The following is a 542,956-nucleotide window of genomic DNA, read 5'->3' as shown; positions in this document are numbered from 1 at the left end:
AGAAGAGAAAAAAATTTCTCAAACAGGGAAGAGCAAGAATCAAAGGAGAAACAGCAAAATAAAGAGTAAAATCTGAGTTACCTTGGAGACATTAAAACTTATCATTTGGATAGTAGTTGGATAATAATCGAAGAGGTAAAAGTAATAATAATAAGTTGGATGAAAAAAAGCAACTCCCAGTTGTGCCCAATAGTAGAAACTGATATTATGATGGATAATTCTTGTTTCGTTACATTTATTTTTTTCTCTTTTTTTCTTTTTCTTTTGGTTTTTTTACTTGCTGGTGAACAGAACGCAACAAAATAAGCAGGGAAAAGGAGCAGAAATAAAATGTTGACCAAGTAAATCAACGCCGATCGATAATCATTTATTCGTTACCTTGGACAGAATATTGAAAGTTACCTTTTATCTGGACCAACGTCTCTTCTTACACAAGTAATTGTACACCAAGAAAATCATTTGCATGGTAAAGAATAACCACCTGAATAAAAGTTGAAAAAGAAATATTAGTGTGAAAGAAAATTGAAAAGACAATTTTTCCTCAAAGTTCTGTGCGAACAAAAGTTTAGCAATTTTTTCTAGCTAAATCCAATTCTATGAGATCAAAACGAATGCAGATCAAGCCTCACACAAGCATAAATAAAATTAAACTAAAGTCTGAGCGATTCCGTTAATGACAAATAAACTTAAGATAATGAACTTAATCGTTAAAATAAGAGTCAAACGTTACCGCTCTCAATAGATTTCGGTTAACAGTTCGATTCAAGTTTCAATTATGAATGAATGCAAATGAATTTTTCATTGAATTGTTAGTTTTCTTAGAGAATCAGTATTTCTTGTTAACTTACGGAAAGGCACTTTTACGAGCATCGAATTAATTGACCGTGCTAATTTTAATCATCATTTTATTAACAGTTTTTATTCCAACTGTGGAACGATCAATTATCACTTGAATGTTGACTTTGAAGATCGAGCTTAGAGCTTATCGATTTTGCAATTAGAGTTGCAACAAACTTTCAAAAGAAATATCTGAAGCAATTCATTTTCTCAACACTTTTCCAATCATTTTACATTTGCAATCATGTAAAATTATGAAGCATTATTTTCCTTTTCAACCTTTTCCAGATTCGAAAATCTGCAAATTCCAAATGTTTATTCAGATTGAATGCGAAAATCATTGAATCAATCTTGTAACTAATGTCTGATCTCTTTTCCCTTTTAGTTAATGTACGGTATGATCAGTGTTATGAGCCTGACCAATGGAATCATTCTTGATGCAACTTCATTACCAGCTTCGGTCACATCCAGTTCACCTTCTGCCTCTTCACCACCCTCATCACCTACAGTCGAAAGTGTATCAAGAGAATCGGAATCTATTTGGATAAACAATTTAACCTCACCATTTGCCGGTAACACCAGTGAACCCTCACCAGGTTCACTTGAATCAATGATCAGGTCAACTTTATCCTTAGATCACAATACATCAGCGACTCTTTTATCAACTCTATCAACCATAACATTGTCTCCATTCTCGTCATCATCCACTTCCCACTCTTCCCAACCTTCACCTTCTCCTTCTCCATCATCATCACACTCTTCCATTTCATCTTCCCTTTTATCACCGCAAGCCTTGTCAAACGTTTTTACGACAACAACCACAGAAGCCTCAAAATCAATTTATTTATCATCAAAATCGACATCATCCTCATCATCAATTGTTAATTACACTCATCTCGATAACTTAAATTCAACTTTGGTTAACTTTTACAGAACGTTGACTAATCCAATCAGCCAATCCTGGAATGATTCAACCAATTCAACCTCAACAAGTAGCCCTTTCCATGAATCATTATCGATCAATGATTCAGACAACATTCAAAGTGATTCAATTGCCTCCGTTCTACCAATCGCCTCACCTTTATCTCTACTCTCTTCCCTGTCAATCCCATCGTACAATGCAATTCCATCAGGTGAACTAATCAACTTGAATGAAAGCCTATCATCACCAGCCTCACCTTCATCGCCAGTTTCATCAGTAACATCCTTTTTCCCTTACAACAATTCCAACATCAGTCTAGGCAACTGGATTGATTCCAGTCTATTTTCACCGACAACCTCAACCTCAACCCTCTTCTCATTAACCTTCAACAATGGGAACAACAATGGCAATAACTCGTTCACTCCGAGCAACAGTAACTTGGATAATCTAATATCATTCTGGGAATCAATTCCTTACCCTAAATCGGGTTACACTCAACTGGCTATCATTTTGTTAGCCTTTTTCATAACCATTATTATGATCGTTATCGTCGTTGGTAACCTGCTAGTCTGTATTGCCATAACAACCGAGAAATCGTTGAAAACAGTTCAAAATTGGTTCATTGCTTCATTAGCAGTTTCCGATTTACTTTTAGGTCTTGTTATAATGCCTTTCAGTCTTGCCTATGAGCTAATGGGCTATTGGATATTTGGTGCCATTTGGTGTGATATTCATCATGCATTAGATGTTTTACTGTGTACAGCTTCCATCAACAACCTGTGTCTCATTTCACTTGACCGTTATTGGTCGGTAACACAGGCAGTAAAGTATCTTAAAAAGCGAACTCCTTCACGTGCCATTTTCATGATTTGCTTTGTTTGGATATTTTCTGCTCTAGTTTCCCTTCCACCGCTTGTCGGCTGGAAAAACGAGTCCATTGAACCGGGAGAATGTGAACTTTCCAAAGACACGGGATACGTTGTGTACTCTTCGATGGGCTCCTTTTATGTGCCGGCCATTGTGATGGTCTTTGTGTATGCCAAGATATTTGTGGCTGCTCGATCAAGGGCAAGGAAGCACGTCAAGAAGCGCAAGCTTCTAGTTAGTTCAGAGGTTACCAATGACCTGACCAAAGACAAGTCAACTACAACAACCACTTGCACCTCAATGAGCAACCCAAGTCCACCCGAGGCTCGTGAAGAGACTGATGACAACATTGAAACTAGTGAGTCAATGAAGGGTAAAGTGCTCTCCATTGAGGATAAAATTGCCGTTGAATGTAAAGATGTTAACTGTGATAATAAAAGTAGCAATAGCATTTGTGTCAACTGTGAACGATTAAAGAGTCGAAAAAATTGTGAAGACACTTCGCTGACTCCTTGTACAACACCGACTATACTCAACACACCAAAGGTTACCTTTTCTCCTCGAGACACTGTTTATGGCGAAGATAATAAATGCTGTGAAATTGGTAGCTTACATCAGCGTGAGTGTTCATCGCCTACCTCGGTCAACTGTTCACCGCCACAGATAATCATTGAAAGTGCCAACAGCACAAGTGACAACAACGCGAATGACAATAGTAATCAGTCTAATCATTCAGCGTCCAATAATCGAAGTCAAAGTGTGACAGTTAAAAATAATGTTAAAAATTGTTCGTTTAAAGAATCAAATTGTGATTCAACTTCGACTGGAGTCATGTTGGCCGTCAATTTGTGTGATAATGGTGCGTGTAAACAGATGGGTGCAAGTAAACCAATTGCTCTGACTAATTGTTCCAATTCACTTTCAGAGAGAAAGTGTCCCAAGTTGCGAATTGAAATTGACGATTCGATACACAATTATAGTCGATCTCAGTCCAATAGTGCAACTTATGCCAATGCAAACTCAAACAGTTGCGTCGAGTGTGTTACAGGGAACCAAATTTTCCCAACTTCCATATTACGTTCAAATGGATTATCAAGTGTCAATAGCAATTCACCAACTAATCCATGCAATTCGAGTCACCATCAGTACCATCAGTCGACTGGAATTGTCAGTGAAACTCGATTAATAGCTACAGACGATGATTCGGATGCAATTGAATCACCAATATCCAAGACTAGTGGAAACTTTGCCTTAGAATCAAAATCATTTCTTTCACCGTCATCAGCCTCAATGAGTGGCTTTGGTCCGGGACTTGGTGCTGGGTCACGGTTAACCTGTGGCTTGATACCCGGCTCTGGAGGCAGCCTTAGTGGCAGTGTAACCGGAGGCTTGACTCGATCTCCCTATGGATCAACCATGTCCATAGCAGACTACGATGACTCTGATTTGTGCAACGATTCGGGTGAACAGCCTGAATGTTCATCCATCAAGGGTACCAGTGCAAGTTCATCCATTGATAAAAAGTCAACCAAGGGAAAGGGTAAAGTTCAATATCAAACTCCACCAGTGACCAGGCGTCATCATACACCGTCCGATGCTGAAAGGCACAAGCGTAAAATAGCTAAAGCCAGGGAACGGAGAGCAACCCTTATACTGGGACTCATCATGGGTTCCTTTATACTTGCCTGGTTACCCTTTTTTGTTATGTATCTTACCTCAGGTTTATGCAAAAGTTGCCAAATAACGTCAGGTTTAACCTTTGGTTACTGGCTGGGCTACTGTAATTCAGCTATCAATCCAATCATTTATACAGTTTTTAATCGAGATTTTCGCAAAGCTTTTCGCAAAATACTTTTTAGGTAAAGTTGATCAATTTAAAGGAAAGTACAAAAAGCCAATCAAAAAACTTTTCCTTTTCTCTTTGAACCATTACAAAACTTTTACAATTAATAAATTATCAAATTGTCTTTCCTTTCAAATTGTTCAATTGTTAAAACAAAAATTATCTTCTTGTTTGACGAGTTTTCACCTTCACAGCATAAGCGACTCTTCACTCCCAGTTAACAAGCAATCCAAGGGACAAAGAGATGAAACCTGAAAATGCTTTAATTAAACTTGCTAAATTAAATCATCAGTTGATCAGATTTTCAACAATTTTCTTTTCTCCTTTAAATCTCTTTCCCTTTTGAATCGGAAATCATGGTCGATTGTAAAGAAGAAAATCAGTTTGCAAAATAAATTGTAAAAACTTCTGTTAATTAAATATCAAAAAGCATTGTTGAACATTAAAAATATTGTTATCTAATTCAATTCACTTTGTTAACTTTTTGCTTTCAATAAAAGTTGGGCGAATGAAGGAAAAGGCTTGAAATTGCAATTGATTTACCATTTCGATTCTCAATTAATCTTTATTTAAAAGCCTTTTTGGGTTCGATTGCATTTTTATTGTCGATTGTTTATGGAAATTTTGTTAAATCAAAGATGAATTTTAATGGTTCTTTATTGATGATTAACTATTGAGAGTAAAAATTGATTGTAAATGTTAATAACATGTAATTACTTGTTGGGATGAATGGATGTTCAAAGTTGCTCTCAACCAAGAAACTCTTTTTTTTGGCTTTTCTTTTTCCTTTTTCTTCTTCTATCATTTTCTTCATTCCCTGCTCATCAGCCAATTGTTTATCAAATGAAGCAAATGCAAAATTAATTAATTGTGCGCAAAATGGAATGGAGAATTGAGAATTTAATTGTTCATTCGCATGAATTTGACTGAGCAAAAAGGCAGTTGAGAGCCTTTTCAGGGTTCACCATGAATCAACGAGTAATCAATATTTTTATACTCTCTACTCTGTTACTCAGTTGATGAAAGTAAATACAAGTTGTGAACCCTGAAGAATGGCAAATTAATTACAATCAATTGATGAACAAATATTTGGGCGCAAAGTTAATCGTGGATAATATTTGCCAATGAATTTGGTGTCAATTCTCAAATTAATAAAAGGTAATCATTGCAACCTTTTCTTTCCACTGGTTTGTCGGCAAAAAAAGGAATGGAATCAACATTCAATTGTCCAATTTAATCTGGCCATTCTATTTGTGCAAACATTCATGAAAATGATGATTCGTTTCTCAATATTGCGGAAATTCCAATGTATTCTGTTTAATTTTTCTGCTGCAACTATTCAATAGTCGAATTATCGACTGATTTGTAGTTTTTAAAGTTGATGGTTTGCACTGGATACGGAGCAAGTCAAAAAGTCTTGTGAGGCTCGCTTGAAAACATGAAAAATGAAGAAAAGACATTTTTGAAAGAAAATATTGATTTTATTTCGATTTTTACAATGTTAGAGTTAATCGTTTTCGAAAAGATACATTTGAATAAGGAATGATTACAAAAACTTTCTTTCGAGTTAAGAGTTGTGAAATGAAAACCAAGTCTATTTATGCAAATAAAAAGTTTCTATGATCTGCAGTTTAAAAGAAATCGAGTTCAAAATTGAAACTTCGATCGCCTTTTGTGCTATATGAATTCATATTTTACCATTAACTTTATACTTCTTATGTAACTTTCGCTGATGGACCAAGGAATGGACTTATCTTGGGAAATCCTGTTTCTGCACAAGAGGTTACTTCTATTTCTGGTTAAAGCTTTGGCTTCAAGCAATGGTAACACCTAAAAAGATGGAACACATTTTTCACCGATAGAAATGGTTGATCATTCTAAATGTTTGGAAACAATGAAAGGAAACTCTGCAAAATGCTCAAGTATAAACTTTGCATAGAACTATTATAACTCATTTGGTTGACTTTAAGTTTCATGTAAATTATCATTGCAATGACAAGATCATTGCTTTTTGGTTTTCAATCGTTTATGAGTTTAAAGGATTCAACTGTAGCTCAAGTTGAAACCTTTGTAAACTTGGATTGAGAACGTAACTCTCTTCGATTTGAAAGTTGGAATCAAGTGCTTCTCATGCTTGATTATCTCAACAATATGTTCATTTAGTGTTGATTTATAACTACTAATTGATCCAAAACTCAACACTGACGACCATACAAATAACTCCTCATTGATTGAGCTAACGTCTTAAGCTGAATATTGATTAACCTTGTTTTTTGCTGTTAATGAGCTTGAATCTCATGCTATCTGATTTGCACACTTTGCCATCCATTGCAAGTTTCGTCAATATCGATCTCATCATTATCACAGTAATATAATCAAAGTGATCGGTGTGATTAAAGGAAGGATAAATTGGTAAAGAAACGGAAAAAAGTCATTTCTTATTCCGGAGTCACTTGAGATGAAATTTCCGATTCAATATCACACCCTTTTACACCCGATTCCCATCTTCATTCCTGTCTCTCTCTTCTCAATCAATGATCGACTTCAACTATATATCTATGCGTTTCTTGTTATCCATCAGTTCAAATTGATATCTGCTTCTCAAGCAATCATCAAAAATAGTGAAGTCACCTTTCAATGAATAACCTTTCCACATCAATCTTTTTACTCGATTCTTCTCATGCTTTTTTTCAGGCAACAATTTTTTTCTTTTCTCTTTTTTACCCGTCGCTCCTGTCATCATGATGAAGATGATCATCATCTAATTCTTAACTTTGTCCTTCTTTATTCGATTTCATTCTCTTTTCTTTTTCCCATTTATACTCAAGTAGACTTGATATTGAAGTGTTTACTCTTAACCTAAAGAAGCAAAGAGACAAGTCTTGAAGGAAAGTTGACAAAAATTGTGCTCCATTGGCTCATGATATTTTAGTTTGGAAGAGAGAAGATGAAAAAAGAAGAAAAAAAGTTATCATTATCAGTTATCAATTCCCAGTTCCAAGTTTCTCTTGATGAACCAATTTTCTGCCCTCCTCTTTTGACCATCAATATAAATGATAAACTGATTATATTATTAATAATAGTTTGCGGTATTTACAGTTAATCAAAACATAAGTAACTTGTAAATGACGATCAAGTAAACAGAAAGCTAATGAAATGAAAACACTTCGTTCAGTATTAATAAAATTATAAATTCATTAATGAGTTTAGCTAAGCAGCAAAAATCTACTTTTATTCAAGATATCTTTTTAACCCATTTGTGGCCTGTAACGTAGTCGATGGGCAGGTTTTTTGTTGAATTGTGTGTTCCCGAATATAAAGTCAATTATTTTTGATTCTCCGACAGATTCACGACGCCGACGTGTTAAAACTTTTACTAAAATCGAAGAAAATGGAAAAAAAAGTTTTCATAAGGTTCATTAGGTCAGAATACAATACCTTTGCTTCGGCCTCTCTCTGGTGTTGTTTCGTTAGTCATGGCTTGCATTTTCTCATTATCAGCTTCCATTTTAGCTGTTATTGGTGTAACGAAAGCGAAAACAATAATGAAAGCACTAAAAAGAAACATAAAAGCTAATTTAAGGAACTGCATTTTAACTTTTTCACTTATATCAAATGTTCAAATCTTCCGTTTTAAATAAATTGAAACTGATATTGTTCACAATAAAACGGTTGCCTTTTATACTTATTTTTTCATTAATTCAATGTAACCGCTGTTACAACTAGACTGTTGATCAAAATATATTTATCAAATCATTGTCTATCAATTGATCTGTTTATTTGCTCTAATTTACTTGTTTAAACATGCACTTGCAGTTTTTGCATTTAACGATAAAATTAGTCGCATTTATAATTGAATATTTATTATTTTAAAGCGTTTTAATAACTACACATTTGAAGTTATTCAGTGATGCTTTGTTTGTATTCGGCAATTCGGTTTCACTTTCTACCTTTGATCTTTTCAATCAATCTTTGGTATTTGATTAGCTTTTCCTTAGTTCACTAAAAAATGGAACCTCACAAATTGATCTCACCTCTCTATTTGATTTGACTAATCATTTTATCATTGATTCACTCATTTTTTGTGGAAGATACTGCATTTAACAATACAATTAGACTCATTGATAATTAAATATTTGCTGGTTTGAAGAGTTCGCGAGGAAAACGGAAATTTTTGAGTTATTCAGCGGTTTTTTGTTTGGATTCAGCAAATCTGATTAAACATTTTAGCAACCTTGGTCTTCATAACAACACTGATCTTTGAAATTTTCAATATTTGGTTAGCTTTTTCTTAGTTTATATAAACATTTTAATTTAATCAAAATTTTCATAAATCGTACAAGTATTCATATTTGCAAAGTATATCTGCAAAATGCATAATCCAAAGCAGCAGAGTGACTAGTCTTGAAGTAGAGTTCACAAAAATTGTGCTTCATTGGCTTTCCATCAAGTTTTTCTCGATGAACCAATTTTCTGCCTCCACTTTTGACCATCAATATAAATGTTAAACTGATTATATTATTAATAATAGTTTGCGGTATTTACAGTTAATCAAAACATAAGTAACTTGTAAATGACGATCAAATAAACAGAAAGCTAATGAAATGAAAACACTTCGTATGAATGAAATTATAAATTGATTAATGAGTGTTAAAAGTGGGACCAAAAAGTCGAACCAAGAAATGAATGAGAATCTAATAATAATTGAATGAAAAGCTCATTTGGTTTCTTGAGTTTACTTTTAAAACTAAAATTCAATTTTAATGGCGATGATTGGTAAAGGCAAACAAAAAAGCGATTAAATTGATATTTAAAATATCAATAGCTTTGCCATTATATCTTTCAATATTTACAGCATTACAAAGCTATTTAGCTTTTTGCTTCCTGTTTTGTTAACGAACCAAACATGTTAGGTTTCTTATATTTGACTACTTTTATTAATCAGATGGCCATTAATGAAAGTTTAAAGATCATCTGTCATCTAGCGTCATTCGTTCATTAGACTTTCAATCGACTTCTGAGGTTGCTTCGAAGAGTTTTTCATTTTCTAATTCAATAATATTTGTTACGAAAATCAGCATTTGTTTCAGCAAAAAGTGAATTGAGGTTGAATAGTATTGTACATTCAACTAAATCAACTTTACTTTTCAACAAAAACTCAATTGATAATCAATTTTCAAGAGTTATTTTTATTTGTTATCAACTCCATCTAACGTTATCAAGATGAAGTTTATTTTGGCAGTTTATTTGGCCAACTAATAATAATTGATTTGTACAATTTTTTCACTTCTCCTTTCAACTTTTTATTTCACAGTTTTTGCCTTCATTTTTCAACTTCTTTCATCAGTTTGGTTTTGTGATGTTGATCTTTTGCTTTGATTCACACTTTTGATAAACTTTCTATTCACTTGTCATGACCTTTGCATACTTTCTGGTGAATTGGGCAGAGTAAAGTTGAAATAAACAGAAAGGTTGGCTTGAATAAATCAGTTTAAATTCAATGGACCAAAAAGAAAAGAGGAACACAAATTTTCACTCTTCAATTCCAATTTTTCATCATTTTCAACCAACTCAAATCATTGATAATGGACAAAGTAACTCAACAACCGTATAATGAATCACATTTTGTGATGAAAGAAAAATAAATATAAAGAAAAAAAATCATTAATTCAAATTGTAAAGTCAAGTTTGGATGCCATAACTGTCAAAAATACTTTCAATAAAGTGACAATTTATTCGCCCGAATCGGACAATGGAAAACAGATAAGTAATTCTCTAGAGAAGATGAAAATTAAAACTCTTTAACCTTAAATTGAATTCAATTTTCATGTGAAATCAATATGAAGTTGTAGATTTTGTTGGCTCCGAGAAACATTGATTCATCAACGTAAAATTTGAAAAAGTTCACGAACAATAAAACAGTGCATTCTGTATAATTTACAGGCTTTTCATTTTCCAGTTAATATTCTTTTAAAATTATTACTTAAGTTGGCCTCTGTTTTCAGATGTTTAATCTCACTTACTACTCGTACAGCCTCAGAATCCTTAATTCTGGTTTCAACTTGATTGATTTGATAGCTTCTTCGTTTGAAACTTTTAATTTTACTTCTGAATCTTCTAATGCTTCTCCTTCCTGGCACAAAAGAAGTATAATTTAGAACGAAAAATTAAATGTTTTGACAATTTCTCAACACAAAATGTTGAGCATTTTTTTCAGAACAGAAAGTTACACCAATGTGAATTAAAATAACGACATTAAAGTTACTCATTTAAAGCCCACCATTTAATGATAAAGGTAAATGAGAGTAGATTAATATTAAGTTTCACTCAACTCATTTCATAAATTATAGCAAACATCAGAACAGATAAACTTGAATGATGACTGATGATTGATTGCCCAGCGAAATGATTTTAGAATCCATTTTTATCCAGTTTCTTAAAAGACTGACTCGTACTGAAAAATTGAAGACAAAATGAAGACTCTTTTCCTGCTTTTCATTTTAAAACTAAAGTAAAAAATTACCCAAAAATAAACTCAGAGATATTTCTTTCTTCCGCAGTTGATAAGATGATGATAACGGTGATGATGATGAGAAAAAACGAAGATCCATTCAAAAGTTGATCTGTTGAGCTACAAAATTTTCACCCAAAAAGAAAGCTTTGAATTTGGAATTATAAAAAAATAGAAAAAGAATGATGATGATCATGGCGATGTTGATGATGCCAAAGAATAGGATTTCAAAGATACAATCTTTTTTCATCGCTTCAAGTTGAACAAAGTTTCTCAGACAATCAATCAATGCACAAATTTTCATCTCATTTGTTCATTTTTTCATTCCTACAAACTGAATTTTCTTCAACTTTAGCTTATCAAAACCATATTTTATTCTCAAAGATGAAGTTTGAATAAAATACGATTTGATGTTTAACCAACAGATATTGAAATCTTTGCAATGATCAATTAAACTTTGTTGGGTTGAAAGATTTTTCCTTTACTTTCTTTGAAACTGTTATTCAACAGCCTGTTGATAGTCAGATTTATACCAATCCGGCTTCGCATTATCTAACCATTATCAACATTGAGTATTATTATTCTGGGAATGGCTATTAACCATGTATTAATAGAGACTCAAATCGTGAAACAAGAAACAATAATTTCTCAGATTTCTTCATCAATTTCAACTTGATTTATTTTCTCTCTTCTATTTTTACTATTATTTTGGGCTCATCTACTGCAATAATACTATTAATGATGGAACAATAATCATCAATCAACCTTTAACTTTTTTCTCAAAATTTCTTTTCTTTCTTTTTTTGCAACAATCGAATCTGTAATTTATAATTGTGATTAACTTGAAACACATTCTATTAATCAACTTTCGTTACATTTATTACCGCTCGGAATTTCTTTACATTTACTTCAATGTTCAAGTCAATAAACTTATCAATCGACAGTGGATTTTTTATCCATTGCATTATCCCAAGTTTCAATCTTCAGTATATTTTAATATGAAATACGATGAATATTCACTGAGAAATTCACTTTTACTTTTGGAAAATCCTTTGGTCGAGTTTTGACTTTTGTGTCATAAGAAGGAAGATTTATCTGAAACACTGTTCTAACTGTTTCCTCAATAGCTTATGCGTTTTATCGCGATCAGAGCGAAGCTTTCTGCAACGAAATTTGATCTTATTGGAGATTCAAAAGACACGAGTTTTAGCAATTGCAATTGCTTCAACTTTCACTTGACAAAGCGCACAATTTGCTTGGAAATAATGGAGTTTACTGTTTCTTCGTTTCATGACTTGATTCATTGCAATTTCGTCAATGGAAAAAGTCACCTTATAATATAATCAAAATGTTGAATGGTAAAGATAATTCCCCTTTCCAGGCACTGGGAGTGAAAAGAAGAGTCAGAATTTCATTTAAGTGTCACCTTTCTTGATCATCTTTTGCATCATCATCTTTGCCGAGACCTGTAATTGGATTCCTGAAATTGTTTACCAACTTTGTTCACTCTATAAACGATTCAATGATGATGATGATGACGGCTAACCTGTAGATGATAATACATTCAATCATCATCTTTCAGTGAATCTCTTTTATCGAAAGTTCCTAATGAAAGTGAGTGAACCAAAATTCTCAAATTTACTCTGACAAAGGTAAGAAAATTTAACCAGGAAAAGAAAATTGACTCACAATTCTAAACCAGTTTTTTTCTCATGAGTATAAAAGAAAAGTTTAGTTATTATTTGAAGATGAAGATGAGAACCAAGAAGAAGAAGAAGAAGCGAAAAAGAGGAAAAAAGGAGCAAAAAATGTTCACCATTTATCCTTTCACCAAAGTTATTAGTAAAATGGTGACTTGGTGACACAAAAAGAAGACAAATTTTCCTGTTTATCAATTCAAAACTGGACTTGAGTAAAGTCGAGAAATTGAAATGTCGACTCGTAATTTATTCAACAGACTAAAGAGAAAACAAATTTTCTTCCTTATCCATTCATCTTTTTTCAATAACTGCAACCACTAAATAGTAATGAGTAAATCAGAGATCACGAATGGCCATAGGAAATGCGATCTAAAATATTCATCTCAAGAAATTCATAACTTTGTGGTTTCACATTTCTTTTTCTTACAGTTGATGGAATAATATTGAAGAGAAAATGTTGTGCAAGAAAAAAATGATGAATATTATCATTAAAGTTCTCATCAGGGAGTGGAAACTCCAAGAATGACTGGGATGGAAGGAGTGAGAGAGAGAGAGAAATGTTTACATCTTTATTCAGAGGAAAATAATTTCCTTTGAAAGTAAAAGTAAATCTTGTTGAAAGAAGAAGAAAAATATTCATCTAACCTTTCAACTTGGCTGACCTGAACCAAAATGTTATCATGCAAATGAAATGATCATTGATTTCCCAGGAATAATTGAGTGAATGTTTGCCCGAACAAAATAAACAACTCTGTTTATCATTATATTCATCATCGAACAACTTTTTTTTCTTCTTTTTTCTCGATTTCATTTCGAATCAACATGTCATTTTGTGACAAAAAATAGAGTATAATTTAATCAGAGAATCGGAAAAGTTCTTTTTTTTCGAGAGAAAAAAAAAGTTCTCTTGAACTTTTCTTGCCAATGAAAAGGAAACGGAAATGCAAAGTTTAACATAAATGACAAGATGAATGTGAATAGACTTGGTTATCGTTGTTATTAAAAATGGAGAAGCATTTTCATGGCAATAATTATTAAAATGTGCATATAAACATGTCACTGGATAAATCATATTCAAACATAATTCTTATTAATTCTGCATTTCTGGTGACTTTTGAGCCTTCATTTTGGATCGTTTTGCTTCTTCTTCTTGTTTTTCGTCTATTTTTCATTCCTTTTCCACTTTTGTTTCATTAACCTTTAATCATCATCATTCTTTTGGAAAATTCAAGTTCCCAGAAGAAAATTATTTAATATTAAAAAATGTATCCAAAGTTATCAACAGTGATAACAGTGGCTGGGAGTGAAAAGGGGAAAAATATTTACTCGTTTTATGTGTTATCCCATTAACCTCAATTTAGTCCACTTTTGTCATTAATATATTCAATTGTTGACAATTTTTCAAACTTGTCTTAATATTGAGTTGACATTTTGGTCTGTCTTGCAAGTTTAAATTGTTCAAGTGAAATGTGAGAATCAATTGAACAGCTTTTCACTCCTTTTTTGTTTCAAATGAGATTTCATTTTCCTTCTCAGTTCACATTTACTATTTCAACATGATTGACTGTTTAATCAAAAATTGATAAATATTCAATTGTTGAGCTTTTGTTGATCAGAAAATTGTTCAATTCTTTTTTTACAAAATCGCAGTTTATCAACATTTTGTTGTCTTCAATTGGAAATATTTTATTTCCATTTTTTAGTTTCTTGTTTTTGAAATGATTAAGGATCCAACAAAGATTAATGAATAAATGATTGAAATAAATCTTGGTAAATGTGTTTGGTTTGATTGCTGAGAAATCTGTTTATTCATTTCTTTTGATTGTTAATCTTTTTCAATTTGTTTGAATAAATGATCTGTAATAATATTTTAACGCATTTTCCTACATGATCTACTTGAGTTTACAGGAAACTAAGCAATTTGAAAATCAATTTGATTCAATCACTGGCCATTACCGATGATTATTGCTATCAATATTTTAGTGTAAATGAATGAATAAAAGTCTACTTATTATTATGGTATTAGACTGCATGGGTTCATTACTATTCAAGTTATTACTTGGTTGATGTATCAGGAAAGAGTCTTTGATATAATGTATTGGAACGATCAGAATCAGTTGAGAATAAGTTCAATCTTTTAAAGGTTATTTAGTTACTATCAAGAGATTTCAGGGTGGATTCCAAATAATTTGAGGTGACATTAAGACATTGATCTTTATAATGCAAACCAAGAAATCTTTAACTTTACTCTTGGTTGCAGAATTATCTGCGACTCTTTAAATCTTCCATTTTCTTCTACCATGCTTATCATGCTTGGTTAAAGATAATAACAGATGGAATCAACTTCAAGAATCGAGAAAAGAAATGAAAAGAAAAAGAAAAATTTTCCGTGTAAATCTTTTAGGCATCCTTACTGTTCATTTGATGCGAAGAGAGTGACTGTCTTAGGTTGAGAGACTCATCTCTTGTCGGCCAAATAGACACGACCTTCTTCGTGAAAATTTACTAATCAAATGGAGATGCAAATCATGAAGATGGTCAAGATGGTGAAGATAATAACAGATGGAACGAATTTCGATAATAAAGAAATGAAATGAAAATGAATATGAAAATTTTTCTGTGTAAATATTTATGCTTTATTAACTGTTAATTTGATGCTAAGAGAATGACTTTCTTAGGTTGAGAGATTCATCTCTTGTTGGCTAATAGATTAGACTTTCTTGGTGGAAATTTACTAATCAAACGAAGATGAGAATGATGATGATGAAGATGGAACTGTATTTAGATGACTTTTTCATCTGACTGAACTTTATTTTAATCTTTAACTTATCAGCTTTTGACCGTCTTTTGTCCAATCTTGACTTGCCATTTGGAACCCTTTTGCATAATGAATCCTCACTCTAATTATACTTAATGCTTTAATTAAGCTCATCTCTTGATGAGTTTTTGTGTTTCTTTGTTTGTAGTTTACTTTACTTCAACTGTAAATGACCAGTTTATCCTGTTAATTTGATAAATTAACCCTTCACCTAATTTAGTTTTCAACCTTTTCTTTATTTTTTTCACTCGATTCTCTTCTTCGCTTTCATTTAATTCTTAATTCTTATCATTTCAATTTTTCTTTTACTTCCATTCCAATGATATTTCATTTTCTTGCTTTATTATTAACTTTTTTTTTCGTTTCAAGTTAATTAATCATTTTATTTAATATACAAAAATGGTTATCATTTGTTTCCACGATTCACATTTAAAGTATATTTAAAGTTGAAAATTCACTTCACTTTTGTATGCCTATTTGCTTTGATGTTAATCAAGGAAAGAGATTCAATTTAAACAAATAAATCTTTTTAATTTTTTTAATCTTCTTTTTATTTTATTTTCTATATTAATTACGTTTCTTTGGCTGGTTAATTCACTTGTAAACAATCATTGTTTAGTGATTAATTGTTTCAATATAAGTTCAATTAATGCTTCTACAAATATCGCGACTGTTAAATCTCTATTGTCTACTTTGTTCAACCATTTTGTGTCTCTATTGGAGACTTGACTCAATTGGATTAGTAATTTAAAATTGGTAATTGATTCAGAAAGTGTTTAAATTATCGTCCAACTATGAAACAATAACAATTGTCTGGATAATTGTATGTTTATGAAGATTGTCCAACAATCCATTGTCATTATTGATGGTGAGTTTATAGAGATACATTTTCAATTATTGATTTGCTTTCTTCTTGATTTTATGATTGAATATTTTTTTGCTTTCTACTTTAATTAAATCAATAATTACTACAATTTAATGTACAATATTTATTCTTGATTTAGATTTACTTTTGGATTTCATTTAAACCGCATTTTGATTATTGGTGAATGGTTGTAATATGGAGATGTTCCCTCAAAAGATCCTGTTGTTTGGTTTTTCAGCAAATGATTTGCAGTTTCTCAATTTCAAATTAATTATCCAATTTTGATTGTTTTGTTGTTTATTGCTTTCGTTATTTCTTTTTGCTGGCTTAACCATCATCATGGTCTTGGAAAGTACTATCCTCTGGTAAGTAATTTATTTCTCTTTCGATTTGTTAGTCAATGTTTCTGTAGCTGGTTTATGACTAATTATATTTTTTTTACTTTATTTGTCTCTATTAGCATTGACAGTAGTGAATACATGAGGAATGGAGATTTTGTACCATCAAGATTACAAGCTCAACAAGAAGCTGTTCAATTGATCTGCCATTCGAAGACACGTTCTAATCCCGAAAACAATGTTGCTCTCATCTCTATGTCACCAAATCCTCATGTTTTGACATCTCTAACTGCTGATGTTAACCGAATCCTTGCTAAGCTTCACCAAGTTCAGCCTGGTGGAAATTTAAATTTAGGTAAGATCATTATATCATCACTGTGAAATATACTCAGGACTTGTATTAAATTTACTTTTTGTCTTATAGCCACTGGCGTCAGAGTTGCTCACTTAGCTTTAAAACACAGACTTGGAAAGAATCATAAAATGCGAATTATAGCCTTTGTTGGATCGCCTATCGACGTGGACGAGAAAGAGTTGATTAAACTGGCTAAAAGATTAAAGAAGGAGAAAGTTAATGTTGATTTGATCAATTTTGGGGAAGAAGCACATAATACCGAAAAACTAACTGCTTTTATCAACACTCTCAATGGTAAAGATGGTACTGGCTCTCACCTTGTAACTGTTCCTCCTGGGCCTCACCTTAGTGGTAAGTTTCATGTCAATGATTAAAGAAAACAATTTTAAAATGATTCGCTCACTATCTACTCCTTTTTCAGCAAAGTCATCTCATTATCCTATCACTGTTCATTATTTCTACAATCATTAATTTTCAATCTTTTCTTTTTAGATGCATTGATTAGCTCACCAGTTATTCAGGGAGAAGATGGAACTGGTGCTGTTGGTTTAGGTGGATCAGGCTATGAGTTCGGTATTGATCCTAATGAAGACCCTGAATTGGCCTTGGCTCTCAGAGTATCAATGGAGGAACAAAGACAGCGTCAAGAAGAAGAGGCTAGGCGAGTGGCTGCCATTTCTGCCCAGTCAGGTGAATCTAGTGGAGAAAAATCTAAAGATGAATCTTCAGCTGCTGCTGCAGGCAGTTCTAGTGCCAATACAGAAGAAGCTCTTCTCGAAAAAGCTTTGGCTATGTCTTTAGAAAGTGACAAGAACACTAATAAGGATCAATCTATGGCTTCAGGTTCGGCTATGCCTGATTTTGCTTCAATGTCAGAAGAAGAGCAGATTGCATATGCAATGCAAATGTCACTACAACAGACACACGAAACTAAACCAGGAAATAAAGAAACTAAAGAACCTGAACCAATGGAAACTGATCAACCAGATGAAAAGCAAGAGGATAAAAAATAACTAGTTTTCTTTATTATCTTTATTAACTTTCCATAATTTTTGATTGTATAAAATCACAAGGAAAATAAAATCCATTCGGCTTCTATGGTAAATTAATTTTATTCACACTTGTAGCTGTTTTACACTTTTTTTGTTTGAGTAAGTTTATGATCAAAAATGGTACTATGATGAATAGATTTATCTGAAATTTTCAAATGGTTACCAAAAAGAGATTTAATGATAGTATCCTATCAATATAGTTATTTGATGTCCCAAATTTTTGCTAGTCCATCATCTCCACAAGAAGCTAGAAGGTTGGACTTGACGGGATTCCAAGAAATTGAGTTCACGTCACAAGTATGAGTTTTTTCTTTTCTAATTAAAACTTCGAAAAAGTCTGGTTGAGTTTCCTTGTAAATAACAATGGAATTGTCACCAGCAGCACTAGCTATTAAATTGCTGGTTGGTGACCAAGAAACATCGTAAATGGGTCGATTGTGATAACCAGATAACGTCGCTATACACGTCCATTTGTCTTCTGCAGCTTTCCATATTCGCACAGTTTTGTCATCTGAACAAGAAACCAGACGATCCCCAGTTGCATTAAAATCAATTGCCCATACTGTAGATTCATGAAGGTCTAAAGTTTGGTAACATGACCAATCATCGTTTATCTCTTTGCTAAATCGTATAGTATTATCATAGCTACAAGAAGCTATGAATGGTTCCTTTGGGTGCCATTTTATTCGTTTAACGTCTTGACTATGGGCTGTAATTACACTGGCACATTCAAATTCATTTTCCTCTATTCTTTCCCAAATCCAAACAGTCTTGTCTCGGCCACAGGTAGCTAAAAGTTTTCCTGATGGCGACCAACTAACGCATTTAATTTCGTTCTCATGTCCCTCAAGATTGAGAGAACAATCCCATTTACCAGATTTATTTTCCCAAATACTTGTTGTAGCATCGAAACTGCAAGCAGCCAAATAATTACCATCATCTGACCAATCGATATTTCGTATAGTTCGCTGATGCCCCTCTGATAAAACATAATCACAACTCCAATTATCATCATCTGCAAAATATGAATAACAAGGAAAAAGCAAAAAATAAATGTAGTTAATTCATCGATTGGATAAATGACAAAATTTCAACTCTTTGTAACGAGTATAATTACATGATCATCTGGTTTTTAGAATGATGAAATACTTGACAAACTTACTCTGTGACTGTTTCCATAATCGTATATCCTTGTCCGATGAGCAAGATGCTAAAATTTTACCACAATGTCTCCATTTAACTGCCCAAACACGATCTTTATGACCTGTCAATGTACTCGAAAGATCAAAAATCATAATTGTATCATCAATTTCACTATTACTGTACCACCGAAACGAAATGTTGATCACTAATTGATTGCTTTTATTGGATTGGTGGCTTTTAAAAGCATTACTGGAATGATGATTTAATGTTATCAATTAATTACCAAATTAAAATACCACAAATAACAAGATATAAAAAACCTTATTTTACATTATAAATTAATTGCAAATAAATTGCATTGAATTGATACTGTAGGGATCGTTGATATTTTCTGTTGTGAAAGTTTCTCACTCATATATCAATGGCCCCTAGCTATCACATTTTCCTCGTAAATTTTTTTCAAGAAACAATCACAAATATTTAAATTCCTAAATAATTAAATCATCTAAATATTTCTGTAACAAAATAGATTCAAGTATCGATCTAAAAACTGAACAGGTAAAATCAGGTGAAAACTTTAGTTATTTTGCTTATAAAACTTGGTACATTCACCAGATCCGAACAAAATTGAACTGACAAATAAAGAAGAGTAAGGAAACAAAACCATATTAACAAATTCATAAAACAATCAATTCAACATCACAATAATTATAATTGAATAATTTAATGTAATGAACAATGAATGCAATATAACAAATGTAATTTAATGTGAAACAGATGTAAATCAATTTTTTTGTACTTGGCGGCCATTCTCAGGAGGAGCTTGATGTCTCCTTAGTCACCGTCCGGATACGGAAGGTGGTATCTTTTAAGTTAGTTTACCGATAGTTGAGTTTGACTGTTTTCATTGAATTAATCTACTTTGGCTTCAGACGTTTTTTGTTAATTGTAAGTTATTTAATTGTTAATTATTTCCATTACATTAATTCAATATCTAACTCTTTGTTATTGTGTTTTTCATTATTTTCAGTAATAAGCTGGTAAAATGGCTAAAATGAACAAATTGGTAACCTCTTCCAGAAGGAAGCAAAGGAAGCGACACTTCAATGCTCCATCTCACATTAGACGTAGGATTATGTCTTCTCCTCTCTCTAAAGAACTAAGGACTAAATACGGTGTTCGAAGTATGCCTATCCGAAAAGACGATGAAGTACAGGTATGTTATGCATCTAAATCATGTGTCATGTGCTTTCATTGTTTTGTTAGTAGAGTGACTGTATTTGCATGTATTCACGTTTTTAAAACTCATCGCTTACATTCGACTTTTTGTCTTCAGGTTATTAGGGGTCATCATAAAGGTTCCCAAGTTGGTAAAGTAGTTCAATGTTACAGAAAGAAATTTGTGGTTCACATAGAACGTATACAACGAGAGAAAGCTAATGGTGCTTCTGTTAATATTGGTATTCATCCATCTAAAGTTGTAATTGTTAAATTAAAAATGGATCGTGATCGTAAGCAAATTATTGAAAGACGAGCCAAAGGAAGAGAATTGGCTGAAGGAAAAGCCAAGGGAAAACACACTGAAGAAACAATTATGGAAACAGCTTAAAAGAAATATTTACATGTTTGTTCTTTTCTTCGACCATTTAATAACATTAAAGAATTGAGAAGAACAAGAATATTACTTTGTTATGGCTAGTCAATTTAGCAACATTGAATAACTTTATTGTAACAATTTTTCTCCTAGCTACTGTTCGTAGCCTTAATGGTTACACTATTCCCGGTCTCGGACAATCATCTTACTCATCTGTTAGTGGTGTAAATAATCAATCATTAGTTGAATACGAATCAAGTTCATCCTCAACTGGACCAATAGTGTTCTAATCAAGATCTCTGTAAGGCAAACTTCAGTCAATGGTGAGCTCCTTTTATGCAGCATTAGTCGAGCCACATCAGCTGATTTATCAAACGCTGGTTTACTCGGTATTACCACTGCGAAACATAATTATTCATTTGTTATCATTCACTAACAACAGATTGTTTACGATGTTCGGCGCGAGGTAATGTTGAATAACTGTGTGATTCTTTGGTAACTTCTGGTTTATTTTCTATTGTGAGTATTGATGGTTGTGGTGAAATTTTCGTGTGGTTAAGCGGTAATTTGGTTGGATTATGAGAAAGTTCACGCAATTGAGAAGTTGCTCTTTCGAGTGATCTATATTTGATTAATCTGTGTGAAATAAATTGGAAAAATTGGTCAAAAGTTTAAACCAAAGGTTAGATTGAGAACTTACTCAGGCTCCGTTAATTTATCAGGAGTAGTTATGTCTTTAGTAAATAACATTGGTAATAAAAGAAGTGTGACAATGAAACAAATACCAATTGGAATGTAAATGCAATACAATATATCATCGTGATAATTTCTGTAATTGTAGTTGATTACTGCTATTGGAATGGAAGTTAAATTAGCAGGCCAAATGGGCATAATTACGGAAAGAGTTTCCTTTAGTTCAGTGTTGTTATTTTCATTGTCAACAATTTGGTAAACAATTGGTTCCTACAGGGAAGAGAATGGGTAACAAAAATTGAAATAGTTATCTGGTTCGTCTTCAATCGTTAGTTTCCATTTGAATATTTAACAGGATCATTTAATTAAAACGGGAATCCTTATCAAGATAGCGATAGAAACAATGATTCAATGATTAGTATAGAGAAGCAAAGAACATACAATGTAACTTCACAAGTTTTTGGTTAATTTGATTATGTGCGTAAAGCGAGAAATAATTGCTTACTTTGATCATTTTAAAGCTGCACCAATCACAAAAAAATTGTTTACTTCGAAAATAATGTTCAAATCGAGTGAACTTGTATCGAGAAGGACAAGGATCACGATTTTTGATGGGTTCAACCTCACGCTCCAAGTCAAACAAGTCTCGGGAAAAATTGTTGGTACTTCCAATTCTGATAATTACTCTAAAAGAAATGTAAACAATAATTATATTACCAATTCAGGAACAATTAATATCAAAATTACCCTTCCTTTTCTTTTGGGTTTGCTGGCAATCGATCTCCTAAATCCCGTGGAGAGACTATCTTTGAGAAATAAATATCTTTTGACTCTTTCCAAAGAGTATCGCGATAGATTGAAATTAAATCAGCTAATCTTTGTGAATTGAACATATTTTCCACATTTAAATTGGTCAATTTGAACTGTAACTCGTATTGAGCTAAATCTAAATGAGAAGACAAATCAATAAGAAAAGGTTTGTAATGAATGATTTACATTTTCCAACAGATACTTACTTTCCCTTTGCAAGACTTGTAATTTAAATGAATCACGGTAAGTATCGTAAGTTCGTTTGTTAATTGCTATCACTTCGACACTGAAATTGCCTGCCGATGGAGGTGTTCCATAAAGGTAAGCATATTTAGAATCAGCAGGGAAACGATAATACATCCAAACAGGTAAATCGGGAAATCCTTCGATTGATGGAATAAATTCAAATTTATCTTGAGAATTAACAGTCTCATGAAATGGTCCATTATTGATGATTAGGAAGAAAGCTTCAGTTGCATAGAGAATTATTGGATTTTCCAATGTTATTCCTGTTGAACACAAATTTAAATTAATGATTGTAATGGCGAAAAATTATTGTTAACTAACCTAGTTGAATATAAGTCATAAGCCAAATTGAAAATAAAGAGCAAAAGCAAAGCTTCGATCTCATATTGTTGAAACAATTAAACAATTAAATAAGTGAATATTGGGTTACTTGAGAAGATGAAAACCAATAATGATATGTTCCTCTTTTTCCGGTTCAACTTAAAATAGCTAAGAATAAAAATTCAAGCGAAGCTTTGATTTGGCAAAGTGTCAAATTTTTGTATACATTTTGCTTTGGTTTACTTTGTAATTTTATTTGAACTTTTCAGCTTTTTTTGTTATACAAATCAGAGAGTAAGCATTGAAGCCGTTTAATAAAAACATCGATATCATCTTTGGTAACACCTATGGCAGCAGCTGCAGTTAAATATGAATGCCCATAATCATTAGAATGAGAACACCATGCAACGAATTTATAGCCAGAAATTTCTTTGGTTGGACAGTTTTTAGAGATGACTCGAGCTCCAGAAATACCACGAATAAATAACATTGATCCAATGGCAGTTTCTTTTCCATCTGGTTTTACGAAATTATCCAAAGTCATTGCTACGGATATTTTATTTGCTTGAGTTTCGAGAACTTTTTCACCGAATTTTGAAGCTAATATCTTCAATTGGTTCACTAAATAGTCCATTTGTACACGTCTATCTTGAAGATATTTTGAGTATCCGTTGAGCCCTAAATTAAGTATTGTAATTAAAACGTCCAGTGATGGAACAGCTGATCCTCTACCAGGATAATTGCTGCTTATTTTATTGATTATCGAAGGTTCAAAGCCAGCAATGATAGCTCCACCAACTGGGACTAAGAAATTTTTGTCGGTACTTTGAATGTAAACATCTACTCGTCCAGATCTAGAAGCTTGTTCAATAAGTGACATGCATTTAGTTGATGCCATTCCGTATGCATTGTTGACAACATGGGGAATATTGTGAGATTGTGCGATTTTTCCCAATGCAACTAAATCATCAGGAATTCGTGGAGCGAAACATGAAGTTGTTGACATGATAGCGACAATACTGTTACTTCCATGTTTTTCAATTAGACGAGTAACTTCATTGATGTCTGTGGTCAAGGAGTCGCCTTTTTTTACATTTTCAACAATCAAAGGAACAAAACCAGCAGTTATTATCGATTTGAAGCAGGATTTTTGGTCTATTCTTGGCCATATGACAAATTTAGCGTCAGGTCGAGATGCTTTGAAAGTGAGTAAACAAAGAGTTAAACTCATCCCAGTAGCCAAAGGAACGATTAAAGCACTTTTAGTATTTGGAATCCCGTTCTTTTTCAAAATATCTATAAAAATAAACAGTTAGAAATGAAAGCACAAGTTAGCAAGATAGACACAACGAAATTATAGTTTCCCAAAATTAATGGTAATAGTACCTAGTACAAGAGAGTTTGCTAATATATTGATTAAAGATGAGCCAGCAGCTTTAGGTTGGATTTCACTTATATCACCAGATCTTCCGATTCCGTGTCCCATGTTAAAATGACGACGAGCAACCATTGGTGACAAAAATCTTGATTCCCTTTCTCCGATTCCACAGTTGTGGAGAAAGTTATTGCTATCCATCATGGACAGTCTATGTATCAACAAATCAATATTTATCTCATCCCAACCATTTAGAGGACATCGTCTTTTAACCAGAAGTTCACTGATCAGCTTTTCACGAGATGTGATTGAATTGGAGGCTTGTTGCGAGTAAGTTGAGCCAATGAGTTTACAAATACTATCGATGTTATCCATGATGCCGGCAATGCAGGAAACTTTTGTAACAATCTCAATGAAGTCACAAATTACAGAAATAAAAGATAATCAAAGACAAATGTAACCAAACAGGTCTATCGAGTTTTGTTCAAATCAAAATACAGTAAAAGACCAAATTCCAAATCTTGATTGTCTTTGTAATCTATGTTAACTGTTCAAGTGTGAAGTTTCGGTACAATGATAGACGCCTTGCAGGGTCTAATGTATCATAACAAAAGGTTAAAAGATCGGTCAGGCCTCTATAAACACCATTGTTTATCACTATAAACTAATAATGAAAAGATAAAAAAAAAGTCAGGATACATTGAAAACTAAAGATTTAACACTGATCTAGCTCTATACAGAAAGTAATTATCACTCACCTGATTCTTGTTCACATTAATGGTAGAAGAGGTCCCCTTGAAAAAAACATTTCAATTATAATGGCGATTGATCAAGAACTTAGGATATGAGTATCTTCGGTTGCCGGTGGAAACATTTTTATCTAAAATTGAACAGGAGGGAAAATTATTTAAGAAGATGAAAACATGCAAAACTACATTGCTTGTAGGTTGATGGATGTTGTGATGAATCAAGCATGTCGCTAACAAACTTGTAAGTACAGTAAGGATATCAGTTTGTCTCTGGATACTGGTTACTCGATCTCATTAGGATCATTTTAATTCACAGATGATGCAAATGATCAAATAAAATTCGTGATTTTGTGTCACTAGTTATCACGGACAACCTGTAAGCTAATCAAGATACCAAAGTGAGAAAATTAAAGCTAGAGTAATTCATTGTATCTATTCGATTAAACTCTCAAGTTAGGAGAGTTTCAGTTTCAAGAGCGAATTTTGGATATTGATCATTACAAGATACACTAGAGTAATTAATTTATAGCCATAAATTATTAATTGTAGAGTATAACAGAAAATATGTTAGTTTGAGAAGCATAGAGATTTATATTTGAATCTGTTTCAGTCAGATTATGTATAAATCATATAGGAATTTATCATATAAAATATGAATGATTCCAAAAATAAAAATAAACATTGTTTTAAAAATTAAAAGAAATATCAACTAAAAACAAAAAAAAAATGATAAACTTTGACTAGTTTGAAACAATTCTGAATTTAAGTGTGTTCAACACGGTAACATTAGTTTTTCCATCTTCTTACAAATGAATATGCAATAGACCAACGATTTCTTAATGAAATGAATTGACAATTACTTTTTAAATTAAATTATGGTAACAGAGAAAAGTCTCTGACTGCCGTTTTATTTCAACTCCTGAATTTTTTGTTTCGCTTTGAGTTTGTTATGGATAAAGAAAAGTGACAATTTGTTTGTTTCATTTTTGTTTTTGTTTAACTGGTCTCCTCGATTTTTCATATATTAAATTACAGATCATCCAAGTCGAAATCTTCTACATCACCTTCGTTTATTTCTAAACTGAGGAAGTCCACTCTGTAGCGAAGAATTCCTAGAATGATAAAAATTGTAGAAAAGCAAATTAGTATGAAATGATAAAAATAAATCAGATAATCGTAAAAGCTAGCAGTTTGAGAAGCATTTTCTTTGTAGCAAAATAAACTAGCTAACATTAAATAATCTGTTTTAGCTGATAACGAAGATAGAGAAGCTGAGTAAATTCATGTTGTATTTCACAATGCATGGGTTGCGCAAAACACGAAGAGAAACTAACAAAAGAAGATGTTTGTCAGCATAGAGGCAACCCATGAATTTACTGCTTGATACAACTTGTTTTAACTGCAGTTATCTAGATTCACACGTACCTCCGATTCCTCCAAATCCTTTAACAAATTGGGATCCTTCTTGAGACCTGTCAGTAATTATTTCTAAAGTTGCTCCAAATTGTTTATAATTGTTGGCCAACCATTCCAACAAGGGCATAGATTCTACTAATTCTAATTCGACTCCTGTGTCTTTATCCACAAAATATGATTTATCTTTCTCTTGAGTAGGGGTTAGATGTAAAATCTTTTCTTCTCCTGTTGTATTGTTCTTAAGATTATATCGCATGATCTCTAAATTCTCCCAAGCGATAAGGATTTCAACAGCTCCCATTTCCATTCCTTTTAATGTATCTTCAACACCAAAACAATACTTTCCAGTCTCTTGAGAAATTTCATCGAAGTATCGTCCTAAGAAACAAAATTTCAAAAATTAATAATTATCAAAGTGTGACTATTGTAACTTCAAAGAAAATTTCCAGCAAGATAAATTTTCACCTGTACTAAGGTGACATATTTTTCGATAAAGAAGCGATTCCTAGTAACATTGAAACTAGGATTCTTATATTATCTCACTGGATTTTACATATATTTGTCAAGAAGTATTGAATAGTTTTTCTTTGAATCTTATTTTTGATTCTATAATGACATCAAACATACCAATAAGTTTCTTTTCCTGTATGAATTTGACATTCGATAAAACTTCTGCAGATAATTCTATTGCTTGATTGAACCCATTTTCTCCACCATAAGAAACATCGACTAATTTTAATACTTTTGTTTGCAATCGCTGAAAAAAGAAATAGATTTCGATAAGTACACAAAAATGGTCTTGTTTAAATTTTAAAAAGTTGCGTTGATACTTACAGGATCAAACATGTCTGATTGACTCAATTCAGTCTTAAAATCTGCCGAACCAGCGAGAATTAAACCAGCTATATTGACCTTGTCATTACTAATGTAAAGTTGAGTAGCAACTTCAGCCACTTTTCTAACATAGTTGTGACGCTTTTCCATACGTAAACGAGCAAAACGAAGAGCGGATTGACCACCACGACCTGGACAAAAAGTGAACACAAAACAAGAAAATTTTAACTTTATAACGAGTACAATTCGTTATTCCACTTTGAATAATAATGTAATTTTAAAGTTATGTTCCAATTTTACTCATCACCCGGTTGGAAAAAAAGTTTTACGAGTGGAAATTATTGTTTACAGATAGCTTACCGTGCTTTTTCGGTAAGTCTACTGTAAATTTATGAAGAACGTCTCTTGTATTTCCTTGTAGTGTACCGAAAAGAGCTCCATTACCATCCATTACAATAAAACCAAATTTATTGTCATCTGCAAGAAGCGCCGATAAGGCCTCAGTATGGAATTTATTATCACAGAGATACAATGATGTGTTAATAGGTTTAAATGGTTCAAAGTCAATGTTAACTTTTTTCTCCTTCCCTTCATCGGTAACAATCGTCCCGCAATATATAACTAAACCATTAGGAGGTACTCTAGTGTATAGTTTAAGACGATGTTGGACTGAAGTGATGGCACCCAAGACGGATAGACGATTAACACGACTTTTAATATTAGATGCTGTACCGAATTCATCAGCAAGCATTTTACTAACTCGAGATATTTGATCCTTTGGAGGTATAATGAGAGAAATCATGCTGGTTCCATTCCTTAAAGAAAGTGATGCAATGAAGAGTGAAATAGAAAGAGAAGAAAAAGCATATGATTAGTTTTGAAAACATTCAACTTCATTGTAGAATAGTCAGCAGAAGCCATTCATTATAGAGAATGATCTTTTTCATTTTAGGTGAACTAATACACAATTAACTTTGTAGCATGAATATGCTATTATGGATACAATAGCAGCTTAGGGAGGGTCAATGAGCGAGGGCATTATTTAAAATAATACAGCAATGCTTATGACAGTTCTTAACCTGCTAAAATGGAGGCTATAAACTGGCTGTATAAGAATGTGTAACCAGAAATAAGATTACAGATCAAGTGTAAAATGTAATGTGGGGTAAGGTAAAACGATGAAGGATGGAGAAAAACATGGATAAAAACCAATATGATCATAAATACAACAATAAAGTACGTGGCATGCTTCTCTTACCCTCTTGCAGCTTCCAAACTCTTAATCAACTTTTTGATCTTCCAAATCTCTACATTACGGTCAGCACTGGTTTCGTCCAAGCCTGAGTTACTGGCCATTTTTTTAATAGAAGATTAATTAGTAAGGTGTCGAGCACACACACAGAGAAAAGAGAGATAAATAATCAACTAATCTTCTACCAGAAAAACCGAACAGAAGTGAATGTTTCATCCACTTCTTTTCTTTACTGACTTTTCACACACCAGATAGCAGTGCTATGTAAATCAGATACGCATGCGGTTACAAATTAATTTCTTCAACTTGATTCAATGAAATTGATTTAACTCTCAATAAACCTAATTTTATTAACATCTAATTGTGTAAATTACAAAAGATGCAGACAGCAGAATTTACGATTGTCCAAAGGTAAACAGGAAATGGATAAGTGATTAGCTTGTAGCTGATAAAGTCGGGAATTAACATCGACACTTGAAAGAGGATTTCTGGTTCAATGTGATGCACCGGCATGGATTATCTTAAGCATCATGTCAATAATATTATTTTTTATCCTGAATTGATAAGATTGTGCCTTCTCCATTCAGCTTTTTTGTTTCATTTTATGTTTCAACAACACATTCATTCATACATTTACTATCCAACAATGATAAGATATTTTTTTCTTCCCTTTAGATTTTGATAATAATATTAATTTACTACCTCTAATGATAGTAATAATCCTTAATGTTATCAAGTTTAGATTTGTTCATCATTTTGGTTCAACATTCATGGTTGAAATAATTGCCGTCCAAATCTATTGATTGAATGGATCTCATGAACTTGTGAGTTTATAAAAAAAGTCAGGAACCTGATGTTGTCAAACTTTCAATTATTTTGTTAACCCTTCATTTAACCATGAAAGCAAAGTAATTACCATTCAATGTCCCTGAATGGAAACTTGATGGTAAATAATGATTCACAAATAAACTAGACAATAGTCTATTCTAAAAGTAGAAATAAAAAGGTCGATTAACAGTATTTATGATTTTTCATCTTCCTCGTTTCCATCTAATCCATTCAATATTGAAGAAATAATCTGATAAGAGAAAAAAAACCACAAAATTTCAACCCATTCATGTTCAGACTGCTGGTGTAAACCCATTTATGCTCATTTGTGTCCTTGTTTAATTGCTCAAAGTCACCTTAATCATTATTTCCGTTGTGAAAGCCCAGAAAATATTAACATTGCTTGTTTTGAAGAGAAACTGCAAAATCCAAAATGTCAATTAGTGAATCAGTGAAATTGAAATTCAAGTTGTTTAAGGTTATTCCGATAATTATTTGGACCTGTCTTTGAAGTCAATGGCAGTTAAAATATTGAATCATGATAATCCTCCAAGTGCACATTTATTCAATATGAAAATCAATATAATGATCTTATGTAAAAGACATCATTAATGATCGTCCATGGTAACTGATGTGTCAATGATGCACCTTATAACTGATCAACAAATTATTTCCAGGCGTATCGGTAATCATATTTCATGAGCAATAAGAATCAGCATACAATTTTGAATCTTTGAATCTAATTCCTTTTGATTGAAAGGCTCCCATCACCAGTTGAATTGTAATCAGATTCAATAGCATTTGCTTTACAACTCTTTTTCCATCCAGAAATGGTTGTTATTGTATAATAAAAGTCTTGTTTTTTTTCCTGAAACAAGATGGTCAATATGGCCAACAAGTTTTCACGGATACAATGAATGACAATGAATTTGTTACCAACAGCATTCAAAAAGGATTAACTTCCTTTTGATTCTTGTAATAACGTGTGACAGTGAAGTTACCAGAAATCCAGATGTCCCTAAAAAACAGCATCAATCAAAACTCGGAATTGGCAAAATGGTTTTGGTTTGAGATTGACATTCAAGGCTTTAGCTTTGATTAAAAACAAAAATTATAGCCAAGTTTAGGTAAAATTAAAGATCGACTTGGAAACAGAATGGCGATGATGATAAAAGTGTTAACCAGACTAAAGACCTGAAAGATACGAAACAAAAAAAGATGAGAAAAGGGGTTAAATTTAACTGGTAACCTCAAAACCTTGACCTTGCTCTTGATTCGATCCTGGTTATCTGTTCTCGTTTGATTAGTCTCCCTGTTGGGGTAGATTGAAGCGATGATGAAGATGATGAAAATGATGGGGTTGAGAGTTGATTAGGCCTAAAACATAAATAGAAAACTGGTTTGGTTATGAGTCATTATCAAGACACCAACAACAGATTGACTCTAAAAGGAGCGGAGGCAAGGAAACCGAATGATGAAAAATCCGTCAACTGCGGATAGTCAACAGGGCGGAGTTTAACATCAACACGCAATAATCAGTAACCAACCAACATCAAGTACAACAATCAAACTTGAGAAATGAAAACAACAAAATGAATAAACAATCGTACGAGAGATCAAGAAGAGAAGAGATATTTGAAAAAATATAAATTATTAAACATTGAAAAGGTTCAACTGAACATTTCAAAGTCTTATCAATTGCTTTATTTGATGAAAAAATATTGACTATCTTTGAATGTGACCTTTGAGTAATGTATTGTTACCAGTAAAGTAAAGCTTAAAAATCAGGCGAAATGTTTTCTTTCAACTGTTGAATCATTTTTTTCTTCAAACCAAAAAATAGAATCTCCAAAAGCTTTAAAAATAAACGGTTTTGTTACACTTTTCACAAGTAACAACATTAACCAGTCATCAATTGTCAACCAGTTTGTGTCTACAATTTGAATCCATTTTTGAAGAACCAGTTAAAACAGTTTCTTTAACTCATCCAACACCAAACGTTAATTGCTCACTACAGCATTTGTCTCTTGTGTGCTTTTGGTACCAACAGTTAGTGTTTACCTTCAAATTGTGCTAAATATATTCCATCATGGTTCCCGTGTCAACCTTTTTTGTTGAAGAAAATACCAGAATAAACTGTGTTAAATTAATTGACAAATTACTTGGAATCAATCGAAGTAAATGCCCAGGAATTCGTCATGTGGTTCGTGTTAATATTCTCATGGTAATTCTGGTTCTTTTTTTCCTTTCCACATGGATTACCTTTTACTTTGCCTCTGTTGGCCTCGGACTTGCTGTTTTCACCTTAGTGTCGTTACTTTAGTTATGCAACAAGTTTCTTTGGTCAAACTGTTGGTCAAACAATTGGAAAAAAATCAATTAAAACGAAACCTAAAAAGTCATAAGATTGATCTTCAACAATAGTATTTATTTTGTAGCTGTTGGTCTGCTGAGAGTTATATTGTTTGTTGATAGATATATCCATTGATTACCTCATCTATTCATCTTTAACCTGATCATTCGAGCTTTACTCGAGCGACTTCTCCATCATCATGTTCATATAATTTATCTAAAGCTATTTTCACCGGTGATTGCTGATTTTACATGGACAGTAATAAAGCCAACTCAATATGCATTTGTCAAATCTTGAACCAGTTGATTTAAAGGAAAAATTAAGAGTTTTCATTTTGGATTGGCGGCCCTAATAATTTAATCGTAATAGCGTAATTCAGCTCTCGTTGGTCCAATGAATGATCCGAAAGTCTTTCACGGTTTTTACACATTCACTATATAAAGATATTTAAATATACTGAACAAGGTTAACAAAACTACCAAATTAATGTTACAATTGTAACCTTTAACGTTTAACCAATCTGTTAACCAGCTTTCTGTTAATCTTTAAATTATTGTTTCAATAAATAAGCAATAAATATACACTTGTATAGCTTTATTTTTGTAAATTTCAAGTTTTATTTTAAATTTATCCGTCTCAGGTAAAGTTAATTAAACAATCTTAATTATCAGATTAACCTTTTTTTACTCCTTTAGCTGAAAACTTTTTCACGGTGCAACTACAAACAACAGTTAACCTTATTACGTTCCAATTATTTCAGTTAATTGAGGATCTGTTGATTCGGATAAAGTCATTTAGTAGCAACAAAATCGTTAGTCTTGATCAACAGTTAATCACTTTCAAGATGAGTCAAGTCGAAATAAAAATGCCATCTATTGGGAAAGAAAAAAACAATAGACAGTTTTGAAAACAGTTGATTGATTTTAAATGATTGTCATAAGCAGTTATGACACAATATTTAATGATTGACTCTGACCTTGTTTGGGTGCCAGGCCTAAGGAGCTTTTAACGATCATCAATTATAACGCTAATGATGACCAGGAAATGTCCTTGATGTCTATGGTTGGCTTAAATAGCGGTCAAAAATGTCTGATGTAAAGTTGCCAGGAAGATTGGAATCATTTGCTGATCAATTATTTACTCGAACAGTCTTATTAATTACTGGTGTACTCTTCGTAAACATCAACAAAATGGTTTGATCAGCAATGTAATTAATAATAATGAATACCCATCGGATAGAAAGCCATCAACAGGATTGATACAGTGAATTTGAGGAAAACGATCAAATCGTCTGGTTTACACGTGAATGGCGTACAAAAGTGGTCAAACCAGGATTGTTTTCATCTTTTCGGAAGGTAATTGGTTAAATCTTTATAAATATTGCGTCTGTAAATGATGAAGCTATGACAAATCACTGTTCAGGTTTAAAAACAACTTGGTGTCACCCATATTTCAATGTATAATTAAATAATGGCGTTAAAACCCTGACTTATCTTTTCACTTTCATTAGATGTTGACAATATGTAAAGCATCTTGTTACCAGAAAACCAGGAACACCACGAGAAACAAGATGACAATGATGTAAGATGGAAATGCTCAGGAACCAAGAAAGCTCAATGGATTTGCATGTCAAGAAATACTCACACCGTTGAAATGGTAAAAACCTTGCCCTCCTTTCAAAAAGGTTTAACTGTTGGCCTAAAATTCAAGATACTACCGATCGAACTGAAAGATATAAATTATTGCTTTTAAATTAATGGATGTGAAAGACTTTTTTGGAAAAGCTCAAAAGGATTGACAATAAAGACTTGTTAAGGCATAAAGGCTTGTCGAACCAAAGACACCACCGATTTACCCACCAAAACTGTTTACCAGAATTTCAGATTATTGTGTTTTCCAAGCGCAATCTTAAGTTCATTGTAATGATCTATTGTAATCACGTATTGTAATATTGACAGGTTTCGCTTGAAGCTTGCTCAGCATCAGAATCGACTGCAGCATATTTTTGGAGTATGTAATCCATTGAAATTTTCTCGTGGTAAACTCAATGGAAATGAAAGAAAGGAAAATAGAGAGACAGAATTGAAAATATAACAGGATGAGTGAGGAAAGATGAGAAGAGAAAGAGTCACATTTTGAGACGAAACGCCCAAGCATGATACAAATAGATGAAGCTAAAAAGCTTGAGCCAGAGAGAGGCTAAAGCTTAATTGCAATGGAGAAGAAGCAGAAAAATTAGCCTCATCTTTTCTTTTCTTCTTCTCTTTCTTTCTTGCACTCATCATCATCTCATCTTCTCTCATCTATTCAAAATTAGATCCACTGGAATGTCTTAACAGCAAAGAAAGAGACCAAAAAATTCGCGAGTCAACACACAGTAAACTCTCTTCACTCATTTTCCTTTCTTCTTTCCATTTCACAGATTTTTATGAACGGAAGATCATCTTTTTCCATCATCATCATCCCCATGAATCTGTGCTCCTTTAACCTCACTCCATCACCAAAACCGTTATTTTCATTACAACTATTTACATTTCTCTAAACAATAACTACATTAACGTATTCCATGTGATTTGTGACTCTCTTTACATCTTTGGCCACAATCGAGATTCTATTTTCTTAACTCTATCCCAAGCTGACCTCTTGTACAGTTTATCTCGTCTGGTTTAGCTGGTTTAACAGTCAATTTACCAATGTTTACAATTTGAGTTAACAGTCAACATTCACAATGGACAACCCAAGTGCTTTAACCCAAAATAAATTTATAAAAATTAACCAATTAGCATGATTCAAATGGATTTAAATGATTGACTTTTGGCCAGATGAATCCAGCAATTAACAATGGATAATCTTGTCCCCATTTTGCTGTATATACGTAATTTTCGTGAATATCGACATCGAGACTGTCGAGATGGTTCTCCACGATTTGTGGTAAGTAACTCGATTCAACCCAAAAATGTTAACCCCAAACCAGAAGCTCAATTTATTCCCATAATTGTTCTTGGTCAATTAGATTGTTAACTTATTGTGTAAACAACAACAAAATGTAAACAACAATTGCCAGTAATCAAGTTACCATTAATGTGGTTTGTTAACGTCAATGATCGCAGTGTCATTAATGATCATTTTGTTTTCCCTTTACTCTCTTCATCATATCATTTACCCTTAACACCAGCAATTACTTTTGAGTAATTAATTGCCCAAGGTTGATTGGGTTTCATTTACTTCAACTGTTATCATTTCCAAATAACAATATTGACTCGCTTGGTTCAACACTGTTGTTGCTCACAAAAAACAACAAATCAAATGCTAATATCATTAGAGTTTGCTACTAATTAGCAAACCAACAAATTTATTTATATGTTAAGATGGTTTATCAGCTCACAGTTATTTTGAAAACCAGTCAGATGATAATCAAGAATAACATTTGCCTACAATTAACAGATTTACTCTAATTTTCCTTAAACTCTGTTAATCATTTCATCTTAACAATCACTTGTATCAGATTTTCAACTTTTCAATCAACTTTACTGCAAAACAACCAAAAGGTGTAGACATTAATTGTTAAGTATTTAGGTTGATTAACAGTGATCTAGAATGACAACAATCTGAACAATTTCATGGGTGAAAGAAATCTGTGACTTAAAAATATTTTTAGACTCTCAGACTTAATCGTTGTTACACTTAAAACAATTTAACTCTTCTGTTACTAATCTGTTTAATCTCTGATCAATCTTTTACTTATTTTGCCTCACAACAATTGAAGACATTATTTTTCTGGTCTTATATTTTCAACTCATTAAGATGATTATGTTTTGATTGTTATAACATAAGGTTATTAGACTCAAAAGCAAATTGACTGTACATTAATCAATAACCACAAATTGTGATTCTAATATGTTAATCGATTCACCTATTTAACTGTTGAGTCCTTATTTTTGTTTCAATTTCATTTTTTCTAATGTTCCCATCATTATATATTTGATTATGTATTTAAATCGCTAATTCTGTTACCAGGATAAATTGAATCAAATATTACAGCAAAAATTTTAATTCCTTTTACTGAATCTTTTTTCCTCTTAATCAACTGTATTATTCAAGTGATTGGTTTGAACTCACCAAACAGGCTGACATCAATTCATCTTACCATAACATTAAACAATATACTACAAATTAAGAACGCTATTAGGAGGAAGGAAAAACAAAATAACTTTTCTCTTAATTAGAATTAAAATGTTTATATTCAATTTTGGTGAACCTTCCCTTAATCTGGTTATCATAAATTCTGATTGATTATCATTATTATCAACACAAGTTTACAGAAGCCAAAAATAGCTCGAAATGAATCGATCTAAAAATAATGAAACTCTTGTAAATCTCGTTCAAAACAACTCATTTTAATCAAATTTTTATGTCAAAGATTCAAGTTACATTCAATCTCGTAAATCGCCTCTGATTTTTGAATCCAGAATTCTTGGCTTCTTCTTTATCTAATCATCATGGATCTTTCTGATCGGAATCATTCCAAATCAGACGTTGATTTTAAATAAAAACGTAGATTGTGTTTGAATGTTACGGTTACGATAAAAATGTCTACAGAATGTTAATTATTAGATTTCAATCTCAACTTTTGATAAAACTGATTCATTGTGAGGTTTGAACCCTTGATTGTGTTAAACTTGAAATAAAACATGAAAATTGAAGGAAATATCAGGATGATATTATCAACAGGAAACTAAAATAATGTTGAAAATTTATTCAAACAAGTTGAACAAACACTCGGATTCAACCTGTTTAACCTTTACCGGGAAGGTAAAAGTATATTTGAAACCAAAAGGGATTTCATTTAGCTTTTAATAAATTGATTTGGCTTACAAATTACAATAAATTTAATTTTTAAGGTTAAATTTTTCTAATTTATATGTAATAAAGGATAATTGAAGATGCAAAAAACCAAACCCAAGTCAAGTCTATTGACGTATAATGAGTGAACGTTTGTCAACCTAAAATGACGACTGTTAGCATGGGTAACAGATGACCTGAACACAATTTGTGAGGGACAGTTTAAGGCTATAATAATATATCAATGTGGAGAAACGTCAATTCATTGCAATTATTGTTGATTATTAATTCAACAATGAATTGGCTGTTTTCATGGTTTGTTTTCTTGCATCTATTGTATCCAAATTACACCATCATCAATTGACAAGAAACAGTTGAGTTAACTGATTACGCTGTAAATCATATTATTTTATGTCCATTTTATGTTTAAGGGAACATTAACATCACTAGTCAGTCTTGAAGTACTTTGCCTATTTTCATGTGTTTTCAATGAATTTGCTTGTTTAATTAAACAATCTTGTTTACTCTCTTGTACTCTTGTTACAGGGACGTGAGTCATCTCGCCGTAGAGCTCGCAACAGATCATCTGTATCAACATCATCTCCATCATCTTCCTCGTTTTCATCAACAGCAACAGGTAACAATAGTGTTGGAAGATCACCTTCATTTCGTTATAAGATGCAACAAGTTGGCGAAGAGATTAAGGAACTGGAAAAAGAAACTTCTCCTGAAATTGAAAGATCATCTCGTGTTGATATAAAATCGCCGTCAGTTAATCATATTGATTCTACATCGTCAGATCACCAATTGGTAAGATTTAATCATCCATCTAATAATCCTTGATCCATGGTCTAGTTGCTTGTATTTTGTTGTTAATTTTAAGTCAAATAGTTATTTATGAATCTATGGTAAAACACATGGTTTGCTTTCAATCCGGTGATAATCTGATTAAACCATACAAGTAATTTTATCATCACAATTGGATATCATGGTTGTACTCGTTATCCAGCTTTTATTTCCTTGTTTTAAATTATTTTTTCGCTCTTGGAATCACCTCTCTATTTGTACTAATTACCATCATTGGTAATTTGCTTTTGTTCATTGTTGAATTTTAATCTTTCCGATTTCTACCATTTATGTTTTCAGTGTTATTTCATGTTTGTCATCTGTGTTCACCATCTTAACGTTCTGTTTCAGCAAATAGTTTAGTAACTTGCTTTACTTTGTGTTAACCAGAGACAAGTTTTTTCTTTGGTTGTCATTTCCTTTTCCCTTTCCTTTCAATTGAGTTCATCATCCTCACCGTAGTTGATTATTTTTATGATTACAATTAAGGTCACCAGAAAACGATAACATACAATTGAAATTATGTGTACGCTTCTTTGTCTTGTTGTTGATTGAGCGAAACAAGAGCGAAAAAAAATTTGCAAATTGTCAGCAAACAGGCAAACCAGAATGTTTCATTAGTAAGCACAAACTGTTAACGCGAAATTTAATTAACCATTGATTATCTTTGTAATTTGTCTAATTTTTCTCCTCTCCACCATTGGATTATCAATCATGGTATCATCATCAACACCATTATCACTATAATTGTCAAAGGAGGACCAAGATTATGATGATTATTCCAAGTTAACCAGTTTAGAAGACGAAGAGCTTACTGAAAATTTCCAGGTAACTGTTTGTATTAAATCCTTATAACCAGATTTTCGATTTGTTTTCATGATTTGAACCAAAGGGAGTTTCCCTGATGTTTTTTGATAGTGTACTGTAAGAGATAAAAAATGAAATTAGATTAAAATGTCAGATAAACAACACAGTAGAACAGATAACAGTTTGATTGTAATGTTGACTTACATAATAGATCATGCACTTGTCAAATTGGTTAGAATATAAGTAAAGATCTTAACTTTAACCCAAGTAGTGTGTGAGTAAGAAGTACAGAGGAAAAGATGAAAATGTTAGATTACATAATTAACTTCTGCTGTTTGATTAACTGTGCTGGATTCAGCGTCTTTAGTCGATTTGTTAGTCGTCGTCTTTCAAGGAAAAGAAAAGAAGTATGAATTGACGTTTCTTGCAATGTGATTTGATGATCATGATTTTTATCTTCTACGATCTAGATGAATGCAGATGATCCTGATGACTCTGATGGTAAATATCGACGAATTTTGTTGGCTAACACTCTTCTGGACAATGAACGTCAAGTTTATTCCTTTGAAGTTGATAACATACGAGATGAATACAGTATATTGGAGGATGATTATTTAAACGAACGCCGACTATTGAGAGACAAAACAAGGGTAAATTGAAACCATTAATATGCATTCCTTATTCTTGTGTCAGTGAAACTGTTTAATTTGTGTCAAATGGATTCAATACAAACCTTAATTTAAAATTCATACTTTCTTTCAAATAGGCTCATGATTTATTAACACGGGATTACGCCAAATTGAAAGATTCTTGTCTTTATCTAGAGCACTGTATTAGCCAACGCGATGGTATATTAGAGGTATTTATTCAACCGCCATTGTAATGAAAAGAGACAATTAACCAATTTCTTGTTTCTTGTTTGCCAGAAAAACGGTCTGAGTTATTTTCAATTAAAGCCATTCCGTTCATTTTGTGATATTAAAACTGCGGCTCACTGTGATGAGGACAGTAATGATGATTTTAATGGAGACGAGTTTGACTCTGCGCCATTGAATTCTTCCGTTGTCTTAGTAGATAATCCTTCTAGTCCTATTGACCAATTTGTGATCAGTTTCTTCAACCAGTATGACCAATCAACTCTGGAAAGTAAATTGAAAGAGCTGATTAATGAAAAGATGACTCTTAATAAGGCTGCTGAAAAATTGCGGGAAGATGTGAAATGCAAACGTCAAGAGAATCTCGACTTGGAAGAGAAAGTTTTCGCCGATTCATTCAATTTTATTGATTCTTCCGACATTGTAAGCCTAGAGGCTCAAAGTAAGTATGCTAAAAGTATATATAATCAATGGCAGTGATAAATTGTTACTTTGTTAGTTTTCAACAAAATTTGAAGATATTAAGATATTCTAAATAATAGAATGAGCTGTTAAAAAGTTAAACTATTCCTTTCAACATCAATAGAGCTAAGCGTTTCCAAAAACTGATGGCACAGATAATAATTTCAAAGGCAATGTTAAAAGAGCTAGACTAAGAATGTCAAATTTCTTGTGAATTTCAAACTTGAGTAAGCAAGCTTAAACGATACAAATCGGAAAAACAATATGATGTTAGGTGGGGGAAAGTAGCTGAGACTTACATAATCGATGATGAGCCATGATTAAAGGAATGAACTTTTTTGTTTCTGTTAATAAGCTTGAGTGGAAAAGCTTGAATCTATTTAAAGAAAAAATGGAAAAGTATGTTAAAAATGTGCATAACGTTGACAAGCCCTGGTTATTAGCTGAAAACCGTGTAGGTAGATGTAGACAATTCAAGTGTGTTGATGTTTCTCTTGGTAATGTCTTCAATTTGTGTGGTAGTACATCATATTATTTACATATATTTGCTCTACTGTAGAAATGAATATTTAATCAAGTCAAAACATCATCTGAGCAATTTCCTAAACATAATGAGTCGTTTTAATACATTGTAATCCAACAAGTAACTTGACTCCTAACTTCACGCACAGTAATACGCAGTGCACTGAAATAACCAACCTTTTCCTTTTTTTCAGAAGAAAACATTCGACTCTTGAATGAATATCGGGCTAAATTAACCAGAACAAATGAAGAAACCAAACGTTTAAAAGAAAAATTAACTTACCTTGAAAATGAACTAGATCGTCTGAAAAGCCGTCATCATGATGCAGAGTTTTCAGAAATCCAGCTCAACAAGAATAAACGGCAATCACTAAGAAAGGTAAGCTGAAAGCATATTGGAACTTGAACATTTGAACATAAATTGACTAATTGAAACATTGAAGGGTTCAATATAAAAACAATTAGCGGAAATTTGGTTAAATTGGTTGCAATTTGTTAAGAAAATTTTTCTTATCAGATGGTAAAAGCCTTTAGTAATATTTTCTTCTCATAGATGGCAGATCTGATACCATTTATTTGTATCCATAAATTTCTTGAATTTTAAAAATCAGTTGATCATGTTTAATTCAGTGTAACCTTGATTTTTATTATTTATTTCATGAATTTAAGTTAATCAATCAAAATGGTGTTACTTCTATTTGTTACCTATACTTGACAATGATAATAACTTTGATTGTCAGCCCAAGGTTGATTGTTTAGTGTGAGAAGTGAACCTCAACTGCTTGACGGTTCTAACTTGACCAAATTAATGAGTTTTTTTTTCTCTTCTGATTGTAAGATTAAATTGTTGAGGTAATGTAAACATGGAACCCTTTTCTGTTGAAATTAAGCTATTAACTTTGTTCAGTTAAGCTTACATTTAATTAACAATAAATAACTAATCAATGTTTTTCCCTATCATTTCTCTTATTCTCATCTTACCTCAAAAATTGGTTAATGGAAACCCAAAGCTACGAGAAGTGGAAGCCAAAATTGGTGAACTTGAAGGTTTAAATAACCTTTTGTATAAGAAACTTGATAAGATGAAAAAGTCCAAATATGTTGTAAGCTGATTCCAAAGTTAAGAAGGATCTCCAAAATGAAATGAATTTTCTTCACTTGCAAAGCACCAAAAAATCAATGGAAAGCAAAGAAAGAAACAAGAAAATGCCCAAAAGAGTGACCATATTTTTGCAGCCATAATTTATTATCTTAATTGATAACATGGAAAAACAAAGCCATTAACAAGAGCATCCGCCTGCCTAAACCTACCATCGCTTCACCACCATTATTATCAGCGTTATTAATGCTGCCATCATTAGCATTAGCATTATCATCAAAAACAACAATACCAACAACAAGAACATCATTATCATCATAAAAATTACAGAAATAACATCAACATTTCATCTTTTCTCATGATTTTCTTCCCTCACCGGAGAACATAAGCAATTCTCCCATCAATTGCTACTCTTTCCAAGGATCAAACCAATGAAGGATCAAAGACTCCAGCAAAAACCCTTTACTCTGAAAATTCGCCATATTCAAGTAGCTCTTATTGGACACACAAAAAATGACTGATCGTTGGCTACAAAAACAGAGCCATTTCAAGTCTCTTTTTTTACACCGAGAGGAAAGATGAAATCTTTGCCTGTTAATTTACGCCATTGTTACAATTTCTTACGAGATTTTCATTACTTCGCATTTAATCTCTTTTATTCAGTATTATTAATCAATGTTGATAGACAAGAAAGACAATTTTGATCACAAGCTGTGCATTAGCTTCAAATGACAAGTTAATCCAACGAGCGAGCAAAAATATCTAACGAATCTAGTTTTTTACCTCGACATCGCCAAGACATCAATGTATACTTTTGTGAAATCATTTCAGTTATTCGTTTATATCAGCCCATACTAACCAAGTCCATTGTTTTTTGATGCCATCCATCAGCACCGTGAGCCCATCAAATACCAACCATCGATCAATCAAATTGACTGTCAATCGAGTATGCTTAACCTGCAAATCTATAATTCAAACCACAAAGGCCTATCATTGAGACTAGCATCGTTGACTCAACTGCAAATTTGACTTGTTTTAAAAAACAATCCAAGTTAATCTTCTGATTACGCGATTTTTACCTTGTCTACATTCTTAATCACCACTGTAAAGGTTGATGTACAAAAACATAAACACAACACTTGTATACACCTTGGATTCAGTTTCTAATGGTGAAAATTGTTTTCAATGAACAGAAAAAATTAAACTCTTCTTTCAACTAATCAAAACAAAGAGCCACTAAAAGCAAATGATATTCCAAGTCAATGCCTTACAATGAGGAAAAAGCAAAATTATTTTCAAAACCCAATCAATGAAAAGTGCCAAACATAGTAAACAAGACTCTTCAGAGTTTCAGGTTAACAGATGAAATAAAGCTGCGAAAAGACAACATAAAACCATTCTATCTAAATGACTGTTTATCCAATTGCCTTTGATAGTGTTGAACATAATTAGTGATGATTTTTAATTACAAACCTTTGGACCTGTAAATGTACAACAAGAAACCTGGACATGTAAGCCACACAATGTTACCAGATTTGAAATGGGAAAACAAAAGGAACACATAAAAATCCAAGCTTTCTCTATAACATAATGATAATGATAGTAATTCATTAGCTGAATGCCTGTTTATCCTCCTGTCTTTGAATCTTCCATTTCACCAAAGAAAGAAGCAAGAAAGATGAAAGAAAGTGATGAAGATAAAGTAAAAACAAAGGTGAACAAAGCAAAGGTCCTTTGAGGCACTAAGCATGATTAGATGGTTGCTTTTGATTGCTTTTTGCTCATTCCTTTATTTATAAGATTTGTCAAGAAAACGATTGCACGTTCACTTGTTATGTTTCCTGTAATATTTGCTGGTTTCTCCTCTCACAACTCGATAAAATAAATAACTGAAGTTACCTTCAAATCATCAAAAATCATCACCATCTTTACCTTTCACCCAACATTTTCATCTACAAATTTTGATTCCAAAGACAGAGAGTGAACTTGCATCTCTTCTCATCCCTAACCATCAAAATATGTTTACCTGAATGATCAACAGTAAATGAGATGGCAACAAATTGAAAAGCAAAACAAAAAAAACACACCAAACTCAATTGTAATCATTGATTGTTCATCTTGTTTGGTTGTAAAAAGAAATAGCAATCAAAATCTGTCAAAATTGGCTGCGATTGATAAAAAATATATTTATAAAGTGAGTTATTGATAGCAATATTTTTAAAACTGGTCAAGATTCTTGAAATATAAATGAACAGTGAACAAAAAATGAACAGGAAATTATCGTTATTATAATTATATTAGACAATGACGGGAAGAAGAAGATTATTATTGAAATTGCCTGATTGTTACCAGTGAGATGAACGGTTCAACATTGAAATACCTTAAGATGACTGTGATTTAAATAATGGCGAACCTACTGAGAGTTACATTTCCTTCTTTGATTAACTCAACAATAATTGTAATCAAAAACATGGTTGATCACCTAATAAGACTGTATCCGGTGTTCATACCTATGAAATTAACTTGAAACCAAAACACACCCAAAGATCACCTTGATTAACTTTACCAAGCTGATAACTCCTGGCGATACATTAAACTGACAATCTCAAGACAAAGATGAAAATTATGAGAAAAAACAAGAGAGAGATGAACCTTTGTTTTCCTGCATCTTCCTCATCTTCAAAGATGATTTACTAAAATGATTACTTGGATGATCAGGATGATACATGAAGACCGCCCAACTTCCCACATCTCGAGTCAATAAAAGTTATCGAGTTTCTCATCTTTCCAATTGTTGATTGGGAATCATGTTAAAGGGCTAAATACACACAATGATTAACAATTGGTGAGCAGCAAATTGGTTTAATCATATTGTATAATCGACAATTGGACAATCTTTTCTTTTGGTGTGTTCCCTAAGTGTAAAGGTGGGAGGATAAAGATGATGGCGATGATGAAAATGATGTTAATAATGTTAATAATATTTGTATGAGAAGGGGATAAAGATGATTACGGAGGATGGAGAAGATGGAAAAAAGAAGAAAAGATGAAAATGAAATAAAAAAAGGAAAAGGAAAAGAGTAAAGAATGATTGAGGTTTATATTGTTAAATAAATTGGTGAATCAATTGGAAGGCTGTGACCTTATAAAAAGCATCATCACCATGGGGTCATGTTGATGATCATTGGCTTGAACAAGAAAGCTTGATTTGTCCAGAAACATCATTTCTATCTCGTTGATGATCAACAACAAAGTGATCCAATTACATTGAACAACAGTAATTTTTACCTCTTTCAATATTCACATCCTTTTGGATCAACAGTGAACATTGAACATAAAAAAAAGATGATAGTTGAAGATGAAGAGGAGGAGGAAGAGGTGATTATCATGAATCGATATGGAAAGGAGAGGAAAGGCTCTGAGAACAGGAAGTTGAATGTGAACATGCAGGGTTCCAAGGCGGTGTGATACAGAGATGATCAACTACATGATGATCAAGATTGTTGATGAAAGGAAATGGAAACCAAATGATAAACTGGATTAAAAGTCCAGTCCATTAACAGGGTTCAACTTGCTTTCATGCAAGTCAATTTTTCTCTTTGTTATCGAAAGAGAAACTTGGGTGAAATTAATAGTCAGAATTTGAGAAATGTTTCAACTCTATTCTTGAAGCTTTAAGATCAATTTCATGCAAGAAAAATGATTGAATTAGACTAAAATTGAATCAAGATTTTTCGAGATGTCAAGGCGACTCTTAAGCCTTTTCATGATTTATGTCGAAGTTCAATTTCTTATCCTGCTTCTGATTCCTGTGTATGAGTCTAAAGATCTCATTCAATATCAGTCGTAAAATTTGATTAAATACAGAAAAGTAAAATTGAAATGCTTATCCAAGACTCAAGAGTAAAATCAAAGGGTAAATCTATTGAGCCACAAATGTTTTCATTGATTGACCTAAATGATTATGCTTTTAATGTTACATGCAATCAGAGTCTAGAATGTGTTCCAATCAGAAATCATTCCATGTATTTCTTCGATTTTCAAGTGAAATGATGAATGAATCGAAAATCGGAGAAAATTTCATTTATCGATTGAACTCTGTTTTAACAAGATTCAATCTTTCAGCTTTGAAAATCTTTGAGTGAAAAAATTGAATCTGAAAAGAGACTCGATGTGAGTGAACTGAATTCAACTGAACAGTAAATTAGAACAATGTTAATTGAAAATCATTGTAATGCAATTGTTTGAAGTGATTAACCAAATGAAAAAGGTTAGGTTAATCGATTTGTTATTTTGCTAATTGTTCATCTGATTTCATTTGCTTAGTGTATTGTTGAGTGTAGATCATGTTTAATGATGAATCTTATCTTCATTTTATTACAATTTTATGTAAATGTTTCTTCCTTTATGATATCATTTTATCACTTTGATTGACAAAAGGTTGAGATTGTGGTCAACTTAACCTCTAACAAATCCATTGACCATGCAACTTGTTATCAAAATATCTATCTCAAGAGTTCATTGTGGTCTATTATAAGCTAAACATCTGAAGCAACGAAATGAGCAACAATAATTACAGCATGATTGAGCCTTAAATTTATTCACTTTGCGCTTAATTTGAATGCAATTCAATGTTCACAGGAAAACATTGGAATCATGAAATACGATGAAAGCTTTGATAAAATCTTTATTAAGATTGAAATCATCTTTTAATTTAATTATAGTTGAATATTTTTAGTTGAAGTCTGATTATTGTTCATTTTAAAGTTAATATTTGTCGTTCCAAGCCATTTGGAGTGATAAATGCGAAACGAATCTTTTCTTTCTGTTCAGATTAATTGTAACAATCAATTCATTCCCAGTCAATTTACATAAATATTAAATGATTGATCGGTTAATTTAACCAAAACACTCCTGAAAATTGAAGTAATCAGTTAATAAGAGAAGATAAAAAAACTACAAATCGCAGTTGCTCCAAGAGCGGCTTCAGTTTGTATTCAAGGTTTACTGATTAATGAATTAATCAATTGACCTGGAATGTAAACAAAGAAACAATTGAAACTTGAATGAATCTATCTTAATCAACTATCAAATATGCAAACACAATTGAAAGATGATTAAGAATCAAAAGGCAAAAACAAAGAATCAGAGTTTGGTCATTGAAAGATGACATTTAGAGCAAGCAAGACAATTATAAACCACAAAATTTGTTAATTATAAGAAACTAAAGGTTCCATTGATCATCTTTGTAATAAAATGATTTAATTTACTATTTTAAGGTGTGCAAACCTCAAGCTATCATTTAATATCAATAAAAAACAGTAATCATACAATAAGCTTCCATCAAGATTAATTGCAATACATGATAATTACCATTAAAATGGATTCATCTTATAATATCTATTAATGATGATATTATTGTACCACCAAGTGAGTTGAAAGTTGATTGGTTATGAACTGATTAAAATGAATAAAAGATCAGCAACAGCAACTGAAAAAATATCCAAACGGAATCGCAAATTCACCAATCTTATTGTATTCCTAAAAGAGCTCAAGAAATACTCAGGGAAGGAAAGAGTTGAATGAGAATAATGTTCATAGACAAATCAAGATAAACATTAATCGCATTCATCAGTGACTTTTGACTATAAACTGATCTTTGAGAAGCGAAAGTTGCTTCAATATCAGAATCATTGTTGATTCATTGACGCTGGTTCATTGTGCTTTGATGTCCCTTCGAAGTCGCATTTTCTGTACAAAATTGTTGTTTTAAACGCGATAATTGTGAGGGAAAAGTGATGAAGATAAATTATTAAAAATAATTACACTAATGATGAAAATGTTGTAAAATGTTGCCATTTTGTTGTAAACTAAAAATGGATAAAAAAACGACTGCAAATCAAATAAGCAGAAAGTGCGCTAAGTGTGTTCAAACAATATAAAAATGATTAATAAATGATTATAAAGCAATTATAGTTTTCATCTTTTCACCGAAAACTGTTGACTTATTAATATTGATAACAAAACTCTTGGGATTGACTTTGGATATGAATATTTAATGGAAACAACAGAGAGATGAAAATATAACAAAACTAAATGGGAAACTGACAACAATTGGCTAAACATTAAAAGTCAATGTAATGGTCAAACACTCGTTTTTTCATCTCTAAATTTATTATGACCTGAATAAAGTTGCACTTGAAACTGACTTTAAACACCCATTAGACACCCACCAATATGTTTAACCATTTACAAGGTTCAAGTTTAAAAAAATGAAACAAATTCTGTTTTCCATGAAGAATGGTGAATGAGAGAAATGGGATGAAATTTGTGTTGAGATATGTTTTCTTGTGTGTTTATCGTTTTACGTTTAATTGCTTGAAATTTATTCACAAGCAAATTAAAGGTACATCAAGGCACAGGTCTTAAGCCTTACGGTTATAACCAAATAATTCATTCATATTCATCTTATTCAACAGTAACCACACCTTGAGATGTGTGTTTATGTGAATCAAACATTTGTATCTCAATACGTATTTGGGTTCATTGTTGGACTGCCTCAAGCACCGTGTCCCTTCAAGGGCTCATCAAACCCTACCCTTTGTCCGCCTTCCCTTTGGCCCTTCCTACAGTGTACGCTTTCTGTCCAGAGTAAACTTCATCATCATTATTGATAATGTTCACTTGTTCAATAGCTACTGTTACTAGGAATCCAATCATGTTACCATGTTATCTAGTCTATTGGTTCATATTAATTGTCTTTCAAGGTTTGGCTTAAGGTTAGGCTTTGTTAGGTCAGTCTTTTTTTTACCAATTTGTAACAATTTTTCTTTGCCTGCCAATTTTTATCAATGAACATTCAACATTAATTTCCTTCCATTGATGGCAACTTCAATTATAACTGTTTTAATTTATGCTTGGAGTTAATTTAGATTCTTGAAATGCTCTGTTCAGTATATGAAAGTGTCCATTGAAACTGATTGGTTTAGTATGAGAAATGAAACCATGAATACATTTATAGATTGCGTAGGTTTGTGTTGATCAGTTGTTTTTCAAATGAGTTTAGGTTTTTCTTCATTTCTAGAGAAATTGATTGTTGTGAATTTCTTTCGACAAAAATCGAGTTTCACGTGAATAGAATGATTGCTGAACTTTTAATTTGGTTTGAACAGGTTTGGGCTGGAAACAAAGCAATCTCTGAACAATGAACATGATTATGGTCAAGCAATAATCATGTATAAAAACTCTGTTTGATTTATAATTGGTAATTGGTTGACATGATTTAGTACAAAAGATTTAGTGGAAATAGTGAAATGGCCAGGATTCAAGGGAAGGGTTGAAATTAGTTTAATAAATCAATCAACATTCTTCACAATTAAATTCGTCATTAATTTCTTTTCACGTTTTCTGTATTTAGTCAACCTGCATGAGCTTCAAACAAAATATCCAATCTTGGATTTTTTTGTTCTTGTTTCGCTGCTTGACGATGTGAACAAGACAAAGTTTGGACTTTTCGTTGAGCAGCTTACCTACAGAGACGAACTCAAAATTTCTGAATTAATATTGAAATCTCATCGAAACTGAAGCTCAAACAAAATCTTAAAATTGTCAATTTCCAACTTCCAAAGCGTTGATTCGATGACTGCAAATATCCAAGTTATCACTTTGATGAGACTTTGAATAGTGATTTAGATTTTTGAAGATTTTTAATTTGCTTGAAAAGCTTTTAACTGGCACAGATCAATATAAATTTAAATTTGGGTTCAATTGATTTCATGAAAATTCATTGATGAACGAATTGACGATTGAACAAGATTCAGTTTTGGTTACCCTTAAGCTGGTTGTAAATGGAAACATTTATATTGATCCGGAAATTTTAAAAGTTAATAGCAGTGATAATCAAATGAATAACCTGAAAAACACAATTTTCATGGTAACTGAGCATCCATTACATGTTAATAGAATAGAACGTTTTTTACTCAATTTTGAAACTAAATTCAAGGCTGAAAATGATTAAGAAGCAACGAAACTTAGTCAATCTGATTAATGATATTAAATATTTTGGTTAATTTTTCGTTTCATCAAAAATTCAACTGAAAATGTCTCGTTTCCATTTCGATTGTTTTCAGTGTTCAAAACGTGCCGATAAAAGAAAATGAAAAAATCTCAATTAATTCACAATTTTAATTGTTGCTCATCAATTTGCTTTCTTACCATCAAAGTCACTTAATCATTGAAATGCTATCCGTTTGCGTGTTTCACAATTTTCAACTCAATCTGCTTCTGATTATCATTTATTATCAAATCAAACTCATAAAACACATTAAACAAAACAATAATATTCATGCTTTCCTCTTTCAGGTGAACAATTTCATCCTGATCATCCTGATCATCATCACCATCATTATCATCATCATCTTCATCATGCTCGTTTTACCTGGCTTCTGTTACCACAAAATGTTCAGAAGCTTTTTTTTTTGTTAAAACTTGTTGTTCTATTGGTTTAACAGTTCAAGTTGGGATCAAGTAAATTGTTGAACATGATTGTTACACCCATTCATGGACAATTAAAAAATGAGAAAATCAACTCGCTTTTAACTCTCAAGGTAATCAAACCATTATCTCAACAATTAATATTAAATTGTTTGCATTCGTAAATTCATCTTCTCATGTTAACCACGCTATTGTCACACGCAATTGTTTAATGCAACTACTATTTTAATCGCCATCTTGACCAAATTGATCAAGGCTAACCTTATCAATCAACTATCATTGAAATTAATCAAAAGTTTATTTCAAACATTTTGATTGTTTTGTCGCTCAATTTCATTTTTAATTCTTTTCTTTCCACTTTAGCAGTTGTGTCTCACCTGTAAAACTATTAAAAATTGTGAAAATTAAAGTAGCAATCAACGGCAACAATTCATGATCAATCAAGAAGTGATAAAGATGAAGATAAAATAATAATTGAAATTAAAATTCACATGTAAATGCATTACTTGGTATGCTTTACTCGATCCGATGAGAGTGACTCTTCTAGGTTGAAAGATTGTTGTCTCTTAGCCTCAATCAGACTAAAATTTTTTAGGGAAATAACATTAAAAGATGAAAATGGAGCTTAAGAAGACGAAGATGACGATGAAGATGAAGAAGATAATGTTTTTTTTCGAGAAAATATCTTCATTCTATGTTATGCTTGGCTCTGTTGGATCAATCAAGAAGTGGTAAAGATCCAAAATAAAAAAAAGTTTGAATGAAAATTCACGTGTAAATACATTACTTGGTATACTTTACTCGATCCTATGAGAGTGACTCTTCTAGGTTGAAAGATTGTTTTATCTTAGCCTCGACCAGACTCAAAATTTTTCGGGAAATAACATGAAAAGAAAGATGAAGATGAAGTTTAAGAAGATGAAGATGGCGATGATAAAGATAATGATTTTTTTTGAAAAAATATCTTCATCCTGTGTTATGCTTGGCTCTGTTGGATTGAAAGATATGTGTTCATTAGAGTCACTTTATGGTGAAGGAATGATGAAAATGAAGTGAATGTTGAGAGACTTGATTAGCATGAAAAGATGGAAAGGTCTGCAAGTTTCAAGCTGTTTTTAGTCTTTAAGTCTGACTTTTTGCTGGCTCTTTCTTTCTCTGACTTCTTCTTTATTGACCCAAAAGGGTTAACTCATTAAATGGGCTTTTTTGTTTTTCTTGGTAACCTTATGGACTAACCAGTTGCACCAGTTAACCAGTTAATTGATCGGTAATCATAACTAAAACCTTTACTTTAAGTTGTCCGTCAGTTGACTAGAGGGAGCCACACAACAGAAAATGAAATAAAAGTTGATTTTTCAATGTTATTGAAGAGACGATTTTAAGAAGATGAAGATGATTGGAATGGTGAAATTTCAGGTAAAGATGGAAGACAATGAAGAGAAAGTTTTTCAACTTTTACAATGACAATGAAAAGAAAAGATGAAGATAAATGTTGGAAGAGATGAATGGATGAGAAAAGGGAAAAGGAAAAAGGAATGTGCGAAAGTGATTGAGACAGAGATTGATGTAGTTTCATTCATTTGGTTTCTGTTCTTGTTGTTCAATTGATAAGGTAACATGATTAGGTGAACATGAAAGATGATCAAAAATGATCAAATTGAGAATGTTTAGAGTACAAAAAAGAGAGACGTTTTGACAGAAAGTTACATGATGATGATGAAAATGAGAGGTCATTCTGGCAAATGATGATGATGGTGAAATGGGTTGGTTAAAGTGACGTTATTTGCTTTCAATCATTACAATTAACAGATGAAATAGCCTTTGGAATCATTGAATCATTTCTGATGGATGAAACTGAATGAAAACTCAGCATGAAAAGAAAAAATTTTGTCTTCTTCATCTTCATCATCTTTCCGATTATCCCGAGGTAATTCCAAGAACCTCTTTTTTTGTATATTCAACTAAATAGATATTTCATGTTATTTTTTTGCTGTTGTTGTCATTTCCAGTTGTCAATCATTTGGATGCTGGAAAAGGTGACACTAATCTTTTACCATGTTAATACCTGATGAGGATGATCAGGGAGGAGGTCAAGTGGGAGAGGTTTAGGCTGACAAAAATATAATACAGTTAACTTGGAGTAAAATGATGAGCACTGGAAATGATTTTTGTTTCAGTTTCATCTTTTTTCCTTTTCTTCTTCTTCTTCTCTAAATTATCTTGATTAATGATTGACTGGATAATGTTGTTGTTGATGAAGAGGATGATGACTATCATCTTGCTCCTTATCACAACAATAACCAACCTTGATTTTAACTAATATTTTGCTGTTAATCGATTGTAATGATTGATTAGTGTTGATCAGATTTTAGCTTTTATTTTGTTTCTTCTCCCGTTCCTTTGCTCAATATAATTTCAATTTGTCTTGGTGACTCAGGTAATCTGATTGAAACTTTTTCTTCTGCTTTTTCTTTCTTCTGAATGTCACAAATAACATGAGTTTTACCTTGAATCAACAAGTGATTATATCATTGATTGTGAGTTTATTGGGTGTGACTTGACATTTGATTGATTATAATTAACAAAGGTTTTTTTCGGTTAAGGTTAGCTTCAAGTGTCATTTTAACTCCACAAAACAGATTAACCATTTTTGGCTAATCAATTGACAATTGATCAAGGTTAACTATTCACCCAAATGTTGACCGTGTTGACACTTGGATTGTTCAGTGTTTCAATGTGTAACAATTATCAGCAAAGTGGGGAAAATTGAAAGTTGTAATGATAGTTGTTCATCAATCAGAATGTTTAATGGTTTTCATTTTCAAATTGGTTTGCCTTCTTCCACTCCTTGTAATGACAAGTATTTAACATGATAAGCATAACAATTTGCATCAACCAGTAAACAATAGTGGATCAAAGATGATGATCAAGATGATGATCGAGATGAAGGATGAAAGACAAAAGTTGAATAACAAGTAAAGACTATGAAAAATGTTGGTAAAATGATGGAAAAGGTTGAGACGCTTTTTTTAAGACATCAGAGGATAAGCTAACTGGGCCAAGTTTTGCTGTTGCTTGTATTGATGGTTAAGAGTCAATGATGATAATAATTGAGATTGACAATGAACAGCGTTAACTTGAAGAGGATAATGATGATAATAAGGATTTAACTTGAAGCTTGAAGCTAGTGATTAAATGATGGTTCCATTGAGTAAAGATGTTCATGATAAAGGAGAGAGTAAAGTTGTCCCCAAGTGAGGCTACTTATATAACTTTATCGAGAAGTGAAAGGTGAGAAGATGATGTTGTTGATGATGGTGATGATCCTTGATGACAGAGTAAAACCTCTTAAGTGAACAAGATGAAAATGAAATCTCAAGAGAAGATAAGAGGAAAATGAAAAGTTGTCAAAAAATCAATTTGACATGAAAACATTGTATCATCTCTTGACATTATCATCATCATCATAATTAAAGATTAAATGGTTGATGGAGAGCCAGAAAAAAAAGTGAATCAAATCTGGTAAGGAATTTAATGTAATCCTTTTTGTATTCTCTTGCAGATTACCAGATTAGTAGTTGTTAGGATGAAATGGTGAACGATTATAACAGCTTTGGGTAAAACCATTTTGACATTTGTTTGTGGGCAAAATATTTCTCCTTGTTTCTAATAACATCGCCATTTACTGACCATTAGATATGGAAAGGGAAAGATGATCCTCCGACCAGTTTCATTATTGTTTTTATCCTCAGATTCATTATTGATCCATTTTTACCATCATTTTCAAGTCAATATCGCTGGCTTGTGTAATCAAAATACATTTAATCGTCATCATCAGGCAATCTGTAAGATAATTTTGACTCTCGCCATTATTAGTTGATTTAATATTTGATTGAGTGATTTTTTTCTCTTCTCTTTCTCTCTCTCTCTCTTATTACTCTCATCATCGGACGTTGTTTTGATGTGGCGTTAAAATGACTGATGACCTTTTCTTTATCATTTTACAAAATGTAATGTCAATTGAAGCAGAAACAAGATGAACAAAATGAACATGAAAACGTCTCCTTACCTCAATAACTTTCAATGTCTTTCAAGACAAACCTATTTTTGTTGCTCTTCTTTCTCATCATCTTTTTGGCCCACGTCACTCTGCTGTTATATACCGGCGGGTTCTAATCAATAAGATTATGGTGGTGAAGGTAGTGGGTACCTAGTGAAGACCTCGAGATGATCAAGATGATGGTATGAGAGAGAGACAAGGGAGGAGGAGGAGGGGACCATTTTAAGGTAGCACCATGGGCCATTAAACATCCTATTATACAAATGCCACCAACACCATGGCCATCAGAGTAAAAAGCAAGGAAAGTAAGGGAAAAAGTCCACCGACTAGCCCAAGTATTTCTTCTTCCGATACTATTTTGAAGATTATTTACCAGCCCAAGAAAGTAATCAGCTCAGGAAGATGAAGGAATGAAAGTAAGAGAGAGAGAGAAAGCATACTTTTTATCATCATCTCTATCTTGAAGAGGCCATCACGCAACGCCTTAAAATGCGGTAACCAGCAATGAAACAAGCATTAAAAGCATCAACAAGCAAAGTCTTGTTTTTTTTATATGTATTTTCCTTTTGAATCTCTTCTCTCTTCATCTTGTCTCTGTCTTCCATTGATTGAGAGTTGCAGGTAAACAGCTCCTGATTTGTTAGTTAGTGATGCGGTAATTTTTTGTTGTTGTTGTGAATGTCCAGTCAATTGATTGACGTTCAGCCCAGTCTTCATAAAATCTGAAACGGATGAGAAAAATTTGTAAGAATGATGATATAAGAAGAGGTCAACCCTCGGACAGTCGTTGGACCTTTTTGGCTTTTTCATTTTATACAATTTCTTGATCAGTTTTCTTACCTTTTTTTTCAGGTTTACACGAGTCACGCTTCATTTGGTCACATGATTTTGCGTGTGAGATTGTAACTAGAAGAGGAAGAGAAGAAGAAGAAGAAGTTAAAGATGAAAATGGTTTATAATGATGATGATGAAGAGGAATCAAGGATTGAATATAAACACTCACATTGACCAAGTTAAAATATTTTGTGAAAAGAAAAGCAAAAAAATGAAGAGCAATATTTGCGGTTCTCTTGTTCGAGTTGATTACTTTATTTTAATAATTTAATTGGTAACAATGAACATTTCACATTATCTTGGTTTTGATTGTTGCTAAACAATACTGTTTTAAAGGCAACAATTAGTTAAGTTAATTCAACGTTAGACAATTTAATATTTAACCATTTTCTCGATATAATATCTCACTATTCAGTATTCGCTAATTCATTAAGTAACATTCAATAAATTTATCTTTAAACTTGTTCAACTGCTCGAGTTATTCCAATATTAACCAACTGGTTATGGGTTCAGCTACGCTGTCAGAAATTGGTTCGAGCTCAATGAATCTTATTGATAAATTCAATGGTACTGACTTCTCATCATGGAAATTCAAAATGATGAATTATTTGAAAAGAGAAGGTCTATGGGATGCTATTAATGAAAAATCTGAATCTATTGTCGGTGAAGGTAAATTGGCTATATTCAAACGACAAGATGAAAAGGCTCTTGGGTTATTATGTTGCTGTGTTTCATCAAAATATATTGTATTGATTAAAAATGCCAAGAGTGCTAAGGAGGTTTGGTCAATTTTAGAGACAACTTTTGAACGAAAAGATTTATCGAAGAAGCTTATTTTGAAACAGAAATTAAGTAATCTTAAGGTTAAAAGTGGACAAGCTATTATTGATTTCATCTCTGAATTGGAAAACTTATGGTCTGATTTATCAAGTTGTGGTGATAAAATTACAGATGAAGATAAAGTAATTGAAGTCTTGAGTAAATTGCCTTCAGATTACAAACATTTTGTCTCAGCCATCAGAGTAATATTGAATGATATTAAGTATGAAGATCTTTTGGCTAGATTATTGCAAGAAGAGGTTAACATCAAAGGTGAAAATAGACAATCAGATGAAACTGCTTTGGTAGTCAAAATTAAAGGGAAATTTAAGAAAAATAAAAGCTTCAAATGTTATAACTGTCAAGAAAAAGGTCACTACAAACGTGACTGTCCAAAGTTGAACATTGATGGCACTAAAAATTTTGCTCAATCATCGAGTAAAATTGGTGAAACGAAGGTCAAACAGGTCAACGGTCAAAAAGAAAGAGCTCTAACCATGATTGATGGTAAAGAAGAAGAGGAGCTTTGGATTATCGATTCTGGTGCAAGTAATCACATGTGTTCGAACCGAAATTGGTTCATTGATTATTCTGACACAGAAGGTAAACTAGTGACTCAAGGAGATGGAACTAATATTGAGGTACAAGGTATTGGTAATATTGCTCTGATCTCTGATTCAGGAATGAAGTTTACTTTGAAAAATGTTTATTACGTACCAAAATTGCATCTTAATTTGATTTCATTGGGACAATCAGAAGATTCGGGTGCAGAAATCATATTCAAGAGTGGTAAATGTAAAGTATTTCTTGACAATGAATTACTTGTAACCGGTGAACGAAAAGGAAGACTTTACTATCTCAATTGTTGTACTGCAGAAATAGACAAATTGTTAACATTAAAAGATAGTCAAAAGTACGATGATATTAATCTTTGGCATTTACGATATGGACATCTCAATTATGATGCACTATCGAAGATGATTCGCAATGAAGTAGTGATTGGAGTTAATCTAAACGGACAAAAATCTGATATTTGCAAGGGTTGCTTGAAAGGCAAAATGACTAAATCAAATAAGGCAGCACGTAATTCTGTATCAACAGAGAGTGTTTTAGATCTTGTTCATTCTGATATTTGTGGTCCAATACGAACTCACTCATTTACTGGCTTGAAATATTTTGTTACATTCATTGATGATTGGTCTAATTGGGTTAAGGTGATTCCAATTAAAGACAGAAGTCAAATTTTTGACCAATTCAAGATTTACGAAGCTGAAGTTATGAACTTACATGGTAAACCAATTAAAATATTGAGAACAGATAATGGTCGTGAATATTGTTCAACTGAGTTTGAAGATTATTTGAAAGAGAAAGGAATAAAACATGAAACTTCAATTGCATATATTCACGAACAAAATGGAGTAGCAGAAAGAATGAACAGAACTCTCCGCGAAATGGCTTGCTCAATGTTGCATCAGGCTGAACTTCCATTGAGATATTGGGCTGAAGCTATTGTTACATCTGGTTATATACGGAATCGTTGTCCAGCGAAGTCGATCAATAATATTACACCATTCGAACGTTGGAAAGGTAGAAAGCCAATAATAAAGCATTTAAAAATATTTGGTTGTAAGGCTTATGTTTTATTACCACCAGAAAAACGATCCAAAATTTCACCAAAAACGATTGAAGCAATCTTCACTGGGTATGGAGTCAACAAAAAGGGTTATCGTTTAATCAATCCAGTTGATAACAAGGTTATTTACGCACGTGATGTTAAGTTTGATGAGAAAAGTATTTTACTGAAGCAAAATGATTCAGCACCAAATGATATCACTCTTGTTGATGAAGTTGATAAATCAGATTTGATTGACAATGATGAAGAAGTAGCTGAAATTAGTACCAAATATGATGATCATTTATTGTTAACCATGAACAATGAACCAGAAACATATTTGGAAGCTATTAATTCAACTGAAGGTGATCAATGGTCAAAAGCTATACAAGAAGAGTACCAATCATTGATCAATGCCGGCACTTGGGTATTAGTGAAGCGACCAACTGATGTCAATATTATCAAAAATAAATGGGTTTTCAAGCTCAAGAACAATTTCGACGAAAAACAGTTCAAAGCACGTCTAGTTGCTAAAGGTTTTACACAAAAAAGAGGAACTGATTATTCAGAAACATTTGCTCCAGTAGCAAAATTTACAACTTTGCGTTTTTTGATTGCGTTGAGCTTAAAATATGGTTATATTATAAATCAAATGGATGTTAAGACTGCTTACCTTAATGGTAAACTAGAGGAAGATATTTACATGGAGCAACCTGAAGGGTTTATTGAAAATGAAGATCTGGTTTGTAAATTGAAAAGAAGTCTTTATGGACTTAAACAATCGGGTAGAGCTTGGAATCTTTTATTCAATGACTTCATGATGAAAATTGGATTTAAACGAGTCCAATCAGATAACTGTTTATATTTTCGAGGTGAAGAGAACAAAAAGATATATTTGCTTATATATGTTGATGATCTTTTGATATTTGGTAAATCAATCCAACATATAAAATTCTTGAAAGAACAAATGTGTTCACAATTCATGATGAAAGATCTTGGTCATGTCAGATCATTCTTGGGTATTGAGTTTGTTGTTGATGATAAAATTGGAACTTTAAGCTTAAATCAATCAAAATACATCAAAACTATTCTTAAACGTTACAATATGGACAATTGTAAACCAGTGAATACTCCGTCTGACTTATCATTGAAACTGCACAAAATTGATGAAACCAACAAAATCAATAACATTCCTTATTCAAGTGCAGTAGGAGCTTTAATTTATTTGTCTACTTGCACTAGACCTGACATTTCATTTGCAGTTGGAGTTGTTGGACAGTTCATGGTAAATCCAAGTAACATTCACTGGCAAGCAGTGAAACGAATTTACCGCTACCTTAAGGGTACTGTTGATTATTGCTTGAAATTTAATTCATTTGACAACACAGATGTTTTATTTGGTTACTCTGATGCTGACTTTGCTTCATCAACAATCGATCGCAAAAGTATCAGTGGTTTAACGATTTATTGTTATGGAAATTTAGTTTCTTGGGCAAGCAAGAAACAGACAACAGTTGCACTCTCAACTGCTGAGGCTGAATATATTGCGTTAACACAGTGTGTTAAAGAAATAATGTGGTTTCGATCTCTAATAACTGAACTTAATATACATTTAGATAAACCAACTACAATCTATGAAGATAACCAATGTGCTATAGCATTGAGTAAAGACCCTGTCTGTCAATCCAAAACAAAGCATATTGATATAAAATATCATTTCATAAGAGAAAAGGTTCAACAGAAAATTGTGGATGTTGAATATATTTCAACACAAGAGATGATTGCTGATATCATGACGAAAGCACTACCAAGAGAAATTTTCGAAAAATTCAGAGCAAAAATGATGATAATGTGATCTGAGAGGAAGAATTGGTAACAATGAACATTTCACATTATCTTGGTTTTGATTGTTGCTAAACAATACTGTTTTAAAGGCAACAATTAGTTAAGTTAATTCAACGTTAGACAATTTAATATTTAACCATTTTCTCGATATAATATCTCACTATTCAGTATTCGCTAATTCATTAAGTAACATTCAATAAATTTATCTTTAAACTTGTTCAACTGCTCGAGTTATTCCAATATTAACCAACTAATTTTAATATCATCATCATCATCATTACCATTATCATTATCATCATCACTATTATTATGATTACTATACCAAATATAAAGTAATTTAAGGTTGGGACAGTTGAATAAATAAGAAAGAAAAATACACTAAAGAAAGGTCATCGACAGATTGTTCACTTTCACTTATTTCTGCTTTATGATTGCTGTTGGTGATGCTATTAAGTTGATCAACTTTTCCCCATTTCATCAATATAAATGTTTCCTCTGGTGAGACAATCACAAAATTTTAAAATAATATTACGATTAAATAACATTAACAATATTAAAGGAAATTGAAATTGAAATTAAACATTGCGGGCTTCGGTGGTTACCAAACAGCTGATTTTGAATTACAGTAACAAAAGGGAAAGATAAAAGGTAAGTCTGATTTTAATCTGTTTAATTAACAATCGACATCTAATTTTATTTATTTTTCTTCATTTATTTCCAAAAAGTTAATGCCATTAAAAATGTTAAAGAGTGCAATCAAAGGGCTATAAATCAACCATGTTAAGCAAATTAAAGGCGATTTCTGTTGGGCTGCAGCAAAGAAGTAAATTTACCATCAATAAACGTAATGCCGAGGAGAATCATAATGATAAATAATTGAAGATAAAAGTTCCGTCAGCATCCGGATCAATCTGAATGGTCTTCTAAGGCTATCCTACAATGGTCACATCATGACAATCAAGCCAAGGAACAGCTATTATTATCTTCCTTTGGGAAACTAATATCTAAATCGATATCAGGCCATTGACAGACAATCCATTTTTTCATTCAAAAGACTCTACATAAAAAAAAGGTTTAAATCATTTTTTTTTATCAATGAGATTTACTTTACTCTTTTTTTACACTCACCAACAGACAGAATAGTATGATTGTGATGATGATCAACAAACGTTTTCTTGTTTGATGCTATTTAGGATGTTAAAAGGTTGCTAAAGGTTTGCATCACATTTTGATGTACCAAAAAAGAGAAAGATATATTTAGTGTTTCGTTTTTTTTCATCACTTTTGAGGCAATTTTTTATTCTCCTCTTTTTGCTTCAGTCATTCATTAATTGAATCATGTTGAACATGATGTTACAGTTTTTTTTCTGCTGTTACTAAACCTATTTCATCCTTTGTTCAACCTTTGCACGTTCAATCATCATGAAGCAAGCTTTTCAATTTCACCATTAAACAGCTTTTTTGCTGTTACGATTACAAAACTATAATATATTATCATTCCATTCTCATCAACACTTTGATTCGCAAATTGTTGCATATTTAAAATAATTAAAAAAATCTTCAAATAACCTTATTTAACCCTCAGTAACTCTCAATTGAATCGCGCGCCTTTCATTGATGGACACTATTTATAATGGTTCAACCCCTTTCTGCCAACATGTGATTTGATTCGTGTGACAATCTTCTGATAACTTCTAGTCAACCTTTAATTTTCAAGATATTTCTCATTGTAATTATTATCTTAACTATTATTTTCTGAGTAATCCAGTTTTTAAATTAGTGAAATCATGTCTTGTAAACTGTTTTATACTTGTTAAAACTGTTGTTGTAATGTATTAAGTAAGTTAAGTTCAATGTTTCAAGCAGCTTTTAATTCGTCTGCGATCTTGGCTAACTCTATGCTTGGTTTATCCTTAATTTAGATTGAACACTAGTTGATCCGGTAAGTTTCATGATGAACTTTTTGATCTATACTAATTTTAAAACTGTTGATGGTTAATTTCAGAATTGGAATGTTGACTGAATGGAAAGGATATGGCAAATAAGATTTTAATCTTGACAATTTCAACTGTTAAGCGTGTTCATCTTGGTAATGAAGATAATGATAATAATTATCATCTTCTGGTTAAAATAATAATATGATAATGTAATAATGATAATGGTGATGATTACGATGATTATGGTAAAATTCACGAATTGTTTAAGGCCAAGATGAACACAAGGAGAAGGTGATGATAGACTTAAGCTAAATGGAATTAAAAGTCAACAATTTGTGTTTTACCATCAGGCTGGCTATCAGTTCAATTAGGTGCTGTTAATTATCGTCATTATAAGAAAGAGAAGAGAGTCGATTTCATGATTAACCTGATTAGCATATGATAATCAAGATGGGAAGATGAATGTAAATTCTTGTAACGATGAATAACAGTGAAATCATATTGCAATTTATAAGGAGCTTTAAGAAGTACAATAATAAGAAATAATAATTTATAATAAATAAGAAAGAAGAAGTAAATTCAAAATCTTAAATCAATAAGACGAAACCTTTGTTATTTAATTTTTATAACCAATTGGTTGTACATAAATATGCTTGACTCTATTCAATCTTGATTGTTCATGATTGAGATTATCCAAACACTTAAACATTCACCAAGCAGAACAAGAATACAAATCGGAATTATGAATAAGTAGCTCGTGAAAAATTGGACATAATTTTCACTGTCTAGTTGATTAAAACGATACAAATCAGGTTTGAATCCAATTGTAGTTTTATGTAAACATCCGAGTCTAAAGACGTCCAGAAACTTTTCAACTTGATATTTCCATTTCCATTGCAAATAGGTGTCAAGATTGCTCTCGAATAGTCTTATGTGTAAATCATAAATAGTTTTCAAGGCATCAGGAGGCAGATTTGAGTTGAATACAGAAAACAACAAGTAAACGGGGAATGAGGCATCAGATGAATACCATTCTGGCATCGGCCAGTTTGGTTCGATAGCACAATAGCTTATTCGAACTTGCTCAATCTCTTGTGGAGTTGCAATGAAAACACATTCTTCTATCTTTTTCTCTCGTCTTATTAAAACAAAGTTGAATTGTCCCAATACTTTGGCGCTTATTCGTCTCTCAATATCTCTCTTATCTTGAGGAGAAGCGTAATTAAGCATGTTCGGACATAACGGTTCTTGCAACAAATACGGAGCTCTGTCAGACCTCGCAATATCTGCCAGTGTATTAATCTTTTTGCTCGGTGCCTTAGAAGCAAGATCAGTAGTAAAGGAACCAGAATAAAGAGCACCTATGAAGAAGATTGCTATTGTGATGGACATCCAAATACAGCGCAGAGTAACTGGACAAAGAAGGTCTAATTGCGATGATCCTTGGCGTAGAATTGCACAGATCAAAGGCCATATGAGTGGCGGCGAGTTGCTTTTGTTAAGAAACTTTGATTTGAAGAACCACAGAAGGAAAGGTATTGAGAGAAGGAAGAGAAAGAGGAAAGTCAAGAGGACAATTGCGTCTGAAGTGAAAATGGATAAAGATTTGAGGACATCTTCACGAATTGTGCCAATCTCGGGTAAAGCTGATGCTATTTTACAAGACACATCACTGTGCACTGGTCCTGGCGCGATTCCATCCATTGAACCAGAAAGGGTTGCGAATGGATAAGGTTTCTCACTGAAGTCAATTTCGCCACGTTGAATTAATCCAAGCAGGTCAGTGCAGTTTCCATTGGGATCACAATTTCCGTGAATAGGTGAATTAACGGCAATCGGAGTGTTATTAATCGAATCGTAGAGGCGTAACTCTTCATTCAAAAAGTCCGCAGTCCAACCATCAAATTTCTTTCGCTTAGGGTCATAAACTCCGAGTGGAGGCCAAGTAAGGAAACCGATTTTAAACTGATAATTTTTATTCATAACTTAAGATTATGTAGATTAAATCAGCTCAAGTTCACACGACGAAGAACAACTTTTGTAAGTTTTGTAAATATTTGAGAAGAATAATGTTAGAAGCTTTCAAAAAATCATTGTGAGTTGTTTGCTTCATTGGAGTTGGCCTTAAATCGGAAAACAAAACGATAAACTTTTGATTAACTGTTTTTCAATATTTGAATTACGATTCTTATGAAATATAAAAGCGAAATAGTTGTATTGATTCAAGATTACTTATTGAAATTGAATATTCATAAAGAGCAAAATAAATGTAATAGCAAAGAATTATAATTTATGGACAAATCTATCATAATAAAGATGAAATTGATTCTTATATTTTTTGGTAAATGTCTGAAATCTCATTGTTTTCATGTTATAATGATATAATTAGGAATTGAATTTGCATAAAAATTTAATAGAAATATTGCATTAAGAGTTTAATGTGGCTTTATTCATTTGGCATAATATATTGATCCACCAATATTTCAACAATCTGACCATTCAGCTGTTTCAATATTATTTCAACATAATTTCATCAGTAATAAAATTAAGAACTTTAAGATGAATTGATCCAGTCAACCTCGAACAGAAGTGTCAGAAACATCAGCATTTAAGGAAAGTTAAATTTTGCTTTATTATTTTGCAAAGCAATAATACAACAATCATAATAAAGATAGCACTTAGTTTTAACTCGACAATATTTTCGAAACAGTTATCGATACTATTGCTCATATGAAGTATATTTCGTTATGAAATTAATCATTCAGCACACAATTAAACGAAAAAAAACGCGAAAAGATTTGTTTGAGCAATTATTTTATCTTCTGGATAATGTTGCTGGTGTTGATGATTTGCTGACGATAATTTACTTTCACAGCATAAACACTCATCAACTATTGTTAACTTTTTATCTCTTTTAATTCACTTACAGATCCATCCAGTAATCACGGAATCATTCGGAATGGTGAAAATGAAAGATTGGAATTAAAATGGCAAATATTCAAAATCAAATTGTCTAAATTCACGACTCAATTGAAAGCAACTTACAACACACAAGCAAACATTCATCAACAAGATAAATAACAATCAAGTTGGTAAATTATATAAATACGTAAAATAAGATGAAATAACAAATATTAAATAATCATAATAATATAACAATCAAAAATAAGAAAGGTGATATGTAATATAAAAGGTTTTGAAGATAAAAAAAAAGATGCTGTGCACCTTGTTCTGAGTATAACCACGAAATTGAGAGAATCGAGGTTTCCTTGAGGCGATTTAATACAAAATAAAAGCAACAATATAATAATATTATTATTATGATTATAATTGTTGAGAAAAGGTTTCCCTGTTTTGTTGGTTGGTTACAAAAATTGGTAACAAATGAGTCTAAAAAGCATTGGGCTCAACCTCAAATTATATTTTATCGCGAAATGGTCTTGAGTGAAATATTATAACAACTCCTTGGATGATGAGGATAATGATGATGATGAGAGATAACATGAACTGATAGTCTTCATAATCAACAAATCAACAAGTTCGTGAAGTAAACGTTTGGGTAACAAATGAGAAGAAGATGAAGATGGAAAAGTAAAAAGAAGAAGAAAAGAAATGAAGAAAAAAAGAAAAGAAATATCGTGTTCCTTTTTCAAGAATCATAATCTTAAAGGTTAAGAAGATGGTAAAAGGACATAACAGGTAGACTGAGCATTGTACTGAAATCTTGTTACAAAGTCGCCATCATCAGCATTATCCTCATTGCTAGGAGAGATGTTTAAGGAATTTTCATTGATTAAAATGATACTCTTCCCGCAGGCTAATCTTTTAAATGATCAACTTAAATGGTTAAGTGAAGGAGCCATTGATGGACATTGTGAAACTTTCTGGTGAAACAACAGCAAAAAGAAGGCAAAAGAAGACGAAAGGGGAAAACCTTGTTCTTCAACCCACTCTTCTTCCCTGGGATCATCATGTTGCTTCTTTTTCTCAATGAGATTTTTATCCTCTTCTCATCTTCTTGAAAAGCCTGTCCTTTGGCTCACTGGAAACCATGAAAATCTTGAATAATCCTTGAACGTTAAGGAATAATCAATTGACAATTAGATCCGGATCAATCAATTATACTTCTTATTTTTTCCTCTTTGTATCAAATTGATGACAACAATTTTGTTTCATCATTTTTCCCTCTCAATTTGATTCATTTGACTCAATGTGAACAAAACAATCTAATTGTTGTGTAATTAATCATCGAAATCTCTTTTATATTCAATGTTGCTGTATTTCAATCTATTTTGATTGATAATTACTCTTTACTTTTCATTACTTTCCATTCAAGTCTATTCAGTGATTAAGGTGCACTTTGCCACTTGTTAATCTTATTTACTTCATGATTATCATGAATTGCCAAGTGAATGAATAACTAAATTTGATGAAATGGACTCTTTTGTTGAACCAATAAAAAATGCCATTTTTTGAATGTATGAAAATAAAGTTGTAACATTTGTGGTTTCCTCCAACACCTACAAACACCATTGAAATAAGTTATCACCTTAATTTTATTCTTATAGTCAATTGTAGTTTTTGTTTAATTCAGTGGGAAGTTGGATTCAATGATACACTTAATTTTTGTGAGGTTAATTAAAGATGATAAATCATTTGAAATAATTGTCTCTTTAACTGTCATCTTGTTAATCAATGAGAGTAAATAAAAGCAGTTAAAATGGAGTCGAATAAATCAAGTCTCATTTCATGATCATCAACATTATTCAATTGATAATGAAGACTTTTTATTTCAACAAGTTGTTTGTGAAAAAAACAGATAGCTAATTGAGTGAAATAACATTTATTTTTGTTTTAACTAATCATTAGTTGATGGCTTTTTTGATAATGATGGTGATGAGTATGATAAGGAGAGCATTAAATTGATTGTAATCAAGGTTAAGGTTGATATAACAAAGTCACCAAGCAATTTGTATCAGGTAAGATTAATTGTAACTTGTTTATAAATGTGATTTTGGTAAAGTTGTCAGCTCAATAGACAACTTAAAGTGTAAAAATGTTAACCTTCCTTTTTGCTGCTTATAAATATCCAAAAACTGGTTGTACGTGTGTAAATTATTCAATAATTTACAATTTAATTCCATCTAAATGGACGTCAATTAAGAAGTACAACTTTTTTATTGATTAATCAAAAATTAAAGACAAGGCGAGTTGATTTTTAATTTGCATTTACAAGCATAATTAGAAGACGGACCCTGAAAGTTGTCACCTGTTTCCCTCCATTAATCTCAATGCTAGTGTTGCAAAATATTGAAAAAAGTTATTTATCGATAGGAAAAATATTGTTTGAGTACTTATCGATAGTTATTGATGATATTGTTATTGAAAAATATCGTTAAATATTGAAAAATATTGCAATATATTGTTATTTTCATAGAATTTAATATGAAAAAATAGGTATTAGATTTCTATTGACTGAATTGCAGATTGAAAACTTAATCAGAGAACCAGGCAGTGAGCTTAGAAACATTAGTTTATTAACATTAACCTGTGCATTCTTCATTAATTATTGACTCGCTTCAGAAAAAAACATTTTATTGTAGCTGGACGTAAGATTTTTTGATAATATTAGTTATCGATAGTATTGTCGGACTTATCGATAAATATTGCTAGCTTTGTTATCGATATTATTTATTTTATCGATGATATTGTTGCAACACTACTCAATGCGGTTGCCTTTCCTTAGAGACAATTTAATTGCACCAACAGTAATTCATTTTTTTAAATTTTCTCATTTGATAATTCAGTTTTTCTTTGATTGCTACTGCCGCTGAATCATCTTTATCATCAATATCTTCACCCGTTGATTTAAAGTATAAGTGATATCAAAATGTTTGGAATGGTTTGTCCTCTCAACTCTCATGAAACCGTTTCATTTCCTTGGCTCTTTGTGACTGGATACTTATAACGTGAAAATGTGATATTATTCAAAATTGTAAGCTTAACTGGTATTTTGATTAATTTAAATTTAATTTTTATCTCTCGATATCGTCTCAAAAACGTTAATAACAGGATCAATTGGAAAGATGTAATCGTTTGCCAAATACCGCAATGATGAACGCCAAAAGTGAGGAAAATGTTGACTCTTAACTTGCAAAAATGATGGTTAAGCCTAATTAATCCATTAACATGAGACAAGACACCGTGAAATGGATATTCAAACCGTTGTTTTATCAATGAAAATGTTGGGATGAAATGGATATTTGTAAGCTTCTGAAGTGTATGGTTTTCTTTTGTTAACGCTATTTAAAGTGATTTATATTTTGTTGCAAATGCATCGAAACATAAATATTCATAGTCAAAGCTATTTGAGCAATTAACAGTTAAAAAACACAAAGTTCATTTATTTTTTACCTTTTACTTTCACCATAAATCATCAACATCAACAAGCAGAAAGAGAGACTTTTCAAGTGATTACAATTCACATTTTGTTTTGTTTGCTGTAATATTATGAGTTGTGTTGTCACTGGCTCAAAAAGCCATTGCTTTATGATTTATTTGAATTAGTTTTATGTATATATCATAAAAAATAAGGAACCAAATAGGATAAAAGTCTTGCTAGGATAATTATATTTTTAACTATGATATTGTTTTAAATTCATTTGCACGAATCTGACCCTACAAATGGAAAAGGTCAAAGCCTTGAGCATTTACTTTTTTCTTAACCGTTTACAAATATTTCACTAATTTGAGTCCAGTCAAGTCTAGTTAATAAAAATATCCAATATTTCTTAATTTGATAATATCAACAGAGCGAAAGTTGAATGAAGATGAAAGATTCTTGTTGAGTTAACTCCATCACTAAGTTATTTCCTCATTATTATATAATATAAAGGTAAAAGTTGAAAGTTCAAAAAAGCCAACCTAGACATTAACTATTCTCTTTTTTTTATTGTAATGGGTTCCAAGGAAAATCGGGTTTACCTGAGGCTGTTAACCTCAATCTCTATGGGAATCCTTTTTTCTCAGTTTCCAGATTTGAGTTGACATCGCAAAGATGTCCTGATAGCAAGCTCACACTGTGAACACAAATTATTTTATTAAAGGTCAATAGCTTCGTTTTTCACTTGAATATTTAACTTTTCCTTTGCAACAGTTTAAATCACAATTATTAGCTGCAATTGTATTCTCGTTAACTTGCAATCACCTAATCATTTTTTCTTCTCTTTTTACAGGTAAAACCTCGCTAAGTAACTCTCTCTTCGGTTGCAAATAGAAAGTCTTGTATTTACACTGACAATGAGGAGAAACCAAAGAAATCGGTAAAGCACAAGATTAACAAGATTGGAAAATTTGGAGGAAAAGAGCAAACATGGAAGCTGATCACAATTAAAATTAACCACGTATTGAATATAATAGTAACAATAATCATAAGGGAATTGTTGAAGGTTGCTTAAGGTCTTTCCATCAATATTAACCATTTGTCTTTTGGGATTATTGGTTATATAAATTTTCATTTAACCCTTAAAAATCAAGTTATCATAAGCTTATTTTCAGTTCTACTATTATTATTGCTACTATTATAACCATAACTATTGCTGCTATTATTATTGCATAATTTACCACACAATTGTTACCAAAAAGCATATTAATAACTGAAAAGGTTGAGTAAAAGTTATTCAAGAGCAGCGCAAGGAGGGAAAAGTAGGAGACAGACATTGATGTTACTCTTATTTTATTTATTATATCAAATTATTATGTGTTCAGTTGAGTGTCTTATGCTTTCAAAGTAACAATGAGTGGTTAATAAGGTTTGATTGCCTTAAAATAATTAAAGGACGACCTTTATTTTTGTTCCTGTAACAGCAATGATTATGATTGTTAATATCTAACTAAAGCAAGCAGCCTGCCAAAAAGACCGCCTTTCAATCAAGTTATCTCCTCATCTTCATCATCACCACCATCAAGAGCAACAGAAACATTATTATTATTATTATCAGTATCATGATAAAATGCTGAACATCGTTCCTGATTAGAAGACAAAGAAGAATATTAAATGAAGGTAAAAGCCAAATGAGATTAACATTCATAACTAGAGGAAGATGAAAAAAAAATGTTGGAATTGCTTGTTAACAGTTGATTATCTTTGGCTTATCGTGATATGGATTTTTATTTCAATGATATCCCTTTCAACCTCATCATTTTCACCAACATCTTTACTCTTTTTTTTCTGCTTCCTAGGTAATATTGAAAGCTTTTTAACCTTTTCCTCTCCATAAATCAATTTAATTCAACAATGATCATTATAATTAACATTGTTTTTGTTTCCCTTGAACAGATCCTATGAACAAGAAATCAACTCAATGCCAATATTATGATCAACATGAAGATAGTTTATTGTGTCTGTGTTTAACCTGTGAAACAAAAATTATCAAGGAAACCCTGGCAGTTTGGATGTAAGAAAAGGATGGCCGAAAAAGGCTATTTTGCTGCTGACCTTATTTCTTATCCCTAAAATTATCATCTCAATGGTAATACTAAAAATAATAATTTATGTTATGACAATGATCTGTATGTAAAAAAATATCCATCTCTATGTTATTTACATTTGCAAAGGTGAAAACATGTTGGGTCAATGGGAAGCTTCAATGCTTATAATATCAATAAATATTGAATACTCTCATCATTATATGTAATCATTATTTTCATCTGCAAATCTATCATTTTCAGGTTTTCTTTGCAAACCAATCAAAGTTTTGTCATTTGTTAATCAACAGTAATTTCAGACTGATATTTGAAATTAAGTTTAACTACATTTTTCAGACGCTAAAGAAACAAATCACCTTTTCAAAGATTGACTGAAAAATCGGAAAATAAAGGTTGCAAAAGTGTCTCCAAATGTGAATGATGACCAAAAATTTGTATTGTCTTGAAAATTACATTTGAATTGGATACAATTCACGGTAAGTTTGTTGATTATTGTAAGGTTCAACAGTAGAATGGACAAAACAAAAAAATGTTGCTTCCAAAGCGAAACCAAAGTTGAAAAAAAAAGAGATGAGATTTACTCGAAAACAAAGCAAAAAACGATTTAAAAGAAATGAACTTTGCCATTCAAATGAAGATGGATTGATCTATCATTCCAATGATGATATTTTCATCTTGTTCCATCATTGAAAGTGTATTTATTTAGTGATCATCACGAAATATCTTTTGTCTGTCAAAATTACTACTTTGTCTTCCAAAATTGAAACTGAAGAAAGAAGAGAAGAAAAAAAAAGATGAAATGAAAAGAATTATTTGAACTGAAGCAAAAATTGTTATATTTCTCAATCATCATTTACCTTTATTATTATGTATTATCAGTCTCTGTCATCGCCATTAGCAAAGTTGGCCTAATTATTTTGTGCCAAAATACAAGCGTAATTTGAACACATTTTGAGTATTGAAAATTATTATCATTATTAGCACCATTGTCTATCTGCATTTCCTCTCAGGATTCTTGGGATGATTATGTTGATGGTGATTTTGATGGTACTGGTGATGGTGAAAAGTGATGAAAAGCAATTGAAGGAATAGCCGACAATTACTTACTCTAAATTGTATTGAAGGTCAGGAAAGGTCAGTTCATTTGTTGGCTAGTCTTTTTTTTGTATTTTGTTACCTTAGCAAACTAATTTTTGAATGAGTTTTCAAGGTAAAGTAATAACAAAATAGTTACCTTCTCAAAGTCCATAAACTGTAAATTACTTTGCAATATCAAGTTATAGTTTTTTTACCTTTTTTGAACACTATTTTTGTACTGATAAATAAAATGTATTAAATAAAATAAAGTAAGAAGATGGTTTATTGTTGAAGGAATGTCAATTGAAAGTGATGATTACCTTTGTAAATATGAACCCAAAAATGAATGAGATTTTTGTGAAAGTAATGTGAGGGAGGAAAATGGTGAAGATAATGTTGATGGTGATGATGATGGTCTTGGTGATGTTAATAGTGATGGTGATGAAGAGGAAGATGACCCGAGTGATGAAAGGTGATGATGTTTTTGGCTCCGCTTTTATCCTTTTTTTTACAACAAGCAATCACATATTGCGTGTAGGAGAAACATTAACAACATTGATTAATATTGGTTACTATTGGCTGCTGGTTAAAAAAATGATTGCATTTTCAGTTAACATGATGAAACATTTCTACTTCATCTTGTCAATGAACAGGCAAGATGATAGGAAGAAGAAGAAGAAAAATGATAAAATAAATTTTCACAAACAAATCAAATTTTCAATATACATTTCTGTAGCAGTAGCAATCATGTGTTTTCTCACCGTGTTAGGTTGCTAAGCCTGTAAAAAGTTGATTTACCTTTCATTTCAAGCTCAATGATGACATTGCCATTTAACAATCTTCTCTGTTTAAACACATTAATTTCACTCAAATTAATTTAGATCAACGCTAGATTAAATAGATTAACTAAATAGATTTCTTTTTCAAATTATTAATCAATTAACTTGCTTTGAAAAATTACCATCTCAGCATAATTAACAAACAACCCCTTACACATTAGTCTTATGTAGTCCGATCGTTATCTGATCCGTAACTGATCCTCAACTGATCCTCTGTTAATTCACAGCTAATTCCCATTGTTTTCAAACTAATGTTTTATTTGACTAATTTGTTGTTGGTTCTGTCAGTGAATTAATTAATTTTAATCATTCAACATGGTAGCTGTCAAATCTTACTCGTTTGTCAATCTGTCTATTGGAACACAATTTGTGCAATACTCAACGCTGGTAAGGCTTTTTTCAACATTAAATTTGGTGACAAGATAATGGGCAAGCCAACTTGCAGGATTTCTGATTGACTAATCGTAATTTAACTTACTGTCTGTAAGTTTCATCGATTTAATTTCCATCTGAAATTCATTTTAGTGATTCAAAATTTTCTTTCTTCCTTATTTAGGTTCCTGTTTATCATTTCGTTACTGTAATAAGTCTTTGATGAAACTCAAGATTTGGCTCTTATCCAACCTTTGCTGACCCAAGACGCTGATATGGATCATGTATTGAAAATTATGAAATTTTGGACAATAAACAATCCTATTGGCTCATTGAAGCATTACATGGCGTCTTGACAAACAGACCGAACGTAATCTAGCCGGGAATCAATGTTGAAAATGGAACTAAATTTGGTCAGCTTTATTCCAAACTGAAGAGTAATGAACTGATATTGACTCTTAAATCACTTTTATTGTGATATAATGTGATTACAATTCAAAAATTGAAATGATTATATTCAAAGTCGCAACGAGAGATAACCAGTCTGGTCAGATTATACAATTTAAAAGTTTCCATCTCTTCTACCGTGTCAATGTCTTTTAATAATTTTGATGAAAACACTTTTGCTTCTGCATCTTTAATATCATTCTTACTCACTTGATTATTTATTTTTCCTATTGTTTCTCTGCTTCCACCGCCATCATCATGATCATCAACATCATCAAGCCCACAGTTTCCACCTTAATTGTAACTAACCAGCCAACTAGGAGTGTCAAGTCCACATTCCAAGTCGCACCATCAATCACTATCAACATTGAAATATACAAACTCAGTGAAACAAACTATCCTGTTATAATAACTCTTATTTTATCAGAATAAAGAGGAAAAATTAAAAACTGAAGATGATGAGAGTGAGAACGATGATGATAGAGACAAACCTTGCTTGCTCAATTGATATAACAACAACAAAAGTTATACTCATTAGCACTTTGTTATTCACCCAATAAGCCTCTCATCAACATTAACAATTTTTATCCTTCTTTTTACAAGTAAAATAATCACAAAAATAACAACACAATATTATTATAAATGATAAACATACATAATCATAATCATAATAGCAATAATAATAAAATAATGTTCAACTAATCAAAGCAAAATATTAATTCATGGTAAAAAAAGGCCAAACCAAACCCATGAAAAGCCATCAAATATAAGAAATTTATTTTCAAATTCAGGTCATGTTCAGTGAAATGTTGATGAAAAGTCACCCAAAATTATCATGTTAAAAATGTTTAAGTTGATTCCATGGTGAAACTAGACTCTAAAATTGATACTGAATTATGTTTAAGAGTTAAAATTGTTGATAGATCATAACAATTGAATGAGCAACAATAACAATTGTAAACAATTTGCTGTTAAAGGTTTCCTTTCAATCTTAAACCCTTTTCACTTGATCCACTTCAACCAAACAAACTGTTGCTTTTGCCCATTTTTACCTGGCAACAAATAATAGAATCAAAGTTAACCTACAATTAACTGTAGACTATTTGAAAAGGCAAATGTTAACTGCTATTGAAAATTTACTGTCAAAGGGTAAGACATTTAGCAAAGGCAAAACAAAACAAAATTAAAGGTAAAGTTAACAAGTGATTACCTTGAAACTGTCAAACTGTACATTGAATAGTTGCGGTTAAATGTTTCTCAACCTTTCAAGAGTTTCAAGTGGTTCATTGTTATTGACCATTGATTATCATTATAATAATAATCATAATGATCATAATCATTGCTATTATTAAAAGGTTGTCATTTTGTTAACCTTGTTAATGTAATTCCTGTTGTAAACTAAATGTCACTCAAAACATAGTTAACTATCAATTGACTTTGACGTCTATTGACCACATTGATTAGTACCAATTAATGGAGGAGCAATTGAAAGGTTGATTAACGTTTAAAACATTGAATAGACAACAATTAAGGAGACAAACAAACATTTTTAAACCCAAAAGGCAAACAAGAAAAGAAACAGCAGAAATCACCTTTTCCCTGTTAACCATCACAATCAACTCTTGGCTATCGCAATTGAATAAGATGAAGAAAAGACAATCAAGTTAAACGGACAATTAACAAAAATCTTTCTATAATTGAATGAAGACCAAAAGATGAACAAAAAGTTGCGCCAAATTTGAACTTAAAAATAGAAATAAAATTTTCGATAAAAAAAAGGTTTTTAATTTACTCTAATTTAAAGGCTAATCAATTTACCATTTTTGATCAGGTTTATTTCATTGAATAATTTTATCCGTTGAGAGCTGTAAGGCAATTGAAGATAAAAAAGAGTGCGAAAGTGATGAGGTTTTACAGGTAAAAATGGTTGAATGAAATTCAAGGTAAAATTTTGTTACTTTCAGAGTTGGTTGCTTTAAACTCAATGTTACAACTGTTGAGAAGCTTTTCATCTTTATCTTCATTTTTTACCTTTTTATTCAACTTACACTTTGAATCTTTTATGCTTAAACGAAATACTTTTCACTCTGTAAAAGTAACTGCATTTAAAATGGCAACAATTAAGATTGAAGTTGAAACAATTTATGTTTAATAACATTTACCGACCATTTTGATCCATTCACTTGTTATTAATATTTTGCTCATTTGGTTAGTTAATAACGAACGTATAGATGGCGCTCGATTAGCAAATGTTTTTGTTTTGGTTTTTTGATTAAAACCTTTTCTTAATTTGATTCATTTTTTGATGTTTAGTTTTTGGTTTTTTGTGCTTTGATTGTCTCTTTTCACTCGTCTTGTCAGTTGTATTTTGATTCATGTTTATCTGGTCATGGTAATGAAACCTGATGGATCCAAAGTGAACCTGATTGTATTGTTATTAGAGACGGCAATTTGATTTGATGCTTGAATGGCAAGTGTAAATCAGTTGGGCCAACAATTTGGTTGTCGTTAAGTCAACCTCACGATTCTCGGTGTTGTTTTGTTATTCTTATATCAACCACTTTTACTTGATAATTTCAGTTTTATTGTTGGTGTTGAGTTATACGCACGAAACTGTCCATAACAACAATAAATTGTAATGAAGATCATCTTTTGATCAACAATTTCATCTTCACTTGTCCTGAAGTGTCAATTTGATGAGGTAAAAGGATGACAAGGAAGAGCATGAAAGAAGCTTTAAGTATATCAAATGTTGATGAGAAACAAAATAGCGATGAAATTTTGATTAAAGATTGTTTCAGTTTTGCTATAACATTAAACATCAAACCATTTCACGAGTTAAAACTTTTTAATTAACATTGATTTCAATTAACACCAAAAAACCAATGTTAAGCTCAATTGATTCACAATCTTTAATGGGAAAAGCTTTAATGCTCAACTCAACTCATTACAGGTTTGGAGTCTCAATGTTTGTTTAATATTTTCCCATGACTAAAGTTTAATCAAAGTTCAATTAACAAAATGAGCATCGGCTTATTTAGCAATATTACCGTAACAACAACTGAAACAAAACCACAAATCTTAATCACGAAACTTTCATGACAAAAGTAATGAACACTCATCAGAAAAAAAGTGTCATCAAAACAGTTTCATTGTAAAAGTTCAAAGTCAAAACCTCAACTTAAAATGCAAGCCATTTGAACAGTCGAACCCGTTAAGACCCAAAAGACCCTTAAAGGTTATCTGATTCTTGAGTTAAATCAAAATTCAAATTGTTCCAGATTAGTTCCGAAAAACGCTTCGATTAATTTTCCAAACTTAAGGAAGTCAAGACTTTGCTGAAACATTGACTTCACAATGGTTCTGGAGATCGCAATGATTCTTGATAAACATTTGAAACAAAACCTTTCACTCATTGTGATTATCTTTGCGACATTCATGACGATAAAAAAAACTGATTGAACAGTTCGTCTCAGGCGATGATGAAAATTTTGAAGTTGAAATGACGTTTGTTTCACGTTGGTTTTGCGTTTGTTTTGCGTTTGTTTGCGTTCGGTTTTGAAAGTGAAATGTGATTTTTTGGAATGGAAACAAATGATCTGATGATATTACATGATAATCGGTAGTTTTTGCTTTCTGATGACAAATTTCATTCCTTTTTCTTGTTCATCTTCTCACTCAGCCTTTCATCTTGTTTCATCATAATGTTCATCTCACTCTCTTATAGGCGGTTCCAAGTAATACTGTGGGCTGGTTTGTGTGTGTGTCTTCATGTTGATCACTTGAAGCTGCGCAGCTTTTTTTTGATTCACCAAAAGTGTGCAAATCATGTTTGATGTTGATCAAAGTAAAGACCAAAACTGATACCAAACAACAACATTGTCACACAATTTACCCTTAATTGTCTTCCTCTTTCTAATCAGTGCATCTTGTGTCTACCAACTTTACTAGTGATTAACCATCATCCAGTGAACTTGACCAAACTGAGAATCTTGAAAAGTCGGAAACAAAAAATTCAATTGCAATTTCGTTACATCAATGGTTACGTTAATTTGTTGACATCTTTAATCGTCTTTAAAATGATTTTGTTATTTATTGATTTGTAATTTTCATTTGGATTTATCAACTTTGGCCATTTACCGATTGTTTTGCTCGTTGCAACTTCAACTTCGTTAATTTACTTGCAATCAACTAATTATTGACGTGACTTGCACCATTTAAATGTTATTGTTGCAACAATTTAACTCAAATCAACTGATCAACTAACCAATGGAATTATATTGAACAAAGTTATCACCAATTGTTCATCTTAATCATCATTGCCAAGGAATTAACTGAATCAAATTAATACCAATGACCAAGAACAGCAAGGTTGGTTTAAACATCATTTTTGTGTGTTTTCATTCAAAGGCTTAATTTGGATTCATTGAAACTCTTGTTTTTGGATAATTTAATTTTCCATTTTTTCCTCTTGAATTTTGTTCATCAAATTAGTTTAAAAGTAATTATACAAATTATATTTTCTGTTTCAATTGAATTGTGGATCAGAATTTTGATGAATTGTGCTTATAAAGGTTGATGGATACTCTGAATTACTCTGGGAATTGTTTGGAAACTTGTTTTCATGACAAGAGAAGAAGAAAAAAATTCCTTATCATGATATTCAGAGAAGATGAATAAGATGATAACAATGAGCTTTTTGAAGGATGTAAAGATGAAATAACATCAATTTTGAGTGTGATATTCACGACCATGGATCAACAATGGTGAGATGAAGAAAAGATGAAAATGTTGCCAAAAAAAGAGGAAGATGAATGGAAATGATGAGAATGATAAAGATTGTCAAGTTTGAAAGACAGCTATAAATCTGTTTATTTGAGGTGAAAATGTTGAGGTTCACTTTGTTCAATATTATCATGACTTATCATTGTATTATGATTATGAAAAGATGAAGGTAAAGATGAACATGCTGGTTAGGATTGATGATGATAGGATGAAGAAGACAAAGTTTATTGTGCTAAAAGTGAATGAAAATGATGTGAAATAATGATTGTATGTGTGTGTGTTTTCCCGATAATTGAATATGTACTTGTGTGTGTGTGTGTTTATTGTAAGTGTATACAGTTAATGTGACATTTGCGTGCAACAAATCTGTTATCATCAATGGTTTAGTGTAACCTTTAATGGTTATCATTACCTTTAACAGTTTATCAAAAGGTGTAAAAAGACATTCACTGATTCAGAGCGAACACTTTTTTCACACCTTTTTCAATTGAACAACACCATCATTATCATCATCATTATGGTTGAAAGGACAATAATAAGGCTTGTAAGGAGACAAAAACAGAGGATTGATTGGTTGCTGAGAGTTATGAAGATGGAAGGATGAAGATGAAAATAATTATCTACTTTGATACTTTTTTTTGCATTTTTCTTGGTCTTCTTCTTCTTCTGATATAACTTGAGTTTATTCATTAATCATTTAAACATTAGTCCAAGCTGTAAATGGATGTCATCGAGTAATAACTTGTGGTTACAAGGGTAACACCATTATTTTGTAAAATTATAAGGATGATGAACATGGTGGTGATGATGATGATGGGAGATAAATGTCGCCCTTAAGTTATCATTATTGAGATTCGCCGGAGCATCACTAATAACCTTGTTTAAAAGACAACCTAATTACATATAAAAGACAATTAATTAATTTTCGCGTCTCAAGCTTTTTGTTTCTCCTTTACTAAAACCTCTCATGTTTAACTTTTAGATGCTTGGATGCTTGACTGTGATCATTTTTTTTACCTTGTGTTTACCTTTAGGCAACACTTTTACATTATTATCATCCAGGTAGGATGAACTGATGATTAAAAAGATGAAATGGTTAGGGAAAGAAAAATTGTTGAAAAAATTGATTAAAAAAAATGAATCAAAATTAGCGGTTGAATGTTGGCTTTTGTCACACTCGTCTAAGAGGCTGAGGTTGAGGTTGACTTTATGCAGAGACTGTCACTCTCTAGGTTGATCTTGTTGCTCTTGATTAGGGTAAACATGAGATGAGATTCATGTTCAAGTTGATGTTGATGATGATGATGATATGACAGGATGAAAATGATAAGGTGGGACGGATGAATGGTTTGTCTTGTTACTCATGTCTTGCGGAGAAGACAGTGGGCGGAGTTGGAGGATGAAAGGTTCAAGATGAGGAAAGAGGAGAGACACAAATAGACAGGAAAAGACAGAAGATGCAAGACAACACTTTTGTCTCTTACTCTATATGGATGATATCTCTTTCTAGACCTATACTTTTATGATCTGACAACAAAGATGATGATGACAAAATGATGTTCTCTTTTTTTCTCGCCATCTTCCTCTTTCATTTAATATCTTTATCCTTTTTTTTACTCTTTTTTTTCATCCATCTTTTGTTACTTTGTAATGCAGTTCGTAATTGACATGAGGTCCCTTTTTTTCAACTTGTCACATGACTTTAAAGCTTGCCTTTTCTGCTCATCTTTTGGCTTTTTTTTGTCATTTTACTGTTGATTTATTGATTTGTACTTTATTTTTGTTGCTTTATTTGTATTTAATTTGTTGTTTATTCAATTTAATGTTGTTCGCTTTCTATTCCCTGTCTACCTTTTACTTGCTTTATCATTTTAAAGTCAACACTTGATGTTGTGTTGATAATGGTTACTTTTTTGCTACCTCACGATTTGACTTGAAGTGAGAGAAAGACTGAGAATATTTTGGTGCTAATGTTTGACAACATTGAAAACCTTGGACCTGGTAACAAGCTACATGTTACCTTTACCTTTTTTTCACATTAAGGTGATTAATGAGAATGACGTTGACTCTCTCCTTCTCTCTATCCATCTTTTCTCACTATTTTTTACTTTAACGATGTTCTCGTGTCTTTTATCCTGTTTATCTTCTTCCCCATGTTCATCTTTTAGCTGTTACTATCACTTTTGGCTTTCTTCTTGTTCTTAAATTTTACTCTTAAAGCGGATAAATGTTGATTCTACTCTTGTACACTTTCTCCTGGTTTTTATCCCTTTCTAAATTGATAATGTATCTCGTGTGTGTCCCAACCCTGTGTTTATATTAATTAATCTCTACTTTATCTCATGGATTGAGACTGGCAAACCAGGGTCAATTGCATCTCTCTTGCTCCATCCTCATTGTCAATTGTGGTTAATAAGGCAAACAACAAGAAGACTACATGAACACCAAGGGACAGAGATTTACATGGAAATCTTGCAAAAAGATTACCTTAAGGGCTTTTAATGTAAATATGTGTACTTACATATGTGTTTGAGTCTTGTTAATCAATCAATTTACTAATTTGATTTTATTCTCCTTTTTTTGGGAACAAATTTTCCTTTTTTTCTCTCTCTTCTAAAGTTAACCAAGTGAAATCAAGTCTCGAATTTAGTCTCAAGCCAAAAACAGAAACTCATAGGGAGCAATGGTGAAAAACAGAGAAGAGCTCAAGTACAAGAAAAGACCCAGACCAAAAGAGTCCAGCAAAAGAGAGAGAGAGAAGGTTACTGTGAAATAATTTTTCATGCCTCTAGCCTCGCCTTGTCTTGTGGTCACCGTGGTTTATCATCATCATGATCTTCATGATCATCATGATCTTACTCATCATCATTATTATATCAGAAATGCCAGCCCAAAGAGATTGTTCATCTTCTTGTTCTAGGCCAAGCACCTCTCATCATCATCATGTTTCGTGTCCTTGGGTTGATTGGATTCGCTAGTAAAAAAAAGAGGAAAGCTAAACAGACATTATAACAACAAAGTCTTACCTGGCTTTGTAGTTAATTTGGCTTTTTGTCTTAACAAACACAGTAAAAGCCCACAGGGGTTGATGTCGTTCCTTCAAGACACAAGAGAGTGAGCTTTAAAGGTCCCCATCCCCATGTCTTTATTTCAAGTCAGCCAATATTACTGATCCGCCCAGCAATAACAACCTGACATTCTTTGCTTCCAAGCTTCAGACAGTGAAAAGAAGAAGAAAAATACATCAGCATTAAAGTGATGGGGAGGAAAAGCAAAAAGCAAAAAGGAAAGAATGGAAAAGCCTAGTTGCATAAGCTGCATTTCTTGTAATATGATGTTAAAACCATTTTAGTGATGACCTAAAATAAGTGGTTCCTCTGCCGGTTACCGCAGTTTTTATCCTGTAAAAGTTAGTAAATCCTGAACAGTAAAAGCGAGAAGCAAAAAGATGAAAGTGAAAAACCAAGTTTGACCAGCAAGGATGTTGGTGATGCATAAAATGAAACCGACATCACTTTCTTGTTGCCTTTTTTGTTCCATCTCATCATCACATTCAACATCTTCTGTCTACTTTCACCATCTTTTCTCTCTTTTCCCTTTCCTTTTTTTCTTTCTTGATTATCATGATCATTGATGCTTGATGTATTATCACCCCAAAGGGTTCTCTCATCTTCCTTTTTTTTTACATCCATCTCGCGATACGCTTCAAGTCTATTGCAATAGACTTGGGTGCAACCTCCTCATCACCCTTTGTTTCCCTTTTTGATAGCCTCTTGTTCACTTTTTCATTTATCCTTTCCCTTGCTCTTTCTTTCTCTCTTTCTCTCTCTTTTTCCTGATACCATTCCTCAAGGGGAATGAAGGGCAACAAATAAGCAACACCACCATCAACCCTTATGATGACCAACTATTTATAAACTGACCGCGGTCATTGCCGTCAATGGAATCAAAACCTCGAGTGTGTCTCTTGAAATAGCTCCCAAAGGCTATCCTTTATCCTTTTTATATTTAAACACAACTCTATCCTTTGTTGTTTATTATCATTATTATATTGTTGATGTTTTTCCTTGATTGTTCATCTTGTAGCCTCTCCAACTTCATCCATTTTGTAGATTATTGTTTTCTTTCATTTACTCAGTCACAAAATATTCACCTCACTAACATCCTCATCAGCCTGCATCGTCAATGAGATCAACAAAATGATTTTCACTCTTTTATGGGCAACAATTGAACCAATATCAATGAGACATTGGCATCAACATATTACTTCTCATTCACATTGACAGTCAATGAAGACAAGTCAATGTCTGATGATGTTTATTACAGTACATTAACTGTATCCCAATTGATCACTAATTTATCAACAGTAGGTATGAATAGTAAAAAAAGCTGACAAAATGAAAAATTACCAAATGATTTAGAGATGATGATCATGAAAAGCCAGCCATTTACTAATTCAATTTTACGTGCAAAAAAAGCAAGATGTTTAGGAAGGTTGATTATGAGAAAAGCGCGATTGGCCACAATCAATTGTTGAAGCAAATTATCAACGTTTGAATTACAATTGTTTTTCGCTTTGTTTGTCCATCAAATTATCATTTGTTTGTTTGCATGTTGCTTGATATAAATTTTTGTTTTCTCACCAGCAACACAAACAAACCAAATGAAGGTTCATCTGCGGCTTACGCCATTTTTACGCCAATCATTTTGACACAATAACTTTGTAATTGATGTTGTTAACTTTGCTTTTTTTTGCAGCCTAAAGATTGATAATAACAAAAGAGACACCTCTAATTATAAGAGTAAAGAGGAGGAAGATGATAATGATGATGGTGAAGAAGGAGGAAACTAAAAATGAAAAACAAGGATGATCCATTGTAAATATACACTTTGCCAATTAATAGTTATAATTGTGATTACAACCTCAGTGGGCTGAATAGTGTCAATTGAGCAAAGTGTTTGCATGTTAATGGGTGAATGTGGATGAACAAAATGAGTCGACAATGAAGTAAATGGATTTCAATTTTCAAGACAAAACTAAATGAGAGCGATCATTGATTATGATGAGCTTGATGATTAAGTTTGATTCATTGTTTCTTCTCTGTTTTTCTTGTTCTCTTTTCTGTTGCTAGCTAATCCGATTTCATGTTGAACGGTAAAAAAACAAATACAGTTGATGATGATGATGATGAGTAGGAAGATGAGGCTACAAGGATAAAAGTTACAAGTAAAAGATGATGAGGAGTGAACAGGAAAAGACAGAGAGTAAACTAGATAAATGAATGTTGATATATCTTTTCACGGTTACATTTACACAATTTTTATCTCACTTTATCCAGGCTCACTAACTCACTCGTTGACAAATGACACTGACAAGAGGAAAAAAATGATGATGATCATTATCATCATCAGCCTGATGAGTGCAAGGTAACTTGCAGGTTGAAAGCCGATTAATTGAGTGAAAAGTTGATTTGAAAAGGATGACGAGAGAAGGGAAACAATTTATCATTTGATTAGCCGTGTTGCTATAACCTGATTGTTGTCAATTGTTGAACACATAATCATAATGATAATGCTAATGATGGTTAACTTCAGGTCATCATTCAGAGCAGCAGAAAAGCTTCCAATGTCATGTTGATCCTGAAAAATGGTTTACTCTGAGAAATGAGAAGAAGCAAAAAAAAGATGAAGAATGAAAAAAACAACTTAACCATTGCAATTGATTTTCAATGTTATAATCAAATTGCAAGATGAAACTTGAACAAGAAATTTGAACCTTTTTCTCAACAAATGTTGAACTTGATTTCAATTATCAATATAATTATGATAATGAAGAGTTAATTATGTAAAAACAATTTTCTCTGTTATTGATAGCAAACTGTAAATCCATGATTCTTTGTCATCTATTATTTACAGATAAAAACAGGAACAGATGATGATGATCGTCATCATCATGAAAACAGTTACATTAGTGGTCAAGAACAGAAGCTTCACAGCAAAGGGAATCAACTTATTTTATTTAAGGCAACATTTCACCTTCACCTTCATCATGTTCCTCTTCATAATCATCATTTTGCTTGTTCTTATAATCTCATTTTGTTGTCCTTCCAATGTTTCCACCGAATATAAATTGCTATTATTGTTACAGCTAAAAACTCCCAGATGCTGTGTTCAATATAAGAGCAGCCAAATAATGATAATAATTTTATTATTATTACAGTTAATAATGTGCCTCAACGTAAGTCCAGTTGAGCCAGCTAATGTGTTAGTGAATGCACTTTAATCAAACAATAATTAGGATCACTCAAAGTGTCACAAGTGAAAGTGTAAGATGAAAATAAATGATATAAAAGTATCTTTTTAATCACACAATCACATAATTTTGCCAGTAAACAATAACCATTTTTATTAACACCAATCAACGTATCAAACTTGTCTACCAATTGACTAGCAAATTGATTACCAAAAGGCAGCAAATTAGTTAATAAAGTGAACCAGAACCAGAAAAGGTTCAAAGCAAATCAACAATAAAAATGAGCAAAATTGCTTTTCTCGCAAATCTTCCCAAAAGCATTGAATTTACCCAAAGAAATTTACAATTTTTTTCTCAATTACAATTTAATTTTAACCCTGAAATTGTAGCCATTCATTAATCATGAATCTTGTTTCGATTCTTGTTCCAATAACAATTTAATCTAATGATATAAATTTGATGAGAAACAAAATAATCAACTTATTTTCACTAATATTGATATTAACCATAAAAGTATCTTGTTTCAATGGTTCAAGTAAACTGTTTCTGTGACATGAAAATATTGCTCTAAATTATTGTTGTGTTATTAAATTAAATTAGCATACATTTTTTACCATTAAAGTCACTTGTAACCTTTCAACCTTTATCATCATTTCACTGCCGATCTTCATCCTCATCTCCAAAGGGAATCTCATTTTGTCACTGTTCAATGCAATTTATTGTTCCCAAGGTAACTTTCACTTTTTTGTGTTTCATCTTGAGAGTGAAAAAAAGGATGAAAAAGAGATGAAAATGATGAGCAAGGAAGAAATTAAATTACCGTAAAATGATGATTTTTTAAACTTTGGCTGCATTTAAATTTCATCTCAAACCAGATACACTTTCTGTTATCCTTGTCTCTTCACCTCATCCCGGTCTCCTCTCCATTCACCTCCCATCATCATCATCATCTTGACTTCAATTGAAACACACCATTACTTGATTGTTTCCAGATCATGTGAACATCCATTCCAGATCACATAACATTGATTTTACAAGCTTAAGCTTTTGTTCATCTCAGTATCATCATCTCACAGGAATGTCAACTTGTCTTCTTCCTCTTCCTATTAGAGGACAAAAATGTCCTTCTAGGTTTATCTTTAAAATGGGTCTGAAAAAAAATGTTCAACAATTCTGGTTAACTTCAATTCACCATAATTCACTTTACTTGTCAATTCTGGGAATCTCTTGAATAAACCAGATTACTTTGTCTCACATTCAGGGTAACAACGTAACATTTTTTCGCCTTCGCCTGTTTACTTTTTTCTTTCCATCATCAACATCACTTTATCATTTCAATTAATCATCAATTTCATGTAAAAATATCCATAAAATGTAATCTGAACAAAGTTTCAAAATTCATTTTCCAGATTGGAAACAATGTTGCAAGAAAAAGCTCAAAATTGTTTCCAGAAAAAAATTTCACAACGAAAATCAAGAAACTGAAAAAAATGATTAAACGAATTTCTGGAAAAATGAAAATTTCCCCAAAATCTGATCAATTTCAACTGAACATTTAATCCATTTTCAATGAAAAAAAGTAAATTAATTCAAATCGAAAAAATTAACTTTAAAATTTAAATGAAAACTCAAGTTCGTCAATCAATTTTGAATCAATCTTAAGCCTTTGAAAGCCTTTTGGAAACATTAAATTAACCTTTTCTAATTGTTATTACAGGCAATCAAATGTACCAAAAACAATTGCAGTTGTGAATGTTTCTCTCCAGGCAAAGGAATCCATTTCAGGGAATGTTCATCATGTAATCATCCTTGGATACATCATGGTGAGTCTTGATAACTATTTAAACATGAAACTCAATTGAAATGTCAACCTCAATAGAAGTGATAATTGTTGAGTAAAAAAACAATTTTCATTGAAAGTGAAAGTTTTTTTTCTCTCTCTTCATTTTGTTGAATTTTTATACCAAAAATGAGTTATTTTTAAGTTCAACTTAAAATGTGAAAACAAAACAAAATTCAAAGTCTAAACAAGTCTTAACCTTCAGATGAAACAAAATATCAATCTTAATCAGAATCGCGTAACTTTCCTGTTAATTTCATTCATCTTGAAGCTTCTTTATCTTGTTAATCAAATGTTGCTTTGAAAAACAAAATGTTCATCTTGAAACTGATATTTTAAAGAGTCACGATTGACCCAAGTTCAGCTGAAGGATTCATCATCATCATGATAATAATTGTGATGATAATTTCTTCTCTCGTTATTTTCCATCATGATAAGCTTTTCTCTTCATTCATTTTCATCTTTTTTGTTCATCATTAAAGGTTGAATTCACAATTTATTATTCAAACAATGTTTACCATTCATTACATGGACGCATCACATTTATTCCCAATAATTACATTTAATCACTTCAACTGTTAGTTTCATCAATAATGATAATAATAATTGAATGTTGAATAACTGAGCAACAATGTAATTTCAATTTTCCAATATTTCAATATCATTAATCAACTGATTACTCTGGTTATCTTTACTGTTCAATGTTAAAGAAACAGAGTTAAGATGATTAACATTATTAATAATGTAAAAAGCATGATAATGTCCGAGTGTTACCTATTGTTAACCATCAAAATTGGAGTCACTTTGGGTCCATTATTTCCTTGAAACATTATCTTTCCATTTTCATCTTCATCTTGATCCTCATCTTGATCCTTATGGCGATCATTATCTTCATTTTGACGGGTAAAGTCACAAATTATTCACAAGTAAATGAATTGTTAATGAAATCTTTCCGATATTTCATGTTCTTCCATGTTCATCTTTTATTCCTTTCCCATCTTGTTCATCTTCTCATCTTCATTCCTCCTTCTTCATCCAGTAAAGGGTTAGTCTTTTGGTTAAATCCGTAGTCTATTTACACCAAAAGCGCAATTTTTTCTTCTTCATCTGTCCAATGTTCATCTTTGTTACAATCATTTCAGGCTTTAATCATACTTTGCTCACAGCATTATCATAATTTCATTTCTGAATAATTTGTGAGCATTCATTTTTCATGGAAACAACTTAACTCATCAATTTATTGATCAACATCTTGCATTGATCATCAAATTTTTCCAGTGAAACTTGGAGTTGGTTGAAAAACTTATTTCTTTTCCTCTTCTTTTCTTCTGTGAATCAAAGTTAATCAGATAGGAAATGAAATTTATTCACATGAAATTAATAACAAACTTTCAACAGTTATCATCTACAAGTAACTCATCAAGTTATCATGGTTATTGTAAGGTGAAAAGGCAGGAGTAAAAAATGATGAAGACAAAGAAAAATGTCTTCACTGTCAAAGGTTTACCATTGAGAGCATTTATTTCAAACTCTCAAGGGTTAAGAACTGTTTTTAACCTTTCGTTTAGCGTTTTTCTTTCTCTTTCTTTCTCTCTCTTTTTTGCTCTGACCTTACCGAAAAAAATGATTCAAGATAATGATGAGGATAAGGAATGATGAACATGATGAAACTAGTTTAATATTAAAAAGGTAAAGGATGAAAAGGAATGAAATTTTTTTAATAAACACAAATAAACTGGAGACAAGTAAAATAGTCCTCGAGGGATTTAAACATGATGCTGACAACTATTTGCAACCCAAGACATTTATCCATTGGATTGAAACATTGGTGTGATGATAAGAAGAAGATGAAATTACACATTATGATGATGATGAAGAGAGAGAGTGAGATTTCCCCTTTACTTTGCCTTTTCAACTTTCTCTTTATTATATTATTTCTGCATTTTAACTGATAACAGTTTTAGTCAGTCTTTCCAGTCGACTTTAAAATGGTGAAAAATTTATCTCCTCATCATCCTCATCATCTTCATCCCGAGTCATCCTTGTTTCTGCTCCTGGATTCATTTGTATTGCAAAAACTGTGGCAGGCGAAGTGAGTGGTAAAAAATGGAAAGAATTTTCAGGAGAAAGAGAAAAATATTTTCTCCTTTCCAACAATTTATTTATTCCCTGTCTCCAGTGCAATCAATTGTTAAACCTTATTGATGTAACCTTATGTGTTGCCATTATTGTTATTGTTGTTGGTGTTGGTGGTGCTGTATAGCGCTCATCCTTACCATCATTTACAAGTTGTTTGCAGATCAATGAATATTTTGACCATCATCTATTCACAAATTTATTTATTTGTATTAGGAGAAACATCGCAACTGGAAAAGTAGCAACAGCAAGTGGAAAAAAGTGAAACTTTTGAATATTTGAATTTTCACATTCTTCTTCATTTATCGTTGTTTCTTCCTTAAATGTTGCTGTTAAGTGTTTGATTTTTTCACTTTTCAACTGACAACTTTTTTTCCTTTCCTCTCTCATCCTCCAGCTTGCTTGATATCCAGTAATTGAGCTCCAGGGAACGTTTAATGCTTTCCAGAATTGACTCAGTTATTTATGTAGATAAATTTATATAGAAACATGTATTTATTATAACTGCAAACAATCCTCATATTCTGATTAGCAGGATGAAATGATAGAAGGTGGAAAAGTTATCAATTTTTATGGACACCAGCAAACCATTCCTTATCAATATAAATGGTCATATTCCATTGCTATATTCTCAGGTGGATAGAAAAAGTTTCTCAAAATCAGCAAATAAATTCAGCAACATTTCCATCTAGATAACATCCAACTTGTCTTTCCTTCTCCAGAAATGGTGAAAATTGAAGATACCATGAATCCATAATTGTCACAGAAACACTTCAACAATAAACTATCCTCTTGATGTTGAATGAAACATCCACCAAAACGAATCAGAGCCCAGAGATATTGACCAAACCAATGCACATAGAATCCCACTGTAAATAACAATGTAAAAGTGTAATTGATTGCAATTACAAGTAACATGACACATTACATACCTATTAACAATTCAAATATTGTAATATTGCCCTTTATCCTCTTGTAATAAATCCATATGCTTTTGTCTAGTCATTCAATCGGTTATATTGAGTTTGAGCGCCAAGATGTTGACCAAGCCAATCCAAAGACCCAATGGCATGTTAACTGTAGCTGAATAAAATCATAAGAAATGGCACTAGAAAAATTAAATACAATTAAATAACCGTTGACTATCGTAACAGATTCATTACAGACTAATTAACCAATTCAAAACACTAGATATAATTAAAACCTATTAATAAAGTATCTAACAAAGACATTTGATAAATCATATGTTAATAAAGAAAGGGGGCGACTTAATCTTTCCTTGTCAACCAAAGTGAAGCGCGTTTTTTGATTCTCTCTTAGCAAAGCTTAATTCAGCCACTTGAGGCAACCTTTCCCTTTCCAAGTTAATCTTTTGGGTCAGTTTCTTGTTCATGTTCAATCTCTGAATCTCTTTTGTGTAACAATTGTTGACAGTTAAACTGTTGACTGTTGAAAGGTCTTCCAGTAATGCAATAAATCACCAACTCATAACATGGCGAAACACAAACAAAAATAAAGCGAGACCGAGAAGGAGAAGAAAAAAGTTTCACCATAAATCAGAAAAGGGAAAACAAAAGATCTGATTATTTCTCAATAATCATCTCTTTTGTCAACCATTTGATTAATACAATTGAAAGCATATTTAGCTGATAGTTTACTAATAGCAATCTGTTTCACCAAACAAATCAACAGCAAAATGAGCAGCCAAAAAGAGGCAAAATAATGAACAAAAATGAAAGTTGAACATTGAAACATTCTGGTTGATAAAAGATATAAAAAAAGCTTTTGTCAATGTTCAGTTGATAATCACCAAATAAGGTTACAAATCACGTTCAAGTATTTAAAATTTCCAATTCTAATCTGATCAAAGTCACCACAAAACAAGCTTAAAAGTTGATTAACTGATTTATCATTAAATTATCATTTTGCCAGACAAGTAAGGTGAAAGTGTTCATCAAAATATGTTCACAAAAATATTAACCTTTCATGAAAGAATGAGAAAAAAAGAAGAAATGAAATCAATGATTAAACTATTATTAGATGTTGTTTATCAAAGCAATTCATGTTCATGGTCATCACAACATTATCATTATCACAGAATCATGTAACTTTGAATCTGTCATGTTAGATTGATAAGGATAAATTGAAATAGACACTTTATTGGTTACAAGGTTTTTTTGCATATCAAACGTCGTTGGTGAAAAGGTACTTTTTCATTGCTCAGATGACTTGCTTTGACTTTCATTATTTTCAATCAATCCATCAAAGTATAATGAATGACTCCGTTGAGAGGTTCATGTTGTGAGTTAATGTCACCTTTTTATGTTCATTTAATGATGATCATCAACGAAAGGTGAAGATGAATACAAGGATGAATGGCGTTCAAAAAAGAAGAGAAGAGAAGAAGAAAAAATTATCCAAAATCTTGAAAATACCTTGAGGGTAAATGAAAATTACGACATGATTTCTGAAGGAGTGTGAGCAAGATTTGATCTGTCTTCATCATCTTCTGATCATGATTCAAGATGTATCAATGTATACAATTATAATTCCGTTACAAGTGAACATTTCTCTTCTTCCATCATCATCATCACTTGATAAGGAAGATGATGTTCAATATTTAGTTTTTACCTGAAAATCTTTTTCTTCTCACTCTACATTGCTTTAATCACCTTTGTGCGATTTTTTGTTACCTCAATTGCATCCTTGTTTATTTTTTGATTATCATCTTTATCCGGCTGATGATATATATATATATGTTTCTTGATTATTTTGCTGTTAAATGGTGAACAGTAAATGAACAGGTCAATCAAGTTAATCATGTTAATTGATGTTTAATAGTTTTCGTGAGTGAACAGTTGAACATATGTTGAGCCAGGTTGATGGTTAAGATAACGATCAGGAAGCCTAATCTTGTCACCAAGAAAACTCATGAATCATTACGAGATCAGATAGATTTGCGTGTTAATCATGTAGATATTAATAATGAATCAAAAAGATGAACGCAAAGTTTCAAATTCAACTCAAAGTTGAATAAACGATTCGAATTATTTTGCATGATTGTTGCTAAAAAAAGTTGAGTGAAACAGTTGCATTCAATGAAAAGAACCTTCAAATTTACTAGAAAGTTGAATGTTTTCTTGTAGACAACCCACCAAATCCACAAAATGAACATTTTAAAAGTGCGATTAGATCGAAATCGTTGTTCCATTCCATCAGTCGACAAACTGGTCAGTACAATGACAATCATGAGCCAAAAGTTTAATTGATTGTTGAAATTGAATGAAAAGCAATCAAATGAGATGCTCTAAAATAATCGTCAAAGATGAAGCAAAAGCTAACAGAAATTGAAAAACTCTAGTTAATCTTGTTCTTGGTTTACCCGATTTGTATTATTATGACAGAAAATTGGATTAATTTGTAATCACCGATTAATCACATCTAATGGGGATCTTGATGATTGGTGATTTGGTTCTGATCAACATTTAATTTTTAAAGTTGATTGACTTTATTTTGTATTATGTGACAACAAATTGGTCAGACTTAAGATCACTTTTTATCAAGATTTTGATGTTGAGCCTTTAGCCTTACAGGTTCAAGTTGAGTTTAACTGACTAACCAGTTGCAGTTAACATCAAGTCTTTATCATGACATTAATCGTGACTGAAGCAACCGCATTTTCACACTTTTAGTGTGACTCAGTTAATAAATTAAACGATTGAAAAATGTCATCAGATTATTTTTCATTTCAACTTTTCGTTTTTACATTTCAAATTGATTAGTTGTGAGACTAAAACTGGCAAAAAATGAAACATTGTCATCATTTGATAAGTTGATTTTATTCCAATAAACATTCCTCTCTGAACCTCTCTAAACATGATACTGTTTGTGAGTCTTGAACATGAGATTAAGCAAAGCAACAATCAGTTTGAGGTTTAATGTTGATCAAGTTTAATCCAGGTGAACTTGCCTGATTCGTGACACACTCTCACTGATTCGGCTTCTGAACATTTGATCGACGGTTAAACCAAAAAGCAACAATAAGATCAACAGACTTTGACCAGCTGAGAGATGTTATTAAAACTAAAAATTTACTGACTTTCAATTTGTGTTACATTGTGACTCTTGCAACAATCAGGGCTGGACAAATCACGAATCATGCAAAGAAGAAGAAGAAGAAGGCAAAAAATGCCTCATTTTCATCTCTTCTTCTCTATCATCATCATCATCTTGATAATCTTGCAATCTTCTCATCAAACGTATGTTTCCCTTTACAACAAAGTGAAAATTCATCGTCAGGTAAATTTAAATAATTCCCACACACATGCAAACAATTGATAATTGTTGCCGATGCTGTTGATGATGACGATCATCATCATAATGAAGCCAAACTTAAACATAAAAGTCAAAACAGTAAATTCAAGATCATCTTCATCACTCTCTACCGAGCTTCTGAACAACAATCATTTAAAATTATGACAAATAAAATGTTATAATATGTAACATATTAAACAAGAAAAGATGAAATAAAATGTAAAATAGATGAACATCCGACTAGCAATTTGCATGTTAATTGAAGCATCAAAAGGGACTGAGCACAGAGGTAACCTTTGATGTAACAAAAAATGAGCAGAAAAAAATGAAGCGAAACAAAATGGAAGAAAAAAAAATGAGTAAAAAAAAGGTAAAAACAATCATAAGCATCATCTAATAGCAACACTAGGGTGTCACAATAAGATGTGCCTTAAGGCCATGGGAAAGGTAAAAATGATTGACCTTTCAAAGTTATTTAGGCCCACTCCTTGACGGAAAGAGGAGAAGAGCCAAAATGAGGCAAAAAAATTATTAAATGGCCAAACACAGCGTAATAACATAAAGATGATGGCGAACAAGATGAACAGGAAAAAAAAGAGGAGTGAGCTATGGGAATGATTCTGTGATCATCTTCTGTCTTTGTCTTCACCTTTTGTCTTTCACCATGTTTCTCCCTGAGCAACACTCAGATGATGATAATGATGATTAGCTTTTTCAAGCAAACGCCAAACCTTTTCAAGTCAATTAATTCTCTCTCTCTCTTTGCCTACTTATCCTGTGATGAGGATGAAAGAGAGATCTAATAAGACAATGATCAACTGTATGACGATATCATGATAATGATTATAATGAGAGTTTCATTATTAATATTTACAAGTAAAGGTGTGTTCAAGGAGAGTTTAATGCCGGACAAACAGTCAACACAATTGTCTAATAACACTTGGATGGAAACAAGTGTTGGAATAATTAACGAGGTAGAAAAGGGGTTTTTTCATTGAACGATATTTGACCATCTTTTATGGCAGTCGCACCTAGAAGCACAATTGAAATGCTTTCTTGCACACCTTTTGTTAATCATTTTGATGGATTACAGTTTTGTTACATTAAAATGAAATTTTAAAGGTTACTCAGCATTCCGCTTTTCACCATTAAAAACACACTTAATAGTCGCTATATTTTTCAGAGTACAAACTTGTTCAATTGCCTTTAAATTTACATTCAACTTTGCATAATTAACAATAGTTTAATAGTTTATCCACTTTTATGTTGACCATTAATGTTATTACAGTAATTCAATTTGTGTCAACCTTTTTTGTGGTTAACTGTGCAATTGATGAATTACGTGATTGCTGAGCAATTTGTTGTCGTAAAGCAAATGACAAGAAAAAAAACATTTTTCATGATTAACTGAGAAAGGAAGGAAAAAAGTTGATAAAATATTTAAGAGTAAACTTGAAATAATGTTTTATTGTTAATGATATTTGAGAAGAAGAGAAATATTGGAGAAAAAAATGTTCAATTGTAATGCTCATGAAACAATTCAATTCTCAACATGAAGTAGATTGAAATGCATTCTGTAAAACGGATGCATTCATTTCCTTTTCCTCATCAGTTGTGTCTCAATTAAAATAATCTCATTTGATTAGCAATTGATTTATAAAGAGAAGAAGAAAGTTTCCAATCAATGTCCACCATTGACCAAACCCATATTAAGTTATCAATGATGACCGGATGAGTTCCAACTGAGAATTGAACAGTTCAGGTTTGATTAAGTATATCACATAGCAATTGCCTTCTCCACCTTAAATCACAATAAAATGATCAAACGTCTTGCAATAATTTATTCATAAGAGAAGCTTAAGAAATCTCTCATGGTGAGTGAAAACTTGAATCTGATGAGAAGTTCATTTGTCCATTGATCATCCATATTTCCTGAGTTGAAGTATTTTATAGTTTTAATCACGAAATAATTGAATTTCCATGTCATTTGATTGTTTGAACTTTGTTCACTTAAATGGCTAATAAATGTTGATAAACATTAACCATTGGACCATAATTGTCTACAATTAAAGTGTCCACAGAGTAATAATAATAAAAAGCTAATCAAATCACGGAATCAAAGTTTTATCTAAACTTATTTGCATTTTAACATTTAAAATGATGATTGAAGGGAAACAAAGAGAAAGGTAAAAATCAATTGACCAATTTGAATGCCTTTTTGTTTCATTATTAATATATTAATGTATTCACCTTTAATTATTTTGTTGCAACAATAAAAAATAAGGTAAAATTGATGAATAAAAAGCAATCACAATTTAAATTGTAAATGAAACAATCAATGATACAAAATCATTTCTTTGGTTTGCTTCAACATCGCTCAACATTTACAACCAGAAAAGACATTTTCATCTTTTCTCATCTTTTCTCATCTTCCTCTCTTCCTCGTCCCATCTTGACTCTGTCTAAGATGTTATCATCTTTTCAACACTCATTAAGCCTCTTGCAATTATCATGTTCAACTTGTAATTAACTTGCGTCACTTAATCAACATAATGTTCAAATGTTTCTGGAAACTTTACTGTTTGGTGTCTGCCTTTTTATTGTTTAATGATTAATTGGCTGATTATCACTATCCATTGGAACCTTGATTGTTTTGACTATTTAATTGAAATTTGATTAATCTTTAGTAACAATGAATTTCAAGGTTAATTGTTGATTGTGATTCTGCTTCTCCCATTTGATTAACTTTTACCAGCATTTAACCTAAATTTGATAATCAATCATATTTAGAAGAAGTTAAATTGTTGAAAAATGTTGAGATTTTGCTTTTTGAATGAGAAAAGATTTGATAAAAAAAAGTGTTTTAATAACTTAAAGTTAATTGTTTTCATTGTCAACTTTGATACTCTTTTGAATCGGTCAAAAGTCAATTGTTATTCAAACTGATTGTCAACTAATATGATTAGGGAAACAATTTGATGGAATTAAAAAATTGTGGAAAAGTGTTTGCTATCAATGAATCTGATTGTTTATTGGAGACGGCAAGTTTGACAGAGTGGGATGATAAAAGGATGAGAATGAAGATGTGTATTGATGATGGTGATGATGATGGGTTAGACAATGATTGATACAAGATGAGGAAAAGATGACAATGAAGAAAAGGGAAAATTGATATGCATGGGAAGAAGAAGAATATTGATTATCTATTGAGCTTCTCTTTTTTTGGGGTTCCGTGTAAGTCTCTTAAGACACTCCGAGTAAACCCATGAAAATTGACATTCCACTGGATACAAGATTCAAGTGCGATGTTCATGAAAAGGAGAAGAGATGAGAATGATAATGATGCTTGAAGTTCATCAAGAGTGGGCGATAAGTGGGCTGAGGTTGAATTACTGAATTCAGCTAAAGATACCCTTAATTTAGTTACCAATTGAAGAATGGAAACAAAAAAGGAAACCTTATTTGTATTGTTACAAACCGATTATTTAATCTCTTGTGATGGTCAAGTGTTCATCGACAAATGCTACTCAGGACACTGAAGCAGCGAAAAGACGAGATGAGATTGATGATCAAGTTCAAGTCAGTTTGCACAAAAATTTGTTTCAAATTTGCTCAAAAAGAATCCAAAAACAGAGTTCAAAATCAGAATTGGAAGTTATCCAAAAGTAAAAAAATGATGCGAAATTCATTTCAGTTTTTCACGAAATTCAGTCTGAAATTTGTTCGAAATTGCAAGATTCATTTGGAAATTTTGGCTTGGAAATTCATCATGAACTTTCTTGAGGTTCAAATTTGTTGGAAATTTTGCAGTTCGAAATTGGAAATTCATTCAACTTTGAATTTCCATTTTAATTTTAGATTAACCTTAATGTGAAATCGACAAAAAATGTATCTTTTTTGTTCTGTTTTCTTGATATTCTGAGCAATTCTGAGCGCATCTTAACCTAGTAATTCTGGCGATTGTTACCATGAGCAGTTTCATCAATTCTGGAGAATCCTGAGTAACTTTTCCTGAGTAGTTTTCATGTTGGTTTTTGGATTCTTACACTTTAACCAAACATAATTAACATTATCCTTTGTTGATCAAAAAATAAAAGTTTATTTATTTTCTTCTTCTTCTTCTTCTTTTCTTGTGTTCATCTTTTTTCCGCCTTTACCCTCTTCTTTGCCTGGACAAACTCAAGGGATTTGTGATTCCCTTTTTAACTGTAATCAAGAGTAATACCAACAAAGATTGGATGAAATGAATCCTCATGAATCTCTCCTAAAATATTAACCTAGAGGGTCACTTTCAATGGTCACTTTCTTACTCCATGTTTGTTGAACATTTTACTCTTCCATGTTGTTCCAATTCATTGGTCAATTAAAAGGGTCAAAAACCAATAACATGCAACTTATTGCTTTACTCTTTTCCTTAAGGGCTTTTACTGGCCATCATTATCATCCTTGTTCATGTAATGGACACTTGATTAAAGAGAAAAGAAGAGAAGAAAAGAAAAGACTTTTACTTTCATCCTTGACCAGTACTTTGATCAGATGAATTTGAATGACCATAAACAGTAAATAATTCAACTTCAAGTCTCAGTTAATTAGTTCAAGTTTCAACTGGGAATCAAAGGTAAACAAGCCACAGAATCCGTCTTTTATTGAAACCAAAAAATCAGTTAACAATCAAACTTTAATTTAATTTCGAGTTTCAAGTTATCAAAAAAAACATTTACCATGAAACTGATCAATCGACAGTTAATCGTAATTCGATGAGACACAAAGGACATTATGGGTGGAGTTGGGTGTTTTCAGGTTTCAATTATTTTCTCAATAACAATTTGATTATGAGTGAAAGAGAAGAGAAGAAAAATGAAAAACTGAATAATTTGGTTACAGAACATTTCTTCTGACAAGATATTCAATTGAACATTCAAGGTTGACATCCCATTGAGCCATCCATGTCAATGAAAACCATGAAAACAATCAAGGGCAGCATCGACTCTTGAACATTCAATCAAAGTTGAATAAGAGTGAAGAAAAGGTTGAACAAGAAAAGTTGAAATGAAATAAAAAAAGTCTCTTTTTTGTGTAAAAACAAGAAAAAAGTTGAACAAAGATAACCAGCAATTTGCAGTTTTGTCCAAAGTAAACCAATAATTATGTCTCAGCGTCTCAGCAGAAGTCTTCAGAAAATTATATTCACAAGAAAAACTGGAAAAAAGATAAATTTTTCGTCTTCGTTTATCATCGGGATTCGTCTTGTTCAATGAAAACGGAAAAGTCAAGGTTAACCCAATGATTCTGTGTCTGTTTGTTTCATCTATAATCGTCAACAACAATAACTCGAACAAAGTGACTCGTAACAACTGAAAACAATGAAAGCTAATAATATTATTTCACTTTTGAAGTCTCAAGGTAAGGGCACAATTGATGCGGATAACAATTAAAGCAACATTGTTCAAATGATAGTCCATTTAAGTATCGCAAGTACAAACAGATTGATATTGTAACAGCAACAAACAACAAAAAGGCCAAAACTTTTCATTTCGTTTCGCTTCATTCAATTTGGCCAATCGCTTTCAACCTCAACATTTAATATTATCTCTTTCACTCGACGATTAAATCATGATTAGTGGTTAACTGAAACCCATTGTTTATTTTATTATCACGTTAATAATTAGCTTCAACATTTCATTTGCTTTCCAAAAGGCGCAACAAAATGTTCACTAAACACTTTTCATTCAAACAATTTCAATTCAAAAGCTTTTTTCCAACGAAAATTGTCACTTTTTCAAAATATTTTCTCGATTTTTAGTTGTTTTTGATCAAGTTTTCGCACTTCAAGGAACTGCAGATAAGAAGTAAAAAGTTTATTCTGAAAACTGAAATTACGTGAATTCCTTTTTACTGGTTAGCAAACGTTCATGAAGAGCGATCAAGTTTTGATTTCAATTTTTAACTCGATTTTTTGGAATGCTTCGATGATTCGGTAGCAACGAAAAGTGCAAAGTTTTTTAGTTTCATCGAGTTATTTGAAAGTCACTCTCAATCGAAATTGTTTTTGCATTTTTCGTTTTTGTACATTTCGCTTCTTGAGATCGTTAAGAGTGGACGGAATTTTAAAATCTTTTATTTTTGAAGTACGAATGAGTTGATTGAGAACTTTGAAGATCTCGATTTGATCGTCAATTCCATTGATTTTGCGAAAATCGTATTTTTTTCATTTCTTTTTGTACATCTTTTGGTGCGTCTTTAGTTGCTTGTTTTACCCTTTATCGATAACAATGTCATTGTTGATATTGTCAGTCAATTCTGTCAAAATATTTCACTTTTTTCTTTCACTTCTCTTGTGATTTTCATCCTCTTCTTTTGTGTGCATTTATCCCTTTCCTTCCTGAAGATGAGTATGAAGACTTGCAAAGTGATTGTAGTTTTGTTCATTTCCCATTTCCGTTGTGATTCGTGTTCAGTAAAATAACGCATTTTGTGTGATTCTTATGCTTAATTTATCTTTAGACTTTGAACAAATCTAAATGATCATTCATTGTCGATGGATGCAGAAAAGGAGAGGAACAGAGAGCAAGAAGAAGAAGAAGATAATTTAAATGTTTATACAAGGCAAAAAGTAAACAATGAATGCGGCTAAAGAGACAAACCAGATAACTCGAAGAAGAAGATGAGAAAAGACAGTTTAATCAACTTGGATGATAAAATGAGAAATCTCGTCTTCTTTCATAGCATGAAAGACAAATGTAATTTCAATCAAACATTTTGTTGTTTTAACTTTTCCTTACAATTTACAAATTGAATTACAGTGTAATAACATTGAAATACAATGCAAATCAATTCATTGTAAGTTTCACCTTCAAAAAGATTTCACCAAATTCAAGACAAAATTCCCAATGCAAGTTCCTAACTCTCCTAACATCGAAACACTGTTTATATTTTCAGAATTTCAAAAATCCCAAAAAAATAAAAATTCAAATGCCAATCGCTTTACTAACCCAAAGTAAACTCAAATCTGTCGAGCAAGATTCGCTGTCCGGTGCTGTTGAAGGGTTTGGAAGATCAGAATCGATATCAAGTTATCATGTTTCTTAATCGAAATATCTGGATAAGAATTTAAGAAAAATGAATTGAAATCGAAGGCGATCTTAAGATGAATTTTTCTTAAGTAACCATCAGTTTCATATCTTTGGACATCCGAACTTTGACGATGAGTTTGATGTTCCTTTAATTTTATCGGAATTTTCTGAATATTCGTCTAAATCATTCTAAGATTGGAATCTGGCAAATGGTGAAATTTTGAAACAATGTCATTCCATGATGAGTGTCGATACATTTTGAGATAAACATTTGATAATCATTTAGACACTATTGGCTTCACCGCACAGCAACACATTTTACCCAATGGTTCATCGCATTTTGCGTTCATTCAAAGCTTAATGAATTTTGGCTTCATTAAAGTTTATGGTCCGTAAATGTTTTTTTTTGTTCATTTGCATCAAGTGAAAAAAGCAGAAAGTGTTGAGAAGAAGAAAAAAAGAGCTCGGGAAGAAGATGAAGATGAAAGAGAAGGAGAGAAAAAAAGAGTGAAAAAAATACCATAAATGCATCATCAGATTCTTGATGATGTTGATGATGATGCCAAGCTGCAATGTTGATCAAACGAGGTAACAAAAGGAGTAACCCAAGGGAAATTGAATCTCCCCTGGGTTAAGCTCGAGTCCAAACTAAAGGATCCTAACCCTAAATATTAATAAAGAGCATCCTATTCATCCTCATCCTTTTTTTCATTATTCAAACTCTTTTTACTCCTCACTTTGCAACATCCTTCAACTCTTTGTTTCCTGTGACTTTTTCACCCTCATCATCATCAACAACATCAACTACACAACAGATAAAAAAAACTAATAATATTCATCACAATTGGAGTAACTTTTTTTTCCTTCCCTCTTCTCCTCATTCCCAACATGCAAAGAATTTTCTCTTTACCCTGGAATTTTTTGGAATCTAAATGTTGCACCTAAACAGGGCACAAATTGTTTACCTTTTATGATTGAAAATTTTTGCGCCTCTTTGTAATGTAACTACAAAAAAATATCTCATGTTTTTTACGCTGCTTTATTCAGATAACACAATACAATCTCACTTGACTTTCCAATTACTGTTAACCTTTTCACATTTACATAACTTCAACTCATCTTTAATATGGTTCAATGAAAGTCACATAATCATCTAATGATCCGATTTACCCTTTCAATTGCATGACGATTCAACTTATCATTGACAAACATTTCCATTACACTTCATTAAACTATTAATATTTAACCATTTGTTGTGAACCTTTTTTTTTCTTAGAAACTCGATTTTTTTGTTTGCTCTTCTTTGCCCACATTTGAAAATGATCACAATTTAATGGAGTGAAAATGTTAACCTTGTTAATCAATTATCATTAGAAAGTTAATTAGGCTAAAATGTGTTCACTGAATTTGATTAACATTCACTTTGATTACCATTTGGACTTTCATTGTTCATTGAAAAACATATTGATTATCGACTTTTGATGAACCAGTTTCCGCCTCACTTTGGTAACACTATCAGAATTGATGTGCAAATTGAATACCAAAAATTGAATACTCATGGTTATTCAGTTGAATTTAATGTTGACGCGATGAAATGTGATAATTATTTTGCAACAACTGTAAACTTGTTGGCTTCGTTGATGAGGACGATGAGAGTTGAAACAAAAAGAGCTTCATCATTGAACCATTGAAGACATGATAAAATCAATTCATGATAACACAGAATTGCAAAAAATGGAGAAATTGACTTCGAAAATTCACCCAAAAAAACAATGAAAAACAAAACCCAAATCTTACAAAGAACCAGAAAATCTTAATTCCAATGTTGAACCTTTTCTTGTAAACTCTGATCTTTATTTTAATCTTAATTCTGTTGATTCTCTTCTCGATTCTGATATCGAATGGAAAGTTTAATTCTATAGTTAATTCTGAAGTTAATTCTGAAGTTTGATTCTGAAGCTTAATTCTGTTCTTTGATTGTATTTGGTTAATTTTGTTCACCAAGCTAATCAATTGTAAAGTTAATCAACATTGGCTTGCAACTGAAATGGATTACAATTTATTTAGTTTCCAATTCAATTCCCTGTAAGACAATTTGCTTAATTTTGTCTATAAATCAACAAAATTAAATTGTCCTCTAATATCAACCAATTTGGTTAATCACGAAACTGTAAGCATCAGCAAACACCTAAACTAAAAAAACCTGATTAACCTTTTTTTTGTTTCAAACCTTTTTTTACTCATTTCACTTTCCAATTGTAAAGCTGAAAATTAAGGCAATTTAACTTAAAGTCTAGTAAAGTTGCGAGTGAAAAAAGTTGCCACAAAAAAGGAATCAACTAATGAGATGAAAAAATGAATTAAATTCAGTTGAATAACGCACAGTTAAACAGTAATAAAGGTTGAATTACAATTGAATGGTAAAGTTGAACAATCAATATTTGAAAGGGAAAAAAAGTGAACAAAAAATGAATTTCTTTTTCACTCAATTTGCAAGTTCAATTATTGAAGTTTCAAGCATTTTAATATTGAAATATTTTCTGTTGAAATTATTGAAATTAATTTCTCACTTTTAATGATTAACTTAACACTAATAATGTCATGAATTTTAGCATCTTTTCAACATTAATTTGATTTGACTTTTCTGGTTCATTTGGTGTAAAAAAATTATGGAAAACTTTATCTGGAAATATTTAAATTCAGTAATCGTAGCAAATTTGAAACCCTTTTCCCACTCTTAGCCAATTACCTTGATTCATCCATTTGACATTTGATTCAAGCTGAAACCCATTAATATCAATGTTACTGAGCCAAATGAGGAAAAGAAATGGAAACCCAAAAACGATGAAACATTTTGTGAATTTTAAACTAAACTTAATCATTGAAACATAATTTGTTAATAACAGTTGAACTTATTAAAGCTGACAGTTTAATGTTTAAGATCATTTGTTAATCCTTAATTGTAGCAGTTTAATGTTAGCCTAAAACACATTGTTACAAATGTTTTTTAATTTCAATCTTTTCTCCAACAGAAAACTCCATTTTCTAATTCAATTCTGGTTATGTTAATTTTTAACCAAAGTGCAAGAAAAAAGGTAACATGATGATAATCTGAGTCTTCAACATTATCAATAAATTTAAATTTGCTTCTGGATTCTTTTGCTTCTTCTTCTCCTTTTTTCAACAAACAAACCTTTTTTTATTCACCCAAAATTACTCCCTGTAACTGCTGATTGCAAGATTATGATTATGCAAAGAAGAGCCAGAATCTGGTGAATTTATCTTCTCATTTTGTTACTTTAAAATTGACAAGATAAAGAAGGGTTATGAGTTACAGTTCTGTTTCTCCCTGGTTCAGAGAAATGATCATTTCTTAATTTCTCAATTTGCAACAGCAGTCTTAAGACATTTACAATCGATGGCAACATTATCATTAACCTTCGAGCTTTTCCTTTTCAACTTTTCTTCTCTTCTCCTCTTCCATGGTCATCATGTGAAACTATACATTTCTGAATTATTCAGAAGCTACATTTCATCCTATAAGAGATTCTGATTGTCTGAAAGTCCGAAAGATGATTACAAGTCGCAATATTTTGTTTTCTAATGAATCAACTTGTTCTCATGAAATGGTTAAAAATCAAAGGTTGAAACAAATCAGAGACAGAATCGTGACAAGTAGTTGGTTAATTGGATTTAAATTGTCCACAAGTCAAGTCCAGAATTGTTGCTCTAAGCAATCAACAAGTTTCTCTTTTAGAAGAAAAAAAAGTTCTTTTCCAATGAACTTTTTTTTCTTCTTCTCTTACCTTTTGACAGCTTTTGTGTGGCCACACTTTTCACAGTGAATCTCATCATTTCCATGATAATGATGATGGTTGTCGATGGAAATGCCGACAAGTATAACTTTGTAATATTTACTCTTGAAGTTGATCATCATCATTACATTATAATGACTTTAAAAGTATGAAAGCCATTGAAAGGAAACAAAATGGTGTCATCAGAATGATCAACTTCATGATGAAGATAATGATAACTACTTGTTTCCAGCTTCTGAACCTCAACCTCAATGTCAAATGTTAATTAACTTTCAGTTTATCCAAATTATCAGGAGAATTCAATTTTCCAATTTTAAATGTTTTTTTTTCATTGAAACGGTTAAATCTTTTTGGATTTACCTTTTCCATTTATTTTTGGTTCAATTTCAATTTTGCCCTTTTTTTCAATTTAAAATCAAAATGCTGGATTAATGATTGAATCAAAGTTTCACTTTAACCCATTAAATACACTAAATTGACAGTTAAATCTTGATCGTTTAACATTTGCATTGAATAACAAATGAAACTCATTTTTTATCATTTGTCCATTTATAACCTTTAAATGATCAGGGAATCTTGTTCAATCTCCTTCATCCTCTTCACCAATGACTGTTTAATCAACCCTGTCAAATGGAGTAAAATTATTGCTCGCCATCTTTAATAACAACCTTTTTGGGCTCATCATGTTGGCTCAACGGAAACATCAATAATGCTCATAATGAAGGTCAACAGACTATTTGAATCCCTTGAGTAACTCCAAGATACAGATTGATGCACATTGAACACCTTTACCAGTGATAACATTTTCACATCATTGTTTGATCCTCCCGTGATAGCGACTGGCCAAAAGTCCAAAAGTGATAAATAACGATTTAATTGTGCTTCTGTTCACATTTGGATTTTTGCCTTTAAAGGTTAATTCATTTTTAGCTTTACTGTCATTTATGCATTAAAATAATAGGAAAAGTTGAGAAACAAAAATGTTTAATATTTAATTGTCATTAAGGTTGCTTCATTTAAGTTTGTTTAAACTGTTAGCATTTCAGGTTAACCCTTTTCACCTGAGAATTGGTGGTTTGAGAAAAGGCTTCAGATTTGGTGGAAAAAGGAAAATGAACATTTTTTTGTTTTGTTTTCTTTCCATTTTCATTGTTATCTTTTTATATTTAAATGAAAATGCATGTAAAAAGGTGAATTATATAGATCAGTGGAATGAATAATTTGAATGAATTTTGTAAATTATTGTTATCATTATCATGGTAAAGAGAATGGTGAAAAGAAGTTGAATTTTACTCAATTTTTTGGTTTGAATATTTTCTTTTTTTGGTTACAAAAAGCAACTTTGAACAGATACATTTCAAGTGATGTTGGGAATGATGATGAGAGAAGAAGAAAGTACATGATGGAAACAGGGTGATGGAAATGATGAGAAGAAGAAGATGAAACTTCAATCTTCCTCCCATCTTTTCACTTTCACTTGTTTTTCCCTTCGTTACTCTTTCGTTTCATCATCATTTTCATCTCTTTTTTTGCTTCCTGTTTCCAGCTTCCTTTACTTGATTATCCTTCATGGAAAACTCTTGACTTGCGCTCTCATGAGTATCGCATGACAGTGAACACTCATTCCAACTCTGATTCGAACAATTTTAATCATTGATTGGATGAAATAGTACGACATGCTTTTTAGCTTGGAGACATCCTCTTCTCACTCAGTGACTCTCTCTTCACTCTTATAGAGACTCATGTTGACTGAATCTCATCAACAGAATGATGATGCCAATGATGATAAGAATGATGATCATCAAGAGGCAGTCACTTTTGTCTTTTATAGGATCAAATACAAAGAAAATTTTGTGTCATTTTGTGGGCGTTTCATTCATCAGAGCATCATCATTATCACTCTGAATCAGAAACAGAGTAAGAACAGAATCCATGATTATCAAGACAGAAGCAAGCAAAAATAAAATCACTAAATTTTAAAGTCAAAATTTCTCAATCAAGTTCAAAAAGAAATTCATTTTTTCCTCAAAATTTCGTTGAAAATTTTTTCTGTTCAAAAGCTGACCAAATGGTGGCAAAACAGAATCCATAACATCAATGACAGAAAAAGCAAATCAAAAAATTCCCGAGTCAAAATTTCTGCATCAAATTGGAAAAGAAATTCAATTTTTCCAAAATTTTTAAAAAAAAATTTGCTTTTCCGAAGTTGACCAAATGGTATTTCCATCCCTCCGAATCAGAACAGAACTCATGATTAACATGAAATACTAGCAAAAAGAAAATCACGAAATTGTTGAGTCAAAATTTGTGCATAAAATTGGCAAAGAAATTGAATTTTTGGTAAAATGTTTTCAAAATGTTTTGTTCTGATGGAAAGTTGACCAAATGGTGACCAAAGTCAATCTTTATCATTCATTTGATTTATCATTTACATTGAGATAATAACGATAATCATCTCATAACCTGTCAAACAGTTAACAGTTGAAGTTGAAAAAGGTTCAAGTTTGTCTTTGACCATTTGTTTTCCAGTCTCTTTACTCTGGTCAAAATGGTATTGTCCAGTTGAAGTGGTCATTAAATTTAGCCTCTGTTTACCCTCTTTAACCATTCAAAGTGAAACCTTTTTGTTTACTCTCACATCAAATGAAATAAAAAAAAGGTAAAATGATAATAATAATAAAAAGTAATGATAATGATAAGTCACAAGTATTTAGATAATAATAAGATGGTCAAAGATGTTAACTCAAGAGATGAACAAGACAATTCCAAAGTTATGGTCACGATTGTTGATTGTTTAAATGTTTGACCATCTTCAATGTTGACTCGTTTACCTTTATACAAAACTATCTTTTACCAATTGTTTGTCTCTTTTTGTGGTCATTTCTCTCCTTCTTCTTCTTATGGTCACAATTAAGTGACTTTTTGATCAGAAGGTCAACGCCATAATTGTTGACTTAATGTTACTTTTTTCACTTTCATCTTTACTCTCCTCCTCTTTGAATCAAAATGCAACAATAATATTTATTTTCATTCCTTACTAATCATCATTATGAGATTCTTTCAATGGAATGAGAAGAAGAGAGAAAAAAACGTTTCATTATTTTCAATATTCTTCTTCTTCTTGGTCACTTATCTTTATCATCTTTCACTCCCAATTTCATCTCTTTTATGTGAAAATATCATCATCACTCTCATCGCCCGGTGACTGTCATCATTATCTGTCTATCGTCAACGTAATCATTGAAATCATTTTTACATTTAAATGGTCAACTTGAATTGATGTGAAAATAATGAATTCACTTCTGATAATAATGATAATGATCTCAAGTAAATTATTAAAAATATTTTCTTCTAAAACATGAAATTCTCTTATTGAATCAAGAACAAAATTCAATTAAGTTCAGCAAAAAATGTCATTTCTTTCATTTTCATCATTTCTTGCGAAAACAAAAATTCATTTGAAACAAAAATCTTCAAACACAAATCAAGATCAAAAGACATCATTAGTTTTAATCAAGTAAAAGGTGATCGAAATTGAGTTCCGTTCAATGAAGTGTTTCAGACTCGAATCTCCAAACATGCGATTTTCTGTTTAAAATTTTCAAAGATTTTATTCATTCGAATCTGAATTTATCATTTTCAGTTCAACTTCAATCTGACATTGATTGTCTTCAAGTCGTTTCATTATCCAATGATTTTTATCGTTTCATTTCAAGTCTATTGATCTCTATAACTTGAAGTCTCTACAGTTTTCAAGGTTTAAAAGCCGAAGCTGGACAATGAAACCTTTGATTTGCACTTAAATTTTTAGTTTCAAATGTTTTCCGTTTCAATATCTTTAATTAACATAATCAAGTTGATTAATTTGGCATCATTAAACTGATCACCATAGCAAGTTTGACTGGTAGAATAGATTACATAATTATAAATTTACATGAAAAAGGTTGACTTGATTATCACAGTAAATTAATTTCAAATGCATATGTAATTACATTGATCACCCTTTCAATGAATGTTGAACAACTAAAAAAGGTTGACTCGCAAAAAAGTTAACAACAATTGATAATAATAATTTTATAGCATAAATAATAACCATTAATCTGTCAAAATAATCACTTTTGTTTAATAAATGTTTTATATTGAAATGGATGAGAACGAGAAAAAAAGGTAAATTTTGAGTTCCAATAAACAATTGACTTTCCATTGCAATTTACAGGCAAAGGAAGTTGAATGATGAGAGGAAAGGTAGTGATGAAGATGAGCATTTTTTGTCTCACGATGCGTCTCAAGGTGCTGATGATGGTGAACGACGATGCAGATGCAGGATAAGAAGAGAAGAAGAAGAGAGTAAATTACAAACTTTGCCTGACAATTGTTTTACAGGTAAAATTAACAACATCGTGATTAGATATTAAAGATTCCAAGGTAATCCACAATTAATTCCAAAGGCAATAAAAGAGTGTAATTTAAATTTTAAAGTCACTTCTCTCATCTTCTTTCCTCATCAAACATTTGCTCATCATTGCTCATCTGAAGACGGTAAAGACGCAAATTTTGAGCTTCTCTCACCTCAACACACGAACAGTAAGAAACATAATTACAACTAACGTGTTCAACATCTTTCAGTGTTCATCCATTATCAAAGTGACTTGAGGCGGAGAAGTTGAAGAGAAGAAAAAAAAATTTCTTCTTCTTCTCTTTTCCATCTTCTTCTTGGACGACAAATTCATTTTCATGGACACACTTTTATATGATATTGTAATGAATGTGCAAAGATGACAAAAGATGATGAAAGATGATGAAAGGTTTTCCAAGTAAATTATAAGCCCAAGGCTATCAGAATTTTTACCTTTTATTCTTGGTTTACCTTTTCTTTTCATCTTTTTGCTCATCTTTTATCTTCTTCTTGAAACATTTCTCTTCTTTTTCATTCAATATCTTGAGCGATGAACAGAAAAATGTTAAAGACATTTTTGTTCAACTTTCCATTGACTTTCCATTATCTCAATTGCTTTTTCAATTGTAACTTCTTATCATCATCTTCCTCTTTCTCTCATTCCAATTATCTTTTCACTCTTATCGGGTGTCACTAAAACCTTGTCGTTGATATTATATGTTGAACAAGAAAAGCCGTCTTTACGTTACAACCTACTCACGATTTTCAGATAATATCATCATTCCTTTAATAATCATCATAATCATCATCGTCATTTCGTTTTCTCAGCTTTTCTCTTTTTCAATCATTTTCTCTCTTCTTTTTTTGGTGCAAAAAAGGCCAAAACAAATAGACTTGATTTATTGGGAAACAGAAAACTTTTTCAACTGGAAAGCCCATTTTTGTCGATTAGCACTCAGTTCACTTCAGGACAACATTGACTCATGAATCAGGATACTTGCTATTAGATATAAAACGATCAGAAAACCAGAAATTTGTGAGAAAAAAGTGAATGGAAACTAAAAGTTGAAATCAATTGCCGATCTCATCTTGTAATTCAGTTTTCTCAGTTTTCTTGTAATCGCAAGAAAAACAGTTGAATTCAATAAAAAACCAGATTTTTGGTTTTGTAGTTTTCGAAATTCACTCGACTTTCAACCAAAAATCTCAATTTTTCGCAATTTTCAAAGTTACTCGAAACTCTTAGTTCGAGTTTTTATCAACTGAAAATTGCTAAAATTATTGTTTTGTGAATGAGATTAGCAGGTAAATGCACTTGTAACCCAAAGTGATCATGAATTTGGTCGAAACTCGAAATCAATTTTGACTTGAGTTGAGCTTAAAAAGTGTCATTTTACTCTTGAGCGTTTGAATGTTGAAAAAATTGTTTGACTTTTCTAGCAACTGAAAAATTGCAATCAATTGCAGCGAAACATCACTCCAAGTCTTTTATCGTTAGCAGAGTCAATATAAAGCACACTTTAAACTGAAGCGATGTCAAAAGCAATTGTTGGTTAAAATTTAACTTAATTACATGTTAATAAAGATACAAATTAAAATTGAAAGATGAAAATGGTGATGGAAATGAAGATAAAGATGGCGAAGAGAAGGAGAAAAGGCGAGATTCTGTTTACCAATGAAACGTTTTCACAATGAAAGCCTTTTCTTACTTCCTTCAAATTCATTGGCGTTTAACTGAACAAGTCAACTTGTGCAAGTTGAAGACACACACAAAAAAGATGATTGTTTACTCTACGATTAAGATACTCAAATAAATGGTTTGCATTGATTTGCTAACGAAACAGGTAAATGGCACCTGAAGAGAAGAGGATAAAGCCAGAGTAAAGATAAGGCAAGAGAGAGAGAGAGAAAAAGGTAAAGTTAAAAGTTAAGGTAAGAAGAGATTTTTCAAGTGACTTTTATTCAGTCTAAATGTTGCATTTGACAAGGTTAGTATTTGAAAAGGTAAAAATGTCCATCAACAAAAGGTATTATAATACCCTTGGACCTGTTAATTTGATATCACAAGACATGCTGAGATTATTATTATTGAACATTGAATGCTCTCACGCTCGGCCAGTTTACCTGAACAAGAAGATGAAGAAGAAGAAGAAGAAGAAGAAAGTATAAAATATTAATATTTATATTATTTTGTCTATTTACTTTGATATTGTGTGTTTACCTTTCAATGGCTTTGACCACAAAAATGTTCACAAAAGGTAAGAATTGAAATTGTTCAACAGAAAACAAAAAGTTCTGGACAAGGTTATACAATAATGAAGGTAATGATTGAAAATTCAAGGTTTAAAGTGGTTCAACCAGTGTTCATGATGAGATCAGGTAATTGATTAACATTTATTCAGATTAAACATTTTTGTCAACAATTGTAATTAATCAAATGTCAAGGTTGCAGTTAATTTAACCAGAAAAGAAAAGTTAATTTGGTCAAGGATTCCATGTTCATTATGATCATGCAATTGAAAACGGAACTTGATTTCACTTGAGGCAAGTTTGGGTTAACTTTTCCATTTCTTCCCATGTTTACAATTGTAATTCATCTTTTCCCAAAAGTCCAACCTGATCAAACAACAATTCAAGATAAAGTTCATTATTGTTATTAATTTGCTCACAATTTAGAAGAGAAAATATTTGAGTTTACTTTTTTGATGATGATGATGATGATGAAAAATGACTTCAAGACTGAAATTATAAGACGATTAGATGATGATGAAGAAGCGTCAATAATTCATGTCTTGCTGTTTTAAAATTTTCACCATTTTTCCATTTCTTTTTATTTTCTCTCTTTCACTTTTGCTCTTCTTGATTGACCACATTGGTCATCTGATGTTCATTGAACAAATGTAACAAAAGCTTTGAAAGATGTTGATGACTTGAAGGTTGGAGTACTTGATGAGACGCTATTTTTGCTGGTCAAATATGATTGATAAATTACATTTTCAAGATGAACAGGAAAAAGGGAAAGAAAAGGAAATGTTTTTAACTTTAATTTTAGGGTTCACAGGTTTAGGTGAGAGGATGATAAAGAGGAGGAGGAGGATGATAATCATGATGGTCAGTGTGATGAAATTGATAGAAACGTCTTAAGTGATTTCGTCTAATTTCCACTTTTATCTTGTTTCCATTCACAGTCCAGTAAGCATTAAAAGAAGACCAGAAATCATCTTTAAGCTCATCATTTTGTTTCTTCATCATCTTCATGTTCATCATGTTCAGCCTTCTTGCTGGTCAACATTGAGTCTGTTAACGAGCAGCAAAATAAATAACACCAATGAAAGGTTATAACATGGTGAGATGAGCAACAAGATGATGAAAAGTGAGATTCATTTTCCTCTCATTTTTCACTTCTTTTCCTAATCATCGACATTTTTTTCATTCAACTTTTGTTCAAATGTTATCCAATGATATTGAACAAACTTGAAGTAAACATCCATCAAAATGAATGAAAAATTTTCACCATTTACCAGATTCTCATCTCAAAGGTGAAAAATGTTCAACAATTAAGTTTTACAATTTAAACCTCAATTTACCAAGAAAAAGATTAACACACAAAAAAAATGTTATACAATTGGATACAAATAAAGGGAAAAGCAATTTTACAATTTCTAGGTTTTCCATTAACAGTTAACCAGTTTTTTGATTTTTTAGGTTCACTAATTGTTGAATCAAAGTACAGTCAGTGATTTACGGTTAATCAAGGACAAGCTAAATAACAATTTAAATTGTTTTAACAAACAGTGAAACCCAAGAAAAACAAAAAAGCAAAAAGTAAAAGGGAAAAGATGAAAACGCAAAAGCCATCAAAAGTACCAAAGGTTAAACAGAAATGCCAATGATGATCAAGTGAAGCATTTTTATTGAGTTTTGTGGTGACGCATCTTGTTGCTGGTAATTAACGCAAAGTCTCAACAAGATGATTGATGATTTACTTTTGTTCATCATCTCAGTGCAAATGTAATTCCTCATCACGTCTCCATCATCTTTCCCTTATAAGAATGGGAAGAGAAGAAGGCAAAAAAAAATAGTTTTCTTCATCTACATCTTTATCTTTGGTTGCTTTGCAGAGTGATTACAGTTGATGATAAAGATGAGGATGAAAAGTCATGTCACAACATGTTAGTTTACATGATAATGTTGTTAATGGTGAAACTGATTTGCTAAATCACTCAACTTTTAACCATTTTAATGGTTAAATGAAAATATTAATTCATCCATAAGAATTACTTTTCCCTAAAATCCTAGTAAATCCTTTTTTAACCCTTTCCACTGAAGGTGTTACTGGTCATCTGTGATCTGTTGTCAAGAAAATAGTTTTGCTTCTGTTCATCATCATCATCATGGTGTTCAGCTTCTTACTCATTAAAAACTTTTCTCTTTGGGCGTTTTTTTGTTCTTCATTTTACATTTTCTTCTTCAGGTAGAAGCTGAATTTACCTTTCATTTCCATGTAATCACGATTCAACTGAAAGGCAACTTGTTATGATTTGTTTAATCGTGAAACTATTTTAATGTTGATTGTTCAACTGAACATTTGCTGATCAAATTAACCGATAATTTTTGTTTCTTCATTTCCAATCGAATCTGCAAATTAATATAAAGTGATAATTAAAGCAATTTGAATCAGTGAATGAAGAAAGAAAAACAAAAGAAGAAAAATTTAAATATTTTGTTTCGATTTTCAATCAATTTTTCATTGAAATTTGTGAATCAAATGTTTTAAGGTGAAACTCACAGTTGAACATGATGTTGATGATTGGTAGCCCGTGACCAAAAGCGCCCTTAGGCTGTTGTAACGGTGGATGATAATTATTTTTATTTGTAAGTTGTTTAAATGAAAGCAAACATTTAATTAACTAGTTTGAGTTAATCGATTAACTATTAGCAAGTTAATCAACCATTGAAATGAAACCATTTTTTATCATCATTATAAGGTAAAGAGTCATGAAGGGAAGGAAAGCTCATCTAGCAAAAAAAAAGTCATTCATCTTGTGAAAAGTCATTTGAAAGTTGAAAAGTCTCAACCTTTCGACTGCATCAGTGACTAGCAAAAGTCCAGAGTCAAAGTGGACACAAAAAGTGGACATTTAAGTGGAGTCTTTAAGACGAGATGAGACAAAAAGCATTTTGTATTGTCTAGAGAAAGATGAGTGGCGAAGACAATAAAGTAAAAAGTAAAAGGAAAAAAAGTGAATGATGATCAACAACGAAAATTGACCGGAAAAGAAAGTGGGAGGATCGAGTGGGGTTGGTGAAATTGATGAGCATGAAGGGTGAAACTCAGGTAGAAAGTGAAAGAGAAAGAAAAAAAAGAATTGACTAAAAAAAGTAACATCGTCAGAACAATGGTTATAAACTGTAAGAGGCGGAGTAACATGGGTTTTAAGGGTATATTATTTACTGGATCATCGTATGAAGCATTGGTTAAAGGTGGACAATAGCCAGTGGTCATGCGGTAGACAGTAAGATAGATAGAGTAAAAGGTCTAATAGGAGAGAGTCAAAGATGAACACGATAGAGTTCATTGAATAACAATAGACTGGACATGAACCCCTCACTGGTCGACATTGTTGCTCACAGCGGGATTCACCTTTCGCTTCTTTAACCTTTTAACCTGTGACATTAAAAAGTTAAGTTAAAAAAAAGAGAAAAGACAAGACAAGATGATGATGATGATGATGAAGGTAAAGGTAAAGGAAGATAGACTGGTCTAGAGTCTTGAGTGAGACGGATCATGTTTGGTTGTTGTTGCTCTTGTTGTTATTTGTTGTTTATGATGATAATCATTATTATTAAGATGGTGATGCTGATGGCCTTTACTAGTCACACTGACCCTTAAGGTAAAGGACTTTCTCCATTCTTGGATTAGACTCTTCACCAAAAGCCATAATTACTGTTCAAACTCTTAGTTACGGACCTTCAATTTAAGGTAAGGTTTTTGCGGCCTTTCAGTTTTGTCTTCATCTTCTCTTCTCGTGATGGGAAATCATTCCATTTTTTAAGGCTTTTTGCTTCTCGACTAGAAACTTGACTTGGGACCTTATTGTCCCGAACCTTAAGAAATGAGTTTCGTAAAAATCGTTTCCATTATTGACCTTTCCTCTTCAAACCTAACATATAATTTAGGTCCAGGGATTTAATACTCATAAAGTCACGTTATAACCCGTTCAAGGAGAGTTGAACATTTAACTTTTGTTTTGTCAAATCAACATTTTCAAGTCTTTTGACATTAAAATGAATCACTTTTTTTGTGAAGCGATTCAAGTGGGTAAAATTGGTACAATTTAATAGCAGATTTACCTTCAAACCAAACCTAACAATTACATCGACATTGATTAATCGATTTGTATCACAAATTTGTTATCTAATAACGCAAATGGATTAACCAATTGGTTGACCAAAACATGTTAATTTGGTTCGATTGAAAACAATAATGAAAGTTGAAACAAAAGAGGTGAAAGTTTGAAATGAAAAGTTGAACTGAAATTAATGAGCAACAACAAAAATTGTTATTAGATGATGATCAAGACGAAACTGTGTCAAGCCCAAAATGTATTAATCGGTCCATTATTTGGTCTTAACTCAACTTGCTTACGGCTAAATAAGGGTCGGAAATTTTCGTGTTCAGGGAGTCACCATGATTGGAAGGAGTGAGATGAGAGAGAGTGAATATTGAACAGCAAAAAGGGAGATCAAGGAGAGGCTCAGTCGCTTTACCTTATCTCTATCAATCTTGGTCACTCACAGGAGTGCCTTTAGTCTATACTCAGTCATATTCATTTTCATCATCATCTTCATCATCATCATTATCATCATCTCTTAACTTACTTGTCAGTTTAATAATTGCATTCCTCATCCATTTGACACTCGTCCTTACCTTTTTCAAGCAGAGTTACCAAACGAAACCAAATTAACTTCTCGTCATCATTTTTTGATCAACACTAAGAGAAGAGAAGAGAAGAGAAGAAAAAAAAGTCAAAATAATTTCTTCTTCTGACTACATTTTTCCATATTTGACGTTACCTGTTGATAATAGCAAACCATCCTTCACTGACAATCAACAAATTGTTGACGTTTGTGATTCCAATTTTGTTTGTTAAAATATTCACAACGAAGCACTTTTCAAGATTACAAAATGTTCATTGATTGACAGCTTCACTGTTGTCCACTTTTTTACCTTCACTTGATCAAGTTCAACTTTTGTTTTTATATTAACATCAATCTTGTTCCCTTCAAGTGTTCAATTAAAATGTCCATTTGATGGTCAAGGTTGACTTTTAAAAATTCAATTCCTTTGGTGACAAAATTTCTCATTAAATATTCAATACCCGGTTATTGGTTAACCTTATTCATAACCTGTTAATGTTACTGTCCATTCACGATCAATCGTGATCATTGGAATTAAATTAGCTTGGTAACAATTATAATTACCAATGATAATGATGAATGCCGTGAGAATAATTAACTTAAAGATTGTATACATTTTAGGTCAATTATGATTGTTAATTCAATGATTGTGGGAAAGTTGTTTTTTTGTTCAATTTGGAAACAATATTGGTTAAATTGTAGACAATTAAGCAAACAGTTCAACAGTCAACACACACACATTGTAAATAAAATCAATTTCAAGTTGAAGTAAATTTTCAAATCAATGTTTTCCAATTTGATTGTCAATTTGTTTGCCTTCAACTTTGATTTTAAAAAACAATCATTTTTTTCAAAACATTGCTTTCTGTTTACCTTTTGTTAACTGGATTAAATCAACTTAATCAACTAGATCAATGGTGACATTGGTTACCTTGCGGCTATTGATTGACAATTTAGCGATTTAACAATGTTTTGCTAAATCAACAAGCTTGTTAACCATCAATTGGAACAACAATTTAAAATCAAAATGGTAAATTAGTTGAGTAAATAAGTTGATTCCTCTTTTCCTGTAATCATACTTTTCCTTGCGGTTAAATGATGTTGATGAAGATGAAGATGACGATGAAAATGAAGGAAAACATGGGATGAGAAATGTGGTAAAAGATGAAGATTACAATCAGAATAAGTGACAATCAATTGATATGTTAATCTGCTTTTTACAGCCTTTTACAAACATTTAAAGGAAAGACAATTTATCTTGTATTATTTATTGTATTCAACACAATATGCTTCATATTGCCTCCTACTTATCATCATCATTACCATCATCACAATGTAATACCCTTTCATTCCCAATCCTATTTGTCATCATTTGAATCATTTTGGTCCATAAAAGCCATTATTTTTAAATAACAATTTGGTAACAATTCAGTTAAAACATCTAATGACCTTTGCATATGCTGTTCAACTGATTATATTTAATTGAATGCGGAGGATGAACAGATAACAGCAACCTAAAGTGTAAAGAGTAAAGATGACATTAAAGATGATATTAAAGATGAAAATACGTTCAAAGTGATTGTCTTCCTTTAATGATCAATTAAAGTAAATTACCTTCAATTTCATATAATTCAACGTAATTGTATTACATTGACTTTACAATAGTAATTTACTAATCAATGTTGCTACTCAATCATAGCCAGCAAAAATATCGTCAGCTTGAAAATGTGAACTAAAATTACTAATCAAGAGAAAGAAGATGAAAAAAAAGGAAGAAAAATGTTTCAAGAGAATATTTTTTTTGTGGTTTTCTAATTGACTGTCTACTATTACAATGTTACTTGTCAATTGTAACCCAAATTATTGTGGCCCATTCAGGGCCCACTTCATCCTCATCGGTGGGTGTTAAATGTAATCCTTAGCATTTCATCCACATCATCATCTTTTATGTATTTTGTTCATTCAATTGGCATCTTCTTCCTTCTCAAACTATTCAATTTAATCAATCTTCCGTGAAACTTTATTTAGCTTCACAAATTACAATTCAACTTTTTTCTTCTTCTTTTTCAACCTTTCTCTCTCTGTTATTATTGCCTTGTTATTATCATGTTAGTTACCATTGAAAGTAAAGGTTTTGGCCTTTCTCTTGTTCCTCTTTTTGTCTTGCGTTCATCCTTGACATTTACACATTCACCTTGTTGACCTGGGTCATTAGTTAATAGATGAGTGTGTCCATTGCATAAGTAAATTGCTGTTCATTCAAAGTCCATCAAATATCAACTTAAAGACAGTAGCTTTTTTATGTGGATTATCACTTTACACTGTAAACCTTTGCAAACATGTAATTGCATTTGCTGGTTACACTAATCCTAAATTGATTCTCAGTTTTTTTTTTCAAACTTTGAACTTTTCTTTTCGTTTTTTTTCATCTTCTTTCCTACTTCTTCTCTTGCTCGGCATTTCATCCTCTTCTCACTGTTCAATCCAATTATCCAGGGAAAATAAAGTGTAATAATAATAAAATGATCTTTGTTGATCAAATTTCAAAGACTGCTAACCGATAAGTTTTAAAGTGGCAAAATAGACTAGGAAACAATTACAATTAACAATAACCTTTGTAACCTTAACCTGACCTCAATACTGCCAATTTCAATTTGTTTATCAACACTGGTTTCACTGTTGGGGTAACACACATATTGATCAATTTGTTAATCAACTTGCTTCCATTTCAATTGAGTCTTGCTTCTTTATATTAACAGGTCCAATGTAATTTATTTTTTCTCCAACTAATTTGACTTTTGCTTTTTCCTTCTTCTTCTTCTTCCTTAATGTTTCTCAAATAGCTTTGGATAAACTTGGCTCAGTAAATGTTGGAGATGATGTTACAAGTGAAGATATTGCCATCAACACAGCATTTGATGTTACCTCGTTGGTCTTGTTTGGTACAACTGCGTTACCGGTTCGATTGAAGATACTTTTAGATAAGATGTTCAGCAGTTTATCACCTAAAGATGTTATCAGAATACTCTCGGCTTTTGGTTGGTCTTATGAGGATTATAGTCGAGCTTATAAGCTAGAGGTAAGTTCATTATAAACATGAAAATGTTTCATGTTTATTTTAACCCCAAGCAAAGTAGAGAAGATGAAAAAAAGCTCACAAATTATGGATAAACAATCAACTTTTTGAAAGGATAAAGATGATGATGATTATCATGACGATCCTGGTTATGTTACTAATGAAAACACTTCACCATGTGACTGGGTTTCAATCCATTTGTGGGTTCAATTGTGAGACCATTTCATGCTCATCATGGGGACTTTAATGGACTTGAGCCAAGCTTTTGCCATGAATCTCATTTACAGTTAATCTTATCCAATGTTGATATTATGTCTGTGAAAACAAGAAAAAAAATTACTGTTAGACTTTATTTGTTTTTCAACAAAATTCATTTTAATTGATAGGCAACATTCAAGCTTAAACTGCTGACAACTCAAATTATTTTCAATCAACAGTTTATTTTGAGTCTATCCACTGACTTTTTGTACATAATCATCATCTTCATCGCAAGCTTAATCATCTTTAAAAATCTGTACGAAAAAAAAGGCAAAAGATTCCAGATTCTCATGATTATCACCAGAATTTGTATATTCAGAGTTTTCCTTAATTAATAGCAGATAACATTAATTAGCTTGGTTCTAGGGTGGAAGTAATCATTTCCTAGTAATCAATTGTTCCTTAATGTTGTCATGGATAAATTTAGATTAACTGTTACAATTCAACCTCACCTAATCTCGTGTTGTCTTTGGTACATACTTTTCACTATTGATATTAATGACTTGCATATGTATTGTTTGACATTGTAAGTCCATTTGATTGTAACAACAATTACAATTTATTGATAATGAGAATCATCAATTTGAATAGTTGTTATGAAAGGTGAAACTGAATCAACTTCAATTTAAGCTCACAAGCTCATTTTTCCTGTTACCAAAGTGTTGCTTTATACCAAAGCTAAAGGATTAAATCTCATGACAAGATGTTAATAAGTTAACTAATCTGTTAATCACATCAGAATCTCATTTAATCACTGATACAGTTAATTACCTAGTCGTTAACTAAATGGCTGTTTGTGATTAAATTTATAATAAATGCACATTATCACTGTAATTTATTAACCCGTTTGCACTTGTTTAGGTTGCTTTCCTTTTTGCCAGCTTTTGCTTCTCTCCTTTTAATCAATCAATGTTGAAACAATACTTGATAATTGAGACTAATTGTGGACCAAAGAGTTAATGTATTTGTTTGAGTGGTAAAAGGGAGAAAACAAGAAAATCTGAAAGAAAAAGAAGAAAGAAAAAAGAAATTCAATGGTTAGAATGAATTTGATAACAGAGGAAATGATGGTTGCGTTGAATAAATTGATGGACATTTCGGTTATTTTGATGAAACCAATCAGCATCATCTTAAAGACACTCAATTGGGTGGTCCAAGTCACAGTGTGTTGTTTATACACATTAAAAGCATCAAGTTGAACAAAAAAATATACAGTTGCTTACATAATATTATGCAGACCAATTCATGTGCCCAATACTTTTTGTTTGTAGATTGAGGCTAGAAAAAGCAAGAAGAAACAAGAATATGAAAAAGTAAAACAAATGTTGAGAAAAAAATGTAAAGATGAGAAAAAGAAGAAGAAGAGAAATAAGAAAAGGTCAAACTTCCCTTGGTGATAAAGATCAACTTAGCTATCTGAGGCCATGTACATACTCAAGTCATAAACCGACAGTGAACCTCGGGTGGTACAGAGTGTAAGGCTAGTTAAATGCCAATGTGAATATAATAATGTATAAAAATGTTGCTAACTCTGATTCCATACGGAATAAGTCAAGGCTCAATAAGCTAATCCCTTATTCCAACTGAGACTTTACATTTGGTTTACCTCCCCATCACCATCATCATCAATAGCATCGCCATCAGCTTCAATATCAGAATCATTTTCATCCTTTTAAACTGCTCCTGTAATTCATTGTCATCTCCACTTCACATTGAGTTGTTGTAGTTCACTTTTGGTTTCTTTGCTTTTCTCATTTAAACAATCCGTATCCGAATCACCAATTTATTGGATCCTAATTGGTTAAGAATTACCATTAACCATTTCAACTGTTTCATTTTCAATCCTCGGCTTCTTGTTGCTCCTTCCGAATACAAGTTACCTGCACATTACATTTTTATGTTCACTCTTCTTGGGTCATCAAAGTTTCTCTTTATTTTTTGCCAAATTCCTGTGAGAAAATAATAAAACACCAATTTTATTGCATAATGATGGCGACATTTACTTACCTTGCTTTTTATTTTTAAAAAAAGAAGCATTTTCCAATCCAAAAGGCCATTGCTACCTTTTTAATTCGTTGTACAACAGCAAGATGAAAATACTTTTACAGACATTCTGCAAAAATAATAGCTGATTGCAATTGAAATTGTCTCTGTCTTTTAACCTGCCTCTCAATGCAAAGTGCTCCTCTTTTAGCTGCTTGTTTGTTAACTTGTTAGCATATTGCGTGTTCAACATTTAACTTTTTTTTGTTGCTTACCTGCAATAATAAACTATGTCTACAAAATGAAACCGGTAATACACACTAATACAATCTCTGACCCTTAAATGACCCTCTTGCTTCTCTCAAACCAATCATTATTGATTTTTGTTTTATTCATTCATCATCAAGGTTCTCTACTTCTTGGATTACTTTGCCATTTTATCCGCTTTTAATAGTATCACAACAATATCTTAAAGATGAGGAGAAAAAATTGTTTTAAAGTTTTCTCTCTCATCTTCCTCATCTCTCTCTCTCTCTAAACTTTATTTCAACTTCTCTTCATCATCATTTTATCCTCTTCTTTTTTACTGCTTTCACTTTTGGCATTCAATAGCATCAATTATTTGTAGATTTATAACAGAGATTGATGGCCTTTTCACTTTCATTCATTTGACAAATGATAAAGATTGGTCAAGAGAAACATTTTTTTCCAAGATAAAACACATCATCATCATCATCTTCTTATAATCATTGTTGAGATTAACTTTCTTTTTATCACTTTAAATTGATAAAAAATTAACCCTAATCATCAGAGAACACAAGTAGCAACAGCAAAAAAAAGAGAAATGATCTATTGTTAATTCTTAGAGTTCATTTTTAACTTATCATTAACAGGAGCTATGAAAAAAATCACCTCCACAAGAAACAATTTAGCAGCTACAGAAAATTTAATTCCAGATTCCTTGTAAAGCCAATGTCCAATGAAACTTCACCCAATTCCTCAGAATATGGTTAAACAATTGAATCTATCCAGAAGAATGAAGTTCAAAAGTAGATTCTTTATACAGCCAAAACACATTAAAAGTAACAAAAGGAGACGACCAAAAGATAACACAAAGATGAAACAACACAAAAATACAATACAAAAATCAATTGACCAGTATCAACCCGAACACAATTACAAACAAGATTATGATTGACAACGTGAAATTAATTTAAAAAGTTACAATATTAAACTGAATTAGAAAAAATTAGCCAAAGTTGAACAGACGAGATGAATTGACAAAAAGCGTCTGTAAAAATCATGTGACATGCAAAAAGGAGGGAAATAAGACAACAGCAACGAGTTGAAATAGCGCCATATTCAAGTTGACCCTTAAAATGCTAAAAAATAATTAAAAATAAAATGTAAACCATTAAATTAATCATCACTTTAAAGCAACAATTTATATCAAAAGGTGATTAAGTAAATTTACAAACTGTACAAGCAATAAAAAAAAGGTGAAGGTAAATTATGTAAAAAATTTAGACCTAAAGTTAACCCACACAAAAACAGACGTTAAATATATGACAAAACAATTGATTAATCAACATGTTTCTCCACCATTAATGGACAATTAAGCATAACCAGTGATTAAATAGATTAATTCTGCTTTTTACAAGACTCTTAACAGGGTCAAGAATAAATGTTTATGAATGTTTATCAATGAAAAATACCAGTAAAGGTAGAGAGGAAAGGTAAACACAAGCCAAAGCTGATGAACGCGAAACATCAACATTAAAGAAGAAGAAGAAAAATGATGTTTAATTTATTTTCTGTTGCTTGTAAATTGTTAATTGCAAGGTAAAACCGTCAGTATTAACTGAACAACATGTTGATCAGTTGAAAAGATATCATTTTTATTGTAAATATTAATATAAAGCAACACACAGACTCATATCATTAGCATCATTATTGTGAACCTTTTTGTTCAACCTTCAAGGCATAATCCAACCCATAACCCACCCGGTAATTTAGTCCCTTTGATTCATTGAACAATTCCTATGAACTGAATTCATGAACAATTTAATGATAATCATAAATGAAAATAATTGTCCAACCATTTACCTGTAATCTCAGAGTATCCATGGGTTTGGCTTCAACCTCTTCCAATAACCCAATAAGACTAGGAGAAGAAATTTTTCATTAAACATTTTCTCATATTAAGGTTCGGCTAAATGTGATGATCAACTTGATGATCAACTTGATTATCATCATTATCATCATCATTAACCAGTCTAGAAACATGATTCTGTGATTGTTCAATGAAAATCTCTTCAAGTCAACCTTTTCAATTGACAATTTCAATTTCCATTGACAAATCAATTCAATTTTTTCCTCAATTTATTCAATTTATCTCAGGATTCTTAACTATCCTTAACCATTATCATCTCAATCAGTGATTAAAACACCAATTATCAAGATAAATATCATAATTGTGCTAAAATGTGGTCTTTTCAATGAAAACATTTCCATTCAGTTTATGCTTTAAATGTTTCAGATTGCTAATTACCTTTTCTTGATTCACTATTTACCATTCATCTAATTTAAATATTAAATCCTTGATTGTTAATGTCATTGTTGGATTGAATCTTGATTTTAGCGTTTCTTTCGTTTTCCAATGAACTGTTTTCTTAATCAGTCTGATGATAGTGATTAAAAGACAGTCAATCAATGAATAGTTGAATGTTTTCCTATCAAAAACTGATTCTTTACCATTCAATATATCAACCTCAATTTCATTTATAATCCGATATCAAGTGACACCCAAAATGCTATTGATATTATTATTATCCTGAACGGAACCGAAAAGTAAAGGTAAAACGAAAAGCGAATCAGATGGAAACAGGTTTAGCCCATTATTGATTATGATTTGAGCCTCACAGTTAACAATAATGATAAATGTTATTTATTAGTTGATCAATCCTTCCCTTCTGACTGCACCTTCATTAAAGAATCTTAATGGAAACATTTTCCATCCATTTGTTGATCAATTTAAATCATTTTGATCCCTTCATTTTCACCTGATTATTACTACTTACAGTAGACAACATTTCAAGGTTTCAATTTTTACCCTCAAAATTGAATTGAACACACAACAGAAAACAAAAAAAAACAGAAAAAAATTGGTTCAAAGACTGTTTTCAATATATTTATATATCAATTTCACCAGCAAATTCAACTTGTAATTACAAATGAACGCAAAAGGTTCACCTCTCAACATTGATTCAACTATTGGCTTTACTGATCAAGTTTATCATTGGCCTAAATAGTGAGTTGACCAGATTATCACCCATTTCTTGATTGTTGGGAGTTGACTGATTAATTATCAACAATTGATTGATAAATGTATTGTAAATGAGTGCCAAATGGAAGGTGAAATTGAAGAGTTTTATCAATTTAAATGAACATTTAATTGGTTCAACTGATGATGAACAAAGGAGCAACATGAAGATAATTAGATATTTGTTGATAAAGCTTCAGGTAACTTGGAAAGGTATAATTTAAATTAATCGGAAAGATGAACGGTTATACAATTTAACAGTTTCACTGGTTTCATATTAACGGTAATTGTTGTTCATGGTGGTAACAATCATGACACCTTGAGCTAAACCCTTTTCATTGTGATAAATGACAATTATGCGGGTTTTGTCAATCAATTGAACCCAAAAAATTAACCAAAAAATGAAACATTTGAAAATGAAGTTTGAAGGTTCAAAGTAAAATCTCAATCAATTACTGGCTTCTTCATTAAGCTTTTATGTAAGGTTGATGTTTAATTGTAGTTTTTAATGGTAGTGATGAGGATAATTAAAACAAGTCAATGAAGATCATTGATATTGATGCGTGATTCAGATGCATTCGTGTTAAACCTTTTATTATGAATAACTACTCATTGTCACAATTAACCACGATTTTTGAGTGAATTTTATTTTATTTTCTTTCCTCTTCTCGCCATTTCTTTATTTTCCCATTCCGTTTACCTGATCAACCATCTTTACATTCATCCTCTTCTCCCTTCAGGCAAACATTATTGACTTTACTCACTGACCGTGATTCTTGGTCATGCAAAGTGTCGTTCCTGAGTTTCCATTATTACCTATTTTAAACCATTTGTTACCGAAGAGAATCTCTTCTCTTCTTTGTTTTAAAGAAACATTTCATTTCTTCTAGATTTTCCTTTCTTTTCTTACCTTTTTTTTCTTGATATCTTTTACTGTCTTCTCGCGATCAAGGTAAACACAAAGTGCGATTAATCTGATTGTTAAATCTGCGCTTTTTTCATAGTCACGCCTCATGATGAGCTTCATTGATTAATGGATGAAACAGTATAATTGAAGGCAACTCATCCTGTTGCTATCATCTTCATCTTCAAGTTTAGTCTATGCCGTTACGGCATTTATTGTCAATTAACCTCTGAACCTTTGCATGATGAGAATGGCGAAGATGGTTGATGATGATGAACAGCCTTCAATGTTAGCCAAGGTAGCAACTATGGCAAAGACAATCTTTTGAACAGGAATTAAAATGTTCGTGAGATTATCAAGATTTTGGTGTTAGATAATGTTTTCATCATTTTCATTTTTCTTAATATTAGATGAAGAGACACTTTCTCTCTCTCTCTCTCTCTTTCTTCATCATGATCATCATCTAATTTGTTTCAAGCCTCAGGGTTACATCAAGATCCGTGACATTTCAACGTAAACGGGAAAAGAAAACAAATGAAACAAATTTGGTCACTTGATTAACTTGAATTATTCTCAACTTAAAAGGTTCGCTCTTCTTGTTATGTGGTCTTAACGCACATCCAAGATCATCTTGATCATCATCTCAACATTGGATCAACAGGCAAACGTTTGCAAAATGTTTGTAAAACAGAAGCAAACTCTTGATCCTTTTTCCTGTTCATCACTCGCTGATATTGTTGATAATAAGCTTCACTGTTGATGATATTAAATATGAAAAATAAGCTTTACTTTTATAAACATTTTTGCCCTTTTCCCGACCAAACATGTTTCCAATTTTTTCCTGGTTCCTCTGTTGACACTTGTTTACAGATTTTCAACCATTTTTACCTCCCACTTTGATTCCATGATAAGGTGATGAACAAGGTTATCCAAATGATAATTGTGTTTATCAAAGACAATTCATCATTGGAAGGAAACTCTGAGAACAAATTTGCGTATAAACCATCTCAAGACCACCCGTTAATGAGAGTTTATCATTTACTCTGAATGTTGCATTTCCGTTGTTTATTCATTTACAATGTTTGGCTAAAATGATTATTGACTTGCCTTTGACACAATCAATGAATTGTAACCCAATATGTAAAAGTAAATCTTAATCAGAATTGATTTTTTTCTGTAATCAGGATTGAGTTGCCGCTTTTGGCAAGTCATTGCAAGACTATTGTTCATTCAATCAAATGGGAAAAATGCTGTGAAAATGAATGGGAAAAAAATGAGTGTAAAAATGGGATAAAACAAAACAAAAATGAGACAATTTAGACGATCTGTATGTTGATGATGCTTATTCAATTCCAATGTTCATTCAGATGATTTGATAGTTTCACTTTTTTCCTTCTTTTTACCTTCTTTTTGAGAGTTTTTTTCACCCAAAAAGGTATTTTTGCCATTTACTTTTTTACTGCAGAGCAAAGCGTTTTTCATTTTTGTTTGCGCTTCAATTTGTTTTTAGCTTTAGTCAACTAATGTTTCCAGAATGACTCGACTTGGATTTGGTGTAAAATCACCCAAAAGTTAGCCTCTGAATTGATCAATGATCAGTGAATGACGATCATCATATTTATGCTTCATTCATTCCTAGGAATTCATTCAATCATTTTTCTATTTTCATTCTTTTACAATATTTCAACATTTACTTTTCACCTTCTTTGATTGTTGATTGATTGTGACAATTTATTGTCAACTAAACGTGATTGTTGACATTTTTCATTGAAAATTGAACATTCTTTCTTTCAAATTAATGTAAATCGATTCGGAAAAAAAGGTCAACTCAATTAATCAATTTAAACTAAATTAGTTAATCAAATGCTTTCAACTTGAAATCACTTGAAATGTCATCATTGATTAGCTTCTTACTAAACTCATTATTATGTCAATTGTAACTATGAGGTAACTTTAATTAAAAGCTAACAATTGATTCGTGATTATTTTAATCATTGAACAAAAGTGTTAATCATTTGGAAAATTAAATAATCGAAATTTTGCCAATAATCTTTCAATGGTCATTACCAGTAATTTTACAGCATTCAGTCAATGTTTACATCTGTAATGTTTAAGTTGACTTTTAAGATGAATTTTTGTTCATTTCAAGAATGAACATTTGTGATTCAGATGATCATTCATCATGAAGGTGACAAGGTTTAGTTGAAACTGAAAATTATCAGCTTTGATTGCATGTCAAATTGTTTTTCATTAAAATGGCAATAACAATCAATTTCAACTCTTTTTTGTCATTTAGATTCTCATTAATCTGACCTGATTAGTGATTAACAATTCGGTGATACTTTGATTAATACCTTTAGATGATTGGTGTTTCAATCAAAAATCAAACATCAAACTTAATCATCAACTGTGTAAGCCAATATTTTCAACCTTTTTTTTTGATTGAACAATTTTGAATTAGAAGAAGAAGCGAAATGAAACTTTTGAAGGTAAAATTTTTGTGGCCAATCATGATGATGATAGTGTTTATTAACATGATTTTGTCCTGAAATTGATTAAACATTAACATTTTGTTTCAATTTGATCACAACTTGCTTTTGATTGATTTGGTTTGTTTTTAAATTAAAAATAGAAATGAAAATTTTCTCCTAATAACGATCATTATCATGATTGATTTCATCATTTACTTGATTATCATTAATAGCCACTGAAAATTGATTATAAGTCTAATGTTAGTTTGACTGTTGAGATTTTGTGATTTGTTCAACTCTTTCTTTCTTCTTGTTACCTTTTCTTTTGTATTTTGTAGCTTGTTAGCCTCAGGTAAAGTTAAGGTGAAAATAATGAAAGTTTGGCTTTTTGTTTGTTTCGGTGACAAGAGCAATTATCTGTAGTTTACCTGAGATGATTTAAGATCATTTTGCCCTTCAACCTTCAACATGGCTCAATGTTATTTGAAAAAGGGAAACATTTCTCATTTTTCTTCTTCTTCTTCTTTTTGTCTTCCAAAGGTTGAAATTGTATTTTAAAGCCTTTTCAAGTAAACCTTCAAGTTAACTTTCTAGGATCATTTTACAATCCACAACAAATTATTATTGCAATCAATTGAAAATGATTATTATATCAATCAGTTAACAATCAATTTGAAGCGACAACCTTTAGAAATACTTTCACTTGTTGCTATTCAATGAGTATCATGAACATGATCAACTAGCCAAGTGGAATCAACAATATTGCTTAATTTCGTGACCAGTTCAAGTTAAAATAAAAAGGTAAAACATGAGAAATGTTGTAAAGCTGATTTGTTGTTGGCCATTTCAACTAATCATACATTTTGAAGGTAATAATCAAGCGATTCAGAGATGTCAAATAATCATGATAAGTGACAAAAAAAGAAGCAACAAATTGTGATGATTATTCACGTAAACATGATGAAAAAAACGCTAGAAAGACTTTGGTAGAAACATATTCATTATGATTTCAAGTAAACATAAAATGCAGGTAAAAATAATAATAAGAAGTAAGCAACAGTTTAGGATGAGAAGGAACAAAGGAAGAGAGAGAGAGAGAGAGAGAATGAAAAATAACTGAAAGACAAGAGGAAGATGGACTCTGTTCGCCTCTCTGACCATCTTGTACCTTTTAAAATGAATCAAATGTTGTTGTAAAGATGATGGTTGTCATCCGTTTTTTTTTTCACTGTAGCCTGTAATTTAACGAGAATGCAATTTGTTGTGTTTTTATCAAATCAATACCAACCCTCTTTTGTCTCCTCATCATCATCTTACCCATCTTCATCCTCATCATGGCCATACGAGTTGGCAACGTAATGGCCCTATGGGCAGAGTGACTTCTCCTTTACCAACCAATGGTTGCCCTTTGTCCACTTCCCCTTAATTGTTAACCTTTACTTTGCTCTCCTTCACCAAGTACCACTAATCTAGTTTCAAGACTTCTTCTCTCTCTCTCTCTCCATTTCATCTTGATGCTCTCGGTATTCACCACCCCTGACTGTTAACTCCCTGTAATCATCTTTACTGTTTATGAGCAAACTACACCAATTACCAATCAACTTTCATTCCACTTTCTCTTTTCTCTCTTCTCACGCTCTTCTTCACTGTCATCCTTCTCCTTCTCTTCTTCTTTCTTGACACATCTTCTCTTTCTCTTCACGATCATCATTTTTACCTGGACTCTTTGACGTTCCAACAATACGCCTATCATCCCTCTCTCTCTCTCTCTCTCACTATCATCATTCCTTTTATCCAGCCTCTTCTAACCTCCTCCTCCTCACCATCATCATTATCATCCATACATTTCTCATTCTCATACATTTATCTTCCTAACTTTGTGACTCCCTCTAACTGCCTATGTGGTTTTGACTTTCCAATTTTGTGTTTGACTTGAAACATTTTAAGATGGACCGATCGACGGTTAACGCGTGACCTTAAGAGTCTCTTGTTGCCCTAATTTTTGTGTGTTAAACTTTTTTTTTTACTTTACGAACAACAAAAATCTCCTCCTTTTTTTTCATCTTCACTCACTTTTCTCACTCGATCCTTTTGACTTGTTTCTTGTTCCTTGCTCATTGTTCGTCCTCTTTTTTGCTTTCATTTGTATCAGGATTCAGACGGTAAACATCTAACTAAATGGACAATGGTCAGTCATGAAGAAGAAATCCTAGTATTAAAACAGCTTCTTCGATTCAACCAAACGAAAAGTGTTGCTCATCATTTCCTTCTCAATGATCCATTTCCTTGGAATGATCTGATGACCGTTGCTCCTGCCGCTGTTACTGCTGCTGCTGCCGCTGCTGCCGCCGCTGCTGCTGCGGCTTCGTCTAATGCGTTAACCTCTTCCTCTTCATCGCCTCCTTTAACTAGTGCAACATCGACAACACCACCAACCACGGCGTCTTCAGTATCACCTTTAAATCTTTTGTCCACCAGTGGATTTAATAGTTCAATTGGTAACGGTAAATCAATTGACAGTGAAATTTTGCGATTCATTGAGAAAACAAATCGATCTCGACAATCATCCAATAGTGCTAATAGTAACAACAGCAACAATATCAGTAACAATAACAATAGTATTAGTAATAACAGTAATACCATGTTGGGATCGTCACCTCCAAATTATCCAAGCAACTGTAAAAGTCCATCAAATCTTCCGCTTAGTTTAACCTCATTGGGACGATCAATAATGTCACCAGATGATCGTTATCTCAATCACAGTTCGTCTTCACTGACCAAACCTGGAGATTCACTTATAACGGGTAATGCTCCTTCACCATTGAATCGTTATCCATCAACCTCTTCATCTGTTGCTGTTGCTACTTCTTCGTCTACTTGTGCATCTGCTTCCATGCAACCCTTTGACTTTAGGTGCAATTCATCTCGACATCAAACATCTTCATCATCTCCTGTAAATAATTCAATTGGCTTGAAAAGTGATCATCTTTCAAGTTCATCTTCAACACTCGGTGTCAATAATTTATCATTGACTGGCTCTGGTAACACTTTATCGTGTAAAACTGATGAAATTGTTAAAAGTCTTCATAATAGCCTTTCACTTGTTTCACCAAAAGATAATGCCATGGCTTCAAGCTTATTAAGTTCAAGTTCAATTGGACTAGCAGGTTTAGCTGAATCTTTTAAATTATCATCTTCATCTGGAAACCACCATCACCATAGATCATCGTCATCTCCACACGGAAATCACCATCAACACCACCATTCAAACCATCATCTTTCAATGAGAGGATTAACATCATCCTCTTCATCAACAGGTCTTCGTCGACCTCGATCAACAGGCAATTCAGAATCTAGTTTAACTGACGGTGAACCAGGTTCTGATGGTGAAACCGATACAAATACCAGTGAAAGTGTAATAAATTTGTCAGCCGGCTCATACGATATGTCACTATCCAACTCTTCACTATCCAAATCATCGTCCCGTCATCATCGTAAATCAAATAATCCAATGAGAATGAAACGCTTAAATCCAGTTGTTCTCAGTCAAATGACCACCAATCCATCAACGGGTAAAAAACGAGTTCCTTGTAATGTTTGTAGGAAAACCTTTTGTGATAAAGGAGCGCTTAAAATTCACTATTCAGCTGTTCACTTGAAGGAGATGCATCAATGTACAGTTTCAGGGTGTACAATGACCTTCTCATCGAGGCGAAGTCGTAATCGTCATTCAGCTAATCCAAATCCTAAACTTCATACGCCAAATATGAGGCGTAAAATGAATCCGCATGATGGACGATCAGCTAATCCTTACCCTTTGTTACAAGGATTAGCACCAGGGTCACCACTTGATTTTGGCTCACCATCAGCCAATGTTTTATCATCTGGTGGCTTGTTGGGTGGAGTGTCGGGTGTTAATCCGTCAGGTCGAACTCTTCTTTCCTCTTCGGGAGGAATCTTGGGCCAAGGAAGTTCTTCTAATCATTCTTCAACTTCACTTGTTCCTTCATCTCTACACTTACAAAGTAATCATCCTCATCCATCTTTATCTGCTTCAGTTCATGGCTTTACCTCAGCTCTATATGATTCGGAACGAGGTAATCCCGAGTCAAGTCAGTTAACATCGTCATCTTCAATCTATACTGGCGATGGTAAAGATGGACATTCTCGTGACATGTCACCCTCTTCGTCTCGAGATGCCCATTCACCTTCTGAAATGATGATGATGATGACAACTGGCTCGACAACTACAGCAACAACATCAACGACTACAGCTTCAGTGCCAACATCAACAACAAAAGGACTATCGTCACCATCGACATCTAAACCATTTGATCGGGATGGTGAAATGTCTGCCCTTTCATTAACCAACAAAAAGATGAGAAGAGAAGATGAAGAAATGATCTCTTGTGATGAAAATAGTAATGAACCTGAAGAAGGAATTAATCTTAGTGTTCGCCGTAACTCTAGATCAAATAATAACAATGATAATAACAATAATCGAGATAATGATTCTATACCATCTAGAGTATCAGAAAATAATAATTTATTGAACCGTAATGACAATTTTAATAGTAACAACAATAACAGTGATACTTCTACAAACAAAAGGAAACGTAAAAGTTTAAATCCAATTAGATGTGAACCATCATTAATTGAAGGAGCATCCGATGAAGAAGATGATAATGACGATAATGATGATAATGATTTACCCGATTCATGTGATGATTCTTCCAGTGGAACGTATATTGGACGAATGGAAGATAATGAAATTGTTAATGATGACGATGATGATTCTAAAACTGAAGATGAACAGGATGATGGTGATGACGGTGATGATGATGATTCCTTGGATGGAAGTTTACCTTCATCGGTTCGTCGTCGTAAATCCAATAGATCTAGAAAGTCAAATATTGTTGATAGCAAAAGACGGTTTGAAAAAGAGAGACGAGAAAGACAAGAACAGGGCTCAGCTGATCAACCAGAGGGCGACAATGACGATGATGCCATGGGTGAAGAGTTTGAAGACGAGGATATTGGAACTGGTAGAGAAGAAGAAGATGCTTTTGGTACCATGGATTTATCCAAAAAAAGTAATCGTGATAGTTCAGGTAACTATCATCATCCAGAATCACTTTCATCTCGATCTCGGAAACCTCTTTCTGGAGCTGACAATAGTAAAGGTGCTTGTTCAACTGGTGATGTTAACAATGGACGTAACCATTCATCGTCTTCATCGTCTTCATCTTCAATCATTGCTAGTGGCCATGAGAAGGAAAATTGTGGATTACCAAAGTTACCCTTTATTCCAACTGGATTACCATTGGATAATAACTCGTTTCGGGATAATACTGAAAACAATCCTCTTCGTCATCTTGAATCTCTTTCAATGGGATCCTTTTCGGGTTTAACAGGGTCAACTGGATCTTCAATAACTCATAATTTGCATTCTAACCTTTTCCCTGGATCGCCAGCTCTCTCTTTTCATGCTCCTGGACTAGGTTTGGGTCGTCCTGAAATATCAATGAATGAGCTTAATGATCGTAAGGTGAAGAAAGAGTCAAACTCTGAATCTCATTCAACTAGAGAGCGAAATCGTTCTGAAGAACGAGATATTTCTTCTGGTCATCAACATCATCGTAGTTCCAAACTTTCATCGTCTACCTCGTCACTCTCAACAGTCTCATCTTTACACCATCATCAACACTTGTTGTCCTCATCATCCATGAACAATGGTGGATCCTCTGGAACCAGTCAAAATCAAGATGTTAAACTTGAACGATCTGGTGAATTAGATAACAATAACCATCAACAATCTCAACTCAATTCAACCAGTTCATCATCCTCATTGATGAACAACCATTTCACAAGTCCTGTTCATCCATCAACCTTGCAAGGTTTAACAACACCGATCTATCGTGATGCTTCATTAATAGGAACAATTGAAATTCCAGTTGATAAAGACAATCCTCGTCGCTGTGTTACTTGTGGTAAAACCTTTCAAAATCATTTTGGTGTTAAAACACATTATCAAAATGTCCATCTCAAGGTTATGCACAAATGTAATGTTGAAGGATGTACTGCGTCTTTTCCGTCTAAGAGATCCCGAGATCGTCACTCTGCAAACATGAATCTTCATCGTAAATTATTGTCAACTCATCAAGATAAAGGAGTCCCTTTTGGTCTTGATAAGGCAACTGCCGCGGCAGCTGCTGCAGCCGCAGCAGCAGCAAGTGGAGCCAACGTTTTATTTCCATACACTGGTGCCAATGTGATGAGAGATGATTTATTATCTCGATTCTATGATTCCTCTTCTTTTAATTTATCCGATCTTTACTCAGGCCGAGTCCCACCTGATTTTTTGGCTGCAATGACAGCCTTTATGCCATTGTCCAATTATCCTCACACTTTTACTCTACCAACTCGTCCTCCCGGGTCAAGTACTGGTGATATCCAAGGTTTAATTAGAGATAATTCATCGCCCCAATCATCCAGCGGAGGAAGATTGTCTACAGGATTATCTAACAATACCAATAACTTGGGATCAACAACGACAGCAACATTAACCTCAACAAAAACCAAAAGTACAACATCAAGTCCATCTTCACCACCGAACCGTGATTACTCTTCACCTTCATCTTCTTCCCATCATCACCATCCTTCCGAACAATCTAATCGAAGATCTGTCTCTCCTGTAGCTAATTACAGTTCATCATCTGGTAATCATCATCGTCGTTCACACCATCATTCTCATCAACATGAAAGAAGATCAGTTAGTCCATCGGGAGGATCAAGTCCACACAGTAATCGAGCTTCACCAGAACCCAATGGTCATCACCATCATCAATCTCGTCACTTGTCAAATCATCATTATCACCATTCATCTCACCATGAACGATCAACTGAATCGGGCGCTATGGGCAATAACAACAATAGCAACAAAAATAATAGTAATAGTAAAATTATAAATAGTAACAATAATAATAATAATGTTGATAAACGTAATCTCGGCCTTTTGGGCAAAATAAGTGTTTCTGATTTATCTACCGAGCTATCCAAATTTCCACCCGTTGTTGATGGTAATTTTATTTGCGTCTTTTGTAAATCATTGTCATTTAGTGAAAGATCAAGGTTGAAGGATCATTATGATTCAAGCCATTACGAGGAGCTTTCTCAATTTTCTCGAGAACCTTTCAATAAATTGTTACTATCCTCACCCTCATTGACAGTATCATCGCCACCACCACGACAGTCACCCTCTCTAGCTCCACCGACCTCTTCTCAAATAACAACCGGACGATCCTCATCAGTATCATCATCTCCTAATTCATCTCCAAACTCAGGAGCTGGATTAACACCAACCTCAACAATTCCTTTTTCACTCTCACCAATATCATCATCATCACATCTTCAACGATCCTCATCGCACTCACCTCCACCGCTTTCATTGACAAATCACCATCATCGGTCTCACCGCGAATCAGCTTCACCCATTTCCTGTTCCAAGAGTATTCAAGACTAATTCAACTTGAATTGTTAAACCCAGACATACTGAATCTCAATTTAAACGTCCAACCCAATTTGATTACCAATCTATTGCCAGGAATACAAATTTAGCTAGAAACCAATGAAGAGCCGAGGAAGCAAATTAAGAGCAAAGAAAAACAAAAATGCAATTGACGTCAACTGCATCATTACAAAATTGAAAATGGTTAATTAATATATCTGAGCTGCCAATTAATTCAAATCTCATTAAGAAACGAATGAACAAAAACATCATCATAAACATCCTTACCATTAGCGTCATTATTATTATTATTATCATTAACATTATCATTACAAACATCAGCATCATTGTCATCATCATTATTATTGCTATTAACATTGCTATTATCATCATTGTCTTTACTTCTTCTTCATCATCTTCTTTGTCTTCAATTTACTTTCGCTTGCCAACAATTTTTCTTAATTGATAATTTCAGACTATTTGATTGACCTGATCACTCTCATTGAATGGTTTAAATCGATGCTGCTTCGTTTATTCATTGCATTTACTTGGATCTTAGTAATTGAAAAAACAACAATTAAGATCCAAAGAAACAATTTACAAACCATCAACTGATTAACAAATTGCACAATTAGGTAAAAAAGCAAATAATCCTACAATTATTTGTAACTCTGTAGTTAATAAACAAACAAACAATTATGATGATCATTTTTAAATTATCAAACTTATGAACAAGCGTTGATTAAAAACATGAGCTGTTTTTTTTGATTTTGAAAACAATCAACAATATGTAATATATATATATTAAATATTTGCATTTAAACTGAATTTCTCTGTGTTCACAATTATTTCAACACCTTCATTAAAACCGTAAATTAACATTGATTGATATATTCATGTGAACATTATCATTAACTAATGAAATGGTATGATTTGATGTGGTTGCTGTGATCAAATTTGGAAAGGTTTGTCATTTGATTGCCAATGTAATTGCAAGTGGGAATACAAATAACCATTAGTAGCTGACAAGATCAATCATGTTTCCTATCTGTCCATTAAATTGTTAAACGTAGACGGCAATTTGATTCCTGAAGACTCAATAGTAGAAAGATGAATTAGTAATTATGGGAAAATGAAAAAAGAGGAAATAATCAAAAGGATGAGATTATCTTGGGCATGATTGAAAATGGAGAAAAGTACAATTAAAATGATTCTGTGATTTGACTAGACATGTTTTTGTTATTCGTAATAAAAGGTTTTGTTCATGAAAATGATCATGTGATGAAAAATTCATCTAGATTAGTAAACAGTCAAAATATAATATTTTATTGTAAGAAAAATAAACACAAGTTCATTGAAAAGTCGCACTACATAAATGGTTAATGAGTGAGTAAACAATTTGTAACAATTCAATGCATTGAAAATATTAATTTATTTTATAATTTAATGAATTTTGGCCAATCAGTTTATTTCAAAGCTCATTCTGGATCAATCACAATTTCAGGCTTTTTATGACAAGATATTTTGACTAATTAAATTAATATTTTCATTATTTCGTTACTTTAATCATGACAATAAGTTAATTACGCATAGAAAATTATAAATTTGTAATATTGAATCTTTAGGAATAGCCAATACTGTGCTTAGTAGATTGGAATAGTCATTGGTCTTGGACGTTGTCCAATGCCATTTGGTTGAGTCAATCTGTGCGATTTCTCTGCTTGAGTAATTAAATCAACAAGTGTTTTGATTATGTGATCATCGGAATTAGTGGAAGGCTTGTTTGGCGAACTAATTCGACGAAGGAATAATGAGTGCCACTTTTTACGAAGACGAACAATATTGGAATCGCTTGCTTTGAGTCTGAATAAGATCCAATCATCAATTTTGAGGATTTGATCCCCTGATTGTTCCCTTTCCATATCACGACTAGAAGATTTTTTGCGATTAGATTTTTTGGAAGTAATAGATTCAACAACGTTATCAGATTTGGAGGTTCCAGCAAATAAGGCAACAGTAAGAGGACTGATTAGAGTACAATAACGTGCATATGATTTGAATCCAATGCGAGATAAGGAATCAAAAATTAACCATTCGGATGGCAGAGATTCAAGCAATTTAACATGATTCTTAGGACGGTTTCCTGAGGTTTCAATTAAAACGGATGATGGATGGAACCTGATAGAGGAATCTTTGTTAGATATTAAGTTTTTCTTGCTCAGATCAACTTTTAAAATATTAGGGTAAGCACCAGCACAGAGCGCAGCTTTGATAACTCCCCAATGATCTGAATTTATATTGAGATCACGAATGTCTCCAGGTCCACGAGCACGAATAAAGCCGGAAGCCCGAAGTTGACCGAGTAATTGAGCTCGAGTTCCAGCAATCATCTCCATTGTAGCTGATCTAACGAAATTGGCATTGGCAAATTCATATTCGAAACCATCTTGACGAGCTTTTTGCCATGCTTGAAATACTCGCAACAAGACCATATGGTCAGAGTAGGTTTCGCTTGCCAATTTAGCCTTGGCTTTCACTGCAGCAGGTTTAAGACCTCGATCATTTGGAATGTAAACTGAAAAAATGAAATTGATAATTGAAATGAATTATTAAATTTCTAGTTAAAAATAACGGGTACATTTTCATTGATCTCAGAAATTCATAAAATTCAACAAAATTTTCATCCTAAAAATATGTATAAGTCACAAGATATGGAATGAAATAGCTGTGAAATAGTAGCTGGAATATGCTTTTTATCTCCAATCTTATGGTTAAATTGAAACCTAATATAAGGTACAGAGTCAGTTTCAGTTTAAAAAGACTAATGAGAATTAAAATTTATGAACAATGAGTCTTTGAAAAACAATTTCAAACACTCACTATTAACTGCACAACAATAATTTGTTGGAAAAAAGTTCAAATGAATTTGACTAAACGTTTAATTATGAAATTTACCGAGTTTAATGAAAATATACTCTAGTCAAAAGATGAAAAAAGATAATGACTACTTACATGGATCACGATAAGCTAAAGTGCAGACAATGGTTAAAACTGGATCCAAGCATTTTAATACAATAGCGTTGAGAACCATTTTTCCAAGAGTAGGGACAAGAGGAAGGTCTAGAAGATGGAATCCGATTTCAGTTAGCTGCTCATCTTTGTCCAAAGCATCGATAGTCTAAATGAAAAAATACCATAAATAAAGATAAGTAAGAAAAATAATTTGATAAGTCACATGAACTCATGTTTCGTTCAAGTTGAAAAAATACCTTAAGTAAATTTATAGAGCTTTTCAATGTAGCCATTGGTGGTGGATCAAGTGCTTGGCTCAAAAACTCAATAATAGAAACGCCTTTAGGAGCTAAAAGTTTCGTTTGTAGGCATAATTCATGAATAGGCATGCGAAGGATTTGTGGCACTTGAAAACGAGGCATATTGAGAAATTGAGATTTACTGAAAAGATGATAACAATAACCACTTTGACAACGACCGGCTCGTCCTCGCCTCTGAATTGCATTAGCTTGTGATACCCAGGTTGATTTGAGCATTGTGGTACCGAGATTCACATCATAAGATTCTTCTTTAACTTTGCCGGAGTCAATCACAAAAACGACATCATCAATAGTAATACTGGTTTCAGCGAGATTAGTGGATAAAATAATCTTTCGAACTCCAGGTTTAACCGGATCAAAAACTTTTCTTTGGTCAGAGTTTTGCATTTGTGAGTGCAACATAAATATTTGAAAATTTGAATGATTCAAACGGTGATCATTTGCAATTCTATCCCGAAGTCCAATTATTTCATCGTAACCAGGTAAAAAAATCAGAATGGCACCTCTTGAAGATTTGAAAGCATCATTATCGGACTTTGAAATGAGAGAGATCACTTCTATGATCAAGTTTAAATCAACGTCGTCAGTTGGGAAGAGAGTATTATATAAGCTGGCTATCTTTTTATCTGCCTCAGTGATGCTCAGCATGAAACTGCAATAATCAAATTTATTGTTATCTTCTAAGGCTTTACGGTTCCTGTAATTTATATAAGCATGCAATAATTCACAGATCTCGATATGATTGAACTGTTGGGCGAAATCAAATGCAACCCAAGAGTTATGTGATTTGAGATCAACATTGGCACCTAAGCCCAAAAGAACCTCAACATATGAAAGTTTACCACGAGCACAGCAAACCATCAAGGATGTGAGACCAGTTTCTGAATGTTGATAATCGATAGGATAGCCATCATTGATTATAAGACTGAGAAGTTCCTCAAAAATTTCATCGCTACCATCTCTAAATGCTTTTTCCAAAAAATCATCAAACAAATCGAAAGCGAATTCTTTGCTTTCCATAGCTGGAGCACTTTGATTCAATATAGCTTCTGGTAAATTGACAGAATTGTAGCTTGAAAAGGCTTGAAGAAATTTTTGTAGTCGTTTTTTCTGTTTTTTAGACTTGGATACGATATGTTGTGAGACAATTTGACTGTTTAAGTAGTCAGTTTTACGGAGTATATCTTCAAGAAAAAATGTTTTTACTTCGTGAGAGATTCTTGGAATCGTTATCGAAGCGCAGCCATCGAAATATTGAGAGAAGCGAGCACTATCAATTGTAGCTGACATCAGGATTAATTTTAAATTTCGTTTGCGATCCAAAAGATTACGAAGAGTCAAAAGTAGGAAATCAGCAAACCTATCTCTCTCATGGACTTCGTCAATAATAATATGAGTTACGCGGTCTAAAGCGCTATCACCTCTCATTAGGGTACGAAGAAGCACACCATTGGTACAGAAAGTGACCAATGTCTTTGGAGAAACCCTAAAAATTAACAAAATAGCAGAGGTGAGAAGTCAACAAAGTCTGATTGCTTGAATAAACTATGATTGGAGGACGTAATTAAGGACAACTCACTTGCTTTCCAGTCGTATTTGATAGCCAACAGTTAGTCCAACAGCTTCTCCACGCTCTTGAGCAACTCGAGCAGCAACGGATAATGCAGACAATCGACGAGGTTCGGCGACGACAATACGACATACATGTTTAGTCTTGAGGCAGTGATCCAGAATAAATTGCGGCACTTGAGTTGTCTTTCCACATCCAGTATCCCCACTAACCAAGATAACTGAATTATTTTCAACAAGGGACATAATATCATTACGTAGTTTCCATATTGGTAATGATCTCCTAAACTGGGTTAATTGGTTGTCTTTCGCTGGCGGAGGAATTTGCGGTATACCATCAGTTAATCGTCCGATTAGACAGCTCATATTAAAAAAAAGTCGAACAGTAATAGACTAGATTATAGTTCACATGGAAACAAGTATTATGTGGTAACAACAGTTAAATGAATCAAAACCAGTAACCAAATGACGATTTTTCAAATAGGGCGGTTCACGTTTCTATCGAAGGAGGGAGCTAGTATCACCAAGGTAACTACGGCTAACACATAAAGTTTCCTTTTCCGGTCCTTAAGAAGTTGTTGGTTTTTCCGAGTGTATTAGTGTTAAATTTAAGTGATTTAAGGTAATTAATCTAGTTTTGTTAATTATTTTTTGTTATTTAATGTTTTAAATAATTGTTCATCTGTTAATCGTGTATTCTTTCTATTTGCAGTATCCAAAATGGTCCGGGTAAAAACTGTTCACAGTAAAACCTATGTTACTCCTCGCCGTCCTTTTGAAAAGGAACGTTTGGACCAGGAATTAAAAATTATTGGTGAATATGGTTTAAGAAACAAGCGTGAAGTATGGCGAGTCAAATATGCTTTAGCTAAAATCCGAAAAGCTGCTCGAGAGCTGTTGACTTTGGATGAAAAAGATCCTAAACGTTTGTTTGAAGGTAATGCCTTACTTAGAAGACTTGTTCGAATTGGTGTCTTGGATGAATCTAGGATGAAGCTCGATTATGTTTTGGGTCTTAAAATCGAAGATTTCTTGGAAAGACGTCTGCAAACCCAAGTTTTAAAACATGGACTCGCTAAATCTATCCATCATGCTCGTGTTCTCATCAGGCAAAGACACATTGCAGTTTGCAAACAAGTGGTTAACGTACCTTCATTCATTGTCAGGTTTGTGAATTTTAATTTCTAGCCAATTTCATATGATACTCATGATTCTTCTTCATTTCTCAATTTAGATTGGACTCTGAAAAGCACATAGACTTCTCCATGAAATCTCCATTCAGTGGTGGTCGACCCGGTCGTGTCAAGAGGAAGAACGCCCGTAAAGTTAAGCCAGGTGCTGCTGCTGAAGAAGAGGATGAAGATTAGACACTCTGTTTATAAGTTTTGATGATTAAATAAATTAACATGGTGAACCACAAAATATTGTTTTGTTTCTTTACACACTTTTATTTATACGTCATAGACTAGCTTCATTACATTAACCTTTTGACCATCTTTTACGGCCTTCTGAACATCAGATCTTTCTAATATTTTTGACTTCACCGTATTTTCATATTGGCGCATCTTATAATATTGCCAATCTTCACGTTTGTATTTAAATTGATCCCATGGATGAGAAATTTCAATCTCAGTTTTGGCAGCCCATTTTTCGAAATAAGACTTCAATTTATCGAAGTTTGATTCAAACTTAGGATTTAAAAAGTGACCAAACGGTTTCACTTTGTCCTTTTCAATCATCCAAAGTAATTTGTCAATTTCTTCTATCGTCAGGCTCAGTACATCAATTATTCTTTTATCTGCTGGAATTTTGAATTGAGTCATTTTTTGCATAACCAATTCCATTGTAAAGATATCTTTGGATAGACATGCTTTTTTCATCATTGCTCCCATAATCTGGATGTTTGGTCTGAAACCAACGGCTTCTAAATCTTTTAACAGTTGATTAGCAGTTTTAACATTTTTACAGCCAGAAGCAAGGACACCAAAAGTTGCTAAATCAACAGGAATATTATTTTTTTGCATGTCACTAAAAGTTTTCTTAGCAGCAACTATATCACCCCGAAAACAACGTCTTTTGATGATGATGTTGTAGAATCCTGTGTCAGCTTCAACTTTACTTTGATGAAGTAAATGGATCAAATTATCCTCAGATTGATTATCTTCTGGTATTAGGTCTAACATAGCAGTAAAAGTTTTTATGTTTGGCTTTAATTTTTCACTTTCCAAAAGAAATAGAAATCCTTCCATGCCACCTATGAGAATGAACCGATTTTTCCAATCCTTGAGAGAATCATAATCTATATTTAAAATATCACCCATTCGATTGTATTTAGTTGAAACCAGAAAATTAGGAATATCCATCATCTTATTTTGCTCATCCTGTACACACAATTCGTTTCTATTAACTGTCTCTGTAATTTCCATGTTGTAATTCTCTGTTTCCAATTGCTTAACACTCCCATCAGGCAAGTAATCGTAAATTTTGTCGGAAGTGAAACTAATCCTGGGTGTTGTTGATTTTTTCATGTTGACTCGTTTGGGAGGTAACTTTTTTTCGTGGTATAAAATCTTTTCAAAATTAACCCACTCATGCAATAACTTTTTGAATTTTTCCCTATCTCCGATTTCGCAGCTTTTAGTTGCTCTTAAAAGAAGATTGTATGTTTTTAAATCTCTTGGAACTTTGTGAAATCGCATTCGACGATACAATTTGATTGCTTCACCAAATCCACTCTCAGGTTGACTAATAGCAGCAACCAATAAATGATTGAAAGTTGATGTGTCGATAGCAATCTCTTTCTGGTTCATTTCATCGACTAATTCATAAACAGTCTTAATATCACCAAGTTTTCCAAAAGCCTTAATCATAGCATGATAATGAGTTTGGTGAAGAGGTTTACCTATTTCTTGTAACCATCTTCTTAACCATTCTGCTTTCTGAAGGCCCATCTCTTTGAAAGGACATTCGGCACAAGAATTGAACAGAGAAGTAAATGTAGCATCAGTAGGTTTGAGCTTGTGTTTTAAAGCTTCTTCGAATAATTCAAATGCCTTTTCAGTGTATCCATTTTCGGCCGCACCAGAGATCATTAAAGTATAAAAAAAGGGACGCATCTTTTTACGATCATCTCTTTTCATCTCGTCGAATAATTTCAAGGCTTCAACAATTCTAGCTTTTCCATGTTTATTATGGATCAGCAGGGTAAGTTTGTATTTATAAAATAGAATATGTCTTCTATCACGATTAATTTCCAATTGATCGTAACCATCATCGTCATCAGGTAAACTTTCAGCTTTTAAAGGCATGACACACTCTTCATCCACACCAATTTTACCAAAAACATCTGCATCCTTAGAATCGAGTGCAGATCGTAATTTGGGCTTAAACTGTTTATTACCTACAGAGAGTTTTCTATCAGCGAAATATACAACTTTAAAACAATTTGAGTAACCACTTCGAATGAATTGAGAACCAAATCCATCCAAGAATCGTATTGTAGAAAATTTCAACATTACCGTTGAGTTCTTAAATGAGATAGATAGACTAATCAAATCTCTCGAGTTTCAGATGTCATTGAATCATCAACCAATTTAACAGTTTGAACGCAATTAATATCACTTTTAGCAATTGACGGAACTTAATTTTTCATAACAAAACTGAAACACATGTTGGTTGCCTTAGAAACGAATTTTAGCGGCTTAGTCAAATCAACATTTCTCTGAAATAAACTTGCAATTGTTGATTAAACTAATTGAATTAATATTCATGACATAAACTTGCCAATTTGATTAACTGTTCATTGGAAGCCAATTTAAACAAACTGGAACTTGTACACTTTTAACTTGAACACTTGAAATTAACAATAGAAAACTGATGCAAATCTTGATTTTTTTTCGTCAGAAAATTGACGATAATTTGTCAATGTTTTTATCAAATTGAGTCAGTGAATAATTTTTGCATGATAGGCTGGGTTCAGAAACTTACTAATCACCAAGAAAATTAAGGTCAACGTTCAACTGGCTAAGATAACCTAAATTGTGAGAAATCAAAGAAATGATGAACAAATACAATGTTTTGCATTGACTTCACTGTTATTTTGCTATGGATGGTTTTTCATCGCAACCCAATCACAGGTCATCCGAGCTGATTATTTTCACTCTATTAAGATTAATTTAGCATTTTTGGCAATTTTACTTTTCTATAGAAAGAAATCGGAAGAAGTAGAAGTAAAAAAGTAAGACAATTTATCAAATTACGTTCAACATTTCATCTTTTCTGGCTAAGTGACTGATTTGATGTTAATGTATCGATAAAGTGATTGTTAAATAATGATAGTGATAATAAATGTAATGTTTTTCCTTTACACCATCAAAAGAAGATACATTTATTAACAATGAATTATTGATGAACTCGTAGTGACGACTTTTAACTGTACATTAAACAAAAAATAATTTATTAGAAGATTATTACTGGTCCTTTCAGCTAAAAACTGTGATCGACATGCAAAAAAGCCAACTGAGTTTGCCATAAGGAAGTAAAATAAACTGGCAACGTTTATTTTTGGTTTCACATGCTGCTTGTTAAGTTAATTTGATTTAATCATTTAACTTTCTCCTAGTAATTTTATAACATTTGTGTTAGTTACTGGTGTTCATTTATGTGCTCAACTACCTACAATTAATACAATCGATTGTATTGTTTGTGTATGTGTATGTGTAACCATCAATAATGATTGACCATTTGATCAAGTTCTAAAGTTCCCTTGGGCTTTGCATCTCTAGGTTACCAAAAACAGTTGACTCTTTACAACACCACTTAAATACTAGTCTTTCACCTCCTAATGTAGGTAATCAGAAATCAAGTTTCAACCCTCTGATTCAGTTTAATTAATTTCATGTAATCCATCATCTTTTTCCTTACTCTTATCTATCGCATCCCCTTCCCCACTTCCACCTGTCTTAGTCATTTACATATTTACATTGGATTTACAGTCGGAACTACATGTGCCAAACCATGGATCGGGTAAGTAATGTTTTGATTCTGGTTTAATTTACTCTTAGCATGAACTTGAACCCTTTTTAATCCTTGTTCCATCCTATTGTTGACCTTTCAATCCTATCCTGTGATCGTCAAAGTATGAAGTAAGAAACTAATGATTAATACTGTTGATTTTGTAAATGTTAGATCTCATATGAAATTAAAGAACTGGTTGAAACTCATAGGCAAAGCAATGAAGTGTTTAAGAGGAAAAAGATGCTTCGACAGATAATTTACAACATGCTCCGGGTACATACAGAGTTCCGTAAGTTGATTTACCATCAATAATACAAATATGACATGAAAATGCAAGCATTTCTCCGTCAGAATGATTGCTTTGTCAATTTTTACTTTCTGCGAAAAGATTCCGTTTTTAATTTGACCTTTTCTATTTTGATTTAGCTGTCGACCTTTACATGGTTGGTTCATCGTTAAATGGCCTCGGAACCAATAATAGTGATATTGATCTTTGCTTGGTTATTGATAGCATTGGAGAAAAAATGTGTCATATGCGTTTTGCAATTCCTGTTTTAAAATGGGCTGAAAGGATATTATCCAGACTGCGTAAGTTTCTCTCTAGTATCCTTCAACCTTTGGAGCAAAGAGAAAAAAAAGTCCATTGTCTGCAAATTATGAAAGTCTATTTGATTAAAAGTATAGGCTTTTGACATGAAATAGATCTATAAAGAATTTCATTAATTCTCATCTTCCATTTTCATAGATTTTGCAATGATTGACTTTCAGGATTTGTGATTGACAATCCAGATTGATACTCGACCTTCACTATCAATTGAACTGACCAGGAAATTGTTTTCTTTTTTCTATTTCAGCTTTTGTTAAGAACACTAAATTAATTTTGGCTAAAGTTCCTATTTTAAAGTTCACTGATTCTGAAAGTGGCATCGAGATTGACCTCAACTTTAATAATATCGTTGGAATAAGGAATACACAATTAATAGAATTTTATAATAGAAGTGAGGACAATTAACTATTTAATCATGTATCAACAAGAATTATTTTACTCATTTAACAGCCAACTTTTCTTATTCATCTCGCAGTGGATAAACGATTTCAATCTTTGGTATTAACTGCGAAAATTTGGGCTCGGCAAAATGGTATTAATAATGCACGATTCAAAACCATCTCAAGTTACACTATTGTATTAATGGTTATTCATTATTTGCAATGTGAGTTTTTTTCATTACATCTTGATTAGTCTTAATTTTAATTCATACTTTGTCAAGATAAATTGAAAACTAATCTTTCTTTCTCTTTATTTTAATAGGTGGATGTGATCCTCCAGTTTTGCCTTGTCTTCATGACTTGATGCCTGATAAATTTCATCCTGATTCCGATATAACTAAATTAAGTTTGTTTGAAGAAATACCGGAATGGCAATCTTCTAATAAAAGTTCTTTAAGTCAACTGTTCATCGGCTTTTTAGATTACTACAGTTACAAGTTTGATTATGTTTCCAACGCTATTTCCATTCGCACTGGAAGCACAATTTCAAAAGCCAAAGCCCGTGAACATAACTCGCCCAAGAACAACCCAAAACATTGGAATTATATTTGTGTTGAAGAACCTTTTGATCGTACCAATACAGCTAAATCAGTGTATGATGAAGAAGCCTTTAATCATATATTGGATGTGTTCCGTCAAAGTTATGCAAAGATTATTAAAACGCAAACTTTATCAAGCATCATACTCAACATCCCTCCATCACTATCAACCATGTCCTGTGGTCAACATCAGTATCAACATTATCAACCATCACTTTCAACCATGTCTATTTTGCTCAATCAGCAATGTTATCCCTCTCCCCATTGTAAATGCTATAGATTGGTTTAGCGAAAAATAAGCAGTTTCTGCTTATTTCACCTAGTCACCTAAATCCCCTCAATTTTTTCCTAGTTGTCTTATTTTGTTTACAATTTATTAGCTCAATTTATATTGTCAATTATTTTCAGCTTCAAAAATGGAGCAATATTACTATATGCCTTTTTTTCAATGTTCACCTTTAAAATTCCTAATTGCCTTTTCCTCAAATATATATATAATTTAGTATAAAATATAAAACAAAGTTTTTCAAAAGAGGCCATCTTGTTAAAATAAAAAAAAACAAAATTGTGATGGACAAAAAACAGTTTCCCTTTATTTAAATCAAATTAGCTAAATTTATTAAATTATTTAGATGGCTTAGTAGGCTTTGTTTTTCTTGCCTCTGCTGCTTTAGCAACGGCGGCTTTACCACCAGTAGCTCCTTTTGGTGCTGGTTTACTTCCTGCGGGTTTTGCTGGTGCGGGTTTGCTTGCGGTAGATTTAGGTCCGGATCTATAAAAATTGGAAAATGATAATTAAATAAAAATAAGTAAAATAATTCAATCAATAATGAACAAAATCAATGAATAAATTCTTACTTTGCTGCTGGTTTAGTTTGAGCAGGAGCTTTGCCAGTAGGTTTAGAGGTCTTTGCGGGTGCTGGGGCTTTACCAGTTGCAGGTTTGGCTGCTGCTGGCTTTGTTGTAGACTTTGCGGCTGGCTTGGTTGCTGTTTTAGATCCAGTTGGTTTACCAGAGGTTTTAGTTAAAGTTTTCTGTTGGGGTTTACCTGTGGCTTTAGCAGGTTGCTTTCCGGTTTTAGCACCAGCTTTGCCTTGAGGTGCTGCAGTTTTAGCAGTAGTCTTGGATGATTTAGCGTCTTTAGCGGAAGATTTACCGCTAGCTTTAGCAGGCTTAGCTGGAGCAGCTTTAGCAGCAACAGTTTTACCTTTAACTGTTTTAGAGGCAACAGCGGGCTTACCGGCAACACTCTTTACTGGTGCTGCAGCCTTTCCAGTAGCTTTTTTAGCTGCTGGCTTGGCGGCGGAAGCAGCAGTAGCCTTAGCTTTAGCGACCAATTTGGTTGCTGCCTTGACGGCACCCTTGGTTGGAGGAGCTTGGCTCACAGATACTTGTCTAGATGAAAGTCCTCCTGAAGATGCTGAGGATCGACGGCGTCTGATTTCTGAAAAGATGAAATGGAAAATTGAGCAATCTTACAAGGTATAAGATTCAAAAATTAAATATTACCTTCTTTTCTGAGTCGAGCTTCCTTCATACGTTGAGTCAAGATTTTCTGGTATTCAGCTTGAAGCTCCCTTTGTTTGACTGCTCGGTTTCTCTTAAGAGCGATCAATCTGCGTTTACGTTGAAGTCTCTGAGGAGTGATTAACCTTTGGATTTTAGGGGCAGCAGTTTGAGGTTTCTTTCCTGCTTTTTCAGGAAGCGGTCTTCGAACAACATATTGACGAACATCATCTTCTTTTCCGAGGTTAAAAAGTTTTCGGATTTTGTTAGCTCGTTTAGGACCCAGGCGACGTGGGATTGTCTTGTCGGTCAATCCTTCAATCTCTTGTTCACCTGAAAAAATATAAATCAGCAGTTAGATATGAACACGAAAGTGATCCAAACTAAAGACTTACCCTTTTGAACAATAACACAAGCAAGAACACTTAAGTTGCTATCAACAATACACCCTCGAACAGATTTTCGTTTTCTTTCACCTGTCCTTCGTGGACGATAGCAAGAATGTCCCTTAGCTAAAAGTAATCTAACACGTTGGTTTGTAAGAACTCCTTGTTTCATTGGGAAACCTTGTTTGTCGTTACCACCACTAACTTTCAAGATGTAGCCTTTCCATTCTGGTCCAAGCGTTGAAGCATCAACTTCTTGACCCATACGCTTTTCATAGAAAATTCTAGTTTTCATTTCATCATCAATGTCAATTAATTTTTGGCAACCAGTTGCCGGATAAGAAATGTTAAGCTAAGGAAAGAGAAAAGAGCGATAACAAAAAATGAGATGACCGGTCGACAGAAAAGTAAATTAAACTAAATACAAAGAAACAAACAAAATTATTTCAATAGCAATAAATGGCCCTTACCTTCATGGTTGGATTTTCCTAAATTAATCAATCAAATTCATACAATAACAAAATTAAATTAGATTAAACTAAAGGTTTTTCACAAGATTAACCAAGACATGAGAAATATCAGAATTATAACACACGACTTAGGAAACGGAAACACACAAAAAAACTAAAAACACTAAAAATTTACTCGATAGATGGCGTGACAAGTTAATAAAGATAAAAAATTAAAAACAATTTGAAATAAATAACTCAAACAATTGAGATAATGAAAACAAATAAATATTAATTGTAAAAATAAACTGACAATTAAACCGAAATAATTGAAGATAGTGAAAACCTAAAAATTCAAGGTATAAAATCAAATTCATTCGATCAAAATTGACTTTCCATTGTCAACCTTATTGTAAACCTTACTTAAAGTTTAATTGACAGTTTCATTATGAGCCTTCATTGAAAATTCAAATTCAATTACAGATAAAAAAATCCTTGAAGCTGCTTCAAAAATTCAGATTGATTTTCGCGATAATCGCACACAATACAAACAAATAACTCAGTTACTATCCAATAGACTAATCAACTACAATCTAGAATGGACTTCTCACATCCATCACTTTTCAAGAAAGCAAATCTTACTGAAGAAAGTAAATTCAGCAAATCTACCAAAACCACCAAATTGTTCATCATGTTTCGTTATGATAAGTATGAGCTTTCCTTCAACTGAGATTCTAGTTCCAAAAGTGGTGATTGATTTGGTGAATGTGGTCAATGGAGACTTGAATTGAAAGGTGGACAATGCGAGAAAGAAAAGTAATGGACAATTTTGAGGAGCAAAAGTGGTTGAATAAGCAGTAAATGTGGAGACAAAGGCCATTCCCAACTGATTTTATCGGTTAATAAATAATTAATAAAAACATAGAAAAGAAAAAAAATTTCGTGAACGACAGGATTCGAACCTGTGCGGGAAAATCCCAATGGATTTCTAGTCCATCGCCTTAACCACTCGGCCACGTCCACGCTTTAAATCGTTTGGTCCAAATTTTTAGTGACATAAAACGCAAATGAAGTTTAATGATGTCATTTTGATAAGGAAACAAAACATTCATTTATTACCCAGAATTTTAATCATTTTTGCTGTTTTTCTGTGTTTAATCTAATTTAGTTTATTCTGTTTCAAGATTGATACTCATTAAAGTGATAAAACCGGTCCTGGGTTGTTACCTCTGAATGAACCTGCTTTGTTTCATCTCTAACCTGACAAGTCCTTTGAATAGCTTCTTCAGTATGACTGTAAAATCTTCAGTAAAAATCATTTCAATTTTTTCGCTTTGAATTGAAATAACACAACAATTTAATGTTTTCATGTTTACATAATTTAAAAGATATTTTCAAAATTATTAGATGTACAATTGAATGTGTTTAGAAGTGTTTAGTTGGTTCAATTTGAAAAGGTTAACCAAGGTTTCAATTCATTCAATGCTTATTTAGCTTTAAAAATTGACATTTTGCTTCAAAATTCAACACTCACATCAAAATTATAATTGTAGTTGCATTGATCATTTGAATTACTATTAGTATTGATAAATTTTTGTTATTTAAATCACCAATCAACATGATTTAAGTATGATTTATTTTGTTGATGCACTTAAATCGATTGAAACTGGCAACATTTAATTTTTGGAACATGAAAGTGAATCTAAAATTGAAAGCTTCTGTTATTAAACTGAATTAACCAGTCTTAACAAACTTACAATCATTTCAAACTGACTTGGACAATAGTTGACAGGTTAGTTAATTAGTTTGTCATGATTGACACAATTGCAATCAAATTACACTAAATAGTTAACCTTGAATTGTTTTTCAATCTCGTTTAACTTTCTGGAAAAATTTGATTTCATTGTGAGCAATTAACACTTCGATCAAAATCTTTCTCGTTTCAAGCAACTTTTCACTTCAACCTGCAATCCTTAATCTTAGAAATTAATAAAATTACTTAAACATTTATGTTAACAATAATCAAACATCAAGACAAAATAAAGTTGATTGTAAACAATCGATGTATCGATAATTTTGAAGTAACAATCAATCAAATGTAAAGCAAATGTAAAAATGAAAAGGCCTGAGAAGTCAATCAATTTTAGCTTTTATGGAATGGATTCAAAGTCAATGTAAATTGTAATGGAGTAAACAATTTATTAATAACTGTCTGTAAATCTGATTTTGTCAATTTATCCTTAACTTTAAGGAAACAATTTTACTGAATTTAATTTACTTTCTTACCTTTGATTATCATTAAATTGACTCCCTAAACGTTTCTCACTCAATCTCACTGAATCCATTTATAATAATCAACATTTCTCATGAAATGGTCAAATAATGTTTAACCATATTAATATGAAGTTATTTTAATCAGTTTTTAAATTTCAATTTAACCAGAAATTGTTGAAAGCTAGGAACCAGAAAAAGGATAAAAGTAAAACCATCGAAACCAAGTTCACAGAATCATCTCTTCCATCATTCATTGTGATTAGATTAACAAATTATTTAATTTGCAGGGTTAAAGATGCAAATCAATTGTTTGCAGATTGTTTTAATCTTAATTGTGATGTGTTCAAATGTTTCAGGTAAAAATGTTGATCAATTTGATTGTGAATTCAATATTTCCGATTTTCACTTCTTCCGTAAAAAAGCGTCATCTGTTATTCAACTTTTCAGCTAAATGCTTTTTCCCTCTCTTTTTCAACGAACAGGTCAACGTAAATCATGTCCTGTGACAATAGCTGAAGCTGATACCTGTGCTCGTAAATTAATGTTTGAAGGAGATCGAACTCGATTTGTGCCAAGAAATAATGAACAAATGGATGAACATTGCAGGTAAGTTATTTAAACAATTAATGTTATGTTGTCAAGTGTTAATTTTATTTTCTCTTTTGTTTCTAGTATGATGACAGAACATATAAAATGTATTGAAAGGCATTCAAGATGTTACAAGCCATTTGCTAAGCAAGTCTTTGGTACTGCATTATTTCATCTCAAAAAAGCCCATAAAAGACGTTGTTTAACTCCAGAGGGTCGTCAAGGTAAGAAAATTCATCCATTTACCCATTAACTTCAATAGTATCATTAAGCATCAATTTAGTTTAAGAGATTACTTGTTTTAAGTTTAGTCAGCTGCTGTTTGATGATCAAATCTTATTAGTATAAGTTGTTATACAAAAACTGTTTATTGAAAGTGAACGAGAATTGGTAGAAGTGTTTTTATATTGATATTTAATTTAATTTGATATTTGCTATTATGGGCCTTAAGATTTTTGCTCCTAAAGCTGTCCAAGTTCATCTAAATATCCCAAATTTATCCAATTGTTTGCTTGAGATTGTCTCATTGTCCTTTTGCATTTGGGTTAATTCAATCTAAAACTGAATAATAAATTTGATATGTTCAACGAAAATCGACAACAATTGACCTTGAATAAATATTGTTACTTATTATAAGATTCTTAAGATACAATCAATCTTCAACTATCAAAATGATCAAAAGTAAAAGAACTGAATAAATAACAAGTTAATGTAATGGTTTATTTCTGCTTCGTCTTCTTATGAAAACAAAAACAGATTAGATAATCTAATACAGAATGAACTTGACCTCAATTTGCTTGATATTTTATATTCAATTGATAACAAGTTTCACTTTTTTTCTGCCATGAAATTGTGTCAACTACAATGTTCATTATTTTACCTCGCCTTATTTCATTATTATACACACTGATCGCATCAAATTTACTTTGAATCAGCTTAAATGACAATCATTAAAACGGGGAAAAACAACCCAAAATTGACTATAAATTTGTCCAAATTAAATCAAGTATCTAATAAGCTATTAACCTGTAACCTTCGAAATTGAAAATAACTAATCCATGGTCATCTCATTTTGTTTACAGAGTTCCTATTCCACATGGGATGCATTAAAGATGAAAAGGCTTCAGAACCAGCGCATCAATGTTCAGACAAATGGAGTATTATGATTCAAACAATTTCTTCCAATTTTTCATCTAATCAGCATTTTCCTGCTTTCTGTTGCTCTTTCCATCTATTCCGAGAGTGTTTATTAACTCGAGTCAATGATTTATGTAAAAATACAACTGGACCCGGAACAGCTAAATATATTGAAGGAAGTATTTCCGATGCTGTCGCTGATTTTATGGACCTTGCTTGTAATAAACACGCAAACAAGGAACAATGTGCAACTAATTTACCTAGAGGATTTGCTCGACTCCAAAAGATCTTCAACAAGGATATTCCACCTCAGAATACATCACCGTTATTCCATTTTCTTCAATTTGCTATCAAATATGATCAATAATTGTTCATAATCAATGTTTTTTTACCATTCACCACTCGTTCAACTATTAGTTTTATTAATTGAAAGTCAATTCAATTTAATTTTTTGTTTCTATTTTCGCAATGTTTTGACTCTTAATCAATAAAATTCAATTTCATTTATCATCAATTGTACTTGTTCCTATTTATTTGCCTTCTATTATTTACCTTTCTCGGCGTCCTTCAAATAAATCAAAATATAAATACTTATTGGTGCATGGTTTAAAAAAATTTATTTAATCATGTCTGCCATAATATGGAAGACTTATTTTCTTAAATTCATCAAGAAAAGGTTTCTTTCCAATAAATCTTTGATCAATGCACCAATTGATTCATGATCAACACCTAAGTGATTCTCTAGTTAGCATCGGAAAGGGTTTGGGCTTTTGAAGGTGCAATTTAGTAAAATGGTGTGAAAAAGATGGACCAATAAATCGAAAGTCGAGTTGTTTAAACATACAAAGATATCCTACAGTTGACCAATTTGATTCTTTTAGTTGGTGTTTCCACTGTAGAACAGCATCTCGATCAAAATTTGATGATAAATCCAAACCAGGTTTGATCCAAGCTACATCTAATGTGAATCAACATCAATATTAACTGTTAGTTGATCAAGTCAGAGGTGATCTATAAGGATCAGGTAAGCAAGGCAAAATGGAATTAAACTTTTACAAAGTGAACAGTGACAATCATGGTTATGAGTTTTCCATGAAAACAGAGGAAAATTTGCGTTTGCATCAGCAGCAGCACATTGAGATCGGTTGAAATATAATCAATATCTGCCTTGATTTATCGTATTTGCACTCTTTGAAATGTTGATTTCCAATTCAATAGTAACTTTTGGTGATAAATTGCTTGGGTCCATGAAAACGAGAAGAAAGGAGTAGACCAAAAACAATTTTTCGGCATTTTTGAGTTTCGCTTTCTTTTGACTTATGACAGTTATTAGAAATTATTATACTGAATATAATATGAATCTCTCTATTTATGGTTATAATCACCCAAAAAGGATCAAGGCAAAACGGAAGTGAAAATTTTGATGATTTGACCAAGAATGAATGAAATTTTATAACCAAACGAAGGCATCACATTTGATTCAATTGAAATGAATTAACCATCAAAACAGAAGTCCAATAATCTCTATAACTTAAACAAAAGCTTCCGACTCTTGTTCCTCTTGAATGCTTTGATGTGATGATTTTTTAGTTGGTCCTGAGTTGGAGATGAATGAACGATATATGGATTCCGTTTTACTATCAATAGAATAATCTCGTCTTTCCATCGATCTATAACCTGTAACAATGAAATTAAATATTAGAATCAATAATAAACTTTGAGCAGTAGCTTTAGTTTTTCAATAAAATTTGTGCTAAAACATGCATTGCATCTTTTTTTCAACACAAACTCATGCAAATTGCCGTGTGGGATGAAAGGTTGGAATGGCACTAAATTGCATTGAGGAAAGGGTTATGAAAACCATGCAAGCAAACAATCAAACAGATACAAATCAAGCCAAAGCTAACTAAGAACTAATAGAAGCAGAATGACGAGGAAGAAAATTAAGCCACTGGTAAGCATTGTTTGTTAAAATATTGCACATATTTTGAGTCTAACCAGAATCAGCTGAAAACCATCCAGACTCATATTTAGTAGTTGGCTTGTTAACAGAATCGTAAGAATCACTTCTGCTTGACATTTCCACTTTATCCGCTTTCGATGAGCCATTGTTTGGACTGGATTGATTCTCTTCCTGCTCTAAGGTAGCTCGCAATTGCCATAATTCCCGGTACTCCCGTCTGTTGGTCGACAGAAAAGTCATTTTAGTTAACAAGAGTTATCAACTCGAAAAACTAAAACTATTGTTGGTACGAACCTAATCGTATCAGGAGATCTACCGTCATTGTCATCCTCTTCTTGGGCTAAATTGTAAAGAATCAGTTCATTAGATTACAATTGTACTCTGGTGAAGAAAACAACAGACCCCGTTGATTAAGTGAAGAATCTGATTTCAGGAATTATAAAATTTAGAACTCAAAAACAATTGATTTAAAGTCTGTTTACCATGCAAGATAAGTACAACAATCACCAAGAGCAAAATCAATCTAAATCAAAACAGATCCATTAATGATCTTTACAAACCAAGCATATTCATACTCATAATGATTGGGGTGAGTTAATTGTGCTTTGTGCATTTTTTGATAACAAGAAAACAGAATAATCAATATCATTGTGATTAATTGTGCTCATTAATTCTGCGATGATAGCTGATTAGATCTGACAAGAGAAACAAACTCATTTGTTGACTTGATAACACCTAGAGCAATACATTTTTGGTTAGTTCAAGTATTGTTATACCTTTTATTTCTTCAATTATCATTAAGTTATGATTCAAATTGTTTCCAAGATACAAAAGGAGTTTATAGTGAAGCGAAATTCGCTTTATAACCTCGTAATTTAAGGTCATATGTGGGTGATTAGACTGGAAATCGCTTGAAACACAAGTGGAAATCGAATCAGAACAAACTTACCCGTTGTGTTAGTTAAATCAATATTAATCTCCTCATCAGGCACCTCAAAGCTTTGTTGTCGAATGATCCCTCCAGACGATCGACGGTGGCTGGCATTCAATGGTTTATTGGCCTGCCATTTAATATTAAATATATCACGGAAAATGAATAGGAAAATGAATAACTGAATATAGCTTACCTCATCAGTTCTGTCCGATTCAATTACTCCTCCATTTTGTGTACAAAATCTGAAATAATGCGATAAAAATAGAGTTAAAGACTGTTCTAGGTAAACAAATTATAAAATTGTAACTACCTCAAGTACATGTAGCTATAAATTCATACCAGAATATTAAATCTGTGGATTTCTAATGACAGTTTACAAATTAGAATTAGAAGCTAAGTCTAACAACAAGCCTGAAATTCCTATTTATTAAACAAGATCACAGTTAATCTCTATGACTTTAATTATGAAACAAGCAATGTAATTAAGAGGCCTAAAATAACACTTATAGACATTCTAATTTCAATAATTATTGAGTTACAAAATCATAGATTGACCTTATTCATTGACTTACCTTACTTGAGCTGAATTATCTAATTCATTGTTGATTTTATCGTTATTTGAATGATGAGCTTGGTGAAACGATGATGATCTAGGTGATATGGTTCTATCTTCATCACTTTCTTCAGGTTGTTGTGAAACTGATTCCTCTATACAACAGCTGAACAGTTCCATATTATTGTCATCAGATGATGTTGTTTGTCTTTCCAGTGTATAAGTTCGTCCTGAGCTTGTATAATATCTTGATCGTGTAACAGTTTCTTTACTCTGATAATCATCATGTTAATGTTACCAATGATGATGGTGGATAAACATATAGAGAAATGAACAAGAATAAACAATGAGTTAAGAAAAAAAATCGATATTGGAAAAAAGAATGTGAAATGTCATCAATCTCTCTTCCAAATAATATTTACACTGTCAACACAGGACGATAATGTAAGCAAGTAGAAATCATTAACCAAGACTTGACTTTCTTTTCGTAACAAAATCAATCAACTGATGATTAAGCGAATGATATCATAAGGTTAAGTTTCACTTTGCGGTTAAAAGTAGCCACTTTGGTAAAACCATGTGATATCTTTTGATCGTGGGAACATTAGTGTTAGTCAAAGATTACCATTTGACACTTTGAATGTTTCTTTCTTTTTTTTCATTGTTTATACGTGAGATGTAAGTTATTTATTATGACTTACCTTAACAAATAGATGGCAACAAATTAGAACTAAAATGGCAGCCAAAATAGCAGCTCCACATCCAGAAAGAACAATTATAATAGCGAGGTTCTCATAGGAATCATTAGGTTTCATAGCTAATATCAACACAAAAAATAACAGTTTTTATCCAGTTTTAGCCAAAAAAAGGAGAGATTCTTTGGGCCAATTAACTATGGTCAATGTTTTAATCGATAAAAATTGCAATAGGCTTCAATTGGTGATCTTTGGTGTGCTGTTGTTTACTCTTCTCACTATTAGTTGAATTTAGGTTTAGTATAATTTTCAAGTTTTACAGTTGATTCAAATTATTTTGTTTGTAGGCTTCATTTATAGCTTTTAATATCTTTTCAAGTATCATTTGCAATGTAAAATATTAAACATGGAACTTTATTGAATTAACATGGATTGGTAGGCACTTGGACTGTTATATTGAATATGGAAAAATTGCAATATTGAATGGAACAGATCCAGTTGAGATTATCCTTTAAGTTTAAATTTGATTATGTTGATGAACCAAAGAGTGTAATGTAATAATTGTGTTACAAGGTGATAGCAGTTGCAATCGGAATCAACAAATTGTAATCAAAAAGTGAAGAAGCGAAAACATTTTGATTTAAACTGTAAACAAGGATTCCAAAGAGGAATCCCATTTAACCATTAGAGTTACTCCTAATTCCAGGTCACTGAAGGTGAAAGGATCCTTCTTACTTTGATCAACCTTTCCATGGTAAATATTTTCCATATTTTTTTCATGGAATAACATTGAACTTTTGTCACTCGAGGAGAACATTACACAATTGCATGATGATGGTCAATAATTATAAGTATATCCTTAGTTGATCAGGTATAGATGAAAGCTGGTAATTATAAGAAGAAGAGTCATCTAAAGGGGAAATAAAAAATGAAACAAACCATGTTCATCATGTTATGTTGCTTTACTTTGACAACTTTTCACACTGACATCTAGTAAATGGGTGATGTTGATGAATTTAATGTTATGATGAAAGTAACCAGAGTCTTTATTCTCATGGTGATGGAATGGTGATGTTGATACTGATGATGATGATGATGATGGTAATAAGGATATGGGAATGTCATTTGTAGTTTACATGATAATAATGAGAAACTGTGTATAGATGTCAGTAGAGTATGAAACTCAATATTAGTATTTACAAGATTCTTACATTTCATATTGGAAAGATTGAACGACCAAATGGAGTATGTGTAAGTTTCAGGGAGAGGATAAAGGTAAAATGAATTAAATGAAAGACAAGCGAAGAGAAGAACAAACGTAGAAAAGGGAAAGAAGATCAGAATATCAGAATATTCTTACCAATGGTAATAGCCAAGAGAAGATGAAGAGCATTGCGTGGGAACCAGCAAATCTGAACAATACAAATTCACCTTTGATGTATACATGTAAGATGAAGACAAGGTTGATGATGGTAACAGTTAAATGTCAACTTGATAAACATGGCTCCAACACTGAACCTAAAATGATACCTGTAAATCTGATTTTACCTCTGAACAAAATCTCCTCGTCTTTATAAACTCATTTCTTCCTCAACTCTATGTTACAGTAATTTATCCTTTTGACATCATCTTCCTTTGTCTTCCTTTCTGTGTGTGTGTTTTTTTAATATTACATGCGAAATCCATCCACTTATTTGATTCCCATTTTCCGTGTGGTTGGTTAATTGTTTACGAGTTAATTTACCAGTCAACTAGCCTAGTGATCCATTATATCGATCCAACTGAACTATTTTTAAGCCATATCATCATCAACCTCATTTTCATTATCATCATGTATAGTTTAGGTGAACAATCTCTCTATTTTATTCCGGTTTTATCCTTTTCCTCTGCATCTTCCTGTGACGTCAATCTTTTCCTGGATTTCTCCTTTCTTATCGTATTCATTTCATGTTGCTCTTTATTTCTTTTTTTCTCTCAACTCTGAACCATCTTCATCTTCACCTTCATCTTCAGTCAATCTCTTTTGCGAGAAAAAATCCTAATTTAAATCTACATTCTAACATTTGACAGTTGAATAGTAATACAACATTTACCTTCTCAACTAGGATCACGAATAATAAATTTCAAGCTATATTCAACATCTTATTTCTGTCTTTGTCAGCATTTCTTATGATAACTTACCTCATTTTCACTTTTTTTTTCTTTTACCTAACAGTCTCACTCATTTATATTGAATATTACCTGATCAACATAATTCTGTTGACAACAGAATTTCTCTTTTTACTTATTCAATATGTTAAGTTGAGTTATAAGACGAGCTAAAAAAGTAGTTCAGTTAATCAGCTTGCAATTGATTTGCAAAGCTTAAGGCAATTCTCGAGAGTATTGTCACGGTATTGTCTGTTACTGAGAAAAATGTTTCGCCTTTTCAACTTCTCTGTTTGAATGATATCAATTAACAGTTTATTGAATTTAGTTCAATTTTACATCAACTGATTTAAGTAATTGACTTATCGAATGGATTGAAATGAATAATTCACTCACTTATTGTTGTTGTAATTCAATTAAATTGAACAGCTTTTTGACGTTTTTTACACCCTGAAACCTTGGTTTAAGATAGAAAATGATAGTTATAAATCATTGAATGTTAAATTAAAAAGTAAAAATAAATCATCGATAGTTTATTTTACATGAACCATCCTTTTGGCGATCTTGATTATGGATGGCGAACAAAATTTGTAGAAAATGTTAACATCAGATGAGTAAACATTTGATTAAACGTATTAATAATCTGAAAAATAATCTTTCCATTTACCCTTACATCAATTTTCAGAATACGCTGTTAATTTGCTTCATCACAGTTCTGTATGGTGAGCTGAATCCTTAGCTTCTGTCTTTTTTTCAGGTCCAGGCATCGTTGGCTTAGTATCTTTACTTTCAACTTCAATTTCATTTACCATTGTGGATGATTGTTTCGATTCTTCATATTCTCTCATCAATTCCTTAATTTCATTGTCATAAGCTTCCCATTCGGGTAATATTCTTCGAGCTGCAGTTAATTTTGGCTCTTTTGTTTTAGGATTATTGCATAAATCAATAGTTTTAGCTTTGGATTTCGATCCATCATCACACCAAGTTTCACACCAAAGCCACTCTTGAGGTAATGATTTAATAGGTACCTAAGGTAATGAAAAGATAACAAGTTATAATCGGAAATCTAATTTGATGATAAATAAAATAGAAAAATTAATAAAAAGTTTTAAATACCTGATGAATCATATTGTTTGGTAAATCTTGATCAAGATTACTCAAACTATTAGGATCTTGACTTAAACCTTGATATTGTCCTCTTAACCGATCTCCAGCAGCGATACGACGGAATCTCTGAAGATCAACTACATATAAGGCTGAAATGTGATATTTTCGACCATGTAAATGATTGGCCCAATAACCAGTTTTCCAGAACCGGAAACCATCCATGTCTTCTCGACTATCGCAGAAGGGAGTGTAACCATAAGGTGCACCCTCTAAATCTAAATCACGAAGTTCAGTGAGATCAACTCGGACAACCTGATCAGCATCAACGAAAATAATCTTTTTTACATCCAACGGGAAAAGAACATCGAGAAATAGAATCTTGTATCCCCAAATAATTCTTTGCTTTTCTGTTTGTTGGTGTAACCATCTAGGCCATTTGTATTGTACTAATTCGTATTCAAAACCGTATTTTTCAGCCATGGTGGGAAGGAAATCTTTGAATGTAGGAGATAAGTAATTTTTAAGGAACCAAAATTTAACTGGTGTTTTGGTGTGTTTAATTACACTCAACATCATAATTCTGAGAAGTCTTTCATATAGATGACCAGAGGCTAAAGAGAAAATGTTTAACTTTTCAGTTTCCTTCTCCTGAACTCCATTGGTCTGCTTTTTCTTAGATCCACCTGTCCATGAGCTGATTGAACCCCATAAGCTATTTTCATCGTCATCTCCATCATCATACAGTAATTCTTCGTCTTGTTTGTCAGGTTTCTTATTTACTCTTATTTTAACTACGTTACTTTGGAAACTAGAGATCAAAATGACTACATTTGAACTATCTGAAACGGGATCTGTGTTCTCATGACTAACAATAGAGTATATATCGTCACTTCTTCCCGGTCTTAACCGAAGTGTCCAAGCACCAGGGTTAGCTTTCAATTGGAAATATCCAAGATTAGCCATGACAATTGTATCAGAAACATCAGGATCACTTTTAGAGCCTAAAATAAATTGTAAGCCACGAGGAGGATTACCAGTCGATTGTTCAAAACAGTGTCCTTCCAATAGAAGATATTCAAGTTCAAAATCAGCCCAAACACCAGGACCTTCAATTTCTTCCAAGTGAATATTATCAAGATCATAAGGAGAAGTCACACTTTCAACCAACCAATTTTCTGGTGTAATCATACCAAGAGTAAACAAAGGTGATAACGGCATATTGCCAAAATATGCATCTGTATTCAATAGTTTGGAGCCTTGGGTATCAGCGAAATGCATCTCACTGTCGATAACATATCGGAAATAATTTTTAAGAGGCATATCCGAATGTTTTTCAATACAATTTAGATACACTCTGATGTTGATATTGAAAACTTTCTGCAGAGCCATCAGAATAGGAGCAAGTTTCTGAGCTCCTCGAGATAAAGGTTCAACAATGGCTGTGACATCAAGTGTTGGCAGTTCAGGAGTTGATGAAGGTAAAATGATTGCACTATGTTCTGATCCAAAATTTTGTAACTCATGGCGCATTTTATTTATAGATGATGATGATAAAACATTGCTTATTTTCATAACAAGGTTACTACAGATTGCAGGATCGGACTTATCATTTGTATCTAGAACCTCCAAGATTTTTTGACCGAAATTCAACATACCATGTCTTTCAACGAGGCTGAAATCATCCTCGACAAATGACTCATTGGTTGGAATCTCAATCACTCGACCATTGACAACAACGCCAATTTTAGAATCATCCAATTCGATAATTTTTGAAATAAATTCGTGATGCAAATTGAATAAGGTAGTATCCAGTTGAATGTTTTTGAAAACTTCTTTAAAATCGTCTTTAGCTTCAGCTGGAACCAATTCATGTGCATTTAGAACATTATCTAGACTTGTATCATGTTCGACTTCAACAAGATATTTAATAAGGAATGAAAGCGTTGACTTTGCGTCTCTAATTGAACTCAAGGCAGCTTCAATTGTTTGAGATACTAATCCAACATTTGAATAGATGATTCCGAGTCTCATATGTTGATTGTTTGAACGAAGATAAGAAAGAGCAGATAACAGAATTCTCCTTCCTTCCTTTTTCTCATAATCAGCAGCGATCCAAAGTGTGATTGGAGAACAACGTTTCTCATTACTTATGATGTACTTTATTCGAGCTTGGAAATTGTTCAAACTGAGTTTACTGCTCACAATATCAGTTTCATCAGAAGGGCTGGCAAGTGTTTCATCCGGCACAAGATCAATAATTTTACCTTTATTATTGAGAATTCGTTGATTAAGTCTAGGCATAACTGTTTTTTGAGACATGAGCCAGTCAAGAATATCTTTTGATTCAGTAAGTTCGCCCTTATATACAGCTTTTTGAATAGTTGGCGTTTGTCGCATGATTTCAGTCAAAACTGCCTCTTCAAAAAGTTCCGAGTTAAGGTGATTCTGAAATAGAGAAAGGAATGGTTTGACAATTTTTCTGAAAAATTTCGATGGAAAAAATGAAATCGCAAAATCATACCTGTTTTAATACAACGCCGTTCATCAAAACTTTAATTGGAGAAGTCAAACCAGTCCTTTGGAGAAAGTCCCAAGCCAATTTACGCCCAGTATCATAGTTAGAATCTGATCCAAATACTAAATCAAGATCAGCCTTGGGGAATTTTGCTTTTAACAAATTGACGACGCTCTCTGGATTTAAATCTTTCTCTTCAATGCTATTTGATTTGATAGATGCTATAACATCCGTTAAGAACGAGAGTCCATCATAAGGAGTTTTAGTTTCAGTAATGTAGTTGAATGCATTAAGCAAAGCGACTCCGGCATCATTGAATCCATTAACTGACATATTCTTATTGACTGCAAAGACAAATCCAATTCGAAGAGGTGCTTTATGGACATAAAACGACTCGGCCAATTTAATAATATCAAACGATTCTTTTTTACTTGGATCTATGATGAGCACGAGATGATACATGTTTTTACGAACATTTCTTAACATTCCAGGATAAGTTGGTCGAAGCATATCTTGTAAACTTGATGACCAGCTACGATACATCTTATCATTTTCTATGTCATTGACATACATAACAGCAGAATCTCTGATATCGATTTGATACTCTTGTTTATCATCGTTGACATCCAATTTGATTAATTTTTTGATTTTCGCTTGATCTTGGCCAATAACTTTATGGAGTCCTTCTATAAGTTTTACTTCTTTCTTCAAGTAGTGAAGAAGAGTAAAAATATCGGTTGTATCCATATCAAAAAACATACCATTTACGAAAAGAGCTGAATCTGATGTTCCCAGATTGAGATGGTGCATGAAAATGTGCTGGTTCCGCTCAACTTCTTTTTTGAGATCATTATCAACTGGAATATTTATCAATGTTCGGGATAAAGATGGAAAATTTTGTGCAATATCCTTCAAAAGTCGAAGTTGATCTTCTTTGGGAGAGCTTATAATCTTTTTAGCAGCCTGTAAACTCATATCTTGAAGTTCCCAAACTTTAAAGGTGGCAATTTCTTTCATTGTTTCAATTAAATGAGTATGGAACTCATTGATTTTTTCAGCGCTATCTGGATAACTTTGTTTCAACTTTGAAAATACAAAACCTTCAAGTTCATCAGGTCCATCATCTGATTGTAATGCTAATGCAGCAGACGTAGCTTCACCTTTAACTCGAGTATCATCTTGAGCTTTGTATTCAGTACTTTTAATGGCTAGTTCAACGCCATAACCAGATAGAGATACTTTACCGGGTTTAACAAACGGAATGTAATGTCGTATCAATAATTTAATTCTGCCCGTATCTAAAGGAATAAACAAATATGTTCAATATAATGATTGAAAACTATTGAAAATGAATATTCTTACCAATAACTTGGGTCTTTAAAAAGTTGTACAAATTAGAAAAAGATGAGCTTGGGAAATGACCATAGAGAATGGCAGTGATATAATTCGCCTGTGACGAGCTTTCGGGATGAATATGATCTGATTTATAAATTAATGGACTAATGAAAGAAGTTTGAGCCGATAATAATTGAGTCAGAGTGCTTTTAGCAGATTCAACATCACAAGCAAATGGTATGTCATTTTGAGATGATGGCCGAGAAAATTCAACGAAGGTCGGACAGAATATATCACTACCAATAATAGCATTAGATTCACCATTACCGTCTGAATCTAACCCTAAGTCAACTCTTTTGTCTTTAGACATTTGATTAAACATCTCCACTGTGGGTGAATGAGAGCGTAGAGACAAACTAAATTTAAGGATTGACTTTTTGGAGGGTGATAATAGAGGCAAGGTAAGCTGAAGTATTCTTTCATAGTCATCTTGGAAGGTAGATGAGCTGATATATCTATCAGCAACTGGTTGACTTGTTAATGCTTCCAAAAATGTCCAGAAAAGATTATGAGATTCCTCCCACAGGTATTCACTGGCCTCCGAATAAAGACAAGTTTGATTCCATTTACTGAAAAGAGATATTGTCACGGATTTAGATGACTTAGATGACGAACGGCTTGTCAACACGTTGACATTATCCTCATTGTCACCGGTGGTAATATCAAATACCAATAACAAGCACAAACATATGTGGATAAGGTTGATTTTCATTTTGACTTGTCCACCAACCTGGCCCAAGCAATTGTCAAGGGAACTAGGCTAACACCTTCGGTAGTTTTTGCACTAATAAAAATATTTACAGACGAAAGCAATTAGATCATCTTGAGATAAATAATTGTGAATAATCAATAATGAATAATTGAAAGTCTAGACACTAGAGTTTATTGAAATCTTTCAAGAAAACACCATGATTTACGCATGCCCTCTGCCGTGGACTTTCAGCCCGCTCATCATCCAGTATTCAAAAGTTACGGTTTTAAGTTCAGTTACAGATCATTATGTTCGGTTCGTATTCAGATTACATGACATTAACACATCAGAATTTAAAAAATAATCAAAACAATTTAAAATTAACAGACAAAAATGACAAAAAAAAACTCGGAAATAAATAATTCTGACACGAGGTGGCGTAATAGCTAGGTACAATATAAATATCAATCCCTGTTAAAGATAGTATCAAAATTGTAAAACATAAACAACTGACTTATTATATTTGTGATTTTTAATAATTGATTTGAATCTACATTACTTGATTGATAAATCTAGTGTAAACTTATTTGATTAAAGAATTGTTTTTGAAGCATCTGATCTCTGTATCAAAGATATTATCGTAAGTATCTTGATTTGTTAACATTTTAAGCTATCATTTTGTTTTCTTTAAGTCGTAATATTAGATCGCAGTTTAATTTCAAAGAAAATATAATTATCTCTTTTGTGTCAATAGATTTCGATTACACCTTAAGATGTTTGGTAATCTCAACCGTCTTGCTTCTCGGAGTGTCCAATATGTCGGAAAGCGTAACTATGATCAAAAGGTAATTGATCATTATGAAAATCCTTCGAACGTAGGCTCATTCAAGAAAGATGAAATGAAGGTTGGAACTGGATTAGTCGGAGCTCCTGCTTGTGGTGATGTTCTCAAGCTTCAGATTAAGGTTGATGATGGAGGAAAAATTGTTGATGCTTGCTTCAAGACCTTTGGCTGTGCTTCAGCAATTGCTTCATCTTCTTTGGCCACCGAAATGATCAAAGGAAAATCTTTAGATGAAGCTGCGGCTATCAAAAACACTATGATCGCGAATGAGCTTAAACTCCCTCCCGTCAAGCTTCATTGCTCTATGCTCGCTGAGGACGCCATCAAAGCAGCAATTGCTGATTACAAGACAAAGCATGAAAATGCCTGAAGCTCAAGACGTTCAAATTTGAGAATGACCTTTGCAAAATAATAACATTTTTTCTAGTTTTATCAGCTGTTAGAATGTGATTTGGAATTGTTTGGAACAATATCCAGCTATTAGTAACGTTAAATATATTTTGTTGAAACATCTCATTTGTAATTAATACTTTATGAACGCAATAAATTAAATTGGTAATTCCAATTACAAATCATCATCATCACACTTGATTAACGGATTATCAATGTTTTTTATTAATAGTTCATTTGTCAAGCATATTAGATTAATAAATTTCGTTTGGAAACACAATCGAAAGAAGCATTAGCTGAATCTAATTTAATGTAATCAGAGGCGAGAATTCATTTAAGAAAAATCGTGTTCAGTTTTCAATGAAGATTCTTCATAGTGGCTTGTGTCATCTGTTGGTGAAGTTTAACAATAAAAAGCTAAATCCTCGAATTGGTGAAGGTCTTGACGAAAAACTTCCAAATGTGATTCATTTAGTTTATAAACAATCGGACTTGAATAAGTTTTCATGACTTTTAAATGTTTTATTTGTATTCCTTATGGCCTCTGGTAATCGATCTAACAGAACACGATTACAGGCATGTTGCTATTATTGTCGTTTGGTGATTACTTTCCTATTTTCCCATGTTGGTTTGTGCACTTTGGTAATGGGCTATGCTTTTTTGGGTGCTGCTGTATTTCAATGGTTGGAATCGGACAATGCAAGGCAAGCGAGAAAATTTGTTAGACCTGTTAAAGATCGATTGATTGAAAGACTATGGAACATCACGGAAGGACCAAACATGCTTCGAGATGATTTGTGGAAGCAACAGGCAACTATACTTCTAAATGATTTTTCCAAGGAAATGATTACTCTGGTACAACAGAAAGGATATGATGGTAAGTAGGTTGTATAGATTAAAGTACATGTTAAGCAATTTTATTCATTTTTCTTTCTTGATTTATGTTTACTTTCAGGAATGAGTGAAGAAACCGAATCAACTCAATGGGATTTCATGGGAGCTTTGCTATATTCCATTATTGTTATGACCACGATTGGCTATGGCGATATTGCTCCAAAAACTGTTGAAGGTAAAATGGTTACTATACTCTACGCCATTATTGGGATCCCGTTGATGTTGGTTTTCATGTCTAATATTGGTGATCTTTTAGCAAGCTCTTTTAAATTTTTTTACTGGAAAATATGTTGTCGATACTGTTTTCAACAATCTCGAACAAAAGATCATCGCCGTAACCGTAAAGATAAACGTAAAGATCGAAAATATCCACGAATGCCTCCAATTAATGAACGATCTTCTCATGAAATGTATGGTCAAATGAGTGGCAGTCCATTTCTATCTGAGATAACATACCAACAAGCGCCTGAAGTTACTGGTGTACCAGTGATACCCAATAGATATGTTTTAGCCTCTGAACAGTTTGAACGCTTAAAAGAAATAAGTGAAGCTCAAAGAACAGCTTCAAAGACACCAGAAAATATAGTATCACAGCCAACTGTTACTCCAAGTGATCTTTATGCATTTCATCGAAGTCAATTTGGTACACCGGTTTATCCTATGGGTGTTATAGCTGAATCAAGAGATTCATCCGAGTCTGATTCTTCTTCTGAAGATGAAATTGAAAGCAATATACCGGTATTAGTTTGCCTCATAATCGTTGGTTCTTACATTTGTGGTGGTGCCTTGTTATTTAAAGAATTTGAAACTTGGGAATTCGGTGAATCTGCTTATTTTTGTTTCATCACATTGACCACCATCGGATTCGGTGATATGGTGCCTGCCAGGCAACAATCGAACGTCGATCAACAACAGATTATTAATCTTATATACTCAGCTCTATATCTTCTCTTCGGAATGGCTTTAATGGCAATGTCATTTAATGTTATCAAAGAATCTGTGACAGAAACAGTTCGAGGTATTGGCAAAAAAATAGGACTAGTGAAGGGTTCTCGAAGTTGTTAAGACCTTACAAAAGTGCATTACTGAAAAAAATTGTCAACTATACTCTAAATGTATTATACATTGTATTTTATGACGGGTTGATACTCTTAGTTTGATGAAAAAAGCCATAACCTAATTAAATACATGAATTGAAATTTGATTCGAGAATGGTATTCAAAGACGAATATGATTTATAAGGTGAAGCATTTGAAAAGAACTAGGATTTCATAAAGGATTGACAGTACAATTTAAACACGTAGTAATCAATGACCAAGTTATATACTAGTCCAAGGAAAAAATCATGAGCCAGCAAGTTTATTTTATTATAAATAGAAAAAATTATCTATTCGTATAAGATAGTTGATAATCGTAAAGCTTACAAGATCTTGAATTATTTTAGCGTCCGTAAGTAAAATTATAACGGCGTCGAAAAGCAATCGATCAAGCTTCTAGGGATTTTATTTCTTGATTGATAGCGTTATTTCTCCAATCACATGTGATATCATCTAAATGATTATCGAAATCATTTAATTTCAAATGGACTTGTTTTTTCACCACTAGATCACGAATAACATCCAGTGCAGCTTCTGGTTTTTCTATTGAACCACTGTAGATAAAACAATGAAAATATTAAAATGATAAATATAAAGAATATTATTGAGATCTCGAAAATTAACCCATGGTCTTGAGTTGCTTACTTTGATTTGTGTTTCCATTTACCCTCGATGAATTGATAAACGTGTAAAGTTTCATTAATTTCATTAGGATCATCAAAGTCTTTTGAAAAATTAATACCAAAGCTGTTAACCTGAAATTTCACACAATTTATATTAGCTATTTCAGATATAAACAACCTGTCATACTCACCATTAAAACGATAGCATCATTGTTATTTTCCCAAATTTTTTCACCAATTTTTGAAGCAAAAAAGTCCGGTGTGGAATCGTAATAATCTTTGTTAGCTTGATAATAGCCGGCAATGATTAAATTGTTTTCTTTACAATAACTAGCAACCTGGAGAAATAAAGGAAAGAATTAGGAAATATTGAAAAACGAAAAGCTTTAAATACAAAAGACTAACCTGGAGTAAGGCAATCTCCATGCATGGTGTCAATCCATGAGCCATGTGAAATAAAGGAATGCAATCAACAACATAATAAAAACTAGATTTATCCTTGGAAGTCCTTTTTTCGGCTAAAAGAACACCATTAATTGTATAATATGGATATTTCAATGAATGCATCATTATTTTGGAGAAACACCGAATTGAAATTTGACACTCCATTTTCAAGATTAATTGATTAATAATTGCATAAAAAAAGTAAATAGAAGAGGGTGTTTAATTTAAGAATAATGGTTACTAGATTCAACCACTTATAAATTTAAAGTGAAATTTAATTGACTAATTCACTTGACAAATAAAAGTAAAAAATGATGTTTATTAAAATGAAACCAGAAAAAAACAAGTTCAACTTGTCAAGCCTGCTTACAAGCAACATCTCATAGGATATTTTTAAACGCGCTTCTTTCAATTTTCCCAAAAAGCTATGTTGTTCGTGATATCGGTGGGGATATTTAAAATTAAAGATCCATCTAAGTTTAAAGAGATAATTAATGGCTCGATCTTTGCTTCGTCTTGATTGTAACATTTTGTACTAATAATCAGAGTGAATAAAATATAATAATAGAAATAAAAAGTACATATAAAAGGTCTCAAGCGTCAGTAAAGCTAGTAAAATAGTAAATAGTCTAACTTTGGCTAAATGTCGAGATTATTACAATCAACAAGAATTGAGAGAAAGAAAATTTGGTATAAAAATTTAAATAAAAAAATTTGGTTCCATGGAATGAGATCAATAATATTGAACGGGTTTAACTGACAAAACACTTTTAATGAATTTGTGCTTGATTAAACGATTAAATGACCAAATGAGTTCAATCTAATCAAATCAATTATGATAAATTTTAATTCAGTTTGTCAATCAATTACACAGCTTAAAATCCAAATGAATATCGTTCTTTCTCTCCAGATCTCCTCCAACTGAATTATTTGTGAAATGTTTACTTATTCACTGATCTTTGTAATCAGGTACAGCACTGCCTAAAATACGTAAACGTACTTTAGCATATTCAGCTTCTCTTTCCTGATAGCTTTTAGTGTTTCTGTTGTTGGAGGAGGAAAAGGTAAATGATATAGATTAGCATGAGTCAAATTGTGGGAAAATGAGAAACACAAGGGAAGAAATATATTATGATAAAATGAGTACCAACCCAATAGATTTACAATGAGATTTACTCTCTCCATCTTGGTTATTCTTTGACCCAGCTGCTGTAGGTTCTTTTGGTCTTTGAAGTATCCTGACTTGGGGCACATATTGTGTTCGGGTATTATCTTCCAAAGTTATTTGAGGCATTTCGTGATTTCTATAAACGATCAAAAACACAAGGAAGATTTATAAGAAAAAAAATGACAGAGAGTCAAAGAAGAAAGAGAAAAATAGTGTTGTGATTATTATGCTAGCATTAGCTTTATCAATATTGAAATATCGATATCGAAGTAGTTGATACTTTAGTACAATTTTTGGCTCCATCTACCAGACCCAAAAGCTTAAACTAAATTAAAAACAAGCGGATATCGTCATAATAATTAACCAAATATAGTTGAGATTGAATGTGAAGCGAAATCAAAGCGTCTATTTAAACGTATTTTAGTTACAGTTGAAATTTTACAACGGTGCTTTTCTCAGCCGAACAAAAATTATCCAAAAATGCTAGCGCTAAATCGTTCTGATAAATAAAAAACTTCGAATGAGAAAATTAAATTGTCAGAATTGATCAAGAGTTAATCAATTATAGACTAGACAAGGCACTCTGTCGATAGAGCACGTTGAAAAGGCAATTAACAACATGTTGTCATCGAGAAAAAAATCTTAGATAAATTCCTTCAATTGAAGTAGCAGACTTGAAAAAGGTGGCAGTATGAGTAATTATGAAGATAAGCTTAAGTTGATAAAATAATTGCTCATACAAAAAAAAATTTAATCGCCCGAGCAGGGGCTCGAACCCTGGGCCGTTAGGTTAAAAGCCTAACGCTCTACCGACTGAGCTACTCGGGCGGATGTGTGAAAATAATTAAAAGTGAATTTTGAAATCAAAACCTTTATTAGCATATTAACGTATGCGGAATAAAAATAAGAAAATTTTCAAGATTTAATTGAGAGAGAAATAATGAGGCGAATACAACGAAATTTTCAATCTAAGTCAAACTTAGTGGGCTCTAATTGATTAACTCATTTAATCCCAGCCTATCGGCTTTAATTACTCTTGATTTACAGTCACCATTGAGAAACTGCACCATTGTGAAACTGCACTTAATTTTTTCAATGGTCCCTATTAAGGAGGAGTTTGATCTCGTTTTGCATTTCGTCGATTTTTGATTCGATTTCTCTAATTATCAATTGACTTAATTCAATTTTCTTTCGTGAAATTTTAATCCAAAAACTCTCAAAATCAGATTAAAACAAAATTTAAGGTTAAATTTGATCTATTAAGGAAGATTGAAAATCATGAATTGCGCTGCCCGACGAATAGTGTAAATAAGCTATTCCTAGAGAGGTGCAGTTTCTCAATGGTGACTGTAATTGAATTAGCTAAATTAGCAAAATAACTTTCATCGAAAGTTTTGGGTTTATTTCTAATCCTATTGATTAGCTCTTTTTTGCTTTTCGGCAACCAACCATCTGCAAAAATTTCAATTTCAAATTCGCCCAAAAATCTTCAATTGGCCTTAATTGTAGACAATTTGGTGGATTATCAGCCTTCCGAACATAGGGAATCGCAGAGCGCTCTAGTGTTTCCAATGATTTTTTAGCATAGTGACAACTCGCTAAATCAGGCCAAAATAGCACTTTATCAGTTTGATAGTTTGACTTTTTTATCCATGGAATCAGTCGAACTTGCAAGCATTCCTTTATATATAAATCCGCATTGAGTGCTCCTTTCGTTATATGGAAATAAGGTTCACAATAACTTCTTGGTCCGATAGCGATCCAAATTATGAGTTTCGATGAAAACATCGAGCATTCATAAATAATAATTGATCAGGCACATTTCCAGGTTCTGAAAAGCAAATCGATTAGCTCCATAAAAATTTAATCCTTCGAGGTCAAAATAGCTCTCATCATCCATAATTATTGCGTTGATGATTTTGTCAGCTTATTACGGCTTAATCCCGATCCTGGTTTGCGTTGAACTTCACCTAGCATTAATTTGGCATATTGGCGATATGCAGTTAATGCTGGTATTCCTGCCAATACAAAAATTTCAACTATACCAACCATGATAAGATGCATGATTCCTGAAAATTTCAACCTTTATCTCTTTAAGTTCCTGAAAAAATCTTTATCTTATCTGTTCAAGAATTTCGCTGCATAGGTTACTAACAACAACAAAGTCAATTAAAACGTTGCATCAGGAATCGAGGATCTACCGAGTAAAATCCTGAAAATTACCATCAAAACACATATCCGAAACTGACAACATCAAAAAAGTTTCTCGAAAAAAGACGAACAGTGCAAGTCATTTGGAAAAGATACAAAAACAATATAAATCGAGAAGAAAACAAATACATTCGAGACCACTACTCACCAATCAGCCAACCCAAGAGGGCAATTAAGGCAATTACTGACCACAAACATAAGTTTTTTCATCTAATGTGCATACACCGAAAATTCGTAAAATATTTTTAAATTTTGTTTTTATCAAAAAACTTTAGCTTAATGCATAGAGAAATGCCTGGGTTCGCCACAAAAATGCCAATAACTTTCGTTAATCAAAAAACGGGACCTACTATTTTTCACTTTTTATGTACCTCTGATGGGCTATCTGAAAATGTATATTTCATTAGAAAACTCGAGTGACAGTTCGAAGCGAACCCTTTTCAGACAAATCGCAGTATTAATGCAATTGCACGACTTGATTTGGACATTTCGCGAAAATGGATTCCATTGAATTTTACTTGGTTTTGTTCAGAGATAAGTGTGCTAAATAGATTACAAATAAACATCTAGCATTGCCAGGGAAACAAAACATCTGTTAAATGCATTAAAAACATTAAAAGGAAAAACATTGTCTATTAAGATTTATTTATCGGCTTATTAACTGATTTTTACCTTTAAATCTGCGCTCGTAGTTGAAATCTGTATCAATCATGTCGGTTGCTAATAGCCCTTTGACCGTGATCAGGCGAATCTCTCATTATTTGCGAAAGCTCAATCCTTCGGTATGTATTACTCTTTCTTATTTGATTCACATCTGATTATTCATTTTAATTGGTCTTCTAAATTATGATGTAACTTTAGGAAAATATAACTACAAATGCTGCTGTTCAAAGTATTTTAGCGGAGACGCGTAAACACGATGTGACTGATGAGCGAACATGTCGAGCCAAGGAAGAAATGGTTTTCATGGGCGAAACTTATGCAATTTACTTAGAAAGCGTTGCTAACTATCGTGAATTGGCAGAAATTTACAATAAAGGAGAAGCTACCGTTGAAGAAGCTGCTGCAAAAGTTGGCCTCAGACTACCTGAAAAGGTTAATCCATAATGTAACTCAGACATGGTAAAATGTAAAAAATTTAATTTTAGTTGATCTCCCTAAATAGTTCGAGCATTCAGCTATTCTTTTCTGTCAAGCTGTTCAAAACTATTAAAATTATTAATATTAAAATGTTAATATAATGTTCAAATTTTATCAATTATTGTATTGGTTGCAACAATTTGAAAAATAGGACCTTTTCAACGACATGCAATTTAAGTATCGATATGTTGTTATTTGATCACAGAATATATGAATTTCATATATTATTGTTCAGTAACTGGTGAAGTTAGTAACATATTTCATGTAAAAGAAAGCTTTATATTCATTAACTGCTTGTCACTTTTTACTTTCAATTGAAATTGATTAACTTATTGCGTTACAACCATCGTCTTTCAACATCAATTAGCTCTATCTTTTATCGCAACATCACAAAATACTAATTCAGATGCTTAAAAAGAAGCGCGGCTAAAAATATCCTAAACGATGTTGCAGTTTTGACAAGCTGTCTTGTTTTTTTCTGATTCATTTTAATAAACATCGTTTTTATTTTAAATGAACCAAGTGAGTTTCCATCACTTTAGTGGTTAGATTTAATAACCACCATTCTTAAATTAAAAGTCGTCTTTACCTTTTTCATGTAAAAACAATTGATCTTGAAAATGGATTGTCAAATTTCAATTCGGTGTTTCTCCAAAATAATGATTCATTCATTGAAATACCCATATTATACAGTTAATGGTGTTCTTTCTACTCGAGAAAAGAACGAATCTAGTGTTTTCCGTTACATTGTCGATTGTATTTTGTTAGCAATGGCATGTATATGGAGATTCTTGTACTTCAATCCAATCATTTGTCTTTAAAGTAACAATTTTGTCTGATTGCCTGATCGATTCATCCAATTCTGGATGGGGGTGGTTATCGGAAAGAGAATGATTTAATCATTGCTGGGCTATTATCAAGCCAATGAAGATTATCATGACCATCACAATTTGAATAAATTAAAGTTAGTCTCATTCGTATTCTAGAAATTCTTTGTGATAGAAGAGTAAATACCTGAATGGAAAAAAAGACAATTAGATAAAATTGTTATGTTGAATTATATAAAACATTACCCTTCACTATCAAGGACGTCTTGAACACTGGCTCGTGTTATAATGTGATCATCACATTTAAACCATTGGTCTTTATGTTGACGAACATAGGCAGTGTAATGGCCAGTCTCAATAGTTCCACTGTGATTAACCACAGCGAAAAGGCAATACCTAATAGGTTGCGATGAAAGAAACGAAAAACGTGAAACTGTTTTCTTTTGATGAGGTTTTAAAATCATACTTGTTTTCATTAAGTTGTGAGCCATTTGCATATGAAGGAGAAGGTGGATCAATTGTAGGTTTACAACCTCGTCGTGAAGCCATGAAAGGACTCATATCAAGATACTGAGGAAACGATATAAAAGTTGAGATCTTCTTGTGGAATCGATTCGAATGTTCAAAACGCTGACATAGAGAAATGAGAAAAATAATGGTAATACAAAGTGGCAAAAACTTTTACTTATTGATGGCTTAAAATGTTACCTTTAGATGGAAACTTGCGACTATAGGCAATTTTTTCATGGATAATTGTTTAGTTGATTCTTGGTTGATTTGGCACGTACTGCATTTTATTTTTGCTGAGCTTCCTAAGTGTTCAGGACGGGTAAACCGTTCAAGGCAGTCAAGCAAGGATTTGGGTTCAGATTCGTCACAGTAAGTTTGAGTAGTTGATGAAGCAGCAAGTTGCTGTCTCATGTGTAAACTAGGTCCTAAGTCCAATGATATGTCCCAAAAAGGGTCGATAGTTGTTGAAACTCCTCTGACAATGAAATTAAGAATAGTAAATAACCTAAATCTTTCGGGAATGTTATCAACTCACTTGCAGTATTGACAAACAACATCGGATTGTAAATTACCCGTGAATATCTGATCTATAATACATGTACAATGATGAGGATTACTATTTGACGGTCCGTTTGAGCCTATAGATATCAGAAGTAGATATAAAAATTAAATTAATACATAATAGTAAAGTGAATAGTTTTAATTAGCTACCTTTACAGTGACGATGGAGAACATCTAGAGTGGCAATGAAAAACTCATGCGCATCCTGCTGTTCGTAACCCGCCAGATGACGAGCATGAGTCCATACAAGATGTAATAATTTAAAAGGAATGTGAGGAGTACTTTTTCCTGAGTAAAACTGAAAATTTGAAGACAAGCACAACCGTTATTGATAAGAGATTAATTCAATAAAGCGAAAAAAAGCTAATAACAACAAGAAGACAATTACTTCTTGAAAAAGTCTTGACATTTCACAGACCAAACACATGGATGGATCATCTCGAAATTGGCAAATATGTTTGTCTGAAAGAAAATAATCTCTAAGTAACGGTGTGTGAGTGAGAGCTTGGACAATACAATTCATGAAACAGGTATTTCCTAGATTTATCAAACCACGTAAACCTATTGACCAAAAAAAGTGGGAAACTATGAATTAGAAGCAAATCAAAAGTGTGAAAATGAAAAAAAAGAAATTGAATTTGTTTTCATGTAACCTATGTAAGAATTATCCGAAATTCGTCTTCGTTGAGAGTTTTGTTTCAATATTTCAAGCTCATGTAAAGTCGGCTCCCATGTGTAATACTGTGCAAAGGCAGTTCCCATAAGTTTGTTTGCTTTCCATTTTTTTCTTTTTCCAATTCTTTCTAATTCACTATCATAAACATAATCACGGCAAGGATAACAGTAAACATATCCCCAAGTAATGTCAATTGCTGAAAGAAAGATTCTGAATCAGTAAAATGATTTTTATAATGGTGTGATTAGTGGACAATAAGAGATGATAACTTGTCAAAATAACAGTTTTTATTTAATTACTTACCTAAATTATGCTTGGTTGTTTTGGCATGCTCATGGATGTGTTTGTGTTGATAACAACCAAAATAGATGCACTCTAAACAAGCGTGTAACCGTGTAGGATATTTTTGAGGGCCACAATTAAAACAAATCATGGCTTGAGATTTACGTTTCTTGGCTTCCACAGAAATGGCAACCACAAAATTGGAAAAAATGAGGGTAAAATTTTTTAATCCATGTTTAGTCGCTTTAAAAGCTTCCACGTGAGAACAACCTGCAGATCCATACTTTAAATCTTCTCTGTCATCACAGATTGCTTTAAATCCTTTGTCTTCCAAATCATCTTGACGTTCATCTGTTGATTTATTGTCCGAGTTTCCAGTTAAATAAGATTTAATCATATTAACTTTTCTAAAACAGTTTGACAAAAGAACAATTTATCCTCAGCTGTTCATTCACAGGGAGAGAAAGAGACAGAGAGTGAGTGAGTAAAAGAAAGGTAAAAAAACAAAGTAAATCTTTATTGAATCTATTTGGCAACAAGAAGCATTACACAGCCTGTATACAGGTGAGCTTAGGGCGCCACACAGCCATGATCAACAAAAGAACTGGCGGTTTATTCAGTTGGATATAAAGGGGGAAGTTCAATTAAAAGATTAAATAATTAAAACAATTAACTTCATATCTTAAGTCTCCATCTAGTGGAACATTATGTATCTGGAGTTTAATTTTCCTTCATTTACAATCTTAAAATTTACCAACCAAATCTACCTTATTAAATTGTTCAATTCATTGTGTTAAATTTTACGGGATTTTTTCCAAAACCTAGTAACTCAATACTTCAACTCAACTTTCACCCTTTCTCTACTCATTTACAAGCTACTCAATTAAAAATACAACAGTAAACCTAAACTGAGCTTGTTTAAATCTGAAAATGTCCATCAAATTTCCTAGATATCTTGATAGATATCGCTGTGACTCTGCACCATTTCATTTGTTTTTTGTGCAAAAAGTGATCTTTCATGAGTCTTGATCCTTTCAGTGATCTTCACATGAGTTGATTCTTAAAGTGATTTACAAACTCAGGCCAGCAATCAAATAAAGTGGAAGATTGAAATTGTAAATTATTCAATTTGCGGAGACTCACGGTTAAAATGTAACAGTAGCCTGAACTGAAGCATCTAAAGCTCAGTAAATTGTGATAACATGTAACTTTGATAATTTTTAAAATTTTTATCAATATAATTAATAGAGAGTTATCATGTGATGAAAAGGATGAATAATTGCCATCTTTATAACTCCATTAAAGACATAACCCAAAAATTTAGTACAATGAAGTTGCATTAATGGAAACCAGAAAAGCATTGCTTTTGTTTATTAAGATTAATGATTATAATTATTGTTTTACAGTTCAACCAAATTGGTGATTGAATGGTTTGATGCAAGATAAATGTTGAATTAATCAGACAAGTCAAAACAAAGCAAGTTGACCATAAATCACCATTGACAAGACATTTCTAAGTCAACATTGGACTGCAAAGACAATTGAAATAGCTTATCCTTAATTGTTTAACCATTAACATCTATAGTCTCATCAGATGGACAATAATGAAGAAATAATTTGATTTCATTTTTGATACTCAATTGCAATCTGTTTTGCCCATTAAATGGACAAATAAGTTTCACTCAATTTCAATATCAATCTGAGGTAAACCGTGAAAAGGTTGAACACTGTTCAATCGGTTTAAATGAAGTTTTCATTGTAACTCAATGGTTATTAATATACATCTTGCTCGAAATATCATCTTTTTTTAGCCTAACCCATTAAACTATTAATAAATAGGGTTAAATGTAAAACCTAACCAGATATAAAGTTAAGATATAAACCTTGGCATTTGATTGTGAGAGTTTTTACTTTATAAATCATCTGATTAAAATAATTTCCATCTTCATATTCATCAATGTAAATGAATATAATGGTAATGCTAATGAAATACACTTTTCCAAGATGTAATGTTGATTCAATTTTGTAATGGTTTATTATTCAAAGGCAATGTAAGGAAAGCAACAATTGTAAACCTTTCCGTGATCAAGTATATTAAATGATAATCCTCAATGGTTTAACCCAGACTAACAGTAAACAGTTAGACCTCATCATTTCAATGTATTATTAGAGGCTACAATATGATCGATTGACAATCAATCAATCATTAAAAATGCAAACAGATTAGATTCTGGTGTTTTCCTCTTTTTTGCTGAGCCCAGAAAAAACAAGAGTAAAAAATCGATGTTAACCTGGAAACAATTAAATATCATATTTACATATTTACTTCCAGGAATTGTCAACACTTTGACATTTCTCATTATCAATCATTGATGAAAATTCATCTCTCTTCATCATCATAATCAACTAATGATTGTTGCTCAAAGAAATTAATATTATTTAAAATCTTTAGGTTTAAAATTGGGTTAGAGTCTAAGGTTCACAGCAACCAGAAAATACTGTATCTGTATCAACTGCAGCTCTTTAGCTATGGTTAGACTTTTGTTTGGTGATTAAAGCTTAACTAATGTTGTTAATTAATCATTAAGCTTGCAATTAGACGAATAATTTAAACTATTAATTATAATAATCCGACAAAATCATCTAGTTTGGGAAATTAAACGGTAAAAGGACGCAACTCGCCATCCTAGTCATGCTCATAAGATGGTAAACATTGGTAAAGGTTTACTCATAATCTTAATTATACAAGCAAAGAGTATTACTCTTTGTATACAAGTCTATTTGAACCGATAACAACTTTACTTTTAGCACTGTTTTTCTAGTCAAAGTTTTCTCTCATGTTTTATTAATTCCAGCGATAATGATTTATTTTTTTGTATGAATTGAAAGCTAATTTATTAAATACATTGACTGTTCAGATAAGTGATGAAATTAGTGAAAGAAAAGGATTAGACTGCTTCTCTCCTGTTATGCCTACCAAGCTCGATCTCATTTTGTAATACCAACAGTTATATCTACATTTCAACATCGAATCATCATCTTACTTAAATAACAACTCATAACTAGTCATAATTAACATCTCTATCATCATCTTCATCTCCAACTTTATCGTTAATCTCATCATCATCACCAGCAAACCGTCTCTTGCGTTACTTAAATTCTTTCTCCGATCCATTCCTGGTTTCTTTTTATTTCATCCTGTACTCAAATGTGTCTTGGCTTAGTGTCTAAAAACCATTCCACCCACAATAACTAGATATTTTCTCTATTTCTTTACTCGTGTAATTAATTGTCCTTCATTTCAAGCTATCCTCTAACATTTTCCATGTAAAATATAATTTTATACTTTATATTTACAAAATCTTGTTTGCATCGTCTGACTGTCTCTTGGCATAGCCAATTACGCGGTTACTTTATACCCAATTATTCATCCAATTTTCCTTTGTTTGGTTACATGTTTATATACTTAATTGAGTAAAAACCTTGCTCTAATTGTTGGTACTGCAGGAAAAAATTGAAACACTTTTTCCTATCGATTTTGGCCAGATAAAAGTTTGAAATAGAAATTTATTTTGGTTGGAGAAAAAATCATTGGAACGCAAAACAAAAGCTCAGTAAAGGATAGGAAACAATGGAGTCTCAACCCAACAGTCAACCATCTATTCAACAATCAAGTCACATTTCGCCTAATTACAGTTTCATTTTCAAATTTGAGCAATCCTTTGAATACCGAGAAAAAAGGGAATGGATGCAGGAACATTGGACTGAAGCATTTTATTGGGTTGCTGTTTACATGTTAATTGTTTTCGGTGGCCAAGCTTACATGTCAAACCGTCCACCATTCAAATTAAGACGAGTATTAACCCTTTGGAATATACTATTGGCCTCGTTCTCGATTGTAGGAACTCTAAGGTAAGATAGAAAGTTCAACCCATCATCTCTTCTGTCCTATTTATTTAGTCTCTCATTTATCTTCATTTTTCATAATGCACTATAAGTTCCATAAGAAAGTTCCATAAGAATTTCGTGTTCATTTGTCATCACCATTTTCATGGAGCTCTCTTCACTGTTTAAAATGTGTTACACCATTTAATCTCCATTGATAGCGCAACTTTAACTAATTAAGCTTATTATAAATTCCATTGTAATTAGTTTGAACCCAATCTAAACCCAAATCGACATCATTTTCCAACCTCATTCCAATCACTTTCATGTTTTTTCACTTTATTTGCAGTATAAATCAAAATAAAAAACATTAACATAATGATTTTCTCATAGTTTATTAAAACGATCACTCAATCGATTTTCGGTATTGATTTAGCTCATTCTTTCCTCTCTTTATCTCTCTCATTTACTCTTCTCTTCTCCTCTTTACAGTCCCAATCTTATCCAATCTTTTCTCTTCATTGCTCAGTTTGGCGTCACAATATTTAATTGTCATTGTGAATACATGTTTACATTTAGAGCGCTGACTCAGCTGCTCCTGGTGCACAATTGTATATCTCAATAATAATTACAGACTGAATGTACTAGTTATTACTAATACAATGGCAATATCTCCTTCTCGATCATTTTGTATGTATTGACTGAGCTCATCAATAGTAGAAGCAATTGTTAAGATGTATTTACAAATCTGATAACTATACACTGTAAGGAATAGACTAAAATAGCTGAAATCTAATGCTGATATCATGTAAACTCGTCGAACAGGAAATTATTGTTACCAAATCTGACCACAATTTTATTTAGCATAGGGTAAAGAAAATCAATATTATTTATATTGATAATTTCAATATGAGGCGGTATAATAAGAAAAAGAAATGAAGAAAATTTTATATAATTCTCTTCAAATTTCCTTGCAATTTTCTCGTTCTCGATTATATCAATAAGAAAGTATATCTGAAACTCTCTTATATCCAAGCATCCAATTTCCTTTTCATATCAATTCCATGTCAAATATTGCATGGTAACCCTTATATTACATGCAAAGAAAATTGATTTAATAATAATTTCTTTACTAATTCTAACTTTACCCTTTCATTTTATTACAGAACTTTACCTGAGATGTTGCATGTGTTCCACAATTTTGGCTTCTACCACACTGTCTGTAATCCAAGTTACGTTGAGGTCACTCGTGTCTCCGGTTTTTGGACATGGATGTTTGCCATATCCAAGGTTCCTGAATTGGGTGACACAATATTCATCGTCCTTCGAAAACAAAATCTCATCTTTCTTCACTGGTATCATCACATTTCCGTTTTAATCTTCTCATGGTACAGCTATGGACAGCACATTTCACCCGCTCGCTGGTACATCTGTATGAACTATCTGGTCCATTCAATGATGTACTCGTATTATGCTGCTCGTGCTCTTGGTTTCAAAGTACCCAAAGGACTAGCTATGATTATCACTGGATCACAGATAATTCAAATGGTAATCGGATGTTTTGTTACATATTATGGTTACACCAAAGCACAGCAAGGAGTCTTCTGTCAAATATCGGAGGGAACAGCTAAATTAGGTTTAATTATGTACGGTAGTTATTTCGTCTTATTTGCTCATTTCTTTGTCAATACTTATGGCACCAAAAGTAATCAAAAGGAACCAAGTTCATCAACATCGTGCAATAAAACAGCCATTCAACAAAAAGACAAAGTCAAGAGCCAATAGACTATTTAAATCAATAGGCTTAAAAATGTAAATTTCATTGAATTGTGAAAAAACTGACCTTATTAATTTATAATTTTGTCTAATTAATTTGAAAACTACATTCAATGTAAATTTGACCAAAGAAAACACCAAAGATTACTTTCTAAATCTTTAATTGTAAGGCAATTATATCGACAATAGTAAACATTGCGATATCTTAGTTTTATGTTAATAAATTATTATTATTGTCACTGTTACCTCTACTTTAACATATTACATTGAATTGTCAATCAATTAATAAATAATTACTTTATTATCAAACGGGAAATTTAGTTTATCTGGTTTATAACATTTATTGATCGACTGTTTCAATACAATTCATTAAAAATGTATCAATTGAAAAAGCGTTTGAATTAGAATGATCAATTTATTTTAAATAAAATATAATTTATCATGATTATGGCAAAAAAATATAACAAAAGTGGGTTAAAATGACCAGAATATGATGGGTAAAAATACAATAGTGAGTTGACAAAAATTATCAAAATAATGAGAATAGTTTAAAGAATGATTCGCCCACTAATTGTGATCAAATCAAATAATTGTGATTAGAGCTTTTCTCCGGAAAGGTTAGCAATAACATTATAATAGGAATGGTCAGGAAACCTATCAAGCTCAATATAATCATTCTCACTTGTAACCAAATTATCTAGCATTTTGGTTATCTCAGGAAAATCGGGTCTGTCTTCGGGCAATTTATTCCAACAATAAAACATTATATTGTAAATTTCTCGTTTACAATGTTCAGGTTTTTCGAGACGATAGCCTTCACGGACTTTTCTCATCACTTCTTTGGTGGACATCCCTGGATATGGAGTTGATCCAAGAGTAACAATTTCCCACATTAAAATACCAAATGACCAGACATCACTTTGAGTGGTGAAAACATTATCTGACAATGATTCAGGAGCCATCCATCTTATAGGAAGACGACCCTGAAATTAAATGAAAAAAAAGATTAATATTTAATTTAGAGAGATTCACAAGATTAACAAGATTAATTTACTCACTTCAGATTTACGTTCATAGATTTGATTGATTGTGACTTTACGTGAGAATCCAAAATCTCCAATCTTACACGTTTTATTGTTTCCCATTAAAATGTTACGAGCTGCGAGATCTCGGTGAATAATCTGGAAAATAGTTGAAAGACACAATTATGAAGCAAATTACCGTATTTAGATTATTTTTCATCTATTTACCCCTTTGGAACTGATATATTCCATTCCTTTTGATATTTGGTAACCAAAAGATGTTAAATCTTGTGAAGTAAATGCACCAAGAATATTTCCGTAAAATCTTTCAGAGCGATTGTCTCTAAGATAGCTTTGAAGAGTGCCAAAAGGAACATATTCTAGTATGAGGAATCGAGGTTCAATTTCAGTGCAACATCCTAACAAACTGACAACATTAGGATGTGATTCAAGTTGACTCATAATTTCCAATTCACTCATCAAGTCTCTTTTTTCTTGCTCAGACGAGGTTTCTTTAGTTGTCTTAACAGCAACAATTGTTGCCCCCTCAACATTGTTGATATTAAAGGCTTCACATTTCCAGACTCGACCAAAGCAGCCTTCACCAAGGATTCCTAAAAGACGAAGATGGTGTCTTGGAAATTCCCATTGATCTAAATTATTTGGTATCAATTGTTTGGGGTTTAAATCGTTGGGACCAAATAAGTTGTAACTATCTGGTGCTGAAGGGAAAATGTTTGGTGGATAAAATGGACCTGGTCGATACTCCAGATCACTAGTAATGGAGCATACAGATGTCTCTATGGAGTCACATTTATTGGCTGAAGGTTTAATCATCATTGGCCATGAACCAAGGTGTGAAGTTGATTCGGATCGACTAGTACAGAAACGACTAAGTCCATAAATGAGGAAACCGATGAAGGTGAAAAAAAAGATTGTAGCAAGGAGAGGAAGAATTTCAAAAATCAATTGAAAAGAGGAATGAGAGTGTCGATGAAGATTAGAGCCATGATGAGAATTTGATACAATTGGCTTTAAAGTAGTTGTCACAGTTTCTGGTGTGGTTGGTGGGTTTAAAGTTGTTGAAGGTGTTAATGTGATTGATGATTGCGTTGTTATGTTTGGTGATTGAGTTGTAGATTTCACATAAACTGAGTTATTACTTGCAACAGTTTGTTTAATTGATGAAGAATTGACAAAACTATGAGTAAATGATGCGTTTGAGGCCACTAATGGACGAGTAACATTGACTTTAAATGAAGGTTTGATTGTGTTTTTTGCTTTCTGAGTTGGTTTATTTGCAGGCACAGTTGAGCTGCTAGTTGTTGGCTTTTTAGTTGTTGACGGGATTCCTTTTGGTGTTGAAAATGGATGGATTGGTATGTTAATCGATGGCGATCCATTATTGTGTCCATTTTGGCCAAAAATGGATCCAGGAAAAGATCCATGAAAAGGTGAAAAGGGATGAGAGGGTTTATTTAAGCCTAGACAAAGAAAGAGCAAAATAAAGAATCAGTATTCATACATAATTGAATTGATTAAATTAACTTACCATAATCATTTATATCACTATTTTGCTTAACAATTCTTGCATTTACTTCGATTTTTGCCTAAAATGAGAAGAAAATTTCTTAATAAATAAAATATAATTACAAATAAATTGTGAATTAAGATTGAAAAATCAATGCTCACCGAATGGTAGCCATCGTCAGCTGTTACAAGAATATAAAAACTGTTCCCAGCCTAAAGTTGATAGAGAAATTAAATTAGAATTAAAATTGTTAATTGTCATTGTAATAATTGTATGTTAAAGCAAAATCCGCAAAATTAAGCAGCTAAAATAAACTCTGACCAACAATTTGAATATTTTACTGCAAAACAAAACCAAAGAAAAAGAGTAAACAATTAAACATCAAATCTGGTTAAGTTAACAACTTTAAAGCATCCTATAACTTTATAACAATTAAGCTAACCAAACGGATTCGGAGATTATAATTAAGTGAATTTAAGTGATAAGGAATGAGCAACATTTACTGTTTTAGTATTTACATTTATTGATCATTAAGATCCAAATTTTGATTATTCAAGTGAACATTTGTATCGTTTTAAATGGCTAGAAGTTCATCTCGTCGACGTTCTCGTCGTCAAAATGAGGAAAGATATTCAAAAGAACAGATGTTGGCTGAAATTCAAAAAGAAATCGATCAAAAAAAGGAAATTATTCAAAGCAAAGGAATCGATGAAAATAAACTTCGAGAAGCCTTGATTCAGGAGTTTATTTCAAAAGCAAGAGCAAGTCGAACAAGAAATGATTCCGAAGATGGTTCGGAATCGGACGCAAGTGTAGGCAAAAGCAAACGAGGAGGAAAACGTGGACGCCGTGGGCGAAGAGGAAGAGGCCGTCGTCGAAGATCATCATCTCGTTCATCAAGACAACGAAGGACAAAGCCAAAAACAATAGACAGTTCTCAAGATCATGCTGAAGATTCCGATGGCAATCAAACCGACGACTCAATTGATTCTTATCCTGCGACCACAAATAGAGGACTCACAGTGGAAAAAATGTTAGAATCATTGATAAAGAAAGAACTGAACGCAAGTGAACCCGATCGCGATTCACCAGAACCAATTGTTGGTAGACTAAGATCAAGTGATACGCCATCGCTTACATCAACGGCTAAACAGCAACAAAAACTTGTCCAACTTCAACCTAAAGCTGAACCTAAAACTCAATCTCCACCTCAACCTCAACCTCAGCCTCAACCTCAACCATCCAAACAGGATCAACAGACTCAAACACCTAAAATTGGTAGGCCAAGATCACGGTCACCAAGCTTAGGCCGACGAAAGGTTCGATCTTCACCCAATCTGACCAGTACAGTTTCATTGCTTAAAGATGAAAAGCTTGAGGGAAGTGATGATATGAGTTTAATGCAAATCATATTTTGCTTTGTTGCTTTAGGATTTGCTTTGATAATGTTTGTTAAATTGTTAAATTGAAATATGAATCGCAATCAAATGTTATTCAATAAAGTTGACTAAATTTATCTTTACTACAACCTGACTAACCTGACTAACCTGATTCAGTCTACAAGACAATGGTTTTACAATGTTTTAGATTAAGATTTTGCATGATATAGATGAATAAATTAGTAGGATCATTAGTTTTCAAAGGTAAAGATCATTAATAGATTTCTTGTGAATTAATTATCACCAATAATTGTAATTATGAGAATAAATTATTCATTAAAGATTTCCGTCACACAGTCAACAGATAACGTTTGAGGACTGCTTGAGATTCATGTTATAAAAAGCCTTTCTGGTTATCACTTTATAAACAATTGATGGCCAATTGAACACTTTAAATAACCAATTTACAAACAATTGACTGTTCTTCAATGTAAAAGATGTATTAAAAGGTAAAATGTATGAGGTCAATAGGAAGGTTTTTACGCTCATCTGAATTGAAGGCGTTTGTTTTGATTAAATGGCGGATTTTGCCCTGTTATTAACTATTAACTGATTTGATAGAGGCTAGTGAAGGATCGAGGAATGACGAGATTAGCTAACCTGTCCAGTTAATGACTGTTTGATAAAAACTTGTCCAGTCTGAGGATTAATGTTAAAATATTGAAGACCATCACGAAATAGACCAGCCTCAAGTCCATATTTGATTTCATCTCCATCAGCATCATGAGCTGAAACGGTTGCAACTTTATGACCTTAAAAGAGAAGAAAGAAGTTAAATTATATTTAAAAATATGATTACATGACAAGTGAACCATGAGCATTGTTACCAAGTTCATTAACTTATCTATTGTAACATCATTTCTGGTTAATTCTATTATCTGAAAACTACATGTATGACAATGAATAATCTCATATATCACAATCATATGAGTATCCAAGCTTGCAAAACTAATTTAAAATGAACTTACCTAATGTACGTTACAAACAAACACTTGGTAGATATTATTATTTCAAGGAAATTAATTGTTAATTGAATATTGAACTTGTCTCAGGTTTTGATATGGAAGTTGTAAAACGGTTAAACTTACCTAAGGGCTCAGTCTCTTTGATAATCCAATCACGTTTAAAATCAAAAACAGGTGGACTATTGTGATGTGATAATCCATTGGAGTTATAACCATGAGTTGACTTGATCAAACCAGAAAACACAAATATAACAACAATTAAATATAAGGCCACAATATTCCTGAGTAATAAGATGTTTGATGGTAAACCATAAGGTCTATACATGTTGTCAGTGTGTCTATGACCGTTGTTAGTGTTTACTGTTTGTAGCAATTTTTATTAAAGATGATTTTGTCAACAAGGGGTAACCAGAAAACAAGAAATAATTAAACTTAATCAATATTATTAATCCATCAGGTAACAGTCATTACTAAGATTATCGAGAATGCCAGCAAGGCATCCAAATAGGAAAAAAGCTTAGCAAAAATAAACACTTAAGAAATGGCAGAAAAGTAAATTATTAACCAACAGAAGTCAAATTTGGATTTTAGTAGTTGACCAGATGAGTATATCGGGTGTGTTCCGGGTTCAGAAGAACGGTAAAATAAAAGAAAGAGAGAGAATTGAACTGTAGTTAGAGCTAAACTAATTGTTGGGTTAACATTAAACCCAAATCAGGGACAAACAAAGTTACTAAACTGGTTACACAGCATCAAGAAGCTTTGCCCTCATCTGGCTCTCTTTAGCTCTCTCCATGAAGTCACCGTTAACCTTATATCCTTTGCAATTCAATGGCTAGTCATATGTTGGGCATTTGTTGAGTCTTCATGTTGATCTTGTTCAACATTAACATAATAAAAGACTTGTTTTTTGCTGATCACTTTTTTCGTACTAAATTATTGATCTTAACTAGGTTGACGAGTCATTTAGTTAGCTAAGCCTCTTTTAATATCTTGAAGCCATGTTCAATTAAACACGACTAGTTTGGCTGGCAAATGATGTTGAAAAGGGTTGAAAAGGCAGCGTTTTAATTTAAAATTTTGTCTTTTCTTGTTTTCATTCAGCCTTGACCCATTCAAATGATATCTTGTTGTTGACAGCGATTTCATTAAAACGACATTATTAAGAAAGTAGTTTATCTTGTTGATTTAACGATACAGACTTTGAATAATTTTCAAAATTAGGTAACTTGGTTTCAGGTCATCATGATTATTGAAGAGAGTTAATTGATGAACATTGAGATGATAACACGATAGTCAAGTAAAAGGTTAATTATTGTCATGCATTTGGGAAAAAGATTAAATTCCATTTAGAAAGTAAATCAGAAATTCATCAAATAGTTTTTGAAAAATACTTGAAAAAGCGATTGTGATTAAGAAAAATCAAACTTTTGGTAACTTGGAAGATCGATCGCACTTTACGCTGATTTTTATTCAAAATACGAAATAAGATTTTGTTTATTACTACCAAATCAAATTTTATGACATCTTATTTACTGATTATTATTATGTTTAATTACTAGATGCTCTATTAGCAATAAAATCGTTAAAGCTGATCAAACAATTTAGTCTTTTAATTGGTTTGTCAGTTAGAAAAGGTGTGGGATATAGCCAAGAATAGACTCATGTTAAGGATAAGATGTTATAAATAGCAAAACATGTGTTATTCCAGGTTCTGTTTATTTGGATATTAATGTATTTGAATTATTGTTTTTTTGTATTAATGTTTAAATTTTCATCATGAATAATCCTAAACTATTGACTGTTGTCTCGGTGTGCAAGGAATTTGTACGGACTGTTAGGAATAAACATTGGAATCCAGGTCCTAAGGAGTACTGGAATCGTGGTATTCCCAATTTTGACTGGAGAAGAGCAAGAGGCAAAAAAGTCTCACTTATTAAAGACTATTTAACTGCTATAGAGGATTATCGTGGTAAAAATCCAGAAGAGTTCAGTCCTGAGGAGAGGAGATCTTTGTACAAGGAAAGAGGAATCGCACCGATGAGAGATTGGAATGAAGAGACTATTTTCCTTGCGTCGTCTTCTCAAATTTTGGATCCGTACGTTCCACCAGAAGGTGACGGTAAAGCATCGATATTGTCCGTAGAGGTAACTGTTTATGATCAATAATCACTATTAATTATTGTATTTTGAGTTTAAATTTACTCTTTCTTCTTATATCCGCTTTAGAGAAGTAAACAAGAAAGTGCAAAACTTAAAGCTAAGGGTAAATCTATGATGTCTCTGAAAAAAATTCGCACTTTCCTGGAATATTTCGACCCTGGCACATTTGGTTCTGAAGCTATGGAAATATATCTTAAAGCCCACCAATGTCTTGTCGAGCGTGACTCTGAGAAGATATTTGATTATGTTACAGAGAAGGCTTATCCTGAAATGACTCGTTATGTTGATCATAAAACTTTAAGGTGGAAGCTGATCAAAAGTAATGAGCCTCCAAGAGTAGTCCATGTCCGAAACATTGATGGCCAAGAAGCTGGAGCTCAATTCGGTCAAGTGACTGTGAGATTTAATACAGCTCAAACATTAGCTATTTATGATTCATTTGGTCGTTTAATATATGGAGATGAAGCCGTAGTGAAAAATGTCATTGAATATGTAGTTTTTGAAAATCATTTATCTAATGTTTATGGTAAATGGAGAATCCATGGAAAAATAATTCCTGATTGGTTACCTTCTTCATCACCGATTTCTCAAACCTTTGTCAAGCCCGATATACCTTCAGAGGAAGAGATTAAATATGTCCAGCAAAGTCCAGCAATAAAGGAAGAGTCTAACACTCAAGCACCAACTGATGGATTAGCTACCGCTTAGCGGGCTCCAAATCTTTTTTATACATGAAGATAATTTAAAATTTATATTCAATTAGATATCTTTTTCGAGTTTAATTTTCAAAATTTTAATTAAACTCTAAGTATTGCTTATGCTTAGTGTTGTTAAATGTAGATCATTAAAATCAATGAAACTCAAAGCTCATTCTAGACAATGTTTGATTGAGGTTCAGAAACATCTGCATCTAAATTGAAGATTTCCTGTAAAAATTTTTGCTTTATTCCAATGCAAATTAACTGAATACAGAACTATTGTAATAAATCATTGCTAATAGCATAACAGAGAGAAATGACGAATTGTAACTTAATTGTCTCAAGAGATTCACTTCATTATGTATTTATATAAAATTAAAGTTCTTTCTGTTATGTAAATGACTAAATGGCATGTGCTTGAAAAATTAAATATGAAATACGATTCTAAACTAAAATTTCTGACGTGTTAGAACATCAAACGCTGAATAACAAGATTTTTAAACGCGATATTTCAAGGATGTTGATTTCCTTTATAGATCATCAGTCAGATTTGACGATTTTTTGACAAATGTATTCGCAAATGTGAATTTTTCATTTATTAAATTAAACAATATTTGTTAATAGATCATATGGGTGACGATGATGACATGATACAACATGCTTGAAATTTAATAAAAATAGCACTTGAAATGTTGATTTGACAACAAGATCACAATTCATCTTTAACTAGCAAGGTGTATCGATTTCTAGATGGTGCTAATTTTTTGAATGTTGACTCAGGAGGAGATGTTATAATCTAAAAGAGAAGAGAAAACGAGAATTAGTTTCAAATAATTAATACAAAATTAGGATAATTTTTCATACTTGATTATCGTTGGAGTTGTCTTTATCATCATTGGCTGGGTCGGGTCCAAAATGAAACTCTCTATGGAGTTTTCCACTATGCAGATCTTGAATAAATTGTTTCAGTTTTCCAGAGATGCTGAATAAACAAATGAAAAATATGGTTAAAGAAATGTGGTTAAATATGGTAATACCAGCATTTTATGTTTTAGTGATAATTTACGTGTAAGTTTTTGTAAATCAATACTTACTTGATATCATTGAAATTAGGAAAAAGGTACATATGCCTAAAACTATCAATTGCAATTAAAGGTAAATCTTTGAGAGTCTTTCCAAGATGATGCAGCGGATGGGCAAATTTATGTCCATCTGCTGTAAGGAAGTTGATATTGGATGATTCACTATACAGTTCTCTATGTACTATGTTGGTGTATGTATCAACAGATTGTCGATCTTCGGGAGCATGGAATAGAATTAAGAAAGGCAATCCTTCTTCTGTTAATTCTTCAGCATTCTCAAAGGTTATTTCTCGTACCAATGGAATACACTTATCAGTTGACCAAGTGCTGAATTCATCATAACTTTGTAGAGTACCAGGGTATATAATATCCTGTTCTCCTGGACGAACACGAGAAGGTTTAAAAATGATAAAATTTTGCTTTCCAGCTTGAAGATGAGAGATTGATGGTTCCCCAGTCACCCAATAAAAATTACAGTCGCCCTTCAAATCAGTTGCTACCTTACGGAACGTAACATACTCGTTGGTAGTAGCTGGAGGAACATTGAAGTAACCAATTATGGCACCTTTCTTCTCCTCAATATTATTGTGATCTTCATGTGTGCTTATTGGTTTAACAGGATCCTTTAACAGATCACGTATATGGTTTGTTATTGCCTCGACACTCCTTTGGCCTCGGTATTCCCTTTTACCAACTTTATTATTGATAAAAACTTTCAAAGTAGGATATTTGCTGATATGAAATTTAGCCGCAAGTGAACCTGATAAATTAAAGAAAAGAGAAAGATATGATAACATTCACCACGTAGATAATAATATAATGGATTTATTACCTTGATTTTCACAATCAACTTTTCCAAAAAGAACACGATTTGGCTCTGGAAATTCTTTCAATATTGTTGAATATGCCTCTTCGAAGACAGGAGATAGAATTTGACTGAACCTGCACCAATCGGCATAAAAATTTACAAATACTAATTCATATTGAGATGTGATTTGGTCAAAATTTTGTGAATTTAACTGGAAGACCTCAGCTGAGCATATACTTTTAAAGGAGAAGAGAGATAGAATTAACGATGTTGACAGGTAGGTTTCAAATTTGACCATGTTACAGCTGATTAATTGAGTAACCAATGAAAATTCAATTATTCACGGAAGATTGATAATGTTTACGTAGAAAAAAACAATAAATTATGCTAGAGAGCGGAGGAAGAGAAAGAAAGAGAGAAAGAGAAAATCAGAAGATTTACAAAAAAGGAGTAAAGATAAGATGTGTAAAGATGTGTAATCGTAGAGCTGGCCGGATTAACAGATGGATGATTTCTGATCTTTAGTAGATCAGTGAAACTGATTCGATCACAGAACGAAATGGATTTGATTTATAAATCAAGTAAACTTTCTAAATTTATCAAAACACAAGTTAAAGTAACCTGCCATACATTGTTAATGGGGCTAGTTTCCCGTGGAATAGCAAAATAGTGGAAATAGCTTTTGCACAACTCTGCTTCTAAAGGGAATAAAAAGTAGACAGAAAAAAAGAAAGGGGCAATAATTTCGCATCCAAGAGATGGCGTTATAATTGTTGCCAATGTGTAAAATTTTAACTCAATATCAAATGAATATTTAAGTGTAAATTTAAAATATTAAATTCTGGGAAAAATGAAAATAATTGTGATAAACATGTACAATAAATGTTCTCTCACCGCCTAATCTAACCCATTTCAAGATCAAAGTCGAAATAATTCAGGTATAAAGAAATATTGAGTCTGACTTCAAATCGACTAATAATTTAGTATCATAAATGATATATTTCTGAGTATTAATCAGCATCGAACAACTCGCAAGGTTTTATTAGCTTATAGAGTGTAGAGTATTCATAGAAACTGATTTCCTGATTGAAACACAATTCATCTTCAAATTTAGCGGTCAATTATTAACCGCCGGTTAAAAGTTAAGCCTCTTCAGGTTAATGGGTATACAAACCAACAGATGGCTCTAGCAGAGTTTCAAGTTGTCAATATTGGAAGCTGATGAAATGAACTGTAACTGTGCTGATTAGTGTCATAAATTGTCTACTTACACTGCTAACTACAGTGGAAGATTTAATAAGCAACTGTGAACAGAATTTTCAATGAGTAGATTGTTGTAATAATCATCCGATCTAACTGAAGACCTTTCATTTAAATGTTTGAGTTTTGCTCTGATTCATCATCACAACCAAAAAAAAATAAACTGCCAAACAAGGTGACAAGGAAATTAGTTGATTGTGACTTAAATAAGACTAAACTTATAATAAGACTCAAGTTATAGTCAGTCAATATGGATGATAAAAAACAAATTAACGTTTGAGTACAACTTACCTGAAATACAACGGACTGAGATAAAGTCTAGTTTATCAGATTCTTGGAGTTAAACTCTGTGACAATCAATTTCAAGATAACCTAAGATTCTTAAACGCAAAAAAATGTTTGATGATTTGATGATGTAACACAAAATCGAGCTTCACAATTATTAATTTTTACACAATCAATCAAACACTAATGCTACACATTAAGTTTCATAACAAAAAACAGACAAGAGGTACAGTAAGCCCTTGATTTTTCTGCAAAAACTGACAGACAGCTTAATCTAGCTAATGTAAATCTATACGTTCAGGTTAATTTGACTCAATTAATGTCATCATAATGTTTAATTTTTATTGACGATTAAAAAAACGGTATTAACAAATGCTCTATGGACTGATTTCATCAAATAATTTATTCTGAATCTATTTTATTTCACTTTGCTAGAACACTTTAAGTTAGTAAAAGTTTTCGTGATAAGTTCAATAAAAAGTCACAATGAATCTGAAAACCAACCGAAAATATAATAAAATTGAAATCAAAATTGCTAGTCAATCCTCCATTGATGGTCTGTTTTTTGGTCAATCCATTATATTAATACTAAACGATGCTCTCTTGTAAAGGGACTTGAAGTGAATGTTTGTCGATATATGCTGATCTAATTAAATTTCATTTTCCGATGCAAACCTACCAAAATTAAATTGAGGCAGAGACAACTGAGAAACAAAATAAAGACAATTGTGTAACTTGGAATACAGTAGTTTAAAGTGAATCCAATCGAGCCATTGGATTCATTTCAATGTTCAAACTGTTTTTTAATTTAAAAATTCACAAAATTGCTGAGTTATTTCAATCGAAATCTTTCCTGATCTCAACTTGCTTAACTTATAGCAACTTTCCCCATAAACTGAACCACTTAGAACAGATCAACTCCTATTTTCATTACCCATTTCTACTGATGATAAAACAATCAGAGTAAGTCATGACAAATATTTACATGTTATACATGCATTGATTAACCAAAGACAATCAAATACAAAATGAGTATTTTACTGATGCACCGAGGAATACAATTTAACATTTTATCACCATGTGATTGGCAATCTTCAAAACTTATACAATGTGACAATTGAAATCATATGTCATAGACCATAAATCATAATTATTGGTTTGAAACATTTTACATATCATTTCAATTGTCACATTGTATAAGTCTTCAAGTTTACCTTCACATTGTGATAAAATGTTAACATTCACTCCTCAGTGCATCAGAAAAAAATTGATCAACAATTGATGAATAGTACAATAACTGTTAGTACTGTACTGATTAGAGTAACTCTTTTACATGAGAGTTTGTTATCTTATAAAAGTAAAGGAAACTAATTCTAACTGTGATTTCGATACGATTTTCACTATAATTCCTGAAGAAATTTATTCTGCTAAATTTTGAACAATTGATGAATTATTTCAACTGAAGATATTCAAACTCCACAGATTTGCTGACCATAAGTATTTGGAAAACATAGAATTACAAGAGTCTCAATATTCAGTAAAAAGTCATGAAATCCAAATTTCATAATTCTGTTCAATATTCAAAGATTTTTCTCGTTTCAACATTCAATTCAATGTTGTTATACTTTTATACAAGGTTAGCTCATAAAACAATCAAAGCGATGTTAATAAAAAAGGATTATTATGTTGTTATTGATATAAAATGTAGTGTTAAATGCTTACTCAATATACAGATGCAATTAGTTTGGAGCTACTCTTTTCCTCTTCGAGTTTAATTTCTGTGGCATAATTATTGATATTACAGCGAATTGGATAAAACAGTAATTATAATTTATCAATCTAAATTGATGGTGAATACGATGAATACTGATTATCATTTGATTACGTTGATGGTGTTAGTGAAGCAAGTATTTTGTTTGTATTCAGTATTTCATAACTCTTAACCTAGGCTAATTGTTTTAACAACTCTTTCATTTATTGCAGTGATTAATGATATTTTTACAGTTTTGCTCATTATCTGTTCAATTCAAGGTGTAAACAGATTATGATTAGTGGAAACAATCGAGTAAATTGGTTCATTTGAAATAAAAAAACAGACTTGACATTGACATTAATTCTGACACAATTTTAACTGGAAGACAATATTTCCAAATAATCATATGCATTTATCAGATTTTTCATTAAAAAAAGTGAAATTCAATCATTTTTTCAGTTTATTTAATTGAAAATGCAAATAGATAACGATTGAACCTTGAAGATATTTTGTTGAACATAAATTGAACTGTTGATCTGAATAGCAAATTTATATGTAAAGTATTGTTGGAATTTCCTGACAGCTGAACAAGTTCAATTGTTTTACAAAATTAAACCAATGATTTTTGGATCTCCGGTTAACCTAAATTGTAACCATTGCAAGTGTTTCCGTAAACAAATATAAATATGAAAAACTAATTTTCTTGTAATAGCAATCAACTTTTAGATTAACATTATTTAACGTTTGTCATTTTATTTAATTGTTTATTTAGGCTTTAATTTGATGTAACAATCAGAAAATATCAAAAGCAAAGAATAACCATTTTCATAATTTAATTTCTGGTAAAATATTTTCAAATGACTTTCATCAAGCTGCACCTTTCAATGCATTTAATCGTCCAATTTTATTCCGATGAATCGCCTTCTGATTGTCCGATTTCAAGACAATCTTATCAAAGAATCTCAATCAATTCATTTAATCTAAAATATCTTATAATTATCTGGTGATATTGTTTATAAAAATGAGTTTGTTTTCAAAAAATGCTGTAAACTTTCACATATGTATGTCTAATGCAATGGAGTAAATCAGTGAATAAATCTGTGATGTTATGAAGATGATCAGATAATCACTGATTTATTACAATGATACTAACAATGCTAACATGTTGGAGACATTGTTGTCTTTATGGCATGAGATCGACAAAGATTAGTGGATAATTAAACGAGTAAAATCTCGATTGGTTAAAGTAGTTTGTTACGGAAAATCTTAATTCAGGGTTGCTTTGAACGCAATAAACAACAATAATAACCAGTAACAGACAGAGGAAATTTGACCTTTGACCAGAAAACCTGTTTTAAAGGTGACTTTGCTCAGTTAAATTGAAATTATTGAAATTGCTTTTATTCATTAGTTTACTCTTTGGACTTAACCTTCTTCTAGTTTCAGTAATCAAGTCCTTTCCTCTCTTTTCTCTCTCTCTCACTTTTACTAATCTCAGTCTCTCTCCATTCTCACTATCCTCACTTACCTGACACCTCAGAGAGATAATCTCACCTTCTCTAACCAATTTCCTATTTTACTCAGTGAGTTGAGTGAGTTGGGTGAGAGATAAAATAGTAACAAATCGATTCGTAACAAAACCACGGAAATCATTCAAGTCCTACGTTCAGTTTCAGAAAAGTTTTTGCTGCTTCAAGTCTCAACGAGCCACGAGCAACTCGAGAAGTTGACTGTGAAAGTTAATTGTCCAAGTTAGTTCACAATTCATCCTCTTTTGTGATAATTTCCAGTTAAAGCTCATACCAAAGAGAAATCCTTATTTCAGCTTTATCCACATCAAACTACAATGGACCCAATTAATAGACCAACGAGAGTTATCAACAATCAGAGACAATCAATGGTATGCTTTCATTAATCCTTTATCCTTGATCTTTAAATTAAAACTTTTGCTTTTTTTCCATCCATAATGTCTTAATCAGCTAATCGTTAATCATCTTCTTTCCATTTTAACCAAAATTTAAATTATTTTACTCTTTATTAACCTTGATCTGGATTCTAATATCATCAAATTGTCTTTTCATTTCAATTATTTTATATAATTTAACGGTCAAGTGCAAATCAAGTTTACCAGTTTGTTGTTTCCAGTCAGGCTTACAAGCTTATTACATTTGTCAAAACAAGTAAATTGATTAGCATCAGAGTAAAATATATTTATAAATTAACTGTTATGGATGAAAGAAGAAGATGAAGAAAAATAAATAAGAAAAAAAGGTGAAAGTAATAAGAAAATGGTTGCAATTAAATAATCTGCTTGAGTTTACCTGTCTATCTGCTTATTCTCGTTCTTTCTATCTCCTTTTTGAGGCTCTATTACGATTTATTTAGGTTGTTTGACTGCAGATTAAAAGTTGTGATTTATAAAGTAAAAATAACAGTAAAACCAAGTGACCAGAATTGAAAAGAAACAACAAAATAACTGATTTTGCTGCAAAATTCAATGTAAAAATAATCTCATTCGGTTTGGTAAGAAATTTTCCAATTTAGTCAGCTTTTGTCTTCGTGCTTTTCACTTTCAACTTGACCTTAAAAAGAAAGAAAAATGAATGAAATAATTTGGTAAAAGGAAGAAAAGGGAAGATCACATAGTGAGAATTGACCTCAATTTTTCACGATCATCACTGTTTATAATTTAAAAAACGATACGATACGATATTATCATTAATAATATTTGTTTTTCTTTCTGTCGATTCAATGTTCAGCGACGTAGGTTCACGTTCTGATTAAAAACAGCTTCATGAGATTTAAATGGTGATTTTCAGTTTGTGTTTCAACGAGTTGGTTAACTTGTTGCAATCTTCGCTATTGTAAATTATAACATTTGTTTTTTCAATCACCAATTTCCATCTCAGTGGTATTATTCAAAACCGATTATCATAGTTGACAAGTTAATTAACAGAATAAACTGTTCGATATGGAAACTTGGAAAACATTGATCAACATTGGTTTAACTTATCCTCCTGTTTCTTCACAGACAAAATCTGAGTCGAGTGGCTATCATGTGCCCGTTAAACGAAGTCGAAGTGTTGTTACATTTCCATCTGCCGTTCTTCGTGAAAAAGCAATCATTTGGGGAATTCCTGTTGAAAGCTTTGAATTTGCTCAGCGAATGGACAATGAAGATCCCTTATCACAGTTCCGAAAACTTTTTTGCTTCCCCAAAAAACGAGATTTACCTTATGGTAAGTGAATAATTTCTTTGTGTGTAATCTAGATCATGAATGGGACTCTGTAATTATAGAAGAAAAACGATTCCATTAGAATTTTGTTTACAATCGAAAAATAAATTTAGAAGTCTTCCAGTAATCAATATTAAATTGCTAGAAAATATTAAATTCCTGAATTCGTAATCTAAATTGCTGAATCTATCTAAAATCTGGTTTTCACTCAATTGGGCTTCACTGAATTCAAGTAATAAACTGCAATATTTATCTCTATAAAATCATCTACTTATATGTCAAATAGTTTCACTTATATGTTATTTTACTGTGGAGAAGGTACAATTCAACTTCATTTTATGAGTTCATGCTGAGTGTATTAGCACCAGGAACTTTCAACTCATACGATAGATCTAAATAATTTAAAAATAATCCACTTCAATAAAAACTGCTAATTGAACGCAATTTTCAAATATTTGACATTATCTTGCTTCTATCTTGCAAATGTTACTCAGTAAAAGATAAATGAAAGTGTCGGTCAAGCGAAAGGTTAGTTAGCATTGATAAAAAAAATGAACGAAGTAAAGTTACCTATGGAAGAGAAAGTCCCATTAAATTCAATGCAATAAAATGAAAGTAAATCCTACTTATCACTAATGTGTCATTTGATGGTTTAATTGTCTATAATAACTCATTCTGATCCATCTTGTCTCATGTATAGTTGATCCTGACCGCATAGAAGAGAATGCTGAAGCAATTTACTTGTGTGGCCAATCCTTGGGCTTGAAACCAAAATCAGCAGATAAATATTGTCGTGAAGTTCTTGATAATTGGGGTCGTAAAGGAGTCCATTCTCATTTCGATGGATCTTTGCCAGCAGCATTGTGTGACATTCCTCCTAAATTGCCCATGTCTAAATTAGTTGGTGCATTACCTGGCGAGGTTGCAGTAATGAATGGATTAACCGTCAATCTTCACCTTTTGCTGGCAACTTTTTATCGACCAACAGCTCAGAGGTATAAGATTATGATAGAGGAACATGCATTTTCATCAGACATGGTAAGCAATAATTTAGATTCGTCAATTTGGAGGTACTTCAATCCATTGACAATTGTTTAATTGATTATTTTGTTCCCTCTTTTGCCATCAGTATGCAGTTAAATCACATCTCACTCTTCATGGTTATCCAGTGGAAGAAAGTTTACTTCTCTTCAAACCTCGAATGGTATGTGTGTTTAAATTTTTGTTAACATTGATCACTTCCAATATTATTGATCTAGATTTGTACCAATGCCATCCATATCTGCATTGTATTATAAAATATTGGTAATAAGCTATTGACTTAAGACATCAGTATACCTTGGCGAAAAAAAGCAAAATCATTGAACATTGTTATTAGCATTAATATTTCGATTTTAAGAGAAAAACTTCAATAATAAGCTGATTGTCAATTAAAAATCATTAGGTGACTGAAGCTCACCCAAATGATCTCAATTTTTAATTTCTCAAGGCTTCCAATATTCGACTTCACAAGGTTATAATCAAGATGTAAGAAAATTTAGAGTACCTTTACGTCCATCATTCAATCAGCACACCATTAATTAAGCAAAGTTATCGAATATCCATCCACACCCTTTAACTTGAAATTTTTGGACCGAAAAAATAAATAAATCCCCTTTTTTCTGCTCGTGCTGGTTTTCCAAGCAAAGGCTAACTCTTTATAATCCCTATGCCAACGTAATTCCTGAGTATCAAGGGTAAACATATTACATGTTAAAAAAGCGAGAGAGATTTAGATTATCTTAATTTTACTTACTTTTACTAATATGGATTCTAATCAATGACCTTCAGTTATCATCAATGATGAAGCTGTTTGGGAATATTATACTTCCAACATTGCCAAAAACTGAGTTAAGAAAAGTAACTGCAACTAGAACCAACCAAGGCTAAAAACTTCTTTTTTCAGTTGAATCTGATAGATTTATATTATTTTTCGCAGCTAGGGAATATCCATCCTTTCTGAACATTTCAAGCCTACGAAAACAAAAATAAAATCATTCTTAATTCAGCAAAGGAGAAAAAAGTGGAAGATACTCACTTGAAACAGATTGAAATGAATGGGAAATCAAGGAAAAACCTTGAATGCCATAACACAAAAAGATCAAAAATAATTGTAATAGTTTTGGTTAACCAATTAATTTGCAAATAATCGTACAACTAAGGAGGACATTAGATTATAAAAATTTAAGATGAAAAAAATAACACAAATTGTAAGAAGAAAGCATTGAAAATGTTACATGGCTTAATGTAATGCAACATGAACGATGAGTCGTTGGTTCAAACAGAGAGAGATAACAAAAGGAGGGAAAAGTGTGAAATGCTTATTCATAGTTTCTTTGTTTTTGTGTTTGCTTTAACCTGAAATTGGTCTTCATTTCTAGGGGGAGCACTTACTGCGAGAAGAAGATATTATCTCAATAATTAAGGAATCTGGTAACTCTGTGGCTGTCCTGCTTCTTCCAGGAATCAATTATTATACTGGTCAGTTCATGAACATCAAAAAGATAACCCAAGCTGCTCATGAGAAAGGCATTATTGTCGGTGTTGATGCAGCTCATGCTGCTGGAAACGTTCCATTGCATTTCCACGATTGGAATGTAGACTTTGCTGTTTGGTGTACTTACAAGGTAAGTTTAACTGTATTTTTTTACTCGACATTTGTACGATTAAACTTGTTTTGTTCAACTTGCAGTACCTTAACTCTGGACCAGGATGTATTGGAGCAATCTTTGTTCATCAGAGATTGACTGAGAAAGGAGGAACTTCACAGTTTCCGATGTTAAAAGGTTGGTGGGGAAACAACATGAAAACTAAATTCCTGATGAAAGATGGTAAGTGTTTAATTGCTCTCGAATAATAAACCGATCAATAATCAATTATGTTTACTTTTCAGAATTTGATGCTAGTGCTGGAAGTGATATGTTCAGAATTAGTAACCCTCCGCCATTATTAGCTGCTTCACTGATGTCAAGTCTTGATGTAAGTTTTATTAAACGTCTTTACTCTATTGATACCATTGTAACCCAAACATGAATTAAATCTATTTTACCATTTTCTTGCAGATTTTCAGCCAAACTTCAATGGACGACATTCAAAAGAAGCAATTTCTTTTAACAGGGTACCTTGAATATATGCTAAAACATTATTTCCAAATGGACTCATACGTAAATTACGATGATGGTGAAAATGATGTCGAAGAAATCAGAGGTTTACCAACTGTGAAAATTATTACACCTTCCGATCCAAACCAAAGAGGATCCCAGTTATCCATTATGTTTTCAGTTCCGTTAACTGCTGTGCAAGAAGAGCTTCAAAAGCTAGGAGTTGTGGTTAGTTTTAATGATATTTTCAATGCAATACCTTATGGTACTTAATTCCCATATTGATCATTTCTTTTTTGCTATCTCTTTAAACAGTGTGATATAAGGATGCCCAATGTGATGAGAGTATCTCCTGTGCCGTTGTATAATTCATTTGTCGATGTGTACACATTTATTAACACTTTGAAAAAGGTTTTCGATGAATTTGAGACCAATGGTGAACAAAAACTTGACCTAAACTGTCCATCAACAGACACCGATAACTCTCCCAACAGAGGCTCTTCGATCAGCAGTGCATCATCTGATTCGGAGACAGAGTCAAATGAAGCAAATTCAAATTGATGTGAATTAACTGGTCATAAAATGGAGCTCAATGGATAACTTGATCAAATCCGTTTTCGGATTGAAATTTATTAATACTTGAATGTAATTATAATAATCACTCAAATCAATTTCTTTATTATACATATGTTTATCCTTCCTCGTTAAATATCTTTTCTTGTTAAATTATGTACACTAGAATTGAATGATTGAAGCAAAAAAATCCAATGCTGTGTGCAAAGTATATTAAACTTATATTAATCTTCTCGAAATCATTCGTGATGCTGATTCATTGAATATTTTCATTCATTAAAGGTTTCAAAATTATTGAAACTTTTCCTCGGGATCCAGAATATTGATTGTATTTTTATTCCCATGAAAAGTTCAGTGTATCATCAAAATGTTGAGTTGCATTTATAATTCATTAATTTTGAAATACTCAAGTAATTAAAACCTTGAAGAAATGGATGATCATGAAAATTGATTGTTTTTGTTCAAATCTAAACATTTATGGGCATTGATGGATAATACACAACAATGTAACACGAAATTTCTTGGAGTTCATGGTGAAAATGCCATTGCACATTACAATATCAAAATTGATCACTAAAAGGGTAATGGAAAACCATATTTACCCAAATTTATCATAACATTTGGCTACAAAAATGAAAGAATCAATTCATTTACATAGTTGGAATAATCGTGGCCATGAATTGAATTTAGTTTGATTGATTGTCTAATCGGATAAAGTTTATTTGCTAATAAATGAGATACAAAACATCTAATATTTTGTTTCAGTAAACAAAGAAGAGGACAAAATTGATAGAAATTGAAGCAATAAAAAGATGATAAAATGATGATGAAGATAAGCCTTGGGAGCCATTTCCATGGAATCCAGAAAAATTGTATCAACAACATAAAATTCATAGTTACTAGCAGTTTCTGGGATAATCAGAAGAAGCATTTTAATCAAGCTGACCAGTTGAATATTAAAAATATGTGTTAACCCATTCAAATAATACAATTGCAAATCAAATGGGATGCTGTTCATCATCGCCATACAAAATATGTTGCTCTCGAAACAAGTAAGTTCACATTGACCAGACTTGAATGCAATCTTGTTTTAACTGTCAAATTAAGGAAAATTTATCTAATAATTGTATTTTATTCAATCATCCTCACTATCAACTGAATTAATTGCAGTCAAGAGACAATAAGGTTGATGACTTTTGGATTAGATGGAGCTGGTAAAACATCATTCGTAAAATATATATTGAAAGGTAATTTTAACAAATTGATTCCATATTGACCATATTGTGTTTCCCCTTTCATTTCACCAAGATTTTGTAATTTTAATTTCTTATATCTTTGATTAGATTCTTCAAGTGACATTGTACCTACAATCGGGTTTTCATCGGTTGATTTGAAAAATTTTCAAAAATTTAACGTTCAAGTGTATGATACTGGCGGTGGTAAAAACATTAGAGACATTTGGATTAACTATTTTCCGTTTATTCATGGATTAGTTTTGGTGATTGATTCAGCTGATACCAAAAGGATTGATCAGGTTAAAGAGATTCTAGAATCAGTTGTTTCCAATCGTCGAATCCAAGGGAAGCCTCTTCTTGTGTAAGTCATTGATTAATTGTTGTTTGTCTGTCAACTAATTAATTATTTACTTCTGTGTTTCAGGTTAATCAACAAACAAGATGTTGAAGGCGCAATGGATGAAAATGCTTTGGTTACCGCAATCAATCTCAATTCAATTGTCAACAAATATAAAATTCCCACAAGAGTTGTAAGTATTAATGTATCTCTAATAAGCATCATAATAAATTGTTTCTTTGCCATCTTATTATCGACAGGAATCTTGCTCATTAATCAATCGGTGGTCAAACAGATTTGCCAATAATCCTTTATTGGATCGAGGCTATCAATGGTTACTTGGATATATACAATCTAATTGGGCTGATCTATCCAAAAGAGTTGAAATTGAAACCAGCGAACAGATCAAACTTGAAAAAGAAGTAATGAGAAAGAGAATCGAAAAATTTCGCCATCAATCGATTCTGGATGACCAAAAGAATCGTGAAAATCAAATAAAGGAAAATTTAGCTGCAACAGAAGCTCAAGAATTAATATTGGAAAATGTTGAGACAAGTGATGAGGCAGATGATGATGAAGGCACAATCAACGGTGAAACTGGTGAAACAGAAATAATTGAGGAGAAAGTAATTGTCCAAAGAAGGATCAGTATCAATGAACCAAAGGAAAGGACAATTCTTATATTCGGAAGTCTCGATCAGTTGGACAGGATTGTCGAAGAAGATGTGAATAATAAAGAAGCCGATCAAGAAACTGTTAATAATCAAAGTACCACACAAAAAGAAAACAAAAGACCGAAATCTTCTTCTTATGGGGAAAGACGAAACTCTAATACAAAGTTAACCATCAGTCGTAATAAAATTGCACCTTTATAATGATAATCTTGCGGTTGTCTTCATAATTTTATATCAATCAATTAGCTTTAGTGCAATAAATTGAACATTTCTGCTCATATTTGTAATTTTTTGTTATTTTTACATCGCTTTATAATCTAACTTGAAATTCATGGAAACAATGAGTCCATGCAATTTTGATTTAAAAATATCCAAAGTTAGCTATTAATCGATTGAACATAAAATCTTTTGTGTTGATATAACCACAATATAACCATCTGATGTCTTTTATTTGGATAACATTATTACGAATGATTTATTAAAATATCAAATAATTATAAAAAGTACAGTTAAATTACTGTATTGATTAAAATATAGATTCTTTTTGTTCAAAATATAAAAATTGAAACAAAAAATTGATACAAAAAGATAATTTGATTTGTAATTAAACAATTTGAATAAATAGCATAAAATCCAACTAATCTGAGATTTAATTGTACTGATGACTTATGAAGATAGAAAATATTGTTGAGCATGAAAATATCTTTGACTGAGGCCAATTTTTAAGATATTCATGAAATTTAAAGTCCAAACCATAAATAAATCAATGTGATGGATAAAATTTATGATCAATGATATGAATCCGGATAATTAAACCGATATCTCAATGACCCGTCTCTCCGAGTTTAGCTCAGTTTTCTCGTCCTTCCGCAGAGCTGAATATCTCTTGTTTTTACTGCTTGATAAAGTGCTCAAGAAAAAATCCATAATTTGCGAGCGAACTTGGTATAGCACCAGAGCAAGCAGTAAAACTACTGTAACCGTTAGAATGGCGAGGATTATGTGAGGGTAAAATGAAAAAGTCGAAGATTTATTCCAAGCTGGATCACACTCAAGATCATCTGGTAATAGTTGAATGAGACGGCGATGTACATTCACTTCAGGATAACCTGAAAGACAAATGTAATTGTCTTTGCCCATAACAAAAAGAGGTGTTCTTTTGATCCATGATAAAAAATGATCCATGCGACAGTCACAGGCAAATGCGTTACCAGTTAGATTAATGTGAAAAGATCTGGGAAGATCATCTATAAAAGAGGTTGAAATGTTGTCTAAATGTTTAACCAGATTATGAGATAAATCAAGGGTCCTGAGTTTCGGCGTGCAAGTGAAATTAACACGAACTTGATCCAGAGAGTTACCAGCGAGAAATAATTTTTGAAGAGATGGTAATGTACAAAATGCTGTCTCGTCGAGAAAATTGGTTATCCCATTAGATTCCAGATTGAGAATATTCAAATTGGTTAGATTTCCTTCCTTTAAAAGAGATATCAGGTTTGGCATAAATTGTGGGTTAGAAGTGTCAGCAAACGATGAAGCCAGGTGTAACTCTGTCAGCTCATGAAAACCTTTGAACAATCCTTTAGGGTAATTGTCACCTAAGTCAAAATAATAAATCGGTACGAATTAATCATTGATTTAATGATAGAAAGCTTAGAATTATTTACCTGTGATAAGAATTTGATTGTTGTTGAGGATCAATTTTTTGACAAGACTGAAACCACGAAAACTTTTCCCATTGATCAACTGAATTTTGTTGTTTGATAAATCAAGATACTCCAATGGCTTAGGCTCTTTACGTCTGAAACCAAAAACATCTTTTGGTAAACGCGGAATATCATTGCCACTAAGAACCAGTGTTTTTGTTTCAATGGGAATATCATGTAACCAGGCAAGATCTGTTATATTTGATCCAGTACAGTTGGTGATGAAATTTTTAACATCACATTGACATACACTGCTTAATAATAATGGACACAATGAATTTTGACTGGAAACATAGCCAAAACAGATCGCTGAGGCTACCAAAGCAATTAATTTTAACCAATTGATAACCATTGACACTAGGTTTGATAATACCATAATTGATTCTTTGGTTGTAACCACATATTGTACTATGTAATCATCAATCAAGATTGTAAACACCAACCATGATTGTACTTCACGATTGTATGCAGGACAGGGTAAAAAAAATTAAACACTATGTTTATGGATCCACTTGGCATTAAGCTTGTAGATGAATTAACCTCACTAGAACCATAGATTGGCCAAATTTCAAACAAAGATGGTAACCAGAATATTAACTCAACATTGATCGCGAATGAAACATCATTAAATCTTCACAATTAACATCAACAATTTAACAAAAGTAAAAAAACAGGCATTTTTCCCTTTTTACACAAGAAATGTATGATGTAAACAGTTTTGTACACCAAAATAAGTGAGTAGGTATATTTTTCGTTACATTTGTTATAGCTTATAACACAATTTGTTGATCAACCAGAAAAAAACTATGCAAGAAATAAATGTAAAAGTGGTTCATACGAAAGAGAATGGAAGATAGGTAAGAAAGAAAAGAAAGAGAAACAAGTAAATTTACAGTTTAGGGAATCAAGGCTGAACGCACTTTTCCCTCACAACTGTTTCGTTTATTGTCTCTAGGGTGACAATCAGCTGACCCATGACCATAGTCTTTGGTTGATAACAGCTTTCACAGTGTAAAAAACTTTTGATACTCGTTTGGTCCTCTAAATCGGACTAGAAGACCCTTAATTTAATGTAAATATGACCGAATTGGAAACTAATTAGTGTGTAATATTGTTTACCTACTGAAATCTGATGAAAAGGAAAGAAAAAAGAGAGACAACAGTTGAGTTGTTTTTTTATTACATGACCCTGTATGCTTGCAACTTTAAAGTCATCATCATTATCAACACTACGATCATCATCATCCCCCCACCACTACCACCATCATCTAATACATAAATAACAACATCATCTAAAAGCTAATAGTAAAAAAGCCCAAAAAAAGGGAGTGGGAAATGAAGTGAACGATAGAGTAGCGACCTAACAGACATTACCCTGTATGTTATTAGTTGATCATTTGCCAATGTATTTTTTGGTTAAACTCGTGTTTAAAAGTGAACAACATTGTAAAATCATCTAAATTTAGTCAAGAGTCTGGAAAATAGTGCTAAATAATCTCTAAACAATTCGTCTACATCACATTGTTTGGTGAACCATCAGTTTTCCTGAAAGCCATTTTTCACAGATTTTTCATTTCCACGTTTCCCTAATCAGTCTAGTCTTGTGGTCTCTAAACATTCAAACTGACCACACTTTTTTTGTGGAAAATTGCAAACTCATTCATCAATACAACCACTAGATTTGAATCAAGCTTCAGCTTGGGCGGAACAGTTTGGAAAGGCATACCTTTAAGCTTTATCCAATTTGCATGTGTCCTTTTCAACTTTAAACTGTCACACCAAATCTGTAGCTCAGATTAAGTGAAACAGTTGTAAATTATTCAATAGTTTCAGCAGAAAAAGATGAAATTTCGTTTCCACCTCACTGGTTGAGCCTCTCATACTTGTTGACGTTCAATCAGCCTTCGCACTTTTGCTTACCTGATAATCCAGAGTGATTTGTTTTCATTTTTATTTGTTTATCTCTCCAATCATTAGATTATTGATTTATTTCTGTCCCAATTTGTTTTTAAATAACTTTTTTATCTTGAATAATTTATCCAGATCGATAGTGATTCTCAAATTTCGGTGAAATACTTGCTTGCAACATCATACTGAAGGCTTTGAAGCTCTGTTGCTGTTTCATTGCCCAGTCAACTCAAACTTAAGCACAAACTAGAGTGACGCTCATCAGCACATGAAATGAAAACGCAAAATCGTTGGCCTCTTTGCGTTTTTTCGGGTATAACACAAAAATTTTCATTCGCAAGAGTATTGATAGCTGGCTCAACATTGATACAGAAATCATTTTTTTAATAATTGACAGCTCAGTGATTAAAGAGATGAGTTGAAAGATATTTTTCATTTTGTCATTTACTGTGTCTACATTTTTATGCGAAAGTGTGCAAATATTCACAGAATGCTGATGTTGGCGTGTTATTTGTCAGTTACCTCAACCAGGCGCATTTCTTTAGTGTGTTCACTACTTGACTGGGTATTGATGTAAACACAATTGAAATCTAAATTAACATAATTCATCCTGTAATCTTATTTATTCACATTTCTCCTTAGCCATTTGAGTGATCAAGCGAATGAATCGTAACTTAATTTAAGATACAGTTAAAATATGTTCAGTCATGGTCTTAGTTTCTTTCAATGTTCAAGTCCTTCTTAAACCTTAAGCTGATCAACATTTTTACAAGTCATTTCCAGGTCTATTAATGATATTTCACATGTATTATTATTGTTGTGACTTTTGTTTGTTAGGAGTAAACAAGCGTTTCCAGTGAGACTTTCAATCATGAGTTAGGTAGTCAAATTGGAACATTGATAGCATAAAATTGTAAGCTTGAAGAGAGCAATACGTAAAACGGAAAATCCAAACAAAATTGGCAAAGCGTTAATTGAAGGGAAATAATGGGTTGAAGAAAACAATTAAATAACCATAAATCAAATTCAACGATTAAACAAGCCAACGCAGGAAAGTCAGTGAGCGATAACAATTCAAGTCCAATAAGCTGGCTTGAATCTTAATCAATTCACACTTAAAAGTAATGAGGAGATTAAAGTTGATCATATGGCCATGGATCCTCATACATATCAGTAAAGTTAGCCTTTTTAATTAAATAATTTGGTTTGAAAACAAGTCAAAAAAGCGTTAAAACTGGAACATTATTGGTAAACAATTAATTGTTTGGAAATTAACGGTTAACTTTACCCGAAAGATGGAGCTTGTGATAGTGATTAATTTGACGCAAGCGTAGCGACTGAGCCTTTGAGTTAGCAGAACAATTTTATTTTTTATTTATTTTTTTCTGCTAAAGATTAATCGTTTCTGTAAGCGATTAATTAATTTTTTACATTTGTTTTCTCGTCTAATCTACATATGGATATATCCCGTAAAAATCCAACGGATTATGATCTCATCCAAAGAGTTGGGAGTGGTACTTATGGTGATGTCTATAAGGTAAACATTTACGTATCTTTATCATCTTTCTTCAACTCGTCCCAACGTTTTGTTTTGGTTTTGTTTTTCTGTTTTGAGCTTTTTTATTGTATTTGTTTCTTGATTGTCAGTCTTCTGTGTTGGCTGCAACCTATCTATGTCATCAAAAATTATGCTGTTAAAGGCTCTCTTTCTAACCAATTGTTTCTTTCTCCTGTTTAGGCGAAAAGAATATCCAAAAATGAGTTAGCTGCAATAAAGATTATTAAATTAGATCCTTCAGAGGATTTTCGTGTGATACAACAGGAAATTGTTATGATGAAAGATTGTCGCCATCCCAATATTGTTGCATTCTATGGAAGTTATTTAAGCAGAGATAGATTATGGATATGCATGGAATATTGTGGAGGTGGTTCGCTTCAAGATATTTATCTGGTGACTGGTCCACTACCTGAGCCTCATATTGCATTTGTGTGTCGTGAAACTTTAAAAGGATTGGCATATTTACATTCATTGGGTAGGATGCATCGAGATATTAAAGGACCCAATATTTTGTTAACCGATGAAGGTGATGTGAAATTAGCTGATTTCGGTGTTTCAGCTCAAATAACAGCTACTATTAATAAACGACAATCATTGATTGGCACTCCCTATTGGATGGCCCCAGAGGTTGCCGCAGTGGAAAAGAAAGGAGGATATGATCAACAATGTGATATATGGGCTCTTGGTATAACCGCCATTGAATTAGCTGAGAGACAACCACCAATGTACGATTTGCATCCCATGAGAGCTCTCTTTCTCATGTCTAAATCAAGTTTCAAACCACCCACCTTGAAAGATAAACATCTATGGTCGCAAGATTTCCATAACTTCATTAAATCAGCGTTAACCAAGAATCCAAAAAAGCGTCCTTCAGCGGAAAAACTTCTTTGTCATCAATTTGTCCAAGGTGATCATCTAACAAAACGTTTAACCAAAGAGCTCATCGAAAAAGCTCGTAATCCTCATTCGTTTGACATGCATCTTCACCATGATCTGGATCCAGATGAGGCCGAAGAAATTGTTCACGTTCCTCGACGTATACCTTCCAAAAAACCCTCAACAAACCGAAAGTCAAGACCATTATCAGAAATTAAAGCTGATGGAATTGTCTTTAGGCATACAGAATGGGATGATTTTTCAGTCGAAAGTCCCAGCAAATTTCCAGTTACAGAAGAATCTTACATAGGTCTCTCAGAAGAGGATCCTGACAGAAAGTATGACCAATTAATTACATTATCTGTTCTCTTTCAACATAAACATCTTGACTAATTGTTTCGTATTATTGCGTCTTTACTTACTAACTATCTTTGTCACTTTCTATTTTCTCTCTCTCTCACTGCATCTGTTAAATGTTCTTCCCTTGTTAAAAAAAATGTCCAGTCTATTGTGGCAAGAGAGTAGGTTAGTTATGTGTTAATTACATTTTTATTACTTATTTATTATTCTTGACATTATTATCATGTTTTGCTCTATCATATTGATCAACACCAATGTCTAATCTTTTATTCATTACTGTTTTTTTCAATGCTTCTCATTTCTTTTCCTAATTGTTTCAATTATTGCAGGAGCTTACTCGAAGAAATGGATGAAGAGCTGACTCAGAGGTATTATTTCAAGCTATTTCAGTGTTGTCTCTTCATTCATCTGTCATTTTCTCGTTCTTTACTATTTGGACTATTTCTAATCTTTTTTTCTCTTCATTACAGGGGTGTCAAAACCAGTTTATCGACTCTTTACTCAACACAGTAGGTCTTTTTACATCTATTTTCTTAACCTACAATCCACTTAAATTTTTTTCATCTTTTCCTATTATTTATCTGTGTTCTACCTTTAATCTTTCTATCTCTTTCAGATCAACTCTTCCAGTTGAATCCTTACAACGATCTTCATCAAATCAAGTAGGTCAAAATTTTAATAATCTTTTTGTCTTCCTTTTTGTTAATTCATACTTGAAAGCTCCCCATACCTTCATTTATCTTTTTTACTTTTGAGTAAATCTGTCTGATTGAATACTCAGAAGCTGGAAAACAATGCTTTCTAAGAGTTAATTTTCTCTTGTCGTACATCATCTCAATTTTTTTAATTATTAACCTCTCCATGGTGTTTTAATTGCAAAGCTATCACACCCGGGATCGGACAGATTAAGCTCTTCTGTCCTGTTTGGGTGGAGAGGGATAGAAACAGAAGATGAAGGGCTACTTGATACCGAAGGATATGGTTCATCCACCTTTGTGCTTGGTAGCCTTCGTACAGATTATAACAATCATGGATCTCGATTTATTTCCAACTATGAGACCCCAAGATTTGATAAAGATGCTCTTGTCCGTTGGAATAATGATACTCTTGTAAGATTTGAAGTTACTGATAGTTGCACGTTTATCTCTGCTACTTGGCATATTTACTATACTTTATAGAAAACCGTTTTTTCATTTATTATAATCGTCAGTATCATTATCATTCTGAATGACTCACCATAATTTTACAAGCTTTATGCATGTTTCCATTTTCTTACCCATTAAATCTTTAATCAAGCGGTTTTACAATTCTCTATTTTCATTTTGCTCTCACTACCCTTATTATTTTTATTCACTCTCATGGTATTTTGAATTCAATCATTTCCTTATTCTCTTTCTTTCTAGTTTTAACCGTAATTTTATTTATTTTTATTCTGAAATTCATCTGTATGATAATGTTTGCATTTAATTTCATGTTTGTTACCTTTATTTAAAAAAAATAGAGACACAATCAGACTCAGCTATTTAAATTTTTTCTTGCTAATTCCTTTATTTTCTTTCTTTGCATGTTTCTCCTGTTGTTATCTGGTAAATCCTTACCTTTTTTGATTTTTTTCATTTCCAACTTCCTGTCTGCTGTTGAAACACACGAAAATACCAGGAAAATCTATTGGACGAGATTTGCTCTGAGCAACCTGATAATAACCCTAATAACAATGAATTCGAGGAATTCTCAACTCCCCCGTCAACACCTAAAATTTTAAATGGTTCGCCACCTGATTCTCCAACATCATTTACCAATCCTTTTATCAACCAATCATCATCAACCACCGCCAATGGATCAAGTTCTCGGAGCGGTGATCATCAACCAACCGAGTCAACTAGATTATCTAATGGAAACCACTCTGAGGAGAAAAGGCAGAGTATCAGCAATTCAAGCGGATCAGCCTCAGCCAATCATCCTCCTTCAGTTCCCCCTCGTCGTAAAGAAAAAAAGAGCTTATTAACCAAGATGAATGTATCCCAGCAATCACCATCATCTCAACAACCCTCACCGAGACAAACAATTAATGGTCTTCCTCCAACTCCTAAAGTTCACATGGGAGCTTGTTTCTCCAAAGTTTTCAATGAATGTCCTTTGATGATTCACTGTTCTGCCAGTTGGATTCACCCGGAAACCCGTGATCAACATATCCTCCTTGGGTGTGAAGAGGGCATTTACACTCTGAATTTGAATCAACTTCATGACGCATGTATTGATCAGTTATATCCAAGAAGGACGACTTGGATGTTTGTGATTAAAGATGTTCTCATGTCTTTGTCTGGTAAAACACCGCATCTTTACCGTCATGATTTAGTTCAATTGCATAATAAGAATAGTCATAAATTCTCGTTACCCGTTGATTCCATGATAAATAAGATTCCTGAGCGATTTGTTCCTTGGAAGCTCACTGCTACTTCTAAAATATCTGACACAAAAGGATGTACCAAATGCTGTGTTGCACGTAATCCATATAATGGTTATAAATATCTCTGTGGAGTCAGTCCCAATGGTATCTTCCTAATGCAATGGTACAATCCTTTAAACAAATTTATGTTATTGAAGGTTAGTGTTAATTTAGATCATCACACTGTTCCAAAACTAGTCAAAAGTCAATTCCAATACTTTTAAAATGCTTTTTATTATTTGGGTTTCATTTTTCCGAATTTATCTAATTATCTTTTTTCGTCTCATTTCCTTTCCTCATCTTTTCAGCAATTTGAATTTTACCTTCCATCAAAGCTTGATGTTTTTGAAATGATGATCACTCCTGATTTAGAGTATCCGATGCTGTGTGTTGGTGTTAAACGTGGTTACGAAAAGGATTACTTACGATTAGAAATTGTAAATCTTAATTCATCTGCAAGCTGGTTTAATGACGATTTTAATGACGGAACAGAGACTGTTATTCATAAATACGATCAGTTAAATATTGTAAATGTTACTCAACTTGACAAAGAAACTATTTTAGTGTGTCATGACAGTAAGTTACTCTTATCTTTACTCATTTCTCACATAACATCTTTAATCATCATGACTTTTAATTCTTTATTTTTCGTTTTTTTGCCAATCACAGATAGTGTTAAACTTGTTAATCTAGATGGTCAACTTAAATCAAATCGGAAACAACCTGCTGAGCTGAAGTTTGATTTTAAAATTGAATCCATAGGTAAGTTGAAGGTTTAGTGAATAAAATCATGTTATGATTGACCAAAAACGTTAATATTGAAATTTCATTTATGAGCTATGATTGAATTTGAATTTCAATCTCCACCCTTTTCTTTTCCTGTTGAAGCTCATGCAAAACTCCATTTTACTATCTCATCAACTAATACTTTTAGTGAAATTGATAATATTAATATTATAATAAAAACAAAAGTCATATTACATGAGTTGTATAATGAATTGCGTGTATTTGTTATACAATTTTGTGAATTGTCACATGAAATTATTTGAACTAAAATGTTATTAATTTGTATTTTTTGTATTATTTTATCTCTTTTGCAGTGAGTTTGACGGACTGTGTTTTAGCCTTTCATAAACATGGCATGCAAGGACGAAGCTTCAAAAATAATGAAGTTGTACAAGAAATAAATGACGAGTCAAGATGTTTCCGATTACTCGGAGCTGATAGGTAAATTTCTGAATTTCTTATTGCCTTTATTATTGTATTTATTCAGTTGATAATAATTTTTAATTTTTCTCTTTCGAACAGAATAATTGCCTTGGAAAGCCGCGCATCGAAAGATTCATCTAATCCAACATCAAACTTGTACATATTAGCTGGTCATGAGAACAGTTATTGAATAAAAATCAAATATCTATTTTAAATTTGCTCAACGGAAAGATCCAATTCCATATTAATTCGTCATAAAATGAATTTTAACATACCACTGGCATTAAGCTTCTGAAGAAGATTTGCTTTTGTTTCACAAGAATCACGTTATTGAAACCAAAAAGTCAAACAAGGTAATTAACTACTAATCATATAAATCATCACATTATATTTCATCAAATTATCTTGATTATCCTCATCAGTTATCAAATGTTTATTATTAGTATTACATTATTATCTTTATTATTGTCATTACTATTAAAATGAAAAAAAGTTAGTTTCCATTTCGGAATGATTTCCTTTTTTTTCCAAAAATTAGATTGAAAATTTTCAATTACCGTCCAATCAAAATCTAATCGGAGTTTGTTTTCCCTTCGGTGGATTGGATTTTGCCAACTTATCAATTAAATCAGGATCATGGAGAACAGATGAAACCCTTCTATAACATATATAGTAAATTGAAGCCAAAACTCGTTGACCAACAAACCAGATGAATGTAATTTTACATTTACTCCACTCTTTGGTGTCGAGATATTGATCACTATCCAATGGCTTATTCCAATAAACTGTGATTATTTGAAATTGTAATGTAACCGTTGTAAATAAGTAAATAACGGAGATGATCAGTCCATAACAATGAGGTCGTAAGATGTGCCTCAAGTAACCAGCCTGTAATATTTTGGACTGAAAAAAGAGGAGACACAGAAGAATCAAAGCCAATATTTGGCTCAAATTTTGGCAAATATAAACTGATAGACGAAGAGTTAATTTGTGGCCAAAGTAATCGTCAAAAATATTACAAAGAAGATCGATAGTTAGGAAAAGGTATTCCAATAATTGAAGAAGTATATTTGATAAATTATCTCGATGAATCATTGTCATTTTTTAGCTATTAATTTATTTTATCAATTTATTTAAATCACTAAAATCAACGAATTTCAAAAGACTAGTTTCTGATCAGTATCATAACCATAGTAACCTTAAGGTTCAAAACAAATGAGTTGATATTGATTTTATTAAAACATATTTTACGCAACTGTTTTAATTTTTACGCTCATTGTCAAAGTTAGCTAATTGTTGATTCTAATTATTTAAAATAAGATTCCGTTCAGATGATTATCCAGACTCTCACCTGCAACTCTTACTGGTTATGATAACTTCCTGATTGCTTATCAAATTGTTTTTTTTTGTGTTAAATGTTGACAACTGATTCTGTAATAGTTAAGCAATGCACTTCTAAGCTTACTTTCAATTGTAAAGGGAAAATTTAATTATTGCCTTTTGCTTCAATGGTTACACTTGCATTTTAATTGTCGCATTTTCCAATTGAAAGTAAACACTCCAATTTGAACGATATTTCAATGTTGTTATTGATTATTAAATTATAATTAAATTATTGATTCTTATTATTTGCCTTGTTCGTTGAATCTCATTGTAAAACTACTGTGAAACAATCATAATTGCAGTTGATAAAGTCAAATAAAAAATGTTATAATAATCCATAATTGATTCTTTTAAATCACTTCAAAAGTAAATCAATTCACTAAATTATTATATATTTCGGAGTTAAGATTGACATAAATTTCAATGTTGTTGACATCGTATCATTGGTCGACATGGTCTGAAATTAGATGTGATTAAGTTGTTTGTGCTGGACAAGTAACAGAACTGGACAATAATTAATAAAGACGTTATTTGATTTGTCTTCAATGGTTTAAAAATGAACAGTTTAAGCAAAGAAATGGTTGAATTTGATTTAAACCAAATGAAATGAAAACTATCAACCAGAAAAAACCTTAACCAAATGTCAACAAAAGGTTCCCATAGAGATTATTTCTTGCTACAATGAAGTTTATCGAGCTGGTTTGGGTTGTATAATTAATCTTATAAGAGTTTAATTTCAGCTTAATTTGTTTGATTCAACAATGTTAATTTATTTGAGCAAAAAAATTGCTGTTCCTAATCAAAGGAAAGTACGAAGCATTGCATGGAGTCAAGAACATGGTTTTATCGCATGTGGAGCGGGTAATGGGTTACTCAAAGTGCTCAAATTGGATACATGGGAAGTGAAGTCTAGCAACCTGAATTTACCCAAAAATTTATCCATGAATCAGACCCTTGAGGGTCATAATGGTGATGTGATTTCCATTGTCTGGAATGAAAGATACGAAAAGTTGACATCGTCTGATTCAAATGGACTAATCATTGTCTGGATGTTATACAAGGGATCTTGGTATGAAGAGATGGTCAATAATCGAAACCGATCTGTTGTCATTGGTATGTGTTGGTCATCTGATGGACTAAAAATTTGTATTGTATATGAAGATGGAGCCGTTATTGTTGGTTCAGTTGATGGTAATAGACTGTGGGGCAAAGAAATTAAATCAATTAAACTAACTTGTGTTCAATGGTCACCTGATGGTAGACTAATACTCTTTGGCTCAACAACAAGTCAAGCTCACATTTACGATCAAATTGGTAATTATGTTGGTAAAGTACCATTACCAGGTGTAAATGGGGCTCATGGTAGATCGATAACTGGTTTTGTTGATTCTATTCAGGTAGTTAATTTAATTATTCCCACGATAATGTTTGTTAAAATTTCCTTTCATCATTAGGTTGTTGATATCAAATGGTTTAGCAATGGAAACATAGCCAACAGTTTAGCCATTGGACTGTCAAATGGTGTTATCCAACTGATGAAAAATGAATGTGATGACAACCCTCTTCTAATTGACACTAAAATGACAATTACCAGTCTATCTTGGAATTATTTTGGTACCTATTTAGCAGTTACCGGTAAATCGGGAACAACAGATGAATCCACCACAAATTGGGTTAAATTTTACGATCCAATCGGAACATTGGTTCAATCACTAAAAGTTCCTGGTAAAGATATTGTTTCATGTGCATGGGAAAAGGAAGGATTGAGAATAGCTTTAGGAGTTGATTATTACATATTTTTCGCTAATATACGACCCGATTATCTTTGGTCTTATTTCGCCAACACAATGATTGTTGCCTTACCCCGTGATATGAAAACATTGGATTCAAGCTCAGGACCAAATGATACTGTAATTTTTTACAATTTCAATTCCAATTCCAGACAAATCAAGAACATCAAAAACTTAAAATGTCTGGCTGCTTATGGACAATATTGTGTGTTTGCAACTGGCTTTGATGATACAGAATCATCATCATCACCTTTACATCGTAAATTAAGATCAGCAAGTTCCTCCATTCAAGGAAACAAGCTCAATTTTAATGGACAATCCGATGAGTTACTTTTATCTCCGACTTCACTAAACCAATCTTCATCTTTAGCTAATGTTAATCATACTTCACTGGTTTTATGTAATTCAATTGGAGCACCAATTGACTCTGTCAACATTGATTTAGCAGTTAACTTTATCGCTATCAACTCAACTCGTGTTATTGCTGCTTCAACAGATACTTTTGTTGTCTGGTCATTCAAGGTTCCATCCAGAGGTCATAACAATGATAACTCTGGACATGTTTCCAGTTTAGCCAATCCATTTGGTACATCATCATTATCCTCGTTGTCTTCATCTTGGAATTATAATCAATCTTTGATGGATGGTGGATCATCTTCAGGATTTGATGATCGAGACGAAGACAGATCTAACCAGAAGTTTGTTAAAATTGATACAATTCATCTTAATTTAACTGGTTCCGATGAAGAGCAAATTGTTTGCATTACTCTATCTGAGAGAAGTCTGGTTTTGGCCACTGATAATGGCAACATTTTCATTTACCTGTTGCCTGAGCTTAGTTTATCACAAAAATTTTCAATCGATTGTAAACCCAAATCAATTTATTTAAATTGTGACTCTTCAAGGCTCGCAATCATCGATTCTTTCAGTTTGTTGACAATCATTGATTTAGATGCAACCACTACTAAAGCGTCTATTCTTGATTTTGAAAAGAAAGATGTTTGGGACTTTTGCTGGTCAACTGAAAATAGCGATGCTTTTGCTATTACTGAGAAGTCAAAGTTGATTGTTTACTCCAACCTGGAAGCAGATGAGTCAATTACATCAAATGGTAATATTGTTGAATTTAAAGACCTTGTCGTTAAAATGGTTCTCATCGATGGATTAGTGATTGAATCTTGTTCTACATCAAGTCGCACTAATCAAGATTTAACAGCTAAATCTTCAGATTCCTATTTGGTTGAACACGAAACAAAATTATTACGAGAAGCAAAAGAGATTCTCAAAAAGGTTGGTCCAGTTGAAGGGACATCTTTCATCGAGGAACACTCACATCCCAAATTATGGAGGCTTTTATCTGAATCATCGCTGGAATCATTGGATTTCAAGAATGCAGAACTTGCTTTAGTACGATGTAAAGATCACAAAGGAATACAATTTGCCAAAAGAGTATCCAAGTTACCTTCCCAAGACTTACAGCGAGCTGAGGTTTACGCTTTTTTTGGACTATTTGATGAAGCTGAGAAGGTTTACTTGAATTGTGATCGACAAGATTTAGCAATTTCTTTACGTAAAATGATTGGCGACTGGTCAAGAGTGGTTAAATTGATTGAAAGCGATCAAATTGGACCAGGCAGTAATGACGCTGAAATGAGAGAAGCCTTGAAAAATTTGGGCGACTATTGTTATGATTCTCATCTTTGGTCTGACGCTGCAGGTTACTATGAACAATGTAGTGATTGGTTTCAGCTGTTCAAGTGTTTTACTCTGATGGAGAATTACGATGGATTAAGACGTTTATCGAATGACATTGAATCGCCTTCTTTACTTGAACAACTTGGTTGGATCTTTGAGTCGAGTGGATTGTGTAGTGATGCTGTTAAAGCTTACCAAAAAGCTTCTCGTTTAGATTCAGCTTTGAAGTGTTGTGTTAACTTAAATGAATGGCGAATGGCCATAACATTAGCAGAGGAACGGCAAATAACCGATATAGATGCTCTAATGACCCAATACGCTAACCATTTACTGTCCAAGGAAAGATACATTGACATTGTGGAACTTTATCGTAAAGCCAATCGGATCGATGACGCTTGTGAGATGTTGATCAAAATAATTGATAAAGTAAAATCAAGTTCACTCAATTTACCGATAATAAACATGAAAAAGGCCTACACGTTGATAGGACTCCTCTATGAGCAATACCACTCTGCGACAACCGCTAATGATCGACGTGTAAATACGCTGAATGCGCTGTTAATTGATGATCATTTAGCAACTGTTGATCTCAGGAATAATAATCTTAATAAAGCTTTTGACCAACCATGGAAAGGAGCTGAAGCTTACCATTTTTACATTTCTGCTCAAAGACAATTGTATGCTGGTTATTATGATTCGGCAATGAAGACGAGTTTAAATTTAATTGATTATGATGATTTTATTGATCCAGAAGATATTTACTCACTAATTGCTATCACAAGCATCACCAATTCAAATTATTATATCGCCTCTAAAGCTTTCATTAAACTTGAATCGCTAGAGTCAATACCAGAGGAGAGGAGATTGTCTTATCAAGATTTGGCCATCTCAATATTTACCGTTAATCAACCCAAAGAGTCTAAAAATTTAACTCGAAGTGAATGCACTTATTGTGAAACTATGATTGCTGATTGGTCAACAATCTGTCCAAGTTGTAATGTTAAATTTCCCATTTGTGTTGCTAGTGGTAAACCAATTATGGACGCAAATCAACAATGGACTTGTTCAAGATGCAAACATAATTGTTTAAGAGTTGAATTAGTTTCATTCAATAACTGTCCACTCTGTCATCACCCAATTACATCTTGAAACAATAACCAAAATGAGCTTGAAATAAATTTTAGAGTTATTCTGTCGATCATTCAAGCGGTCATGTTTGAGGATCGAATCAAAATGATCTCATAATCTTTAATCAATATCTTTACACATGAATTATTGAATAAATTATGACAATTTAGACTTGTGATTTTAGACATTCAACGTTAGAAAGTTCATTTTTTAGCTTTCATAATTGAAATAATTGTTTGGTGGTAATGAAGTAATTTGTGTAGGTTTATATTTCATTTTTCAAATGATAAAGGATTTAATCAAATCCATCATTTATTATATTACATCTAATTTATATTGTTTCCTACTTTTATCCTTGCTATTCAATTTTTTGAATTGAATTAAACATTTTCATATTCCTTTTTGATTCTTTCATAAATGGCTTTAGCAGCATAAAAATTAGGATAAATAGATAAAGCTTTCTTGACACTTTGATAAGATAGATCATAATGTCCGGTTTTTTCACCAATTAATGATAAATTATAATGAGGTTCATAGATTGGACAGCCATTTGTCTCTGATGCTGTGGCTGAAGCTTGGAAAAAGGCCTTTGCTTGATGTAAATTGTGTGTTGTTGGGTTAGTTTTGGTCATTTCAAGAACACCTAAATTATTGTAAGCTTCAGGATGAGTATTATCAGCAACAAGAGCTAACCTAAAAGCTTGACTGGCTAACTGTTTGTCACCAGACCCGATTGCAATCATTCCGATATTGTACCAAATATCAGCGACCAAATCATCTTCTTGAGCTGCATTTAAAGCCTTTTCAAAACAAGTAATTGCCATGTCAAATTGTTGTGAATAGTAACAGCATAATCCTAAATTGTTATAGATTTGAGCATTCTTTGTTCCCATTTGAAGCAAGTGTCGATAATATCGCAATCCAATTTCTGGTTGGTCACAATAAAAGTGATGCATGGCAATACACGCAATGGCCTCAACATTGGTTGCCTCGTAGGATAAAATTTCTTTATAGATTGTTACTGATTCTTCCAATTGGGATAAAGCTTCATGGACTCGAGCACAATAAGCGAGAAGAAAGGTTTCACTGGGAAATTTGGTTAAACCAGTTTTGTAAATGTTTAATGCAGCTAAAGGTTGATCTAGACGAAGATACACTTTACCCAGCCAAAGGTAAACGTCAACAGTTGATTCATTGTGTTTCGAGGCTGATCTGAACTGAGTTTCAGCGTCGCGTAATAAACCCATTTTATAATAACATTTGCCTAGTCCTAGCTTCCAATACCAATCATTGAATGTTGAGTGTTGAGACGCTTGAGCTGCTAAATCCAGAGCATGGCGAACATCACCTTCCTTCAATAGTATATATTCAAACAGAGATTTTGATAAAACCGGTAAAGTTGCATATTTAGCTATATTGAGACGAGCTAAGTTTATGAAAGGACCGTCATCATAGCTTCCTGAAGATCCTGATAACATTGAGGCAGTTCCTAGTCGCACAAATCGGCCTGATGCTGAAGTCATTGGTCGAGCTGTTCTTGAAGTTCTTGGAGTCTTCAATGTATTCTCCATACTACCAATTTTAGATGCACTACTTTGAGTTCCCGGTCTAAGCATTCCAGTTATCGGGCGACCTGATTGAGTAATAGGTCTGTTACCAGTAAATGGAGTTGAAGATGTGATTAATGGATTGTTTGAGGAACCATTTGGGGAATCTCTTCCAATTGATTGGTTTGCTGACGGTACTCGGAGTGATGTTCCAGGTCTCGGTACAGAGGAAATTGCATTATCGTCCATGAGTAGCTCAGCAATTCCTTCTTCATCAGCCTCAACATCGTCAACAAAAACTTGACTTGTTAAAGATCGCATTTTTAATAACCAAAAGGCCTAGTAAAAATGATTCAAAACGGTTTATACTTCATATAATTTATCGATTCGATTTAAAGCAAAAGTGACTTACCTGATCTAAAGGCGTTTTTTCCAATTCCTGGGTACAAATTTTGATACATTCATCAAATTTTCGTCTTCGATGCAAAGATAAGGCCAAATATAAAGGATCCATTTTCACAGACAACTGAAATTGAAATTATTTTGTCCAATCCGTTTAACTTTATGCAACCAAGGAAACTGGTTCAACTCCAACTCACCAAAACAAACCAAACCAAAAATGGTTCAAACCAAAAATATCGAAAGTTGTCATAATGATGAATGAAAAACACAGAAACCATAATTAAGATTGGATATAAACGCACACATTATGGATTCGGGACTTTTTTTAGTTATGGAGCTTCCAGCGTACGATCCATCAAAATAACTTCTGTTTTTTTCTCACAAGATTCAGTTTTTTGAGCCATTCTTAAGCATTTCCATGTAGATATCTCTTTCAATGTTAATCGTCTAAAGTATGGCAACTAACTGATTCATAAAGAAATCTTAAGAAATTTCAATTCAAATTAACTTTTCAAAGTTAACAATTTTCTTAAGTTTCATAGTTTGAACTCAAAATCCTGATAAATACAGTCGCATCATCATAATCATAATTCGAATGAATTTTCCCAATAATTTTATACTTAGCTTTAGACTATCAACAATTGAGACTATCAACAATCTCTTCCTGTTATTGGATGAAGTAAATTCTGTTGTCAAGGTTCAAAATTGACAAGTAGTCGCTATATTTGATAGATAGGTAAACAATTGATCATCAGATTAGCTAGGTGAGCTATTAAAACAAAACATCTCTATGATAGTGTTACTATTATTCATTAAAATCCAACTACAATTGTGAGATATTGAAATAAACAATAAAGCTTACAATTAGATCAAAGTAGTGACAAAAAAACGGGAAAATACGTTTAAATACAATGCATTATACTTTTTCAATCAACAGAGTTCTGGTTAAATGTAACAGACTCAAACTTGATTATCACAATTTTGTTAATTCATTTTTTGGCAGACAAACTTTTTGTTAACTTTTAATCTAATCGATTGCTTTCAGCAATTTATCTTTCCAAAGATTATTTAGACCAAACAATATAAATAAGCTCTTCAATTAAATCCATCATCTTACCAAAATGAATCTTCAGTTTTTGTTTATAATTTTTTGTGTCTCTTGTGTTCAATCATCACTCTATCCAAAGGATAGTTTGACTCGGTTCACTCGCACATTAGATGGAATCTGGAACTTCAGGATATCTCCAATTGACGACCAAAATGTAGGGTTCAAAGAGAAATGGTTTGCTTCTCCATTATCACAGGTTAGTGCTCGTATTTAGTTATCTATCCAGTGCTTTGAAATTAAATCCGATGAGTTTTTCAACACAAAATGTTTCTACCAAAACTTAACCTTAAAAAAGGTCTTCTCTCCTGTTTTAAATTCAATGAAGTCTATTTCATGAAGAGATTTTCAATTTTATCTCCCAATAGACTGGATCTGTGATACCAATGCCAGTGCCTTCAAGTTTCAATGACATTACTCAAGAAAAATCAATTCGTGACTTCATTGGTTGGGCTTGGTATGACACTGAATTTTATGTTGATCCATCGTGGTTAAACTCTAATCGTCAAGTTATACTGAGATTTTCATCAGTAAATTACGCAGCAAAAGTCTATGTTAATGGAGTCAATGTAACTGAACACATTGGTGGACACCTTCCATTTGAGGTGTTGGTCAAAGAAAATTTGATCTCTACTGGTGTTAATAGATTAACTGTGGCTGTTAATAACACACTTGATGAACACACAGTTCCACCTGGACAATTGGTTTGGAAAAATGGGACTGATTATCCCGAAAATTTTTACGTTTTTACTCCCAATTTTGACTTCTTCAACTATGCTGGTATCCATAGAAGTGTTCATCTTTATTCAGTTCCCTCTACATTCATCAAAAAAGTTAAACTTGCTTCTGACTTGATATATGAAAACTCTTCTGGTGTCATTAATTATGCATTAAGTGTTAATCTTGATGAATCTGCTTCACAGAGTGATTATAAAGTAGATTTAGTAATCAAAGACGCTGAAGACAAGGTGATAGCACTTTATGTTGGCGATTACTCTGGAAGTGTTACTATTCCTGAAGTAAATGCATGGTGGCCTTACTTAATGAACCCGAAACCAGCTTATCTTTATAAAGTTGTATTTGAAATAAGCAAAGATTCACAATTAGTAGATCAATATGAATTTAAAATTGGATTCAGAAAAGTTGAAATCACCGAGAAACAATTCCTGATCAATGGGAAACCATTTTACTTCACTGGGTTTGGAAGACATGAAGACAGTAATGTAAGCATTGGAACCCAATTGTCACAGTTGATAAAGAAACGTCTTTTTAACCTTTTAGATTCGCGGTCGAGGATTGGATCAAGTCTTGAATGTAAAGGATTTCAACCTTATTCGATGGATTGGAGCTAATTCATTTCGAACCTCTCATTATCCCTATTCTGAAGAAATGATGGATCTAGCTGATTCTCAAGGAATTGTTGTTGTAGATGAATGTCCAGCAGTTGGTTTAGAATCGTTTGACAACATAAAACTAAACCTTCACAGACAGTTTCTAACTGAACTAATCGATCGGGATTACCATCGACCATCAGTTGTAATGTGGTCCATTGCTAATGAACCAAGTTCAACTTTATCAAGTGCTGACAATTATTTCAAAACTATTTCCTCTCATGTTAAAAAACTCGATACAAGTAGACCAGTAACTGCTGCTGTTTCAGTTCAATTAAGTGGAGACTTGATGTCACAATATCTAGATGTAATCATGATAAATCGTTATTTTGCTTGGTATTCTGATTATGGTGAAGTAGAGGTTATCAAACCTCACTTAGTTAATGAACTTAGGCGCTGGTATAAAAAATTTAAGCGACCCATACTGATCAGTGAATATGGAACCGATACAATTCCTGGCATACATGCGGTAAGTGCATAGTGAACATATAAGAATATCTCAATCAACAACTCTAATGAACTATTCAACTACTCCTCAGAGTCCATCCTACATGTTTTCAGAAGACTATCAAACTGAATGTTTAATGGAATGGTTTGATGGGTTTGACCAACTTCGAGCTGACGGATTTTTTGTTGGGGAAATGATATGGAATTTCGCTGATTTTATGACTGCTCAAGGTATAATTTTAAGAGCACTTATTTGGTAACAATCTGTCAAACATTTTATTATAATTGACTCTCTTTTAATTTATCTTTAGGTACAACTAGAGTTTATGGGAATCGTAAAGGAATCTTCACCAGAGAACGTCAACCCAAATCTGCTGCTAAATTACTTCGATGTCGATACTTTAATATACACAATGCTTCTGTAATTGATCACAATATGTATTGTCCAGCTCGATGAATCTTTGCTTGGCTAATGTTTCAACTAAATTTCTGACTTGACATGACAATAAAAATAAAGACGAAAATTTCAATTACTGAATTGAGTAAAAGGATTCACAAATTGTTGTGATTAAGATGTAAAGTGTTTTTACCCAAATTGTATAAAAAAATACAATTAAATCTGTCAAGAAGTTAATAATAATCTTTAATTTATTTAATTTGAATTAAAATATATTTAATCTATTTCATTGGACATTTTTGATAGATTGATCGAATGTAAACCAATTAATTGCGATTTTTGACACTTTCAGGAATACTCATGATTGATTCCTGTCTACCCTTGAAAGTGCACATGTTTTATGATTGCTCTCATTGGAATTGACCAAAAAGATGATTCAATTGAGGAAGTAGCTCATATTGTGGTAGCTTTTGCTGTCCAAAAATAGTAGAAGCCATTCTCAAAAGTAACTTTGCATTTGTGAAGTTTCCTTATTTATTTCCAAATATTTCCTAAAAACCCAATTTATTTTACAAAAGTGTTTGAATTCACAATGCTTTTACGAAGGCATATAATAAGAGTAATTTGTATAATTGGCTGTATTGGTCAACTTTATGTTGCCACACGTAATTATTTGAGCTTCAACGTTCGATATGGCGTACAAATTGATTTCCCGCAATCATATGAATTACCAAATATCGACTTCGCCATTCCGTTAGCAGCCTATCTTAACCAAACTGGTTTATTCAATAGATTCAACGAATCATTCCAAAAATTTGCAGATTTTTTCAATATTTCCATTCAGCGTTTAGAGAAAAGTCATTACTTGCAATCTGTTATTATCGCTAAAAAAATCAAAGTGAAAGATATTGAAGAGCTTATACTGAATCCTGAAAATGATATTGCCACTTTGAGAATAAAACAGGCCAACGAAGTTGACATTCTGAGAAAATATTGCAAAATTGATCGCTATTTTTCCAATTTCAATATTTATCTGCGAATTTCGTGTCGAAACAATTCCAAGCCAATTATATTGAGCACGGAATCGATTGCAACTGATAATATTGTGCTTATGTCAATTGCACACAGAATAAATACATTATTTGCGGTTCGACTGGCTGATATCAATAGCAATATGGATTCAAGAATCAGGTCATACACTGTGGTTCCTTCAGCAGCAAATAATTTAGAGGTTACTCGACTGTCCTTTAAAAGGATTTATTACGATGCACTTGAATATCCTTATACAACTGATTGTCAAGACTATGATAGAAACAATGAATTGAATAGTTGTATAAGAGACAAGATGCTTAATTTACCCAATCAAACGTTATATTCAGCAGCGATATTATCTTTTAATACATATCCTGGTCATCTTGGTTTTCAACGAGTTTCTGATGAAGATTTCAATTCTATTTATGGATATTGTTCACGTTTAATATCAAAAATTGATTGCCACTCAATGAACTATGAATTACGAAAAGATTACATTGACGGAGAAGTTCAAACAACACTTAAATTTATAGACATTTTACCATCAATTGACCCTGACATATACTATCGTGCTTATCCAGTTCAAGAGGTTACCGAGTTTATTATTTTCTTTATGAGTATTTTGAGCAATTGGTTTGGTCTGTCAATTTTCGATCAACTCATTTATGGTACTTCTTATTGTAAAACATGTTCAGAACGGAAGGTTGAAAGCGTCAATACAAACAACAGAAATAGTTCGCAACCAATTGAGGAAGCAACATACAGCATTCAGCCGACTCAACAATTATTCAGAGGAAATTGAGTTCAAAGTTTAAACTTCGATCGCCTTTTGTGCGATTATGGAAGCAGATTTTTCTATGAAACTCAGTTTGCAAATGGGATTTTCAATGTTGAACCAGAAAATGTACTTACTTTGCGAAGTAAAACTTTTCTTTTCCTGTAAAATAGATAAGTTCGATTTTCAACTAAACGGACAGATTTCTGTGACCATAAGTGTTAGCGAGCTGAAACTTAATAAATATGCATAGAAATTGTTAGTTCACATTATGTATTAAATACTTATAACAATTTAATAATAGTTCTCTTGATTTTGCCAATTGATTTTAAAACTTTAAGCTTCGATATTTCGAAAATGGCATCACCTACAATCAGTATTCTTTCCCCAATTCAATTCTTTATTAATTGCTAATGCAAAACAATCTAAAAACTTTCCATTAGTGGGCTTTGGGCTTGATATTTAGGCTGTAAATGTGCTAGAATCAGCTTATTCACCAGAAAAGACTCATATAAAAGCATATCTTGGTAAATAAACCACTTTTCTGGTTAAACTTATAAATGAAAGGCAAAGAGTGATGCCAAAGATGCGATCATTTGTGTAAAGAGTTGAGACTTGGTGGGTTTGTAAGGACATGAAAACTGAATCCATAGGTACTATTAAATAATCCATCCAATGGATAGTTTTCAAGTAAATCGAGGTCAAAGTTGAAACTTCGATTGCCTTTTGTGCAGCAATGGAAGCAGACTTTTTCACGAAACTAGATTTATTGATGTGCATTTTGATTCCCAACCAGAATATGGTCTTATTCTGAATAATAAATTACTCTGTTTCGGTAAAATAGATAAATGCGATCAATAGTTCAATACGAAGTTAAACCGATCAATTTCTTTTACCGTTAGAGTTAGAAGGCTGAAACGCATAATTAGTCCATAAAAATTGTTTGCTCACAACATGGATCAAATACTTTTTTCAATTTAGCACCAGTTCTGTTGATTTTGGCTATCGGACTTGAAACTTTGAACTTCAACATTTCGAGAATGCTATCATCTACAATGATCATTCTTGGTCAAACATTAGTTTGCATTATGGCCTATGCTATTTTGAAGTATTAAATCATTCGAGATCCCACAAAAAAAGTTATAGCATCGTATTATTTATGTTTTAGACTTGATTGATAAAGTTGCATAGTTACTAAACACAAATGAGGAATCTTGATAATTAAATGATTCTGTGCAGATTTTATTCGGTATTCAATCATGTACTGTTATAGTCCATAATAGTATCTAATGTTGTGTAAAAGCATGATCGTTGAAGGGGCAATCATTCTCAAAATATCGAGCCTCAGAGTTTTTAGGTTAATGGCCAATATTATGAAAACTATTGATGCAGGTGAAAAAGTATTTGATCCATGGTATGAGCAAACAATTTTTATAGATCAATTATAAGTTTCAGCCTTCTAACTCTAACGGTAACAGAAATTGATCGGTTTAACTTCGTATTGCGCTTTGATCGATTTTACGGAATCAGAAAAATTTATATTCGAAATAAGATCATTTTCTGTTTGAAAATCTAAATGCACAGCAATAAATCTAGTTTCGTGAAAAAGTCTGCTTCCATTGCTGCACAAAAGGCAATCGAAGTTTCAACTTTGACCTCGATTTACTTGAAAACTATCCATTGGATGGATTATTTAATAGTACCTATGGATTCAGTTTTCATGTCCTTACAAACCCACCAAGTCTCAACTCTTTACACAAATGATCGCATCTTTGGCAGCACTCTTTGCCTTTCATTTATAAGTTTAACCAGAAAAGTGGTTTATTTACCAAGATATGCTTTTATATGAGTCTTTTCTGGTGAATAAGCTGATTCTAGCACATTTACAGCCTAAATATCAAGCCCAAAGCCCACTAATGGAAAGTTTTTAGATTGTTTTGCATTAGCAATTAATAAAGAATTGAATTGGGGAAAGAATACTGATTGTAGGTGATGCCATTTTCGAAATATCGAAGCTTAAAGTTTTAAAATCAATTGGCAAAATCAAGAGAACTATTATTAAATTGTTATAAGTATTTAATACATAATGTGAACTAACAATTTCTATGCATATTTATTAAGTTTCAGCTCGCTAACACTTATGGTCACAGAAATCGGTCCGTTTAGTTGAAAATCGAACTTATCTATTTTACAGGAAAAGAAAAGTTTTACTTCGCAAAGTGAGTACATTTTCTGGTTCAACATTGAAAATCACATTTGCAAACTGAGTTTCATAGAAAAATCTTCTTCCATGATCGCACAAAAGACGATCGAAGTTTCAACTTCGATCTCCATTTTCTCGACAACTGTTGGTCAGAGAAATTTTTTAATCGCATCAATGGATTCAGTTTCTACGTCCCTACAAACCAACAGAATTTAAATGAGAAAGAAAGTAATTTAACCCGTTTTAACCCATTTGTCTTGCAATGTTTGTGTCAATTTGTGCATATATGTGATATTTGTGTTAAATATGTCTTTTTAGTAGCGATCTATTTTTACCCGAATTGTAAATGAAATAAAATTTCCTCTAATAAAATTTACTAATAATTACGTCCTTTGTACTTAATTTTATAAATGAATAAATGCATTTCATTATGCATATTTGACATTTTGATTAAATGTAAATCAATTACTTGCTATTGTTGACCATTTCAGGAATACTTATGATTGATTCATGTTTACCTTTGAAAGTGCACATGTATTGTGATTGCTCTTATTGACCAAAGACCTTCCTCGATTGTGGTAGAAGCTTTTACTGTAGTCAGGTTTCAGTGCAAACCTTTCTCAAAATTCAACTGTTCAGAAGTGCAAAGCGAAGTCAAAACTTTGCGTTTTGTTAAGTTTCCTTAAAATTTATTTCCAAATATTTCCTAAAAACCCAATTTTTTACAAAAGTGTTTGAATTCACAATGCTTTTACGAAGGCATATAATAAGAGTAATTTGTATAATTGGCTGTATTGGTCAACTTTATGTTGCCACATTTAATTATATGAGCTACGACGTTCGATATGGCGTACAAATCGATTTCCCACAATCATATGAATTACCTAATATTGACCTCGCCATTCCGTTAACAGCCTATCTTAACCAAACCGATTTATTTGATAGATTCAATTCATCATTTCAATCATTTTCAGATTTTTTCAATGTTTCCACACAACGTTTAATGAAAAATCATTACGTACAGTCTGCTATAATCGCTGACAAAATCAAAGTGAAAGATATTGAAGAGCTTATACTCAATCCTGAAAATGATATTTTCTCTTTGGCTATAAAACAGGACAACGAAGTTCACATTTTGAAAAAGTATTGCAAAATTAATCGTTATTTTTCCAATACCAATATTTATCTCCGAATTTCGTGTCGTAACAATTCTCAACCGATAATATTGGATGTGGATACAATCTCAACCGATAATCGTATTCTGATGCAACTTGCACATACGATAAATACATTATTTTCAGTTCGATTGACTGATATCAATAGCAATATGGATTCAAGAATCAGGTCATACACTGAGATTCCTTCAGCAGTAAATAATTTAGAGGTTACTCGACTGGCCTTTAAAAGAATTTATTACGATGCACTTCCCTCTCCATATACAACTGACTGTGAATATCATGATAGACATTATGAATTACATAATTGTGTGAGAGACAAGATGCTTAATTTACCAAATCAAACGTTATATTCAGCAGCGATATTATCTTTTAATACATATCCTGGTCATCTTGGTTTCCAACAAATTTCTGGTGAAGATTTCAATTCTATTTATAAATATTGCTCACGTTTAATATCAAAAATTTCCTGTAATTTAATGACTTATGAGTTACGAAAAGATTACATTGACGGAGGAGTTCAAGCAAAATTTAAATTTCTAGAGATCACACCATCAGTTGACCCTGACATCTACTATACTGCTTATCCAGTTCAAGTGTTTCCGGAATTTATTATTTTCTTTATGAGTATTTTGAGCAATTGGTTCGGTCTCTCAATTTTTGATCAACTCATTTATGGTACTTCTTATTGTAAAACATGTTCAAACCGAAAGGCCAAAAGCGCCAATACAAACAATAAAAATGGTTGGCAACCAATTGAAGTAGCTACATACAGCATTCAGCCAACTCAAAAAATATTCAAACCCAGAAAATTACCTAAACATTGATGTAATATCAAAATTATGTCTCAAAGTTGAATTTTGACAATCTTTTCTATTTAGATCCATAACTTCACTATTTAAAATCAGAACTAACTTACTTTTGTCAAAAAACTCTTGAAAATGCATCTTTAATTCAACGGTTGAATGGTGCCTGTAAGTCTAGTCATACTGTCTCAATTCAACTTTGAAAAATTAGTCAGACATATTACTGTTCATATCTTATTCATTGTATTCCCTCCTTTTTCTTGTTTAGCAATAAAAATATTTTCAAATATTACCCAAATTTTGGGTTTATAATACATTTTTAATACATGTATGAAGATCGATAGTTAAAAAGACAATCAGATCAAGATGGTTGTCTTAAAATACAGAATATAAGTGCTTAGATGCTGTTAATTTATACTAGAAAATGAATCGAAATTATGATTTTTTTTCTGAAACTGATACCTAAACATCTTGAAATTACCATTAATCATTATACTTTTTGCTCCAAAAGTTCTAATCTTGAGTTTCAATACTGATTTAGCTAAAATTCTTTAATTAGTTATATTTATTTCAGATGATGAAGGTGAATTAAAGCTAGAAATTCAGAGAAAAATAACGCAAATGGTTTCTATTGAAAGCTATTGAATTTTAGGCAAATAACAATTTTATTGGCGTCAATCCTTATCAATGTTCACTTTCTTGTAAAGGACAATTTTGTTAAATATTTTGTTCAGAATTTCTTTCGATGACATCTTTTCAGATCCTTGAAGTCCTAGAACCATGGCACATTCCTTTATGTAATAATCGAGATCATCGTCTGTGCATTTGTTGACTACTTGGGTTAATCGTGCTGGAATCGAACTGAAAGCTTGATCAAGATCATACAACTCCAAGTCAGGCTTGGGATGAAAACGAAAGTTTGGTGGGAAAACAGCTGGTTCCAAGTTTGGTAGGGGAGCTTCAAATTGGGGTTTGATTAATTTGAGTGGTTCCTTCTCCATGTGAAACTCTTTATAAGCCAATATTACCTTAGCTAACAGAGTATTATCAATTTCATAGAGTTCTTTGCTGAATAATTTGGTATAATCTGAAGGAGCATCTTCTATTTCTTGGAGACAGGACAATGGCTCTTCAGATAGCAAAGTGATATCAGGTACAGTGTGATAATCACTAATTTCAGGATCTTCAGCATCAATCTGATCTATCGGGAAAATGGGTTCCAATAAGTATTCCAGAATAATATCCTTGATCAATGAATTGTCTTCCTTTTCAATGTAAGTATCAGTAAACATTTGAGATGATCCAATGACAATTAATTTACCATTTGTTGCTTTATCAGTGTAAAAAGCAATGGTTGGTCGATTCAATGGGTAACAAACAGATCCGGTTGATAAAATTCCTATTCCAGGTTTAGTTACATTCAAACTGGCACCATAAGGGTAAACGTAGTTGATAAATTGTATGTTGGAAGTTGATTTACCGGAATCAGTTAAATTTTTCAATTTACTTGCAACGGTTAAAATGCCACGATTAAGAATGCCATTGTTAATCAAAGCCTCTTTTGGGTGGAGATATTTGTAATAAGAGTTACGTATTACAGTATCTAAGGAAGCAAATTATAAGAGACTTGCATTGATTAAAAAGCGCTATTAGCATAAATAATTACCGTTGTTAATTGTTATTCCTGTATTTTCCAGAATCGAGTTAACATTAGATGATTGTTTCCTATCACCTCCTTCATTCATCATTATCCAAAGTCTCCCTCCATTAGAAAGATATTTTTTGATATGATTAATCTGAAAGCACAAGAGTTTAAAGTATTTAATCAAGTAATCTATTGAATAATAAATACCTGAGTTTCTGAATACTTTTCCCTTGGTGTAGATATAATGAAAATAGTGGCTTGATTAAGAACCTCACTTGAAATATCATCTTTATTGCTATTTAAATATAAAAAACAAGAAAAGTGATTTTGAGATTCGGTGAACGTTGGGCATGATATCAAAAGACAACAATTAGTACAAACCTTATTACTTTATGGCCTGATGTTTTGAACCTTCGAGTCAGTACTTTGAAGCCTTGTTGAGGAGTGAATAAATTGTTTTTGGAACAATCAAATATAATTGTCATCGAATTTTCTTTGTTTGTCATTCCGAGTTATCACCTCTTCTCTCCTTTTTAAATGATACTTTTGATTTGATACTTTTAAAAATGAAACAATTATCATTCACTTGAGTAATTATAAAACTTAAAAATGTAATATTTTTGCTTAAGTCAACAATTAGCTAATGATTCCAAGTGTGTATTAGGTAAGGTTACGTAATTTGTTTTGTTTCAAGAAATATTTGAATCCATAGAAACCAGTCTATGCCATGTCTCGTTTTTTCAGATTTGTATTTTAATAACTGCGGTGATTTTTGAATGTGAATTCATAAATGTTGATAAAATTGAGGTTTTGATAAAGTTCAAGTTTGTAAACTTTTATTAATATTTATACACTTAATAAAGTGAGGGCAGGGATTAATTGAGAAAAGATGATCCGTATAAATCATTTGGAAAAATCACATTGATAAGAAGAGAAGGTGAGAGAAATAATTGGAAGAGGAAAGACAGGTAAAAGAAGAGATCTATAATACTTTAAGAAGTTAACTCGGGATCAGAATTTGAAGTAGCATCTTCAGGTAAAATTGTTGCTTTGTTTTGTTTGTTTCAACAACCAGTACATTAATCACAATAATTCTAATAATATCAATAAAATCATCATGAGACATCACAGATTTTTGTTTCATCTTATCCAAGTTACTGGGAAGTCATGAGCTGAGTGCATAAAAATTTCGAGTGAGTGCTTTGCATAACAGATTAAACAGGGTGAGGGAAGGAAGATACAGTTTTCTGGTAGCAAGTATTATGTGAAGTCGGTAGCGTAATATGTTTTATGTGACTCTTACAAGAGCATAATGAGTGATTGTTTCACAACCCATAATACAATTTAATCAATTGCAGTTCCAATGATAGAGTTTCAGCCGGTAAGATTTTTTAACATGATAATTAAGTCTTGATAAGTCTTTAAGTTAAGTTGCATTTATACACAAGTGTTTAAACCCCACAGTTTTTAGTATAAACTGAAACACGGGTTAAGATATTTTGATAATTGTAATCATAGTAAAAAACACTCATTATGTTTTGTAAAAGCACAGTTTTAACCAAAATGCGTAAAACAAAATCACCAAACACATCATCACAATTTACTGAGCTAACATAATGTAACCATAAGCAGGTTAATGTGAGTAATAGTGATAATAGTGTTAATAATGTCAATAATAATGTGAATGCAACAGGCACCAGTCTTGATTCATCTCAATTTTTAAAAAATCAAAAATTGAGTAAGATGAATGAAATGCAATACAAGGCAGTCTCAACAAAAGGCGGATGAATAACTTGGTAACGAATTTTGAAGACAGTCAATGAAAAGTCAATATGATTTGGTCGTCATGCTTGGCTCTGTATGGTACGTTTCATCCAATGTTAAAACACGATTAAGTTGTTCATTCAACAGCAAATCCACACGTTTCTTCTATTGCTTGAGTCAATTTTTCATATAACTTCTCATAAGTTTCATATGGAGGTAGATCGATACGATTGAAGCAGGTATGAGCTTTGGGCAGATTATCAGAACTTGCTTCAATTAGATGGATCGTGAATAGTCTGGGTCCTGATGCTCCAGTAGATCCTTGAAGGGCTTTAAAACCTTGTAAAGGCACTCGGCTACTACCGGTAACAAATTGCAATAGGCGAGCTCTTCTTTCTTCTGCATACGATTCAACTGCTTGCCAGAACCATTTAACAACGGGTGTATCGGGTGTACAATGCTTGAGCCTAGTGTTTGACTTCCAATCATTTATATCTATATTACCCAAACCACTGATAACAAGCTGAAGACCACAAATAAAGAAGAAAATAACAGTTAGAGAAGGTTTGGAATAAATATCAATATAAATATTATCGATATCAATAAATCAATATCTAAATAATAAAAAATTACCTCTAATTCTTTTTCATCAAATATTTGGAGTGAACTCGTAGGCACTAATTCGTTGAGACCTTTCTGTAATGCATGGAATTGTTGTCCAATACCTCGTCTAAAGCGATAATTAACGTATAACTTAACATATTCACGTTTATTCTCATCTGTAACAGGTATGTTTTTTCCATTTGGTTTCAACTCATGAACTTGTAAATGACCAAAAGAGTTATGTTCAACACTAAAAGTAGTTTCCAATACGCCGCTCAAATTATTCTCACTGAAATTCATAAAAGAATTAATTAGAATAAATTTGTGATCAAACATGACACAGTTTTATCAAGTTTAGTGTAAAAAATTTTCAACATAATCTAAATATTTGTTGATCAGAAAATTTTGACCGCACAAATGAACCAAAATTACAAGTGTAATTGAGTAATAAAAAAGTGCATTTCTGTGCAAAATTTTCTTATCAATCTAATATTTATGACGAAGTATCGATATAACTGATTACTTACAGCATCCAACAAAGGCTCCTATATAGTTCAGGATCAACGACTTGAATATCTTCGAGATTTATTGATTTATTCAAAAGCATTTTGTAAAATGGTAAGGTAAATCCTCCGTCTATATAATGACCATGGAAAATTGCCATGCCAATAATCCTTCCTACAAAATGGAAATATGTCAAATGATCCTGGATAGTTGATGAAAGAAAAACCAAATAATTCATTAGAATGCCGTGTAATTGAATAAATTTCACACAAATTAAATTTAAGTATAAATTTTACCGGATTAACGGAAGAGTCGCGGTTGATTTGTAAGGTATACACATCTTCGCGGGTATATTGAAAAAGTCCATACTGTGGATTTAGCATTTCATGCGATAATAAATATAACCATTCCCTGGCAAGGCCACCATAATCTAATCCTTCTTCCCCCTTAAACGTAACAATCAACCGTTTCATTAAATCTTTTGGTTTCTTCTTCATAACAGCACGATATGAATCTTCAAAAATGTCCTTTCGGGAGACTTCAAGGCGACAATGTCCTGTTTGAGGTTGCATTTCTTGAAGTTCTTGTCTTAAACCAGCCATCTTTTGCACCAAATTTTTTCTTTTGCAGCTTTCTCTGAATATGTGAGGATCAGCTCCATTAGAAGATCTTCCACTATGCTTCGGAGTCTTTTCAACATTAGCATAACAGAGATTAGGTCGTTCTCTGGAGGGAAATGAAGCAAAAAAATGGTATTCAGTTAGCATTTTACATAGATACACATCGGAGCGAGCAAAGACATAAATTAAAAGGATTCACGATTACGAATTGGACTCCTGATAATTTAAATTTCACTAAACAAAAATAAATAGGATATCAGGTGAAACAAACGAATATGTAAACAAATTCAAAAATTAAGGAAGTGAATCCAGGAACAGTTTGATGGAGAAAAGAAAAAGTAAAATGAAAATAGTATCAAACTATTGAATTCATGTAAAATCAAGGCAAACTGATATTAATGAGTGAGTTAAAATATTAATGAGAGAATAGCCTCGAGAAATACATGACTGTAAGGCTTATTATAAAATTTTCACTTTCATTTTCTTGTTTCTGCAATAATTCGCATGATCTTGAATTAGTAAGTCAGTATGGTATGATATTGAGAAAAGCAAAAAAAGCAATAAAGAATGAGAGAGTATAGAGCCACTGATAGATAAATAATTCAGTCTGGTAATTCTCAATAAAAGATTGAGAAAAGAGCATCAAGATCATGGTTAACATCTTACCTTAAAATTTTTTTAAGTATATCAGGATTGGCAACAAGTCTTGGGTCTGTGAATTGAGTTGTTTTACGGTTGTGGTCCACAAAATATACTCTTTCATGATCACCTGAAGATATAGTACGTATCTCCCATCCACTTGGAAGTTTACCAACCAATTTATCTAGATCAAAATTTTGATTTAACAATTCACGAGGGACTCTAGGATCATGCCAAGTGCTCTTTGATGTCGGTACATGATGGAAGTAGACTTGACCTTTAGGAGCAATCCGCATTTCATAACCTTCTGGTAATCCTATTGGTGATGTTGAGCTACCCAGGCTACCATTGTTTGCACAAGTTAAATTATGTGTTGTGGGTGGCAAATTAACTGGATGAAGGTTACTAGATGGTGGTGGTGGTGGTGGAGGTGAAATAGATACATTGGCAGCTGCAGAATGGAGTTGATTTCTCGAAAGATAACGACTATGGCGAGTTGATCTCCTTTGATGGTTACGTCCACTGATCACATTTTCATTTCTACTACTATGATTATTTGTGCTCAAACTGCTGGAGCTACTATTACCCTGATTATGGCTATGGCTTTGATTATTATTACTATTATTATTGTGACTGTGATTAACTAAATTCAACACTTTGGAAAAATTCATTTTGATGGAAAAAACCATTTTGATGCTTTATTATGATGCAATGAAAAATATTTTTTAAACACAATAAAGAGGAACAGCTTCCGTTTATTCGGTTTTTTTCAACGCCCATTTTTCATTTTCTTTGAATAGCGCCCTCTATAGACAAAATATGTAGGGTTTTTGGCGGAATATTATTTTCATTTGATTTGTATTGTTTCGCGCTAAAATGTTTCAAGAAAAGTATAAATTAATAGACGAGTCACATACTTAATCACTTATTAATTTATTAACGTATTATTAATTTGATTGAGAACAATTTTGTGTACAATTAATAATGACTAAAGATAAACCTTTCCCCATTAAATGACAGGTGAAATCAACAATTAAAAAACATTGGATGACGAATATTTTCAACAACAAAAAAGATGAATCACATTGTGTCATTGGTTTCAAATTAATTGAATAGGAAACCAAAGTAAGATGCAAGGTATTTTAAAAATGGATGTTCAGTTGTACGTAAATCGACTTCGACACCATCAGGAGCGAAGACTGCCTTGCATTTATCCAGTTTGTAGTTAAACTCATCATGGTTACAGACCATTCGAATCAAACCTGAATAAAAATAAAGTGGAATAAATTTTAGTTAGATATTCAAACAATGCCAATCTGCATATTCATGTTGATCAGTCTCCATTGCTGTAAAACTAGTATTAACCAGGCTAATTACTGTAATAAAACTAATCAAAATTATGCATATTAATACCTGCAAAAGCTTTGTCCAAGAAATTGAATATCGATTCTCTTCCATCCTTACCACATTCTTTCTCGATTGATCTGTAAGAAAAGATAAAATTTGATTAATTTACATTGCAAAGTCAATTATCAAATAAGAAAAATTCAGTGTAAGCATGGAAAAATAAGTCAGAGTCATTCCAAGGGCTCAATCTTTTAAAAATCCATGACTCAATCAAACAGTAAGCATTAAAAATTGTCATTTTGTCGTCGTATTCAAGTACTCAAAGAAAAATCTACATAGTATTGAGTTTTTTTGCACTAAAAAATACCTCAGGCTGAGTGGATTGTCAATTAACAATTACAAATACAAAGAAATTGAATAATTGTCCTTGGTAAAATCTTCAAATAAGTAAATACTAATAGATAGTTTTGTTGAATAACGATGTTAGTTGATAATAGTCTGGCCACACAATTAATAACTTGAGTGATGAGGATCTCCAATTTTCCAATAGGTCTATCTTAATGATATTAATACTCACGTCATTAAACAATCTTCCCATCTATTGTATGAACAACAAACAGAATCCAGACGATGATCGAGACTGCTGTTTTTATCACTTTTTTCAATCGTTGCCAAAAAAGGGTTGTTACATGTTTTCTTTGTCTCTTGGGTTCCAAGTACCTTTTCAACAGCACATGGTGAGTGTTTCAAGAAAGCTAAAATCATTCAAAATAAACAAATCATAAATCAATTAGAGAAATTTTAAAATCAAATAAATAAATTTCACATTTCCGCGAGAAAACAAGTTATGTAAAAACAAATGGACAAAGACAATGGAATCTACTAGAATATTCAATACACAAAATCGTTTTTTTCTGTCCTTGAAGATACATCTTTAACTGTTTAATAGCAAAACAAATTGTCAATTAATGACTTACCATCTCTATCTGGTCCAGGCTTACAGAATTTATCAATAGATTTGGTGAAGTATTCCAAAGTGAAATCAAAAAGCTCGTATTGTAATGGCGTACCACATCTCTCAACATACTGTTTGAAACAAGAGATAGTTTCTTGAACGGTACTGTAATGAATATTAAAATTAACAAAACAATTATTAATAATCTTATTTAGTTAACATATTTTAATTACAATTAGAGAAAAATAATGAAGCCTAAAACAAAAGATTAACCAGACAGAAAAAGATAGACAATGAGTAAGGGCAAATTGAATTCAACTTTGACCAGACAAAAGTATCAATTACAAAGTAACAATTATCTGATCCTAAAAAATCTCGATTATTTGGGTTAACCGATATTTCTGGTAAAGTATCATTGATAGTTTGATCAAATCTTATGCAAATAAATTGCTGGTTAATTTTTATTTCCCATTTATCAGTTGATTCAAAAGATTAATTGAAAGTGTTAATGGTGAAAGATTTTTCTGAAGGTTTGATCTGAAAATGTTTAATTTTAGAAAGTTTGATTAGGTCAAGAGAAAATTTATCCAAATTTTACCGAGTAATATAAATTTACTTGATTTAGCTTCCGTATACGACCATGATCACAATCAAAATCAGATAAATACCTTGACATTGTTTTGAGTATCATTTAAGATATTTGGATAAAGAATCAGAAAATCATGGTTAATCAAAATCATAATTTGGTTCGAGGACAATCAAACAAAACAAACAAGCATTGAATTGCAAATAAACGGTAAACAAACACAGAACAACGTTATTAAAATCAATATGGTCAATTGAGTTTACACTATTATTGTCTTGAAATTGTTGAAAGCGTATATAAGATGACAGTTAATCAAATCAATTTTAAGACTATTAGACTTGAAAATGAAGATTTCATGGAAATTATGAAAGTAAAAGTAATTTGATAACTTACCTGCAAATCTCATTCAATCCATGACTATCTTTCAGCAATTTATAAGTATCGGTCCTGTTACGATAACCTTCCAGCCTGTCCAGACATTTGTCCAACTCGGATAGGTTACAGGTTCCTTTTGGTCTTTTACTTCGATATCGATTTCTTTTTTTAGAACAATCAACAGACACAATAAAAATGATTAAAGCAACAATTAAAGCGATGGCAAGATTGTTTGATAATCTCATGATGATTTATAAAACAGTTAAATTGTGAGATTGGTCTGAGTTGTAGTCAAAGATTAAATGATATTGACCAGTTTGAATCACATTTTATTTTGTCATTTTTCGTTTAAATTGTAAGAGGGAGAAACAACAATCTGCAGGAGGAGTTAATTTCAATTTAATTAGCTACAGGCTTTATTTGTCTTATTTATCGTTCATAAATATTACACTTGAATTAAGTAATTTGCTTGGTAAACTTTGAGGCTCAAAATTCTGGTCTCAACGAACCGGTTTCATGTGAAGGAGAATCATTAAACCTTATGATAAACATTATTATTTATAACTAATATGCATTTATAATTATGCTAGAAATTGACCCAAAGACGATTCCAATGTCCAGACCAAACTGCTTTCCAACATATTAGATCCATCCGAGGTTAACTGCACTGGACAATCTAATATATCATATCTTCGTTAGTTTAGTCCAGGAAAAGCATAAAAAAAGAAATTTCTCGAAATAGAAATTAGACATTTTTTGGTAAAATCGACTATTAAATGATGCTTATTGTAATATGGCCAGAATAACCCCAAAAGTTGCACACTTTGAACCCAAAAATGTTACAAATCGTTGAAAGCAGAAAAACATGTTTCAGATCTTTATAGTCCTTGGTCTTTGTAATAGGGTTAAGTTATGGTTTTGTTCAAAATTGTTTGGTTTTATATTGGCAAAAACTTCATTTTGTTTAAGAGGAAGAAAGAATTTAAAATTAGCTAATTATTATAATATTATACAATTCATAATGATGAGACAATTGAAACAATATAACCGCCATTACATAACATTACAACTTATGAGTATAGAGGGCATTAATCTAATCACAGGAGTCTAGAAATGCAAAGGCATCCGACATAACGCATGCTCAAGTACTTTAACTTTTTGCGATCGTTTCAAAATCATTCTGTACGGTTATGAATGATTTTAAATTACAATGAGTTAATGAGTTAATTTCAGATTTAAAATCAATTAGCTAATTTTCTTTATTTGATAATCTAATTTTCTTCACAAAAATATATTTTATTATTAATTTTGAGCAAATTGAGGAGATCCCCCACAATTCCCCCACTCGTCCACAAATTTCATCTTAATACCTGGCTTAAAAATCATTAAAAGTATTTTCACAATGCGATTTAATACACTAGTAGTCAGGGTTAAGTTAACAAAAAAGGGTCAGACTTAAGTTAATTTTTAAGTGTCGCCATCTCGAGCATTTACCGTTTTAAGAGACACTAAACAATAAAAATCTGAAAAATCAAGTTCGATCTTAAAGGTACTTTTATTTCTTGTTAGATGGCGACTATGAAAAAAATCTCCAATTTTCTTAACTTAACTCTGACTACTAGTGTATTAAAAAAACATGAGAAAAGTTAATGAAGGGAACCAATTTAATCTTTAATTACCAAAAAATAATCAAAAAGCTTTATTGAACTAGAAATGAGACAATCTAATGTGATTCAATGTTTTTTAGCTGATTCAATGAATTCTCATTCCTGTTAAGAATATATGATATTTATCAATCGAAAATTTTGTCCTTTAAAGATCAATAATGCAAAATTTTATTTTGAAAATCAACAAAATTAAATAGAATACTGTAAGTCCTCAGTTAATGCATAAAAATGTGGGTTAAGCTTCCAGCAAAAATCAGAAAGATGGCGTTGTTTTTTCATCAAATTAATACTGAAAATTAGACTATTTATGACTAATTAACGTTAGGTGGAGCTGTTTTATGCATTAACTGAGTTATGCATTAACCGAGGATTTACTGTATCTTGCAATTGATTAAAATTATCAACTTTTTAAATGTTAGCAAAAAGTTAAAGTACTTGAGCATGCTCAATATGATGGGTGCCTTTGGATTTCTTGAATCCGTTGCCTTGGTTATCAAAGATGCTAAATCCTCTTCTTTGATTGGTTAGGTGCCTTTGCATTTCTAGACTCCTGTAATCTAATCTTGCAAGCGTGTTTGTTTTTTTGCAAATTGCTTTTTCGGAAGTTGATAATTTTTAAAGTCTAGAAACTATAAAAACTGTTGATTTAGTTGCGGAAATATGCAGTTATGTTAGTGAATGTAATCGTCAAGGAAGATCGTTATTACCTTTCAAGGAATCATCTTTATTCCTCAGTCGCCAATGAACCCATTTCATTTTCACTGTCATCTAGTGTCCCTGCTACAGTTAACCTGCTTCCATCACCATACTACCACCTGAATGTAGTAGTTTTACTCAACTCAACGTCGTCAACAAGTTAACGTGATGGTCATGTAATTAGGACTCTGGTATATTACATCCTTGGGTGATCATGAAGAGCCGCATTTTGTTTATCATATCTGATATTAAACCAATTTCTGTCTCGATTTTTGTATCATCTTCAAGGCAGATTTGCTACATGAATACTTGTTCATACGGTAAGTCAGCATTCTTCCGCCAAGATTATCTTTGCATAGACATAATTCTTAGTTTGACCGATCCTGGATCGAGTTCGACTTTATGACTATGCTAAATTAATTAATCCATCCACGCCGTCTTTCTATTTTATTTGATTGAATGGTACTAACTGAGTTTTACATTTTTTCTTTCAGGTTAATTTAATGGATGATATTTTTTCATACTTGCTCTATTAGGATGTCGGTGAGAATCTGTGTATGTATTTAGCTTGTTTTATAATTTTTAAGGCAGTTTTTGCTACATGAAAGCTGTAAATCTTGCTCTCATGTCGTTCCCTATTCTGCAAAATCAAATTTTTATGAGACGATATGCTTTGCATTAAAATTTTTATTTGAGTTTTAATACGAATCTTATTACACATTTCTTTTTCATTCATCCAGGCGGCAGTCTCAGAGTCAACGTATGGTCAAAATGAATTGTTACAATCTCTACGATAGATTATGTAATTTTTTGACGAATCAAAATCATAATCCTAGCTGCTATACAGAATGTATCATTTGATTTTCAGAACACTTATTTCTGTGATAAATTCATACGGTAAGTTAGCATTCTTCCGCCAAGATTATCTTTGCATAGACATAATTCTTAGTTTGACCGATCCTAAATCGGATTGGACCTTATGACTATGCTAAATTAATTAGGCCATCCACGCCGTCTTTCTATTTTATTTGATTGCATGGTACTAACTGAGTCTTACATTTTTTCTTCCAGGTTAATTAAATGGATGATATTTTTTCATACTTGATCAATGAGGATATCAATGATAACCTGAGTATGTATCTACTGTATATTTAGCTTGCCTTTCAATTTCTAAGGCAGTTTATGCTACATGAAAGCTCTACTTCTTGTTCTCATGTCGTTCCCTATTCTGCAAAATCAAATTTTTATGAGACGCTATGTTTTGCTTTGAAATTTATATTTAAGTTTGAATACGAATCTTATAATACATTGCTTTTCATTCATTCAGATAGCAGTTCTAGAATCTAAAAAAATTATGTTTACTTCCACCCGAAAAAAATATCTATCACTTGGAAGTTTCCCGATTCAATTTTTGTCCCGTACGTGTGGTGAATGACATTGGCTACGGAAGTCGACCAATTCATTTATAGACTGATATACATTGATTCAATGGCTAAATCAATGTGGACTCCAATCAAAATGAAATTGAACTGTATCAGTTAAAATCGTTTCAATATATTAAAAATAGCACTAATTCAGTATCATAAATGAAGATCAATGTTTTTCGTTTTATTAAGCGTGAAATTGAGAAAATCGATTACAAAATTTTAGTTTTTTAACTTAAATTAGTATCAATAACGGTAGAAACCATGAATGATCACGGGTTCACTACAGAAGCACTTCGAAAAAGAGAAAAGTAAAATGATTATCATATCTTGTCTGTTTTGATAAAAAATATGACTGCAAAGAAAATGAAAAGCCCTGATAATTAATTACTTGAGATAATCTTCCATCGTAATCATCAAGGACATATATAAGTTTAAATTGAAACTTGTTACACCTGTTACATTTCGAATCACAACTCAAGCTACTTAAAGTGAAATCACTTGCCACTGTCCAACTATTTGTTGAATTGAATAAACGCCATGGACATTTCATTCAAAGGGAAACGTGCTCTTGTCACTGGCGCTGGAAGAGGTAAGAAGTCATTCATCAATCAACTTGAATTTGTTTGTATTAACCTCTGAATTGATTTAACTAGGAATCGGTCGAGACATTGTTAAAAGACTCGTTAAGCTTGGAGCAACTGTGGTAGCCTTAAGTAAAACCAAGGAGAATCTTGAATCGCTTAAAGCAGAGGTTAGTAGATGACTGTTTTGTAAATTTATTTAAATGACCTTTTGTCCTCCAAAAATATACTTTCAATAGCTTCCTGAGATTGAAATCGTACCATGTGATCTTGCGAATTGGGAAGAAACGCGAAAAGCTGTAGCTTCCTTGGATACAATTGATTTGTTGGTCAATAATGCCGCTTATGCTAAACTTGATCCAATTGGGGAAGTTGATGAACAGACTTGTAATTTGTAAGTAATCCTGATTCCTCAAAATTTCCAGCTATTAATGTTTATATCTCTTGATTTTTTAGGCATTTTGACATCAATGTCAAATCGATCATCAATGTTACCCAAGAAGTGGTTAAAAAATTGAAAGCTGCTGGCAAACCAGGATCTATTGTGAACATTTCGAGTCAAGCTGGAATGGTTGCTCTACAAGATCATGTTGCCTACTGTGCATCAAAAGGAGCTGTTGATCAAATCACCCGAGTTTCTGCCCTTGAATTGGGTCCTTTCAATATAAGATGTAATTCAGTTAACCCAACTGTCGTTGAAACTGAAATGGGGAAAAGAGGATGGGCTGATCCAATTAAACGACAATGGATGATGGAAAGGATTCCTCTTCGGAGATTTGCTGATATTGACGATGTTGTCGACGCGATTGTTTATCTTCTCAGTGATAAATCAGCCATGATCAACGGAGTTATTTTACCCATCGACGGAGGATTTACAGCCTGTTAATTTTGCCAGTTCACTCCATATTACTCGTTGCCTTCTAGTTCAATGGTTACAGCTATTTCAAATTTTGATAAAACAAAGATTTTTTCATTGCTCATGACACGAGGGAATCCATTTAATATTAATACGAATCTAATTATTTCAAGTAAAACTAATTTCCATAAGTAACTGTAAAATGAAATAAAAATAAGGTTATGGCTTACATGTTATGTTAGTTATTTACTGATTTTGGTGTTTCCCAGAAAAACCTAGTTCAAAACAATGGCAGGGCTGAAAAGAAAGTAGTCGCGTTAAACTGATAGGTTGAGTAAAAGTCCTTTTAAGGCAAATATTGTTAAATTTCTCACTGATTTCAGCGTAATTTAAGTAGGTGTAAGAAAGGTATTTCATTAACCGTGAAGACAACCCTTTGCCTATGTTTGAACCATCTATGATTTACTACTTTAATAAACCATTTAATTAAGACAGAGAGAAATGAAGTCAGCCCACTGATGAAATGTGAACACAGGTGGGTTACAATCATTGAAAGCAACTATTGAATACATTTATTGAAACATACTCATCAATTTTCCCATGAAAAAGGGTTAGTAAAGGAGGCATACAATTGATATTAAGGTGTTTCTTTAATCTAGAGAATTCGATCGTGAAAAGTTCATTGGTTGAAATCAAGGCCATTGTTCACAAAATCTATAACAAACAAGACGCCACTAAATGTTACTATTTAAATTACAAATAAACACTGAATAATCATCTCAAATTGTAATAGAGAAAGCAATGATTTATATTGGGAAGAATAAGGTTTGATAATAAATTGCAAATTTTTCAGTGAGTAATCATGATTATTCATAATTCATGTCGATTCGGAAACCTTTCTGTGTTCATCTCATGCAATCTTCATCAGTCTTCCTCCGCATCTTTTTTCAGCATCTTATTCACCACTCACTTACTTTCTCCCACCCTAGTTTACCTCATCATCTTCATCATCCTCAACATCTTCCTCTAAAAATCCTTGGCAGACAAAAATAAGTTAATCGCATTGGAAATGTATCATCATTTCAACCAAATTGTACTAAGCTTGTGTTTCCCTTTGTTTTTATACTTTATTTGAAAGACTTGATTCCCAACAATGTTCAACTCTGTGTTTAACTGTTTAATTGTTGCGAGCTTAATTACTTTACTGATTCCTCTTGCTTCTGCTTTTCAAGTGTTAGTCTATGCGCCTTCAGCCGTTGAAAGAGGTTCTCAGGCCACTCTCATTTGTATCTCTGATTTGTACACGGAAAATATTTACAAAGTAACCTGGAAAAAGGATGATTCAAAAATCTATCGCTATAAACCATCTGATATTGACTCTGAGAGGGAAGTGTTTCGAACACCTGGATTAAGAATCAATGAAAGATTATCCAATTTAACTCATCTTTATCTAAACTCTGTCGATATTCCAACCGAAGGTACATTTACTTGTGAAGTTGAGAGTCGTGGACCTTCATTTTATACCAGAAGAAACTCAAGTGAACTAAGAGTGTATTCAGTGCCGCAAACAAGAGATCCCATTCTAATTGAAGATCCACCATCTCGTAATTTAAAAAAGATGGACTTAATGTGTGTTTCAGCTGCAACTTATCCCGCCACCAAATTATCTTGGTTAATTAATGGTCGACTCGCTGATCAAAGTGAATTGTCAACTTCATCTGTGACAACTCAATCGGATTTAACAAAGGTTTGTCATCTCTCAATAGCTACAACACGGCCACTTCATTGCCAGAGTGTTTCCAATATTGTTTTAAATCAACTTTTCATTACTTTCAGCTAACATTTCATTGGTATGAATCAGTATTCAATATTCCATCAGATTTAATGAAACCTGTTTGTCGTTTCTTTTGTAAACACAGAAGGCTATTTTTGCCTTTTTAGCAAACATCCTTCTCGCCAGAAAGTTAACTGTCATTATTGCTGTACATGAAAGTCAATGATATCAATTGTTGGCCATATAAACCTTAAATTGAAATATAACTTACATCGCCCACATTACAATTCATGGTATCGCCGTTGTGTGAATCCAATCATACAAACACTTTGCTGTGACAAGCTGTTTGTTTAGTTTATTAAAAACGTTATGAGATGTTACGATAAACCTTTTCATAAATTAGCTGGGATTGGTTTCCAAACCCTTGATTGTTATGCATGTATCGTATATATTAGTACAATAGCTCCTCATTATTTACATAATTTAGGTTTTAAAAAACGAAACATTTCCATTCAAAGAAAATTAAACTAAACTCCGAACTCATGGCGACTTCATACGGACTTTTGTTCCAAGTTTCCAACAATCACAACCAGTTAACTAACATGTAAAACCAAGTGTAATTCAATAGTTAGATTTGATTACTCGATCGCCAGGAATAGATCATCCAAAGTTGGCAATAACATTTGATAGCTATTATGATAGTCCAAAAATCTTATCAATACTGTGATCTGAAATCACAGTATCGTAAGTTTAGCTTCTTGGTATTTAATTACATTGTGCTGAGTACATTTGACATTACATTCGTTTGCTGAGATCAATCTTTCCAAGATTTATTCAAAGTCTATTTAGTTTAATTGCAAGTTCGAACTTTTATTTTGTTCAATTTGCGAAAATTGTCACTCACAATTTAACGCAATGTAAATTTTCTTTCAGAGGAGTTAATCATTTAATTCTAAGGCTGTCATAATTTGTGTGACGATTTTAAAATAAGCATCTTTCTGCAATTAATTTCAATCTTTTCAATTGTTAGCTCTGTCACTTTAAGCAATAAACTTAAAAAACAATTCGATCAACAATGCATTTCTCGAACAATGCAATTCGGTTCAAAATTATGATCATAAACTTCAGATACATTTTCAAGAGCTTTTCATTACAATCAATTTTAATTTCCGAGGATAACACAATTGATTTCTTGACATATTCAATTGCAATGAACCTTGTGATATTACAATGAATGTTGGTTTTGTTGTGAAAACTCTGTGTCTTTAAAGTTGGCTGGTTTATTTCATACGAAAGTTGCTTCTATCCACATAGTAAATGTCTATTAGTCGAGAATGGCCAATTTAATATTGATTGTTTTTGGTTCGTTTTATTTACAATTGAAATACGACTTTTAAGGTTGAATTATGGCTAAACAATCGAGCGGCTAATCGATTGTAAAGCTTTCAAAGCTTCAAGTCCAAGACTTGCACTTTCCAAGATATTAATTGACAATTATTCGGTTTTAATTTCAATACCAGTTTTAAATCCAATCTATTTTTAAACGTTTATTAGGTTAATTGTGACAAAATCATAAAATATCGATTGATAAAACTGTCAATTTCAAGGCAAAAGATGTAATATTTGGGTTATTACACAGAGACATAAAAACGGTGGATTGAAAAAATTGAATAACTACGCGCTTCTGTGTAATTTAATGATTGATTGTAAATAATTAATTGTTATTTGCTTTATTCTAACAACAATTGAAAATACTCTCAACTGTCAGCCATTGGACTTGATTGTCTATCAACAGCTAAAAATATCACTGTTGGCGTGGTTCCAAGTGAGGTTATAAATGAGTTACAATGGTTGATTTACTTGAATTGTTTTGTTATTGTTGCTTAATTCCCAATGAAAGGCCAATTGTTTATTGAACAATGTTACTAGTTACTGTTAAATATTAATAATAATCTATTTCTTTATTCATTTTCAGGTTTCTAAATTAGGATTAAAGTACATTGCCCGTAAAGAGGATCTTCATCCAGGCTATCTGAACTTCACTTGTACTGGGTTGATACAGTTAACTTACCCTGATACAACTCGAGATCTTGGTCGATTTACCAGCTCATTAACAATTCGACCTCGTGAAAAGTCCAGAGAAAAGGCTGAATACACTCATGAAACCATGGATTATGCTGATGAATCTGTTCCAGCCACGGTCCATGAAGAGGTTCGCCCTGGTCCTGGTTACAGAGGAGTTCGAGGACAATCTAAATTGAATGCATCTTCTTCATTAACTAGCAATCTTTTCATTATTTTAATCCATTTGACAATCATTTCAATTGTTGTTGGGAAGTAACAGTCAACAGATATTAACCTTTTTGTTACTCACACATCTCTTATATTATTTGTAATATCAATAATCATTCTGGTTTCCTAACTTATATTGACTTTTTTTGTAAAGTGTATTTAATTGTATTATCTATTATTGTTTCTCTGGGTTTTCAGCTGAACAATTATTCCTATTAAAGATTCAATAAACATTGTTTGTTATGATCACAAAAATCATGTATTGCTAACTCAACAATGAAAAACGGGTGAAAATGAATTTCTTTCAAATTTAAATTCTGCTGGTTTGTAGGGACATGCAAACTGTATCGGTTTGTGCGATTAAAAAATTTCTCTGACCAACAGTTGTCGAGAAAATGGAGATCGAAGTTGAAACTTCGATCGTCTTTTGTGCAATCATGGAAGAAGATTTTTCTATGAAACTCAGTTTGCAAATGTGATTTTCAATATTGAACCAGAAAATGTACTTACTTTGCGAAGTAAAACTTTTCTTTTTCTGCAAAACAGATAAGTTCGATTTTCTTCTAAACGGACCGATTTCTGTGGCCATAAGTGTTAGAAAGCTGAAACTTAATGAATATGCATAGATATTGTTAGTTCACATTATGGGTTAAATACTTATTACAATTTAATAATAGTTCTCTTGATTTTGGCATTTGATTTTAAAACTTTAAGCTTCGCTATTTAGCAAATGGCATCACCTACAATCAGTATTCTTTCGCCAATTCCATTCTTTATTAATTGCAAATGCAATTCAAGCAAATAATTTTACATTAGTGAACTTTGGGCGTGATATTTAGGCTGTAAATCTGCTAGCAACAGCTTATTGACCAGAAAAGACTCATATAAAAGCATATCTTGCTAAATAAACCACTTTTCTGGTTAAACTTATAACTGAAATGCAAAGAGTGCTGTAAAAGATGCGATCATTTGTGTAAAGAGTTGAGACTTGATGGATTTGTAGCAACATAAAAACTGAATCCATCGGTACCATTAATTAATTGATTTGATGGATAGCTTTCAAGTAAATCGAGGTCAAAGTTGAAACTTCGATCGCCTTTTGTGCAGCAATGGAAGCAGACTTTTTCATGAAACTAACTCTAATGATGTGCATTTTCATTCCCAAACAGAAATTGATCTTATTTCGAATATAAATTTTTCTGATTCTGTAAAATCGATCAAAGCGCAATACGAAGTTAAACCGATCACTTTCTGTGATCGTAAAAGTTAGAAGGCTGAAACTTATAATTGATCTAATATAATTGTTTGCTCACACCATGGATTAAAAACTTTCCCCCCAAAATCAATAGTTCTCATAATATTGGCCATTGACCTAAAAACTTTGAGGCTCGATATTTTGAGAATGATTGCCCCTTCATCGATCATTCTTTTACTAAACATTAGTTACTATTATGGGCTATAACAGTGCAAAAGTGAATATCGAATAAAAACTGCACAGAATCATTTAATAATGAAGATTCCTCATTTGTGTTAAATCATCTATGCAACTTTATCAATCAAGTCTAAAATCTGACAACATAAATAATTAGATGCTATAACTTTTTCTGTGGAATCTCGAATGATTTAATACTTCAACATAGCATAGGCCATAATGCAAACTAATGTTTGACCAAGAATGATCATTTTAGATGATAGAATTCTCGAGACTTGATTGATAAAGTTGCATTTGTCCTCATTTGTGTTAAATCATCTATGCAACTTTATCAATCAAGTCTCGAGAATTCTATCATCTAAAATGATCATTCTTGGTCAAACATTAGTTTGCATTATGGCCTATGCTATGTTGAAGTATTAAATCATTCGAGATTCCACAGAAAAAGTTATAGCATCTAATTATTTATGTTGTCAGATTTTAGACTTGATTGATAAAGTTGCATAGATGATTTAACACAAATGAGGAATCTTCATTATTAAATGATTCTGTGCAGTTTTTATTCGATATTCACTTTTGCACTGTTATAGCCCATAATAGTAACTAATGTTTAGTAAAAGAATGATCGATGAAGGGGCAATCATTCTCAAAATATCGAGCCTCAAAGTTTTTAGGTCAATGGCCAATATTATGAGAACTATTGATTTTGGGGGGAAAGTTTTTAATCCATGGTGTGAGCAAACAATTATATTAGATCAATTATAAGTTTCAGCCTTCTAACTTTTACGATCACAGAAAGTGATCGGTTTAACTTCGTATTGCGCTTTGATCGATTTTACAGAATCAGAAAAATTTATATTCGAAATAAGATCAATTTCTGTTTGGGAATGAAAATGCACATCATTAGAGTTAGTTTCATGAAAAAGTCTGCTTCCATTGCTGCACAAAAGGCGATCGAAGTTTCAACTTTGACCTCGATTTACTTGAAAGCTATCCATCAAATCAATTAATTAATGGTACCGATGGATTCAGTTTTTATGTTGCTACAAATCCATCAAGTCTCAACTCTTTACACAAATGATCGCATCTTTTACAGCACTCTTTGCATTTCAGTTATAAGTTTAACCAGAAAAGTGGTTTATTTAGCAAGATATGCTTTTATATGAGTCTTTTCTGGTCAATAAGCTGTTGCTAGCAGATTTACAGCCTAAATATCACGCCCAAAGTTCACTAATGTAAAATTATTTGCTTGAATTGCATTTGCAATTAATAAAGAATGGAATTGGCGAAAGAATACTGATTGTAGGTGATGCCATTTGCTAAATAGCGAAGCTTAAAGTTTTAAAATCAAATGCCAAAATCAAGAGAACTATTATTAAATTGTAATAAGTATTTAACCCATAATGTGAACTAACAATATCTATGCATATTCATTAAGTTTCAGCTTTCTAACACTTATGGCCACAGAAATCGGTCCGTTTAGAAGAAAATCGAACTTATCTGTTTTGCAGAAAAAGAAAAGTTTTACTTCGCAAAGTAAGTACATTTTCTGGTTCAATATTGAAAATCACATTTGCAAACTGAGTTTCATAGAAAAATCTTCTTCCATGATTGCACAAAAGACGATCGAAGTTTCAACTTCGATCTCCATTTTCTCGACAACTGTTGGTCAGAGAAATTTTTTAATCGCACAAACCGATACAGTTTGCATGTCCCTACAAACCAACAGAATTCAAATTTGAAATAAATTCATTTTTACTCATTTTTGCCCATTTGTGTGGATTTTGCATGAATGTGACATTTGTTTCTTGTTAGTAACAATCTTAAATAACAACTTCATCAGTTTCATCATTTTCTTATGTAATGAAGATCATTAAATTACTCGAACAATTTTGCTGTGTTTCAATTATTGACAGGATATTTGCACTTGTAGCTATGCGTTTAATAGCCAAATCTGTTCAGATTTCATTCACAAATGATTAAATCTTTTATCGTGAAACTATTGAAATTATTTTGAGAGGTTTAACTCGAGAGGTTTTTAGCTTATCAATTCATAACAAACATTCATCAAATCATTCATAAACAGCAGGATAATCAAAACTCTGCAACTGATTGGTTTGAAGATGGCGTATTTAAAAATTGTTTCAAACCCAATTTAATTGCCACTAGTTTTGTTTTAACAACAAAATTCAACATAAACCGAGTTTAATTGTGCGATGGAAAAGTGGTTAAGAGTGGGATTCAATATAAAGATCAATGTACGTTGCAATATAAAGGCTTGGATTGGAGTAAATTAATATTTATTTTATAATAATCGACTGAATAAGGATTGAATTTCAAATAAAATTGATTCACTATCAGGTTTATACAATTATTTATATATTTATATGAATATTTTCAAATTATTTATTTACAGTGAAACCGGGTGTAAAGCCGGTGAATGTTTTCATATGTTTGTTGCTAAACATGTATTTATAAATGAAAAATTATTCGGGTTATAAGGGTTTGTCGATTATTTTTGACTGACACGTCTTTCCAATTATGATCGACGTGTACCATGACTTGTGTTCAGCTAATAATCAGGTGGTGATGTTGATAGAAATTGAAAGGGTTGAAGATAGAGATGATAATGGATACAGATCATTGGCCATTTTTGCAGCATTTTGATGTAATCTCACTTTGGTTACCTTTGCTAATTGCTTTGTTTTAATGACTTAGAAGCTTAGGCGAGGGCTTTAGGGGTTACCAGAGTTTTGATTGAATGAGCATCCATCTTAATTGGTACTGAAGCTTCAGTAAAACCATCAACAACCAAGTCAACTGGTTCATCATTAGTGTTGAGAACAACCATGACTACTTGATCAGCTGGATCAATGAAAGATGCCAAAAGAACTCCAGTGTCATTGCCGTGAATTTCGTGTCCAATGTAAATAGAACCGGGTGGAATGAATTTGGAAAAGTGACCTAAAGAGTAGAACATTGGATTTCTATAATATGTAGCCGATTCAGCGTCAACTAAAATTAAACCATCTGTCCAATTTTCTGCCCAAGAAGGTCCACCTTTGGTGTTGAGAGCAAGATTCCAATCCAACCAACCAGAAGAGTATCTTTGTAATCCTTTGATGATATCAACTGCATAAGTCTCGGCTCGAGTCCAGTTTCCGAGTTGAGCTAATATTCAATAATCAGATGAGAAAATATAAAACCATTAAGCATTCAAGTCTACTAATTCAATCTTTCATCAAGTTTACTGGCTGTAACAAAATCTAAACTTACCTCTTCTAGAACTGAATCGTTGCCAACCTTCACAGGCTTCGGTTCCTAACAAGAGTTTGTCAGCGAAATTTTCATGAGCTCGCTCTAAATTCTCGAAGAAATCCTTAGCGCCATGTCTATACCAATGGAAACCAATACCAGTCACAAAGGATGCGGCTTCTTCATCAAACAGGACTGCTTCAGTATAGTTGGGCATGAATTGTCGTACTTCATCATGAAGTAAAACTTGAAGTTTATCAGTTCCATAACCAGCATCACGAAGAGTGGGTCCAAGATCTAATTTAACGTAATCACGTAATAATTCTGGTGTCATACCAAGACAGTTGAAGAAGAAATCTTCATTGATAATAGCATTGGTAGGTTCATTGCCAGTTGTGATGCCCCAGAAATTGATTCCAGCTCTAGCATAAGCTTCGAGAAACCTAAAAGCACAAAGAAATAAATAAAATACAGATAAATGAAATAATTAAAAAACTATCAATCATGTTGCATGATTATTCAATAATCTTTTGTGAATCGTAGTCGATCAAAGCGACCTCTCCTTTCATTTTCAAACAATAGCTGCGATGGATTTACACTTTCAGTGTAACTGATCAATGATCAACTTAAAACACTTGCATGAACTTAAATCAGAATTATGTATGTTATAATTCATAACTTGTACAAAAAATTCATTTGGCAAACATGAGACTAATAATTTACTTTCATTCAATATCATTGTCACTATCATTACTCTAAGAAATATAATGAAACAAGATTCTTACTTGACATGATATTTTGCCCATGCTTTGTAATAGGGTCCACCGGGTACGCCTTTCAGGAATCCATTTCCTTTGATATCGTTATTGGTTTTCATCCAGGCTGGAGGTGACCAGGCAGAGCCTAAGAGCTTCAGACGACCTTCCTTCAATTCTTGAGCACGTTCGATCATTGGGATCTTAAAACAAAAGAAGAAACTTTTAGCATATGATCTTAAACTCGACGAATTGAATTTCTTTTAAAAATCAATTCGAGTTCGCAAAAGTCAATTTTGACTTGGAGATGAACTAAAGTAGTGACTTACCTTCAATTGAGTGTCTTCTGGTTGGAGAGCAAAGTTCTTTAGCTCAAAATCACCATCTTGGTTATCATTGTAAGTGTAAAGTCGATTTGAAAAGTCAGTACCACCAATTGGAACTCGAGCAAGAGAATAATCGAGACCAGTTCTTGAAAAGTAATCTTGCATGATGTGATCTGAAAGATTGGCTGGTAAATCGAGTAAATTGTAACCGGTTGCATCTGTGAAAGCACCACCGAAACCAACAATGGTTTGTCTTTGGTCATGAGGAAGGAGACGAACTCGTATCAATGAGGAACCAGAAGTTTCCATGATTACTTCATTTCGAGGCAGATCTTTGGTTGAACGCTCTGTTCGGTGGAAACGGTGTTGATCTTGCGAGGATTCCCATGTGAAGATGAAACCTTTAGGAACTGGAGTTGCCGGTTCAATGGATCGACAGTCACTTATATTACAAACACAGACGAATGAGTTTTGATCAAAATACTGCTTCACACAATTGTCATCATTACCATAAGTCAAAGGAATAATAGTAATCGAAAGAGTCAAAAAGATTGACACCAATATTGTTGGACTAAACAATCGAGTCATAATTAGTTAGTCTTCTACTTTCTTCTAGAATTGGCTTGTAAATGAATTTCAATAAAAGCTAAGAGACAAATGAGACCAAAAAATGCGAACCAAGATTTATAAATGGCTCAACCCAAAATTAATCAGCTTATTTAAACTCGTTTTTCGGACAACCAAGTGTCGGTCAAAGGTGGAGTCAACTCGGAATTTCACTGAAAACAAAGTAAAAGATGGACGTTGAAATAAAATACAAAAATTTAAAGGCAATTGTAATCGACAATTGAGTCTACATGAAATAATGTGAAAAACTTTAACCCTATTAAGTTGGAGTCGCAACTCGAGATGAAGGATCGTTAGGAACGAGAATCGGTTTTTATAGTGAGAATGAAGAGTGAATCAGATTGAGAGAGAACGAAAATGTGAGAGGAAGATAAGGGAAGAAAGAAAAGGTGAGACGAAAGATGATTAAGTGAGATGGAGGGTGGAGAGGAGAGAAGAGTAAATAGAGAGAAATTTGATTATAATTTTAATTATGCAACCCGATTGTTGACATAATCGATATGTAATGAAACAATGGGAACGTTTACAGTTCAGCTAAATATTAATCACCATTAAAGTTCATTTTAACCAATTTTTAATGATGATTAGCCTTTGTTTCAATACAATATGAAAAAAGCAGGTTGAGCGAGTTAGAGATTTGAAAAAATGGTTTCCTCTGAATCTAAGAATCTTCAGAGTTTCTATTCTCCGGATCAAAACACTATTCACCATAATCATGTTCGGCCTTTGGACAGTTTACCTGTTGATTGTCCTTATGTCCAACCTTCCTCTTTACCACCTTTCGCTGTCTATTTTTAGTTTCTTGTTCCATTCCATTTTCCACTTGATAATAAATTTTCAAGATAATCATCTATGGGAATGTTTTTCACTCTGGTTTGGTTAACAAGTGCGTTTATTAAGATTGACTGTATTAGTTAACCTTGATGTCATTTAATCGATTCAATAATTGATTTAATTCTCGGTCAACTATTAATAGCCTTTTGTTTTGTAAAAAATAATTGACCGTTTATTTGATTTGTTTTACTAGAAAATCGGTTTTCCAGCAACCTTTTCAATCTTCTTACAAATTTCATTTTCATCTTAATCTGCAGCAAATGTCTTTTGGCTAACAAGCTGATTGTAAGCTGATTGCACCTGGTTAAGCGGTTTATGAACAGAATGAACTTAAAATGTTATCTCAGGTTGGACTTTGACTATTTCCTATTAATACAATTCCGATCGGAAAAGACCCAGCAAAGTCCAGCAAAACAAAAATAGATACTTGATACAGTTACCAAAAAACAATCAAATGAAGAGTGAACATCAAACAAAAACTTCCGTGATAATTAAATGCTCACAAGATGATACAACAAGAAATCAATGCATTTTGTGCGTAATTTCATTTTCTCAGCCATTTCTACGATTAAACTCTGCAATTGTTTAAATTGTCATTAGATTGATTAGAGTGCATTTTGGTTTTCACCTTTGCTTTTGTAAAACATTCTGTGTGAAATGAAAAGATGTTATCTTGAACAGTTTAATTAGATTAACTATCATGATGATGAATTGAATTTTTGGGTTTACACCAAACTTTCCCAGTTGATTGTTGCTCATTGTATCACTGAAAACTGAAGGTAAAGGAAAGATTTTGATTAAAAAGGTGATGACAATTATCTGAGGTACAATAAACTGTATCAAGTGAGAAAAGTGAAAATCTTATTCTCAAGGTAAATCATTTACATTACATGCAAATTACAATCAATTTTAAACTCATTAATTGATAAAGATAAAGCTTAATAATCATGATTATGCGATTCTATTACAATAGATTCACCATTAACATCAGTGCCTTAGTTTTTTGTTACCGTCAGATCATTCAATTTGTAAGTTAATAAATTTTCCGAGAAATTTTCTGAAATGTTCATTGTAAGAGCATGGAGTCCTCATGGATTGTATCAGCATCAAATCACGATCGGAATGGAGAGGATTTAACCATAATCGGAATGTGAACAACAGTTTCTTGTAAATCAAACTAGATTACAGAATAATTTGGTCTAATCATGTAATCTATAAATCTTAAGGAGGAATTGGATTTACCTTGAGAAATTGGAATTGAAAAGTTTGCCATGAGTGTGTATTAATGTGGTTAAAATTAGCAACAATCAGTTAACAAGAGTTTCTTGTAATATTATTTTCAACTGATTTGCTGCGATTAAGATTTTACTTTTTATTATGAAAGGTTTACCTGATCACCGATCTCATCTCGAGTGATCAATCTTCATTTCCAACACTATTTGGGTTAGTCAAATAATAAGGCCTAACTATTATTAACTATTAGATATTTAATCACACAATTCTGGTAATATGTATTAGATAATTACTATTTACTTAATCAAATCTTGTCACTTTCTCTTATGGCATTCATTTAGCGTGATGAAGGGATGATATGACAGTTGTCATCCGATTGCTCTTCATCCAATGTATGATTGTCAAGTAGTTGTTGGATTATATTTAACTCTCTTGGTCTTGAGACACAGATTGATCAAATCAAGAGTAGCTATCATGATCATCGATCACTATCACATTGGACCCATTTTAACAGTTGGTATCAATTCAATCAAAAAAGATGTTCGGCTCCAAATGTTGGCGTTTTTTCAAGCATCACACTTCACCTTCTTCGGTAAATTAACTGCTTAGTGACTCTAACACACTGATTACAATTAAAGGTCCTAAGAGTGAAAACAGATGAACAATCAAGTGCCTAGTGTTTTATTTTTGGAATCAAGTATTGGGTTAACCTTTGGTATTGCCTTTAATAACTCATTGGTATACTTAACATCATTTTAAAGATAAATTATATTCTTATTTCACTCGTTTATGATTATCTAATCAAGAATTTGCAATTGTCTCTATTTCTGATTATTTAGGTTCTGTTGATGAGTACAGAATGAGGCCCAATTTGGTTGGCAAATCTGTAATATCTGCACCTTTGGAGGTAAAAAGATTTCATTGATTCAGAATCAAAACAATATCAATGTTCAAAAAATATGTAAATCAGAGTTTGACTCTGAACTGGTTATCTGTGGAAACCTTGAAAGATGAAACGTCAATATGACGTGATGTTTAAATTATTGGGTTTGATGAGAAACCTCCTCAACTTTACCTGATTTTTGTTTCCAATGCTTGGCTATTAAATTGATTATTGATATATCATGGTATTTTTCATTACAACTTGTGACTTCAGACCTGATTTTTTTTGTATCATCTGTAGTTCAACACATAATCAGTTGTATCAGATGATAACAAAGCATTAATTATGATTTAAAGGTAAACAAAATAACCTAACCAGCTCCAAAAAAAGTGATGAGTTAGTTTAGTTTAGGTTTTCACTGGATGCATGATCAATCATAATTTGTTTCAATATTTGTGCTACTAATTCAGACATAGGTGAAGATGAAACCAGCATATTCCGACCTTAACCCTGTTGTCAATGGAGTTTCCAGTTTTTTTGTGATTATTTTTCATTTTATGCTTTTAGGTAATTCAATGAACAATAGAGCAAAATCAGGTAAAATTAAATTGAAAAGCAATCAAATTGAGGAAGAATCACATTAGCCATAGACTTGCAAGGACATATCTAACTGCTTTACACTTTGCCCTTGCCCTGAATCATCACAATTAATACACAGTTAATGCTTAAATTAAACAATTGGCTACAAATTGGTTACAATTAGCAACAATTTATTTTATGTTAAGCGTTGTTGTACCAATAAAGCAATTTTGAAAACCAGACTCTGGTAATATCTTTGGCGTCAAGATTAACCATTTTGATTGCCATTGGAACAGATTGTTTCAGATGAATAACAATTTAAGCAAAGATTGTCAACAAATCAAGTGAAAAGGGCTCAATGTTTACATTTATAAGGCTTAACCATTCAACTATTTAGGTTCACATGTAAAGTGGTTTAGATTCAATCACTGCTTAGTCAGTTGCAGTCAATTGATTAACGGAAAATTATCAACTTGATAATAAACTATTTTTAATTTCTAATTTGCCTGTTTCATGGGTGATAATTTGTATGAATAAGTAACCATTCTTTACCTGGTAACTGATTGAACTGCAACAGTTTAAGCAATAGATGTTACTGTGTATAATGGTTCAATCAACGATAATCAAAATATCAATCAATTTCATGAAAAATGTTCATTTTGTGATTAAATGATTCCAACTAAATAATGTTTTTCTCAGTGTCAACAGTTTTGATTATAACTTGACTGTGATTTGAGTTTTCAATCATCTAGATTGAAGCATTGATTATAACAATTATTGGACTGATCAAGTAGAATTGAAAATTTTGGTTTGTATCGATTGATTGCTTGGGCTGATTAATGATGGTCTGATGTGCAGATGATTTTTTGCTGATTTCACAAGATTCAAGATTCAAGATATTTGAAGAGTGAAAGTGAATTGAAATCGCTAGTTTCACTCAAATGTCTCGTTAACGATAAATCCTTTGATGTACAATTCGCGCTGATTTTGTTTAGATATCATAAGCACTAATTCAAATTGCAAACAAGGCTAGTTAATTGTTTCAATGGTAAGAGCAAAGGGAAACAGCAATTGACTGGAAACCTTGAACAACTTACATAGTTAAGTCGGTTTGCAATCTTATTGTGAATACATAATTGTATAATTTGAAGCTGATTGAATAATTTCACTTCACAATTACAAGGCTAACAGGTAGATAAGTGAAGAGATGCAATTTCCTTGTTGATGCTTAAAGAGATGCTTAAATTATTTACTCACCATCCGATCAAAATCAATCAATTACATCAAACAATCTCACCTTAGTAGCCTAACAATTGAAAAAGCTGTGTTACCAATTTTTACATTACCAAGTGACTATAACCCGTAATCATTAAAACAACGGATCTTCTGGATCTAAATTTTGAGGAAATTAAGTTAAATTTAGTCAAATATTGTACAGTAAACAATCTTGATTTGTAAATAGGATTACTTATTATAGTAGTTATTAAACAAATGGAAGGATATTATTGGAATCAGGAAACTAAATTAATTCTTTATACATACTGGTGATCAAAATAATTTAATGGTGAGTCTAAGATGGTTGAATAAAAGCTTATTTCAATTGTTTTATCACATTCGTCTTGATTTTATTAATGAATTTTTATCTAGTTACCGCTAATTCAATAGTAGATCATTAGATCGATAGATCATGTAATACAAAATCAAGGTTAATGATTAGCTAATGGTGGCTTTACACTGCAAGGCTATTGATATCATCTGATCACAGAATCAGTTGATACTTTCATAATAGTCTTAAATATCACTTGATTAATGGTTAAAGCAATGGCTATGGTTGACAGTGGAGTGACAAAAAGGTTGTTTATTTGGTGATTAATATTGAAATCAAACAAAAACATATTTTGTTTCAATTTTATGATTTAATTGATACCTAAATTGTCTTGTTTCAAGCCTTAAATGAAAGGCCGAACTTTTGCAGCATTGAAATGCCAAACTTAAATGTAATGAAGACTGTTTGAATGTTATAATAACTTAGGAAATAATAGTGAGGAGTTCAAATTGAAATTCAAGCATAATTTTTAAACATTATTTACAGATTTGCTGATTATTGAAGCATTTATTGGATTGGTAACTATACTTTTGTCCGGACAAATGTGAGTACAAACTATTACAAGACAAGCGTCTATTTTTTAGCTTGATATTTTGGTTGGTGAACATCTTCATCAGAATCCTCGGTATCAATGAAAGATCTGGGCGACTTCTTTTTATCTGAACGATATATTGTTCTGATGGTTGATATTTCTGGTTCAGATTCAATGCGACTTCTAATTGAAACATTTGAAGCAACTGACAAATTTGATTTGCTTTTAATAGAATCTAATGAGAAAATGTTTTCATCTGATTCAATCCGTGTTGACTCTTCAACTGCATGTAAATCTGGTTGGCTTTTACGCACTTTTGCTTCTGTAAATGAACAGTTAGAGGAATTAAATTGTGTGAATTTTTTAAATATAAATTAAGCAAGAAATTAAATGTTAACATTTAACTTACCCGAAGACTTTCTTTTATCCAATGATTTTGATTTCTTAGGTTTTACTCGTGCAGTTTCAACTACAATCTCAGGGATTATTTCACGTTTACCTTTGTCTGTTATCGAGTCCTCTTCTTGAATTATCACCATAGTATCTGCAATTGAACCAATTAAACTATTGCTACTCTATTTCATTAAATAAGATTTAATTTTAATTACTTACGTCGTGGTTTCTGTTCTATTTCAACCAAATCACTTGAACCTTTACTCCTTTTTTCACTTTTACTGAGACTCATTCGAAGGACTTTATTTGAATCTTCATTTGTTAAAAGATGTATTGAACGACCTGTTGACATTGAAGAATTGTTTTCAAAATTTTGATCTGAAACGGAATAGAAATTAAATTTAGTTATAACTGAAGCAATAAAGGAATCTTTGGATACAACCTCTTCTGGGTCTTCTACGGACAAAGCTACATAATAAAAGCAAACCACTAGTTAAGCTCACCATTCCGAAGATTGGATAAATATTTAGCCAGTTATCAATGAACATGATAATATCTGTTAGTTGTCTGCTGTTAGACCATTCAAAAATCAATTTATGTTGCACATAAAATTAAATAAATATTATATCGTTAAATTATATTTAATCTAGGATACATGAAATAGTAACATTGTACGGTAATAATAAAGAACTAGTGGTATAAGTTATAAATTGAATTGACAAAATGTTGCAAATATTTGAATGGATTCTAGATGTTATAGAATCGTCAGCAGCAGCTAACACGTATGTATTTAAATAGAGGGCATTTCAGAAATTTAAATAGTTTAAAGTGATTTCTTTTGGTTTGAATTAATATTATTGATGGAATTTGAAAATCAGCGGTTCACATCCATGTTTTGTTTAGCCAAGTGTGGATTGTATTGTGAATTGTATCTTCTATCACGATCAGCTTCGATGACAGGTTCAGGTTTAATTTGTTTATTTAATAATCGATCAACTCTTTCACGTTCAGCTCTCTCTCGACGCAATCTTTCAGCTCTGAGAGATTCCAATTTTGCCCGCTTTTCCTCCTGATCGACACTTTCGTCACTGGATGAGCTATCTTCTTCTGAGGAGGATTTTTTCGACCGTTTATGGCGACTTTTGAGTTTTCCGTGCTTTCTCTTTTTAGATTTTTTGGATTTTTTAGACTTTTTAACCTTCTTTTTATTAATCGGGACTGAAATATCTCGTTCTATCTCTTTAGTTACAGCTGGAAGGCCTGCATGCTTAAGGAAAAAAATAATTACATTAAACATTTTTATAATTAAGAGAAATTGAGAATCTTATGACTATGAAGAAAATAATTTATACTTACTTTACTAGATTTAACGGATGCAGTTGGTATTTCTGGGTTAGGTTTACTCTTTTTCATGATGTCTAAATATCTTTGCATATCTACTAAAGGGTCAGCTATATGATGAAAATTTGCTTGATTTGAAGATGTTGAACTAGAATCATCTTTTGAATCTGGAAACATTCTTTTGGTATGGCTCTGGAGGTACCATGGTTTATCAACTTCATTGCATCCTTGGCCCAAAAATGTAAGAATTCCTACTTTTTTCTCCCATTCTTCTTTCTCTTTTTTAACCTCCTTAGCATGATCTTCGTTCTTCCGGTCGTCATTGGCTGAAGATGGCTCGGTTTCGGTAAAAATAGCGGCTATTTGGTCGACTGGGGTTTCGTTTCGAGTTGAATTGGATCGAAGCAGATTTATTCTCGCTTCACTTTCTGCAATTAGTCGCCTCTTATCTTTGGCTTCTTCCTCTTCTTTTGCTTTTGCTTCATCTCTTCTAACTCTAGCTATATTATTTTTATTTCTTACATGCCAACTTTTATGATGTAGAATGTTCATATTGTTAGCTAGTTAAACAGTTTTAAATTATTAATATAATGCAACAGGTTGTCAATTTAATTTGAGTTATGATCGGCTAAATTTGTTATAGATCAGGCCCTCCTCTCTGAAAAAAATTAAAAGTGAAACAAATCAGTATCAACCATTAAAAAAGGGTTACGCGAAAGAAAAGAAAGAAGACTTACTTGAATTATCTCAATCTCAAGACTGCCTAAAGGTTTTCTTTGATATTTCAGTGGTAGCTGAGATTCATCAATGGTATTTTTGGATGGTGCGGAGGACGAAGATGGTGAGTTCAAGCCAGAAACACCTAAAATCCAAAGATCAAAGAAATTAGAAAAGCCTCCAATACGGATACACTAAATTTATATACAAACCAGCTGTTTTGTCGAGGCCACCTTTTCTAAACCTGATCAATGGTATATGAGGTTTGACAGTCTAAGAGAAAAGAAACTTATATTAAACAAAGATAAACAGAATGAGATGCTAACAAAATACCTGAAAAGTTTGTCGGGCGGCAAAAGACATCATAAAGTCAATAAATAATTACTATAAAATAATAAACAAAACCAGAATTTTCAACAAAATTTTCATTAAACCAGTAAATTACCATAACAATAAAAACGCCATCTAACGGTAAAAAAGATAGCTAAAAGATACAAATCCGTAGAGACCAGTTGGTTACTGGTAACCGGTTACTTGGTTAGAGGGGGAGAAAAGTAACCAAGTATGGTTACTATAACCAGTTACTATAACCGGTTACAAAATAACCGGTTACTTGCTGGTTACATTGAGAGGGAAATTTGAAAAGAAAGTAAAGAAAGTAAACAACAACTTTCTAAATACATTAATAGATGGCGCTGATAAAAGATGAAAAATTAAACTTTTTATTTTTGAATTTGGCGGTAAGAAATTTGTAACCAGCAAGTAACCGGTTATTTGTAACTGGGGGTGAAAGAACCACAGTTACTGGTTATACTAACCAAACTAGCCTGTAACCGACGTATCTCTACAAATCCGAATGTTATATTTGATTCGAATCCGATACTTTAAGCGGATTACAATTGAAAACAGAGTTTTACTTGAAAGTTGATCTCTTAACGGTACATTTGCCTAGTTACCTTCTCAATAAATTTCAATCAAGTGACTCGACTTGTCATCTTTTTTAGAGTGTCAGATATTTTGGGTCTAAAATGGGCTTACTTACTCTTGGACAACCTTTGACCTGGAATGAGACCCGTAAATATGCTGAACATGTTCGCGAACATGGTATAATCCAATTCATTAATTCCTACCATAAACTCAAGGATAGACAAGATGAATATCTTAAATGGGGTGATGAGGTATGTTTCTTCCTCTTCTTCTATTTTATAATTATCCTTTCATTTGATCCTTAATTTTTAACCATCTTCCTAATCTAGAGCTTGAAAGATTTGATATGAAAATCGAAGAATAAGTCAGATGACTATGCATTTTTTATAAATTAGCTTCCAAGCTCTTGTTTCTTTGTTTTTTTTTGAATTAGCTTGATTGTTATGTTATTGTTCAAACAATTATGCTATTTAATCTATTGGTCATAATTATAACATGCCTCCCTTTTTCTATTCATAACTAATTTTTGCAAAATCTGTTCTATTATTTTGTTATTTTTTACAGATTGAGTACATGCTTATCAAATTTGATAAGAAACAACAAAGAGCACGAGTGTGCCTTAAGGCTGGTGAATTACTTTCTATCATGGATGAACGTGAAAAAAAAGAAGGCAACTCTAGAATTTGTCTTTGGCGACCAGAGGTACGAATCTAATTATTTTATGTAACATTAAAATGTCTTGTTTGCTTAGTATCTAGTTGATATCTATTATATTTATATTTATAATCTCGTCGATTAGTTGAAAGATATATTGGATCACGTTTTTATATTTTGCACTTGCGTTTAATTACATTTGTTGCAAATATTACATTCACATGATTCATCATTCGATTCCTCTATCATAAGTTATTAACGATTTTAATTTATTTTTACTAAGTTTGGCGCTTTCATGATTGAAGGAACACCGGGTTCGCCTTATGGAGCTTCAGACCTTGATCTAACCTTGCTTTCCAATTTTAATGAAGTCGAAAAAAATATGAAGATCCGTCGTCAGGAAATCGAAGCGTTATTATCACCAGATGAAGCTCTTCTCTGTGTCACAAGTTTTCCTAGGTTGGTATAAAAACACATCATGATAACGGCTTGATAAATAACCTCTTATTTTATTTGATGCCATTAATGGTATTTCACTGTCTTTATCATGATTATCTTGATCTAAAGTCGTAATACTTCTATTAACATCTTTATATTTACCGGCTGCTTGTTTATTTAAAAAGACTTGGTTGTCCTGATTTCACATGGCCTCAAGCTCAACTCGATCCTGCCAAAAGTGTTACTGGATCCATCTTTTTTCCCGATGAAGCAATATTTGGAGGACATCCACGTTTCAGGTGCCTAAAACTCGGTGAATTAAAGTTTTGAAGAGGCTAACAAACAAATGTTTTTCTTTATCCAGAACTCTAGCTCAGAATATAAGACATAGAAGAAAGCGACGAGTGATAATCAACATTCCCATTTACCGTGATATTAAGACTCCTGATCCTTTCATTGAAGAATTTAACGACGAAGAAGCAAAAGAGGCAATTAAAGCAGATCATGTTTATATGGATGCTATGGGTTTTGGTATGGGATGTTGTTGCCTTCAAGTTACTTTCCAAGCTTCTAATCTTGATGAGGCTAGAATTTTGTACGATCAATTGACACCGTTATGTCCTATTATGATGGCTCTAAGCGCAGCATCTCCTATCCAAAGAGGATACCTCTGTGATCTCGATTGCCGCTGGAGTGTGATATCGCAAGCGGTAGATGATAGGACCAAAGAAGAACTTGGAGAAGAACCTATGAAATTTTGCAAGTTCCGGATCAATAAGTCAAGATATGATTCAATCGACTCATATATCTCAGCGGATGGAGATAAATATAATGACATTCCGTTAATTTATGATCAAGTTTATTATGATAAAATGGTTAAATCTGGCGTTGATCCTCTAATTGCCAAGCACATTGCACATCTTTTTATACGTGATCCTGTTACTTTGTATCGAGAAAAACTTGACCAAGATGATGAAAATGATATGGACCATTTTGAAAATATTCAATCGACAAACTGGCAAACTATGCGATTTAAACCTCCTCCTCCATCCTCTCCAGGAATTGGTTGGAGAGTTGAATTTCGTCCAATGGAAGTTCAAATAACGGAATTTGAAAATGCTGCCTTAGTTGTTTTCATTGTTCTACTTACTAGAATCATATTAACATACCGATTAAATCTTTTATTACCCATTTCCAAAGTTGATGAAAATATGAAAGAAGCACAAAAACGTGATGCTGTCCAAAGATGTCGATTCTGGTTTCGTAAACGCATTATTACTCAAACTAGTCCACCCGAAGCTTCAGCTTGTCTGAGAGCTGCCAGTACTAATGATATTAAAAACTGTGATGAGGATATCATTGATAATGATATTGATGAATCATGTGTACTCCTAACCATCGATGAAATAATCAATGGAAAGAGTGGAATGTTCCCCGGATTGATGCCTCTCTTAAGACACTATTTACTTAGTGTTGAGATCGATGCTGAAACTCACTGTACTATAAATCAGTACCTTAATCTAATTTCTTGCCGAGCCTCAGGTAAATACTTGACACCTGCTCAATGGATTCGCAAGTTTGTCCAAAATCACTCAGATTATAAAAAAGATTCTGTTGTCTCTGATAAAATCAATTATGATCTACTTAAGACAATCAAGAAAATAACCAAAGGAAAGATTCTGTGTGAAGATCTAGTTGGTGATTCAAGTTACATTAAAGATCGACTTTTAAATGGTGATGCTAAATAGAAAAGAAAAAAAGAGGAAAAATTAAAATAGGATTAAATTTGATTGACAAAACTCTAAAAATTGAAACGAGTTTCAAAAGGATAATTGTTTTAACACCTGTTATGATTCTTGCAAAATGTCCAATTTATGCCAATTATGTAAATCACCAAATTACCTTCTTTGTTAGAATTTTATTTAGTTAATTGGGTTAAAGTTTATTTTATTGTTGATATTATATTAATTTGGAAGAGAGAAAGTAACGAATCAATCATAAAACGTTTTATTGTTCAAACTTGATTTATTATTTATCATGTAAAATATAATTATTTCATTTGTTACCATGATGATGATGCAACTTATCGATAAATGATTAGAGTTCTTATGTTCTTATGATTGGTTCTGCTGAACTCATATTGCTGTAAACATAAAATTAATTTAACCAAGGGCGATTCATTATCAGATTTTAAATCTGGCACTTTTGTTCTAATCGCATGACACCTTTTTGTTTGCTATTTAAAGTTGTTAATAAACAAGATGATTGGCTATCGTAACTTTCATTAGTTGAATTCACAATTTATTGATTTATAGATCGTTTCAATCTAACTTTATCTGACAGCATAAAATCATTTTCAGCAATATTTTAATCAATAACTTTATATTACAATCAACTTTAATGTTATTAGCCACGGAAGAGGCTTTATGAGAAAAGATAGTGAGAGGAAGATAAAAAGAAAGGAAACCAGTAAAACGGAGGGAGCATCAAGTTCAAAATTTCAACAACTATAGCCATCAACGTGGCAATAGAAGTTATTTGATCACTTTTTGTTGTCATGTTTGCTCAATAATTTATATCACCATGTAAATATAAATATCTTTATTCATTAAAAATAACTTCCTTCCAGAGAAACTTGTTTCTGTTTAAACCTTTGTCAACAAATGTCATCAGTATAGCAACACCAAACGTAAACAGCAACCAAGAAACATCATGAACCATTCCTGTTATATCATCTTCATCTCTTTAATTCTTGATTTATTAGCTTTTACAATTATTTTACCGCTCATGCCATCAATATTGGATTATTATGAAACTAATGATAAAGTGAGTACAACATTTGTTCATCCATTTTCCATATTATAGAATATTCATCTTAACTAATGTTTGTTTACTTTTTCAATCTAGAGTGGCCTTTACTTGCAACTTAATGATATCGTTGAAACATTCAGAGTATATTGTGGTGCTCCAAATGATTTAAATAAAGTCCTACTCGCTGGTGCATTAGGATCTTGGTTTTCCTTTTTACAGTTCATCTCTTCACCGTTCATCGGGGCCTTTTCCGACGTCTATGGACGCCGGGTTTCAATGTTGTTATGTTTGGTGGGAATAGCTGTTTCTCATTTTCTCTGGTCAATGTCTCAAGGATCGTTCCTTTACTTTGCCATTGCTCGTACGCTTGGTGGCTTGTTTAAAGGAAATGTCAGTCTATCTACGGCAATAATTACTGACCTATTGGCTCAAGCTGATAGAGGTAAAGGAATGGCGTTGATTGGTGTTGCTTTCTCAGTTGGTTTTATTTTTGGTCCTCTTCTTGGTGCCTTCTTTTCCTACTATTCAAAAACTGTTCTTTCATCGAGTCAACAATTTTTCGCCTTACCCGCCATTTTTTCTACCGTTTTGGCTGTTATTAATATTGTTTTTATTTACTTATACTTCAAAGAGTCGCTTCCAAAAGCCAATCGGGTAAGAATTGAATTTTTTTTCCTATTCTGATTGCAATCTTATTTTTGTAACCCCTTTTTTACCTCTTCAGGCCAAGTCAACCATCAAAGGTTTCATGCAAGCTTTTGGATATGTTAACCCGATTTCTTTGTTCCGCTTTTCAAATGTTCAAAAGATTGGCAAAGAAGGTGCGTTAAATTTCATTCACCTTTTGTTTTATGATGAATCTTTGACAATTTGATTTATTCGTATTTTTCCTTTCTTTCTACTCAAGACTTAAAAGTTATCTGTGATTTAGGATTCATCTATTTTCTTTACTTATTCTTCTACTCTGGCCTCGAATATACTCTTACTTTCTTAACTCACCATAGATTTGGATACACGAGGTAAATAAATTCAGTAAATTTCAAAGTTTTGAATTTTTTATTCATTGTATTTTGTTTTTTTCAGAATGCAACAAGCAAAAGTATACTTATTCAGTGGTATATTAATGGCTCTACTTCAAGGAACTTATGTCCGGCGTATAAAACCCACCAAAGAGCTCAAGACAATCAAAATAGTAAATAAACTAAGTTTTTTAATTTGAAATTATACTTACATATATTATTCATTTAATTTAAGGGCTTAATCGTTATTGTGTTGGCATTCTTAACAATTGGACTATCTCAAACCATTCCTCAACTTTATTCAGGACTAGCTTTCTATTCATTTTCATCTGCCGCTGTTGTGCCTTGTCTAACAACTCTTGCCTCATCAACTGGACCATCAGACCAAAAAGGGACTGTCCTTGGTACATTCCGATCTCTAGGTTCATTAGCTCGAGCCTTAGGTCCAATTGTGTCTTCGTTAAGTTAGTTTGTTTTTTACAACAATTAATAATCTAGTCTAATCTTTTCAATAATTTTTTACAGCATATTGGAGATTTGGACCTGAGATATGTTATGCAATCGGAGCATTATTCTTTGTTTTCCCGTTTATATTATCAAGATCGTTATCTAATCGACTGAACTCCGCTAAAATACACCCATGAGGTCAAGCAATGGGTAAATTTTACCAACGAGATTGTTTTGGATCAGAAATGAAAATGACTCAAAGACTGATTTTAATTCCAACGCTCAAAGATCTCTGCAATAATTAATTGTGACTTAATACTTTATTACACTTGTTGATTATGTTTATTCTAATATTCTATTGAGTAAATTTTATATATCGATTTATAAATTGATTTTTACATTCCCTTTTCACTGTTCATCACTATGAATACTCTTTATCTTTGATGTTTTTTTTATTCTAATTCATTGAATTATGTCTATTTTCAATCAATTTGAACCTTTTAAATGATTAAATACGAACAATTTAGTAAAAAAATATTTTTAATCATTTATTCAACAAGAATTTTTGGTTACTTTTATTTTTAGTCAAATTGCTGAGCATTTGAGAGTTTTATATTTAAAAATTCGCGCTCTTGTGTAACCATCATTTCAAACAAAACTGGTGACACAAGTAACCAGGTAAGGTTTGAATCCTCTTCTGGTTGATCAAGTTTTGATTGCCGTCTCAGCAAACATCATCATTTCAACTTTTATCACTTGTGTCAGCATTAATTTAATTTTGTTTTAGTGAATTTGCTTGTGCCCTTTAGAACACAATGGAGGTAAGTTAAACGAATGTCAACACTGGTCTAATGAAAATATAGACCAGTGCAAATTATTTATTTTCCTTATCTCATAATAAATTTGTTTCCCATTTCTTTTATAATTTTCAATTTTGATATTATTTTCCCTATTCCATGTTTCCGTGTATTTATTTTCTTCTGCATTTTTGCCCTTTTTATCACCGCCAGTTGGAAATCGTTAAATCTGGATCTAATGAGACTGTCATTGCTACACTTTTTGATGTTAGTCCATCATCAAAGATACGAGATATTAAAAAACTCATTCACAAACAGAGTTAGTAATTATTCTCTTATTAAATTTAATCATTGGATTATACTTCATGACCTTTGCTTACTTTCCACAGAGAAATCTTTGTACCCTGACAGACAAGCTCTTCGAATCGAACCAAGTAAGTTTAGTCTATTACATTTTTAAATGTTGAATTATTGCATTTAGCGCTACAACAATTTCATTAGCTCTGATTTCAAAAAATTTATTGCATTGTGCATTGTTTAACATCCTTCATTGTCAATTTGATAAATTCATACATTTTGTTTCGCCTTTTTAAAATTTAAACTTTTCCTTTTGCAGAGGGAAAATCCCTTGACGATGATGTTCAACTAAAGAGCATTAGCGCTAATCTCAAGAACAGTAAAAAACTTTTCCTCAAAGACTTGGGTCCTCAAATCGGTTGGAAAACGGTTTTCTTTTGGGAATACTTTGGTCCTCTGATCTGTTACATGGTTTCCTACACCAGACCTGAAATCTTATACGGCAAAGGAGCTGCCACTAAACCAATGCACCAAGTTGTTCAGTAAGGAAAATCAAGATATGAATTTTAAGATATGCACTGGCATTACTGACTCTTTTTATTCGTTTGAATAGTTATGCTGCTGTTTGCTGGTCATTCCATTACATCAAGAGAATACTCGAAACTTTATTCGTGCACCGATTCTCTCATGGAACTATGCCACTCTTCAATTTATTCAAGGTAAATTTGGATACATTTGCAGCCTTTTCTATGTTACTTAAATAAAATTTTCTCTACAATTCAATCCAACAGAATTGCTCATATTATTGGGGTTTCGCATTTTACATTGGATATTATGTAAATCATCCCCTTTACACTCCACCATATTTCGGCAGCCTTCAAATTAACATTGGATTGCTTGGATTCATTCTTTCTGAGCTTGGAAACTTCAGTATCCACATTGCCCTGAGAAACCTCCGACCTCCTGGAACCAGGGAGCGAAAAATTCCTGTACCAACTGGAAATCCATTTACTACTCTTTTCAATTTTGTCTCATGTCCTAATTATACTTACGAAGCATACTCTTGGATCTTTTTCACGATTCTCACCCAATGCTTACCCGCTGGCTTATTTACTGCAGCTGGATTATTCCAAATGACACTTTGGGCTCTTGGAAAACACCGAAATTACAAGAAGGAGTTTTCTAATTATCCAAGAGGAAGAAAAGCAATTATTCCTTTCTTACTCTAAGAAAGTTTAATACATTTAATCAACAAAAGCATTTGCTATAGATGGGTACAAAAGATGGGAAAATTAAATGAATAATGATTATGTTAAATGAGTCACTGTCATGGTCAACAATTAAATTTTTTTGTTTATCAATAATCTCTCAATCTATCTTCTTTGTAAAATAGGGTAGCTGGTTCAGAGGCAGATAATTGTCAATCATTCTACAGCCAAAGCTGTCTCTAAATTATCAATACATGTCAATCAATTTAATCAAATTAATAGTTTCAATGGATCCATTGATTTTTCTATTTTGAATGAAGTAGCTTACTTATCTGCATGAAATTTTCGCCCACCTTTTTGTTCATTTATGATTAAGCCAAATTGTTAAAATATTGATCAAAACATCGAGAGACCAAGTAAATTATAACGATTCAAAAATTCAAAAGTCTTGTCTAATTCACAAAAAACACTCCAATCAGATTGAAATCGCGATTCAAAATGAAAATAAGTGATTTTATTAAAACTAATTTTGTAATTATTATTGATATCTTTGATACTGAAGAGTCTTTGAATTTTCAATTTTTATTGCTGGTTTGGTTATCTAACAATCAATAATTCATCAGTATTTAATCCGTTCCATGTTATCGTTTGTTATGATTAATTTTGTTTTAATTTCATCTTTATGTATTTCACTCAACAAAATTCACCAATGGCTCGATGAAACTCATCATTAATTTAAATTTAATTACTTGAATCACTTCTGAAAACAGATATAAGAGTAAGTAGTTTTCATTTTTACTCTCATTTCTTTAAACTTCAATTGCTTGCATATAACTTCATTTCAAAACCATCGAGATTTTTGAAGTAATAATGAATTTCTCAATGATTTACTGTCATAATTTTTTTTATGAAAACCGCTGTTTTTATCATTATAAACTGTTATCATTATAATGTAAAAAAGGCTCTGATTTTGCATTTATTTGAGGCCAGTGACTGAACTTCAGTTTATCTTACAATACGTTAATGAAGCCGTATTTAGCCAAATGTTGTTAGTGTGAATTTATTTCTTTTTAGTTGTATACTAACATTTGATTTCTGCTGGCACAATTGAGTTTGGAACAAAAAATGACCAAAAGATGATGGATGATGGAAGAGTCAGAGAAATTAATAAACTAAGTTTAGGATTATTACATGAATCCACTGTTAGATGCTCTTATTTCCAGATCGAATTATTTCGCTATCACTAGTCTTGCTTATAGAAACAAATTTACTTTTCGATGAAGTCAATAAATATTCCGAAAATTAAGTTTTTCTAGGTAAGGTATATGAGAAAATTAATTGATTTTAACTGATTTTATTAAATTGCAAATTAACCACCTTTTATGATTGGTTACACCGACAACAGTTTTTAGCGCCATCTACAGTTAAATAAGATAACTACTGAGAAAAAAAATATTTCTTGATTGAACATATTCAGAGTGAAAGGTTTGTTTTTTTAGTGAGTTACACCTGAAATCTTAGTTAGTGGTGATGGTGTTTCATTGATTTGTAATAAAGTTTATTAAATGTGAATTCTAATCTTGTTCGCTTTGTGAGCTATATCATCAAAATATTGCACTGTTCCTTGTTTTCAGGTTTCGTCCTAAGGAATGGTGTTAGGTAAGGTCTACAAGGTTTGGCATAAAGTTGATTCAGTTTACTCGGTTCTATTGGAGAAAAGGAATGACAAGAGCCAGGCTCTTCTCTTCGAAGCTGAGGTCATCTCAACACTGAGTAAGTTTATTTGATTATTTTAATTCCATTTTTCTGGTTTTTATGATTATCTCCATACTTGTATAATTCAGTAGTAGTTTTAATTAACTTTGGAATCCACTTTGAGTCAAAGTGCAGTCTTTTTGTTCTCTCCTGGTCGAGTTCACTTCTATCCCTTTCCTGTCAATCTGACAGTAAAAATATTTATCATTCAAAAAGTCAATTCAAACTGTCTTGCTTACTTTGCATACCTTGATTTTCGTCATTGCAAATTCTCCTTTTTCAACCTCTTTTTGACACTTTGTTATCAAAAGTTTTATGCTAACGATGATTTGTTTTTCGACTTTACTTTGGCTTTTGGATTTTGTTTGATTATTACATGCAATCTTTTCGGAAACATTATCGATTTTGGTTAACAATAAAACACTGGATTACCACCTCCAACTATCCTTGAATATGTTTAATTAATGATATATTATGTTTCCTCTTTAGCTGGTAGTGAAGCTGATTCTGTTAAGCATTTGTATACTTCACTAGATGATGCCTATGGATGTTTGGGTGTGCTTCAATTACCTTTAGGTAAGTTCTTTGTTTTTGCATTCAACTCTATCATATCCATCACAAACCTTGATTAAGTAAACAATCTATATTGATTAAGTTTTTTGTTATTTATATCGGCTTTTTTACCTTCAATAACTACAATTTTCTTTTGCACATTTCATTCAAAAATCGTATATCAACCTAATAACCTAAAACCCAACCTGTTTACTTTTCTTTTGATTTTATTATAAATAGGAGACAGTACTCATCTGCTGTACCTTGTTCTGGTGAATGCTTGCGTGTCTGTTGGTAAAATAGCAAAATCGGAAATATTTCGCATCACTGATACGACATTCATATCATTGCGAAACAATGCTTCGGATAATGATAAAATTCAAGAAATAAGACGAGTGCTGAACTCGGGTACTTTTTACTTCTCATGGACATCACAACCAGATGAAAAGCCATTCGATTTAACATTAAACCCCCAGCGAAAGTTGAGAACGAATGAAACCGATAATCGCTTCTTTTGGAATAGAGTTTTCCATCTACATTTCATAAGATATGGTGTTGATACCGATCTCTGGCTTTTGAAAGCAGTTTGCGGAGGAGTTGCCATAAGCACAGTTTATGTTGGACATGAACAGGCAAGAGCTTGTCTTATCTCAAGGTTATCATCGGAGCGCGCTGGTACTCGTTTCAACGTTCGGGGAGTTGATGATGATGGAAATGTTGCCAACTTTGTCGAAACAGAACAATCAATTTATCTTGAATCCAAGGTTTCCTCTTATATTCTTCTTCGAGGATCTGTTCCATTATTCTGGGAACAACCTGGTATTAATCTGGGCTCACATAAAATCAAAATGTCTCGTGGAAGTGAGATTTCACAGCCAGCTTATGATCGACACATTGCCGCTCTTCGTAAGCGGTATGGAAAACAATCCTTCATCAATCTAATGGGAAGTAAAGAGGGTGAAACCATGTTAACAAAAATGTTTAAGGCTCATCATAAAGCTTCTTGTCTAACTAAAGAGATTCCTTTGATTAACTTCGATTATCATGCCCAATGCCCACGAGGTCGTCAAGATAATCTACATAAACATCTTGCCTTCGAGATCCGTAATCAACTAAAAGAATTTTCTTTCTTCTCAATCGGAGATGGTGTTGAAAGGAACATGCAAACCGGATGTTTCAGAGTCAACTGTGTTGATTGTTTAGATAGAACTAATAGTGTACAAACTTTCATTGGTTTAGAGGTTAGTTTGATCGTCTATTTTCATCTCAAATTACTTGTGTAATTTTGTTTACTAATTTTGTTTCAAATTTTTTATTCCCATGCAGATTCTTAAAAAGCAGCTCAGCGCTCTCAATCTGACTGATAAGACGACTGTGACTTCTCGGTTTGAAGAAACATTCAAAAATATGTGGATTATGAATGGAGATCAAATAAGTAGATTGTACGCTGGAACAGGAGCTCTTGAAGGAAAATCTAAGGTAATTTCAAGACCCGATATTTGATGATGATTTATCTTTCATATAAATTTTTGATTCTTCCAGATCAAAGACAGCACTCTCTCTGTTGCTCGTACCATTCAAAATAATCTTCTTGACAGTAGCAAACAAGAGGCATTTGATGTTCTGTTACTGGGTAAATCATTGAATCACGAATCCGCAGATAAAGCTCGATCTCTTCTTCCTCAACATTATCTACATCTTCCTAATAATATCCTCATTGCACTCTGTGATCGTTATCTCGAATTTACAAAGCCCTTATCAATCAAAGTTGTTGTTGGTACCTGGAATGTAAATGGAGGCAAACATTTTAACAGCATCGTCTATCGTAGATCTGATCCACTTTCAGATTGGCTTCTAGACTATAAAGTAAAGAAACAAGTTCACAATATTATGGACCTTTCTCTGGAGGAATCTCTTGGTGAATTATCTGAAGAAAATGCTCCGCCTGATATTTATGCCATTGGATTCGAGGAAATAGTAGATCTCAATGCTAGTAATATAGTTGCTGCGAGTACATCAAATCAACGTGAATGGTTGATTGAATTACAAAAAACCATCTCACGCGACACTAATTACGTTCTTGTTACGAGTGAACAGCTTGTTGGAGTTTGCTTATTTATATTTGTTCGACCTCATCATGCTCCTTTTATCAGGTAATTAAATATTTCACTCATCAACCAATCAACTAAAAATATTAATTAGCTTCCATTTTGTGCAACCATTCTTTATTAAGTTTAAACTTACCAGTTTTCAACGAATTCAACTTGAAAAGATTGAATGTCAGAAAAAATTACATTCCTTCATCATTGCCACTCAATTCGATGCGATTTATTTTTTATTTGCTTTTATTGTCACTCATTGACCGATTTTCATTCTATAAGTCTTGATCATTTTATGCTTGGTCATGCAAAAAGGGCTTTCAGTCAGACCTTGTTCAAATATGTCACACTTTGTTTCCACATCAAATCAGTTTGCAAATGGTCGTAAACAATTCAATCACAATCTACATTTACATACACCGCTGATACTTTTATTGCATTCAAAAGTAAAAGAGATTAGATATTTTTATTTGGTTTATCCATAGACATGATTCAAAATTACTACAGATTAGTAAATTATTGAATATCATGCAATTGAAAAATGAAAAAATAAGCTGTTAGATTCTTATACGCCTGTAAATTTTGTTTCAAACCTTGCATTTAATTATGCTTTTATTGAATGAGGTTGGATTTCAAGGTTATCTAATGATTATGAATTTTAATATTTTTCAGACATTTGTAAATCTAGCAACTCGAAAGAAATCATTAAGCAACAATCCTGAACCATACTTTTTTCTCGCTCTTTAGTTTTGTCAATCTTGGTTGTTACTAAAAAGACACACTTAACACATTTGTAACATTTATGCACAAATTGACTCAAATTGACAAAACACCGAAAGAAAAATGGGCGAAAACGGGAAATAATTAACTCCTTGCAAATTTAGACTCTATTAGTTTGTAGGGACATGAAAAATGAGTTTATCTGTGCGATTTTAAGATTTCTCCGATGAACAGTTTTCGAGAAAATCGAGTTCGAAGTTGAAACTTGCAAAGCTTTTTACACAATCATTGAAGCAGATTTTTTCGTGAAACTCATTTACCTAATGGCGAATCAGAAAATGCACTTCATTACATGAAGGAAAGTTTTGCGTCTCTGTAAAAGAGATAAGTTCGATTTTCGTTTGAATCGACCGATTTCAATTACCGTAAGAGTTAGCAAGCTGAAACTTGATATTGATCCATAAAAAAATTGTTTGTACACATTAAGAATTGAATACTTTTTTCAATTTATCAACGGTTAAGAAATGGGTTAAGATGAGTTTGTTTTGTTGAATAAGTTGTTGCTTGCCCATTCACAGCCCGATTTCCAGAACCCAAATGGAGAGTTATTAAATTGAATTGAATCATTAATTAGTAAAGAGATAAATTGGTGAAAGAATGACGACTGTAAATAATGCCATTCTCGAAATATCGAGCCTCAAGGTTTTAAGTCCAATGACCAAAATCAAGAGAACTGCTTAGAAATTGATGAATTTATTTGATCCATTATGTGAGGCGACAATTTTATGGTCAAATAATAATTTTCACCTAGCTGAATCTTATGCTCATAGAAAGCGATCGGTTCAACTAAAAATCGAACTTATCTGTTTTACAGAAGACAGAAAATTTTATCCCTCAAAATACATTGTAAGTGCATTTTCTGGTGGGCCATTGACATTTGCAAAAGGAAAATGAGTTTCATGAAAAAGTCAGCTTCCGTAAATGAACAAAAGACAATCTTAGCTTCAACTTTCGACTCGACTTTCTCGAAAACTATTGATCAGAGAAACCTATAAATCGCACAAATGGACTTCGTTTTTATGTCCCTATAAACTATCAGAAGCAAATTTGCAAGAAATCAATTTTTACCCGTTTTTGCCCATTTGTTTCAATTTGTGTATAAATGTGACAATTGTGTTGATTGTGTCTTTTTAGTCAATCTTATTTATAAAAGTCCTTTAATTTTACTTTTAGTATTTCGTTAAACAATTATCAAGAACTGCAACATTTCCACTCAATATTCAAATTGAAAAAGTTAGACATTTCATTGCCTTTCACCTTGAGGCTTGATTTTTATGACCTGTTAAACCTTTCCCATCTTTATTCGTTATAACAGTTTATTGTTACCTAAAGGAATGCTTTTGGTTGCAAAATGTTTCCTTAGAACTTGTAATAGGCTTCTCTTAAATCTATGGGTTAAAGAATGTCGTAAAATAACAAATGTGCCTAAAAGTTCACCTTTTGTCACTTCACAAAACAAATTTTCCATTTTATTTTCAAACATTACTTTTTATTCCTTTGTTTTTGACAATTACTTAATTTATCGCTATTTATATACGTTTTTTTAACTCGAATTCATTTCCTCTTTTTTACAGAGATGTTGCTGTAGATATTGTTAAAACCGGATTAGGAGGAGCTGCTGGTAACAAAGGTGGAGTTGGCATCCGAATGTTGTTCCATAATACCTCGTTATGTTTCCTTTGTGCTCACTTTGCCGCTGGTCAATCTCAAGTTCAAGATCGTAATGCTGATTATGCAGAAATCACTCGTAAACTTAGTTTTCCTTCTGGTAGAACACTCAATTCTCATGATTTTATCTTTTGGTGTGGTGATTTTAATTATCGAATCGATATGGACAACGAACGTGTAAAAGATTGCGTTCGTTTAGGCGATTGGCCAACTTTATTAAGCAGTGACCAGTTGAAGGTCCAACAAGCCAAAGGAAAAGTTTTCCGCAATTATATTGAGGGTGAAATCAATTTCCCTCCTACTTATAAATATGACATCGAATCAGATGATTATGATACTAGTGAAAAATGTCGAATTCCTGCTTATACTGATCGTATACTCTTTAAGAAACGCCATGCAACCCGATTAGGGGAAGATCATCAGCATCTGAATTATGGTAAAATAATCTATTATGGTCGGGCTGAGTTGAAAACTAGTGATCATCGGCCAGTTATTGGTGAATATGGTATTGATGTATTAAGGGTTGATGATAAAGCATTAGAAGAAATATTTGCTAGATTGGTTGCTGTCTCGGGTCCGCAAGATGCTTGTATTTTAGTTAAACACAAGGCTGGTGCTGTCGCTTTCACTGATAATTTAATTCAATCAATACTTAAATTACTTGGTGATGAGGGTGGAGAAATCGTTTTACTTAGATTAGGAGAGAAACATTTGACAATCCATTTTAGAGAAAGTGTTTCGGCATTGAAAGTCTCCAAATCATCTTCAATTTCAATGTTGGATTCTAATTTATGGATTGAGCTACAAACACCGAATTGGATGGAAACTTATCGTAAAGAAATGAGTTTGGGAATGAACAATGTGGTACCTTTATGTGAATCTTCCTCATTACTACCCGATCCCGAAGAAGCTTCTACAGTTACTTCAGCTTCGTTAAGCTTGCCAAATACTCTTTGTATTGAAGATGATTTATACACTGTATCTACTCCATGTCAAACAAGTCCAACTGGAGATGATTCCGATGAAAAACCTCCTCCAATTCCTGGACGATCAACACCAACTCAGCCACCATCGAGACCGCCGCCTCCTTCTATTGCCAAAGGTCTTGGAGGATCAAATAGCAGTAGCACAAGTAGTTTAGTAGGTCCACCATCAAAGCCACCACCGCCAATGGCTTCTAGTTCAAAAGCAAAACCAATTCCAGTTCGACCTGCGCCACCTCCACCACCTCCATCTCAACAGCTGCAATCGCTACAATTCCTACCATCTGAAGGATCTACCAACAACAGAGGAAACTCTCAATTCCAGCGAGCCAATTCTCGAAGTTCACTTGAAGGAGGTGATACAACTTTTAACATGCCTCCACCTGATATTCCTGCTCCAGCTCCACCACCAATATCGAGTGATTACGATAATTCTAGAGAGATTGGATTTTCTGATGATGATCCAGATGAGTATGATAGAAACGAACCATCATTACCGCCGCCTATTCCACCCCCAAGAGTAGATTCATTTGAAAAAGATGATATTCTAGATGAACCTGTCTCTCCATGGCAAACATTACCCCCTGCACCTCCTTTGCCACCTGTAGAGTGTATTCCAGATGTACCGCCTCTTGTTCCGGAAAGGCCTAAAAACTTACCTAATCTCGAATCAATGAATGATTGCTTAATGAACAAACCACCTCCTATTCCAGCTCGAACCAAGGTACCAACATCTTCCGCTGGTCCGCCAAAGCATCCACCACCAGTCATTCCACCAAGAAGAGCACCGTAACATCTTTTAAAATAAATTTTGCCTAAATATCTCGCTCTTCCTCATTCCTTACTTTTTTGTCTCATGCTTTGTGAATCTTCTAGGCTAGTCATTTGCCCATTTCTGTCATAATTACAATTAATACAACTATGATCAATTAAACTTATGTTGTGGAAGATGGAAATCATGATAAATGTTGAGTTATATTTGCTTGAACGAAAACATAAATTGTTAAATATAATTAAATTTAGTCTCTAACATATCTTGTTTTAATTTTTTTATTCGCTACTTTGAATAAAACTGCTCATCTTAAACATTTGTATAATTTCATTGAATTTTCAATCGGTTCAAACAAATTGAATATATTTTTATCATTGCAAGAGCAAATAACTTGAATATAATTATAAATTGTTTGTTTCATGTTGCACTGATTTTTGGCTGATAAGAAGATAATCCTTTCAAACAGACAAAGTTTATGGGTTCTGGTGACGGTCGAAATTCAATGTAAAGGAGAGATTAAAATGATAAAACTGGAAGTGCTAATTCGCCATATTGCTATTTCAAGGATGATGTCAATCGATGGAAGTTATTGCTTTTCCCAAAGTATTCAACTTTTGAGCTATTCAAATGTCGCGACAATCAAAAAACAGAAAGTTAAATCTGATAGATTAATTTTATTGTTGCATTCTTGTAAAAAAGGAGGTGAGTTAATGTTTCTGAAGACAGAAAATGAGAATTGAAAAGATCTGTTTATAAAGATCCATTGAAAAAGATTTAGAGGAAAGGTGGAAGAAACATGTCAACAACTGATTTGACCGGGCTTTAAACCTGACTTCAGTCATAATCACAATTTACAAAAAAAAATAAACGGCTGAGTTGAGGATCATTTTGATTTCATTTTTTTCTGAATCAGTTTTTGATTAATCTTTAGTTAATCTAGAACTGTTTTCGTTCAGATCGTTTTTGGATTGGTTCGGTCCATGCAACTGGGTGAGCGGATGACCAAGTTGATGACCAAGGAGCAGCATGGTGGGCATTGGTGTAAATTGTTTGTGGGTATTCAGCACCATAGAAAGCTGGTTGGGAAACGTAGGCATTCAATGGTTTTGGTTCTGACCATGATGACCATGAAGCAGGCTTAACATCAGCCCAAGCACCTTGTCTGTATGATGGTTTAGGTTGAGCCCAGGCCCATGAAGCAGGCTTGATTTCGGAGGTCCATCCAACAGGCTTGACTTCTGAAGCCCATGAAGAAGGCTTGACATCTGATGCCCAGACAGCAGGCTTAACTTCTGAGGTCCATGTAGCGGGCTTAACATCTGAGGTCCATGTAGCGGGTTTAACATCTGAAACCCATGATCCTGAAACTGGAGCTGGAGCAGCAACTTCACCAGACCAGGCAGAGTATTGAGCTGGAGCTGAAACAACCTTGTTTACTGGAGCAACTTGTGGAGCAACAGAGACTGATCGTACACCAGAAACGGCTGGTGAGGCAACATTGTAGGAAACTTCTTCCTTTTTGGCGGGAACATCATGAACGATTTCACTGATTGTTTAGAAATTATAAGAATAGAATTGAAAGTAAATGATAAGTAAGTGATAGAATAGAATATTTTTAAAAATATTGAAATTAAAATATTAACTTACGTTGAGTATTGGAAAGGTTTTGGAGCAACAGCAACATCGGCAGCTACTTCTTCAACTTTAACAGCTGGAGCAGCAATTGCTTTGGGAGCAACTTGCTTCTCAACTTTGGCAACTGGAAGACCGGCTGAGTAGTATCCTGACCAGGTTGATGGAACATATGATTCGTCTGACCATGTTGATGGGACAACCTTGTAATTAACTGGTCCTGAGTATACCTTTGGTGCTACTTCAGCTGAATAGTGAATTGGCTGTGAGTGGTAAACGGATGGTGAATATTGAACTGCTTGTCCATGGTGGATAGCTTGTCCATATTGGGCTGATGGGTAGTAGTAAGATGATGGCCAGTATCCACTGGATGGAACAGGTGAAACATAAGACAATGAACCATCCCATTCTTTAACCTTATCAGAACTGGCTAGTCCCCATGATGATGATTGAACAGGGCTAATCTTGTGAATCTGGTGGTTTGCTGAAGCAACAGCAAAGAGGACGGCAAAGCAAATGAAAGTGTTCATTGTGAGGGAAACTGAAGGGTCTTGATGTAATTCAAAATAACCAAATAACTATCAGTGGTTAAATGATATTTCATCCCAAGACCCATGTCCCTTTTATACTTAATCAAAATTACTTTCTCTTCTTTCATGGTTTTTTTAGATTCTTCAAGAATCAGGTTTCTAATCATGATCCAGTTGAACTTAATACAAATTTTAAGTCTTTTCAACTCCCCTTTTCTTCTCTCCTCCTTTCTTTACAGAGATGATCTTACCTTGATCATCATCTTGAACATCAAAATCATCTCGATCATCTTTTTGCCCAATCCATTTCTCACCTGCCTTAAGAATGAATTAATTCCTGAATCAATTGAAGTTTAGCTTTTAAATCATTTTGGGATAAAACGACTCTTCATCATAACCTCATGACATGTTTATATCATTCCTGGGCGTTTTGAATCTTCATCATTTGAGCTGAAAAGATCAACAACATTTTCTTATCACACTCATCACCAACATGATCATTGATCAGGCCAATCAAAAATTCCATTCAACACGTGATTCAACCAACTTAACCTGTGATCATTGTTGAACCATATTTTTGATATTCAAACCAATTTCACAGATTGACTTTTCCTCCTGAAAGACTGAAAATTGCAAGAATCTCATAAAATGATCAACATTCAAAATATCAGTTATCAAATCATAGACAACATTACAAGTTACACTTTTGCTTTCCTATTCAATCAAAATCTTTGCACTTTCAAGTTCATCTGATTATTTGGCTAACCTTTGTTCAATTAAAAGTAAATTTTTGGTTCCTTTACCCTCAAGGTCTACAAATTGTAATAAATCTTGTCATTTGTACCATAAATTGTCAACATTTTAAATCAAAAATAGCCACTTATCTACTTCAATGGCTATAAACTTAGCTGACTATTTCATCTGAATAAGCCTCAAATTTATTTCCTTTTTTGGGTAAATTTTTTTTCTTCATTTCAAACATTACCCAGCAAATTTCATCATCTTCATTAACATCGTCATCATCATCATCATCTTCATCATCATCTTCTTTATAATCACCATTTTATTTACTGTATTTAAGCTTTCTTGAAAGTACATTTGGATGTTTTCAAATGAAATGATTGACTTTTGTATTGAACCAAGGCTCATCAGAATGTTCATTCCCTGTTGATTAGTGATTAAGTCTAGCTCAGCAAGTCTCTGATTGTCACTGTAACTTGATAAATTATCATAAAGAATCCAATTGCAACCTTTTCTTCCCTCCGGTCTCATCTTAAGGTTAACTCATATTAATGATGATAATCATCTTCAGTCCCTCTCTGCTTGTATCTTCAAAATCTTGATATTTTTTAACTCTTTCATCAAAATCACTCTAATAACCAACATTCAACTCTTTCAAAAGCCATTTCAAAACGTTTAACTTACAATCAATTAAACCAAAATGTAAGATTAAGCTTCTTTGATTATAAACAAACCTATTAACAGGGAAAACGAGGTTTGTAGTTACAACTTTCAATTTCACCCTTTCAATGCTTTCCATTTTATTATAATGTCAACACTTTTACTATTAATATCATATTTAAGGTGAGATATCAACAATTACAATTAGAATCATCAAAAAATAAATATTACTCTGATTAGTTGTTAAGCTGAGGCTCTGTTTTTGCTTCTCTAATCCAATCTCACTAATTAATGATTTCAGGGATATTTGATTATCCATAAAGTCATAAAATTAACAGCTAAAAATTGCAGCAAAATCATTGAAATGACCAAAGATAAACATCCCTTTGGTCAGTGAATCCATAAAGCATATCTTGATTGTTTAGCATTGGAACGAGATCATGAAATCAATCAAGAATACTAAAGCTTGATTGTAGCTCAAATCATCTTAACATTGCCTCAAAACCTCATGGACTTGTTGATATTAAAAAACCTTATGTTTAATCAGTTTGATTTGAATCATTGAGACCTTGATCTAACACAATTATGGATACTGATTGTTAAGGTTTTTACGATGAATTGAGTCAATAGTTTTCATGTAAATAAAGTAACTCAATCAAAACAATAACATGGTTTAGAGTTAATTATGTCTTGACATTTCTAAATGTGGCAACCAATTATTACATGTTGTTAATGTAACCTTTGATTTTTATTTGCTTGAGATTGTAAAATGACAAATTAAACCTCTCTGATTGGGCTGGGTTAATGTTTATTGTTTATACACCAAAAGGGTAACAAAAATGGGTTACTAATGAAAAGGTAACAATTTAAACTGCCATAGGCATTGTGTTAAAATTAACCATTGAAGTACATTTAGATGCATGCTGATCGAGAAATGACTTTATGTAAGATTGTTGAGAAAATTGATGATCAAAAATTGATTTTACATCATCTTAAAACCATAATTTGAATATTTTTTCTCATGTTTGCACAATTTTTCTTGATTTTTTCATTTCAACTGATGACTTTAATCTCTCAATTTATGAGAATCACAAAGTGATTGATGTTTTATGAAAAATGAAGTCATTGCTTTTATTTTTCTTTACATTAACAACTTATGGTGAAAAATGTTGTGAATAACACTAAAGTCATAGTTTACATTGACAAAAATTGTGACCCTTGTGACTTGGCCTAATGTCTATTAGCTACATTATATGTATTTTTAGTCTAAATAAATGAATAGATCAACATAATCCCAAGTGCCTTTGATTGTTGAGTAAAATGGTCAACCCAGTTGTCCGATTATGTAAAAAATGGTTTCAATTGAAATGGTAATGGGCTCCATCTTGTGAGACTGAATTATATTCAATTTGTTTTTAGCTTCTTGAAGCTTGGTGATTAAACTAGCTGAAGTTAACATTCAAAATCCAGTAAAACAACAATAACAAGTTGTGTGAAGCACCAGAAAGTCTGACTAAATACGGTAAAATGAGTTCCTTATAAAATGAACAAAAGATAAGAGTTGAAGGCTCATTGAAACTTGAAACTCAAATTTGCGTTACAGGTGGAAATAAGTAACGGAAATTTCACTCTTTTCATCGTTTGATCAAATCTAAAGAATCTGATTTATCGAAAGCTAATCCAAAATTTGATTCACAGGATGATCCAAAGTTGAAACTAAACTTACTTGTTAGCCATTTATAATACGAGAACAACTGTAAATCAATTTATTTGAACTTTAGCAATGCAAATAGAAGTAACTGGGGAAATTGTAAACCTAAATGAACTCTTTAAATAAACAATAAATGATTACAATTTATAAACATGAAAACACATTTTGAATGCCAAAGTAAACCAGAAAAAGCAATTTACTTTTAATAAACAATCTTTGTTTATGTTTGAAATTATCGTATATGAAGCTCCATCTCTTGTTATAAAATTAAATTGTATTTACATGTTATGTAAGATTCATCAATAGATGGCATTTTAATCTGGCATTTATTAAAAATTACACTTTTTTTTCATTTTTTAACATCTAATCTCATCCTTTTCTTTCTCTTTCTTTTCTTTTCCTTTCTTTTTTTTCGTTAATGTATTTATATAAATATAAGTAGTTAATTGTGATTGAGTCACAGTTGATTGTTATCATCATCATCATCATCATCACCATCACCTTGAACATATATCATCATCTTAACATTTAACTCATCCTAATTTTAGTTTTGTCACATTTGTTCTTTCCCTAACCTTTGATAGTTGTTCAGATGGCAATGATTATTGTACCCAAACCGAATACGATTGCTCCTGCTGTAAATGAAGTACGATATTCTGAACCTGGTGTAGACATTTATAATGGTGTTACATTTTTAGGAAAGGGAAATTTGTTCATTACAACCTCAAGGTAAATATTTATTGATTACCCCAGTGTCTTTAAATGATTGTATGACCTTTGTCCTTTACTGTTAACATGAAACCTCTTTTTACTGTCTCTCCTTTCAGTCTCAATATATATCTTCCTCTCTGCCTCTTGTAATCTTTTAGTATTGTTGATATTTCCTTTCAAAATTCATCTTCATTCGTTTTGTCTTTCAATTATTCCTATCAACATCACAATTGTTTGATTTTAGTGTCTCCTCTCATTTTTTACTCTCTTCCTCTCTTCAACTTTCTTCATTTACCCTCTTTCATCCTCAATCTATCATCTCTCTTCATACCTCAAACCTTCCCCTCATTTTTTTTCTATGGTAACTCATTCTTGTTCACCTCTTTCAAATCTCACTATCATTTTCGCTCTCTTTTCCAATTCAACTTACTGTTGCCTCTTTATTTCCATTTCCACCCCCTTCTGCATCTCCAATTCTCCCTGGTAACCTGATTGTCAGTTGACTCGAATTGCTGTTAAACCTCAACTAGTAACTTTTTACCCTTGGCGGTTGATGTTGATGTTTTCCATTGTTAACTATTAATGGGGGAAGAGCTTAAGAGGAAAGAGAGTGAGATAGTTGATAGTTGATGTAAGAGAAAGAAGAGAAATAGTGAGTTGGAAAGAAAGAAAAGGATAGTAAATGAAAGTAAAAAAAAAGGAGGAAAGTGAAGGTCGAACAAGTGAGCAACCAGTATGAGTCGAGGGAGCAAAGTGGTGAAGTGCGTAAATGTTTTGGCTAATGGAGTTGAAAGTTGAAAGTAACTCAAGTCACATTATTCAAGACAAAATATCCCTTAAACCTTTCTTTTTTTCATTTTTTCCTTAATCTTCCTTATTCTTCTTCTCTGTTGCTATCTTGTTATTACATCGTTTTGTTTGTTTGTTTTTGTTATTTCCAAAAAAATTTACCTTGTTTTTTTTCTCCATCGACTTGACGTTCTCTCTCTCTCTCTCTTTCTGTCCTTTCTTATCAAAGTTGTTTTTTACCTGTGTGTATATTTATACCATTCTGTGTGTAAAAATTTATTTCACTTAATTGACATGTTTATGTATACTTTTACTTTGCTTTGATCAGTATAACTTGGATTAACCCAGAAAATGGATCAGGAATAAATTTATCATATTTCGATATCAGTTGTCACGCTATATCCAGAGATACGACCACTTTTGGTCATCCCTGTATTTACATGATGATTCGTGTTAACGAATTAGTAGGTTCCTCCAATGAGGGTAAGTCGAATAAAGTTTTATATCATTTTTTTTCTTCTTCCATTAAAGGGTGTGTCAAATTGTATTGTTTAACCCTCTCCTTATTCACAAAATAATTTCATATTCATCACTATTCATCCATCCTACTTCTCTGACCATTTAACTATTCAGACAGCTTTACCTTAATTTGCTTTCTTATTTCATCTTCAATTAATCGATGAAGCATAGTTTATTTTCATTGGTAGCTCATTTCATTTTACATTTACTTGGATTTAGTTATTAAAACAGTTTTTTCCCTATCACCATTTCAAGCCTACTCACATATTAAGAAAGGCTAAACGATTGACTCATTTTTTCTGCAAATGTCAACCACATATTGACTTGATCGTCATCATTGTCATCATGTTTCCCTTTAACCTTCCAATCAACTTTGTTTCACTTGCAACTCTTTTCATTAAAAAGCAAGGTTTATTTTTCTCTCTCTCCCCTTGGAATTCGTAAATATAATCAGCTCTTTTTTGATTACCTTTACACACTTGACATCAATTCACTTCAGATATTGTTTCCTCTCATTCTTTTCAATTCTACTCTTTCCATCTATTTATTTTTCCTTTTCTCTCTTTCGTTTTCTGCTTTTCACTTTTTTCTCTCTTTTTGGAGGACATGACGATCATAGTAGATGATGGCCTTGGCTCTGCCTTTACCACTTTTTAGCTCTCGATCACCTTGATTTTGTTTTTCGTTAGCGTTAGTTATGACCTTGGCTACTTTTTTCGCTTATTTCATGATTTCATTTTTTCTCTTCATGTTTGAATAACTTTTTTACTTTTACTTTTTAACTCTGTTTCTTGCAACTGACCTAAGGCTAACATTACGAATACCGTAAATGAATTATTCTAAGCAAGGTATCCGGTAAAAATGGCCAAGAACGTGAACTTGTCCTTATTCGAAGCTTTACCTTACAGTTTTATCTTTTACTTTTTACTTTCTTCCTTTATATTCTTACTTTTCACTCCTCCTCCCTCCTCCTTTTTTTGCTCAATATCAAGATAAGCATTTAAACTTGAACTTGATCTAACCTTGTTTCTTTATGAACCATCAACTTTCCTCTTGTCAAAATTTGACTTTTTTTTTCTTCATATTCACTTCTCTTTTAGCAACTCAATTTTCATTAGTTAAACTTTCCGCCGAATTATTTTTTCTCCAAAAAGGATTTCTTGGCAAACAAACCTCATGATATTTTAGTTGAAACATTTTCGTTTGCTCATGATTCTCGTTTTTGCATTTATCTTTCCTTTTCCCTCACTGATATCTATTTTTATATATCTACTCACAACCGTGACTCCTTATAAATCTCATCAGATCCTTTGACCTTTTCATCTTTTCCCCTCTTGATTCGATTGATGATAGTTTATACTCTATCTTTTACCATCATCTTCATGTGTCTTTGACTTTTTAACCTTACAACTAACTAATGACAATCTATTAAACATCTCGGACTTTCGATCGGACATCCCATTGGGGCGTTTTCTTTCATTTGATCTATCGAAACTTTTTGACGGACTTTGCCTTCTCCTTTCCCCCATCTTTCATCATCATCTACCCTTAGTCATGATATTTTCTTCCAATTTATTGAAAATTCCACGGTTCTCTTTTTGCATTCACTTTACTTCAATACAATGTTTCAATCTTTCTCAATCTCCCCCACCCAAGAAACCTCTCTTTCTCTCGCCTCTCTCGTGACATTTCAAGGAAAGATCGTACATTTATACAGTCCATTTTTGGGATTAAAGTTTTCCTCATCTTGCTATCTTCATCTTTGTTTTCTTATGGCGAGCTCCTTCCATTCAATCGGAATTGTTCAAACTCACCTTTCAATTTAATTACAATCATTTCACTGTTAATAGCTTTCAACATTTCATTTCACTCTCACACTACGTAAATTCAATAACCATTTACGTTAATATTTCATGTAACAAGTTATTTTTATTTTCATTAGGTTTAAACATTGTTCTTCAATGTACATTTATCTTTCGTTATGAAAAAGTTTCAGTCGAGGCCATGATGATTAGGACAGGATTTTAATTTGTTTCAGTTTTTAGGTCACGAATCAAATTCCCCCCATTCAAACAACTTTCATGATAACCTTCACATTTTCGCGTTTTTCTCATGATTCTCAAATGATTTAATCCTTCTCTATTCTTCTCTACTTTAACCTTTCTTCATGACCATCATTGATTCAAAATATCAGATTTTTCATTTGAAAAAAAACCTTGTAGTTGAGTATCTTAAACTATCCATTTTGATCACCTTCATCACTGTCATCTTCAATTGTGTTTACCTTTGTTCATCTCCCATATCTCTCTATGTGTGTGTGTGTCTTTGTAAAAAATGTTGACATTTAAACCCAAAAAAACTGTTTTACTTTACCTTTTGCCCTGCGTTAACTAATTACAAATTGTTATCATTGGCCTTTTTATTTATCAATTTTTCTTTATCTCTTTTGCCCTCTTACCTCCTACTTCATGCCATCGCTATCATCATCAAATCGTCTCCACAATCATTATCATCCCTTTACACCTCGTCTCTTATCGTTTCGCGTTGTATTATCTTATATCCTCTATCGGATCTTCATATTAATCGACCCACAAACACATCAACAGATCAAAGTATAATCAAGACTTCATCCTATTGAGCAGATGAGTCTCTTTATTACTTACAAATACAACAAACATATACATTCATACTTTTCTTGACCAAACGCAAACACAAAAACTCAGAACTTTTTTGCTCTTCTTCATCGCTTATTCATCATAATTTACACCTTCTGTGACATAAACAAAGCTAAAGATTGGCTTCAATCTGCCTTATTGTTATATTGTGATTCTACTCTGATTTTGTTCATTTTATTTACCATTTACAACTATCGTTGCAATCTTTTTAAATTGAATTTATCAACATTACAAGGATAACAAGTAACTTGCATTAACCTACACTAATCACAAAGGCATACACGCTAAAAAAGACTCATCTCAACCTTCTCAATTAACAACACGTAAGCAAAGTTAAAGATATCAACAACACCAACGGATTAAACTATTAACATACGGAAAACAATTTTTGCAAAATTCAAGAAAATTTCAAACTTTAAACACTGGATTTTATTGGTCACTCGATCTAAGTCAATTTATGTAACGAATGCCGATCAACTCGAATCCAAGGGAGTAACAGTCATATGTGAATTGATTTAACTAGCAAAAATCAAAACAACCATTCAAGTGTTTCTTGTGAATATTCATAAAACTTCAATTTCTTCTTCTAACACAAATAAGTCAAAACTCGGAAAATAAGTGCTCTATGACAGCAAGTGCAAAGGATAAAGTCAAGTCCAAAGTTGTTGACACGAAAAAAAATATATATTAATCTATTTGCTTTGCAAAATACATCAAAAGATATTTATATTAAATATAAATATATAATTGGATATTCTCTTAATTAAGAGGATATAAAGCGCTATAGCGGTAATTTGTACGCACCAAGTGTGTGTAAAGTGCAAAAGGAAAGTGACATCAACACAGTTGTGTTTTGTTTTTGTTTTTTTTAAATTTTTCATCACTTATAAGTTTCACTTTTCCACGAAAACATCATTCGTAAACCAAGTGTCAAGAAAATGGTTAAACCTGACAGTTTAACGCCAATTAAATGTGAACCTCCAAGTCCGTGCAGTGGGGAAGGTAACAGTGCTGGTGGTGACCTGGAGACTGAATACATCAGCGTACCCACATCTCCTAGTGCTGTTGTTGCCATGTCATCTTTTGATTATGACAATTCACCCGAAAATTCTGGTTCAGAATGGGCTGAAAGATCGCCAGATGAAGATAGACTTCGCATGGAATCACCTCCGTTAGGTTCATCTACTCCAGGAGGCCTTAACTATGCTGGTGTCTCACCGAGTCACGGTTCAAATTATCCAATTGATAAGAAGTCACTTGAAATGTGTGTCGTTTGTGGTGACAAAGCTTCAGGTCGTCATTATGGTGCAATATCCTGCGAAGGTTGTAAAGGTTTCTTTAAACGTAGTGTTCGTAAACAATTGAGCTACGTTTGTAGAGCGAATCAGGATTGTGAGGTTACCAAACATCATCGTAATCGTTGTCAGTATTGTAGACTTCAAAAATGTTTACAAATGGGAATGCGAGCTGACCACTGTCAACCTGAACGTAAACCACTTGCTTTAGAGTACAACAATAACAACAACCTTCATACCAATTCAGTGAATGTCATGAACAATCTTAATTCTTTAGTGCCTAATTTACGGCCTTTAAATGCTGCCACAGCAGCTGCAGTTGCCGCTGGATCTCTTTCAACGGTAGCTTCCTCCTCTTCAAATTCAATGATCATCAATCACCACCATAGAGCCATCTTTCCTAAACCAACCTCTAATCAAAATGAACTGGCCAGTCTATTGGAAAATAACCATCCAACTAGCATGGGCAGTGGAGGTGCTAATGGGGGTGATGGTTCCTCAGCCGGTAACGGATCTTCTGGGGCAACATCCACAAGTAACGGAGATTTAAGTACGTTAGCAAATGTAGTTTCTAATTTGGTTGCTTTCCGTGCTAATCATAATGACAATAATTCAAATCCATTGATTAACCTGCTTAAAGCAGCAAGTAATGCCAACAGTAATGGATCTATTAGTGCAATTGGTGGAGGCAACAATGGTAATGGTGCTGGAGGAAGTGGTAATACTAGCGGAAGCGGTTCAGGAAGTGAGTCAAGTGAAGAGAAGCAAGCAAGAGCCAATCTTTCAATGATTTCAAAGGCAGCTTTTGATGTAATGGCAAAAATAGCATGTGGAAGTTCAGAGGGAGCTGCCTTGCTTTTTGGTGCAATGGATTTTGCCTCTGGAGGTCCAAATTCAAGTGAAAGTGAAGATTTGTTTGAATTGGAGGGAACCCTTCTTAATGAGGCTCATTATCAATTTAATTTAACTCCGCCCAGCACTGGAACTTCTACATTTTTGTCGCTTCAATATATTTGTGAAAGTGCATCTCGTCTACTATTTCTTTCCGTTCACTGGGCCCAATCAGTCCAAGCCTTCCAATTACTCTCCATTGATGTCCAAACCTCACTCATCCGTGGTTGCTGGTGTCAACTTTTCGTCCTTGGTCTTGCCCAATGTTCCCAAGTAATGTCTCTGGCAACCATTTTGTCAGCCATTGTAACCCATTTACAGACAACCCTTCAACAAGACAAGTTATCCGTTCAACGGGTTAAACAGGTTACTGATCATATATGTAAACTTCAAGATTTTGTCAATTCAATCCAAAGATTAGAGATTGATGATCGTGAATATGCATATCTTAAAGCAATTGTTTTGTTTAGTCCTGAAAATTTGGCCATCAGTCAGTTATTGTGTTGTCGTCAGATAGAAAAATTCCAAGAAAAAGCCGTCACTGAACTTCGTAATTATGTTACCGAGACTGTACTCGGTGATGATGCCTTAAACCGTTTCGGTAAACTTTTACTCCGTCTAATGCCACTTCGAAGTCTCCTTCCCAGTATAACTGAGGAGCTATTCTTTTCTGGTCTAGTTGGAAATGTTCAGATTGAAAGTATCATTCCTTATATTTTGAAAATGGATTCCAGTGAATTTACCAATGAATTTGTTTCATCTTCATCCTCATCTTCAAGCCGTAACGGTAAACATGGAACGGGAAGCAGTAGCAGTCGACCATCTTCATCTGCAGGAACTGGTGCCACCAATGCATCTCAAGCCGCAAATCATTCACCATCATCCTCCTCTTCAGCAGCTTCAAGTAAAAGGAATGGCATTTAAACACACAGAGAAGCACACAACAAATCCCTTTACTTTCTACTATTACTTGGTGTGCTGTTAATTGTTCATTCGCGCGCGCTTTGCCTCCTATTTTCATCACCTATTCCTCAAAACCCCTTTTTTCAGCTAACTTCTTAGCAACTTATATAAAAGATGAATATATAAGCTATATAAGATTATATATATTGTAGAGTTACAATTGGATCAATTGTTGAGTTGATTTAAGATGAAGGTAAACTTAAAATTGACACAGTTGTTACATAAAATCTACTTTATTTTCACTATGATTATCAACTAAGTTGGTGGTTAGTTTTATGTACATTGAGAATTCATTTCCATTCAATTCTTATACCCTTTTTCATCTAACTTTTCTCTCCTTCCAATCCTTATTTTCTTCATCTTTTCCTCGTTCATTCGCTCATTCCTCGTGGATTTCCTGTCAGTCTTTTCTAGCTCTTTTTTTCCTGGTTGGCTACGGAAATGATCTAATCTAAGTTTCATGCAAATTAGTTAAAACTAAAGAACATCTTTTTTCCTTGTTACAATTCTTCCGGGGTACAAGGAAGAACGTCCTCGTTCTTTACAATAAAGGATTAATCTAAACTAATACAATGAATGGTAACTGATACATGAATAGGTTACTAAGTAAAATATATGTTTTTTGTGTAAAAATCATTAGGATCATCTGGCGTTGACCATCACCAATCTTTGACCGATAGACCACATTTTACCATATCTCTGATTTCTTCTGTAGTCGGAACTCGGCTTTGTTGTGTTAATCTGATAAATTCCATATATGCTTTCAAGGTGACCCTTGAATCTCTTTCTGGAGAATGCCCGTAAATTACTGAAGTAGGATCATCTCGTTTCAGTTTATTATGATCAGGATAGAAAAACATATCTATATTTTTCAATCCTAGCGGTTGGCGTCCAGGCCAAATCTGTTGAAGATCAATATGATCTATTTTATGTCGTTGAATTTCTGCTGTAGTTATTTGTAGTTTCTCAAAATCACTGCTACCTTGAGTAATCACTCTCAAACCATTAATGATAGTTAATATCTTTTGTTTCACTTCAGCGAAAGGAGTACCATTAATTAAATCTGTTATTTGCAGTCCCGTTATCCTTGTATTCGGATTTACAACTGTTACGTCTTTGATTTCAGCATAATATACCGTTTGAATTCTTTTAATTTTACCAAACCATCCTGATATATGGACATTTCCTAGACCTCCATTACCGTTACCTTCAATATCTAGAGCGACTGTTCGTTGCATTTGTTCTATTCCAATTGGTTCTAGTTGATAAATTAGTTCAGGGTTAAATTGATTAGGCGTTCTGAACCAGATTCGATTTTCAAATTGTTTTCTTTCTTGTCGTCGTATTTCTTTTCTTAATTGTCGATATACTTTGTATCTCGGATTAGTAGTTGTTGGAGTTACTAAGTTCAAAGTGAAAGGTTGCTCAACTTGTAATTCAGGACAAAATTTTCGTAGATGTAACTCGCTTGAACAATAAGAACAATTTTTACAATTCGGCTTAAGATGGTTTGTTTTAAAACAGATAGTGCAGTGTTGATTAGACAATGGAATGAGTTCAAGAGGATATTTCTGTTTCTGTTTATGGCTTAACTGGTTTTGTAGATGATTGATGTGTCTTTTCAGGCATTGTTCAGCTTTATTCATGTAGAATAAAATATTTGTTGAAACTGTAAGTTTTGTGTATCGGTTCATTTCAGGCGGAGTTCCAGATAATTTGAAATAACTTCGGTCAAGATAAGGACGTGGATGACCGTAATATCCAATGAAATGTTTAGCATATATGGACAAAATCAGATAACATTGAGTAATATAATATGAAGCATTTACGGGAGCTTGGAGTTGAAATCTTTGTGACTCAGATTTTCGTTTTATTAATTTGCCATTTACGACCTCTCTCTCCAAACGTCGTTGACTAGCCAATAGATCTGCGTTCTCTCTAGGAACGATATTAGATTCATCCATCAACTCCATCTAAATTGTGAAGAAATAATAGATTAGTTAGTTTACCCCATTCACCGGAGTTAACTAAATAAGTAAAAGCTATGCATTTACTTTTAATTATATATATATATATTTTTTTTTTTGAATTTATTTTATTATCGCCCTTTCACCAGGGGTTTTCACATTTTTTTTCCTCCCTTTCACCAGGGTTTTCACATTTTTTTTCCTCGTTTATTCGTCTTTTTCCTCGGCTCGTTTTCCTAACATTACAATATTAACAAAAAATATATAAATATATATAAATATTATAAATATATTTCTGTGTCTTCGGACGGATTATATAAAATACTTTTTGAAACCCAGTGACTAAAGTAAGTAACCAGTTGTAATATCTTCACAAGCTTGTAGCTTTAAAACCCTTTATTTTCCGCTCTCTTCTTGCTTCTCTTTCTCTCTCTCTCTCCTTTACTGTTAGTGAATCTTAATATTTTTAAATTGATTTCTCTGTATCTTTTGCTCCTAAAGGGTGTTTCAGTTATTAAGGTTCAAGCAATCACTAAATGTTGGGATAATGTCCACATGACGATTGCAATATTGTGTCTTTGTTATTTTGTTTTGGCGTCTTCAACAATCTTTATCATTATCTTTGTCTCTATCAACTTTAGGTAACGGATTTGCTTGAACTTTACTAATTACTAACACCCTTTACTTTCCCACCCTCTTTCTTTGAAAATCACTGACAACACAAAAACACACACACACCATTACAACCACCTCTAATATAAATTTTAAGGTAACTTGATTAACTGTTAATCATGTTCTGTACGTTAAAAGAGACGAGATTTTAATAGAAAAGCAAAAATATTTAAAAAAAACACACTTTGCCTCACAAATTATTACTCAATTTGTTAATGTCTTGAATTAATGATTCCATGTATCTAATCCTTTCAGAAATCATTTCTTCATCATAAACTAAACATGAAAAAGGGGAATATTTTGAATGTTGAATGTTGATATGATCATAATGATCATCTCCATGTAATCACAATCATTCATAGTCTCATATCTATCCATTGATATTGATATCTTGTGTGTCTCATGTAAAATTGACGATAACATCTTGAATGTTCCTGTAAATGGTTTCTCTCTCAATCCTCTCCATAACGTTTGTCAATAACTCAGCACCCTTTCTCCTCCCACCTTTACTTGAATATCACCTTCATTTCCTTTCAATTGTAATTGTTTGACATTTGGCAGTAAAATAGAGATGATATTCAAGTTGAAGAGTCACCTTTGCACAGTCATCCTCAAGCGTTACCTAATCTAACTTTTCACCTAACATTTTGTGTAAAGAGTCTTGAACCTAATTAATCTCATCTCTTTCCGTCTATTTTCCCCAGTCATCATCATCGTCATCATCATCATCTTGAAGTAGTTATACAATTTGCTCTGGTAAACCTGTTTATTACAAAAAAATCCTCTGTATTATTCAACATTCAACTTTCCACCTTTCCTTTCCCAGTCCCTCCTCCTCCCACAGCCCATTGCTTAACTCACTTTTTTATACATTTATATTGTCATGTTAATTCTCCCTCATCTTGTTCATCTGCCCTTTCCTTTCTCATCCTTTATTCTGGTTGGTAAACTCATTTGACCTTAATCAACCTTTGATTTGACCTCTCATGAACTTTCCTCTTTTTTTTGCTTCATCCTTCAGCTTCCCCTTTGTGTATTCAACTCACTATCAAAAAAGAAACCACTGAAGAAGAGTAGAAAAGGAAAAAATGATTATGATGATGATGATGATAAAAAAAACTTGCCCTTTTTGACTTGAAAGCAATTTTACTTCTCTCTGCCCCTTGCCCCTCATGCCTTGTACTTTTAACCCTCTTCCTATTTTTTCATGTTCAACTTGTTCTTATCCTTCAATGACCTTTCCCTGATCAACTTTTTTCTCTTTAATTTTCTTTTTTTTCTCTCTCTGCATGGAAAGATGAAGGAAAGGATGAAAAGATGATGTAAAGAGTGAATTGAAAGAGATGAAAAAATGTAAGAAAGACTTGATTCGGGTTCTGCTTTCTTATCAAGTGTTGTTTCAATTTTCAACTCATGTTTTGTTTTGTCCATTTCTGAAAAGGTTATCCTTGTATGTTTACATGAAATGTTGACCGTTAACATTTGTGGCAATAACATTTTACAATTGATCTCAACATGAAAGTGTCATTGGCTGACGGTTTCTTTGGCTTGATCCATATCTGATTTTCAATTGATTGTTCAATTGTGACATTTTAATCATCTAATTTACTATTAGGTCAAAATGCATATTATGATCCTACACATAACCATGATTCATCAATCCGATTCATCATTAGCTTCGTCATGTTTACCTTTTAACCTTCAACTCTTTGATTAACCTTTTTTTTAAAATTTAAATGATTCCATTAATGGTTCTAATTGTACACTTTTCCTTCTCAGAATTAGCTAATTACTTAGATCAATATCCCGAAGATTATGAAGAGATCAGAATGGTTCCTGCTCAAGAACAATCATTGGAAATAATTTACAACATGCTCTGTGAATGTCAAGCCCTTAATCCTGATCCAACAGATAATGGTAATCATAATGGTGCCTCGGATGAAGATATGGTTTAATTGTTTCTCATTAGATTAGTTGATCATAATGATGACTTGAAATATGTCACATTACCAACAATAACGTTTCTCATTTGGTTAGAATAACTTCAACTTTTTTTTCCCCATTTTGATTCATTTTTCTTTCTCTCTCCTTTCTTTTCCTTTCACCAAATATTTACACCATATCATGATATCATCAATTAAACATCTAGAATCATGAATTGAATTATCTCTCTCAAGTGAAGGTTGAATAAAAGATAATTGTTTCTCTACTTTCTTTAGTTTTTGCTCTTTACTCTTTCATATGTTTTACAATTGAACAAAAATGACAAAACATGAAAAACCTTAAACCCATTAATAAGAGAGGAATCCTTGATTAATCAGATCAAAGTTGATTGTTTAATTGTAATCATTTTGCATCATCATTGGGTTAAATTTAATTTACTTCAATTTATATCCGTTAAGCCTTTGCACTTTTTTTTATCATTTCATATGAATGCTAATAGTTTGAGTTTAATATTTTTCAATAGTTCAACATGTGCTGTTGTAAAGGGTGTCAAATTTAATTCCATGCAAACTGGTGGAGCTTATTATTTTTTAATCACAAGTGAAAATAGATAAGCACAGATATCATAAACCATAGACACAAACCATTTGGTCACTTTATTTGCCATCTTCACCTTTGTTGATGATTTGTTTAAGTTATGTGTTATCTATTTTAATTTGTGATAAAAAGATAATAAGCTCCACCAGTTTGCATGGAATTAAATTTGACACCCTTTATTTTTATTGATGATTCAATTTAATTGTTATCAAAATAAATGAATTTAATCTTGTAAAGTGTTGGTAATCATCAGCCTTGATCCAAGTGAAACTGGTTAAAAAAACGGAGATAAAATGAAACGATTTTATTATGTCAAGTAAACCAGTTTATGGGATGTCAATCAACAGTTAACTTGATTAATGTTTACTTGGTTCAAGAATAAGTTTGATTGTATCAAAATTTAATTGATAAAAGGCAAGTTTAAAAATTATCATACAAAAATAGTAAACTATGGAATGATTATAATGATTAATTGGGGAAACGAGACATTTTTTGAAAAAATTGAAAGAACCGCTCATTTCAAGTTTGCAACTCTGCTGTTTGTGGTTAACTTGTTCAATGAAACAATGAAATTGGTCAAAGTTGGTATTTACATGGATCAAAATTTTTTGTTTACCAGGATAATTTGAAACTGGTCTTGTCTTTGGTCTTGCTTGACTATCATTATGACAATTGACTTTATCTTTGAAAGATGTTTTACTTTGCAGTCAATTGTGCTTTTCCTTTTAAATGGGCAATCTGTAATTAACTGGTTCCCTTCCATGTTTACCCATTGCCAAAATTAGTCCACTTATGTTGTCCATGATGAAAAATAGGAATGGCTTATCAAATACAACCTCAATGTTGTTGCTTGATTGGTACTGTGATTTACCATTGTTATTGTTAACATTATTGCTATTAATGGTATTCCCATTAGTGTTTATACTGTTAATGTTTGTGTTGGTAAATGTCTTTGGATTTTCCCAAATTTCAAGATAAGTTTTATGAATTATATCAGAAACATGGAGCCATTTATAGTCACTTATATCATACAGTTGAGAGTAGCCTGGTTTGAATATGTATGCGACACCCAAATTAGCCAAAGACAAGCTTAAATTACGATCACTTGTCTCAAAATGCAGTCGAGGAATCTGTTAAATTGGAATAAAAAAATGGGTAAGAAAACAATGAAGCTAAAAATAATAGTGCCAATTGTTGACAAAAAACTGGTTCTTGATCAAAATATGGTTAATCACATGTAACTTGAATGGATGTTGCCTGTAATCTGGCTAGAATGGCAAACAATCGATTGATAACTTGCTACTCATGATTAAACTTTGCATTCTGTTTCGATTATAAACTCAATTTTCTGTTAACCATTGACAATTGAGCACTTACCTTGACATCAACTCTTCTAACTTCCAGTGAATTGATGACATCACTTAAAACCTGAGCAGATAATCGAGTTAACAGAGTATCTAGGCCATATGGATCATGGGGCATCATTGCTACCAAAGTAATTAAGCCACCCTTGAAAGGCATTTCAATTGTTGTACAATTTAGGAAACGATTGAATCCATAACGAATACGGACATTTCGAGCTTCCAGGATAATTGAATCCTCAGAGAAGACGCCTAAAAGGTTTGAAGATGCTCCTGATAGTTGTTTGTAGGCTGAGGACGATGATGAAGGTGCTATGTAATTGCGTTTTCTTGAAGAAGTAATATTGAGATCAAGTGATCCTTTGAAATAAAGTGCACTGAGAAGTAGTAATTGAGTTGTTGGTGATTGTCGATCAGGAAGGATATCTTTGATTTTTCCTGATGTCTCCTTTTCAACGATTGCATTAATATGTTGACGAGTTTCTTCCCCGTTATCAATAAAGTCTAAAGGACGAATTGCTGTTTTATAAAATCTTTGTAAAAGCATGTGATAACTGTAATTAATACCAAAATCTCTTTGGACGTAAACATGGGAAAGAAAAGCTATATCGTTTCCTGTATTGGCTTCATTATCGGCTATGGAAACACGATAATCAGATGCTGGTGACGGACCATATGGACCTAAATTGCGATAATGAACACTATTGGGTACATTTACACCAAGATGGGTCATCATGTCATGGTAGGCAAGGTTAATTTCACTGGTTTGCATTCCCCAAAGATATAATGCATGTCTTAGTGCTGTTGAGGTGTGTCCCTGTGAACCCATCAGCATCATGGTTAGCGAAGATGATATACAAATTGGACAGAAAGCTGTAGACGATTCCGATTTATCCATTGCACGAAGTAAATCGAAGCCAAATTGGTTGGTTGAATAGGCCAGTTTTCGCATACCAAAAGATATAACCTGACTAAAGGTGGGAAAAACCAGTAAACCAGGACTTAGTAGAGTAACCAGAATAAGCCATCGACTGATTGTGGCACCAGCCATTTTGAATATTAAACAGTTGACACCAATGGAATCAGAATAGAGATTACAGATTAAACAACAAAGAAAAAAACACACCAAACAGCTGTAAGATCGCAATATCGTCTGATCACTTTATCAATAATGCACCTCAATGGACCAATCTGAAAATTATGAGAAACAAAAGATTTTATATTAATAAATTAATATTTAAAATTGATTAACTAACTTGAATCAGCAAATATTGTAACCTGTTACCTGGATTTTGTGTCAAACAACTGGAATCAAATTAAAATGAAGCACTTGGAAAACAATTTTGTTATTTGCGCTCTTTTTTTGCGGTTGACAAAAAATAATGAAAAGGATAATGTACTTGCCCTATTGGTAATCAATGTCAATGGCAAGTGTAAACAATGAAGGAAGAAAGGAATAAAAAAGGTATGGCAAAATGAACAATTAATTTTGTTCATGTTTAACTTAAAGGGGGGTTTTCATGATGGATAATAGAGATGAAAAGGATGAACATGGATTTGGCTAATTTTCACAATTTTTGTCCAATATCACATTGTTAAGTTGGGTCAAAGCTTTCAAGCGAAACAAGAGTACAACTCAAAAATAGTCATTTCAGGTTGCCTTTTATTTTGGTTATGCGATGCAACTTTTATGGATAAAAATTGACAATAATATGAACCTAAAAAGATCATCGGACCATTTTTTTTCCTTTAATTTACTGAAATGCATTTCAGTTCTTTCCGTTGTAACAGGAAACGGGATGTACCCTGAAAAAGGGTATTAAAGAGTAACGGTCAATATGATAAACTATTGATAACTTATTGTTATTGTTATTGAAAAAAATATGATGAAAATAGAAGCATTTTATAAAAAACATTTTGTATGGTTTCGAAAAAAAACCAACTTTTCAAAATTTTCGGGTTTGATTTTACTTCTTTGGCAAGTAATTATAAAATCAGCATAAAATCAGCTTAAAATTTGGCCATAAGATGTGATCTTAAGCGGTTTAATTACCTGTTCGCATATGTTAATGCCTGTCGATAACTAAAAAAAGTTATCGATACTGTCATCTACCAGATAATGTCAGTAGATTAATCAATAGCCCCTCAAAACCCTTTTGTTTACATTTCCTATAAGGAAAGTTTTAATTGAAATTAGCATATATTTTCAGAGAAAATTGAATATCACTGAAAAATTTTACTCAATTAACGATCCTAGTCACGATAATAACTATTATATTATTTATGTGACGTTAATAGCAATCAATTTTGGTTTTATTAATTGTTGCACTGAATTTTTGCTCGATTAATAGACTTGCTGTGCACATAAGCTATTCCCAGGTAGTGACATTATCTGGTAGATGACAGTATTTATCTAATTTATCGATAACTATCGATATTTTTATTATCGTCCTACTCTACTTGATGGTTTTACATTGAAAATGTGGAACAGGTTATATGTACACAAATCTGTGTATCTTTAACTATGAAATTAACCGTACACATAATGATGTTGAATGGAAAGGATTCAAATAATAGTTTAATAATGGATTAAAAGTTAATTTTTTGATCAATTTCTATTAAATTCCACTCAAAGAATGCATACATTAAAGTTACTTAACGCCAGAGTGATGAGTTTAACGCATTGACTTCATTTACCAATGCCTGCTTGAACATTAAACTTAATTAATTTGACCACAATTTGAAAATTAATTGCTAGCTCACAAATTAATTGTCAGTGGTTAGAGTGTAGTGAAATCAAAGGTAATAATCAGGGTTCGACTCAGTTTTGATAAATTTTTTGTTTCTAGAAACTTGAACAAGTGCAATTTTTTTACCGCAAAATTTGAAACAGGTATCTGTTAGACTGATTTGAGATCAGTTCAATCCATTATTAAATTATTATTTAAATCCTTTTGCAATTCATCAACATCATTAAAATGTTCAAAAATTCTTAAACTAACTTCAGATTAAGGCTTTTCTATTTAGTAAACGAAAAATTTACAATTTTTAGTTATTATTGGTGGTATCAGATACAGATATCAGATAGTATCTTTGTGTACATAAAACCTCAACCATTCAATGTATAGGATATCTTTTTTGTAGAATTATTTAATATATATTTTAACTACATTTTTATCCCTTTTACTTGTTGTGTTTTTACTATTCTTCTTAAATTGAATCTGTGAAGCTCTGGGAGCAATCATATCCATTTTCTTTTAGTTCTGGCCTTCATCATGTCTCATTCTAATTCTGATGCCGATGAGTATCATTTTATTGGTAATATTGTACGAAAGCAAACAAAGTATGGAAGCACAGTTAACCACTCGTTCAAGGAGCCCCGTTATATTGAACACAAGCTTCAACCCAGCGATACTTTACAAGGATTAGCTTTAAAATATAATGTTTCTGTGAGTATTTTTACCAATTTTGTACATCTAAGAAAGAAAATGGTTTATTTATCCGGAATTTGCTGATTTTCAGTTATTGTAGTCCCATTTCTTGGTTTGAACGAAACCTTGTTTTGATTAGTTTAAGGCTGGCCTCATTATTGAGACTGTTTTTTTGTCCTTTACTATCTCTTTTAAACTCACATTTGTGCCTTCATTTTCTTTCTTTTTGCTCTCTACCTATCTTTAATCTATTTTAGTAGTCTTACACTCTGTTGTGACTCTAAAAATTGTTGTAAAATAATATTTATACATGTTAAAGGTAATAATTCATATTTTTAACTCTTTGCTCATTAGATGGAAAGGATAAAACGCGCGAATAACCTTTGGACCAGTGATAGTCTATTTTCAAGGAGCTCATTAAATATACCTATTGCATTGGACAATGGTACTTCATCATCTTCATCTCTATCTTCGCCATCATCACTTGTATTTAACAATGGAAACATTACTTCAAGAAGCACAGAAAATAATGAAACAAATAGATCATATGCTTTTACTGATGGGATGAGTGAAATACGCTGCGATGATGTATTTTTAGAAGAGGAAAACAATGAAGCATCAACACAATCAACAGCCTCATCATCATCTTCGTCATCTAACGCTTCAACATCCGGACCCAGGAGGAATAGCAACAGTAAATCGAGAAAAAAGGATAAGAAAAGGAAAGAAAATGTCTATGAAGCTAGTCAGACTTCTAATGGATATGATGGAAATTGTACATTGGACTCAGATGATAGCAAAGAAGAAAGTGTGGCTGATTTTCTAATTCGTATAGATTGCTATATTGCCAAATCAAAGAACCAAGTCAATTCTATTATGAGACAAGGGTCCAGACTCACAAATACATACTCAGATGATGACCTTTTTAGAACAAGTTTAGGTCAACAGACAAGATCAAATGTATCCTCGTCTACTAGCTACTTAAAGAGACAAAATTCAACAGGTAATGGTGCGGTCTCTTACAGTGGCCTTCGAGCTGCTGCTAATGAAAGTTCAAATGAATTGCCTCAATCATTAGTTATGACCCAAGGAAGGAAGGTCATGTCTTCGTTAAAAAGATTAGAGCAACAACAAGATGAAATGTTTGAATTATGATGATTTGGATAGCGAACGATTAAATGATTATTGTTATTTGTTATTTTATGAATCATACGACTTCTATGCTTACTTCTTGGGTTCCTCAACAAATCTTCCACTCTTTTCCACTTCTTTCTTTTGTTTCCGCATCTTGATTGATTGGACCGCAATTGATTGAGGTGCTTACTCGAACCTTTCGTTTAGATGAATTGGCCCGTGTTCTTAGTTCCTTGTGAAATTTTATATCAAAGTCTCAAGTATCTAACGTAAGGAAGATGTTAAATATATGCTCGTTAAACACCATCTCTTTTTATGGGATATTTAATGATGTTCACTCGAAGAATTTAAATTCTTTGAAAATGGACATTGGAATCTTCAATTTGCAGTCCTGTCTTCATAAAAATCAATCAAAAGACCTAGTTAAAAGAACGGCAACAAAACTGATAAATATAATTATCAATATTTTCATTCCATTATTTTAAATAACAAATAAGCAAAGATATCTCCACAATAAATAGCAATTTATTTAATTTTTGTGTCAAAGCTAATCAGTTTTATGATCCATATGGTGACGATAATTTTCAAGCTCCTAAAAAATCAAAGAGTGAAAATGAGTTAGATGAGAATTGGCACGCAATTATCTTACCTGATATCTTTGTGATCTTATTATGTCAATATCTCGCTCCTTAAAATTATCATCTTTAGCTGGGTCATCTGGTAATTTCAGTTCAATTTCAATTGGCTTCCACCTTTTAATCATCATGTTTTTCAACATTTCCAATGAATCACCATCTAATAAGTTGGAAGGATCGGATTCACTCGGCATCCAAATGGGTTTTGTATAATCAAACCGAGCTTCAGGGAATTCAGTTTGTTCATTGAAACCATGCTTTTTCAATAGCAATCTTATCCTGCTGACTAATTGATCTCTTTTGATACTTGTATATATCAATGAACAGCCTTGTGATTGACAAAGGCTGCAAAGATATTTACTGATTAATTTAAGATCTTCTGGTTCCATCTCCTAAAGGGACAATAGAAAGTGAAATTTAAATATAAGTCGATTTGCAATTAATGTTAACATTTTAAATTTCTTACTTGTAAAAGATCGTATTTGTTTGCCATGATAATTATGGGAATTGTTATATCAGGAAGAAGCTTCTTTATCATGCTACTTCGGCGTTCAGATTTATTTTTGCTAATTGATGAACGACGATCCTCTGAATGTTTCTTCATAAACGGCGAGATTCTCATTGATATTGTGTTTAGAAGGCATTCCGTAATAGGAACCAGCTCATGGGGTTTGCTTAAATCTAGAACCAAAATAATAGCCATTGATCTGTGATACAAAAAATAGATTGAATTTAAATGTTTGATCAGGCTTAGATTTTACTCACTTTAATTGTTCTTCTTTCAGTACAAATGGTAATAATTTGAGGAGATAAGTTGCTTCTCCTAATTCCCAAACATCACATTGTTGATTCTTAAAATAAAATTTATAAAAAACAGTTACAAGATCAAACAAACAACAAAGAGACTTACCTCAGATTGATCTGATCGAGTGTATGAATAGTCTAAGGCCAATGTTGGTTTTGGTTTATCTTTTTTGTCCAGAAAACGATGAATGATGCTTGTTTTGCCCTTTATTGTGGTGATCAAATACAATTAGACAAGAGCTGAAAAGATTTCAAAATAATTCTTACTGATTGTTTTGACCCAAGGAAAAGTAGGCTTCGTTTAGCTACTGTTTGGCTTCGATTCTGTCCCAGTTCAATTCCAAGATCCCAGACAGTTTTCCTACTCATTTTTTTGCATTAACATTGGGTTAATATTAGGTTATCATTAAAAACCGATAATCTTAAAACTTATTATAATTACCTTGTTGAACCCATTTTGTGTTTACATGTTTACGCGGTTTCCATAGCAGAGTCCAGTTTTTGTTCAACAAACCCAAAAAACAGCTAATTCCTGCCTTGTGAGTTTAAAACCTAAATATTGACATAACAATAGTTCATTGAGATGATCTAATTTGTTTAAGCCTTTGGTCATTATTTGATTGATTGAAACCTGTTTTTAATATAACTAAATCATTTTATTTCATATTAAAAATCATCACTTATTACATTCAGATAAAGAAAAAAGAAAGTAATTTTACTTTTGCTTAAAGCCACATCAAGTGTTTCTTATTTGAAAAAAATGATAATAAGTAGTTGGTTGAAACAGATTTGATTTCTTGGTGTATGAAAATTTGATTAGTTTTATTATTTTATTATACAATTTTCAAAGCTCAGATTTAGAGTTGAAGAGATTAGCAATTAACAATGATTAGATGAGATTGGTCATTCGTGCAAATTGCGCCTTCATTTTTTACCACCATGATTTTTATAAATTAGATCAGGTTGAGAAGTCGAAAAAGTTGAGACTCAGGTACAATTAGAAAATCATGATGAAAATAAAGGAATTTACGCAATTTAGAAAGGTTTTTGTAGAAATGGTCATGTAAAATGTTAGATAGAGAGCAATATCAATTGGTTGATTTGAATTACAGAAATTGTATTCAAAAGGCAATATCAGTAAAAATGAGATCATTTGGTCTGATAAAATGTGATGACAATGAGTCGCTCTTTGAAATCATTGTGTTAAAGGTGAATACGAAATGATTCCAGGAAGATAATTTAGACCGTCAAAAGCAAAAATCCGTGAAAAAAGGATCTACCCTGATTGGTTCTATTTTAAGCATAGGATAAAGTTGAAAATAACCATTTTCTGTAGGCAGTGCAATGAAGTTATATCCTTAGCTTGAAAATTGGCATTTACTGACTCATTGGCACTTCAAGATTCAATCGGTAAGATGAAGTTATTTTTGTTAAACGTTGGTCTCCGAGTCTTCAGTGATTTTAGAGAGAGTCCAAAAACAATGAGTCCCATTGTCTGAAATAAATAAATAATAGGAAAGATTAAACATTGATAAATAAATAAAGGCTAGTAGTGCAAGTTAACGGTCTTGAGTGAGTAAACATTAACTTTTGTGGGCTTATCATTTACATGACTCTCATTATTTCCTTTGATAGTCTGGATTTTCTTCCTCAATTTGAGTCTTTAAACATTCAAGTTGAATGGAGAGATTGAACAGCTAGAGAGTTGTAAAAGGATGAGGATGGTGATGAGGTATTATGACATGAATTGAATGCAATAGTAAGCGGTTTTGTCAAGACAAGTGAAGAAGAAACTTCTACATCCAGACCAAACTTGGGTGAAAGAGAGTCATGGTTGGTTAGTTGCTGAGGCATAATAGAAGTGAAACTGTTAAAATTAGAGTAATAATTGAACAATTACCGTGAATCTCTCTTTTAACAACATGATCCATGGCTCGGTGAATTGGCATGATGAGCTTTGAGTTTTCATTGAGCTGTTGATCAATATTGAAGTTATTACTAATTGTATCCGTAACAAAAAGAAGCTTTTTTACCACATCTCGACCTAAAACGCTGTCCATTAAAGTCTGTAAGTAATTGTCGCCTGAAATTATTAACTTAAGTTTGTCTCTGTGCCAAACAATGAGACGACACTCTTCCAAGGCAACAATTGTAACTTGATAAGCATCACTGGAACTAACACCAAACCATTCAGGTGAATCAATAAACTGGTGTCCGTCAATTAAATGGAGAGCACGTCCGTTTTTAAGAACTGCCAGTCGCCCAGAAACCAATAATGATAACTTGTCAACCGGAGTTTTACCTTCAACGCAATAGATGTCATGAGCTTTAAGAACTTGCATCTCTCGGATGGATTTAAATAACTTATTGAATGAGTGACGAGAAACTTTTAATGGTTGAAATAGATCCCTGTTCAAAGAGAAAGGAAACAGAAAATGAATTAGTCGGATATTTTGGTAATAAATGATTTATTGTAGCAATTGACTAGTGCCATTCACGATTTTACATTGATATTGCTACAAATCCTAATCTTAATTATTCCAGTTCGGATTCATTTTTCAGTTAGATTGAATCGATCGATAAAAGAAAATAATAAGACTAACTGGTGATTTTGCATAAAAGGTTTCAAGCAAAGCATGTTTATATGGATCATGATGGCATAAAAGTGGAACAACTGATAATCAGAAAAACAGATCAAACATACTTCCTCATTTTCATAATCTTGAAAAGTGAATTAACCTACACAAATCTCTGGTAATGTTGTTGATCTTTAATCAAATTGTAGGCACAAATTAGTTGTTTCAATTACTTTTCTCATTGTGGGTAGACTGATTATTTCTAATGTTTTCTAAGCATTACTTTCATCAAACACTCGAAAAGTTATTGTTTGAATGAGATAAATCACCATAATGAACACTTCAGACATCAATAAATATTAGAACATACTGTCTAGTGTAATCGTGAAAGCAACATCTGGTAAAACTCAAATAGAGAGAGAGAAACACAAATTGATAATCTTTGGAAATTGATAATTACCTGTAAACCAATTCAACATCGCGAGGAAATTTGATGAATGGATGTAACTTGTATACTAGAATAAATATATAAACAGCATGAGCCATGAAAAATAATAGATTCCAAAGGACTGTATCAATTGAACAGACGTTAATGTAAGCCCATAGAGCTAGGCAAAGTGAACCAATGACGAGACAACATCGCATAAACAGTAAACCAGCCAGGCTGGTCGATGCCATGTAAGATACAAAAATCAAACCATTGGCTAATTGAAATAATGGCTCATTAATCAGCCCACTTTTAGGATCACAGATGTGTAGACGGTTAGTTGATCGTGTAATAAATTGAGTAAAGTTGAGATAATTGTTATTAAAATAATCCATTTTTGGTCCTCTAGTAAAATATTCCACTCCACCCTTTAGCAGTAATGGTCAGTCTTTGTAAACTCGCTTGTTTCTCTACTCCGGTTGATCTTCCTGGAAAACAAGACAATACAGAGTTAACTAATCGAAAAATTAAACTTCAATTGAATATTGACATTAGAAAAATAAAGATTAAATGATGAAAAGTGACAATTATATGTCCACCTGGAGGGAAACATGAGATAGAACAAAAAAGCAAACAAATTACTTACCTCATTAGAACTAAGGAAGAGTTAATTGAGTGACAATAGCTTTAATTAAGGCTGATGGTTGAAGTTTTCATTATAAACAATAAGCAGTCAATTGATAATATTTTTTAAAGTGACAAATAGCTAACATCTTTGGACATACAGCTATAGTAAATTCACAACCAGCTTAATGGCTGTTAACACAAGAGGTTGATGTTGAGCGAGCAAGAAAAGAAAGAGACTGACTTGGGAGAGAGGGAGAGAGATGAGGGAGAAAAGAATGAAAACAAAATCAAAGGAAAACAAGTTTTTTAAAGGGATGAGGTTGAAATAACAATTTTGACTCATGTAGTTAACCATGAAACCCAGAATCTTAATATCATAACATTGAAACTATTCCAGATACTGTTGTCCATTATGATCTTTTGAACTCAACCCAAATTTATTCAACTCAAAATACTCAAGCTTACCATTGTTAGTTATAATAAAAAACAGGATTATCCTTGGATTCAAAACATGAAGCTTTTGGTTCCAGCAACACATAAATTTTCATATTGTTATGAAGCCTTTAATCATTAAATTGCAATAGAAGATTGTTATTGTATAGAATTGATATAAAATCAGAGATGTTGATATCTTTATTGAAATGTTTCGGTAGCTTTAGACTGATTTAATTGTGGTTATCGTTTTGAACATTTGAAAATTTGATGTATTTGTGAGGATCAATCTTGAATTCATTTCGATTAGCAACTTTACAAAACCAATTCTAACATGATTCACCTTTTATCATTGTTTCAAAGTGAACCAAAACTGTGAAGCATAAATTTCAATTCAGATCATGAAATCATTTGCTATTTCTTATTCAAAATTAAATAACAACAATTCTATTCTTGGACTATTAAGCAAATTCACAGATAATGATCAAAATTGTTCAATATCACACATCATTTCCATGTATAAATAGTATAAAAATGAGTTGATTTGTGACTCTCGAGCTAAATGTTGGACGTTAAACTAATTGCAGTCGAAATCAAAGGTTAAAAATGACACGAAATGCTAAAATTTAACGATTTTCAAAAAATATGGCACTTTGAACTTGTAGGTGTTAAGTGCTTGTAAGTATTTGTAAATTATAAACCATTTAGCTCATATTTTAATGAACAAGCAGGTGCAATTACGCGAGATTTTGAAACATAACTAATTAGTTGAGTGCTTACTCGACCTTGTATTTACACAAAATTAACAATAATGTTTTCAATGAAATCGGGTTAGGAAAAAAATCTTTTAAAACATTGTTAAATAAATAGTAACATTCTGATTTAGTTCCGAAACTAAGTGAGAACTGAACAATTTTTGATATATGATATTAAAACAGCGGATATTTAGTTTAAATCAGTGAAATTATTAGGATTATCTTATACATATTAATACCGTTTTGGTATTTTTCTGTCAAAATTTATCCGCACTCAAACGGTCTATAAATTTTCTGTTAATCTTTTTCACAGAAACAGAAAACTTTGCTTTTCAAAATAAGTGCAGTTTCTGGCCGATCATCAAAAATAAGATCAGTGTAATGAGTTTCATGAAAAAATCTACTTCCATAGTCGCAAAAAAGGCGATCGAAGTTTCACCTTTGGATTCAATTTACTCGAAAACTGTAGATCGGAGAAATCTTTAAACAGCACAAATTGACGCGGTTTTTATGGCATTTCAAACTAAAAGAGTCTAAAATTGAAAGAAAGTAATTTAACCCGTTTTAACCCATTTGTCTTGCAATGTTTGTGTCAATTTATACATAAATGTAACAATTGTGTTAAAATGTCTTTTTAGTAGCGATCTATTTTTACCCGAATTGCAAATGAAATAAAATTGTCTCTAATAAATAGTTACTAATAATTACCTCCTTTGTACTTAATTTTGTAAATGAATGTATTTCATTATGCATATTTGACATGTTGGTTGAATGTAAATCAATTACTTGCTATTGTTGACCATTTCAGGAATATTTATGATTGATTCATGTTTACCTTTGAAAGTGCACATGTATTGTACTCTTAGAACCAAATCTGACCAAAGACCTTCCTCGATTGAGGTGGAAGCTTTTACTGTTGTAGCTTTTATTAGTCAGGAATCAGTAGAAACCTTTCTAAAAATTCAACTGCTCAAAACTAACCTTGCATTTGTGAAGTTTCCTTAAAATTTATTTCCAAATATTTCCTAAAAAACCATTTTGTTTTAAAAAACTGTTTGAATTCCTAATGGTTTTACGAAGGCATATAATAAGAGTAATTTGTGTCATTGGTTGTATTGGTCAGCTTTATGTTGCCACACGTAATTATTTGAGCTTCAACGTTCGATATGGCGTACAAATTGATTTCCCGCAATCATATGAATTACCTAATATTGACCTCGCCATTCCGTTAGCAGCCTATCTTAATCAAACCGATTTATTTGATAGATTTAATAAATCATTTCAACAATTTGCAGATTTTTTCAATATTCCCTTAACACGTTTAGAGAAAAGTCATTACATGCAATCTGCTATAATCGCTGACAAAATCAAAGTGAAAGATATTGAAGAGCTTATACTGAATCCTGAAAATGATATTGTCACTTTGGCTATAAAACAGGACAACGATGTTGACATTTTGAGAAAATATTGCAAAATTTATCCAACACCAATATTTATCTCCGAGTTTCGTGTCGTAACAATTCTCAACCGATAATATTGAGCGCGGAAACAATTTCAATCGATAATCGTATTCTGATGCAACTTGCACATACGATAAATACATTATTTGCAGTTCGATTGACCGACATCAATAGCAATATGGATTCGAGAATCAGGTCATACACTGCGATTCCTTCAGCAGTAAATAATTTAGAGCTTACTCGACTGTCCTTTAAAAGGATTTTTTACGATGCGCTTGAAAGTCCATATACAACTGACTGTAAACATTATGATAGACATTATGAATTACATAATTGTGTGAGAGACAAGATGCTTAATTTACCCAATCAAACGTTATATTCAGCAGCGATATTATCTTTTAATACATATCCTGGTCATCTTGGTTTCCAACAAATTTCTGGTGAAGATTTCAATTCTATTTATAAATATTGCTCACGTTTAATATCAAAAATTGACTGTCATTCAATGACTTATGAGCTACGAAAAGATTACATTGATGGAGGAGTTCAAACAAAACTTAAATTTCTAGAGATCACACCATCAATTGACCCTGACATCTACTATACTGCTTATCCAGTTCAATTGTTTCCGGAATTTATTATTTTCTTTATGAGTATTTTGAGCAATTGGTTCGGTTTATCAATTTTTGATCAACTCATTTATGGTACTTCTTATTGTAAAACATGTTCAAAACGAAAGGCCAAAAGCGTCAAAACAAACAACAAAAATGGTTGGCAACCAATTGAAGTAGCTACATTCAGCATTCAACCAACTCAAAAAATATTCAAACCCAGAAAATTACCTAAACATTGATGTAATATCAAAATTATGTCTCAAAGTTGAATTAAATTTTGACAATCTTTTCTATCTAGATCCATAGTTTTATTAATACTATTTAAAACCAGAACTAACTTATTTTTGCCAAAATACTCTTGAAAAATGCACCTTTAATTCAACGGTTGAATGATGCCTGTAAGTCTAGTCATGATTATTATGATTAAGTGAATTGAATGGCATTCTTTTCTGATCTTGATAGGATCATCAAGGTGAGACTTGAAATTTCATTTTCCTTGTTTAATAAAGGAAAATCAAATAACTGAGCAAAATAAACGAATAAACTCTTTTCGTATTTTATTAAAGATGAAAATTCAGAGGATACGCCGGTTGTAAACTGGTGTAACTGCTGATTTTGTAATCAAATCATTACAAATAATCTTTATCACAGCTTAATAAACCGTTTTTTGCATTAAAAGTATTCAACAATATTTAAATATGTTTTTCAATAGTTATTGCTATTTTAGTATCGCAGTCCATTTAAGAAGCACGATCTTTTTCTTTCCATAGATGAACATTATATAGTTCGTCTTCAGAATCAGTTTCACTGGTTGCGTCAATGAATTCCCTTGCATCTGCACCGTTTTTGAATCCACTATCATCGTCATCAAAGAGGCTGGTAGATTCTCCTAGCCTTTGAAACTTATATTTATCATACTTTTTTGATAAGGCAAAGTTATAGGCACACATGATTGTAATCAATAATGACAAAATAAACGATCCACAAACTATAACGAAAACAGATCGAGGAAAACCAAATATTCGATTGTCTCTTATTAAGTCGATAATCACTTCACTGTTTTGTCCATTCCTGAAAACAACCAATTTCGTTGTGTTAAAATATCCTGGTGCTTCGACTAAAAAAGTATAACTTCCTTCTGAATATGGAATTTTAAATTTGCCATCATCATTGCTCATAACAACTTTGGATTCATCATTTAAGACTTTTATTAGAGCTCCTGATATTGGATTGCCACTTGTGTCCACTGTTTTGCCGAAAACTTCTTTACTTAAATTGATCGGTAATGGCTTTCCCTTGACTTTATGATTTGGTTTTGTTAGAGTTACATTGACTACTGAAGCCCATCCTTCACTGACATCGACTGAAACACTTTTACTTTCATACCTGAAAGATAAACATTAAATTACAGTTAATTAATAGCACAACTAGAAAAGTTATTTACCAATAGACTTACCCCTCAGCAGATACTGTAACAGTATAATGTCCTGGTGTTAGTAACCTCCAATAATCACCATCTTCTGCTGATTTTACATCATGGTTAATGCCTTCAATATGAATTGTAGCTTTTGGAATTGGTTTTGCACTATCTGAGTCAATAACGAAACCTTTTATTCCTCTAAGTACTTCTTCCATAAAGGCGATCAAAGCAACTCGATTATCGTCCCAATAGCGAGGAAGATCAGAGGCATAAGGAAATTTCTGACAGCCTAATTCTAATGTAATCTCAAAACAATTGGTGGTGATATAGTTGAAGTCTTGCATACCTCCATACAAAATATACCAACTAGCTCCGTTAGTGACACCATTCTCGAAAAATTCAAGCGCAGGACCACATTGTCCTTTGCAAGGGTGGCCATCAGACATGGTTTTGTGTTTATAAGAATAAAGCAATGCAAGGTGTTTAAAAACATCATCATCAGGACTTTTACTGTAAACATGATCTTTTTCTTCAAGGTTGCCGTCATATGGATAATTAGCTACTAATGAGCCACCGTGTAAGCTGGCTGATAAAACAAAAGGATAACTTTGAATCCAATGCATAACAGCTTCAGTTTCTGGTTGATAATGCACTTTCACAAAAGGCTTGAACTGATCAGGAAAATTTCTATTCAAATCTTGTTGGTTGGCATTTTCACGTCCTTGTAAAGATTCACAATCCCCTTCAATCGATCTTTCGTAACCATCAGGATTGAGAGATGGTAAAATGTGTATACGTATATTGTCAACAAGATTTTTGATTTTAGGATCTTTTTCATAGTTTTCCAATAGCTTTTGTATCAATGGAAGCATGAGTTCTTTTCCAACAACTTCATTACCATGAATATTAGCAATGTATTTAAATTCAGGTTCACCTGGTTCATGAACTCCAGGATTGTCGGTAATTTCAAGAACCCAAAGTTCTCTTCCTTCTACACTTTTACCAATACTGTAAAGACGTGTTAGAGTTGGATATTTGTAGGCAAAATGGTGTAGAAACTTTGTCATTTCAGTGTAATTGTGATGAACAAATCTATAAGGTGTAACAAAATCTTCAGGAAATGTAGAATTGATTGGTTTTGATGGACGTCTCGAATCAATGTCAACTATGTCACTTTCAACAACACTGTTTGCTGAGACATCGGCGTTATTAGATGTAGGTTCCAATTCAACTTTTATCCATTTGGCGGAGTTATTTAGCAAATTTTGATCATTTCTAATTTCAATTCCAGTTAGCGTTTTAGGTTGATAACCATAAGCTTCAACAGTGATATTATAAATTCCATCAACAGCTAATCTCCAGAACTCTCCTCTTGCATTTGTGGTTACATTATGGTCAATTCCTTGAATCTTAACGAAGGCTCGTTCAACAGGTTTATTTGTTACTGCATTTTTTATCAAACCTTTAATTCCCATATGAGTCTGGATAAGAAAAAGATAATTGGCAATGCTTTAATATCAATCAAATCAATTTAGACGTATAATTGCAATAAGAGATACTTCAATCGATTTTAATTACCTGCTCCATAAATGTCAACAATGATTCTTGATTTAAGTTCCATTCACTTGGCAATTGTGAGGCTGGTGGATATTTACAACAAGATAGTTCTAATGTTATCTCGTAACAATTACTCCAAACGTAATTAAAGTCTTGCATACCACCTGAATAGATAAAATAATAAAGTTAGCAATATGTTTTCATCTGATTTGTAAAAATTGAAGCTAGTTATTGATTTTTTAGCAGATTTCGTAAACATTATTAAAGGTTACCTGGAACATCAAACCAAAAAGCACCATTAGTTGTTCCGTTAATAAAGTCATCATCTTTACAAACTTGGCCAGTTTTCATGGTTTCATGATGAGAAGCATAAAGAGAAGCGAGGTGGGTGAAAACATTATTATCAGGAGATAGACTTATTTCACCAGTTTCTTTGTGACTTGGTGAAGAGTCAAAAGGATAACTTGCAACCACTGAACCTCCATGAAGATTTGCAGAAAGTACAAATGGATTACTGACAATCCAAGCCATTACAGCTACAGTTTCAGGTTGCCTTCCTCTAGCTACTTCGTCAACCGAGACGGATCCTTTAGGTGGGTCGCTGAATTGATCTGTAAAGTAAAAAAGTGTTTGAATTTAAAAAAGCTGACAAGCGGAAATAACAAAAGGTAAATAATCGGGAAATGTATTTGAGAGAAAGTTGACAAAAACCTAACTAAAATACATTTAAAGAAGACTTTAATATTTTTTACCTGGAAAGTCACGATTGAGATCAACACCGTTAGAATTTTCCCGTCCACTATTCTTACTAATGCCATCACAGTCACCAAGCTTGGCTCTTTCAAAACCATCAGGATTCATTGAGAATAAAAGATGAGTTTCAATCGTATCAACAATGTGAGTTATCCTTGTATTCTTGTCGTAATTGGACACTAAATGCCAAGCTAATCGAATCAGCATTTGCCTTCCAACAGTCTCATCGCCATGCATGTTAGCAACATATTTGAACATTGGTTTACCAAGAGGTCTTTTGTGGGTATTTGTTATTTTCATAGCCCATAGTTCACGTTTCTCCAAACTGGTACCAACACTATAAACTTTAACCAAACCGGGAAAACGTAATTCCAAGAGATGAACGAATTTTGTTAAGTTTTCATAATTTAAATACTCGAACCCAAGACCAGTCTTATTTATTGCGTCGTCCAACTGTTTTTGTTCCGCTTCAAGTGATAAATCTCTCTTATAACAGGAGACATAAAAAAATAGTTGGAGCAAAAATATATTTATCACTATACATCTGTAAGCCTTAAACATGATGAAGTCTTTTCTAACAATGGATGAGTCAAAAAAAACTTAGAATAAAGTATCACAGCGAAAAGCTTATTGTCCTATGGTAATTATGACTTCATTAAAGATGATCCATTAACGTTGTAAAAGATCAGGCTCATCGGTGGTTTAAATTTGAATAGTTGATCTTAGAGATCTTGAATTGAGATGCGAAATTATGACTTAGAACTACAGAAAAATGAACAAAAAAAAGGAGAATTATTGAGTATTTCGTTTAGATTGGATTGATGTTGATATTAATTAAGGACAAGACAATAATGCAGCAAGATAATCTTAGAACTTAAATCCAAAATCAACAAAAAACTAAAGAGAAACACAGATGTTGTAAGAAAGTTGAAAACTCACCTTATGGTATGTGAAAAATTGACTTTATCTTTAAGTGATGATTATTAAATAATAGCCAATTGTACTGGACGGTTGGATTTTCGGTGATTAACGTAAATTAATTAAATAAAATAAATAATAAAATTAATAAATCAAACTAAACTAATCTACAAATAATTGTCATAAGCCATTTTAGCTTACATCTGCAAAAATGACTGACTGAAGACAAAACTGGTTGAGTTCACCTAACCTAACCTAACGGCAGAATGAGCAACTAATGAATAGGAGTTATTTTCCCTGCAATTCAGGAAAAGTTTTGGGCAATTTTAACCTTATAAAATATTTAATTACTCGGTAAACACCACGATAACTAAATATGAGGCTTGAAAATCGTAATATTTTTTAATAATGTACACGAAATTTTCAACATCTTACATGAAAAATAAGCTTAAATGCAAATCATGAATGGTTAATTTAAAATCACTAAACAATGAAAGAAGTGTTATCGCACGTTAGTGTTATACTCGTTTGTTTACAAAGTAAGTATTATCTATCATCATTAGCATAGAAATTTTTGGGAACAAAAAGCTTAATATTTTCTGGTGTTTCAGATCAATTCCTAGCCAAACCAGTTCCATTAGAGGATAGCGTTTTACTTCGAAAAATTTCTGATAACTACAGTGCTCCATTGGTCGCTTCGTTTCTACATTCAAGAATAGAAAACACTGTTAAAATGATTGAAGACATCAAGAAATCTCTGGAAAATTTAAGTAAAAATCAACGGCATTTGTTTACTTTAAAGTACTTTAAAAGCAAAAAGTCTTGAAGTGTTGGATAAACAACTAAATGCATTACAAAAAACGGATTATTTTGTCATGAATGGAACCGAACGGGTTAAGTATCTAATTGAACAATATATTTTGAATAATGAAATGTTTCCAATTGAATTAAGACCGGAAGATGGTAAATTCAATTCAACTCCAGACGATTTACTCAAACAGATCAATGTTATGTCCAATGATAATCTTATCAATGAGACAAATAACCTTATAAAAGCTCATCTCCAAGACATTGAAACGAAGGAATCGAATGAAAAATATAATGAACTTCAAAGATTGGCTGCTTCGCTAACTAAACGAGTCTATTCCATGATTATCCTGGAAAAAGTCTAGTTCTGGATGCTATTTCAACCATATCTGATGTACCAATAGCTGATTGTGCTAAAAGATATGCTCAATCAAATGATTTCAGTTGTGAATCATTTGATTATTGCAAAGACAATAAGCAACAGTAAGTCAAAACTTGGATTAGAACGAAATTTTTAACATCTTACATGAAAAATGAGCTTGAATGCAAACCATGAATGGTTAAAATCACTAATCAATGAAAGAAGTGTTGATATAAGTTTCATCGCACTACTTAACTTGTAATATTGTGCATTTATATGAATGGGTCTAATGAATTTTCATTTTATTTTTTATCCGAATTCCTTCCAGAAATGAATCTGTTTGTTTATTACATGCTGAACACATTAAGATTGATAAATCTCACCAAATAACTGCAACAAACTGGAAGTCGGCTGAAGCTGGATGTTCCCATTATTCAAGTAAAAACATTTACCTTAATCTAATATTCATTTGTGAATATTTACTAATTTTACAATCTTTTTACTTTTTACAGAAAAATCTGAACTTGATTATGAATATAAAGTTGGACTTGCATTGAAAGATAACATGAAAGAATCAACTGTTGCAACCTTTGACCATTTATCACTAGAACACTGTGCTTCCAAATGCAGTGAAGATCGTAATTGTTTTACTCTTGTGTTCTGTGAAACAATTTATTACAATAATATTTCTGATAGCAGTTCTTCATTGACAAGTTGTACATTGACAAACTTGAAACCAATTAATGCTAATCAACCTGGACTATTTGAAGACTCATAAAACAACTCAGTTTGCTCAATTTACATAAATCACAAGAAGATCGCCGGAAAAAGTAAAACTAATCCACAGTAATATACATTTAAAGAGCAATTGTTGTAACCTTAAAGAGTCAAGTTTAAAGACAAAAAGTCATCAGCATCAAAAATTTATTTTGTAAAACCGATGCGAAACCAAGTAAATTTTGAATATTGCTCAATTGATGAGCATTTTATTATCAAACAATCACAATTTTCAATTCAATATAAAGGAAAGTTAGTTCAACTTCCTCAGGGTAAAAACAATATCATAAGTCATCTCTAAACTCTACAACAGTTAAATCATACCATCAACATTCCTTTGGTATTTAAATCGATGTCGATTCAGTAATAAATTGAGCCTTGTAATAAATGAGTAGAAAAAAAGGAGATCGAAAAGGTCAGAAACGTGGTACAGATAGCCTTCCATATGATAAATATGGTAAATTGCAGGAAAGAGGCAGATCCATCATTCGTTTGCTGATCTTGTGTAACAGGAAAATCAGTAAACAATCGGGTATACATTCAAAGATACTGTGAAAGACAGATTTTTTTGTGCATTCAAGCTTTTCTCGCAGCTTCGTGCTACCATTTGTAGACCATAAAGAACATAATTATCATGAGCTACTATTTGAAGCATTATCGTCGTTTGATCCTTCTACACCATCTACATTGGCAAGATTGGTGATCGATTTTGATTTGACACATTGGAAATCGACATGTCTTGACTTGGCTTCTTCTTTTTCCCATGACATGCGAACAAAAGGTCGTTGAACATAATTGTAGATAACCTCTGGTCGAGCTCCTGGTCGTCGGCGTCTTTTCTCTTCATGTGTAGGAAAACCTATGAGAAAGTTGATAAGATGAGTGAAATTGCGTCAGTTAACTAACATTGAGGTTTAGCTTTAAGATACAAACCTTCAATTCCGAGACGAATCTTTTTTAATCCTCGATCACGTAAAATTTGCTTAGCAACATCTCGATTTTCAATGTATTTGAAGAAGCGATATAACGCAGAATTGTAGATTACTGAAATTAAAAAAAAATCATTAGTTATCTTCTTTCTCAATTTCATTACAAACAATCTCTTATTATTAAATATTATTAGATAATTAGTCTTCCAAGAATCAATGTATCTAACTGGCTTCATGAATATTCACTAGACATTTTCAGATTTTACCTGTCAAATCTATCAGTAAGTAACTGTCACAGTCACCAAAAAATAATTTGTAAAATACATACTTTGACAATGCTCTTGTCCTGTTTGAGGAGGGAACTCATCATCCCAATCAACGACATCATCATCAGTAAGAACAGCAATGTGACATTCTCTTTCTCCTCGCTGAAAAGAAATCAATAGTAAAACGGTTAGAATTCATGTTATCAATCATCAGATCTGTTGATAAGGACTAGATTAAAGAAGCGTTCAACATAAAAACAAGCAAAAATAAGGAACTAAATATAATCTATGACGAGAGTCAATCTCATTAATTTTTAGTATTTATATCTTTTGTATTATTTATATTAGTTAATAACTTTTATTTGTTATTCTTGTGTTCAAGAATGTAAAACAAAAGTAAAGTTGGAAGCTGAATAGAGGGTCGTACTTGTTTCCACACCACACCAAACGGTAAAAACATAGAAAATGAAATATTGGACAATTGACTAGCAATGAAGACAAAGAGAATCACACTTTATCTAGTGGGAAATAATAACTCAATTTGACTATTAGGACTTCCCATTAAATCTTTTAATCGTTAGCAATGAGCATTGGGCGGTGTGGAATGGTGTTGAAACAAGTAGGACCCCTAAAGTGAGAATATTCCAGACCTGAGCTGATGCGACCATAGCAGGGAATATATGTTGTTCCAGGAAATACTCAAATTGGCATTTAGCGCCTTCATTACTGATTTCGTGTAACAAGCCACCTGATAAAAGAAAGAAAAGGAATTAGAAAATCAACAGAAGAACGGACTCAGGTTGATCAAAGAAAAGAAGATTGAAGATTTTCTGGAATTCATACCGAGATTTTGGCATTTAATTGTAGTTGCATCAAAGGGTATCAATAGATAATCACAGGCCTCACGCAATTCGGTAATAGGAACACTTGGTGGACAATGAATAACACCGGATTTATAATATTCCTGTAAATAGATAGAAAATAATAGATGAGTAAAATAAAAATAAAAAACAAGAGTATCTAAACTCTTGAATTAAAGCTTACAAGAATGGCTCTGAAACAATGAGATGTAATTCCTTCCGCAACTTCAAATTCACCCTTATCATTAGGCCGGGTGATGGAAGATGCACCAGATGCGACTCTTGGACCAAACATTCTTCCCAATAGCGTATCAGGGTACAAAACAAATGACGTTTTATCAATTACGAATCTTGTATCATCAACAACCAAAACTAGTCTATCTCCAGGATCACTACTTGTAGTTAAACACACAGTTTTCAATTGCCGCACTTTACCTCCATTGTTTTTACCGTTAGATTTGCTGGACGGATCACTATCATTAACTTGATTTACGTCGATACTACGGCTCATTTTACCCGAAACGATTTTTGCGTAGTAAAGATGGAGAGCTGTTCAATATTACAGCTGAGAAAGATATGACACAGAAAAAACTCTATACTTTTGAGTGAGATCAATTTGAAAAATGTTGATCAAATTTTGTAGAAATGAAATAAGTAGGAAGATGACGATGATTGAAGATGAACAGGTTACACCTTGTTGAAGGTAGTAATTTGGATCCTGATTGATTTAACAAATAACTCATTCAAACAAGCACAAACAGAGCAAGAGAAACGATTTTAGGACACTTTGCTTACTGCTGGTAACAAAAAACAATGATATGGTAAAAATTGACAACAGATTGATTTGGACAACACCTTAACCAAATAAAATCTACTTAATTGGTTTTAATAGAAAAAAACTAAATTGAAATCAACAAATGCTAGTTGATTAAGATTACTTGTTTTGCTTGTCTCAAACAATTAATAAACAAAGCATACAGAGCTATCAGCTCCACCAAAAATCTTCGAAGAGTTTATAGCGGGTCTTTTAAATCAGCTTGTACTTTTTTCTTCAATATTTAATCAACTTCATCAAATAGTCGAGAATATAATAAAATAAGTCAATAAATTACAATTAAATTAACTAATTCAAAAACGAATTAATTCAACAATTTAGATAAATTTTCGATTGTTTTTCTTATCGATTACAGAAACGTGAGATCAAACATTTGTTGATTAGTTTTGGAGTCATTAAACTATTTATAAAGTTCATTAATCCCATCATAATTCATTAGTCATTAAAGTTCATTATTAATGTCATCACTGATTATACTTTCATGACTCATTCATCCATCAAAATTTAAGATGAAATTGCTAGATCAATGAATATAAGTCAACTAGATGAGTTGCTAAATTTTCAGGACACTAACGAATCTTCGAGGAAAGTTAAAATCAGACGAAAATCAGTCCATGGACGAAGCCAAAAAATAACGCATTTAGAAGGTCTTGGTTCTAATACCATTCATCGACAAATATCGGCCTAATTACACTTGCTGCTTTCCAGGCAAGAGCTGTTGTCGGTCCGGAATCCCATCCATCTGAAGAAGGATTGTGCATCATTTGCGGTGTTGGTGTCATCCAGCCCATTGCTGGAGCCGGCATTGGTATTGAAATTGAGACTGGCTTAGCTGGTCCCCAAGAGGATGGTGGTGGTGAAGGCGGTGGAGGTGGTGGATTCCATCCTGCTTCAATCACAACTGAGGTATGTGACGGTGGAGAAGGAGCTGGCTGTCCCCATCCTGAATTCATTGCCATAGGAGCCGGAGTCTGTCCCCAACTTGGCATTGGTACTGGAGGTGGAGCTGGCCAACTGGTGGTCATCATCATCGGAGGTGAAACTGGTGTAGACCAACCCATGTGAACCATTTGAGGTGGAGGTGGTGGTGGTGGGGACATTGGCATAGGCGACCAACTCGGTGTGTGTTTTTGCATCGGAGCAGGAGCTGGAGGTGGAGGTGGAGGAGGAGGTGATGGGACAGGTGAACTCCAACCAGATGGAGCAGGCATTGGAGATGGTGTGTCCCAACTTTTAGCCTGTGGACCTGGCGGAGGGTTTGACCATCCACTTGGAGGCATTGGCATGGGAATTGGCATCGGCATTGGCATAGGCATTGGCATAGGCATAGGTGAAGGAATGTGGATTGGGTGAGGAGAAGGAACTGGATGAGGGGCAGGTGAAGGTACAGGAGATGGAATAGGAATAGGCATTGGAACTGGGACAGGTGAAGGAGTGGGAACATGAATAGGAGTCGGACTAGTGGAGGTAATCACCAAAAAAAAGGATTAGTAAAATAAACATTAAAAGACAATAAACAAGCTTACCTTGGAACTCTTTAAAAAAATAAATGGAAGACAAAAGATATTTTCATTAAAATTATTGTAAGACTTACAATTAGCTATTAAAACCTCTAATAACGTAATGAAATAAATTAATTGTTATACTTAATTCATTTCCTTACTTGAAATTTAAGTCTAAAATTAACTGTCTAAATTCATTAACCCATTTCAGTGAAAAATTTGCATTATAAGAGGTTTTATTGCAACACTTTGGTAATGCTTACGGTATAATCATAACTTGAACTGGCGTTGGTGAAGGTGCAGGAGGAGGCGAGTTCATCATAACTTTTGGTACTTTCTTTTGATATATTTGCATAACTGGACAACACTTTTTCTGTCCGCCTCCACTTGGAGGTGGAGGAGGAGGTTCTTTAGGCTCATCAGGAACCATGTAAGGAACTGGAATTGGGATAAAAGTTGGCTTTGGAGGCATCATCATTCCGCATCCTAAGAGAAAAGTATAACAGAGAGAAATTCAAAGGGTTATTGATTCACATTTCCATTAACATTTTGTGCATTAAAATACAATTATCACTTTATAATTGAACTTAACAGTTGATGAATAACGACTTACAATGCAAAAATTCAATAATATTGTGTTAAATTGTATTTTTTGTAAATATCAATAGCTTTCAATAATAAACTTAATATTTAGCTCAAACAGGATACACAAAACAACTTCAAATTAATTTTATGAGAATTTTTTTTCAATTCTTTAAGCCTACGATTTGCATTTCTTACGACAATTAATTTACCAACAATCGCCAGGTAATAGTAAAATCACTCGAAGGGTTTCTTATAAAAATAACAATACATGATAAGTCAAATTTTGAAATTGATATCAACAGTCACCAAATATTGTAATATGACGATTCACTCTAATAAACTTGGTAGCAAAATTGAATGGCTATTCAAACAGTGAAAAGTAATGATATAAAGTCAAAATAATATTTCAATTTAGCTTGACACTTTCTAGAATTGGCATAAATGGCATTAAGAATTTTTACCTTTACAACTTCCACAGTTGCCACCACAGTTTCCACCACCGCCACCTCCTCCTCCACCTCCACCCCAGCCACCGCCGCCCCAGCCTCCACCACCACCTGGAGGTGGGCCCCAGCCACCGCCACCACCGGAGCCCCCTTTACCACCACCACCACCATCACCTGTAAAATACATAAATTAGTTTACTTAAAATCAATTCACTTTTCAACTTTTCTTGTTTTTGTCACTTGAATTATTTTTACGCCTTGGATGACATTCAAGAGTTTTATATAATTCATAGTTACTTACCAATCATGATAATCACTGGTTTGCCTCCACCTTTATTTTGTTTGGCATGTAAAGGGTTGAAAACAATGGGAATAAATGTGATGAGAAACACTAAAATAGGAGCGAGAATCATTTCGTTTCAGAAGAGATCAAAGTATCACCATGATGAGGAATGAGGAACAAATTTAAAGACTTGGGTTATAATCCTGGTTTTGACTTGGTCAACATGGACAATCTTCAAAGCAAATGTAAACCTTTCAAGTTTCACGATAAAATATACAGCTATAAGTTACCAAGCTGATTTACATCATATTGAGTGAGGTTTGTGTTGTCAACAAGAGTGAAAGTCAAATTGATTGTGATTTGATAAAGTAAAATAATTTAGTGAGTTTAGACGGAAAACATTGTAAACTAAACTCCTTCAGGAAATTTGACACAATTTTTTGGGTAAGCTCAATGGTTTCATTAGTTTTAATATTTCAACTTAACTTGATTTGTAACCACAAAAAAGAGGAAGCTTCTTGTACTTGGATGATCCTTAATCTTTAAGCTTTGGTCTGTTGATGGAAGACAATTGAAACGATTAGATACATTTTTATGCACATTAACACTTTTGTTTGATTCCATGAAACATCACTTCCTAAAATCGTTGAAAAATGAAAATTAATAAACAGAACGTAAAATGATTGAGCTAAACATGACATTGAACCAGATTTCACTTTATCAAATGGGCAATGGATAGGATTATGATGGTTGATAGTTGATTAAAAGTAAAATTTAAATGAATACAAACACTTTATGGACATTAACTAGCACTTTTCGTCTTTTAAATCTTTTATGATTTACCATGCAATCAAGAAATGGTTTATTCATTGATTTGGTTTCTTGAATTATCGCGAAGGAAACTCAGGAATTAAAATACGCATTTATTGAATTTAAAAACTTATTTTAATGATTTCATATTTTATCAAAGATACAGGTTAACCAATATTGATTAAAGATTAGCCTTTGATTGATCTTGATAGCAATCGTTAGTCACTTTTTAGTGTTACCACCACCAAATTGAGAGTTGTTTGGGTTCAACTGATTAGCGTGGTTATCTTTATCGGGTTTATCCCCCTTGCCCGAATAAGCTGAAAATATAATGAACGTTAGTTTGATAACTAAAATTTAAATATAATTAAATTATATTACCTGCATTGCGTCCAGGCCCGGTTATATAGTTGTTGGGGTTACACTGATTTACGCGATTTTCAGGATTCATCTTTTAGAAGTTTGTTTTTGGTGAAGTTGAAACTGATTGAAAAATTCACAATTTGATGTTAACAATTGTAAGTAAGGTTTGATTAGTTATGAAATTGAAGGTTCAGCTTTGTCTTTAAATAGGGAAAATTCAGATGCTCACTATTGGGGATAAACACATTTGTATTAAACATATCTAGTGCTTAATGATGTTTTTTGAGTAAATATGAATATGATGCTCTTATTATGCTGAATATGATATCAAATAAGATTTTACCAAGAATTGGATCATCATTATTTATTATTGGCTCTTTATTTCTGACCAACAAAGTGATTAATATTGTTATTAATTGAAATAATTGAGTTAATGATTATTGTTGAAAAACCTATTCAATTACTAATCATGCATTTCTGTAGGAGTTAAATTTTCTAATTGATTTCAATCTACATCTGAAATCATTTGAGATATTGACAACTGTATAAACACATATGTTATTAAGACCATCAGAAAAATGGACTGCTAGTGATCAACGATATTGAAGATATTTTATAGAAGCAAAACAGAATACAATTACTGGATGAATAATCAGGTAATTAACTTTTGAGCAAAGATTTCGGTAACAAAGATATCATGGGACAATGTTGTGAAAATGTATGCAAAAGTTGGAAAATTAGATCTCTTAAAGATCTTGATTTATTTTCCAGGCTATCGATAAACAATGGTTTATACACTATTATCTGGATTGAAATCTTCGAAATTCTACTTACTTCGATGACTTCAGTTGTGGTGCTTTGAATTACTGTTTTTCGGGGTTGAATTTTTACTCGTTTTTACTTGACTTTGGGTTAGACAAGTGGATGAAATGCGAGAAGTCAACAATTGTCTTTACTTTTCTCAGCACTGTACCAAGTGCAACTTTACGAGGATCGGTAAGATCAGTGTAATGGTAATTATCATCAGCTGGTGGATACGAGTGATTGGCCAATTGCTGCAGCTCTTGTCTAGCCAGAAAAGCGGACAGTTTTCGCATTCGACTGCTATCAGGACTTCGCTCTTTTCCATCGATATCGGTCAAGTATGTTTGGATCATACTAATTGTTTCATTGATCTAATTAGTGCTTGTCTTTTTGCGCAAATTTTCCAAAAGAGCATCAGGAGTAACAGCAACCTCAACTGCTCCATTAGAACCAAACTCACTTTTTCAAACTTACTTTTTCAGTTCCATTGAAATCAAAGTAATCTGCTTTTTTCCAAAGCAGTTAACTGTTCGTCCAATAATTCAAGCGTCTTTTCAGCCAAACTGAACACCTCAACTTTCGATTGATCCAAATCTTTAAGAGAGCTTTTAATTTTGGAAATCATTTCTTCATTTTTCAGTATTCTTGAATGTAGGAATGAGACAACCAGTGGAGCACTGTATTGGTCAGCTATTTGTCGCAACAACTTGGCCTCTTCCAATGGTGCAGATCGAGTTAATGGGAATCCTGTAAGATACAAAAAGGACACTCGATGTTATTTGAGGCTTGACTGTAACCACCTGTAACCAGGCGTGAATCAATAAATAATAGAGTTGAGATTTAGATTTGTTTCTGTTAATTGTAATTGACCCTTGCCTATCAAATCATCTTTTAATTGTTTGCTTCTATTCCTTTGAACCTGATGTTACAATAAAGTTGTCTTTAACATCATAATTTCAAGCTTCAATAGAACTTGAAGAAACCGCTTTTTCTTAGCGCCAATTTTGGATCTCCACTGGTTGGTATAAAGTTTTGGCTTTCCGCCCAGCGAAAGGACATTCTATTCTGTTAACCTTTTCAAAAGACCCTATTGAAAACACTTTCAGTTAACATAAGCTTATCTTTGTGATCTTTTTGTGTCTTTTTTTCAAATAAGTTCATTTTTCCATGTGTACCATTTAACAGCATTGCAAATTAAATCTTTCAAAACCCTTGTACTAAACAAAAAGTTTATGTTCATTCTTGCCAATGGATTGTTTATGGAGATATATTCAAAATCGGGATATTCAAGATGAAGGTGAGTCTATTTATTTAATGAATCAATGATAATTCAGTGATGTTAATTGTTTCTATAAAATATTTAGTTATTACCATAAAAGTAAAGGTTGCAGACGAGGAATATAAGGATCTGGTAATAAATCGAGAATATAGAGGACTTGACGGTCTTGAAAACAGTGAAGACCAAGTGTTTGATCAGGTGAGATTATTTATTTTCATACATTTAAGAGTCCGTTGAAGCATTTTTCTGTTTTTCGTTTAAAGCAATTTTCAGTCTCCATCTTTGATTTTTTAAAATTTATATTGCTATTACAAAAAATAATTTACAATTCATATAATTAAGCGTTACTTCTTAGGATGGTTGGTATAACGAGTAATCACCACATTCCACCGCATGGTTATTCTAACCAAAATAATGGAGTAATAGCCACGTTAGTCAGCAACATCTAATGATAATTAGAATAACTTGTAAAAGACGATTGAAATTTAATCCTTGCATCAACTCAATCTTAAGCGCTGCCTCTTTCTGAAAGCCATTATCACTAGATGGTGACTGATAAAAATTGCTTTAACCGGGTACTTCAGTGTATTCTAGATGCGATCACCTCAACTTTTCAATAGATTAAACTTAATGTTAAAATTTTCAATTATTTCTTGAATAGCTTTCATCGATAACAGGCTTTCCATCCAAATCCATTGATGTAGTTGACATCTATTTCGGTCCGCATAGGCCGCCCTCTCAAATCTATAATGTACAGAAGAACGAAGACACGGATATTTTCAATCTTCTTTTTATACTCAGATATCTTGACATGTTTAATGATGGCGATTGTTTCGCTATATCTACGAAATTGAGGTTTGGTATGAATGATTTTTATGTTCGTATATCTTTGTATAACCGTGATATGTTTGCTGATAATGATTGTACTCGGAGTTATTGTCATTATGTAAGTAATAGAGCTTTTTTAAATGCACAAGTAGCAATTGTTACAAACACTGAGTTGCGCATGGAATTGAAATCAAAGGTGAATGAGTTACCTCCGGTTGAACCAGAAACGGATGTTCAAGCACTCGAGCAATTTTATTTACAAAAAAGTAGAATTTATCTAGAGCTCGGAATCAAGCAGTTCATGTGCACTCAGCCGTGTCGCTCAAACTATGGCACACTAGACCCTGAACAGCATCGTCTCACTTATCCTAATTATATACGAACTCGTGGTTGACTACATCAAACCGTACGCATCAAATATGTAAACTTAAAAATTGAATCAATAAAGTTTAAATCCCCATATTTCATACCTACATTTGTAGCTGTTGAGTTGGAAGGTTCAACAGAAAAAAGTCAAAATTCAAAATGAATATAGATTAAGGAGGAATCATGACTATTAGGTCATATTGAATGCTTAAATGAATGAAAAGATAAATATAAGTTATAATAAATCAAGTAAAGTTGATATTTGCAACAGAAACAATCGGTCCATTTATGATATCAAGCTACATGATGGATCATCATTCACATGAAGGGTTGGTTACAAATGAATCAATAGGAAAAACGATTAATCAATGCATAATAATCAAACAGCGAAATGTTTATATTTACAAGCGGACTCAGGATCATAACTATGGACGATTTTTTTACTCAATATATTCAATAAAAATTTAAGAGACTCACATTAGCGATGAAAAAAAACACTACTAACATGAAAGTTTGATATGAACGAAAAAGGTTTGAATTGGACTGAATGTGAAGGTAAATGTTGAAGTAAATGTCGAAGCCAGCTAGATGAATGAGATAACCAATGGAGCACTGTATTGCTCAGCTATTTCTCGTAACAAATTGATATCTTCCAATGGTGCAGATCGGAGTTAATGGGAATCCTGTAAGATACAAAAAGGACACTTGAGGTCATTTGAGACTGTAACTACCGCGATTGCGGTGATTTGAGGCTATCTAATACTTCATTCATTTTTTACTTGACTTTCGATCAGTAAAATTGTTAAACTGAGCATTAAAGAAGCCAACAACTGTCTTTACTTTTCTCAGCACTGTACCAAGTGCCGCTTATATTAGGCCGCCAGGAAAATGGACTGCTAGTGATCAACGATATTGACGATATTTTATAGAAGCAAAACAGAATACAATTATTGGATGAATAATCAGGTTAGACAAGTGGAGGAAATGCGAGAAGTCAACAATTGTCTTTACTTTTCTCAGCACTGTACCAATTGCTGCTTTAAGAGGGCCATTAACTAAATTAGTTTTTATTGAAATCAAAAGTGATTTGTAAATATTCAATTGCTTTATATACACATCTTAGCTATGAATGCTGATCAAATGATATACTATCCAAAGTACACCTTCCGAAATGCAATTGAGATTGTAATTACGGTAAAAATAAGAATAAGACCAATCTTGATAAAATCGACACTTCAAGTTTATTATTTGAATGATACATGTTGCGAGTATCTGTAACGTATTTTAAGTAATGTTTGATAAATCAAATAAGTGAATAAGACCAGATTTTACAGCTTGAAACTAAAGATGTTCACAGATGTGAAGAAAGTGTTACACCAAAAATTAACCACTATTTTACTCGTCTTGATCATAATCTTTGGGTTCAAAATATTGAACACTTGAGACACTTGAGACACTTGAGGTTATTTGAGGCTTTTCTGTAACCACCGCGATTTCAGGTTTTTGGTTAGCAGATACTTCACTTGTTTTTTTACTTGACTTTAGATCAGCCAAATTGTTAAACTGAGCATAAAAGAAGCTAACAACTGTTTTTACTTTTCTCAGCACTGTACCAAGTGCAACTTTACGAGGATCGGTAAGATCAGTGTAATGGTAATTATCATCAGCTGGTGGATACGAGTAATTGGCCAATTGCTGCAGCTCTTGTCTAGCCAGAAAAGCGGACAGTTTTTGCATTCGACTGCTATCAGGACTTTGCTGCTTTTTACCGATATCGGTCAAATATGTTTGAATCATACTATTTGTTTCATTGATCAAATTAGTGCTTGTCTTTTTGCGCAAATCTTCCAAAAGAGCATCAGGAGTAACAGCAACCTCAACTGCTCCATTAGAACCAAACTCAATTGGATACATTTCATTTTGCATGATGAATTGTTCAATGAAATACTTTACTTTTTCAGTTCCATTGAAATCAAAGTAATCAGCCTTTTCCAGAGCAGTTAACTGTTCGTCCAATAATTCAAGCGTCTTTTCAGCCAAACTAAACACCTCAACTTTAGATTGATCCAAATTTCTTAGAGAGCTTTTAATTTTGGAAATCATTTCTTCATTTTTCAGTATTCTTGAATGTAGGAATGAGACAACCAGTGGAGCACTGTATTGTTCAGCTATTTGTCGTAACAACTTGGCCTCTTCCAATGGTGCAGATTGAGTTGCCGGGAATCCTATAAGAGACAACCAGAAAGAAATCATAAGATCTTAGCTAAAGTCTTTGGTTAACTGAAATGCTTACCTAAAATGATTGCCATCAACACCAATCCAATTGTGGTTTTACAAACAAATGATTTAAAGATACTCATTTTACTTACAATAACAAACTGTTCAACAGTAATAATACCAACTAAACTGATTTGTATCAATATTAGCTTTCTTGAACTTGGAAATTAACAACTTCAAATATCACACAACATGCGAAATCCCTCACATCCAATCAGCGCGCTTAGATTCCTTTAGATCTCACATATTAGGGCGGTCCATAGCAGCAAAAATGTGAAATACACTAGATTCATGGATTTAATTTTTGATAAACGCCATCTACTATACGTAAGATCCTTGATTAGCCCATTGGTAATATAGTAGACGGCGCTTAACCATTACTATTGCTATTATCCAGTCTATTTTCACGTTATGCTATTTACAGAGATTTTTAGTTAATTTTTTGAGTAGAGGCTGAATTGGATCGGATGAAACCTTAAATCGTTAATTTCAAATGAAATCTTTGTTTCTGCATTGTCCCGTTGCATCAATTTCAGGTTATAATGGGACTGGAATCAATCATGATTCCCATGATCTCGATCAGTTTCATTCTTGGGCCAATTTAAAGTGAAAATATTATATAAGTAAGTTTGATGCCTAAAATTCAAAAGATTGAGTAAGCATGGCTATGATGCTTGTATGGAGTGCGATTCACCCAAGAATTGAATCATAATTTGATTTAATTTAATTGCTCTTTACTTCCGACCAAAGAAGTGATTAATATCACTGTTTTTGGGTTTCAATTTATACAAGTAACATCATGAGATATAAATGATCTGAGTTTATATAAACATCGTTAACGTTTATTGTTTTTTACTAATTGTTAATTAAAATAATTGGATTAGTGGTTATTGTTGAAAAACCTATTAAATTACTAATCATTCATTTCTGTAGGAATTTCACTCATAATTGATTTCAATCCACTTTGAATATGATCACCACTAACATAATAATAATAAACATTAGATTTGGGTTATTTGGGTTTATGTTTCAACTTGTATTAAAAATGGTTAGGTTGAGGATATTTATCGAAAAGCTTCACTTTATTTTAGTCAAAACTCCAAAGAAATTTAAATTTAAATAATCTGATGAAATTTACGAATGTACAAATACTCAAATGTCAAAGTCAAAATACGAATACAATAAAAATTTGTTTTAAATTCAATTTAATTGCTAAACTGAACAAACCTGAAGAAAAATTTCATAAATGTATTTTTATGGTCAACTATTGCCATCTGTCGAATGAATAATGATTTATTTAACTGTTATTCCAATAAACGTTACTTTTGCTGTTCTACATTTATCTACCTGTAGAAAGGTGATCTTGATTATTTGTTTTTCTCCATTCATACAAAGTTCTTGCAAGTGAAACATGGTCAAATTTTCACTGGAAATTTCAATGTACTGTATTCAACTATTTAGTAATTTCTCTCTTTCATTTGTGTCTCTATTCTGTTGATAAAGTCTTTGCTGCTGATTCTTTCGACTCTTAGGACATTGCCTTTCAAAGTTTACCATCAAAGTTCGACTTCAAGCTACGTAATAATTCAGTGATAATCTGGATGCGAATATTAAATTACTTGTGTTGAACTGTTCAATTTTTTAAATCATAGATCAATATGACAGCTGATAATAAAGGAGCTCGGATGAGACTGCTTTTCATGTTAATTTTAACAGTCACATTCTTCTTTGTAGAATTAATTGTTGGCTATATCACCAATTCTATGGCTTTGGTTGCTGATTCCTTTCACATGTTATCCGATGTGATTGCTTTGATTATTGCCTATGTCTCAGTGTTAATGTCACCCAAAGAGTGGGTCAAAAACACTTTTGGCTGGGCTCGAGCAGAAGTTTTAGGAGCTTTGGTCAATGCTGTATTCTTGATTGCCCTTTGCTTTTCAATTTTTGTCGAATCGATCAAACGATTCTACAATCCAGAAGAGCTTCACGCACCTAGTCTACTTTTAGGCGTTGGAGTAGCTGGTTTGATTGTCAATATAATTGGTTTAATCCTTTTCCATGGTAAGTTTGTTATCATTCATTAAGGGGTGAAGCTTGCTTGAAAGATATAACTTTTAGTTTCACCTGGCAACGAAAATCTATTATACAATCCAATCCTGAAAGAAGCTGTGAACTCATCCATAATTAATGTATGACAGTGTAACCTCGACATCATTCCAATGAAACCAAAAAAAACAGTCAATCACTGAATATGATTATGTTAAAAAATATGATCAAGGTTTCAAATATGACAAAACAGACGATAGCATAAGATTCAAACCAATTTTCACAGTCGTCAATGACGACTCGTCATATTTTAATTTGTTTAATCCTTACATTAGCTAAATCTCAAGCGTTGCCCCTTTCTGAAAGCCATTTGATTGAGACTAGATTACATTAGATGATGCCTGATAATGTGGCAAAATGGCTTTAACCGGGTAATTTACAGTAGCTTTTGTTTTACTGCAAGCTTCATACACCGTGATCCATTTGTATTTCATTGAATGAAAATTTCATCTTTCTAATTTAATCAAATTTTTCTTCATTTAATAACAATTTCTACGTTAATTTTTCTAGGTGCTGGTGGTCACTCTCATAATAAAAATCATAAAGACTATGATGAAACTGGAGGTGAAAACGGCCTTAAGAAGGGTATGTATACATATTTTTGTGTAAATTGTCAGCTGATATTAACATTAAACTGATTTATTGTCTATCCACAGATGAACCAACTAAACAGGCTCCACAATCAAGTGACCAGATGAATATTCGAGGCGTTTTTCTACACATTTTGGCCGATGCTCTGGGTTCTGTAATTGTTTGCATTTCCGCGTTAATCATCATGTTTACTGATTGGTCAATCGTTGATTATGTTGATCCAACTCTTTCTATATTGATGGTTACCATAATCATGTACAGCACTTGGCCATTACTGAGCGAATCAGCAATGATTTTACTTCAAACAGTACCCACACACATTGAAGTTGAGGATTTACGGGAAACCCTGACTAAAGAGGTATTTTCAAAGACTAATCACTTTAATTCTGACCTTAATTTTGGTCATTTATCATTTTACTAGATTTATTTATTTCATCTTTCTATCATCTCTCTTCCTAGATCAAAGGTGTTTTGGCTGTCCACGAATTTCATGTTTGGCAATTGACTGGTGATCGCATAATAGCTTCAGCTCATATTCAAGTTCAAAATTTACAAGATTACATGAGAATAGCTGAAAAGGTGAAAGAGTTTTTCCATAACAAGGGAATTCATTCAACAACAATTCAACCTGAATTTGTGGACCTTAAATTAGAGGTAAGAACCTTTAATTTGAACTTATTGGGAAAACATTGCAGAGGACAGAGGATCTACAGAACAGAAATCATCGGAATTCCATTTACCCGGTCAAGTTACATCCAGATTGTTGTAAATAATTCAGCTCAGAGTTAGTCAGCAAAAAATGCAAAATTACGAATTGCTTTGATATATTTAAATTAAATTTTGACAGTAAAATGTCATTTGATGTTTTTAGTAACCTCGAGATATGATAATGAGAAATTTAGTTTTAAATCAGTTCAAGGAGCTTAGCGTCCATAAACCGAGACTTTATCAAGGAAATATTCCTATCCATGAATGTGCACATTGACATGAATTTTTTGATGAAAACTTCTTCAAATAAGATTCTTTTTTATTACAGTTTCAATGTCTTTATTATTCTTTTATTAATTCTCTATTTTTTCTTTCTTGAACAGAACTTCAACTTCAAAGACGGTTGTATTTTAAACTGCTCTCAAAATTTAAGTTGTGTTGCTTCAACATGCTGTGGACTCAAGGATTCAATGAAATATAATTCTGAATCAAAGAGGAAAAAGGACAAATCTAAACTTAGTGAAAACACCAAATCAAAATCTGTGTCTGAAGTTAGCGTCACCTTTGCAGATGCTGATGCCAGTGAGACTGAGGATGTTGGACCTGATAGCAAGTTATCGATATCTAGATCAAACTTGGACAAATGATGGTTGATGAACCAGAAGTATTATGTAAACTAATCAGAATTGAAACAATAACTGGAATGATCAATTCCAGATTTGATTTCAATACTGTGCTCAATAAAGCTTTGTTAATAATTATTGTAATTATCGGGTATTCAAGGTTAATAGTCACAACAAACCTTTATTTTGATTGAAAAGGTTATTAAATGTAAAATACGAAAAAACAAAATCATTGTCTCGGTCATACTTTCAACAACTCGACATACATTTCAATTGACATTATTTGAACCTTGGTTCAAGCTAATATAAAAATTAAAACTAACATTGACTAGTAAAAATCAACTGATTGTTTGTTTCAAAATCTCGAACAGTCAAGTTATCGTTACTCAAATTAAATGATAACCTTAGTTCAATGAGCAACTGAAGGTGCATAAATTGAAACCTGATATTTCAAATGATTACAAATCATTTTTTTTGCTAAGAAAATTCAATTTCTATCACTTTTAAATGTTCAGTATTATTCCAAGATTATTATGATTAACATTTGGATGAAATTTAATATAAAAAAACCAATAAGTTTACATAAATGGCAACATAATGTTTTAAAGTTAATCCAAATTGAATTATTGATGTAGCCAAATGAAGTTTAGTTGATTTCTCAGAATGGCTTTAAACTAAATCAAATTAGTGATAAATTATAGCTGTAATAAGGCAATATTAACCCATTTCAAGATGAAATTTTTCCTGAATCGATATCTGATTTGTTTTTTGATAATCTTCGTCTATTTCCCTGTCGCTGAAAATGGATCACCAAAGCCAACCTCATCTTTATCCTTCATTGTCTCCATACAAATGAATCGTCTTCATATTTGCACTGGAGTTTTGATTACGGATAAAATTGTTCTAACAGCTGGCCATTGTTTATCAGGGTGAGTGTGATTTCCTCCAGAAACTGAGTCGATTGTTACTTGAATCAACTGATAATAATTCTAATTTTAATTTAAAATTGCAACGCTAAACTGGTTAATATTTGCTTAACTTTTTTTCCCATTTTAATCTACTATTTAAAGGATAAAAGATCTGGAAAGTTTGACGATTCAGCCCAATTATGATGACACTATTCATTCACCTGCCGACCAGAATAAACGATATGGTGCACGGAACAAGACTGTTCATCCAAATATGAAGCAACTAAATCATGATATTGGATTGATTGAACTAAACGAAAAGGTGGCAGAAGTGAATGGAGTTAAGGCTTTGCCGTTGAGCAATTTGACCAATGATGAAATTCATGAGGACGATTTCCTTATCATGGCTGCTTGGGGATACACAAGGAACTGGAAGTTCACCACGAAACTTTCATTGGCTCAAATAAAATGGCTGGAAAATAAGAAGTGTGTTAAACGGTTTAAGGTGAGGCCTGGTAATGAAATAATTTGTGCGATGTCATATCACACAAAGATTTGTCGTGGTGATGGAGGAGCTCCAATATTTAGATATGATCCATTAACAGGGGAAAAAGAGGTTATTGGTCTTCTTATTTATGCGACAATCCATTGTAAGGCTGATATGTTCATCGCCGTTCAAGTCTCTTCCAATTATGATTGGATAAAGAACTCTATTGAATATACAAATGAATAAATATTTTCATTGAACCCTTCTAAAAATTGATTAAATATCATTCAAGACCAAAATTGGTTACAGATAGTCGCGTTTTTTAGAAAATTTTGTGGATCTGTTTGTAAGTGAAAATTGTCAAACCTCTACTAAACTCAGTCAAATTGTCAGAAAAATGGTTAAACTGTGCATGAACGAAATTAACAATTTTGGGCAAAAGTTACAATAGTTTGAGTTTTGAGTGTATATTGTGTTAAGTTGGTTTAACAAATAGCAAAATGCTTAGATTTATAAAAAAATGCTTATATCTGGAAACAGAATAATGATTTTAAGCTCTCAGCAGGAAAACTTACAAATTGTTAGAGCAACAAGAAGTCTAAATTTAATAGTCAACACTAATTTGTATATCTGGCGATTGACTGTAGAATTGATTGTAAGAGCTAATTAGGATATATTATATATATAGATCTGTTCAATCATTCGATTCAGTTTACAATCTTTATCGTTTAATTTAAAACTATAATTTATATTTAATTTTTTCCGTGATATATTCCTTTAAACTGAAAATTTAAAGAGCGGTCCAAATTTTGACTAGAAGGTACTTAACTTGTTTTTTACTTGACTTTGGATCAGCCAAATTGTGGAACTGCGTGAAAGAAGGCACCGATTGTCTTTATTTTTTACCTATTTTTATTTCTCTATTAAGAGCACTTTTAGTATTATAATTAGAATCATAGTAATTGTAGTTATCATAATCTGGTGGATACAAGTAATATATTTGAGGCTATCTAACACTTCATTCACTTTTTCACGTGACTTCGAATCAGCAAAATATTTGTTCTGTGCGTAAAAGAAACCAACAATTCTCTTTACTTTTCTCAGCACTGTACCAAGTGCAACTTTACGAGAACCAGTGAGATCAGTGTAATAGTAATTATGATTAGCTGGTGGATACGAGTGATTGGCCAACAACAGTAGCTCTTGTCTAGCCAGAAAAGCGGCAAGTTTTTGCATTCGACTGCTATTGAATTGGATTGGCAACTCATTTGGATACATTTTATTTTTTATGATTAATTGTTCAATAAAATACTTTACTTTTTCAGTTCCATTGTAATCAAAGTAATCAGCATTCTCCAAAGCGGTTAATTGTTCATCCAATAATTCAAACGTCGTTTCAGCTAAATCAAAGCCATCAACTTTCGATCGGGCCAAATGTTTGAGAGAGCTTTTAAATTTGGAAATAATTTCTTTAATCTTTATTATCTTTAAATGTAGGAATGAAACAACCAATGGATCACTGTATTGGTCAGTAATTTTTGACAATAACTTTGACAATAACTCGCCCTCTTCTAATGGAGCAGATAGAATTTGTGGCATACATTAGATCTTAGCTAAAATCTTTGGTTAACTAAATTACATACCTAGAATAATGGCCATCAATATTAATGGTGATCCGATTGTGGATTTACGAAAAAAAGAACAGAAGATATACATTTTACTTACAATAGTAAACTTTTCAGTATAAACAATAACAGTAAATAACAAACTGATGTGAATAATAATCGTCAATAATAGCTTTTTTAATCTGATAAATATAACAATAATTGTAAGGAATTTATTTACGTTAATTTGTTCTCGAAATCCATGTTATCCAATCAGAATGATTAGCTATCTTTGGATTCAGAGTGCGTATATATAAGGGCGGTTCATAACTAGAAAACCATTGAATAACAACTCAGAGTTTAGCTATTAATATTGCTAACGTTAATTGCAGTCCAGTCCTTTTATGCTATTTACAGAGATTGTTTTTGTGACTCGTTATAGCCAAGTAACATCATGAAATATAAATGATAAGAGTTTACATAAACATCGTTGATGTTAATTTTTTAATATTTTTAATACTAGCAATTAAAATAATTGAATTAGTGATTATTTTTAAGAAACCTGTTAACGAATTATGCATTGATGTAGGAATTTCATTTCTAATTGATTTCAACCCCCATCTGAAATCATATTTGATATTAACAACTGTTTCATGGTAAAAAGGAATGCATTTAACCAAAATTGAGAGCAATTTTAAGCAATTAAATTGATTTGTTCCCCATTAGAAATACGTTTTATTTGATTTCAAGGGAAGTGCTCCTTATCATTTGTTAATATTTTCATATATGGTGACATTTCTTTCCTACAGATTCTGGGAAACTTTTTATTGTTACTCAAAGCGATGAAACTTTTCGACTGGTTTTTTATTAACTTATTGATGGTAACTTATTGATACCATCTACAAATTTCGTAACCTATTATTGGAAAAAGTTATCATGTCTAGTATTGAATTTAGAGCTGTGGTCAAGTATTTTGTGAGAAAAAAGTCATCGGTGGCTGAAACATACGAAGAGATGAAAAGTGTTTATCATTCGAGATCATTTAAAATTTAAAAAGATCGACAAAAGGTGGACTAAATGTACTTAATATTTGGTTCATTAAGTTTATCAAGAGAACTGAGAAATGAAATAAAAGCTTTTTCAAAACTTCTTTTGAGCATTGAATTAATTTATTATTATAAGATGGTAAGATGGTTTTTCTTGACTTGTGTTTGTTGATTTGCAATCCTTTTGATAGTTTATTTTGGATCATTTTGCCATAATAATTTGATTTAATCTAATTGCTCATGACTTCCGATCAACCAAGTGATTATTTTCACTGTTTTTGTGAGTCTATATATTCAATTAACATTATGATTCATTAGATGTAAATGATAAGAGTTTACATAAACATCGTTAACGTTTATTGTTTATTGTTTTTGCTATTAATTAAAATAATTGAATTAGTGATTGTTTTTGAAAAACACAGTTTACTAATTATGCTTTGCTGCAGGAATTTTATTACTGATTGATTTGAATTCACATTGAATATGATCGCCAACACAATACGATAATACTGATATGGGTTTATTTGGGTTAGGCTAGGCTGATAAAATCGAAAATTCAAGTTTATTAGCGATACATGGTAAAAATATTTGTGGCGTAAGTAACGATTGATAAATCGGAGAATTGAATAACTCCAGATATTGCAATGCGCAACTAAAGATGTTCACAGGTGTGGAGAAAGTGGTACACAAAAAAATTAATCATTATCTGAAAAGGCCACCCAAAGTCTTTCAGGATCGGGAGCACTTGCGCGAGTTGAGAGCTCTTGAGGTTTGACTGTAACCGCGATTTCAGGTTTTTGACTAGCAGATACTTCACTCGTTTTTATACTTGACTTTGGATCAGCCAAATGGTTGAATTGTGCGTAAAAGAAGTCAACAACTGTCTTTACTTTTCTCAGCACTGTACCAAGTGCAACTTTAGTAGGATTATTAAGATCATAGTAATGGTAGTTATCATGATCTGGTGGATACGAGTAGTTGGCCAATAGCTGAAGCTCTTGTCTAGCCAGAAAAGCGGCCAGTTTTTGCATTCGGCTGTTATCAGGACTTCGCTCTTTTCCATCGATATCGGATAAATATGTTTGAATCATATTATTTGTCACATTGATCAAGTCATGGCTTCTCTTTTTTGGCAAATCTTCCAACAGAACATCAGGGGTAACAGCGACTTTAACTGCTCCATAGGAACCAAACTCAATCGGATATATTTCATTTTGCATGACGAATTGTTCAATAAAATACTTTACTTTTTCAGTTCCATTGAAGTCAAAGTAATCAGCCTTTTCCAGAGCAGTTAACTGTTCGTCCAATAATTCAAGCGTCTTTTCAGCCAAACCAAACACCTCAACTTTAGATTGATCCAAATTTTTTAGAGAGCTTTTAATTTTGGAAATCATTTCTTCGTTCTTCTGGATCCTTGAATGTAGGAATGATACAACTAGTGGAGCACTGTATTGGTTAGCAATCTGTCGCAAGAACTTGGCTTCTTCCAATGGTGCAGATCGACTTGATGGCAAACCTTGAAGAGACAACCAGAAACAAATCATAAGATCTTAGCTTAGTCTTTGGTTAACTGAAATGCTTACCTAAAATGATTGCCATCAACACCAATCCAATTGTGGTTTTACAAACAAATGATTGAAAGATATTCATTTTACTCCAATTTAGCAAACTTCTCAACAGTAATAACACCAATAACAATAACCAAACTGATGTGAATCAATAATAGCTTCTTTATGCTGTTAAAACTAACGATTGCAAACAATTTATTAACGTTTCTAAATCCTTCTTTTCCAGTCAGAATGATTCTATCTCTTTGTATCCAAAGACTTCCATATTAGGGCGGTCCATAACTGGAAATCCGTTAAATAACAAAGCAAAGAGTTTAATTACTATTGAATTAGTGATTATTGGTGAAAAACCTGTTAACTAATTATGCATTGCTGTAGGAATTTCATTCCTAATTGATTTCAATCCCCATCTGAAATCATTTGAGATATTAACAACTGTTTCATGGTAAAAAGGAATGCATTTAACAAAAATTAAGAGCAATTTTAAGCAATTAAATTGATTTGTTTCCCATTAGAAATACATTTTATTTGATTTCAAGGGAAGCGCTCAATATCATTTGTTAATATTTTCATAGATGGCGACATTTCTTTCCTAGAGATTCTGGGAAACTTTTCATTGTTACTCAATGGGATGAAACTTTTCGACTGTTTTTTATTAACTTATTGATTGTAACTTATTGATACCATCTACAAGTTTTGTAACCTATTATTGGAAAAAGTTATCATGTCTAGTATTGAATTTAGAGCTGTGGTCAAGTATTTTGTGAGAAAAAAGTCATCGGTGGCTGAAACATACGAAGAGATGAAAAGTGTTTATGGCGATGAAGCTCCCAGTTATTCATTTGTGAAGAAATGTCATCACGAATTCAAATGTGGCCGAAAATCGATTCAAGATGCACATCGTGGTGGTAGGCCAATGGAGATCAATTATCCAGTGGTTGAGAAAAATATTAAACGCTTAATTGAGGAAGATGATTACATTTCTGTTAAAAAGATCTGTTCAAAACTTAGGTTATCTGTTGGTACTACTTCCACGATCATTCGCGATCAATTAAAATTTAAAAAGATGGACAAAAGGTGGACTAAATGTACTTAATATTTGATCATTAAGTTTATCAAGAGAGCTGAGAAATGAAATAAAATCTTTTTCAAAGCTTCTTTGATCATTGTATTAATTTATTAATATTATTATCTGCTAAATGATTTGATACAAGCATCTTTTCGAGCAAAGATTTCGGGAACAAAGATATCACGGAGCAATCACTAAGCCATTCAAACGTACCTCGGGGTAAGATGGTGTTCCTTGACTTTCGTTCGCTGAATCTTCAATCATTTTGGTAGTTGACTTTGGATCAGACAGATAGCTGAATTGTGCGTAAAAGAAGTCAACAATTGTCTTTACTTTTCTTAACACTTTAGCAACTGCAACTTTACGAGGACCATTAACATCATTGAGATTAGAGTGCTTGCCTTGTGGATACACATAATTACTCAACAATTTTAGTTCTCGTCTAGCAAGGAAAGCAGCCAGTTTTTGCATTCGATTGCTATCACAGCTTTGCTCTTTTTCATCGATATCGGTCAAGTATGTTTTTATCAATCTATTTGTCTCAATGATCAAATCAAAGCTCGTCTTTTCTGGCAATTCTTCCAAAAGAGCATCAGGAGTAACAGCGACTTTAACTACTCCATAAGAAACAAACTCAACTGGATACATATCATTTTGCATGATGAATTGCTCAATGAAATACTTTACTTTTTCAGTTCCATTGAAATCAAAGTAATCAGCCTTTTTCAGAGCAGTTAACTGTTCGTCCAATAACTCAAGCGTCTTTTCAGCCAAATCAGACAACTCAAATTTTTTAGAGAGCTTTTAACTTTGGAAATCATTTCTTCGTTTTTCTGGATCCTCGAATGTAGGAATTGATGGGTATTTTATAGTAAACATACAATTAGAAAAAAGCGTTAGATCTTTTATTGTTAGCTAAAGTCTTTTGGTTAACTGAGGTGCTTACCTAAAATAAATGCCACTAACACCAAGGGTAATCCAATTGTGGATTCACAAACAAATAATTGAAGGATATTCATTTTACTTACAATAGCAAACTGTTTAACAGTATCAACACCAATATTCATAAGCAAACTGATGTGAATCAATCATAGCTTTCTTATGCTCTTGTTATCAACATTAATTTCAAACTATTACTTAACGTTACGAAATCTCTCACATCCAGCAGCATGATTTGATTCACTTATCCCCCCATATTAGGGCGGTCCAAAGCATGAAAATTTGAGATAATCAACAAAGAAAGGCAGCAAAAAGGCAAAAACATATTCAGAATATGTGAGAATATGCTTATCTTTATTCTTGATTATGTCAAGATTTAATCATTTATATTCAATAATAATCCAAAAAGGTTTAATTTAATCAGAAAAGTCAGAGTTTGTTCCCCATAGCCAAGTTCCCATCTAGTTATGCAAGGTTCAGGTGGAAGAGATAGTCGAGGAGCAATTTGTCTGAACAGAGTTCGTCTATGAGGAGCCTTAAGAAAAACTTTTTTCCCTTTCGATATCAACTTATCAACTAATTCATATCTAGATCTAATGAATTCACAAACTCGATTCAGTCCATGAGCTAAACATGTAATGTGAATCATTTTGGTGAAGCACATTTTGAGATTTGAAGCAGCTAAAGCCATATATGAAGCTCCATCAGTCAAAATCAAATGCACTTTATCATAATGAATTCCGTCAGGCCAGAGTATTTGAAGAGAGTCAATGATGGTTTGACTAATAATAACATTATTATAATGTTCAGTAAATTTCAAGTTCAAACAATAACTTTCTCCAATTTTAGTTAAATCCAAAGGTCCAATTACAACAATGATAACGCAACGACCAAGAGTATCAGTTGTTTCATCAATTGATATCCATATAGCTGAGTCACTTATTGATTCTCTGATCTTTTGAATTGTGGATTGAAAAAGGGTTGAAATGTGTCGACGAAGAGTTGATTCATTTGGTATCTCCATGCCTGTATATTTCATTAGAAAAGCTTTCAAAGCTCTGTTGTTGACCTTAAAATAAGGAATATTAGTGGCTACTAATGTTTTCAAAAGATCAAATTTGAATTGTTCACTCGATGACTGATCCACACTTGAACCTGCATTTATTGCCTTAGCCTTTTGATGTTTCACCGTTAGAAGATGTTGTGTCAGTTGTGACCTTTTTTAGCTCTTACTTCACAAGAACAAGCAATACATTTAATCACATCATCAACTTGAATAAATTCTGATTGTAAATCAATGAGTAAAGTATAACAAGAATCGTTGTTAATTTCACTCATTTTGAGGTAACATGAAGCTGTTGAACTATTAACAAAATTGCACTATGGAAGTAAACTAAAGACTGAATTAGTTTGCAATATTCAGAAATTAATGCATTCAATTGAATCGATCAACTTTTTCAATCGACCAATGATCATCAATTTACCTAAAAAAGGTCCAAGTTTTCCGAAAAAAATCGGCTAAGAATGTTTGCTTAACCAGGAAAAAACAAAAAAAAACAACAAGTTACAACCAGAAAAATGAATTCCTAAGAGAAAGATGTCTAAGAATGAAATGGTTTTTTATGCTTAAAAATGCAAGCATGATTTGGATTAAAAAATAGTCTAGAATATGTTTTAATCAAGAATATTCTTTGCCTTTCTCTGATAATAAAAGAGCAAAAAGTTTACCTTTGCAGTCTATTTTCACGGCATGTTATTTACAGAGATTGTTTGGGTTAATTTTTTGAATGAATGATTATTCACAAGTACACATTACAAAGGTTTTTATTCACCTTTTTAAATTATCGAGTTAACATAGAAATGGCCAATACAAAGGACAACAAATGATTAATCAGGTGAGATCATTTCGATTCATTTCGATTTTTTTATCTTAATCTTCCTGGAGATTGAACTGAACATTTAAATTGATTGGTCTTCTTATTTAAGCGACAATCCATTGTAAGGCTGATATGTTCATCGCCGTTCAAGTCTCTTTCAATTATGATTGGATAAATAACATTTGAATATACAAATGAATAAATGCATATTTTCATTGAACCCTTCTAAAAATTGATTAAACATCATTCAATACCAAAATTGATTTAAATGGTCTCGTTTTTTTGACAAATTTTGTGGATCTGTTCGAAAATTAGTTAATCGAATGAGCGACTCAAGATTGTCAAACCTCTTCTAGCTCAGTCAAATTGTCAGACGAATGGTTAAACTGTGCATGAACGAAATCAAATATTTTGGTTGACAGTTCCAATACTTTTGTGTGTATGCTTGTGAATCTGGTTAAACGAATAGCAAAATGCTTAGCTTTATGAAAAAATTCTTTCATCTCAAAATAGAATAACAATTTTATGTTCTCATCAAAGAAAACTTACAATTAGTTAGAGCAACACGAAAATCTAAATTTGAATAGCCAACACTAATTTGAATATCTAGTGATTGATTGTAGGATTAATTGAAGTGCTTAAGAGCTAATTGAATCCCATGGACTCGATTAGTTTCGTCCCAACGCCAATGTAGCCTAAAAAATATTAAAACTATATCAATCAAATTTTTTCTTTGATCATGGCTAATTAATATCGACTAAGGCCAACAAAGGTTAAGTAATTTTTAGTCTTGCTTCTTGTTAGTTTAAAATTCATCGTGAAACTTTAGCATTTTTTCTATTTTGAATCTAAACCATTAATCTTTATAGACTTCGACACCGCTATAACAGACCCATAACCACATAGGAAAGTTAAGGTTACTTAAGACTTGACTGCAACCACAATTTCAGTATTTTTACTAGCAGGTACTTCAGTTGTTTTTACAAATAATAATATTATGAGTATAAGGTGGAACTGTGCGTGAAAGAAGGCAAAATCGTCTTTACTTTTCTTAATATTGAGCCAAGAGCGACCTTAGTAGGATCATTAAGATCATAGTAATTGTAGTTATCATAATCTGGTGGATACTAGCAATATATTTGAGGCTATGTAATACTTCATTAACTTTTTCACTTGGCTTTGAATCAGGAAAATGGTTAAACTGTGCGTAAAAGAAGTCAACAATTCTCTTTACTTTTCTCAGCACTGTACCAAGTGCAACTTTACGAGGATCAGTAAGATCAGTGTAATAGAAATTATGTTTAGCTGGTGGATACGAGTAATTGGCCAACAACAGTAACTCTTGTCTAGCCAGAAAAGCAGCCAGTTTTTGCATTATATTGCTACCAGAACTTCGCTGCTTTTTATGGATATCGGTCAAATATGTTTGAATCATCCTATTTGTTTCATCAATCAAATTAGTGCTTGTCTTTTTCGGCAAATCTTTCAAAAGTGCATAAGGAGTAATAGCAACCTCAACTGCTTCATGGTAACCAAACTCAATCGGATACATAGAATTTTGAATGATGAATTTTTCAAACAAATACTTTACTTTTTCTGGTCCATTTAAATCAAAGTGTTCAGCCTTTTTCAGAGCAGTTGACTGTTCGTCCATTAACTTAGTCTTTTCAGCCAAACCAAAGATAGCGAGTTCAGATAAATCTTCAAGCCCACTTTTAATTTTGGAAATCATTTCTGTATTTTTCTGTATTGTTGAATGTAGGAATGACACATCCAATGGAGCACTGTATTGGTCAGCGATTGGTCGCAATAACTCAGCCTTTTTGAATGGAGCTGATCGACTCGAAGGCAAACCTTGCAGATACAACCAGGAACAATTTGTTAATATTAGATGATTACTAAAGTTTGATTATCGAAAGTGCTTACCTAAAATAATTGCCATCAACATCAATGGAAATCCAATTGTGAATTCACAAAAAAATGAAAGAAAGATATTCATTTTCCTGACAATAGCAAACTATTCAACAGAAATAACACAAATAGTAATAATAACCAAACTCATGTGAATTTATAAAAGCTTTTTCAAGCTGTTGAAACTAACGAGAATGGTTGCAAACAATTTATTAGCGTCTCGAAATCCTTCTTATCCAATCAGTGTGATTAGATTCCTTCGAATGTAAAGTGCGTACATATTAGGGCGGTCCATAACTGGCAAACCATTAAATAACAAAGAAGAGTTTAGCCATTACTATTACTATTATTAATCGCAGTCCATTCTCTTATGCTACTTACAGAGATTGTTTTTGTGACTCAATATATTCAAGTAACATAATTAGATATAAATGATAAAAGTTTACATAAACATAGTTAATGTTTATTGTTTGTTTTTTTTGCTATTAATTGAAATAATTGAATTAGTGATTATTTTTGAAAAACCTGTTAACTAATTATGCATTTCTGTAGGAATTTCATTCCTAATTGATTTCAATTCACATCTGAAATCATTTGAGATATTAACAACTGTTACATGGTAAAAAGGAATGCATTCAACTAAAATTAAGAGCAATTTTAATCAATTAAATTGATTTGTCTCCCATTTTATACGTTTGATTTGGTTTAAGTGAAGCGCTCAATATCTTTTGATGATATGTTCATAGATGGCGACATTTCTTTCCTAGAGATTCTGGGAAACTTTTCATTGTTACTCAATGGGATGAAACTTTTCGACTGTTTTTTATTAACTTATTGATTGTAACTTATTGATACCATCTACAAGTTTTGTAACCTATTATTGGAAAAAGTTATCATGTCTAGTATTGAATTTAGAGCTGTGGTCAAGTATTTTGTGAGAAAAAAGTCATCGGTGGCTGAAACATACGAAGAGATGAAAAGTGTTTATGGCGATGAAGCTCCCAGTTATTCATTTGTGAAGAAATGTCATCACGAATTCAAATGTGGCCGAAAATCGATTCAAGATGCACATCGTGGTGGTAGGCCAATGGAGATCAATTATCCAGTGGTTGAGAAAAATATTAAACGCTTAATTGAGGAAGATGATTACATTTCTGTTAAAAAGATCTGTTCAAAACTTAGGTTATCTGTTGGTACTACTTCCACGATCATTCGCGATCAATTAAAATTTAAAAAGATGGACAAAAGGTGGACTAAATGTACTTAATATTTGATCATTAAGTTTATCAAGAGAGCTGAGAAATGAAATAAAATCTTTTTCAAAGCTTCTTTGATCATTGTATTAATTTATTAATATTATTATCTGCTAAATGATTTGATACAAGCATCTTTTCGAGCAAAGATTTCGGGAACAAAGATATCACGGAGCAATCACTAAGCCATTCAAACGTACCTCGGGGTAAGATGGTGTTCCTTGACTTTCGTTCGCTGAATCTTCAATCATTTTGGTAGTTGACTTTGGATCAGACAAATGGTTGAACTGTGCGTAAAAGAAGTCAACAACTATTTGTCGCATTGATCAGATCATGGCTTCTCTTTTTTGGCAAATCTTCCAACAGAACATCAGGGGTAACAGCGACTTTAACTACTCCATAAGAAACAAACTCAACTGGATACATATCATTTTGCATGATGAATTGTTCAATGAAATACTTTACTTTTTCAGTTCCATTGAAATCAAAGTAATCAGCCTTTTTCAGAGCAGTTAACTGTTCGTCCAATAACTCAAGCGTCTTTTCAGCCAAATCAGACAACTCAAATTTTTTAGAGAGCTTTTAACTTTGGAAATCATTTCTTCGTTTTTCTGGATCCTCGAATGTAGGAATTGATGGGTATTTTATAGTAAACATACAATTAGAAAAAAGCGTTAGATCTTTTATTGTTAGCTAAAGTCTTTTGGTTAACTGAGGTGCTTACCTAAAATAAATGCCACTAACACCAAGGGTAATCCAATTGTGGATTCACAAACAAATAATTGAAGGATATTCATTTTACTTACAATAGCAAACTGTTTAACAGTATCAACACCAATATTCATAAGCAAACTGATGTGAATCAATCATAGCTTTCTTATGCTCTTGTTATCAACATTAATTTCAAACTATTACTTAACGTTACGAAATCTCTCACATCCAGCAGCATGATTTGATTCACTTATCCCCCCATATTAGGGCGGTCCATAGCATAAATGTGAGATAATCAAAGAGCAAAAGGTTTACCATTGCTATTTTCACGGTATGTTATTTACAGAGACTGTTTGGGTTAATTTTTAAAGTAAAGGTTGCATTGGATCTTTAATTGAATGATCATTGACTAATACACATTATTAAGGTTTTTATTCCCTATTTTAAATTATCGAGTTTACAATTACCATCATTTAACATAGAATTGACCAATACAAGGACAACAAGTGATTGACCAGGTGAGATCATTTCGATTTATTTTTTATCTCAACCTTACTGTAGATTGAACTGAACATTTTAATTTTCAATTAGTGAGTTGCTTATGAAATTGAAATTAAAGTTGAATGCGCGTTACCTTCTGTTGGACCAAAAGCGAATGGTCAGATACACAGACAATGTTATTTTCAAATGAATTTTTTGAAATTTTCAAATCAAACATTTTATTTTCCATAAGTGTTGTCACTTAAACCTGCATTTTTCGCGCCTTGCTCTTCATTATCTATGAGCTCGTGGTTAACTTTCATCAAACCCTATTCATTAAATATCTAAACATAATAATTTAATCAATAAAGTTCAAATCCCACTTTTGAGAAAAAAATTCATGCTCAGGTTGATCAGTAATTCATTAGCTTTTTCGAGAGTCGAAGCCATTTCAAGTGATCATGAAAGAATGATTGAAATAAAAACAAATAGATCATGATAACCACTAATCAATGATAATTTTTATAACTCATTACGTTCTGCATTAAAAACAAAAACAATAAATTTAAGCCTTTGAAGACTGTGAGAACGATTAGATCAAAGAATAGATCTATTTCAGAAAAATAACAGGCCATATTGATATAACATGTTTTTGTTTATAATCAACAATCAGATATCATTTAATGCGTATTCATGAGTGTCTATCAATTTTCCTATTTAAAGTCAATCTGTACTATGCACAGTATCATACATCGATAAAATTCAAATTTTGTCATTGTTCTGCTTAATTTAATCATTGTTTAACTTGATAATCAAATATAATGGATCCTTCCAACACAACTAACCAGTGTAACGTAACCCAAAACCCAATTGGCTCAGGCCACAACAGGCCGCATACAAGTAAGTTAACTCAACATTATTACTATTCGTTGTCATCTAACTAATAACTTCAATTCCAGACTATCAAGGGACTATGACCAAGACTGATCCTGGTGATCATGCAAACCAAATGAATCCAAAAAATGCTGTTTACGACAGTGGCCGAGGCGGAGATGAAAAGGGACCATGAGCTTATTCCAAGATTCCATGAGGCGGTTTTTTCTCATACATTTTCTTAGCAGCTTACATCTATTGAATCTGTACAAAATAAAATAAAATTGAATTGAATCTGAATTGAAAATTTAATCATTTTGTTAATCATTGACCAACCAGAAGATGGTCTTTTGCTTGTATCCTCAATGCCAACTCTCGTGACTTTTACAGAATATGATTTTTCGTTTGAATGGTTCTCTAATCAAATTAGGAACAAATACATGATTTTCAATTATATTTGCGTTTTGATTATTAAAAGTCATAACTTTGGTTCGAGTAATTAAAGGTTTCATTCGTTTATCATAATACAAGATAATGTAAGATCTCTTAGGCTCAGTGAAATTGCTACGATTCAATGTTTTCGAAACACCAATCATGCAATGAGCGAACATAAAATAGATTGGTTCAATTGAAAATGATACTTACGGAATAAAAAAAAATTATGCTCCGAGTTGTAGCATAAAGATTAAATAAACAGTGGAAAATATCTCATGAAGATTCATATAAAAACAATGAAATGTTAAAAACTAATTCACAATGGTTAGGCTGAAACTGTTTGTTCAAAATGAATTGAAACTGGTTAATAACTGAATCAATAAAGAGTTGGATCCAGTTACTTTGGACTTTGGGTTTCAACGATAGTCAACTTGGACTAGTGAGACTACTCGATTGAGATTATGATCCAAGATTTTGCTTCAACTTGAGTTTTGTATTTGAAATTCAATGAAGTTGACTTTGTACTTGATACTTTGCTGACAAGCTTTGCAAAATGAGGATAAAATAGATCTAAAATGGCTTGAATTGTCGCAAAACAGATTCGATTGAGCCGAACAAACATCATTTTCACCAATTCCGTTATTGTCACGTTCGATAGTTGGTTTGCGATATTTAAAGTTAACTAAATGCTTGAATTTACGTTTAGTTAGCGAAGCAGTCAGTCTTTAAAGTTTATCATACTATTCATTTGATTCCTTCTGTTCAATGTCTTTCAGATGGATATTTATAAGATTATTTGTATCATAAGCTCATCGCTGCATAGAATTGCCTTTTTCCAAGCAAATCTTCTGGAATTGCATTTAATTATTGAAATTCACTGTAAACATACGATAAACAGGGTTACTGAGCTTAAATTGAGAATTAGTTTTTGATTATATTGCTTTGAGTCAAATAAAGCCTAATGTTAATAGACTTGCTTCAAGCAAAAGTCATTTGATCCATAACTTGATAGGAACAACAATTGATTAGTTTATCCTGAAACACCGAAAATAATTCCTAAGGAGGATCTCATAACGATTAGAGAAATTGCCCAAACTCAGATCACTTTTACGATAATTTAATGAAAAAACAACGCAATCTTGCTGATTTTTTCTTGAATCAGGTGCCATTGATTTAAAGATGGTGATTAAATTTGATATTACATGATTTCCAATGAATAATGAAATTAACGTCTACATAACTTGAATTGAAAATTGGAGCTAATTTGCTTATCAGCCAGAATAATTCAACCATTAGTTATTTAATAATTAAAACTGATAATTCTGTTTACATTGGTCTTTTTTTGACTTCGATTGGTGTTAAAAGTAAACCTTTATAGCTATGAAATAAACAATGAGTTAACATGTTATTGATCAGCCTTTTGAACTTCCAAATTGATTGAATGATTTCAATTAACATCAAGGCAAGATTAATAATGTTTACGGTTTAACGATGTTTTGAAGATCATAATCGTTTTATATCTCATAAGGCTATGGATTGAATCACAAAAATAAGTAATTTAATTCCTTTGATTTGAAGAAAGGGTTAATTACATTTGTATCACAGCATTTCGAAGCCATGAGATAAACACGAGTTTCGTCTACGACTCAAAGTCTAATAACTTCTTAATAGCTTAACTAAATCAATTAATTCTATTTATGTTTATTTACATCATTCAAAAGCATTAGATATCACTTTCACTTAACTCCCAATGAATGAGCATCGATCAACTTTCCTATTTAAAGTCAACCTAAACCATCCACTGTATCATACATCGACAACCTCACTTGAGAAACAGTTAAAAGTTTATTTCTTTGTTTTGTTTCATCTAAGCATTGTTGAACCTCCTAATTGAACATCATGGACCGTGGAAATCGTACTAATCAATGTAACCCCTCTCACACTCCAAGTGGCCCAGGCCATAATGCTGGTAAGTCAACTTAACATTATTACTATTCGTTGTCATTCAATTATTAACTAATAATTAAATTCCAGGTTACGCTGGGACTGGAACCAAGAGTGATCTTGGTAATCATGCTAACCAGGGAAACCCCAATAACCAGGCTTATCACAGCAGCCGAGGTGGTGGCAAGAAGTGAACATGAGCAACAGCTTATTCCAAGATTCATGAAGTGGTCATTTCTTTCAAATTCATTCCTTTAAAGCTTAACTTGTACCTTTTCTACTTAATAAAATTGAATTTTTTAAATTGAAAATAATTTATTGAGCTTCATTAGAGAGATTTTTTTTGATTAGACCTCATAACGAGCCGATTAAAGATAAATCTGAATCTATTAATGCTCCGATCTTGCTGAGGAACGATTAATCAATGTGAAATAATCAAACAGCAAACATTAAAACAAAACAAAATTATGAAAACAAACTATTACATAAAAGATCAATATTAACAGGGTTAATTTAGTTTTATCTATTGAATGACCAAATGAATAAACGCGCATTTTCATTGAACCATTCTGACAATTGACTAAACATCACTCAAAACTATCTCGTTTTTTGGAAATTTTGTGAATCTATTTGTCTTTGATAATATCACTCTCTCAAATTGCCGGACAAATTGTTGAACTGTGTATAAAAGACATCAACAATTGTGGTTAACAGTTTTTTATTAGCTTGAGTTTTTTGTGTATTTTTTCAAATGAATAGCAAAATGATCAAACTCATTCGTGACCCTTTATAACAGAAAAAGGTTCAAATTGGACTAAATTTACTTGTTGAAGTAAATGTCGAAGCCAACTAGATGAGAATATTTCAATAACAAATATCAAATGATAACCCGAACTTGTATTATTTTAAAGTTACAAGTTGACCAATATTGAATGATCTGCCAAGGAATCGTTGACTACTTTTTAGTTAGACCAAATCTGCTACCATAACAAAGGTCTTAAGATTTAATTGAATCCACAATCCCGATCAGTTCCGGGCAAATAATCACTGCAAATATAGTTAGTTCGACTTCTAAAATTTTGCTAAAAGCTTGAGTAAACATTAAATAATGCTTGTATGGATTGAGATTTGAGAGGCAAAATAATAAGACTAGTATTGAAAAACCTATTAAATTACTAATCATGTATTTCTGTGTGAATTTTATTTCTAATTGATTTCAATCCACATCCTAAATCATTTGGAATATCAAGAACTGTTTTACAAATATTTCAAAGGAAGACCACTGAAAAATGAACGGCTAGTGATGAGCAATATTGAAAAGAAATGCTTTTATTATTTACTTATCGCGTAAATGATTTGAGCAAAGATTTCGGTAACAGAGACATCATTAGGCAATGATATGAAAAAGTATGACAAAACCTGACGAAAGTTTACAGGTGTGTAAATATAACAGATCGACTTCACTACAAAATGCAAATGAAGTTTGTAACTAAAGCTGGATATCGTCTGATTAGCAATCGATTAAAATTGACGGAATGAATGTGTTCGCCCACCTCTACCACCTCTTGGACTCAAGCTTCTAAAATTGATTAGGTCATTAACGATTATTACGTCGGGCTCTTCAGTTGTAGTGCTCTGTGTTACTATTTTTTTGTCTTTTTCCGTTGAATTTTCACTCACTTCGTTGCTTGACTTTGGATCAGACAGATAGCTGAATTGTGCGTAAAAGAAGTCAACAATTGTCTTTACTTTTCTTAACACTTTAGCAACTGCAACTTTACGAGGACCATTAACATCATTGAGATTAGAGTGCTTGCCTTGTGGATACTCATAATTATTCAACAATTTTAGCTCTCGTCTAGCGAGGAAAGCAGCCAGTTTTTGCATTCGATTGCTATCACAGCTTTGCTCTTTTTTATCGATATCGGTCAAGTATGTTTTTATCAATCTATTTGTCTCAATGATCAGATCAAAGCTCGTCTTTTCTGGCAATTCTTCCAAAAGAGCATCAGGAGTAACAGCGACTTTAACTGCTCCATAGGAACCAAACTCAACTGGATACATTTCATTTTGCATGATGAATTGTTCAATGAAATACTTTACTTTTTCAGTTCCATTAAACACAAAGTAATCAGCCTTTTCCAGAGCGGTCAACTGTTCATCCAATAACTCAAGCGTCTTTTCAGCCAAATCGAAGACATCAACTTTCAATTGATCCAAATCTTTAAGAGAGCTTTTAATTTTTGAGATCATTTCTTCATTTTTCTGGATTCTTGAATGTAGGAATGACACAACCAATGGAGAACTGTATTGTTCAGCAATTTGTCGCAACAACTTGGCCTCTTCCAATGGTGCAGATTGACTTAATGGGAATCCTGTAAGATGAAACCAGGAACGATCCATTAGATCTTGACTAAAGTCTTCACTAAATGAAATACTTACCTAAAATCACTGCGATCAACATCAATGGTAATCCAATGTTGGATTTACATACAAATGATTGAAATATATTCATTTTACTCGCAATAGCAAACTTTTTAACAGCAAAACACAATATTAATAACAAAACTGATGTGAATAAATAATAGCTGCTTCATGAACTATTTATAAAATTGTAAAAAAAATTACAAACTATTAATTAACGTTTTGAAATCCTTCCCATCAGCGTAACTTACTTAGGTTTCCCATATTAGGCGGTCTATACCAGTTAAAACTTGCATTTGATCTCATGAAAACTTAAAAATTAACTTAATTAAAACTTAATTGTAAATTTAATCTTTGTTTTTCATTGCCTCGATGCATCAAATTGCAGGTTATCATAGGTTGGAATCATTAATTATCTGGCTTTTAATCAACTAAATGGTTAAACTGTGGATAAATAAATGACGTAAAGTAAATAAACAATCGTCTTTCTTAGCCCTTTACCGAATTGCAGCTTTACGATATATCCATAAATATTATTTTTCTTGTAATTATTATAAATTTATGAATAGTAATAGTCAATAGCTTAAGCTTTCACCTATTCATGAAAGAAGAAAGTTATTGAATTTGCTATCAAACTTTTCTATATTGGCCAAATATGTCTGTATGTTTGTCTCATACTATTTGTTGAACTGATCTATTCATCGCTTATTTTGCAGAAAGATCATGAAATCGAGTATCATGAATGACATGAACGCCAACTGTTTCATAGAAACCAAACTATTAGTTATTAGCTAAAATAACTTAAACTTTTCAGTTTCATTTAAATTGAAGTACATTGTAATCAGCCTTTTCCAGGCAAATTGCTTTAATTTTGTATTGTGTATTTGAAATGTTTATTTTGTCTAAAAATGTTTGCAAAACGGGGAAAAAATTATATTAATACGATATTGCAAATTGCAAATTCGCAGTATATCAAGACAGCTAGAAGATTACAATTCGCTATGTTTTTGGAGAGTCGAAGCTATCTCAGATGAACATGAAAGAATGATTGAAATAAAAACAAATAGATCATGATAATACTTAATCAATAATAATTTTTATAATTATCACGTTCTGAATTAAAAACAAAAACAAGCAATTTAAGCCTTTAAAGGCAAGAACGATTGGATCAAAGAATAGATCTATTTCAGGAAATAACAGGCCATAATGCTATAACGTGTTTTTGTTTATTAACCAACTTGAATCAGATATCATTTAATTGCGCATTCTATGAATTTTCCTATTTAAAGTCAAATCTGAACCATGAATTGTACCAATTGTGTCGATAGACTTCAAATTAACAACAGTTGAAATTATCTATTTGTTCTGCTTAATTCAATCATTTTTCAACTTGATCATCAAATATAATGGATCCTCCAAGCAAAACTAGCCAGGGAAACCCAATCCGCAACCCAATTGGCCCAGGCCACAACTGGCCTCATACTGGTAAGTCAGCTAACATTATTACTATTTGTTGTCATTCAATTATTAACTTGTATTTCAGGCTACCAAGGGACTGGAACCAAGACTGATCTTGATAATCATGGTAAACAAATGAATCCAAACAATCCTGCTTATTCCAGTAGTCGAGCTGGCAGTAAGAAGTGAACATGAGCTTATTCCAAGATTCAATTAGGTATTTTTTTGTTTATGGATTTCTTAGCAGCTTACATCTATTGAATCTTTACAATTTAAAATAAAATTGATTGGAATCTAAACTGAAAATAATTGGTTTTATTGTGTTTACTGATTGAATCATTAAGTTAATCATTGAAATACCAAATGATTATTTGCTTGTATGGTTACAACTCTCGCGACTCACAAAATATGTTTCTTCGTTTTGAATCGCAAATCAAATCAACTACGAGTTGCATGATCATGATTTCAAATTATTGAGTTTATAAGAATCAAAGTCTCATAAGTTGAATTGAAAAATTGGAACTGTTTTGTCCATCAACTAGAATAGTTCAACCATCAATCATTTAAAAATAAAAACTGCTACAGTATTGCCTTGAGTTGTTGGCCTTTTTGGAGGGCTGACATCTACCATGTGAACCACAGAGGAAAACACCAAATTTTATAGTTTCAACAATTAGTCCGGTCCAGTGATTCCTCTTTAGCCTTTCTACCCTTTGTCTTTAGGGGGTCATCAGAATGGATTAATTGTTTAACTCTAAACAGATTAAATGATTTCGATCAGCAAAAAGTCAAGCTTAATGGTGTTTACGATTGATCAACGGTTTAATGTTAGCTGTTTTTGTAGATCTTAATCGTTTTAAGTCTTATCTTATTTCTCATAAGGCTATGTTTTGAACAAAAAAACGCTCAACTCCTTTGCTGAAGAAAGGGTTAATTATATTTGAATCAAAACATCCTGTTGATTATATTTTTCATTTCTTCATTTTCTTCCATATCTTGGACATAAACTTTTAATGTGAAGATGACAGATGAAACAAATCATGGACCATGAGGAAGACAGGAAACATTTGTTACACAAGAAAAAAAACAAGCAGCGTGAGTCCGTTAACCAGAATGTTGATTGTACCTAATCCAATTTGTATACCATCGACAGACATTATCGACCTGATGAACCCAGCAATATTTAACATCAAAACAATTGAAAATAATATCTTTGCAATTAATATTGGAGAGTTGTCAAATACCGGTGGCATTATTATCAACTTAAAAAGCTTGGTTTGTATAATAGCTTTTACTTTAAAAATTTTAGTAAAACAATTGGTATTTATGAAAACAAACTACATGAAGTATCAATATTCAAAGGTTTTTGGTTAGACCTCATAAATAGAACCAGCTGGTTACTAGAGTTGGGTGAATTCGATTAGAAAACTCAGAATCGATTATCTGATATTCGCTTGTTAAGGAACCGAATCCAACCAAGATTCAGGTCCTTGTCTTCCATTGTGGGCATGTGTAAGTCATGATCTTTCATGTTTTGGTTTCTGTTGGAGATTTCAATAAACATTGAGATTTTTGATTATCTCTCTGATTATTCATACTCTTTCACTCATTCTCTTATTCATTCTCACAATATTTCAGATAAAGGTGAGTCTATTTATTAATGAATCAATGATAATACAATGATTTGAATTGTTTCTTTGAAATATTTAGTTACCATGAAATACAATCGTAAATGGTTTGCAAGTCAATAAGTGAATGTCTGTATGATACCGAGTATGAAACGAGTAGAATGAGTCCGTTAACCAGAATGTTGATTGAACCTAATCCAATTTGTAGACCACCGACAGACGCTATCGACCAGACAAACCCAGCAATATTTAACATCAAAACAATTGAAAAAAGTATTTTCGCCAATATTATTGGAGCTTTGTCAAATACCAGTTTCATCGTTATAACTTGAAAGGCTTGGTTTGTAACTTTTTACAACAAAAATGTTGGAACAATTTGTTTATTTATGAAATCAAACTACATGAAGGGTCATCAGGGTTAATTTATAATAAATTAATTGTCGCTTTTATCAATTTTACTGGAAACATTTGATAGACAGGTTTATTGAGCTTGATCTGAGAAGTGTTATTTGATTAGACTTCATAGCGAGCCGATTAAAGATAGAGTCAATCGATTGAACATTCAACCCTGTTGGGGAATGATTAATCAATGAACGGGTCGATCCTTACTTTATTCTTGTATGATAATCAAGGCAAGGCAAAATTAGATTAAAAATTAGGAGAATCGTTGAATCTTTTTCCTTTAGACTGTATTTGAATTTATGATTGTCTTATAACTTATAAGGTGACTTTAGAAAATCTCAATCTTAATGTCAAATGTCTAGTAATTGAACGTAGGCAGGATACAATGGCGCGCCGTATCGGTCAACTATCGGTTATTAGTCGCAGCACTTGGCCTCTTCCAATAGTGCAGATCGAGTTGATGGCAAACCTTGACGATACAACCAAAAACAAAACATTAAATCTTACAAGTCAGCTAAAGTCTTCTAGTTAACTCAAATCCTTACAAGCGCCATCAACATCAATAGTAATGCAATTTTTTTTAATAAACTAATGAATATAAAAATAGCATCATTTTCAACTTGATAGACTAAACTATTTAAACTAGACTGGTAAATAGTAATTGAAAACATTTTGGATCCGTAAACATGAGAAGATGAGTTGAATTGCTGATTAATTGTTTACCATTTATCGACAATATTATCAATAACTAATGGATCATGGTAAGAAAAAAATTCATGCTAAGGTTGATTAGTAATTAAATAGGTTTCTGAAGAGTCAAAGCTATTTCAGATGAACATGAAAGAATGATTCATATAAAAACAAATAGATCATGATAAGCATTAATCAACACTCTAATCATTCTTACAACTCATTACGTTCTGCATTGAATAACAAAAATAAGCAATTTCACCCTTTGGAGACTTCGAGAACAGTTAAATCACAGAGTAAATCTATTTTAGGAAGATAACAGGCCATATTGCTATAACGTGTTTTTTGTTTATCGAGTGGAATCAGCTATCACTTAACTGCGCATTCATGACCATTTATGAATTTTCCTATTTAAAGACAAGTCTGGGCCATACTTTGTATCATACATCGATAGACTTCAAATCAACTACAGTTGAAATTTATTGCTTTGTTCTGCTTAATTCAATCATTGTTTTACTTGATAATCAAATATAATGGATCAATCAAACCGAACCAACCAGTGTAATCCTGACCATAAGAAAAGTGGCCCAGGTCACGAGGCTGGTGAGTAAACTTAACATTATTACTATTTGTTGTCATTCAATTATTAACTTCAATTACAGGCTACAAAGGGACTGGAACCAAGAGTGATCTTGATAATCATAGTGACCAAATGAACAAAAACAATCCTGCTTACGAAAGAAGTCGAGCTGGGGATATGAAATGATCAACAGGTTATTCCAAGACTCAATGATGATTTTATTCTAATAGATTTTCTTTGCAGCTTACATCTATTGAATCTTTACAGAATTAAATGAAATTAAATTGAAAATAATTTGTTTATTTCTTTAGTTCATTATTTTAATCATTGAAATATGAATTGTTGAACTCGGTTTACAAAGACACTTTTGTGCATTCAACTTGAACTTTATCTACTCTTTACAGAGGACCATTTATTTATTAAGGCCCATCTGAACCGAACGAGCTTTCTTTAACTTCTGAAATAACTGGTTTCAGTGAAGCTGGTGGCACACTTTGAGTCGCCAGATTCTCGAATTGAGGATAAAAAAGGTCCAAAATGTTTTTGAACTGTCTCAAAACAGACTCAATCTGAGAGGCACGATTATCAGTGATGCCAGTTTGATCTCCATAACGATTTCTTTGAATTACAGGATCACTATATTTAAAGTTGACTAAAGGATTTAGTTTACGTTTAGTTAGCGAAGCGGTCAATCTTTGAAGTTCATTATATTTTTCATTCGATTCCTTCGTCTCAATGTGTTGGAGATGTGCTTTTATAAGGTTATTTGTTTCCTTGATAAGATTATCATTGGACATAACATTGATCTGTTTGAGTAAATCGTCTGGAGTTGAATTGAATTTACCCTCTTCCGGTCTTAATTCAATCGGAAACATTTCATTATTCAAAATGTATTGTTCAATCGAATACTTAACTCGTTCAGTTCCATTGATGGCAAAATAATCCGTTTTTTGTAATGCATTTAACCGTTTGTCCAACGCTTCAAGACTTTTTACTTTCAAAGTAAACAAATTCCGTTGATTTGAACTTAAATTTTCCAGAGATTTCTTGAGCTCTTCAACCATTTTAACAGTGTTTTCTATTCTTGAATGTAGAAAAGAAGCGACCAATGGAGCACTGTAGTTATCAGCAATTTGTAGAAGTAAAACTCCATCCTCTAATGGAACTGGTTTGGCTAAGAATTGATCTGAAACACCAGAAAATATTAAGTCTTTTGTCCCCAAAAATTTCTATCCTAATGATGATAGATAGTACTTACTTTGTAAACAAACGAGTATAAAACAATTGATTAAAATTGATTTCATGTTGTGTTGATGTCGAGTTTAATTTTGTCAATTAAGCAACAAAGATGATTCACTGAACTTGCATAAAACAGCACAAATGGTGTTGATTTGATATCTGAGGAAACAACAACTTGACTAACATTAAAATAACAGTTTCAAGTGTCTTTCAAGTGAGACTCTAGACAACCAGAGAAGCTTAAAAAGCAAAGTAACAATAGTTACAAGCAAAGGTTATTTTATTTTTGTATTTTATCATAATCTTCAAAGTTTACGTTATCTAAGGGGTCAACTCATTAATCAAATCCTTTCCCTTTTTTAAACTCATTTTGCAATCTTTGATTTTACTCTTTGGTCATTGCCTATCATTACAAATTAGTTTTCTTATCTGAAAAACTCTTATTCTTATTGTTAGCTATAAACGTATTTCCTTTTTCCTCATTAGACATCAGTCTTACTTTTACTCTATTACTGACTTGAACCTTAGTCAAGTATTCTTGCCCTCAATTGTCAGTCTTTAAGATTTAAGACCAATAATGCTAGCCAAAGTACCCTTTCCAAAATGTTATAAGATTATAATTACGATAAAAAGGAGAAGACTGAATGCTGATAAAATCGACACTACAAGATTATTAATTGAATGAAGTATGCCAATAGTAACAACTCCAGACATGGCAACTTGCAACTAAAGATGTTCACAGATGTGAGAAAAGTGTTGCACCAAAAAGCGTCAATGGTTTCCCTGACTGGATTATATTAGAGTGATCAATGGCATAAACGCGTTCGAAGTATTTGAGGCTATCAATACTCTTTTTTGTTCAAGGAAAGTGTTTGAATTATCCGTTGAAATCTTTAGTTCAATATTTATAGTCATTTTCAAAAGGACGATTTCATGAGAAAATTGTTTCTTTTATTTCTCACTTACAAATAAGAGATAAGTTTTCCTTTACTTTCAAAGTTACTGATATTGGAAGCAGATCTGAAAAGCAAGAACAATGCATCCAGTGTTATTACAGTAATCGCATTGGCAATAAGTGATGAATGATTCACTTGAAATAAATGTTTTCCTCCTGGTTAACATCTATCGAATCCATGACTTACAATATAAGAAAATTGAGTCACTTGATTGAATAATAACTTGTTTTATTTAGTAACAAAATTGTTTTTCCATGTTTAGAGTAATGGAAATATGATTTTAACTAACAAAAGAAAAGGTTTTCATTTGCATTCTAGGACCAGAGTGGAACTGTAATTCTCGGTCACAGGTGACGAGATTAAAATGGATTTCCACTCGTTTTTACTGTGCATCAGATTCACAAACTACGTTCGTTAAGTGTTAATAGGGTGGTGTTGTATCTTGATCAGGATTAGATGTAACCACCTCGATTCGAGGCTCGTGGCTATCAGTTACTTCATTCCCTTTAATAGTTGACTTTGGATCAGCCAAATGATTAAACTGGGCGTAAAAGAAGTCAACAATCGTCTTTACTTTTCTTAGCACTGTACCAATTGCAACTTTACGAGGATCATTGACATTATTGTAACCGTAATTACCATTATTTGGTGGATACGAGTAATTGGCCAACAGCTTCAGCTCTCGTTTCGCCATGAAAGCAGACAGTTTTTGCATTCGATTGCTATCAAAACTTCGCTCTTTTTCATCGATATCCGTCAAGTATGTCTGTATCATAGTATTAGTCGAACTGATCAATACATCGCTGGTTTTCAATGGAAGATCTTCCAACAAAGCGTCTGGAGTAACAACAACCTTAACTGATCCATAGGAACCAAACTCAACTGGATACATTTCATTTTGCATGATGAACTGTTCAATAAAATACTTTACTTTTTCAGTTCCATTGAAATCAAAGTAATCCGCCTTTTCAAGAGCAGTTAACTGCTCGTCCAATAATTCAAGCGTCTTTCCAGCCAAATCAAAGACATCAACTTTCGATTGATCCAAATCTTTAAGAGAGCTTTTAATTTTGGAAATCATTTCTTCGTTCTTCTGGATCCTTGAATGTAGGAATGAGACAACCAGTGGAGCACTGTATTGGTCAGCAATTTGTCGCAAGAACTTGGCTTCTTCCAAAGGTGCTGATCGAGTTAATGGCAAAACTAAATCAAAAGCAAAACATTAAATTTTAGCTACAATCTAAGGTTAACTGAAATCCTTACCTAAAACAAACGCCATCAACATGAATGGTACTTCAATTTTGCATTTACATCCTGATGATCGTAAAGTAGCCATTTTAATTACAGCAGAAAATCTTCCACGATATTTTTAACTGTTCACAAATAATAAACCCAATACGTATACACAGTTTTACTGCTTCCAGACTATGGTTTTAATAAACCTTTGAATGCTATTAACAACAAGATGAAATTCTGATATCAAACAATGGCTTATTGTTTTCGAGCTTGAATATCGCTCAATCGATCAAGATAATATTGGGTATTCTCAACCTTACCATTCAATCAACATTTTTGGTTACAATAAAATAAATTTCAAACGCAATAATGCATTTATGAGATTTATTTATAAAGCAATCAAAACGCCCTAATAAGACTTAAAGAAAACATTCAGTAAAAAGCTGTGTATATTAACTAATTAACTTTGCAATTTTCATGAGAATCTCCAGCATCGACATGTTAGCATTTGAGTATGAATCAATATGATTTGAAATTTTATTAAAATGTATCGTAAACTTAACTCGTTCGGTTCCATTGAAGTTTAAATAATCTGTTTCTTAATGAAGTTAGTTGTTTGTCCAAAGCTTCAAGCTTTTTTCGTTCAAAGTTAGCAAATTGTGTCAACTTTTGCTTCTCGACTCGATGTCTTCGATCATTTGAGCAGGGTTTTGTATTCTTGAGTGTAAAAAACGAAGAAGTAAATGGAGCACTGTTCGTTTGCGAAGTAAATCTCCTAGTGGAACTGGTTTGACTAAAATTGATCTGAAACATAAAAAAATATCATTTTTTGGTTCCCAAAAATTTCGACCCTTATTCGTATATACGATACAAGTCGAACTAATTATTTATGAATGACATACGAAAATATTATTAACATCAAGATAAAACTCTGGTGCCAAACATTTAGTTGTGCTAAGTTTGAATATCGCTCAATTGGTCGAGTCAGTATGTCTAGATAGTATTGAATCTACATTTTTCATATACAATAAATGAAAGACCAATGATAAAACATTGCATTTTTAGATGATTTATTTATAAAGTAATTAAGTTAACTTGATAATTAATGGGAGCATCGAGTCTGTAGGAACTTCCAACTGTTGATTTTAACTACTTTCACGAAATCCATTCTTCTGCATGCTGCTTCTACTGACAACAGAATCAGAAAGAAATTCAAAATTTATTGTTAAAACTGACCAAAGTTTCCATTAACATCTATAATGAACCTACAGAGCAATAGCAATAAAAAATGAGAGATCACGTAATTGATCACACTTGAGAACTCTTCAAATTGAGTGAATGATTGCAATTAACAGCAAGCCATAATTAATGCTGTTTAGGATTAATTAAAAATGTTTTTCAAGATGTTAATCGTTTTAAAACTCGTGAGGTTTTGAATTGAATAACAAAAACAAGAAACTTAATTCCTTTGTTGACTTGAAGGAAGGGTTAATTACATTTGAATCGAAACATCTTGAAGTGATGAGATAAACATGGGTTTCATCTTCGAATCAAAGTCTAATAACTTCTCAGTAGCTTGACTTTGGAATCAATAAATTCTTTTCTTGGGAAAGTTTCATTGTAAAAGAATCATATTTATGTTTATTTACAACATCCGAAACCATTAGATTCTCATTCTTGATTAACTCCCGATGAATGAGCATCGATCAACTTTCCTATTTAAAGGCAAATCTGGATCATTCGTTATGCCATGTATTGGCAGCTTCTCCTCAGTTTAAAGTTTATTTCTTTGTTTTGTTTCATTCAATAATTGTTGAACATCATCTAATTGAACATCATGGACCGTGAAAATCGTACCAATCAATGTAATCCATCTCATATCCCAAGTGGCCCAGGTCACAATACGGGTAAGTAAACTTATATTATTACTGTATTTGTTGTCATTCAATTATTAACTTCAATTTCAGGTTACGCTGGGACTGGAACCAAGAGTGATCTTGGAAACCATGCAAACCAGGGTAATCCTAACAATCAAGCGTATCACAGCAGCCGAGGTGGAAACAAGAAGTGAACATGAACAGCTTATTCCAAGATTGGATAATTTGTTTCTAATTCATTTCCTTTAAAGTTTGACATCTATTGAATCTTATTAAATAAAGAGATTTTTAAACTTGAAGCAAATTGTTTTATTCCATTATTTTAAATTGTTTCACTCATCAAATCATTACTTGAAGTATCAGAAGATGATTTTTAGCTGCAGCCTTAGTGCCAAGTCTCGCGATTTTTACAAATTATGATTATTTATAATAGATTACTCGATAATAAAATCGATTTAGGAGCAACTGAATCAAGACTTTTTTCACAGAATCACAGCCAACATAACACTAAACTAACTTACCCACAGGTTGATTTGCTAAGATCACTCAAGTCTCAATCTCAGTCGCTATATTTAAAGTCAACTAACAAGGGCTTCATTTTGTGCTTAGTGAGCGAAGCAGCCAATCTTTGAAGCTCATTATATTTTTGACTTTATTGACTTTTGACTTATTATATAACTTGACTAACATTAAATACATTGTATAATAGCTTCAAGTGTTTTCAATCGACTAAGACTTGAGACAATCAAAGAATACAAAAAAGAACAATGAACAATGAAGAATTTTTGACACTTATTCCGATACACACTCTAAACAACATGTATCCTTAGTCCCATACAACTCTTCCATGTTCAACACATGTTAGTTTTTTATTTTTCAACCCTTAATGCAGAATTTTCAATAACTAATGCCGAAACTGTCTCAACATTGGTCTGCTAATTGGCGAAAAACTATTTAAATTTTTATTCAATCCATTGATTCTAGCTGCTTTTTCGGTACCCTTAATCTCAAGAAGTGCATTTTATCAATGTTTATAAAATCAACCCTCCGCGTTAATAAAATTGAATGCACAATGCCAAAAGTTATTATTAATAAATGGAATATGTGAACAACTCCAGACATTGCAACGTGAAACTAAAGGTGAACCTTAACCAGGTATGGGAAAAGTTTTGCACCAAAAAGAGTTAATTGTTTCCCTAAAAGAATTCTTAGCGGGATTAATGGCATAAACGCGTTTAAAGATATCTGAGGTTATCAAGACACTTTTTTGTCCAAGAAAAGTACCAAAAGAGTTTGAAAATCTTTTGTATAATATTTATAAGTTATTAGTTAGTTGCAAAAAGACGATTTCACGGGAATTGTTTCTTTTATTTCTCATTGTAATAAGATAAATTTTATTTTGGTCCATAAGTGATGAACAACTTCGAAATTATAAAATACCTTTTTCTTCTCTATTTACGCTTATTGAACCCATGATTTAAAATATAATGAAATTGAGTTTGAGACTTATTATATTAATGATAACTTGTTTACTTTAGCAATTAAATTGTTTTTTCATGTTTATAGTAAAGAAAGACTCGATTTTTCTTTTTCCATTCTTAAGCCCGAGTCGGTTTTTCTCCCTGTTTCGGTCACAGGTAACGGTGTTAAAAGTTGTTTTTCATCATTACTTTCCTTTCCTAGGTGGTGGTGGTGTTGTCCGCCACATGAGAAATGGTTCTTCTTGCCTCTGAGGATTGATTGTTACCACATCCACTTCAAAATCGGGGCTATCAGATGCTTTACTCATTTTGGTAGTTGACTCGGTTTGTACTCCGGCCACTCGTAACGCGGGTTGTATCTGTTTTGATTCACTTTCGTTGACTGAATTTTCATTAGCTTTGGTAGTTGACTTTGGATCAGACAAATGGTTAAACTGAGAATAAAAGAAGTCAACAATTGTCTTTACTTTTCTTAACACTATACCAAGTGCAACTTTACGAGGTTCTCTAAGATCATTGTTAGCGTAGTTATAATAATTTGGTGGATACTCATAATTGGCCAACAGTTGTAGCTCTCGTCTAGCCAGATAAGCAGCCAGTTTTTGCATTCGATTGCTACCAAAACTTCGCTCTTTTTCATCGATATCGGTCAAGTATGTTTGTATCATTTTATTAGTCGAATTGATCAGTGCATCACTCGTTTTCAATGTAAGATCCTCCAAAAGAGCATCAGGAGTAAATGCAACCTTAACTGATACATAGGAACCAAACTCAATTGGATACATTTCGTTTTGCATGATGAATTGTTCAATGAAATACTTTACTTTTTCAGTTCCATTGAAATCAAAGTAATTAGCATTTTCCAAAGCGGTTAACTGTTCGTCCAATAATTCAAGCGTCTTTTCAGCCAATCCAAAGACATCAATTTTAGATTGATCCAAATCTTTAAGAGAGCTTCTAATTTTGGAAATCATTTCTTCATTTTTCAGTATTCTTGAATGTAGGAATGAGGCAACCAATGGAGCACTGTATTGGTCAGCAATTTGCCGCAACAACTTGGCTTCTTCCAATGGGGCAGATCGACTTGATGGCAAACCTTAAACAAAAAACAAATCATTAAATTTTAGCTAAAGTCTTTTGGTTAACTGAAATCCTTACCTAAAATAAACGCCACAAACAAGAATAGTAATCCAATTGTGGATTTATGTCCAAATGAATGTAAAGTGTTCATTTTAATTAAATCAAACCAAATCCTTTGCTATACTTAAACGTTGATAAATAATAAACACAAAAAGTAAACTAAGTTTCGAACTTCTGGCCAGACTAACTTGCAGATAAATCTTTATATTCTATTGACAACAAGATAAAACTCTGATAATAAACAATAGCTTATTGTTTTCGAACTTGAATATCGCTCAATTGATCAAGTCAGCATACCTAATAGATAATATTGAATCTACTAAACGCAACCATTTGATCAAAGATTCGACTTCTGTGCGGTTTATTTATAATTCAAACTCCTTAATAAGTATTTTAACGAAAACATCGAATCTGATGGATTTAGCTAATTAACTTTGTAATTTCCACAAAAATCTCCAACGTTGACAGCTTATTATTTTCATTTAAAGTTGACCTGTTAGTATAGTATAGTATTTGAGGTTATTAAGACCTTTTTTTGTTCAAGAAAAGTACCAAAAGAGTTCGAAATTTTTGGTACAATAGCTATAGTTGTAAATCGATGATTTCATGGGAAAAATTGTTTCTTTTATTTCTCATTATATTGAGTTATCATCTTCTTCCAAAAGTGTTAATATTGGAGTTAGATCTGAAAAGCAAAACGAAAGCATTTACTGTTATTACAGTACTGTACTCGCATTGGCAAAAATTGATGAAAGATTCACTGCAAAATTATAAAATAGTTTCCCTTTCGATCGATATCTGAACATCTATTGAGGTTTGAGTTTTCTTGATTGAATGATAACTTGTTTTATTTTAGTAATTAAATTGTTTTGCATGTTTAGAGTGACGAAGACATGATTTAAACGAAGGAAATATTTTCATTTGCGATATTAGATTCAGTCAGTTTTTGCTGTTCTTTTCTCGGCTCACGCTGGAAGGGTTTAAAACGAGCTTTCACTCATTTTAACTTCGCATTAAATTTCCCAAACCTACGGTTGTTCAATGATAATATGGTGTTTTTGTCTCTTGAAGAGGCTTAGATGTAACCACAATGAATCGAGGCTCGAGGCTAACAGGTATTTCACTTGTTTTTTTGCTTGACTTCGGATCAGCCAAATGGTTGAATTGTGCATAAAAGAAGTCAACAATAGCCTTTACCTTTCTTAGCACTGTATCAAGTGCAACTTTACAAGGATCAGTAAGATCATTGTAACCGTAGTTATAAATTGGTGGATACTGGTATTTAGCCAACAGTTGTAGCTCTCGTTTAGCCAAGAAAGCAGCCAGTTTTTGCATTTGATTGCTATCAAAACTTCGCTCTTTTTCATCGATATCCGTCAAGTATGTTTGTATCATAGTATTAGTCTCATTGATCAATACATCGCTCGTTTTCAATGCAAGATCTGCTAACAAAGCGTCTGGAGTAACAGCAACCTTAACTAATCCATAGGAACCAAACTCAATTGGATACATTTCGTTTTGCATGATGAATTGTTCAATGAAATACTTTACTTTCTCAGTTCCATTGAAATCAAAGTAATCAGCCTTTTCCAGAGCAGTTAACTGTTCATCCAACAGTTGAAGCGTCTTTTCAGCCAAATCGAAGACATCAACTTTTGATTGATCCAAATCTTTAAGAGAGCTTTTAATTTTGGTAATCATTTCTTCATTTTTCAGTATTCTTGAATGTAGGAATGACACAACCAATGGAGCACTGTATTGGTCAGCAACTTGTCGCAAGAACTTGGCTTCTTCCAATGGGGCAGATCGACTTGCTGGCAAACCTTAAAGATACAACCAAAAAGAATTCATCAGATATTATCTAAATTTTTTTATTACACTGGTAGCTGCACTTAACGCAACAAATTAGGATTCTAGTTAACGCAATTTTTTAGGTGTCGCCATCTTTGGTATTTATTGTTTTAGAGACATTAGTATTTAAGTAATGCTCAACTTTGATATAGTTGTATGACCTTATAGATGGCGACTATGATAAAAATTGATCTATTTGCTGCGTTAACGGCAGCTACCAGTGTAACTGAAATCCTTACCTAAAATAAACGTCATCAACATCAATGGTAATCCAATTTTGCATTTACATCCTGAAGATCGTAAAGTAGCCATTTCAATTACAACAGAAAATCTTTTAAAATATTTTCAATTGTTCACAAATAATTAATCCAATAAGTATACTAAACTGAACTGCTTTAATCCAAATATCTGTTTAATAAACCTGTGAATGTTACTAACAACAAGATAAAATTCTGATATCAAACGATAGCTTATTATTCGCGAGGTTAAATATAACTCAATCGAGTCAGCATACCTAGATAATATTTAATCTATTAATATTCAACCCCACCATTCGTTCAAATGGTAACATTTTACAATAAAATGAATAAATAACAAATGATTTCATTTTCATATGATTTATTTATAAATCAGTTAAAACGCCCTAATAAGTTTTTAACGAGCACATCGAAACTGAAGTAATGCAATGCTGCTTATATTAGCTAATTAATAATTTCATGAGAATTTCAAGCGTTGACAGCTTAAAATTTCAGTATGAATGAATATGATTTGCTTCGATCTTTTGCCCTAAAATTCTATCCTTCTTCATCTTCAGCAGATTGTTAAATGGTTTTAATGCAGACGATGTTGCACTTTGAGTCGCGAGATTTGCAAATAGTGGATTTGAGGTGAGTAACTAAGGAGAACTTTCAACTGTTTATTTGAACTACTTTCACGAAATCCATTCTTCTGCTGGATGCTTCTACTACTAATAGAATCAGAAAGAATGAAAATTTATTGTTATAACTGACCAAAGTTTCCATTAATATCGATAATAAAACTTTAAAGCAATAGCAATAAACAATGAGAAACCACGGGTGTAGAGTCTTTTCGCAAATTGAGAGCTTTCAAATCCATTCGCAGTAACTTGCTAATTTTGGAAAAAGGATTAGGATTAACAAAAATCAGGGAAAGGTTCAGTAAATGCTTTTGTTGTTTCCGAAAAAATCTTGCGAACACATTGATTATTTGAAATATATAAGCAGGAAAAATATGAATTCAATTCATTTATCTATTGTTTAGCATGATAGAAGTTTTACATTCCCAAAGAGGTGGCAAGTAACTTGTTTTCAATGAATTTCTGAACAATAACAGAAATAAAAATAGTGATGTGATCTATTGGAAGTGTTCTGAGTCTCAATGTGTTGTATCAGTTCATACTGATTAACTTATAATTTGCTCAGGAGTAATAATGATCATAATCATGGTGTTCATTGTCAAAAAATTGAAAAAATAAGGTTGAAAAATCAAATTTTGGTTATTGGTTTTAAAGCTTTTGATTTTCAAGCTTAACAACTAATTGTTAAACCATGTTTTTGCTCACTGCTTTGCAAATAGGATTTGCGAAAAGACTCCAAACCGAAACCACGTAATTGATCAGACTTGTGAACTCTCCAAATTGATTGAATGATTGCAATTAACAGCGAGTCAAAATTAATGCTGTTTAGGATTAATTAAAAATGTTTTTCAAGATGTTAATCGTTTTGAAACTCGTGAGGTTTGAATTGAATCACAAAAACAAGAAACTTAATTCCTTTGTTGACTTGAAGGAAGGGTTAATTACATTTGAATCGAAACATCTTGAAGTCATGAGATAAACATGGGTTTCATCTTCGAATCAAAGTCTAATAACTTCTCAGTAGCTTGACTTGGGAATCAATTAATTCTATTCTTGGGAAAGTTTCATTGTAAAAGCTGGAGCACTGTAGCTGTCAGCAATTTGTCGAAGTAAAGACACCATCTTCTAATGGAGCTGACGCGTCTAAGAATTGATCTGAAAGACCAGAAAATATTAGTTTTTATTTCAAATATTTCTACAATATCGAGTTTATGATACTTACTCTGTAAACAAATCAGTATAATGTGCTTGATCAAAATCAAAATCATGTTTAATAGCATTTATGTAGAGTTAAATTTTGTAGAATAAGTATTAAAGACGATTTGATTAACTCGCATAAACAAGCACGAATGATGTTTATTTGATATCTGAGGAAATAACAACTTGACTAACATTAAATATAACAGCTTCAAGTGTTTTGGATCGATTAAGACCTGAGACAATAAGAGAATACAAAAAGAACAATGAACAATAAGGAATTTTCGACTCTAAACTTCATGAATTCTTAGTCCCATGTCTTTCATGTTTAACTCATGTTGATTTTTCGTTTTCTAATCCTTAATGCCAAAACTGTCTCAACATTTGTTTGGGATTGTCGATCAGCAAGAACAATTATTAAATTAGATGGTTTACAGTTGTCTTTTTGTTAGATTTTCATAGCAGCTTATAACATCATAACATAAAGTTAAGAACATAAAGAATCGAATTGAAATCCCAAGTTGAATATAAATTGTTTTATTTATTATTCTAGATTATTTTATTATCTTTATTAAACAATTAATCATTAAAAATGAGAACTTTTGTATTCTTTTACAATGGATGCTTGACATCAACTCGAGCTTTGACTTCTGGTGTAACTGGGTTCAATGAAGATGATGGTGCACTTTGAGTCGCGATACTCTCAAATTGATGATAAAAAAGATCCACAATGCTTTTGCACTGTCGCAGGACAGATTCAATTTGAGGTGCACGATTATCAGTGGTGCCAATTCGCTCTCCATAATCATCTCGACGGATCTCTGGTTCGCTAAATTTAAAGTTAACTAAGGTCTTTAGTTTGTGTTTGGTTAGCGAAGCAGCGAATCTTTGAAGTCCATTATATTTTTCATTCGATTCCTTCTCTTCAATGTCTTTCAAATAAACGTTTATAAGATCATTTGTATCCTTAATAAGATCATCATTGGACATAACATTGAGCTGCTTAAGCAAATCGTCTGGAGTTGAATTGAATTTCGTCTCTTCGAATCCCAACTCAGTTGGAAACATTTCATTATTCAAAATGTATTGTTCAATTAAATACTTAACTCGTTCGGTTCCATTGAAGTTGAAATAATCTGTTTTTTGCAATGAAGTTATTTGTTTGTCCAACGCTTCAAGACTTTTTACTTTCAAAATGAACAAATTTCGTTGATTTTCACTCAAATTTTCCAACGAATTCTTGATGTCTTCAACCATTTCAGCAGTATTCTCTATTCTTGAATGTAAAAACGAAGCAACCAATGGAGCACTGTAGCTATTAGCAATTTGTCGAAGTAAAACGCCATCTTCTAATGGAACTGACTTGGCTAAGATTTGATCTGAAACACCAAAAAATAAAGTTTTCGTTTATAAAAATTTTAATGACATTGAGTTAAGGATAATATGAAACTTACTTTGTAAATAAATGAGTATAAAACATTTGATCAAAATCAAGTTCATTTTCGGTTGCATTGATGACGAGTTGGCTTTTGTCAATCAAGTATTAAAGACGATTTGATGAACTTGCTAGTATTAATACCAAATGATTTTGGATATCTTTAATCACAAGAAACGCAATTTACGATCAACGGCAATAAAATTAACTCTTCAAGTCTATTGATTGAGTGCTGAATGCCAAAACTAGCTATTAATAAATGAAGTGAATAACTTGTTAGACATGAAACTTTAAACTAAAGATATACACAGTTGCGGTAAAGCGTAAATAGCTCCATAACTGGATCATTTTAGAGGGATCAATGGCTTAATCCATGAGATTTAGACATAAAATAGTTTCTTTCTCCAGATTCGTATCTGGATAACTCGACATCTATTGAATCTTTAACTGAATGATAACTTGTTTTATGTTAGAAAATTGTTCGATTTGAATATCGCTCAATCGGTCCATTCAGTATACCTAGATATATTGAGTCCACATTGTGATTTACAATAAAAAAAATATTTGATCAAATATTGCATTTTTATACGCTTTATACAATTTAAACGAATCTGAAAATATTTTAAACTGTTTATTCCAAGCACTTTGGCTTCTATGCTTCTTTATGCTACTTCTACTAAAGTCAGATGATAGTTATCGATTTGTTGTTAAAACTGATCGGAACTGTATTATTGATGTGCAAGTTTCTATTGACACCGATAATAAACCTTTAGAAGCAATTGAAACAGTTATTAAAAATGTTCATCAGCCTTTTGGACTTCAGACCGATTGAATGATTTCAATTAACAATAAGAAAAGATTAATGTGTTTGCGATTAATTAATGTTGATGTTTCTGATGCTATAATCGATGTTTTTGAAGATCTTAATCGTTTTACGTCTCATAATGTTATGGATTGAATCACAAAAACAAGTAACTTAATTCCTTTGTTGACTTGAAGAAAGGGTTAATTTCATTTGAATCAAAACATCCTGAAGTCTGGAGATAAACACGAGAGCTTCCTTCTTCCTTCCAATCCTTCCTTCAAATTTCCTATTTAACCTCAAATCTAAACCATACTTTGTATCATACAACTTAAAACTTCACTTGAAAACAGTTAAAAGTTTATTTCTTTGTTTCGTTTCATTGAATCGTTGTTTAACTTGTAAATTTAATATAATGGATCCTTCAAACCGAACCAACCAATGTAACCCAACACACATGCCAAGTGGAAAAGGCCACAATGCTGGTGAGTTAACTTAACATTATTACTATTTGTTGTCATTTAATTACTGACTCTAATTACAGGCTACAAAGGGACTGGAACCAAGAGTGATCTTGATAATCATGGTAACCAAATGAATCCCCAGAATGCTGCTTATGCCGGTAGTCGAAGTGGAAATAAGAAGTGAACATGGACAAATGCTTATTCCAAGATTCATAAAGTGGTTATTTTTATTCTAATGCATTTTCTTTGCAGCTTGACATTTATTGAATCTTATAAAATAAAATTTAATTTAAAATAATGTGTTTCAGCTCATTATAGATTTTTCTCTTCATTAAATCATTACTTTGAAATATCAGATGATCCTTAGATCGCATCCTTAGTAGCAACTCTCGCGACTTTTATAAAATATGCTTCTTCGTTATAAATTACTCGGTAGTCAAATCAATTTAGGAATAACTGAATGATTTTCAATCAAGTTAACTTCGTTAATTTTTTACTGTTTGTAGAGGACTTCAACTTAACTTTTGACTTCGGAAGTAACTGTTACAATGAAGATGATGGTGTACTTTGAGTCAAGAGATTCAAACTAAAAGCTTCAGTTTGTGACTAGTTAGCGAAGCAGCCAATCTCAAGTCTTGAAGATGGTATTTTTAAAATGATTTTTATCCTTAATAAGTTGATCACTGGATATGATATTTAGCTGTTTGAGTAAATCGTCTTGAATTCAATTGAATTTCACTAGTGAGATATATAATTTGAAATACTTATATTGACATAGATCTGAAACCTGATCTGAAAAGATGATGAAAGCTGAGATCTGAGAAGCAACAACAGAGCATCCAGTGCTATTACAGTACTAGCATCCGCAATAAGTGAACAATTCGCTTCAATGAAAAAGTTTTTTTCTTCCCGATTGATATCTAACATCTATTAAGTTTTGATTTTTGATTTTTCACGATTGAATAATACTTGTAATGGAATTGTTCTTTCCATGTTTGAAGTAGAAAAATAATTTTACGAAGAAATTATTTCATTAAAATTCTAATATTGTCTTTAATCTTTCAAAGTCAGTCATCAGTAAGTGATTTTTTCATTTTCATTCGCAGGTCGGATTTTCATCCCTTGAGGGCCACAGTACCAAGATTAAAAAAAGTTATAGTGAAATACAGACGGGACTGTAGCCACATCCACTTGGAAATCGGGGGGAAATATTTCAATGGTATTTGACTCTGGCCTAGCTGCGGTATTTACCTCGACTTCAAATTCAGAGGGGAAAGATTGTTTTTCTTCCCTTTCGTTGACTAAATTTTCATTCATATTGGTACTTGACTTTAGACCAAACTTGGTTGTTACCTCGGTCTCAATTTCCGATTGTTCTTCTTGTCTTTTGTTGACTGACTTTTCACCCATTCTGTTGGTTGACTTTAGATCAGCCAAATAGTTGAACTGAGCATAGAAGAAGTCAACAATTCTCTTTACTTTTCTTAGCACTGCACCAAGTGCAAATTTAGGATCATTAGCTTCATTGTAACCGTCATTACCATAGGATGGTGGATACTGGTAATTGCTTAATAGCTTTAGCTCTCGTTTAGCCAAGAAAGCAGCCAGCTTCTGCATTCGATTGCTACCAAAACTTCGCTCTTTTTCATCGATATCGGTCAAATATGTTTGTATCATAGTATTAGTAGAACTGATCATAACTTTGCTCGTTTTCTTTCCAAGATTTTCCAACAAAGCATCAGGAGTAACAGGGACCTTAACTGCTCCATAGGAACCAAACTCAATTGGATACATTTCGTTTTGCATGATGAATTGTTCAATAAAATACTTTACTTTTTCAGTTCCATTGAAATCAAAGTAATCAGCCTTCTCCAGAGCAGTTAACTGTTCATCCAATAATTCAAGAGTTTTTTCAGCCAAATCAAAGACATCAACTTTTGATTGATCCAAATCTTTAAGAGAGCTTTCAATTTTGGAAATCATTTCTTCGTTCTTCTGAATCCTTGAATGTAGGAATGAGACAACCAATGGAGCGCTGTATTGGTCAGCAATCTGTCGCAACAACTTGGCTTCTTCCAATGGTGCAGATCGAGTTAATGGCAAAACTAAATCAAAAACAAAACATTAAATTTTATCTAACATCCAAGTTTAACTGAAATGCTTACCTAAAATCATTGCTAGAAACATCAAGGGTAATCCAATTGTCGATCCACGTACAAACGATTGTAAAGTAGCCATTTTAATAACAAAATCCTTCGCAATGTTGCTAACTGTTGATAAATAATAAACTAAATAAGTAAACCAAGTTGAACCGCTTAAGACTATCTGTTAATAAACCTTCGAATGGTATTAGCAACAAGATAAAACTCTGATATCAAACAATAGCTTATTGTTTTGCAGCTTGAATATCGCTCAATTGTTCAAGTCAGCATACCTAATAGATGATATTGAATCTACTCAACCTCACGATTTAATCTAATGGTGTAATTTTCTTTACGATAAAATAAATGTCAAACCAAAGATTGAATTTTATATGATTTATTTATAAATCAATTCAAACCCTAATAATATTTTAATGAAATTCGAGCCCGAAGAAATTTTAACTGTTGATTTCAACTACTTGAGCAAAAATCTATGCTAAAATCTAATCTATCTTTAACTAATTGATTTGGTGATTTTCATGAGAAACTGCAGCGAATGAATTTGATTGCATACGGCATTGCATTTCACCAGAATCTAACCTTCTATTCAATATCTGCATCAATGCAATTGTAATCATGCAAAACATGAAATTAAATTGAATCCACTAAATTGAAAAAAAGTTGTTTTATTTAATCATTTTAAATATAATGATCCTTAGTAAATTATTAATCAATAAAAATTATAACTGTTGAGCTATTTCCACTATTGATCATTTTTGACTTCAACTCGAGGTTTGACTTCTGGTGTGACTGGTTCAAGTGAAGCTGATGGCGCACTTTGAGTCGCGAGATTATCAAATTGAGGATAAAAAAGGTCCACAATGTTTTTCAACTGTCGCAGAACAGACTCAATTTGAGGCGCACGAATATCAGAGATGCCGGTTTGACTTCCATAGGGATCACGTCGAATCGTTGGTGCGGTATATTTAAAGTTAACTAAAGGATTTAGTTTATGTTTAGCTAGCGAGGCAGCAAATTTCTGAAGCTCATTATATTTTTCATTCGATTCCTTCTCTTCAATGTCTTGGAGATAAACGTTTATAAGATCATTTGTATTCTTGATAAGATCATCATTGGACATAACATTGATCTGTTTCAGCAAGTCGTCTGGAGTTGAGTTGCCTTTTGCCTCTTCGAATCCCAACTCAGTTGGAAACATTTCATTGTTCAAAATGTATTGTTCAATTAAAAACTTAACTCGTTCAGTTCCATTGAAGTTAAAATAATCTGTTTTTTGCAATGAAGTTATTTGCTTGTCCAACGCTTCAAGACTTTTTACTTTCAAAATGAACAAGTTTCGTTGATTTTCACTCAAATTTTCCAACGAATTCTTGATGTCTTCAACCATTTCAGCAGTATTTTCTATTCTTGAATGTAAAAACGAAGCGACCAATGGAGCACTGTAACTATTAGCAATTTGTCGAAGTAAAACGCCATCTTCTAATGTAACTGGGTTGGCTAAGAATTGATCTGAAACACCAGAAATTACATGTATTAAGTTTTCGACTCACGGAAATTTTTACGCCATTAAATTAAGGATAATACTTACTTTGTAAACAAATGAGTATAAAGCAATTGATCCAAATTAATTTCATGTTTAGTTGGATTGATGTCGAGTTTACTTTTGTCAATTAAATATTAAATGAACTGGCATAAAACAATGAGAATGATGCTGATTCGATGTCTGAGGAAAGATTAACAGTAATAGCAAATTGACTAACATTAAATATAACAACTTCAAGTGTTCAGTGAATTCAGTTAGACTCGAGAGTCTCGAGTCGAGACAATACAAAAGAGAACAATAAACAATAGAGAATTTCGATTCTTATTTCGATCAAACACCGATCAAACATCATCTGAACATCATGTATTTTCAGTCCCATGCAACGCTTTCGTGGTTAACACATGAAGATTTAAGATTACCGAATTGACAATAACTAACGCCAAAACTGTCTCAACATTTGTTGGGGATTGTCAATTAGCAGAAAGAAATGTTTAAATTATAATCGATTTTTTATAAATCAATTGGTTCGAGCTTATTATTTGGTGTTCCAAATCTCAAGAAATGCATTTAAGATCAATGCTGATAGAATTGACCCTTCAAGTCGATCAATTGAATACTGAATGCCAAAAGCAACTATTTATAAATGAAATAAATGGCTAATTCCCGACATTGCAACGTGAAACTAAGGATGTGCACAGATGTGGGAAAACGTTAGTTGTTTTCATGACTGTATTAGAGTGTTCAATGGCATAAACGATTTTAATGTTTTTAATGAAATAAGTGGATAACTCCAGACATTGAAACTAAAGATGTTCACAGATATGAGAAAAGTTCATCTTTGGTAACTCAACATCTATTGAATTTAAGATTGAATAATTCAAATAATTCTGTATCATAATATTAGTCGAAGTACATCGCTCGTTTTCAATGGAAGATCTTCCAACAAAGCATCAGGAATAACTGCAACCTTAATTGCTCCATAAGAACCAAACTCAATTGGATACATTTCGTTTTGCATGATGAATTGTTTAATACAATTCCTTACTTTTTCTGTTCTATTGAAATAAAAGTAATCAGCCTTTTCCAAAGCGGTTAACTGTTCGTCCAATAATTCAAGCGTCTTTCCAGCCAAATCAAAGACATCAACTTTCGATTAATCCAAATGTTTGGAACCTTTTCCATTGCGGGTAATGTAACCAATGTTTTGATCAAGCTGTAAAGAAAAGACGTGTTAAAATTCATCATGTCATTGAATACTTTTCAAATATTGAGAAAACTATCAATAATGAATTGATTGGCAATAAAGAATAAACAAAGTAAAGCACAAAGTTGAGGAAGTGGAATTGGTTGCTTCATAACAGAAAGACGAGACTTTATACTGTGCGTTTACTTTATCCTTGACGGTCGTTTGTGCTCATAACTTTTGTACCAGGGGTCAGATCTGGATTAAATTTAGTCAGTATAATTCCTGCAATTGGAGAACCATAAATCCAGAGTCTCAAGGACATTCAAGGTCATTCAATTATTTGACCTCCCATTGACTTTTGGATGTACATTTCTGGAAGTTCAAACTTTTTCGCATCGTTTGATGTTTTTTATATGTTGATAACTCATGTGAGTAAAAAGATATGAGTGTTTATGTACCGTTCAGTTAATGAATGCTTTTTGGTACAAATTCGCTTATCTTCCCAATCATATGATACATCAACATATAAAAAACATCAAACGATGTGAAAAAGTTTGAACTTCCAGAAATGTACATCCAAAAGTCAATTAGAGGTCAAATATCTGAATGACCTTGAATGTCCTTGAGACTCTGGATTTATGGTTCTCCAATTGCAGGAATTATACTGACTGAATGTAATCCAGATCTGACCTCTGGTACAAAAGTTATGAGCACAAACAACCGTCAAGTATAATATAAACGCCCATTATTTTAGTGAAAAAGCTTTGGCACTTCAAGAGGGTTCAATATTACAAGCCGCTGTATTAAGTCAAAAATCTTCCGCGCCGATGCATAAAACCCTTGACCAACAAGAAATTTTGACTGAATTAGTTTATCCTCGTGGACCATTTTGGTTAATTTTGTTGGATCCAATTTTAATCAATAAAAGAAATGAGCATCTAAAGTCTTTAAACTACGTAGGAAAGAGAATCCCTGTTAAAAGTATCAAGCAAGGAGCTCATGTAATTTTTGAAGATCATAGTTTTGGACCCAAGTTCAAGAGAGGCGTTATAACAAGACATGGCAAAAAAGTTGGAGAGTTGACTGTATCATTTTTAAATTTCGGCGTAACTCTTAGCATATCTCCTTGTGATATATACGAGATACCTTCTTCAACGGATGGCCAAGAGCAAACTTATTTTACCGGTCAGCTGATGAGTAAAACCAATCTCAAATTTCCCATTCACAAAAATTTGCAGAGTAAATGCTGAAAGCACTATAAATGGAAAAGTATGTTGCCAGTCAATAGAATGGTAAAGTGTACCACTGTAAATCTGACACAGGTACAAGATTTTATTATTACCCATTTTGTATAGCTGTAAATCATAGATTAATTAAGTGCTCTACATACAGTGAAGCCGAGCGCAATATTTTGAGAACTTATTCAGAAGAATAACATAGTTTTCTTATGTAATACAATTGATAAATCAATTCATAAAGCAAGACGCTATTTTTCAATTTCTAACAATTTCATTTCCATGTCTTTTCGTGTTATTCATTAATTAACTCATTATTGTTCTTCTAATCCTTTTCCTTGTTTTACAATCATCTAACAACAATACTCAAAACTGCAGCAACAATTGATATTGCTGGCCAACAATTTTAAAGGATAATAATTACAATTGTAATCTAACAACTAACTTACACTTCTACATGTCTAATCAAAGATTGCATGATTATATGACTTGTTTAAAAAGCAATTTAAACCCCCTGATAATATTTTAATTGAAAAAATCGAATCAGAAGAAATCTTAACTGATGATTCAACTGCTGCCAAAATCTATGCTAAGATCTAAGCTATCTTTAACTAATTGAATTTTTGGTTTTTCTAAGGATTCCCAGCGTTAACACCTTAACATTATCGGATCGACTGAATGCATTTGACTGCATTCAAAATTAAACCAGAATTTATCCTTTTTATATAGGAGTATTCAATATCTGCATCAGTGTATTTATAATCATTGCAATCATGCAAAACATGTATTTGAATAGAATCTATGCAATTGAAAAAATTAATTTTATTTAATTATTTGAAATACTATCATCCTTAGTGAACCATTAATCATTGAATATTAAAACTTTTAACTCTTTCTACTGTGGCTTCTGTGTGACCTCAATTGAGTCTCTGACTTTGGCAACAACTGGTTCCAGTGGAGCTGGTGGAGCACTTTGAGTGGCCAGATTTTCAAATTGTGGATAAAAAAGATCGATGATGTTTTTGAACTGGTGCAAAACAGACTCAATCTGAGAGGCTCGATTATCAATGATGCCAGTTTGCTGTCCAGAACGATTTTTTTGGATTACAGGATCGGTATATTTGAAGTTAACTAAGGTCTTGAGTTTGTTTTTAGTTAGCGAAGCAGCAAATCTTTGAAGTTCATTATTTTTTTCATTCGATTCCTTCTCCTCAATATTTTGGAGATAAACGTTTAGAAGATCATTTGTATTCTTGATAAGATCATCATTTGACATAACATTGACCTGTTTCAGCAAATCGTCTGGAGTTGATTGAAATTTCGTCTCTTCGAATCCCAATTCAGTTGGAAACATTTCATTGTTCAAAATGTATTGTTCAATCAAATACTTGATTCTTTCAGTGCCATTGAAGGTGAAATAATCTGTTTTTTGCAATGAAGTTATTTGTTTGTCCAACGCTTCAAGACTTTTTACTTTCAAAATGAACAATTTTTTTTGATTTTCACTCAAATTTTCAAGAGAGTTCTTAATGTCTTCAACCATTTCAGCAGTATTTTCTATTCTTGAATGTAAAAACGAAGCAACCAATGGAGCACTATAGCTATCAGCAATTTGTCGAAGTAAAACGCCATCTTCTAATGGAACTGGTTTGGCTAAGAATTGATCTGAAATACCAGGAAATATTGAGTTTTTGGTTCCAAAAATTGGTATTACATTGAGTTAAGGATTATACTTACTTTGTAAACAAATGAGTATAAAGCAATTAAACAAAATCAATTTCATGTTTGGTGTGTTGATGTCGAGTTTACTTTTTTACCATCAAATATCAAAGACGATTGATTGAACTTGCACAAAACTCCACGAATAGTGTTGATTTGCGGTCTGAGGAAATATTAACAGTAATAAAAACTTGATTAACATTAAAAATAACAACTTCAAGTGTTTTGAATGCAGTTAGACTCGAGACAAACAATAGAGAACAATGAACAATAGAGAATTTCGATCTTTACTTCGATATATCCTCTAAACATCATTTATCTTTAGTCCCATGCAACACTTTCATGGTTAACACATGTTGATATACGTTTTTCAACCCCTTTGTTGAATTGGTAATAAATAACGCCAAAACTATCTCAACATTTGTTTGGGATTGTCAATCAGCGAAAAGAAATATTTAAATTTTAAAGATTTTTAATATAATAAACCACTTGATTCTAGTTTATTTCCTGGTGTCTTAAACTAAAGAAACGCATTTTACGATAAATACTGATAAAATCGAACTGAAATCGATCGAAATTTCCATAACTGGATGTTGTTAAAGTGATCAATGAAGAATGTATCAGACTAATAATGAATAATAGAAGATATTTTAGGGCATCAAGACATTTAGACAAGAAATACAGTTTTTCCTTCAGATATATTTGGTAACTCAACATCTATTGAATCTTCAATTAAATAATTTGGAACAAAAAAGAGCTGAGTTTTCTTAATTACATGAAAACTTATTTTATTTTATTCAATTAAATTGTTTTTTCATTGCAAAGTAACGAAAGACGTGAAAAATAATCTTGATGCAGAAAACGATTTCCCTTCACCATCAATCTTTTTGTTACAGTGAGATTTTGTTTTCAATTGCATTGTATCGCAGTCGCAGGTATCAATGAGTAAGATGGGTCCTCTTGTCTTTCGTTGGCTGAATTTCCCTCATTTTGAAAGTTTTGGTAACTTTGGATCAGCCAAATAGTTAAACTGGGCATAAAAGAAGTCAACAATGGTCTTTACTTTTCTAAGCACTGTACCAAGTGCAATTTTACGAGGATCTTTAGCATTATCGTAAGCGTATTTATTAGATGGTGGATACTTGTAATTGCTTAATAGCTTTAGCTCTCGTTTAGCCAAGAAAGCAGCCAGTTTCTGCATTCGATTGCTACCAAAACTTCGCTCTTTTTCATCGATATCGGTCAAGTATGTTTGTATCATAGTATTAGTCGAACTGATCAATACATCGCTCGTTTTCAATAGGAGATCTCCCAACAAAGCATCAGGAGTAACAGCAACCTTAACTGCTCCATATGAGCCAAACTCAATTGGATACATTTCGTTTTGCATGATGAATTGTTCAATGAAATACTTTACTTTCTCAGTTCCATTGAAATCAAAGTAATCAGCCTTTTCCAGAGCAGTTAACTGCTCATCCAACAGTTGCAGTGTCTTTTCAGCCAAATCAAAGACATCAACTTTAGATTGATCCAAATCTTTAAGAGAGTTTCTAATCTTGGAAATCATTTCTTCATTTTTCTGGATCCTTGAATGTAGGAATGAGACAACCAGTGGAGCACTGTATTGGCCAGCAATTCGTTGCAGTAACTTGGCCTCTTCCAATGGCGCAGATCGACTTAATGGCAAACCTTTAAGATCAGACAAAAACAATTATTTAATGTTAGCGCAAGTCTTTTAATTAAGAAAAAATCCTTACCTAAAATGAACGCCATCACCATAAAGGGTAATTCAATCGTGGATTTGCATACTAATGATTTTAAACCAGTCATTTTAATTGCAATAGAAAATCGTTCACAGTGTTTGTAACTGTTTATGAATAATAAATCTAATTAATAACTAATTTGCTTTGATTGTATATGTATATATAATATGGAAATAACATTGCGAATAAGATAAAAAACTAATATCAAACAATAGCTAATTGTTCGAAGTTTGCATATCGTTAAATTGAGACCACAAGATTGAATCTACATTTTTGATTTACAATAACAAAGATCATTTGATCAACGAACCAATTCTTATATGAGCTATTTATAACGCAGTACAAACATCCTAATGATTACTCCAAAAAAACATGGAATCTATAGGGATTTTCAGCTGTTGATTCCAACTAATACTGTGACCAAAATCTAAGCTTCTTCATGCTGCTTATGCTTAAATCAGATACAATGATAGTTATCCATTTGTTTTTAGAACTGGTCTAAACTTTAATAAACTTTCAATAGCAATAGTAAACAATGATTGAACATGTTGATCAGCCTTTTGAACTCCAAACTGATTGAATGATTTCAATCAACAATAAGCCCAAATTAATGGTGTTTACGATAAATTAACGATGCTTTTGTAGATCTCAATCGTTTTATCATGAAGTTATGTTTTGAATTACAACAAAAACAAGTTAATTGTTTGTCTCTGTTGACTTGAAGGGTTAATTATACTTTTATAAAAACATCCTGAAGTCAGATGATTAACACGAGTTTCGTTTACAAGTCAAAGTCCAATAACTTTACACTGGCTTAACTAAATCAATTAATTCTATTTTTGGAAAATTTTCGATTGTAAAGAATCATATTTGTGTTTGTTTATCCACATCAAAACATTGTACACTCACGTACATCACCCAAAAGCACTAGATATCATTTCCTATTTAAAGACAGGTCTGAACCAAACTTTGTATCATACATCGATAGACTTCAAATCAACAACAGTTAAAATTTGATTCTTTGTTCTGCTTAATTCAATCATTGTTTAACTTGGTACTTAATTATAATGGATCCTTCAAACAGAACCAACCAGTGCAACCCAACACACACCCCAAGTGGCCCAGGCCATAATGCAGGTAAGCCAACTTAACATTATTACCATTTTTGTTTTTTAATGATTAACTTCAATTTCAGGCTACCAAGGGATGGGAACCAAAACTGATATGGGCAATCATGCAAACCAAATGAACCCCAACAATCCTGCTTATGCTAGTAGTCGAGATGGAAACAAAAAAGGACCATGAGCTTATTCGAAGATACAACGAGCGATTTTTTTCTTATGCATTTTCTTTAAAGCTTTACATCTATTGAGTCTTTACAAAATAAAATTGAACCTAAATTGAAAATAATTTGTTTGATTTCATTATTTTATTCTGTTTCCTCATTACATCATTACGCTAATTATTGAAACACCAGAAGATGATCTTTACTTGCATCTTCAGAACTAACTCTCGTAACTTTTACAAAATATAACTTAGTTTTAAGTTGCTCGTAACTCTGCTCAAATTAGGATCCAGTTATGAGTTTGCGGGAAGTTTGCAATTCTTTATAACTTTGATGAGAAAAAATAAAGCTAATTATCTTCTAAACCAGAATAAGATCATTTAAGCCCAAGCAACTTCGATTACGGTTCAATCTTGTTGTTGCACAAACAAGTCAACGAGAAGAAAGAAGATTGATTGAACTGAAAATGATACGAGATACGAATAACAGAAGGGTTTCGAGTTTTAAAACAGAGAGATTTAACATTATTGCATCAATATAAATAAAACATATCATGAAGATTAATCTTAAATCGCTCGGAATCATATCAAATTAGAAACGCATATTACATGATCTCCAATTATTATATTATTGGGTCACCAAGAATAAAAATCTAGTTAACTTTAATGAGATGAAATGCGAGCTAATTTGCTTATCAACCAGAAATGGACAATAGAACAGGCTACTCTGTTTGTACTGGCTTTTCTTGACTTCGATTGATGTAGAAGAAGTTTTTATCCAGATCGCTTATAATAACAATAGAAATAAATGATTCATTAGCAAGTGCTTTCCAGGCAATCAGCTATTGATCTCTCCAAACTGATTGAATGGTTTCAATCAACAACAATTAACCACGATTAATGGATATCTAACGATGTTTTATTATATATATTGAATAACGAAAACAAGTAATTTAATTCGTTTGTTGACTTGAAGAAAGGATTAGTTATATTTTCATCAACAACATCTGGAGTTCATGAGACAAACACGAGTTTCGTCTACGAGGCAAAGTCTAATAACTTCTCAGCAGCTCAACTAAATCAATTAATTCTATTCTCGGAAAAGCTTCATCATAAAGTATCATATTTATGTTAATTTACATCATTTTAACCATTAGATATCATTTTCAATCAACTCCCAATGAATGAGCATAAAGCAAGCTTCCTATTTAAAGTCAAATCTAAACCATTCATTGTATCATACATCGACAACTTCACTTGAGAAACAGTTAAAAGTTTATTTCTTTATTTTGTTGCATTCAATCACCGTTGAACCTACTAACTGAATAAAATGGATCGTGGAAACCGATCAAACCAATGTAATCCCTCTCATACCCCAAGTGGCCCAGGCCACAATGCAGGTGAGTAAACATGACATTATTACTATTTGTTGTCATTCAATCATTAACCAATAATTAAATGCCAGGTTACGCTGGGACTGGAACCAAGAGTGATCTTGGAAACCATGCAAACCAGGGTAATCCAAACAATCCAGCTTTTCACAGCAGCCGAGGTGGTAACAAGAAATGAACACGATCATCAGCTTATCCCAAGATTCATAAAGTGGTTAATTTGTTTCTTAACTATTTCTTTAAAGCTTGACATTTTTGAATCTTATTGAATAAAATAACTTTGAGTTTTTTAAATTGAAAGCATTTTGCTTTGTTTTATTATTTTCTATTATTTCTCTCATTAAATCATTTTTTGATTATTGAAATATCATAAGACTATTTTTACTTGCATCCTTAGCGTCAACTTTCGCGTCTTCTTAAAATATGATTCTTTGTTAAAAATTACTCGATAATGAAATAAATGCAAGTAATGACGATTTTCCACCAAATTTAATTGAGCTTACATAACTTTGAAACTGAATTAACCAGAAAACCTTCAGGTTTTTGCTCATCAAACAGAATAAGATCACTTAAGTTTCAGTAGATTAGCTGTTAATCGGAATAAAATCAATCAATAAATGAGCAAAAAAAGACTGGCATCTAAATATATCTTTCTCCAGAGGGATAACTTTTGACTTTTATGGGACGTTCCCATGAAGATGATTGCACTCTTCGAGTTTTGAGATTTTCAAATTGAGAATAGAAATAATCCAAAAAGATTTTTAACTGACTCAAAACAGATTCGATTTGAGGTCCACGGTAATCGCGAGTCTCCAAATAATGTCCGTCATGATCCAGTGTGTCCGTTGGCCAAGAATATTGAAAGTTGACCAAGGGCTCTAGTTGACGTTTAGTTAACGAAGCAAACAGTCTTTGAAGTTCATTATATTTTTCATTCGATTCCTTCTCTTCAATGTCTTTCAAATAAACGTTAACAAGATCATTTGTTTCTCTGATGAGATTATCGTTGGACACCATACCTAGCTTTTTGAGCAAATCATCTGGAGTTACCTTGAATTGCGTCTTGTCGGGTCCGAACTCAATTGGAATCATTACATTATTCAACATGTATTGTTCAATCAACTTCTTAACTTGTTCGGTTCCATCTGATTGAAAATAATCTGTCTTTTGCAATGAAGTTAACTGTTTGTCCAAAGCTTCAAGACTTTTTAGCTTCAATGTTAGCAAATTCTGGTGACTTTCACTTAAATTTTCCACGGAATTCTTGATGTCTTCAACACTTTTAATCGCAATTTGTAATCTTAAATGCAAAAACGACGCAACCAATGGAGCAGTGTAGCCATTAGCAAGTTGTCGAAGTAAAAAACCATCTTCTAATGGAGCTGATCTGGTTAATGGACCTGAAACACAAGAAAACATCAATTATTTGCTTTTTAAAACTCTGAATCATTATTTTAAGGATGATACTTACTAATTAAACAAATTAGAAGAAAACAATTTAATAAAATCCTGTTCATGTTTCTTTTGGATTTAATTACAAATTAATAGTTTGAGTAATAGATTCAATGCAAGAACAAGTTCAAATGATGTATTCAAAAAAATTGATGTCTTTAATAAAAGTAACAATTTCAAGTGCTTTTCGTCAAGTAAGATTTAAAGATCAAAAATAATTTAACAGTAAGCATAATAAATGCTTGTTATTTCATTTTAGTACAACTTTATTTTCAAAACAAAATATCATTTTATTGGAATGAAAAACGCTCATGAAATCGTTTTGTTCATTCAATGTTCAGCTCTAGCAAATAATTTTAAGTGATTTAAGTTTTGGAGAAATAATCATTCAAATAAACCTAGAAAACCTTAAAATCAGTCCATTTGAACCGTTCCATAAGAGTAACAAGTCGAGCAATATTGATACAATCGAAACACTTCATGTCAATTGATTAAATGCTGACGAGTGGCAAAAAACAATCAAATGAGTGAATCTTAACTTTTAACACTTATGCTAAAACTAAAGATGTGAAAAGTGGTGAGACTGTTTCGCATGAGAAAGCGTTTATTATGCTAAGATTATATTATGCTGACACGTTGATATATAAAGTAATCGAGACGTTTTTAACATGTAAACAATTTTGGAATAATCGTTGATTACATTGAAAAATCAGAGAACATGGAAAATTGGTACTCTCTTCCTCATCATAATCTATTGCATCCCAAGATTTAATGCATTATTCGGCAACAATTTCGTACTTATATTGAGTGTTCAAAAGGTCCGAAATTGTCTTTACTTGTCGAACCTTTTCGATTGCAAGCGTACGATGATTGACTCTTGTTACAAAATAATTGGATGCATTGTTACATGATGTGATGGTAATTGCCTTTGCTGTAGTTGAAATCGGCTAAAAATCTTACAATTCGTTCGTTTACTTTTAGTTAAACCTTTAATAGCAATGGACAAAGTGAGATAACATGTAATTGATCAGCTTCTCGAACTCCAGACAGATTTAATGATTTCAGTGAACAACAAAGCCAATATTAATGCTCTTAACACTTAATTAACAACGTTTGCAAAAATCTTAGTCGTTTTATAACTCATGAAGTTATGAATTGTATCACAAAACAAGTAACTTAATTCCTTTGTTGACTTGAAGGAAAGGTTACTTATTATATATTTGAATCGCAACATCCTGAAGTCAGGAGATTAACACGAGCGCTTCGCCTTCGACACAAAGTCTGATAATTGCTTAGTGGATTAACCAAATCAGTTGATTCTATTTTAGGGAATTATATTTGTGTTTATCAACATCAAAACATTGAATTGAAACTCTCAATGAAAAAACATCTATGAATTTCCCTATTTAAAGATGATTCTGAGCCATTCACTGTATCATACATCGTCAACTTTACTTCAGAAACAGTTAAAGTTTATTTCTTTATTTTGTTGCATTCAATCATTGTTCAACTTGATATTCAAATATAATGGATCGAGGAAGCCAAACAAATCAGTGTAATATCACACATAGCCCAAGTGGCCCAGGCCGAAATGAGCGTGAGTAAACTTGACATAATTACTATTCGTTATCTGATTATTAACTTCAATTACAGGCTACGCAGGGACTGGATCCTTCAAACCAAACGAGCCAGTGCAACCCAACACACACCTAAAGTTTTCCAGGCCACAATGCTGGTGAGTAAACTTAACACTATTACTATTTGTTGTCATTTAATTAACAAATTCAATTATAGCCTGCCGAGGGACTGGAACCAAGAGTGATCTTGGTAACCATGCAAACCAAATGAATACAAACAATCCTGCTTATTCCAGCAGTCGAGCTGGCAATAAGAAGTGGCCATTTTCATAAACTTATTCCAAGATTGAAAAAATGTTTTAATTCATTTGCTTTATTGCTTAGCATCTTTTAATCTAATTAAATAAAATTAAAATTGGAAATGATTCGTTTCATTGCATTATTTCAGATTGTTTTTCTAAGTAAATCTCAAAACTGTTGAAATCGGTTTATTTGAGCACAAATATATTTTTGACCTTTACTTGAAATACTCTTACTTTTGCTTGATGAAATATATTGCTGGTCGTATCGTATGGTTTCGACTAATTTGCGACTTAAATTAAACCTTTAAACCTGAGTGACCGGGAGCAACTAAATGATTTTCAACTAAGTTTTTATTCATTGAACTTACATAACTTTAAAACTGACTTGCCTAGACTTTGCTAATCAAACAGAATAAGAATTTGTACAAAACACAAATCAATTAATAAATGAACAGAAATAAGTTTGCAAACTAAAACAATCTTTCGACGGATGAAAAGTGATCCCGTGGTGGCTTATTTATGACTTCGTCCGAAACACCAACTTTGGACGTAACTTTAACAGGTTCCAATGTAGATGATGATGCACTTTTGCTCGCGAGATTTTCAAATTGAGGATAAAAAAGATTCAAAATATTTTTTAACTGTCGCAAAACTGATTCGATTTGGGGCGCACGATTATCGGTAGTGCCATGAATATAATTTCCATAATCATCACGTGTTTCACGAGGTGTTGGCCTGGTATATTTAAAGTTAACTAAGGTCTTTAGTTTGTGCTTAGTGAGCGAAGCAGCCAATTTTTGAAGTTCATTAGATTTATTGTTTGATTCCTTCTCTTCAATATCTTGGAGATGATTATTTATAAGCTCATTTGTGTCCTTAATAAGATCATCATTTGACATAACATTGAGCTGCTTAAGCAAATCGTCTGGAGTTGAATTGAATTTCGTCTCTTCGAATCTCAACTCAGTTGGAAACATTTCATTGTTCAAAATGTATTGTTCAATTAAATACTTGATTCTTTCAGTTCCATTGAAGTTGAAATAATCTGTTTTTTGTAATGAAGTTAGTTGTTTGTCCAAAGCTTCAAGACTTTTTACTTTTAAAATGAACAAATTTCGTTGGTTTTCACTCAGATTTTCCAACGAATTCTTGATGTCTTCAATCATTTCAGCAGTATTTTGTATTCTTGAATGTAAAAAAGGTGCAACCAATGGAGCACTGTAACTATCAGCAATTTGTCGAAGTAAAACGCCATCTTCTAATGGGACTGGTTTGGTTAAGCATTGACCTGAAACAACAGAAAATATTAGTTTTTTTGTTTTTATTCGTGTTAAGTGTATGATATCTATTAGTTCAATATAAAATATTAAGTTAAATGTTGCTTTACTCACTTAATAAACTGAATGTTATGATAGTCACTAAAAAACGAAACGACGCCATATTTTTCAAAGTTGTAATTGTAACTGAAACACTATCGCATAAATTAACAATTTGGAACGAACAGAAACTTGGAATGAACTAGCTTACATATTTATACATAGAGTTTATCAAATGTGTCTGAAAGCCTTTCAGATGATAATCTTGTTGTGGAGTAGAAAGAAGTCGAAAAAGAGTTGAAACACAGGAATTCAATTAAAAGAACACTTAATTTCAAGATGAGATAATTTGTAAAAGCATTTCAGCTTATTGATCAATTCAGTTAATGAAATTTCAATATATAGTCAAGATATGTTAGGTTGATCTGAACATCATCGCAAGATTACTTGATCAATCTCTTTAAGTTTGCTCTTCTAATGTAAAATTTCCAATGCTCTTTTAAATAAGGTGCTTTGAATGGAACGCAAACTATAATTCGAAAGCATACGAAAAAACGAAAAAGAGAGTAATGTGAACTGACTTCTCTTTCGCATATCAGCCAGGAGAGACGCTTTTGCTTAAAGAATAAAATTTTTAGCTTGATTCAGTCGAAATATAATTTTATTCTTAGAAGATTACTTGTTCAATGTCTCTGAGTTTATCATCCAATGCTCAATTTAAATACTCTTTCCAATGATTTACTATTTGAAGAAATAAAAATTATAATTTGAAAGAGTCAATGAGAACAATCAAACAGAACAGAAGAAAATACGTTTTGACTCAATTTTTTTGAATTTTAATTTCTATTTGATCGAATAATTGCTCATGGGAAAGATACTTATCGAATATACAATAGATAATCAACTTAGACAGATTGATCAAGTTATCTTGCGATTTTGTCTGAACATAAAGAACTCACAATGATCTCTCGTCTGACCTAGCATTGTGCACAGCTTCTGAATTATTATACGAACCACAGTCAGAATTAATCAGCCTTTCGAACTCTACGAACATATTGAAAGATTTCAATTATTAATAAGTCACAATGAATGAAGATTTAAAGATCAATTTATAGCTTTTTATAGCTTGAATATCACCCGATATACTCGAGATAACCAATAGGTCATATAATATGACTCATATTCAATCTACTCAACTAATAATACTGAAATCTATGCCTTTACTGGAGTCAGATACAATGATCGGTTTGGTATCGATGTGAATAAAAATTTTGACTCATGTCACATATTTTCGCAACTCTTGCAACTTTTAAAAAATATGAAATACTTTTATAAATCAATTGATAATTAGATCAATTTTGGAGTGACTTAATGATTTTCAATTAAGTTTTCATTTATTGAGTTTACATTGCTTTAAAACTTTAACAAGAAAATTAAATGGATATCAATCAATAGACAAAGGCATCAAATAATTATCAGTGCCATTCGTGACTAAGGCTGTACCTTTGACTTTGGAAGTGACTGGTTCCAATGAAGATGATGGTGTCCTTTGAGTCGCCAGATTCTCAAATTGAGTATAAAAAAGGTCCAAAGTGTCTTTTAACTGATGCAAAACAAATTCAATTTGAGAGCCACGGTTATCAATGGTGCCGATAAACTGTCCATCATGACCCAGGTGGTCCGCTGGCCAATATTGAAGGTTGATCAAAGGCTCTAGTTTACGTTTAGTTAGGAAAGCAGCGAATCTTTGAAGTTCATTATATTTTTCATTTGATTCTTTCTCTTCAATATCTTGGAGATAAACTTTTATAAGATCCTTTGTATACTTGATAAGAATATCATTTGACGTAACATTGACCTGTTGTAGCAAATCGTCTAGAGTTGAATTGAATTTCACCTCTTTGAGTCCCGACTCAATTGGAAGTACTTCGTTGTTCACAATGTATTCTTCAATTAAATACTGAATTTGTTCGGTTCCATTGAAGTTAAAAGAATTCCTTTTTTTTAATGACGTTAGTTCTTTGTCCAAAGTTTCAAGACTTTTTACTTTCAAATTAAAGAAGCTTCGTTGATTTTGACTTAAATCTTTCAGCGAATTTTTGATGTCTCTGACATTTCGAATTGTCTTTTGGATTCTTGAATGTAAAAACGACGCAACCAATGGAGCACTGTAGTTATTAGCAATTCGTCGAAGTAAAACGGCATCTTTATAAGGACTCAATCTGCTAAATGGACCTGAAACACCATTAAATTGTGACAAACCTCTATATTGTGAATAATCTTCGACCCTTGAAGTTGTGTTTTCATCGGCACTGTCTCTTGCTGCTGTGTACAAGCGAAGAAATTCGTCAACAAAACGATAAAATAGATAAGAAAGTTATAAATGAATGCTACATACATCTAACTCTCAATTGTACGACTGCGTTTGATACTCTATAATCTTGGGGATTTTCAGCGACACATTGATAGGTTCCTTCATCTTCTTTACGGACTCCAGTAATGGATAGTTTACCATGACCATTGATACTTGTAATACGATAACGTGAATTATGTGAAGTGATAAAAGTGCTATTAAATTTCCAGCGGACAAGTGGAGTTGGAAATCCAAGAGCACGACAAGATAAAGACATATCTTCACCTTCGTTCAGGGATTGTAAACCAGATTGGGTATAAACAATCCTCGGAGGTGCTTGAAGAAAGAAAAGAAATAAAATTGAGTTCAATCAGTAACAATTAACGAAAAGATTGTGATTGAAAGTTAAAACATACAACATCGTGTCTCGTCTGATCCATCCTCGCAATCCGCTTCACCATCACAAAAATAGGTTTCAATAACACATTGGTTTCCATCAGCACAAAGATGTTGATTAACTGGACATGTTAAACTGGAAACAGTTTCAAGGTTTGACAGTACAATCAAAGAGATAACAATTAGTGAAATATTGAAATAGTTAGTAAAATCAGTAGAATGGCATTTCCTTCTTGATTTGGTTAAACATTTGGTGAACGAAGAGGATGAAGTTAATGCCAATTTAGATGAAAAAGGTGATGATAATGAGTATGATTTAGCATTATTATTACAATCTTTTGATTCTTTGGGAAACATCTTGCCTGTGTGAAGGTGAAAATTAAACTGATTAAACAATCAACTCAATGACCACAATCAAAAGTCAAAATTCCATATATGCTGCTTATGGGTTTCAAGATTATCTCAATTAAGATACCAAGAAGTGGCTTTTGACAGATTTTTCTTGTCAGATAATGATTTCTCGAGCGTCTTCAAGCCATCATCTTTTCTATCAATGAATGATAACCACAAAGATTGCAAGTAATCAATAACTTTATTCAATCTTACGGTGAAGAATGGGAAGAAATAGAGAAAAAAGTTTCAGTTATAATCTTAATCAATTATTACCTTTTCTTGAACAAAACTAGCATACAGCATCATGATTAACAACTTATCTTTAAAGAGGAAGGTATATTTTTGTTTTGATTTTGCTGCTGTTGATTCAATTGATACTTGTTATAGACTGAATTAGTAATTAATAAATAACCAATTAAATTCTATCGTAAATTGTTGATTTGCAGCATCAACATATTGCTAATTAAGTATTTTTTTAATGTATGAACACTATGTATACTAGGTATGACCGGTAAAGTTTAAGAATAATTTTTCAGAATTTAATTGCGTCAGTTAGAGTAGACTACCATTCACAATTTAACCAATAAAATAGAGATGCATTTCTCAAGCACATGTTGTACAAAACTAAATCAATTTTGATCAAGAATTGTCAAGTTATGGCCTTAAATGGACAAAGGCGTCGCAATATACTTTTGCCTTTCGTCAAAACGTCATCAACATATTTCACTATACACGTTATCGTTACCTAGTTGAACAAGGTCTACCAATATCGAAACTCTTGACGTCCATTAATTAAGTGCTGAGTTGCAAAAATCAATCAAATGAGCAAATCTTAACTTTTAGCTCTTGTACTGGAAACTAAAGATGTGAAAAGTGTTTAGACTGTTTCGCATGAAAAAGCGTTTATTATGCTAAGATTATACTAGATGTCTTGGATGAAAAATTTTGAAATCATCGTTAATTTGATTAAATCAGAGAGAATGTGAAGAATTGACTCTTTATTATAAGACAATCTTTTGAATTTCAAGTGTTAATGCATTATTCAGCATCATTTTCGTAGATACTCGTATTGAGCATAAAAAAGGTCCAAAATCTTTTTTAATTGTCGCAAAACCTTTTCAACTTCAAGTGTACGATGATCGATTCCGCTGCTAAAATAACGAGATGCATTGTTATAATATGAATATGAATCGTTTCCGAAATTGTTGTTATTGCGTTCGCTGTACTTGAAATCAGCTAAGAATTGAAGTCTGCTTTTAGTTACAGTAGCAACTAGCTTTTGCAGGTCATTGTTTTCAGAACTTGATTCTTTCTCTTCCATTACTTTTATGAAAACATCAATAAGCTGTCGAGTTTCAATGATCACTTGATCCGTGCCTTTGACTGACAAAAATTCCAACAAATCATCAGGAGTTGAATTGAATTTTTCAAATTCACTGGACTTCACTTTGATTGGATACCTAATTGGGTACAATTGGCTCAACATTGTAAATTGCTCAATGAAATATTCCACCTTTTCAGTTCCATCCAAATCAAAGTAACCAGCATATTGCAATCCCATCAATTGCTTATCCAAAGCCTCGAAACTTTTCTCTATCAAATTGTATGAATTGCGTTTCGATTGATCCAAATTTTCAGACAATTCACTAATAATTTTCTCGACCAATCGTTCATTGCTTTCAATCCTGGTATGTAGAAATGAAACGGCCATTGAAGCGCTGTATTGAGTAGCAATTCGTCGAAGTAACTTCTCTTCATCCAAAGGCGCAGACGATATTAGAAGCAAATCTGAAAAAGCAATTCATTTTGGGAAGTTTGAACATGTTTGAACACATAACATGAACATCAGCTAGATGTTGATTTACTCACGTAATAAACTAAATGTTATGATAGTCACTAAAAAACGCAACGACTCCATATTTTTAGAGTTGTAATTGTGGCTGGAACACTGTCATTTAAATGAAACAATTTGAAACAAACAGAAGAATGAACCAGATTTATATTTATACACTGAGCTAATCAAATGTTTCTGGCAGTAAATTCGAAGATAATCTTCGAATAGAAAAGTTGGATAAGAGTAAAACGCAAAATTGAAGAGACAATTAATTTCAAGATAAGCTATTGGTTTAAGTGAAATTTTCAATTGTAATTTGTTTGTTAATCTCAATTCGCAAAAGCATTTTTGCTTATTAATCAATTCAGTTTGAAAATCATGAAGTTTGCTCTTGATCAAGATACATTTGATAAAAGAAAAATTTCTTAAATTGAATTACAAAATTGATGGCGATTTTAGACACAAAACTCAATTATAACGTGTAATTTGGATCTACCAGAAGTTATAATTTTATGAATAGATAGTTGAGGTCATAATAATATGAATTCCAGTGTATCTCGGCAATGTCTGGCCTGGCATTGAAAACAGTTTCTGGTTTAACGGTTTAATTGGTCAAAGATGCAAGATTGCCTTAACCAATGCAACTGCCAATTTGACAGTTCAACAAAATTTTTATCTGTAAGTAATTAATCAGCCTTCCGAACTCTCGAAACTGATTGAATGGTTTCAATCAACAACAATCCACGATTAATGGATATTTAACGATGCTTTTATTTTTTAGAATCACAAAAACAAGTAATTTAATTTCTTTGTTGTCTTGAAAGAAGGGTTAATTATATTTGAATCAAAACATCCTAAAGTAAGGAGTTAAACACGAGTTTCGTCTACGAGTCAAAGTCTAATAACTTCTCAGTAGCTTAACTAAATCAATTAATTCTATTCATGGGAAAGTTTCACTGTAAAAGAATCATTTTTATGTTTATTTACATCATCCAAAACCATTGAACACCAATCTCAATCAACTCCTAATGAATGAGCATCGATCAACTTTCCTATTTAAAGTCAAACCTAAACCATTCATTGTATCATACATCGACAACTTCACTTCAAAAACAGTTAAAAGTTTATTTCTTTGTTTTGTTGCATTCAATCATTGTTAAAACTCCTAATTGAATATGGACCGTGATAACCGCACTAACCAATGCAATCCATCGCATAACCCAAGTGGCCCAGGTCACAATGCAGGTAAGCCAACTTAACATTATTACTATTTGTTGTCATTCAATTATTAACTAATAATTAAATTTTAGGTTACGCTGGGACTGGAACCAAGAGTGATCTTGGAAACCATGCAAACCAGGGTAATCCAAACAATCCGGCTTACCACAGCAGCCGAGGTGGCGGCAAGAAGTGAACACGATCATCTTATTTCAAGATTCATGAAGTGGTTAATTTGTTTCTTATTCATTTTCTTAAAAGCTTGACATCTATTGAATCTTACTAAATAAAATAACATTGTGTTTTTTAAATTTAAATCAATTTGTTTTATTTCATTATTACAGCACAGATCCTTGAAATACCAGAAGATGATTTTTACTTGCATCCTTAGCATAAACTTTAGCGACTTTTACAAAAATATGATTTTCGTTATAAATTACTAAGCAATAAAATAAATTTGAGCGACTGAATGATTTTCAATCAATAATTTGATTTATTAAGTTTACATAGGTTCAAAAACAACTTAACAAACCTTCAGGTCAATCGATCAGAATAAAATCATTTAAGTTCCAGTAAAATAGCTTTTAATAAATAAACCAATAAAAAGATTGAAAACTTAATCAAGCTAAAAGTAAACTTTCGGTGGTATCGTATGGTGTTGCCTCATTCATGGTCTTCATGACTTCAACTGAACCTTTGACTTTGGAAGTAACTGGTTCCATTGAAGATGATGGTGCACTTTGAGTCGCCAGATTTTCAAATTGAGGATAAAAAAGATCCAAAATGTTTTTAAACTGTCGCAGAACAAATTGAATTTGAGGCGCACGTTTATCAGCCATGCCGATGTAATTTCCATAATGATCATATTTTGCCGTTGGTTCAGTATAATTAAAGTTGACTAAAGGCTTCAGTTTATGCTTAGTTAGAGAAGCAGTCAATCTTTGAAGTTCATTATATTTTTCATTTGATTCCTTTTCTTCAATATCTTCAAGATAAACGTTTATAAGATCATTTGTACTCTTGATAAGATTATCATTGGAAGTCACATTGATCTGCTCAAGTAAATCGTCTGGAGATGCTTTGAAATTCGTCTCTTCCGATCCAAACTCAATCGGAAATATTTCGTTATTCAAGATGTACTGTTCAATTAAATACTTAACTCGTTCAGTTCCATGGAAGTTAAAATAATCTGTTTTTTGCAATGTAGTTAGTTGCTTGTCCAAAGATTCAAGACTTTTTGCCTTCAAAACGAGCAATTTTTGTCGACTTGCACTTAAATTTTCCAGCGAATTCTTGATGTCTTCAACTATTTGAATAGTGTTTTGTATTCTTAGATGTAAAAACGACGCAACCAATGGAGCACTGTAACTATCAGCAAGATTTCGAAGCAAAACACCATCTTCCAATGAATCTGGTCTGGCTAAGCATTGATCTAAAATACCAGAAAATAAACATTTGGTTTTTTAAGGTTAACTGTGTATTAGGTTGTCAAATCTTTTTTTATTGTACTCACGTAATAAGCTGAATGTTATGATAGTCACTAAAAACCGTAACGATTCCATATTTTGTTAAGTTGTTATTGTACTTGAAACACTATCATTCAAATGTAACAATTTCAAATGAACAGTATCTTGGAATAAACCAGATTTTATATTTATACAAAGAGCTAATCAAATATTTCTGACAGTAAATACGAAGATAATCTTGTTGTGGAGTAGAAAAGAAGTTGAAAAAAAGTAAAAACACAGAATTTCAATTAAAAAGCGAATTTCAAGATAAGATAACTTGTAAAAGCATTTCAGCTTATTCATCAACTCATTTAATTAAGTTCCGATGCATAGTTATAGGTTAATGTACATAATTCTGTGTAATATTAGGTTGTTCAGATCATTGTGAGCCCTTTATATTTGGACAACATTGAAAGATTACTTGATCAATCCATCGTGAGTATCAAACAGAGCAGAAGAGGATAAGTTTTTGCTCAATTTTTTGAATTGTAATTTATATTTGTACAAATGGTTGGTCAAGGGAAAGAGCATTATAAATTATACAATAGATGACCAACTTAGAGAGATCGATCAAGTTATCTTTCGATTTTGTCGAAACATAAAGAACTCACAATGATCTGAACAACCAAATCTTTGATAAAAAAAATGCTAGAAAGAAACACTGTTTCAATTTTTCTTATTAAAGTCGATCTCAATTTCAATTACAGCATTTAATAACGCAGAATTGGAACTATCGAAAGCTAAATTTCTGTGAGTGTTTAGTTGAGGACATAATAATCTGTTCTTTAAGGAATAAAATAAAATAGTTCAATCAATTTGACTTTATTTCTGTAGATAAGCAAACGATGAAAGTTTTCAGTCATTCAACATTTCTATTATACTTTAAATATTGATCGATGAATGAAAAATTTTAACCTGGTCCAACTTTAACAACAAGTAAAGGTTGATACGATTTTTGTGTATTAATTTTAAATAGTAGATTAAAATAGTGAAAATCATTTAATTGTTTTGATTTTCATGCAAACTATAAAACGATGTACTGGCTTTAATATGCATCATCGTACATTGGCACAAAGCCTGATCCCATGGTTGGCATTGTGGGCATCTTTGTGGAATTCTTTGTGGGATTCTTTCTGGGAATGCTTATGGGAAAGTTTGTGGGAATGTTTGTGGAAGTGTAATATAATGGAGTCGTACTCGGAAATTCAATATAAGGTTCGTTGGTTGAAGTACCTGGTCTTCCGAGGCTGGAGTACAATGTGTGGAAAAGTCTAGCCATGAGTTTAATTTTATGTAGAGTCTCTGCGATGTCTGCCCTGGAATTGTACACAGGTTCTGACTTATAAATATACGGTTCATATAATTCAACTGGTTTAACGGTGAAATGGTTGGTCAAAGATTCAAGTTTGCTTATAGCCAATTTACACGCCAGTCTCTGAAGGCGATTACATGTTTCATTTCTTAGTTTGGCGTCCAAATCTTTTTTCACTGAATGGGTCAATTTTTGAGTTTCAAGGATCAGTTGATCATTTGATTTGATGGCTAAAAATTTATTCAAAGAATCGTATGTTGAAATAGACATGTCATTGAATATCATTCCGTTCAATCCCAACTCGACTGGATACATTTCATTGTACACATTAAACAGTTCAATGAAATATTTTGCTTTAGAGGTTCCATTGAAATCAAAATAATTGGCCTTTTGCAAAGTGATCAGATGACTGTCCAAAATTTCAAGGCATTGAACGGACAAATCAAAATAGTCCTTCTTTTGTTGGTCCAAAGTTAGTGAATTTCCGATCTTCTCAAGCATCTGTTTATTGATCGTGATTCTGTCATGAAGAAATGAAACCACCAATGGAGCACTGTATTGATCCGAAATTTGGATTAAAAATTTACCCTCTTCAAGTTGAGGCAATGAAGATGAGAAAAGGCCTAAAAAGTGACAATGAAATAGGAATTAATAGTTTATCGATGACAAGAAACAGTATTTCACTTACATTGTAAATACGCCAAAATTATTACTTTGAATGGTGAAAATTGTGTCAGTTTCATGTTGTATTGAAAACCACTAATGATTCACTGATCTTCTGGCAAAGTCAATTCTGGTAAATCATTGGTATCAACAGTATCAAGTAACTCAAACCAAATGTTGAACAAATGTGCAATGTAAGCTAATAGCTTAATTGCCCTTTAATAAGCCTTTTTGATTTAAAATTGAACATTGAATTGGTAATCAATCTCAAGACTTACAATAAGTTGACTCGAGATAAATAATGGGTTCTGGGAATGTGTTCAATATTGACTGGTTTGTATGCTATGGTTGCAACTGGAGTCACTTTTCGGTGGTGAAATAAGCGTTTGGGCTTTTTTGAAATTTTAGACATTTTTCGAGTCTCTAATGATTTTGATCTGAAATGTAACAATAGCTTGATTAGTGAATAAAATGACGATCCAAACCATAGACCGATTAAGCCTCCAACCGATGAAATGTAATTGGCAAATGTTATAACTAGTTTACGAGATTTGATTACAGTCACTAGTTTAGATGGCAATATTGTAATTTTGATGTTTTTACCAGGAATTTGTGATTTCTGGGATGGTTTTAGCTTATTTAATACATAATTTATCTCGACACAATCTTTCAATCCACAAACTTGCTTACACTGTCTGTACAATTTACTAGTTAAATTGTAATAACTTTGACTAACCCAGTAATTGTCAATCAGCTTGAAATCATCACCAGATTTAATCAGAAAATCTCGAGGATATTTTTGCTCTCGATCAACAAATTGTCCCATTAAACAGTGTTCATAACAACTTGGCACATCTTTAAAATTGTTTGAAAGCTGCTGATTACAACCATTCAGATTGGATCCAGGAAGGTTTATATCAACATGTTTGTGAAAGGATAATGAATAACCATATTCTGTATCTTCATTTACTATCAACTCAGCAAAGCTAATCTGATGAAACCATGGTAATTCCTCTGTAATGTGAGCAGCAACCAAAACTTGCTTAATTAGGGGCAATGATGTTAAATTGATTGCGAAAAATGCCAAAGGTGAATTACCGTAACCATCAAAAACAATTAAATTGTAGTCAAATACGATGTTGGAGCGAAGCGTTAAACACAAATTTTTTGAATGAATCCTTCTTAGCCCACCAAGTGAACAGTTAATTGGACCTACATTTTCAGTTCGAAGTAAACAAAATTTGAAAAGTTCCTCAATAGGCTTGACAGTATCGAAAAATTGTAAAGTTGTTAGTCGATCGAACAGGATTTCATCCCTTTCAACAATTATATCAGTATAACTCCTCCCGGTGTAATCCTTATTTGTCACTGAAATGTTTTTCACAATTGATAAAATATCTGGAAATTTTTCAAACAAAAGCTTAATATCAAGCACATGCAATAATTTGAAGCAAAAGGTCAAATTTGGCATCTCAATGGGACTATTGCGATGGTAAATGGTTTCCACTTTCACTTCTTGTAAAGTATATTGTTGGTATAAATGGACAATTTGACAGATCAAGAGTAACCCAATGAACCCAAAAAAGATCCCTTTAACCAGTTTGGGTAATCGAGAACCGATGAACCTACAAATGAGAAACAATATGCTAGATTCAAGAGTTGAACTTCATTTTAGTTGCACTTACTTCATTGTTTTATCATGTTCAAGCTTCTAACCTGAAATTTTCCAAATTTAAAAAGAACATCATTCAAAACTATTTTCATTTGACTTCATTTTCTTTGAGAAACCTGGAAATTCACCATTTGGTCATGACTAGTCTGCTTTTGTGGCTCATTAAAATGTCAACGGTTGATCATTTAAATGATTAATTGAAGTTCAAGTTTAACCAATGAGTCTTTTTATGGTCAATCAATTGATAATCTAATAATAATGTCATTGAATGCTTGTTGCTTTTGAGTGGATTAAGTAATTAATATTTGTTGTAATTATAATTACAATACGATGACATGAGTCTTGTGGGTGATAAAAAAGGGTAACATAATTGATTATCAATGAAATGCTGGTTGACTTTGAGTATTGATTGCTACTGAGTTTCTTCAATCATATCTTATTAGTAAATCATCAATTGGATTATATGATCATCGATTAGTGATAATAACTGGTAAATGTCTTGTAAGAAAAGTATTAATTGTCACAAGATTAACTTAATCATTGGAGAGGGCAATCAGATTTCAGATGTTTCGAGTGAGAATTGAATAGAGAAGGTTAACTGGTAATAATAATGCGATTAATTGAGTTTGGATCAAATTAAATGTTTTCTCAATCCAGTTGAAAAATAACAATCAAAATGGATGAAATTGATCTTTCCATTGCGTTGGGTTTAACTCCTCGACCTCAACAAAGATCTGGTGTCGCTTTAATGAATGTTTCTTTACTTGGAATCACCTTTTTCTTCATTTACACCTGTTATGGGACTTCAATGTTTATTGAGGTAAGTTTAATCTCAATTTATTGACTTGTCTCATTTAAATTATCATCAGGAACTGGCAGTAAATTCAGTCAATAATGAGTTTGCCGACAAATGGAATGGTAAACAGTGGAATGCTCATGAACTTTTAGGTGTTAATTATGCCATTTTTGGTTTATTTTGTTGTCTTTCGCCTTCTCTAATCGACATGATGGGTCCTAAAGTGGCAATGATTGTTCATGGTTTGATTTTAAGGTGAGTTTACTTAATGTTCAACTGGATTAAAAGGGTTCACCAGTTTTTTGTTTACAGTTCAGCTAGTTTATCATTTATATTTCCAACACCTGATGGCTTAGTTTTTTCCGCAATTGGTTTAGGAGTTGGACAAGCAGGTAGGTTAATCGATTCACAATTACAGTTAAAGAGTAACTTTTTTTTCATTTTGTTACACTTTCTTATAAAGTATTATGGACCGCTCAAGGTAATTTGTTGACAATCAACAGCAAGGACGAAACAATCATGAGAAACAGTGGAATCTTCTGGGCTCTTTATCAAACCAGTCTATTGGTGGGAAACAGTATTGTTTATAATCGGTTTGAAGATCACCGAACCATTGATCGTCCTACAAGGAATATAACCTTTACAGGTTTAACCATTTGCAGTCTTCTTGGAGTATTGGCTTTGTTTGCTTTAAGAGAGCCGACAGATGCACCGAGGAAAAAAGTTGGAGCCTGGAAATCATTGAGTAAAATCAAATATTGATGATTGACAAGTTTTACTAATTATGGTTATCTTTATGTTCCCAGACAACACTTTAACGCTAATTAAAAGTCAGAAAATGATTCTTCTGCTATTGGTGTTTGTTTATACAGGTAAAAAGTCGAGTCATCAAGAGTAAATCCATTGTTTCAACTTGAATGAATTGTCATTTTGTCAGGTTTGGAAGGTTGTTTTTTCAGTGGCGTTTATAATGCATCAGTGGCTTTCTCAAGACGACGACCGAATTTTACTCATAAACGATTCTCAGGAGTTTCTGGAGTTTTGACGGGTAATGCAGTTGACAGCAATTTACTTGTAGGTTTAATGATAATGATCCTCAACTTGTTTTCAGGCTTTGGTGAAATCGCAGGAGGTTTCTTGGCTATTTTAATAGGAAGCGTAAAAAAGCGAAAACAAAGCAACTTTGTCATTTTTCTTGGCTATTGTATTCACATAATCACTTTTGCAGTCATGTATTTCAATCTGCAGTTCCATGTGTCTCTGAATGGATCCGATGAGCCAGCAGTAGTTCATGCAAGGTAAATTGAAAATAAGTGTTTCTTTTTCACTCAAAATTATTTCTTTTCATTTCCATTTAGTCTAATCTTGGCTTTAATTTGTTGCTTCTTGATTGGCTTTGGTGATGCTTGCTTCCAAAATCAGATAAACGCCTTCCTTGGCTCAGTTTACCATGAAGACAGTGCACCTCCATTTGCGATATTCAACTGCTTCCAGTACTTGACATCGGCCATTGCTTTCTATTACTCAAATTATATTCCGTTGGATACTCATATTTATATTTTAACGATTGTTGCCACCATTGGTGCTCTTGCTTTCTTTGCAGCTGATCATTTGCATAAAGTTGAAAAAAGAGTTACACAGTACAGGAAGAAGGTTATCCGAGTGATTCCAACATCTGATCGACCAACTGGCAACAATTAAGGCACTTGAAACAAGACACTGTGATCATGTAGTAATCAATACCAATGAGAGACTTTGGTGATAAGCTTATGGTTTTAATCTGGATTGATTTAACTTTTCATTGAAGTTCACATTGGTTAATGAATGATAGCTGATGAAGCTGAAAATGAAATTGGAAATGTGATTAAAGCTTTCAAAGGTGATTTAAAGCCGAAGTTTCAATCAGGTTGAAATATGAAAACAGAAATTGAATGACAAACAATATTGTAATGAGAAATGATAACTCGTATAATAATATACAATAATTGTGTTTCGAAATAATTGAGCATTGAAATAAAAAGCGTGACTTGATGGTCATCCTTTAATTGTACCCAATTGAGATAATCTCAAGACCATGTACATGATACACCCTGCAAAAAAGACTTCCTGGTGAATCAATAATATTAGCTGAGAGATTTGGAGGCAGATAGAATGTGAGAGAAAAAAGTTACAGAAAAAAGGTGTTTTTGCTAATTGAATGAAATGGCTTGAAAAGCTTTTAGTATTCACCAGAAATTGGCATGCATTTACATTACATTGAGGATTTATTTTACTGTAAATAAATCAAAGTCAGATCATTAATTAGCTGTCCCTTGATAGCATGGGATTCATTTTTTTTTGTTTGTCTGCGTCAAAAAAAATCAAGTTTCTAGATATAATCTACAATTATCTTGGTGATGAATGTTTTAATCAGGATTGTGAACAAAATCCAAAACGTGAGATACTCAGGTCTTAGTGAGCATTACTTGTTGATGAAAAGCGCGTGAACAGGAGGAGACGACGATACCAGATGAAGAGGTTCAAGAAATAGTACGATGAAATGTCTAGAGATAACGACATTCGAATGGACGTGATAGTTTTAGCCAAATAAAATACAGCTCGACTTGAATAGCCTTTTGTTGAATAAACTCTTTAATTTCGAGAAAATGTGGCGAAATTAACGTAAAATTGATGTTAGTGATGCATCACGAGCCAAACAAAAATACTTTGTCTCACCTCCTCAAGTCTAGCTTTGTTTTCACACAGAGACTAAATCCTTGTCTTGACTTGGTACACTTGATTTAGATCCGATTCTTTGAAGTCTCACTAAAAAAGAGAAAAACCGAAAACATAATTAGTATAAGAGAAACAAATATGCAAATTGAAGACTTTAGCATGACTTGGAAAACTATTAAAAACTCATCTCAAACATTTACATGCAAAAGAAAAGAAGTTTTATCAAACTTATTTTCTATCAAAGGTAAGTCCACAATAATTATGAAAAGTCCTGCAAATAAACTATTAAGAAATAAATCGAAAAATCCTGCAACTCCTTTACTTCTGAAATGCAAAAATGTAACATCTCGGATACCCTTGATTAGAAGTAATATTTTCTATCAATTTTAACTGATTCAACTCATTGAAACTTGTCAATGATTGAAAATGAGTTAATCATATTAAACAAGGTTATCTTATCAAATCTGAACCTATTAAAGATAAGCAGAATAAATTTTATTGCGCATTCTGAAATATTGGCATAGATTAGAGCACTTAATAAATATTAATTCATTGCATTTCAGGGATGTACTTTCACTTCAATCATTCTTTAATTAGCATTAAGCTTATAAATTAAAAAATAATTTTTGATAAATATATTGACTTGAAAACATGACAGACAGACTGAATGAAAAGACGAGTTAAAATTGGGTAAAGTAAATTTCAAGAGCTTTTCCGAATAAACATCACTCAACGTTAATAAATTTAATCAGAAGAGACCTGTTCTTTAACGATGCTTATTGAAAGAGATGTAATATACTGTGAAATATACAAAAACTATAAGTTTTGAAGGTCTAATGCCATGGTTATGTGGTATACACGTATATGCGTATGCGATGTGAAAAAGTGAGTTGGTGTTGAAAAGATTTGAGGTTTAACAAGAGTTATCAACTGTTACTTTTGCAAGCAAGTCTTAAGACTAAAGTTTAAGTATAAATTTTCCTTGAAAAACAAAGAAAGATGTTTAGAACAGAATGAAGGAAAATATCTGAACAGCGGGAGAAATTAATGGAAAAGAGAAGAGAAAATATACTTACAGACATCTTTATTCTTCTGTAATTGTTGAGCTATTCTCATTCGAGCATCAGGAGCATCAAGATGTAAACCAAGTTGAAGCAGTGTGTTATTTTGTTCAATCAATTTCGCTATTTCCATTTCAATTCGATTACCGAGAATGGCAGGCCTTTGATTGGAAGCTCTGAATTCACGTATCGTTTGATTAACATTAATAGCTGCAACAACATCCCTGACCATTGGACCAGACAAAAAATTTGATTCCAAGTTGAGACAGGTCAATGTTTTATTTTCTTTGAGGGCTTCGACCAATACCTAAATCAACGAGAAATTATTATATCAGTAATTATAGATTAATGTTGGGAGAGTAAAATCAACAAAAATCTATTTTTGGATCAATCCGCCAAAATATATTTCAAGAATTGGCATCAAACTTAAAATAGATTCATGTTTTTTGATGCTTTGTTGACATAATTTTTTTGTTAATAATTACCGCAGTAGGACCATCAGTCAATCCAGTATTGGCCAAATCTAACGTTTGCAAAGTTGTATTTGACTTGAGCCCTTCAAATAATTTCTTGAATGAATCTCTTGGTATGTGTTTAATATTATTCCAGTTAAGTTCTTGTAACTTTTTGTCATTTTCAACAACTTGTTTGGCTGTTTTACCAACATCAGTGGCATTGTCTGGTAGATTGGGTACTTTCTTGGGAACTGTTGCTCTCACAATTGATTCAAATTTTGCCTCTGATCCTTGACCTTTGTTAGTGATGGAAGCGTAAAACTGGTCTTGATTTAATAGGGAGTGTAAGCCCAAAATACCAGCAAGATCAACAAGATCGGATTCGGATGCATTCTTCAAAGCTTCACTGGACTCGTCATCCAAATCAAGCATTATCCGAGTTTCCTCGTCAGAAACTTTGGGCATTTCCTTGGGTTTCCATACAGAACCTGAAAAAATTTACAACATTCAAATTAATAGCATTGTTGATGGCAATGAAAGTGATAGGAAACCATTTATCATCAGTAATTCAAGGCGGCTCTAATGTTAAAACAAACTTCAGTAAACTGCCAGATAATTGACACTAATTTTTACTCAATCCCAAATCAGGCGGGATTTGATTTTCAGACAAATTTCACACAAATTTAACCCGCTTGAAATTAAAATCATGAATATCATGGTTAAGATTAAATAACTACTTCCAATCATTGTATTAATCAATAGTTTCAGCATTTAGTCTAATCTTGGGTAACATCATGATGAAGTGGAAAATTATAAGCAAGAGAAAACTTGCAGAAAGTTCAAGATAATTTGACAAGTTTTTAACCACTGCCAAGTCTTTTATGATATCATATTCAAAGTAACAAAGTATCACTGATAAGGAAGTGGTTAAATTAGTGGGTACAGAATGGTTTAAAATTAATCTTATGATTTTAAAAAAACGACCAAGCAAAAATATCTTTTCAAAAAAGTTCAAAAAACACAGACAACGAACTAACAGAATATGCTAACGAAGCAAAGTGTGTAATGGGTTGATGACCTTAATCAGGTTGACTTCCTATGAACAAATTTCTATTTATGAATTTTCTCTAACCATTCACTTTTTGTTGGCCTCATAAACACTGAAAAAGTTGATTTGAAATCCAATAGGAAATATGTGTAAAATCACATGTAAACTATGAATGATGATTCTAATAATGATTGATTAAGTAAGATAAGAAGGAAAATTGTGATGATAATTGAAGGAATGATAAAGGATGAAAAAGTGATGATGAAGAAGAAGCATGGGGCGAGGGGAAGAAGGAAAAGAAAAGTAGTAAGACGTTTCGACAAGTTAATTATAAAATTAAGATAGTTTTCTGGCAATTAACCAATAAGGATTAAATCTGTCTTTTTACCTCTCTTTACACCAGGTTGGAAAGGCTTGTTTTCTGGCCAATCTTCTTGGTTGAGGGCATAATTTTTGAGAAACTCCAACAATTTTTTCCTATCCAAAGGTCCAGTTGGACTTTTCTTGGTTTGCTCTCTACATCTCAATGAAGGTGGAATATGGGAATCATCTGGGTCAACATCATTGCTTAACTGTTCTAATTCCTCTTCCGTCAATTGGTTTAACAAATCCTCAATGGGTATATTTTCGTATTCCTTCAAATCTTTACCATATAGAAGAGATAATCCACCTCCAACAGGCTTTTTTCGGTCTGACAATTGTCTTTGATTGATTACTCGAGTTGTTTTGGTAACCTTACGTATTTCCATTGTAGCCATGATGATATTTAATGATATGAAAGTGGATGATTACAGGTGTGAGAAGTAGGTTAAAACAGAGAGTTCATCTAAACAATTGAGAATCTAATAAAGGTGGTGTCGAAAGACATTGGGCTAAGCTTACCTTGGTATATTCAAATTCATATTCATCCACATCCTTATCAGTCATGGTTAAATAATTTGATAGGGTTATAATGAAGATTAACAGATGTAAAAAAGGTAAAGAAGCAAGATTAGAATGAAGGAAAATTTAAAAAATAACTTAAACAAAAGAAAAGAAAATTACTAATAACAATTCGTTTCAACAATTTTAGATAAACTAAAACTAGAACCTTTAAATGAAAGAAACAACTGGAATTGGTATTTTAAGCGAAAGAAAAGAAAGATGAAAGTTAAAGATTCGATCCCACCCAACAAAAGATCGATTCAATCAAAAGACTTCGCCCAATTAGGTAATAAAAGATTCCTTTTGTAAATAAATCGATTAATCGAATCGACCAAAAACTTGAAGCATCAACTCGATTGAAATGGACCAATTGATCGAATGACAATGCCATCTATTATTCCTAATCCTAACTAAACAACCAGAAACCTAGGAAAAAAGTCGCAAATTTTTTGTGTCCTAAAATTGTAATTAATTAGCCTAATTAAAAGAATTAAACTTATTTTTTCTTTGTGAAGTTAATAATCTAAAGTCTCCCAATGAATACTGTGTCTTCATCACCAACTTCGGACCCCATTTCCTCCAGTTTGACCAAATTCAAAGATTACATGTGCTCTCTCCTCTCACCTAAGACCAAGGATAAACACATAGTTAACATTGAAAACAGCTTTGCCCTAGTTTTGGAAGCAGTTAGTGCTGCATCTCAAAATCTGGAAGTGATCAAGAAATTAAACTCCATTGAAGACACGCTCAAAACATATCAACCGACTCCATCATACGCTAGTGTTGCAGCTAAACCTAAAGTTGAAGTCAAGACCATCTTAATCAAACCAATTGATCCTGAAAAAAACAAGGAAACTAGTGAAACAATCACTCAACAGGTAAAATTGGATCCTACCATCAAGATAGATTCAATCTTCACTGGAAATAAATACGTTAAAGTAACCTCTTCTGATCCACAAATCAAAGCTAAATTAGCAAGTCTACAGCTCCTTCCTGAGACGTCAATAGTTGAAGCTAAAAAACTACAACCTCAAATATCCTTTTCGGTGAATAAAGACCAACTTGAAAAAGAAGAAGCCTTTATTATAAGAAATAACCTTCCTGACAAAGAGTGCACCTTTGTGAAAACCATTGAGTACAAATCTTATAAGGACGTTGACAAAGTTAAAGTTATCGTGAGACTTTCCAAAGTCAATAGAGCTCACTTGGCCAACCAAGGAAAAGTTTTTATGGGTGGACATAGTGTTACCTTCAAAAGTGATATCTACGTCAAATACTGTACTAACTGCTACAAAGCTGGTCACCTCACCCACCATTGTAAACATCCAGCAGACATTGAACCAAGACCTGAAGGTTGTTGTATGCTGTGTAAAACTGCTAAACTTGACTCAACAGACCACAAACCAAAATCAAAACATTGTCAAGCCTATCAAATAGAAAGAAAAAGAATAGCCAACATCACTGACTGGGATGATGAATCTCAACAATCTTAATTGGTACAATCACAACTGTAACAAAGCGAACGACAGAACTCTAAATGCCATAAACAACATTAAAAAATACCACATCATCACCCTTCAGGAAGCAGCCACAGCACCTCTTTTAAATATATTCAATCAAAACTATAAAATCTTCACCCATGGCAAATCAGCAACAATCACCCTCTCCTCACTCAATGCATCATCAGAACCAGTCTCAACAGACTCCATCTTCACCAGAATTCATATCAATGACAAATCCTTCTTCATAATAAATATTTACATAACTCCAAACTCGACTCTTCAAGAATACACTACAGAACTCAATGACATATTTAACAAATTCAAAAATGTCAAACAATCACCGCTAATAGTCATTGGAGATGTTAACGCTACCAACCCATCATGGTCTTATACAATTAATCATACTAATGAAGATAAAGGAATACATCTTGCTAGTCTTCTGAGAAAGTACAGTCTTGAACCTGTGAGCAAACCTGACATCAACAATTACACCTTCATCAGTCATGCTGGCAAACACTTCTGGATTGATTTAATGGCCACGAATCTCCATTCCATCTTTAAAAATGTTATAATTAAACAAGAAATGCATGACACTGCTTCTGATCATAGACCCTTTTCCATATCAATCAGCATTACTGGAGCTAAAATAAAACTACCTAACAACAAAATTACCATTGTAAACAACAAATTACTGGTTCCAAAGGTAAATGAACTACTCTCAGTTCAACCAGAAATTGATGATATGCAGGACAAGGAAGAGCTGGAAATGCTGGTCAACCGAGTATTTATAAAAATGGTAAACATTGCAAATGAATCAAAACGAAAGATCATCATCAAAAACATCATTAATCAGCTTGCTGACGACTCCTTACTTAAGGAGAAAAAAAGACTCACTCAAATCATCAAGAGAAACAGAAATAGTAAATACCTAAATGACCAACTGATGATGATTAAACAAAAAATCAACAAACAAATCAAAGATAACATCAAGCTACAATTTGATCAGAGCAACATTGGTCCCATTAAATTATGGAAAAACATATATTCAATCTTCAAAATCAATGAAACCGTCTCACAAAAATTTCATGATAATTGCTCTCAAGAGATAGAGACCTACAAAGAAACCAACTTGGACAATCTTCTAAGGTACTCAAGCACTACACCTGAGCCGCTCAACCTAAAATCTCCTGATGTCATTAACATGGATCAACTGAAAGAAATGGTCAAAGGCTTAAACAACTCCTCACCTGGTCCTGACTCCATCAACAAAGCGGCTACTAAAGAGATAATTCTTTCGAACATTCACTTCTTTCATAGACTCTACAACGTCCTTTTCAACAACTCCATCTTTCCCAAATGCTGGAAAACCAGCTTAACCATACTAATACCCAAATCTGACAACATTAGAGTAAGAACTATTCAAACAATATCCAACTTTGGGAAAATACTTGAAATTATCATCAAAAATCAAATCCTTCAGATAATTCCCCCTGACTCCTTCTTGATACAGCACGCCTATCAAGCTAATAAGAGTGTTTCCTCCTGCCTCCTCTCCCTCCTCACCAACAACAAACTCGCCTTAACTCTTTTACAAACTGACATAGTTGGAGCTTTTGATCACATTGATCATAACTCCTTCCTTAAATTCATTGATGACCTGAATCCTAATCCTCTCCTTCTTAATATCCTCAAACACTAGATAGATCACAAATAATCTTTTCAGAGAAGAAAACATACTTTAAAAACAATGAGAAAGGTGTGCCCCAGGGCTCAATCCTGGGTCCTTTTCTTTTCATCATTGGAATTGATAAAATCCTAAATTACCTTCAATTTGAAAAATTTAACGATAAAATATCCCCTTCAGTATTTAGATACAGATTTGCAGCATATGCTGATGATATCTTCATCAGTCTTGTAGACCATAGATATCCATCCTACCCTGAGCTGCTAATAAACAAATCAAAAGAGATTATTAATGAAATCAACACACAATTGAATAGGATCTCCTTGTCTGCCTCACTGGAAAAATCAAGTCTTCTGGTGTCTGATAAGATACACAAAAAAATAGATCAAAGTTCTCTACCTTTCAGAATAGATACCAAAGCTAAATGCCTAGGTTTTCCGATCACTCATACCAAGCTCTTTGGCTCTTACACTGACACCAAAACATTGCTTCAAGAAGTTAAAACTTATATAAACGCCAATTTCAATAACTTAAACCTGCTCAAATCTTTACCTAATGAAACCCAAAAAATGATCATCTACTCCCTGCTCTACAGCAAAGTTACCCCCTATTCACCTCTTCTCCTTCCTACCCTTATTCAAATGCAATGCTTTAGAGACAGCTTAACTCTTGCCTGTACATCTGAATTCAATACGGCAGTTAATCTAAAAGGAAGAGACAATATCCTAATGGCATATGCTGCCTTAGGAATCAAACCACCATGGTTAATCTGCATTGAATCGGCAGTCTCGCAAATATTACAACTAAAACAAAACAACATACTAAAACTAACGGATGAACCCTATGATAGCATCAATCTACCGGTTCGATCAGATAAAATCTGGTACAATAACAACATCTATGCTACTCAATACACCAATGAAATTACTCAGAAAATATGGCAACAAAAAGTTAAGCAGAGACAAGAAGGACAAAGCATGTTACTGGTTCTACCTCAATGGAAAATCATATCTTCATTTAAAAGAATGAACCCAACCTTAAGACTACTAATGGGTACCTACAACTTCATCTTCCAGGGGAAAACCTGTGCGTGTGGACATCCAAAATTTGACAACATACACTTAATAGCCCACTGTGAAAAATACAATTCTGTAAGACCCCAACTACCTCGAAAACTACGGCACCTTACTGTTCCTCAATATGCCCTCATGTATCCCTTAAAATGCAAAACATTACTTGACGCTATTTGTAAAGATCTTGTACTCAATGAGAACTGTAACAATCAATCTGACTTAACTTCTATTCAATAAAATGTACCCATCAGCAGCCCACCCTTAGCTGCTGCCTCTCACAGAGGCGAAAGCCACAACATGGGAAAGTGTTAAATGGGTTGATTTCAACAAACAGATTTAATTACAATTTGTTTAATATTTGCCAAAAAAGTAGAAATAATTTTATAATGATTCTATTTCAATTATTATTTGGAGATAACAAAAACTCGAACCTCAGTGCAAACAAATCATTTCATTTATGAATCACGATAATTTTATTTATAAGGGTTTAGAGTTCAACAACAAATTGATAACTCATTTCGACGTTAATTCACGTTAATTTTGGTAGAGATTTCTAGATTATTAATCAGTTGATCAATATATTTTAACCATAAACATCGAAAAATTGAGTCATTGAGTTTTTAGTGAATAATATCTCAAAATGAAAACAAAAACAATATTGAAATTGGGTTTAGTCAATCCTCAGAAATAGCTGTTGAAACGATCGTTGAGAGATCTTTTCATTTCACAGTTAAATCTTCAATCTTCAATTTTTCCAGTTATCACTTCGGATTCCTTCATAACATAAGGTTGAGGAAAGATCTTTTGGTCAACCATTAATGATCACTGATTTGTTTCATTTTCAAATGGACTTTGGATGTGAGTCAAACAAAATACAAAATTGTGATGAAGGAAAAGTTAAAAGATTGAGACTTAAGTAAGAAGGTAAATGCTACTAGATGACACTAGTAGCAAAGGTCGAACGAACTTTATTTTAGAAACCGCAGCCAGCCAATTCATTGACGAATGGCGGATAAGAGTAAAAATATTCGTTGGCGGATGCTTAGCCGGCTAAGCCGGCGCTACAAAAAATCGGCGCTAAATCCGTTTAGCTATTGAATTGATTAAAAAAATCAGTTTCATTCATAATTTCAGGTGAACAAATGACACAAAAATCATAATCATCATAATTATTAGACAAAAAATCAAAATTTTCATGAATATAATTGAGCATAGTTAGTCGCATTGAGTTTATCAGGAGCTAATCGTAATGAATGATACAAAATCGTAAAATTTTTTTGAAAAAAGTTTGTCTGATTTTCCATGAAAGGCTCTTCAGTCACTCGAGCCATACAATCTTCTGCGGATTTCGAGCCGGCTCAGTCAGCAGATACATGGCTCTGGCTAAGCCATCATAAGCGTGGCGGATAAGCCAAAATTCATGGCTAGCTGCGGACTCTACTTTATTTACCTTGTTAACTGCATCTAGTAGCTCATAGGTACCGCTACTTTAACTGTTAAGCTAATCAGCATGCAACATTAATAAATCTTTGTCTCTCTTTATCTCTTGTTACTCGGTGTTTCAAAAGTTCGTGCTGGGGGTTTAAATGTTTTCCCTTTGCGTAAAAAATGATTTCTAGTTTTTTCTAATCACAAGGTTCGACTAATGTTTGCGCATTTCAAGTCCTTCCCATTTTCATCAACTTTTTCAACAGTCTGTACTTTTTGTTTTCTCCCTTACTCTCTGCTCTTTGTTTTTTCACCTCTTTTTCAATTGAAGTTGTAATTTTGTGTCTGTGGGCCAATCTGTTGGCCCACAGTTGTAACTATCTTTCATTCATATCACCATCACCATCATCATTGCTTTCATAGACATATCTTTCAACTCACTATTTTTTTTGCTATCAGCCGATAATACATAAAGAAAGATCAACAATTTGCTTCTTGTTTCTTTCCTAGTCTGCAGTTGAACTTGTTTCTCTTCTGCTCTCTTCTTGTCTCTCGTTTTTTAATAGTGTCAATTTCACTACACAATTGTAAACATTATTAATACATTTACTTTGTGATCATAATTTGTTGACTTAATGTTTTTTTAACTTGTTTACCTATTTTACTTGCATTTCACTCATTTGCTTTCTCTTCGTTTACCTCGTGAATTTTAAATGAATAACTTGCTCCCAAGCCAGATTATTGGGTACTTTAGTTAATGGCCATTAAATGGAGTTACCATCGCATTATCTGCAACTTCACTTGAATTTAGTCTTGGATTTACTAATTATTATGGTTAAATTGTGATAACAAACCAAAAGGTAATATTTCTATCAATGTATTTGTTTCAATTGTAACCCAGCATCAAGTTTTGATTGATTTATTTGGTTTTAATCCATTTTTTTATTTACTTTTCTCACTTTCCCTCTTTTTAAAAATTACTTGTCCTACAGCATAAGGTGTTCAGTTGGTTATCACCTTATGAATATCGCCATTATATCCACTAGTCACCTTCACTACCTTTACCATCATCATCTTCACCCTCCTCATCTTTTGTTATTACCGGTTAACAAATGAAATCTTTGAAAGATTTAAGTTCGCCTCGTCCATCAACCATATCATATACTCCATCATCACCTTCACCTGTAGAGAAGATACAACGAAGCTTATCAATATCATCATCTCGTTCCTGTGAAACTAAACAATTGCTCATCGTCGATGCCGACAGTGTTTCACTTTCAACGAAAACCTTCTGTCGTTCACGGATTGGTTACTTAATAACATCTCTGGTTCTATCAGCAGCTTACCTTCTCCTAACTCAAGTACTTATTGGTTTATCGGTTGAACACGTATTAATTGCCTTATTATTTACTCTATTATACAATGGAACCAGTACAACGCGTAAATTTATCATCGGTTTTAGTATATTCATCGTTTATTGGATAATCTTTGATTATATGAAGGCATTCCCAAATTATAGACTCCGTCCAGTTGCCATTCAAAGTCTTTATTCACTTGAAAAATCACTCTTTGGCCTATGCATTAAAGGAACCAGGTATACTCACAATGAATTCTGGCGACTCAAGGCAACCCCAGCATTAACTTTAATGTCGGGTTTATTTTACTTAACTTGGATCCCATTACCATTATCATTTGCGGGTTACCTTTTCTTTTCCAAAAAACGCAAAGCCTTCATTCATTTTTCATTGAATTTCCTCTTTATCAACTTAATTGGCTTCGCTATCTACTATATTTACCCTTCAGCACCTCCATGGTACATAGAAGAACATGGATTCTGGTTTGATCCGGACACAACTCCATCACCAGGACGTTTAAGGGATTTTGATTCAATCATTGGTTGGCCATTATTTGGTTTAATCTATTCCAAAAGTTCCAATATATTCGCCACAATGCCTTCCCTTCATGTTTCTTATCCATCATTAGTCACATTTTATGGACTCAAATTGAGACTCCCGTTACCATCAATTATTATATTTATAATTATAACAACTGGTATCTCCTTTTCCGCTGTCTACACCTCGCATCACTATATTTTAGATGTACTTGCAGGAATAACTACAGCTTCCTTAGGATTTGCAGTTTTTACATTTTTCCTTCTTCAAAGTGTACTTTTTTCTAAATTTGTAAATCTTCTCATCAAAGAAACAAGATGATGTTGATCTGCAACAATCAACTTCCCAAAGACCAATAGTCTGAATTAAGCCACTTCGAGTCAAGTCAAATCAAGTCGTATGTACCAGAAAACAATACACACAAAGACCCATCCTTAACCCATAAAAACTACCAACACAAATACACAACATGAAGAAGAAAAAACTCGAAAAAAAAGATATTATACATAGATTATTGTTATATTATTATTACTATTATTATTATTTTGTTGTTACTTCGTCAACATTTTAACTACAATGTTATTAAGAAAACGAAATCCCAAAATGAAATGTAAAATGTATACAGTTGCTTTACAAAATTTTTGCTTACTTTTCTTCCTTCCTTCCTTTACATGTAAAAAGATGAAAAATTGTTATTTGCATAAACTTGCTTTTGCTTTTGACAAAAAAATAATATCACATTTCCATTGTTTTATAATCATTATGAACAATTTAGCTAATCTATTCAATAGAAACAGAATTTTATTAACCTGAAAGATAATCACAATTGGTCCCGCAAAATGATTTACTGTGAATATTTGAAATACTTCAAGTTGTAATCATGAAAATAAACCATTTAGCTCATTGTTCATAGCTTTTCAAATCAATTAAGAAGCAAATTGCAATTGATAAGCTAAATAATGACTATCTGTGACTCAAAATAATACCAATTTAATCTCATCCTGGTTCAAGTTAAATATTGAACAAGCAAACAGATAAATGGTAATATCGTATGCACAAGAAGATTGATTGATTTACTCAAGTGGAATTAACAATCAAACATGATTATTGATCAATCTATAACGGCCATAATGATGATAACCAGGATTATTTGACTTAAGTCTCAACATTTCTCATTGTCTAACAACTAATTAATTAATTTCAAATTACTCTCAACCATTCAGGTTAATCCAAAAGGTGAAGCAAAAGATATTGAAAGGAAAATATTATGAGTCAAGAATCGTCTTCTTACCTCTTCTATTTACCTTATCATATTAAACTTTTGCTCATCATCTTCTGGTAACTCAAGGATTCTCAGAAGACAAAAAACCTCAACAGATTTACCATTAAGCCAAGCTTTGTAACCCAATTCAGGGTTTGCCAAGAAAATTTAAATTTAACAAATCAAATCTTGCAAGTCTTTCATCTCTGTCTGCCTGAGTCAACCTTTATTGTTTCCGGTTCCTTCTTTCACATATTTAAAAGTTCATTAAATGAATATTCAGAGAAAGAGAAGAGAAAAAATGAGTCAAAAAAAGATAAAGACTCTTGAAATAAGCAAAAACCTTTTCAACAACTGCTTTATGTAATGGAAAATATTGAACATTAAATCTAGAAAGTTTCATCGTTATAATCATCAAATATTAACTTTAATGATTACTCTTGTAAGACTCAAGCTTATCTGACATTAACCATGATTATTCAATTAGTTATATAATTTGAATGACAACTTGAACTGAGAAAATGCAGAATCTTTTCCTAATAATAATGAAACATTGTTTGATTGCATTTAAATTGAAATGGTTCTCATCAATTATCTACTTCTAATCGTTTAGCAAATATTTACAACTTCAAAAAGGGTTGATTAATTGATCAACTCTTGATAAATATCAAACAATTTGATTCAATAGCTGACTCTGATTAATTTGTCAAGCCAACAATTGAATGTCATTATTTTCCTGGAAACTGTTTTTAAAAAAAGGTCAAAATTGAATCTAAAAAATCCAAACAAATAATCAATCAATAAGTTGGTCTATAAATTTCTCAGGTTTCAGTGTTTTCAATGGGAATATACAACTGTTTCAACCAAAAGGTATCTGGTTCTTGAAACCATGAATTAGGTTGAGTAAAATTATCGACTTGTTCGATAGCCTTTCAGGAAAATTTCAATCAACAAAATGAACAAAAAGTCAACAAATAATAATGTTTAGTTGAATTGAATGTGAAAAGGTTAGTCAACTCACGAAGTCTAACACAATCAATGTAATCATTTCCAACTCCCTGCAAACATTTGAATATAATATTGATAAAATAATACCTTTTAGTGGGCTTACAGTCAATTAAACATTGAAAGAAGCAAAATTTCCATTCAACATCAAGTTCGGTTCATATTCAATTCTGGTTTACCTTCAACATTCAACATCAACTTTTTACTTATTAAAAGCATTACTTAAAACAGTTTTACTTACAACTTGAGCTTCATTCACTATAATTGACTTTCTTTGTTTTTCAATGGATCAACATTGAATTACTTTATTCACATCAATTAACCTTGTTACATTCATCTTTTTATACAATTAACTTGTCAACTTTGACTTTATAATTAACAAATTATACATTAATTAACACTAAAATGACCATTGAAAGACATTTTTTGCTTCAATTCACTCAAGCTTCATCGAGGATTGATTTTATTCATTTCAATCTTTTATGAATTATAATTACGGTTCAATCTTTGCTCCTGAATTTGTATCAATAATTGTAATTATCATTTGGATCATTTCGAGTTGAAAGGTTCAATTTAAGAGGACAATTAAAAAAATTTAGCAAAAAATTTCAATTTGCGTTGAAAGCCTTCGTTTTCTGGTAAATCATTATAAATGCAGAAAGGTTTTGATCAACAATTTGTTTCATTATGGTAAATAGTTATTTAAGTCTTCCTATGTACCATTCATCAAAAGCATTTCTTATGCATTACTTGAATTGAGTAAAAATAGTTGAAAATAATCCTACAAAAGTTACAGTTATTGTATATTATTGTGTTTCTGTTTCATTGTTGGTAAAGGTAAACACCAATTCATCATGTTCATCTGTCACTATTAACTTAAATGAGTGTCCATTCAGGTTATCCAGAGAGGGTGGTAATGGATGATGAAAATAACAATGAATATGGGGAGAAACAAGATTGATAAGGAATGGACGTTGAATAATCATGAATAACTAAATTGTTGACAGTTTCCATGAATGTTCAAGATTGCAGACCATTTTCTAGACATTATGTACACACATAAATATATGTATTCTGTTCAATTTATGTCTCATTGTGTCAACCAACAGATAACTGTTGAGAGTTGTTCTCATTTCTTTTCCATTTTATTCTTATCCTGTTCTTTATAACCTAAGATCAACCATGCATTCAATATGTATTAACCTAAAGTAGAGATGATACAAGAAAAAAAACAGCCAACAATTTGGAATCTTGATTGGCATTGAACTTTCAGTTTCTCTGCCAGAATCTTGATCACCAGAATCCTCTTTATCCTCGGCAGCATCTTGAAAAAAAGGCTTTCTCATCAAAAATCATGTCAACATCATAAAGGTAATTCGTCTTTGAACATTGCTGCATTTATCACTGTTGGGTTAAAAGTTGAAAAAATAAAATTACCAAATATATGTAACATTACATTTTTAATGCACTTAAAGCTCATTGATCAATGATGATGAGATATTTTACCTTTTTTTAATTCAATTAATGTAACCAGTTTAAATAATGTACATAAAGAGTACACATATTTAGGTTCACAGAGAGCACATGATATATATCTTGTTGAGCAAGTAGAAGAGCCGAAAATTGATTTCCCTCGCATTTATTCACCATTAATAATAGATTTGGTGAAATATTTTGATCGATTGATGTAAAACAATGATGTATACAGTATAAAATGGGGTAAAATAATCACACAATTAAATAATAAAATACGAATTGATGATAAAAAATTAATTTATTACACAAAACAAATATGAAGTCAATTACATTTTTAACTGACCCAACCAGATAAATTGGTGGAAATAGTCTCACAATTGTCAGATGTTGTTAAACTTAAGTCATTAGGCTATTTACACGACAAACCTTATTCTTACAGTTACTTTTAATTTTAAGATTGGCTTTTTTTTGCAATTTTATTTATATTGTTATTTTTCCCCATTTATTGATTATACAATCGTTTAAATCTTGGACATTAATTTTAACGTTTAATGTGTTTCAGTCTGGTTAACGGAAAAGACCAATTTACTTATTGATACATTTGAAGGTTGTGTATGTGTTACTATTTGGTGTAAAAGCAAACACTCTTAGTGTTTTTATTTTATTCACAACTAAACTGATTGATTGATTGTTTGCCAATTTCTGTTCACAGTCAACTTTGCATAAATTATTTCATCTTATTAACCTACGCCAACAATTTCACTTTTAAAACCCGATTATTTTCAAACCCATACCAGTTAATTTAGCTAATTGTTTCACCTTCATACTTGAATCCTCCTTCCTTGTGGTTAAACCAGTAAATCATCAAAATAACTCGTCATATTCACTGTAAATCATTGGACTTTAAATATAAGATAAATTATTGATGAATGTGCTTTAAATTACAATCTAAAGTCTCTGTGAATTGAATTTAAAAGTGCCTCAACAATCAAACATGCAACCCAACCCGAGCTTCAAATGACTTGAAATTGACTTCACCTAACATCACCAGAAACCCAGCTAAACATTTTTTAATGAGATATTATTGAGATTAATTGTTTACCTTGAAGTGTAAATTGCTAGACAGAAGGAAGAGAGAAAAATGTTTATTAAAATAATTGGGTTTAATTCAACTATCTGTTAATTAACTTGCATTAAAAGCAAACAACTCGAGTCAAGTTGAGTAAAATATATAAACAAAAATATCCTTCCTTCAGTATATCTGAATGGTTGTAGTTTTTATATCGATTTATATCCAATGTTTCGTTTAATGATTCCTTTCTCACAATCAATTGATAATCATTGATCATATTAGTTTTTTTCTCAATCAACTTACCTTTGATGAAACTTACAACTCATAGTTGTTGGTCAATTTGATGATCGACCAAATAATATCAATAAAATGTTAATAACAATAGTGAACTAGTTCATTGCAATCTATTAGTAATGGTAATAGTATTGGCAATTCATGTGATTGTTACAACTTGAATGAGAATCCATAAGTAAAGTTATTATTTAGCAATCAAATGAACTGCCCATTTCCTGTTCAGTTACCCTGAAACCTCCTCCAAATGTGTATAATAATCTGAAGGCGATCGATAAATTATCGATGAAGATTGTGAGTCAACAAAAGTAAATTTTCATTTTTGTCTTTACATGTTCAGTTGATCAATTACAAATCAAAAAGCAATTTATTTTCTAGGTTGACTCAGCAACCACACCTAATCATCAATTTAAAAGGATCAAAAGGTAATGATGAATTCATGAGAGCAACACCAGAATCATGGTTATATCTTACAAGATTGAAACCTCCCAGAGTTTCCTTCAATGTCTCAACATTTAATAACATCTACACGAATCTCAATGATTAACCATTTACTCTTTTCAAGTAAATCATTTAAAGTTTCAACAATCGACCATTAATTCAATAATTCACTACCTAAACAACTAATTGGAACCTCCTTTATGATAATCAAAATTAATGTTCATCTTTAACTTGTTGCAAGTGTCAATTACAGTGAACCTTTTTCCAACCAACAGTCAACTCTAAATGCACTTGCAAATGAAAAATTTGTAATTACAAAGAATTGATCACAATTTTATCAGAAAATTTCTAATCCAAAATCAAGAGCAGATGATAGAGAAACTATCAAAACACGAACATTTTATTATCAAATTCATTTACTCAACTTTCTTCTTCATTCTGTCTGAATGTCTCAAAATTTCTTGACAACATTGTCAGTAAACTAACGGTTTAACGATATTTGAACAGACAAAAAGTGTCTCATTCAATCGCTCTGGTGTTCCACTCATTTGCTGTCTAAAAACAAGTTTTATTGTAAACCAAAATATGTACTCATTTGGACCGTCAATGTTCTTGTAAAGTCTAGGAAAATTCCCTTCTTTTATCGAACTCTAATCAAGATTTTGATTTATCTAATCATGATCGAAATAACTGAGCAACAAATGATTCTTGAGTGAATTAAACAAAATGAAAACGCTCACAACGTCAATAGCCTGATAGAGACTTGTAACTTAACCAGAAATGGTTGCTATTATTGATGAATAGTTAAAATGACATTCTTTTCGAATCTTCATTCAATATCGTGATTTGTTAAGCAAACAATCAAAATTATTAATGATACAAGTGGAACCCGATCAGTTAACCCAAGTCTTGTAGTGATACAAACTAGAGCGAGCGTAAAACCAGCGCATTGAAGAAACCCTCAGCGTTTTCTTGGATTTAACCCAATAATTTTCATTCAAGCAGCAGTATCCATAGCTGCTTCAACAATAGTCTTGACCAGATTATACGATTTTTTAAGATTTGTTGCTCAGTGTTTTAAAGGTTAATTGAGTTAGGCAGGTAAAAGATATCTTTTTGTTGCTGGAATCTAAATGAGCGAGTAACGCACATAACTGTTGGTATTAAATTAGATTAATTGACAATGAATGTCCATCTTTACAATATCAATTGTAACATTGTTGAGTTAATGTTATTAATACAAAGCAATAACATTACCAAAGGCAAAAAATGTAAACAAAAACTGGTCAATGTTAACCCAAAAGCACTAAATTAAATGAAATTGAATCACTTACGGATTATTAAACAATTGAAAGGTGAATTGTTTGAATGGTCATGAGAAAGGTATCAGGTAAAGTCTCTAAAGGTTTGCTGTTATTAATGATGAGAAAAATACTCGAAGGACAATGAATGATTTTGATTAAAAGGAAATTGATTAAGATTAAAGTTGTTTGACAAGGGAAAAAAGGTAATTCAGTTAAAATGATATAAACATGAGAGTTAACATGATATTGATTCTGTTTTATATCCTAACATGTTCCCACCCAACAATGAAACTTTCATCATGTTAATCATCATCATCAACAACATCAAAATCATTATCTTCATAAACCTTTCATCGTTTTACCAGTTAGGATTGTCTTGTTTGTTTCATTTGTGAAAAGCAAGTAATGAACAGAAAAAAAGAGTCGAAAAACTGTTTCCATTCATCAATACATTTAATTTTAAACGTTAATGACTTGAATTGGGCTTAAATTGTTAGAAATGAGAATTAACTAAATCCATTTTACTTGTCAAATTATCATCAAGACTGTTAATTTGATGAAAATTTCACTATTTATGAGTTGATGAAATGAAATTGCGTGTGACATTGAGACATCTAATGTCAAGGTTTATTGTGCTTCAATGGGTAAACATTTCAAATTTTGTTACATCTTTTGTTTAGGCTTTTTTATTATCACAATTAACTTGTCATTTAACCAACGGTTTATTGTAACCCAAGTCTCATAAACTGACAATCGTTCATCTCTTCAGGTTCAATCCAAGTTCAGGATCAAGTTGACTTCAAATTCATTGAATAATCCATCATTTACATCGTCTTTTAATCAGCTGTCTTTCTTGTATCTTTTGTTTCAATTTCATTTTCAAAGATATTTATTTCATCCTTTTTATGATTTATTTTCAATTTTATTGGCTATTTTCATGGTCAATTGTTTAAACCTGTTAACAATTGATTTGATTGTTTGAAAATGTTAACCAATTGATGGAAATTTGTTTTGCTTTTGTTCAACTGTGAATTTATACTTTCATCAAATTTCACTTTTATCTGTTTCAAGCTGAATAAGGTTTACGATTTTAATTTCATTTGAAGCAACATTGTGATTAAACTGCTAGCAAATCGGTGATTAATTGTTTTATTGTTGATGCAACATTGATTTTGATTGTCAATGTTAACATTGACCATAAAATAGTCATTTGAAGAGTTGAAATAACCAGAAAAGGGTAAAACAACTAACCAACCATTACAAATGATCGACTTTATGATGAAAATGGAAATGATTGTAATGCTCGACTATTAAATTACAGTCAATAATTTAATCAATTGCTCATTGAATCCTCTAGATTTAGGTAAATCCTTTCGTCTTTCAATTTTTTCAGCTTTAACTCATTTCTAATCGAGATTATTCAATACTAATTCCTCGTGATTTACATTCCGATTTGCTCAAATTGATTAGTTTCAACAGGAAACAATCTCAATGAAACTATTTGCCTATTTTTAGTGTTCATTTAACTCTGTAAATTGTTCATTTATGGAATTGGGTTGATTGCAACTAAATAGGAATTTGATTTTCAATCTCTTGCTTGAAAAACAGATGAAATGCTCAATCATTGTATCGATAGATTTGATCATTTTTATAAGAAACTTTATTTACCTGGAAATAACATCTCATGTTTTCATGTTTACTAATGACTATTGTAACGATGTATCAAGTTTTTGGGTTATTTCAGGTCTAAATGAGATTGAATTTTGTAAATTTTCTGTATCATTTGATGATGAATTTATGTCATCTAGTCAAATTCAGCAACTCATTGAAATTGAATATCACGTTCAAGGTTGGATAATTATGTTCTGGGCTTTTTTTAATTGTTATACAGGTTATGTATAAACTGTACATAAATAAAAGTGATTATTAATAATTTCGAGTTAGGCTTACATCAGGCCTTTAACAGATTTATAATTAGTTTCGGTAAATGTTGTCTATGGAGGATTATGTGCTGTGTTTTTACTGTATTTTTAGATGACAAGTTAATCGAAGCGAATAGACTGGAATCAACGGGGAAATTATGATGAAACATATTGAACAGATGAGTTAGAAACAATTATAATAATGATACAGATGATGATGATAGCTGTTAATGAGGTTACCAACGATACGAAATCAGGCCAAATGAATTACCAGAAGTGTATCTTTGGTGCTTTTGTGCGCTTTGTTTTGTCAACAGCATTTCCTTGATTTTAGTAACATTTCATCGTTAAAGCTCGTTATGGTAATCACATAATCAATTGATTGCTGGATCGGCTTTCATCATTAGAAATTTGGATTGACAGTAAACATGACTTTTTGGTTTATCAATGTTGATTCAGCTATAATTGAAATTTGGTTGGCTTGGTTAATCTGGTTTATTTGGCCATTTGGTGATCCTCCGATTGATTGATGAACTTGCTTTGTTTGACTTCAGTCTATTGTTGGTTCTGTAAAAGGGCAAAAATAAAAACATTAGCTAATTGATTGTAAGTTAATTGCGTCAATTGTCTTAAAACATTAGATTTTAGCGTTTTAGATAATATGTTTTTGTATGCACTGAAGATATAGTAATAAAAAGCAAACATTGATCAGGTTGCGAGCTTTTTTCTAACCAGAATATCGATTGAATATATTTCCAAGAAATAACAATAGTCATGGTATTCGTGTTATGAACATACAGTGCTTGGATGGTTCAGGTTATGACATGTAAACGATTTGATGGAAGATTACTTGAGTTTCTTGAGAAGGCGAGTGTCCATACAAAAGATGAAATGCTGATTGTTCAGGGTCTCTCAAATTTTTAAATGTACTGACGAGACTGAATGAAGTCAATGGAGGACTCATTGTGCTATTGACTTTCTATCCCTGATTTGAATGACTTACAAGACTGATGAGTCTATTTTTTTGTACAAGATCAATAATGGGGAAAGCTATCTTATGGTTTGTTCAGTCTCATGGGATGAATAGAATCATTACTCATTCGGAGTGAGAAAACAGAGTAATCGAATTTTCTGGATTTCTCTAAATAATTGATTCACATTAAAGTTTAAATTGTTGAAGAGACATTCGTTTGGGTTTAGGATGACATGGAAACAAATCATCAGGCAAAATTAAGGACCAATGTACACACATGAAAATTTGTGGTTAATTTCATTATCATGTACAACCTGAATGTGAAACATCCTTGAGGTATAACAGCTATCAACCAGGTTAGAAGATTAGATATGGAAAATTAATGTTGAGTACCTCTTTAGACCTTTTCTCAGACTTTGTTATTCACAATTGTTATCAGTTTGTTGATTGATTCTATTCCAATGGTTATAATCTTGACGATTTAATTGCTTTGCACGCAAAACTGCCAACGTAGAGGACTTAGACAAGATTTCTTTATTGCTCTTCATGTATCGTTGGATTATCGCTACTAGACAAAAACAAATTAAAATATTTACTCATTTTACTCTTTTTTTACCAAGAAATGATATCAGATTATAATTATAATGTACTTACATTTTAAGTTCATAGTTTGGAAGCAATTATTTTTAGATTATCAAGAAGTCGTCATCTTAATGATTAAAAATAACGTAAATATGTAAAATATCCGCTGGTGAAAACTGGACCGGTTTGAACAAAAACATTTTCAATAACTTGCATCTTTAGGTATTCGCGTAATATCTTTGCTATGTATGTTCCATCTGTATAAACATTCAAGCATTAATCATTTTTGTGGAAGATTAACAATAAACGTGAATTGAATAATTAAACTGAGAAAATTGAATAATTAATTGGAAATTGTTTAATAAAAATACGATTAGATGATAACATGAAACAGTAAAAACAATACTACAAAAAGTTAAATTGGCAAACAATAGATGGCACTCGGAGCGATTTGGTTAAAATTTAATTTAACCGTTTTCTTGGTTTTTGGTTTGTAATTTAATTTGATTAAAATCAATTATTAATGTCTCTATCTGTTTCTAAGTTACTTTGAAACTCTATGCTTAGTTTTCATATGGAATTGAAAGCGACTAATCGACTTTCTTGAATTAAACAAAACATCTGATCATGGATCCACAGCTAAAATTATCTAAAGGTAGGGAAAATATTAATCAAATTAAAATGCAAACAAATCAGAACCAAATGATAATAACCAAATTTGAATAAAGAAAAATGACATCTTAAGACATTCGATATCAATTTTAGATCACTGGCAGCCTCAGAGACACATAAAGGGTTCCTAAGAAATAGTGGGAATGGATTCAAATGTAAAAACAACGGTTTTCAACAAGGATATTAAAAAAAGATTGCTCTTTTGATGAATTTGAAACTTAAAGTAGACTTAATTTCGTGAATTAAATATGCTCAATAAGATCGAACGCGATGCTCTCGCGGAAAGAATTATTTCATTTTACTGTAGTTCTGGTGAATTTGATTCTAAAGTGACCTGGCAACATTTCAAGCTCGAAGGAATTCCAAGTTCAACATTTTACCGCATAATAAAAAGGTATAATGGTGAGAAAAGAGTGAAAACAAATTTTTCCCCAGGTCGACCAGTGAAAATAATGACGCCCAAAGTTTTAAGGGATGTGCAAAATTTGTACAAAAATAACCCTTCCATCTCTGAGACTGAAGCTGCTAAAAAGATGGGATTAAGTGTTTCGACCCTTGGCCATATAAAAAGAAAAAAATTAGGTATGAAATCAAGTTTTAAACCAAACGCCAGTCCAGCATAGGCTCTAAGAAAGCTAAATTGTTCTGAATTTCATTGAAATTTTCACAAGTCTAATCACATTTCACTCAAGAAAGATACCTTTACTTACTTTATATTCGTCCATACACTATTCATAGCAGAATTTTATTTTTGCCACTTGTCATTGACTCCTTAATACTGAGCTATGTAAATTGTCCTGAAATAATCTGAAATTTTTCCAAACAAAGATCTAGAATTCAAAGCAAAAACATCAACGGAATAAAGCAGAGCTACGAACAAAAGACTCGAGATTATTTGTTAATCGAAATAACATAATCTAACACCTATTTAATCCATTGTGTTAGTTCATCAGAGTTCCTTTCACTTTCAAAGATTTTTTATTTTCCCAGATTTCAAATGCAACAGAAATCTATATTTTTGGACAAATTTAACCAGCTTAACCGACATAATTCAACTTTAACAATGAACAGATAACCTTAAAATGTTATAATTAAAAAGCAATTTGTGAAATCAAGTCAAACAATTTAAATTGATTTAAAAGCCCTAATAAATCGTCAAAATGAAATATATTTTTATTCTTTACCGCTTCTTTCGATTTATTTTGATGCAAAAAATGTTTCAAATAATTGATGATGCATAATGAATATTCAATGAATTCTGATGCAGTAAATCAAATTTTGACTTGTCAAAAGGATTCAGATTTCAGTTTGAAATTGAAGCTAAATGAAAGCAAACTGAGCAAATGAACTATAAATTGTTCGAGCTCAATAAGCGCAGATTGGGCGCAGATTTACAATACATGTACATGTTTAAGGCTCAACGTTTAGTTTATGAATCAATATTCTGACAATTGATTAAGATAAATATTAAATAATAAGCAACCAAAAAATACAATCAACATAAATTCTGTCTTTAGAATCGATGTTCCGAAAAACCGTTATTTCTTATTATGAGTCTTGATCGTCCCTTGCTTCCACGACAACCCAAAGTCTATGTTTGGGGCTATCTTAAATACGTATTCAATTAAACAAATTCAATATGAATAAACCCTTTTGGCCAATTAGCTCCAGGATAAGCAAAATTGTTTTCCAACTGTTTTCATTTATAAATCTACTTTGTTGAATCGTCAATCGTTTATCTCAGTTGATCAACAGGATTAGCTCAATCTTAGACGATTTTTCCAACGAGAATCTTTCTCAGAGAAGGATTATTGACAGATCTAAGGATGTTGATTCGGATTATGATTGTGAGACATTTGATATTTTGCTGGTAAAATTTTTAAGATTGCATATTAAAATGAAATCGAGATTCTGGTGAAACTTTCAGCTCTTTTTGGTTAAGATGAGTGAAATGATGAAAAACTTGTGACCAATAAATCGACCGTTTGTTTTACCCGGAAAAGGATCTTTCTGTATAAGTGTTTTGGTTTAGTGTGAAGCCAATAGTAATAGTAACACACATACAGGTTAGTTAGGCCACAAAAATTACGTCTAATCATAATAATAAATCATTTAACTTGACTGTCATCTTCAAGTCTAATTTGTTTAATGCACATCAATGAATATGGTAAATTGTAGCACTAACAAGCATTTAAACACATCAAGAGCCAGTGTTGATCAAGAAAATTGCACAATTGAACATTTCTTGTTACAAATTAGTTCTCTCAATTATTAGACCGACGATTGATGATAGTATTTATTACGGTAAAAAGATCCAGTAACACCAAAAAACGGCATCGAACACGATAAGATGATTTACTAACTACCGGTATTTAAATTGCTGATGCTTGGCATAACCAATAAATTGTTCACAATAAAACAACAGCAATATCATCTTCTTTATCTTATCATGATGTTGGGTTGATGATGATGATGATAGCGGTGTTGATGTGACATTTAAATCCTGTTTGGTTTGACTTTAACTTTGTCAGATAACAAAAAAGGAGTAACCTGATAGGGATCAAACGTTGATCGAAATAAAAAGGGTAAAAGTAAATTCAAAAGAGTCAACAATAAGTAGTTAATCAATGCGTGGTTGATTTTTTGACGGTAGTTTGCTTGATTGATTAATCGTTTATCATATTTTCACTCCAAACCAGACCCACAATTATCGAAACTAAGCGCCATTTGAATCCTTTTCCTACGATTACCAGTGTTTATATAATTGCCACTTTAAACCAAAATCTTGTACCAAAAATGTAAACCATCAGTTGATTATTTACGACCATTCATCGCCATTTAATCCGTTTTAATATAAATTTTAACCGGGAGAGCCATCATTAGATAATTGAATGATATCAACAAATATATTGTGAATGGATGCGGTTGATATGACTGCAATTGATGACAATTGGTATTACATCGGGCTTGCTTTGAATCATGAAAACATGTTTTAGTTAATAACCAGTTGAGAAGATAATATTGATGATATGATCGTGATTTCCATGAGTAACTTTGTCATCTTGTTATTCCAATAAGGTTATTGTTTATTTTCGTCAATTAGCCCAATTTATCATTATTACCATCCTCATTACAGGTAACCATTTTTATTATGTCAAAAGAGTTGACAAAATGAATGCAGCCTTAAAGGTAAGCTCAACCTTTCCATTTAACGATTGTTGTTGTCGTTGATCATGAGGATCATGGTTATGATGATAATGATGATGTTGGTTTTAAATCAATTGTAGTTATTAACCAAATGGAACTTTCATTGAATTAACTTTAAGAGTGATCGTCAAATAAACATCAAAATAAGACATTTGAAAAAAGCACAAAAGATGAACAAAAAAAATCAAAACATTTTATAATGGTAATAACTTTCCGCTCCTTGGTTTACTTTTACCCAATTCTGGTTATCCATTAATTGAAAGAGAAAGATATAACTTTCATTGAAAAAATCAATTAGCGTAAATATTATCAAATTAATCATTTAAAGGTGTGATTCACAGATACTTAAACTTGTCAACATTAATAAATTTTCAATCTTATGATTTTTCAAAAAAATAACGGCAAGTTGTTAATGGCAACCGCCCAAACAATATTGGATAATTGATACTTTGATAGGATCTAAATTATCGGATAGTCCAAAAGCCTAATTTTAAGTGTCAATTGAAGCCTGATAAATCAATTTTTTATTTAAGGTGATTAACAGTTATTTTAAAATTGTGAATATTATTGTATAATCAAATTTAAACACGTGTTATTGAGATTGGCTTCTGTGTTGGACTCACTTTTATTTATTAATGAATGGCTTAAACCCAAAAACATCTTAACACTTGAAATTTTAAAGGATATCAAGATATTTCATCTAATCCATTGAACCAGTTATTTTGTCTTTTTTGCTTCACTCCATTAATAAGATTAAATATTTCACATATTTACAGCTTTAACAAGAGACTAGTAATCATGTCTATTCATGTTCATTTGATTGTATCTTGAATATTGAAATATTAATTCGTATAGATGATTGATTTTGGCTACAAACTGAAATAAGGTGAACAACGCAAGGAAGAAACATTTCAAATGATTATCCGAATAGATAATGATTATTCCCAAAAGATTTACCGATTGTTCGGGTTAAACATGATGGAGATTTAGTGCAATAACGTTTTGAGACCACAAAATGTGAAAATAAGGTGAAAAGTACCAAAGATTAGATGATTTTGATGAGCTGAAAGTGTGGGAAGTTTCAATGTTGCTTATTACCCTTTCTTTAGTCATAATCATTTTTGTTGCTTTTTAAGTGAATATATTTTGTAGAAGAGATTTGTCATGTAATTGATTGTTCAATCCAACAACAGTATTGACACAATTGCATGGGAATTGTTGATCAAACCAAATCATAATTAGTTGTTAAATTCAAAACCAAGCAACAAAAGGAAGATCAAAAGATGCATTGAAAGGTGAGAAACAAGCAATCAAATTGAACACAACAAATGAATTCAAAGCATATTTCTGATTGATTAAGATGCAAAACCCGAAATTTCATTACCAATTGAGATGATTTACAACAGGAGGCAAAATTGGTCAATGAGTTATTAATAACAATTTAAAACCTTTAACCAGCCAAATACACCATTAATTGACTAATGTCATTGTTTCACCATTTACCAATTGATACCGGTAAAGCTATCAAAATAAGTGAAAATATCGACAAAATATTCACTTTAATCGTCATTAAAGGTTCAAAAGACATTATTAATAGCATAAGATATTTCATTTTATTCAAGGGCAATAAAAATGCATCATTTCAATTGAAAATGCGTTTAAAGATTATTTTAAAAAGTCAATTTTTGGTGTAAAAAATACAAATTTGTCGCATTGATCATTAAATTTTGATATAAAAAAATGGTAATCAAATTTGCTTAATGTGTAAGCCTTAAAAGATGAAATTAACTCCTTTGTTACTGTAAATGTTGGTGAAAATAATAAGCATTTTGATGTTACCAATGATGGCGGATGAAACCACTCCTTTTAGGGCGCTTTTATGACCTCAAGTAAAGGAATGAGAAGACAACTTCGCTATGGGTTCATAGTTGTATGATGATGATGGTGATGATGAGAGGGTGAGATTGTGGGTGAGGTAGAAGAGGTGGGATTCGCCCCTTCCATATATAATGTAACTCGGTCAACTGTTGGTTTGTTTCATATTCAGCAGCCGCAACGACAACATTTAACATGATATTATGAAGTGAATCTTTTGTATTTTATTTTCTCTTTAAATCGCGTTTCTCTTACTGTTTAATCATTGATTATTAATTGTTGTGAATGGTGATTTGTTTGTGCTTCAATCTTTGGCAATTGTGATTTATATACGATTGGACTTTTTGTTACGAGGAATTACAGTTTATCTTTCAAATACTCAACACTCACAATGGTTAAGGTAAATTTTGTGCCTTTTGTATCTCAACCTTTTCTGGATTTTAACTCAATCTCTAATTTTGATAATTTCAAATTTAACCAAATTTCCAATTCCAATACAATCAGTAGACAATTGAACAGTATTTTACTTACAGTATTTACTAAATAACAGTATTTTAACGAGCAAAACGGAGTAAATCTGACAAGAAATTCAGTCTAATTTAAAATTATTGTCAATTGTTTCCATTTTTATGGTTTAATAACAATTCAATGTTATATTCAGCTTTAACATTCAGACTCGATTTTCTTGATGCTTTCAATTCATCTTTGATATTCAATTTTGCTTTTGATTTTCTGTTAATTTTACGTTGAAGAGCATTTCATTAACAGCTAATTGCTTTAATTAGACGATTAACGAGAATTTTTTCCTGCGATTTTTTATCATCAAGTAGAGCATAAATTGTCTTGTTTTAGACTGATTTTTTTCAATATTCACTTGTCAAATTTGACAGACAATTAGCTTAATAGCAACCCAAACCTGAAAAGAAATGAATTTTGATTTTAAATGAAGATTTAGGTTTGAATTGGTAATGATTGATTGAGAATCAACTTGTTATTAAATTTAAACATAAATAATTGAAAGAATGAAAAAAATGTAAAAAATTTGGGTAAATTGAAATTGTCATTGATTGGAGCGAATGTTGTTAACCGTAACAAATTATCCGGTTCCTTCTTGACTCTTGAACATGATCATGAACATGATAATGATGATGTTGATGATCAACATCAGAATCGTCTTAATTTTTACCCAATTTGCCGGTTCATTGAGATGATAAGCTTCACATTTCAGGTGAGATTGAAGAAGGAAGCTAAAAAAGTCTTTAAACCGTGAATTTTGGGTGAAATATAAGAGAGAAGCTTCTATTTATTCAGTTTTTTCAGTGATGATCAGTAAACTCAGAGGAGCGTTAATTTTTAAGATTCAGTTGATGATACTGAAGACGACATGATCATCATTATGATGATCACTTAACGGCCTCTAATTTTGGCTTCGTTTCATTGAATTCGTTACAAAAACATTGTAATACAAAATAATATTAGTATTGAAATTGTAAGGCAATAACAATAATGATTAATAATGTTGTTAACTGTTCACTGTTTGAATCAATTTTTGACTTTCCCATTATTGTTACTCTTATTGTCGTTATTAATAATATTATTAACATTTCATGGATAAAAGAATTTCAAGTTCATTCCGATTCTCACCTTATTCCGATCTTAGCTTCTTTTCATTCAAGATTATCATTTAAACTCTTCCTTGTCCTGTTAATGAGTGAATACATAAAGGTAAATGTAAATTACATTTTGTAGATTCTCATCAACACTATTTAGTAACAATTAACAAATGATTAGAGTTTAATCTCATGTTGAGCTTTTCACACTTTACGGGTTAATCTAGTTTGTTGTTGACCTTAATTACATTGGTTTTGCATCAATTTTGTCTGTCCATTGAAAATTGTTGATTCCTTTGAGTTTTGATTTGATTTTTTTTCATTGCATTTGTAAGTATTTTCATTTCATCCTCACTTGAGTTCAATTTAATCAACTGTTGATCAACTTGCTAAGTTGTTGGCAATTAGATATGGTTTGATGAATTAATAAGTTGAACAGGTTAAGGTCAAGTTTATGATGTAAAGCCTGAAAATTAAAAGGTAAATGCTATTATTATTGAGATTATTCATGTGATTATGATTAAAATTGATTCTGTTCAGGATGATGGGAATGAGGAACCCTAAAATTTAGGATAAACAGTTAAAATTGGATCCCAAAAATGGATATTATTAGATCACTTTTTGATTAAATGTAGTTTACAATGGTTCGTTGATTTTTTCACTTGTTAGTTGATGGTTTTTTGTGTGTTAATAATTGAAATGAAACATGGTTTTGTTGGTTAATGATTAAGATTAATCAAAATGACAATTGTTATGACAAGTATGAAGACTTGAAAGACAAGATTCAATTTATAAGATCATTAAGACTAACAAAGTCATCATCAGTATATGTTTACATCTATTTGTCTTACTGTTTAACCATTAGATTTATAAACATTGAAAGGATTTGTTGATAATCAAGATTTTAATCATTCATGTGCACTCAAATCATGATTAAAGATTTATTTGCTTAATTATTAATTAAAAATTAAGATTCTCGTTTGTAGATCGATTCTTAGTTGTATTCATTATCCAATATATCTGTTATCTTATATCTTTTAAATCAATCTTGGTTCATCGATATTGATAGCTATTGTTTATTATTAACGGTTTCATTGTTGCGCTCGTTGTGTTTTATTATTAATCAATGTTTCATACTCCTGATTTAATTTAATTCAACTTCTAACTCTATTTCTATGAATTGGTGAAAATCTTCATCTCATAATTAGGTTGGTGTGTGATTCAGAAATGGTTCAGAAGCGATTTTGCTTAACCAATTTAATGATAACTATTTTTGATCCTATATTAAGATATTATAGTCTAATCAATTTTTATTTTTATTTCTTTCATTTCACAGAAATATCTTCTAATTTACTTTCTGGTTACTTGTCAGCAAAGTGCTTTTATCAAATCAGAAGATGCCAGTACAACTCCAAAGGTGTTTGTCACCATTCCTAACCAGTCTAAAAATAGATCAGACGATTCAATACCAGCTCTTCCTTTGGCTCAAGCCCTGACGTCTGGAGATATTGCTTCTGGTTTATCAAGCCTTTGGGCAAAAGCTGAATTATTACCACTGAGCGATGAAGACTTTCCAATGGCGTTGTATTCATCTGGCTCATTGGCTGGATCGTCCAACGCTGCCGCATCTAACTCCGTAAAAGAGTCTAACGATAATTCAGTCTCTGAAATATCAGCCAACAAACCATCTTCAGATAATATCAGTTCACCAGAAGTTTTGAAACGAGTTGGTTGGTCTGGTGATCAATCAAAATATTCTGGTGACACTAAGGGTTGGTCTAAACAGATTGGACAATCTATTGGTTCACAAGATTTAGATAAACCTGGATCAGCTCAACCTAGTCATATGCAATCAATTAACCATCAATCTGATGAAATTAAATCATCACCAATGTCTACCTCCGTAACCAATATGGAAATGGTTGATTTAACTGCTGCAGCAACTTCAAATAATTATGAAGCTCCTTCATCTGGCTCTAATTCTGGTTCATCTAATGACGGATCTTCATCTTCCATGGGAAGTAACTCTGGAAATGGTAATTCTGGAAGCGGCAGTGGAGGACGTTACTCTTCATACAACTCTGATAACCCTCGTACTCGAACTCGATATGGATTCCGCGTTGGATCAAACTCCCGACACCGAGAACCAGAGTTTTCATCTTCATCCAACTACGACGATTTCGCACCACCAGACTATCCATCTGGATCAAGCTCAGGCGTTGATTCAGGATATGTAGATTCATATGAAGCTGGCCCTCCTCCTCCACCGCCAAGTGGCTCATCAAGTTCTGGAGAAGATTATCGAGGACGAATTCCCGATGGTGATCGACACAACCCATCTCATGACATGAAACATTCTGATGGCCCACCACCACCACCGCCACCACCAACAACTCACAGTCATGAAAACTATGATCGTGATTTACCTCCAAGACAAAAGTATTCAGGTTATCGACCAAGATATCGAACTAAGCAACACTTCATGTCTTCATCAGCTTCATGGCCCGAGTTTTCTGAATGGGAATCACCGTCTTCCTCAGACAGAGGTTGGTTATCATCATTATTTGGCAGCGGCTCTGGATACAAATCATCATCTAGACCCAACAGATATCGAAGTCCATTTGGTTTAACAACTTCAGCAGAAACAATTCCATTATCATCTTTGCCATCAAGTTTCTTCGATGATGCCATTCCATATTATAAGCCACACACTCATCATCATACTCACCCTCAACCACCTCCACCATCAGTTCCAATGCATTCCCCTATGCCACAACCTCGACCATCAACATGGTTTAGTTGGGGTGGAAATGGATTAAGACCTCATGCCTCTACCCTTCGACCTTCATACTCATTCGGCGGTTATGGCTACGGTGGTGCTTATGGTCCACGACCTCTCATGTCAACCGCTCCACCGCCACCTCCATCTCCTTACAGTTACTCTTATGGTGGTCTCCCTTCAAGCAGCTCAATGATGCCAGTTTCTGTTCGAAGCCCATTTACTTTTGGCTCCATGATGAGTTCACCATCAATGTCTTATCCTCTTAAAATGGCCTACCCTTCACCTTACACTTCCGGGTTTGCTTTTAGATCACCTTATCCTTTGTATAGACCTTTCATGCCCTCAACTGATTTAGCATTTGCTGAATCATTCAGAAAACCTAACACCAGTGAGAAGATGGAAAGTTCAGCCTCTCAAGCAGCAATGGCCTTTGCTTCTCCACCTTCATCTGGTTTATCTCATCCTCATCCTCAACCCTCTCCTCCTCAAATCCCAATGTTAACTGGACCAAATGGTGCTTATCTCAATCCATTTGTTAATCGTCCAGGATCAAACGGTATGGTAGATCCTATTTTTAATTTTTTCAATCCAGGGCCAACCAACTCGGTTACTGAGAAGCCATCTGAATCATCTGGATCATCTGGAACATCTTCATCACCCGAGGGTACAACTGCATCACCTGTAGCTAAAAAGAACACTGGACTTTTCTCTGGTTTAAGGAAAATTTTTTAACACAGTAATACAATGACTGTTAACAATCATAGATACAAAATTTAAATCACTCAATTACCACCAATACAATACTTTATTTATCCCAAATTTATTCAATAATAAATTTTACTTTTTTATTTTTCTTAATAATCAACGGCAAAAACTTATTTCAAACGCAATCAAACGATGGAATTGAGTTTGACTAAAACAACTATGGCTTAAAACATTGATAACTGAATCCAAATCAAACAAAAATGAAATTGTTTGTGCAACAATTGATAAGAATGTCAACCTTGATCAACTATATTGACATATTGATTTAGGTAGATTGCTGGATTAAACATGGCTTACTTGGACTGTTAGTTAACTCCAAGTTCAGCAGTGAATATACCAATGTCAATATTCAAGAAATTGATAATTGTAAGATTGATCACAAAATTATCAAAAGTAAATGAAAGTCAGCAAACTTTGATTCTGTCACTCTGAAAGGTTATTAAAGATGAGACAAATGACAGTGAAGATTATGAAGAAAACTTTTAATGAAAGATTAATTTCAAGTGGGCATAATAATAAAATTAAGGTACATTAACCTAATTGAAAATTAGTTAATGTTAATAAAAGACCTCTTAAGACAACAGGTAGCAATAAACATTGAAATATATATAAGTTGAAGAGATGAAGATAATTATGAGAGAGTTTTGATAAAGACAATGTCTCTATGGTTCTAATCAATGGTTAATATTGAATTTTATCGTTAATTGTCAGTTGATTGTCTCATCAGAATGTATTGAAATTGAAGACAATAAAAACAATAGAACCAGTGATTCAATAAAAACAGTTCTATGCTAAATATAAGAAGTTCATGCTTGTCCTTCAAAATTATAACACTTCAACATTTTAAATAGTCGATTCAACAGTTAATTTAACATTTTAATAGTTAAAAGCTTATCATAATGAAATCTTCAAACCAAATATATATCATGTTAATTATTTCAATGTTTTTGTTTTTGTGTGTTTCTGCATCCCTATTGCATTCATCATTAAACAAAACATTTTCACCAGCAGACATACCTGACAATATTGACCTACCGTCTATTATGGAAGAACATCTATCCAAAAATGATTCATCATCAACTTCATCATCATTAAAAAATGAATCAATATGGAAAAGGATTAATTCATGGTTAAGACAGGAATGGAAGTATTTTGTTTTTGCTGGAGCTATTCTGCTAATCATCTCTTGTCTATTTTATGGATTTAGCCACAAACGATCCAAACATGGTCAAATGAGTCCAACACGGAAGGTTAAAAATGATACCAATGAGGAACGTTTCGAGGGAAACCTGGATCAAGTTGGAATGAATAAAGATACTAAAGCACATGATAATCAGGAGTTTCAAATGTCTGATGAAGTGTCTAATGAAGAACGAAAATCAATTGGAACAATGTCAAGACCAGAAACAAAATTACCGGCGCTTTTGCTTAATCGTAATCTTAAAGGAGATACTGAAATAGATACACCAGGAGTTATGGAGGCTGGTGGGTCAAGACCTTTTACAGGCCTAGTTCCTTTTGAATCGACTAAATACTGAACAATTAAAATTAAACATTTGAAATGTTAAAGTGTTGAAGTACCGGTTAAAGCAATTTTCACAGTCTCCATCTATGATGTTTTAATTTGTTCATCTGTAAAATAATTACAGTAGATGGCGACTGTAAAAACGGCTGTTAATTAACGTTTTGATTGTAGCTTACAATTTAATGTAAAATTAGTTTAGTTATTATTAATATTATAACCCTGAGATAACAAATTATTGTTTTAAATAATTTATTGTAACTATTTCCTTCCCGATTCCTAATCATTTTAACAATGAACAAAGTTGTGCATCAAATTGTTAAAACTATTATTTTTACTGTTTCTCATCAACCTTTTGTTTTATTTCAACTTCCCATTGTTACCTCTATTGAATAGTTGTTATCAACCACTTATGATTCGTTTAATTAACTGATTATTAATGCATTTTTTTGTATCAATTACCTCCAATAATAAGCCATTAATTTAACATTGATATCATCATTTCTTAATGAACAAGATTTATCTTCAAGAATCTTAATTAATCTCATTTCAATCTTGATGCTGCCAAATTATTTTCCTGTTATAAATATTGATGATTTCAAGCCAGAAATAACTACTGATCCTAATAATGGTTAATGGCATGCAACAATTATTTCAACATTCAAAGTTAATGAAAACAGTGTTTTATTAATCAAAATGATCAAGTATATAGTTTTTGATTTGGTGATTCTCAAAGAAATGAATACTTTACATGAAAAAAAAGATCAATTGAACATGATTGTACTGTAAAGGCACATATAATTGATGCGTGGTGATACCAAAAAGCGTACTTATGTGTAGTTAATGTGTAAATATGTGTGAGTTTATCTTTGATAACCTTTGGCCTTGTGAATTAAATACTGCCAGATGCGCTGAAATAAAAATAATCAAACAAAAAAAACAAAAAACATTCAACACTGGCGACGTTCATTTGACATCAGTCATGATTGGAGTTCTCTAAAATAGATAGACATTAAGAGTACCACATTAATTATATGTTTGTCGATAGTTATATTATTCAATGATATAACTTGATAATATTCAAATCAACTTGAATATTGAATGAGTGAGGTATCTGAATAGACTTTAAGAGAGCCCCTTTCCTTATTTTGTTAAGGAAAGGTTTTGAACACTGAAAATGGAATGGTCATTGTGACAAACAGTTTAATAGGCATTTAGTCAAACTCGAGTTTGTCTATCCCTGTGAGTCTTGGGACGGAATGCTTTGTCGATTGGCTTGTATTTGTCTTTACCACTTGGCATGAGTTTATGAGTTTGTGCATAATCTGCTCTAGTGCGACTGGATAATGATATCTCTGAATTGGCTCGGGTGGATGGAGCACTGTATTGTGTTCCAATGGCAGTTATATCGGGAAAATTGTAATCAAGAGCAGCATTGCCGACTCGATCTCTGTGCAAATGAAAATAAACAAAAATAAATAAAAGCAAAGCGTTAGCAAGTAATGACTGATGACAGGCAAGGGAATATAAAAATAGATGCGATAAGCATAAAACAATATGAAAATTGATATGACAATGGATTCTTTTGTCAAAATAAATAAGTGATAAGAAAGTTGCTCAAGTATTACAATGGAGTGTTTGCATAACAATAAAAACGGTTGACTGCAAGTGAGCTTGACCAATCCAAATGTAACGAAGATAAGTTGAGAGAATGGAAAAGACTCTAAAGTATTCTATTTCTTAGGGTAAATACTTTTGTGTCAAAGGTGATAGAAAACTTAATCCTTTTTCTATCCTCTTGTGGCTCTAATTTACTCAAATTTAATCCATATGAAGCCTTATGTCACATATGAAAGTCAAGTGCAGAAATCAATGAAAATTTGTTAATTTTACTTTACCTTTTGGCTTTACAATAGAGGCATGAACACAGAGCTGATATGAATGTGAGGATCACTAGAATGGCCACGATAGCCCATAAAGAAGCCCTGTACATTCTCAATTCGCCCTCTATTGGCTGATAGAGTGGAGGCCAAATGGGTTTTGGTTGCCCTACTAATTCGGGTATATATTCATTCCAAAATTTGGCTTCTCTTTGCTTATAGTCTCGATGCATTATACTAGTATAATTGGTTGTGTTTACAGATAGGTATTGAAGTGTGGCAGGATCAACTGGTTTCCAGAGGATATTGTTAAACAAAGCAACTGGAGTGGGATCACCGTGACGAGCAAAGTCAGCCCAAGCCTTCATGAAGAATGTGCTCATGTTACGATCATCTTCTTTCCATTTTACTCTGTCTAGATGATACATTTTAGGGTAAAACTGGTCATCCATAAAGGGAGCTCCAGAAATTAAAAAATATTCCGTATCATGAGGAACTCCTGAAAAATTTTAAAATAAAGAAACCAAGAGTTAAGATTGAAAAAGGATAAACGATGCAAAAGATCAAACGATAAATTCATTTAAATATGATAACTCTGTGACTGGTAACGTACCCATCCACCTTGGCCAATGCAAACTTTCAATGGTGTAATTTAAAACATACATGTATGTTTTAATCTTATTTTTTACCATCAATTTCATCATTTTATCAACTCCAGCTACATTCCATGAATCTGTATACATCTATAAAAAAGAAAAGGTAAATATGAGTAAAGATCAGATAGAGTTCATACTATTATTAGAGTAAGGTAGACAAAGAAGGGAAAACATTAACAACCATTAAAACAGTTTAAAGTGTAGACCAAATTATATTGATTTAATTTTATATAATGAATAGATAAAATCAAGATGATTTGAAGACTAACAGGTATTTTGAATGAAAAAGCATTGGAGGAAGGGAAATTAAACTTGATTTCACCATAAACGCAAAGTGAAATCATTTAGTTAAAAGTTAATTAAGGGTTGCCCTTAGTTGATAGTTGAAGAGGTAATCAAGTGACGTTAAGTTGAGGTCATTTTGATATTTTTTCAAGTTAACTTTGCTTGAAAGGGCCTCACTCAAGGATAAGGGAGAAAAAATGAAACAGTGAGAAAAGAAGATGGAAATAAAGAGATGAAGCGGAAATGAAAACATTGTAACTACATTATTATGAGAGCAATAAAAAGTTTAAAAGTAACATTGAATAGACAAAAAATCTGAGCAACTAAAAACTTGACAAGAAAGGGTACAAGTTATGATCACTATCCTTGAAAGGTCACTTTTAAGGTTAACGAGAACCAAAAATCACGTTAAAGACATCAAACTAAACATAATGGGAGAGAGTGAAGTCTTTATGAAAAGACTTTCCAAGAGCAATGAGCAATGAAAACAGGGTGAGGTCATGTTAAGATCTTTTCTTAAGGTTTGTGATCTTTTCAACGACAATGTGTTCATCACTGTTGTAATACAAACAGAAAATAATTAGTATCTTCTGAGATAGACTTACGTCAATGAGTCCTTGTCGAATTTGTGTTCCGTTTGTTGGATCTACGGGTGGAGTGTACATGAAGCGAAGAGCTGATTTAAAAGCCTCTGGATTTAGTGTTGCGTTGTATATTTTTAAATACTTTTCAATTTTTTCTTCCAAAGTTTCAAGTGTAACTTGATAGTCATTGAGCTTTATTTCTTCATCACTGTATACCATTGCTGATCCTTCATCTCTTGTTACTCCTGTCAGGTAACCATCTAAATGGATATCATCAACAGGAAATCCTTTCTGTAAAATAACCTCAGGCGTATCGGGTAATACCTCTGTTCCTAAAGGTCGTGTTGTCATGTCTGGCACCGGGGCAAAGGGTAACCATCCAACTTGATTGGCAACAGCAGCAATCGGAATGTCAGATGAGCTACGACTTTTAAGACATTCAACAAGGTTACGTGTCAAAGGTGTGCTACATCCATAAGCAGCTCCAACCACAATTGACATGTTTCTTATCATAATTGGTTCATTAATAGATGCCCAAGGAGCAACTGCGGAACCACTTTGAGCAATAACTCGCTTGATATACTTTCGACTAAGAGGTGATATTGCCAGGATACCAGCACTAGCAGCACCAGCACCAGGACCAAAAAGAGTAATCATTTCAGGATCACCGCCAAATTTACGTATATTCTCACGAACCCAATGTATGAGTTGAACTTGATCCAATATTCCGTAATTTCCTGGAGATGATTCATCGGCAGTGGCAAAAAATCCTTTTATATGAATAGAAAGAAGTAAAAATGTTAAAACAAATTCTTTCGAAAAAAACATCTTTATCTTTACCTAATATTCCTAAACGATAATTAAAAGTGACTACTACAACATCTTGCGAAGCAGCAAGCATATGACCAGGGAATCGATTCCCGGATCCGTGTATAAAATTACCATCATGAATGTAGATCATAACTGGACTAGGTTTTTCCTTGTTCTCTGAAGCCTGTTGATGAAATGATTATTTTATGATTAGAAAAGAGTAGATTTAAAATGAAATAAATGTATAAAAAGTAAGTTTCTTTACTGATTATAGATGGATTGATACGGAAATAAGATTTAAATGCAGTCAAGTGGATAATTATCAAGGTGCCAAATCCCTTGTAATCCGAAATTGAGCCATATAATGACATAATATCAAGCTTATTAAGTCTAAATATCATACATTGTAAATAATTTTGCAGGCTTAAACATTGAAAGTATCAAATCACCTTTACAATGAATACAATACAATAATACAATAAGCAATTCTTACAAATCTGGAAAGCTTGTTTTCCACTATCTACTTTCATTTGACTCCTTCCTCTTTCTTTTACCCTGTCTAATTAATTGGGATCCAGTTACTGATCCAGTTCAACCCTGGTTTGAATTAATGAAAACAAAAGCCCGCCAAAAAAGTTGTAAAATACGTTTTGTTCATTCCTTATCAATGAAACAGTACTGCGAAACTTTTATTGAATAATTTAAATGAAAGTTTGATGGCTATTTAATAAATATTCAACTGTTTTAAAGCAAAAATATGAAAGAATACGATGATTAAGTTTACCTTTTTTTCACTAACAATAAAAGGTAAATTGTGAATGGCAACTACGTGGGTTGGAATAATTTTGAATAATGAGTAAAAACAGAAAACTCAAATGGGTCAAGTGAATGACTGATGACAATTTGATTTAATTTAAAGGGTTTGTCATTGGGCTATTTTCAATTCAAAATTCAACATTAAATTAATATTATGACTTACCTTTGGTGTGTAAATATTTAAATAGAGACAATCTTCATTAACTTCGTAAATCATTTTGTCAGCTCCTGTATATTGAGATGGCTGAGGACAAGACGGACGGAATCTATCTGCACTCCAAGATCCTTTATATGATGGTGGCTGTGGAGACTGAAATTTATAACAAACATCATTAAATTGATATATTTAAAAATAGTAGATCTATTTAGCTGATACATCAATCACATTTAGATTAATTTTGACCACAATTAGTTGGCAGCAAATTAAATTGTATAGATTTTTGCACTAACTTGTGAAGTAATTTCTAGTTTCACAGATGTGTTGAGAGATAAGTAAATAATGTACACAAAAGTATCTAATTTAGAACTTAATGGTTCAATTGTTTTTACTGTGATTGATGGGCAGACTGACTGGTTAACCTGATCTGTCTGCCACAAATTTGATTCTTCATGGTAAAGAAGCAAAGTTGCAAGGTATCTCACCTTGAAACGCAGTCCATGCTCTGTTAATGGCGGTCGAGCATAAGGTATTCCCAAAAATACGGCAACTTCATATTGCCAACTAATCAATCTATTTGAAGGTGATCCTGGTCTAGACCAAACTGGTAAACCTGGAGCATCACAAAGGTACGAAATTCTGCCTGCATAAGATCCGTATTTCGTTTCGACAGTGATCAGTTCTTGTGGTCTTTTATTTTCTAATGCCTGTTTACACCGACGATCTGAATGACCATATACACCTTCTAATAATCTTCCGGAAATAGGCTTTGAATGTTGATTTTCTTGCTGGTAATACTGAGATCCAGGATAACTTGAAGCATCATATGGAGATGTACCATAAATGGGACGATTCCATTGACTAGATGTGCTATCGGAGGTAGCTGATAATGCTCCATGGTAATGCAATCCAAGGAGACCTGAAAACAGGAGAAAAATAAACAATATTAATAGATAAAGTATGATTCAGTTTGTTAGTAATATAAAGATTTCTCTCTCTCTTGACTACATTTACTCTTGAGATGTGATAGGAAAAATTTTGTAAACATAAAAGATAACATACTCAGGAAAGGTATAAAAAGGCAAGGAATCATTATGCAATGTTAGTGAACAATTACAAAAATCAGTTTTAAAAAATGAGTTCAAATAAATTTTAGCAAAAAATTTAATCATATTCTATGTTAATAAAAATTAAAAATAAACTTTTCACACCTTCTGTTACAAGTACTTTCCAACTTATAACAGGAAGAGACTAGATTTTAAATAAGGAAAAAAGGGCAAAATTAGGAATAACAGACTAAACAAGTGATTAACCGAAGAAAAATTTGATGGTTTAACAAATTGTCTGTTCAAATAAAGGGGAAATGTGTGTGAATTATGAACAATCTAATATCATCACATTGATCATTTTCAAGTGGCTCGGGGAGTGGTACCTCTGTAGAGTATGATCAATACAGTGTTCACACTTTGATCAAGATAATTAAAAGAGAGAAAAAGTGAATCGTCTGTACAATGAGATAACATTTAAATCTAATTTCTTTCAAATTCATAGATGTGTAAAAGCGTTTAGCCCAAAGGAAAAGAAAGAAAAGTATTTCCTAACTGGCAGAGAAAGAAAAGAAAGAAGGAAAAGAGAGTAAGAGAAAGAGAGAGAGGGAAAAATCTTCAACCGTCAAACGTCAAAATTAAGAATGCAAAGCAAGTTGAAGCAAAGGAGAGGATCATTAGTTAGTCAGAAGTAACAGACCGTTTTATGATACAAATTTGATGGTAAAGTGTATTTAAACTTACCTAAAATAAATAAAGATGCTATAGCCATGGTAAAGGCAAACGATAATGATGATTATGAGGTTTAATTTGTTGATGATGGTAGATTAAACTGGTTGACTTAGTATCCGATGAAGATGACATTAGGTCGTCTCGGATCTGTAAAGTGGTCGCTTTACTATTACAAATTTAAAGGTTGTTAAATTCATTTAAATTAAAACAAGAAGAAACAAATCAATTAACTAATTAATCTAGTTAACAGTAGAGACACTTTCAAAGATAGTTGAAATAACCAAAGTCAACAATTAATTGTAATGTTTTTGCTTCCCAAAGTCTCTTCTCCTTGGTGATGAAGGAAAGATAAAAAACATTCAGGTAAAGAAAAAAAAAGTTTCAACAGTTATTAAGCTCCACCCATTTTTACCTGTTATAAACTGTTGGTTATTTTCAACACTCAAAGATGGCGCTTCGCAAAGTTGCTCAAATTACTGTTGGATAATCCTTGTTGTTATCATAATATCCATTGAGAATCAATTATTTTTTTTTGTGTTTTGTTAATTTAAAGCGTCATTATATGTTATCTTCCGATTTGGTTAGTTACTTGCAATCAGTTGAACCACAGGTCAACCAAGAGCCCGCTTCTATTGATTTATTTACATGGTTATTCTTGATATTCACCATTACCGGTACATTGAGTTTGATTTCTCATTTCTGTTACTATTTTTATCTTATTAGTAAAATGTATCCTTTCGATATGAAAGTTGATATTCCTAAAAGCTTAACTAGTTCAACTGACAAATATAAATCTCGTCGAGAATATTTCAAAAGTCGACGCGCCAATCCATCTTACCCTTATTCACAACCTGTTAGGTCGCAATTTAAATCACTACCTTTTAAATCATCTACTTCGAATGATTCTGTTCCCATTGTTAATTCACCCAAATCTATGTTTTCTGCAAAATCAGGCATCGATTCTTTTAGAGGAAATCTTGTTCGTGAATCTTTCCTTATTGATGCTGCAGCTAAAGATAGATCTAAACTGCCTAGAACAGGCACATCAGAACTGATTCAAGCCAAGAGACTAAACAGCAAAAAATAATGAACACGGATAAAAAGATCTTTGGTTACAGTTTTCTACCAAATCACAGAGAGAAACACCAATCATCTTTGCCAATCACCGCTAATTATTCGAATACAATCCAATATTTATCATCAACTCGAATATTTTTATCTTTAATTTTCAACATGTTACAAAAATTAGTGCCAATCGAACCAGTGAAACTACTACTTTTCATTATGTTTCAGTTTGTAACACTTAGGTCAACATGATTGAATAAATGTTATATAGCCACAAATATTCGAAGAAATTGAGTCGCGATAAAATTCATTCTTTTATGGTAATTTATATCTTTTCCTTCATCTTTGGGTTGTATGGCATTGGAAAATTATAGAGTTTTGAAGATTCTTTCTTTCCAATTTCTTGTCTGAAAACATTTGATACTTTAGCTGATGACTTTCTGAATTTTTTAACGATGCAATGTTCCCAGATTAAGGTTATGCAAGCAAGAACAACACCAACAGAAATTACGATGAAAACACCACCAATATTTCTGATACTGATTCCATCACTAGCTTTCTTTGGATCTTCACAATCTGCTTTTTCAGGATTATTGCTCCACCACTTTTCCTTCAGTGATTCCAATTTACGTAGATTAAGAAGCTTCAATATAGCTGAGCTTAATTTGTCTTTCAAGGGTGAATTTTCTTGAACTGCCAATGCAATAGGCTTTCGACTAAATTCATTGCCAACTTGCTGTAAGTCACAATTTGTCATTGCAGCATAACGTATTTTGGTTGCATCAGCTATTAGCATGGAATTAAAAATTAATTTTTACATTAGATATAATTATTCATGTTTGAAAGATGCAAGAAACTTACCAAGCAATGCAAAACCTTCAGCTGAGTTTTTCGATTTTTTAACTCGAGCAACCCCTTCTTCAAAAGTTTTAGGCATTCCAGTCATTTCAATCTGTTTTAATATATTTGAATATTTTTGGGTTAAAGGGTAATCCCAGACAGTTAGTTTGCCTCTTTCCTTTTTATCTAAATTTTCATCAAGAGCCATATCTTTCCATATTTCGTAAAACTTCTTTTCAATATAAGCCATTCTTTTGAAGTAAATCATTGACAGGGTATCCTTTACTGGTGCATATCTGATTCTGTACTGTTCAACTAATTTATCAAGTCCATCAATCGGTGAATCAAGACGTGAAACTGTCAAGAAAGCAGCTAAATTAGCAGTATAAGTAGCAACCAATACAAAACCAAATATCCACCAAATGGCTGCAACAAATCGTCCCGATAAGTTGATAGGAGCTTCACCTCCACCTTGTGGTGTCAACGATGTCATACAAAACCAGAAACACTCTTTTAAATTGAAATCTCGAGAAGCATTTTGATCTTTGCGTTTATTCTTTGTGTTACGATAACTGTATGGGCTCAGTCTATCAATGATGAACATAGCAGCACTGCAAATGAAGGCAAGAAATTAGAAAAGGTTCAATCAAGAATTACTGATTACTCCTTACCAGGTGGCGAGATAACATACAAGGACTGACAACCAAACTTCATTAGTCAAGACAGTTAGAAATTTAAACATATGTGAAGGTGTTGTTGTTTTTTTCATCAGGATTGATATTCCAACGAGATCGTAATAAGGAACCGTAAAGTCTACAATCGACTCTCTTTCAGCCATAACCGTTACAGAACCTATCCCAATCTGAGCTTTCTGTAAAATCGTAGAGTAAAACACACAGTTTATTCAGTTTGAATTTCAATATATTTCAGTATTTACTTACGTCAGATTGTATCTCTCCCATTATGCCGTCCCATTTGCCGGTTGTTGGGTCTTTATCACCATATTTACCATCGGGGGATTCATATAATTCATAGTCGAACTTATCTTCTTCAGCAAGTCGATCTTGAATTGCCTCAAGTAAATCTATACAGTATCCATACCAAGTACCGTTCGGCCATCTCATCACAAAAGGTGGTTGCTATTTCAATAATTGAACACATTATAAATATAAATTTCTAATTTAATAATTGTCAAGAGTTAATCTAACACACTAGAAAATAATTAATTAATTGAGGGATTAATTTCACAAAATTGTCAGAAGTTACATTTTTAAATAAAATAACCCATCTGATGGTTACCTTGGCAATACACCTCAGTATCTGGCCAAAAGAAGATCTTAAACGAAGCTAATTAGATTTTTGCAATGACCTGTACTAATTAGCAAACATTTGCTCGTAAAATAGCTTTTTTGCTATTTCAAGAGAGTCGCAATTACTGGTACTTCACTGTAGTCGTTTTAATCTTAAAAAGGGTTAGCTAACTTTTGAATTAGAATCGATTATCAAAAGATGTAAATTTTAAATTCAAAAGTATTCTTGAAAATTGTGATTAATCTATTTTTATGATTCAACGAAATTCTTATCAGCAAATGATTGATTTAAAGCAACATAAACTTAAAAATACCTGAATTGTGACTATTCTGAATAAAGGTTTTGAAGCTGCTTGAATGGCTCCAGTTAAAATAAACCGACCCCTTGGTGGTTCTGCAATCCATTCACTGACCAGGTAATAACGAAAAGGTTGGTAATTCCATAGTTCAACTTTTGAAACTCTCATAATTATCTCTTGGTAATCAATGAATTGATCAAAACCATCTGAAAGCTGGTTAGAAAGGGGATTTGGAGTTGTTGAAGGAGATATAACGAACTGACCAAATAATCCAAAGAAACCTTCTAATGACATCTGATCTCTAAGATTTAACCCTTTTCTTTCATCTATTTGACGTGTAGTTAACGATTTGCCGCAATCAGGAAATGTTAAGTTAATTGGCCAAACATTTGTTTTCACCATTTCATCCACACTCATTAAGGTTAAACGAACCAGATCATAAATAAAGAAAGCATCAATTCTTTTTTCCTTTGAGATATTGTTCAAACCTGGTGAATGATCGTATTCAATGGACTTGACTCGTGATGGCTGATAGAGAAGGATTGATCCATGAGTGCAATTGTCACACTTTATTTGGCCTCTTCCCTTGGTAATCATGAACCAGGAATCAGCAAATCTAAACATTCCCAAACTAGAAGCCTAAATGAATAGGAAAAAGCAAAAAAGGAAAATTGAAAATCAATATCATTTTTGATTATTATAATTGTTTTTAATGTTATTTTTACCATTTCTAGAATCCTATCAATATTAGCGATTTTGGCCAAAACGAAATAATTATGGACTTTAGAAGCTTTTAATTCGTTCATTGTGTCTTCCAAGGTATCAGCGTCCAGTCGTTTAACATCATAATCAACCGTCGATTTGTCCAACAACCCAGTTAACTTATGATCTAAAACTAGAAAGACCAGGTTCAAGTAAAATTTAAATGATTTCAAATCAAGATTCTGTTCAACTTACTAAATGATTGGTCATGGAGGATGACAGCTTCTGTTATATTGTAAAGAGTTATTATATCTTGGATAATCATTGGAATCACATCACCCGGTCGATATAAATGAATAAGATAATTGTTTTCGATTGAATTAAGACGGTTCCATGGATTCTTGTTGGCTCCAAGGGAAAGACTTGTACTGACCGTTGGAGTCCCTGATAATCGCGAGTATTTTTTAATAGCAGTTGAAAATTGGCCATTTTCATTATCCACTGATTGAGGTGTAAAATCAAAGATGAGCGATGGATATTGATGCGATCGAGTTACCAGCGAGTCACAAATATCACTAACAGCTGTATTATTACTTCCTCTAATCCATTTAGTTTCACTTATTGTTATCGAAGTTAAATTTAACTGTTCCAATGCTGCATTGAATGATCTCTCAACAAACCCACCATTAGGACCAGTTACTACACCTTCAATTACCAAATATTATCAACAATTAAACATTATTAGTACAATTTTAAAAATTAAACTTACCGATGATAAAATCATTGAGATAATAAGTTAAACAATATTGCACATTAATTAATAAAGTCAGGAATAGCAAATTGATGACAATCATTTTCCTCTCTACTTGTAAGACTGTTTAAAAGATGTAATATCTTGACATTTGTTAAAATGGCGATATTGCAAGATCAATAATCTGATGGACATTAAAACAGACAGTCCATTTAACCATTGTTGAAGTATCGATTTCATTCAATTCAAATTTTATCAAAAACAAGCTCCATTAGCAACTATTGAATTGTCCAGGAATGGAGTCGAATGTAAAAGCATAAAATTAAAATATCAATTGATTGTCTTTTTTCATCTCAATAATATTACATTAATAATATTGGTTAAACCAGCAAAAGATTTATCAATTATGCAATTGTGATCATTTATAATTATTATTTACTAATTTCCAAACTAATTTCACTTTTACACTGAAAATTTAATCAATTGCATCTAATCTGGATATTGAGTCATTAAAATGGTGTCCGTTGAACAAGATTGCATCCAGTTAAGCATCAAGTTCTTGGTACTGTTAGATTCAAAGATAATCTAGTTTCAAGATATGAGCTGATTTAATCAGATGATGGATTTGCAATGATAAAATATTTACTGAAAATTGATGGTTACAAGAATGGCTTATTAACATTATGTAAGCATTTTAAGCGTAGTTGAGTTAACATTAGCATTTTATGAAGCTTATATTCGAAAGTCAAAAAATATAAAAAGGAACCAAATGTTTAGGAAAAGTATCAGTTCAGTTCAACATCTTCAATCAACAAGTTGAAAAATAAATTTGCTTTGTTTAGTTTGCTATTCATTCAACAACCAAACACTGAATATGTCTCCTAAATTATTTTGTTTTGCTTTCCTCTTCTGTTTAGTATCAGTCGTTTTTGCTGGCAAATCCGATCATGGTAACATTGTTTTATCTGGTTGTGATGGTAAAACTATCCTGTCCGGTGGTGGCAAGAAGAAGGGCGGTGGATCAATCATCATGCATGAGAATTGTCATCACCATGATAGCCATGACCATTATCAACCCGATTTCTGGGGTCACTGGAACTCACATCTCTTCTGATTGAACTCCGGTTAAAATTTTCCTTCCAAAGGAAACTTGTATATTTTCAATTGATTTGAAATAAAGAAATGTATTTTATTTGACATGAAAAATTTGACTCAAAAAAGTGAATTGTCCACAAAAATATTATATATTATAATATAAGCTCAACTATTGTTGACTGTAGACAGAATAGTTATCAAAATAATTTGCATCATAAATTTAGGCTACATTCAATTATGTTATTAAATGCTCTTAAAATAATGATCTAATAAATTGATATACAAAAGGCATTAACAATAATTTGTTTGTAGCATTTACACCTTTTAAATGAGAATACGTTTTATAGCCTGAGATACTTATAAATGATTTTCAATAAATTACTGTTGTTTCAATCTTCAATTTACTACATTTTCAGTTCTAATTATGATGATGAGCTATATTGATCGATAAATTAAAATGTCTCAATTTTAAAATGTAATGTTTCGCGAAAATCACTACGAGGACATATTGTGTCGATTTAAAGAGCTTTTATTATGCATCGGGCGTTTTTATTATTCATTACAAAGGTTTGCAGTTCTAATTCGCTAACGGTTGTTAATGCAAAAGAAACTAACGAAATCATCACATGCATGCACGAATTGACACAAATGGTCAAAATCGTGTAGAAATTGAATTCTTTGACATTCTGAGTCTGTTGGTTTGTAGGGACAAAAAAACTGAATCCTTTAATGCGATTTGAAAATTCCTCAGATGAACATTTTTCAAGAAAATCGAGGTCAAAGTGAAAACTTCGATCGTCTTTTATACAACTGTGGAGGTAGATTTTTTCATGAAACTCACTCAACTGATTTAACCTTTGATGACCATCCAGAAAATGTACTTATTTCGAGAAATAGAATTTTACTTTTTCTGCAAAACAGATCAGTTCGATTTTTAGCTAAACCGACCGCATTCTATGACCGCAGAAGTTAGAGAGCTCAAACTTATTATTTGTCAATAAAAGTTGTTACTTCACATCATGGATTAAACACTTTCAACAATTTAACAATAGTTCTCTTAATTTTGGACATTGACGTTAAAACTTTGAGCCTCAATATTTCGATAATGGCATAACCTAAAAGCATTATTCTTTCCCCAATTCAGTTCTTTACTAATTGCTAATACAATACAATCTCATATTTTTCCATTAGTGGGCTTTGGGCTTGATATTTTGACTATATATTCGTGAGAAACAGTTTATTCAACAAACTAAACTCATCTTTACCCATTTCTTGGTAAACAAACCATTTTTCTGGTTAAACTTATAAATGAAATGTAAAGATTGCTGCCGAAGACGCTAACATTTGGGTTGAGAGTTGAGACTTGATGGGATCTGTAGAGACACAAAAACTGGATCTATTAGTACTATTTAATAATTTCTCTGATGAACAGTTTTCGAGAAAATCGAGACCAAAGTTGAAACTTCGATCGTCTTTTATTCACCTATGAAATAAGATTTTTCCTTGAAACTAAATTTGCTAATGTTTATTTCGATGAACAACCAGAAAATGTATTTATTTTTAGTGATAGAACTTTTCTTTTTCTGCAAAACAGATCAGTTCGATTTTTAGCTAAACCGATCGCAATCTATGACCACAGAAGTAGGAGAGCTCAAACTTATTATTTATACATTCAAATTGTTACTCCATATCATGGACTAAAAATTTACGACAATTTAACAATAGTTCTCTTGATTTCGGCCATCGTTCTTAAAACTTTGTACCTCGATATTTCGAGAATGGCATAACCTACAATCAGCATTCTTTCCCCAATTCAATGCTACACTAATTGCTAATACAATACAATTTAATTACTTTCTATTTTTAGACTTTGGGCTTGATATTTTGACAGTTTATGTACAATAAACAGCTTATTTAACCAACTAAACTCATCTTAACCCATAACTTGATGAATAAAGCAATTTTCTGGTTAAACTTACAAATGAAATACAAAGAGTGATGCCAAAGACGTTAACATTTGAGTTGAGAGTTGAGAGTTGATGGGATTTGTAGAGACAAAAAAACTGAGTCTATTAGTACTATTTAATGATCTCTAACATGAACAGTTTTTGAGAAAATCGATGTCAAAGTTAAAACTTCGAACGCTTTTTGTCCAACTATGGACGAAGATTTTTCCATGAAAATGAATTTGCTAATGTAGATTTTGATGAACAACCAGAAACTGGTCTTACTTTTAGAAATAATATTTTCTTTTTCGGTAGAACGGACCAAGTTCGATTTTTAGTTAAACCGGCCTTGTTTTATGACCATAAGATTCAGAAAGCTGGAACTCTTTATTTGCGCATAAAAATTGTTTCTTCACATTATGAATTAAATACTTTTAATGATTTATCAATAGTTCTCATGATATTGGCCATTGGCCTTAAAAATTTGAACCTGAATATTTCGAGAATGCTTGCACCTACAGTTATCTTTCTTTTACCAGACATTAGATTTTACTATGGGCTATAATAGTATATGACTGAATACTGAACAAAATTTGAGATAATCCATCTAATAATGAAGATGCTTCTAATGCATAAGTTTTGTTTTTGATTATCATTCAACTTTATAAATAAAGTCTCAAATCTGACAACATAAGATATACAACGCTATAACTTTTTTTGTAGAATCTTGAATGCATTTATATTTCAATATATTATTCCTTATAATAGAATCTAATGTTTAACCAAGAATGATGACTTTAAGATAAGCCATTCTCGAAATATAGAGGCTCAAAGTTGCGAGGCCAATGGCCAATATCAAGAGAACTGTTTATAAATTGAAAGAAACATTTGATTCATAATATGAGCAGACAATTTTTATGCATAAAGGAGGAGTTGTAGTTCGCTAACTATTACGGTTACAATAAGTAGTTAGTTTAACTAAAAATCGAACTTGTTCCGTTCAACAGAAAAAGAAAATATTAACTCTAAAAGTAAGACCAGTTTCTGGTTGATAATCAAAATAAACATTAGTAAATTTAGTTTCAAGGAAAAATCTTCGTCCATAGTTGAACAAAAAGCGTTCGAAGTTTTAACTTTGACATCGATTTTCTCGAAAACTGTTCATAATAGAGATCATTAAATAGTACTAATAGACTCAGTTTTTTTGTCTCTACAAATCCCATCAACTCTCAACTCTCAACTCAAATGTTAACGTCTTTGGCATCACTCTTTGTATTTCATTTGTAAGTTTAACCAGAAAATTGCTTTATTCATCAAGTTATGGGTTAAGATGAGTTTAGTTGGTTAAATAAGCTGTTTATTGTACATAAACTGTCAAAATATCAAGCCCAAAGTCTAAAAATAGAAAGTAATTAAATTGTATTGTATTAGCAATTAGTGTAGCATTGAATTGGGGAAAGAATGCTGATTGTAGGTTATGCCATTCTCGAAATATCGAGGTACAAAGTTTTAAGAACGTTGGCCGAAATCAAGAGAACTATTGTTAAATTGTCGTAAATTTTTAGTCCATGATATGGAGTAACAATTTGAATGTACAAATAATAAGTTTGAGCTCTCCTACTTCTGTGGTCATAGATTGCGATCGGTTTAGCTAAAAATCGAACTGATCTGTTTTGCAGAAAAAGAAAAGTTCTATCACTAAAAATAAATACATTTTCTGGTTGTTCATCGAAATAAACATTAGCAAATTTAGTTTCAAGGAAAAATCTTCGTCCATAGTTGAACAAAAAGCGTTCGAAGTTTTAACTTTGACATCGATTTTCTCGAAAACTGTTCATAATAGAGATCATTAAATAGTACTAATAGATCCAGTTTTTGTGTCTCTACAGATCCCATCAAGTCTCAACTCTCAACCCAAATGTTAGCGTCTTCGGCAGCAATCTTTACATTTCATTTATAAGTCTAACCAGAAAATTGGTTTGTTTACCAAGAAATGGGTAAAGATGAGTTTAAGTGGTTAAATAAGCTGTTTCTCGCACATAAACAGCCAAAATATCAAGCCCAAAGTCCACAAATAGAAAGTAATGAGATTGTATTGTATTAGCAATTATTAAAGAACTGAATTGGGGAAGGAATAATGCTTTTAGGTTATACCATTCTCGAAATATTGAGGCTCAAAGTTTTAACGTCAATGTCCAAAATTAACAGAACTATTGTTAAATTGTTGAAAGTGTTTAATCCATGATGTGAAGTAACAACTTTTATTGACAAATAATAAGTTTGAGCTCTCTAACTTCTGCGGTCATAGAATGCGTTCGGTTTAGCTAAAAATCGAACTGATCTGTTTTGCAGAAAAAGTAAAATTCTATTTCTCGAAATAAGTACATTTTCTGGATGGTCATCAAAGGTTAAATCAGTTGAGTGAGTTTCATGAAAAAATCTACCTCCACAGTTGTATAAAAGACGATCGAAGTTTTCACTTTGACCTCGATTTTCTTGAAAACTGTTCATCAGAGGAATTTTCAAATAGCACTAAAGAATTCATTTTTATTTCCCTACAAACAAACAGGATCTAAATTTCAAAGAAATTCATTTTCACACGATTTTGCCCATTTTTGTCAACTTATAAATGATGTGATCAATAAATAAATGTGATCATTGTGTTAATTTTGTTTTTTTAGTAGCAACCCTCACTAACAGTTGGTGTGACTGATTCCGGACTTGAACCATAAGCTTACTTGAATTGAGGAATCATAAGTTCGAAATCTTAAAGCCATTAAAAGTCATTTTTTGTCACTAAAGTCCATCAATTCGAACAAGACCATGCGGTGATATAAAATTGCATTTAAATTTCATACAAACCTCTAAATTTATGGTTCAAGTCTTGGATCTGTAGCACAAGTTATTTGTGAGTTATGGCAAACCATTGTGTAAATTATAAATGATCAGAAATAAGAACGAAAAGAGTGTTTTAATTTAACATGTTTAATGCAATTTAACAAAGTCTACATTTATAAAATATTATTTCGATTATCGTTAACATTTGTAAAATAATCAACAATTGAACTTGCATATCCTTTTTCCGATGGTTTATTTACCTCAAACTAAAGATCATTGCAATACAATTTTAATAAATTTTGGCAAAATATAACTTTGAAGGTAAAATCACTGATTGTACAATTGTGTCCCGGTAATAATATTAAGTTAATATTACTAAGCTTGAAAATATTTGCTAGAAATATGCAAATTTTAAAATCTGGTTAAGGTTACTTCTGGTGTCAAAATGTCTAAAATCATTTTATTTTCATAAAGTGGCTAAAAAACTAAAAATCATTCAAATTTGCTTTACTGAAAAGCTATGATAACAAGTTTATTTGCTTTAATTTTTGCTAGTTTGCACTTGAACTTGGCCTTGTTCCTTGGCCTGATCCATTATTGCCTGAACTCCGACCATCATTATCATTGACTCCTTCACGTCGATCATAAGCGATCTTTCTCAGTTTTTCAACTTCATTCTCTAAAATATTAACTTTAGCCAAAAGCCTCATGTTTTCCTGTTCAAGGACCTTAACTTTAACATGAGTTTCATGCTCTTTGATTCGTCGAGACTCTCTTGACCGTTTTGCTGATTCGTTGTTTCGTCTTCTTCGCTCCCAATAGGCATCATCTTTACAATTATCAGGTATTGGTTGAGGTTGTCTTTTTGTTTTCTTCAAATTCGAAATTAATAATGAAGATTGTGATGAACCAATATCCGATAATGGACTATGCTCATAAATTGATTGAGGAGTTGGAGTACCAGCATCGCTACCAGTTTCAGCCGAAGTAGAGTCACGACCGTTTGTCCCACCTCTGTTATTTCCTTCTTCAGCTCCGGTCAATCCATTCCAAATGTGATTTCGACTTGAAATGATGGTCGGAGGAGAAGCTGAGTGTTCACCAGTGTTATGAAAATTATGGATTGGCAAATCTGTTGACGCTGAAGCTCCTAAGCTCGGTGATAATGGAGATTGGTGGCCACTTCCACTGTGCGAAATACTTCGAAATGTATGCGAATGATTACCAGAAGCACCAGATGAAAGTAAATCTCTATCTTGCATAGTTGAAGCGCCATAGGTTGGATAATTGGCGTGTAAATGGTGATGGTGTGAGTGATGGGAAGAGTGGGAATGGGAATGGGAAGGATGATGAGAATGGTGAGAGTGATGATGGTGTGAATGATGATGATCGTTGCTTACTACATTTGGATTTGAAGTGACTGTTGGACTTGTTGCTGTTATCATGGGATGTTTGATGGTTAACCCTAATGACACTTGGTCCGAGGGTGAGGAGCTAAAGGTTGCATGATGATGACTGTGATGGTGAGCTGTTTGAGGTTGATGTGAATGAGCTGAGGTTACCGGTGAATTTGCATGTCCATGATGATGTGATGAATGATGGTTTGATTGGTGGTGATGGTGGGAATGAGAGTTTTGATGATGATGGGCAGGATGTAACACATGATGATCATGATGTCCATGATCAGACAGTTCAATCGATTTATGGCCATTTATGGGAGTCTCGCTGTTGCTGTTATTTTCATTTCCATCGCCATTATTGATATTAAGAGTATTGTTGCCCGTACTGGAATTACCATCATTATTGTGTGATTTACTTTGATTGCCATTGTTGTTAGAGTTACCACTTGTGACTACACCACCATGATTAGATATCAACTTATCTTCTCGCGAAAGATCAATTCCAGAATTAAGATGGCTGTTACTTTCATGATCATTCCCGTGATAACCATGTTTATGAGCTTTCAATAAAAAGTAGACAACCATTAGACATACAATACTTAAGCTGGTAAGGTACAAATATTTAAAAGATCAACATTTATCAATTACTAGGAAAACTCTCGCAAAATGAAAAGTTACGATAATTCAAATAACATCACCTTGAACAACTAATCAAAAGTCAAAAGCCAAAAAGCCAACAAGATAAGTCAAGGGTTAATTTTGGCTTTTTTTTGTCTCATTGAAATGTATCTGAACCAAAATGGCTTTTCCTAAATCTGGTTAAAAACCTAAACCTAAAAAGTGCAACTTAGCTTTTATTCAAGTTTGCTCAGCGAAACTTTGGTGCAAGAAGTTTATCTGATAATTTCCAGTGTTTCAAAATGCTCATGGTCAACATGTTTGATCAGAAGTTCATTCAACATTATTTATGAAACGTGTTCTCCGTGTGGTTCAATGTAATTTTACACTGAATTTGTTTCGTTTATACTTACTGGTATATGGATTGAGAGCCCAATTATCATGGTGAGAATGATGATTAGAATGGTGATTAGAATGATGATTAGAGTGATGATTGGAGTGATGATTAGAGTGGGGATTTGAATGATGATTGGCATGATGAGCTTGATGATCATCGCTGTTGTTGTCGTTAGACATTAAATGATGGTTTGCTGGTGGCGATCGCTTGGACTGGTTATTAACCTGTAAGCTTCGGGAAAGAGTTGTACTTTTATATTTAGCCATGTTGACGAGAAGTTAGTTCACGATTAGTCTACTGATAATGATGATGATGATATTTACAATGTTATCCGAGATGAAGCCAAGGGTAAGGAAGAGAAAGGTAAGAAAAAAGAAACGACGAAAGATTAAAGAAGAAAACAAATAATTAAAATAATAACAACAGGAATGGTATTGGTGATCTAACGTTACGAATGATTTGATTGATGATTGTAATGGAGGTGACAACGACAGCAACAACCAACAAGAATCACAACAAGAAATTATGGAGACAAGGGCACTTTTGTGTAATTCAATATAATCATAGTTATCGGTTTATTTGTTAATGATGTTTCATTGTATTACGTTTGGTTGAATATAAACTGCACAACATTAGGTGGATGAAAAAGACTAATTGATAAAATGATGATGAGTGAGAGGAAGATAGATAGTGAAAGAGAGGAATGATAAAGTTAAATGAAATAAATGAATGCTGATTGACATTGATTAACTTACTGTTACCACCGATAAATTATCTTATAAAAAAAAAGTCAAGTATTATAAAAAACAAATAATCTCAACATTTAACCATAAAGGAGGGAACATCAGTTTTTTCATGAATCACATTAATCTCTGATATTCGTAGTTGAACCTTTATCCAATATGTAATTCAGCGATTTCTCCGGCAGATTTCAATGGAACCAGATCTGACCTTTCTATTGGTTCTGTTTTTTTCTTGTCAAATGGATCCAACCATGTAAGACAGCAGTCACAGTGTTTTTTGTGTTTATCACAGTAAGAGTAACGCTCCAAGCTGATACTTAACAAGTCTTTAGAAGAAACGCTAACCATGTAAGGCCAAACATGATTATGCTTCAATCGAGTCCAATTTCGTACAGTATCTAGATTAATGTTGAAAAATTGGTTTATGGAGTAAAAGTAAATGTCCGTTAATTTGGATCGAAGCATTCCAGTTACATAAATATCATCAATCCAGAACATCGGAGTGTCTTTTATTTGATTGAGAAGTAAGTGAATCACATCGATGGACGTTATATAACCCCAACCAGAGACAAATGTGGGGTAAAAATCATCACCATATTCACTTGAATCGACATACCATTTGCTTGTTTTATCACGAATCACTGGTGATCTGGGCATCACGTAACCAATGATCATTTTAATTGGAGTTCGAACCAGAAATGGATCCATTGAATAAGATGGAAACTGAGAATCAAGATAATCACTGATGAAGGTATAATTGAGAAGGACATCATCATCCATCTTGAGAATGAATGAAGCCAATGGACAGTATAAAGCAGCCCAAGTTAGACCCATTATATGTTTTCTTGTCAAATTTCGATAGGAATCCAGAAAAGTTCCTTGAACAATGTCTCCAAATTGTTTGGATTCCTTGGCAATCTGTTGATTGGTTGCATTGTCACGGGATCCTAATAGAAAGGTGAAACAATAATTTCCCGGTGTATAATGGCGTAAAAGGTTTCGACTCTCTATGTTGACTGGATCACTATGGATGAGTAAAACTATTGTAGCCAATCCAAATTGTGGACATCGGTCACTGTTCCTGACAAGAAAATCACCAAATATCCAATCCTCCGTGTGATTCAAGTATTCATAATTGTTGTCTAATCCATGATTGTTGATCCCATTGTAATCAAGAGTAAACAAGCGAATAGGAATAAAAGTCCAAATGAAAAGAGACAATGTAACTGAAGTAAGAGGAAATATGAAAATCAGCTTTGATTGTCTTGAAAGGAATCGATACATCACGCAAATCAATGGCTTTCATGGTTGATCATTAGTTGTCCAGTCAATGTTTCATTGTGAGCTTAAGATCTTCCAGTTTTGTCGTCTCATGTGTGTTAATCAGTGGTGTGGTTTAATCCTTATTTGGCTTAATAAGAGTGGGTAGCTTGAAAATCACTATTTAGGTTACTGATTACTCTACAAGTATTAATGTAAATGTTTACATGTTTAGATCGATAATGTTGACTTTCAACTTTGGTTGAATTGATTGTATTATTAATCGATTAAAACATTTATTTCAATAGTATTTTTGCTTTGAATTATATTTCATTCAGAAATATAATATTGTTTTTTAACAGGTTAACATGTAATTGTACCCAATACTGGTCATTGGAATAAAAAATGTGATCAAACTCAATCAATTACTCAAATAAATATCGATAGTTTTAAAATGTAAGGTGATAACCATTTTACATCAACTGGTCAATTTAATATTAAGTTTGAAAAAAAATCAAGTCAACTAACTAACTCAAATTGAACATCTCAGGGTATCTCATTCAGAATTGATGTATTGTACACTGTCAGGACATTTGTACATTCATGCAATATCATACTTGTTATATCAATGTTTTCAATTAATAAACATTAGAAATTGAAAAATCTTGATAACAGGATACAGAATATTTAGGTACAAATAAAGTAATAGTCTTTGTAATGATTCAGTCTAAAGTCAGAAAGAGTATAAAGCAGTAAAAATGATCGTTTCCGATTATATTTCCAATATGGGGACGTGAAAGATGGTTAAATTTACGTAAACGAGTGAATCTTGATCATGAGTGTCCATGTAGATGGCTATAAAGGACCCAGTCCGATTCCACAGTTTCATCAGTTTGCCTTGTCTTTAATCAGCAGCTTAATGTAATTACTTTCAATTGGTTTATGTGAAGATAGTTCCTCAATCGCTTCATCCAAGGTAAACCAACATCTGCGACGACCTGTAGGATGGAGAAGGAAATAATTATCGTTAAATATGTGAATAGTTTTGAATAATTAAGTAGTTTTTTAACCTATGGCAGTGGAATCTTCCCATTCTTGGAGCTCCTGGGTAACAGCAAGTATGTAAACATCAGTTCGATGTTTCCTTTCACGGTTCTGTTGATAAATATAAAAAAATCAATAAAACAGTTAAGAAATTTGGAAACATAAAACTGGCTGGTTACCAAAAAGGAGAGTTTATGATTATTTACCTCAAAAGTACCTAAACATCTTATTATGTCACCTTTAACTCCAGCCTCTTCAATAACTTCACGAACTGCTGCCTCACGTGAATCTTCATGGGGTTCAAGACCTCCACCAGGAACAACCCAGCGATCCTGTGAGCTACTACTTGTGACAAGAAGAACCTAAAAAGGAACGAAAATGCAAATTTGTTAGAAAAAAGGAAAACAATTTTGATACCATAAACATGATTTCAATTTTGACATTTGTTAAATTAACAGGTCAAACTGATGATTCAAATTCAAGAACAATGGAAACTAAATTAATGGCTTTTGTTTTGGAAAAATCAATATCATGATGTGACATTTAAATAACATGCTCATGATATAATGACAAGAGCCACCAAAAGAATTGATTAACAATAAATAAATTACCAACCTCATTTTCAAGTTCATTCTTAACACAGAGACAAGCTGCTCTCCTTCTGTAGCCTTCATCATCGTAAATCCGAGTTTGGCGAGGTTTCGTTTTGACCATTGAGTAGCTTGACCACCTTTTGAATGTACAGTTGATTAATGTGATCCTATTGAAGGATTAAAGAGGATCACCTTAAGTACACAAAGATATCAAGTTGATTGAAATCAGCTACATATAGCTTGAAATTGTTGAAGATGTGTTGGTTAGCGGGAGAAACAAAAAAAAATAAAGTTAAGTGTATAACAGATGGTAAATGTTGAGGACAAAGGTTCACTGCAAATTTCATGAAATCATATAATCCAAATAATCGATCAGGTAAATGGAATAAAAACAAACCAACAGAACAGGAAAAATATGGGAAAATGAAGAAAACAATCGAGAGAGATCGAGAGCAGGGAGAACTAGAGGTTGAGGTAGAAAAATAATACACAAGTGGTCAGGGTTAAGTTAACAAAATTGCAGATTTTTTTCATAGTCGCCCTCTAACAGTAAATGAAAGTAGTTGACTGTTGGTGTCGAAGAGGTAAAGATCGACATGACTTGTGTCATCTGAGACAAAAGACGGACATCAGGTGAACAATCACAATCAGGAGATATCACAGATCAGAGGATCCACAGGAGCAATACCGGTAATTATATATTACCATGAATAAACAGTTGAATGATATTGTTGATTCTGGTAACTGTGTGTGATGAATCCAGATTGTTTTGGTGAGCATACATGTCTTCAGTGGTGAGAAGAAGATAAATGGAAAGAAAGTGAGGGTGAAGACAGCAAAAAAGAGACCAAGGAAAGAGAAGATGAAGAATAAGAAATGGAGTGAATCAAGAAAGGAACCAAGTGAGAGTATAAATCAGACAGAAAGGCGGATTAGACAAATTGACAAGGTTTCATCTACGTTGAATAAATTGAAGATAGAGATGATAGAGAAGACTGAAATTCATTTTGAAAGAATGAAATGTGTGATTTCGAGCAAAATGGCTGAATTGTTGAAGAGACAGACTAGCTGGATACAAATCCTATTGTTGACAAAGAAACTCTGTTGAAATTTTGTATTCACTTCAAGGATAGTGTGACTACGATCATGATGCCTTTTAGACTTGGATTCACAATTGATAATCACTGTTTTGCTTCTCTGTTGGCCTGATCTTGAATGGGTTTCCTCTCTTTCCATCATAGTGTAAATATTGAAAGAGGCTGCGGTAAACTGAGAAGATAGAAGAGTTAGAGAATGAATTGAAATGATTATCATTAAGATTTATGCGGAATGCAATGGCGCCCATCAACCAGAGACTTAAAGTTTGTTACAGATTTTTGGCAACGTTTTTGTACTTTTTTATTCCTGGCCTCAACTTCAACTTATTAGAGATATTACTACCAAGATTACTGTTTTGCTTAACGATAATTAAAATGACGTTGCAACCGTAACCATTTCGAAAGAATGACAAGAAGGCAATTAGCATATTGGATGGATAACATCTACAAGGTAAAGGTTTTGTTTGTAAACAGTCAATTTGGCAAACGGCAATCTAAAGACATGATTAAACTTGATTCACTTTTAAACATTTCCAGTCTTTCTCGTGATTTTTATCTAGTATCAAGGTGCGAATAACAATAGGTGTAAACCACTGGTTAATAACCAACTTTTGTGTTCCCAAGAACTTTACCCAAATAAAATGCATCGATGGATGTTCAGAGATAGTTATGCAAGTTAAAAAAAGCCAACTTATTGATCGTTATTAATTGATTTTCACTAAATTTACTATTATAAATTAAATCCAGTTCGAATTTTAGTTGACTGAACGTAAAAAGTCAACAAAAAACCTTTGTTGAATGTGGAGCTTTGTACTTACCTAGATTCAAGCATAAGCTTTGTTAAGATTGCAGAAGATGAGATCGATGTAATTTTCTTTCGAAGATAGTTAAAGACTGTGTTCCTGATAAAGCAATAAAAGATTTGTAGCTAAAAGCTTAAAAGTTAATTCAACAATCAAAACGAGAAACAAAACGAACAAAACTAAAAAAGTTGAGAAAGAAACTGGAGTTTATGGCTTGTTTAAGTCAACTCCCGCCTAAAAAGCTATCTTTTCTGGTTAACCCTTTAAACGCGGTCAATTCAATTTTACTCTAGGCGCCTAATGATGCTGCTTTGATCAATCAAAGAGATTAACAGTTAAAATAGAGAGATTTATTAATTTGGTATCTTATCACGTATTTAATTCAACAATGAAGTTGACTCAAAATTAATCAATATGTAACAATAAATTCTGAGAACTCAAAGATTAGATCATAATTGAAGGACTTATTTGAAAGCAGAAAAACCAAAGTTACAAATGGGTTAAATTTTACAGATTACGCATAAATTAATTGATAAATTTTGGTTCAACAATTCACTAACAGTTTTGATTGGGTAACAATAGATGGCGTATGAAGACTTCAAATTGATTCATTTTGAACGTTTTTTACACCGTCTTAAACTACAGGATTGAAAGGTGAATTGAAAGGAACTCCTAATTTTTTATGTATTTCAATTTAATATTATGCAATAATAGAACTAAAATTGATTACAATGTTTGTCCTTAATCATAGCAAGACTATTGCTAAATATGATTCGGCTTCATCGGTGAGTGACCTTGTTGAAAAAATATTTTCATTGCCTGTTTTTTATCCCATAGTTACATTTTTATATTTATAGCACAGTTTCCTATCTTTAGGAGGTGTTAACTAAAGCCATCGAGACTTCGCTTGAAAAAAACAAGCTTGAGAAAGAGTCCCTCTGAAAGAAAAAATAGAGATCTTCAAGAAAGTTTAGTTCAGGCCGATCCAGTTGGATCAAAGTAGCGTTACGAGCTGCTAGCTGCAACCATGCTTGGTCAGGGAAAAACTGTTTTCCAAGCAGGAATGTTGACGGATTTTTTAGGAAGAGGCTATGGTTGATGTTACTCTGTCCTGTGTTCATGGAAGTATTCGGGCTCACAACATAGTTCTTAGTGCTTGTTCATCACTTCAAGAATATTTTCAATAAATTTTTCAGTACATACCAATATCCAGTTGTAATCATGAAGGACATAGAGTTTGCCGATCTTAGAGCTATCGTTGAATTAATCCACAGAGGTAAAGCTTCAGCTTTTCAAAGTGCTGAGAGTCTTGAAGTGAAAGGTTTAAAAAAATAAAAGGTACATCGATAAATATATCGTTTCTAGCAACACTGGATACATTTTCACAACACAAGTATTCATAGAAAACTTCTTTACATTTTTGGAGAGTTTCTTCAACATTTAGACCATCAAATGCTTTACCGGGCGTTTTTTCATTTTACCCTTTCATACAGGCATAACTCACGCGCATTTGCTGCTACAGACCTCAAACTTGAACCATCAGTTTATTCAGACTGTGAAATCGTAAGATTACACGCTCAAGGTTATTCAAGGTGAATTCTTTATTTGACCTCTAATTGACATTGACATTTTCTGAAACCGAAAAATTTTTCTGACCGCGCAATGTTAGTCACATGTTCGTAACTCTTACTATTGGAAAAATAAATGTATTGTAATTAGCGCAAAAAGGTGAGGAAAAGAAAGGTAAGAAAAAACGACGCAATGTTTCGATGTTAAAATAATGAAGATACGATAATAAAGCTTTGTAATAAAAGATCAAAAGTTAATTCAATCAAAAAGGTAGAAGAAACGAACAAAAATAAGGGGAAAAAAGTTGAGAAAAAACTGGAGTTCAAGTTAACTCCCGCTTGGAGTTAAAACGGCCGCCGACTAAAAGCTATCTTTTCTGGTTAACCCTTCAACCGCGGTCGATTCAATTTTACTCTATGCGCCTAATGATCTTGCTTTGACCAATCAAAGAGATTAACAGTTAAAATAGAGAGATTTAGGCTGCTTTGGTCTTTATCCTTTGATGATGCCTTTATGGATATGTCTAACCTGAAAGATGTTATTGCTTCAGCCAAGCAAGCTAGTGATCCTTATGCCAATTGGGAATCTTTTGATGATGAATTTAATTCATCGCTGGATGCCTCTGCTCTAAGTAAATCAAGTCGATCAAACCACAAACCTCAAGTCAAGGTGGAAACTCATTTGGTAGTCCATCTTCAGGCTCCTTGGGTAACTCATTTTCAAGTTCAGGAGCTGGATTATTTACCAGTCCACAAATCAATCAACTTTCTGACTCTTTTGGTAATTCATCAGCTGGTTCTAGGGCTGCAGTAAATAATCAAATTAATTTTGCCAACGTTGCATCAGCCAATAGCTCAGTTGCTAGTCCATCGGTCAGGGTTTTCGGAAGCCCTGCAAATAATTCAATCTCTGCTAATCAATTGCCTGCTTCAGTCACTTCAAGTCCCGCAATTAGTTCAATAACTAATTCAGCAACTCCAGTTTCGAGTCCATACAATGGAAATGGTGCTAACAACAATAATCCAAGTAATTGGTGGTGAGATTGGACTATCAAACAAGCCGTCCGCTAATCCATTTAATGGTTCATCAGAAGCTAAATATTTGAGCTTCTCTGTAGTTCAGCCACCAGAAACATTTGCACCTCCATTGCCATTACCTCAACGTAAACTTCAATCTCGCACTTCATCATTAAAAGGCTTTAATTCACCAGGGAATGAAGTTTATATAAATAATCGCCAACCACAACAACAACAACAACACCCAAATTATCAAAAATTCAATTTATCAATACTCAACCAAATCTAGGTACGTCTCAATTATCTGTAAATCCTGCAGCTTCAACTATTAGTGCATCCAGTTCGTCAATGTATGATCCATTCGATTGTGCTTTCGTTACTTCAACTCTTCAATTAACCGATGCCTCAAGAACCTCAAATCTTTCACCTCGACATGATGAAAGCTCAAGTCCAAGGCCTGGTTTAACGGAAGGATCTTATTCAGCCAGTGATCACTCAAGAAGCAACAGTAACATTGGTGATGATCGATCATCTGAAATTTCAATGCATCGATCTGGTAATACTTTAGAAGAAAGCAAACTTAGTCGCACATCTTTATCTTATTCCTCTGACTCTATTCCTGCAAAAAGATTGAACTTCTCAAATAGTTACGAACCTGGTAAACACCTTGATAGATTTTCAACCCCACTCTCAGCATTTGGTGATTCAATGGGAAAACCTTTTATCAATCAAAAGCCAGAAATGAAATCTGGTGAAGGATTCAATCTAACGGTATATTCAGCTGGTGAACCCAATTTGAACAAACTTCAAATCAACTCCTCAACCCACCAATTCACTACCAATTTTCTTTTGGGTAACAATAGATGGCGTATGAAGACTTCAAGTTGATAAAGATTCATCCAACAATCAATTGTAATTACAAATTAACAGTTGAAGTTTTTTGTTGATTTATTTCATTAATTACATGAAATTGATTGCTCGAGATTGTAAAACAATAATTTGTGAATTTCTAAGAGTCCAAGTAATAATTTAATTGATAAATCATTAGAATTGCTTGATTATTTGAAATACACGAATTGAATAGGAAAATCAAAAGTTTGATTTAATGGAATAATTTTACCATTTCTATAAAAAATATTTAATGATTGAGGAAAATTTAATCACTGTGAATTAGTAGACCATTAATGATTTAATGTTTAATACGATGCAAGCATAATTAAACTGAAATTTGACTCTTAATGTAATCATTATTTACAAATTAGTATTGAATCAGATAGTCAATCCTTGTTAATTAGGACAATAGATGAGCAATAACAAACAAAAAAAAATGATTATCGCTATTCAACTGTAAACATTTGGATAAGCTGCGATCTTTCAAGAGTCAAACTATCAGACTTGCAATTAAACCTACCACTCAGTTGATTATCAATATTCAATTGTAGCCAAATTAAAGCTTTAATCTATTGATTGAATGTAATAATTGAAGTGAAATTTATTTCACGATTTCCTGAATTCCTTAAACAATTTCATTGAATAACCAATTAAACACTCAATGGCACAATTGTTGGTCTACCAATCAAATCACTTTTTAACATGAGAACCGAAAAAATGCTCACGATTAAAAATTAACAAAACTTAGCTATTAAGCTGATAGTGTAGTTAACGGTCGAGTCTTGAGCACAATTTGAAAAGCTTCTGGTCATCAACATAAATACATTTCTCTGTACAATGTGCTTAGCTAAAGATCACACCATTTCTTGAGAAGGCTTGGAAACAGTCTGTGTTTATTTTTCACTCTTCGCTTTCCAACATCATAACATCATCATCATCATCACCATCACCATCATCATCCACATCCTACTTTATTAGTATCAAATTATCTTCATCATCTTGTTCAATGAAAAAAGGAAGAGACGGAAAAAGAAAGAGAAACAGGTATAGTCTCTCAGTCTCTCTTACTTCTGCGCTGTCTTTCTCTTTTCTGGATTTTTTGCTTATGACCTCTCATTCATTTTGGTGTTTACAAACCCTTTATTTTTTCTTTTCTTCTCCTGTTTAGCTGTTTAGCTGTTAAATCATCAATTAACTTTAACGTTTAGCTAATTTATTGTTTAATATCTCTTCGTCTCGGTGATATCATCAACTCAACCATCATCGTTGGACTGTTTGCAATGATTCAAGGAAAATTCAACTCATGGTAACATCATAAACAACAACATTGTAATTTTGTTTCTCTCATTTTCCATTTCCACTTTCCTCTTTTCCCTATTATCTTAACCCAAACAAACCTACAATATTATTATCGTCACCATCATCACCATCATCACCATCATCATCATGCTCATTCGCATCATTTTCCCTGTTACTTCTGGTTAATCTTGCTTAAAAAACACCAACTTGGATACTTCCAGTGGATTTTGGAATGTTGGACCCTTTACAGTGTTATCTACATTCTACATGTGATTTTTAATCAATCTATTAATTTTAGGGTGTTAGTCATTTACCATTGTTTTTCATTGGCTTCACCAGAATTCAAAGTGGGAATGAGAGATCATGAGAAACCAGAGATGGTGATGGTGGTGATACAATGTTACACCATGAAGCTTACATGAAGTGTGATTTATTTATGTAAATAATATGTGGTGTAATACATAACTCTAACTCATCTCTGTGATTTATTTATGCTTTTGCTTTGTTATTTCTTTTCCAGATTATCAGGGCGTTAATTGTATGATATCGATAATGGACAGGATTAAAAATCGATACAGAAAGAAAAGTGACTAGTATTACAATATAATTGGCAAAATGTATGGAGGCTGGTGCAAGGCCAATTATCACTTTGATACAGACCTTAGACTTAATATAAGTGATTGAAAGTCAACGCCGGTTAAAAATTTGCTTTTGATATCTTGATTTAATTTCATCCTGGAAAGTGTCACCATAAACACCACCACCAATTTTCATCTTTATCGTCGTAAATATAAAGATTTGCAATCAACTTCTGCTCTCTTTATTTAACTGTAAATTACATTCGACTGTTGAAGTGACAAACCTTAATTCAAGTTAATAACATCAACCGTTCACTGGATTCTCTCGTCAAGCTTCATATTCATTTTTTATTTATTCAAATTCCCATTTCAACTCAAGAAATACATATTTTGATCCCTTGAAAGATCAAGTAAAAAGAGTTTCAACATTCTTTCGCTTACTCAAGACTATTTTCTGTGGGAGGAAGAAGGACGTGAAGAAGACGAAGAAGAGTTGACAGTTGGCTCCAAAGAAACCGTTAAAGGACGTAAAAATCGTGTTTCACTAACTGGAAAACGAGAAACTGTACCAATCCAGCCAACCATTGTTAGCCGAAAAACCATGATGATGATGGAAAATGGATCAACTAAAAGAGATTCTGAAAAATCGTTAACCTTACGGTTAACCAAATCAAAAGGTTCACAAGATAGGAAAAGTTTCACTTTTGGTCGATCATCTAAAAGTAAATCGACTGGAATCGTTCCTCCAACCTCAATTGCCTGTCAATCTACTAGTTCCTTTGAAGAAACTAAAGAAAATAATTCAATTGATGGCGAATCAGTTGCAAGTAAAGATGCCTTACCAAGTGAAGAAAAATTTGCTGGACAAGGGATAACGTTTAAAGCTAAATTAATCGGAATTGATCCAGTTACCGGCCCAAGGGGTGATAAAATGTGCCAATCTGCTTTACAACGTTTAAAGGTAACAACTATACATTTAGTTTTATCCTTTATCCTTCCTCCTCTTCCGTTATCTAATCATCATTAAAGTTCTATCTATCTCTTTCTTTCATTCCTAACCTTAAGGCCATATACCTTATATCTACACCAATATATCTTTTCATCTTCATCTGTTCGTGTGGGAGATTGAAGGTGATACAGCTTAATAGTTATTTTTTTGATTGCTTGCGCTGTATACACATCTTTTTTGGTTAACCTTCATTTCAATTGCATGTTGATAATATTAGGTTAAAGAGAGTGTAAAAGATTCTCGAAATGTCAATTGAATAACTTAGCATAACAAAGTGAAATAGAGGCTGAAAGAAGAAAAAATAAAATTTCGTTTGGATTGACATCTGAATTTATGTAAACAGTAAGACATTTTGATTGTTAGCAATTGTGCTTTTTTGGATTCTGTCTAAAATACTTGTCCATCACTTTAAGGTGTTTCAACAATTTCACTCGCATTTGATTTGCGTTCCAATCCAGTTCGTCAATTTCATTTCCTAATTGTAAGCTTGCTCCTCATATTACCAACCAAGGTTACATATTATAATATTTATTTATTATAAACGTGACCTGAAATGATTTTTGTTATTAGTCTAACGGATATCCGGGTTTTGTTTATGATTAAAAAACTTGTCGACCAAGTTGATTTTTAAAACAAATGTATTAATTACATTAAAACGCTAACAAGACATGCTTATCCATATAAATCTCAATCATAAACGTCCATCGATACGATAAATATATTGTCCAACCGCCTGTGAATATTACTTGTGAATTTACCTCCCAACTGTTAGTGTATCAGCATCTAAATTTCATTGAACAATTGGTCTGACAGTTTAATATCTAGTTTGGGATATTTTTGCATTTGTATTCAAATTACTTCAATAATTGTATTCAAATTTTTTCCCGATGAAAAACTCACTTATCATGGGTATTCCATTTGAAAAGCATTGAGAGTTTCATTAAGCCAGTCAACTCAATGCTTGGATTTGCTTCAATCATTTATACAACTTAGCTGTTGACATACTTGATGGTTAATGTTTCACTCATAAGTAATGTCAGTTTCTTGTGTATTGTTTAATGTTGTTTATGGTTTTCCCTGCAATTGTCAAGGTTTATCTTGATCTTTTTTACCTAAACTTAATTCTCACTTTCTGTTGAGCTTCAATAAACAGTCAAAAATTTACCTTTCTCTTGTTCAATTGGTGATGACGCCATTTAAGGAAACTTGACTTTCATCAAAAAACTGGTACAATCTCGAATATTGCTGATTCTCGAATGAAAAAAAAGAAGAAGAAGAAGAAATCATTTTAATCCTATTATTCAATTTTCATGAAAAACTAATCTGTTGTTCACCAGTTTCTTTTAATTCATTGTTTCCATTGGATGTTACGATTGTTCAGTTTTCAGTTTAGTCTGATTGTTATCACATAATATATCTAATTTTATAATTCAAATGTTAAACCAACAATAGATTAAACCTGTAATTTAAGCTGTCTTCAAGCTCTTCTCTTCTGAACAAAATCTCTTTCAATCCAATAATAAACCTGTTCAAAATATTCAATGAGTAAAATTCAAGAAAAATGGTTTACTATTCAAGGTGCTAATCAGATACTAAATTGAGAAGAAAAAATTGACCAAATATTGGCTAAAATAGATTTCATTTCATGGTTTTTCATAGTAATCGTTTACAGTGAAGATTTATGATAATTTGATTTTTCACGATAATATTAACTGGTTTTTTGTTATCAAATGTGATAAACTTGATTTTTGCTTTTCTATTCATTGATCTAAATATTAATAAGCATCTTACCGTTTCTTGATTCACTGTTTGAAGCTTTCAGCGATTGGGTCATAATTTTAGCTTTCAATTTTTTCCATTCGTAATCAGTGAATCGCTCGTAAAGCTGCTTTCAACGGATAGTTCGGTACTGATAAACTCTACTAATGATCTGATTATCATAATCAGATAGCGAAAACTCAATTTCATTCTGTATTTCTGTTTTTCTCTTTTTCAATTTGTAGCTATAATTGAGGCCTTGTCCAATTTAGTGACTGATCAAGTTGAATTCACAACTTGAAAATCATTTGACTCCTACTTTTTCAGCTATCAATTTGTTTTCAACGAGATAATTCAATTCTAAATGAAATAAACTGATCACGAGAAATTATTGAATGACAACAATCGAGGATGTAATCATTGGAAATAAAAAGCACATTTGCACCGATTCAAATCATCTGATTAATTTCAGGAGTGTCAAACAAAAAATCAAATGTCAGTTGACTAAGTGCTTCATGAATCATGATCATCTATTTGACCCACCTTAAAGCATATAAAAAAATCATATCCAAGGTTAATTTAATGTTATAAAAACACCAGAGAAAATTATTTGGAATTTTCTATCAAATTATCAATTTTTCAGGCTTTCGGTGCAAAAATTTTAATCAACTCAATCAGGACAATCAGACACATAATCATAAACACAACGAAAAACAAAATTCTTGAAATAATTTGCATTCTACTCTTGAAAATATTCAACATCATTGAATATTAAAACGTTGATTTATGCAATTGTCATCTAATGAACTTATTATTCTTTACAGTTTATGATCAATAATACTGACAATATTTCATTTCATATCCAAGATTTAATAACAACCACTGTTCATGATATAATAATCATTACTATTAATGTATTAGCTTCTGCATATTTACCTGAAAACCATTTTTTTGAAAGAAATTTGAAGAAAAATGTTCGATTATTCATTTCACTCTATTCTAATGCTGTTTTCATTTCAAATAGACGGACTGAAGCCAAATGCTTTGTTGTTTCCTTTAATTGTGATATTAAAATAATAATTTCATAATGGATTATGATAATGTCCGAGTTATTAACTTTTTTGTTTCAACATTAATATGATAATGTCTGACCATTGAAACATTATTAGTTAAATGTCGTAGATACATGAAAATCATGTAAACCTTGAACCAAAAATAGTTTCATGAAGACTAAACATCATGCCTTACACTAATCTGGAAGAAAAAAAAGATAATTTTTTCAAGTCAACAATTATTCAATTGATTTTAGCTCATGCATCGTAGTAACATATCAATGTGAATGGCAAGTAAACCAAGGAACCATATAAACCAATAAAAAAAATCTGACATTTCAATGATAGTCATTGACTGAAACTTCATTATTTATTAGAAAGTAATCAATTTTCCATAGTATATCCGGAGTAGTGAATGATCATGGCAGAGTTGAACAATTAATTGAGTCTTTTTGATTAATACTTTTAATTTATCGTAAAGCGTAAAAACTGAAACCTCTTTTTTAAATGTGACAGTTTGTAACATCTAAAACTGAAAATAGCTTTTAACTGTTTACCTTAAACCTTTAAAATGTGAATTTCATTTCCAAAGTTCATCATCTCCCTGAATCTTATTATTGCACACAATAATGTATATTTGATTATTAACTAATTGTTATCTCTTTTGATTTGCAGGCATTGATTAAAGAAACAGGATCTCACAAGCAAAGGATTATCATAAAAATATCATTGGAAGGTGTTACAATTAAGGATGAAAAATCTGGTGAAACAATTAGTTCTTACTCAATTCCTTTAATATCATACATCGCCCGAGATGCAAGTGATAAACGTGCTTTCGGTTTTGTCTATGGATCACCCGATACCGGGCATTCATTTATTGGAATTAAAACCGAAAAATCAGCAATTCCTGTGATGAAAACAATTGGCGAATTGTTTACTTATGTTTATGAAAAAAAGAAGCGTACTCAAAGTGTTGACAATAATACTGGAGATGTATCCTCTGATGCTGATTTTGGCTCATCCGATGCTAAACAACAATCAAGTGGCAATCAGAGTTCATCGTTATTTTCATCATCTAACTCCAATAACGAAACAAATCCACCTCCTTTACCACCTCCAAGAAATGAGTCTACAGCTTTCGAGACAAATGGTGATGCCTTTACAGGTATGCTACTAGTCATCTTGTTTGCTAGAGACTTAAAAATGACTCAAAATGACTCAAAATGACCCTACTCACCCATTTCCGATAAAAAGCTGGTTTACAACTGCAGGAAACCCAAAATTTCAGGTTACAACCCATTAACGGTTAAAGGAAACTTACAGAGTCTTCTCAGAATATTTGCTCAGCATGAGAAATGAGAAACTCAGCTGATAACATATCAACTCTTTTTTGTTACTTAGGGGTGGAAATGATTAATTATTACTAATTATGATACAAAAAATACAATTTAGGATAACTTTTACTTCTGCTAACAAGTCAGCTAACTATTTCAAATGTTTTATCCCTTGCATTTCAATGATTTTTCTTGATAACTATCGGTCAAATTTATTTTAAAGCAGACACCATTAGTCTGAATATCATTTGTCCATCTCAACCAATTAACTTATTGCATTGAGAAGTTTAAATTTAAAGTGTCACTTTTTCCTACTTTACGCAATATTAGTTCATCAATCGTCCACTCTTTTACCGTCATCATCTCTCCCACACATTTAGCTTTCCTCCCCTTCACATCAAACTCTATTATAACAAGTTGTTATTTGATTTACCAATGAGAGATGCATTTTTAATGTCACTTTCAATGTTTTTTGCTTGAGTTTGTTTCTAATTTTTTGTGGCTTTTCTCTTTTTTTGTTTCATTTGACTTTGCAGCCAATTTTGATGATGCCTTTATGGATATGTCTAACCTGAAAGATGTTATTGCTTCAGCCAAGCAAGCTAGTGATCCTTATGCCAATTGGGAATCTTTTGATGATGAATTTAATTCATCGCTGGATGCCTCTGCTCTAAGTAAATCAAGTCGATCAAACCACAATAGCCTACCTGTTATCCCATCGCCACCTCGATCACCTGGTAGAACCAGAGAATCTGCTTTACTTAAAATCAAGCCTCCTGCTAATAACTCACGGAAAAATAAAAACATACTTTCTAATAGTATCAATGGTGGCTCAAGTTTTGCTAGTTTTGCCAATGTTAATGACCCTTCGGCGTCTTTCGATGGAAGTGCTAAAAGTTTATCAATATCATTAGGTAGAGCTGCCTCACAAAGCTCATTGGATCACGTTTTTCAAGAATCAATCTCAAGTCGAATCTCTGGACATAGTGATTTTGAACAGCAGCATCAACTGAAACAACAATTTCATGCTTTACAACAACAACAGTCTGCAATCAGTAACCAGCAATTGAATGCCCTTTTTAACAGTTCATTCTCAAGTCAAGGTGGAAACTCATTTGGTAGTCCATCTTCAGGCTCCTTGGGTAACTCATTTTCAAGTTCAGGAGCTGGATTATTTACCAGTCCACAAATCAATCAACTTTCTGACTCTTTTGGTAATTCATCAGCTGGTTCCAGGGCTGCAGTAAATAATCAAATTAATTTTGCCAACGTTGCATCAGCCAATAGCTCAGTTGCTAGTCCATCGGTCAGCGTTTTTGGAAGCCCTGCAAATAATTCAATCTCTGCTAATCAATTGCCTGCTTCAGTCACTTCAAGTCCTGCAATTAGTTCAATAACTAATTCAGCAACTCCAGTTTCGAGTCCATACAATGGAAATGGTGCTAACAACAATAATCCAAGTAATTCAAGCAATAACAGTCATGCATCCTCCAGTGGAGACAGATATGCGGTCTTCTCAGAAATTAATTCAATGACTTCAAGTATCTTCGATAAATTAGCTGAAGAGAAGAAGAAACAAGAAGAGCAAGAAGCTAAATTACATAAACAACAACAACAACTTGCTGAGCAACAACATCAATTACAACAGGCTAAATTTCAACAACAACAATTTCTTGCCTTGAGACAACAACAATATGAGCAGCAACAGTTAGCATTACAGCAGCAGCAACAGCAACTTTATCAGCAACAAATGAAACAAAATCAAGCTTCGCATGGCAATGAAATGAATGGATTCAATCAAAATGTAGAATCACAGCAATTTGTCAATGCTTCAAGTGGCTTAGTAAATTATGGAGCTCAAGCTTCATTATCTCACGATTTAAATCATAAATCATCTGCAGCATCAATTCCTTTCTCTACACCATCTCGACCTAGTCGTCCAGAAAGTCAAAAATCAAATGATCCTTTTGAAATGTCTTCCATTTTTGCTGATCTCGATCCATTGGGAGTGGGCAGAGAGAAACCTCTTCGTGACAAGAGTGAATTTTTTCAAGTAGGTTTTTTCCTGGTAGATTTAAATGAATAAAGCTAATTTTTCTATCATTTATTTTTCAGGAACTCAAATCACAACAAAAGAAACAGCTTGATCTAGAGACTTGCAGCGTTAGTTCACTGGAATCATCAAATTTGGGAAAAGAGTCTGACCCATTCAATATATCAACTGAACTTTTGGCTCAAGCTCACTTAACCCACCTTAATCAACATCAAGCTCATATCCTACAACAACAGCAACTATTGCAGCAAGCCCAGCAGCAACAACAAGCTCTACAACTACAACAGCAGCAACAGCAACACCATCAAGCACAGTTACATTTACAACAGCAACAACAACAGCAACATCAGCAACAGCAACAATTACAACTTCGACAACAACACCATCATCATATTAATCCCCATCTGCAAGTTCAACATCAACAGCAACCCGGTTTATCAAGTGTAGGTCATTCAAACTCAAACTCATTTCATGTATCAGCCTCTCCATCACCCCAAACACTTACAGAACATCGTCCATCATCATCGGCATCTGCAGCCTCCCGTAATCCGTTTCTTAGTGATACTCAGAGTGACACTAGTGATGATCTTTTTGCCAACTCTCCAATTTTGTCCTCACCCATTCCAACCTCAGCAGCAGCTAATCAATCTGCTTCTGCATCTATTTACCCTCCATCATCCTCTTCCTCCAACCATGAGTCTGTATCACATGCAAACCTAGCACTCTCTCGTTACAATAATTGTGACAATAACAATCACAATATTAACAGAGCAATTTTACCTCCAAGTACAACATCGACGCCACCGCCTTTACCAATTACAGCATTACAATCAACAACGGTGACAACACAACCGCATAATTTGTCTTTCCCGATCAGCAAAACCTTCAACTCATCCACTCGTAAGCTATCCTTTGATTCGGAAGTGTTTCAACCTAATTGGTCTTCATTGATGACCAATGCTGGTGCTTCATCAGAGGAAAATGCAGCAGTTGCCGCCGTTCTTGGTAATGCCACGGCCATGATAACAACCACAAGTATGATCATTTCTGGTAATTCAAATATGATTCACCCCAATCCCAATGCCACCAATTTGAATGACAATGGTTCCATTGTCAGTGGTATTGTTAATGCCTCTGCTTGTAATAATGTAATTGAATCAATTATATCACATAATCGATCGGTCACTCCGCTCTCAATTGATTCACGTTCTTCTCGTTCACCCTCAAGTCTGTCTAATCCACGTTTCTCCGAACACTCCTCTTCCTCAAACGTCCGTTACTCTCCTTATGCCCAAGCTGATTCATTTATTGTGCCCAGTCTAGAAAATTTGTCACCCTTACCACCCCCACGTCCACCACCACGTGAATTCAATGATACGTCTAATAGTTCCCAAAGTACTTCTCGTGATGGTTCACCACCACCACCAGTACCACCGCGGCCCATGAAAAATGATGATTGTGATATGCCTCCTCCTCCTTTACCCAAGCGCAAAACATCAAATCCAAATAGTATGATATCTATGGTACCTGGTGAGATTGGACTATCAAACAAGCCGTCCGCTAATCCATTTAATGGTTCATCAGAAGCTAAATATTTGAGCTTCTCTGTAGTTCAGCCACCAGAAACATTTGCACCTCCATTGCCATTACCTCAACGTAAACTTCAATCTCGCACTTCATCATTAAAAGGCTTTAATTCACCAGGGAATGAAGTTTACATAAATAATCGCCAACCACAACAACCACAACAACACCCAAATTATCAAAAATTGCACCAAATTCAATTTATCAATACTCAACCAAATCTAGGTACGTCTCAATTATCTGTAAATCCTGCAGCTTCAACTATTAGTGCATCCAGTTCGTCAATGTATGATCCATTCGATTGTGCTTTCGTTACTTCAACTCTTCAATTAACCGATGCCTCAAGAACCTCAAATCTTTCACCTCGACATGATGAAAGCTCAAGTCCAAGGCCTGGTTTAACGGAAGGATCTTATTCAGCCAGTGATCACTCAAGAAGCAACAGTAACATTGGTGATGATCGATCATCTGAAATTTCAATGCATCGATCTGGTAATACTTTAGAAGAAAGCAAACTTAGTCGCACATCTTTATCTTATTCCTCTGATTCTATTCCTGCAAAAAGATTGAACTTCTCAAATAGTTACGAACCTGGTAAACACCTTGACAGATTTTCAACCCCACTCTCAGCATTTGGTGATTCAATGGGAAAACCTTTTATCAATCAAAAGCCAGAAATGAAATCTGGTGAAGGATTTAATCTAACCGCATATTCAGCTGGTGAACCCAATTTACAAACAAACTTCAAATCAACTCCTCAACTCTCCCAAATATCAAGCATAACCAGAATAACTCCTGGTTTTATCGATTCCTTTTCTGGTGAATTATCTTTTGCCTCTGAAGATGCCAATAATTCTTTCTTTGAGCCATGGAAGCCTCTTTCAAGTATTGAAAAATCATCCTTAAACGGAGCCATTTCTCGCTCCTCTCCCCTAACACCATACACTGTAAATACTGCCGCTCCTGGTGTTGCCAATGCAATTAGTGGAACTGTTCAAAGTAATGAGCAATCGAACCAATTTGGTCAATCTAGAGGATGCCAAGCTTCCAATGAGCAAATTGCCAGTGGACGGAATCCATCGCCTTTTAACCATTTCGGCGAAGAACATGTTAGCCCACCAGAACGAAATATATTCCGAAAAGAGAGCGATCCATTTGCTGATGACTTTTTTCAACCTGAATCAGGCTCTAGCTGAAATTTAATGTTTAAAAGGCTTTAATAATGAGACGTGCTAACCTTTACTAATTAACTAATGTTTCTAAATTGTTAGTCAATTTAAAAATGTTTGTCTTTTAATCTAAGTCAAACTGCACAAGATAACTTAACTAACACTAATTTACTATAATATACTTATAATGTATTTAATGCACACAGTGAGAAAAGTAAAACAAGGCAAAGAATCATAAATTAGTCAATTGAAACAATTGACCAACTCTGTGTGTTTATCGAAAGAGTTAGAGTGCATTTTAACACACCAAAGTCTATTAGGAACATCATTTTAACACTTTCGCATTTGTACTTAATGCTTATTCAATTAATAGCTTTTTCCTACCCGAAAGTTACGTCTTTGTTTGATTTAAAAAAGCAAAAAAAAACACTCAAAAAGATACTCAAATCTCTCTCTCTCTCTTACTCTGTTGACTTTGTTACTTTATTTCATCTTTTCACATTTTTTGCGCCCTCCTCAACCCTTTCAATTTAGTGAGATGTAAATTACAATGATTAATAACTATTATAACTATTAATTACTATTTCTAATTGCTTTGTACTTGTTTTCACTCTTTCTGTTGCAATTGATAACTTAATGAATCCCAATTTGTCTGATTCACTAAATGTGAAGATTCAATTTTAAACTTTCATTTTATCCTTCAAATTACCTCACTGTATTAATAACTAAATTAGAGGTAAAAATTAAGCTTTATTGTGAAATAATTGCTAAATGATAATGATAATTGTTAAATTGTAATTGCAACAAGTACAATTTACATGTAAAATTAAACAATTAGAGCTGAGATTGTATAAACTTTCAACTATTATCAAACAAAAGGTATACTTCATTCATTCAAATTCATTTATTCCATTGGTTTATTATTAAGGATCAAGTAGGATTTGATCAACAATTCAATTTGTTTCCTCTATTTGTTCAACTCTTTTCGTGTTTATTTTCATGTTTATTTTTTAACCTTAACCATAATGACAAAACTAACTTACGCTATTTTTAATTTTACCATTTAGATTGGGATAATTAAATTCAACCTTTAGATGGCACCAATTGAATTGGACTTCATTAATTAAGTAATAATCACCAAACGAATTTGCTGGCATAATTTTATTCTTGTAATCCAAAAACCCTTCCAAGTTCAATTTGACTCAATAAACATTCAAATGGTTACAGCAAATTTTGTATTCAAATTGATTAAACAAACAGAGGTAAAACAGATGACTAGAGGAAAGTGGAATTGGACACAACTTGGCCAGTTCAATTATAGTCACCACCGCCAGCCTGGTCATATTGGGTGTCACCATCAGCTCCATCAGCTCCATCAGCACCACCATTATCATTATTATCCACATTATCCACATTATCTGAATTATCCGTATTATCAGTATTATCAATGTCATCAGTGCCATCATTGACATCAATATTATCTGTATTAGCAGTGTTAGTTGGTTGATTACCACTTGGCATCGGTCTTGGTCCACCACCGTTTAGATTGGGTTTTGGTCTGTTATTGGCTAAAGCTCTTCGTCTTTCCATTTCTCTGCGAATTGCTCGTCTTCTAGCAGCTTGCATCATTCTCATTCGCCTTATTCGTCTGGCTCGAGCCATTCTTGCAGCTAGGATTCGCCGTCTTCTCGCTATTTCCTCTGGAGGTAAACCTTGGTCTATCCCAATGTCACCACCACCGAAATCACCGCCGCCAAAATCACCACCACCACCACCAAACGAACCACCGCCTCCGAATTCACCACCTCCGAATCCATTGCTGCCTCCACCTCCACCTCCAGTTGTAATATCATAACCTCCGGTCATGAATCCGGTTGGCAAACATCGAGTATCTGATTTAGTTGCTGGTTTTTCATCTTTTCCAACTGAGTCTTGTTTATTCGATATTAACTCTGAACTAAATAGTTGAATTGATAGCTCATCGTCTTTATTATCGTTGATTGGAAAACACTTTACATGTACAATTATTATAAGAATGATAAAATTAATGTAACTCAACATTTTCAGGTTTTAACAAAATTTAATTTCTGGTCTTACAGTATACACTTTTCAAATGATGAATGATAAAAATGTGAAAAAATGCTAGATAAGTCAATATAAATTCAGCTATCGGGTGAATATTTAATTGAACAGCTCATTTTTTATTCAATTTATTTTTTACTATTAATTAATATTTCCCTCTTGTGTTTGTCTTGATTTGTTTGTTTTTGGAGGTAAATGAAAAGATAGCTCAATACATTAACGTCAATTAAAAAGCAAAAATGTCCAGAATGATTGGTTGACAAATGAAATTGAAATGAATATTTACCTGAGACAAAAAGTGAAACTCTCAAAGCTAATGAATCATCTCGCTTTGAAACATTAAAATTGCAACATTTCTTCTCAGGTAATTTTTAAATGAGAAATATTAAGACCTTGATCAAATTATCACAAAGTGTACAAATCAAATAAATAAATGAAAGATTCCGTAAAACATTGAAATCTATCAACTTAATGATTCAAATTGCCCGGCTCAACTAAATAAACACAAGATGTTACCCAAAAATTCAGTAATTTGAATAAACTAAAGGCATCAAAATGTTATGCCAAGAATTAGCTGTTACTGGAACTTGCACCGAGAAAATGTTATAATGAGCTTCGGAAAGATGATTGTCGTCTCGTTTTTGAATCGTGTTTGGCATGAATTTTGATTGAAGATTGACCATGGAGAACAATTGTTGATAATTGTGGAGATTGATCTTGTTCATTCTTATCCTGGCAATGATCATTTGCCTGAGCATAGACTTTAATCTGATGTTGGGAAACATTTGGAGGAGCCAATTGAATACTTTGTGGTACTGTTATGGGCGAGGTTGATGGAGTTGGTGTTTGACAGGCGGATGAACCAGCGTAAAGATGATGAGATAAGGGATGATCAAATTGAGAGAGTTTTTCATCACAAATTTCATTATAACGATAATAACATCGGCAGAAACAAATGGAGAGAAACACTAATAAAATTGTTGCGACAATTACAATTGCCCAAAGGAAATGTTGACCTGCACCTGAATCACCTTCAATGGGAAGGAAAGGTTGATTCAACCTTTTCCCTGGTTTAGATGAGCATTTAATTTTATCAATTGAACAGCAGATTAAGTTGATTAAACATGGCAACAAAATTAACCGGTAACTAATCTTAAAGATGATGGAAACAATCAATTGATGACAATGATTAATGCAGTAACAAATTATGCTGTTAACCATTGTTTTGTTTTTCAAGCAACTTGGCTTTTCACAATGGCAATGCTTTGTTTAAAGCAAGATAAATCAATTAAATGATCACATTTCATTGAATAATTTGATTACAATTATGATTACGGGTGAATATTTCATGGTTTAAATGTTTATTCAACATTTATTTATTGAAAATTATTAAAAGAGGCACAATCGAGATGATTTTAGTTTCACTAATCATCATCACCAACTCATTGGTTAACTTTGTTTCATCCTTTTCTGACTTTTCTCTTGAAAATTTGAGAAACGTCTCAAGTTGAAGTTAATTTAATCTAATTATAGTTAGCCGAGAATGCGCTTTTCATTTGCTTTATAATGTTATAAATAATCAGCTAAAAATATATTAGTAATGAGCAGTTAACATACAATTAAACAGTCAGACAGAGGAAACGTTTGGTGATGCTGATCAAGATCAATACAACTTGAAGTCTAACAGTTTTTGGTCAAAGTTACATAAATCAGTAGTTATTGTTGCTACCAACATTTTGACTTAATTGTCACTTAAATTTTCCACTGGCATTCCTCTCTGGCGTTAATACTTCCATGTAAATATTAACAGATTTTTGCTTGCCTTTTCCTCTTATTGATATCATGCAAAATTTGGAGGATTTTTGAATTTGATTATGATTTAAACAAGTTCTATACTAATGATAGAAAAATTAATGTAATATAAATGAAATTGATTGGAGAAGGACTCGTCAATGAAGTTTGTGCTCAATGGTTTGATAAATTAGTTGAATTGCGAAGCAAATATTGTGACTATGATTTTCTCAATGTAGATGAGACTGATTCAATTCAAATAAACATAAAATATAAAAAATTGTCTTTATGTGTCTTAAATTTACGGTTAATTTCCGGTTGCAGACATCATTATATTCAAAAAGTTATAATTGTAATGATTTATCCAGTCTCTATCCGATCAAAGGTTTGATTGAACCCTGATTTCGTTTGCTTGGATCAACGATTGAGATTTAAGTTCATCCGTGTGCAAATCATTTTAATTTCAGCTGATCTCTAAAGGATCAATAATGATAAATACATTTTATGTAACTTCATCTCAGAATCAGTAATTATATAATCTTAATTCCACTAGTTAGGTGAAGACGCACCCATTTCCATTAGAATTAAAGCAGAAAATCTTACAAAATTGGAGGTTGAAATAATTGTTAATACCGATTGTCATTTGCTCTGTTAAAAGTTCTCAACCCATGGGAAGGCTTAACTGTTGACAATGTTACTTAATCACAGATTATCCGGTCGTATGTACTGATATCCAGATAACCTCCAAGGTAATGGGGTGAGGGATTAAGATTACTTGTAAGATATTGCTATAAAAACAATTGAGGCCATTATTGGCTGGGCCAGTGTCGAGTCGTTTGCTATTAAGTGTTCATCGCTAGCGTCCAAATCTATTCAATAGATTTAACTGTTACATTTTTGTTTTAAAAGTTAAACAATCAAAACGAATCTGAAATGTCGGAAAAAATTAAATTTCTGCTTTCCTATTTGAATTTAATGAAATTTGATTTCTGTGTGCTCATGATTGCCCTTGCTTCAATGATTCAAGTCATAGCTGTGACACAGTTAATGGAGGATAAAATGTGCCTAAACCATCTTAAACTGGATGAACAATTTTGCTCAAATTTTACATCTTTTCCCAATTCGAATGAAACCCAGACGATACTTCAAGCCGCCAATAAATTTAAAAACTGGCAATTCTTAGTTAGCAGTATACCGTCTCTGTTTATGTCAGTTTTTGTTGGCTATTGGCTGGGAAATTATCCGAAATATTTCAAGCCATTCATTATTTCAGTCTTTTGTGGAGCCATTATTGAAACTTCACTAATGCTGGTCAATTCGTTTGTATTCACTGCTCGTAAGTATCATGTTAAGATATAAAGTTCATCTCCTTCTGTCAAAATAAATTTGATTACAGCTTCTGCCGAATCTTTTATTCATCAGCTTGGTGGGCTATACTTTTGGCTTATGTACCTTATGCATTAAGTGGTGGTATATTTTTGGTATACAGTTCTGTTTACACTTCCATTTCATGGGGGACTCCAAAACATCTGGTAATCGTTCGCTTTTCAGTGATCGAGCTTTTTGCCAAAACTGGTGAGAATTGGATTAACTGTTGACAATTTTGTTACTAATCTTTACCGTTTCACTTCTTCGTTTACAGCTAGGCTTGGCGCTAGTTTTTTGGGTGGTCACATTCTTGCTCAGGACCCATGGATATCTGGTCAGCGTAAAAATTATGCTGGGGTTTTTATAGTTGGCTTGTCAATGCAATTGATTGGATTGATTTACACCATTTTGATGAAACCTTCATTTGTTTACGAAAAAAACATTGAAAAGGAGAAAGCATCTTTCATTCAAGTCATCACCGATGTTTTCCGTATCTCTAGAGCTAAAGAGTGTGCCTTATTGTTTTTAAAGAAAAGACCAAATTCAGGTAGATTAAGATTGATTTTGTTGTTGACTTCAGGTGCAATTTGTAATGCGGCAATTGGCAGTGAAGACGGAATTGCCTATCAGTTTGCTCAACGTGTTTATGGACTCACAGAAGAAGCATATACGTCAATGTTGACACTTGTTTATGTACCACCAACCATTGCAACCTTTATTGGGCCATCAATTTTGAAATTTTTAGGCTTATCTGATTCAAGTATTGCATTATTTGGATGTTTATCATTGGTGGCTTTTTTTGCCATTAGAGGAATTTTCTTGACCATTCGAGGTTACATTGCTGGATACGTTATTGGTTCATGTGGACGAATCTCCAGTGTAGCTATTCGTAGTCTCATAGTTTCGACAGTTGATTCAGTTGAATCGGCTCAAATTTTAACTCTATCAACAGCTCTTGAAATTTTCACAGGATTAGGCGGTACTTTCCTGTATACTTCAATATTTAGCTTGACAATAGCTCATCAACCTGGAGCTGTATTTCTTTTGGTAGCCACAATCATATTATATCCACTTTTGGTAAGCTGTTGGATAAGATTTGGACAAAGAAAAAGCGACAAGTTAGATGACACAGCCAACGTTGAAGTCGCAATGCACAATGAGGAACAAAAATTATAATTTTTACAGCACGTTGTTGAATTAGATTCACAAAAATTTTGTAAATAAAAGTGTTTAGTTCAAATTTTCTTAAAAATATTGACCTATTCATTCGTTTGTTGACTTGGAGAAAGGATTAGTTATATTAAATTGAAAGCATTTTGCTTTGTTTTATTATTTTCTATTATTTCTCTCATTGAATCATTTTTTTGATTATTGAAATATCATAAGACTATTTTTACTTGCATCCTTAGCATTAGCTTTCGCGGCTTTTTAAAATATGATTTTTCGTTAATTACTCAGAGATAAAATAAATATCAAAAATCAAAAATCATTCAAGTGATTGAATGATTTTTGATCAAGTTTTATTGAAGTTACATAGCTTTGATGCTGAATTAACTAGAAAACCTTCAGGTTTTTGCTAATAAAACAAAATAAGATCACTCAAGTCTCAGTAGATTAGCTTTTACTTGTATGAGCTGATCAGTAATGAATTGTGGATATAAAACTTTTCATTTGTCACATAAAAAATGGAAAAGAGAAGAAATATTAAGATTTTCCGATCATCGGGACATGACAGTCAAACATCGGGAAACATTCGAGCACATTTAGTCCAACTGGGTTAACAATTATAAAAAAGTAGTCAATATAAAACCGGAAATTTTTCGGGAAAAGCTTTGCTTTAGATATGCTGTAAGTTGTTCAAATTTTGGCTTTTGATATTTCTCGATACAAATTATGAAAACAATTTAACTAACGAAGTGGTGGACAGCTTTTTGGATAATTGGCTGAATTATGATCAAACCAATTCAAGAAGACAGCCAACAGCTCCAAAGTATCCTTCATGTTCGAGGAAAAGAGCTTTCAAGGTTCCACCAGACCAAAAGTCCATAGCATAAGCTAAAAGTCGCATTGAAATTTGATTTACACGGAGAAAGTTGCCCGTGAAAACAACACGTTCAATTCCTTCATTGACAGCGCACATTCGTGCAATCGATCCAATGTTATTTGTAATGGTAACTAAAGTGGCTCGAGCTAAGTCAGCTTTGCTCACTTTATCTCGCTTCTCCTTGCTAATCATGTGTCCAAAACTGTAAATCATAAAAAAGAAATTGAGAAATGATAAATACAAAGAACATTACTCAGAAAGATGTTAACAAGTTATTGAAGCTAATAAATTTTGTGATTTTGGCACGAGAAGAAATATCAATGATAGTTATAATACAACATACAACGCATTGATCTTCACAACAACCTGAGATTCAAGTGAAGATTAATACGCATAAATTTAAAAACAATCGGGAGATTGTTGAAAATATATTAAATAATCATGTTAATTGCTTGGGTATTTTAAACTAACAAATTTCTAACTTAAAAGTCCCTGGTTAAGAAATCACTAAAATATTGATGAATGTTTTGTTAACTTCTAATTAGCTAATTTAAATTCTGATGCATTAGTTTTGTTTTTTTCATTAGTGATTAACAACTGAACAAATAATGAAAAACTTTCAAATACAGAAAAGCTGATTACATGTACTCGTGGTTAACCAATGTGGGCGAAAATGTGGATTTAGTAGATAAAATTGACAAACCTGCAAGCAATCGTATCCCCAGTTAGGCCAAATTTAGGATAATCACCACCGTAAATATCTCTGACTAATTTGTCAACTTTATTTGAATCACCGGAGCTGGCTAAAGCAATGGCGTCCTCGAAAGTTTCACAACCAGTAAGAAGACAGCAAAGGCCAACGAATGTTCCGCCACCAAGACTGGTACCTGAGACGCGTTTATACTTGTCTTGTGAGTAAACAGCGAGAATGGAAACACCAGATCCAATGTTTACCACTAGGAATGGGTATGAGTCACTGAAATCGAAGGGAATTTTACGAAATTTTTCATCTTCCATTGGATTTTGAAGGTAAAAACATTCTTGTGGATTATATCTCTCAATGAAATGGATACCATGAATGAGAGAAGCAAGTTCATCAAATTTTTTCAGAGTCAGATTAAGTTCTTCGGAAAATTGCTTTTCAAATTTATAAGCACCTCCACCAGTGGCACAAACTGTGCTGGCCAGTTGAGCGATTCCTTTTGAACGAGCTAAACTAATGAAAACTGGCATTTCACTCGTTGGAAAGCGTACAAAGTGAAGGATTCCACGACGATTTTTGATGGAACATTCCATTTGAAGGTGAACATCACGTTTACCAGTTTTACCATAAGCTGAACGACTTTTCAGATAATGGCGAATGATTTTTACTGTTTCAGTTTCATTTTTCTCATCGTCTGGAGTGTTATCGGTGGGTTCGAAGTAAACCAGTTTAACAAGAGTACCACCGATATCCATTCCGAACCAAGGCATTTGACGCATTTCACTGGAATCCTGTGATGAGCTGCCCAGACGGCGAAGACACCGAAGTTGACCTAAATCACTGTAAGGATGAGATGGAGCACAATTAGAGACCATTTCGTTGAAATATACGTTAATGAGAAGAAAAAGACAATCAAGTGAAGATGGAAAAACAGAAATAAACAAAGGGAGAAAAATTGAGAGGGAGAGTGAAGAAAAAAGGGAAATGGGAGAGAAAAAGAGAGAAAAATGTTTGAAAAACTGAATTTATCAAACAAGTTTCACGTGAACAATTTTCTAAATTATGATTTAAATTATGTTAATGATCATAATGATGAATGATTGTTATAATGGGCTGAAACGAATGGATAAATGCAAGTGAAAACTTATGGAAGCTTAAAATGCATGTGAATGGGTTATTCAGTGAAACATTATAAACATTATTTAGAAATTTGATTTCAAAATAAGATATGGAAACATAATTTAAACATGATTTCAAATCACTTTACTGACTCTGATTTTCGAGATTATAGCAATCGTAAAAGAAGCATATAAAGATAAGGTGACTTTTTACATCAGCTCATCGTCTAAATCTCACCCCACCTTCCTTGTACGAGCACAGACTGATTCTGATTTTTATATTTTACGTAATTTATCTCACATAAATATCTTGTAAAAAAGTAACTCAACCGATAATAAGGAACGGATAAGTAACTAATATCAACTGAGCTTTACTGACCTAGATAGAGTACTTTTATACTCTATATCAATCAGGCAATGCTTTATCCAGTGACTCGGTATTTAACCCAACTGTAAAGATCAAAATTAAGATGGTGAATTAACAGTATATTAACCATGAACGAAAACTTTCAAAGATTCAAATTGATGTTGAAATTTCAAAAAGTTGTGAGTGACTCGTTGCAATTGAGGCACCAAGTACAACTGAATCCAAACTACATGTTAATAGAGATCTTGAGAAGACACGTTGTTTCAAAAAGATGTTAACTAATTACTATTCAATAGATATATTTGCAGAATAAAAAAAACAAAGAAAGGTAATTTGGGTAGGAATAACATGAGTAACATGAGTGAACGAGATGATGGAAATAATCAATCATATTGGGGATAATTTCTGAGTTTTAAACCTATAAATTTGTATATTTGAGGGATAAATTGACTAGATTGGCAGAGGTTGATCAAGATACTTACTAAGGATATGGTTCAAACGATCAAATTGTAGATACGGTTTATTTCGAGTCCTGCGATGGAAAAGATCCATTTTATTAATCACATTCTAATTCAGTTTGCTTGCCTTTAAAGGCAAACCTTAGAAAGTTTACCATTGTGAGCAACAATGCGGTTATGTTAATAGCCAAATAATATTTACTTAAATAACAGTAAGGATGATGATCGGAAGATATAAGATAATAATAATACAATGGCAATCAATGTCTTCTTATCAGTAATACAGGTTGTAATGGTCACTGAAATCACATAGAGAAAGCACCACTTTGAAATTCAAGTGAGAAATAATACAATAGAAATAGTTAATAAAATAATAACTATAATATAAAAATAGAGCAATCAAGAAAAAATAAATAAAACAAATTTTAAAATTAAGAAAACATCTAGAGGTAAAAAGAGATTAACTGTTGTTGAAAAATTGACGAATTCTCGTTATGCTAAGATGTAAAACATATGGTTGCAAGAGCCAGGCATAATGAGCATAATCTTATCATTTCATCACTAGGCATATTCAAGCATCTTTTTTAATCATTTCAAATCAATGAAATTTTTATATGAAACAATGTCATTTGCTGCGATTTATTATTTAATTTCATTTAAAAACTAAGGTATCACTTTTTGTAAAGATTTTCTGATGATTTTACATGAGTTCATTATACTTGATTCATCAACTCGATTTTATGCTTTTTGTTTTCCGATCTTGTTTCTTGCCACTTACAACTTGTTAATGCAAGTAATTAAATAGTCATAGATGATTTTTTGGATGAATTTATTGATATAGACTAATTTAGCCTTTTGATAACAAAGAAAAGAGCTTTTGTTTTGTATTAAATAACGTATAAATTACTTTTTTACTACAAAAATACACGCATAACAAGAAAATTTACAAAGCTAGTTAGCATAATTAACCATCGTCCCAGTCGGCATCATCATTGATTGATGAAGCTGATGATGATATACTATCTCGCCTTTGAGTCAGAGCTGCTACTACTCGACCTAAAGATGACCCGGCCTTCGGTTCATCTGTCTCACTTCGTTTTCCGCTGATTCCTTTTCTTCTATCGTTAAGTTTTTGTTGTAAGGCAGACATAAAATCATTGCTTACTACAGCACGAGCCTCCTTCTTTTCCTCAATCTTACGCTGCCTCAGATTATTGGCTTTTTTTGTGGGTCTACCACCAGCTTGACGAATTGAAGCCAACAATCCTTCTCTGGCATCGGATACAACAGGTACTTTTGGGGCTGGTTGAGCGATTTCTACAGCATTTGATGCTTGTTCTGTAGAAGAAGATTGAGGAGGAAGAGCGGGTGGTAGCTGCGGTGGAGGTGGTGGAGGTGGAGGAGGCGGTGGTGGAGGTACTCCTGGAATCATTGTAGTAACCGTTGATTGTAACGGTACTTGTACTGTTGGTGTCGTTGTTGTTAGTGACGGCAGGGATGGTGGAGGTGGAGGAGGAGGAGGTGGTGGCGGCGGTGGAGGGGATCCCAATGGTGGTAACGAGGTTGATGGCATCGATGGCATCGATGGCACTGATGATGGCACCGATGGCGGAGCAGCTTGACGTTGAATCTGGAAATCATGATTAACTGTTCCCACAGGAAGGTTATTGGATGGATTTTCCAATGGATCATAAATCTCCTCACTTGAAAATAATAGATCATCAGCTATTCCAGGTAAATGAGGCAAAGCTGATGGCAATGAATCTAAAATTTTTGGAGCCGCTTGTGAATTTGGATTATACTGCAGAATTTTCTCTTGTGTTTCAACTTGTTCAGAATTTAGAATTGTTGAGGGGGTTAAAGGAATGATACCGTCAGTGTGATCCATTAATGATTGAACTCCTTTTCGATTTTTCATTTTAACATCAACTAGCGAAGATGCTTGACGAGATCGAATGAATGGATTTTCAGATGAATTAAACATGACCAGAGTTCCTACATTTGATATTCTTTCCCATGGCACTGAATCCGCATCTTCCTTTAAATCAAGCGAACCACTACCAGCAGGTCGTTTTTCTCTAGCAGTGATGAAAAATTTAATTTTATCTTTCAAGGATTCATCATCAAATGGAACATGAACTGCTTTGATAGGTTCTTTAGAGTAAGGTTTAGCAATCGGATCCTGGTTATTTATGGACCAAAGAAGCTGACCAAGAGGCTTGTAATCCTGGTAAACATTTTTTGCAGGATAACGATGACGAGCAAAGACTTTAGTTACTTTCGATTTAGACTCTCTAATTTTATCAATTTTTCTTTGAGCTTCATTGGAGCGTTCCTGAATACCATTTATCCGTCCTTTAAAGTTGACAAGTCGGTCATCAACAGAGTTAAACATATTGTCCACAATAAGTTGCAACCTTTCAATGGTTTCGACAACCTGTTGAACCATTTCTTCATTGCGAATATCATTTTGGATCAAATGTACTTTAGACATTTCAAGAAAACATAAAATATAAACAAAAAATTAGATGGTATAAATTATAAATAAATATTGAAAAAATACTGGAACTGCGGGATTACATTTCAGAAGATAGCACGTAGCAAATGAACAATTGTGATCATTTAAAAAGAAATTGGAATCGATGTAAGATAATAAACAATCATTTTACGCCTAAATGAGTCAAGAATTAATCAGATGTTTTCAGATGCAAGATCAATTTGTCAAAATGTTATTGAAGCCGACTGTCAGCTAAGCTGATATTCACAAAAAAATACATCGGCTAGGCTGATGAAACTAAAATACGATTGAATGCGTGAAGCCGATTGGATAGATCAGCCGCTGATACCTTTATTTAAGCTGTTGAGACTTTTCGTGAACTCTTATCAATGAGTCATTATTTAAATGCGATGAACAGTAATCAAGTTTACTATCAAAATTTTAATTTGATATAAAATTGATATTAAAAGTTGATAAAAACACCATAAAGATAGAATCAAAATCAATGATAAGAATGCAATATTTAAAATTTCAAAGTGAAAAATGGTTATTTTAATATATAACATGGGGCCCGATTACCTTTGAATTTAATTGTTAATTATCAATAAAGTAATGCTGATTTTTTTTCAGTCACAAATCCAATTATTTCACCAGATAGCTTGTCATAGTCGGTTTGCAATTTTCTCTTTTCAATTTGTTCTTCAACAATTTGGTCCCTTAAAGACTTTGATGGATCAAATAGTTTTTGGTTGATTAGTTTCATTCTAGCTTCATGTCTAAAATTTTCAATTTTGTTTAGTAAATTACGTTCTTTAATATACAATGTTTTCATTTTATCTCCTCCGGAGCCATCGTCAATGTTACCAATTAATTTGCCCGTTACTTTAAGATACCACAGGGGCTTGGTTCGAGAAAGAGCCGAATTGAATTTGACATTATCAATGCGCAATTTTTTCTCTTCCAATCGACATTTAAGCCTGATGTTTTCATCTTTAACAATCTTTAACGCATTCCTTAATGCTGATATTGATTGCATATAACTGGATTCTAACGGCGACAAAGATGATGAAGGTGAAGTGTCATGGCGTGGTGCAGTATTTAATGATGTAACTGATTTCGTTAAACCTTCGAAAATTGTACGCTTTGAAAGAATTTTAACCTTTTCTTTGAGTTCATTTCGTTCCGATTCAAGAGCTTCGATATCTGCTTGATAATGATTTAGAGTTTCTTCATATTCACGTTCTCTTCTCCTTGTCATATCACGATGTTCATCTAGTTCAGCTTGCAGTTTACCAACTTTTTCATTGGAACTCTTAGTTGCTGATAATAATTTTTTCTCTGCTAAATCTTTTCGTATCTGCATCTCGCTGGTTTCAGATATTTTGAGTTTCAAAGCTTTCTTCAATTCATTGATTTCATTTTCTTTACTTTCCAATTTGATTTTATATTCACTGAGTTTTCCACTTTGATCAGTTACATACTGAGCACGAGCTTCGAGTGGGTCTAGGCGATCTTCATCTACATTCTCTGAACGTTTTACTTCTCCTTCGAAATCTCCTTGCTGTAATCCAGTGGATAATTGACTACAAACACTCATTATTCCGTTTAAGGAAACTTCTAAAAATTTAAAACCACCAGTTTGAGTAATCATTGCATCAATTTCTTGGAAACCTTGGAATAAAATAATTTCATCAGCTTCAGTTGATGCTACGGTGGTTGCTTCGACTATTGTTTTACGAATCGTATAAAGGGCACCAACAGCTTTGAACATTTGTATAATACAATCACGAACTTCGTTTTCCAGTATTGGACTCAAATTGATAGTGTTGTTATCAGCAATCAATCGACGTTTAATCTTCTTAGAGAACTCTTGAATATCTCCTAGATATGTCTTAAGCATATCAATTCGTTCCCTTCCTTCGGCATTAGGAGATAAACATTTGTCTATCATAGCAACATCTACGAGTGACACATCAACACCTGATTTCATGATTAATACAAAATTAGAGAGAAGATCCCGGCAATTGTTGACTTTGTTATCGGCTAAATGGAGGTTATACAGAGAAACAAAGTAATTTAATGCTTTCTCTACATTGTCGAGAGACACAGTTTCATCAAGGCGATCCTTCTTTAAGAGTTCAATACAACCATCAATTACTTTTTCATGGGTCTTGAGTTCAGGATAAAGCGAAGCTATTTTGAGATAAAGTTCTATGGAACAAGATTTGAGAGAATCAGTATATTGACTTAAGATGGTTTGGATTGATGACAGAAGGAAAAGCAGACGAAGAGTGAAACTTTGTTGTCGTTGAATTTCATTTGTTTTCTTTATAATGTCATCAGAACCAACAGAAGCTGATAGTTTTTCATCTTCCATAATAGGGAATTTTTCGAGCATTTGACGAGAGATAATATCACACTTTTCTGATACACGAACAACAAATAAAAGCACTTGAATAGCATCATGATCTCCTCCAGGCATAAAGAAACTCTGAGGTAAAAATTTTGACAAAAGTTTGATTTGAATTTTAAATTGTGTGATTTCCAATCTACGCAAATCCATTTCAACAGCATGGGCGACGGCTTTTGATTCAGCAAAACGCATTTTAAATTCAATATTTTCCACTTGTTGTTCTTGACTTTGTGTTTGGGCAAGATTTCCTTGTTTACGAAGATCAGCATTCTCATCTCTCAACTGTTTAACCAATTCTCTGAATTTTTGTATAGTACTTTCATAATTTGCCAACGCTTCCTGATTATCCTCTATCTTTTTGAGTAGAGCAGCAATTTTACTCCTGTTCAAGTCCAATTCTTCCCGAAGCTCTAATTCTGTGTCACGAGCCCCTTCTTGTAACTGTTCATTGATTTCGTGGATTTTCTCGAGATCGTCAATCTCTTCTTGTAAGGTTTTCACTTTATCCTCTAATTCGAGATTTTTCTCGGTCAAAATTTCAACCATTTCTTGCGAACCGAGAGCATCATCAATTTGTTCCTTCAACTCACTAACGTTGGCTTCCAAACTAGCGATGTCTTTTTCATGTTTCTCTTTGAGCCTTTGTAATTCACTCAATTGGTTTTGAGAATCTTTCAAATCTTTCTGCAAGCCTTGAATCTCGACTTTATCCGCAGATAATAGATCTCGTAACTTTATGATTGCTTCGTTGTACCTTGAATTTTGGAGCTGAAGTTGCTTAACCTCGTAGGCATTAGAAACTCCCTCTCCTTGCATATCGATTTCACTTTTCAGTAGCTCGAAATCTATCGAAATCTCTTCATATTTTTCTTTGAGTGTCTCATGCTCTTTTAAAAGCTGTTCATATTTTTCTTCGGCCATTTCCTTATCCAGAGTTGCAATTTCAGCAGTTTCTGCCAAATCTTTCATTTCTTCAGCATGGCGAATCTTTTCAGCAACGGCCTCTTCAGCTTCTTTTTTAGCTTGGGTTAATTGTTTGGACAATTCTGCCCTTGACTCAAGGATTTGTTTTTTAAACTCGAGAAGTTGCTGGTTTTGAATTTTAATCCGTTCCATCTCTTGCAGCTTCTTAGAATCTTCGGCTCTTTTGATTCTAAAGGTCAACAATTTTTCTTCCAAGTCTTTGATCTTAGCAGCATAATCAACTTGGCCTGTGTCGGGTTCAGGTTTTTGAGACATGTTGACTATTTAAAAATACACAAATCAAAAGGAATGATTGTAAAGATGTTAGGTGGAGATGATATTTAAACAATTATCATAAACAAAATCAAAATATACAATTAGTTAATCACTGTCATTTTGTTATGGTTAAGCTGCTTCTTTTGCAAACATAAAACTCATAAAAAACAACATATGATTAAAGAGAGCTTCATACTCTCGACAGATGTCAGCACAAGTTATTATAAGAAACTTTAATTTACCGTTTGTCGTTTCTTGATTAATCTTAATAACTTTCTGTTTCCTAATAAAGATAATTCATTTGATAATTCAATATCCCTTTGAGAGTGAATTTTATTCATGGCTTATTCCCCAACAAAGTGAAATAAAATACATCATAAGTTAAAACTTTCTTCTCAAATCAAGAAGCGTCATGAACTAGTTAACACAGACTTAACTGCTTCGTCAGTTGCCAATGCAATATCAGTAACTTTCTTGTTCCTTGGTTTTCTCGTGGCCATTTGTTTAATTAAATTGATTGTTGGCCCCTCAACTAAAACACTGAAAACAAAAGAAACAGCATAAATTATAACAAAAAGTGGAATCACTTCTGAATAGATGATATCCATTAAAATTGGAAGTGAATTTGATTGTAGGGTGGCATTTCTTAGCCTAACAACTAATAGATTAACAAATAAAACTGACAAATTTATACGAGACAGAACAGTAAATGCATGAAAAGACAGAAATTTTTCCATCCAGCGATGACTATAGCCATGCTGACAAGCATAAATAACCCAGCCGACAATAAAAGACCAAATTATCTTTGAAAACATTCCATAAGCCAATGAGACTGAATAAGGCACAACAAAAAGATTCAGATTGATAGAAGATTCATAAATCATTAAAATTATCCAACAAATAATCCAAATAATCCAGATTGATGTCATTTTAACCTTGAAAAACAAGAAAAATATGAAAAACATTATTATTATACAGATATTGTATATTAATTCGAGATTAAAATACAGCTTTATTTTGCGACGCTTTATCTCAATATTGAGTTTGTCAAACGAAATTAAGCGAACTCAAACGAACATTTAGATGACTGAGACTTTCCAGTCTTAATTTGAATTTGATTAATGAACTTACTTTATTGACCTTGATTGTATCGTAAAACTTTAATCCTAATAAAACACCAATGAAGTACGGACTAATATGACCCCACGGTTTGCCATGAATAAATGCCAGATAACGGATGAAACCTTCGTCTTGATACATTAAAGGTTGCCATGTGTGTTGAACTTCTCCGAAATGCATGACCAGTCCGATAATCACAGAGCCAAAAATTATAAAAATGCTAGTGATAACATATGAAGCTTTTAATTTTCCTTTCAAACTAGGAATTAAAATGGCCAGAAATAGCACTGTAAATAAGTAATCAGCTTCAAGATACCAATCACCCAGTAAACATAACTGTGAATCTTCGCCGACATTAAAATAATGAGCAATCAACAAAATATGAAGAGGCCATTTGCGTCCACATTTAACAGGGATGGTTCCTGTAGCTTTGAAAAAAGGCCAATAAGGCCCGCCAATTATATCACGCACATGATTAGAGAAAAATACGATGTAACAGCAAATCGTCCAGCCAATTACCGTAACAAAGCGAATGTATCTCATCAATAAATAACCCGTCAGGTTGAAAGGTCGCCTTTTTTTGATTAACTGAAGTGTCATCTCTAAGCCTGTGATGAGGAAAAAGGTATCCACTGTGAAAGGCCCAAGAAAAAATAAAACAACCAATGGTGAGGTTGATGTACCAGGAATTTTGAAAGAAGAAAGATATTTTGGATAAAAAAGTAGAAAAAATATGTGAACCAGAATCATAAATGCCATTGTAATAGTCTTTATACCATCAAGAGCAGGAATTGCTGCATCAGATGATCGAGGTTGAAATAACTTTTTCCAATTCGCTGCGAAATTGAAATGAGATAAGAATTGTGGACCTCGAGTTCCCTTTGTTATTGTCCCAGCAATATTCAACGAGATTATGGCAACAATGAAAAAAGTAGCAATGATTTCCCGCAAAGCGATTTCATTTGAACTTGACCGATTTGTGCACAAGTCAACATTGACAGTGAATCCAGTCTTGTAATAATTATGGCCAGTTACAGCTATTGATTGGATGTCATCTTTTGAACACAATTGTGGAACACAGAGACCAGTTGTTAAATTTAAATAACGAAAGAAGTGAGCATAGGATGTTAAATATTTAAAAGCTTCCGTGGTTAAATTAAATTGTTGATTGGAATGAGGACGATGCCAGCCTTCACGATGGTTTGCTGATGGTAGAGGCATTTTGGAAAACATGAAGCAATATTGAGTCCCTGGTAAATCAAGACATTGGTGAAACGATCCAGGATCAATCCAGGTTCCATCTAGTAATCCAGTTGGTATTCGACCCATCGAATCAAATTCTATTAATTCAATTAAAAATCAAAATCATTAAAATTGGACTTGAAAGTTGTAACCTAAAAAATTGAGCTTAGAAGAAAAGGAGGGAAGCAGCTGATTGTTCTTTAAATGTTACGAGTTAATGGCTGATAGGATTCGCCGGCTTAACCGTTTCAATCAGTCCGGTGCTCTATTAATTTGAATAATTATTAATTAATTTGAATTAAATTCTCATCAAATCGTGATCAACCTGATTAATTAACTGGGACATGCGGTTTGAAATAAACTGATCAACCGGTAAATCATTAAACCAACGACTACAAGAGTACTACAAACAGAGATTGGACTATTCCAGCTTGCCTTCGGTTTGCTTCAATATATTAATAAATTGCCAGTCTATTCGGCTAAAAATGAATTAAAAATTAAAATTATAAATTTTATAATGCTGAGAATCAAATACAGTTTATTATAAGGACAGAAATCAAGAAAATAAGTTGATAAGATATAGTAATAACACTTGTGAAAAATAATGTTTTAAACTTACGGCGTATAGCATCAACTTTCATTAGCTTTAGATCTTGCATAAACGTTTCAAGCGAATTTTCACATTCAATGGAAATTTTCGATGATTTGATGATGTGATTAACATCTTTCTGATATCTGTTGACTAAATTATGGATCGAAAGCTTCGTAAAATTTTCCAGTCGACTCCAAGCAGATTGGTAATCCAATTGATGAGATGAAGATGGGGTTGATGTTAAAGGTGAAACAATCAGATGATCACAGTTGATCAATCCAATGGTGAAAAAGTATCCAATATAAACAATGAAATAACGAGATGAAACATAAGCCATTATCTTGTTAATCCAACATAAAGATTGTCACAGGTCTATCAATAGATGAAAACAAGGGTCCAGTAAAGTCACAGGGCAAAAAAATGTGAAATAAAAACACGAAAAGGCTTCTTACAGGAAAATTTTACACATAAAGCACAAAATTAATGGCATAATTAGTTGATTGTTGATAATTATTGATGATCTTTAAGCCTTTACTCTAAAGCAAGTTCAAGATCAGAAAACAATCAAACGAAAGGCCAAAATTAAACTGTCAACAAAAATGAAAATAAAATGTGAAAAGGAAAGCTTAAAATGGACGCTTTCAATGCTTCAAGATACGTTCAACCATAAACCTTTCTTCTTCTCCTTCTTCTTTCTCCTCTCTTTTCCCATTAACTCGGTCATCGCGTTAATCTTAAACTTAATCATAATTTAATGTTTTCAAGTTTAAATTGTATATTTGTTTTTGTATGGATCAATGGGTTCGATTGGTTAGGCTATAAAATACCAAATCACTTGATTCCTATTCATTGTCAGCATAATAGGATTCTCATAGTTTCATCTCAACCATGATAAACCCAAGAATCAAACATTGACAATAAACAAGATCTTGAAATCAATTGATAATGAAAGGTCAATTGCTAAGTAACAATAGAAACCTAAAATTATGAAAATTCATAACACCTATTGTAACATATAACCTTTACTATCTGATTTTATGAAAGGTTAAGTTGTGGAGTTTAATTTGATTAAATGATGAAAGGATAGACAACAATTGAATCACTTTTATTGCTATCAATCTATTGATTAAACACTCGAGTTATTGTCAGTTGCATTTAATCAACCTTGTAATGTGTCAATTGTCAACAAATTAGAAGGTGATTTTGAATGATATTTTGTACTGAAGATGATGAACAAAAGGAAATAATTATGATAAAAAAAGGTTACTTTTTTTATGGTAAAATGTAAGTAAAAATGTAAAAAGGTTTCAAGGCAAAAAAGATTTAAAGATTCAAGTTTATCTCATGATTTATCTGGATGTTCATGACAATCTATAAATCGTTTGAATGATGTTACGTTTGGTGAAATGCTGACTTGACCTGAGTATCAATTAAAATGGTGATAATAATTTGTCAAGAAAACACTTTCACTGTTTTTTGTTGTACAATTTTCTAGGTCACCAAAGGTCACCTTATTTAAGCAATCTTTTTATTGATAAATTATTTCTGTCTCTTTAATTTCACAATTAAAACCTTTTACAGCTGTTAATTTGTTCAGTAATAAAAAAAGAGGTAAAATTAATGATTAAAATCAATCGGCAATCAATTGACACTCTTTTTTACCTTTAAAATTCAAGTTAATCATCATTTGTTTCATCGACAATCACTTCACTATTCAACAAATTGTTACTCTCAATGATCACATTAATTTCATTGTTTCAGTTAAACCCAATTCTTTCATAAAATTAAAAGCTATTGAACTGTTTAACGGTTACTTTAACACTCTTCCTATTAATTGTGTTGACAGTCAATTAGAAACCAATTCAATCATTTAAAGATTTTCATGATTAAATCTATTAAACATTCAATATTCAAATAAATTTTGTATTCCTAACAAAATGATAAAAGTACCTAAAATGAATAGGAACAAATCAGAGATATTATTTTTATTCTTAAACAAGATTCAAGTCGACTTCAGGCTGATGTTTACAATTGGTTAAATTGCTGTTTAAATCAATTTTAAATTATAGAAATTGAAAATTATGTTTAAAGCCAACAAGCTTTTGGAGCTTTTTTCTTGATCAAATCCTGGTAATAATTTACTTTGGTGTAAAGACCTGCAGCTTCCTTATCAACTCCACAGTCTATCCATGAACCAGAAACGACACCATTCAAATACCAACGTCCATCTTCACCCAAATACATCAAAGGTCCACCAGAATCACCTGAACAAGCATCACCACCAGTTTCAAAGTTGATAGCACATAAATGAGTGTCAGCCACTTCTACGGTTGTATTTTTAGCTGCTTCGGCATCCAATTCACCAGTTTTAACCAGATAATCTAGCAACTGTTGTTCACACTTTTCCTCTGCAATTGTTAATAGCAATTAATAAGCCAATTGTTAGATTTATGTCAAAGGAATGTATCAGAAAGTTAAAGTTTGTTCAATTATTCGTTTTAAATCGATTTCGTTCAACTTAAGTTTCAATCTCATTATTTCCTGCAAAAATATTAGCGAACTTTAAATTTTAAAGCAAAAATTTCAGAAACTGTTGACATTTTGGTGTTTTTATCTACATGATTGAATTCAGAGGAAAATTTCAAGAGGAAAATTGTACTCGTTCTATCTCTTCCTAGAATTACATTAAACTCGAAAAATAATTATTTACGCGTTCATTTAACACTCAACAACACACTTATCAACAAATCGCTAAATGGGTTGAATCTGTTGATTGATCGATAAAACAAACAATTGACTGAACACTTACTTGGAACAAGATTGACAGAAGTTTCCAGCAAATTTTCCGAGGTTTCATCGTCTGGATCAGCACTTGTTTTACCCCAACCAGCGACCGTAAACTGTGTCACATCCTCGTTAGATTTGGGTAAACAAATGGGTGAAACATGACGATTAAATTTAACTGATTTTTTAAGCGTTAATATGGCAAAATCATGAGATAATTCCTTTGTATCATAATCGGGATCAATCCATAGTTTTTTCACTTCATAAGGTTCCTCCTCATCATCAGAAGATTGGACCATTCCAAGGTAAACATCAATTTCCGAAGGTTCAATCCAAGTGCCATCCTCCTTCTCGAAACAATGAGCTGCTGTAATAATATGCTTTTTATCGATCAGAGAACCACCACATTGATAAAAGATACCAGTTTCTCGATCTTCATATCCTCTGTTCAATAACAAACACACAGAACAATTAAATTAGAAAATCAAAGGAATTAAAGAAAGTCTGAAGACTGAATTATTTACCTAATATGAGTCAACCATGGATATTTATGATTTTTAACTTTGTTACCATTTCTGATTCTTGATTTAGATCCTTCGATTCCACACTCTGAAAAATTAATTTTTGATAGCAAAAAGATATAATCAATGGCACGGTTTTGCTTCTTGTTACAATGAAGTTTAATTGCACTTGCACTTACCACAATCACTGGATGGAGCTGAAATTGCCGAAGCTACTAATAGAAAGCCAACAGTTAAGGTATAACAAATCATTCTACAATTTATTTCTTAGTGTTAACATTGATTCCAATGTAAATTGTTTTATACATGTTTTAATGTACGCAATCAATTGTTAAGCACAATGGAAAGCCCAGAAAATGAATCAGCTAGTCTTGTTAAATTTGACATTGATTGACATTAATATGAAACTGTTAAAAAACTCTTGACACTGAAATATTAATACAGTAAATGGTAATCATAACTGTTACAATGTGTAATGAAAATGCTAAATCAATAGCAATAAAAGCCTTGGAAACAGTCAATTATTAAAAAACAATTAGGTGATTATATTAACACTGATCTTCAATTGAAAATGAAAACAGAAAAGACTGGAAAGTCTTTTACAATTTATTAATACATTTACAGACAATTTAGCAAGTTGACCAAATACTAAAGCTTCATGGTTTTTAATGATTATATCAATTTATGGAATTAGCTGGAATGGTTCAGAATCTTATTTTATTTCAAGATGATTTAGATTCTGGTTCAAATTTCAGTCAATTCTGTTAATTTGTTCTTTACTTTATTTGATCCTTGATTCATAACAGCTTTATTGTTTCAGTGCGTTACAAGTAAACAATAATATTGTCACTATGCATAATGTTGATTAGATAATGATTTGATTTTATTGCGAGATTATTCAACGCTATTGTTCATGGATAAATGAGAATTTCATTGGAATATGGGAAATTTGTTATAATCATTATTATTTTTAACAGGATCTATGAGTTGATCTATGATCATGTCTATTAAGTACGCTTAGTACCGATCGATTAGAGATTTGATATAATCCACAGATTTAGGTATATAAGACCCATTAATAACAATATTTGCTATTAATTGTTCAATTGTAAGTCATTTGTCAATTTATTTAGTGTCAACGGTTAATTTGTTAACAATCCAAAATGAAACAATTTTTTATCCTCTGTGTTTTTGCATTCGCATCAGCTTCAGCTTTTGTGATTCCAAGTTTAACTCTTGATCCCCTTCAGCAAATTAAAAGAATTGTTCCAGAAATTTTTAATTTAACTGATTTAAGAGTTGACTTAGACGATATTAAAAGCAGTATTTCACCTGGAAAATGTCCCGAAGCCACTGAACTTCCAGAGCCATTCAAACTTAACTCGGTAAGATTGCTTCACCAACATAAAACACTTGTATGAACTTGTGTATTCCAATGCATCAATTGATGTTTTTATTGTTTTGTCACAGTTCCTTGGTACTTGGTATGAAATTAAGCGAACCGGTCAAATTTTTGAGAACGGTCTCCGTTGTGTCCAAGCCAATTACAAGCTAGACCAAGCAGCTGGCAACGTTATTGTTAACAACAGTGGTGTCAATCCTAAAGGCAAACCAGTTGCCACTATTGGTACTGCAGCCACAACTGACAAGTCCAACGTCTTTGCTGTTAAATTTTTCCCACGTAAGTTTGATAACGAATTCATGATCCATGATGAATGCTTAATTTTTCCTAATCCTTTTTCCTTCTTGAATCCAGTCTCTCCTTCAGCTCAATATTGGGTTGTTGACACTGATTACACTGGCTACAGTTTGGTTGTTTCTTGCAACAATGTCTTTGGATTTTTCAATATCAGTAAGTATTAATTTTCATTTGACTCAATTCAAATTTAATTACAATTTCATTCCGTTTCCAACTTGATTAGATGATGCTTGGATACTTTCAAGGAAGCCATCTCTAGATAATGAGATAATTCAAAAACTGGAAGCCAAAGTAATTGAACTTGGATTTACCAAACTTCGATTTACTGACACACCACAAGATTGTTAATTTACCTTCTGCAGTCAAATTATTTTAAATATCATACTATTGACTTATTTGATATGAAAATTATCTGTACTCAAGATGTATTGAGACCAAGTAAAATCCGTTAGATTCAATTTTTGTTTTCATCAATAAATGTAAACAAATTGTTTAATAGCATAAACCTCATGATGCAAATGGTACAACAATAATCAAAACTAGTGGATTAGGAAGAATGCTGATCACCAAATATCTATGAGAGCGTTTGATATAACAATGGTCATTGTCGGTTATTGTCCTAGTATAATATATTTAATACAATTATAATATTGAACGATTATAACAAACACATTAACTGATTGGAAGGAAAGATGCAGAAAGAAATTTATACCAAGCCAAAGGCCAGGTTACACAAGTCGGATAACATTTTTACCAAAAATGTTAGAAGGAAAAATTCATTCGAGTTTTAACCAATTGTTGGTTGCAAGATAGAAAAATATAAAAGTAAAAGATGAAAATGCAATCATTTGGTAGCGAGCTATGTTTCAAAGACAATTTCATTGATTTAGGTGAGAAGTGGCAATTTTAAATACAAAACCAGATGTCTCGATTTTATATGCCTAAGGTCCTGCGAAGAAGAGTCTTTAAATCTTTGGAATCGTCCCGAGCTAATGAAAAAACAAAAGGAATAATTATTAAATTGAGAATATCAAATGCCAAATGAAAAGATTAGTTTCTTTGAGAATGCTTACCATGATTTTTTCCATTTTTAACATAAATATCTTGTCCTAGTTTAAGTTTTTCATCACAGATTTTTAAAATTCCTTCTTCAACACTATTTTCACTGATTAATCGATAAATTTCAACTGGAGCATCTTGGCCAACTCTATGACATCGATCTTCAGCTTGCTTGTCATTATAAGGATTAAAGTCAATATCGTGAATAATGACTACATTTGCTGAGGTCAAATTAATACCAAGTCCACCAGCTCGTGTTGATAATAAAAACACAAAAATTTTAGTGTCATCGGTAAATTGATCAATCAAGTTGAGTCGATCAGAAACTTTGGTTTGACCATCTAATCGAAGGAACTCATGCTTACGAATCTTTAAATATTCTTCCATTATATCCAGCATCATTGTAAACTGGCTGAATATCAGAACTCTTTGGTTTTTTTCTTTGAAAAAAGGTAACAGTTCATCAAGAACTTTGAATTTTCCTGATGTAAGAATAAATTCAGAACTGAGCCTAAAATCTTTTAACGATTTAAAATTATTACATAAACGATGCAATTCATAATCTGTCATGACTTCCATATCTTCATAAACATAATCGACATTAGCATCAGCGTGAGTAGGTTCAGTTAACATCAACCTTGCCATTTCTCTTAGCTTATCGGCATTATAATGTCTCCTAAGTAACAATGGATGATTTGCTGCTTTTCGTAATTCCATCAGCATCCCTGCTCCTCGTCTGAGTTTACACAGGTTTTCATCAGACTCCACAATATTTTCAAAGATATTCTTTCCACTATAGCGAATCTCTCTGGTGTAATTTTCAACAAGTTCCATGTAGGCTAACTCTTGTTGAGCTTCCATAGGACAGGATTTAATATGTTCCGTTTTGGAAGGCAATTGCTTGAGTACATCTATTTTAAGTCGCCTCAGAACAAAAGGTTTCAAGATTCGCTTTGCTTGATCAACTCTATCCTTTTCAAATGTTGTCTCACCATCTCTACGATTCTTACTTGCAAATAGATTTTGAATATGTGTTAATTTACTCGAGAAAAACGAAGGCATAGTGAAAAAAAGAAGAGACATCAGCTCTAATAGATTGTTTTGAACAGGAGTACCTGTGAGTAGAAGTCGACGTTTAGCTGTTAGAGAAATTAAATTCGAAAATCTATTAGATTTCATGTTCTTCAGCATGTGAGCCTCGTCGAAGATGATGTATTGCAAGGGAAGTCGTTTAAGGAATCGTTTATCATCTGCACTACTAACAAGATTGTATGTTGTAAGGAGAACATCAAATTTTTCCTTTTTAGATCCTAAAGATGCTCTTAAATGAGCTCGAAAGTCCATTGATCCATGATAAACAACGACTCTAATAGACGAACACCATGTTTCAAATTCTCTTTGCCAATTTTCTAATGTTGATGATGGAACTACTATAAGATGAGGTCCTTTGTTATTAAGATGCTCACGCAGGTAAGCTAGCAAAGCAATGACTTGAATAGTTTTACCAAGACCCATTTCATCAGCTAAAATCCCATTAATATTACGTTTGTACAAAAGCACAAGCCAATTGAGTCCAATTAATTGATAATTTGTTAATGTCATGGAGCGATTGAGTATATTAGGTTGAATAGCAGGTTCTATTTTTGCCACTGTTTCACCCATTTTCTCGGATATCTTTTCACATTCACTCATAAGTCTGGATATAGCCTGATGACTTTTGACTATTTCCTTACAATCTTCAATTAAATCCAAACTTAAAGAACGATCACATTTGATTTTAGTAACAAGATCCATCCAATTAGCGAAAGGTCGCAACTTGATTATATTCTGAGCCTTTTTCTTCGAAACACCTGGGATGTGTAGCAAATCGTTTTCACTTGCATCTTCCAAGTAAGATAGAACCTGAGCTCTCAATGACATTTTACCAGAGTCAATTCCCAATTGAATAATTGCTTCTTCTTCATCTTCTGAGCTTTCTCCGACAAGATCATCGTAATCTTCATCGTCATCCAAATCAGGTGCAGAAGGGCTTTTTTGAACAAGTTCTTCATCAGATGAACTAGCAAGGAAGTTTTCTTCTTCACTTATATCGACTACAGGTGATGGCCCAGATAAATTAGAGTCATCGTAATCACTATCCTTTTCTTCATAAATTTTAGACTCATCAGATTTTTCTTGGTCAGATTCTTCCGAGTCAGATAGATTGACTGTTCTAATTTTTTTAGATGGTGTTCTTGCTCTCCTTCCTTTGGCTGGGTTTCCTTTTGCAAAATGAGAAGAGATCACTTCAATACTTTCACTGTCTGATTCATCCGAGTACATTATTCGTCTTTTGGTATTACTTCTTCTGGGTAGAGCTGAAAGACTGTAGAGTAAGCAAGGTAAAAAGAAAAAAAAGCAACAAAGGAAACACGAGAAATGTTAAAACAAAAACGTAACACAGAGCCTTAAAGGAACCATTGAAAACAACTAACCTTTCTTCTTCGTCACTTGACATATTGATAAGTTTCATCCAATAACAATTAGCAAGCTAAAAGAAAACCAATAACAATAATTTTGAATGAAATTCAAAATTTTAACGGAAACTCATTGATAAATCACTTAAAATTACAAAATTAACAAAGGTAGTAAAGATGAATGAGTGTAACCCGCCAAAAGTGGATTCATCAGATGACGCTACCAAGTTAAAAGTAGGAAACAAACAGTGAAGCAAAGGTAACTTCAGTGACATCTGCTGATAACAAACTGAGGAAGTTAGTAAATCAACTGGTGAAATAAAATCCGATTGAATGGTTAAACAATTAAGGAATCAAAACTACAACTGATGGCAAAGACTTTCCAAATTGTATTTAAAGATGGATAAAATATTTCAACGAATCATTTCCAAATAAACTAAAGGTGAAAGTTCAACAGTGATTTGAAGTAATTTTACTATTTGTAAAAGATAAACACTGAAGATTATTGGCTTTTTAAATTTTGTCCTTTTAATAATGAAGAGCCTAAGTATGCTTAGTCCAACAGTTTAATATTCATCCCTTATCTTGGTAAAACAATTAAATCAGTACTTGATTAATTAGGCTTTTAATACCATTCATTTTTGCAGATTTCTTTGATAAATCAAATTATTTTAAACACTTGATGGATTTACGTGATAAATTTGGCTTTCTTTATAGCTAATATCGATGAAACTGGAACTAAAATCTGGATTTTGCATGTACACATGTAATTATACATCATTCTAACATTGTTAATAGCAGCCACGTTAGCTGAATATGAGACTGGATCATTTATTAAACATTTGATTTATTGGTCACAATTAATATCGACTCTGCCAGGGTGATTCTTGAAAGTCGACTATTTTAATTTAAATTTATTTTCTGACTAGTTGGATAGTGTTTTCACCAAAATCTTATTTAGTCTTTTTCCGTAATATAATTTGAATAATCTTAAGTACATGACAATTGCGAAAACAATTTAATGACCTTCAATAGTTTTTAAGACAACAATTGATGACGATGACTATGATGATAATCATATCTATTAATAAATGAGTGTAAGATATACAATGATCAACTGATTAAAACAGCCTTTTCTTCAAATATTGGGCAAATGGTCAAATCTATTGGGTCGATTGTTTAATGCACCATTTGTGCTTCCAATGCTGCCTCTAGGATTTATTGTACGGGAATGTAATTGAACTGCTCTTATTTCAGGGGATCCATGATTGGGTAAGTGTGGAAGCAACGATTGGCCATACTATTTTGAAAAAAAATAAATTATTATTAGTTGATGATAATAAAGCTTGAAAACGCGAGATATCGATAACACCGATAAGGCTAAGATTAGTAAAATGGGATTAAAAAAGAACCCAACACGGTTAAAAGCGAATACGCTCAAGCAGTACCTTTGAACGTTGACGGAATTTGAATTGAACTTCTTCATTTTCTAACTCCGGAATTTTGACATTATTGAAATACTGATGGCGCAGAAGTGTCTCGCATGTTGGCCTTTTCTGTGGATCTTTATCAAGACATTTCTTTAAGAAATCAAATCCCGAATCTTCAATATGACGAGGTATTTTATTTGATAATGGGTCCGTAATTTCAGTTTCAGGTATGGTTACACCGGCGAAAAAATCATTGGACCTAAATATTTGAATATGACGAGGTATTAAATCTCCTAATGTTTTACGAATCAAATATAATTGATCGACATCCGATTTACCAGGCCAAAGAGCTTCACCTCTCATCAGCTCAGCTGTTACACATCCAATAGCCCAAACATCCACAGCAGGACCATATTGAGTATCACCAACCAATAACTCTGGTGCTCGATACCATCGAGTTGCTACATAATCAGTGTAGTTACCATTAGGACTTAAAGTACGGGCGAATCCAAAGTCACATAATTTAACGATAAAATCACGAGTTAATAAAATATTCTCCGGTTTCACATCACGATGAATACACTAGAAATAGAGAAGGAAAAATAGTTAAACTTCAATTTTTACACAGATTTTTTGCTATTGGATATTTAATCAGCTGTTAAGCAAACAAAGTAGAATCATTACAAATGTAAATTGTACATCGTAAATCACTTGAATTAAAGCTCAACAAATTTTAAAATGAATTGAAAAGAGTTCGCTAGTTAATACTCACGTTATGTTGATGACAAAAGTTGACGGCATTAATTGTCTGCCAGATTATCCTTTTGGTTAAATATTCTGGAACTCCTTTCGGATATTTTTCGAGGATATCAAGAACAGTTAATTCACAGTATTCAAATACTAAATGTAATTTTCTTTTGCGCCGAAAAACCTCAATCAAATTGATTAGGTTAGGATGTTTGAGTTGCTATATCAAAACAAAAACAAAAAGAGAGGGGAGAAAGAAAGAAACAGTCAAATTGAATGAGGCGCAGTAATTGAATATGAAAGATGGTGATTAAATTTTGATCGTTATGACATTTTTGACTCTTTTAACAATTATTTTATTATTGATTATTGATCTTGTTTATATTTCTTCACATGTTTTTAGATGACCGTAAACTCATTGGAAAAAGAGACCAACTTGACATGCAATTAAATAATTTTGCTACCAACAATAGCCAATGGTTGGAAAGATAATCTGGACGATATAATAATAACTCTCACAGCCTTGACAATATTGACCAGATTTTGATTTAATGAAACAAAAACTATTAAATAAACTACATGTATCATGGACTTGTGCCGATTGTATGTTTATTAGTTTTTTTCAATGACAATCTACATGGAGTTTCCATCAGAAACCTTTCAGCAAGATGATTGTTGAATCAAACAAAATAACAGATATTTTTTGTCACTTTTATAATAGCAAACATAAATGTTATGCTCTGATAAACAAAATCAATATCAAAGATTCTGCAACTGAAATATGTTATTTAATCATTGAACAAGCTCAGCTTCAGTGTGAAGATTGATTTTGATAACCTTCACTGAATAGATTTGACTGTAAATAATGGTAAAAAAACAATAACTAATGAGATTTGATTGTTAAAGAGCAATGTTGAAAATCTGATCAAACTAATGTTAAATTTTAAGGCCTAACACAAGTGCGTGAAAAGATGTTTAAATAATTAGTAATAAGCTTTCGACACTTACCTTGAGCATTTTAATTTCTCGAAGAGCAATTTTCTTGATTAGTGGATCATCTTCGGTCTCAACGTATTTTTTAACAGCAACCAGCTGACCATTCTCACGGTTACGGCACTTAAACACCAATCCATACGAGCCTTCACCAATTTTAGATATTTTTTCATACTTATCCATACTGTTGTTAACACTATTGTTATTGCTGTTAGATGTTTGCATTTGTACACGTTTTATTGTACCACTTCATCATTGTTGGACAGTCGATTCCGTGTTGATTAACAAGTCAAGTCCAAAATTTGATCCAATAGTTGAGTCCAATAGTAAAGTCCAAGTAAATCCAATGTTTAACCCAATGTGAACAATAATCCAATAGTGAAGGTAAAGGGAATAACAATAATAACAGGAGATATTAGATCAACAGTCAATCTAGGTTAGATATCACAAATAGTGGTCATTAACTTAAAGAATTAAAATTGAAAAGTAATTGAAATCAATAATCAAGTGTCGATGAATAGAGTTAACTCAATAAGAAATGAATAAGACTGTTTATACGTTTAAAAACAAAGAGATTCAAGGTAAGGTGAATGGGAAGTTAATGGTTAAAATAGATGATTAAGGAGATTGATTATATTGATTGTGAGTTCATACCCAAATTGACGCGCTTTCAAGCGCATTTCCAATTCATTTGCCTGGTAATGATGATGATTATGATGAAGATTGTGATGATGAAAGTGATGATAGTGATTCATTACTGTAAAGGTTTGGATCCAAGTGTTTCGGCCTAATGTATATTTAACATGCAAACTAAATGTCAATCGATTGAGTTTAAATTATCTGAATTGTCTTAAGTTTCCTCACAATTTGATAAAAGAAACATGAAAGAGCGTCAAATGGGATTCATCAATATATCTAAATTGTCTAATTAAGTTGGTAAAAAGTATGATTAACTCGATGGTCAATAGATTGAAGTGCGTTGAACAAAATAAAATGAGAAATGTTAATACCTTGGAAAACATAAGCAACCTGAACACATTTGATGGTCTGATAAGTTGGTTGTTAACCAGTTTTACAATCTCTTTCAATTATAAAGATAATCAACACAAGAATTAAGTTTCAGGCGAATGAACAATTTAAACACTAAAAAAGTCTATTGAAATTTACTGCAACAATTTATTGTTTTTACCTTTCATTTCAGTTTTTGTTATGATTTTAACCCGAAAATAATATCCATAGTGATCAACCTATTTCAATATTTACCATTCATGTCAACTCATTTCTAGCTGTTTTGCTTCCCTTTGTACCAATGAACATGATCATCCCAATTGATTGCTAAAAACAGGAAGATATATAATTAATTAATGGGTTTGGGCCTTTAATTTTCGTCCAACTTTCTCTGATTTCATTCTAGACTTGAATTTTGAATTTGATGGAATCTTTTCATTTCAATGTGTCTTTTTTATTTTAATATCATTTGTTTTTGATATCAATCTAGTTTAATATGAATTATCAGCTAATTATTTTAGCTTGATCTATTTATTTTATTGATTCTGATCTTTATGTTATTGTATAGTCAAGGAAATTGTTGTTTGCTATTTTCCTGTAAGATCCAATAAAATATTTGAAACAACAAGATTGCTTGGAATCATGCAAATTTTCTTTAAGGCTATAAAATGTAAATATTTTTGTAAATAATATAAACTATTAGCTTTTCAATTTATGTTAAATCTATTGATTGTTTTGATTAGTAAAGACATTTTTTTCAAAAATTGCGGAGTTAGGAAAAGTAGGCTGCGCCATCTTCTGTGAGCCGCTTCAAAGTCAACGTGGACAGCAAAACATTTTTAAAATCTAAATCTGTGATCTAATTAGTATTTATTTGTTTTGCCAAGATTTCAGCTTGGTAATTAGTTTAATCTGGTTTTATTATTGTTGCTCAGTACCCTGAATTTAGTATAATGGCAGGTCGTGGTCCAGCTGGTGGTGATACACAAGATAAGTTAACTCGTATTGCAATTGTCAACAATGATAAATGTAAGCCAAAAAGATGTAAGCAGGAGTGTAAAAAAAGTTGCCCAGTTGTGAGAATGGGCAAACTTTGTATCGAGGTTACTCCAAATGATAAGATCGCAAAAATCAGTGAAGAGCTCTGCATAGGATGTGGTATTTGCGTGAAAAAATGCCCTTTCGAGGCTATTCACATTATCAATCTTCCAAGTAATTTAGAAAAGGCAACAACTCATCGATATGGACAGAATTCATTCAAACTTCACCGTCTTCCAATTCCAAGACCTGCTGAAATATTGGGTCTTGTAGGTACAAATGGTATTGGTAAATCAACTGCCTTGAAAATTTTAGCTGGCAAACTCAAACCCAATTTAGGTAAGCCAGTATTTTATTTAATACCTAGTTTGATGTAAGCTGAATCTAAATGTGTCTTTTTTCTAATAAAGGTCGATGGGGAAGTGATCCACCAGATTGGAGTGAAATTTTGACTTATTTCCGTGGATCAGAGCTTCAGAATTATTTCACTAAAATTTTAGAAGATGAATTGAAGGCCATTGTCAAGCCACAATATGTTGATCAGATACCTAAAGCTGTTAAAGGTACAGTTCAACATCATCTCGATAAAAAGGATGAAATGAAAAATCAAAATGAAATATGTGATATGCTGGACATAAATCAAGTTATTCGGATGAGGAACGTGGAAGATCTTAGTGGAGGAGAACTACAAAGATTTGCAATTGCAATGGTGTGCATCCAGAGAGCCAATATTTACATGTTTGATGAACCTTCATCTTATCTTGATGTTAAGCAGCGTTTGAAGGCTGCCGAAGCTATTAGATACTTGATAACATCTGACCGTTATATTATTGTGGTTGAACACGATCTTGCTGTTCTAGATTATCTTTCTGATTTCATTTGTTGTCTTTACGGAGTGCCCGGAGCCTATGGTGTTGTAACTATGCCTTTCTCTGTTCGTGAAGGTATAAACATTTTCCTTGATGGTTTTGTTCCGACTGAAAATCTTCGGTTCCGAGATGCCTCGCTTGTTTTTAAGGTTTCAGAAACAGCTGCTGAAGAAGAAGTTCGTCGAATGTGCCGTTATGAGTATCCAACGATGGTTAAAAAGATGGGTGACCAATTCGAGTTGAATGTAAAACAGGGAACTTTCACTGACTCTGAAATTATAGTATTATTGGGTGAAAATGGTACTGGTAAAACAACTTTTATCCGTTTATTAGCTGGTCGTTATGCACCTGATAGTGGTGAAGGTGACGTTCCTACGTTAAACATTAGTTACAAGCCTCAGAAGATCAGTCCGAAATCTCAGGGAACTGTTAAAAATCTACTCTTTGATAAGATCCGAGAAGCTTATTGTCACCCCCAATTTCAAGCTGAAGTTGTGAAGCCACTTAATATTGAAGCTTTACTGGATCAAGAGGTTATTAATCTTTCTGGTGGTGAAGCTCAAAGAGTCGCTTTAGTACTATGTTTGGGTAAACCTGCTGATGTTTACTTGATTGATGAACCTTCCGCTCATCTTGACTCAGAACAACGTTTAGTTGCAGCCAAAGTAATTAAAAGATTCATTCTCCACTCAAAAAAGACTGGATTCGTTGTAGAGCACGATTTTATCATGGCTACTTACTTGGCCGATCGTGTTGTTGTTTTTGAAGGTGAACCTGGAGTTAAAACATATGCCAACAGTCCCCAAACCTTGCTTGGTGGTATGAATAGATTCTTGGAGCTATTGAACATTACTTTCCGAAGAGATCCAAATAACTTTAGACCTAGAATCAATAAGTTAAATTCTGTTAAGGATACAGAACAGAAAAAGTCAGGAAACTACTTTTTCTTGGACGATCTTTAAAGTTTATCTGGTTTCTGAATGAATTGTTGGTCTCTGTCTTTTCAATGTTGCATTATAAGTGAAAAAATTAAAAGCGTGAACACATTTGATTCGTTTGTTTTCTGTATTATGATAGCATATTGGTTGAGCTGCAATGTGACATGAATTTTATAAGCATGGATGCTTATATCTGAAATACTACCATGGGAGCTTTTTGTTTTTGTCTCAATTTGATTATTCATCAAATTTTTTATCTTAACCTCAAGCACTTAAGATGCAATGGACAATAGTGGCAAATAGCTAAATTGGAAAAAATAATTTAATATTTGATGGAAACATCCTAAGGAATGACCAAGCTATCTCTTTTGATACCATTTGTTACAATTTTCTGTATAACAGATTTTGTCAACCCAAATAACGAATCTAAATCATCTTTATATTTAACTGTGACATTAAAATGGAAAATATTTCGATTAATTGTTATTGATAAAGACCAATTTTCACTTTGAGTTCACAGCTGCTCAAAAATATATTCATGATAATGCTAAGAGACTCACTGAATAATAAATAAATCAATAAATGCTATATTAATTTGACTCTGACTATATTTGTTTCATTTATTTATTCGGATTAATATTATGACTTCGATTTGCATCTAAAACAAAATCAAAATCATTCAATTTCATCAAAAATAAGCTATGACTCGAATACACAAAAAGTTATTTGCATAAATTAACGAGAAACTCTCACTTTCAGACATTCTCAACGTGAGAAAAACCAACAATCGAGATCTTTGTTCAAATGCCAAAATATGCAAGAACTGAGATTACCGCGTTGACGGTTGTTGCTGAAAAGACACAATTCTCACACTTATGCACTAATTGACACAAGTGGGCAAAAACGGCTGCAAATTAATTTCTTTCAAATTTAGATTGTGTCGGTTTGAAGGGATATGAAAACTGAATCCATTTGTGTGATTTAAAGGTTTCTCTAATCCACAGTTTTCGAGAGGATCGAGGTCAAAGTTGAAAGTTCGATCGTCTTTTGTGCAACTATGAAAGCAGATTCTTTCACTAAACTAATGCTACTGATGCAATTTGTAATGATCAATCAGAAAATGTACGCTTTTTGAGAAATAAAATTTTTCTTTTTCTGCAAAACATATAAGTTCGATTTTTATTTAAACCGTCCGTTTTCGTTGACCCTATAGATTAGAGAGCTCAAACTTATTATTTGTTCAGAGAAATTGCTTCTTCACATCATGCATTAAACTTTTTCAACAGTTTAATAATAGTTCTCTTGATTTCGGCCATCGGTCTTAAAACTTTGCGACTCGATATTTCGAGAATGGTCTAACCTAAAAGGATTATTCTTTCTCCGATTCCATTCTATACTAATTGCTAATACAATGCAATTTAATAATTTTCTATTAGTGGACTTTAGACTTGATATTTAAACTGAATATGGGCGAGAAACAGCTTACTTAACAAACTAAACTCATTTTAACCCATAACTTGATGAATAAAGCAATTTTCTGGTTAAACTTACAAATGAAATGGAAAGAGTGATGCTAAAGACGCTAAAATTTGGGTTGAGAGTTGAGACTTGATGGGATTTGTAGAGACATAAAAACTGAGTCTATTAGTACTATTTAATGATCTCTATTATGAATAGTTTTCGAGAAAATCGACGTCAAAGTTTAAACTTCGAACGCTTTTTGTTCAACTATGGAATAAGATTTTTCCATGAAACTAAATTTACTGATGATTATTTCAATGAACAACCAGAAAATGTGCTTGTTTTGAGAAATAGAACTTTGCTTTTTCTGTAAAACAGATCAGTTCAATTTTTAGCTAAACCGATCGCAATCTAAGACCACAGAAGTAGGAGAGCTCAAACTTGTTATTTGTACATTAAAATTGTTACTCCATATCATGGACTAAAAATTTACAACAATTTAACAATAGTTCTCTTGATTTCGGCCATCGTTCTTAAAACTTTGTACCTCGATATTTCGAGAATGGCATAACCTACAATCAGCATTCTTTCCCCAAGTCAATTCTTTACTAATTGCTAACGCACCACAATCTCATAAATTTCCATTTACTGACTTTGGGCTTGATATAGCGACTGTAAATGTGTGAGAAACAGCTTATTCAACAAACTAAACTCATCTTTACCCATTTCTTGGTAAACAAACCAATTTTCTGGTTAGACTTACAAAATGAAATGCAAAGATTGCCGCCAAAGACGCTAACATTTGGGTTGAGAGTTGAGACTTGATGCCATTTGTAGGGACACAAAAACTGAGTCTATTAGTACTATTGAATAATTTCTCTGGTGAGCAGTTTTCGAGAAAATGGAGGTCAAAGTTGAAACTTCGAACGCCTTTTGTGCAACTATGAAAGCAGATTCTTTCACTAAACTAAATTTACTGATGTTAATTTTGATGACCAACAAGAAAATGATCTTACTTTTAGAAATGATATTTTCTTTTTCTGTTGAACGGGCCAAGTTCGATTTTTTGTTAAACCGACCGTATTTTATGACCATGAAATTCAGAAAGCTGAAACTCATTATTTGCGCATAAATATTGTTCCTTCACATTATGGATCAAATTATTTTAATGATTTATCAACAGTTCTCATGATATTGGCCATTGGCCTTAAAAATTTGAACCTGAATATTTCGAGAATGCTTGCACCTACAGTCATCTTTCTTTCACCAGACATTAGATTTTACTATGGGCTATAATAGTATATGACTGAATACCTAACAAAATTTGAGATAATCTGTCTAATAATGAAGATCCTTCCAATGCATGCGTTTTGTTTTTGATTACCATTCAACTTTATAAATAAAGTCTCAAATCTGACAACATCAGTAATACAACGATATAACTTTTTTTGTAGAATCTTGAAAGCATTTGTATTTCAATATGATATTTCTTATAATAAAATCTAATGTTTGACCAATAATCATGACTTCAAGATAAGCCATTCTCGAAATATCGAGGATCAAAGTTTTAAGACCAAGGGTCAATATCAAGAGAACTGTTTATAAATTGAAAAAAACATTTGGTTCATAATATGAGCAGACAATTTTTATGCATAAAGGATGAGTTGTAGATCGCTAACTATTACGATTACAATGAGTAGTTAGTTTAACTAAAAATCGAACTTGGTCCGTTCAACAGAAAAAGAAAATATTATTTCTAAAAGTAAGACCAGTTTCTGATTGGTAATCAAAATCTACATCAATCTACAAAGTTTCATGGAAAAATCTTATTCCATAGTTGAACAAAAAGCGTTCGAAGTTTAAACTTTGACGTCGATTTTCTCGAAAACTATTCATAATAGAGATCATTAAATAGTACTAATAGACTCAGTTTTTATGTCTCTACAAATCCCATTAAGTCTCAACTCTCAACGCAAATGTTAGCGTCTTTGGCATCATTCTTTCCATTTCATTTGTAAGTTTAACCAGAAAATTGCTTTATTCATCAAGTTATGGGTTAAAATGAGTTTAGTTTGTTAAGTAAGCTGTTTCTCGCCCATATTTAGTTTAAATATCAAGTCTAAAGTCCACTAATAGAAAGTTATTAAATTGCATTGTATTAGCAATTAGTATAGAATGGAATCGGAGAAAGAATAATCCTTTTAGGTTAGACCATTCTCGAAATATCGAGTCGCAAAGTTTTAAGACCGATGGCCGAAATCAAGAGAACTATTATTAAACTGTTGAAAAAGTTTAATGCATGATGTGAAGAAGCAATTTCTCTGAACAAATAATAAGTTTGAGCTCTCTAATCTATAGGGTCAACGAAAACGGACGGTTTAAATAAAAATCGAACTTATATGTTTTGCAGAAAAAGAAAAATTTTATTTCTCAAAAAGCGTACATTTTCTGATTGATCATAACAAATTGCATCAGTAAATTAGTTTAGTGAAAGAATCTGCTTTCATAGTTGCACAAAAGACGATCGAAGTTTCAACTTTGACTTCGATCCTCTCGAAAACTGTGGATTAGAGAAATCTTTAAATCACACTAATGGATTCAGTTTTCATATCCCTTCAAACCGACACAATCTAAATTTGAAAGAAATTAATTTGCAGCCGTTTTTGCCCACTTGTGTCAATTAGTGCATAAGTGTGAGAATTGTGTCTTTTCAGCAACAACCGTCGAGCTTTTTAGGCTGTAGTAGTATCAAAATGACCATTTTTCATCAAATGAATTAGTTTTTTAATGTGGCATTTAGAGTAACATTATAAAAATCAGTTATGTAAATATGCACTCATAAGGAATAACAATCGAGAATTCAAGTTTGAATAAGATTGCAGCGATGATTTTGAATTAGAAATGGATCGAATTTTTAACTTGAAACAAATAGGCTCCATTTCTATGGATTACAAATCAATTCCAGCAACTAAAATCTATTCTTGAATTGAAATCCAAAGATTCTGATTTGTTCTTCAAAGGTGGAATAATCCATATACAATTCAATTATTTTCTCATCTTTAACAAGAACTTTATTAATTGAATCGACTGTAAAATCTTGTTTTTCTTTTCACCACATTAATAAGTTATCGACTGTAAACGAAATAGCTTTCAGATGATAGATCCGTTTGTGTGAAATCCAAAACCTCGACATTTAATGGTTGAACACGATTATTCACTTCTTCTTTGGCTTTTGAGTGACCAAATAATTTTGCGATAAAATTATCAAACGAAAAATTAATTATCAAGTCAATCATCGAGAAAAATGACAAACCAAAATAAAGACCAATGACACCACCAATAGACGAAAAAAAATCCAACCAATCGATCTGTGGACGAGCTTCCTTAATAATCGGCAATCTAGACGGAGGGTAGATCTGTAGATTGACATAATTCTTTGGGTGATATGATGACACAGGATGACCCAACTTCCTCCATTCAAATGCATCAGAAAGGCAATCAGTTAGACCACAAATATCTTTACACGGGGCATACAATTGAGCTACTAGAGTTTGATACTTTTCAAGACCTTCATAAAGATGAAGAAACTTGAGGTTATTTGGATTATTAATCACGTATTGGTGAGGTAATCTGCCAGTAATACGAGTAAAGTTGGACATGAAACATCGACTTAGACAGTGACCTACCGAAGTGTATGGTTTTATGGGAATCTTGCATTGACTTTCAAATGGCGGTGGAAGTAATTTGGTTGTTGTTTCAAAGAAGGTTATGTAATGGTAAATCACTGCGGACGGATTGAGTTTCAATTCAATTGTAGAGTCTCCTTGACTCCAAGGTATCTTGTTGAGGCGATGAGCTACAACACTAAATTCCCTAACTGACGGAACTTGGGTGAGGTCGAGGCTCACATGGTACAAAAGTAAGCCTCGATAACCAGGTATTCGCAAGTCTGATCTGCTAAATTCAATACCAAGTCGAGGCCATGCTTGGAAACTGGCACAAAGTGATTTGTCGTAAAAATAAGTCTTGAAGTATTTGTCCTCACAAGGTGAATTGCTAAGATTTTCATCCAAATAATGACACTCATCAAAAAGCTGTTCAATTGGAACAATGATTTTAGCGATTTGAGATAATGTCAATTCTTCAAAAATTAAATGCTCTCCTTGGTTAACATCTTCAATAAGTTGATCTAAAGACCAGTTGGAAAATTGTTGGTTGTCTTGAATAATACGTTGGGCTGTTTTGACCAACCCGGGATAAAGTGCAATCAATGAAGTCACATTGATGAGCGACTTCACTTTAATGCAGATGGATATGCAAGGCGGTTCAAACAGACCTGAATCATTGTGAGATGTATGGAAAGCGATACGAAACAAGCCGTACTGATAATTGAGATCAGTAATTGATTTTAAAACACAGACCGTGAAAGTGACACTGATGATAACTCGAATAATTATGTTGACCAGAAACCAATTCATTTGTGATGAAAGATTATATAATAAAAAATGAAAATGGATTTAGCATTGAAACATTTAGTAGAGATGAGATAACCTTAAGTTTTTGCATAACATTTCAAGTTATAATTTGATTGTTTCCACCTCCCAGAGTCACTTTTGTTAACCATGTTGTTGAACTAAACCTTCAATGATAATAATTGAACTTGTAAGCTGAACTTGTTATGAAACATTGAAAACACTTGTCAAAGAGATTGAATAATTGCTTTGATTAATCGATCCAACTGTTGCTTATAAGTTATAACAATACATTATGAGATGACTATGAAATCTAATTGGGACAACAAATGGATTGTCCTGGTCAACTTTTCATCGATTACAATTTTCCCTTTGTGACAAGCTAAACAATACATGATTAATGAACATGTTTTTCATGTTTTTCTTGTTGTTTTGATGAAACTTTAAATTACAGCTGAAAATATAAAAATTTTGACATCAAATCCATTGTAAAACGATAATTAATTTTGAATCCGTTAATCATTGAAATGAAATTTATGACAAAATAATTTGCAATGTCAACCGTAAATTTCAAATACTGAGAAGCATATTTTGATCAACTTTCATTTTCCAATGTAATCGTGCTTCAATTTCACCATTGCTTCAACGAGTTTAATTCAACTTCAACATGAAGCAGTTGTGCCTGATTATTTTAAGTTTATCTGTTATTTTTAATTGCACCGATGGATCAAATGATATTAAAGATTTTAAATTATTTTGTGGACTGCTTGAGCTTTCGGGGAAAATTGAACAGTCAAAGGAATTGAAAGATTCAAAGTGCTTTGTAAGTTTAATTTTTGCTTTGCTTTAACCATTGACCATTAACCATGAATATTTACCATTCCAACAATTAGACTCAAATAATTCCCAAACAAATACAAGAAAAGATATTCAAATGTTATGGTGACTTGATAACGACTCGAATCGCTGATACAAATGATGTCTGTTTAGTCAAGAAAGAAATGCCGGAATCACTGAGATATGTAAGATAATTGAGTTTCCTTTCTTGGAGTTATTTAAATCTTTGTTTTTTCATTTTAGGTTGTCACTTGTTTGCATCAAGCTTTTGATGAGTTACTTATTGATGTAGTCAATGTAAGTTTGTTACGAGAATTTGATTTTAAATTAAAAAGTTTACTTTCTATTCAACAGATTTGCATACAAGATGAATTGGAAAGGGTCAAGAATCAACAATTTGAATCATTGTTCATCTCAAAATGAAATCTATTTGCTCGTTGCAATTGAAAACTAAACTGGATAAGTTGATGTAAATGATCCATATTCAAGATTAAATCAATTTTTTTCATTGAACGTAGCATTAAATGTTATTTTGAAAGATCAAAAGTTAGAAGTTTATTCATTTCGCTGTTTCACATATATAATTGCTGGTTTATCAATTGATTTTACTCTCATGGAATCAGAAAAACTATGAAATGAGGATATCGAAATGGATACTAAACAATGAATAAACTACCCTACTAGGTAAGACGTTAGCTCGCCAAAATAGGAGCATTAGTCACATTAAAAACTTCTGCATTTAGGTAAACATCGATATGGCTTGACAATATGAACACCTGCGTGTACATTGTGTTACCAAGTTAAAATCCTACTTATCTGCATCTTTTTTTGATTGCTGAAATTTATGTACTTGAGGCACTATTGAATCAGTTGTGCTCAACAAAAGGAAAGAAGAAATTTTTCGTGAAAAGGCCAAGCTCGTTTTCTACTTAGCATCGGTGCACATGAGGAACACATTATTAGAAAGTCAAAAAAACACTTTCTTATACTTTTTATAACTAAAATGATATCACCCTGGTTGATAATTAAGAGCTTAGCGCGCTACAGTGGACTTTACCGATATACAAAATATTTCATTTTTATCATATGATTTGGGATTTGAATAGGCAGTCATTGATTGAACAGCTATCTTAGATTAAAACAAACATACAGTATGCAAATTCATGCAGCCACAATGTAAATATTACATGGTGACATTTAGCGAAAAATTTAAGAGTTACCTGCAAAGATGTTCTTATTCATCAAAATAAACACAGCTTTTGTTGTATTTAAACGTAATTTTATCAAAGGCCCAAATTACGCTTTAATTGTTCAAGTTACTTCGAGTAAAGTATAAAAGCATGCAATCTCAAATTCTTCAAATCATACAGATACATACAGATCGACTGTAGCTTACGAAGTGAGAAAAGTGATATACAACTACCTAACATGGCTACCTGGATTTTCATCTTCACCATAATTACTATTTCTTTCCCAGTTTCAGATCAATCCACACCAAGTACCGGTCAGACCGGTGCTCCAATCATGCTAATTCCTGGATCAGGAGTATCGGGTAAGTAGTAAATATATGAATAAATAAAGAAATTATTTATAATCTCTTTTTTGATATTTAACTTGATAAACAAAGTTCCATCAGATCCTAGAGGCCCAGATGGCTCGCCAATTATACTATCAACAGAAGCACCAAATGATGAACAGTCGAATCCTGATCAAACCACGATCGGACCAAATGGTAAGTAGTAAGCCGCGAGATCTCAACATTTCTGGTTCTGTTTCTGTTAAATCAGCACAAGTTACCGGGCCGGGTGGTCGTCCAATCAGATTGATCCCTGAATCAAAAGGATCAAGTATGTATTTAATATCTAGATAAATGAAGAAAATTTCATATAATTTTCCTTTTTTTGATATTTTAAATGATGAAACACAGCTCCATCAGATCCTAAAGACCCAGATGGCTCGCCAATTATGCTTATTCCATAATACATAAAAATAATTCAATTGCAATAGCATTAATTGTAATTCTCATTTTGAAAGTTTCAGTAACTTAGAGTAATTCCTTTGAATTGATAAATCTTCACGCTCGAATTTATTGGAACTAAACTTGATTTGAGAAGATCTATGAAACCATTATCCATTGTCAATCATTGATATTAGTTATAAGCAACTTATAATTCAAAATATCTCATTTTAATAATCTTTGATTTTACAATAAAATATAAATCTTTAAATACATTTTTATATCAATACATTGTATTAATAACATCGTTTGGTCAATAATAAAAATTTAAGAATTGTCGGGTCAATTTATCAGTTCCATTGAAAGAATAACCATGAATATTAATGTTTAATATTTTAGCCATTAATGGGTAGAGATCAATGTTGAAAAATTCAGATTCAGTCAATTTAAAGCCTTGTTTAAAAAGAGGCCCGTAACCAATGAACAATGATCTCATTTCAGATTGTCTGTTATCATTACCATGATTGCCCCAAACAGGTTGATCATGAATCCAATCACTGAATGTAATTTCATAACCAGGTTCAGCTTCTATAATTATTGGCATGATTCGACGATTATTCCTACAAAAAAAGATATTTTAATAAACGATTCAACTTTAAAAATCTCTACAATTTACCTGTAAAAATATTCTTCTGGAATTTGTGATTTAATGTAAACTTTGTAATGGTTGCTGGATGCTTTATCGACGAGCATTTTATGTACTTTATTAAATGCACCTTCAACTGGAAGGATACCGATGACTTGTGTCCCACCAAACTGACGGAATAAACTTGTATCCAAAAGTTGAGTTAAATTGACTGAGGTCTTTTTGTTGATTTCGTTCATTCCATGGTCACTCAAGAATATCATGTTTGTATTTTCTGACATATTTCGTTTCTTCAAACCTTCCAACAAGTAAGCTGCGAATTGGTCGGCATGCATGATTTGTCGTATTACTTTTTTACTGAAAGGTCCATATTCGTGTGACGATGAATCGGGTTGGTTAATGTAAAGGAAGGCAAGATTGACTGGATCGTCATTTCGAGTCATCCAATTGAACACAATATCGGCTCGCTCTTCGAAACTCATAGTTTTATTATAGTCGCACATGTAGCTTGCTGACCGCCCACGATATGAGGTACAACAGCCTGGCCACATGGCGACTCCGCTTTTGTGTCCAGAAAGCTCATTGGCGATCTACACATTTAAATATAATAATAATAAAATGTAGCAACAAGAATTAATATTTTGAAATTTACATTGCTTGCTATTGGAAATTGTCAACGAAATGAAACTTACCCATAGAGGCAGAGAGTATCCATTATCCCACCACTTAGGATCTGAGTTCGTCTTTTTAAAAACTTCATCGAATTCTGGATCATACATTCGATTATCGATGATCCCGTGAGACTCGGGGTAAAGACCAGTTGCGATTGAAAAATGATTAGGAAATGTTTTGCTTGGAAACATAGGAAACATTGACCCAGTAACACCATTTTTCATGATCGACCATAAGTTTGGCGTCAAAATGGGCGATAAATAGTCACCTCTGAAGCCATCAAATGAGATGACAATTAAACGATTTGACGATTCATGATGAGAGGGTTCACGATGAAACGGAAATGAATTTAAACCAGCTAACCAACTCAATGAGATTAATGATAAAATATTAACAATCTTTGAATTAAACTTCATTCCTCAATTCAACTCGATGAAGCTTGTAAAACAACAAAAGTACGTTTACACATCAACAATATCGCAAAACTAAATCATTATATTTTGTGCGTTTACTTTTACGCTGATCAATTGACTTTAATCTTTCATATCCTTGTCAATATACATGATTAAATGATATGTATAATCCACGAGTAGAGGTAGAGCAATCTATTATATATTGATTATTAATCGATTTGATTAAAAATGATACTCAAGTGACTAACAGAAAAGGAATAGACAAGCATTTAAAGATTATCATGAGTTTCGTGATTCTTAAATGATTAAAAGTGTCACTTGAAATTTCTTAAAGCATCGATTCTTAAGCCCTCATTTGTGTAAAAACGTCAACAAATTAGCTACGCTGTCATCAGTTCTGATCAATCTAATCACTATTAGTAACGATGATGTTCCAATAGTGATTAAATTGCCATTTTTCTTTTCATTTCAAATCAATATCAGTAGGGAGCATTTGTCTGAAAAAAGATTTCTACAAGAGTCTTCCAATTCGCTCTTCGAGTTTCAGAGTTCATTCATGGGTCATTTACTTATTTACCTTTATTTGGTATTTGAAAACCACTTCATTCATTTAATTATGAACTATAATATTTATGAAGTTTGTGTCACATCATTGCTATGTTTGCTTGATTGGAACTGACAGTCAGACGCTATTCATTGCTGGTAAAGGTCAATGCCGAATTATAATGCACTGAAAAGTGTTATCACATAAGATATAAAATGAATGAAACTGAATGAGTTAGAATTCTGAATAGAAGCTCAGGATTGGTGAAACTTCAAGCATAAGTTACTCATAGCTTATGACTCATAAGATAGGAAGTTTCTGGTTGCATTATCATATTATCAAATCATAATATTATATCATAATACTGTATCAAAATAGCAAGAAGTAAATAAAACCAAAGTAATCAGTTATTATTACCATAAAACTGGTTTTTTTATCTTAAAAAAATTATATCTTTTAGGCCACCAGAATGCTTTACATTTACGTAAGCCTCAATCTTAATCATGAATATTTTGATACACTGATATATTTACGTTAGACTTTGAACAGACTACATAAGACAATAGCTAGCAGTTGTTATCATAAAAACTGGTTTTAGTATCTCTCAAGCCACCTGAAAGGTTTATTTTTATGTAAGCCTTCATCTTGATTATCAATACTTTTGATGGTGTGATATAAAAGATATCTAATGATAGACTGAACAGATTATATTTTTTGTGTCTTCTATTTATTACGATGCATTATAATAACAATGATATCAATCTGACAAATTTTTGGTCTCTAGAAATCAGATGCTTGAAGTCAAAGGACTTGCTGACAAATATTAATGAATTGGTAGCAAAAACGTAGAGATGGCGTTTTGTGGGAATCGCACTGGATTCCAAGGGAATGGACCTAGGGTTAGAGTCGATTCTCAACCAATTGGTTGATTTCCAAGAAAATTTTACAGATAATCATCTAATGATCATTTATCTTTTTTTGTTATCAGTGCATCTTAGATAAGATTCGGAAAGTAGTGTATTTCCGATTTTCGATCAGATCAAAGATAAAGCAATGAAATCCAATGAAGGTGAGCGAATGGTTATTCATAATCTTATCCAATTTTATTGTGATTCATTTTATGAAATATTTCATTGCCTCGAGAACTATTGATAAATGATATTTCAATCAAAGAACAGATATTTTAGCCATTGTTCATGTGACGATTCTTTGTTAATCACAAAAATTATTCAATTTTTGCCAAATTGTAAACAATTTTACGATCCATTTTCAATGTAATAATTAATCAATCAAAATGCAAAAGGATTGAAAAAAGTAACAAAGTAAAAAATAGAAAATTAATAAAATAGATAAAACGAGGAACAATTCATGGATTCCTGATTCATTGTGTAAAGAAATTGATTAAATAATTTTCGACAATAAAAGTTGAAATAAAAACCCAGAAAATCTGTTTCATTGAGACGATCAACCTTAAAATTTAACATCTTTGCTCAAACAATTTGCAAATAGACCAAAATGAAAAACAAATCAATCAAAGTGTTTAATGATTGATGAGAAGTTAAAGGCTGAGCAAAAAGCTAAATACAATTGCATTCATGGTTAAATCATTGAGCAAAGATATTGACTAAATGATTCAACAAAGTCGACATAAGTCTGAACTATTATAAACTTTATCTCATTTAAAGTGAAACTTTCGAAGAAAGGTAAAGAGGAAAAAGAAATGATCTTTTTTCTTAAATCGACTCTCACAGTTTCAATCCGAGCAATTTGTATCGCTTTATTCGCTTGGCAATTCTATTTATTGACTCAAAATTTCCAGGAATTCAATGTTAGTACAAAAGTTAAAAAATACATTCCGAATGAAATTGAATTGCCAGAAATCAGAATTAAAGTTCCGTATCAATTTGCATTAGATCCAGTGATTATAAAATCAAAATATAAAACCCAATTTGATGAAATTTGCAGGCATTTTTCAGCTAAAAAGGATTGTGATGGCCATTTAACGAATCCCATTTTATTTTCAAAATCCTTCGGTCCATATTTACGTTTGTCTGATATCGCTAATTATTCGTATGCACCTGAAATGTTCATAAGACGAGTTACTGTGGTTGGGTCCAGAGAAAACGCTCTAAAGACGGGAAAATGCAAATTGATTAGTGAAGCTTCTTCTTCGTGCTTGGTTCTCATATTGAAATGTCTGGACTCATCTGATTTACCCTTGAAAGTGTCACGATCTGAAGTGGTTGTTTCTAATGCGAATCACCTGCTTAGTTTCAAATTGAATGCGACGGTTATGTTATTGAATCTAATTTATCCTGGTAAAGCTGCAGTTGGAGATGACAGTCTTTATGCTTACTCATCCTTAACTCCAGGAAAACAAATTACACATGTAATCCACTTCACAAAACACACTGAAAACTTATTGTCTGCTCCGTACAAAACAATGTGCAAAGATTATAATCAACGCCAAACATTTGAGGATTGTCTAAACGCTAATTCGATTGATCAAACAGGATTGCTTTTCCCTGGAACTACAGTTTCTTTAGAGAAGTATAGAAAGGCAAGTGAAATACGCTTCAATGCAATGTTCAATAAGGATAATGGCACGCTACTAGAAATTTATAAACAATGTCAATCTATCGTCAATCAACCAATTTGCAATTCAGTTCAATATTCATTCAAAATGACCAAAACCATTGAAGATGTTTCAAAGGGAGAAGAGAAGGCTATATTACATTTCAGCGTTTCATCTAAACCTGATTCATTAACAGAGAGTAAACCAGAATTTCCTCTTTCCGATTATATCATTTTAAGTGGTAGTTTGATCAGTACATGGTTTGGCATAAGCATAATGGGCCAATTGCTTGTTGCAAGTAACTTGTTTTGCTTGGCCGTTGAACGTAAAAGTCCAGTCGTTTCGGAGCATCAGGATGAAACAATGAACCCCAAATAAACAATGATTAATCTTGCCCTACTCTACTTTGATACATTGGTTTAATTTTGAAAATGTTTGTAATTCTTGCACAGCATTTTGAATAAAGTATATTTCTATTGAAATATCAGTATACCATTAACTATTTATTAGACTAACCCAACATTGTAATAAGAGAACTTATAAAATGGACTGATTATAGGGATTATATCGTTCATTTCGAGATAATGATAATGAGAATTTATCTGTTTTGTCACCAGTGCGTATCAGATAAGATGCGGAAAGTTCTGTATTTCCAAGTTCAAAGGCAAAGCATAAATCCAATGAGGGCGAGCGAATGGTTTTTCATAAAATCTTATCCAATTCATTGAATGATTTTTTCAGACTTAAGTAACTAAGTAAGGTAAGTACTTTTTTAATTTAATTCACTTTTGACCTTTTAATAACCTTTTTTCTCTTTGCAGTCCATCATCACCTCTATCAGTTCAACTCGGTAGAGTTTTAACTCATTTGGAGTCAGCCCTGATTGCTGTCCCCTCATTTGTACGCCATTCAGGACGGCCATTGAAAAAATCCGGTCCTATGAGGATCAAGAGGCGAGGATCGAGAGGCTGCTGGTCCAAAACCAGCGCCTCCAAACCAGGAACCAGGAGCTACGAGCTGAGGTAGCGGAGGTAAAAACTGAACTGGCCGAGAAGGACCAGTTCATAACATACATCGACCACCGATGTCAGAGAGCTTTTGGCTTCCCGAGGGAAGAATTCTTGGACCGGTACCTGGATTGGGTCGAGAGGCGAGTTAGAGAGCTCGAGCTCAGAGACTCAAGCCGAGGGCTTTAATTTTGTATTAATTTCATTTTCATTTTTTCTATTAATTTTCATTTTCATTTTTTCTATTTATTTTCATTAAAAAAAGTTTCATTTTTTTCTCGGAAAAAAACTAACACCGTCTTACGGTATCATTGACCTGGAAGCGGACTGTCCTGGAAAAACCAAGTCGTCCTCGAAGAGGACGTTATATAACTACTTACAAGGGAAGGTCATGAATTGTAAAATCGATTTTAGATCAATTCAAATTGCATTGTTCCAATAAACGTCATTTCATGACCATAAAGACCAGATATTTTGCATTCATTGTTCATGTGACAATTCTTTGTAATTACAAAATTAATCAATTTTCGCCGAATTTTAAGATCCATTTTCAATGTAATAGTTAATCGATCCAAATTTAAAAAGGCTGAAGAGAGTAAAAATAAAAGAGAAAATTAATAAAATAATAAAATGAGGTACAATTCATGGATTCCTGATTCATTGTATAAAGAAATTGATAAAATAATTTTAAACAATTGAAAGTTGAAATAAAAACCCAGAAAGTCTGTTTTATCGAGATGATCAACCTTAAAATTTAACATCTTTTATCAAACAAATGGTGAAACCAAAATGATTATTTTATTATTATAATACAACTTGATTCAACTTTTGTTCGTGAAATTTTAATCAAAAAACTCCAAGAATTAATTTTAAATAAAAATCTGAATAAAACTAGGTCTATTAAGGGTAAAAATCATGAGATTGACTACTCGATAAATAGTGGGAATGAGCTATTTCCACTATGGTGCATTTTCTGAGTGATAACTGAACATTATTAAATAATTATTATTATTGGTATACACTCCAAGTGTAAAATGATTGATGAGAAGTTAAAGGTTGAGCAAAAAAAGTTAAATACAATTGCATTAATGGTTCAATCATTGACCAAAAATATCGACTAAATGATTCAACAAAGTCGACTTAATTCTGAACTAGTTGATAAACTTAATCTCATTGAAATGACCATTTAAAGCCAAACTTACAAAGAAAGGTGTAGAGAAGAGAGAAATGATCGTTTGTCTGAAATCAACCCTAACAGTTTCAATTCGTGCCATTTGTATCGCTTTATTCGCTTGGCAATTCTATTTAATGACTCAAAATTTCCAGGAATTCAATGTTCGTAAAGAAAAGACACACTACATTCCGAATGAAATTGAATTGCCGGAGATCAGAATTAAAGTTCCGTATCAATTTGCATTGGATCCTGTGATTTTACAAACAAAATATAAATCCCGATTCGATGAAGTTTGCAGACAATTTTCAGTTAAAAATGATTGTGATGGCCATTTAACTAATCCTTTAATATTTTCAAAATATTTTGGTCCATATTTACGTTTATCAGATATTGCTAATCATTCGTATGCACCTGAAATGTTCATAAGACGACTTAAAATGGCGGGATCTAAAGAAGACCCTCTAAAGACTGGAAAATGCAAGTTGATTAGTGAAGCTTCTTCTTGGTGCTTAGTTCTCATATTGAGATGTCTAGACTCATCTGGTCTACCATTGAAAGTATCACGATCTGAAGCAATTGTCTCTAATGCAAATTACTTGATAAGTTTCAAATTGAATGCGACGGTTATGTTATTGAATTTAATTTATCCAGAAAAGGCTTTGGTTGAAGATGACAGTCTTTATGCTTATTCATCTCTTACTCCAGGAAAACAAATTTCACATGGAATTGGTTTCACAAAACACACGGAGAACTTATTGCCTTCTCCTTACAAAACAATGTGCAAAGATTATAATCGACGTCAAACATTTGAAGATTGTCTAAACGCTAATTCGATTGACCAAACAGGATTGCTTTTCCCCGAAACTACAGTTTCTTTAGAAAAGTACATACAGACGAGTGAAATTCGCTTCAATGCAATGTTCAATGAGAATAATGGCACTCTACTAGAAATTTATAAACAATGTCAATCTCTTGTTATCCAACCAATGTGCAGTTCAGTTCAATATTCATTCAAAATGTCCAAAACCGTTGAAGATGTTTCAAAAGGTGAAGAGAGTCTGGTATTACATCTCAAAGTTTCATCTGAATCTGATTCATTAATCGAGAGTAAAGCAGAATTTCCTCTTCACGATTATCTTATTCTAAGTGGTAGTTTGATCAGTTCATGGTTTGGAATCAGTATAATGGGCCAATTGCTTGTTGCAAGTAACTTGTTTTGCTTGAAAGCTGCACGTAAAAGCACAGCCGTTTCGGAGAATCAAAACGAAGCATCCGAATCCCAAGTGAACAGTGATTAATCTTTCACGAATATCTACTAATATCTGATAAATCAGTTTAATTTCGAAAAAAGTTTGTACTTCTTGCCCAGCATTTTGAATAAAGTATATTTCTGTTAAAATTAGTCAACTATTTAGTAGTTATTTTTTCAATAAAACGAAATCCATCTTTAAGGTTTTTGTCGTCAATCAAGATCAATCAATAAAGATATTCAGTAATCTAAATTCATCAAACTCAGTTGTATGACAAATCAACATTGAATGATTGCAATCGTTCAAAAACTTCTGTGGAATCAATTTTTAGAGCGTGATTTTCGTCTGAATAGAAATACGAATCTATTTGTGTTCCATTGAATAACACACTTGTAGGCTTTTTATCAACTCCAACCAGCATGATTCCACCAATTTTGAAGTTATTAGCAGTAAAAACATTTTCATAATCGCAAGAAATTTTATTCTAAGAGAGAAATGAAATAAATAGATTAGGATTAAAGTAACTGAAAGATTGAAGCTAGATCGATGATGATCAAATTATAATATCTTTCAAAATAATTTCGTTACTTACCAGAGAGGCTTTACAATGACTGTAAGTGTATTCACCATTTTGAATGTTTTCAATCGATTGTCCGTCATCTGAGAACCAAGAACCAGATGCTTGACCTGAAGAGTCAAGAAATATGAAGAGATAGCCTGGAAGTTCTGATAAATCAGCAATAGACATTGCTGTTACCAAGTAACCAGGAATGATTGATCCACCTCGAGCGTACACACCAATTTTGTCATCATCAATTGTAATGTTTTCATATCGACCAGTACTTTTGACAGATAGTTTGAGACTCTCAAAGTCATACCAAAATCCTTCAGGGAAATATGCATTAACAGTTTTCGTATCTGGCTCTAAGATTGGGACAATGAGAATTCCAGAACCCCACATGAATGATGTTTCGATTGAATAAGTATTAACGTCCAAAGGGAACTCGAAGAAAATAGGTCGAGCTACGGTATCACCCTTTGTATGTGCCTCATGAAACAAGGTGTAGAGGTAGGGCAGCAAACGATAACGCAAATTGACAGCATACTTGGTAGCAGCGACAACTTTGGGTCCTAATGCAACTGGATCTTGTTCAATAGTATCAAAATCATTGTGGTTACGAGAGAAAGGATAAAAAGCTCCAAGTGAAGACCATCTCATACACAGCTGTTCAGTCGTGTTCCCAGCAAATCCACAAATATCACTACCAATCATGGGAATTCCGTAAATATTAAATTCCAGCATATCTGTAAATAGAGTGAAAAAGAAATTAAGATTCTGTGAATAAAACTTAAAAATATAAACCTAGACAAAAACTAAATTTAGAAATAAAAATGATCTGAAAATAAGAATATGTTTATTCTAAATTCAAATCAGAATTCATGTTGCTAATCTAATATAACTGATTATTAGCTGATTAAACACAAAAAGCCAGTCTTTCATGAATGCTTTTTGATGGTCAAATCAAGTTAAACTCTGTGATCTTTCCAGATTAACCATACTAAATCTAAATTTTCCAATTTAATAAACTAATGTTTAAAAAACCCAAAGATCATGGTTTTAGGTCATTTCAAAATGAGCCGACTAAGTTAAATTTACTTGAGATTGAATATTTCATGAAATCCCATGTAGATCGAATGTCACCAGACCAATGTGATCCATAATGACCCTGGGATGGGAATGTTGAACGAGACAATATGAAAGGTCGAATTCCAGTTATATTTTTAACAGCCCTGCAATCAAAAAGAAATGGACGAAAATAAGTGATATTAAATGATCTTAATCTTTCTGAAATTTTGAATCAACTTACTCGTAGGTAGCGACAGTTTCGAGTAAACCAAACAAACTGTGAACATCGTAATGAAGGCCACCATGTTGCTTACAAGACATACAAATAGTATTATTGTTTAAAGGCTGAATTCCTGGAGTATAAGGTGGATATTCATAACTATTATTAGGACATGGCATAATCTGGTGGAAGTTATAGGGCTCATTCATGTCGATCCAAACACCATCATAATCAACTTGGTTCTTCAAGTCAATAAATTGTTTCGTCCAATAATTTAATGTTGCAGGATTTGTGAAATCAGGGAATGCAGTTGTTTCAAAATTCCAAACTCGACCAAGGAAAATTTCACCTGACTCATTTTTGATGAATATATCGTCTTTTTTGCCATCATCAAGAGGAGGGTAGCTTCCAGGAGGTTCTGAACCGCTAACACCGGCATCCTATTGAATAATTTGATACATTATTAGTGTTTAGTAGAGAAGTGGATTTATTCTGGAAATGGTGTGTTAAAACTTACAGCTTACCATTATCAGTACGTAGTGTAACCTCATGGAATGTAGCTCATTGACAAAGTCAGATAAACCAGCAAAATTTACTGGATCAACAGTGAAATCATTGTACCGGTCCATGTAGTCAATGTCATTCCACTGAGTCTCAATAGGTATTCCAGCTTGAATATTTCTAAAAAAGGTTTCCCGAGTTTTGTTGGTACTTTTGTAATCATATCGACACAAATGGAAACCAAGAGACCAGTATGGCTGCATTACTGGTCGTCCAATCAAGTTGACATTTTGACGGATGACTTGAGGTGCTGTTGGTCCAAGAAATATGAAAAAGTCTAAAATACCACCAATGGTTCTCCATGTTATTGCTGGAGCTGGTTGAGTTATTATGTCCATAGCATTGCTATTGAGCAAGAATACTCCGTGCGCTTGATTGTCTGGTTCAATCATCAAGTAAAATGGATAAGATGCATACAAATTGATATTTTCAGTGGGATTGGTTCCACCAGCAAACAAATTATATCTTTTCCAACCATCGATAGTCTTTCTGAAAGTGTCTTTATGTTCTCCTAAACCATAGAGAAAATTGTTCACAAGAAGTGACGATAATTGGATGAACTGATTGGCATATATTAGCTTGGATAGATCAACATTGAAGATTGAAGTTCCAGTAGATTGACGGGTGATTTGCAGGTTTCCAGTATCTCTGTTTATTTTGATTGAGTATAGAGGGGAATTGATGGTTGACTGTGATACATTGAGAAAAGGCATGGGCACTTCAAATCTCGAAGCATCAGCGTCGACCAATCGTATCCGAACTCGTTCATTGTCAAGGCCAATCACTTCCACATTCACATTAGATATATCCTGAGGTAATCCAGAACTGGAATTGCGTGTCAGTCTAACTGTAACTCCATTTTCTCTGTTTTCAATCTCTTTGATCACATATCCTTGGTAATTGGTTGGGAAAAAACACTTTGGTGATCCATTGTCATCTACACAAGAAACAGATTAATTATTAATAGACTAATAAACGAAAATTTGATAGATTCAATGGTAATTACTTTTAAGTAAATATATAAAATAAGACAATATAAATAAATTGTAAACAAACCGCACCTTTATTAGGATACCAACAACAACCCCTTGACTCACACGTTTCCTTGTTACTTGGATCATCTGGGTTGCAATCAAACCTAAAATCACTAGGAATTGAGCAAACGTTATTTGAAACTTCAATACTTTCTACATTGAAGATTTTAATAAACAGAATTGCACTAATAAACAACATAATTGTGATTATTTGATCGCGAGTTTGTTTACATATGTACAATGTGCCAAAATATTGATCGTTTGTAAACAATTAGTCTAGATTTTTTTATTACGGCGGTTGTTGAGTGTTACAATGAATAGATAAGAAGCATAAATGGCGTTTAACAATTGATTTTATTTGACAATACAATGATACCAATTAACTTAAAATCTCGTGCTTTGCATTGTTTACAATCAAGAGTCGATTGAAAACAATCGTCTGTAAGACAATTGACAAAACAATGACATAATACCAAAGAGTAACTCTCTGCTTAATACTTTTTCAACGTCTTTCTTTACTTACTGCTTTGAAGCAGTTGATTCAGACGGTGGAATATTGTAAATATAAAATATTTAGTCACAATAGATCATCTTGTCAACAAGCTTTTGGCCTAATACAGCGCAATGGCTGGCATATGTAATAAGATTCGTCAGTTATTAATAAGTGGATGACAAGACGGAAAATAATCATTGATTTTTGAAACAGATTACTAAACATTTTAACGAAGCTTTCAATTTTTGAAAACGATTTTCAGTTTTTGATTTTTTGATTTATAATTGAAAATAATATGATAATATTTTGAAACTTTAATTCAATAGAATGATGAATAGAATGATTTTTCGTCACTTTGATCATTTCGAATTGAATTACATGAATTGTATTCCAATCAATGACATTTCAATCAAAAGCAAGATATTTTTATTCATTGTTCATGTGACAATTCTTTGTCAATCACAAGAATTATTAGATTTTTGTCTAATTTAACGATTTTAATTTAGCCGATGAACGTTAATCTATCAAAATGTAAAATGATTGATGAGAATTTATAGAAGTAGAAGAAGTAGAAAAATGAGGTACAATTCATAGATTCCTGTTTTATGGTATAGAGAAATAAATTCAATACTTTTTGAGCATTAAGTTGGGAAGAAACTCATAAAGTCTGTTTCATCCAAACGACTCAACTCGATTTATCTTATTTGCTCAAACGATTTGCAAAAAAGTGAAACCGAAATGATGTTGTTGTCAAAATCTGCTCTGACAATATCAATTCGAGCGATTTGTATTGTTATATTCGCCTGGCAATTCTATTTATTGACTCAAAATTTTCAAGAATTCAACGTTCGTAGAGAAAAGACACATTACATTCCGAATGAGATTGAATTGCCTGAAGTCAGAATTAAAATTCCTTATCAATTTGCGTTGGATCCTGTGATATTACAAACAAAATATAAATTCCGATTCGATCAAATTTGCAGAGAATTTTCAGTTAAAAAGGATTGTGATGGCCATTTAACGAATCCCATTTTATTTTCAAAATCCTTCGGTCCATATTTACGTTTATCGGATGTTGCTAATTATTCGTATGCACCTGAAATATTCATACCAAGGATTTTTATGGCGGGACCCAAGGTAGACCCTCGAACGACTGGAAAATGCAAGTTGATTAGTGAAGCTTCTTCATCGTGCTTGGTTCTCATATTGAGATTTCTGGACTCATCTGGTCTACCATTGAAACTATCTCGTGCTGAGGTGGTTACTTATAGCGCGAATCACTTGTTTGCTTTCAAATTGAATGCAACAGCCATGTTAATGAATCTAATTTATCCAGCAAAGGCTTTGGTTGAAGATGACAGTCTTTATGCTTATTCGTCTTTAACTCCAGGGAAACAAATTTCACATGGAATTGGTTTCACAAAACACACGGAGAACCCTTTGCCTCCTCCATACAAAACAATGTGCAAAGATTATAATCGACGACAAACATTTGAAGATTGTCTAAACGCTAATTCGATTGACAAAACAGGATTGCTTTTCCCTGGAACTACAGTTTCTTTAGAAAAGTACAGGCAAACGAATGAAATGCGCTTCAATACAATATTCCATTCGGACAATGGTACTTTACTCAAAATTTATAAACAATGTCAGTCCCTTGTTACTCAGCCAATGTGCAATTCAGTTCAGTACTCATTCAAAATGACCAAAACCAGTGAGGATGTTTCAAATGGCGAAGAGAGTCTGGTATTACTTTTCACCGTTTCATCTGAATCTGATTCATTAATCGAGAGTAAACCAGAATTTCCTCTTCACGATTATCTTATTCTAAGTGGTAGTTTGATCAGTACATGGTTTGGTATCAGTATAATGGGTCAATTGCTTGTTGCAAGTAACTTGTTTTGCTTGGCCGTTGAACGTAAAAGCACAGCCACTCCAGAGATGCAAAACGAAGCAACAGAATCCCAAGTAAACAGTGATTAATCTGGCGCGCCCATCAGTTTAATTTTGAGTAAATTTGTACTTCTTGCACCGCATTTTGAATAAAGCATTTGCTTTTGAAACATCAGAGTTATTAGCTATTTAGACGCTAATTCAAGAGAATTTATAAAAATGGACTTTTCATATCGCATGTCCACTAAAGAAGCTCACCCACAACTATGACTACGTTTCATATTAGACACTCATACTTTTCTTGGTATAAATCTTTTCATGTCATACCAAACATCGCGGCTATACCGAAGTCACAGCAACATTCGTGACAACCTTCACAAAACCACAGAAAAGAATCAAAATGTAAAATCATTGATGAGAATAACAACGTTCAGGAGAGAAAAAACTGGATTCATGGATTCCTGATTTATAATACTGTGAACTAATAAATAAACTCCATAATTTTCAGCAATTCAAAGCTGAAATAAAACACATAAATTCTGTTTCGTTGCAACGAATTTGTGACGAAATGTCACAATCAGCTGGTCCCCTTTGCACACACTCATTCGCATCAATTTTCACTCCACAAAACATGATAACAAGTGTTTTTCTGACCGTCTAAGGGCCCAATAGCATTCTCTTGGCTCCCTCATTTATTTGTATATAAATCATAACTTTTCACATAATAAATCACTTAGTTATTCATCTTTAACCTGCTCACTTACTACATAGTCTACCTCTGGCGGAATCAGTCCAACCTGACTGAACCCCAGAGTGCCTCCTCATCAAATCAGCTCCAGTTCTCGCTGATCATGTTCTCCAGTCACAACGATAAACGTTAAAATTTATCGTATTTGCTCAAAAGATTTGCAAAAAGGTGAAACCAGAATATCTAATATCTACCCTGACAATATCAATTCGAGCGATTCTTAATGCTATTTTCTCGCACCAAGTCTATTTTTCTATTAATCAATAAATTAATTCTATTTATTTATTATTGATATTATACATTCGATCTTTTGCTATCAATCAAAATGTAAAATGATTGATGTGAATTCAAAGGTTTAGCATAAAAAAGTTAAATGAATATAATCGTATTCAAGGCTCATTGTCCAGAAATATCGACTAAATGATTTCGTTAGTGACACATTTGATTTAAGTCTGAACTAGTTCACAAACTTAACAAACTCACTGAATTGATCAGCTTTAGAGTTTAAAGTGAAACTTTCGAAGAAAAGTAAAGAGGAAAAAGAAATGATCGTATTTCTTAAATCAACTCTTACAATTTCAATTCGAGCAATTTGTATTGCTATATTCGCTTGGCAATTCTATTTATTAACTCAAAATTATCAAGAATTCAATGTTCGTAAAGAAGTGACACACTACATTCCGAATGAGATTGAATTTCCGGAAATCAGAATCCAAATTCCGTATCAATTCGCGTTGGATCCTGTGATTTTACAAACAAAATATAAATCCCAATTCGATGCAGTTTGCAGTCACCTAACAGCCAAAAAGGAATGCGATGGTCGTTTAAAGTATCCGATTTTATTTTCAAAATCCTTAGGTCCTTATTTACGTTTATCGGATATAGCTAATTATTCGTATGCACCTAAGATGTTCATAGGACAGGTTTATTCATCAGGATTGAAGGAAGACCCTCTAAAGACTGGAAAATGCAAGTTGATTAGCGAAGCTTCTTCTTCAAGCTTAGTTCTCATATTGAGATGTCTGGACTCATCTGGTCTCGCATTGAAACTATCCCGTGTTGATGCGGTTGTCTACACAGCAAATCATTTGTTTGGGTTTGGCCTGAACGCTACAGTCATGTTATTGAATCTAGTTTATCCTGGCAAAGCTGCAGTTGAAGATGACAGTCTTTATGCTTATTCATCTCTTACTCCAGGGAAACAAATTACACATGTAATCCACTTCACAAAACACACTGAAAACTTATTGTCTGCTCCGTACAAAACAATGTGCAAAGTTTATAATCGACGACAGACATTTGAAGATTGTCTAAACGCTAATTCGATTGACCGAACAGGATTACTTTTCCCCGGAACTACAGTTTCTTTAGAAAAGTACAGAAAAGCAAGTGAAATACGCTTCAATGGAATGTTCAGTCATGATAATGGTACTTTACGCGAAATTTATACGCAATGTCTATCTCTTGTTACTCAACCAATGTGCAGTTCAGTTCAATATTCATTGAAAATGACTAAAACCAGTGAAGATGTCGCAAAAGGAGAAGAGAAGCTGATATTACATTTCAGCGTTTCCTCTGAACCTGATTCATTAACAGAGAGTAAACCAGAATTTCCTCTTTCCGATTATATCATTTTAAGTGGCAGTTTGATCAGTACATGATTTGGCATCAGTATAATGGGCCAATTGCTTGTTGCAAGTTACTTGTTTTGCTTGGCCGTTGAACGTAAAAGCCCAGTCGTTTCGGAGAATCAGGATGAAACAATAGAACCCCAAATAAACAACGATTAATATTCCCCTAATATCCACACTGATACAGCAATTTAATTTTAAAAAAAGTTTGTATTTCTTGGACTGTATCTTGCATGAAATTTATTGTGTTAAAAATCAGAACAATTAACTGATCAGTAGACTAACAAGGCATGTAACCCAGCTGTTATGGGCAGCTCAAAATGTAAATCGGTTTAATGGAAGGCGTGTCAGAAAACCCCTAAAAACACTAATCTCCCATGGAGCAAATTGATTTGAAAAAGTTACAGGGTCGCGAATGTTTTAAGAACGGAGGTCAAAATGATTAATAAAATCGAATACGATACAGATATTTCAATAAAACTAAAATATTTAGGTGTAAATTATCATGAATTAGGAATCAGTTTATTTCTACACTTTTCAGTTTTCGAAAAAATCGCAAAAAACCCACAAAAATTTCTGAAAACATGAAATTATTTTATGATGCAAAATACATTTGCTTCATTTAAGAGCAAGTTTTTTTTCACGGTTTTCATTTTTCGGGATATTTTTTGTCGTTATCAATCATCTTTTGCTTTGTATTTTTACAATTAAGAGTCGATTGAAAACAATCGTCCGAAAGTCAATTTTATTATTTACAAAATAATAACAAAATACTGTTTTCGCCGCCTTTCATTACAAGCCTTTCAAGCTACTAGTTTTAAAAGATGAAACATTGAGAATCCTAAATAAAGCATTTGTTTTTAAACTATCAGAACTATTAGCTATTTAGACAATAATGAAAAACAATAATGAAGGACAGTCAATAAAAATGGACTTTTGGGATCAGTTTATGGTACATCTGCAGATTTAACATATCGCATGTCTCGCATGTCCACTAAAAAATACACCCACAACTATGAGCACATTTGGCCAATTATGGCCAAGTTTAGTAGACACTTGTACTTTTCTCGGTATAAAACCTGTTTATATCATGAAAAACATCGTGGTTTACCGACGTCACAGCCACATTCGTGAAAGCTTTGACAAAACCACAGAAAAGAATCAAAATGTAAAATGATTGATGAGAGTAACAATGTTTAACGAGAATGTTAGAAGAGAAAAAAATAGATTCATGGATTCCTGATTCATGGTATTGTGAACTAATAAATAAAGTCCATAATTTTCAACAATTCAAAGCTGAAATAAAAACTTTTGTTCAAACGATTTGCAAAAAGATGAAACCAGAATAATCTTATATCAAAATCTACTCTGACAATATCAATTCGAGCATTTCGTCATGCTATTTCTCTTGGTAAGTCAACTTCTTGCTTAGTTAATAAATTAATTCTATTCATTATTATTGATATTATAAAATACATTTGATATTTAGTTATCAATCAAAATGTAAAATGATTGATGTGAATTCAAAGGTTTAGCATAAAAAAGTTAAATGAATATAATTTCATTGTCCAGAAATATCGACTAAATGATTTGTTGGCGATATATCTAACTTAAGTCTGAACTAGTTCACAAACTTAACAAACTCACTGAATTGATCAGCTTTAGAGTTTAAAGTGAAACTTTCGAAGAAAAGTAAAGAGGAAAAAGAAATGATCTTTTTTCTTAAATCAACTCTTACAGTTTCAATTCGAGCAATTTGTATCACCGTATTCGCTTGGCAATTCTATTTATTAACTCAAAATTATCAAGAATTCAATGTTCGTAAAGAAGTGACACACTACATTCCGGATGAAATTGAATTTCCTGAAATCAGAATCCAAATTCCGTATCAATTTGCGTTGGATCCTGTGATTTTACAAACAAAATATAAATCCCAATTCGATTCAGTTTGCAGTTACCTTTCAGCCAAAAAGGAATGCGACAGTCATTTAACGTTTCCCCTAATATTTTCAAAAGCCTTCGGTCCATATTTACAATTGTCAGATATTGCTAATTATTCGTATGCACCAAAGATGTTCATAGGACAGATTCATTCATCGGGATTCAAGGAAGACCCTCTAAAGACTGGAAAATGCAAGTTGATTAGCGAAGCTTCTTCTTCGTGGTTAGTCCTCACATTGAGATGTCTAGACTCATCTGGT

General features: G+C 32.5%; 100 protein-coding genes, 29 long non-coding RNA genes and 2 other non-coding genes across 182 annotated transcripts in view; 54 read left to right on the top strand and 77 right to left on the bottom strand.

Annotated features, from left to right (window-relative positions):
* Positions 1-4,936, top strand: part of LOC107365978 (uncharacterized) — a 5,113-nt gene extending 177 nt beyond the window's left edge. Inside the window, exons 1-3 of one of the 2 annotated variants that reach the window (XM_025161600.2) lie at positions 1-135; positions 292-435; positions 1,223-4,936. The exon at positions 1-135 is cut by the window's left edge and continues 177 nt beyond it. In XM_025161600.2, coding sequence (XP_025017368.2) covers positions 1,226-4,489 — 3,264 coding nt within the window. In that variant the 5' untranslated portion in view covers positions 1-135; positions 292-435; positions 1,223-1,225 and the 3' untranslated portion in view covers positions 4,490-4,936. Of the gene's footprint in view, positions 136-291; positions 467-1,222 lie in introns of both variants that reach the window. The other variant, XM_015933559.3, reaches the window with a different exon arrangement.
* A 2,685-nt stretch (positions 4,937-7,621) lies between these two features.
* On the bottom strand, positions 7,622-8,138 carry LOC149093137 (uncharacterized). Its single transcript, XR_016200314.1, has 2 exons — positions 7,908-8,138; positions 7,622-7,845 (listed from the first exon to the last, which is right to left on the bottom strand). It is a non-coding gene; the product is annotated as an uncharacterized LOC149093137 (long non-coding RNA).
* An 8,456-nt stretch (positions 8,139-16,594) lies between these two features.
* Rpn10 (regulatory particle non-ATPase 10) lies at positions 16,595-18,161 on the top strand. The gene is made up of 4 exons (XM_015933555.3): positions 16,595-16,728; positions 16,824-17,056; positions 17,126-17,407; positions 17,549-18,161. The coding sequence occupies exons 1-4, from the start codon at positions 16,703-16,705 to the stop codon at positions 18,067-18,069; spliced, it is 1,062 nt and encodes a 353-aa protein (XP_015789041.1). The 5' UTR covers positions 16,595-16,702; the 3' UTR covers positions 18,070-18,161.
* Ciao1 (cytosolic iron-sulfur assembly component 1) lies at positions 18,150-19,624 on the bottom strand. The gene is made up of 2 exons (XM_015933556.3): positions 19,271-19,624; positions 18,150-19,123 (listed from the first exon to the last, which is right to left on the bottom strand). The coding sequence occupies exons 1-2, from the start codon at positions 19,401-19,403 to the stop codon at positions 18,309-18,311; spliced, it is 948 nt and encodes a 315-aa protein (XP_015789042.1). The 5' UTR covers positions 19,404-19,624; the 3' UTR covers positions 18,150-18,308.
* Positions 19,625-20,150: 526 nt separating this feature from the next.
* On the top strand, positions 20,151-20,930 carry RpL26 (ribosomal protein L26). The gene is made up of 3 exons (XM_015933552.2): positions 20,151-20,199; positions 20,282-20,467; positions 20,588-20,930. Exons 2-3 carry the CDS (start codon positions 20,297-20,299, stop codon positions 20,858-20,860), a joined length of 444 nt encoding a protein of 147 aa, XP_015789038.1. The 5' UTR covers positions 20,151-20,199; positions 20,282-20,296; the 3' UTR covers positions 20,861-20,930.
* Positions 20,931-20,932: 2 nt separating this feature from the next.
* Positions 20,933-23,117, bottom strand: Scgalpha (sarcoglycan alpha). Its single transcript, XM_015933551.3, has 6 exons — positions 22,916-23,117; positions 22,555-22,857; positions 22,286-22,484; positions 22,044-22,224; positions 21,546-21,808; positions 20,933-21,481 (listed from the first exon to the last, which is right to left on the bottom strand). The coding sequence occupies exons 1-6, from the start codon at positions 22,977-22,979 to the stop codon at positions 21,271-21,273; spliced, it is 1,221 nt and encodes a 406-aa protein (XP_015789037.2). The 5' UTR covers positions 22,980-23,117; the 3' UTR covers positions 20,933-21,270.
* Positions 23,118-23,148: 31 nt separating this feature from the next.
* On the bottom strand, positions 23,149-25,340 carry SecS (Sec synthetase). Its single transcript, XM_025161590.2, has 3 exons — positions 25,049-25,340; positions 24,302-24,954; positions 23,149-24,211 (listed from the first exon to the last, which is right to left on the bottom strand). The coding sequence occupies exons 2-3, from the start codon at positions 24,663-24,665 to the stop codon at positions 23,181-23,183; spliced, it is 1,395 nt and encodes a 464-aa protein (XP_025017358.1). The 5' UTR covers positions 24,666-24,954; positions 25,049-25,340; the 3' UTR covers positions 23,149-23,180.
* Positions 25,341-25,899: 559 nt separating this feature from the next.
* Positions 25,900-28,725, bottom strand: eRF1 (eukaryotic release factor 1). Its single transcript, XM_015933415.2, has 6 exons — positions 28,548-28,725; positions 27,650-28,104; positions 27,290-27,480; positions 27,083-27,212; positions 26,465-26,833; positions 25,900-26,151 (listed from the first exon to the last, which is right to left on the bottom strand). The coding sequence occupies exons 1-6, from the start codon at positions 28,643-28,645 to the stop codon at positions 26,069-26,071; spliced, it is 1,326 nt and encodes a 441-aa protein (XP_015788901.1). The 5' UTR covers positions 28,646-28,725; the 3' UTR covers positions 25,900-26,068.
* A 3,590-nt stretch (positions 28,726-32,315) lies between these two features.
* LOC149093136 (uncharacterized) lies at positions 32,316-32,841 on the bottom strand. Its single transcript, XR_016199838.1, has 2 exons — positions 32,699-32,841; positions 32,316-32,594 (listed from the first exon to the last, which is right to left on the bottom strand). It is a non-coding gene; the product is annotated as an uncharacterized LOC149093136 (long non-coding RNA).
* LOC107365845 (leucine-rich repeat flightless-interacting protein 2) lies at positions 32,567-43,383 on the top strand. Of its 3 annotated transcripts, none has more exons than XR_016199831.1 (9): positions 32,567-33,077; positions 33,233-34,653; positions 37,111-37,374; positions 38,167-38,238; positions 38,688-38,867; positions 38,984-39,076; positions 39,144-39,534; positions 40,271-40,928; positions 41,087-43,383. XR_016199831.1 is itself a non-coding variant. In XM_015933413.3 (9 exons), the coding sequence occupies exons 2-9, from the start codon at positions 34,564-34,566 to the stop codon at positions 41,186-41,188; spliced, it is 1,377 nt and encodes a 458-aa protein (XP_015788899.2). In that variant the 5' UTR covers positions 32,567-33,077; positions 33,233-34,563; the 3' UTR covers positions 41,189-43,383. The 3 variants fall into 3 exon arrangements, 2 of the variants coding, with proteins under 2 accessions (XP_015788899.2, XP_089125335.1); XM_015933413.3 differs by having other exon boundaries at positions 40,271-40,455; XM_089269209.1 differs by having other exon boundaries at positions 32,641-33,077; positions 33,252-34,653; positions 40,271-40,455.
* On the bottom strand, positions 36,560-40,502 carry LOC107365847 (uncharacterized). Of its 2 annotated transcripts, XR_016199837.1 has the most exons (6): positions 40,360-40,502; positions 39,854-39,930; positions 38,951-39,356; positions 38,422-38,846; positions 38,226-38,332; positions 36,560-38,151 (listed from the first exon to the last, which is right to left on the bottom strand). It is a non-coding gene; the product is annotated as an uncharacterized LOC107365847 (long non-coding RNA). The 2 variants fall into 2 exon arrangements; XR_001569503.3 differs by having other exon boundaries at positions 36,560-38,332.
* An 8,808-nt stretch (positions 43,384-52,191) lies between the features above and the next one.
* Positions 52,192-54,802, bottom strand: LOC107365844 (uncharacterized). Its single transcript, XR_001569502.3, has 4 exons — positions 54,732-54,802; positions 54,569-54,634; positions 53,738-54,450; positions 52,192-53,511 (listed from the first exon to the last, which is right to left on the bottom strand). It is a non-coding gene; the product is annotated as an uncharacterized LOC107365844 (long non-coding RNA).
* Positions 54,803-59,095: 4,293 nt separating this feature from the next.
* LOC107365992 (uncharacterized) lies at positions 59,096-72,695 on the top strand. Of its 5 annotated transcripts, XR_016199832.1 has the most exons (10): positions 59,096-59,486; positions 59,564-59,910; positions 63,705-63,863; positions 64,592-65,981; positions 66,583-66,770; positions 66,848-67,055; positions 68,011-68,178; positions 68,642-69,016; positions 69,114-71,661; positions 71,735-72,695. It is a non-coding gene; the product is annotated as an uncharacterized LOC107365992 (long non-coding RNA). The 5 variants fall into 5 exon arrangements; XR_016199836.1 differs by lacking the exons at positions 59,096-59,486; positions 59,564-59,910; positions 63,705-63,863 and having other exon boundaries at positions 65,764-65,981; positions 66,848-67,040; XR_016199834.1 differs by lacking the exons at positions 59,096-59,486; positions 59,564-59,910; positions 63,705-63,863 and having other exon boundaries at positions 65,637-65,981; positions 66,848-67,040; positions 68,011-69,016.
* A 3,107-nt stretch (positions 72,696-75,802) lies between these two features.
* LOC107365815 (uncharacterized) lies at positions 75,803-133,879 on the top strand. Its single transcript, XM_015933384.3, has 4 exons — positions 75,803-76,368; positions 84,753-84,858; positions 116,374-116,609; positions 127,697-133,879. The coding sequence occupies exons 1-4, from the start codon at positions 76,351-76,353 to the stop codon at positions 133,064-133,066; spliced, it is 5,730 nt and encodes a 1,909-aa protein (XP_015788870.2). The 5' UTR covers positions 75,803-76,350; the 3' UTR covers positions 133,067-133,879.
* Positions 78,624-80,860, top strand: LOC107365819 (uncharacterized). Of its 2 annotated transcripts, XR_016199685.1 has the most exons (3): positions 78,624-78,825; positions 78,951-79,285; positions 79,402-80,860. It is a non-coding gene; the product is annotated as an uncharacterized LOC107365819 (long non-coding RNA). The 2 variants fall into 2 exon arrangements; XR_001569490.3 differs by lacking the exon at positions 78,624-78,825 and having other exon boundaries at positions 78,833-79,285.
* LOC107365820 (uncharacterized) lies at positions 86,532-88,269 on the bottom strand. Its single transcript, XR_001569491.3, has 2 exons — positions 87,944-88,269; positions 86,532-87,880 (listed from the first exon to the last, which is right to left on the bottom strand). It is a non-coding gene; the product is annotated as an uncharacterized LOC107365820 (long non-coding RNA).
* Positions 108,980-109,973, bottom strand: LOC149093135 (uncharacterized). The gene is made up of 2 exons (XR_016199687.1): positions 109,308-109,973; positions 108,980-109,225 (listed from the first exon to the last, which is right to left on the bottom strand). It is a non-coding gene; the product is annotated as an uncharacterized LOC149093135 (long non-coding RNA).
* On the bottom strand, positions 112,169-113,824 carry LOC149093134 (uncharacterized). The gene is made up of 3 exons (XR_016199688.1): positions 113,687-113,824; positions 113,492-113,604; positions 112,169-112,277 (listed from the first exon to the last, which is right to left on the bottom strand). It is a non-coding gene; the product is annotated as an uncharacterized LOC149093134 (long non-coding RNA).
* LOC107365821 (uncharacterized) lies at positions 114,718-120,047 on the bottom strand. Of its 2 annotated transcripts, XR_016199686.1 has the most exons (5): positions 118,872-120,047; positions 118,088-118,813; positions 117,636-117,864; positions 115,648-116,921; positions 114,718-115,044 (listed from the first exon to the last, which is right to left on the bottom strand). It is a non-coding gene; the product is annotated as an uncharacterized LOC107365821 (long non-coding RNA). The 2 variants fall into 2 exon arrangements; XR_001569492.3 differs by lacking the exon at positions 114,718-115,044 and having other exon boundaries at positions 115,096-116,921; positions 118,872-120,021.
* Positions 133,880-134,354: 475 nt separating the features above from the next.
* Positions 134,355-138,411, bottom strand: LOC107365816 (3'-5' RNA helicase YTHDC2). Its single transcript, XM_015933386.3, has 4 exons — positions 137,963-138,411; positions 136,321-137,869; positions 136,064-136,229; positions 134,355-135,626 (listed from the first exon to the last, which is right to left on the bottom strand). Exons 1-4 carry the CDS (start codon positions 138,316-138,318, stop codon positions 134,695-134,697), a joined length of 3,003 nt encoding a protein of 1,000 aa, XP_015788872.2. The 5' UTR covers positions 138,319-138,411; the 3' UTR covers positions 134,355-134,694.
* Positions 138,412-138,524: 113 nt separating this feature from the next.
* Positions 138,525-139,374, top strand: RpS9 (ribosomal protein S9). The gene is made up of 3 exons (XM_015933388.2): positions 138,525-138,574; positions 138,665-139,118; positions 139,187-139,374. The coding sequence occupies exons 2-3, from the start codon at positions 138,673-138,675 to the stop codon at positions 139,317-139,319; spliced, it is 579 nt and encodes a 192-aa protein (XP_015788874.1). The 5' UTR covers positions 138,525-138,574; positions 138,665-138,672; the 3' UTR covers positions 139,320-139,374.
* Positions 139,375-139,376: 2 nt separating this feature from the next.
* On the bottom strand, positions 139,377-142,050 carry LOC107365817 (pentatricopeptide repeat-containing protein 1, mitochondrial). Its single transcript, XM_015933387.3, has one exon. It carries the CDS (start codon positions 141,465-141,467, stop codon positions 139,404-139,406), a length of 2,064 nt encoding a protein of 687 aa, XP_015788873.2. The 5' UTR covers positions 141,468-142,050; the 3' UTR covers positions 139,377-139,403.
* Positions 142,051-142,378: 328 nt separating this feature from the next.
* Positions 142,379-145,136, top strand: LOC107365928 (poly(A) RNA polymerase gld-2 homolog A). Of its 3 annotated transcripts, XM_089268952.1 has the most exons (8): positions 142,379-142,664; positions 142,737-142,797; positions 142,918-142,977; positions 143,140-143,257; positions 143,395-143,556; positions 143,823-143,966; positions 144,051-144,179; positions 144,278-145,136. In XM_089268952.1, the coding sequence occupies exons 3-8, from the start codon at positions 142,957-142,959 to the stop codon at positions 144,841-144,843; spliced, it is 1,140 nt and encodes a 379-aa protein (XP_089125078.1). In that variant the 5' UTR covers positions 142,379-142,664; positions 142,737-142,797; positions 142,918-142,956; the 3' UTR covers positions 144,844-145,136. The 3 variants fall into 3 exon arrangements, with proteins under 3 accessions (XP_089125078.1, XP_015788987.2, XP_015788988.2); XM_015933501.2 differs by having other exon boundaries at positions 142,379-142,797; XM_015933502.2 differs by having other exon boundaries at positions 142,379-142,801.
* Positions 145,123-147,026, bottom strand: RpS6 (ribosomal protein S6). The gene is made up of 5 exons (XM_015933500.3): positions 146,917-147,026; positions 146,456-146,798; positions 146,064-146,393; positions 145,413-145,998; positions 145,123-145,326 (listed from the first exon to the last, which is right to left on the bottom strand). Exons 1-5 carry the CDS (start codon positions 146,920-146,922, stop codon positions 145,179-145,181), a joined length of 1,413 nt encoding a protein of 470 aa, XP_015788986.1. The 5' UTR covers positions 146,923-147,026; the 3' UTR covers positions 145,123-145,178.
* An 810-nt stretch (positions 147,027-147,836) lies between these two features.
* On the bottom strand, positions 147,837-147,918 carry TRNAS-AGA (transfer RNA serine (anticodon AGA)). Its single transcript has one exon. It is a non-coding gene; the product is annotated as a tRNA-Ser (tRNA).
* A 1,364-nt stretch (positions 147,919-149,282) lies between these two features.
* Positions 149,283-151,408, top strand: LOC107365740 (uncharacterized). The gene is made up of 4 exons (XM_015933296.3): positions 149,283-149,525; positions 149,652-149,775; positions 149,842-149,981; positions 150,840-151,408. The coding sequence occupies exons 1-4, from the start codon at positions 149,465-149,467 to the stop codon at positions 151,259-151,261; spliced, it is 747 nt and encodes a 248-aa protein (XP_015788782.1). The 5' UTR covers positions 149,283-149,464; the 3' UTR covers positions 151,262-151,408.
* Positions 151,409-151,492: 84 nt separating this feature from the next.
* LOC107365990 (uncharacterized) lies at positions 151,493-156,618 on the bottom strand. Of its 2 annotated transcripts, none has more exons than XM_089269419.1 (8): positions 156,400-156,618; positions 155,046-155,949; positions 154,364-154,617; positions 153,985-154,033; positions 153,807-153,918; positions 153,152-153,197; positions 152,893-153,074; positions 151,493-152,571 (listed from the first exon to the last, which is right to left on the bottom strand). In XM_089269419.1, exons 2-8 carry the CDS (start codon positions 155,157-155,159, stop codon positions 152,426-152,428), a joined length of 903 nt encoding a protein of 300 aa, XP_089125545.1. In that variant the 5' UTR covers positions 155,160-155,949; positions 156,400-156,618; the 3' UTR covers positions 151,493-152,425. The 2 variants fall into 2 exon arrangements, with proteins under 2 accessions (XP_089125545.1, XP_089125544.1); XM_089269418.1 differs by having other exon boundaries at positions 155,046-156,245; positions 156,400-156,552.
* Positions 156,619-157,691: 1,073 nt separating this feature from the next.
* Uggt (UDP-glucose-glycoprotein glucosyltransferase) lies at positions 157,692-163,084 on the bottom strand. The gene is made up of 4 exons (XM_015933444.3): positions 162,175-163,084; positions 160,819-162,110; positions 158,307-160,742; positions 157,692-158,218 (listed from the first exon to the last, which is right to left on the bottom strand). The coding sequence occupies exons 1-4, from the start codon at positions 162,917-162,919 to the stop codon at positions 157,895-157,897; spliced, it is 4,797 nt and encodes a 1,598-aa protein (XP_015788930.2). The 5' UTR covers positions 162,920-163,084; the 3' UTR covers positions 157,692-157,894.
* A 311-nt stretch (positions 163,085-163,395) lies between these two features.
* On the top strand, positions 163,396-164,314 carry IscU (Iron-sulfur cluster assembly enzyme). The gene is made up of 2 exons (XM_089269420.1): positions 163,396-163,538; positions 163,653-164,314. The coding sequence occupies exon 2, from the start codon at positions 163,672-163,674 to the stop codon at positions 164,110-164,112; it is 441 nt and encodes a 146-aa protein (XP_089125546.1). The 5' UTR covers positions 163,396-163,538; positions 163,653-163,671; the 3' UTR covers positions 164,113-164,314.
* Positions 164,315-164,530: 216 nt separating this feature from the next.
* On the top strand, positions 164,531-166,230 carry LOC107365915 (two pore potassium channel protein sup-9-like). The gene is made up of 2 exons (XM_015933489.3): positions 164,531-165,009; positions 165,088-166,230. Exons 1-2 carry the CDS (start codon positions 164,670-164,672, stop codon positions 166,089-166,091), a joined length of 1,344 nt encoding a protein of 447 aa, XP_015788975.1. The 5' UTR covers positions 164,531-164,669; the 3' UTR covers positions 166,092-166,230.
* A 139-nt stretch (positions 166,231-166,369) lies between these two features.
* EMC8-9 (ER membrane protein complex subunit 8/9) lies at positions 166,370-167,524 on the bottom strand. Its single transcript, XM_015933490.3, has 4 exons — positions 167,152-167,524; positions 166,938-167,084; positions 166,769-166,878; positions 166,370-166,677 (listed from the first exon to the last, which is right to left on the bottom strand). Exons 1-4 carry the CDS (start codon positions 167,353-167,355, stop codon positions 166,512-166,514), a joined length of 627 nt encoding a protein of 208 aa, XP_015788976.1. The 5' UTR covers positions 167,356-167,524; the 3' UTR covers positions 166,370-166,511.
* A 417-nt stretch (positions 167,525-167,941) lies between these two features.
* On the bottom strand, positions 167,942-168,560 carry LOC107365918 (SUZ RNA-binding domain-containing). Its single transcript, XM_015933492.3, has 2 exons — positions 168,342-168,560; positions 167,942-168,233 (listed from the first exon to the last, which is right to left on the bottom strand). Exons 1-2 carry the CDS (start codon positions 168,482-168,484, stop codon positions 168,140-168,142), a joined length of 237 nt encoding a protein of 78 aa, XP_015788978.1. The 5' UTR covers positions 168,485-168,560; the 3' UTR covers positions 167,942-168,139.
* Positions 168,561-169,113: 553 nt separating this feature from the next.
* On the bottom strand, positions 169,114-169,186 carry TRNAK-UUU (transfer RNA lysine (anticodon UUU)). The gene has a single exon. It is a non-coding gene; the product is annotated as a tRNA-Lys (tRNA).
* Positions 169,187-171,176: 1,990 nt separating this feature from the next.
* LOC107365917 (protein FMC1 homolog) lies at positions 171,177-171,816 on the top strand. The gene is made up of 2 exons (XM_015933491.3): positions 171,177-171,351; positions 171,431-171,816. Exons 1-2 carry the CDS (start codon positions 171,280-171,282, stop codon positions 171,674-171,676), a joined length of 318 nt encoding a protein of 105 aa, XP_015788977.1. The 5' UTR covers positions 171,177-171,279; the 3' UTR covers positions 171,677-171,816.
* Positions 171,817-172,351: 535 nt separating this feature from the next.
* On the bottom strand, positions 172,352-175,031 carry not (ubiquitin carboxyl-terminal hydrolase nonstop). Its single transcript, XM_015933487.3, has 9 exons — positions 174,587-175,031; positions 174,261-174,479; positions 173,996-174,168; positions 173,758-173,905; positions 173,582-173,684; positions 173,245-173,521; positions 173,003-173,166; positions 172,783-172,932; positions 172,352-172,723 (listed from the first exon to the last, which is right to left on the bottom strand). The coding sequence occupies exons 1-9, from the start codon at positions 174,960-174,962 to the stop codon at positions 172,681-172,683; spliced, it is 1,653 nt and encodes a 550-aa protein (XP_015788973.1). The 5' UTR covers positions 174,963-175,031; the 3' UTR covers positions 172,352-172,680.
* Positions 175,032-177,333: 2,302 nt separating this feature from the next.
* Positions 177,334-180,471, top strand: LOC107365938 (very long chain fatty acid elongase 6). Its single transcript, XM_015933517.3, has 2 exons — positions 177,334-178,477; positions 179,617-180,471. The coding sequence occupies exons 1-2, from the start codon at positions 178,197-178,199 to the stop codon at positions 180,233-180,235; spliced, it is 900 nt and encodes a 299-aa protein (XP_015789003.1). The 5' UTR covers positions 177,334-178,196; the 3' UTR covers positions 180,236-180,471.
* A 150-nt stretch (positions 180,472-180,621) lies between these two features.
* On the bottom strand, positions 180,622-186,010 carry LOC107365937 (tyrosine kinase receptor Cad96Ca). The gene is made up of 7 exons (XM_015933516.3): positions 185,307-186,010; positions 184,819-184,970; positions 182,941-182,991; positions 182,801-182,858; positions 181,477-182,732; positions 181,285-181,407; positions 180,622-181,209 (listed from the first exon to the last, which is right to left on the bottom strand). Exons 1-7 carry the CDS (start codon positions 185,506-185,508, stop codon positions 180,823-180,825), a joined length of 2,229 nt encoding a protein of 742 aa, XP_015789002.1. The 5' UTR covers positions 185,509-186,010; the 3' UTR covers positions 180,622-180,822.
* Positions 183,170-184,306, top strand: LOC107365940 (uncharacterized). Its single transcript, XM_015933518.3, has one exon. The coding sequence runs from the start codon at positions 183,358-183,360 to the stop codon at positions 184,246-184,248; it is 891 nt and encodes a 296-aa protein (XP_015789004.2). The 5' UTR covers positions 183,170-183,357; the 3' UTR covers positions 184,249-184,306.
* An 888-nt stretch (positions 186,011-186,898) lies between the features above and the next one.
* On the top strand, positions 186,899-188,443 carry mRpL45 (mitochondrial ribosomal protein L45). The gene is made up of 2 exons (XM_015933543.3): positions 186,899-187,331; positions 187,413-188,443. The coding sequence occupies exons 1-2, from the start codon at positions 186,963-186,965 to the stop codon at positions 188,052-188,054; spliced, it is 1,011 nt and encodes a 336-aa protein (XP_015789029.2). The 5' UTR covers positions 186,899-186,962; the 3' UTR covers positions 188,055-188,443.
* A 174-nt stretch (positions 188,444-188,617) lies between these two features.
* Positions 188,618-190,595, bottom strand: ERp44 (Endoplasmic reticulum protein 44). Its single transcript, XM_015933542.3, has 4 exons — positions 189,959-190,595; positions 189,139-189,886; positions 188,909-189,026; positions 188,618-188,840 (listed from the first exon to the last, which is right to left on the bottom strand). Exons 1-4 carry the CDS (start codon positions 190,230-190,232, stop codon positions 188,754-188,756), a joined length of 1,227 nt encoding a protein of 408 aa, XP_015789028.1. The 5' UTR covers positions 190,233-190,595; the 3' UTR covers positions 188,618-188,753.
* Positions 190,596-194,906: 4,311 nt separating this feature from the next.
* On the top strand, positions 194,907-200,420 carry LOC107365980 (kynureninase). The gene is made up of 9 exons (XM_015933562.3): positions 194,907-195,132; positions 196,264-196,471; positions 197,169-197,506; positions 197,598-197,672; positions 198,889-199,134; positions 199,200-199,338; positions 199,401-199,486; positions 199,570-199,836; positions 199,924-200,420. The coding sequence occupies exons 1-9, from the start codon at positions 195,079-195,081 to the stop codon at positions 200,167-200,169; spliced, it is 1,659 nt and encodes a 552-aa protein (XP_015789048.1). The 5' UTR covers positions 194,907-195,078; the 3' UTR covers positions 200,170-200,420.
* On the bottom strand, positions 194,914-198,790 carry LOC107365981 (uncharacterized). The gene is made up of 6 exons (XR_016199684.1): positions 198,546-198,790; positions 198,264-198,481; positions 198,015-198,191; positions 197,039-197,806; positions 195,554-196,518; positions 194,914-195,454 (listed from the first exon to the last, which is right to left on the bottom strand). It is a non-coding gene; the product is annotated as an uncharacterized LOC107365981 (long non-coding RNA).
* Positions 200,421-200,946: 526 nt separating the features above from the next.
* Positions 200,947-202,707, top strand: LOC107369108 (ADP-ribosylation factor-like protein 13B). Its single transcript, XM_015937026.3, has 5 exons — positions 200,947-201,233; positions 201,352-201,428; positions 201,525-201,777; positions 201,841-201,946; positions 202,014-202,707. The coding sequence occupies exons 1-5, from the start codon at positions 201,184-201,186 to the stop codon at positions 202,626-202,628; spliced, it is 1,101 nt and encodes a 366-aa protein (XP_015792512.2). The 5' UTR covers positions 200,947-201,183; the 3' UTR covers positions 202,629-202,707.
* Positions 202,708-202,857: 150 nt separating this feature from the next.
* LOC107369107 (trophoblast glycoprotein) lies at positions 202,858-205,279 on the bottom strand. 2 transcript variants are annotated; one of them, XM_089268951.1, is made up of 3 exons: positions 204,095-204,655; positions 203,772-204,025; positions 203,490-203,674 (listed from the first exon to the last, which is right to left on the bottom strand). In XM_089268951.1, the coding sequence occupies exons 1-3, from the start codon at positions 204,507-204,509 to the stop codon at positions 203,642-203,644; spliced, it is 702 nt and encodes a 233-aa protein (XP_089125077.1). In that variant the 5' UTR covers positions 204,510-204,655; the 3' UTR covers positions 203,490-203,641. The 2 variants fall into 2 exon arrangements, with proteins under 2 accessions (XP_015792511.2, XP_089125077.1); XM_015937025.3 differs by having other exon boundaries at positions 202,858-204,025; positions 204,095-205,279.
* A 2,144-nt stretch (positions 205,280-207,423) lies between these two features.
* On the top strand, positions 207,424-214,207 carry hppy (MAP4K3-like protein hppy). Of its 13 annotated transcripts, none has more exons than XM_089268940.1 (13): positions 207,424-207,578; positions 207,780-208,813; positions 208,980-209,000; positions 209,165-209,203; positions 209,306-209,344; positions 209,452-209,497; positions 209,717-209,944; positions 210,495-211,439; positions 211,590-211,857; positions 211,951-212,043; positions 212,382-212,508; positions 212,590-212,843; positions 213,123-214,207. In XM_089268940.1, exons 1-12 carry the CDS (start codon positions 207,498-207,500, stop codon positions 212,678-212,680), a joined length of 3,012 nt encoding a protein of 1,003 aa, XP_089125066.1. In that variant the 5' UTR covers positions 207,424-207,497; the 3' UTR covers positions 212,681-212,843; positions 213,123-214,207. The 13 variants fall into 13 exon arrangements, with proteins under 13 accessions (XP_089125066.1, XP_089125063.1, XP_089125065.1 ...); XM_089268937.1 differs by having other exon boundaries at positions 213,029-214,207; XM_089268939.1 differs by having other exon boundaries at positions 212,988-214,207.
* Positions 214,208-214,537: 330 nt separating this feature from the next.
* Oseg4 (intraflagellar transport protein Oseg4) lies at positions 214,538-218,671 on the top strand. Its single transcript, XM_015937015.3, has 2 exons — positions 214,538-215,270; positions 215,328-218,671. The coding sequence occupies exons 1-2, from the start codon at positions 214,635-214,637 to the stop codon at positions 218,505-218,507; spliced, it is 3,816 nt and encodes a 1,271-aa protein (XP_015792501.2). The 5' UTR covers positions 214,538-214,634; the 3' UTR covers positions 218,508-218,671.
* Positions 217,202-221,041, bottom strand: BBS8 (tetratricopeptide repeat protein 8). Its single transcript, XM_015933600.3, has 2 exons — positions 220,446-221,041; positions 217,202-220,372 (listed from the first exon to the last, which is right to left on the bottom strand). Exons 1-2 carry the CDS (start codon positions 220,545-220,547, stop codon positions 218,867-218,869), a joined length of 1,608 nt encoding a protein of 535 aa, XP_015789086.2. The 5' UTR covers positions 220,548-221,041; the 3' UTR covers positions 217,202-218,866.
* Positions 221,042-221,555: 514 nt separating this feature from the next.
* Positions 221,556-224,064, top strand: LOC107369184 (beta-glucuronidase). The gene is made up of 5 exons (XM_015937112.3): positions 221,556-221,739; positions 221,909-222,763; positions 222,822-223,400; positions 223,471-223,609; positions 223,690-224,064. The coding sequence occupies exons 1-5, from the start codon at positions 221,557-221,559 to the stop codon at positions 223,833-223,835; spliced, it is 1,902 nt and encodes a 633-aa protein (XP_015792598.2). The 5' UTR covers position 221,556; the 3' UTR covers positions 223,836-224,064.
* A 6,348-nt stretch (positions 224,065-230,412) lies between these two features.
* IFT52 (intraflagellar transport 52) lies at positions 230,413-232,104 on the bottom strand. Its single transcript, XM_015933547.3, has 4 exons — positions 231,793-232,104; positions 231,619-231,706; positions 231,433-231,562; positions 230,413-231,369 (listed from the first exon to the last, which is right to left on the bottom strand). Exons 1-4 carry the CDS (start codon positions 231,915-231,917, stop codon positions 230,441-230,443), a joined length of 1,272 nt encoding a protein of 423 aa, XP_015789033.1. The 5' UTR covers positions 231,918-232,104; the 3' UTR covers positions 230,413-230,440.
* A 126-nt stretch (positions 232,105-232,230) lies between these two features.
* On the bottom strand, positions 232,231-236,258 carry LOC107369171 (E3 ubiquitin-protein ligase SMURF1-like). Its single transcript, XM_015937098.3, has 5 exons — positions 235,569-236,258; positions 234,579-235,008; positions 234,306-234,484; positions 233,809-234,067; positions 232,231-233,698 (listed from the first exon to the last, which is right to left on the bottom strand). The coding sequence occupies exons 1-5, from the start codon at positions 236,228-236,230 to the stop codon at positions 233,312-233,314; spliced, it is 1,917 nt and encodes a 638-aa protein (XP_015792584.1). The 5' UTR covers positions 236,231-236,258; the 3' UTR covers positions 232,231-233,311.
* Positions 236,259-236,455: 197 nt separating this feature from the next.
* On the bottom strand, positions 236,456-239,100 carry LOC107369042 (uncharacterized). Its single transcript, XM_015936959.3, has 5 exons — positions 238,823-239,100; positions 237,866-238,008; positions 237,466-237,643; positions 236,955-237,025; positions 236,456-236,803 (listed from the first exon to the last, which is right to left on the bottom strand). Exons 1-5 carry the CDS (start codon positions 239,047-239,049, stop codon positions 236,646-236,648), a joined length of 777 nt encoding a protein of 258 aa, XP_015792445.2. The 5' UTR covers positions 239,050-239,100; the 3' UTR covers positions 236,456-236,645.
* Positions 239,101-241,140: 2,040 nt separating this feature from the next.
* On the top strand, positions 241,141-242,636 carry LOC149093132 (uncharacterized). Its single transcript, XR_016200109.1, has 3 exons — positions 241,141-241,487; positions 241,662-241,722; positions 242,495-242,636. It is a non-coding gene; the product is annotated as an uncharacterized LOC149093132 (long non-coding RNA).
* Positions 242,637-243,068: 432 nt separating this feature from the next.
* On the top strand, positions 243,069-244,260 carry LOC107369202 (L-xylulose reductase). Its single transcript, XM_015937132.3, has 4 exons — positions 243,069-243,183; positions 243,248-243,345; positions 243,415-243,569; positions 243,632-244,260. The coding sequence occupies exons 1-4, from the start codon at positions 243,132-243,134 to the stop codon at positions 244,059-244,061; spliced, it is 735 nt and encodes a 244-aa protein (XP_015792618.1). The 5' UTR covers positions 243,069-243,131; the 3' UTR covers positions 244,062-244,260.
* Positions 244,261-244,818: 558 nt separating this feature from the next.
* LOC107369217 (uncharacterized) lies at positions 244,819-248,352 on the top strand. Its single transcript, XM_015937148.2, has 2 exons — positions 244,819-245,778; positions 247,781-248,352. The coding sequence occupies exons 1-2, from the start codon at positions 245,185-245,187 to the stop codon at positions 248,144-248,146; spliced, it is 960 nt and encodes a 319-aa protein (XP_015792634.2). The 5' UTR covers positions 244,819-245,184; the 3' UTR covers positions 248,147-248,352.
* A 3,460-nt stretch (positions 248,353-251,812) lies between these two features.
* LOC107369178 (lysosomal acid glucosylceramidase) lies at positions 251,813-254,767 on the bottom strand. The gene is made up of 4 exons (XM_015937107.3): positions 253,869-254,767; positions 253,570-253,742; positions 252,806-253,227; positions 251,813-252,700 (listed from the first exon to the last, which is right to left on the bottom strand). Exons 1-4 carry the CDS (start codon positions 254,451-254,453, stop codon positions 252,252-252,254), a joined length of 1,629 nt encoding a protein of 542 aa, XP_015792593.2. The 5' UTR covers positions 254,454-254,767; the 3' UTR covers positions 251,813-252,251.
* Positions 254,768-259,859: 5,092 nt separating this feature from the next.
* LOC149093131 (uncharacterized) lies at positions 259,860-261,123 on the bottom strand. Its single transcript, XM_089269508.1, has 4 exons — positions 260,995-261,123; positions 260,772-260,930; positions 260,569-260,703; positions 259,860-260,481 (listed from the first exon to the last, which is right to left on the bottom strand). Exons 1-4 carry the CDS (start codon positions 261,098-261,100, stop codon positions 260,201-260,203), a joined length of 681 nt encoding a protein of 226 aa, XP_089125634.1. The 5' UTR covers positions 261,101-261,123; the 3' UTR covers positions 259,860-260,200.
* Positions 261,124-261,174: 51 nt separating this feature from the next.
* LOC107369133 (uncharacterized) lies at positions 261,175-262,755 on the bottom strand. The gene is made up of 3 exons (XM_015937054.3): positions 262,631-262,755; positions 261,909-262,551; positions 261,175-261,819 (listed from the first exon to the last, which is right to left on the bottom strand). The coding sequence occupies exons 2-3, from the start codon at positions 262,443-262,445 to the stop codon at positions 261,427-261,429; spliced, it is 930 nt and encodes a 309-aa protein (XP_015792540.2). The 5' UTR covers positions 262,446-262,551; positions 262,631-262,755; the 3' UTR covers positions 261,175-261,426.
* Positions 262,756-263,535: 780 nt separating this feature from the next.
* Positions 263,536-266,907, top strand: Gclc (glutamate--cysteine ligase). Its single transcript, XM_015937052.3, has 5 exons — positions 263,536-263,788; positions 264,102-264,239; positions 264,475-264,650; positions 264,815-264,928; positions 264,994-266,907. The coding sequence occupies exons 1-5, from the start codon at positions 263,639-263,641 to the stop codon at positions 266,375-266,377; spliced, it is 1,962 nt and encodes a 653-aa protein (XP_015792538.1). The 5' UTR covers positions 263,536-263,638; the 3' UTR covers positions 266,378-266,907.
* Positions 266,908-267,175: 268 nt separating this feature from the next.
* On the top strand, positions 267,176-269,294 carry rtet (major facilitator superfamily domain-containing protein rtet). The gene is made up of 7 exons (XM_015937053.3): positions 267,176-267,455; positions 267,537-268,094; positions 268,165-268,261; positions 268,348-268,459; positions 268,524-268,632; positions 268,695-268,923; positions 268,985-269,294. The coding sequence occupies exons 1-7, from the start codon at positions 267,342-267,344 to the stop codon at positions 269,101-269,103; spliced, it is 1,338 nt and encodes a 445-aa protein (XP_015792539.2). The 5' UTR covers positions 267,176-267,341; the 3' UTR covers positions 269,104-269,294.
* Positions 269,295-269,623: 329 nt separating this feature from the next.
* On the top strand, positions 269,624-271,364 carry Sc2 (trans-2,3-enoyl-CoA reductase Sc2). Its single transcript, XM_015937139.3, has 6 exons — positions 269,624-269,727; positions 269,917-270,022; positions 270,093-270,137; positions 270,320-270,542; positions 270,614-270,719; positions 270,792-271,364. Exons 1-6 carry the CDS (start codon positions 269,722-269,724, stop codon positions 271,227-271,229), a joined length of 924 nt encoding a protein of 307 aa, XP_015792625.1. The 5' UTR covers positions 269,624-269,721; the 3' UTR covers positions 271,230-271,364.
* A 1,292-nt stretch (positions 271,365-272,656) lies between these two features.
* Positions 272,657-280,131, top strand: Synj (synaptojanin). The gene is made up of 6 exons (XM_015936973.3): positions 272,657-272,981; positions 273,453-273,539; positions 273,756-274,756; positions 274,842-274,994; positions 275,058-275,668; positions 277,969-280,131. The coding sequence occupies exons 1-6, from the start codon at positions 272,858-272,860 to the stop codon at positions 279,836-279,838; spliced, it is 3,846 nt and encodes a 1,281-aa protein (XP_015792459.2). The 5' UTR covers positions 272,657-272,857; the 3' UTR covers positions 279,839-280,131.
* A 340-nt stretch (positions 280,132-280,471) lies between these two features.
* On the bottom strand, positions 280,472-282,036 carry LOC107369066 (uncharacterized). The gene is made up of 2 exons (XM_015936977.3): positions 281,465-282,036; positions 280,472-281,363 (listed from the first exon to the last, which is right to left on the bottom strand). The coding sequence occupies exons 1-2, from the start codon at positions 281,977-281,979 to the stop codon at positions 280,754-280,756; spliced, it is 1,125 nt and encodes a 374-aa protein (XP_015792463.2). The 5' UTR covers positions 281,980-282,036; the 3' UTR covers positions 280,472-280,753.
* Positions 282,037-285,560: 3,524 nt separating this feature from the next.
* Positions 285,561-293,082, top strand: Hr78 (Hormone-receptor-like in 78). Of its 2 annotated transcripts, none has more exons than XM_089269229.1 (3): positions 285,561-285,820; positions 286,920-287,074; positions 290,021-293,082. In XM_089269229.1, the coding sequence occupies exon 3, from the start codon at positions 290,724-290,726 to the stop codon at positions 292,893-292,895; it is 2,172 nt and encodes a 723-aa protein (XP_089125355.1). In that variant the 5' UTR covers positions 285,561-285,820; positions 286,920-287,074; positions 290,021-290,723; the 3' UTR covers positions 292,896-293,082. The 2 variants fall into 2 exon arrangements, with proteins under 2 accessions (XP_089125355.1, XP_089125354.1); XM_089269228.1 differs by having other exon boundaries at positions 289,717-293,082.
* A 2,066-nt stretch (positions 293,083-295,148) lies between these two features.
* On the top strand, positions 295,149-297,424 carry LOC149093130 (uncharacterized). Its single transcript, XR_016199863.1, has 2 exons — positions 295,149-295,248; positions 297,353-297,424. It is a non-coding gene; the product is annotated as an uncharacterized LOC149093130 (long non-coding RNA).
* A 1,069-nt stretch (positions 297,425-298,493) lies between these two features.
* On the bottom strand, positions 298,494-301,693 carry LOC107369064 (serpin B13). Of its 2 annotated transcripts, none has more exons than XM_015936975.3 (3): positions 300,761-301,693; positions 299,492-300,666; positions 298,494-299,244 (listed from the first exon to the last, which is right to left on the bottom strand). In XM_015936975.3, exons 2-3 carry the CDS (start codon positions 300,524-300,526, stop codon positions 298,840-298,842), a joined length of 1,440 nt encoding a protein of 479 aa, XP_015792461.1. In that variant the 5' UTR covers positions 300,527-300,666; positions 300,761-301,693; the 3' UTR covers positions 298,494-298,839. The 2 variants fall into 2 exon arrangements, with proteins under 2 accessions (XP_015792461.1, XP_089125356.1); XM_089269230.1 differs by having other exon boundaries at positions 300,732-300,818.
* A 1,003-nt stretch (positions 301,694-302,696) lies between these two features.
* red (LysM peptidoglycan-binding domain-containing protein red) lies at positions 302,697-304,573 on the top strand. The gene is made up of 2 exons (XM_015937076.3): positions 302,697-302,924; positions 303,261-304,573. Exons 1-2 carry the CDS (start codon positions 302,751-302,753, stop codon positions 304,059-304,061), a joined length of 975 nt encoding a protein of 324 aa, XP_015792562.1. The 5' UTR covers positions 302,697-302,750; the 3' UTR covers positions 304,062-304,573.
* Positions 304,548-306,048, bottom strand: LOC107369153 (cytoplasmic dynein 2 light intermediate chain 1). Its single transcript, XM_015937077.3, has 7 exons — positions 305,922-306,048; positions 305,747-305,840; positions 305,586-305,684; positions 305,441-305,526; positions 305,142-305,382; positions 304,690-305,067; positions 304,548-304,632 (listed from the first exon to the last, which is right to left on the bottom strand). The coding sequence occupies exons 1-7, from the start codon at positions 305,933-305,935 to the stop codon at positions 304,588-304,590; spliced, it is 957 nt and encodes a 318-aa protein (XP_015792563.2). The 5' UTR covers positions 305,936-306,048; the 3' UTR covers positions 304,548-304,587.
* Positions 306,049-306,267: 219 nt separating this feature from the next.
* On the bottom strand, positions 306,268-309,337 carry LOC107369154 (popeye domain-containing protein 3). The gene is made up of 4 exons (XM_015937078.3): positions 309,129-309,337; positions 308,516-308,970; positions 307,380-307,888; positions 306,268-306,974 (listed from the first exon to the last, which is right to left on the bottom strand). The coding sequence occupies exons 2-4, from the start codon at positions 308,875-308,877 to the stop codon at positions 306,910-306,912; spliced, it is 936 nt and encodes a 311-aa protein (XP_015792564.1). The 5' UTR covers positions 308,878-308,970; positions 309,129-309,337; the 3' UTR covers positions 306,268-306,909.
* Positions 309,338-312,910: 3,573 nt separating this feature from the next.
* LOC107369162 (carboxypeptidase D) lies at positions 312,911-317,224 on the bottom strand. The gene is made up of 6 exons (XM_089269225.1): positions 317,040-317,224; positions 316,100-316,862; positions 315,620-315,958; positions 315,369-315,511; positions 313,827-315,271; positions 312,911-313,756 (listed from the first exon to the last, which is right to left on the bottom strand). Exons 2-6 carry the CDS (start codon positions 316,659-316,661, stop codon positions 313,111-313,113), a joined length of 3,135 nt encoding a protein of 1,044 aa, XP_089125351.1. The 5' UTR covers positions 316,662-316,862; positions 317,040-317,224; the 3' UTR covers positions 312,911-313,110.
* Positions 317,225-318,489: 1,265 nt separating this feature from the next.
* LOC149093129 (uncharacterized) lies at positions 318,490-319,046 on the top strand. Its single transcript, XR_016199862.1, has 2 exons — positions 318,490-318,624; positions 318,699-319,046. It is a non-coding gene; the product is annotated as an uncharacterized LOC149093129 (long non-coding RNA).
* Positions 319,047-319,139: 93 nt separating this feature from the next.
* Positions 319,140-321,973, bottom strand: mri (BTB/POZ domain-containing protein mrityu). Its single transcript, XM_015937129.3, has 6 exons — positions 321,203-321,973; positions 321,002-321,122; positions 320,809-320,906; positions 320,221-320,320; positions 319,897-320,007; positions 319,140-319,822 (listed from the first exon to the last, which is right to left on the bottom strand). The coding sequence occupies exons 1-6, from the start codon at positions 321,527-321,529 to the stop codon at positions 319,596-319,598; spliced, it is 984 nt and encodes a 327-aa protein (XP_015792615.1). The 5' UTR covers positions 321,530-321,973; the 3' UTR covers positions 319,140-319,595.
* Positions 321,974-322,058: 85 nt separating this feature from the next.
* LOC107369199 (uncharacterized) lies at positions 322,059-323,382 on the bottom strand. The gene has a single exon (XM_089269226.1). The coding sequence runs from the start codon at positions 323,263-323,265 to the stop codon at positions 322,510-322,512; it is 756 nt and encodes a 251-aa protein (XP_089125352.1). The 5' UTR covers positions 323,266-323,382; the 3' UTR covers positions 322,059-322,509.
* Positions 323,383-323,507: 125 nt separating this feature from the next.
* LOC149093128 (uncharacterized) lies at positions 323,508-324,946 on the bottom strand. The gene is made up of 3 exons (XM_089269227.1): positions 324,688-324,946; positions 324,402-324,560; positions 323,508-323,841 (listed from the first exon to the last, which is right to left on the bottom strand). Exons 1-3 carry the CDS (start codon positions 324,797-324,799, stop codon positions 323,615-323,617), a joined length of 498 nt encoding a protein of 165 aa, XP_089125353.1. The 5' UTR covers positions 324,800-324,946; the 3' UTR covers positions 323,508-323,614.
* A 645-nt stretch (positions 324,947-325,591) lies between these two features.
* LOC107369054 (uncharacterized) lies at positions 325,592-326,010 on the bottom strand. Its single transcript, XR_001570248.3, has 2 exons — positions 325,861-326,010; positions 325,592-325,799 (listed from the first exon to the last, which is right to left on the bottom strand). It is a non-coding gene; the product is annotated as an uncharacterized LOC107369054 (long non-coding RNA).
* Positions 326,011-327,716: 1,706 nt separating this feature from the next.
* On the top strand, positions 327,717-329,443 carry LOC149093127 (uncharacterized). The gene is made up of 3 exons (XM_089268935.1): positions 327,717-327,943; positions 328,011-328,123; positions 328,587-329,443. The coding sequence occupies exons 1-3, from the start codon at positions 327,895-327,897 to the stop codon at positions 329,145-329,147; spliced, it is 723 nt and encodes a 240-aa protein (XP_089125061.1). The 5' UTR covers positions 327,717-327,894; the 3' UTR covers positions 329,148-329,443.
* An 898-nt stretch (positions 329,444-330,341) lies between these two features.
* LOC107369044 (uncharacterized) lies at positions 330,342-331,540 on the bottom strand. Its single transcript, XM_015936962.3, has 2 exons — positions 331,413-331,540; positions 330,342-331,344 (listed from the first exon to the last, which is right to left on the bottom strand). Exons 1-2 carry the CDS (start codon positions 331,477-331,479, stop codon positions 330,515-330,517), a joined length of 897 nt encoding a protein of 298 aa, XP_015792448.2. The 5' UTR covers positions 331,480-331,540; the 3' UTR covers positions 330,342-330,514.
* Positions 331,541-332,741: 1,201 nt separating this feature from the next.
* Positions 332,742-335,568, top strand: LOC107369222 (proton-coupled zinc antiporter SLC30A1). The gene is made up of 5 exons (XM_015937154.2): positions 332,742-333,457; positions 334,013-334,087; positions 334,159-334,451; positions 334,553-334,747; positions 335,185-335,568. Exons 1-5 carry the CDS (start codon positions 333,055-333,057, stop codon positions 335,446-335,448), a joined length of 1,230 nt encoding a protein of 409 aa, XP_015792640.2. The 5' UTR covers positions 332,742-333,054; the 3' UTR covers positions 335,449-335,568.
* Positions 335,569-336,012: 444 nt separating this feature from the next.
* On the top strand, positions 336,013-337,118 carry LOC107369233 (granzyme M-like). The gene is made up of 2 exons (XM_025162283.2): positions 336,013-336,353; positions 336,495-337,118. Exons 1-2 carry the CDS (start codon positions 336,157-336,159, stop codon positions 337,063-337,065), a joined length of 768 nt encoding a protein of 255 aa, XP_025018051.2. The 5' UTR covers positions 336,013-336,156; the 3' UTR covers positions 337,066-337,118.
* A 2,691-nt stretch (positions 337,119-339,809) lies between these two features.
* On the bottom strand, positions 339,810-341,197 carry LOC107369232 (uncharacterized). The gene is made up of 2 exons (XM_015937160.3): positions 341,056-341,197; positions 339,810-340,988 (listed from the first exon to the last, which is right to left on the bottom strand). Exons 1-2 carry the CDS (start codon positions 341,120-341,122, stop codon positions 340,165-340,167), a joined length of 891 nt encoding a protein of 296 aa, XP_015792646.2. The 5' UTR covers positions 341,123-341,197; the 3' UTR covers positions 339,810-340,164.
* An 8,143-nt stretch (positions 341,198-349,340) lies between these two features.
* LOC112539582 (uncharacterized) lies at positions 349,341-350,452 on the top strand. The gene is made up of 2 exons (XR_003083464.2): positions 349,341-350,180; positions 350,240-350,452. It is a non-coding gene; the product is annotated as an uncharacterized LOC112539582 (long non-coding RNA).
* Positions 349,921-350,696, bottom strand: LOC112539583 (uncharacterized). The gene is made up of 2 exons (XR_016199683.1): positions 350,490-350,696; positions 349,921-350,417 (listed from the first exon to the last, which is right to left on the bottom strand). It is a non-coding gene; the product is annotated as an uncharacterized LOC112539583 (long non-coding RNA).
* A 1,678-nt stretch (positions 350,697-352,374) lies between these two features.
* Positions 352,375-352,846, top strand: LOC112539581 (uncharacterized). Its single transcript, XR_003083463.2, has 2 exons — positions 352,375-352,557; positions 352,623-352,846. It is a non-coding gene; the product is annotated as an uncharacterized LOC112539581 (long non-coding RNA).
* A 999-nt stretch (positions 352,847-353,845) lies between these two features.
* On the bottom strand, positions 353,846-355,102 carry LOC107369043 (uncharacterized). The gene is made up of 2 exons (XM_015936961.3): positions 354,975-355,102; positions 353,846-354,907 (listed from the first exon to the last, which is right to left on the bottom strand). Exons 1-2 carry the CDS (start codon positions 355,045-355,047, stop codon positions 354,054-354,056), a joined length of 927 nt encoding a protein of 308 aa, XP_015792447.2. The 5' UTR covers positions 355,048-355,102; the 3' UTR covers positions 353,846-354,053.
* Positions 355,103-356,222: 1,120 nt separating this feature from the next.
* On the top strand, positions 356,223-356,723 carry LOC112539586 (uncharacterized). The gene is made up of 2 exons (XR_003083470.2): positions 356,223-356,441; positions 356,500-356,723. It is a non-coding gene; the product is annotated as an uncharacterized LOC112539586 (long non-coding RNA).
* Positions 356,724-359,583: 2,860 nt separating this feature from the next.
* LOC107369215 (uncharacterized) lies at positions 359,584-360,008 on the top strand. Its single transcript, XR_001570271.3, has 2 exons — positions 359,584-359,737; positions 359,797-360,008. It is a non-coding gene; the product is annotated as an uncharacterized LOC107369215 (long non-coding RNA).
* LOC107369214 (uncharacterized) lies at positions 359,994-361,104 on the bottom strand. Its single transcript, XM_015937147.3, has 2 exons — positions 360,973-361,104; positions 359,994-360,900 (listed from the first exon to the last, which is right to left on the bottom strand). The coding sequence occupies exons 1-2, from the start codon at positions 361,016-361,018 to the stop codon at positions 360,134-360,136; spliced, it is 813 nt and encodes a 270-aa protein (XP_015792633.2). The 5' UTR covers positions 361,019-361,104; the 3' UTR covers positions 359,994-360,133.
* A 1,016-nt stretch (positions 361,105-362,120) lies between these two features.
* On the bottom strand, positions 362,121-363,336 carry LOC107369207 (uncharacterized). Its single transcript, XM_015937138.3, has 2 exons — positions 363,173-363,336; positions 362,121-363,112 (listed from the first exon to the last, which is right to left on the bottom strand). The coding sequence occupies exons 1-2, from the start codon at positions 363,243-363,245 to the stop codon at positions 362,331-362,333; spliced, it is 855 nt and encodes a 284-aa protein (XP_015792624.2). The 5' UTR covers positions 363,246-363,336; the 3' UTR covers positions 362,121-362,330.
* Positions 363,337-364,900: 1,564 nt separating this feature from the next.
* LOC107369208 (uncharacterized) lies at positions 364,901-365,320 on the top strand. The gene is made up of 2 exons (XR_001570268.3): positions 364,901-365,052; positions 365,113-365,320. It is a non-coding gene; the product is annotated as an uncharacterized LOC107369208 (long non-coding RNA).
* Positions 365,321-366,536: 1,216 nt separating this feature from the next.
* On the bottom strand, positions 366,537-369,881 carry LOC107369226 (uncharacterized). Of its 2 annotated transcripts, XM_015937157.3 has the most exons (3): positions 369,734-369,881; positions 367,662-369,466; positions 366,537-367,599 (listed from the first exon to the last, which is right to left on the bottom strand). In XM_015937157.3, exons 2-3 carry the CDS (start codon positions 367,732-367,734, stop codon positions 366,689-366,691), a joined length of 984 nt encoding a protein of 327 aa, XP_015792643.2. In that variant the 5' UTR covers positions 367,735-369,466; positions 369,734-369,881; the 3' UTR covers positions 366,537-366,688. The 2 variants fall into 2 exon arrangements, with proteins under 2 accessions (XP_015792643.2, XP_089125054.1); XM_089268928.1 differs by lacking the exon at positions 367,662-369,466.
* A 2,208-nt stretch (positions 369,882-372,089) lies between these two features.
* LOC107369049 (uncharacterized) lies at positions 372,090-373,588 on the bottom strand. The gene is made up of 2 exons (XM_015936965.3): positions 373,023-373,588; positions 372,090-372,947 (listed from the first exon to the last, which is right to left on the bottom strand). The coding sequence occupies exons 1-2, from the start codon at positions 373,078-373,080 to the stop codon at positions 372,181-372,183; spliced, it is 825 nt and encodes a 274-aa protein (XP_015792451.2). The 5' UTR covers positions 373,081-373,588; the 3' UTR covers positions 372,090-372,180.
* A 549-nt stretch (positions 373,589-374,137) lies between these two features.
* Positions 374,138-374,567, top strand: LOC107369053 (uncharacterized). Its single transcript, XR_001570247.3, has 2 exons — positions 374,138-374,290; positions 374,350-374,567. It is a non-coding gene; the product is annotated as an uncharacterized LOC107369053 (long non-coding RNA).
* Positions 374,568-375,294: 727 nt separating this feature from the next.
* Positions 375,295-376,586, bottom strand: LOC107369218 (uncharacterized). Its single transcript, XM_015937149.3, has 2 exons — positions 376,435-376,586; positions 375,295-376,374 (listed from the first exon to the last, which is right to left on the bottom strand). The coding sequence occupies exons 1-2, from the start codon at positions 376,505-376,507 to the stop codon at positions 375,413-375,415; spliced, it is 1,035 nt and encodes a 344-aa protein (XP_015792635.2). The 5' UTR covers positions 376,508-376,586; the 3' UTR covers positions 375,295-375,412.
* A 494-nt stretch (positions 376,587-377,080) lies between these two features.
* On the bottom strand, positions 377,081-378,157 carry LOC107369041 (uncharacterized). The gene is made up of 2 exons (XM_015936958.3): positions 378,020-378,157; positions 377,081-377,940 (listed from the first exon to the last, which is right to left on the bottom strand). Exons 1-2 carry the CDS (start codon positions 378,063-378,065, stop codon positions 377,174-377,176), a joined length of 813 nt encoding a protein of 270 aa, XP_015792444.2. The 5' UTR covers positions 378,066-378,157; the 3' UTR covers positions 377,081-377,173.
* A 3,043-nt stretch (positions 378,158-381,200) lies between these two features.
* Positions 381,201-382,280, bottom strand: LOC149093126 (uncharacterized). Its single transcript, XM_089268930.1, has 2 exons — positions 382,133-382,280; positions 381,201-382,060 (listed from the first exon to the last, which is right to left on the bottom strand). Exons 1-2 carry the CDS (start codon positions 382,176-382,178, stop codon positions 381,291-381,293), a joined length of 816 nt encoding a protein of 271 aa, XP_089125056.1. The 5' UTR covers positions 382,179-382,280; the 3' UTR covers positions 381,201-381,290.
* Positions 382,281-382,999: 719 nt separating this feature from the next.
* Positions 383,000-384,032, bottom strand: LOC149093125 (uncharacterized). The gene is made up of 2 exons (XM_089268932.1): positions 383,872-384,032; positions 383,000-383,803 (listed from the first exon to the last, which is right to left on the bottom strand). Exons 1-2 carry the CDS (start codon positions 383,942-383,944, stop codon positions 383,100-383,102), a joined length of 777 nt encoding a protein of 258 aa, XP_089125058.1. The 5' UTR covers positions 383,945-384,032; the 3' UTR covers positions 383,000-383,099.
* A 402-nt stretch (positions 384,033-384,434) lies between these two features.
* On the top strand, positions 384,435-385,287 carry LOC107369056 (uncharacterized). The gene is made up of 2 exons (XR_001570250.3): positions 384,435-385,014; positions 385,073-385,287. It is a non-coding gene; the product is annotated as an uncharacterized LOC107369056 (long non-coding RNA).
* Positions 385,288-386,407: 1,120 nt separating this feature from the next.
* Positions 386,408-386,846, top strand: LOC107369225 (uncharacterized). Its single transcript, XR_001570274.3, has 2 exons — positions 386,408-386,561; positions 386,627-386,846. It is a non-coding gene; the product is annotated as an uncharacterized LOC107369225 (long non-coding RNA).
* Positions 386,847-387,022: 176 nt separating this feature from the next.
* Positions 387,023-388,129, bottom strand: LOC107369224 (uncharacterized). Its single transcript, XM_015937156.3, has 2 exons — positions 388,024-388,129; positions 387,023-387,952 (listed from the first exon to the last, which is right to left on the bottom strand). Exons 1-2 carry the CDS (start codon positions 388,067-388,069, stop codon positions 387,192-387,194), a joined length of 807 nt encoding a protein of 268 aa, XP_015792642.2. The 5' UTR covers positions 388,070-388,129; the 3' UTR covers positions 387,023-387,191.
* A 1,020-nt stretch (positions 388,130-389,149) lies between these two features.
* Positions 389,150-390,006, top strand: LOC107369194 (uncharacterized). Its single transcript, XR_001570266.3, has 3 exons — positions 389,150-389,601; positions 389,658-389,739; positions 389,799-390,006. It is a non-coding gene; the product is annotated as an uncharacterized LOC107369194 (long non-coding RNA).
* Positions 390,007-390,216: 210 nt separating this feature from the next.
* Positions 390,217-391,435, bottom strand: LOC107369190 (uncharacterized). The gene is made up of 2 exons (XM_015937122.3): positions 391,275-391,435; positions 390,217-391,171 (listed from the first exon to the last, which is right to left on the bottom strand). Exons 1-2 carry the CDS (start codon positions 391,321-391,323, stop codon positions 390,354-390,356), a joined length of 867 nt encoding a protein of 288 aa, XP_015792608.2. The 5' UTR covers positions 391,324-391,435; the 3' UTR covers positions 390,217-390,353.
* A 1,139-nt stretch (positions 391,436-392,574) lies between these two features.
* Positions 392,575-394,317, bottom strand: LOC107369189 (uncharacterized). Of its 2 annotated transcripts, none has more exons than XM_089268922.1 (3): positions 393,969-394,317; positions 393,598-393,888; positions 392,575-393,524 (listed from the first exon to the last, which is right to left on the bottom strand). In XM_089268922.1, the coding sequence occupies exons 1-3, from the start codon at positions 394,303-394,305 to the stop codon at positions 392,644-392,646; spliced, it is 1,509 nt and encodes a 502-aa protein (XP_089125048.1). In that variant the 5' UTR covers positions 394,306-394,317; the 3' UTR covers positions 392,575-392,643. The 2 variants fall into 2 exon arrangements, with proteins under 2 accessions (XP_089125048.1, XP_089125049.1); XM_089268923.1 differs by having other exon boundaries at positions 392,575-393,521.
* A 981-nt stretch (positions 394,318-395,298) lies between these two features.
* LOC107369191 (uncharacterized) lies at positions 395,299-396,372 on the bottom strand. Its single transcript, XM_015937123.3, has 2 exons — positions 396,211-396,372; positions 395,299-396,129 (listed from the first exon to the last, which is right to left on the bottom strand). The coding sequence occupies exons 1-2, from the start codon at positions 396,257-396,259 to the stop codon at positions 395,390-395,392; spliced, it is 789 nt and encodes a 262-aa protein (XP_015792609.2). The 5' UTR covers positions 396,260-396,372; the 3' UTR covers positions 395,299-395,389.
* Positions 396,373-397,161: 789 nt separating this feature from the next.
* LOC107369192 (uncharacterized) lies at positions 397,162-397,710 on the top strand. Its single transcript, XR_001570265.3, has 2 exons — positions 397,162-397,420; positions 397,486-397,710. It is a non-coding gene; the product is annotated as an uncharacterized LOC107369192 (long non-coding RNA).
* Positions 397,711-397,866: 156 nt separating this feature from the next.
* On the bottom strand, positions 397,867-399,011 carry LOC107369034 (uncharacterized). Its single transcript, XM_015936954.3, has 2 exons — positions 398,907-399,011; positions 397,867-398,825 (listed from the first exon to the last, which is right to left on the bottom strand). Exons 1-2 carry the CDS (start codon positions 398,953-398,955, stop codon positions 398,014-398,016), a joined length of 861 nt encoding a protein of 286 aa, XP_015792440.2. The 5' UTR covers positions 398,956-399,011; the 3' UTR covers positions 397,867-398,013.
* A 696-nt stretch (positions 399,012-399,707) lies between these two features.
* On the bottom strand, positions 399,708-402,698 carry LOC107369231 (uncharacterized). Of its 2 annotated transcripts, XR_016199682.1 has the most exons (3): positions 402,562-402,698; positions 400,902-402,501; positions 399,708-400,836 (listed from the first exon to the last, which is right to left on the bottom strand). XR_016199682.1 is itself a non-coding variant. In XM_089268924.1 (2 exons), exons 1-2 carry the CDS (start codon positions 400,954-400,956, stop codon positions 399,947-399,949), a joined length of 945 nt encoding a protein of 314 aa, XP_089125050.1. In that variant the 5' UTR covers positions 400,957-401,116; the 3' UTR covers positions 399,708-399,946. The 2 variants fall into 2 exon arrangements, 1 of the variants encoding a protein (XP_089125050.1); XM_089268924.1 differs by lacking the exon at positions 402,562-402,698 and having other exon boundaries at positions 400,902-401,116.
* A 378-nt stretch (positions 402,699-403,076) lies between these two features.
* Positions 403,077-405,394, top strand: LOC107369148 (UNC93-like protein MFSD11). Its single transcript, XM_015937069.3, has 8 exons — positions 403,077-403,368; positions 403,418-403,599; positions 403,657-403,736; positions 403,808-404,089; positions 404,151-404,216; positions 404,282-404,392; positions 404,456-404,642; positions 404,703-405,394. The coding sequence occupies exons 1-8, from the start codon at positions 403,225-403,227 to the stop codon at positions 405,043-405,045; spliced, it is 1,395 nt and encodes a 464-aa protein (XP_015792555.2). The 5' UTR covers positions 403,077-403,224; the 3' UTR covers positions 405,046-405,394.
* Positions 405,346-409,725, bottom strand: tmod (tropomodulin). 6 transcript variants are annotated; one of them, XM_089268927.1, is made up of 6 exons: positions 409,506-409,725; positions 409,012-409,465; positions 407,606-408,063; positions 407,136-407,427; positions 406,060-406,149; positions 405,346-405,973 (listed from the first exon to the last, which is right to left on the bottom strand). In XM_089268927.1, the coding sequence occupies exons 2-5, from the start codon at positions 409,379-409,381 to the stop codon at positions 406,082-406,084; spliced, it is 1,188 nt and encodes a 395-aa protein (XP_089125053.1). In that variant the 5' UTR covers positions 409,382-409,465; positions 409,506-409,725; the 3' UTR covers positions 405,346-405,973; positions 406,060-406,081. The 6 variants fall into 6 exon arrangements, with proteins under 6 accessions (XP_089125053.1, XP_089125052.1, XP_015792558.1 ...); XM_089268926.1 differs by having other exon boundaries at positions 409,012-409,449; XM_015937072.3 differs by having other exon boundaries at positions 409,012-409,357.
* Positions 409,726-415,741: 6,016 nt separating this feature from the next.
* LOC107369179 (uncharacterized) lies at positions 415,742-417,859 on the top strand. The gene is made up of 2 exons (XM_015937108.3): positions 415,742-416,094; positions 416,227-417,859. Exon 2 carries the CDS (start codon positions 416,347-416,349, stop codon positions 417,445-417,447), a length of 1,101 nt encoding a protein of 366 aa, XP_015792594.1. The 5' UTR covers positions 415,742-416,094; positions 416,227-416,346; the 3' UTR covers positions 417,448-417,859.
* A 1,821-nt stretch (positions 417,860-419,680) lies between these two features.
* Positions 419,681-421,260, bottom strand: LOC107369048 (uncharacterized). The gene is made up of 2 exons (XR_001570246.3): positions 420,899-421,260; positions 419,681-420,796 (listed from the first exon to the last, which is right to left on the bottom strand). It is a non-coding gene; the product is annotated as an uncharacterized LOC107369048 (long non-coding RNA).
* Positions 421,261-425,831: 4,571 nt separating this feature from the next.
* LOC107369046 (uncharacterized) lies at positions 425,832-427,865 on the bottom strand. Of its 2 annotated transcripts, none has more exons than XR_001570245.3 (3): positions 427,526-427,865; positions 427,265-427,439; positions 425,832-426,465 (listed from the first exon to the last, which is right to left on the bottom strand). It is a non-coding gene; the product is annotated as an uncharacterized LOC107369046 (long non-coding RNA). The 2 variants fall into 2 exon arrangements; XR_001570244.3 differs by having other exon boundaries at positions 427,265-427,436; positions 427,526-427,861.
* A 5,506-nt stretch (positions 427,866-433,371) lies between these two features.
* On the top strand, positions 433,372-438,460 carry LOC107369117 (uncharacterized). 2 transcript variants are annotated; one of them, XM_015937039.3, is made up of 2 exons: positions 433,372-433,607; positions 436,154-438,460. In XM_015937039.3, the coding sequence occupies exons 1-2, from the start codon at positions 433,599-433,601 to the stop codon at positions 438,329-438,331; spliced, it is 2,187 nt and encodes a 728-aa protein (XP_015792525.2). In that variant the 5' UTR covers positions 433,372-433,598; the 3' UTR covers positions 438,332-438,460. The 2 variants fall into 2 exon arrangements, with proteins under 2 accessions (XP_015792525.2, XP_015792526.2); XM_015937040.3 differs by lacking the exon at positions 433,372-433,607 and adding an exon at positions 435,871-436,025.
* On the bottom strand, positions 434,018-434,911 carry LOC149093124 (uncharacterized). Its single transcript, XR_016199681.1, has 2 exons — positions 434,852-434,911; positions 434,018-434,123 (listed from the first exon to the last, which is right to left on the bottom strand). It is a non-coding gene; the product is annotated as an uncharacterized LOC149093124 (long non-coding RNA).
* Positions 438,461-440,553: 2,093 nt separating the features above from the next.
* On the bottom strand, positions 440,554-447,192 carry LOC107369116 (cholinesterase). 2 transcript variants are annotated; one of them, XM_015937038.3, is made up of 8 exons: positions 446,865-447,192; positions 445,560-445,993; positions 445,081-445,227; positions 444,132-444,285; positions 443,313-444,061; positions 442,380-442,509; positions 441,785-442,265; positions 440,554-441,336 (listed from the first exon to the last, which is right to left on the bottom strand). In XM_015937038.3, exons 1-8 carry the CDS (start codon positions 446,890-446,892, stop codon positions 441,105-441,107), a joined length of 2,355 nt encoding a protein of 784 aa, XP_015792524.2. In that variant the 5' UTR covers positions 446,893-447,192; the 3' UTR covers positions 440,554-441,104. The 2 variants fall into 2 exon arrangements, with proteins under 2 accessions (XP_015792524.2, XP_015792523.2); XM_015937037.3 differs by lacking the exon at positions 446,865-447,192 and adding an exon at positions 446,137-446,683.
* Positions 447,193-448,045: 853 nt separating this feature from the next.
* LOC107369115 (ionotropic receptor coreceptor Ir25a-like) lies at positions 448,046-451,989 on the bottom strand. Its single transcript, XM_015937036.3, has 8 exons — positions 451,838-451,989; positions 451,324-451,773; positions 451,092-451,261; positions 450,382-451,005; positions 449,699-449,896; positions 449,429-449,628; positions 448,779-449,368; positions 448,046-448,703 (listed from the first exon to the last, which is right to left on the bottom strand). Exons 1-8 carry the CDS (start codon positions 451,920-451,922, stop codon positions 448,243-448,245), a joined length of 2,778 nt encoding a protein of 925 aa, XP_015792522.2. The 5' UTR covers positions 451,923-451,989; the 3' UTR covers positions 448,046-448,242.
* A 5,840-nt stretch (positions 451,990-457,829) lies between these two features.
* LOC107369079 (uncharacterized) lies at positions 457,830-460,862 on the bottom strand. Its single transcript, XM_089269787.1, has 3 exons — positions 460,561-460,862; positions 460,130-460,410; positions 457,830-459,658 (listed from the first exon to the last, which is right to left on the bottom strand). Exons 2-3 carry the CDS (start codon positions 460,377-460,379, stop codon positions 458,250-458,252), a joined length of 1,659 nt encoding a protein of 552 aa, XP_089125913.1. The 5' UTR covers positions 460,380-460,410; positions 460,561-460,862; the 3' UTR covers positions 457,830-458,249.
* Positions 460,863-460,868: 6 nt separating this feature from the next.
* On the bottom strand, positions 460,869-462,428 carry LOC107369080 (beta-1,3-galactosyltransferase 5-like). Its single transcript, XM_015936993.3, has one exon. It carries the CDS (start codon positions 462,138-462,140, stop codon positions 461,007-461,009), a length of 1,134 nt encoding a protein of 377 aa, XP_015792479.2. The 5' UTR covers positions 462,141-462,428; the 3' UTR covers positions 460,869-461,006.
* A 145-nt stretch (positions 462,429-462,573) lies between these two features.
* On the bottom strand, positions 462,574-465,874 carry Aps (diphosphoinositol polyphosphate phosphohydrolase 1 Aps). Of its 2 annotated transcripts, none has more exons than XM_089269788.1 (5): positions 465,669-465,874; positions 463,776-465,022; positions 463,367-463,522; positions 463,187-463,271; positions 462,574-463,114 (listed from the first exon to the last, which is right to left on the bottom strand). In XM_089269788.1, exons 2-5 carry the CDS (start codon positions 463,872-463,874, stop codon positions 463,005-463,007), a joined length of 450 nt encoding a protein of 149 aa, XP_089125914.1. In that variant the 5' UTR covers positions 463,875-465,022; positions 465,669-465,874; the 3' UTR covers positions 462,574-463,004. The 2 variants fall into 2 exon arrangements, with proteins under 2 accessions (XP_089125914.1, XP_015792481.1); XM_015936995.3 differs by having other exon boundaries at positions 463,776-463,920.
* Positions 465,875-469,970: 4,096 nt separating this feature from the next.
* LOC107369078 (uncharacterized) lies at positions 469,971-483,023 on the top strand. Of its 2 annotated transcripts, XM_015936989.3 has the most exons (7): positions 469,971-470,173; positions 470,298-470,458; positions 470,949-471,967; positions 475,501-475,990; positions 476,696-478,212; positions 478,275-481,844; positions 482,033-483,023. In XM_015936989.3, exons 3-6 carry the CDS (start codon positions 471,608-471,610, stop codon positions 480,990-480,992), a joined length of 5,085 nt encoding a protein of 1,694 aa, XP_015792475.1. In that variant the 5' UTR covers positions 469,971-470,173; positions 470,298-470,458; positions 470,949-471,607; the 3' UTR covers positions 480,993-481,844; positions 482,033-483,023. The 2 variants fall into 2 exon arrangements, with proteins under 2 accessions (XP_015792475.1, XP_015792476.1); XM_015936990.3 differs by lacking the exon at positions 469,971-470,173 and having other exon boundaries at positions 470,231-470,435.
* A 2,627-nt stretch (positions 483,024-485,650) lies between these two features.
* On the top strand, positions 485,651-487,490 carry LOC107369175 (uncharacterized). Its single transcript, XM_015937102.3, has 3 exons — positions 485,651-486,174; positions 486,261-486,413; positions 486,481-487,490. The coding sequence occupies exons 1-3, from the start codon at positions 485,772-485,774 to the stop codon at positions 487,380-487,382; spliced, it is 1,458 nt and encodes a 485-aa protein (XP_015792588.2). The 5' UTR covers positions 485,651-485,771; the 3' UTR covers positions 487,383-487,490.
* A 182-nt stretch (positions 487,491-487,672) lies between these two features.
* fbl (pantothenate kinase 3 fbl) lies at positions 487,673-491,401 on the bottom strand. 4 transcript variants are annotated; one of them, XM_025162281.2, is made up of 5 exons: positions 491,052-491,401; positions 490,921-490,970; positions 490,451-490,521; positions 488,954-489,793; positions 487,673-488,452 (listed from the first exon to the last, which is right to left on the bottom strand). In XM_025162281.2, the coding sequence occupies exons 4-5, from the start codon at positions 489,730-489,732 to the stop codon at positions 488,161-488,163; spliced, it is 1,071 nt and encodes a 356-aa protein (XP_025018049.1). In that variant the 5' UTR covers positions 489,733-489,793; positions 490,451-490,521; positions 490,921-490,970; positions 491,052-491,401; the 3' UTR covers positions 487,673-488,160. The 4 variants fall into 4 exon arrangements, with proteins under 4 accessions (XP_025018049.1, XP_089124927.1, XP_015792590.1 ...); XM_089268801.1 differs by having other exon boundaries at positions 491,099-491,401; XM_015937104.3 differs by lacking the exon at positions 490,451-490,521.
* Positions 491,402-491,771: 370 nt separating this feature from the next.
* Positions 491,772-497,190, bottom strand: LOC107369032 (dynactin subunit 1). Its single transcript, XM_089268781.1, has 2 exons — positions 493,998-497,190; positions 491,772-493,420 (listed from the first exon to the last, which is right to left on the bottom strand). Exons 1-2 carry the CDS (start codon positions 497,043-497,045, stop codon positions 491,861-491,863), a joined length of 4,608 nt encoding a protein of 1,535 aa, XP_089124907.1. The 5' UTR covers positions 497,046-497,190; the 3' UTR covers positions 491,772-491,860.
* Positions 497,191-497,360: 170 nt separating this feature from the next.
* On the bottom strand, positions 497,361-500,887 carry LOC107369173 (nose resistant to fluoxetine protein 6). Of its 3 annotated transcripts, XM_089268632.1 has the most exons (4): positions 500,451-500,887; positions 500,026-500,370; positions 498,177-499,504; positions 497,361-497,980 (listed from the first exon to the last, which is right to left on the bottom strand). In XM_089268632.1, the coding sequence occupies exons 2-4, from the start codon at positions 500,333-500,335 to the stop codon at positions 497,456-497,458; spliced, it is 2,163 nt and encodes a 720-aa protein (XP_089124758.1). In that variant the 5' UTR covers positions 500,336-500,370; positions 500,451-500,887; the 3' UTR covers positions 497,361-497,455. The 3 variants fall into 3 exon arrangements, with proteins under 3 accessions (XP_089124758.1, XP_015792585.2, XP_015792586.2); XM_015937099.3 differs by having other exon boundaries at positions 500,026-500,887; XM_015937100.3 differs by lacking the exons at positions 500,026-500,370; positions 500,451-500,887 and adding an exon at positions 499,732-499,867.
* A 1,081-nt stretch (positions 500,888-501,968) lies between these two features.
* On the bottom strand, positions 501,969-503,566 carry LOC107369174 (phenoloxidase-activating factor 1). Its single transcript, XM_015937101.3, has 4 exons — positions 503,483-503,566; positions 503,307-503,391; positions 502,808-503,226; positions 501,969-502,406 (listed from the first exon to the last, which is right to left on the bottom strand). Exons 1-4 carry the CDS (start codon positions 503,553-503,555, stop codon positions 502,084-502,086), a joined length of 900 nt encoding a protein of 299 aa, XP_015792587.2. The 5' UTR covers positions 503,556-503,566; the 3' UTR covers positions 501,969-502,083.
* Positions 503,567-504,407: 841 nt separating this feature from the next.
* Positions 504,408-505,507, top strand: LOC107369114 (apolipoprotein D). The gene is made up of 4 exons (XM_015937035.2): positions 504,408-504,688; positions 504,774-504,984; positions 505,060-505,155; positions 505,226-505,507. Exons 1-4 carry the CDS (start codon positions 504,467-504,469, stop codon positions 505,348-505,350), a joined length of 654 nt encoding a protein of 217 aa, XP_015792521.1. The 5' UTR covers positions 504,408-504,466; the 3' UTR covers positions 505,351-505,507.
* On the bottom strand, positions 505,451-508,715 carry LOC107369110 (SWI/SNF-related matrix-associated actin-dependent regulator of chromatin subfamily A containing DEAD/H box 1). The gene is made up of 3 exons (XM_015937027.3): positions 508,536-508,715; positions 506,076-508,426; positions 505,451-505,991 (listed from the first exon to the last, which is right to left on the bottom strand). Exons 1-3 carry the CDS (start codon positions 508,571-508,573, stop codon positions 505,936-505,938), a joined length of 2,445 nt encoding a protein of 814 aa, XP_015792513.2. The 5' UTR covers positions 508,574-508,715; the 3' UTR covers positions 505,451-505,935.
* Positions 508,716-509,518: 803 nt separating this feature from the next.
* LOC107369112 (cyclin-dependent kinase-like 1) lies at positions 509,519-512,893 on the bottom strand. Of its 5 annotated transcripts, none has more exons than XM_015937031.3 (5): positions 512,698-512,893; positions 511,703-511,934; positions 510,720-510,914; positions 509,966-510,529; positions 509,519-509,817 (listed from the first exon to the last, which is right to left on the bottom strand). In XM_015937031.3, the coding sequence occupies exons 1-5, from the start codon at positions 512,724-512,726 to the stop codon at positions 509,656-509,658; spliced, it is 1,182 nt and encodes a 393-aa protein (XP_015792517.1). In that variant the 5' UTR covers positions 512,727-512,893; the 3' UTR covers positions 509,519-509,655. The 5 variants fall into 5 exon arrangements, with proteins under 5 accessions (XP_015792517.1, XP_015792518.1, XP_015792515.1 ...); XM_015937032.3 differs by having other exon boundaries at positions 511,703-511,895; positions 512,698-512,843; XM_015937029.3 differs by having other exon boundaries at positions 512,342-512,834.
* Positions 512,894-513,516: 623 nt separating this feature from the next.
* Positions 513,517-516,145, top strand: pix (ATP-binding cassette sub-family E member 1 pix). The gene is made up of 2 exons (XM_015937028.3): positions 513,517-514,072; positions 514,144-516,145. The coding sequence occupies exons 1-2, from the start codon at positions 513,649-513,651 to the stop codon at positions 515,562-515,564; spliced, it is 1,845 nt and encodes a 614-aa protein (XP_015792514.2). The 5' UTR covers positions 513,517-513,648; the 3' UTR covers positions 515,565-516,145.
* A 5,882-nt stretch (positions 516,146-522,027) lies between these two features.
* On the top strand, positions 522,028-522,823 carry LOC107369060 (uncharacterized). The gene is made up of 4 exons (XM_015936972.3): positions 522,028-522,296; positions 522,367-522,495; positions 522,554-522,607; positions 522,665-522,823. Exons 1-4 carry the CDS (start codon positions 522,141-522,143, stop codon positions 522,731-522,733), a joined length of 408 nt encoding a protein of 135 aa, XP_015792458.1. The 5' UTR covers positions 522,028-522,140; the 3' UTR covers positions 522,734-522,823.
* An 831-nt stretch (positions 522,824-523,654) lies between these two features.
* LOC107369212 (uncharacterized) lies at positions 523,655-524,542 on the top strand. 2 transcript variants are annotated; one of them, XM_015937144.3, is made up of 4 exons: positions 523,655-523,862; positions 523,938-524,042; positions 524,098-524,157; positions 524,345-524,542. In XM_015937144.3, exons 1-4 carry the CDS (start codon positions 523,739-523,741, stop codon positions 524,356-524,358), a joined length of 303 nt encoding a protein of 100 aa, XP_015792630.2. In that variant the 5' UTR covers positions 523,655-523,738; the 3' UTR covers positions 524,359-524,542. The 2 variants fall into 2 exon arrangements, with proteins under 2 accessions (XP_015792630.2, XP_089124925.1); XM_089268799.1 differs by having other exon boundaries at positions 523,656-523,862; positions 524,238-524,542.
* On the bottom strand, positions 524,493-526,062 carry LOC107369211 (bis(5'-adenosyl)-triphosphatase enpp4). The gene is made up of 3 exons (XM_015937141.3): positions 525,606-526,062; positions 524,944-525,503; positions 524,493-524,887 (listed from the first exon to the last, which is right to left on the bottom strand). Exons 1-3 carry the CDS (start codon positions 525,999-526,001, stop codon positions 524,581-524,583), a joined length of 1,263 nt encoding a protein of 420 aa, XP_015792627.2. The 5' UTR covers positions 526,002-526,062; the 3' UTR covers positions 524,493-524,580.
* Positions 526,063-532,611: 6,549 nt separating this feature from the next.
* LOC107369198 (lysosomal alpha-glucosidase-like) lies at positions 532,612-536,325 on the bottom strand. The gene is made up of 6 exons (XM_015937127.3): positions 536,018-536,325; positions 534,920-535,893; positions 534,417-534,835; positions 534,206-534,339; positions 533,141-533,853; positions 532,612-533,032 (listed from the first exon to the last, which is right to left on the bottom strand). Exons 1-6 carry the CDS (start codon positions 536,187-536,189, stop codon positions 532,811-532,813), a joined length of 2,634 nt encoding a protein of 877 aa, XP_015792613.2. The 5' UTR covers positions 536,190-536,325; the 3' UTR covers positions 532,612-532,810.
* Positions 536,326-542,956: the final 6,631 nt, after the last annotated feature.

This window comes from Tetranychus urticae, chromosome 3, assembly GCF_039701765.1.
Source record: "Tetranychus urticae isolate SD_2017Ah chromosome 3, NJAU_TeUrti_SD_1.0, whole genome shotgun sequence".
NCBI lineage: Eukaryota > Metazoa > Arthropoda > Arachnida > Trombidiformes > Tetranychidae > Tetranychus > Tetranychus urticae.
Note: the sequence above shows the minus strand (reverse complement) of the source record. Positions and strands in the feature narration are given on the sequence as shown.

What these genes read in the sequence shown, in the direction of transcription:
- Rpn10 (XM_015933555.3), top strand. Translation starts at nt 16,703, where the DNA reads ATGGTCTTGGAAAGTACTATCCTCTG. An exon ending in TGGTGGAAATTTAAATTTAG is followed by an intron (nt 17,057 to 17,125) that starts GTAAGATCATTA and finishes TTTGTCTTATAG; the next exon opens with CCACTGGCGTCAGAGTTGCT. An exon ending in TCCTGGGCCTCACCTTAGTG is followed by an intron (nt 17,408 to 17,548) that starts GTAAGTTTCATG and finishes TTTTCTTTTTAG; the next exon opens with ATGCATTGATTAGCTCACCA.
- Ciao1 (XM_015933556.3), bottom strand. Translation starts at nt 19,403, where the DNA reads ATGATTTTTGATCTTTCGAGTACATTGACAGGTCATAAAGATCGTGTT. An exon ending in ATTATGGAAACAGTCACAGA is followed by an intron (nt 19,124 to 19,270) that starts GTAAGTTTGTCA and finishes CATATTTTGCAG; the next exon opens with ATGATGATAATTGGAGTTGT.
- RpL26 (XM_015933552.2), top strand. Translation starts at nt 20,297, where the DNA reads ATGGCTAAAATGAACAAATTGGTAACCTCTTCCAGAAGGAAGCAAAGG. An exon ending in GAAAAGACGATGAAGTACAG is followed by an intron (nt 20,468 to 20,587) that starts GTATGTTATGCA and finishes TTTTGTCTTCAG; the next exon opens with GTTATTAGGGGTCATCATAA.
- Scgalpha (XM_015933551.3), bottom strand. Translation starts at nt 22,979, where the DNA reads ATGAGATCGAAGCTTTGCTTTTGCTCTTTATTTTCAATTTGGCTTATG. An exon ending in ACAAGTCTTGCAAAGGGAAA is followed by an intron (nt 22,485 to 22,554) that starts GTAAGTATCTGT and finishes CTTCTCATTTAG; the next exon opens with ATTTAGCTCAATACGAGTTA. An exon ending in AACCCAAAAGAAAAGGAAGG is followed by an intron (nt 22,225 to 22,285) that starts GTAATTTTGATA and finishes CATTTCTTTTAG; the next exon opens with AGTAATTATCAGAATTGGAA.
- SecS (XM_025161590.2), bottom strand. Translation starts at nt 24,665, where the DNA reads ATGGATAACATCGATAGTATTTGTAAACTCATTGGCTCAACTTACTCG. An exon ending in AGCAAACTCTCTTGTACTAG is followed by an intron (nt 24,212 to 24,301) that starts GTACTATTACCA and finishes TTATTTTTATAG; the next exon opens with ATATTTTGAAAAAGAACGGG.
- eRF1 (XM_015933415.2), bottom strand. Translation starts at nt 28,645, where the DNA reads ATGGCCAGTAACTCAGGCTTGGACGAAACCAGTGCTGACCGTAATGTA. An exon ending in AGACTTACCGAAAAAGCACG is followed by an intron (nt 27,481 to 27,649) that starts GTAAGCTATCTG and finishes CTTTTTGTCCAG; the next exon opens with GTCGTGGTGGTCAATCCGCT. An exon ending in AGGATTTGGAGGAATCGGAG is followed by an intron (nt 26,152 to 26,464) that starts GTACGTGTGAAT and finishes TTATCATTCTAG; the next exon opens with GAATTCTTCGCTACAGAGTG.
- LOC107365845 (XM_015933413.3), top strand. Translation starts at nt 34,564, where the DNA reads ATGGATAATCTTGTCCCCATTTTGCTGTATATACGTAATTTTCGTGAA. An exon ending in AACGCGATGGTATATTAGAG is followed by an intron (nt 39,077 to 39,143) that starts GTATTTATTCAA and finishes CTTGTTTGCCAG; the next exon opens with AAAAACGGTCTGAGTTATTT. An exon ending in AACGGCAATCACTAAGAAAG is followed by an intron (nt 40,456 to 41,086) that starts GTAAGCTGAAAG and finishes GGAAACCCAAAG; the next exon opens with CTACGAGAAGTGGAAGCCAA.
- LOC107365815 (XM_015933384.3), top strand. An exon ending in TCATCCTTGGATACATCATG is followed by an intron (nt 84,859 to 116,373) that starts GTGAGTCTTGAT and finishes TTTCTCAAATAG; the next exon opens with CTTTGGATAAACTTGGCTCA. An exon ending in GTCGAGCTTATAAGCTAGAG is followed by an intron (nt 116,610 to 127,696) that starts GTAAGTTCATTA and finishes CATTTGTATCAG; the next exon opens with GATTCAGACGGTAAACATCT.
- LOC107365816 (XM_015933386.3), bottom strand. Translation starts at nt 138,318, where the DNA reads ATGAGCTGTCTAATCGGACGATTAACTGATGGTATACCGCAAATTCCT. An exon ending in GCTCTATAAATTTACTTAAG is followed by an intron (nt 136,230 to 136,320) that starts GTATTTTTTCAA and finishes TTTTTCATTTAG; the next exon opens with ACTATCGATGCTTTGGACAA. An exon ending in TTTAGCTTATCGTGATCCAT is followed by an intron (nt 135,627 to 136,063) that starts GTAAGTAGTCAT and finishes TCATTTTTTCAG; the next exon opens with TTTACATTCCAAATGATCGA.
- RpS9 (XM_015933388.2), top strand. Translation starts at nt 138,673, where the DNA reads ATGGTCCGGGTAAAAACTGTTCACAGTAAAACCTATGTTACTCCTCGC. An exon ending in GTACCTTCATTCATTGTCAG is followed by an intron (nt 139,119 to 139,186) that starts GTTTGTGAATTT and finishes TTCTCAATTTAG; the next exon opens with ATTGGACTCTGAAAAGCACA.
- LOC107365817 (XM_015933387.3), bottom strand. Translation starts at nt 141,467, where the DNA reads ATGTTGAAATTTTCTACAATACGATTCTTGGATGGATTTGGTTCTCAA.
- LOC107365928 (XM_089268952.1), top strand. Translation starts at nt 142,957, where the DNA reads ATGTGCCAAACCATGGATCGG. An exon ending in TGTGCCAAACCATGGATCGG is followed by an intron (nt 142,978 to 143,139) that starts GTAAGTAATGTT and finishes TGTAAATGTTAG; the next exon opens with ATCTCATATGAAATTAAAGA. An exon ending in AATAGAATTTTATAATAGAA is followed by an intron (nt 143,967 to 144,050) that starts GTGAGGACAATT and finishes TTCATCTCGCAG; the next exon opens with TGGATAAACGATTTCAATCT.
- RpS6 (XM_015933500.3), bottom strand. An exon ending in TTGTGTTATTGTTCAAAAGG is followed by an intron (nt 146,394 to 146,455) that starts GTAAGTCTTTAG and finishes ATATTTTTTCAG; the next exon opens with GTGAACAAGAGATTGAAGGA. An exon ending in CAAACTAAACCAGCAGCAAA is followed by an intron (nt 145,327 to 145,412) that starts GTAAGAATTTAT and finishes CAATTTTTATAG; the next exon opens with ATCCGGACCTAAATCTACCG.
- LOC107365740 (XM_015933296.3), top strand. Translation starts at nt 149,465, where the DNA reads ATGCAAATCAATTGTTTGCAGATTGTTTTAATCTTAATTGTGATGTGT. An exon ending in GATGTGTTCAAATGTTTCAG is followed by an intron (nt 149,526 to 149,651) that starts GTAAAAATGTTG and finishes TTCAACGAACAG; the next exon opens with GTCAACGTAAATCATGTCCT. An exon ending in AACTCCAGAGGGTCGTCAAG is followed by an intron (nt 149,982 to 150,839) that starts GTAAGAAAATTC and finishes TTTTGTTTACAG; the next exon opens with AGTTCCTATTCCACATGGGA.
- LOC107365990 (XM_089269419.1), bottom strand. Translation starts at nt 155,159, where the DNA reads ATGAAACCTAATGATTCCTATGAGAACCTCGCTATTATAATTGTTCTT. An exon ending in AATCGGACAGAACTGATGAG is followed by an intron (nt 153,919 to 153,984) that starts GTAAGCTATATT and finishes ATTAAATGGCAG; the next exon opens with GCCAATAAACCATTGAATGC. An exon ending in ATGGTTTTCAGCTGATTCTG is followed by an intron (nt 152,572 to 152,892) that starts GTTAGACTCAAA and finishes TCATTGTTACAG; the next exon opens with GTTATAGATCGATGGAAAGA.
- Uggt (XM_015933444.3), bottom strand. Translation starts at nt 162,919, where the DNA reads ATGAAAATCAACCTTATCCACATATGTTTGTGCTTGTTATTGGTATTT. An exon ending in TTTAAAGACCCAAGTTATTG is followed by an intron (nt 162,111 to 162,174) that starts GTAAGAATATTC and finishes TTATTCCTTTAG; the next exon opens with ATACGGGCAGAATTAAATTA. An exon ending in ACGGCGTTGTATTAAAACAG is followed by an intron (nt 160,743 to 160,818) that starts GTATGATTTTGC and finishes TCTCTATTTCAG; the next exon opens with AATCACCTTAACTCGGAACT.
- IscU (XM_089269420.1), top strand. Translation starts at nt 163,672, where the DNA reads ATGTTTGGTAATCTCAACCGTCTTGCTTCTCGGAGTGTCCAATATGTC.
- LOC107365915 (XM_015933489.3), top strand. Translation starts at nt 164,670, where the DNA reads ATGGCCTCTGGTAATCGATCTAACAGAACACGATTACAGGCATGTTGC. An exon ending in ACAACAGAAAGGATATGATG is followed by an intron (nt 165,010 to 165,087) that starts GTAAGTAGGTTG and finishes GTTTACTTTCAG; the next exon opens with GAATGAGTGAAGAAACCGAA.
- EMC8-9 (XM_015933490.3), bottom strand. Translation starts at nt 167,355, where the DNA reads ATGGAGTGTCAAATTTCAATTCGGTGTTTCTCCAAAATAATGATGCAT. An exon ending in TGGAGATTGCCTTACTCCAG is followed by an intron (nt 167,085 to 167,151) that starts GTTAGTCTTTTG and finishes TTATTTCTCCAG; the next exon opens with GTTGCTAGTTATTGTAAAGA. An exon ending in AAATGGAAACACAAATCAAA is followed by an intron (nt 166,678 to 166,768) that starts GTAAGCAACTCA and finishes TTTTATCTACAG; the next exon opens with TGGTTCAATAGAAAAACCAG.
- LOC107365918 (XM_015933492.3), bottom strand. Translation starts at nt 168,484, where the DNA reads ATGCCTCAAATAACTTTGGAAGATAATACCCGAACACAATATGTGCCC. An exon ending in TCTCATTGTAAATCTATTGG is followed by an intron (nt 168,234 to 168,341) that starts GTTGGTACTCAT and finishes CTCCAACAACAG; the next exon opens with AAACACTAAAAGCTATCAGG.
- LOC107365917 (XM_015933491.3), top strand. Translation starts at nt 171,280, where the DNA reads ATGTCGGTTGCTAATAGCCCTTTGACCGTGATCAGGCGAATCTCTCAT. An exon ending in TGCGAAAGCTCAATCCTTCG is followed by an intron (nt 171,352 to 171,430) that starts GTATGTATTACT and finishes ATGTAACTTTAG; the next exon opens with GAAAATATAACTACAAATGC.
- not (XM_015933487.3), bottom strand. Translation starts at nt 174,962, where the DNA reads ATGATTAAATCTTATTTAACTGGAAACTCGGACAATAAATCAACAGAT. An exon ending in TCTCCATCGTCACTGTAAAG is followed by an intron (nt 173,685 to 173,757) that starts GTAGCTAATTAA and finishes TGATATCTATAG; the next exon opens with GCTCAAACGGACCGTCAAAT. An exon ending in TCGCAAGTTTCCATCTAAAG is followed by an intron (nt 173,167 to 173,244) that starts GTAACATTTTAA and finishes TCTCTATGTCAG; the next exon opens with CGTTTTGAACATTCGAATCG.
- LOC107365938 (XM_015933517.3), top strand. Translation starts at nt 178,197, where the DNA reads ATGGAGTCTCAACCCAACAGTCAACCATCTATTCAACAATCAAGTCAC. An exon ending in TCGATTGTAGGAACTCTAAG is followed by an intron (nt 178,478 to 179,616) that starts GTAAGATAGAAA and finishes ATTTTATTACAG; the next exon opens with AACTTTACCTGAGATGTTGC.
- LOC107365940 (XM_015933518.3), top strand. Translation starts at nt 183,358, where the DNA reads ATGGCTAGAAGTTCATCTCGTCGACGTTCTCGTCGTCAAAATGAGGAA.
- LOC107365937 (XM_015933516.3), bottom strand. Translation starts at nt 185,508, where the DNA reads ATGTATAGACCTTATGGTTTACCATCAAACATCTTATTACTCAGGAAT. An exon ending in CAAAGAGACTGAGCCCTTAG is followed by an intron (nt 184,971 to 185,306) that starts GTAAGTTTAACC and finishes TTCTCTTTTAAG; the next exon opens with GTCATAAAGTTGCAACCGTT. An exon ending in CTGACGATGGCTACCATTCG is followed by an intron (nt 182,859 to 182,940) that starts GTGAGCATTGAT and finishes TTCTCATTTTAG; the next exon opens with GCAAAAATCGAAGTAAATGC.
- mRpL45 (XM_015933543.3), top strand. Translation starts at nt 186,963, where the DNA reads ATGAATAATCCTAAACTATTGACTGTTGTCTCGGTGTGCAAGGAATTT. An exon ending in CATCGATATTGTCCGTAGAG is followed by an intron (nt 187,332 to 187,412) that starts GTAACTGTTTAT and finishes TATCCGCTTTAG; the next exon opens with AGAAGTAAACAAGAAAGTGC.
- ERp44 (XM_015933542.3), bottom strand. Translation starts at nt 190,232, where the DNA reads ATGGTCAAATTTGAAACCTACCTGTCAACATCGTTAATTCTATCTCTC. An exon ending in CCTAATTTCAATGATATCAA is followed by an intron (nt 189,027 to 189,138) that starts GTAAGTATTGAT and finishes TTGTTTATTCAG; the next exon opens with CATCTCTGGAAAACTGAAAC. An exon ending in ACAACTCCAACGATAATCAA is followed by an intron (nt 188,841 to 188,908) that starts GTATGAAAAATT and finishes CTTCTCTTTTAG; the next exon opens with ATTATAACATCTCCTCCTGA.
- LOC107365980 (XM_015933562.3), top strand. Translation starts at nt 195,079, where the DNA reads ATGGACCCAATTAATAGACCAACGAGAGTTATCAACAATCAGAGACAA. An exon ending in ATGCATTTTCATCAGACATG is followed by an intron (nt 197,507 to 197,597) that starts GTAAGCAATAAT and finishes TTTTGCCATCAG; the next exon opens with TATGCAGTTAAATCACATCT. An exon ending in TTCTCTTCAAACCTCGAATG is followed by an intron (nt 197,673 to 198,888) that starts GTATGTGTGTTT and finishes CTTCATTTCTAG; the next exon opens with GGGGAGCACTTACTGCGAGA.
- LOC107369108 (XM_015937026.3), top strand. Translation starts at nt 201,184, where the DNA reads ATGGGATGCTGTTCATCATCGCCATACAAAATATGTTGCTCTCGAAAC. An exon ending in ATATGTTGCTCTCGAAACAA is followed by an intron (nt 201,234 to 201,351) that starts GTAAGTTCACAT and finishes AATTAATTGCAG; the next exon opens with TCAAGAGACAATAAGGTTGA. An exon ending in CAAGGGAAGCCTCTTCTTGT is followed by an intron (nt 201,778 to 201,840) that starts GTAAGTCATTGA and finishes TCTGTGTTTCAG; the next exon opens with GTTAATCAACAAACAAGATG.
- LOC107369107 (XM_015937025.3), bottom strand. Translation starts at nt 204,509, where the DNA reads ATGGTATTATCAAACCTAGTGTCAATGGTTATCAATTGGTTAAAATTA. An exon ending in CAATCAAATTCTTATCACAG is followed by an intron (nt 204,026 to 204,094) that starts GTAAATAATTCT and finishes ATTTTGACTTAG; the next exon opens with GTGACAATTACCCTAAAGGA.
- hppy (XM_089268940.1), top strand. Translation starts at nt 207,498, where the DNA reads ATGGATATATCCCGTAAAAATCCAACGGATTATGATCTCATCCAAAGA. An exon ending in GATGAAGAGCTGACTCAGAG is followed by an intron (nt 209,204 to 209,305) that starts GTATTATTTCAA and finishes TCTTCATTACAG; the next exon opens with GGGTGTCAAAACCAGTTTAT. An exon ending in ACAAATTTATGTTATTGAAG is followed by an intron (nt 211,440 to 211,589) that starts GTTAGTGTTAAT and finishes TCATCTTTTCAG; the next exon opens with CAATTTGAATTTTACCTTCC.
- Oseg4 (XM_015937015.3), top strand. Translation starts at nt 214,635, where the DNA reads ATGTTAATTTATTTGAGCAAAAAAATTGCTGTTCCTAATCAAAGGAAA. An exon ending in GTTTTGTTGATTCTATTCAG is followed by an intron (nt 215,271 to 215,327) that starts GTAGTTAATTTA and finishes TTTCATCATTAG; the next exon opens with GTTGTTGATATCAAATGGTT.
- BBS8 (XM_015933600.3), bottom strand. Translation starts at nt 220,547, where the DNA reads ATGGATCCTTTATATTTGGCCTTATCTTTGCATCGAAGACGAAAATTT. An exon ending in AAAAAACGCCTTTAGATCAG is followed by an intron (nt 220,373 to 220,445) that starts GTAAGTCACTTT and finishes CATTTTTACTAG; the next exon opens with GCCTTTTGGTTATTAAAAAT.
- LOC107369184 (XM_015937112.3), top strand. Translation starts at nt 221,557, where the DNA reads ATGAATCTTCAGTTTTTGTTTATAATTTTTTGTGTCTCTTGTGTTCAA. An exon ending in GAAGACATGAAGACAGTAAT is followed by an intron (nt 222,764 to 222,821) that starts GTAAGCATTGGA and finishes TTAACCTTTTAG; the next exon opens with ATTCGCGGTCGAGGATTGGA. An exon ending in CAATTCCTGGCATACATGCG is followed by an intron (nt 223,401 to 223,470) that starts GTAAGTGCATAG and finishes ACTACTCCTCAG; the next exon opens with AGTCCATCCTACATGTTTTC.
- IFT52 (XM_015933547.3), bottom strand. Translation starts at nt 231,917, where the DNA reads ATGACAAACAAAGAAAATTCGATGACAATTATATTTGATTGTTCCAAA. An exon ending in AAAAGTATTCAGAAACTCAG is followed by an intron (nt 231,563 to 231,618) that starts GTATTTATTATT and finishes TTGTGCTTTCAG; the next exon opens with ATTAATCATATCAAAAAATA. An exon ending in AGGAATAACAATTAACAACG is followed by an intron (nt 231,370 to 231,432) that starts GTAATTATTTAT and finishes TTGCTTCCTTAG; the next exon opens with ATACTGTAATACGTAACTCT.
- LOC107369171 (XM_015937098.3), bottom strand. Translation starts at nt 236,230, where the DNA reads ATGGTTTTTTCCATCAAAATGAATTTTTCCAAAGTGTTGAATTTAGTT. An exon ending in GCGACTCTTCCGTTAATCCG is followed by an intron (nt 234,485 to 234,578) that starts GTAAAATTTATA and finishes TCAACTATCCAG; the next exon opens with GATCATTTGACATATTTCCA. An exon ending in TTGATGAAAAAGAATTAGAG is followed by an intron (nt 233,699 to 233,808) that starts GTAATTTTTTAT and finishes TGTGGTCTTCAG; the next exon opens with CTTGTTATCAGTGGTTTGGG.
- LOC107369042 (XM_015936959.3), bottom strand. Translation starts at nt 239,049, where the DNA reads ATGAGATTATCAAACAATCTTGCCATCGCTTTAATTGTTGCTTTAATC. An exon ending in TGGGAAGATTGTTTAATGAC is followed by an intron (nt 237,026 to 237,465) that starts GTGAGTATTAAT and finishes CTTTTCTTACAG; the next exon opens with ATCAATCGAGAAAGAATGTG. An exon ending in CTTGGACAAAGCTTTTGCAG is followed by an intron (nt 236,804 to 236,954) that starts GTATTAATATGC and finishes ATTTTTATTCAG; the next exon opens with GTTTGATTCGAATGGTCTGT.
- LOC107369202 (XM_015937132.3), top strand. Translation starts at nt 243,132, where the DNA reads ATGGACATTTCATTCAAAGGGAAACGTGCTCTTGTCACTGGCGCTGGA. An exon ending in TTGAATCGCTTAAAGCAGAG is followed by an intron (nt 243,346 to 243,414) that starts GTTAGTAGATGA and finishes TACTTTCAATAG; the next exon opens with CTTCCTGAGATTGAAATCGT. An exon ending in GATGAACAGACTTGTAATTT is followed by an intron (nt 243,570 to 243,631) that starts GTAAGTAATCCT and finishes TTGATTTTTTAG; the next exon opens with GCATTTTGACATCAATGTCA.
- LOC107369217 (XM_015937148.2), top strand. Translation starts at nt 245,185, where the DNA reads ATGTTCAACTCTGTGTTTAACTGTTTAATTGTTGCGAGCTTAATTACT. An exon ending in CTCAATCGGATTTAACAAAG is followed by an intron (nt 245,779 to 247,780) that starts GTTTGTCATCTC and finishes ATTCATTTTCAG; the next exon opens with GTTTCTAAATTAGGATTAAA.
- LOC107369178 (XM_015937107.3), bottom strand. Translation starts at nt 254,453, where the DNA reads ATGACTCGATTGTTTAGTCCAACAATATTGGTGTCAATCTTTTTGACT. An exon ending in CAGAAGACACTCAATTGAAG is followed by an intron (nt 253,743 to 253,868) that starts GTAAGTCACTAC and finishes TTTTGTTTTAAG; the next exon opens with ATCCCAATGATCGAACGTGC. An exon ending in TGGGCAAAATATCATGTCAA is followed by an intron (nt 253,228 to 253,569) that starts GTAAGAATCTTG and finishes TTGTGCTTTTAG; the next exon opens with GTTTCTCGAAGCTTATGCTA.
- LOC149093131 (XM_089269508.1), bottom strand. Translation starts at nt 261,100, where the DNA reads ATGTTCATTGATAACTGGCTAAATATTTATCCAATCTTCGGAATGGTG. An exon ending in AATAGAACAGAAACCACGAC is followed by an intron (nt 260,704 to 260,771) that starts GTAAGTAATTAA and finishes GTTCAATTGCAG; the next exon opens with ATACTATGGTGATAATTCAA. An exon ending in GGATAAAAGAAAGTCTTCGG is followed by an intron (nt 260,482 to 260,568) that starts GTAAGTTAAATG and finishes GTTCATTTACAG; the next exon opens with AAGCAAAAGTGCGTAAAAGC.
- LOC107369133 (XM_015937054.3), bottom strand. Translation starts at nt 262,445, where the DNA reads ATGAACATTCTACATCATAAAAGTTGGCATGTAAGAAATAAAAATAAT. An exon ending in CATCCGTTAAATCTAGTAAA is followed by an intron (nt 261,820 to 261,908) that starts GTAAGTATAAAT and finishes TTTTTCCTTAAG; the next exon opens with CATGCAGGCCTTCCAGCTGT.
- Gclc (XM_015937052.3), top strand. Translation starts at nt 263,639, where the DNA reads ATGGGCTTACTTACTCTTGGACAACCTTTGACCTGGAATGAGACCCGT. An exon ending in ATCTTAAATGGGGTGATGAG is followed by an intron (nt 263,789 to 264,101) that starts GTATGTTTCTTC and finishes TATTTTTTACAG; the next exon opens with ATTGAGTACATGCTTATCAA. An exon ending in TTTGTCTTTGGCGACCAGAG is followed by an intron (nt 264,240 to 264,474) that starts GTACGAATCTAA and finishes ATTTTTACTAAG; the next exon opens with TTTGGCGCTTTCATGATTGA.
- rtet (XM_015937053.3), top strand. Translation starts at nt 267,342, where the DNA reads ATGAACCATTCCTGTTATATCATCTTCATCTCTTTAATTCTTGATTTA. An exon ending in ATTATGAAACTAATGATAAA is followed by an intron (nt 267,456 to 267,536) that starts GTGAGTACAACA and finishes TTTTCAATCTAG; the next exon opens with AGTGGCCTTTACTTGCAACT. An exon ending in AGCTCAAGACAATCAAAATA is followed by an intron (nt 268,633 to 268,694) that starts GTAAATAAACTA and finishes ATTTAATTTAAG; the next exon opens with GGCTTAATCGTTATTGTGTT.
- Sc2 (XM_015937139.3), top strand. An exon ending in AAAACTCATTCACAAACAGA is followed by an intron (nt 270,023 to 270,092) that starts GTTAGTAATTAT and finishes TACTTTCCACAG; the next exon opens with AGAAATCTTTGTACCCTGAC. An exon ending in CCAATGCACCAAGTTGTTCA is followed by an intron (nt 270,543 to 270,613) that starts GTAAGGAAAATC and finishes TCGTTTGAATAG; the next exon opens with TTATGCTGCTGTTTGCTGGT.
- Synj (XM_015936973.3), top strand. Translation starts at nt 272,858, where the DNA reads ATGGTGTTAGGTAAGGTCTACAAGGTTTGGCATAAAGTTGATTCAGTT. An exon ending in TGAGGTCATCTCAACACTGA is followed by an intron (nt 272,982 to 273,452) that starts GTAAGTTTATTT and finishes TTTCCTCTTTAG; the next exon opens with CTGGTAGTGAAGCTGATTCT. An exon ending in CATCATGCTCCTTTTATCAG is followed by an intron (nt 275,669 to 277,968) that starts GTAATTAAATAT and finishes TCTTTTTTACAG; the next exon opens with AGATGTTGCTGTAGATATTG.
- LOC107369066 (XM_015936977.3), bottom strand. Translation starts at nt 281,979, where the DNA reads ATGAACACTTTCATTTGCTTTGCCGTCCTCTTTGCTGTTGCTTCAGCA. An exon ending in AAACCTTTCCAATACTCAAC is followed by an intron (nt 281,364 to 281,464) that starts GTAAGTTAATAT and finishes CTAAACAATCAG; the next exon opens with TGAAATCGTTCATGATGTTC.
- Hr78 (XM_089269229.1), top strand. Translation starts at nt 290,724, where the DNA reads ATGGTTAAACCTGACAGTTTAACGCCAATTAAATGTGAACCTCCAAGT.
- LOC107369064 (XM_015936975.3), bottom strand. Translation starts at nt 300,526, where the DNA reads ATGGCTGGTGCCACAATCAGTCGATGGCTTATTCTGGTTACTCTACTA. An exon ending in TTAGAAGAGTTGATGTCAAG is followed by an intron (nt 299,245 to 299,491) that starts GTAAGTGCTCAA and finishes CCAATTTAACAG; the next exon opens with ATTCCTCGACTGCATTTTGA.
- red (XM_015937076.3), top strand. Translation starts at nt 302,751, where the DNA reads ATGTCTCATTCTAATTCTGATGCCGATGAGTATCATTTTATTGGTAAT. An exon ending in CTTTAAAATATAATGTTTCT is followed by an intron (nt 302,925 to 303,260) that starts GTGAGTATTTTT and finishes TTTGCTCATTAG; the next exon opens with ATGGAAAGGATAAAACGCGC.
- LOC107369153 (XM_015937077.3), bottom strand. An exon ending in TCCTTGGGTCAAAACAATCA is followed by an intron (nt 305,685 to 305,746) that starts GTAAGAATTATT and finishes ACCACAATAAAG; the next exon opens with GGCAAAACAAGCATCATTCA. An exon ending in ACAAATACGATCTTTTACAA is followed by an intron (nt 305,068 to 305,141) that starts GTAAGAAATTTA and finishes TTGTCCCTTTAG; the next exon opens with GAGATGGAACCAGAAGATCT.
- LOC107369154 (XM_015937078.3), bottom strand. Translation starts at nt 308,877, where the DNA reads ATGGATTATTTTAATAACAATTATCTCAACTTTACTCAATTTATTACA. An exon ending in GATGTTGAATTGGTTTACAG is followed by an intron (nt 307,889 to 308,515) that starts GTAATTATCAAT and finishes CTCTTTGAACAG; the next exon opens with GGATCTATTTCAACCATTAA. An exon ending in TGTTAAAAGAGAGATTCACG is followed by an intron (nt 306,975 to 307,379) that starts GTAATTGTTCAA and finishes TATTTATTTCAG; the next exon opens with ACAATGGGACTCATTGTTTT.
- LOC107369162 (XM_089269225.1), bottom strand. Translation starts at nt 316,661, where the DNA reads ATGTTTAAGGCTTACAGATGTATAGTGATAAATATATTTTTGCTCCAA. An exon ending in TGTTGACATTTATGGAGCAG is followed by an intron (nt 315,272 to 315,368) that starts GTAATTAAAATC and finishes TTTCTTATCCAG; the next exon opens with ACTCATATGGGAATTAAAGG. An exon ending in GTTACAGTATCTGCTGAGGG is followed by an intron (nt 313,757 to 313,826) that starts GTAAGTCTATTG and finishes TTTATCTTTCAG; the next exon opens with GTATGAAAGTAAAAGTGTTT.
- mri (XM_015937129.3), bottom strand. Translation starts at nt 321,529, where the DNA reads ATGAGCCGTAGTATCGACGTAAATCAAGTTAATGATAGTGATCCGTCC. An exon ending in AGGACAAGAGCATTGTCAAA is followed by an intron (nt 320,008 to 320,220) that starts GTATGTATTTTA and finishes TTTTAATTTCAG; the next exon opens with TAATCTACAATTCTGCGTTA. An exon ending in GATTCGTCTCGGAATTGAAG is followed by an intron (nt 319,823 to 319,896) that starts GTTTGTATCTTA and finishes ACTTTCTCATAG; the next exon opens with GTTTTCCTACACATGAAGAG.
- LOC107369199 (XM_089269226.1), bottom strand. Translation starts at nt 323,265, where the DNA reads ATGCCTATTCCTATTCCATCTCCTGTACCTTCACCTGCCCCTCATCCA.
- LOC149093128 (XM_089269227.1), bottom strand. Translation starts at nt 324,799, where the DNA reads ATGATTCTCGCTCCTATTTTAGTGTTTCTCATCACATTTATTCCCATT. An exon ending in ACCAGTGATTATCATGATTG is followed by an intron (nt 324,561 to 324,687) that starts GTAAGTAACTAT and finishes TGTATTTTACAG; the next exon opens with GTGATGGTGGTGGTGGTGGT. An exon ending in CAACTGTGGAAGTTGTAAAG is followed by an intron (nt 323,842 to 324,401) that starts GTAAAAATTCTT and finishes CTTTTCTCTTAG; the next exon opens with GATGCGGAATGATGATGCCT.
- LOC149093127 (XM_089268935.1), top strand. Translation starts at nt 327,895, where the DNA reads ATGGATTGTTTATGGAGATATATTCAAAATCGGGATATTCAAGATGAA. An exon ending in TCGGGATATTCAAGATGAAG is followed by an intron (nt 327,944 to 328,010) that starts GTGAGTCTATTT and finishes TAAAATATTTAG; the next exon opens with TTATTACCATAAAAGTAAAG. An exon ending in AAGACCAAGTGTTTGATCAG is followed by an intron (nt 328,124 to 328,586) that starts GTGAGATTATTT and finishes TTTCTTGAATAG; the next exon opens with CTTTCATCGATAACAGGCTT.
- LOC107369044 (XM_015936962.3), bottom strand. Translation starts at nt 331,479, where the DNA reads ATGAGTATCTTTAAATCATTTGTTTGTAAAACCACAATTGGATTGGTG. An exon ending in GTTGATGGCAATCATTTTAG is followed by an intron (nt 331,345 to 331,412) that starts GTAAGCATTTCA and finishes TGTCTCTTATAG; the next exon opens with GATTCCCGGCAACTCAATCT.
- LOC107369222 (XM_015937154.2), top strand. Translation starts at nt 333,055, where the DNA reads ATGACAGCTGATAATAAAGGAGCTCGGATGAGACTGCTTTTCATGTTA. An exon ending in GGGAAACCCTGACTAAAGAG is followed by an intron (nt 334,452 to 334,552) that starts GTATTTTCAAAG and finishes CTCTCTTCCTAG; the next exon opens with ATCAAAGGTGTTTTGGCTGT. An exon ending in TTGTGGACCTTAAATTAGAG is followed by an intron (nt 334,748 to 335,184) that starts GTAAGAACCTTT and finishes TTTCTTGAACAG; the next exon opens with AACTTCAACTTCAAAGACGG.
- LOC107369233 (XM_025162283.2), top strand. Translation starts at nt 336,157, where the DNA reads ATGAAATTTTTCCTGAATCGATATCTGATTTGTTTTTTGATAATCTTC. An exon ending in GCTGGCCATTGTTTATCAGG is followed by an intron (nt 336,354 to 336,494) that starts GTGAGTGTGATT and finishes TACTATTTAAAG; the next exon opens with GATAAAAGATCTGGAAAGTT.
- LOC107369232 (XM_015937160.3), bottom strand. Translation starts at nt 341,122, where the DNA reads ATGAATATCTTTCAATCATTTGTTTGTAAAACCACAATTGGATTGGTG. An exon ending in GTTGATGGCAATCATTTTAG is followed by an intron (nt 340,989 to 341,055) that starts GTAAGCATTTCA and finishes TGTCTCTTCAAG; the next exon opens with GTTTGCCATCAAGTCGATCT.
- LOC107369043 (XM_015936961.3), bottom strand. Translation starts at nt 355,047, where the DNA reads ATGAATATATTTCAATCATTTGTATGTAAATCCAACATTGGATTACCA. An exon ending in GTTGATCGCAGTGATTTTAG is followed by an intron (nt 354,908 to 354,974) that starts GTAAGTATTTCA and finishes TTCATCTTACAG; the next exon opens with GATTCCCATTAAGTCAATCT.
- LOC107369214 (XM_015937147.3), bottom strand. Translation starts at nt 361,018, where the DNA reads ATGAAATCAATTTTAATCAATTGTTTTATACTCGTTTGTTTACAAA. An exon ending in TATACTCGTTTGTTTACAAA is followed by an intron (nt 360,901 to 360,972) that starts GTAAGTACTATC and finishes CTGGTGTTTCAG; the next exon opens with ATCAATTCTTAGCCAAACCA.
- LOC107369207 (XM_015937138.3), bottom strand. Translation starts at nt 363,245, where the DNA reads ATGGCTACTTTACGATCATCAGGATGTAAATGCAAAATTGAAGTACCA. An exon ending in GTTGATGGCGTTTGTTTTAG is followed by an intron (nt 363,113 to 363,172) that starts GTAAGGATTTCA and finishes CTTTTGATTTAG; the next exon opens with TTTTGCCATTAACTCGATCA.
- LOC107369226 (XM_015937157.3), bottom strand. Translation starts at nt 367,734, where the DNA reads ATGAACACTTTACATTCATTTGGACATAAATCCACAATTGGATTACTA. An exon ending in GTTTGTGGCGTTTATTTTAG is followed by an intron (nt 367,600 to 367,661) that starts GTAAGGATTTCA and finishes TTTTTGTTTAAG; the next exon opens with GTTTGCCATCAAGTCGATCT.
- LOC107369049 (XM_015936965.3), bottom strand. Translation starts at nt 373,080, where the DNA reads ATGCAACCGAAAATGAACTTGATTTTGATCAAATGTTTTATACTCATT. An exon ending in TATACTCATTTATTTACAAA is followed by an intron (nt 372,948 to 373,022) that starts GTAAGTTTCATA and finishes TTGGTGTTTCAG; the next exon opens with ATCAAATCTTAGCCAAGTCA.
- LOC107369218 (XM_015937149.3), bottom strand. Translation starts at nt 376,507, where the DNA reads ATGGCTACTTTACAATCGTTTGTACGTGGATCGACAATTGGATTACCC. An exon ending in GTTTCTAGCAATGATTTTAG is followed by an intron (nt 376,375 to 376,434) that starts GTAAGCATTTCA and finishes TTTTTGATTTAG; the next exon opens with TTTTGCCATTAACTCGATCT.
- LOC107369041 (XM_015936958.3), bottom strand. Translation starts at nt 378,065, where the DNA reads ATGAAATTAATTTGGATCAATTGCTTTATACTCATTTGTTTACAAA. An exon ending in TATACTCATTTGTTTACAAA is followed by an intron (nt 377,941 to 378,019) that starts GTAAGTATTATC and finishes CTGGTGTTTCAG; the next exon opens with ATCAATTCTTAGCCAACCCA.
- LOC149093126 (XM_089268930.1), bottom strand. Translation starts at nt 382,178, where the DNA reads ATGAAATTGATTTTGTTTAATTGCTTTATACTCATTTGTTTACAAA. An exon ending in TATACTCATTTGTTTACAAA is followed by an intron (nt 382,061 to 382,132) that starts GTAAGTATAATC and finishes CTGGTATTTCAG; the next exon opens with ATCAATTCTTAGCCAAACCA.
- LOC149093125 (XM_089268932.1), bottom strand. Translation starts at nt 383,944, where the DNA reads ATGACTGGTTTAAAATCATTAGTATGCAAATCCACGATTGAATTACCC. An exon ending in GGTGATGGCGTTCATTTTAG is followed by an intron (nt 383,804 to 383,871) that starts GTAAGGATTTTT and finishes CTGATCTTAAAG; the next exon opens with GTTTGCCATTAAGTCGATCT.
- LOC107369224 (XM_015937156.3), bottom strand. Translation starts at nt 388,069, where the DNA reads ATGAACAGGATTTTATTAAATTGTTTTCTTCTAATTTGTTTAATTA. An exon ending in TCTTCTAATTTGTTTAATTA is followed by an intron (nt 387,953 to 388,023) that starts GTAAGTATCATC and finishes CTTGTGTTTCAG; the next exon opens with GTCCATTAACCAGATCAGCT.
- LOC107369190 (XM_015937122.3), bottom strand. Translation starts at nt 391,323, where the DNA reads ATGGCGTCGTTTCGTTTTTTAGTGACTATCATAACATTCAGTTTATTA. An exon ending in CATAACATTCAGTTTATTAA is followed by an intron (nt 391,172 to 391,274) that starts GTGAGTAAAGCA and finishes CTGTTGTTTCAG; the next exon opens with GTCAATGCTTAACCAAACCA.
- LOC107369189 (XM_089268922.1), bottom strand. Translation starts at nt 394,305, where the DNA reads ATGTTTCCCAAAGAATCAAAAGATTGTAATAATAATGCTAAATCATAC. An exon ending in ATCAGACGAGACACGATGTT is followed by an intron (nt 393,889 to 393,968) that starts GTATGTTTTAAC and finishes TCTTTCTTCAAG; the next exon opens with CACCTCCGAGGATTGTTTAT. An exon ending in CGTACAATTGAGAGTTAGAT is followed by an intron (nt 393,525 to 393,597) that starts GTATGTAGCATT and finishes GCTTGTACACAG; the next exon opens with CAGCAAGAGACAGTGCCGAT.
- LOC107369191 (XM_015937123.3), bottom strand. Translation starts at nt 396,259, where the DNA reads ATGGAGTCGTTGCGTTTTTTAGTGACTATCATAACATTTAGTTTATTA. An exon ending in CATAACATTTAGTTTATTAC is followed by an intron (nt 396,130 to 396,210) that starts GTGAGTAAATCA and finishes TTGCTTTTTCAG; the next exon opens with ATTTGCTTCTAATATCGTCT.
- LOC107369034 (XM_015936954.3), bottom strand. Translation starts at nt 398,955, where the DNA reads ATGGAATCGTTACGGTTTTTAGTGACTATCATAACATTCAGCTTATTA. An exon ending in CATAACATTCAGCTTATTAC is followed by an intron (nt 398,826 to 398,906) that starts GTGAGTACAATA and finishes CTGGTATTTTAG; the next exon opens with ATCAATGCTTAGCCAGACCA.
- LOC107369231 (XM_089268924.1), bottom strand. Translation starts at nt 400,956, where the DNA reads ATGAAACTGACACAATTTTCACCATTCAAAGTAATAATTTTGGCGTAT. An exon ending in AATTTTGGCGTATTTACAAT is followed by an intron (nt 400,837 to 400,901) that starts GTAAGTGAAATA and finishes GTCACTTTTTAG; the next exon opens with GCCTTTTCTCATCTTCATTG.
- LOC107369148 (XM_015937069.3), top strand. Translation starts at nt 403,225, where the DNA reads ATGGATGAAATTGATCTTTCCATTGCGTTGGGTTTAACTCCTCGACCT. An exon ending in GGACTTCAATGTTTATTGAG is followed by an intron (nt 403,369 to 403,417) that starts GTAAGTTTAATC and finishes AATTATCATCAG; the next exon opens with GAACTGGCAGTAAATTCAGT. An exon ending in TTTAGGAGTTGGACAAGCAG is followed by an intron (nt 403,737 to 403,807) that starts GTAGGTTAATCG and finishes TTTCTTATAAAG; the next exon opens with TATTATGGACCGCTCAAGGT.
- tmod (XM_015937070.3), bottom strand. Translation starts at nt 409,550, where the DNA reads ATGACTGATAAGGATGTGGATGAATATGAATTTGAATATACCAAG. An exon ending in ATGAATTTGAATATACCAAG is followed by an intron (nt 409,358 to 409,505) that starts GTAAGCTTAGCC and finishes GAAATACGTAAG; the next exon opens with GTTACCAAAACAACTCGAGT. An exon ending in CCAACCTGGTGTAAAGAGAG is followed by an intron (nt 408,064 to 409,011) that starts GTAAAAAGACAG and finishes AAATTTTTTCAG; the next exon opens with GTTCTGTATGGAAACCCAAG.
- LOC107369179 (XM_015937108.3), top strand. Translation starts at nt 416,347, where the DNA reads ATGAAATCTTTGAAAGATTTAAGTTCGCCTCGTCCATCAACCATATCA.
- LOC107369116 (XM_015937037.3), bottom strand. Translation starts at nt 446,167, where the DNA reads ATGATTCCTTGCCTTTTTATACCTTTCCTGA. An exon ending in GCATTGGCCAAGGTGGATGG is followed by an intron (nt 442,266 to 442,379) that starts GTACGTTACCAG and finishes AAAATTTTTCAG; the next exon opens with GAGTTCCTCATGATACGGAA. An exon ending in CTCTATTGTAAAGCCAAAAG is followed by an intron (nt 441,337 to 441,784) that starts GTAAAGTAAAAT and finishes TCATTTGCACAG; the next exon opens with AGATCGAGTCGGCAATGCTG.
- LOC107369115 (XM_015937036.3), bottom strand. Translation starts at nt 451,922, where the DNA reads ATGATTGTCATCAATTTGCTATTCCTGACTTTATTAATTAATGTGCAA. An exon ending in TTGATAGGATTCTAGAAATG is followed by an intron (nt 451,006 to 451,091) that starts GTAAAAATAACA and finishes CTATTCATTTAG; the next exon opens with GCTTCTAGTTTGGGAATGTT. An exon ending in TGGGAGAGATACAATCTGAC is followed by an intron (nt 449,629 to 449,698) that starts GTAAGTAAATAC and finishes ACGATTTTACAG; the next exon opens with AAAGCTCAGATTGGGATAGG.
- LOC107369079 (XM_089269787.1), bottom strand. Translation starts at nt 460,379, where the DNA reads ATGGCTAAATATAAAAGTACAACTCTTTCCCGAAGCTTACAGGTTAAT. An exon ending in GGCTCTCAATCCATATACCA is followed by an intron (nt 459,659 to 460,129) that starts GTAAGTATAAAC and finishes TTTTATTGAAAG; the next exon opens with CTCATAAACATGGTTATCAC.
- LOC107369080 (XM_015936993.3), bottom strand. Translation starts at nt 462,140, where the DNA reads ATGTATCGATTCCTTTCAAGACAATCAAAGCTGATTTTCATATTTCCT.
- Aps (XM_015936995.3), bottom strand. An exon ending in GATGTTTAGGTACTTTTGAG is followed by an intron (nt 463,272 to 463,366) that starts GTAAATAATCAT and finishes ATTTATCAACAG; the next exon opens with AACCGTGAAAGGAAACATCG. An exon ending in GGAAGATTCCACTGCCATAG is followed by an intron (nt 463,115 to 463,186) that starts GTTAAAAAACTA and finishes TCCATCCTACAG; the next exon opens with GTCGTCGCAGATGTTGGTTT.
- LOC107369078 (XM_015936989.3), top strand. Translation starts at nt 471,608, where the DNA reads ATGATGATGATGGAAAATGGATCAACTAAAAGAGATTCTGAAAAATCG. An exon ending in CTGCTTTACAACGTTTAAAG is followed by an intron (nt 471,968 to 475,500) that starts GTAACAACTATA and finishes TTTGATTTGCAG; the next exon opens with GCATTGATTAAAGAAACAGG. An exon ending in ACAAGAGTGAATTTTTTCAA is followed by an intron (nt 478,213 to 478,274) that starts GTAGGTTTTTTC and finishes TTTATTTTTCAG; the next exon opens with GAACTCAAATCACAACAAAA.
- LOC107369175 (XM_015937102.3), top strand. Translation starts at nt 485,772, where the DNA reads ATGTCGGAAAAAATTAAATTTCTGCTTTCCTATTTGAATTTAATGAAA. An exon ending in TTCGTTTGTATTCACTGCTC is followed by an intron (nt 486,175 to 486,260) that starts GTAAGTATCATG and finishes TTTATTCATCAG; the next exon opens with CTTGGTGGGCTATACTTTTG. An exon ending in CGAGCTTTTTGCCAAAACTG is followed by an intron (nt 486,414 to 486,480) that starts GTGAGAATTGGA and finishes CTTCGTTTACAG; the next exon opens with CTAGGCTTGGCGCTAGTTTT.
- fbl (XM_025162281.2), bottom strand. Translation starts at nt 489,732, where the DNA reads ATGCGTCAAATGCCTTGGTTCGGAATGGATATCGGTGGTACTCTTGTT. An exon ending in GGGGATACGATTGCTTGCAG is followed by an intron (nt 488,453 to 488,953) that starts GTTTGTCAATTT and finishes TATGATTTACAG; the next exon opens with TTTTGGACACATGATTAGCA.
- LOC107369032 (XM_089268781.1), bottom strand. Translation starts at nt 497,045, where the DNA reads ATGTCTCAAAAACCTGAACCCGACACAGGCCAAGTTGATTATGCTGCT. An exon ending in AAAAATCAGCATTACTTTAT is followed by an intron (nt 493,421 to 493,997) that starts TGATAATTAACA and finishes TATACCATCTAA; the next exon opens with TTTTTTGTTTATATTTTATG.
- LOC107369173 (XM_015937099.3), bottom strand. Translation starts at nt 500,335, where the DNA reads ATGGCTTATGTTTCATCTCGTTATTTCATTGTTTATATTGGATACTTT. An exon ending in GAAAGTTGATGCTATACGCC is followed by an intron (nt 499,505 to 500,025) that starts GTAAGTTTAAAA and finishes TTGAATTAATAG; the next exon opens with AATTTGATTCGATGGGTCGA. An exon ending in ATACAATCAAGGTCAATAAA is followed by an intron (nt 497,981 to 498,176) that starts GTAAGTTCATTA and finishes TTGTTTTTCAAG; the next exon opens with GTTAAAATGACATCAATCTG.
- LOC107369174 (XM_015937101.3), bottom strand. Translation starts at nt 503,555, where the DNA reads ATGATTTGTTATACCTTAACTGTTGGCTTTCTATTAGTAGCTTCGGCA. An exon ending in CCATGGTTGACTCATATTAG is followed by an intron (nt 503,227 to 503,306) that starts GTAAATAATTCA and finishes GTTATTGAACAG; the next exon opens with AGGATATGAAGATCGAGAAA. An exon ending in TTCTGTCAATCTTGTTCCAA is followed by an intron (nt 502,407 to 502,807) that starts GTAAGTGTTCAG and finishes TAACAATTGCAG; the next exon opens with AGGAAAAGTGTGAACAACAG.
- LOC107369114 (XM_015937035.2), top strand. Translation starts at nt 504,467, where the DNA reads ATGAAACAATTTTTTATCCTCTGTGTTTTTGCATTCGCATCAGCTTCA. An exon ending in AGCCATTCAAACTTAACTCG is followed by an intron (nt 504,689 to 504,773) that starts GTAAGATTGCTT and finishes GTTTTGTCACAG; the next exon opens with TTCCTTGGTACTTGGTATGA. An exon ending in TGCTGTTAAATTTTTCCCAC is followed by an intron (nt 504,985 to 505,059) that starts GTAAGTTTGATA and finishes TCTTGAATCCAG; the next exon opens with TCTCTCCTTCAGCTCAATAT.
- LOC107369110 (XM_015937027.3), bottom strand. Translation starts at nt 508,573, where the DNA reads ATGAAACTTATCAATATGTCAAGTGACGAAGAAGAAAG. An exon ending in TCAAGTGACGAAGAAGAAAG is followed by an intron (nt 508,427 to 508,535) that starts GTTAGTTGTTTT and finishes CTTACTCTACAG; the next exon opens with TCTTTCAGCTCTACCCAGAA. An exon ending in TAAAAATGGAAAAAATCATG is followed by an intron (nt 505,992 to 506,075) that starts GTAAGCATTCTC and finishes TTTTTTCATTAG; the next exon opens with CTCGGGACGATTCCAAAGAT.
- LOC107369112 (XM_015937029.3), bottom strand. Translation starts at nt 512,442, where the DNA reads ATGAATCACTATCATCACTTTCATCATCACAATCTTCATCATAATCAT. An exon ending in GAGAAATTAAAATGCTCAAG is followed by an intron (nt 510,915 to 511,702) that starts GTAAGTGTCGAA and finishes GTTTTGATATAG; the next exon opens with CAACTCAAACATCCTAACCT. An exon ending in ACTTTTGTCATCAACATAAC is followed by an intron (nt 510,530 to 510,719) that starts GTGAGTATTAAC and finishes CTCTATTTCTAG; the next exon opens with TGTATTCATCGTGATGTGAA.
- pix (XM_015937028.3), top strand. Translation starts at nt 513,649, where the DNA reads ATGGCAGGTCGTGGTCCAGCTGGTGGTGATACACAAGATAAGTTAACT. An exon ending in CAAACTCAAACCCAATTTAG is followed by an intron (nt 514,073 to 514,143) that starts GTAAGCCAGTAT and finishes TTTCTAATAAAG; the next exon opens with GTCGATGGGGAAGTGATCCA.
- LOC107369060 (XM_015936972.3), top strand. Translation starts at nt 522,141, where the DNA reads ATGAAGCAGTTGTGCCTGATTATTTTAAGTTTATCTGTTATTTTTAAT. An exon ending in TGAAAGATTCAAAGTGCTTT is followed by an intron (nt 522,297 to 522,366) that starts GTAAGTTTAATT and finishes TCCAACAATTAG; the next exon opens with ACTCAAATAATTCCCAAACA. An exon ending in TACTTATTGATGTAGTCAAT is followed by an intron (nt 522,608 to 522,664) that starts GTAAGTTTGTTA and finishes TCTATTCAACAG; the next exon opens with ATTTGCATACAAGATGAATT.
- LOC107369212 (XM_089268799.1), top strand. Translation starts at nt 523,739, where the DNA reads ATGGCTACCTGGATTTTCATCTTCACCATAATTACTATTTCTTTCCCA. An exon ending in AACCACGATCGGACCAAATG is followed by an intron (nt 524,043 to 524,097) that starts GTAAGTAGTAAG and finishes CTGTTAAATCAG; the next exon opens with CACAAGTTACCGGGCCGGGT. An exon ending in CCCTGAATCAAAAGGATCAA is followed by an intron (nt 524,158 to 524,237) that starts GTATGTATTTAA and finishes GATGAAACACAG; the next exon opens with CTCCATCAGATCCTAAAGAC.
- LOC107369211 (XM_015937141.3), bottom strand. Translation starts at nt 526,001, where the DNA reads ATGAAGTTTAATTCAAAGATTGTTAATATTTTATCATTAATCTCATTG. An exon ending in GATACTCTCTGCCTCTATGG is followed by an intron (nt 525,504 to 525,605) that starts GTAAGTTTCATT and finishes TTAAATGTGTAG; the next exon opens with ATCGCCAATGAGCTTTCTGG. An exon ending in CCAGAAGAATATTTTTACAG is followed by an intron (nt 524,888 to 524,943) that starts GTAAATTGTAGA and finishes CTTTTTTTGTAG; the next exon opens with GAATAATCGTCGAATCATGC.
- LOC107369198 (XM_015937127.3), bottom strand. Translation starts at nt 536,189, where the DNA reads ATGTTGTTTATTAGTGCAATTCTGTTTATTAAAATCTTCAATGTAGAA. An exon ending in CATGAAATATTCAATCTCAA is followed by an intron (nt 533,854 to 534,205) that starts GTAAATTTAACT and finishes CTCTATTTACAG; the next exon opens with ATATGCTGGAATTTAATATT. An exon ending in GTCATTGTAAAGCCTCTCTG is followed by an intron (nt 533,033 to 533,140) that starts GTAAGTAACGAA and finishes TTTCTCTCTTAG; the next exon opens with AATAAAATTTCTTGCGATTA.